The sequence below is a fragment of the Stegostoma tigrinum genome, chromosome 9 (assembly GCF_030684315.1).
Source record: "Stegostoma tigrinum isolate sSteTig4 chromosome 9, sSteTig4.hap1, whole genome shotgun sequence".
NCBI lineage: Eukaryota > Metazoa > Chordata > Chondrichthyes > Orectolobiformes > Stegostomatidae > Stegostoma > Stegostoma tigrinum.
The window spans coordinates 65,749,982-66,326,697 of NC_081362.1; the positions used below are offsets into that span (position 1 = coordinate 65,749,982).

A 576,716-nucleotide genomic window follows, 5' to 3' on the forward strand; every position below is an offset into this window, starting at 1 on the left:
TTGAATTGAATCCCACCACTGTACCCCCCACCCCACCACCACCACCACCTTTTATTACTTTGTTCAGCAGTTAAATGAGCTGACTCTTTCCTGTGAAGCTGGATGAACACAGCAGGCCAAGCAGCATCTCAGGAGCACAAAAGCTGACGTTTCGGGCCTAGACCCTTCATCAGAGAGGGGGATGGGGTGAGGGTTCTGGAATAAATAGGGAGAGAGTGGGAGGCAGACCAAAGATGGAGAGAAAAGAAGATAGGTGGAGAGGAGAGTATAGGTGGGGAGGTAGGGAGGGGATAGGTCAGTCCAGGGAAGATGGACAGGTCAAGGAGGTGGGATGAGGTTAGTAGGTAGGAAATGGAGGTGCGGCTTTGGGTGGGAGGAAGGGATGGGTGAGAGGAAGAACAGGTTAGGGAGGCAGAGACAGGCTGGGCTGGTTTTGGGATGTGGTGGGCGGAGGGGATGAGCTGGGCTGGTTGTGTGCTGCAGTGGGGGGAGGGGAAGAACTGGGCTGGTTTTGGGATGTGGTGGGGGAAGGGGAGATTTTGAAGCTGGTGAAGTCCACATTGATACCATTGGGCTGCAGGGTTCCCAAGCGGAATATGAGTTGCTGTTCCTGCAACCTTCGGGTGGCATCATTGTGGCACTGCAGGAGGCCTATGATGGACATGTCATCTAAAGAATGGGAGGGGGAGTTGAAATGGTTCGCGACTGGGACGTGCAGTAGTTTATTGCGAACCGTGCGGAGGTGTTCTGCAAAGCGGTCCCCAAGCCTCCGCTTGGTTTCCCCAATGTAGAGGAAGCCACACCGGGTATAATGGATACAGTATACCACATTGGCAGATGTGCAGCTGAACCTCTGCTTAATATAGAAAGTCATCTTGGGGCCTGGGATAGGGGTGAGGGAGGAGGTGTGGGGGCAAGTGTAGCACTTCCTGCGGTTGCAGGGGAAGGTGCCGGGTGTGGTGGGGTTGGAGGGCAGTGTGGAGCGAACAAGGGAGTCACGGAGAGAGTGGTCCCTCCGGAAAGCAGACAAGGGTGGGGACGGAAAAATGTCTTGGGTGGTGGGGTCGGACTGTAGTTGGCGGAAGTGTCAGAGGGTGATGCGTTGTATCCGGAGGTTGGTGGGGTGGTGTGTGAGAATGAGGGGGATCCTCTTTGGGTGGTTGTGGCGGGGGCGTGGTGTGAGGGATGTGTTGCGGGAAATGCGGGAGATGCGGTCAAGGGCGTTCTTGACCACTGTGGGGGGATGTTGCGGTCCTTGAAGAACATGGACATCTGGGATGTGCGGGAGTGGAATGCCTCATCCTGGGAGCAGTTGCCGCGGAGGCAGAGGAATTGGGAATAGGGGATGGTGCAGGAACAGCAACTCATATTCCGCTTGGGAACCCTACAGCCCAATGGTATCAATGTGGACTTCACCAGCTTCAAAATCTCCCCTTTCCCCACCGCATCCCAAAACCAGCCCAGTTCGTCACCTCCCCCCACTGTATCCCAAAACCAGACCAACCTGTCTCTGCCTCCCTAACCTGTTCTTCCTCTCACCCATCCCTTCCTCCCACCCCAAGCCGCACCTCCATCTCCTACCTACTAACCTCATCCCACCTCCTTGACCTGTCCGTCTTCCCTGGACTGACCTATCCCCTCCCTATCTCCCCAGCTATACTCTCCTCTCCACCTATCTTCTTTTCTCTCCATCTTCGGTCCGCCTCACCCTCTCTCCCTATTTATTCCAGAACCCTCATCCTATCCCCCTCTCTGATGAAGGGTCTAGGCCCGAAACGTCAGCTTTTGTGCTCCTGAGATGCTGCTTGTCCTGCTGTGTTCATCCAGCTTCACACTTTATTATCTTGGATTCTCCAGCATCTGCAGTTCCCATTATTCTGACTCTTTCCTGTGTTTTCTGTTAGATGTTACTCAAATTTAGGAACAAATTACTGCAGATGCTGGAATCTGTACCGAAAACAAAAAGTGCTGGAGATCACGCAGGTCAGGTAGCATCCATGGAGAGAAAGCAAGCTAATGTTTCAACTCCAGATGACTCTTCATGGGAGCTGACATGAAGTGTGGTGAGAGGAGCAATTATGCAGTAGTGGGCAGAGGCTGGATTGCTGGGGAGCAAGGATGTAATAGTTCAGATTAAGTGATCAGAATGTGAGAATTGCAGAACAATGGTGTGTCTACCTGCCAGACTGGAAAGAAGAGACAGTTATCCCTGGATTGAAGGGATATGATATATCATCATAGAATCCCTACAGTATGGAAACTGGCCCTTAGGCCCAACAATTCCACACTAACCCTCAGAGCATCCCACCCAGATCCATCCCTTATAATCCACCAAATCTATATATCCTTGAACACTACGGGCTATTTAGCATGGCCAATCCACCTAGCCTGCACATCTTTGGACTGGGAGGAAACTGGAGCACCCGAAGGAAACCCATGCAGACATGGGGAGAACGTGCACGTTCCACATAAACTGTCACCCAAGGTTGGAATCAAACCCAGGTTCCTGGCACTGTGAGGCAGCAGTGCTAATCACTGTGCCACCATGCTGCTGGTAGCTCAGTGGTTAGCACTGCTGCCTCACAGCACCATATAGGACATGGTGACAGAAAATGTAACAAGCAAAGCTAAAAGAAAGGGAAAAAATGGTGTTGAACTCAATATTGAGTCCAGAAGGTTGTAAAGTACCTAGTCTGAAGATGAGATGTTGCTCCTCCAGTTTTCCCTGTGATTCGGTGGAGCATTGCAGCATGCAGAGGACAGACAACTTGGCATGGGAGCAGGACATGGTGTTAAAATAAGCGGCTACAGGAACAGTGGTGTCATGCTTGTGCACAGACCGGAGGTGTTCTGCAATGTGGTCACCCAGTTTGCATTTTGTTTCTCCAAGGTAAAATAGACCACATTGGGTGCAGCGAGTACAATGCACAAGACTGGAGGAGGGAGAGGTGAAATGGCTTCACCCTTGGATGGTCAGCAGTGAGGAGGTGAAGGGTGCACCTTCAGCGGTTACATGGGAAGATGCAGTGGGAAGGGAGGGTGGTGTTAATAGTCATGTTTGCTTGCTTTACAAGTGATGTTGGGTCTATGTGAAAACCTATCAGTTCTGCCATTCTTGTTGTCACTGTTGCATATTCTATCACTTTACTATAGACGCTTTTTCTTCAGTATTTCATATCTTTTACGCTTTTGGGGACTTATTTTCTGAGCCTGATTGTTAATTAAATTGCTTTTGGGATAACAAGCAAAATATTTTTCAATATGTTGCTTTAGCTATAGGCTCAAAGAAATTTCATCCTTCTTTGTAAAACTGCAGGTCATTACAATATCATAATGTATCTTAGTTTCAATGAAGGATTTTAGTTAAACAATTGAACAACCCAATATGTTGCAGATATATATGTATGATACAGTTTGAACTACTTCACCTATCAAGGGGAAACAACAAGCAGTACTAGTTAGAAAAGGTACATGACAGATTCAAGACTAGGAATGGGAGAAACAACAACAAACAGCAGACAGATCAAATGGAGAGCCAGAATCTGCATGACCCTGTCAAAGGGTATAGTGTATCTAGTAAGTGAGGATGCAATTCATTCAGTTAATTGCAATGCATTGAATAGTTTTGTTAAATTAATTTGATCCGAGTTTTTAAGAAATCAATGAGATAGGTAAGAACTTCATCAAGGCTTTTGAATTATTAGCAATCCATCATAAATTGAATGAAAAGGCATAAATGAAATGGCTAAAACTTATAGTAAATTTGTTATATTTATTCTGATTAATCTGACAAAGAGTAAGCCGTTGAAAATTTAAAATGTGCAATTCTTAACACAAACAGGTAAACAAATTTTGAAAACTGTGTTCTGTTTCTTTAACAAAAGGGTTGATCTGTGCCATAAATATTTAAGATTTACAGTTAAAGGTGGCTGTACAGTATTGCCTACTCTAAATTGGATTTTCAAGACACTCTGTATTACATTAATTCTTTAAACAAGAAATTGGGCCTGTACTTGAACGTTGCCAAAACAAACTTGTATCAACCCAGACCTGGTCAGCTAAATATTCCACCTCCCATAGGTGTTGAAGGAAAGATTCTGGAATGTATGGAGCACTCCTATATATCAACAGCCTACTCTCTCAAAGGGTCATCATTGATGAGGGGAATCCAACACTAGATCAGCAACCCCTGCTCAGAAAAGTAGCGTTTAAAAATAAAGACTTGAGCAAATTGACAAAAATCGAGGATACAGAACAGTTATCTGCATCCCATTCTGGTATTGCAGTGAGTCTCGGACTGTGTACCAGCAACGTATAAGAGCATTGGAGAAATTCCAAAAGCAGTGCCTTGACTGCATCCTTCAAATTCAATAAAAGGACCATTCATCAAACATTAGTGTCTATCTCGAAGTCAACTCCACAAATATTCAAACAGAATGTCTGAACAATCAAATATCATTGGAGTGAGCACATTCTGGTTGGCTAGAAACTATCTTCCCTGTCAGGTCTTGTTTTGATAGCTCTCAATTAGCCAACGATGCAGTGGAGGACTGGATTCTCGATGGAGCAGGAACAACCTAAAAATAAAAAAAACGACAAATTCGATGATGAACATAACAGTCAAATGAATGATGCAGTGAGGCAGTATGGAGTTTAGATATGGAGTAATCAGCATCTGAAAAGTATTAAAAAACATTGGTTCCAGATTTCTGAGCAACAGAAGGACCGTGATTGCCTCCAGAATGAAACAAGATCTGATGAGATAAAAACCAATATATAAAAATAGATTTTTGTCCAGTATCATATGGAATTCATAGTGGTCCAAACCAATTTACCTATTGGGAAGATGGTTCAAGGACATTCTGAAGTTCTGTTAGAGGTGCAGCAATATTGATCTTAACAACTGTAGGGAGTTTACTACCAGTCATTCAGAATGATGGCAACTTATCCATCGAGCTGCATCACATTTTAAGTCCCAGTAGCTTAAATAATAAGGCAGAGAAGTGGCGGAGAAAGAAAGAAAAAAAAAAGCAAATCTTGCTTTCCAGATGCTACCACATCATGGAATAACCTGGGCCATGTGCCCAAAGATCTGAGAGCCAAGAATAAACCTGTTCAGTCAGACCTGCGGCAGAAAAAAATGCCCTGAGAGAACCATTCATTAGATACACATTTACAGTTTCAATATCAGTGACCTACCCCAGTGTATTATTCCACAAGGGGACCAAGGTGATTTGACTAACAAGTAGACACCTTGTTGAACCTGGAAATAGAGATAACATGCAGAAACATTCAATTCAAGGAACATGAAGATATTCCAATAGCTAGACTTAGAGACTGGCCAGTCCATTAAAATGGATCATGACACTGACCACGCATGAGTATTATTGTAAAACAACGACTATCTAGCAAATGGGTTGATCCATCTTCACAATCCAATCAGAGCAGTTTATGTACTGCTGGCTAAACTATGGTGAAACAGGGGTGAAGAAGTAGAGCTGATCACATGTTACTTTTAAGATTCCATTTGGGCAGGTGATGCAATATATAAACACAATCATTAAAAATGAGTTGACTTAATTCATTACGTCAGCCAGGCAAAGACTGTGAAGTAAAATTGGACCAAATTATCAGAGACAAAAGGATCACAGCTGGAAACTCAGTCAACTTCCTTGAGAACAAATAAACCTACTTAGACACCTAGACAACTGAAATATTCTCTGTGAAGTAGGCAACTCAGGTTTACCCTCGACAGTAGGCTAGAGTGCAATTGGAAAACAAAGCTAGACCAAAAAAGAAAAGAATTCAATTGTCAACCAGTATCTGCCAGGGATTATAGAAAGGATATTATTAAACCATAGAGGGTTCTGAAAAGATTTCCAGGATCTTCCTGGGAATGGAGGCTTTGAGTTATAAGGAGAGGCTGGATAGGCTGGGACCTTTTTCACTGGAGTGTAGGAGGTTGAACTGTGATGTTATAGAGGTATATAAAATCATGAGGGGTGATAGGTGTCTTTTTCCTAGGGTTGGGTGTGTCATTACTGGAGGCATATGTTTTAGGTGAGAGGGGAAAGATTTAAAAAAGACATGAGGGTTAACTTTTTTACATGGACAGTCATTCATACTGGAATGAACATCCAGAGGAAGTGGTGGATGTGGGTACAGTTAATTTAAAAGACATTTCAACAAATTCATGAATGAGAAATGTTTGGAGGAATATGGGCCGAGCATTGGTAGGTGGGCCTGGTTTAGTTTGAGATTATGGTCGACATAGACTGGTTGGACGAAAGGCCTTGTTTCCACGCTGTATGACTCTGTGACTCTATGATTCTGGAACAAAGCCGCAATGCAAGAATGGAAATTTTTTTAAAAAATCCATGTCAGATATCGTGCTGACAGATCCCATCCATGAAATACTTATGAATGTATTGAATTTGTAATTCCAACATATGTTTTTGAAAAGTGTGCTTCTATGGACCTTGGATAGAGTCACTGATCAGTAGAATCCTGTGGGGTTCCACAAAATGTCACAATCTACATAGTCAGGAAAATTTCAAACAGGATGACTAACAAGGAAGAGATGCTGACCACCCAGCCCCCTCACAGCAGGAAAACATCTCCTGCAGACATGACTTCCAGAGATATGCAAAAAATGAGGTTAACAAAACACCCTTGGTCACCCTGTTCTATGTATGATAGTAACCTAATGTATTGGCGTGAGGACTGGTAAGCTGTGAGTGTCACAATTTGAAAACATTGCACTGCAGTCAAACAAAGTCAAAAGCTGCTTTCTTGCTCTGAGTTCTCCCAGCAAGCCACCCCAAAAAGAAACCAGGACAACCCCACAAAGCCAAGAATCTCAAAATTGAACTTCCAGTGACCAATGTCAATGCTAACAGTACCATCCAAAATCTTGGCTACAACATTCTACTATTTACTCTGCATGAATGATTCAAAGACTGACATGTATAACTTTCTTTTTTTGGACTGACTTCTTATTCCTAATGTGTGATACATTATTATTTCTCATGTATATAATTAATAAACTCACTTGTTTGTTAACTCAAGAAAACTTGGTCAAATGCTTTGAATACATGAGATTAATTAGTCTGGAATAAAGGTCTCCACAAGGAACGAATCCTTTTCAAATTAACCTTGTAGCAGCTAATCAAGTTGGGGCCGAGGTGAATAAAGAAGGGAGTCAGTTCATTTCTCCTCACCTGGGAGCTTCGTGATTTGGAGTATTCTATTTGGAAACTTAATAAATTAGGGAACCTCATCCAGTGACTGGTGATAGCACAGGATATTTGCATTGTTATTAAAACAGCAATAATAATTTACATTAATGTTTAAATCAAAACATTCCAAGCTGCTTACAGAAACCTAATCGGTAAAACTAAACAGCATGTGAAGAAAAGAGGTGCAGCGAGGGATGATCAAAAGCTATTTCTTATGGAAGGCCTGAAGTGAAGATGAAGAGGCTGTGGTTGTGTGCTGTAAGGAAAGCAAGTCTGAGGTACTGGACCCAGATTAATGAAGCCACAGCCAACAATGCTGGGACAGAGGTATCCAAGAGTCACAAATCAGAGCAAAGAAAGATTTTGGGGTAGGTTAGAGGAGATTACAGACATAGAGAAATTGTTCACACACAGGATGAGCTTTTAAGTTGGAAATAGAAAGGGGAAGATAGTGATAATGGCTGAAATGGAGTTGGTACTCTAAGCTGCATACATTATGTCTACAACTTGACTTCATTCTACTACTAGGCTTCAGAATTTAACTTTGGATTATTTTATTGTTCTTAGAATTGTATTATTGTGGTCAGGCTTGGATCCCTTTAACAAGATCCCAGCCGTCCATTGTATCTCATTGAACATTCCATGACATCTCATCAAGGCATGATAAGGGTGCAAGATAAATTTCATAATCTTTAAGCTTCTACATTTCATAAAGGTTTTCACCAATATGTGTCCAAGAATAAGGTTTAGTATGCACATTGTTGCATTAGGTAAAACAGGATTTGCACAATATGAGCAAAACTGTAAATACATGCAAAACATATGTCTGAGGACAAGTTATGAAGGTATTACTGTGAAATGAATGTCATGTGATGCCAATACTAACATCTCAAAACATACTCCATGGGCAATGACCACACTTACCTTAAGGATACTGGCATCAGATATATGAGAGCCTCTTCGCACCATCATGGCAACACGGTGTCTCAGTGGTTAGCACTGCTGCCTCAGAGCACCAGGAACCTGGGTTCAGTTCCACCCTTGGTGACTGTCTCTGTGGAATTTGCACATTCTCTGTTTGGGTGTGCTCCAGTTTCCCCCCACAGTCCAAAAATATGCAGGCCAGGTGGATTGGCTGTGCTTTTCGTGTTCAGGGATGTGTTAATTACACGGATTATAGGGCAATGGGTCTGGCTGGGATGCTCTGAAGGTTGGTGTGGACTTGTTGGACTGAAGGGCCTGTTTCCACACTGTAGGGATTCTATGATTCTATCTTGGATCCACCAACTGTACACTTATGTGTTGCCATGCTCTATGTTGGGGTGCACTAGTACCTCTGGCTGCGAGGCTGCTGCAAGGACACAATGTGTACAAGGACAGGGTCTCAGTTCACAGATTGGACCCGGCTGCATCTCAGGGCTGCTCACTTACTGTCAACAAGCTCTCTCACTTATTGTTGACCTAGATGCTCACAGCATCCTTCTCTTTCCTTTTAGCAATTTGCCGCATCAAGTGCATTTTAAAGGTACTTCCGTCTTGCCTCAGAGATAATGGGAACTGCAGATGCTGGAGAGTCCAAGATAACAAAGTGTGGAGCTGGATGAACACAGCAGGCCAAGCAGCATCTCAGGAGCACAAAAGCTGACGTTTCGGGCCTAGACCCTTCATCAGAGAGGGGGATGGGGTGAGGGTTCTGGAATAAATAGGGAGAGAGGAGGAGGCGGACCGAAGATGGAGAGAAAAGAAGATAGGTAGAGAGGAGAGTATAGGTGGGGAGGTAGGGAGGGGATAGGTCAGTCCAGGGAAGACGGACAGGTCAAGGAGGCGGGATGAGGTTAGTAGTTAGGAATGGAGGTGCGGCCTGAGGTGGGAGGAGGGGATGGGTGAGAGGAAGAACAGGTTAGGAAAGCGGCGACAAGCTGGGGTGGCTTTGGGATGCCATGGGGGGAGGGGACGAGCTGGGCTGGTTTTGGGATGCAGTAGGGGAAGGGGAGATTTTGAAGCTGGTGAAGTCCACATTGATACCATTGGGCTGCAGGGTTCCCAAGCGGAATATGAGTTGCTGTTCCTGCAACCTTCGGGTGGTATCATTGTGGCACTGCAGGAGGCCCATGATGGACATGTTGTCTGAGGAGTGGGAGGGAGAGTTAAAATGGTTTGCGACTGGGAGATGCAGTTGTTTATTGCGAACCGAGCGGAGGTGTTCTGCAAAGTGGTCCCCCAAGCCTCCGCTTGGTTTCCCCAATGTAGAGGAAGGCACACTGGGTACAGTGGATACAGTATGCCACATTTGCAGATGTGCAGGTGAACCTCTGCTTAATATGGAAAGTCATCTTGGGGCTTGGGATGGGGGTGAGGGAGGAGGTGTGGGGGCAAGTATAGCACTTCCTGCGGTTGCAGGTGAAGGTGCTGGGTGTGGTGGGGTTGGAGGGGAGTGTGGAGCGGACAGGCGAGTCACAGACAGAGTGGTCTCTCCGGAAAGCAGACAAGGGTGGGGATGGAAAAATGCCTTGGGTGGTGGGGTCGGATTGTAGATAGTGGAAGTGTTGGAGGATGATGCGTTGTATCCGGAGGTTGGTGGGGTGGTATGTTAGAATGAGGGGGATCCTCTTAGGGCGGTTGTGGCGGGGGCGGGGTGTGAGGGATGTGTCGCGGGAAATGTGGGAGACGCGGTCAAGGGTGCCATTGACCATGAGGACACGGCCAGTGAACCCACCGATGACATCACATCCGCCACCGCTGGGCACACGACTTCCGGGACTGCGTACGCGACCGCTGCTGCAGTCACCGCCTCCCTTCCAGAACTAACACCAAACACATGATCCTCACCGCTGCTGCTGCCGTGCACCCTGCTCCTCCCACCACCAATGCAACTCCGCCCACTGCTGATGGAACCCCGCCCACCGCTGGTGCCGACGCAACTCCGCCCACCACCGATTGAACTCCGCCCACCGCCAAAGACAGCAGCACTCCGCCCAACACCCAAGACAGCGGCACTCCGCCTACCGCTGACGGAACCGCACCCACAGCCAACGGAACCCCGCCCACAGCCGACGCTGATGGAACCCCGCCCACAGCTGATGACCTCATTGCTCCGCCCACAACCTCCACAGCCAGCAACCCCAGAGAAGACAGCAACACTGAGCCCTGCCAAATCTTTACCATCCCCCCAGACCTCCCACTGACTGAGGACGAACTGTCAGTCCGAAGCAAGGGGCTCACCTTTCTCCCCCGACAACCACACATCAATGAATACCAGTCATGTTTGGACATCGAGCAGTTTTTCCGTCGCCTTCGCCTCCACACTTACTTCTTTAACCGGGAGCCTAACCCTCCCTCTACTGACCCCTTCATCCGCCTCCAACACAAGTCCTCCTCCTGGACACCACCCCCAGGTCTCCTACCCTCCCTCGACCTCTTCATCTTCAACTGCCGTCGAGACATCAACTGTCTCAACCTCTCCACCCCTCTCACCCACTCCAACCTCTCTCCCACAGAACGGGCAGCCCTCCACTCCCTCCGCTCCAACCCCAACCTCACCATCAAACCCGCTGACAAGGGAGGCACAGTGGTAGTATGGCGCACTGACCTCTACATCGCCGAGGCCAAATGCCAACTCTCCGACACCTCCTCCTACCGCCCCCTTGATCATGACCCCACCCCCAAGCACAAAACCATCAACTCCAATACCATTCATGACCTCATCACCTCAGGGGACCTCCCACCCACAGCCTCCAACCTTATTGATCCCCAACCCTGCACGGCTTGTTTCTATCTCCTTCCCAAAATCCACAAACCTGCCTGCCCTGGTTGACCCATGGTCTCAGCCTGTTCCTGCCCCAATGAACTCATCTCCACCTATCTGGACTCCATTTTCTCCCCTTCGGTCCAGGAACTCCCCACCTACGTCCGTGACACCACCCACGCCCTCCATCTCCTCCAGAACCTCCAATTCCCTGGCCCCCAATAGCTCATTTTCACCATGGATATCCAGTCCCGAAATACCTGTATTCCTCATGCAGATGCCCTCATGGCCCTCCGCTTCTTCCTGTCCCGCAGGCCTGACCAGTCACCCTCCACCAACACCCTCATCCGCCTAGCCGAACTCGTCCTCACCCTCAACAACTTCTCTTTCGCTTCCTCCCACTTCCTACAGACAAAGGGGATGGCCATGGGTACCCACATGGGCCCAAGCTATGCCTGCCTCTTTGTAGGTTCCGTGGGACAGTTCCTCTTCCGCACCTACACTGGCTCCAAACCCCACCTCTTCCTCCGTTACATTGATGACTGTCTCGGCGCCGCCTCTCGCTCCAAAGAGGAGCTCGAACAGTTCATCCACTTCACCAACACCTTCCACCCCAACCTCAAGTTCACCTGGGCCATCTCCAACACATCCCTCACCTTTCTGGACTTCTCAGTCTCCATCTCAGGTAACCAGCTAGAAACCGATGTCCATTTCAAGCCCACCGATTCCCACAGCTACCGAGAATACACCTCCTCCCACCCACCCTCCTGCAAAAATTCCATCCCCTATTCCCAATTCCTCCACCTGCGCCGCATCTGCTCCCAGGATGAGGCATTCCACTTCCGCACATCCCAGATGTCCACGTTCTTCAAGGACTGCAACTTTCCCCCCGCAGTGGTCGAGAACGCCCTTGACTGCGTCTCCCACATTTCCCGCAACAGATCCCCCACACCCCGCCCCCGAAACAACCGCCCAAAGAGGATCCCCCTTGTTCTCACATACCACCCCACCAACCTCCGGATACAACACATCATCCTCTGACACTTCCGCCATCTACAATCTGACCCCACCACCCAAGATATTTTTCCATCCCCACCCTTGTCTGCCTTCCGGAGAGACCACTCTCTCCGTGACTCCCTTGTCCGCTCCACACTCCCCTCCAACCCCACCACACCCGGCACCTTCCCCTGCAACCGCAGTAAGTGCTACACTTGCCCCCACACCTCCTTCCTCATCCCTATCCCAGGCCCCAAGATGACTTTCCATATTAAGCAGATGTTCACCTGCACATCCACTGTACCCGGTGTGGCTTCCTCTACACTGGGGAAACCGAGTGGAGGCTTGGGGACCGCTTTGCAGAACACATCCGCTCAGTTCGCAATAAACAACTGCACCTCCCAGTCACGAACCATTTTAACTCTCCCTCCCACTCCTCAGACAACATGTCCATCATGGGCCTCCTGCAGTGCCGCAATGATACCACCCGAAGGTTGCAGGAACAGCAACTCATATTCCGCTTGGGAACCCTGCAGCCCAATGGTATCAATGTGGACTTCACCAGCTTCAAAATCTCCACTTCCCCTACTGCATCCCAAAATCAGCCCAGCTCGTCCTCTCCCCCCATGGCATCCCAAAGCCAGCCCAGCTTGTCCCCGCCTTCCTAACCTGTTCTTCCTCTCACCCCTCCCTCCTCCCACCTCAGGCCGCACCTCCATTTCCTAACTACTAACCTCATCCCGCCTCCTTGACCTGTCCGTCCTCCTTGGACTGACCTATCCCCTTCCTACCTTCCCACCTATACTCTCCTCTCTACCTATCTTCTTTTCTCTCCATCTTCGGTCCACCTCCCCCTCTCTCCCTATTTATTTCAGAACCCTCTCCCCATCCCCCTCTCTGATGAAGGGTCTAGGCCCGAAACGTCAGCTTTTGTGCTCCTGAGATGTTGCTTGCCCTGCTCTCTTCATCCAGCTACACACTTTGTTATCTTCCGTCTTGCGTCACCATTTAGCGCAGACATAAACCCATGCAGTTTGTTACACTTGTCAGAAGTCTTTATCAGTAAAAGCTTTGGATATGTTGCTGCACTGCACTGTGCTATGTCAATCGCAGACCTACAATATGTGGCAACAGTCAACAAGACAAACTGCATGTCTATCAACTAAATGGCATGTCTCAAACTCAAAGGGGTCAAATGCTCAACCAAGAAACAAAGAACTGCTGTCATTCGGGGTCGGGGGTCCCAGTATCCCAGTGCAGTCGGTTAAAGCGAACACCTGTAATCAGTCCGGGGGCTTGGTAACAGTCAGGTATCCCCTTGAGGCAAGTCTGGGGTCAGGGGTCAGTCTCATTAGAGTCAAGGGAGTAGGCCACAGTCAGTCCTGCAGGTCAGGAGATTGGATGATTGCCCATTGGGGAGATGCACAGAGATTGACCAGGGGTCTGGTTAGTCATCATTTGGGCTGTCCATCCAAGTTGGTCAGTGGGGTGAAGCATCGTCAATCCTGTGGTTGACAGAATGAACATTGGGTAGATATCTAGGGACACTGTTAGGGTGGGAAGGTGGGAGGATTCAACACTGGGGACTGGAGGCAGCAATCTGGAAAGCAGAGAACATGGCCAGAGGAGGAAATTTGATAAATAAAGGTGGAGGGGTGGTGGTGATGAGCCAGTACTGGAGGTCATGGGTGATAGGCAGTGATCATCGCCCACAGCCTCAAAGGAGGGATTGTGCAGCATGACTGTGGGTATGACAGGGCTCCAGGGTAAAGATGAGAGTTTGTAGTTGGAAGTGGTAGGTGTGTACCTGATGACTAGCCTGAGCCTGGCACTCACAGTGTTGAGTGTGACCTGCATTCACCTTGAGTGCTAAATGTGAAGTATGAAAGGAAAGTGTCTTGAAAAACACATTGGGCTGAATCAGTGAATATTTGTTCTTGAAAGTGCAGGCTGCACTCCGAGTGATAAAAGGTCCTTCAAGAGACAATTGCATCAATCGTGCACTTATAGAGGGTAGTATAAAATCATTTGTAATCACATCATCATAAAATGCATGTCATGCACAAGTGTGTGGAGGCAAATGACGGTCACAAGCAATGCAGGTCATAGCATTGATTCTCACAAATTGCAGGTAGAGGCAGAAGTTACTAAAGGCGACCCTAAAAGAGGCACTTATGGATCAGAACACATGTAGTTAATGCAAAGGCCCTTGGGTGCATAGGTATAATTCCCTCTCCACTGAACTGTAAGTAAATTGCAATTTCCTCTAATAAGCATTAATACCTTCTGTGTGGAGGTTTCATTGCTCATGCAGCACTTGCAATCCCCTACCTTTTTCTCACATGACTGACGATGCAGTCATTGGAATTAGGTCCAATGTCAAAGTGCCAAGTCATTCATTCTATGGCCCTTTTATCTGAATGGCCCATGTCCCATCATATGGAGATGTGCGTAAAACCATCATTTGTATGTGATCCTCACATTAATAAAGATTTGTCCTGTTTCTTCTGTTTTCACACAGATTCATTCTGAATATGACTGATAGATCCAACCACTGTAGGGGTTATCATCGCTGTTGTTCTGATGGGCAAAGAACAGATGCTCCAGCAAGCTTAGAATCAGCAGCGATGTCCAGTGGATGCTAAAAGCCATCCACATGAAGATATCCCATCTGAAGGACCCTTCAGAATAAGCAAGATGCACAGGAGGGTCAGAGTCTTTCTCAAACCTGAGTCAAAGGAATTTATGCACTTGCTCCAAAGTTAAAGTAACAGTGAGTATAGTTTAAATTTTGTTTTAGGTGTTTCAGAGATAGATATTTTTCAGCTAAAAGACATAACTTCCAGTGTATGCACAGAAATTCACTGGAAGGAAACTGTGAGCAGCTGTGCCAGCCTGAGTAAGAAACCCTGGTGTGGAGATACTGGTGAATCTTCTCTGAAGTGTCAGTAAGGAAAAGGATGCAGCTACAATGAAAGGAATAATGTGAATTTGGACCTTTTTCTAAATACTGAAATTAAATCTTTCCAATCTGCTGGTCTGGTGAATATTGTTAGTGTTATTTCTCGTTTACAAAATATTTAATTACTTACATTAAAAGTGCACTGGCAAACTCTTCTGAATGTATTTAATAAACGACTTCCACATTTGAAGAAAAATCAAAGCAAGAGTCTACCAAGCCAGGTTTCGTGGTTGAGTATTTGAAATTAATACTCAACATCAGGTCAATATGTCAAGCGGTCTTATTTGCACCAGTGATCAGAAAACATACTATCATTTTCTCCAACATATTTTCTCCAACAATAGGGTTTCAAGCAATTTTATACACTCTTCTAATTGTGTTACAATCACAGTGAAATTTAAGACATCACCATAATGGAGGGTGAGAAATCCTGAAAATAAAACCTTGGAGTTGGTGGTGGCTTAAGCTTAGCAACTGATCATCATTTTAACTCCATAATTGCTGTATAGCTTGAAAACCACTTCAGTTTGATTCTGAAGTCTGACTTATTCAACATTAATGTCAGCTGTGATCCTACCAGCCAGAATCCTGTTACCTTTCTTTATGTGCAAGACGTTACGTTGGATGCCGAGGTTCAAGTGACCTCTGCAATTTTAGCAAAGATTCAGAAGTATCTCAAGCTTCTGGAATTTTCCTAATTAAGTGACGTTGGGTGGAAACCTTCCTGAATTCACATCGTATAAAGTTTGTGAATTTCACCAAAATTCAAAATCTATAAACCCCTGGAATCACTGTCTGAATTTAAAACCAAATAAAGACAAATCTTAAGTGAATGTGAATGGCTACAATCTCTCTTCCACTCTGTAGCAATAACTTAAGAAAAAAAGCACACAATTGTGCAAAGACAGTAGGAACTGCAGATGCTGGAATCAGGGATAACACAGTGTGGAGCTGGAGGAACACTGCAGGCTAGGCAGCATCAGAGGAGCAGGAAAGTTGATGCTTTGGGTTGGGATCTTTCTTTAGAAATGATTTCTGAAGAAGGGTCCCGACTCAAAACATCAAGTTTCCCGCTCTTCTGATGCTGCCTGGCCTGCTGTGTTCCTCCAGCTCCACAATGTGTTATCTCTTAATTGTGCAAAAATGCTTGGCAGATTAAATGGCTGGATACAATACAAAGAACAACAGAATATGGCTAAAAGATTAATCGGAGAATGAAGTTGAAGTACGAGAGGAAGATAGAAACCAGGGTATTTTAGGCCAGCTGGGTTGATGTCTGCCATGGGAAAAGTATCAGAATTGATCATTAAGAATGTTAGAGAAAGGTACTTTGAACGGCTCAAGATAATCCAGAACAGCCAGCATGGTTTTGCAAAAGAGAAATCATGTTTAACCAATTTATTAGTGTTTTTTAAATGAATAACAAGCACTGTAAATAAAAGGGTACCTCTAGACACATTGTACTTGGTTTTCCAGAAGGCATTTGTCAAATGCCACATAAACGTCATTTCACAGAATAAATAGGAGCTCTTGAAATAGAGAGTAATATACTAACTTGGTAGAAGTATAGTCAGCCGGCAAAAAAACAGACAGAATGCAGAAATTGTTCTTTTACTGAATGGATGTGATGAGTGGACTCCTGATTTATGCTGGGGGTCTCAGGTTTTTATAATTTATATTTATAACTTACATGAGGGAACTGAAGGCATGGTAGCCAAATTTGCAGATGACATAAAATAAGCAGCAATATATGTTGTGAAGAGGACCGAAGGAGAATGTAGATGAATTTAATTAGGTTAAACGAGTGAGCAAAAATCCAGCAGATGTTCACTTTGGCTGGATGATTCAACAATAAGTGTGTTACTTCAATGGAGAATGATTGCAGAATTCTGAGGTGCAGAGATATTTAGGTCTTCTGGTGCCTGATTCACAAAAAAATTATTCATCTTCAACAACTAACTAAGAAGTTTCATGGATTACTATCCTTTATCAAGACAGAAATTAAACATTAAAGTAAGAATGTTTTGATCAGTTGTATTGGATATTAATGCAACAACATCTCAACTACTGTCTGCATTTGTCGTCTCTTCGTTTAAGAAAGAATGTAAATGCTTTTGAGACAGTTCAGAAAATGCATATGAGATTAACCGTTGAAATGACTGGGTTGCCTTATAAAGGAATGTTGGATAGACTGAATTGGTTCACCCTGGAATTTTGAAGAGGAAAGGTGTAGTAATTAGAGTTAGGTTGACTATGAGGTTCTTGATTGGCGTTGTCATCCTGGGTCAATCATGAACCTCGAAATGAGGTCCACCTGCTCCCAATTACTGCAAAAGGATAACTCGATTGAAGTATATATGATCCTGAACAATCTTGATAAGATAGATGTGGAAATAATGCTTCCTCTCGTGTGTGAGTCCAGAATTAGAGCGTTGACGGTAGAGAAGAGGAGAAAGTTTTCTCTCAGAGTGCTGTTTGACTTCGGAAAACTTTGCTTCAGAAGGGTAGTGGGGATGAAGTCATAGATTCATAGAGTTATATAGCATGGAGAAAGACTCTTAGGTCCAACCATCCCGTGCTGACCTGATATCCTAAACTGATCTATTCCTATTCCACAGCATTTGGCCCCATATCCCTCTAAACCCTTCTTATTCATATACCCATCCAGATGCCATTAAATGCTGAAATTGTACCAGTTTCCACCACTTCTTCTTGCAGCTCGGTCCATACATGCACCAGCCTCTGCATTAAAAAGTTACCCCGCAGTTCCTTTTTTCAATCTTTCACATCTCACTTGAAATCTATGCCTTCTAGATTTGGACTCCCCCGCCTCGGGAAAAAACACCTTGGCTTTTCACTTTATCCACGGCCCTCATGATTTTATAAATCTTTATAAGATCACCTTTCAGCCTCTGAAGCTCCGGGGGAGAAGCCCCAGCCTATTCAACCTTTTCCTATAACTCAAACCTTCCAGTCCCAGCAACATGCCTGTAAATCTTTTCTCCACCCTCTCAAGTTTAACAACATCTTTCCCATTGGACAGCAACCAGAATTGTGCACAGTATTCCAAAGAGTGGCCTCACCAATGTCCTATACAGCTGCAACATGATGTCCCAGCTCTTAAAGTCAATGTTCTGTCCAATGAAGGCAAGCATGTCAAATTCCTTCTTCATCTCCCTGTCTACCTGTGACTCCCCTTTCAAGTAACTATGCATCTGCACCTCTAGGTCTCTTTCTTTGGCAACACTCCCTGGGTCTCCACTATTATGTGTATACGTCCTGCCCTGATTTCCCTGACCATCATGTCATGTTTATTTAAATTAAAATCCATCTGCCAGTCCTGGTCCATTGACCCGTCTGATCATGATCCCATCGTACTTTTAGATAATCTTCTTCACTGTCCACCATACTACCACTTTGATGTCATCTGCAAACTTATTAACCATGCCTCCTACAAGTCATTGAGTATTCTCAATGAAAGATAGATTCTTGTTAGGCAGAAGAATGAGAAGTTATTAGGTATATATAGGATGTGGAATTCAAAATAAAAACAGATCAGCCGTGACCTTATTGAATGGCACACCAGGTGCAAGGGACTGAGTAATAGGGTCCCTACATTGTGGGAGTGGGCCATTCAGCCCATCAAGTCCAGATGTCGGTCCAGGGAGGATGGACTAGTCAAGGAGGCGGGTGAGGCTAGTAGGCAGGAGATGGGAGTGGGGCTTGAGGTGGGAGGACTGGATAGGTGGGGGGACAGGTTAGAGAGGCGGGGATGAGCTGGGCTGGTTTGAGGATGCAGTAGGGGGAGGGGAGATTTTGAAGCTTGTGAAGTCCACATTGATACAATTGGGCTGCAGGGTTCCCAAGCAAAATATGAGATGCTATTCCTGCAACCTTCAGGTGGCATCGTTGTGGCACTGCCAGGGGCCTAGGATGGACCTGTCGTCCAATGAGTGGGAGGGGGAGTTGAAATGGTTCGCAACTGGGAGGTGCAGTTGTTTGGTGCAAACTGAGCGTAGGTGTTCCGCAAAGCAGTCCCCAAGCTTCCGCTTGGTTTCCCCGATGTAAAGGAGGCCACATCTGGAACACCTGCACCTACACCTCCCCCCTCACCCCCATCCCAGGCCTTCCAAATCAAACAGATGCACATCTGCTAATGTGGTGTACTGTATTCACTGTTACAGATAGAACTGTGGACTTTGGACTTTGGGAGGAAACCACCACACCAGGAGGAAACCCAAGCAGATACAGGGAGAATGTACAAACTCCACACAGACAGTCACCTCACCTAGCCTCATCCCACCTCCTTGACCTGTCCGTCCTCCCTGGACTGACCTATCCCCTCCCTAACTCCCCACCTACACACACCTTTACTGGCTCCACCCCCATCTCTTTGACCTGTCTGTCTCTTCTCCACCTATCTTCTCCTGTATCCATCTTCCATCCACCTCCCCCCTCTCCCTATTTATTTCAGAATCCCCTTCCCTTCCCCCATTTCTGAAGAAAGGTCTAGACCTAAAACGTCAGCTTTCCTGCTCCTCTGATGCTGCTTGACCTGCTGTGTTCAACCAGCTCTACACCATGTTATCTAACATGAAAATGCTACCTCCTTGTGGACCAATCCTCTACCCATGCTAATGTCCTCGCCCAACTCCATGAACTTTTGTTGTGCATTGCCTGTTTGTCTGGCACCATTTCAAATGCCCTTTTGGAAATCTCAGGAGATGGCAGCTTTCAGTTCCCCTTTATCTATTTCACTACTTACAGCATAAAAACCTTGAATAGATATTTAAACAGGATTCCCCGTTAGTAAGGTCATGCTGACTTGTTCTAAGCATACCATATTTTTCTAAGTACATCGTTAAGATTTCCTTAACAATATATTCTAACATTTTCCAGATGATTTTTGTTAAGCTACCCGAACTGTAGCTCCCTCTCTCTCTGTCCCTGCTTCCTCGGCATGGAGGAACATAAAGCAGAACGAAGCCATTCAGTCCATCAAACCTCCATCACCATTCAGTACAGTAATGGTTGATCACTTCAATGTCTTTTTCTGAGCTTCCACAGACCTTCAGGACGGAAAATTCTTAAGATTCACAAAATGAGGTGGCATGGTGGCTCAGTAGTTAACACTGCAGCCTCACTGCACTGGGGACCCAGGTTTGATTCCACCCTCAGGCGACTGTCTGTGTGGAGATTGTACACTCTCCGTGTCTGCGTGGGTTTCCTCCTGGTGCTCTGGTTTCCTCCCACAGTCCAAAGATGTGCAGGCTTGGTAGATTGGCCATGGTAAATTGCCCATAGTGCCCAGGAGTATAGAGGTTAGGTGGGTTCTAGGGGGATGGGATGGGTGGGATGCTCCAAGGATTGGTGTGGACTTGTTGGGCCAAAGGGCCTGTTTCCACACTGTAGGGATTCTCTTAAAATAAAAAGTTTCTCCTGCTTTTGGTCCTAAGTTGTTTTCCAATTATTTTGAAATTCTGTTCCCTGGTTCTAGGCTACCCAATCAGGGGAAAGATCCTATCTGCATCTACCCTGTCTATCCCTAGAAATATTTTGGAGGCTTCAATGAGGTCACCTCTCACTCTTCGAATCTTAGAGAGTACAAGCACAGTTTTCATTAATAGCCTTCATAGGACAGTCCCACCAGGAACAAGTCTATTGAACCACAGTTGTACTCCTTTTTTGATAATTATACCTTTCCTCAGGTAAGAGAACTAAAACTGCGCTGTAAAGTTCTATACAATTGAAGCAAAGCACCATTACGCCTGTACTCAAATCTTTTTGCAATAAATACTAACATATCATTGGCTTTCTTACTCTCTGCTCCATCTACTTTTTGGCCCTTTGTATTTCTATACTTTATAATCTCTTAACATTTAAGAAATACTCTGCATATCTATTCTTTATTTACTACCATAACTTTAACTTACTTATCCATTCAACCTTAGTCAGCTCTCCCCTTATATCTATGTAATGGCTTTGTTTAAGATTCTTGTTTATGACTGGAATATATAATTTTCAAACCTAATTACTTTATTATGTTATTATATTAACCTAATTATTATGTGTCAATTGTAGTGTGGTTATTAGGCTCTTTTACTATGATATTGCTAATTAACCTTGCATCATTGCACAAAGCATAGCCTAAAACAGCTTTGTCCTCAGCTGGTTTGGCAATGCATCACTCCAGGAACCTTGTCAAATTTAGTCAATGTGAAAATGCTTCCTGTCTGTAACCAATCCTCTATCCGTGCTAATGTATTACCTCCAATTTCATGAACTCTTGCCTTGTAATACTGTTCATCTTGCACCTTTTAAAATGCCTTTTGGGAAATTCAAGGACACTGCAGCTACTAGTTCCCCTTTACTTACCTGACTGGTTACAGACTAACAATCTGTGATACAATTTACCGAAAGGATTTCCTATTGGTAAAGTCATGTTAACTTGTTCAGAATAGTATTCTACAACTCAGTTTCCAGACCACATTTTCCAATTTGATTGATCTGTCTATGTGAAGCTTAAAGTCAATCTCAACCATTACATTGCCTTTGTTACAAGTTCAAAGAATTTCTTATTCAAAGTTCTATCTAATGATTAAATAGCTGTTAATATGCTCATAAACTAATCCTACCAGTGTTTTCTGATCATTGTTGTTCCTAACCTCCACCAATGCCATTTCTATTTCCTGATTTTCTGAGCAATTAGCCTTTCCAACTAATGTTCTTGTGTCATCCTTCACTGCCAGACCTACCTCTTCTCTTTTTTTTATTCTATATGACTTTTTCAGATGATGTGATCCCTGGAACATATATTTCTCAACCTCAGTCATCTTGAAGCTACGTCTCTGTAATAACAGAGGTAGTAGGAACTGCAGATGCTGAAGAATCCAAAATAACAATAACAATATTGTTATTGTTTGTAACAATAAAAACATCAGCTTTTCTGCTCCTAAGATGCTGCTTGGCCTGCTGTGTTCATCCAGCTCTGCACTTTGTTATCTCTGTAATAATAGTTCAATTTAAACCAGTTATCTCTGTTCATAGTTCATGCATCTACTGCCAATGTTCTGTCCATTGGGACAAAATAACATCAATTTTATTCTTTTCCTACATTTCCTTCCATGGACTTTCCTTTTAGATGACTATTATGATTAACTATTCTGTACCTTTTCATCCAATACAGCTTTTTACTTACACTGATATAGTTTTCTCTGCCACAACTTTATTTTTTGGATTTCCAAATTTCTCTTCGCCGGAAAATAAGTTCCTCTCTCTTCAGTTAAAGCCATTTATCATTACTATAATACCATGAGGTGTTGGAACAGAAATAGGCCATTCAACCCATTCAGTCTGTTCCACCATTCATTGAGATCATGGCTGATCTGATAATTCTCAACTCCACATGTTTTTTCCTGCCACATCCCTGCAACTATTAATTCCCTGACTGATTAAAAATCTGTCTGCTTTCACCTTGAATATACTCAATGATCCAGCTTTTACCGCTCCATGGTAAAGAATTCCACAGATTACTACTCTTTGAGAGAAGAAATTCTTCTGACCATTTTTGTTGGTATATTCATTTTTATAATGCTCTGCCTTTGTCTAATTACCATTACTCCTATCATTACCTTGAAATGTTGCTTTGTGCTTTCCCTTTAACTTTTTCAAAGCTCTCTTCACAACCTAGTTGTACAACTTGTCAGAATAATGGTCCTGGCTCAGCTCAATTAAAGACCATCCCAATGGTGTGGCTCATTCTTTCCCCAGTACTGGTGTCAGCGCCCAACAAAGACAGTTGTGAGCGCATGGAATAGTTTGCCAGTGGTAGTCGTGGAAGCGGACTCATTAGTGACATTTAAGCGACTGCTGGACATGCACATGGACAGCAGTGAATTGAGGGGAATGTAGGTTAGGTTATTTTATTTTTGGATTAGGATTATTCCACGGCACAACATCATGGGCTGAAGGGCCTGTACTGTGCTGTACTTTTCTACGTTCTATGTTCTAAATCAAATACATCTCTCCAACACCAACTTCAAGCCAGGTATTCATTAGATCATAAGATTCGTGATGTCATTTCATCTTTGCCAATTTACTTGTGGCTCTGGTAATTATTATTTCTTTGGCTCTGCTTTATAATTTCACCCACAGCTGCACATGTTCCCTCAGCAGAATCCCTTAGGCCTACATATGTCACTGGCACCCACATACAGCACAGCAATTGCATGCCTTCCCACCCCACTATAAATTCTTCTCCGTCCTAGAAAAGCATGCTGAAACATGGATTTAGCTTGGCAACACACTGTTTGGAATACATATCCTCAGCTGTTAAGAACAGTATCTATCCCCCTAATAATACTGTCTGCTAGTACAATTACATTCTTTCTTATTCCCCTCACTTGGATGACTCCCTGCAGTACAGTGTTGTAGTCAGTTTGACCATCTGCCCTGGAATTTCTGCTCTCACCCACACACAAGCTGCTACATCTTTAAACTCATGAACAATTTCAGTGTCTTCTCTTCCATTGCTATCCTATACCTCCTGATATCTAACTCACTTACCATTACACCATGCTCATGGATCAGGTCAGATGTACCTCAGCTTAGGGTTTGGTTGTCTCCTGGAACAAAGTGGTCAGATAATTTTTCTCCTCCCTGGTGCATCACAGTCTCCAAAGATTGGACACCAACTCATCAACTTCAAACCAATGTTCCTTGAGTATCAGGCAGTTACAAAAGATATGGTGGAGTGTATCACATTGATATTCATCCAAGACCCAAGACACAAGGGTACATCGGGGCCAACTAATCAGGGCCCACAGCTCTAAGGGAGCTGCTATGCTTGAATCAGGGGCCAGGGCCCAGTCTAGGACCAGGAGCTGCTCTGGATCCCATAATTTCTGTTCCTCCGCCTGTGTCCACCAGATTCCACATGCTACAGCCGCAACAACTCAGCTTCTTTGCCATCTTTACTATATTTATTTTTAAACTATAATAATAACAAGTGGCCAAGAGCATTTCTTCTGTTGGGATACAAATTTCTTTTTCAACGCTCATCCATGAGACAAACCTGGCACACCAGATTTCACAACAACCTGTTGGATCCATAATAGGAAAGAAATAAAAGCGTGATTACATAATTCAAAGTGACTAATGCAATACCAGAGTAAATAATGCATTGCTTACAGAGCTTTTGTGTGTGTTTTAATGTATGTGTGTTGATGTGTGGGCTTATCGGCGTATTAAAACAATATCCTCCCTATCGCTTCGCCACCATATTCCTATATATACCAAAATTCAAAACTAGTGCTCAGTCATTGTCATCTCCACTCTGTGTTCCCACCCTGTGCATTTACAAAACCTGTCTGCTTTTATCAAGGATTAGGGACTCACACTCAAGTTGCATCTGTTAAGTCAGTTTTCCTGCAATTGCAATTGACAACTATTCAGACAGTTAATTTCATTTGATTAACAAATAACTGCCACGACTAAGCAGCTTCTTTTAAACTAAGTTTTTTAATAGTTTACCGTTTAAAGTTCTATGTCAGAGTCTGTTAATCTAAATTGTATCTTGAGAAAACATTGGAAGGAACATACCGCCTACATAAAATTCCCAAGTTAGCACTCATTCCTCTTTCACAATCCTTGTTGTCTCTTTTTCTGAAAAAGGGTCCCGACCCGAAACTTTAGCTTTCCTGCTCCTCTGATGCTGCCAGGCCTGCCGTGTCGAACCAGCTCCACCCTGTGTTATCTCAGACTCCAGCATTGGCACTTCTTACTACCCCTTGTTATTCTCTACTCTGTGCTTCCACTTGGTTCTAGCTTCAGATGGATATTATGTTATTAGGAGCACAACATCTATCTAGTTGTAGAAACGAAAGTACTTAACTTTATACAGAAACTATTTTTAAAGTTAACTCATGGGATGTGGGCTTCGCTGGCTAGGCCAGATTTTACCGCCCGTCCCTAATTGCTCTTGAAGAGGTGGTCATAAGTTGCTTTCTTGAGCTGTTGCAGTCATTTACTGTAGGAACTGTGAATTACTGTCTAATCCCTGCTTTGTGCTAATAAGAATATTACAACAATCAATTGTTATCAAGTTTTAAATATTTGTTTCTGACAGCATCAACAACCATCCTCTTATTAGCAGTAATTCCAATTGGACCACACTCATGTTTCACCAATCTGCCCACTCAGCACCCCAACTGAGGGATAAGCCTCACCAATTTCCAAGTCATTGTATTGACCATTAATTTTAGTCTCCACTGGTGGATCAAGTATCTGCTCCTACATTACCATTTCATTACATTTCCTACAGTATAACAATAACATATTTCAAAAAATATTGCGTTGAGTATCAAATATTTTGTGAAATTGAGTGACTGTGTAAATTATTAAATAAAAGCAAATCTTTCCCTTTGATTTTCTTCACCACTATTCCCTCATTAATGCCTGTTCACTTGCAAAAAGTTATTTGCCACATGAACATATGAATTATGAATAGGAGGAGGGCATGTAGCTCCTCAAATCTGCTCTGTTTTTCTGATTATTCCAAATTCCTGCCCACCCCACCAGGTTGATTTGACATCACAAGCTTTTAGATCGTAGCCCCTTCTTCAGGTGAAGTCAGGGAGAAGCACATAAACACAGTTTATCGATAGAGGGATCAAAAGAACATACAAATGATGTGAGTGGAGTGACGAATAATAAGTCTTGGCGGGTGATCAGAAGTGTCAGATGGTGTGAGTAAAGTGTCAACAGCTGAATAAGAAGCGAAGAAATGACCTATGGTCCAATTAAATGAGGCAGAGAGATAATTACAAAAAAATTAAAAATAAGATGGTTCTGGAGACAAACCAAATGACTGGAAATAGTATGATAGGTATAAGAGTTACATGCCAAGAGTCTAACCAAAGTAATAATAATCCAAAACTTTACAAATTCATTAAGTAGAGAGATCATAACAATTTATCAGGGAGGGCGCTTACCAAAGATTGGAAGCTGAATGTCCTTGACTATGTGAAGTGTTCCAACTGGGAAGTAATATTCCAGTCTAGTGATTGTTGCTCAGTGACCATTCATCCATTGTCATAGCATCTGCATGGTCGTGCCAATATACTGTGCCTCGGGTAGCTTTGTCTGCAGCACATGAGTTAAACAACATTGGCTGAGTCACATGAGTTATCTGCCACATACATGGTTGGTTGTCAAAGATATTCAGCCTCCGATCTTCAGGTAAGCATGTTCCAGGGTAGCCTTTGAGATACACAACAATGCGGGATCATAGGCTGATTAGCCTAACATCTATTTTGGAAAAGTTCTGAAATCAATTATTAAAGAAGTAATAGCAGAATGTACAAAATATCATAATCTGATCAAGCAGAATCAGCATGGGTTCATGAAAGAGGAATCATGCCTGACTAATTTATCAGTGTTTTTCAGGGAAGTCTCAACCAGAGTGGATAGAAAGAAATTAGTAGGCGTGTTGTGTTTAGACGTCCAGAAGGCATTCAACAAGTTACTTTACAAAGGTAAGAGCTTATCAAGTTGGAGGTGGTATATTGGCAAGGATAGAGGATTGGTTCATGCGGAGGAAACAGTGAGTGCAAATAAGGGATAACATGGTGTACAGCTGGATGAACACAGCAGGCCAAGCAGCATCAGAGGAGCAGGAAAGCTGACATTTCGGGTCTAGACCCTTCTTCAGAAATGGGGGGTGGAGATTCTGAAATAAATGGGGGGGTGGAGGTGGATAGAAGATGGAAAGAGGAGTAGATAGGTGGAGAAGAGACAGACAGGTCAGAGCAGCAGGGATGGAGTCAGTAAAGGACAGTGTGGGTGGGGAGTTAGGGAGGAGATAGGTCAGTCCAAGAAGGACAGACAGGTCAAGGGGGCAGGATGAGGTTAGTAGGTCGGAGGTGGGGGTGAGGCTTGAGGTGGGAGGAGGTGATAGGTGAGAGGGAGGACAGGTTAGGGAGGCGGGGACAAGCTGGGCTGGTCTTGGGATGCAGTAGGGGGAGGGGAGATTTTGAAGCTTGTGAAGTCCACATTGATACCATTGAGTTGCAGAGTTCCCAAGCGGAATATGAGGTGCTGTTCCTGCAACTTTCAGGTGGCATTGTGGTAATGCAGGGGACCCAGGATGGATATGCCATCTGAGGAATGGGAGGGGAAGTTGAAATGGTTCGCGACTGGGAGGTGCAGCTGTTCATTATGAACCGAGCGTAGATGTTCTGTGAAGCAATACCCAAGCCTCTGCTTGGTTTCCCGAGTGTACAGGACGCCACAACAGGAACAGCGGATACAGTGTGCTACATTAGCAGATGTGCAGGTGAACATCTGCTTGATGTGGAAAGTCTTCTTCAGGCCTGGGAGGGTGGTAAGGGGTGGAGGTGTAGCACTTCCTGTAGTTGCAGGGAAAAGTGCCGGGTGTGGTGGGGCTGGAGGGGAGTGTGGAGCGGACAAAGAAGTCCCGGAGACAGTGGTCCTTCCGGAAAGCAGATAAGGGTGGGGAGGGAAAAATGTCTTTGGTGGTGGGGTCATATTGCACGTGGCGGAAGTGTCAGAGGATGATACGTTGGATCTGGAGGTTGGTGAGTTGGTATGTGAGGACAAGGGGGATTCTGTTTTGGTTATTGCGGGGAGCGGTTGTGAGGGATGAATTGCGGGAAATACGGGAGACATAGTCAAGGGCGTTCTTGACCACGGGGTGGACGGGGGTGGGGGGGCATGTTGCGGTCCTTGAAAAATGAGGACATCTGAGATGTACGGGAGTGGAATGCCTCATCCTGGGAGCAGATGAATTGGGAATTGGGGATGGCATTTTTGCAGGACAGTAGGTGGGAGGAGTGTATTCTATGTATATTCACCCACCTTCCTGCAAAATGGTATAAACGTGGACTCCACAAGCTTCAAAATCTCCCCTCCCCATACTGTATCCAAAAACCAGCCCAGCTTGTCCCCAGCTCCCTAACCTGTCCTTTCTCCCACCTATCCCCTCCTCCCACTTCAAGCCCCAATCCCACCCCTTTGACCTGTCCGTCCTCCCTGGACTGACCTATCTCCTCCCTAACTCACCACCTACACTCATCTTTACTGGCTCCATCCCCGCCTCTTTGACCTGTGTGTCTCCTCTTCCACCTATTTTCTCCTCTATCCAGCTTCCATCCACCTCCCCCTCTCTCCCTATTTATTTCAGAATCCCCTTCCCCTCCCCCATTTCTGAAGAAGGGTCTAGGCCTGAAACGTCAGCCTTCCTGCTCCTCTGATGCTGCTTGGCCTGCTGTGTTCATCCAGCTCTAAACCTTGTTATCTCAGATTCTCCAGCATCTGCAGTTCATACCATCAGTGCAAATAAGGGGTTTTGGCAACCAGTGAGGCTCCACAGGGGCCATGTTGGGCCAGCAACTGTTTAAAATATGTATGAAGGACTTGGAGGAAGAAAATAAATGTTCTACAGCCAAATCTGCAGACAACACAAAAATAGGTGGAAAGGCAGGTTGTGGGAGGGATACAAACTGTTTACAGAGAGATATTGATATGTGGGCAAAAGTTTGGCGAATGGGATATAACATGGGTAAATGTGAAGTGGTTCATTTTGGAAGGGAAATCAAAAATACAATATATTAAATGGAACAAAACTGTAGAAAGCTGCAACACGAAGAGCCTTAAGGGTATTTGTACATGAAACACAGAAAGCTAGCACACAGGTAGAGCCAATAATCAGGAAGGTTAATGGAATGTTATTTTTTTTCAAGGGGGTTGGATTATTAGAGCAGGGAAGTCTTTTGTTACTGTACAAGGTGTTGGTAAGACCACATCTGGAGCACTGTCAGCAGTTTTCCACTTATTTGAGAAAATATATCATTTCATTAAAAACAATTCAAAGAAAGTTCACTCGGCTGATTCGTGGTGTGAAGGCATTGTCTTATAAGCAAAGGCTGAACAGGTTAGGACTCTACTCAATGGAGTTTAGATGAATGAGAGGTGATCTCATTGAAACACATAGGGTTCTTAAAGGGCTTGAATAGATGCTGAGAAGATGCTTCCCCTCGTGGGAAAGAGAATAGAGCCTGAGGGCAGAGTCTCAGAATAAAGAATGCCAATTTAAGACTGAGATGAGCAGGATGTTTTTCTTTCAGAGGTTTGTGAGTATTTAGAACTCCTTACCACAGACAACTGTGGAGGCAGAGTCCTTGTGTATATTTACGGTTGAGATATATTGATTCACAATCAGCAGGGGAATCAGGGGCTACAGGGAAAGGTGAGGAAAGTGAACATGAGGAACGTTGGATCTGCCATGATCTAGCTGAATGGCAGAGCAGGCTGGAGGAGCTGATGGCCTACTCCTGTCCCTATTTCCTATGTTCTTATAAATGCCTACTTCTTGATTACCCTGTAAGAGTAAACATTCTTTCCACATCCACACTATAAAGATCCTTTAGAACCTTTTATGTTTCAAACAAGTCACTTCTTTCTCTTCTAAACTACAGCAGTGTCAGCCTAACCTGTCCACCTTTTCCTCATAAGATAACCTAACAATTTCAGGTAATAGCTAGCAAACCTTCTCTGATAATAAAATGTGAGGCTGGATGAACACAGCAGGCCAAGCAGCATCTCAGGAGCACAAAAGCTGACGTTTCGGGCCTAGACCCTTCATCAGAGAGGGGGATGGGGGGAGGGAACTGGAATAAATAGGGAGAGAGGGGGAGGCGGACCGAAGATGGAGAGTAAAGAAGATAGGTGGAGAGGGTGTAGGTGGGGAGGTAGGGAGGGGATAGGTCAGTCCAGGGAAGACGGACAGGTCAAGGAGGTGGGATGAGGTTAGTAGGTAGCTGGGGGTGCGGCTTGGGGTGGGAGGAAGGGATGGGTGAGAGGAAGAACCGGTTAGGGAGGCAGAGACAGGTTGGACTGGTTTTGGGATGCAGTGGGTGGGGGGGAAGAGCTGGGCTGGTTGTGTGGTGCAGTGGGGGGAGGGGATGAACTGGGCTGGTTGAGGGATGCAGTGGGGGAAGGGGAGATTTTGAAACTGGTGAAGTCCACATTGATACCATATGGCTGCAGGGTTCCCAGGCGGAATATGAGTTGCTGTTCCTGCAACCTTCGGGTGGCATCATTGTGGCAGTGCAGGAGGCCCATGATGGACATGTCATCAAGAGAATGGGAGGGGGAGTGGAAATGGTTTGCGACTGGGAGGTGCAGTTGTTTGTTGCGAACTGAGCGGAGGTGTTCTGCAAAGCGGTCCCCAAGCCTCCGCTTGGTTTCCCCAATGTAGAGAAAGCCGCACCGGGTACAGTGGATGCAGTATACCACATTGGCAGATGTGCAGGTGAACCTCTGCTTAATGTGGAATGTCATCTTGGGGCCTGGGATGGGGGTGAGGGAGGAGGTGTGGGGACAAGTGTAGCATTTCCTGCGGTTGCAGGGGAAGGTGCCGGGTGTGGTGGGGTTGGAGGGCAGTGTGGAGCGAACAAGGGAGTCACGGAGAGAGTGGTCTCTCCGGAAAGCAGACAGGGGTGGGGATGGAAAAATGTCTTGGGTGGTGGGGTCGGATTGTAAATGGCGGAAGTGTCGGAGGATAATGCGTTGTATCCGGAGGTTGGTAGGGTGGTGTGTGAGAACGAGGGGGATCCTCTTGGGGCGGTTGTGGCGGGGGCGGGGTGTGAGGGATGTGTCGCGGGAAATGCGGGAGACGCGGTCAAGGGCGTTCTCAATCACCGTGGGGGGGAAGTTGCGGTCCTTAAAGAACTTGGACATCTGGGATGTGCGGGAGTGGAATGTCTTATCGTGGGAGCAGATGCGGCGGAGGCGGAGGAATTGGGAATAGGGGATGGAATTTTTGCAGGAGGGTGGGTGGGAGGAGGTGTATTCTAGGTAGCTGTGGGAGTCGGTGGGCTTGTAATGGACATCAGTTACAAGCTGGTTGCCTGAGATGGAGACTGAGAGGTCCAGGAAGGTGAGGGATGTGCTGGAGATGGCCCAGGTGAACTGAAGGTTGGGGTGGAAGGTGTTGGTGAAGTGGATGAACTGTTCGAGCTCCTCTGGGGAGCAAGAGGCGGCGCCGATACAGTCATCAATGTACCGGAGGAAGAGGTGGGGTTTGGGGCCTGTGTAGGTGCGGAAGATGGACTGTTCCACGTAACCTACAAAGAGGCAGGCATAGCTGGGGCCCATGCGGGTGCCCATGCCTGTGTAGGTGCGGAAGATGGACTGTTCCACGTAACCTACAAAGAGGCAGGCATAGCTGGGGCCCATGTGAGCTGCTTCCTCTACAATTATATCCTTCCTTAAGTAAGGAGACCAATACTGTACACAGTGCATCAGATATGGTTTCTCCTATGCCCTATATAACTGAAGTAGACCCTTTTTATTCAGTTCCCTGCATGATAACTACATTAGCTTTCCTAAATACAGTACCTTCATTACAATGTTCCTGTAATTCTTGCACTAGGACACCCATAATCCTCTGCCTCTCAGAGATCTGCATTCTGTCAATATTTAGACTGTTTTTTAATCTTGCTTCCAGAGTGGACAATTTTACATGTTCCCACATTATAAACTATCATCCACTTACTTAATCTATTTATATCCCTTTGAACCTTCTTCTGTTCCCTCCACAGCTTAATTTCCTATCCATTTTTGTATCAACGGCATGTTTAGCAAGCATACATTTTCATACCCTTTCATCCTCGTCATTTGTATAAGTCATGAAATATTGAGGCCCCAGTATTGATCTCTATGGCACACGACTGATTGCATCTTGCCGACCAGAAAATGACCCATTTAAGCCTACTCTGTTTATGTTTGTCCGGCCATTTTCCATCCCTTAATTTTTATTTCTTGCAATGATCTTTGATGTGCTGCCTACTGTAACTCGAAGGACATTACAGTCACCATTGCCCCTTTATCCACAGCATGCTGCTCCTTCAAAGAGCTCCAGTAAATTAGTTGAGTATGATTTCTCTTCCACAAAACTTTGTTGACAGTCCCTGATTAGCCTGAATTTACCTGATTACTCAGTTATAACATCTTTAATAATGGCTTTTAGCATTTTCAAATGAGAGATTTTAAGCTAATTGGCCTGTGTCTTCCTGATTTCTATCTCCCTCCTTTTTGAATAAACGAGTTACATTTTCTATTGTACAATCCAATGCAACCATCCCAGAATCCAAGGAATTTGGGAAAATTAGAAGCAATGCATCAACTACCTGGCTAGCCACGTATATTAAGAGCTGAGCAGGAACTCCACCAGGACCCAATGACTTGACAGTCCTCTGTTTCAGCAATTTGCACAGGACTACTTCCCTGGTCGTTATAATGTTCTTGAAAATGTTGAGTTCCTAATTTAGCACTATTTCTCAGATGTTACTTACATCAAAGGATGTGCTAGCCTTGGAGGTGGTCCAAAGGAAGTTTAAAAGAATGATCCCAGAGATGAACGGCTTGTAACATTAAGAACAGTTGAGGACTCTGAGTTTGTACTTGATGGAGGTTAGAAGGTGAGGTGGGATCTGATTGAAACTGACAGAAAACTGAGAGGCCTGGATACAGCAGATGTGGAGAAGATGTTTCTATGAATAGGAGATACTAGGACCCATGGGAGCAGCCACAGAATAGAGGAATGACCCTTTAGAACTGAGCTGAGGAAGAGTTTCTTCAGCCAGGAGATAGTAAATCTGTGGGGCCCATTGGCACGGAAGGCTGTGGAAGCCAAGTCATTGAGTGTACTTAAGACAGAGATGGATAATTGTAAGAGGATCAAAGGAGAAATCAGGAGAATGGAGTTGAGAAACATAAGACCATAAGACATAGGAGTGGAAGTAAGGCCATTCAGCCCATCGAGTCCACTCCACCATTTAATCATGGCTGATGGGCATTTCAACTCCACTTCCCTGCACTCTCCCCGTAGCCCTTGACTCCTTGTGAGATCAAGAATTTATCGATCTCTGCCTCCCAGCCTCCACTGTGCTCCATTGCAATGAATTCCACAGGCCCACCACTCTCTGACTGAAGAAATTTCTCCTCATTTCCGTTTTAAATTTCCCCCTCTAATTTTAAGGCTGTGCCCACGGATCCTAGTCTCCTTGCCTAACGGAAACAACTTCCCAGCGTTCACCCCACGATCGAATAGTGAAGCAGACTTGATGGGCTGAATGGCCTAATTCCACTCCTATATCTTTTGGTCCTGTAGTCTTACAGCTGGTGAAAAACACTTATTTATTTAATCAATCATTTCCTTATTTTCCATTCTTAATTCCCAGGCTGAATTTCTGTAGGACCAATGCTCAATTTATTAAGACTTTCCTTTTTTAAAAAATATCTACAGAAACTCTGACTACTTTTTTTTACATTTCTAGTTAGCTTTTTCTTGTACTCTTTCTTCCTCCTTACTGATTTTTTAGTCATTCTTTGCGTTTTATTTAACTCCTCTTTCCAACCTTCTAACCATCCATGATCTTACAGTGAATGACTGCAATGAAACCTGGGCTTTGGCTGAAGATTGCTTCTTACTGAGTCCTCTGGCCTGGCTTATTTCACACTACTGACAATTTGGGCCAAAGTACATTGAGGACCTGTTACATTTTCAGATCCCCTGATCGCCTTAATTCGAATGCAAGTAGCTTCCTTTCATGGTTGGAAAATGCTTTTTTGTTGCAACTGGATTGAAGCTGTAGTGAGGAATGTCAAAATTCCACTGTATTTTCTGCAAAGTCTGTTTTGTACTTGTATTTACACACAGATAATTTATGAATAAAATATATTTTTGAAATTTAAAAAAACTGTCCGAAATTGCGTTTTAGTCACTCCGTCTCCTGCTTAAGCACTTATTCCTGCTCAAACATTTTACCGTTCCATACTTTAGCGCCTCCTTTACAATTCACGTTTCCTAGTCTCCTGTAAGGTTACATTCATTCCTAAAAGTTGTTGACGTTTAAGTCCAATTAATAAAGTTGGTCCGCTTTACACATTACCAGTTATTAAACCAGACAAAAGCACCTGAAATCATGGAAGTCACACTGTGCAATTTACCACCCCAGTACAGTACGAAGCCGTTTGCAACCAATTAAGTGTTTTGAAATGTAGTCAGTGTACGAATATTTTAACGTACACAATTACACACACGTAAGTACACTTTGAAATCTCTCTGATGAAGGGTCTAGACCCGAAATGCCAGCTTTCCTGCTCCTAAAATGCTGCTTGGCCTGCTGTGTTCCTCCAGCTCTACACCTTGTTATCTCGTTAAAATGAAATTCGCGGTCGAACATAGAATCCAGAATTTTCTTCAACTACAAAGCGTTTTGAAATAAGAAAATTACTTTGTGTTAAAGTCAGTATAATATTCAATTGCATTTTTCTTGCTGCGGAAAGGTATTGGCTAAAATCAAGCTGTCTGCATGACAGCGACGTGCTGAACAGATTGTGAGATTGCGAGGAGATGTTTCAGTCGTACAGTCATATGACATGGAAACAAACCCTTCGGTTCAAACCGTCCATGCCGAACATAATCCCAAACCTGAACTAGCCCATTTGCCTGCCCTTGTGTTTCAGCTATCTGGCTTCGTTCATTTAACGAAAGTATGAGATCATCTGGACATCACCTCGGATTATAGTCTCTAAATTGAGTTTGATTATACGGTCAGAGATAATGGGAACTGCAGACGCTGGAGAATCCAAGATAATAAAATGTGAGGCTGGATGAACACAGCAGGCCAAGCAGCATCTCAGGAGCACAAAAGCTGACGTTTCGGGCCTAGACCCTTCATCAGAGATTATACGGTGTTTGATTGTAGTTCCTGCACAGCAGAGGTCGGTGGTTTTCTGCTTGCTGCTTCCTTCAAACCAAGCGGATATGCTGATTCTTAAAAACTTTATGATCAAAACCGATACAGTACTTTGAAAACACAAATCTCAACGAAAAGACGTGTGAAGGAACCGGTTCACGTTCAATACAGCTAATATCACATTTTCAGTTGTGTCCTTGACTTACCGATAACAATTCATAAGGAAAATATGACGACTTTATGGAAGTGTAGCAAATAGATAGATCCAAACAGAACATTTCGTATGAAACTTCTATCTTGCCAAATAAAATCAAGAGATTAAGGGCTACAATTCCATTTTATCGGAAGGATCTCAAGTCATACTTTCGGGTGACCCAATAAGATTTCTAAATACTGACAAGTTGTAACTGTTTTGAATTGACTTACTGATTCATCCTGTACGTTCATTCCCAAAGAAGGAAAATCACACCAAAACAATCTTTGAAAAGAGGAACTGATAGCAGTCAAACACTTCTCGTGACAGTGAACTTCAGTGTATAACTTTAAAAAAAACTTTCTAAGTACAAATTAATTGACATGCAATGTAAATGTTCTGGTAGAAATGTATGCCCTCAGCGTTTCTCAAAAATCGAAAAGGCTGTGTTTTTTTACAAGTCAGAGGGTATCGTCAAAGCCTGGGTTTTTCTACATAGTACAACGAATATAGAACATATTAGTCACTCCCTCTATTAGCATAAGCGATTACAGCGGTATCTAACTGCCACTTCTGTTGTTAGATATTCAGTTAAGACCAACAGCTTGATCATAAAAGAAACAATTTTCTTACCATCTGTACACCACAACATTTCTCCCACACTCGGGACTTTCTCAAAGCTGTTCTTCTTTATTTCTTAAAATTGATTTGAGATAAAAATGAAATCAAAATGAAATTAAGATTTAAAGAAAGAACGGAAACCAGAGAGAAACATTTCTTTGCTTATTCCTTAATGCAAAAATAATATTCACAACACAAGATCCAGACTACTTGGTGGTTATAATTTCACAGAAACTTCAATTTTAAATGAGTCTACACAGGATGCAGTTGTGGTGCGATTAAAGACAGTGAAAATGTATGAATTGTATTTTAATGGGAGGAATGGACAAGATACAGCATCAAGAAGCCTTTCACATGTTAAAAATGCCATATTGTTGCTTCATGCTGTGAACATCAAAAATCCTATTCACCCTGTGGACAACGTTAAAGATGCAACACAGATATTCAATGTAAATACTTCGCCAGTGCTATTGTTTTATAGACAAAAACAGAAATTGCTGGAAAAACTCAGCAGGTCTGGCAGCATCTGTGGAGAGACATCAAAGTTAACGTTTCGGGTCGAGTTGACCCTTCTTCAGAACCCGTAAATATTGATTTATGTCTTTAGATAAAATAGTACATAAGCACAATCTGTCAATTGCTTACTAATTCACTGCCAATAGGATAGGGTTATATTAAACCACTCGTGCCTCAATGATAGTCATCATCTCTCAGTCCTCTAAAATGTGTGAACAAACACCAGGGTTATTTAAAATATTGGGGGATGGTTGAGCAGCAGGTGAACGGCTAGAAGCATTGTTTACTGCAACCACAAGCCAGGCTTCCACACACAGTCTTTCCCAGATTTGTTCAATTCGTAATTTTACAGTAATCCATCCTTTAGTCAAGTGTGGAAAGAAGTTTTCTTTTTCTAAAAATAAGATCGCAACTATCTCAAGATCGACCCTTTTATTTCGGTGATTGAATTGGTACATCAGGGAGTTGAATGATTACTTTTTTCCCTCTTTCATTGCCTACTATTTGATAAAATATGAGAGAATTCTCATTAAAACCTCGGTGTTGTGAAACATAGACCAGAAAGTAATCCCTGTTGAGACATCTGACGCGCGCCTCGGGTAAACATAAATAAGAGATGACTGCCCCTTTTTAATTCGAATTGAGAATGTTCATTAAAGTGCTGCATCATTAGTTAATAACCTGCTCAGGGGAACATCGCCGTTTCAGCGAATAGAGCCCGCCTTCTGAACACAGCGCTGCATCTCATGATTTCTGGGTCAAAGTTCGCCGATCCTTTGGGTATTTCCTGCCACATGCGACGTCAAATTAACCCTTCGACAATTTTTTGTTCTTCTGCCACATATATTTGTGCCCGTACAGCAACATCCTGTCTACAAGGAAGGGCTAATGCACTGTGAAATGAACCTGCTGCTCCAATTTGATCCTGCCAACATTTTTGTTTTGAAAGCGAAGAACGTGAAGCCAGAATTGTTAGGGTGTTTGGTTAAATCACACTGGAAATGTGTGAACATATGTCTGAGTAATTTTGTGTAAACTAAAATCTGCCTTTACAATGTGCACGTGTTACTTTTCAATTGTCTGTGGATATGCAGAACTTTTTGGAGTGGTATAATTCTCTTTAAATGGAACGCGGAAAATTTACAATATTGAAAGAAGTGACTCACAGGAAAGTCAGTAATAATGCTCATCAATAAGCACTTCAAAACTCCGGTTTGTCATTTTCTTTTTGAACGGACATTTATTCCAGCAAAGTTTCACATTATACTTCATAAGGAGCAGAACACGTTGATCAAGCCATCCCATCTCTTTGTGAGAAGACCCATAAGGTATAAAAATTAGAATGGGGCGAATTAGAATGTAACGACCGAAACCTGGTTAAGGTTCACTGACAGCACTGTTTGCAGTTCAGCATTACATTTTATAATACACGTGTCAAAGCCCGAGAAAATGCCAGAGCATATTCCAAGGCTGTAGGCAGAATTGAGATGCTGTCACTATCAGGAAAAGATTTGACTGGAAGTTGCTATTGAGGTAGTCCGGTGAAGGTTCACCAGATGATTCCCGGGTTGTAGGACTGACATTTGAGGAAAGAGTGGATCAACGGGGCTTGTACTCACTGGGATTTAGAAGAATGAAGGGGATCTCATAGAAACACATAAAATCCTGATGGGATTGGACAGGCTAGGTGCAGGAAGAATGTTCCCAATGTTGGGGAATTCCAGAACTAGGGGTCACTCAGAACTAGGGGTCACAGACTAAGAATAAGGGGTAAGTCATTTAGGACTAAGATGAGGAAGAATTTCTTCACTCAGAGAGTTGTGAACCTGTGGAATTCTCCCACAGAAAGCTGTTGGGGGCTTTATCTTAGCTTTTTCAAGAGGGAGCAGGATGTGTTCCTGGCAGCTGAAGGGATCAAGGGATATGGAGAGAAAGTGGGAATGGGGTACTGAAATTGCACTATCAGATGTGATCAAAATGAATCGTGGTGCAGGCTCAAAGGGCCGAATGGCCTACACCTGAATTTATTTTCCATGTTTCTATGTAAATCTGTTAGGCTTCTCTAAAAAAATGAGAGAGATGACAGGATAGATTTGGAGAAATATTTAGACCTATAGAACATGAACATGATAGCTTAAATATGAGCTAACTTCAAACCAATCAATTAAAGAATTTGAGGAGATTCTTAATATAGAGAAGGTTAAGACAGAACTACCTGCCACTTAGACGTTTCAATATTTAAAAACAAACCCGATGGATAAAGGAGGGAGGGGAAATTGAAGGATATGGCAGGATCGGAAAAGATTACAGGAACGAGCAAGGAGATGAATAGATTAAAAATAGTGACTCTGCTTTGTTGAACCAAGTAGCGTGTTCTTGTGCTATAGAATTTATGCTATTCTTTGCAGATCCATTTTTACAATCCATCATGAACACTGTGGCAACTAAGAGTGACGCATCCTTCACTGAAGTTTATTTTTCAATTGTGGAGCATGATATGACAAGATGTGACAGGATGTTTGACACCACATTTAGGTCAGTTGGCAATTTTCCAGTACACAAAGTCAAGACAAGTTTTGTGACTGGCACTAAATTCGGTCTTCAGAGTTGGAACAGTGCACAGACTGTACATAAATACTCCTAACATATTGTTCTCAGCATCACAATGAACCATTCTGTTTGGCAAAATGTTCTTGCTAACATCTACAATGCAGAGTAAATAACTACTACTCTAACAGAATAAATGTTGTGAATTTTGTCTAAGGTTACTGCCAAATTGTAGGTTTTCCTTTTAGGCTAGGCTAAGGTAAAGTAAAAAATATCATTCACAGTGTGAAAAATTGATTAGCAGACAGGAAACAAAGTGTAAGAATAAATGAAAATTAGTAGGAACTGCTAATGCTGGAATCTGGGATAACAAGGCGTAGAGCTGGATGAACACAGCAGGCCAGGCAGCATCAGAGGAGCAAGAAAGCTGATGTTTTGGGTCTGGACCCTAAATGAGTCAGGTTCTGAATGGGCAGTGGAATACTGCAGGGATCAGTGCTACGGCTCCAGCTTTTCACAATATATGTTAATAATTTTGATCAAGGAACTAAATGTGATATTTCAAAATTAGCAGGTAGCACATAGCTGCAAAGGGTGAGCTGTGAGGAGAATGCAGAGATGTTGCAGTGTGATTCAGATTGGCTGTGTTGATAAATGTATGGCAGATGCAGTAAAATGTGGATGAAAATGTAGTTATTCACTTCGGTAGTAAAAATAGGAAGGCAGTTTATTATTGGAATGGTTGTAAATTGAGGTTGTTCTCTAAAGCCTGTGTGTCCATGTGCACCAGTGTGCTGAACATAAGTGTGCAGGTGCCATAGGCAGTAAAGAAGGAAAACTGTATGCTGGTCTTCATAGCGAGGGGAGTAGGAATGTTTTTTTTGCAAAAGTACAGGGCAGTGGTGACGCCATACCTGGAGTATTGAGTGAATTTTTGCTCTTATTATCTGAGGAAGAATATTCTTGCTATGGAGAGAGTGCAACAAAGGTTTATCAAATTGATTCCTGAGATTGGGGTACTGACATATAAGGAGAAGTTTGACAAGGTCCAGCGTGGCAGTCTAGACATGAAGGTTAGGTCACATGGGATCAAAGAGAGCTAGCTGATTGGATTCAAAACTGGCTGGATGGTAGGAAGCAGAGGGTGATGGTTGCAGGATATTTCTCGGACTGGAGGCGTGTGACAAATGGTGTGCCACAGGGGCTGATGCTGGGGCCTTTGTTATTTGTTATTTACATAAATGACCTGGATGTGAATGTTCAAGGTGTGATTACTAAGTTTGCAGATGATACAAAATTAGGAGGTATCGTTGAAAGCAAGGAAAGTTATCAAAAATTACAGAGGGATCTTGATCAGATGGGGAAGTGAGCTGAGGATTGGCAAATTCAGTTCATTACAGGTAAGTGTGAGGTGTTGTGCTTTGGAAAGTCAAACCAAAGTAGGACTTGTAGAGTAAATGGTAAGGTCCTGAGGAGTAAACATTGTTTCAGAGATAGTAGGAACTGCAGATATTGGAGAATCTGAGATAACATGGTGTAGAGCTGGATGAACACAGCAGACCAAGGAGCAGGAATGCTGACATTTTGGGGCTAGACCATTCTTCTAGGCCCGAAATGTCAGCTTTCCTGCTCCTCTGATGCTGCTTGGCCTGCTGTGTTCATCCAGCTCTACACATTGTTACCTCAGGTCCTGAGGAGTGTTATGGAACAGAGGGAGCTAAGAGTACAAGTACACAGTTCATTGAAAGTGATGTCACAGGTAGGCAGGGTGGAGAAGAAGGCATTGGCATGCTGGCCTTCATCAGTCAAGGCACTGAGTGTAGGAGTTGGGACATTATGTCACAATTGTCTAAGTCATTGGTGAGGCGGCACTTGGAATATAGTGTACAGTTTTGGTCACCTTGTTATAGGAAAGACATAGTTAAACTGGAAAATGTGCAAAGAATATTTACGAGGATGTTGCCAGGACCAGTAAGCCTGAGCTATAGGGAGAGGTTGGCCAGGATAGGACTTTATTCCTTGGACCATAGGAGATTAAGGGGGTGATCTTATTGAGGTGTATAAAATCATGAGGGGCATGGATAGGGTGAATGCATATAGTCTTTTTTTCCAGGAATGGGGAAATGAAAACTAGAGAGCAGAGGTTAAAAGTGAGACGAGAAAGATTTAGGAGGGACCTGAGGAGTAACTTCTTCATGCAGAGAGTAGTGCGTATATGGAATGGGCTGCCAGAGAAAGTGGTTGAGCCAGGTACAAAGTAATATTTAAAAAACATTTGGATAGGTACATGGACGGGAAGGGTTGAAAGGGATATGGGCCAAATGCAGGCAGTTGAAACTAGCTGAGTGGGCACCATGGTAACATGGACCAGTTTGGGCTGAAGGGCCTGTTTCCATGCTGTATTACTCTATGACTCTAAATTGAGTCGGTTAGGATTGTTTTCACTGTAGTTTAGGAAAATGGCAGAAGTAGGAATCTCATAGAAACATATAAAATTGTAGCAGGACTAGATAGAATAGCTGCAGGAAGAACATTCCCGATGGTCCAGAACTAGGGATCATGTGTTAAGGTTAAGGGGTAAATCTTTTAGGACCAAAATGAGGAGAAATTTCTTCACACAAACAGGGGGAATCCAATGCAATTCACTACCACAGGAAGTGGTTGAGGCCAATACATTGTGTATTTTCAAGAAGGATGGAGATAAAGCTCTTGAGGTTAAAGGGATCAAAGGATATTGGGATGAGGATGTGGGGATAGGGGTGAGCACAATCAGGCTATTGAGCTGGATGCTCAGCAATGAATATATTGAATGGCAGAGAAGGTTCAAGGGGCCAAATGGCCCACTCCTGCCTCTATCTTCAATATTTTTTCTATGTGTGCATGTGCTAATTCAGCAGGTCCAGCAGCATATATGGAGAGATAAACAGGGCTAATGTTTTAAAACGAAGTATCACTTGACTTGTTAACTTTTTTTCTCTTCATGGATGCTGCCACACCTGTTGAGTTTCTCCAACAGTCTCTGTGTTGGTTTGTAACATTTTTGGTACATGATTTGAATCCCGCTGCAGCAGATGGTCAATGTGAACTCAGTAAATATCTGCAATGAAAAGGATAATGGCTCGTTGGCAATTATGGTGCCACTGTAATTGTTACAAAACTCATCCGGTTATAATGTCCTTTAGACAAGGAAATCTGCCACCCTTAGCTGGTCTAGGCTGCCTGTGATTCCAAATCCACAATGATGTGATTGAATTTTAACTATGGTCTGGGCAATAGGGATGTGCAATAAATTGTAGCTTAGCTGGTGAGGCCCATTTTCTCAATAATATGTTAATTTTTGTCTTCCTTTATAAAGCAATTCAATATATTTATCAGTCCTGGAACTGAAAGAAGTTACCTATTTAGCTAAATGGATATAGGTATATTGTATCTATATATGTATTCAACAATCCCTCTGAGACTCATAAACTTACACCTGTTGAAACTTCTAACAAAGCCTTACTCACTGCAAACAAGTAGCTTATAGAATAAGCGTTCTAGCTGAAAACTGCTTATTTGGAAATAATAATAAGTTTGACATTTTTAATACAGAGCGAGATTGTTGAAAATGTTCAGAAAGCTTACTGAAAATCGTGACCATAAAATCATCATTTCAAACCAGGAATTCAATACATTTGTGTATTGATATGAGACTGTGAATTCCTTCACCAAAAATCTAGTTCTGACATTACATTTTAATTGACTAAACACCATAGAAATATGTAAATCCCTACACTTCAATAGGTTGCACACAGTAGGAACTCAGTACTTCACACCCAATGTGCTTTAGAAGACAGAACAGTACTGCAAGAGCCACTGGTCCTTCGGCCTACCATCTCTGCGCTAGTAAGGAATAAACTGCCAAAAGAAATGTGCAGAGTCCTATCTTCATTTGCCTTTATTATTGCTGTAAAAATCAATTACAACCTTTGGAAGCGTCTTATTACATTTTGTTAAGTAATATTTAGCTAGGGTAATTTGTTGTTCTTCTCAAGATTTGCAAAATGATTTTAAGCCTCATGGCGTATGTGTTTGCGTTGCTGCCTGTTACAAAAAGACCATTTTGCCGTAAAACATTCCATTTGTTTTTGAAATAACACAGGAAACGACTACTGCAACTCTCCAAAATATCGCCCGGTGTGAAATCCAAGATATCTATTCCATATTTCAGATTTTTCGCCCTTCTGTACTAATACCTCACTACCATCACAACTGTACTGTTTAGAATTCTAGTGATAAAATGAGTAAGATTTTCGGGACTTTAATTGTATTTACTTTTCTGCATGCTGATTTACTGACCCAAATATAAATTCTCCAAGCTCTGTCCATAATTAATCTATTTCACTGCTGGTAGTCAAATCTCGCAAAAAGTCTGTTCAAATGCAATGTGCATTGACAAAGGCTAAAGAAAGGGCCAAAAAAATGATATATCTCACAGTCAATATTTTAATGGTGACATTTTCTATACGTCTTCAGTGGGTTGAGATCATAAATAAGACCTTTGTAAACTTAAAAACGCTCAGTTCAGTGAATGATGCAAAACTTTTTCACATGGTTCTTGTTAGTAAGGAAATCAAGGGTTATAGGGAAAGGGCAAGAAAGTGGGATGACTAATATTGAATCTGTCATGATCCCATTAAATGATGGAGCAGGCTGGAGGGGCCAAACAGCCTACGTCTGTTCCTATTTCTTCTGGCTTTACGTATATTAGATTCTATGCATAAAACCATTTTGTGCCAATGCAGCCATCAAGTGGGAAGCAAAGAAACTGCTTTCTATGGGATTATAATTTCTCAGAATATTCAGTGTAAAATATCTGGTTTGCATTTACAAGTGACAGATATTCCCACAAACAGTTGAGCTACTGGAATACTAAGTCATAGCAAAATGAATTTTGGTGTGGCGAGTTTCAGACTTCCCTCAGTCCCTGAGCCGGAAAACATGATCCTGTACTGCGCCTTCCTGGAGAAATTTAGTCACATGACATGTAATGCGAATGTAAAGCCTGGTATACACTGTAAGACAGGAAATGACCGCTGAAACTCCAAAAGGTTGCTCTGCTTTTAAGAAAACTAAGTTGGGGCAGTAGCATGCATGATCTTTTTGAATGGTGGAGCAGGTTGGAAGGGCTGAATGGCCTACTCCAGCTCTTAATTTGTATGTTGGTGTGTTTACTTTATCCCTCTGTTCAATCAACCTTCTACTAATTCAAAGAGATCACTACTCCGTCAACTTTTTTCATAAATACTGGGATCAGAATGTGGCAAATTAGAATGTTGCGCTCAGAACAAGTCCAGATTTCATATGCACAAAGCAGTCCTTGCTATCATTGCCAATGCAGATACAGTATAATCAATGTTGATCACCCTTCTTATTGTTTAAAGGTCTTATAGCTTGTTATTTTAGGCAGAATTAAACATTGGCTTCGATTTTATTGATAGTGTATAATGAATTTTAAGGCCTAACATTCACTTAAGGCAAACCTAAATTTCCACTAACTAAGGTCCAGTGTTGCAGGGGACGAACACACTCGCTAGAAGATACCGACCAGTTTACATTTAGTTAAATGTATTGTATTTAGGCACAGTTGTACAACACGATTAACTTGTTTGATCTTTGCAACTCCCTGTTGCTACATTTTTCTGCTCCATTCTGTTGTGACAGATTGTGAACATTCTAATAATGCGTAATGAACATTACACATTATATTACATACATATTTAATCTCCACGCTTTGTACATTCTGACTTTGAAACTTGAGAATAATATGAGTGTTACAGTAAGTGTCATTTTTCAGCTCCTTGTACTACTTGTCATTCAGAGGGTTTGAATTCACCTCATTCTAAATCAAAAATGAAAGAAGGAAATGCAAAACTTAACTATATATAGTTCCCTAAATACAAAGCTTTTACATTAGTGCTATCATTGACTGTGTTAGTTCTGTAAATAAACTAAGCATCAGTAAGCATGTCGAGTGCCAACGTGCACTTTCTCTAAGCAATGGTTTGCACATTGGGCAACACTGGACCTTCCACTCAGTCACTCAGATTTCTAAGAATTTCCAAAGAATCCTGTGATATCTAACCTGAGGATATCAGGCCTGGTCCAGTAGGACGGTGGGGAGGGGAGGAGAGTAAAGATGAATGGGAAGAAGGAGGAGGTGAGGGGGATGAAGAATAGGACGAGGAGAAGACACCATTGGATGTAGGTACAGAAGTAGGCCATTTGGCCCATGGAGTCAGCCATTTGATGAGGTAATGTCTGATCTGATTATCCTCAATTCCAATGTTCTTGCCTTATGCTCATTATCATTGATCCCTTTAGTAATTAGAAATATGTCTCTCACAGTCTTGAATAAGCTTAACAAACCAGTATCTACAGCACTCTTTGGTAAAGAATTCCACAGGTTCACTGTCTCTGAGAGAAATAATTTCTCCTCATCTTTATTTTAAACGGCCAATCTCTTACCCTGAGATTATGCCCTCTGGTCCTAAACTCTGCCACAGATGGAAACAAATCATCAGCATCTGTCCTGTGAAGCTCCCTAATAATCTTAAGTGTTTCAGTAAAGCCTCTCATCCTTTTAAACTCCAATGAATAAAAGTCCAATTTGCTCCTTAGATAATTCCCCAATACTCGTAACCAACCTAATGAACCTTATCTTGACTTCCTCCAGTGCCAGTTAACGTTTCCTAAGATAAGGAATAATATTCCTTAGCTTACCTGGACTTCCCACGTAGATGTGACAGTCAAGATGGTACAACAATGCCTCTTCTTCTTTGGCATGTCCATAAGTACCCTCACCAACATCTACGGATGCACCATAGAAAGCATACCATCTGGGTGCGTAATGGCCTGGTACGGCAACTGGTCTGCCTCGGACCATAAGAAACCATGGAAGGTGGTGTGCACAGCCCAGGCCATCATGGAAGCCAAGCTTCCATCCATGGACTCGATTTACACAGCTCGCTACTGCGAAAAGGCTGCCAACATCACCAAAGACCCATCGGACTCTGGTAACGATCTCCTACAACCTCTTCCATCAGGCCAAATTTACAGGAGACTGAACACACGCACAAGCAGCTTTTTCCCCGGCATTATTAGACGAATGAATGGACTCTCCAGCCTCAAATAACACTGATCTTGCTAGTGTTGATCTCGAATAGTGCATGCCCCATGCAATGTAACCTGAATGTCTCTGAGTCTTTTTAATCTGTACATCCTTTGCTGACGATTATCTTCCCGTACTGCTCGTAAAAAAAGCTTTTCACTGTATTTTGCTACGCGTGACAATAAATAAATCAATCAATCTATCCAAGCATGGTCAGATTAGAGTCTTGAATACTTTTGTATTCCATTCACTTTGAAATTTGAACTTTCCCTTTGCCTTCCCTATTACTTGCAAGACATACATGCTACAATTTTGTGATTCATGTATAAAGACCACCAAATCCCACAGACCTGCAGCTTTCAGCAATCTTTCCCATTCTTCAGACTGAGATGAGGCAAGTTTATTTACTCAAAAGGTTGTGAATCTATGGAGTTCTCTACCACAGATGACTGTGGAAGGCAAGATACTAAATATATTCAAGAAAGAGTAAGATGCCTTTGTTATTTTAAAGATATTTTAATGGGGTAAAAGTGGGAACATAGCTTCGAGAAAGAACATAAACTATATCATATTGAATGGCAGAACAGACTCAACAGGCCAAATAGCCTAATTCTGCTCCAAGTTTTAATTGAAATAATATTCAGTTCTTCTACTTTTTCTTCCAAAGTGCATAACTCCATATTTTCCTACATTATTTTCCATCTACCAAGTTTTTGCCAAGTATTTTAATCTGTCTACATTCCTCCGTACTGTCATTGTTGTCATCCTTACCTTTGGCTTCCTGCATATATTGTCACATACAAACATGGAGATAATACATTGTCTCCCGTCATTCAAGTCATTAATATATTTGTGGCCCCAGCACCAAACCCTGTGGCACTCCACAACTTACAGGTTGCCGTCCCAAAAATGCCCCCTTTAGCCCAACTGTATATTCTATTAGTTAGCCAACACTCTCACCATGCTAATACCCCTCCATACCTGATGGGTTCTTATTAAGTCGTTTTATGTGTGATACTTTAGAGGAAGGTGGAAGAGGAAGGGGAAGAGGGGAGAGGAGATGAGGGAAAGGAGGGAGGATGGATAGATGGATGGAGGGGAGGAGTAAGAAGGGGACCAGAGGAAATAGGGCCAGATGGGTGGAGGGAATGGTTGACAGGAGAAAAACGTGGCTGGGAAGATGAGGGATAAGGGGAGAACTGCAGGGTTAGAGAGAGGGAGGGGAAGAGGGAGAGGAATTGGAAAGACAGAGAGTGGGCAGGTGATACAAGGGTGAGAAAGAGTGGGTTGAAAGAAAATAAGGATGAGGGGGAAAGGGAGAGGTGCGGTATGAAGGGTTTAGGGATAGGCCATGGTGGAAGAAATGGAAGGGTGGGGAGGAGGAGTCAGGGTGGGATGGAGGGTAGGGAAGAAGAGGAAGAATAGGGATGGAGGGGAAGAGGGTTTGTAGTGGAAGGGGTTGAGGAGAGGAAGAAGAAAGTAGTGGGGAAGAGGGATAAAAGAAGTGCAGAAAGAGTAGCGTGAGGAGGAAGAAGGGAAAAAGGCAAAGGGAGAGGGTAGGCAAATGAATTTTTAAGTGAGGTAAAGAGAGAAGTGGGGAGGATGTAAGGAGAAGAAATTTGTAGAAAGAAGAATAAGTTAGAGGGAAAGGAAAGAACTGAGAATGAAGAAGGAAGCATGTGCTAGGTTCAAACAGGGTTGGGAGGAAATGGGGAGAAAAGTAGTGGGGTAGAGTGCAGTGGAGTGGGAAGAGGTAAGAGTAGAGTAGTTGTAATGGGGCAGAGGTGGCAGAATGGAGAGTTGGGTGGATGTGGGACTGTGAGGTGTGGCAATGCGGTAGGAATTAGGGAGAGAATGAGAGATGGGATATGGGACAATCGAACTGAAACGGGGCAGGAGTGGCAATGGCAGTGGATTGCAGAAGGTGGTGTTTGGGAAAGGGGCAGGTAGGTAAAAGGTGGCAGAGGGGTTGGAAATAGAATTGCTGAGAAGGGTGGGGGACAAGATGTGGGGAAGGAACAATGCTTGAGGGGATGATCTGGATGCTGCGCGTATATAGCATGGATTTGGGGGCAGTGGAAGGGGAGTCAGGATGGGGTTACAGTCGAAGTGGATCAATGGGGAGGGATAACGTGGGGACATGGCAGAGGTTGAGGATGGTATGGGACATTGGCAAATGAGTGGAAAGGTGAGGAGGGATGGGCATATGGGGAGGGGTGTGGGTCAGGATGGAGGGGCAACAACAAATTGCGATGGGGCAGTGCAGTGTCAATAGATTGTGAGGTGGGGCAGTGGGAAGTGAGGTCAGGACTGACAAATGGGCATGAGGTGATATTGGAGAGTTAGAATGGCATTGGAGAGTCTGGCTGGGATAGCAGGGCAGGTCTGAGGTTGGGGAAGGGGTAAGGAGGAGTGCAGGATGGAGTAGGAGTTATTGTGGGCATTGGGCAGTGGGGATGGGTTGAGATGGGAGGTCAATGCATTTGGAACAATGTAGTATAGGGAGGTGGGTATGGTATTTTGGGGATGATATGGAGTCAGGCTAAGTATGGGGCAGTGGAAAAATGGTGACGGAAAACTGGGACAATAACAAGGAGTCAATGGATAAGGGGTGAGGAAACAATGGGTGAAGGCTCGAGGCATCTGGATGGGGGTAAGGCAGTGGTGAGGTATTGTGGGTCAGTCAGGGCAGATGATTTGGAGAGAGGGTGAGTGGTGAAAGAGTGGTGAGTCAGTGGGTTTTGCTGGGAGGAGTGAGGTTCAGATTTTGGAAGAGGCAGTGGTAGGGTGTTAGATTGGTCTGGATCAGTGGTGTAGGGTGAAGTGGGTAAGGGACAGTGGGAAGTCAGCATGGGGCAGGGGTGTTATGTGGAAGGCGCCAACATCAATCTTAGGGTGAGGAGAGGCCAAACATTGAAAGAGAGAGGGTCATCAGGGTGAGACTGTGGGGGAAGGGCTGGGCAGAGGGGAAAGCTCAATTTAGGAGGGACTGGGCAGAGAGTAGGGTCAGTGGAGGTGCTGGGTAGAGGAAGAGGAGGAGTGGGAGAGGGGCAAGGTTAAGGGGAGTGGCAGTGGCAAAGGGCTAGACAAAAAGGTGGGACAAATGTGCATGGGTAGAGAGCAGGGGCAGCGGTGCAGGGAAAGAGTATTGGGGAGGTACAGGGCAAAGGCTGACAGTGGTGGAGGGGTATGGGCTTTAGGAGAGTGGAAGTGTGGGAGGGGCATTTAGGGAGGGTCACTAGAGATGGGGCATTAGGACTGGGGCTATGGAGTGGTGGGGGAGTGGCAGTGGAGGATGGTCAGTGGGGAGGTAGAGGGGCACCAGGGATAGGGCATGGGGGAGGGGCAGTAGTGGGTGAGTGGAGCATAACGGGTGATGCTGTGGCGGATGGTCAATATTGGAGGAGAGGGGCACCAGGTGCAGTGATGATGGGGCGTGGCAGTAGGGAAGGGGCAGAGGTGGTGGTTTGGGGTGGGCCATAAGAGACGGCGCTGTGGTGGAGGAGGGGCATTGGGGGAGAGGTTGTGAGGGGGTGGGGCCGGGAGGCTGCTTTGGCTTTGGCTTCGGCGCCGCCGCAACAGCAGGAGGCGACGGATGGAGCAGGGAGCTTCAGGGCGATAGCTCCCTCTCCGATACCCCCCATCCCCACCCCTCCCAGCAAAAGGCGGCGGCAGGCAGTGAGGTGGCAAAAAGTGACCGCCTCCTTTCCCCACCTCTCCAATCCCGGGTCTATCATCAGCTTCTCACCAACCGTGGGTAAAAAAAAACACAATAATAAGAGGGGGCGGAATGGCGGCAAATATGTACAGGGTCGGAGGTAGGTGCCTGCTGGTGTTTGTTTATTGATTCAATTCGGCGGCCGGGGGCGGGGATGATCAGTTCGTACATCGATCAGAGGATCGCCGGCTTTACTTATTAATTCCAGTTGCTCTGTAAATTGTAGATTTAAAGTAATCACACCTTTCCTTAGGGGGGGGGAAATATAACTGGGAAAGTTCATCCTCAGGACTCAGTTGGGTCGAAGATTTCTTCCTCCCTCCCGGAATAAAACCACTCTTTTAATATTTTTAAAAGTTGTTTGAAGTGGTTGTGTGACTTTTCATTCACACCAGCTTTGTCTAACGCGATGGGCAGAGAAAGTCAGTCACTCTGATCAAACACATTTCTTGTCAGAGGAAAATGGCGAAGTGACATTTACCCTCATTGCTAGGCCTGTACCTTATAAACCCGGGGTGCACGGCCACCGCTCTTCGTCTTTCCCTCTAGTGCGAGAACAAAAGCCCTTCCTTCCTAAATAATCAACCCCTTTACTCCAGAACTAGTGCGAATAAAGCTGTAAACCCAAAAGCGAAAACACGTTTAATTTAAGATGAAAAATGTCATCTTTTTGGATGTACAATTCTTTTCGCGTAAATAGCATGGCTGCAGCATCCCCGGGCAGATAATCTGCGTTAGCTGGCACCAGTTTCTGTTAACCTGAAAGATGCCGGCCTTCTTTCCCTCCTGGGGAGACTTTGAGGCACCGCTTTATTTAACAGCTCTTGTGATGAGAAGAATAATGTAACTTAGGAGAGAAACAACCGGTTCCCAAGCACATGGGGTGATGGCTAAAAAACAATTTCAGTGTAGCAAATGTTATTTTTATCAATGCTTTTGTTGCATTAATAGTGGTTGAATTTGCAAGATGGTGTTCAGTTTCAAGTAGAATGCTTATAAATGTTTTTGCCACTTTTATCTCCCATGAAGCCACTGATGTTGGGAGTGTGGTACCATCAGTGTGGTTTACATATTCTTAATCAACCTGTTCAGAGGTGTTATTACACACCTGGGGCATGTGTCATATTAGTACTGTTTACCTCACTCACGTTAATGCAGTTTCTATCTAAGTTTGATAGGATCATTTAAACAGCAGTAGGCCATTCATCCCCTCAAGCTTTTTTTTCCCATTTGGAATATGATTGTTCTGAACATCAAATCCATGAATCTGTCTTTTCCTTGTGTCCCGTAACTGAGAGCTCATTCTTGAAAATTTCATTGGACTGATTATCTCTGCCTTTTGGATTAGGGAGTCCCATATTTTTCATGCATTTGTTTTCAATCAAGCTCTCCTGAACAACCAAGCTTTTATTTTAAAGCTATTTCCACTACCAGAGTCAATTGTTTTTCTCTTCCTTTCACATTTTGAACATCCTGATCAAACTATAGCTCAATACACAATAGAATACAAGCCAATTTGTGATAACAAAGTGTGGAGCTGGATGAACACAGCAGGCCAGGCAGCATTTTAGGAGCACAAAAGCTGACATTTTGGGCCTAAACGTCAGCTTTTGTGCTCCTAAGATGCTGCTTGGCCTGCTGTGTTCATCCAGCTCTACACTTTGTTATCTTGGATTCTCCAGCCTCTGCAGTTCCGATTATCTCTGAAATAAGCCAATTTGTCCTCAGTTTTACACTTTGAATGCCAGCACCATTGCTGCTGATGCACAACCTTAAAATATGGCTCCTTGTATGAGTTATGGATTGTGATAAGTTAAAATATCACAATTGACTGATTTTATTAACATGCGCAATACTGAGGTGAGTTTGATTTAATGCGGAGGCTGTCAGAATCAAGTAGTTCCTCGGATGTATCTTTGTTTGAGGTCAATGGCTCAGGAAGAGGAACTCTGAGAATGGTAACTCTTCTTGGCTTGGCACTGCTGGGGCTATTTGTGGTGTGGGCTCTGACTAACAGAACTAAGATCAGAAAGTAGTCTTTAACTTTTGGGGAATTTAAAGGAAACACTGTTCTTTGGAATGCTGCTATAACTTTACTAGATTTTACTTTTTTTTGTTTCAGATTATGTTTACTTTGAAAACTCTTCCAGTAATCCTTACTTAATAAGAAGAATAGAAGAGCTCAATAAGGTATTTTAAATGCATGCGTAAGTTTTTTTTGAAGGTAATGCAATCTATATTTTCTCCTGTTTCATATTTTTCTAAATTCTGTTTATTTTTTGGGTCATAGGATACTAGTAACAGAAGATATGAGACCTGTTACTGAGTTTTTGCTTGTTGTGATAATTTCAGAGGTCACAGAATGTGTGAGAATGTTCTGGACATGATACTGTCTTTTTTGTTTTGTAACTTTCTTTCTGGAGTGGCTAGATGTCTATCATATAAGCTTTGGCTTAAGCACTCTTCCCTTTGTGGGATGTCATGAGCTCTGATGCCATTTCAGAAACATGAGGACATAATTAGAATGTAGTTTCCAGTGCAGTGAATACCGTCTTTCCCATGAAATGTCAAACTGAGGTCCTGTCTGTCCTCTCGGGTTAGAAGGAAAAGTGAGAAGTTCTCACTGATGTTTCTTTAAAAAAAATCCAATTGCTTTCTCTAATGTGAAAATTATTACAGACACCACTATGCATAGGAAGAGATTTGCCATGTTGTATGTTTTTACTTTTTTTTTCTTTCAATTTGTTATGACCCTTAACCTCCTTGGTTAATCATGGTTAGTTTATCACCTTTCCAGAGTCGTCCTTCCTCACTGCGATATGTTTTGCTGAGAGTCATGGATATTCTTCAATGTCTGTCATTATTCAGCAGCCATCTTTTCTGTTCAAAAAAAAAGTGTAGAGCTGGATGAATACAGCAGGCCAAGCAGCATCAGAGGAGCAGGAAGGCAGATGTTTTGAGTCTAGACGCTTCTTCAGAAATTCTGAAGAAGGGTCTAGGCCTGAAATGTCAGCCTTCCTGCTCCTCTGATGCTGCGCGGCCTGCTGTGTTCATCCACCTCTATACCTTGTTATCTCATATTCTCCAGCATCTGCTGTTGCTACTGTTTCTGAAACAATCTTTTCTGTTAAACTCCTTTCCTAGCCCAGTCCAGTCAAATTGGCCTTCACTGCAATATAATTCTTTTAAAGTTTAGAACAGTTATTTTTGACCCAAGTTTCTTACACTCAAACTTGTTGCAAAATTTTGCCATGTTATGATTGCTGTTGTCTAGGAGATCACTTTGAAATAATTTATTAAACCTGCCTCATTACTCTTATTGGACCCGAAATTCCTGGTTGTGGGCATAACACGTTGTTCTAGGAAAGTGTCTTGAAGGAGAAGAGAAGCCTGAGAAGAGAATTAATTGAGGTGTATAAAATGATGAGGAGACTGGATAATGGATAGGAAAAGCTTGTATTCTTTAGCAAACTGTCAATAACCGGGAAGCATATGGTTGAAAGTAACTGGTCAGAGGTTTAGAGAGGAGAAGAGGTGCAAATCTTTTCAGCTGCAGGGTGACTTGCTGCTTGAAAGGATAGTATTTGAAGAAGCCATCATCTCGTTTATAAAATGTTGGGATATGCATCTGTTTCAACCAGAAAGGTCTTTTTCAGTCAAAGCAAATGTGATGAACTAAATGACATCCCTTCAGTTCCATAAATGTTTGTTTCTTCCATGGTGATGCTCAATCCTGGCACTTCATCAACTTTTTTGACAGTATATTGCATCTGTTGTATCATTGCTCATCTCATGCCCAGTTATGGATGAGCCTCACTTTCCTACTGATAGTTGTTAGAAACACCAAAGTTCACTGCTTACGGATTTCATCCCAAGCTCCAGAACTTCACCACTGGCTCCTGTTACTGTCCTAGCCTGAACCAGATTTTTTACAATCTTTTTAAACAATGTGAGTTTCAATCTGGCCTTCTGCTGTATGAATTCTCCTTCAGCGAGAATACCCAGTCATTTCCTTTGACTTTCAACAGCAGTTCCATCATTGACTTCCCCACCATGAATGTTGATTACTGCCGACCATTAAACTTACTGAGACAGATTCACATATCACCTGACTGAATTTTGCAGCAGGAAGTTTGCTTTTTTTAGCTTCCTGGTGTCTGCCCACTTGCCTAGATGAGTGCGGGTTAAGTAACACTGAAATTGATTCTATACAGGACCAAACCTGCTTGATGGCACTCGCTCTGCTACTTTAAAGATTTACTTTCTTTTATCAGCAATGCACAATAGCAAATGTGTATATATATATGAGGAAACTGGATAATGGATAGGAAAAGCTTGTATTCTTTCGCAAACTGTCGATAACTGGGAAGCATATAGTTGAAAGTAACTGGTCAGAGGTTTAGAGAGGTGTAAATGTGTACAAATGCATTGCAGCAATTTAAGGTTCATTTATAGCACTTTCCAACCCTGCAACCTCAAACACCGCCTCTGCAAATTCTCTTTCAAGTCACATGCTATTCTATCTTTGAAAATATTTCCATTCTACGAAAAGTAAGAAGTCTTCTTTTTAAGAAAGGACATAATTGCATTAGAGACAATACAGGGAAGATTCACTGGACTTCCTAGAATGAGGAGGTTTACTGATGAGGAAAAATTGAATAGATTCTGTATGCTTTTGAGTTTAGAAGGATGTGAAGTGATTATATTGAGATGTATAAGATCCTGAGGGGACTTGACCGGGTGGATACTGGGAAGATTTTCCCTTTTTGTGCTGACTTGAATTAGGGGATAGAGTTTAAAAATAAGGAGTTTCTTATTTAAGGTAGAGATGAGTGTCACATGTCTGAAACTTTCATCCTCAGACATTCTCTATAGATCCCTTTGTGCATCACCATTCTTTTTCCCCACTTTTGAGGCAGCCATGTATGCTCAGTGTCCTGTCAATCTCTTCTTAAATTCCATTTTATTTTAGTACTGTATACTCCATACATAGCTCCTTAAGACATTTTTCTGTTAAAGATGCGGTGCAAGTACAAGCTAGATCAGGTTTTTAGTGGTGTGGGAATAAATGGCTCATAACTGTCTGTAGGACTTCTGACGGTACTGCAACCATGTTGTGCATTTCCTTGAAGAGCTTACTATCTACTTAATTTACCAACTAGCACAAACTATAAGATGGAATATAAAGGTTCGAATTGATCTTACGCTACTTGGCGAGTGAAAGTTGTGTTTGTAATGTGGAGGTTATGTAATTGGTGAACAGTTAGAAAGGATGGGCTAATCAGGAGCATCCTGAACGAATTTGTAAAAGATAATTTTAAACATGAAATAGGAGCTGAATGTCAAATTAGGAATAGGGGACAAGATAGAGGGGAACCAAGAGCTGAGATGGTCTCCAATTTCTGAAAAGGCATTCGTAAAGCTGTGCCTGCTCTTGAGCTTGGGTTTCAACTTTACTTTGCCTGCTCCCCTTATCCCCTCATTCTTTGGGACACAAATATCTGTCTTATCTCATCCTTTAATATTATTCCCAGAGAATAATCACATAAGACATCCACAACCCTCTGCTTCAGAATTCCAAAGATTCACAGTTCTTTGAATAAAGGAATTTCTCATCTCTGCCGCAAATTATCAGCCCCGTTATCCTAAATCTGACAGTCTTTGGAAACAATCTCAACATCTACTCTTTCAAGCACTTCCTAATCTTGAGTGTTTCAATTAATTCATCTCTTGTTCTTCCAAACACCAGAAAAGAGAAACCCAGTTTACTCAACCCCTCATCATAAGACAGCCATCTCAGACAACCATCTCAACTCAGAGACCAGTTCTAATGAACCTTCAATTTTATCAAAGGCAACACTGTGTTATATCCTTCCTTTAAATATGGTCCCCAAAATTGTGTATTATATTTCAGTTGTCGTCTCACCAAAATTGTTACAAATCTTAAGGCCTATATATTCATGTACTCCAGTCCCTTGTAATAAACACAGACTACTGCTTTTCTAATTGGTGTAATTACATGCCAACTTGTTTTCTTGTGCGAGTACATTTGAGCCTCTGTCAACATTTACAAATCTTGCCCTTTTTAAAAAGCATTTGGCTTTTCTTTCTTGAAGTGAGTTAGCGTCAATGTTCTATTCTATCTGCCATCTTATTGCCACTCGGTTAACTTGTCTGTATTTCTTTGTATCCTCTTTTTGTGTCTGCCTTACAGATTGTAATTCCACTTAACTTTGTATTGTTATCAAACTGAGAGACGGTGAAAAATGTGTCCTCGTCCAAGTCATGAATATAGTTCGTAAATAGCTCAGGATCCAGCAGTGACCCTTGTCACTATACTAGTCCAATTCTGGCAGTGTGGAAATACCCAATGTGTTTCAACTTTCTGTTTCCTTGCCATGAACTAATCTTCTATCCGTGCTAATGCGTCAAACCCCAACTCCGTGAGCCTTGAGAAGTCTGGGGAGACTTGAGCTGTTGGTTCCCCTTGCCTATTCCAATTTTGACAAACAACATGTCCCTTTTTATATAATACCATTCACTTGTTCTAATCATACTATTCTTTTTTAAAGTGCATTTTTAAGACCTTTTGTCAACAATAGATTTCAGCATTTTCTGGATGATTTGACATCAGGCCAAGTGGCCTCTATCTCCGTTTCTTTCTCTTGTTTCCTGAAAGGTAATGTTATATTTGCTTATTTCTAATTTGTTGGACTTCCAAAATCTTAAGAAATTTTGCAAAGTCATAACTATTGCACCCACTATTTCTGTCATTGTTTCTTTTAGAGCCCTAAAATGTAGGCCATAAGATCCTGGAGGTTTTTGTTTTAGTTTATTGATTTTTGACAATATCCTACGATATTGACTTAATTCCCATTCTCATATCGACCTCTATCTTGTCTTCTACTGTAAAGACATGAAACATTTGTTCAATGTCCCTTCCGATTCCTCATTCTCCATAATAATTTCGCCTGTCTCTGACAATAGAATTAAAGTTTACTTCACTGTTCTATTCCATTTTATATACTTATAAAACTATTTCTTTTGATTTTTTTTTATATTCTTGATTAGCTTACTTTGTTTTTTTTATCAATTCTTTGGTGGCCCTCTGCTGTTTTTAAATTTTTCAAATTTTAATATTTTCTCTGCAACGTAATAGCTTGTACTTTTAATCTAATATTTTCTTTATTCTTATTAGAAAACACAAATAGACTACTCCTTAAGAGTTAACAAAGTGGAGCTGAATGAATACAGCAGGCCAAGCAGCAGCTCAGGAGCACAAGAGCTGATGTTTTGGGCCTAGACCCTTCATCAGAGAGGGGGATGGGGAGAGGGAACTGGAATAAATAGGGCGAGAGGGGGAGGCGGACCGAAGATGGAGAGAAAACAAGATAGGTAGAGGGGACGGTATAGGTAGGGAGGGGATAGGTCAGTCCAGGGAAGATGGACAGGTCAAGGAGGCGGGATGAGATTAGTAGGTAGGAAATGGAGGTGCGGCTTGAGGTGGGAGGAAGGGATGTGTGACTCCTCTTAAGAGTTTTTGTCTTTCAATGCATTGTATTTTTGTTGAACACTTTCGATTGTTTCTTTAACCGCTTTCCACTTTGTTTGTTTACAGCCGCACCTTTTGGTCTGTTCAGTTTGCCCATATATCTTGGCCAGCTCTCCTGTCATACCTATATAATTAGCATTGTTTCATATTAGGATTTTTGTTTGTGATGGCAGATGACATTTTCAGATGTAATGTTGAATTCAGTTGTATTCCTCAGTGGATCATTTACTATGACATCACCAATTAACTCCTGGCACTTTACAAAGTATCAGAGTTTAATTAGCTTTATCCTCAGCTGGTTCCTTAAAGTAATGCTCCAGGAAACTCACTAAGACATTCTAAAAACTTCTCTTCTAGACCACCTTTTACAATTTGATGGTCCCAGTCTTTATGAACTTAAAGTTTGTCTACTACATTGTCTTTGCCTTTCTTATAGCTTTGAATTTTTTTAAAATGTTATATTGAACAGTATAATGACTAGTAATGGGCCTATAGACTGCCTACAGTTTTCTGACACTTCTGATCCCAATCTCTATCCATACTGATTCCACTTGTAAATTTTCTGAGCCAAGATCTTTTCTCAGTTGTGACCATGTGTCATTCTTTAATATCAGAGGTACACATCCGCCTTTTCCAATTTTTTTTGAGGAACTGAGTGAATAAGCTTTAAGCCAAAAGTGATGAACCTGATGTTGTATATACAGTCTTATATTGGTGATGTGTTGCCAAATTGCAAACCAGTGTTATTTAAATAGTTTTCCCCCTTTTGTGTATAGTTGGAGTGAAATTCCTGGTTTCTGACTTAATTTGAGGTAGATATTCATTAATCGTATGGTTATATATGATATCTGTATGATATTTATTAATATAATCTTACATGTAATATCTTGGGATATTTATTAATCTTATTCATTAATCAACAGATAGCTTAGCATGGCAACAAGTTGGGGTCTGCATGTGTGAGCAACCTCAGAATTAAGGGCTCAGAGAAACAGGGAAGAATGAACGTGACAATTGGTATTGAATTATCGGTGCGGTATCATTCAAAACCTGCAACTTTACCCTGACAACACAGCACACTCTTTGCTCCGGCCATGGCCCAAGACCCAACATGTAATTTTTAAGAAAGTTGGCTTTCTTAAGAAAAGGAAGGTTAATGAAGAAGGTTGGCTCAGGAAGGCTGAGCAATAATGAGCGGTATTACACACATATACACATTAAAAGCAGAATCGATCTGGAATACTGTGCGCAGTTCTGGTAACCTTATTTTAGGAAGGATGAAATGCATTGGCAACAGTTCAGAAAGGGTTAACCACACTAATACCCACAATAGAAGGCAACAGTGGGCTAGAAATGGCAGAACTTTATGCCTCTTGCATTTGGAGAGGGCAGGTGGGATGGTGAAGGGGGTGGTCTCCAGATATACTATTCCTTCTCAGGAGGTCTTGTGTTCCTTTTGGTGCCACAAGAAGAGTTTTAAAAAAGTTTAAGTTACTGAACCTCTAATTGCTGCTTCTTAGCTCAGCTAATAATAAAAATTGCAGTCTGAAACTTGTGCTGCAATGGGTACATGTCAGTGCCAAGCCTGCATTGGTCTCTTAATGTCCTGATAGCCTATTATTTAGAGCAGGGTAAATTTTGTCATTGATTTCTTGGTGACTTTGAGTGTGAACCTGGATCATTTTAATCGCCTGGCCACTCAAGTTCTGCTAGGCGAGTAGGGTTAAAACTATCTCTCAAAAATAATGAGAGAATGTTGTCTTACTGAGGGGGAAAATTGCAAAGCCTGTCGGTGCAAATATCGCTTGCACATTCTTAGCAAGTTGGCTTAACCGGCCTGTTTTGCTTCAGTGGTTTTAAAGATGGAATATAATTGAAATGGCAGCAAGAAGAGCAGTGAACCAGTTTTCTGCTTGGCAGAGAAGATTACATTCCAAGAGACATACTAATTAACATACTAAATGTGTACACGCCTAATTTTGGCTCTTTGCTTTGCACCCCAATTCCTTAATCCTTTGGGTTGTTTTAGTAAGTTAAAAGTACTAAATAAATGTGGAATGTTGTGTAACAAGCATGCTTACATGCACACTCTGTTGGAAATGTCACTTCCATTTTTCTTATTAAATATGATATAGAAGTCTGTGCCCTAAAAAGCATGATTCGATACTTTGACTTCTGTTTTTTCCAGACTCCAAGTGGCAATGTGGAAGCAAAGGTTGTCTGTTTTTACCGACGCAGGGACATTTCAAACAGCCTGGTAGTACTGGCTGACAAACATGCAAGTAAGTTTAATTTAAAATTTTCTAAGACTTTTAAATGCCAAGTTTGAAACTGTCAATTAAGTTTGTAGTTAATGGCCACAGATTTATTCCAGAATTTGATTATGTAATTTGAAAATGTCTTTATTATGTCAAGCAAATAGGTGTTTCTGTGCACCAATAAGATATTGCAGGACATTATATTGTACAATAGAATTTTGTCTGTATTAAAACTTTTTGTTTTTCAAGATTTCATTATAATGGAAGAAAGTTAAACATGTGTTTGAGTACATATGTGATATGAAAAGTACCTTCTGCGAAATAAAAGATATAGTGACTGTGAACAATTGCCCTACTACTCAGTATTACAGCACATTGCACCCTGCCATTGTATTCTTTGGAGCATTGTAGAAGAACTCCAGTACTCTAGAGCAACTGCATAAATATTATTTTGAAGCGATTGGCCTAACTTCTTGAAGTTGTTTTGATAAAAGTTTATTTGAACGCTTTTTCTTCATTTCACCAAACTCAAGTTTTGGGAGACGAATGATTGCACATCAACCTGATAATGTAAAGTTATTATAATAGTTCAGATGTTTTTGGACCTAACAAATAATTATCTTGTGGTTGGAACTTCACTACATGTCTTTAGAGAACAGCAAATTATTGATACAGTCGAAGAAGGATCCGAAACGTGAACTTTTCTTTCTCTCCATGAATGCTGGCAGACCTCCTGAGTTTTCCCAGCATTTTCTGTTTTTATTTCTAATTTCCAACGTCTGCAGTTCTTTTTCTTTTGGCTTAGCAAATTACTGATGCTCTATTTGGACACTTATTGGCACAAAGATCCCACTTTGGATTGCTTGTTTAGTATTAATATTAAATCTTAGTTTCCTCACTTTCCCTCTAGATTTTTCTTTTTTCCACCTGACTTATCAACAGTGTTCAATTAGATATGATGTAGCGAGATTAGAAGAAAAACTTAACTTGTACTTTTGAAATTGCACTGATAATTTTAACTGATCACAGTAATGTTGATCTTTGCCTTTGATTTTTTTTCTGCTTTGGATTATGAATGAGTCTGTATTAACATAAATCATTATGGTTTGCCAACTTGAGTGTTGGGTAGAACGTGATTTGTGGACTCTGGTTTTAAAGCATGAACTATTTGAATAGATCTCACCCTTTTTAAATTGGCGTAATTTTCTTATATTATCTCTCTCTGACTTCTATTGATCCTAAAACCTACACTTGCTGAATCTGTAGCATCAATAATTCTGAATCAGTTAGGGAAATAAATGTATGTTGCTTTTTGACCACATTTGACTTCGCTTGCGTGCACTTTAGTAGATACATTCATTTACAAAATGAATGTATGATTTAATTCCTACCTACCATTCCTGTGTTTGAACAAAGCCAATCTGTATAAAACAATGTGGTATGGAATATCAGAGATAATGGGAACTGCAGATGCTGGAGAATCCAGGATAACAAAGTGTGAAGCTGGATGAACACAGCAGGCCAAGCAGCATCTCAGGAGCATAAAAGCTGACCTTTTGGTCTCTGGTGAAGGGTGTAGAATATCATTTGATTTTTGTACCATGATACATATTATGCATAAAGTACAATAGTGTTTGTTAAATAAGGCTTTATGAGGACATAAAGAGCAACTGTATGAACTTTGTAGCAGCTTTCCAGTTTATTTTTAAACCAAAACTAGTTCATTTGCCATTTTATATCAGAGTTTAGATAGAACATAATCTTGAAACCCCTGAGTTGCCTTTATGTTGCTGCCTACATTGGCCCTGAACTTGAGAGACTAGCAACAAAATCATACATCTCCTACACTCGGTCTACTCCTTCAGCTTTTTCTGACGAAGTTACAGACAGTTAACTTCCTTTCCTATTCCACAAGAAATAAAGCAGACACATTGATAGCCATAGTGTTTATTACCAGGCAGAGCCTGGGAACTCTGTGGCTAATAACTCTCAGTACCTGACTCCCCAGAGCATTTCCACTGTTTACTAGGTACAGTGAAGACTGAAATGAAATACTGTTCACTTAAGGGAGTCAATGACCGAGTGGTTTTGTCTTTAGATTATGATTCCAGAGACCCAGATGATGTTCTGGGGACATTGGTTTGAATCTTGTGATGGCAGATGATGGAATTTGAATTTGGTTTAAAAAAATCTTGAATTAAGAGACTGTCAGACCATTTTCGTTTTTCAGGAAAAGCTCATCTGGTTCACTTTGCGGTCCTTTAGTGAAGGAAATTGCCATCCTTACCTGGGTTGACCTTCATGTAACTCCAGACCAACAACAGCAGCACTCTTCAAAATTAAATGGCCAATAAATAAATGCTCGCTTAGCCAGCAATGCTCACGTCCCTTGAATGAATGAAAAAAAAATGCTTTCTTGGATGTGAGTGCAGTTTCAACAATAGTCAAATCTTAGAACAATCCAGGAGAAGGCAGTTCACTGCCTCACCCACTACCGTAATCATTCATACCCACCACTACTGATACAGGGGTAACAGGGTATATCATTTGCAAAATGCACTGCAGCAATTTAACAGCATCTTACAGATGACTAATCTCGTCTAGAGGGCATGGGCAGTAGCTCCATGGGAACGCTGTTGCCTACAAGTACTCCTGCAAGCCCCTCACCATTCTGATTAAGCAATATAATTCTAATCTGGGATTTTGAATAGGTGACAGTGAAAATACTCCTGTCCTTATTGGAGTGTAGAATTATCTACATCGAGACTGTAACAGTTCAAGACGAAGCTCACCACTGTCATCTAGACGGCTACAGCAATGAGAAATACTGAACTTGTCAATGATGCTGACAAAATATCATTTAAACAATAAGTTACCTGAAATCGTTGACCATTCTTCATCTCCAGCTATGGTTTCTTTTTGCTTCAAGGTTGCTGTCATCAACCTCCTCCTCAAAAACAACTTTTGACCTTGTTTTGCTTGCGAACTATTGTTCAACTCCAGTGTCCTGTTTTTTTTCCAAATCTGAATGTGCTGTCATTACCCTAAATATCTTCCCACCTTTGCTGGAACTCCAATAAAAGCAAAATATTGTGGGTGCTAGAAAAACCTGCAGGTCTGACAGCATCTGTGCAACAAAAAACAAGAGTCAGTGTTTTTTGTTAATTTTGGGCAGTTTTGAATATGGGCCGTTGGACTCAAAAAATTAAGAGTCTGTTTGTCGACCCGTAACCCTCCTGCTTGATGGCCTACATTACCTTCCAAAATTCTGATCCCTCTTCCAAATTGCTGTATGGTCTCACCTCTTGTTATCTCTGTTGGCCCAGCTCCATTACAGTTCAAGATCTCTGCACTTCTTTAATTTTAGTCTCTTGAACATTTGCAACTTGGGTGGTAATGGAGGAGGAGTGAGTGTCTGACCAGCAGTTTGACTGTCGTTAAGTCTTCCAGGTCAGGTACAACCCGTTGGTAAGTTACATGTATGTCAGTTGGGGTGCTGTGGAGTTGTCAGTCCAGGGGATGGGCCAAATTTCCTTGTAATGAGACAAAACCAGGAATTGTGTATGATGGAAGTGAATGGAACTGGTGATGCATGAGCAGGAGAGGAGGTAAAGTGCTCCCAGTGAAAGTGGAGAGTCAGAAAGAGTGGATGAGAACCTTTTAGTGAACATGATTAAGGGTGTAATGATAGTTATAGTCCATGAACCTTAGTGAGATGTGTGTACAGTGGCAGAGTTAGACTGAGTGATGGCTGTGTGAGTGAGAGGTTCTAGAAGATGTAGCAGTTAACCTTGTGAATGCAGAAGATCAATAACTTTGTCTCTCTTGAGTTTCACTCAGGACACTACTAACTTGGGGTGCTGCCTCAGTCCAGGCTGGCTCAAGCCATGGATTGGTTCACAAGTCAGCAGGAGAAAGCATTGCCCTGCTTTCTACAATCATGTTACCCAATGTTTCTTGGTTCCTGTGAACAAACCAAAGTGGTAGCTTGTCATTCTGGGGCATTTCCTCTGGGATGACAGTCTGAAGTGCTGTGGAACTGGGTTTTAAATATTGCGTCAGCAGTGTAAACATTGTAAAGTCCTTGTTTTGGTGAGTGCGTCTACCACTCTTGCTGTAGGATTCCTATAGATGGATGCTGAAGAAGCAAATCGCATGATAAACAAAGTGTGGAAGACTGCTTGAGAAAAGTTAGCCTGGACCACGATAGACCTCCACCATGAGCATCGCTGAAAAACTCCATCCAAAAATTTAGAAAATGCACTCCTGTTGAAACTTGTAGAATTCTGAAGGGGACAGACACGGTAGACTGGAGAGTCTGTAACCACGGGCCACAATCTCAGAATAAAATGCAAAGTTCAATGGAGTGTGTAGGAGGGTATACCAGGAGCAGCACCAGGCATACTTAAAAATAAGCTGTCAGCCTGGTGAAGCTGCCAAGCAGGACTACATGCATGCCAAACAGCGTAAGTAGCAAGTGATAGAGCTAAGCAATCCTACAATTAACAGATCAGATCCAAACTCTGTAGTTTTGCCACATTCAGTTGTGAATGGTAGTGGACGGTTTAAAAACTCGGTGGAGGAGGAGGAGACTCCACAAATTTTCCAGCCTCAATGATGGAAAAGTCCAATACATCAGTGCAAAAGAGAAGGCTGAAGCATTTGCATCAACCTTCAATCAAAAGTGTTGAGTGGGTGATCCATCATGGCCTCTTCAGTGGTCTGCAGCACTACAAATACCAGTCTTCAGCCAATTTAATACACTCCCTGTGATGCCAGAAATTGGTGACATTGGATAAAGCAAAGGCTTTGGCATCTGACAACGTTCTGGCCATAGTTCTGATGACCTGTCCTCCAGAATTTGCTGCCGTCCAGCCAAGCTCTTTCAATATAGTTACAACACCATCATCTACCTGACAATGTGGAAAATTGCGCAGATAGGTCCTGTACTAGGACAGATTCAACCTAGCCAGTTACCACGTCCATTAGTCGATTCTTAATCATCAGGAAAGTGATGGAAGGTGTCATCAACAGTGCTATCAAACAGTGCCTGCTCGTCAATAACCATCAGTGATACCCAGCTTGTGTTCTGTCAACGATACTCAATACCTGACCTTATCACATCCTTGAGTCAAGTATGGACAAAAGAGCTGAATTTCAGAGGTGAGCTGAGAGTGACAGCCTATACTATCAAGGCTGCCTTTGACATAATGTGGCAGCAAGGAGCTCTAGCAAAACTGGAACCAATGGATATCAGACAAACAGTCCTCCAGTAGAAGTCATACCTGGCACATAGGAAGATGGTTGTGCTGTTAGAGATCAGTCATCTCAGCAGGAGGACATCTCTCAGGATAATATACTAGGCCTAATCATCTTCAGCTGCTCCATCAATAATCTTCCCTTCATCATAAGATCAGAAGCCGGGATGTTTGTTGATGATTCCATGATGTTCAGTACCATTTGTGAACTCCTCAGGTACTGAAACAAAAACAGAAATTTTTGGAAAAGCTCCAGAGGCCTCATAGCATCTGTAGAGAGAAATCAGAGTTAAAGTTACAATCACAAATTGAAACTAAAAATAATTTTGCTAGTCTAGAACATCAAAATTGTTTGTAAGTCTTTAACTATACTATGAATAAAATCAGTGAACATGAAAAACCAGAATCAAATCTGAAATCTGAAACGTCTTTTAGTGATTTCACAGAAGCTAATGTGAATGGAGAAATAATAACACTGGATTAGAGTCATACAGCATGGAAACAGAGCATTTGGTCTAACCAGCCCATGCCGACTGTAATCCCAAACTAAACTACTTGCTTGCACTTGGCCCATGTCCCTCCAGACGTTTGTTATTCATGTACTTATCCAAATGTAATTTAAACTATACCTGCATCTACGACTTCCTCTGGAAGTTCATTCCACATGTGACCCACTCTCTCTCTGTGTAAGAAAAAGTTGTCCCTCATGTCTTTTATTAAATCTTTCTCCTCTCACTTTAAAAATATGCCCCCCAATCTTGAAATCTCTCACCCACAGGAAATGCCACCTGCCAATCACTTTATTTGTACCCCTCATGATTTTCTAAAACCACGAAAAGGTCACCTCCTCAACTCCTATGCCCCAGTGGGGAAAAAAAAGTCCAAAAGTCCAGCCTCTTCTTTTAACTCAGATCCTCCATTCCCAGCTACATCTTGTCTGAACACTGTCCAGTTTAGTAATATCCTTCCTATAAGAGGGTGACCAGAATGGGGCACATTGTTCCAGAAGAGGCCTCATTGACATCCTAACTCCTATCCTCAGAGGTCTGAGCAACCTGCCTCTATGTGACTGAAACTTCAATGAATTAGGTACCTGAACCTGTAAGTCTCTGTTTGACGACACTACCCGCGGCTTTACTTTTAATTGTATAAGTCCTGCCCTTGTTGGTTTTACCAAAATGCAATACCTTGCATTTATCACAAACCCCCATCTGCCACTCCTCAGTCCATTGACTCAATTGATCAAAATCTTTTTGTAAATTAGAAAATAATTTTTCCTGTCCACTATACCACCGATTTTTAGTGTCATCCGCAACTATGCCTTCTACATTCTCGTCTAAATCATTTATATAAATGACAAAGAAAAGCAGACCCAGTACTAATCCCTGTGGAACACTGCTGGTCACAGCCTTACCATCCAAAAAACGAACCTCCTCCACCAGTCTGTCTCTTGCCAGTAAGCCAATTATGTATCCAGTTGTCAAGCTCACCCTGAATCCCATGTCATCTAGCTTTACTAACTTATCATACATGCAGAACCTTGTCAAACGCTTTACGAAAGTTGAAGTAAACAATGTCTCCTGCTCTGCCCTCATCAATCTTCTTGGTTACTTCCTCAAAAAGACTCAGTCAAGTTTGTGAGACATGATTTCCCTCACACACAATCGTGCTGACTGCCCCTAATAATTCCTTGCCTCTCCAACTGCCCATAAATCCTATCTTTCAGAATTACCTCCAACAACCTACTCACTACCGAAGTCAGACTCAGGTTTATAGTTCCCAGGCTTCTGCTTACATACCTTCTTAAACAAAGGCACAGCATTAGGCGCCCTCCAGTCATCCGCCTCACCTGTAGTTATTGTTGCTACAAATATTTCTGCAAGGGGCTCTGCAATTTCCACCTTAACTTCCCAGAACATCTTGGGATAGACTAGATCTATCCCTGAGATTTATTTACCTTTATATCTTCTAACACCTCCAGCACTTACTCTTCTGTAATGTGAACTGTTGTGAAAACATCAGTATTTATTTATCTGAATTCTTCAGCTCCATTTCTTTCTCCACTGTAAAATACGATGTGAACTATTTATTTAATATCTCTCCCATCTCCTGAGGTTCAACACAAAGATGACCTCTTTGATCTTTAAGGGTCCTTACTATCTCCCTCTTTGCTGTCTTGCACTTAATGTACTTGAATTTGGTTGAGTTATCCTTTAACCATTTTCTGCCACGGCTAACTCATGTCCCCCTTTTGCCTTCCTCGTCTCCCTTGGATGGCGTTAAAGCCAAAAACAAAGCATCTAAATTGGCCAGAAAAAGCAGTAAACCTAAGGACTGGGAGAAATTTAAAATTCGTTAGAGGAGGACAAAAGTTTTAATTTGGAGTGTGAAAATAGGATATGAAAGTAAGCTTGAAGAAAACATAAAAACTGACTGCAGAAGCTTTTATATATATGTAAAGAGAAGACTGATGAAGATAAGTGTAGGTCCCTTGCAGTTAGAATCAGGTGATTTCATAATGGACAACAAGAGGATGGGAGACTGGTTGGACAAGTACTTTGGATTTGCCTTCAAGTAGGAGGACACAAGTAATCTTCAAGAAATGCTAAGGGTCAAGCATGAAGGAGAAACTGAAGGAAGCCCTTATTAGGAAATGGTACTGGGGCAATTGATGGGATTAAAACCTGATTATCCCCCAGGCCTGTTGCTCGAATCCCAGAATACTTAAGAAAGTGAACCTAGAAATAGTGGATGCATTGATAATCATTTTTCAGCATTCTGCCAACTCTGGAAGAGGTCCAATGGACTTGAGAGTAGTTAAAGTGACCCCACGCTTTCTAAAAAGAGGAGGGAGAGAGAAAATGGAGAGTTTCAGGCCAGTTAGCCTGACATCTGTGATTGGGACAATGCTGGAGTCAATTATTAAGGATGTTATAGTTGAACTTTTGGAAAGTCATAACAGAATCAGTCCTAGTCACCGTGGATTCACTAAAGGGAAATTATGCTTGACATGTCTTCCGGAATTTTATGAGAATATGACCAATAGAGTGGACAAGGGTGAATCAGTAGTTGTTGTGTGTTTGAACTTTCAGAAAGTTTTGTCAAGGTTCCGCACATTAGTAAGGAAAGTTAAAGCTCATGGTATTGGAGGTAATGTATTGACATGGTTAGGAATTGGTTGGCAGACAGGTAGCAGAGAGTTGGAATAAATGGCTCATTTTCAGAGTGGCAGGCAGTGATGCATGGCGTGCCGCAGGGTTCAGTGCTGTGTCCCCAGCAGTTCACAATGTATGTTAATGATTTGGGCAAAGAAATGTGCAGATGACTCTGAGTTGGGTGGCAGTGTGTGCTGTGAGGAAGATACTAAGAGGCTGCAGGGTGATGTGGGATATACTGGCTGAGTGGGCAAACACTTGTCAGATGCAATATAACATGGATAAATGTGAGGTTGTCCACTTTGTTTGCAAAAACAGGAAGGCAGACTATTATCTGACTGGTGGCACTTTACAAAAAAGTGAGTTTCAACAGGATCTTGGTGTCATGGTGGAACAGTTGCTGAAGATTGGCACGCAGGAGCTGCAGACAGTGAGGGAAAACTAATGGCATGCTGGCCTTTATAGCAAGAGAACTTATGTATCAGAGTAAGTGTGTCTGCTGTAGTTATACAGGGGCTCAGTGAGGCCACACCTTGAGTATTTGTGTTCAGTTTTGGCCTCGTCTGAGAAAGGACATCCCTGTTATTGAGGAGTCTAGTGAAGGTTCACCAAATTGATTCTCAGTTTGACAGGACTGACGTAAGGAATGACTGGATTGACTGGGCTTGCACTCGCTGGAATTTAGAAGAACGAGGGCTGATCTCATAGATGCAGAATGAATGTTGGGAGGTCTGTAACGAGAGGTCACGGCCTGAGAATAAGGGGTAAGCCATTCAGGACTGAGATGAGGAAGAATTTCTTCACTTGGAGAGTTGTGAACTTTGGAATTCTCTCCTACAGGAAGCTGTTGGGACTTGTTCATTAGATATTTGAAAGAGGGAACTAGATATGGCTCTTGTGGCTAAAGGGGTTAAGGGGTATGGAATGAAAGCAGGAATGGGATACTGAAATTGTACGATCAGACTCAAAGGTCCGAATGGCCACCTCCTGCACCTGTTTTCTATGTTAAGAATGCCTTTGCATGCTTTATGCTGTTCAAGAGATTCATTTGAACTCAATTGTCTGTAGCTAATATTCTTTTTAATTCTTGGCTCGAACCTCAATATCTTTTAATTAATTCAATGGGTGATACTTCAAGAAAACTGGCTTTGCTTTCACAAACATAGAGTATGTTACGTTTTTTCTCATTTTTCATGGTTTATTGGTCACTAGATTATTCTGAAAGTGAGTGAGAACATCAAATATAATTTTAAGGAGAAATTGCATATCTACTAGTCTCCCACATTATCAGCAATTGGTATGGATGTCTTGTTTAGATGTTTCCTATTCCAGCTGTTTTCAATGTATTTTGCATAGTGGAAACTAAACTTCACTTCAAAGTTGGAATTATTAATAGCATTTTTTTGAAAGTAATTTGAATGGCAATTGTATTCCATTCCATATCTACAATAATTGTGTTTATAGAGTTGGACAGGTTTTTGAAGAAATCTTCATGCTGTTGATTCGTTTGTGTGTTTTGATCCAACAAACATCACGGGCTTGGCTGACTAAGTCGTATGTAGTCTTTTTCATGCTCCAGTATATTGAGCTTTCAATTAATTTTTAAAAACTGTACGTAAGCTATAAACGTAAAATGGCTGCTGCAAATCATGTGAGCTTTGACATTTGAGCAAGTCTCAGTGGAATACCTAATTAAATCTGGACATTCGCTGCAATCTGAGGAAGTCAGACATCCCCTGATTTTAAGGACAGCTTGACACAAAAGATCTATAGAATTCTAGCAGCCATCCTGTCCTCTGCTCCCCACTTTGTAACTGGATTTTCGATTTGCTGTCCAACAGACTGCAATGAGTAAGGACAGGAGACAACACCTCTTCTACAATAACCATTAACACTGGTGCCCTGCAAGGCATCATAGTCAGTCCCTAACTATGTTCCTTATATACACATGTAGCTGTGTGGCCAAATTCTGCACCAGCTCCATTTACATGTTTGCTGATGACACCACTGTTGTATTTTGAACAGTGATGAGACAATGTAGGAAAGAGATTGAGTGCTTAGTGGCATGGTGTAAAAACAACAATCTCTCCGTCAAAGTCAGTAAAACAAAGGAACTGGTCGTTGACTTTGGGAAGCGGAGTGGAGGGCATGCCCTGTCTGCAGAAATGGTGCTGAGGTAGAGATGGTAGAGTGTCAAGTTCCTGGGAGAGCAAAAAGTTGTCCTGGTCTACTCATGTTGACACTGTGGTCAAGAAAGTACACCTATGCCGCCTCTTCCTCAGGAGGCTAAGAAAATTCGGCCTGACGATAAAGACTTTTACCAATTTTTTATAGATGCGCCAGAGAGAGCATCTTATCTGGACGCGTCACAGCATGGCATGGCAATTGCTCTTCCCAAGACTGCAAGAAACGACAGAGTTGTGAACACAGCCCAGTCCATTATACAAACCAACCTCCTATCCATTGACTTCATCTATACTTACCACTGCATTGGGAAAACAATCAGCGTAATTAAAGACCCCTCCTACCCTGGTTATACTCTCTTCTATGCTGTTCAGTTGGCAAAAGATATAAAAATTTGAATACACAAATGGACAGATTCAAGAACAGCTTCTTCCCTGCTGTTATCAGACTTTTGAATGTACCTCCTAAATGTTAATTTTGATCCCTCTTTACACCTTGGCAACTGCAACACCACCCTGCACTCTGCTTTGTTACCCTGATGCACTCGTGTAGTACGATTGCCTGTAAAGTACATAAGACAATACTTTTCACTGTACCTTGGTACACGTGACAATAATAAATCATGTACCTGTTTCACTTTAGACAAAAAGAAAGATCCATGTGTTTAAGAGATAGTAAGACCTGCGGATGCTGGAGTCAGATAACACAGTGTGAAGCTGAAGGAACACAGCAGGCCAACAGCATCAGAGGAGCAGGAAGGTTAATGTTTCAGGTTGGGACCCTTCTTCAGAAATGTGGAGGGGTGAAGGGAGCTCAGAAATAAATAGAAGGAGGGATGGGGCTGGAGAACGTGGGTGGGATGGTGATAGGTGAGTGCAGGCTGGGAGTGGTGGGGATCAGTCTGTGAGGTGGGTGGAGCAGACCCAAAATGTTAACCTTCCTGTTCTTCTAAAGCTGCCTGGCCTGCTGTGTTCCTCCAGCTCCACACTGTTTTATACATGTGTGTAAGATCTGTGTGAATAGATGCCATCAATTTTCCATTATATTTTGATGGGTGTGCTAACCAAATTAGATGGAGTGGATGTTGAAGTTAAAAACATAAGATGTGGAATCCATCTACATATTATTGCTTTCTTTTGAAAAAGAACTTTGAACTTGTTCATTAGGAAATCATATTACTGACACACTGACTGCATTAAAATAAGAAGCCATTTGAAAAGTGTGTTCCACCAGCCAGCCATTGAACTAACTGCTGGTCATCCAAGCAGCCAAGACAATGACAGCACTGCTTTGAAAATGGGAAGTCCAACAGAGAAGGGCTTCCCAAACCTGTTTCAGCTTCAAGTCCACCTGAGGACGAAATTCCTAGAAATTTGACTGCGCGAAATTTGGCAATTCGCTCAGAATCCTTAAATTTACAAGTTCCTTATTTCAATCTTAAAACGTCAAAACCGTTTATAAAATTCTTTGTTATGAAAGAAAATGAAAAGTTCAAGCAGTCACAGTATATTACCTTCATCTGTACCTAATGTTTGCACGTTTGAGATGAATGAGTTATTTTGCAGTTCTTCTTGCAGTCTTTTGGGTTAAATATGTGAGAATAAATAACCATATCTTAAAATTCACACAAGCTTGTTGCAGGAATTATTTGAATTGGAGGCACAAGGAGGGTAAGAAAACTCACTTCTTTCCAAGGCATAATTGAGTGCAAGTATTAAAGGGAACACACACGCTGTCTGTGACATTGTACGTGGGCATTGGGTCAACTCCTTTTGAGCTTCGTACCATTGCAAAAGCAAAGATAGTCTAAGAGCAACTAATCTAATGGTATAATGTACTGCTTGAAGTCCATTGGCCAGCTTTGTAAAAATGCTCCAGGAAATTCCTTTCTTGTCCCTAGAGGAGATAAAGCATGGTGATCTGTGATACTTACCTCGCGCATACAACTCTTACACTGATTCGAGTTGTCCACTAGCCTTTTTTTTTGTGGATGCTTGCTAGTTCTAACATTCATCTGGCTTCTTTTTGAATGGTTGTGGGAGAACAAAAAAACCTGACTGCATGTGCTACCACTTTCTCCAAAATGATGGACTATGTATCATGAAACTCAGTTCTATTCTTTTTATTTTCTCTAATGGCTCTGGTCCTCCATGATGTATTTATCTGAAAAAGTATAGCCAAGTGGTTTGAGTCTGATTATTTCACTCTTAGAAGACTGTAACTCTTTGACAAACATCAGATCTCATGAAATTTAATAACCTTGGATCTCAAAGCTTGTTAGAATAAATAAAAAGTACAATCTAGAAATTGTCACCTGAATCTTTTCAAGGGCTGATGTTCTCTTTTGTGAAGACTATAATTGTATGTAGTCTTGGTCAGGCCAGGTCAAGAATGTAATTGCAAAAATAATTTTTTGTGGTCTGATTGTAGAGTGTTTATGCTGACACCTTATTAATTTACATAATAGTTGATCAACTTTGGTTATAAGCCTTAAAAGACATGTTGATACTCTAGTTGTTCCCATGCTCAAAAGCATTCAGCTCATCACCCTGCATTGTGTCAACATGCTTGAAGAAATCCCCTACTCAAGTTAATAAAGGTTTTAATTTATTAAAAAGCATCTTCCATCAATGAAACTCTGGCTTATTGAGTTTTAATTTGCCTGCACCTTCTTTTATGTTACAGTGTTTTTGTTTCAGTACGTAACTATTAGCCACAAATTTGCAAATCATTTCTGTACTCCCTCATCCCAATTGCTGATTAGTCCCTAAGGAATAATTGCCCTGATACTAATGTCTGTATAACTCCACTTGTGACTGATGCTATAGTAGACTGTTTTTCCACTTCCTTTTTGTGACGGTAAATGAAACTATTTCTAATCCAGTCCAGAATTTGGTCATTTGTTCCACACTAAATAAGGTTCAGCCTTATTTATTAGTATTTTGTGCAGCACTTAGAATTCCTGTGATAGCAGGAACTAGTAAAAGTACCAGACTTTCCAAAATGATCACATTGAAAAAAGGGGAGAGGGTGAAGTAGTGCTAATGTCACTGCAACAGTAATTTAGGATAGCAGGATAAGCTTGAATGGTTTCTGATAGGTCTCTGTGGCAGATAAAAGGTCTTGGGAGGCTGAGATGATTGTGGATGCTGGACACCAGCCAGTACGGATAGTAACATTCAAATGTAAAGTTTTTGGAAGGAAGTTCATCATTTATGGCACCCATAACAAGTATTATAAATGGCTTAGGATTTATAATATTCAGTGTTAAGGCTAGCACAGACCAGTCAAATTGATTGTAAAGTGGGATATTCTGAGAATAGCAATAAAAAAAGTAAGAGTTTGCTTTAGTTTGATTAGCACTACAGGACAACCAGGATAGTAGTACTGTGACCATTGTATCTCTTCTTATTCTGTGCTGATTTGTCCTGAATTACAAAAGAGTGCGCCTCAAATATCTGAATTTCTCCTGTCTGGTTTGGAGGCGGATGGACAAGTGTGGAAATCAGGCCGAGATTGGGAAATCCAGACTTTGATGTCAGTTGCCTGTTTGAAAAGTTGACTTCCATAACTGAGATATAACTACCCCTATGTGAGGCTGGGGTATTTATTGTTCAGCAGGGCTCAGTAGATGGTCAGGAACAGAGGAGCTGTAGGGTTTTGATACACAATTCTTTCAAGCTGGAAGGTTAAATTGTAAAATAAATCTATATTTTCAAACGACATGTGGAGCACAACTCCCTTACCAGACAGCAGTTCAAATATTGAATGTACAATAGGAGTGAATTCAAGGTCATTTGAAAGGTGCGGAGGAGTTTCAGTTTTCACAGCAGAATTGAAAGCAGAGACACTAGCTATCATGCTTATTGGAATGGAAATTGAGAGGAAAACTTATCACACTGTTCAAAACTGAATAGGTATTTTTGGAACAGGTAATAATAGCAATTTCTCATTACTGGTGAACATAGAAACAGGATAGGCAATTCAGCCCCAGAATACAAGACCAGTATATGAGGAGAAAGATGAAAACATGGCTGCATTACCACTTACCATTGAAAGGATTTGAACCCTGGTTCTAGAACAGGGCGGCATATAAGAGGTCCCAGAAGAGGACTTGTATCGTAAATGTTAAGGCCCTGAGGAGTGTTGTGGAACTGAGGGACCTAGGAGTACAAGTTCATAGTTCGTTGAAAGCGGTGTCATAGATGGACAGGGTGGTGAAGAACGCATTTAACATGCTGGTCTTCATTGGTCGAGGCACTGAGTATGGGAGTTGGGATGTTATGTTACAGTTGTATAAGTCATTGACAAGGCTGCAATTGACATATTTGGCACAGTTTTGGTCACCCTGTTATAGGAAAGACATAAACTGGAAATTGTGCAAAGAAGAATTAACTATCAGGATGTTGCCAGGACTAGTAGGCCTGAGTTATAGGGAGGGGTTGGCCAGGGTAGGACTTCATTCCTCAGAACATAGGAAAATGAAGGGTGACCTTATTGATGTATATAAAATCATGTAGGGTATGGATAGGTTGAATGCATGTAGTCTTTTTCCCCGATATGGGGAGTTGAAAATGAGAGGACATAGGTTTAAGGTGAGAGGTGATAGATTTAAGAAGAATTTGAGGGGCAACTTCTTCACTCTGATTGTGGTGTGTATATGGAATGGGCTGCCAGAAAAAGTGGTTGAGGCAGGTACAATTGCATCATTTTAAAAGTCATTTGGGTAGGAACATGGATGAGAACGGTTTAGAAGGATATGGACCAAATGCAGGCAATTGGAGCTAGCTGAGTGGGCACCATGGTGAGTATCCCATAACAAGGTGTAGAGCTGCATGAACATAGCAGGCCAAGCAGCATCTTAGGAGCAGGAAAGCTGGCGTTTCGAGTCTAGACCCTTTCGGCCCAAAACATCAGCTTTCCTACTTCTAAGATGTTGCTTAGCCTGCTGTGTTATCCCGGATTCTCCATCATCTGCAGTTCCTACTATCTCTAACCATGGTGAGTATGAACCAGTTTGGGCAGAAGGACCTGTTTCCATGCTGTATTATTCTATGACGCAGTGACATTGATCATTCTCCATTTGAATATATAGTATTAGTTTACCTTAATGCCAATTTATGTTGATGTACTGCAGATTTTTTGTTTAACAGGATCCAGATTAAGCCCATGCGGTGAACCTACTAGTGATCAACGAGGTGATTAATTAGACAGTACTGTATGAATTGTACATAGTAGCTTTGATTAACTGCAGTAGCAGTCAAGTTTAAAAACTGTCTTTTGAAATAACTACACAGAGACCTGTATCCTTTCGGCAAGTCACCCTTTAATTACGTGTGCATGGGCACTGAATAGCCAGCTCAAAGCCAGTCCCTAGACTGAGGAGACCTTCTGAATCTCTTGTTTATGTCTGTCAGCCAGGGTTCGCAGATTGGGGTTGTTAATCTGGGCCATTCAAGGCTCTCTTAGTCAGTGACCAGGGTTCCAAACAGTACACTTTCAGTAATTTTTAAAGCAAGCAGAATTTTTACCTGAGCTGAAAATTAAGCTAAATTGTGAGTTGAGTTTGAACATTTAATGCTCTTAAACCTTTTTGCTTTCAAATCTGGAAGTAATGGTATCGAGTAGCCTAGCAAATATCTGACCTTAACACGTCAGTAGTTGTTAGGTATCTTGTTGACGCGAATGTCTAATTAAATGAAATATTACCTCCTCTTATCGACAGATTGTTAAGAAAATGCTTTATATTTAATATTATTTGAAGGTCATAAATTCTTTTTCAACAGCCCTTTAAAAACTTGGCTTCACGTTTTTTTTGTACGTAATTGGTTTTGGTTATATAAAGGAGGGAATTGAAAATTCACTGGGCATTGGCTTTTTTCCTTAATCAGGTTTTCCCAGAAATGATGTGACTGGTGATCTGCTTCTGCTGTTTAGACCTGTGACTGACTTGGGAAGATTGCTAGGCCCGAAACATCAGCCTTCCTGCTCCTCTGATGCTGCTTGGCCTGCTGTGTTCATCCAGCTCCACACCTTGTTATCTTGGATTCTCCAGCATCTGCAGTTCCTACTATCTCTGAGACCATCTATGTCAGTTCAGACAGTAATGTATTTATTCTTTGATTGGAAGAACATCGCAAGATTGTATTTCCGAAGCAATTTTTGTTTGAAAGGCTTCAGAGATGACTGTGTGTGATTAGTGACCACATGAGCCAAACCATCAAACAACAAGACTTTGGAACATCCTACATTATATCCTTGTGCCTTCAAGTATAACCCCATGGTCAAGGTGTTTTTTTTTCTATTTATTTGTGAGATGTGGGCATCATTGGCTGGCCAGCATTTCTTGCCCATCCCTAGTTGCCCTTGAGAAGGTGGTGGTGAGCTGCCTTCTTGAACTGCTGCAGTCCTCCTGCTGTAGGTTGACCTGCAATGCTATTAGGGAGGGAATTCCAAGATTTTGATCTAGTGACAGCGAAGGAATGGTGATATATTTCCAAGTCAGGATGGTGAGTGTCTTGGAGGGGAACATGGAGGTAGTGGTGTTCCCATATATCTGCAGCCTTTGCCCTTCTAGATTGGAAGGAGCTGTCTGAGGATCTTTGGACAATTTCTGCAGTGCATCTTATAGATAGTACATACTACTGCTACTGAGTGTTGGTTGTGGGGGAGTGGAGGATTGTGGATGTCATGCCAGTCAGATGGGCTACTTTGCCCTGGATGGTGTCAAGCTCCTTGGGTGTTGTTGGGGCTGCACTCATCCAGGCAAGTGGGGAGTATTCCATCACACTCCTGACTTATGCCTTGTAGATGATGGGCAGACTTTGAGGAGTCAGGAGGTGAATTACTTGTTGCGGTATTCCTAGCTTTTGTTTAACTGTGTTTATGTGGTGAGTCCAGTTGCGTTTCTGGTCAATGAATAACCCCCCCAGGATATTGATGAGTGGGGGATTCAGTGATGGTAACACCATTGAATATCAAGGGACGGCGATTAGATTGTTTCTTATTGATGATGGTCATAGTCTGACATTCGTGTAGCACAAATGTCACTTGCCATTTGTCAGCCCAATCCTGGATATTGTCCAGATCTCGTTGCATTAAACATGGACTGCTTCAGTATCTGAGGAGTCACGAGTAGTGCTGAACATTGTGCAGTTATCGCGAACATCCCCACTTCTGACCTTTTGATGGAGGGAAGGCCATTGATGAAGCAGCTGAAGATGGCTGGGCCGAGGACACTTCCCTGTGAAACCCCTGTAGAGATGTTCTGGAGCTGAGATGATTGACCTCTGACAATTGCAACCACTTCCTGTGTGTCAGGTATGACTCCAATATCAGAGGGTTTTCCCCCAATACCCATTGATTCCAGTTTTGCTTGGGCTCCTTGATGCTTTACTCGGTTGAGCGCAACCTTGATATCAAGGGCTGTCGTTCTCGCCTCATCTCTAGACTTCAGCTCTTCTGTCCATATTTGAACCAAGGCTGTAATGAGGTCAAGCTGAGTGGTTCTGGCAAAACCCAAACTGGGTGTCGTTGAGCAGGTGCTGCTTGTTAGCGCTGTTGATAGCCTTCTGTCACTTTAAAGATACTTGAGAGTGGATTGATAGGGCGGTAATTGGATTTGTTGGATTTGCTCTGCTTGTTGTGTACAGGACATACTTGGGCAATTTTCCACATGGTCAGGTAGATACCACTGTTGTGGTTGTACTGGAAGACATTGGTGAGGGCAGCAGCAAATTCTGGAGCACAATACTATTGCCAGAATGTTATCAGAGCCGTAGGCTTTGCGGTATCCAGCGTCTCCAACTGTTTCTTGAGTGAATCGAATTGGCTGAACACTGTTACCTGTAATGTTGGGAACCACTGGAGGAAGCCGAGATGGATCATTCACTCGGCACTTCTGGCTGAAGGTGGCTGCGAAAGTTTCAGCCTTATCTTTTGCACTGATGTGCTGAGCTCTTCTGTCATTGAGGATGGGGATATTTGTGGAGCCACCCTCTCCCGTAAGTTGTTTAATTGTCCACCACCATTCACAGCTGGATGTGGCAGGACTGCAGAGCTTAGATCTGATCAGTTGGTTATGAGATCGTTTAACTCTGTCTATCACTTGCTGTTTTCCCTGTTTTGTGTGCAAGTGGTCCTGTTTGGTGGTTTCCCTAGGCTGATACCTCATCTTCAGGTATGCCTGGTGCTGCTCCTGGCATGCACTCCTGCACTGTTCATCAAACCAGGCTTGATAGTAATGGTAGGTGGGGATATGCTGGGCCACGAGGTTACAGATTTTGCTGGAGTACAATTCTTCTGCTGTTGATGACCCACAGCGCCTCAGTGATGCCTATTCTTGAGTTGTGTGAAGTCTGTCCCATTTAGCACAGTGATAGTGCCACTCAACACGATGGGAGTTATCCTTAATTTGAAGACGGGACTTTGTCTCCACAAGGACTGTGCGATGGTCACTCTTACCGATACTGTCACTGACAGATGCAATTGCAACTGGCAGATTAGTGGGGATGAAGACAAGGATGTTTTTCCCTCACCACTCACCGCAGACCCAGTATTGCAGCTGTGTCCTTTAGGAACCGACTAGTTTTAACAATAGTACTGCTGCCGAACCACACTTGGTGGTGGACGTTGAAATCCCCACCCAGAGTACATTTTGTGCCCTTGCCATCCTCAATGTTTCCACTAAGTGTTGTTCAACGTGAAGGAGTACTGATTCATCAGCTGAGGAAGGATGGTATTTGGTAATCAGCAGGTTTCCTTACCCATGTTTAACCTGAAGCCATGAGACTTCATGGAGTCTGGAGTCAATGTTGAGGATTTCCATAGCAACACCCTCCTAACTGTATACTGCTGTGCTGCCACCTCTGTTGCGTCTGTCCTGCTGATGGGACAGGACATATCTAGGGATGGTGATGGTGGTGTCTGGGACATAGTCATACTCACAGAATCATACCTGCAATTGCTTCACTAGTCTGTGAGACAGCTCTCCCAACTTTGGTACTAACCCCCACATGTTAGTGAGGAGGACTTTGCAGAGTTGACAGGGCTGTTTCAGTGTTTTCAGATGCCTAGGTTGATGCCAGGTAATCTGTCCAATTTCATTTCTTTGAGACTTTGTAGCAATGTGTACAACTGAGTGGCTTGGTTGGCCATTTCAGAGGGCAATTGAGAGTCAACCACAGTGCTGTGGGTGTGGAGTCACATGTAGGCCAGACCAGGTAAGGGTGGCAGGTTTCCGTCCCTGAAGGACATTAGTGAACCAAATGGGTTTTTCTGACCATCAGCAATGATTTCATGGTGATCAGTAGATTCATAATTCCTGACTTTTTAAAAAAAAATTATTGATTTCAAATTCCACTATTTACGTTTTTGCCAGGAATTCAATTTCTGCAGAAAAATCTGCATTTATTTCTTTATACCTGAAGCATGTCTGTCTGTGAGTTGGGACATTTTTACGGATAGGCACTGAAACTTCTGCATACCAGACTGCATCATTATTGAATAAGCTTTATTTTGATAAACTCGCAGTTCTTCAGAAATGTTCAAAAGTCTGGTCGCATCACACCATAAGGCGTAGAATCAGAAATAGCCATTTCAGCACATTGAGTCATCTGTGCTGATCCGACAATCATCAACTTTACTTTCCTGTCTCTTCCCCATGATTTGTGATTAAACGTCTGTCCATCTAAGCATTAACTATACTAATGATTCAGCCTGTACAATCCTCTACAATAAAGAATTCTAGAGTTTCACTACTTCAAAGAATAAATTTGCTTCTGACACCTCACTGCCTGAATGTTGAGTGGAAAATCAGGTCAGGTCATGAAGTAACTTAAGGATCTACTTCTTTGGAGTTATTTATGTAATGCTATAACTTCTGTTATTTCCTTCTTTGAACAAAAATAGCTTCAGATTTTAGAACTGTTTACTTTGGAACAAACCATGATTAGGAAGAAGGGAATATAATTTAGTGATGCTGTGTTCAATTTAAATTTGGTTGAGACAGAGAGAGCTTTGTGGGACATGATTAGATTGGAGACAGTGGTTAAAGCAAAATGCTCGTGTGTTTCCTAGAGTAGAGATAGAGCAAGAAGGTGGGAAGTTATTTAATTACAATGTTAGTATATTACATGATTTGAATTTCAGTTCTATTTTTCAACTTCACATCACACCTTTGGACCAGTGTGTTTCCTTGCTTTTTCTTTGCATTTGAAAGCTGTGAATAACTGAACAAGGGTAAACTATCATGTTTCTGTTTATCATTCTGTACCTTTTCTCGTCCCAGTGCTTTCATTAACATAGATAATAGGAGCAAGAGAAGGCCATTCGACCCTGAGTCTGCTCCACTATTCAATAAAATTGTGGTTTGTCATCCAGTTCAGACCTAGTTACCATTTTCTTCACATACCCATTACTTCTTCTAGCCTGAAGAACTGTATCTAACTCTGTCATGAAAATATTCAATGCTTTGGTCTCAACCACTTTCAGTGGCAGAGAATTCCACAGTCTTCTCTGTATCTGGATGAAGAAATTTCTCCTCTTGTCAGTTCTAAATGTCCTACTTCATTTCTTTAAACTGTGACCCCGGTTCTGGACTCTTTGGTCACCAGGACCATCCTGCATTTATCCTATCTAAATTTATCCTTTCTGAAGAGAAACTCCTTTGTAGACTTAACCACAAGAGCAAAGGAGCATAACATTTTAAAATTAAACTTGGGTCATTCCGAAGTGCAGTCAAAAGAAAAGTAAGACTTGAATTTATATAGTGCTCTTTATAGCAGTTGGACAAATCAAAAGTGCTGTACAAATAATGAAGTACATCTTTTTAAAGTACAGTAACTGGTGTAATGTAGACAAAATACCTTCATGCAGAAGATAGCAGAAATCTCCCTGAGAAACAGAGATGGGATTAATTGAAAATTCACAATTGAGACTGATGTATGTTGGTAGTGCTAGGGCATTTTATTTCCCAAAGAGAGGGAAGTAGATGGAGTTGAGATACTGATAAATAGGAAGTGGATAGGGGACCTTCAGACTTCCTCTGCCATTCAATAAAATGACTGATCTACTTCAAATCCATCTCCCTGCATTAGAACACAGGAATGCTGTACAGTATTATACTCTTAATTCCTGTAGTTCCTTAAAATTGCCTTGCCTCGAACAAACTTAATGAGTACATTGTAGCAGCCCCATGGGATAGTGAATTCCAAACCTGCTTCACCATTAAATAAATTTCTGTTAATTTCAATCCTAAGTGGCTAGCCCTTTACATTGAAACTTGACCTTGTGTTCTAGGTTCCTCAACCAGGAGAATCATTTTCTCATATCCTACCCTGTCCACCCTCTTAGTTTTATATGTTTCAATTCTTTCATTTCTCATTCTTCTAAACACTAGAGAGTATATTTCTGAAAGATAGCATACATTTGCATCACACATTCTATTACCACAAGGTATCCTAAAAAGCTCAATGCCATGTATGACGCATTTTCCTTTTCCCTACATGCCAGAGCAACAGGGTTCTCTGTACGTGTAAACCTAGAATCGCTACGGTATGGAAGGAGACTTCTTGGACCATCACCTTTGCACCAATCCTCAAGCATATTTACCATGGCTAATCCAGCTTGCCTGCACATTCCTGGGCATTATGGGGTAATTTAGTGTGGCCATTCTACTTAACCTGCACAACTTTGTACTGGATAGAAACCTCTGTGCAGACACAGTTACCGAAAGCTAACGACTGAACCAACATGAATCGAAGCATCATCTGCCACCTCTAGCAGGATGTCGCTACCAAACATATCTTTCCTCACTCCCATTTCCAGCATTCACTGCTCAGTGTGGACTCCTTTACTTTGGTGAAATTAAATGCAAAATGGGTCACTGCTTTGCATAAGAATGACTGCGAACTTTTAGTTGCCTTTTCAATAAAGTATTTGCTGTCACACCAATGTTTTAGTCGTAGGCCTGTTACAGAATTCCAGTGCAATTTAATGAAAGCTGAGGAACAGCACTACAGATGCTGCTAAATTGTTGTGTTTCTCCAGCATTTCATTTGTAAATCCAATGGAAGTACATTTTAAAGTATATTCGCTGTTGTCATTGCAGGAAACCAGGCAGACAATTTGCACTCTGCCAATTGTCCAACAACAATGTGGTAATGCTCAGTTTTTTTTTTCTAGTGTTGTTGATAAGCATTTGCCCTGATCTTCTCAAAACAGTACTGTGGACTTGTATATCTTTGAGTGGGCAGATGGAGTCTTGGTTTAGCATCTTAACTGAAAGATGGTACATTCAACAATGGTACATTGCATCTTACACTCGAGCACTGCAGTAGACCTTGAAACTGGCACCTTGTGTTTCAGAAATAAGTATGCTAGCAATTGAACAACTATTAATACTGACTTCTCTGCTTAATCTGGTCTTGAAAACAATACCCTGATCCCAGCAACTGAGGGTGCCAGAAGAAGCATGGGGCAAACTTCTTCACTCACATTGCATCCGTTTTTTTCACTATTTCTGTACCCTCACACCACATTTCAGCAGATTTGCTCACCTGCACCCTCATCTCCATTTTGATCTAGTGAAGTATATATGTAACCATTATTTTCTGTCACTCTGATTTGTTCCTCCTGTATGATATTCATTCTGTTCCTTAAGTCCAAGGGATGAAAACTTGAAAGGAAATTATGGGCGTCTGTTCCCTGAGGAGTAAACATTGACCTGTGGACTGTAGAATCCAGACGTTGCTTATCACTGGCTGGCTGTGTAAAATGACCCATATTGTCTTTATTGATGCCTCTGATAGGGTAAGACTCTAACCTTTGCTCCCCCGCTCAGCTGTTAATGAGTTGAGTGGTGGGTGAGTTATCTCGCTGTTGTGGATTAGGTATTAGTCAGTACCTAACATGACAACCACATTTAGGAACGAATCAGAAAATTGTGGCCTTTTATTTCCTCCTTTGAAATTCCACTATAGTTCAGTGCAAATATCAGATTATTTCATCTTCCAAATTGTGAAGTTATTATGAGAATTAAAATGTGATTTTTGAATTTCTGGACCCTGACCCAGTTTCCTGATTTCTATATCTTTAGTAAGTGTAGTAATTTTAGTGCAGAGATTTCTGTTTATTTCACATAGTCTCACGAAGCTTGCTTCAATCTGGTCAGATGGTCAGTGCATCCATATAAAATATTGGGTATAACAATCACATGTTGCAAGTTAAAATTGTAATTTTTACTATTATTGTAACATAATTCTCTGTCTTTGGATTCTGGAAAACATGGACACAAATTTGGGAAGTGCAAATTATTTTTCAAGAACTTTGTTCAAGAAAGATAGGTTGGAGATGTAATAGTTGTTTGTGAGGGCAGAGAGTCAAGATCTGTGCTGCTTGAAGGCGAGGGTAACAGTGGTGAAAGTGAGAGAGCCACAAGCAACAAAACCTAACACGGAAACCGGAAAGATAGGTTTATGAGAATGCATTCATGGGAGGGAGAAATCCGTCTTGTGTTATAAGATGACTTTGGAGAGAAATTGGAGAATGATGCAATTTCAGGTAGTGGAAGAATCTTAAAGCAAATTTGGACCAATGAAGCAGGGAAGGGGTAGTCTCTGTCTCAGTGATGGAGAAGTCTGTGAAGTCCTTCATTTTTATTTAGAGATCTGGATGAAGAGGTAGGGAAGAGGGGTTTAAGCAATACTGCAGTAGGCAAAAAAAACTGGGCTTATCTGTGCATTCCATGATGATTCTGCAATAGCAAACTATTTTGGTCAAGGAGAGCAGGATCTGGCCAGTACTTTGTATATTTTTGGTCCCCTGTGTACGTAAGCAATTGCATTGGAGGCAGTTCAGAGAAGGTTCACTGGATTAATTTCAGTAACAAAAGTCTTAGCTTAGGAGGAGGAATTGAGTGGTTTAGGCCTATTCTTGCCAGGGTTTAGAAGAATGAGAAGAGTTCTGATTGAGGTTGTATAAAGTGCTAGAGTCTTCCAAGTAGACGTAGAATGGATGTTTCCCCTTTTAGTGAGGCAACCTGGAATAAGAAGTCACAAGTTTTAGGCGAAGAGGTGGCAGATTTAAAATGGATAAGGAGGAATTATTTCTCTCAAATGGTTGTGTCCCTGTGGAAGTGCTTTGACAGTTAACAAATTTAAGGAGGAAATAGACAGGCTTTTAATTAGCAATTGATCATGTGGAACCGGCAGGAAACTAGAGTGAAGACCAAGATGAGCTCAGGCGTGGATTGCATTAAATGGCAGAGCAGACTCAAGGGTCTGAATTGCTTGTTCTGTCTCCTAGTTCTTACGTTCTGCCACATGTGGTCCAGTCAGATTTGATGATGAAAGACTACAATACTTTTCCTATAAGAGATAATGGGAACTGCAGATGCTGGAGAATTCCAAGATATGTGCTCCTGAGATGCTGCTTGGCCTGCTGTGTTCATCCAGCCTCACATTTTATTATCTTGGAATACTTTTCCTATATCTATTTCTTATATCTATTCAAGTCCCTACTCTTTGGATTCCAGGAAAAACTGATGAGAGATGTTCTGGCACCACACCCATTCTTAAAGAGAGTAGAAGTTTACATGAAGACTAGTATGTTAAAGATGGAAGTAAATGTTGAATAGATTTGTAGCTGCGGAAATGGTATGAAATGTAGAAACATAGAAAATAAGTGTAAGAATAGGTCATTCGGCCCTTTGAGCCTGTTTCACCATTCATTAAGATGATGACTGATCATCTAACTCAGGTTACAGAGATAGTAGGAACTGCTGATGCTGGAGAATCTGACATAACACGGTGTGGAGCTGGATGAACACAACAGGCCAAGCAGCATCAGAGGAGCAGGAAAGCTTGATGTTTCGGGTAGGGACCCTTCAGAAATTCTGAAGAAGAGTCCCGACCCAAAATGTCAGTTTTCCTGCTCCTCTGATGCTGCTTGGCTTGCTGTGTTCATCCAGCTCCACATCGTGTTATCTAACTCAGGTTTCTGCTTTCCCCCCCATACCTTTGATCCTCTTAGCCCCTAGTGCCAAATGCCTGAAATCATAAATGTTTTGGCCTTGACTGGTCTCTGTAGCAGAGAATTTCATAGCTCACCACTCTCTAGATGAAAATATTTCTCAGTCCTAATGGTTTACCACGTATCCTTAGATTGTGACTCCTGGTTAAGGACTCTCCTGCCATCGGGAACATTCTGCCTGCATCTGTCTTGGCTAGTCCTGTTTTATAGGTTGTACAGGCTTGTATGAGACAACGCCCCCCCCCCCCCGGAAAAAAAACAATCATCGTTCCTCTGAACTCTGGTGACTATACTTCTAGGTGACTCAGTCTGTCCTCCTACGTCAATCCCACCATCCTAGGAATCAGTCTGATAAATTTTTGCTGTACTCCTTTAGGAGACCAAAATCTCTCTCAAATTCCAGATGTGGTCTCACCAAGGCCCTATATAATTGCAGCAAGACATCCTTATTCCTGTACTCCAATCCTCTTACTGTGAAGACCAAAATATCATTTGCCTTCTTTACCGCCAGCTGTATCTGCATGTTTACCTGCAGCGACTGGTTTACAACGTCACAGAGGTCTCATTGCACATTCCATTCTCTCAATTTATAAACCTTCAGACAATAATCCGCCTTCCTGCTTTTACTGCCAAAGTGGATAACCTGACATTTTCGACGTTCTATGCATCTGCTCTATGTTTGCCTATTCACTAAGCTTGTCAAAGTCACACATAAGCATCTCTGTTCCCTCCTAATAGCTCACCCTCCCACCTAGCTTTGTGTCATCTGCATGTTTGGAGATATTGCATTTAATTCCCTCATCTAAATCATGAGTATATATTGTGAATTGCTGGGGTCCTGGCACTGATCCCTGTGGTAAATCAGTAGTCATTGCCTACCATTCAGAAAAAGATCAGTTTATTCCTACTTTGTTTCCTGTCTGCCACCCAGTTTTCTATCTATGTCAATACACTAACTATGATCTCATGTGCTTTAATTTTACATGCTGTGTAAACCACACCCACTGGCTTCACCTCATCAACCCAACCAGTTACATCCTCGAAGAACTGTAGTAAATTTGTCAAGCATGATTCACATTTCATATATCCATACGGATGCATTCTACATACAGCCCTACATTCTACATTGTTGGAGCTAATATCTTTCCTTGCTATTGAATTGATTTTGCTCTTTAATTAGCAGTGCAACTCCTGTCACTTTTTTTTTTCCTTTTTGTATGTCCTTCCTAAATACTAAACTTCCCTGGATGTTTAGCTCTCACTTCTGGTTGCCCTGCAGCCAAGACTCAGTAATGCTGACTACATCATACTTGTTTTCATTTTTGTAATTAATTCAAGCACTTTATTAGGAATGCTCAACACATTAAGGTGTAGAGCCTTAGGGCCTGACGTTTTAACATTGTTCCATTCCCATTATTTTTCACAGTGTCCCTCTTTGATCCTAGCCCTTGATTTCTCTGGCTCTCACTTTCTTTATTTACTTTTTTGTTCTCTGTGATACCTCTTTCTCTGACTCATTGTGTACATTCCCATCTCCCGCTATTAGTTTAACACCTTCACAGCAACTCTAGCAGATCCTCCCCATAGGACATCTTACCCAGGTGTAAGATGACAAAGTGTGGAGCTGGATGAACACAGCAGGCCAAGCAGCATCTCGGGAGCACAAAAGCTGACGTTTCGGACCTAGGCCCTCCTTCAGAGAGGGGGTTGAGGAGAGGGTTCTGAAATAAATAGGGAGAGGGGGGGAGGCGGACTGAAGATGGGTAGAGAAGATGGGTGGAGAGGAGAGTATAGGGTTAGGGTTAGGTGGGGAGGGGATAGGTCAGTCCGGGGAGGACAGACAGGTCAAGGAGGTGGGATGAGGTTAGTAGGTGGGAAATGGAGGTGCGGCTTTAGGGAGCAGGAGAGGATAGGTAAGAGGAAGAACAGGTTAGGGAAGCAGGAACGAGCTGGGCTGGTTTTAGGAAGCAGTCGGGGGAGGGGACGAGCTGGGCTGGTTTTGGTATGCAGTACGGGAAGGGGAGATTTTGAAGCTGGTGAAGTACACATTGATACCATTGGGCTGCAGGGTTCCCAAGCGGAATATGAGTTGCTGTTCCTGCAATCTTCGGGTGGCATCATTATGGCACTGCAGGAGGCCCATGATGGACGTGTCGTCTAAGGGATGGGAGGGGGAGTTAAAATGGTTGGCGACTGGGAGGTGCAGTTGTTTATTGCGAACCGAGTGGAGGTGTTCTGCAAAGCGGTCCCCAAACCTCCGCTTGGTTTCCCCAATATCGAGGAAGCCACAACGGGTACAGCGGATGCAGAATACCACATTGGCAGATGTGCAGGTGAACATCTGCTTGACATGGAAATCTTGGGGCCTGGGATGGGGTGAGAGAAGAGGTGGGGGGGGCAAGTGTAGCACTTCCTGCGGTTGCAGGGGAAGGTGCCGGGTGTGGTGGGGCTGGAGGGGAGTGTGGAGCGGACTAGGGAGTCCCAGAGAGAGTGGTCTGTCTGGAAGGCAGACAAGGGTGGGGATGGAAAATGTCTTTGGTGTTGGGGTCGGATTGTAGATGGTGGAAGTGTCGGAGGATGATACGTTGTATCCGGAAGTTGGTGGGGTGGTATGTGAGGATTATGGGGATTCTCTTAGGGCGGTTATTGCCGGGGTGGGGTGTGAGGGATGTGTTGCAGGAAATGCGGGAGACACGGTCGAGGGTGTTCTCTGCGGGGTGGCGGGGAGGTTGCGGTCCTTGAAGAACACGGACATCTGGGAACAGCAGGAGTGGCATGCCTCATCCTTGGAGCAGATGCGGCGGAGGCGAAAGAATTGGGAATAGGGGATGGAATTTTTGCAGGAGGGTGGGTGGGAGGAGGTGTATTCTAGGTAGCTGTGGGAGTCGGTGGGCTTGAAATGGACATCAGTTTCTAGCTGGTTGCCTGTGATGGAGACAGTGAGGTCCAGGAAGGTGAGGAATGTGTTGGAGATGGCCCAGGTGAACTTGAGGTTGGGGTGGAAGGTGTTGAAGTGGATGAACTGTTCGAGCAAGAGGCGGCGCCGATACAGTCATCAATGTAACGGAGGAAGAGGTGGGGTTTGGGGCCAGTGTAGGTGCAGATGAGGGACTGTTCCACGTAACCTACAAAGAGGCAGGCATAGCTTGGGCCCATGCGGGTACCCATGGCCACCCCCTTTTGTCTGTAGGAAGTGGAAGGAATCGAAAGAAAAGTTGGATGTGGACTTCACAAGCTTCAAAATCTGCCCTTCCCCCACTGCATCCCAAAACCAGCCCAGGTCCCCCCCTCCCTCCACTGCTTCCCAAAACCAGCCCAGCTCGTCCCCGCCTCCCTAACCTGTTCTTCCTCTCACCTATCCCCTCCTCCCACCTCAAGCTGCACCTCCGTTTCCTACCTACTAACCTCATCCCGCCTCCTTGAACTGTCCGTCCTCCCCAGACTGAAGTATCTCCTCCCCACCTCCCAACCTCTACTCTCCTCTCCACTTATCTTCTCCTCTACCCATCTTCGGTCCGCCCCCCCGTTTATTTCAGAACACTCTCCCCATCCCCCTCTCTGATGAAGGGTCTATGGCTGAAACGTCGGCTTTTGTGCTCCTGAGATGCTGCTTGGCCTGCTGTGTTCATCTAGCTCCACGCTTTGTTATGTTGGATTCTCCAGCACCTGCAGTTCCCATAATCTCTTACCCAGGTGTAAACTGTTCAGTTTGTACTTGTCCCACTTTCTCCAGAAATGATCCAATTTCCCAGAAATCTCAAACCATTCCCTTTCCACCGTCTTTTCAGCCAAGTATTCATCTGACATAACTTGCTGTTTATACTCTGACAAGCATGTGACACTGGTAGTATTCTTGAGTTCACTACCTTTTGAAGTCCTACTTTTCAATTTCCTAATTCCTTATATTCTATTTCTCGGACTTCATCCTTTTTTAAAACTATGTCATTTGTACCAATGTGTACCACTGCCACAGGCTGTTCACCTCCCCATCCAGTCTGCCTGGTAGCAGCTCTAAGATATCTTGACCCCTGGCTCTAGGAAGGTAACTTATCATCCTGAAGTCTCATTCTGAACACAAATGTTTGCCTATTTTCCCCTAAAATTGAATCACTGATAACTGTAGCATTTGTATACTTTTTAATCTTCCCCTGCGCAGGACCCCAATGGTGCAATGACTTTCGCTGTTGCTGCTTTCCCCTGAAAAACAATTCCACTCCATAGTATCCAAAATGGTATATCTGTTTTACTGGGGTATAGCCACAGGAAATTCCTTCACTTTCTGTCTAGTCCTCTTGGTCATCTGTTCCTTTCCTGCCTTTGGGGTCTTAGCCTACAGTGTGGACACCTCTCTACTTGTGCTATCCATGATACTCTCTGTCTCACGGGTCCTCCATAGTCATCCTGTCTACAGCTCCAGCTCCAAAACCTGGGCTTTCAGGAGCTGCAGCTGGAGACAATTCCTGCACATGTACTAACCCTAGACACTGGAAATATTCCTAATTTCCTACTTGGAGCAAGAAGGGAACTCTTTAAACCCTTTAAAATATACCTTTTGGAAGATGCTTAATATCTGAATTTCAGATACTGTAGGGCCCTTCTTTCCCAGTGACCCTTATAATGGAATGTAGGCCTTACAAACTCTGTAGCAAAAAGCACCTCTCCCCAAATTCTCACCAGGCACCAGATTTTCAGACCACCCACTCACTCTGGCTGTGCCTCACGCAAAATGCACTCTTTCCTGGTTGCTCATGCTTGGAGCTTACTAATATGATACCGATTTACTCATGGGAATTGAAGGATCTGAAGCTGAATCATTAAAGTTTTGGAAATGAAGTATTAAGTAAATGCAGAATGTTTTTCTGGAGGAGGTTGTAGAATAAAGTTGGGATAGTGGATGTTTGTGGAGAATGATGCAAGGAAGTGACTAGAGATGCTCTCGTCTGTGACTATCTTGGCGTAAGTACTGAGGCCACGTGAAATGGCAAGGTTGAGGGAGAACTTCTGTGGAGAAGTATTCAGGGATTTTTTTGTTTTGCAAGCCTGAAGCTGTATTCATTTAAAGTTTCAATCCCACAGGTGCTCTGTCACAAATTTTGATCCTCTCACTGGTCTAATGTTTAACATGTCTGCTTCTTATTCAGCCTGTGCTTTTGCCTTTGTGATTCCCACACCAAGCTGTTACAATGTTCCCCTGACTGGACCCAGGAATCTTCAATAACCACTTGTGCCACATCATTATTAAGTTTCATTTGGCTGTCATAGGCATTCTTTGCTTATAATTAGGCAGTTTTATATTTGTATGAAAGGTCATATAGGAGAAAAAATATAAAATCAATGACATGAAAGCAAACAAATCTTTCAATAATTTATTTCTGAAGACCCTACAGAGGATCTTGGCTTCTAATTTATGCCAGCTGTTGCCAGCTGGCTCCTCTGATAAAATGCAGAATCTGTTATTGATTCCTTAAGTTACTGTTGTTCAAAACTGGAGCTAATGATTATTTACTGATCACAGAATTGCTTTGTTGTACAATAGGTTCAGGCAAGCGTATTATAATTTTGCCACATTTCCCCAACCTCTCAAGTCTTTTCATGCCCCCAGTACTCTTAAGGATCAATTTCACAATCTATCTGTACGCATGATCATTGTCTATTGTGTTACATGCTGTACTGAATTTGCTTCAAAAGATTTCGGGTATATTTCGTCCCAGCTAGGATGAATACTGAAAGTAATTTGATGCCTTGCATTGTAAATTTGTGTGGTGTGATGTTTGAAGATATGACCTTCCCTGTGGGGGAAAAAAATTAACAGCTCAAAGCCTCCCCAAGAAAATGATTTTTTTAAGCTAATATATTTTGTATTTTATCCTGTGCAGAAGAAATGGAGGAAGAACTGGAAACCCCAAGCATTTTAGATTTGACAGAGAAACAAAGACATCAACTTAAACACCGAGAGATATTTTTATCTCGCCAGTATGAGTCCCTTCCGGCCACGCACATAAGGTATGAAATTGCATTTCAGTCGAAGAAATTAATTTGTACCAAATCCCATCTTGTGGATTTTGCATAGAGATGAACATCTTCAAGTTCAAAAGCCTAAGTCTACTGAGTACTTTGGTAAATCAGTCAGCTCCTTTTGATTTAGAAAAAAATTGTAGTTGAGTGTTCAACTATTTCATTTGTCCAGTTAAACTTGCCATTGGCAACTGACTATGTTACGTAACTGCTGATGCTTCTTGCCTTGACTGTCCTTCATGAGCACACAAGCACTTCTGATTTACATTTCAAAGGAGTTGCACTATCTTGTATTCAGTTGTGGCAGGAACAGTAATCCTAGGACTAGTTCTCCCAGAACTTGAAGTTACTATGAAAGCTCCTAAGTGATGAATTCAGGGTGCCTTTGTAGTTCTTCCTTTGACCCTTATGAGAGCACCCAGAACAAGATCTCAGTCGAAGGAATTCTTCAATAAAAGAATGTCAGGCGACTTGGCTATAGGACGGGCCCACCTTGATTTGTCACAATATAGTATAAATGCTTGGCAAGCCACCTTAAGTGACCACTTTCATGTCTGGTATTCTGTCCTGACATATAATCATCAGAAGCTTCTCAAGGCAGCTCTAGCAAAACTGGTTGAGCTTCTCGGTAAGATGCTGATACATAGTTCGTGTGTTTCATTCATAGATTAGTCTGGGTGGCACTTTGGCGTAAGGATTTTCAACATGACAAGTATATGTACTGTTCTTTTCCAGACTAATGTTTGAAATCTGGCCTAAATTTCTCTTGTTTTGATAAATTTTGCATATTTCTAGTTTTCAGTATTGACATTGTGAGAGAGTGTGCTGTTGAGATAAAAGAATTTATCCGATACTGACAGGATTTGATCATGGTTTAAAAACCTTGTGAGGTTACTGACTTGCTTGCTGAGCTGGCTTGATTTTGTTCAGATGTTTCATCACTATGCTAGGTAACATCACCAGTGAGGCCTCCGACAAAATGATGTTGTTCTGCTCGGCTTGGAATTTGTACTGTTTGGTCTGTTATGGTGAGTAGTTTCATTTCCGGTTTAGTTCCGTATGGGTTTGTATATGGGGTCCAATTCTATATACTTTTTGATTGCATCATGGGTTGAGAACTATGCCTGTGGCAATTCCTGTATGTGTCTGTGTTTGGCTTAAGCTACTATGGTTATATTGCCCCAGTTAAACTGATGGCCTTTGTTGCCCGAGTCCACTGGTATTAAGGAAAGTTCTTTGTATCGTTTTGTTGCTAGCTGATTTTTGTGTATTCTGTTGGCTAGTTTCCTTCCTGTCTGTCCGATATAATGGTTATGGTAGTCACTGCATGGTATTTTGTAAACTATGTAGTTCTGTGTTTCGTGGGAATGATGTCTTTCATAGATGTGAGTATTTGTTGTAGAGTGGCTCTGGGCTTGCATGCTACTATGATTCCTTGGGGGTCTCGTCAGTTCTAAAATGTTCTTGACGTAGGGCAGTGTGCCCAGTGTGTTAGGGCATACTGTGTCCTTTTGTTTACTTAGGCACCCACGGATGAAGTTTCAGGGATATCCGTTCATCGTGAAGATTTTGTATAGGTGCTGTTCCTGTTACCTGCGTAGAAAGAACTAACATCAGTTTAACTGGTACAATATAACTGTAGTAGCCCAAGCCAAACATAGGCACAGTTCTCAACCCATAATGCAATCAACAAGTATGAAGAGTTGGACCCATATACAAACCCATACAGAATAAAACCGGAACTGACACTACTCACCATAATGGACTGGACAGTATAAACCACAAGTGGAGTAGAATAACATCGCTTCATCAGAGGCTTCACTGATGATATTTCCTAGCATGGTGACAAAACGTTTGAACAAAAACAAGCCAGCTTGGTGAGCAAATCAACAACCTCACCCACAACCCGAGCTACAAATCATTGATAAAACTTTAAAATCTTGTGCTCTGGATTGGGCTTTCCTGGAGCAAGCTGGTGTGTTACTTCGCTTTTCTTTGATTGTGAGATTGAAATTGATGCATTTAATCGAGAATAAATCAATGCTTCATTGTGCATTCAGCTCTGAAACAGCACCGAGTACGGGCATTGGCAAACAGGTAATCACTATGCTTTCATTGAGTCATCACTGATGTCATTTGAATTCCTGAAGACAATTGATTTATTGAAATTGATAATTTTAAAGTTAAGGTGTTGTTTAATCTAGAGGCAGGGATGATTGAATGGAATTTGCTGGCAGTATGACAGAGGCTGCAGAGTTCTTTTTTGTGATCTTACATTTGCAGAGCTTTGAATATGTTTAAGCATTAGAATAATAAAGCCAGAGTTATTTGAGGGCTTTGATAACAGATGAACTGAGATTGGGCATGGTCAGGAAATCTTAGAGGCGTAGGTAAGCGGTCGTAATTACATGGCATGTATTTGGAAGCTCATCTCTGCATCAAATAAAGTTAACGTTGTGACCATATGGTTGAACCTTGGACATTCCCACAGAGACTGGCTAGAGTACAGTGTTTGTGGCAGGAAACAAAGGCATGGCTTCAGCCTCCCTAATATTTATTAGAATGCAAGTTCTGCTTATCCACAGCTAGGTGCCAGTTAAGTAATCCGACTTGGGGATGGTGGTGACATAGAACTGTGTGTTGTCAGCATGCGCTTGTCAGTTTGTGTTTTCATACTTTGTTGATATGAAACACTGTAAGCACTCATGTTTCCCATAGGAGACTTGTTTTGATAATGGGTATTCAGGCATTTGGCCTACATGATGCTCAGCTTAATTGTGATCAAGGAAGGACCCTTGTGAGATGCCAGAGATGATATGTAGTTGTGGAAGAGAAGTCTTCATTGATGATTCTGTGATTGGGACAGAATAGATAAAAATAAAACAAAACAGTGAAATCCAACTCAGCTGAGTGACATTTAACAAAGACTGGAAGAGAATAGTATTGTTAACTGCATCAAATGTTGCAAACAGGTCGAGAAGTAAAAGATATACAATTTATCTTTACTGTTGGATAAGAGCTTATTTATGACTTTGTCCAGGGCCTTGTTGGCACTGTGGCAGAAAAAATATTCTGACTCGGTGAAATTCAGGCATGAAGTTCTAGAAAAAATACAAGTGATTGGGAGTTGACAACATGTTCAAGGGCTTTGTAATGTAAAGAGATATTGGAAATGGCATTCCTTATTTGCAACTTGAGGGAGGGAATTAAGACCCTTTTCCCCCCCCCCCCCCAGCCTCAATAAAACGGTAATGACAGCAGCTTTCAAGGTGAGGAGGGCCATATCTGAGAAAACCATCAACAATGTCAGCAGAGAAACAAATCATTTGATCCATATTGGTATTTATGTTCTGCAATAACTGGCTTTAACTCTAATTTCCTCTTCCCTCCCTAATCCTTAATTTCATCTTTTCTTTTGTTCCTCATGTATACAGCAATCCTTCTATCTGATGCATCAATACGATCTTCTTCAATCACTCCTTGTGGCAGTGAATTCTATATTCATACTAATCTGCTTGAATCCCTCCAATTTGAATTCTACCCCTGCCGTTGTACCAAAATTACAGATGTCAGATTCACGCGTTGTGCAAGTGACAAAGGAAAACAATCCCTCCTTGACCCTTTCCCTCCCTTCTGTAGTCTTTGATGTTATTGACCATGCTGTTCCCTTCTGAACAAATTCTGTTCACTATTGCCCAGCTGGATGTAAATGCACTCATTTGGTTTCATTTTCATTAGCTAAAAGTACCCAGAGAATAATTTCCAAAGCTTCTGTTCCACCACTCCACCATTACCTTTCTCTTGTATTTGTTGCTTGTCAATCCATCATTCAAAAAGACAATGTAAGTTTCTCCCTATATTCGGATGACACCAACCTCCATCACACCACGACCTTGCTTGACTCCCCCAATGTCAGCCACCATTCAGTACTGTATGATCAGGAACTTACCCCAATTTGCTATTGAGAAGTGTGAAACTTTAGTCCTTTGATTGAAAAGAAATTCCTCCAAACTTCATTTGATCTATTAGTGGCTGTCATATTTCTATCTCCTTATTCTGGACACCACCTCAAATGGAAATTGTTTCTCAACATCCTAGCCATTTGATGCTGTTTACAATTTTGAAGTCCTTTACCATCTCTCCTCTTATTGTTGCTTTTCCTTGTACAAGTAGGTCAGTCTGATCAACATTGTCTGTTATTTGCAATATCTTAATTCTGGTAGCATTTTCCTAAACCTTTTTGCACTTCCTTCAGAGCTTCAAATTCTTTTTATATTGTGGAGGGTAGAACTGCATGTAGTAGTTCAAGTTTGATCCAACGAATGTTACATAAAAATGTTATATTGTTTCCTTGCATTATGCTTCTAGAAATGGGCACTTTGCCAGTAGTTTTATGACTGCAACAAACTGTATTGCTTGGGAGCAGTACATTTCTTTCTCCAAGACCACATTTAATTTCTTAGCTTCCAAGGATTGTGGCGTGGGTATTTTTCCTCAAGATTAGAACATTTCACTATCTTAAATTGTGTTTGCTATTTATTTGCTCATTTTGAAAACCAGTGCGTCTGCGTTTTACTTTGATCTAATCCGTGTCTGCTCATTATTAGCTACAACAATTATAGTCCTGTGGTTTTAAAATGAATGGTGCACGTGGTTAACAGCAATAGTTCCAGAACAATTCTTGCTAGCGTCACTTTCCATTTTCAGCCAGAATGAGTGAAGTCTCTTTATTTCTACTGCATTATCCATTTGCAACCATACTCATTCTCAAACTGGTTCCTGACTCTGCACTTAAATATCCCACCTTATTGAAGGCCTTCTAAAATGTGTTTGTGTGTTGGTTTGTATATAAACAAAAAAGAAGTGGGAGTAGGTGGAGGCTGTTCAGCCTTTTGAGTCTTCTCTGCCATTCATTGAAACCGTGGATAATCTACTTCAACCATTAATTTGCTGCACTGTCCCTGTGTCCATTGATGTTCTTAATATGCAAAATCTATTAATCTCAGTTTTCGAACATACTCAGCAACTGAGCCTCCTTGGCATTGCCCTTGCCTAATGTTTCTATTAGGTCTTTCGCTAATTCACTAAGATGGCAGTCTTTCTTTTCAAAATCTCTTGAACCTTTTGTGTTGCATGCTGCTTCTTTTGAATGCTTCTTTACTGCAGTAATTAGGTTAAGGTTTCTAGGGTTTCTTTACTTGTAAAGATTACACTTGTTGATATTGCCTCTGGTATCACATCTAGAATTTTTAAACTATCTCATGGCATAATCCATCAGAACCTGGTTGGGGCTTAACTGACCTCTCACCTTGCACTTTCAACTTAACTTTTTCACGTTGTTATCTCACTGCGTACCTCAACCCCATTTCTTACTGGAGATGTTCCTGTGGAGTGAAACTCCTTTTTGCAGAAGTAATTGGAAAAAGTTGCTGGGCAATTGCTATATTACACTAACACGCATCTTTGTTAATAATGTATATGAGAATTTCACTAGACGTTTTTTCTTGTCAATTTGTTGCTTGTTTCACTGCCCTTTCTTCAAATCAGTGTTGATTATCTCCTCTTAATGAATACTTTATCCATTGATTCTTTTAATTGAGAATTTTCAGTTTAATTAATATAATACCTAAGTGTCCACAGTGATGTGTCTTGATCTCTCTTGCGTAGTACATCATTGTTGACTCTGAATACTCAAATAATAGTTAGACCTTGCAAGGGTCAACCCTTATTGAAAATTTATTATATCACTAATGTTTGAGTTCTCTTGAAAGATCATCAGCCTGTGAACTAAACTCCTGTTTTTTTCTTCACATGTTGACAGGCCCGCTGAGTATTTTCAATATAGTCTTTTTTTTTATTAGTTGTCTTCCTCTTCTTGGTTTTTGACATTTGTCAGAACCGGTAATGCTTTGAATTATATCTGACATAGAACAAGTCCACACTGTTTTGGGTAATGCAGTTCTTCGTAATACGATTGTAAATATTGCCATATCCATTTAAATTGTTACAGATGTTGTAGCCAGTATTTCTAATGAGGCGTAATAAACTGTTGCTGAGTGTTTCTTCTGAACTTTCAGTCCAATTAAAGATGTGATATGGAAAACCTCTTCATTAAATCAGGTAGGATAAGAAGGTCAGATGAGAATTTAAGCAGTGGTAGTCTGTCATCAAAATGGCATGTCTGCATTCCATCCTTTTATTCTGCATACATCGTACATTTGACAACAGAAAAGTTCCGTATTCTGTTGCTTGCTCATAATTCGGTAGTCAGCCAGGTGGCAATATTGAGAACTTCCCCATCTAATTTGACCTGCTGTGTAAATTCCATTTTGTCTAAAAGTGGTAGATCAATAGGAGGTGGTTAAGTTGGAGATGATTGCTTGTACTTGCCTTTCATTTGTTTGAAATTTTTTGAAAAAAATTGTTATCTGTTTTTTAGGATGATGATTGGAGCTTTTTAATGAAAGCAGATATATTTTAAGCTTTGCTACTGTACTCAGCATTGTTATCAGTGCTGGAAATCTCTTTTTTTTTGCTTACTGTTCCTCCTACCTAGTTTGCAACACTGATTGTTATGTGAAGACACAAAATTAAACATTTATTGCAGAGGAATTACTAAGCCAGAGAAAACACAATGGTAAAGATTTGTTGTCTCCTTTGGCATGTCTGTGCATTTGCATTAATGAAGCACCAAGATCAGATTTATTCAGTCTTGTTGCTTTATGTTGTACCTTTTATTGTGAGTGAGTATATAAAACTTGCAACAGTTTTATTATTTTACACTCTTTCCCCTTCTGAAAGCTTTCCATTGAATTATTTTACAGTGTTTTGAGTGACAGAGCTCCTCAGCGTAGAGGCTGAACTACCTCCAGTTGTTGCTTCAAAAACTTTCCCACCATTATAAGGGCAGAAGTGGGTGTAAAGGTAAATTTGCCACAGTCAACTAGATCTTAGGGCTTCTTTCTCATTAGAGGGATGATTGGTGATTGCTCACTTGATTGGCAGCATATCCTGAACACTCGACTCCGTGCACCGTGGCAATAATGTGGACTATCTTCAAAGCGCACTGCAATAATTTATCAAAGCCTCCTTAGACAGCACCAGATGGGCAACAGATACGTGGGAACACCACCACCTCCACCTACAGATTCGTCTGCAAGCCAGTCACCATCTTCACTTGGAAATATATTGCCAGTGTTGCTGGGTCAAAATCCTGGAATTCCCTTCCTAATGGCATTGTGAGTCTATCTGTTGCTTGTGGACTGCAGTGGTTCAAGGCAGCAGCTTACCATCTTCACAAGAGTAAATAAAGGTGATGCCCACGTGTAATGAGTGAATAAAAAATGTCACTATGCATAGTTCACACGCGTCGGCTGAGTTTATCATCACGGAAGCTGTAGATTGCTATGTACAAGGTAAACTGGCGTATCAGGTTACTTTTTTTTAGGTACCAAAAGTCATGCTTTTGCACATTTGGAATATTGGAATTTCCTCCCTAAGGACATTGTGGATCAATCTATGGCATGTGGATTGCAGCAGTTCAAGAAGGCAGTTCACCACTGCTTTCTCAAGGGCAACTAGGGATGGACAAGAAATGCTGGCCAGCCAGCAAAGCACAAGTCCTGTGAGTGAATAAAAAAATACATTTGGTATATAAATTGACCCCTTTTTCAGCTACAAAATACTATTGTTTCATTTATAGCCTCTATTTATTTACCCCAGAACTGCATGTTTTACCCACTGTTATAAGGTATGTCAGTGAGTGAGGTCAAGCAAGTGATATCAACAGTGCTGTGAAGGCATGCAGAAGTTTCAGATACAGATTGTGATGAATGAAAATGAGTCCTCCAGCCAAACAAACGAAGCATTGAAATATGTTCTATGTAAAAAAAAACTATGACACCTGTTGACTCATCAAATAATCATGTTGCAGTGTAGGAATTTTCTGGGAGGATGAATTGATATCTGAATGGAAGAAGGAGAATCCATCCTGAAGAAGATGCCCAAGATCAAATACGCTGTGAGAACATGAGTCAGTCACTGGTCTGACGTTGAAAATTGTGTATTGGCATGAGTCCTTGAAAATTACTGGAATGTTTGCATCAGCAGCCATAGGGGAGATGATGGCATTGTGATATTGTCCATGGACTAGTAATCCAGGGATCTAGGTAATGGGTTTAAATCCCTCCATGACATGGTGGAAACTGAAATCAGTTTGTTAAAAAAACTGCAGTTAAAAAAGCCAAATGATGACTGAGAAATGATTATTATAAAAACTCATCTGCTTCACGTTTACACTTTAGGGGACGAGAACTGCTGTCCTTACTAAATCTTTGACTGGGTTTGAGGCAAATAATTAGGGAGCCAACAAGAAGTGAAACATACTTCCATCTCTTCCTCAGTATACCAGCTGCAGATGCACAACATGGGTGAGACTGACCACTGCATAGTCCTTGCAGAGACGAAGTCCTGTGTTTGCATTGAAAACACCCAACATCATGTTGTGTGTTATTATCACAATTCTCAAAGGGGTAGACCAAATAGATGTCGCAACTTGAGAGTGGGCATCTATGAGCCACTTTGGACATTTGAAGACCCCCGTCCCCACACACGCGCGCACACATGCACACACACGTACACGCGCACACACACTCTCTCTCACTCTCATACACACACGCGTGCACACACACACACAGACGCATGCGCGTGTGCACACACAGATACAATATGTTAGTGGTTTCTCTTGAACCATTAAGTAAAGCATAAAGTAGACAGAGGCAAAACTGGAAATGGGGAATACTTTGTTATGCATCCTGTCAGCCCCACAGTCAGTCTTGACTGCCTTCCATAGCTCCTGTGCCAGGTCACCTGCTCTGCTCTCTCAAAGTTGCTACACTACCCAGCATACATTTTGCATTGTTGTCACCCTCCGTGTTTCCACCAAGTGTTGTTCAACATGGAACCAAGGGAGAACGATGTATGGTAATCAAGAAGAGGTTTTCTTATGTTTAACCTGAGACCATGAGACATCGTTCAATCTGAAGTCAGTGCTGATTGAATACTCGCAGACTGACCCTTGACTGTATACCACAGTGCCATTACCTCTGCTAGGTCTCTGCTGCCAGTGCAACAGGATATATCCAGGGATGGTGATATTCGTGTCTGGAGGACATTATAAGTGTGGTTCCTTGAGTACAATGTATCAGACTGTTGCTTGATTAGTCTGAGTCAGCTCTCCCAATTTGGCATTAGCCCTAGATGTTAGAAACAAGGACTTTGCAGGGTTGGCAGATCTGTTTTTACCATTTTCACTTTCAGTGCCTATGCTAATGCCAGGTGTGTTGTTGAGTTTCATTTCTTTTTTTTTGAGACTTTTTGTAGCAATTGAGTGGCTTGCTAGGCCATTTCAGAGAGCAGCTGAGAGTCAACATTGGTTCTGGAGTCACGTTAGTGGAGTATGGCAGATGGGTTTTTCTAATAATGGACAATGGTTTCAAGGTCATCGCTACATTCATAATTTGGAGTATTTTTATTAAATTTAAATTCCTCCATCTGCTGTGGCAGGATTCAAACTCGTGCCCAGAACATTAGCTGAGTTTGTAGCTTAGAAGTGATAATACTGCTAAGCTGTCATCTCCCTCATTGTTCTCCATTTGGCTGGAAGCTCCTAAAAGAAACTTGATCTCACCACATCCACAACATTCACCCCCTCCACCACCTATAAGATGTTCTACAGAAATTCACCATGGCTCCTTAGTATCTTCCATACCCGTGACTACTGCCAACCAGAAAGACAAAGGCAGCTGCTGCAGAGGAGCCCGACCATATGCAAGTTCCCTTCTGTCTCACAACATTGTGATTTGGAAATATATCGCCATCCGTTCATTGTGTTGGGTTCAAATTGTAGAACTCTCCCTCTAATGGCATTGTGGTTACACTTGAAACAAATGGATTGCAGTGGTTTCGGAAGGCATCTCGCCACCACCTTCACAATGGAAGCTAGGATTGAGCTGTAAATTCTCCCACTGCCTGTGATGGCCAAATTGCACAAATGAAGAAATAAATGTGCAGTCTGTTTATATGCACTTAAGTGGGTCAAATAGATTTCAGACCTTTTTGTTTTTAATGTGCTCATGGCAAGTGAGCATTGCTGGCTGGCCAGCACTTACTGCCTGTCTGTTGCTGCTCTTGAGAAGGTGGTGGCGAGCTGCCTTCTTGAACTACTGTAATCCATGTACCGTAGGTTGACCCACAATTCTCTGAGAGAGAGAATGAGGATTTTGACTCTGTGACAAGGGAATAGCAGCGATATATTTCCAAGTCAGGATGAGCAATGTCTTGGAGGAGAACTTGGAGGTGGTGGTGTTCCCATGTATCTGCTGCCCTTGACCTTGTATGTGGAAGTGGTCATGAGTTTTGAAGGTACTGTCTCAGGATCTTTGGTGAATTTCTGCGGTGCATCTTGTGTACAGATAGTTTACAATACATGCCGCTGCTACTGAGCATTGGTGGTGGGTGATGTGGTATCAGTCAAGTGGTCAGCTATGTCATAGAGTCATATAGCACAGAAACAAACCCTTCGATCAAACTAGGCCATGTCAAATATAATCCCAAAGTAAACTAGCCCCATCTGCCTGCTGCTGGCCCATATCCTTCCAAACCTTTCCTATTCATGTACTTATCCAGATGTCTTTTAAACTTTGTAATTGAACTCACATCCATTACTTCCTCAGGAAGTTAATTCCATACGCGAGCCACCCTCTGTATAAAGAATTTGCCCCTCATGCCTTTTTAAAATTTTTCTCCTCTCACTTTAAAACTGTGCCCCCTAGTCTTGAAATCACACATCCTGGGGAAAAGACAACTATCATTAACTCTGTGAAGGAAAGTACAGAGTTAACATTTCGGGTCTGACTACCCTTCCTCAGAACTGTCACCAGACCCGAAATGTTAATTCTGTTTTTTAGTTCACAGATGCTGCCAAACTTGCTGGGCTTTTCCAGCAGCTTTGTTTTTAGTTCCTGATTTACAGCATCTGCAGTTCTTTCGGTTTTTTATTTACCATTAGTTCTTTCTATACACCTCATTATTTTATAAACTTCTATCAGGTTGCCTGTCAATATCCTATGCTCCAGTGAAAAACATTCCAGCCTGTTCAGACTTTCTTTGTAACTCAAACCTTCCATACCCGGCAGAGTTCTGGTAAATCTCTTCTGAACCCTGTCCAGCTTGATAATGTCCTCCCAATAACTGGGCCACTAAAACTGGATATAGTATTCGAGAAGAGGCCTCACCATGGCCTGTACAACCTCAACATTGTTTCCCAACTCCTATACTCAAAGGACTAAACAATGAAGACAAGAGTGCCAAACGCCTTTTTAACCACTCTTGTGTCTATATGTGACGCAAACTTCAAAGAATTATGTACCTGCACCCCTAGATCCCTCTTTTCTACAACACCACCCAAGACCCTACTGTTAATTGTATAAGCCCTACCCTTGTTTGCTGTACCAAAATGATCCAAAGATCCATTTGTCAAACGTTTGAAAATCTTCGCTGTCTGCTCTGCCATCAATTTTGGTGTCATCTGTAAACTAACTAACCATAACTCCTCTATTCTCATCCAAATCATTTATATTAATGACAAACAAAAGAGGACCTAGAACAGATCCCTGTGGAACACAGCAGGTGACAGGCCTCCAGGCCAAAATACAGTCCTCTACCACCACACTCTGTCTCTTGCCAATAAGCCAATTTTATATCCAATTGGCAAGCTGACCTTGAATCCCATGTGACTTAACTTTACTAATTAGTCTATCATGCAGAACCTTGTTGAAGGCTTCACTAAAGTGCAAGTAAACAATGTCTACTGCTCTGCCCTCATTAATCTTTTTGGTAACCTCCTGGATGAAATCCACTTGAAAGTTGTTGGATCTGCACCCATCTAGACAAGAGGGGTGGGTATTCTGTTAGAGGGAAGAGATGGCTTAATGGTATTATTGCTGGAGTGTTAACCTAAGAGAATCAGTTAATGTTCTGGGGACCCAGGCTCAAATCCTGCCACAGCACATGATGGAATTTTGAATTCAATAAATATCTGGAAGTAAACAGTCTAATGATGACCATTAATCCATTGTCGATTGTTGGGAAAAACCCATCTAGTTCACTAATTTCCTTTAGGGAGGGAAACTGCCGTCCTTACCTGGTTTGGCGTAGATGTAACTCCAGCCCCATAGCAATGTGATTGACTCTTAATTGCCCTCTGGGCAACAAAAGATGGGCAGTAAATGCTGCCTGGCCAGTGATACCCTCATCCTGTGAATGCATCAGGAATTGCACGGTTGACTTGTGCCTGATAGATGGTGGCAAGCTGTGGGGTGTCAGGAGGTGAGTTTTTTTTTGCCGCAGTATTCCTAATCTCTTACCTGCTATATTTATGTGGTGAGTCCAGTTGAGTTTCTCGTCAATGGTAACTCCCCGGATGTTGATAGTGGAGGATTCAGTGATGATAATACGAATGAATGTCAAGGAGAAATGCCTGGCATTTGTGTGGTGCGTATGTTGCTTGTCAGTTGTCAGCCCAAGCCTGGATATTGTCCAGATCTTGTGGCATTCGAACGTGGACTGCTTCAGTATCCTGAAGAGCTGTGAATGGTAGTGAACATTGTGTCATCATTTGGTGATCATGCCCACTTCTGAGCTTATGATGGAGGGAATGTCATTGATGAAGCATCTGAAGGTGGTGGGCCCAGTACATTACCCTGAGGAACTCCTGCAGAGATATCTTGGAGTTTAAATGATTGACCTCCAATGATACAGCCAGCTTCCTGTGTGCGAGATATGACTCCAACCAGTGGAGAGTTGGTCCGGAGACCCATTGATTCATGTTTTGCTAGGGCTCCTTAATGTCATCCTCAGTGGAATGTGATATTGATGTCAGTAGTTATGGTGCATAAAAATATTTTATGCAATTGCTGTAATGCAGTTGCTGCTGCATTCACATTAGTATACTGATTTTCTGGAGCAGTGACGTCTTTAAGTTTCAAATTATAACTCAGATAATGGATAACATAGCTCTGTGCTGTTTGTTAAATTAGATCTGGTAGCTACTTTTCAGTGAGGGCTTGTTAGCATGAAAAGATAACTTTAGAAACAAGAAAAGCTTGCTTGCTTTGTAAGTGTCTCTTTGTTTTTCTTTAAATACAGCTACGGTGCACTGAAGTATTAGTCATGTAAAACAGACAAATTTACAAAATTAGACAATTATGTTCTGACCTTTGAGGATAACTTAGTATATTTCAATCACTCATTTGCCCAGTCATGTTGAAGTTCTGTGACACATTTCTGTCCAAGTAAAAGTGAAAGCAATAATGGTTAGAGATATATTGCAGGCTTAAAAATGTCAACTTTTGGATTCATTTTAAGTTTCACTGTCATGGACGAAACTAAATCAGCCCCTGTGGATAACTTAATTTCCATTATGTAATAAATGATGTCTCCTGCACGACTTTTACACCGGTTTCCTACCTGGGCTGTGTTAGGATAAGTTTAGAACTGGGAAGGGAATAAGAAGCCTGAGATTAGGACTGATGTTTGGGATTACAGTAGTCAATCTGGTATTATTAGTAATTTTCAGTTGTCCTCAGGTTCAAGCCTCATTTACTTTTGAAGTTATAGTCTGGGTTTACCCCATCTATATATAGCCTCTCTGGCCCTACATCCAAATTAATTTATTCTGGAGCTGTAAAATTTAAGCTTCTCATCTTTCCTCATAGCAGTTGTGAAGAGGATAATCTGAGATTTCATCTAAATTAAAAAAATAGAGTTATCTGCTTGTAGCACAGCAACTGAAATTAAATTCTGAACTAAGTGTGGTTTGAAGAGGTTTTGTGAGGCCTTAGGTTTGTTTGCTGTAGAATTGTTTTCCGTTATGTTGGTTCATGTAAAATCTCGGCTCTACTTTGTAATACTTACTTTGTAATACTTCATAATACGCTACTTTGCGGCATGGTAGCATGGTGGTTAGCACTGCGGCCTCACAGCGCTAGGGACACGGGTTCGATTCCAGCCTTGGGTGACTGTCTGTGCAGAGTTTGCATGTTCTCCCCGTGTCTGCGTGTTTCGGTTTCCTCCCACAGTCCAAAGATGTGCAGGCTAGGTGGATCGGCCATGCTAAATTGCCCGTAGTGTTCAGGGGTGCGAGGGTTATAGGGGGATGGGTGTGGGTGGGATGCTGTAAGGGGCGGTGTGGACTTGTTGGGCCAAAGGGCCTGTTTTCACACTGTAAGGAATCTAATCTAATCTAGCCTTCCTGAAACCTCTTTCTTAGCCGTGCTTTAGATCACCTAACCTAATGCTTACCACAGCTTGATGTCAGATCATTTTATTTTCCTGGGAACGTTGGGATAGTTTTTTCCACTAATAATACAAGTGGTTATTGTACAACAATAAAACAGTTTTTATTTCTGTAGTGCCTGTAATATTGTCAAATGTTACCAGGTGGATCACATGTGCTTTAAGGGGTATCTTTAAAGGTTTAGGGAGAGAAAATAAATTGCAGACTTCATTAGTAAATGTGTAGAAGATTGCATGCCGAAGAAGTTAATCCACATGTTCCCCAGTGGGAAACCATAGATAAACAGGGAAATTCACTCCCTCAGTCTGGTCGTCAGTAGGTGTACCAATTGGGCAACGCTGATTTATACTGAAAATCCAGGTACGATCTTTATAAGGCCATCAGAGACGCCAAAAGGCAATACCGAACTAAGCTTGAGCCAGAGACCTAGACCCACCACGTGGACACACATCATTTGTGGTAAGACTTACATGATATAATGGGCTATAAAACGAGTTAACAGAATTGTGGACAACAGTATGTCCCTAACTGACAAGCTCAATGCATTTTATGCTTGCTTTGAACTGAAGGTCAGTGAAACAATGACACCTGTCCCAACATTTGCAGTTGCACCTGAACCCATAATCACTCCCACAGATATTAGATTGGTCTTCTTGAGAGTGAACCTATGGAAAGGAACTGGCTCAGTTGGAGTCCCCAGCCGTGCACTCAGATCCTGCGACGATCAGCTGGCGGGAGTATTCGCAGACATCTTTAGCATCTACTTATAATGATCTGAAGTCCATACCTGCTTCAAGAAGACCACCGTAATCCTGGTGCCAAAGAAAAACCATGCAGTGTGCTTGAATGACTGCGACCTAGTGGCTCTGCCGGCCATAATTATGAAGTCCTTCAAGAGGTTAGTCATGATTCACATCAACTCCAGCCTACCACATTGCCATAATCCATCACAACTTGTCTATTGATGCAACAGGTCCACCACAAATGTAATTTCTCCAGCTCAGTACTCATCCCTGGAACATCTGGATAACAAGGATACCTACACCAGGCTCCCACTTATTTACTACAGTTCCACTTTCAATACTGTAATACCGAACAAACTCAGTCTTAAACTCTGAGACCTAGGTCTCCGCTCCCCCTCTGTAACCGGATTGTCACCTCCCTGACCTGTAGACCGCTATCAGTAAGAATAGGTGTAAAAACCTCCACCATAACACTCAACACCAGTGTCCTGCAAGGCTGCATACTCAGCCCCCCACTGTATACCTGTACACTCACAACTGGGACCAAATTCCACTCCACTTCTGTGTTAAGTTTGCTAACAACACCACTGTTGTAGGTTGGAACTCAAACAATGAAGAGTCAGAATACAAGAAAGAGATTGAGAGTTTAGCATGTGTAAAGACAGCTATTTCTCTATGTCAGCAAAACGAAGGAGCTGTTCATTGACTTGAGGAAGCAAAGTGGAGGGCATACCCCTGTCTACATCATTGATGCTGAGGTGGAGATGGTTGAGACCGTCAGATTCCTGGGAGTGATGATCACTAACAGTCTGTCCTAGTCCACCCACATTGACATGGTAGTCAAGAAAGCACAACAACGTCTCTACTTTCTTAGGAGGCTAAGGATATTCGGCTTTTCCGCAGGGACTCATACCAATAATTTTAGGTGCACCACAGAAAACATCCTATTTGGATACATCACAGTGTGGTGTGGCAACTGCTGTTCCCAAGACCAAAAGAAATTGCAGAGAGTAGTGAACGCAGTCCAGTCCATCGTTAAAACGATCCTTCCATCCATTGACTCCATCTTACTTCCTGTTGTCCTGAGAAAGCAAGCAACATAATCAAAGTTCCCTACCATCCTGCTTATACTTTTTTCCGCCGTCTTCAAACAGGCAGAAGATATAAAAGTTTGAATGCATGTACAAACAGATTCAAGAACAGCTTCTTCCCCACTGATGTCAGACATTTCAATGGATCTCTTTAATGTTAACATTGATCTCTCTCTGCACCTACTCTGTGGCTGTAACACTATTCTGCACTCTGTTCTGTTACCCTGATGCATTTGTACTGGATGATCTGCCTGTTATTAATGGTCATCTTCCCTTAAATCCTGTCCTCCTTTCCCTTCAAGGCTGCTTTTATGACATTTCGTCGAATGGCATGTTTAGAGAACAGTAGAGAGTCCACTTGGCCCATTGAGTCTGCGCGAAAGCAATTTAGTTTCGCTCAGAGCTCCTTTTAAGTTGTGTGAATGTGCAGAAAAGATTGAAGGGCTGAGCATTGAAACAAATCAACTGAATCTTTGAAAACAAGATTAATGGTTTTGATGTTCCATCTTCAGAAATCATTGTATTTTTGTAGTAAGCAACTGTAGCATCATTTACACCAAGTTGAAGCTTGATGGGTTTCAGAGATGTGTTCAGAATTGTTCGGAATTCTTTTTGCTCCAAATTGTCAGGGTTAGACACGTTGTGTACAAATCCTTTGTGCTGAGCTGAATCTGGCTTGAATGCTTGTACAGTGCAAAGCAATGTCACATTCCAGAAGGTGACAATTTCCCAGTGGAAAGTTCAGTTTCCTAGGCAGCTGTTTTGGAATGTGCTATTTTGGGGATTCCACAAGGTAATCATGTGTAACTCCTATTTATTCTGAAATAACGACACTATGGTTAGTGCAAAGTCTGGACCTTTGTGCCATATGCTGCAGTTCACTTTAATCGTGTACTTGAAGATTCTACATCAAAAAATTCAATGAATATAAATATTTTATATACAAAACTCTACACATACACACATATCAAACATTCAGTTACTACAGGTTTTGTCTTCTTTACAGGAATTGATAAAGTGTACTTGTCCAAACGATAGCTCAGTGGTTAGCACGGCTGCCTCACTGAGCTAGAGATCTGGGTTTGATTTTAGTTTTGGGTGACACTTTCAAGTTTGCATGTTCTCTCTGGGTTCTGCATGGGTTTGCACTGGGTGCTCTGGTTTCCTCCCACAGCCCAAGGATGTGCAGTTTAGATGGATTGGCCATTCTAAATTGTCTTGTAGTCTCCAGAAATGTGCAGGCTAGTGTGGTAAATGCAGGGTTACATGATAGGGTGGGCGGTGCTGGTTTTGGGTGAGGTGATCTTTGGAGGGTTGGTTTAGATTTGATGGGCAGAATGGCCTCTTTTTGCACCATTGGGAATCTATGATTCTATAACATTATTTCTTAAGTGCACCCTAATGTGTTGAGCATAATGCAAGGTCCTGGTCAACCTTTTCAATTTTCTGATTGAATGAATGGTGTTAAATTAGCTGCCAAAAGAGAGTTTAATGGCAGCTATAAAATAGGAGACATAAAATAACTGTAGATGAAGGAGCCTGTAGATGCCTTCTGCATTACGATTAATATTAATTTTTAAACGGGAAGAAATTATTTGTTCAATGCATTGCAAGGACATGGCTATGCTTGCCTTCTGTTTGGCTTTGGTTCCCATGCTGAACTCTATGATAGCTGCATTGCAAGATTCAAATGGAACGTGGAGTTTGTGTCATCCATCTGCATAAGAGACAAATCCCTATTTTCACAATTAAATTGAATATGAGTAATTTACCTATAGCAGAATGGTTAATCCACTATTTGTCAAAAATTACTTTCTTCTTTTCTCGTGCTTCTAAATCTGCTTATTTGTTGGTTTTAGACCGCCTGTTTTTGTAAGGCTTTAGTTCAGACTTTGAATTGCTGAACACTCATGCAGGAGTAAAGCTGTTCAGTATTTAGTTTGTTTAGCCTCAGTATGTAGATCTAAAACAAACATCATTCTTCTTTTATCTTCCTAGGCTTTGTGTCGCTTACTGCTACAGTCATATTCTGAACACTATGACTGTCTTAGTCAAAACATTCAGTGATGCCATCTTCTGTGACTGGAACTGTGGCTGATCATTTCTAGACCTTAATGACAATCCATGACATTTGATGTTGGTGAAGTCAGAAGTCACATGACGACATCAGGTTATAGTCCAGCAGGTTTATTTGAAATCGCACAAGCCATCAGAGTGTTACCTCTTCGCTAGATGCAGTGACTCATCCATTTGGTTTGATCCAGAAGTTGCAAACCTCGATTCGTTGTTTGGACTTATACTGAGTTTTAAACCTCATTCTCTATTATTCATTAAACTTATCTTAGTATTTGTTCTATTTCCATTTGCAGTTCTGCAACATGACCCATTTCTGCCCTGTTTCATGCCCACCTTGTCTTTGTTATTTCAGTTCCAACCCCATTCCCTCATCCACTGTTGTCCTCCCTCGTTCCACTGTTGTCCTCCCTCATTCCACTCTATACAAACTTGACCTTGTTCAAAATCATGTCTATATTTAGCCCCACACAAGTTCTGTTCATTTGTCATGCAGGTGTCCTCAGTAACCTATATTGTGCCTGTGAACCTCAATGCAATGAATTTGAAGATCTTGTTTTTTTTTCCTCCCATTCTGTTATCTCTGCAACATTTTACTGTGCTTATGGTCCTCAGATCCAGCTTTTTTGTGGATCATCCTCATGCAACAATTCTTTAATATCTTTGTCCCACTACCTAGTTCTCACCCTAAACCTCTTCACTTGCTACTTTTTTCTCTGGCTTTGATATTTTCCTCACAACCTAACTTTTGGACTGTGTGCAATCATCTTTCCTATTTCCTGTGCATTTAATGTCTGAGGACATTTGTACTAAATTGAACTTACATGATAAATAAACACAAGATCCTTGGTGAGAATAGGAATTTCTGAGCTCACTGGTGCTGTAATGGGAACTCAGAAATGAAATAAAAATGCCTAATTAAGCCATTCCAAAATATTTAGTTGTTTATGATTTTTGTAGTGCAGTTTCTGTTATTTCTGATTAGAATGACATTGATTTGTTGCAGTTGGTCCTCTCTTCTGTGCTTATGAACAATACAGAGTTAGATGAGAAAGTAAGTGGTGAGAATGATGTAGAGATAAATAGTTTGAGTGAGTGACCCTACACATGACAAATGGAAAGTGAAGTGGTAAAGTGTGAAGTTAGCTACTTTGACAGGAAAATACTTGAGTGGTGAGATACTAGGAATTTTGTATATTGAGAAGGACTTGTGTATCCTTACGCATAAATGACGGAAAGTTAACATGCGGGTATTGCAAGGAGTCAAGAAGTTTAACGACTTTAAACTTTTTATTACAAACTAATTCAAGAAAAGTAATGATTTCTTACTGGAATTATAAAGGGCATTAGTGTGACCATGCCCAGAGTGGTGATGGCAATTTGTTTCCTTACCAAATGAAGGATGTGTGTGCTGTATAAGAGAGTGCAACAAAAGTTCAGGAGACAGTTTCCTGGGATAAAGGAGAGATTGAATAGACTATGTCTGTGTTTCCTGGAATTTAGAAGAATGAACAGCGATCTGCTTGAAGCATACAGAAGTCTAGCGGGCTTGACTCGGTAGGTACTGAAAAAATGCTTCTTGAGTTGCAGAATCTATACATGGGTTCACACTCTCTATTTGCCACCTTGGATTGAGACAAGAAGTTGGTTTGTTCACAAGACTGTGAGCCTGTAATATTCTCAACTGCAAAGAGCTCTGGGGTTTAGTTGTTGAACACATTTAAGATTGCAGTTGATGGACTTTTGTGTACAAATGGAATTAAGGGATATAAGGATAGTGCATGAATGTGGAGTTGGAATAAAAGTTCTGCCCTGATTTTATTGAAGGTACAGGCTTGACACAGCTCACTCTGTGTCTTATTGCTTAGGTTCAAATATAGTGAGCATCTTATACACAGGAAGCATGTACAACAACAAGTGATATGATTGAACAATTACATCTGATTTAGTGATAACAAAATGTAGAGATGGATGAACACAGCTGGCTAAGCAGCATCTTAGGAGCACAAAAGCTGACGTTTCATGCCTAGACCCTTCATTAGAAGAGTCTAGGCCCAAAATGTCAGCTTTTTTCCTCCTAAGATGCTGTTTCCCCTGCAGTGTTCATCCAGATCTACATTTTGTTATCGCGGATTCTGTAGCATCTGCAGTTCCCATTATCTCTGATACATCTGATTTAGTGTTGGTTGAAGGAAAAATGTTGTCCAGATCCCAGAGGGGCTTTTTTAATCAAAGAAAGACTCTATGGATTCATTTGTATTCACGAACAGGCGGACCAGATATTACTTGTCCATCTGATTTTTAAAATTAATTCATGGATATGAATGTTGCTGTCTAGGCCAGAATTTCTTGCCCATTCCTGATGGTCCTTGAAACAGTAGTGATGAACTGCCATCTCGAACTGCTACAATTCACGTGATATTGGTGCACCCACACTTATGAGGCGAACAGGATTTTGATTGGGTCATCCAAGTACAGCCAGTAGGTCACTATTGTGTCAGAGCTAGAGGGGATTGTGCAAATTTTTGTATTCTCATGCATGTGCTGTTTATATACGTCCAGTTGGTAGAGTCCATTGGTCTGGAAAGTGCTGTTGAGACATATTCATGAGTTGCTGCAGTGTATTTTATGGATGGTATTGGAAAAGAAGCATACTCCATTGCTGCCTTCAAATGTTAACCCAAATTGTGTTTTAGGTCTGTAGTGATGTAGTAACCTAATGGGATATTTGACTTTGGTGACTGTCAGTGACATAAGATGGTGCATTTATACCTGGTCCACATTAGCTAACCTAATCTGACATAATAATGAGGACTATGCAATTGGCATTAGTGTTTCTTCTCTCCAAAAGGAGAAAGAAATTAACACTGGTTCAGTACTCATCACTGAGGTAAACATCTCTTTGCAGAACTATGTGGGTGTGGGTGACTAGTGTTTTGTCATTTGAGACATGATTGTTAGTCAAGATACTAGAAGAATTCCCTTGCTTTTCTTCAAACAGTATTATCATTTATATTCACAACAGTTGATGATACTTAAGTTTAATATTTTGTTTTAAAGATTGTACTACACACACAACAGATGCATGTTAGTAATGCACTGAAATGTCCATCCAGGTTATATGCTTAAGTTGTGGACTGAGTTAATTTGGAACCTTCCGGTTTAGAGTAGTGGATGAGCTAAGGCTGATGGATCGTAGCTATCTAGTTTTGATCTTGGGTTGAGGTAGTTGATTCCAATCAGTGCATCAATGGCACACCAAGGTTGGGTTCAGCATTCGTAGGTTAGCGATGGAAAACTACTGGCAAAGTTCTAGCTCTGTTATCGAGTGACTATTTCTTGAACGTGTACATTTGTGCCTGAAAAGGATTTAGGCTCAATTGTCATGATGTCTGCCACATTAGTGGTAAAATATGTACTATAAATTTTCAAGTTGTATCAGCTGAGCTTTAATACCTAAGAATACCTAAAATGACAGTTGTGATCATCTAATTAAAGATTGAAGGAACTCTAGGAGACCATTTATTTGATTGACTTAGTAGTCTGGTTTCAGTGATTTTCAGTGTTAAGAATTTTGCAACTCCTGTTTTAATTTAGCTTGTTCTATATGTGTGCACTTATACATCAAGGTATGTGTGCAAGTATTCAGCTTGAAAAGAAAATGCAGCCAGACTTTCAAGTGTACACATGAATAGGTCTTAATGACAGCAGAGGAAAGAGAAAGAAAATGCATTAACAGCAAAGTCTGAAAGTTTCTATCTCCATGTTCATTCCCTTCTCAGTAGATGGTATGATGAAAAAGCAAATTGGGCAAGCAGCCATTCATTGACACTCAACGTTATCTGCAAACTTGCATCAGCGGAGGATGCAAGTCAGCAATTATACAACTAGTCTTGGGCTAAAAATCCAACATCTGCAGGATTCTGAAGATTTCAGGACTGCATAGCCTTTATTCTTTCTGTATATGCCAGACAACACTGTCTTTACAATTTATTATCTATGTTTGTTTGTGTGTATTCAAGAAAACATTGTGCTAGTCAAAAGTAAAGAATCAACTATAATGTTGTAATAGAAGTGTGATAGCTGCAAGCATAATAAAAATATTTGTTGTGACTGATAGAGGGGAACTTGACTCACCCCATCTCACATGGTTGTAACATTTCATAGCTGAATAAACTGTTCAGTTCCTTGATAATGCACAAAAAAGTAGTCAATGTATAGAGGACTACTGGAACCTATGAAAGTGCTCTGCCAGCAGATGAGATAAAAGAGAATATGAAAGGTTACTTAATAGTTTGAGGGGAAAATAAAGTCATTTCACAAAATAATGTGGAAGCTGGCAATCTGAAATTAAAACTTAAATGGGGCAGGCAATGGCCATGTGGTATTATCGCCGGACTATTAATCCAGAGACCCACATTATGTTCTGGTGCGCTCTGGCAGAAAATGGAATTTGAATTCAGTGAAATAGCGGGAATTAATAATCTAATGATGACCATGAGTCAATTGTTGATTGTTGGAAAAATCCACCTGGTGCCCTTTAGGGAGGGCAACAGCCATTCTTACCTGGTCTGGCCTATGTGTGAGTCCAGACCCACAGCAATGTGGTTGACTCTGAACTGCCCTCTGGGCAAATAGAGATGGACGATAAATGCTGCTAAGCCAGCGATGCCCTCATCCCAGTAATGAATAAAATAAAACTAACACTGCTCAACAGGCCATTTATTTGATTGAAAAACATTCATGGAGTAGCAACAGTTAATGATATGTATTAGTCATCTTTCATCAGAACAGCAGAAGTCCTATCTCATGAATGAGCGAAGAGAACGAATCAAAAAAAAGACTGATGAGATACAGTCCTTTTCTGCTGATACTTTATAGCCATCAAGAACTTAAATGGTAGGACTTTGGTAATGTAACAGCCCGTGTGAGAGATTACAAAGCTTCTGATTTCAAAACTTGGTATTTTGTTTGTAAGAATGATTTAATGTGTTTCTTGTCAGGTGTGAGACGAGGAAGGTGTTCATTTGCTCCCTTTCACTTTCCTTTTAGAAAGTATTTTAAATTGTAATTTTACATTTTAATTGTATTTTTAATTGTATAATTTAACTTAGGAGGAACATATAGGAAAGAGGCAGAGTCCTAATAAAGAATAAATTTTTTGTTTTAAAGCTGCTGATTAAAGGCAATGGACAAGCTAACAAGAATGTTTTTAAATATTTTCTACTTTAACAGAAACAGGTGGTGATTTTATTTGGAATTTTGCTGAACCAAATGTATTTTTTCCTTCAGAGGCAAATGTGGTGTTTCACTTTTGAATGAGACCGAGTCAGTAGCCTGCTATTTGGAAAAAGAGGTAAGGTGTTGACCATCATTTTTGATATTATGACATACTTATTCAAACATTTCTTCCATAGAGTTTTTTTGGTGGGTGCTAAAATTTGAATTCCCAGCAGCCATCTTTGCTGTATTTTCTGTGTAAAAGGCAATATTGCTTCATCTGAAATATTGAACCGTTCTAAGGTATTTGTAATTCGAATGTCGCACACACATTTGCTCATTTGTTTGCTTTGTTATAGTTAGTAATACAATGATTAGAGATTTTCAGATGTTTACAACTGGCATACTTAAGACAACATTGGGGCTTATCTATGAATACCTTATTGAAGGGATTGTTGATACAGAATAAAGAACAGCACAGCACAGGAAAGGGTCCTTCAGTCCATCAATACGTTCGACACATGATGCTTTTCTAATCTTAAAACCTTTTACCTCTATCCTATCCATATTTCTCCGTTCTCTGCTTGTCCATGTATCTGTCTAGATGCCTCTTGGATGTTGGTATTGTATCCGGCTTCTACCGCCTCCTCTGGCAGTTCATTCCAGACACTTACTATGTCCCCTAGTAGTCGACGTTTCTACCATGGGAAAAAGGCTCTGACTATCTGTTCTATCCATACCTTTCATAATTTTGTCAACTTCTGTCAGGTCACCCCTTAATCCTTTGATATTCAAGTGAAAAGCCAAGTCTGTCCAATATCTCCTATCTAACACCCTCCAAACTAGCCAACATCCTACTAAACAGTTACTGTACTCTCTCAAAGTCGCCACATCCTTCTGGTAGTATGGCGAACAGAACAGTACTCAGTATTCCAAATGTCGCATAACTAAAGGTCTATACAGCTGCAACATAACTTGCAAGTTTTTATACTCTCTGCCCTGACCAATGAAAGTAAGCATGCCAGAGATAATGGGAACTGCAGATGCTGGAGAATCTGAGATTACAGAGTGTGGAGCTGGATGAACACAGCTGGCGAAGCAACATCTTAGGAGTGCAAAAGCTGGCGTTTCGGGCCTAGACCCTTCTAGGTCCGAAACGTCAGTTTTTGTGCTCCTGAGATGCTGCTTGGCTTGCTGTGTTCATCCAGCTCCACACTTTGTTATCTCAAAGTAAGAATGCCATATGCCTTATGCAACCTTATCCATTTGTGTTTCCACTTTCAGAGGGAACTGTGGACTGGAGTGCCTAGATCCCTCTTTGTTAATGATTCTAAGGGTTCTGCCATTTACTGCAAACTACTTCTGCATTAGATCTCTCAAAATGCATCACATTGTATTTGTCTGGATTAAACTCCATGTGTGATTTCTCTGCCAAAATGTCTCGTCTATTTATATTCTGTATCCTTTGGCAATGCTCCTCACTATCTGCAGCTCTCTCAATCTTTTGTGTTGTCTGCAAACCTCCTAATCAGGCCACCTACATTTTACTCCAGATCATTTATGTATTTATTTTGTGAATAACAGAATTCCTAACACTGATCCCTGTGGAACACCAGTGGTCAGAGATTTCCAATCTGAAAAACACCCTTCCACTGCTACTCTCTATTTTCTAGAGATATGTATCCATTTTACTCCTCACCACAGATCCCATGTGATTTCATCTTTTGTATCAGCCACGAGGGACTTTGTCAAAAGCTTTGCTAAAGTCCATATAGACAACATCTTACCCATACAAAAGTACACTATCGCTAATAAGTCCATAAGTTTTCCAAATGTAAGTAAACCCTATCCCAAAGAATATTCTTCACTAATTTCCCTACTACAAACATGAGGCTTGCTGGCTTCTAATTTCCCAGATTATCCTTATTGCCCTTTTTAAACAAAGGAAAAATGTTGGTTATTGTCCAGTACTCTGGGACCTTTCCTGTGACCAAACAGGATACAAAGATGTTGTACACGCCCCAGCAATTCCTCTACCTGCCTCTTTCAGCATTCTGGAATAGGCCCTGTCACGTTCTAGGAACATGCTGGTCCTGAACTCTAAGCAACTGGCCTTTAAAATATTTTCACATGCCGGAAGTGGATTTACCCTTAAAGAGCTGCCCCCAATTTACATTTCTTCAGTACTTGCCTAATGTTGTGGTAGTTAGCCATCTCCCAGCTTAATACTTTCAACTGGGGCCTTCTCTTATCTTTATCCATAAATAACTCAAAAACAGAATTATGGTCACCGTGCCTGAAATACTACCCCACTGAAACTTTGATCACCTGGCCAGACTTATTCCCATTACCAGGTCTGGTATGGCTCCTTCCCGAGTTGGACAATTCCAATATTGTTTCAGATAAAACTATCCTGGACACACCCAACAAATGCTGCCTTTTCCAAGCCCCTGGCACAAAGTGACTCCCAGTCAATATAGGGGAAGTTCAAAATCATCCACCACCACAATTCTGTTGTTTTTTTACATTTTCCATAGTCTGTTGCCACACCCTGTTCCTCTATTTCCTGTAGCTGTTGGGAGGCCTGTAGTCCAACCCCATCAAAGTGATTGCACCCTCCCTATTCCTGAACTCTACCCATATGGCCTTGCTGGATGAGCCCTCCAAGATTTCCTCCCTCACTACAACTGTTACATTCTCCGTTATCAGTAATGCAACTCCCCCACCTCTCTTACATCCCTCTCTGTTCACCTGAAACATGTAAATCCTGGAATGTTAAGTCCTTTCCCTCCCCAACCAAATTTTACCTTGAATAATTGCTAAGATGTGAATTTTGAAGCCCACAGTTAAGCCCTGGTGTATTTCTTTTGAACAGAGACATTTACACTATAAAGTGGTCATTTGGTCCATTATGCTCACGCAGGCTCTTTGTTTGATCAATCCAGTGTAAATGCCACTGCCTTATGCTCTACCCATGTTCCATATTTTCTGTTGTTTCAAATATTTATGCTTATTTTTGCCTTAGCCAGTTCTGAACCCAAAGTATTCCATGCATTAACACATTCTGAGTAAATAAACTGTTCTTGATCCCTCTTCAGTGTTTGCTTTAGTCAAAAGTTTAAGTTGCTGATCAGTGACTACAAATTCTATATTTGGAAGAAATGGTCTTCCCCTGTTTGTCAATTAAAGACTTTAAAATGTTAAGAAATGTAAATTTAATCAATTTTTAAATCATGCCTGTTCAACAACAACAACAGTGTACATTGAAGGCCCTGTGTAAATATAAAGAAACACCTTGATACACTTCACAGCAGCATTAGAAAATCATGCTTGTAATACTGAGTCGTTTGAACCCATATTATGTTGGATGATGAAAAATTTGTCCATTGTTGTTGCTTTTGACGTATACCTTGAAGGATAAAAATGAGGCAGAAAGGGTTATTCAAAGTTTGCCAGGCAGCTACAAACATGTCCACCAATGGTGGACCAATCATCATTGATAATACACAAAAAGAGACAAGTGAAGTAGTGCAGATATTTTGGAGAGTTGTGGGGCTGATGGAAGTTATAGAGAAGTGGGTAGAGTTTGGTTGTGGAGGGATTTGAAAACTAAACATAAATTTAAAAATCCCGATATTGTAGCACCTGAAACAAGTACAATTCATTAAGCATTGAGGTGATGAGGGAATGGGACTTGCTGTGAATTAAGACACAGGCAGCAGAGTGTTTGATGACCTAAAGTTTACAAATGATGGAATATGGGTGACTAGATGGGTGTTTTAGAATAATTGAACAGAGGAAAGAAAGGCTTGAGTGAAGGTTTCAGCTGCAGATGAGCTGAGATGGGCGATTGGGTGATGTTGTGGACAAATAGGCAGTCTTATTAAAGCTCAAAGAGGAGATCTGATATTCATCTCTGAATCTAATGTGATAAATCTGGGTTAATCTCTAGTCTGTTGCTAGGGTCAAGGATGGAGTTTGAAGTTAAGGAACAGAGGAAAAGGAGCCATTGCAATTGATTCTTTGACCATTATTAGATAAATAAGAATGGAACTAAGTGAAAGAAGTCTCACTTAGCTGGGTGACTGTGTATGAGTGTTGAAGGATGACTGCATAAAGATAAAAAGAAATTTCACGTGTGCTGCAATCGTGTTGGATGTTACATGTGACCTTGATAAAATTTATCAGTACAGTGGCTGGGTCTGAAGCGTGTTGTCATGAGTGTTCTGTACCTTATCCTCTGTATCATGTTGGTGAATTTATGCTGCACACCCACTATAGTTTTAATGTGCTTGTCTATAATGGAATGTCCAAACTAAGACCAATATTCTTAATTGTAGCTAATATGTGTACAAATATACTTCTCTACATTTTTCGTATAACTTCATTCGTGATTGCCTCTTGTTAAAGTAACGCATTCACTTGACTTGTACTCTCATTTGTTGAGAAAATGTTGCATTCTAAACTGAAGGTATCTGTATATTCTTGATCAGTGGGGGAATGAAGTGTTATGGGGAAAGGGCAGGAAAGTAGATATAAACAATGGTTGGGCTAGTCATAACTATTGAATATAAGAGCTGGCTTGAGGGACCAAGTGCCATATTCCCCTATTTCTTGGGATCTTATGGTCTTGTAACCATTGATCCTTTGTTGCAATCTATGAATTGTTTCCCCATGCTGCATTAGCGCACACATCTCGCCATTAAATTTCATCTGCCACCCGTCTGTTCATTTCACTATGTTCTTCTGAAGTCTTTGTCTGCCATGTAGAGGGTTTCAAAAATTATGTTTGTGGAATCAAAATTCTGAGCTCATGCTTTGAATACCTGCAAAATAATCAAAATGTGCAGAGATTAAATTGAACCTGGCACGCTCCTACCACTTCCAGACTTTCAACATGTCTGGCATCATCTGTGGAGAAAAAGCAGAGTTAACATTTTGAGTCAGTGAACCCTTGTCAAAACTAGACTTGAAACAGTAACTCTGCTTTTTCTCCGCAAATGCTGCCAGACTTGTTCAGTTTCTCCAGAAAATTCTGTTTTTGTTTCACATTTCCAGCATCTGCAGTTCTTGTGTTTTATTTTACTTATTTTGTTTACTCTTTCAATATCCATTCATCACTGTTTAAAATAGCTTTCTGATATCTTTTCTTTCATGTTATTCTCATGTTTTGCCTATTCAATAAATAGATTAATTTAACTTCTATAGAAAATAAATTAGAAAGTTGTAGCTGTTCAGATACTTTCGTCTACATAGAAGCATAACTAATTAACCCTGCACTCTGCTACCCTGATGCGTTTCGTATGATATGATGTGCCTGTACAATTTTCACTGTATATCGATGTATGTGACAATAATAAGCCAAGTCAAGTCAAATCAAAATACTAAATGTGCAATTGTGAAATAATTTCAGTTTTAATGAGGTTCCAATTTTCCATTAAAAAATGAAGGACAAAATTACCATTTTCTGGGCCCATAAATATTCTAAGATGTAAATATGTGGATAGACTATATTAATGCACAGGAGGAATGGAAATTGGAATAAAGTTTGATGCAATTTATATTTTGCAATAAGAAGAGGTTGTAGCCCAGATATAATTAATGTGCTAGAAAAAGACGTGAAGGAGGCATCCTAAGTGGAATTGGAACATAACATTTTTTAAATGTGTCATGAAATGAAGGGCGTATGTGTTCCTAGAGTGATTCCTTTCCTTCAGAAGAAGGAGTAGCATCAAAGGAGTAGTTGTTGAGTCACCCTTTCAGATTATTATCTAGATTATTATAATTTGCTGCATAAACAAGATTATTTCCACTGTAACTACTGAATCTTTTGTCAACTGCCTTAAATCTGAATGAATGAATTAACTTTATTGTCACATGTACTCAAATGAGTACAGTGAAAAGTTTATACGTTGCCACTTAGAGTGCATCTTAAGTACGATAGTACCTAGGTACAGTTTCTTCAGTTACAAGATCTTAGAAAATAAAGAAAATGTCCACCATTGCAGAACTAAAAGTTCAGCACAATGGTCGTCCAACCCAGACCACGCTGACATGTAACCTTTAGTCTGTGCTGGACTTCACCTTGAGGATCATGAGGCTGAGAGATCGTTCTGGTATCACCTCAAGACTAGGAAACCATGCTGAGGCTATGTCAGGCCTAGAGACCACCAAACTTCTGGGAGCCCACCACACTGCAGTGCCAGGCTGGGTGATTGCTACGTCAACCTGGGACGCCGTTCTGCCAAGCTGGGAAGCAGTTGTGCCAGGTTGGGAGGGCCCTCGTCGTCTCTGCACTGAGGTCTGAAGTCGACTGTAGGCCGAGAGAGAAGAAGAATAAAAAAGAGGGGAGAAGTAAACTGAGAAGAACAGGCGGAGCGAATGTACTCCAGCTGAAGCTTCCTATTCTGACACCATTTTGGAAATCTCCGTCCTCTTCTACCACTGGAAACAATGTTTTCCATATTTCATGCAACATTTCACATATTTGAATGCTTCTATTATAATCATTCCTGGATTTATGGAGTGCATTCCCAGCTTCTCTAGTTTCCTTTCACAACTGAAATCATTAATCCTCAATACCATTTTTGTATATCTCTTGTGCATTCCTCTGGAAAGGCTTCTTAAATTGTGGTGGTTGTAATTGTTCAGTGTATTCAAGTATAAGCTGAATCAATGTTTTTGCAAAGGTTTAGCATAATCAGCTTCCTTTTGTACTCTTTGCTGCTTTATAAAACTAAAGATTGCATCTAATATCCCTTAGTGAAGAAACCTGCCGTGGTCTGGTCTGCATGTGACTTCAGTTTCACAGTAGAGTGGTTGTTTCTTAATACCCCTCTGGAATCACCAAACATGCCAGTTGGTTCAAGGATATTTGGGGATGGGCAACACTGTGTCTTAGTGGTGACACCTGTAATTCAAGAAACAATAGATTTAAAATAAAATGCTTGAGGCTTTTATGATGCAGTGATAGTGACCCAACTTCTGAACCAGGAGGCCTGGGTTGAGGTTACACCAGCTTCAGCGTGTGGAAAAATTTAGATATATCTAAACCTTTTAGCAGCCTTCTCAACTTACATTGGCACCTCCAAAAATGTGTGGAAGCCACTCATAGCTGTCTTAGTTTCCATACAGTCCTTAGAAACAGAGCAGCTGTGTTGCTGTCCAGTTGTTACAGAGACATTCTTGGATTGTTGTGACGATGGCCACTCTGCAGGCAGAACTTATCTTGATAATGTCGATACTTGTCTCTCATGAGCAAATGTTGAGCAATTTTACTTTGTAAATAAAGTAATAAGTGATACAGCAACACACTATTGCTCCTGTTAGGGTGAATGGTAAGACTAGTAAGAGTAGGGCACAATGGGTGAATAAAGATATTGAGGTTCTGGTCAAGGATAAGAAGGAGTCATATTGTAGGAATCGGCAGTTGGGATCAAGTGAATCCGTTAAAGAGTATAAAGGGTTTTGGGGTATTAAGAGGGCAATCAGGAGAGTCAAAAGGGGATATGAGGTAACCTTGGCAGTTATGCTTAAGGAGAATCCAAAGAGATCCTACAAGTATATTAAGAGCCTAAGACCATAGGAGTGGAAGTAAGGCCATTCGGCCCATCAAGTCCACTCCACCAAATAATCGTGGCTGATGGACATTTCAACTCCACTTACCCGCACTCTCCCTGTAGCCCTTAATTCCTTGCGAGATCAAGAATTTAGCAATCTCTGCATTGAAGACATTCAAGGTCCCGGCCTCCACTGCGCTCCGTGGCAATGAATTCCACAGGCCCACCACTCTCTGGCTGAAGAAATGTCTCCTCATTTCCGTTCTAAACTGACCCCCTCTAATTCTAAGGCTGTGCCCACGGGTCCTAGTCTCCCTGCCGAACAGAAACAACTTCCCAGCGTCCACCCTTTCTAAGCCATGAGCAACTAGGGAGAAAATCTGTCGCCAATGGTGAGTAAGTTGTTGAGGGATTTCTGAGATCCAGAATTTACATGCATTTGGAGAAGCAAGGACTGATAAGTTACAGTTGGCATGGCTTTGTGCATGGGAAATAGTGCCTTTCTAACTTGACTGAGTTTCTTGAGGATGTGACCAAAATAATAGGTGCTTTTGACAAGGCTAGGCATGGTAGATTAATTAGTGAAGTTGGATTACATGCGATTCATGGAGAGCTTGCCACCTGGATGCAAAACTGTCTTGATGGTGGCAGACAGGGGGGGGATGGCAATGGAAAGTTGTCGTTCAGACTAGAGGCCTGTGACCAGCGGTGTTCCACAGAGATCGGTGCTGGGTCCAATTTTGTTTGTCATTTATATAAACAACTTAGATGAGAATTTTGGAGGTGTGGTTAGTAAGTTTGTGGATGACACCAAAATTGGTGGTATTGTCGATAGTGAAGAAGTCTGTCTATAATTACAAGAGGATCTTGATCAATTGGGCCAATGGACTGAGGAATGGTAATTTGGATAAATGTGAGATGCTGCATTTTTTCTAAAACAAACAGTGGTAGAACTTGTACAGTTAATGGTAGGCCCCAAAGTAGTGTTGTTGAACCAAAAGACCTAGGGGTTCAGGCGTATAGTTCTTTGAAAGTTGTGTAACATTTAGACGTGGTGGTTAAGAAAGTGTTTAGTATGCTTGCCTTCATTGCTCAGACCTTTGAGCATTGGAGTTGGGACATCGTGTTGAGGTTGTACAGGACGTTGGTGCAGCCACTTTTGGAGTACTGTGTATAGTTCTGGTCATTGGTGGACAAGTTGTTGGATGGAATTCTGAGGGACAGGTTTTACATGCCTTTGAATATACAAGGATTGATTAGGGAGAGTCAGCACGGCTTTGTGCATGGGAAGTCATGTTTCACTAACTTGATTGAGTTTTTTGAAGCTATTGGTAAAGAAAATTGATGAAGGCAGAGTGGTAAATGTCCATATGGACTTCAGCAAAGCATTCAGCAAAATTCTGTATGATAGTCTGGTTAGTAAGGGTAGATCATGTGGGATCCGTGGGAGCTAGCCAATTGGATGCAAAATCACCGTGAAGGTAGAAGACAGAGGATGGTGGTAGAGGGTTGCTTTTGGGATTGGAAGCCTGTGACCAGTGGTGTGCAATAAGGATCACTGCATTTCATCATTCATGTAAATGATTTCGATGTGAATATAGGAGGCATGGTTAGTCAGTTTGGGCCATACAGAGTGTTGCTGAACAAGGAGCCCTGGAGTTGCTGGTGCATAGTTCCTTTGAAAGTTAATTCACAGGTAGACAGGGTGGTGAAGAAGGCATTTGGTACACTTGCCTTCATTGGTCAGTGCATTGAGTACAGGAGTTGGGATGTCATGCTGCAGCTGTACAGGACATTGGTGAAGCCACTTTTGGAATACTGTGTACAATTCTGGTTGCCATTCTGTGGGGGTCAACCTACCCTATCCCTAAATCCTGCATGCCCCATGGCTCGTCCACCTAACTGACACACACCTGGACACTATGCGCAATTTAGCATGGCCAATTCACCTAATCTGCCCATCTTTGGACTGAAAGAAAACCAGAGCACCCAGAAGAAACTCATACAGACTGGGGAGAATAGGCTGAATTCAAACCTTGGTCCCTGGTGCTGTGAGACAACAGTGCTAACCACTGAGGTACTGTGCCGCCTTGCTAATCTAATTTACCCTCTGCTATTTGCATGTGACTTTGGCAGTAATCCAAAGATTGTTACTTTTATAGTTCTGTTTTCTAATTTAGACCTGCGTTGCTAGTAACTCCTAAACAGACCTTTTTTTCCCTACTCCTACCTATGTCATTGGTATCTACGTGGACCACGGTAACAGGATCCTTCCCCTTGCCCTCCAAGTTCTTCTACAACCCAGCTGAGTGTCCTGAACCTAGTAGGCAACATTGTCTTCAGGACTGTCTTTGTTGCAGATAGCAATATCTACTCTGCTAATTAAACTACCTCTCTTTCTCTCAAATGGCTTTTTCTCCCATGCTGCTGTGTTCAACTTCGCATCCTCCATGTAGTCTGTGTCCCCATGTGTACCGGGAGCAAGAACCATGTACCTGTTGGATAAGAGCACTGGTTAAGGCTTCTCCAGAGCTAAATTCTGGATCCCCATACCTCCCTCACTTGCAGTTATGTCCTCCTGTCTCTGACCACAAACCGCATTTGATATAATTAGTTTAAGTGATGTGACTCCTTCCTAAAATAGTGTACCCTCCCTGATGTGTAATGGTATCCATCTCATCAACTTGGAGCTGAAGTTCATCAGGTAATCATCACTTGCTGGAGGTGTCATCATAATTAATTTTGATATTAAATATTTTCAAGGTATTTCTCCTAATTTAAACAAATTGGCTAACAAAAACCACAGAAGAAATACACGCTACTTACCTGCTTGTGTCCCTGTAATGTCACACTTCATCTCCTTTAGGAAAATGTAGGTCCAGTTCTGGGTGCCCTATTATAGGAAAGATGTGGATGCTTTGGAGAGGGTTCAGAGGAGGTTTACCAGGATGCTGCCTGGACTGGAGGGCTTATCTTATGAAGAGAGGTTGACTGAGCTCGGTCTCTTTTCATTGGAGAAAAGGAGGAGGAGAGGTGACCTAATTGAGGTATACAAGATAATGAGAGGCATGGATAGAGTTGATAGCCAGAGACTATTTCCCAGGGCAGAAATGGCTAGCACGAGGGGTCATAGTTTTAAGCTGGTTGGTGGAAAGTATAGAGGGGATGTCAGAGGCAGGTTCTTTACGCAGAGAGTTGTGAGAGCATGGAATGCGTTGCCAGCAGCAGTTGTGGAAGCAAGGTCATTGGGGTCATTTAAGAGACTGCTGGACATGCATATGGTCACAGAAATTTGAGGGTGCATACATGAGGATCAATGGTCGGCACAACATTGTGGGCTGAAGGGCCTGTTCTGTGCTGTACTGTTCTATGTTCTATGTTCTATGAAAGGGCTGCCAGCTGCTGGTTTTTATCTCCCACTTTCACTGCCGTTCTCGCTCTTCTATTCTCTTTTTATGACGTTTCAGATTTGCTGTCTCAGTGTTTGAGAAGCTGCTGACGCCACTTTTTAAATAAAAACCGAGTAAACTGCAGATGCTGTAAATCAGGGTCAAAAACAGAAGTTGCTGGAGAGGCTCAGCAGAATGACAGTATAAGTGAAGAAAAAGTCAGACTTAACACTTCAGCTCCGGTGTCCATTCTTCAGAATTGCTGTCAGCACCTTTTTTCTAGTGTAGTATAAATTCCAGTTTGGAGGAAGAGTCACCAGATCCGAAACATTTACTCTGACTTTTCCTTCATAGATGCTGCCAGACTTGCTGACTTCACTTTCTGTCCTATTCTTTACAAAACTGCTGTCCCTGCTTTCAGTCATTCTGTTTCAGAAGCACTGACTCCTCTTTCTTGCTAAATCTGCTTCATAGCAATGCTGACTCACTATACTCTGCTCCCAGTCTGTTTCACAGTGATGTTGATTGGTTGCACACTCCTCCCAGCCAGGTTCGACTTGTCAAGTAGTCACTTTTTCTAGTGTGGTATAAATTATCGTAGTTATTTGAAATTTAATGTTTTAACATTGTAATGGAGTATGGAGGACAAAAAATATGGGCAAGTTGACGCTCCTTTCATCGGTATCCATAGAATGTGTGCATTCCAAGGCTGAACGTGACGTTAGAATTTGGTTTCAGCTTTTCATTACTTATCTTAAATGCAGGTATTGTGAATGACTAAAATTAAGACAACAGTGCATCATTTTAAATTCTCTGGGAAGTGAAATATAATTTAATGGTGAAAATTTTGATTTGTTTTTTGCTGATGTTTTTATGTTTGGCAGTTGTCATATAGATATTTCAAATGCTTATTTTCTGTTATATAGGATGGATTTTTTTATTCTTTAGTCTACGATCCCTCACAGAAAACACTTCTGGCGGACAAAGGAGAAATACGGGTTGGCTCACGCTACCAAGCAGATATTTCAGACATGCTGAATGAAGGTAAGAATGTTATTTTGTTGAGGCACTTGAACTGATGCTTTCAAGAGGAAATGGCAGTGTATGTACACAACTTGCCTAATGATTATTGTAATTATATAATCAACTTAATTTTGAAAACAGTAGAACTATCTCAGTGCCTTAAAATATGATTTTTAAAAAAAAATTCACTCAAGGCATGGCTGGCTAGGCCAGCATTTATTGCCCTTCTCCAATTGTCACATATAGGCCAGACTGGGTAAGGATGGCAGTTTCCTTCCTTAAAGGGCATTAGTGAACTGGATGGGTTTTTCCAACAATCAACAATGGATTCATGGTCATCATTAATCTCTTAATTCCAGATTTTGATTGGATTCAAATGCCGCCATCTTTCATGGCAGGATTTAACATAGAACATAGAACAGTACAGCACAGAACAGGCCCTTCAGCCCACAATGTTGTGCCGACCATTGATCCTCATGTATGCACCCTCAAATTTCTGTGACCATATACATGTCCAGCAGTCTCTTAAATGGCCTCAATGACCTTGCTTCCACAACTGCTGCTGGCAACGCATTCCATGCTCTCACAACTCTCTGCGTAAAGAACCTGCCTCTGACATCCCCTCTATACTTTCCACCAACCAGCTTAAAACTATGACCCCTCGTGCTAGCCATTTCTGCCCTAGGTCTCCAGAATGTTACCTCAGTCTCAATTATAACAGTCCAGCAGTAATACCACTAGCCATTGTTTACTCTAGTGTTTCATATTTTAAAATAACACTTAGATGCTGATGTAATTCAATAGCTATAATCAATCTTGTCAATGCCAGAAGAACTGTTCTATGTTCTGTGTTCTATAAAGCAATTTGTAACACTGCTAAAACAATTTAAAGCACTGTATTGGTATGATGTGCCTTGTATCTGCACTTTTCCAACATATTAATTATTTAGCTCATAGAATGGCACTAAACAGATGACATTGCTCCATAGCAAGGAGAAAATGGAAAAATTCTAATTCATAACTTCAAGTTACAGTTCCACGCTTGTAACAAGAATGGAGCAAGTATGCTATCTTCTTACTTTCTTGACAGGGCAACTTGCATAAAGCAATGTATGTTCAGTTCGCCTTTCTAATCTGAAATTATGATGTAGCAATTTTAACATCTGTCTGTTGACCAATGTGTTAGTTTCCAGACAGCTAAATAGAAAAATAGTGGCCCTTTATTATGGGAATACAGATTTCTTATCACCTTAACTCACTTTGTGTTTACAGGAGCTCTCTGATAGAAAATGTAGTTTGGTTTTAAAGCTTTATAGTGGCTCAATATTTAAAACATCAACTGTGCAAAGATTTTGTCATGAAAACAACGTAAAATTCTATTGAATTTTCTGGAAATATCAAGAAAGAGAAGTTAGATAGTGTAGACTTCACATTTCTTGAATACCTGGAAAATTAAATAGAAAATTGTGTGGGAGTACCAAACTGAAGGAATGCTGAAAAAGGCCTATATTGTTGAAGTTTTCTCATTTTGCACTCATCAGGGCATTCACGAGGACCAATGTAAAGGGTTAACATTTGTTAATTTAAGTTGAAACAAACTTTAGCAGTTAACTGTCATTTGTCATCTGAGTGTTGCATTCTCCATCTCAATGCCTCGACTTGCCAGTCAATCAGCATATAGTTGTCATGCTACATGCAGTGGTGTTCCCCTGAACATTAGTGTTATTGCATGTGGCCAGATGAGTGCAAGACAAAAAGCTTTGACTAGATGTACTTTTTTTTCCCCCCAGCAATTATTAAGTTCAGCAGGCTGGCCTGTTGAGAATGAAAGCTTTGACAAACTTTTCATTTTTCATTTTTCAATTTTTACTCGATAAAGAAAGATTACCATGCCATAGTATAAATTTCATTTTAAAACTTGTGCAAAAGAATTTGACCTTGAAACAACTAGATATGCATTGGAGTTGATAAAATGGTTAATTTTTATGTAAAAAATTCTTCTGTTGGACGAAAGCATCGCTGACAAAGCTGGTATTTTATACCTATCCCCAATTGCGTGAGAATATAGCAATGAAGCAGCTTCTTGAACTGATGCCATCCCATCTAGTATAGGTGCAACTACAGTGCTACTACAAAGGAAGTTCCAGGCTATTGACCCAGCAGTATGAAGGGACTGCTAATGCAGCTCCAGGTCAGGATGGTTTGTGGCCTGGAGAGAAACTTGCAGGTGGTGACATTCCTGTGTGTCACTTTGTGATATTGCTAAAACAGAGAGAACCAGGAAGGTGAGCAATCTCTTAAAATTGTTTTATGCTGGTCCGGCAGTACCTTTGAGCACTTAATTGAATTTTTGATCACTGAGATATTCTTGCTTTAGAAGAACTACGGGCTCATTGCATGGTGTCAGATGACCATTTCTATTTTATCATGGCTCAAAGAAGAGGGGATTTCACAGAGTTATGCAAGATAGTAAAGTAATAGCAAAATAGCACAAGTTCAGTCAAATCTGGCGCATGTTGGGAAGATTATTACATGTGGAGTGATCATTAATTGTTTGGCATTCAAACTGAAGTAACAAAGAAAGAATTCTTTGAAACCATCCCTGATGATTTGGATGTTGTTTCTGGATGGATGAATGTAAATGGGCCAATTACCTCGCCTCCTGTTCCGTGACCTTCACGGTTTTGAAGAACATTATTTAAAAGCCTGACTTGCAGAATGATGAGACCTGATAGCAATTGTAGAAGGAATTGTCTGCTGCCACCAATCATATCGTGATAAATTATGACTGTGTGCACTCACCACCTATATTTTTTTCAAATGCACACATGCATGTGCAGTATAAAGCTGATCTTAATATTTTTTAAAATTTTACTTTATTTTTTCTGTTCACCTGTTTTTAATTTCTTCAATATTTGTAAGGATTTGTTAGGTCTTTATTGTTTTTTTTCTATTTCAGAGATTTTGCTGCCACTGTGCATGACTGTAGATATCAGCAATTGCAGATGTCAGTAGAATACAGGAAGAGAGCATTTTGCCCATTGCCAACGTCTTCAAAGAGAAAACTGTCCCACCTCCTGACTTTTTTCCTTGCATTACTGCAGTTATTTCTCCTTCAAGTATATATTAAATTTCATTTCTAAGGCTAATCTGCATCACTCCTATCAGGCTGTGAATACAAAACCCTAACCCTAACAATTAATGAATGAATAAGAGTTTTTCTTCATGTCACCTCTGTAGTTATTTTACTGATCAACTTAAACTTGTACTAACTGCAGTTTCAGTCATTAGAAACAGTTCCTTTTGTTTACTGTTTGAATTGTGATTTAACAAGATGTCTGAAATCTCTTAGTTCCTGCTCTAAGTAACTCCAATCTAACCACAATACTATAATGCCTCATCCTGGATCTATTTTATTAAATATTTTTATTCTGTCCAAAGTCTACACCACATTTGGAATTACTCCAACACATTTTTTTTTAATTTGCTGATCAAGGGCAGTTGAATAATAGAGGAAATGCACGTGCAAAATAGAATGATCTTGTTGGTTCCTTGTGAGGACTGAATTTAGCAGTGAAATGTCTGTAACCAGTCCAACCTGTCTCTGCCTCCCTAACCGGTTCTTCCTCTCACCCATCCCTTCCTCCCACCCCAAGCCGCACCCCCAGCTACCTACTAACCTCATCCCACCTCCTTGACCTGTCCGTCTTCCCTGGACTGACCTATCCCCTCCCTACCTCCCCACCTACACCCTCTCCACCTATCTTCTTTACTCTCCATCTTCGGTCCGCCTCCCCCTCTCTCCCTATTTATTCCAGTTCCCTCCCCCCATCCCCCTCTCTGATGAAGGGTCTAGGCCCGAAACGTCAGCTTTTGTGCTCCTGAGATGCTGCTTGGCCTGCTGTGTTCATCCAGCCTCACATTTTATTATCTTGGAATCTCCAGCATCTGCAGTTCCCATTATCTCAAATGTCTGTCACTAATGGATTAGTTTGTTTTTGTTTCTGTTGTAAGGAATAATTAGGAAATTCATTTAGTTTTTTTGATACAAGGCCTAGAGCAAAAGTGTTTCCTTTTTATCATTTGGTGAAATGCCTTGGGATGTTTCTTACTGACAGTAATGACAGTCTGTTGACATTTACAAGAAAATCCAATAGCCATCACATTATAATGCGGAAGAATATCCTACTGTGCTTCATAGAGATATTAAATAAAAGTAAATTTCAGCAGTTAGAACTTGATGTCATGTAATTAAACAAATGGATTTTGAAATGCAGGAATTGCGTTAAATCCATTTTGAAAGGGAATTGATGTATGTCAGTACGAGAGTTGCTCTGTATTTCATCCCCGAGCTTTCACCTCTAGAGTCTTGAGAGCTTGGTGCTGGAGGTCAAACTGCTCCACCTTTTAACAGCAGTAACTGCTGTATTTCAGAATTTAAATACCTAAGGGCACCTCAACAAGCAACAGAGAGGAGGTAAATATGCAAACTAAGTGCGTGAAGGGATACAGTAGCAGTGGGTGGATGAGGGGGTAAGGTGGCAAGTGCTGGCATGAGGGGATAGAATGGCACTGTTTTGGATGAGGGGTTAGGGTGTGTGTGGAGCTGGGAGAATCAGTTTTGTAGTTAGCTAGGAGTTACAGCAGGTTTTAATCCTTCTAACCTTTCCTAGCTAATTATCTGGGTAAGTAAGTCGGAGTCCTCAGAAATCCCTGACTCTAACTCATTTGAGGATTTTTTCCAGCGAGTTACAGTAATTGCCTGTTAGAAGTTTCAAATTACCATGCACGTATGTAGGCGGTGTGCCAGGACTTCCAAGAGTTCTTGTCCATCTGTCAATTCATCTAGTATCTGCAGACAGGAAGATCGGGGCCCATGTTTTGGATCCTGTCTTCTGAGCTGAAAAGGGCATTGGTTGGTGTGATTTTGGATCTGTCCATAAAACAATGTCAAAGTTTCTGAAGAAGGGTCTAGGCCTGAAACATCTGCCTTCCTGCTCCTCTGATGCTGCTTGCCCTGCTGTGTTCATCCAGCTCTACACCTTGGTATCTGTGAAAGAGTTAGCCTTTTTTGTTTCCAACACAAGTCATGAATGAGTCAAATTTTGGGCATAATTTTGTAATTTCATATGGACAATATCTTTTAATTTTCCTTTACCATTCATTTTTCTAGTATCTCATCATAAGATTCAATTTGATTCACTAAGCATCATCTCTCTCTTTTACAAGCTGTGATGACTATGGTCAATGAATTGAATCTGTTCAAGTGCCTGTCGATTTGTCTGCATTATTTTTGTGCCTAAAACCGTACCATCACTGATATTAAACTTATTGGCCTGTGGTTTAAACAAATGCCCTTGCAGCCTTTGTTATAAAGGGATATTCCATTTGCCCTCTAATATCATATCATGGCTACTCATGTCCAGGTAAAATTGGAAGATCATAGTCGATCCTTCTACCAGTTTCACTCCTAATCTGTTTAGCAATCTAGGATGCAGCCACTCAGAACCAATTTATGTGCTCTCTAAACATAATAAGCCTTTCCTACTCAGTCTGTGAAGTTTCATGCTATTTCCTACTAGCAATTCTGCTTCAGTTGATTGTCAGCATCCTCTTCTTTAGTATTTAGAAAGTACCTAATAAAAAGCTGGTTAACACCGTTGAAGCCTATGGAATAGTAAGGCAGGTGCCAATTTGGATTTTTAAATAAAAGCATGATGGTAATAATTGTGAATTATTATTTTTCATTTGAATGGAGGAGTTTCCCAATATCCACTGCTCAGGCCACTGTTTTCTTTTGTTGAATATAAATGACTTCGCATTCGAATTGAGTAAAATTTACAAATTTGCAGTGAGATCAAGCTTGGATGTGTGGCATATAATGAGGATGGCTAGCAGAATCAGCAGACAACTTACAAATGGAATTTAATACAGAGAACTGAGGTTGTACATTTTGGAAGTTAAGATAGGGAGAGGCAATATAGACTAAATGACGCTGTGGAAAAGCCGGGGATGTTTCCCTTGGAGCAGTGAAAATTGATAAATTTGATATAAATGTACAAGATTTTGGGGGACAAAAAAGCTTGCTGGTGGCATGAGGCTTGTGAACAAAAGTTTAGCATTTTGGGTGAGAGATGCAAGGAGGATGCCAGATGAAAGAAGAGCCAGACTTGTAATAAAATTTGTCAATGGGATGTACTCCGCCCTGGCTGGTCCAGCATTTATTGCCCATCTCTAGTTACCCTTGTGAGACTGTGGTAAGTGGCATCTAGGGATGGGCAATACAAGCAGTCCCTGATTTGAGTGTATGATATATGAACAAGGTCGCATACGGGCTGTGCTAGTATTAATTATAAAGCTCTGCCATGCAGACATTTCCTCATATTTATGAATGGCAATATTATATTGCCTTGTACTGTACTGTTTTGTTTACAAATTGGCTTGAGAACATACTCAGGAATAGAATGTGATCACAACCTGGAAATTGTCTGTAAGCGCTGGCCTAGCTACTGATAGCCCACATCACTTAGACAGCCTGATGTAACTCTTCTTTCTTCAAAGTATCAACTTTGTTCGTTTCTCCACAAATGCTGTCAGATCTGCTGGGATTCTCCAGCATTTTCCTTTTTTATTCCAGATTTCCTCCACCCACAGTGTTTCGCTTTCATATTGCAATGACCTGAAACTCGCTGCTCCTGAGATGTTGGACATGAAGACTATGAACAACCCCAAAAATAAATTGGATGAGAACTTGTAATGATGAGGAGTACATGCGGATTGCCACATGGAGTGCCACTGTAGGTTTGATAGGCCAAATAGTGGCCTCTGTTGCCCTAATGACACCATTATTATTCTATTCGTGATGGAATAAAAGCAAGCTGGATTTTGTTAAAAATGTATGTCCGAGAATATTTTAGGATATCCTTTAAATCATATTCTTGCTTGGAGTAGTAAAGAAGCTTTGAAAACCATTTGAAAGCAATCACAATGCAATATCTTAATTCCTCAGTGTTTTGACAGTGCTTGAACTATGAAAAGCATAGAGAAGTTTTTTAGGTCATCCAACTTGCGTTACGTAGTCAAGTACATTTTACTTTTTTCCATACAAAATAAAATTGTTCCATGAAAATGCAGCTACTGTTTGCTGTTTCTGGATTAGCTTTGGGTTTAGTTTGATTTGTTACCTAGTTTACCAATAGGACCTCAATAAACAATGAAGAGCAATTTCACGTACGTATTATCAAAAACGCTTAATTTAGAATATCTGGGATATGCAAAAAAAATTGAAAATACCACAATATAATGCCCTGTCATCTAATCCTGTGTTGCTTTAGATGTTGACAGCTGTAGTATTTGGTTATAATTATTATGTAAACATATAGTTTTTAAAAAAAGTTAATGGACCAAAATACACAGGTATTCACTCAAATTTGAAAATTTGCCTGTGCCTCTATGCTTCTTTTAATTGAATGATTCACTAAGTTTTAATAAATTCCAATAAATAATAGATAAACACTAGAACGTTGAAAAAAAAATTGTAGGGTAATTTACATTATTTTTATAGAAAGTTCAGTGCAGTGTTGTAACAGTATGTAAATAATGTGGCAGTGACCTACAATACTTCAGAAGTTGAAAGCAGTTTGTTTATTTTCATTACATTTTCATTATTGTGGGAATCGATCTTGATACAAGGTATTGTTTTTAAAGGAATCTTTTCATTGATTGAAGTAGAAAACATATGGTATTTGTCATATCAGTCATACAGCATAGAAGTGGACTTGATGGGCCGAAGGGCCTGTTTCCGCACTGTAGGGATTCTGAATCTAAATAGACCCTTTGGTCCAACTTGTCAGCAGTGACCAGATGCCCCATCCCTCTAAATCCTTGTTATTCACATACCCATCCAGATGCTTTTTAAATATTGTAATTGTACCCACCTCCTCCACTTCCTCTGGCCGCTTGTTCCATACACGCACCACCCTCTGTGCGAAAAGCTTTACCACTCGGGTCCTTTTTCTCTTTCTCCCCTCTTACCTTAAACCTCTGCCCTCTAAAGAACAAAAGAACAAAAAAATTTACAACACAGGAATAGGCCCTTCGGCCCTCGAAGCCTGCGCCGACCCAGATCCTCTAACTAAACCTCTCGCCTGTTTTCCAAGGATCTGTATCCCTCTGCTCCCTGCCCATTCATGTATCTGTCTAGGTACATTCTTAAATGACGCTATTGTGCCTGCCTTTACCACCTCCGCTGGCAACGCGTTCCAGGCACCCACCACCCTCTGTGTAAAGAACTTTTCACGCATATCTCCTTTAAACTTTTCCCCTATCACCTTGAAATTGTGACCTCCTAGTAATTGAGTCCCTCACTCTGGGGGGGAAAAGCTGCTTTGCTATCCACCCTGTCTATACCTCTCATGATTTTGTCAACCTCAGTCAGGTCCCTCCTCAGCCTCCGTCTTTCTAATGTAAATAATCCTAATCTACTCAACCTCTCTTCGTAGCTAACGCCCTGCATATCAGGCAACATCCTGGCGAACCTCCTCTGCACCCTCTCTAAAGCATCCACATGCTTTTGGTAATGTAGCGACCAGAATTGTACACCATATTCCAAATGTGGTTGAACCAAAGTCCTATACAACTGTAACATGACCTGCCAACCCTTGTACTCAGTACCCCATCCGATGAATGAAAGCATGCCATATGCATTCTAGACCACTCTATCGACCTGCGTTACCACCTTCAGGGTACAATGGACCTGAACACCCAAATCTCTCTGTGCGTGAATTTTCCCCAGGGCTTTTCCATTTACCTCTAGTTTTGGACTCACCCACCCTAGGAGAATGACCTTGGCTATGCACCCTATCCATACCCCTCATTATTTTTTAGACCGCTATAAGGTCACCTCTCCATTTTCAAAGCAGCTTTTCATTAGCTCATATGGGAGGTGACGGCGTAGTGGTATTATCATTGGATTTGAATCCTGCTATGGCAGATTTGATTTCAATTTTTTTAAAAAGGTCTGGAATTAGGAATCTAACGATGACTTTGTAAATTGTTGGAAAAACCATCTGGTTCACTAATGTCAGTGTCCTTTAGGGAAGGAAACTGCCATCCTCACCTGGTCTCACTCCAGGCCCACAGCAATGTGGTTCAATCTTAGCTATCATCTAGGCAATAAATGTCAGCCTAGCCATTGACGCCTTCATCCTGTGAATGAATAAAAGCAAGTTTCAAGATTGTAGTTAGATAACTAGATTATAGTTAGTTGATGGATTTGTCATGGTGTCATTTCTTCGATTGCCACTTCTCTGCTCTCAATCCAAGGTCTCAAAATACATTGAAAATGAATAAACATCTGCGAAATTGATTTACCTTATTTTTAATGGGCTCTTCAGTCACACTGTCTAGACATTTTCCAGCTCTCCTGTACTGCTATTTAATTGCCCAGGAATGCTACTGTAGTGCTTGTGCACCCTGGAGCTCTTTCCTTTCCTTCTATAATGCGCATTCTTAAACCAGATTTCAGTCAAAAACCTTTCAGACCCATGGGGAAGAGCTTATCTCTTCCTGCAACAACAGCTGTTTCCAAAAAAAGCAAACTACTTCAGATGCTGAAAACCTAAAGCAAAAGCAAAAAGAAAAAATGTTGGAGAAACTTAGCAGGTCTGGCAGCATCTGAGGAGAGAGAGAGAGAAATAAAGTTAATGTCTGATAAGATTGCTGTTCGTGACACATTCAATTTGTTGGATTATAGTCCTGGATGTATTCATTGGAAATGGATTCCTGTGTTTTGTTTAATGTCTGTCAAATTGTGCTAGTTCCTCATGGGGCAACTCTCGTTGGGAAGTGCTGGAGTAAACTTTGCATTTGAATAGAGGACTTATCTCTCTTCTTCAGATGCCTGCTTGGCAGTAATTCACAAGCTTTCATTGAGCATTGTCTGAATACCAACTCAGCAGCGCTTCACATCTGCTTGAAGATACATCTCTAAGAATCTCATAGCATTTCAAATGAGGACCAATATCCACCAAGTCATACTGTATGTCACCAACATGGTACAGTATGGGTTTTTGAAGCTATCTTTGAAATTGCAGGCGTGATACCTATTGCACCAGCAGCAAAGAGAAAAATAACTTCATATCTAGGAGACTTTAAATGAAAACTTTGCCTCTGTGGTAGCCTCTTATTTTTACATCAGAAGGGCTTTTTTGGCATTAGCTTGGCTCAAATTTCAATACAGAACTGAAGGACTGGTGCACAGTGGAAGGTGTCGTTTTTGGCTGAGACACTAAGTGAGGTTCTACCCTGGATGAAATCAAAAGATGCCATGGGACTACTTAAATAATCGTGGGGAGTTAGCCCAGCACCTTAGCTAACATTTAGCCCACAACACCACAAATTGTAGATTGTCAGATAATTTATATGTTGTTTGTTCGACGTTACATGTAAATTGACTCCTGAAATAAATATTATGCTTCATTTTAAGAACATGAGTGGGGCTTTATAAATGTAGTTATACCCAGTTTTCCCTCGAATGGGGCTAAACAGATGAAGAATTTTCTACGAACAGGTTTCTGCCCCTAACAGACTCTTTGGAGGTTGTACTTTTGCTTAATGATTTTTGTGTGCTACTATTACCACTTAATTTAATGTAACTTCACTAACGAAGAACTAGAAGTAATGAGGGGCTAAAATGAGAGTTCAAATTAAATCATAACTAGTCTATCAAATTTTGGAAGAATCAGAATTAACATGGTTGAAAAACAGTTGATGATAATGCAAATTTAATTTTTTCATATTCTTCCTCTTGTTGCTGGACAATTTTGCACTGCTATCATTATTCAATACCATGTGAAGTATATACCTTTTTGAATGAAGTAGACTCATTCTACCAGTGAACAGGACTGACATAACTTTAACCGATAATGTTTGGTGGCATTGTGATGATAGTATTACTTTAAGATGTGTATGTGTCCTGCATTTTGTATGAAGTGCACCTTTTTTCAAAAAAAGAAATGTCATTATTTCAACTGTTAACATTTCAAACAGACCCGATTGTTAAATCCAGCAAAGAATTTTAAATGGCTTAAATAAATAGCTGCTCTGATATATGTCTATAAACTCCATATAATTAATTTCAAGTCCAGGATTCTATTTACTTCTAGATTCTAGTTACTTTACAACTTCATAGATCCTCCTTTCGGAGATCAGTTAGCTCACTTGGCTGGTTTGTGATGCAGAGTGATTCCGACGGTATAAATTCAGTTCCCATGCTGGCTGAACTTACCATGAAGGCCTTAGTGTCCTTTACATCCTCTGTCCTTGCCTGAGGTGTGATGACCCTCAGGTTCGAGCAACACCACTTGCCTCTCAAATGAGAGAGCAGCCTTGTGATCCTCTGGGACTGTGGTGACATTGACCCTCGTCAACCTACTGCTCTATGAAAATTAAGATCCTACCAGAGTTGGTGAGTATCTATGACTTGGCTTGAAAACCAGTAGCAAAGCTTAAAATGGAAATGATTATGATATAAAGGCTACAATGATTTATTAAGTTCTAAAGACAAATTTAATTCAACTGGAAAGTGAATCAGTTTTCTACCTTGATTGGACAAAGTTTTGTTTACTTCTTCCACAAGAATTCTGCTTTAATACTTTGCCAACAAAATGTTCTTATTAATTTAAATACAAACTCTGCCATGTGTATCTGCTTCATTTCTCTGCCAAATATCCAACACCATATAACGTTAGATATGATAAATTTTTGGTAATTTGTAACTGTATCAGACTACACTTTATATATACCCATGTTTGTTTGTTTATTGTTTTATGAGCCAGTGGTGTAGGCAATAGATATTTAAAATGGTGGCTAATTTGCCAGTCACGCAGGATTCTTTTTGTTTTATATGGTGTAAGGTTTCTTGAGTTTTGTAGGAGTTACATTCGTCCAGGCAAATGGAAAATTATCCATCAAACTTCAAATTGGAACCTTTTGGATGGTGGACAGATTGACTGACTAAAATCTTGACTGAGCCAATAGCAGTGCCCAGGATATTGGTGCTGGATATTCAGTAATGGTGGGTAATGATGTTGAACGTCAAAGTGAGATGGTCAGATTCTCACTTGTGGGAGATTAGAATTGCCCATAAGCTGTAATTATCCTTGAAGCACATTACGTATCACTAGTCATTGTATGATGTCCCTACATAAAGTAGCATGCCTTGATTGTTTTTTTTATCCTTACTAGGTGAATCAGATGCTAGAGATCAATCAAAGATGGAGGTTAAGGTTTGGGATCCTGACAACCCTTTGAACGATCGACAGATAGATCAGTTCCTGGTAGTCGCACGGTGAGTTCAGGAATAAAGACAACATACATATGTTCTTAACTGCAATTACATAAAAAAAGTATTTGAGTAACATGACATATAAATGAAAAAAAAATGACAGATGGGTTTCAAAATAGATAAATTTAAGTGTGATGTATTAGAAGAAAGATTGTTGAATCTACTTGTGTGTTAGGGTCCTTCCAGAGACCAAGAACTTTTAGAAAAAAATGTGGACTTCCAACAAGTAGTTGTAAAGATCACATGGGAAGATTTTAAGTTTTTTAAAATTATTTTAGCATAACACACAAGCACAGGTCAATATTGATTCATGATATTTCAGTAGGCAACTTAAACAAAGATTCCCTGTTTACATTTGGCTCAACTTCTGTTGCTTCATTGATACTTTCCCTCCATTGTCAGGTCAGACGTGGGATGTTTGCTGGTCGTTGTGCAATGTTCAGCATCATTTGTAGCTCTTTAGATACTGAACCAGTCAATGTCCAAATGCAGTAAGACCTGGGCAGGGCCTGAAAAGTGGTAAATAATGTTTGCACCACACAATGTCAGGAAATTAGCATCCCCAACATGAGGTATTCTAACCATTGTCCCTTTGCATTCAGTGGCATTACCATCACTGAAACCCCCACTAACAACGTCTGGATGTTATCACTGATGAGAAACTGAACTGCCCTAGCCGTATAAATACGGTGCCTATAACAGCAGGTCAGAGCTTAGGAATTCTGCAACAAATGACTCTCCTAACTCATCAAAGACCGTCCACCATCTATCAGGTGCGATTCAGAAGTATGAAATACTCCCCACTTGGGTGGATTAGTGTAGCTTCAAAAACACTCGAGGCTTGACACTATTGGGGGTAAATCAGCCTCATTGATTGCCACCACATACACTTCTTTCAACATCTTTGCTCAATAGCATCACTGCGCACCTCACGAGGTGAACTTCAGAAATTCACCAAGGCTCTTTAGACAGTAACTTCCAAACCCATGAACACTTCCATCCGGAAGGACAAGACCAGCAGCAGAAAACACGACCATCTGTAAGTTCCTATACAAGCCATTCAGACTTAACAGTGTATTGAGTGAATAGACAAAAATTCTCCTTGTGTTGTATGTTTCTTGTCCTTTAAGGAGACATTCTGTTGTAATGAAACTGGCCTAAAGTGATCACCGAGCTGATTTTCAGTGTTGGCTACTCTGGAGATTTGTCTCTCTAGCCAAAGGCAAATCTTGGAGCTTCATTTAAAGCCTCAGTCTGGTTTCTTCAGTCTGTGCATGTCCTGTCATTTGAGAATGTGGGAATGAACTCAGTCCTTAGCATAAAGATGTTACGTAGAATTCAGAAGGGCATGGAGTGGAATAACAAGCCATTTGGTGCAGTCAGTCCATGTCAGAGTTGTGCTGCTGTTGACCCTCCTCTCATTCTCCTTTATCGAACTCTGGAATCTGATACTCTGGAATCATAGAATCCCTATAATGCAGAAGCAGGCCATTTGGCCCATCAAGCTCACAGTGACCCTCCAAAGAGCATCTGACTCAGACTGGGCCCGTAACCCTGAATTTCCCATGGCTAAAACATATCCTTGGACACTGTGGGCAATTTTGCATGGCCTGTCTATCTAACCTACATATCTTTGGACTGTGGGAGGAAGCTGGAGAACCCAGAGGAAACACATGCAGACATGGGGAGAATGTGCAAACTCTACACAGACAGTTGTCTGATGTATTTGTACTATTCATCTCAAACATTCCCTGAGGAAGGGAGTTTCAATTTCTCACTACTTCACCAGTCAGTACTTCTGGTTACCCTAATTTTGTGCTGACAATCTTTGACCGATTTTTAATCACTACCTATCCATTCTGCTGCTTGACCTCTGACTCTGAATGCTCCAACTTTATGTATTAGGTTCATCCAAGGACTATCTCATATGTGCCTCTTTCTGAATATCTTTCAAACAATTATTGTAGGCTGCCATTTTTACTTACAGTTAGAAATTTGTTTGGCAAGGTGTTTCGGGGATCATACGCATACCACAATCAAGATGCCTGAAGTCAGCCTGAAACTGGGTCTTTGTCGTCTTAAGTATTTTACGCATGGCCTGTTGTCGCCTGTAATACTTATTGGCAACTCCAGTATAACAAATGTCAAGTGTTAGCTGCTCTCCTTGTTAGTAGTGGCCCAAATGTAAGCCTTGGAAAGAGGTTTGAATCGTAAAAAGCTGAGATGTCAATCGTAAAATATCTGTGGTGAGGGCAACACAGGAAGTTGTTTTAATTTTTGGGAGAAATAATGTACTATACTTCATGCATGTTACTTGTAAGATCCAGAAGTGACATTGAGCTATTTGGTGTTAGGTATTTTGATTCTAGTTCTGTTGCAGTTTGTTTCCAATAAGTGTGTTTTCTTCCTAGGGTTTTTTTTCCTGATCTGATCCCTTCACAAAGGCTCCACAGTTTGACGTCTAACTTTTGTCCTAGCGTTTCTGTGACAGCAATAACTAGAGTACACAGCACGTATAAAAATAATCTCGTACATCATTTGCAGCAACAAGAAGAACACTTGGATACAAAAATGGTCATGTCACATATTTCCCTTGACAATACAGTTTGATTCTGTAATAACTTACGCACTTTCATCAGGTAGTATTGTCTTGATTACAGCGCTATTCAGGTGGATAATAATATTTTATATTTATATTCTGCACAGTTCTTGCCAACCTTTCTTATAAATTTCAATGGCCTCATTTATAGAAGAATCATGTGTAAATTATATATGTGAGTACATTGTTTTAATGGAGATCTAATAAAAACAGAATTAGAATGTAGAACTGTCAAATAGGAACTGAAATTATTTTTTTGATCCAATATTTTGGATTAGGCAAGTGCTTGCCTTTAAATTGTTAGAATGTGTTGTGGATTCAAAACTGAATACATGGTGTCTTAGTGGTTAGCACTGCAGCCTCACAGCAGAAAGGACCTGGGTTTGATTCCACCCTTGACTGTCTGTGTGGAATTTGCACATTCTCCATTTGCCTGCATGGATTTCCTCTGGGTGCTCCGGTTTTCTCCCACAGTCTAAAGATGAGCAGCTTAAGTTGATTGGCCATGCTAAATTGCCCGTAGTGTCCACGAATGTGCGGGCTAGGTAGATTAGCCATGGGATATGCAGGGTTACAGGGATAGGGTACAGGGAGTGGGTCTGGGTGGGAGGTTCAGTGTGGACTTGATGGACTGAACAGTCGTCTTCCACACTGTAGGGATTCTGTGATTCTAGTATTAACTGGAGTTGGACTTTTGGAAGAACACTTTTGCGACAGATGTCAGAAGCCTTAAGAAAAGAACTTCTAGAAAAACGTAATTTCCTGCAGCCATCCTGACATAAATGGGACAGCCAATGCCAGCACACAGAATAAAGGATTTAATGGTGGTAGGAGTATAAAACTGAGCAAATACAAGCCAAAGATTTTACAATGAAAAGAGAATCATAACATAAAGGTGTGGGAATAGTTATACTGCTGGCAGTTATAACAGTATACAGAGGTTGGGAAACTACATCAGGAGAATGAATCCCATGAATGGCCATGATCAACAGTGTTTCTGATGCGATTTGAAATCTGTTTGGCAATGAATTGCTGTAAATGAGAGAATAAGGTTTTCAAAATTACACATGGCCCAGAAGCCTCATAAGGAAAAGATAGCAATACTAATCAGTTTTGGGGGAATTATACTAAAAGAAGTTGCAATCCAGCAATGAATACTTTAGCTACACACATTCAGTTGCACTATGTTGAATATTGGATGCAAGTCTACAGTGTATGGAGTGGATTGGTGAAGAGGTTATCTAGATTCTAAATAATAAGGACCGACCTGCTTTGTGTTTTGGAATGACAACGTATTGAAATTATGAAAAACTGTGGTGATTAACATAACTAGAGAAACCACTTCATCACCATAGATTCAGTGTTAAATGAAATACCATTATTGTTGAGTGGTCCATCATTTCAAAGTTACTAAATAAAATCGGACATGGAAATGACAAGACAGGTTTTTTGGGAAACCAGTAGATTTACATTTTATACAATCTAGACATGATTATATTCCATTAACAAGACTTAACTTCTCTTATTAAAATATTAAAGAAGTGTTGCTCTTGACATTAGAGATGGGGGTTTAAAAGGAAGAAAGACAATATTCTTAAAACTACATTGGTAGTTTTCCCACCCATCCTGTCACAGGTTAAAGATCTACAAAGGGACGCAGGAGTAAGAGACAATGAATACACTCAGCTTATGAAGGAGGTCATCATCACTGTCCATTTTGGGTCTCCCATTGACAAGAGACTGCAGCAGACTTGGTGCAATGGATCTGGTGGGGTGGGAGGAAACTTTCATCTTGTACTTTGCAAATATGACTAATGAATTTAGTCAGCCTGTAGTAACACATAGTAAGAGAAAAGAGTAACAGTAAATAAGGTAATGGAGCAATGAATAGAGACCAGATTGGGAGCGCTTGTTAAATTTACGTCAGACAATGGGAGGGTTTTCCCAGTGTTAAATTTATGAAGATATGATGGGAAATAACACTAAATGTTGTCCATTTTCGTAGGATGTCAAGAAAATAAGGTGTAGTTAAAAATATCTTGGGTGCTGGTAGTCTGGCACTCGTGGGAGCAGCAAATATTGATGTTTAGCTGTCAGCCAATTTGAAGGAAACCTCATTCAAGAGCAATCAGAAATAAATTTGCCTATAAAATGTAAAGTGAATAATTGTGCATTTTCAGACAATTTTCATTTGATAAAGGGTGTCACAGATAAAAGATTGAGAATTAACCTTACTTGTATGAAAAAAAGGTTGGGGGGATAAAATCGAGTACATAATAGGTTGACACAAATGTTGGATTCTCTGACTGTTTCACAAAGGGAAGTATTTGTCCTAAAACTTAGTGGATGCCTTCAAACTGGGGGAGACCTGATTTAAGTGTACCATGATTGAGGAGTATGGACAGGGTAAGAAGCAATTGTTCCCCTTGGATGAATTGTCAATATTGAGGGGCCATTAATTTAAGGTAAAAGGCAGGAAGTTTAGAACGGATTTGAGGAGAATCTTTTTCATCCAGATGGTGGTGGGAATCTAGAATGTGCTGCCTGGGAGGGCAGGACAGTAGGAAAATCTCACAACCTTTAAAAGGAATGTGGATGAGCACTTGAAATGTCATAACGTTCAAATGCAGAAAGGCTATGGGCCCAGTGCTGGAACGTGGGATTAGAATAGATAGGTCAGCACAGTCTTATTAAAGGCCCTCTTCTATAGTGTTTTTCTCTGGGACATCTTGTATTAATTTGAGAGCGTGAAATATCTTTGTTAGCATTTAACAGAATAATTTGTTATCAGTTAAATGCCTAGGTTCAAGTCCTACCTACATCAGAGATGTACCATTATATGTTTGAGAATGTTGATTTTAAAAATATTTAAACAGGTGATGCCGACTAATTGTCTGAGCACATAGGGAGCAATAGGAGGTGGAAGGAGCTGGAAGAATTGAAAGTCAATTAACTGTATCCATAAAGAACAATGTCTTGGTTTTTCTTTTCATTGACTGTATTGGCTGTATATTGATAATTTTTACCTGTAGTTTTGATTTCAGCAGGAGAGCTTCTTTAAAAATTTTAAGCAGAGATGTGCAGGGATGATGGGATGTACATTGGGCTAGCTTTTTTGTGTGATGCGTTGCTTCCTCTTTTTCACTTCAGAGGAGCATGATATCTCATTTCAAAACAATTACTGTTGGGATTTTAGGTTACCCTGCATGCTCCTTTAATTAATTGTCATCTCACAGGATGCCAGTGTAGCCCTCTGGGAGAAAATTGTACAGAGTTAAGGGTTATCCATTTTGGTGTGAGGAAAAGAGGTGTAGAGTATTTCTTAAAAGTTGAGAGCTTGGAAAGTGTTGCTGTCAGAAGGGTCTCATTTGTCCTTGTTCATTATCACTGAAAGCTAGCTTGCTGATGCAACAAACAATTTGGAGGGTAAACGGTATGATAGAGGAGAGATTGAGGTAAATGAACCTGTAATCTCTGGTGTTTACAAGAATGACAGGCAACCTCATAGAAATCTGCACAATTCTTAGAGGTAGGCAGAGCAGCTGTAGAACGGATGTTTCCCTCAACTGAGGAGTCTAGAAGCAGGAAACAAAATATCAGAATAAAAGGCAAGCCATTTACAACTGAACAAAACAAAAACAGAATTTGCTGGAAATGTTTATTTCCATTCAGGACTGAGATGAAGACGAAATTCTTCACTTGGAGCGTGACAGATCTTTAAGATTGTCCACCCAGGAAGGCTCTGGAAATTCAATCAATATGTAAGTTCAATACAGAGGACAATTTCTAATCACTAATGACATCAAGTGATATAATGGTAGCATAAGACTGCAGTTTGAGGTAGATGATCAGCTATGAACTGGAATGGGAGAGTAGACTTGAGGAGCTGAATGACCGATTCCTCCTCTTATGTTGCTATGACTTGTGAAATCAATTTATCCTGAATAACGTAAGCAAATATACTAATGAAACAGTCAAAAGATCAAAAAAGTAATTGAATTATCTATTCTAGAATAAAAACAGAAAATATTACTAAAAAAAATGAGCAGCTAATGTAGAATCAGTGGAGAGAGAAATAATATTTCACATTAACTGAGAGAAATTTTAAGCACGTACATAGATGGGAACATGAGAGGAGTAGTGAAGAGAATGGAATGGAAGATACGATGTGGAAGGTAAGCATGATCAAATGACAAAAGGTATATTGGTACAATACCAAATGAGGCAAAGGCAGGGCTTGTATAGGAATAAAATATTGATCTGGAGAAGCTGTAAATTACAATGGCAAAACCATTATTTGCATATGAGAAGATATAAGCTTTGGTTATGATACAAACTAACTATTAAGTTTGGATGGCCGTAAAATACCTAATCAAAAGACAATCTGTACCTCTGAGTTCTCTTGAGCTCCAGTGGAGCTAAATAAGAGGCCAAAGTCAGAGTGGCAGCATGGAGAAGAATTAAAATGATTGTCAAGTAAGAGCACAGAATGACGTTTGTGGATCAGCAAAGTATCATAGAGTTTGCACTTAGTCTTTCTACCATAAATGAGGTGTGAATAGTGAATATAATATAATGTATTAAAATGAGTTTGAAGACAGCAGTTTCACCTGAAAAGCAAGTATGGGCCCTTTTATTGTCCTTTCCTGTTCACAGGATGTGGGCATTGCTTGCTAAGCCAACATTTATTGCATATCCCTCATTGCCAAGAAGGTATGTAAAGTCATCCACATTGCGGTGGGCCTGGAGCCACATATAGCCAGACCAGGTAAACATGGCAGCTTTCCTTCTTTAAAGAACACTAGTGAACTAGATGGCTGTTTCAGCAATTGGTAACGGCTATGTGATCATTTATATTTCTGTTTATATGTTATTGACTTAAAATTTCATCATCTGTCATGGCCCCTCGATCATTGACCTAGGGTTCTGGATTGTTTGTCGTCATATTTCCACTTTGCCACTGTCTCCCCGAAGATTATAAGAAGGAAGTATTGCAAAAGACAGGAATTATCTCCAGCATTTGCACAGGAAGGGAGTGTAGATGATGGAAGTGTGGAGCTGAATGTGCAGAGAGAGCTTTTGTGAGGGGAGTTAATTATGACATTGTTCTAGAAAGAAGTGGCAAATGTTTTATTGAATGTGGAGTTGCTGGGATGGGACGTGTGGATAATAGGCCCTGTATTATGTGTCTGGGAAAAAGAAGGTTAAGTGCAGGGGATTGAGGGCCCTGACAACCACGATTTAGTTTTCTTTTGTTACTTAACATTATTTTACTTTGTTGGGGAAAATTTAGATTTTTAGACTCTTGAGATAAACGTTCAAGATACTTTTACACCAGATGTAGAAGGCAGATTTCACCTTTGTATGCAGCTTCCTGTCATAGATTTATGTATGCAGAAGACACTTAATGAAAACATTCTAACAATGGCTTGGAAAGAAACTGTGAAGAACAAACACCAATACAGAAGAGATAACCAACCAATCTTGTCCTGAATGTGGCTACGTCCTTGCTTAGGAGACCTTAACACATTAACCATGAACTGAGGGACATCTGCTTTATTCGTAGTGTATGAAAAGAGATTCAAATGTGGATGAGTCAATGTTAATAATATGTAATATTCAATTTCTTTGGATGCTTTAGAGTTTTACTTTGAAGTGAATATCTACTTGTGTAACTCAGATAAAAAGATGATAAAATCCTATGCTCAGTCTCCAGTGGTTGATTGTTTAAAAAATCAAAACAACTTGATACCAAGCTGTTATTACAGTATTTATATAGATTATAGATTATTTGGCAGCCGTGGTCCCCACACCCCTTATATGCTTCGGAGACCCAGATAATCTACAATGAGGACAATAAAGCCCTGGAGCAGTGTGACCAGTAGTGTCTTTGCAAGATTCTCTAAATGCAGTGGCAGGAACTACAGGCCAATTACAGCACCTGTCCCAAGCCAGTATGTCCAATATCAAGGTGCTAACCACACAAAACCAGCTCTGCAGAGCAGGACATATTCATATGCCTAATACTGGATTACTGAAACAACCGCTATTCTTGAGACTCTGCTGTGTTTGATAACTCAGTGGAAATGAGTTTGGATTATCTTCAAAGCGTCCCTGAAAAAAATTACTATCTTAGCCAATTTATGGGAGTCCCTGGACTGTGACCAAAAATGGAGACAGTTCATTCAGAAGAGAACCAAACTCATTGAGCTGCTTCAACAGAAAAATGTGGAGATGAAATGTAAGTGGGTCTGAGGCGATTAATTGTTTATTGGAGAAGAAAGGTCAGATGGAGCATTAGCTCCCTACTTGCTGTCAGGTGATCTGTATTGGGAAATGTACGTGGTATTGATTTGTGTGAATGGATATATATATTTGTGTGTGAGTATTAATTGAAAACATAATTGTACTTTCCTCTGCTTTTCAGCGTTTTACTTCTGTTAATAACCAAAATAAATTTCTACTTGTCACTCAAATAAAACCATCATAAAAAAACTTTTTGTGTTTGAATAGTTGATGGAAGGGCTACTTGATGAATATACTTAGACTTACTTCAACAAGAGTTAGGGTCTAAAATTGGATAAGAAGGTGTGAAAAAGGAAATTGAATAAAGAAGTTTAAGATAAATATTTATTATGCTATTGGAAAGAACTGTAAACCACACGTAATGTGATAATTCTACCCAAGCGTCAGTACGGTTCATCCTACAATGGTGACAGGAGCAGTTCTTTAATGTATGCTGTGATAAGGGAGAATTTTAAACAAAAATTATGAAGCATTTTCATATAGCCCTTTTGCTTAAAAAAACACTGACTTGTTAGGGATTGTGTAAGGCACTAATGCTGAGAGACAAATTGTCAGTTTACATTGAAGCTTGGAATATAAACAAACCAATATTTTTATCTTTAAAGATGAGCACTTAAAGTATGTGACAATAAGATTGGCATTATGTATTTGGCAAATTTAGTTGTGGTAAATGTGTCTCATTTGCCATGGTTAACTTTTCCAACAGAGAGAAAAAAACAGACACTTAAAACAAACATGAATTAAAGCAACACAACTGCTACAAAAATGATTGTGGAGGAGTAGCTAACTGAAATTTTAAAAGGGAGGCTCTCACAAATGTTTATTTGATACTTGGACTACTGGCATAAAACACTATTTATTTTTCTTACTTTTACCAACTGGGATAGTAGACTGATGTAATTATGTGTTGCTGTATCTGTCAGTGCTATAACAAAAGCACACCCTACCCCATGCTTTTCAGAATAATTCTTGTATTTCTTTCAGATTGGTAGAATTTATCTTTGAATTCTCAGAGATTGATAAATTCTGATTCTGTTCCTATGCCAGTCATAAGTGGATGATACGTGTCAATCAAACACTTTTTAGTTTCACGTTTTTCTCACATTTCTTTGCAAACTGATAAGGTTGCCAATAATTTCTGGAAGTTGTTCTTTGAAAATCTAGTCTGCAGTGTAGGTACATCAAGTGCTCAAGGTGGCAAGAGCAATGTTAATGTCCACTTGTCTTGTACCAAATAATGTCTTCTCAAGTTGGTACCTGCATGTGACAGGGCAGTTGGTAATCAGAAGTCTTTGACTTTAGAGATTTGGCAAAAGATCCAGAGAGGAGATGATAGAATCCGTTATACACAGTGAGTTCTTTTGATCTGGAATGCGCTTTCTAAAAGACTAATGAAAAACATTTAGTCATAACTTTTGAAACAAAACTCTCTAAGATTTTGGGATGCCCTTTAATTGTAAGACCTGAGTGAATTAAATTATAGACTGAGGATGAGCAAGCCAATTTAAAGTTTAATGGTTCTGATTAGTATCAAAACCCATTCCAGATACAGACATATTTTCACATGTTTTAGAGAAACTTATTCCGACATCCTCTGGCCCAAGATGGCAGTGAAGCAGGGCTTCTGTGCTGGAGCTTGTCCACTCTGACTGTTTGTTTTTAATCTTGTCTTGAACTTGAATGGCATCAGCCTCATGGTAAGAGACCAGTGTGTGAACCTTGATTGGACCCAGAACAGTCTCAATCCAGCCTACCACGGACCTTGATTCAGACCCAGGACACACACTTTGGCAGCGTTTATGAGGACCTCGAGAGGGCCTGATGTAGAGGAGAGTGAGCCCCTACTTACTTTTCTGGAGCAAGCACAGGACCTAGAATTGGTGGCTGCTACGTAAACACAGGTGATAGCAAGGTAGACCAGCGGCAAAAGATGGCACCTGAGGATTGGCGAGTACATTGTTTGTTGGGTACAGTGCTGGTGGCAGAAAGGCAGCACAGCAACATCATTGAGATGGGCCTTGTAGCCAGAGATACAGCCTTTACATTGGTTGGTCCAGCACAGGCAGTGGCAGTGCGGTGATGAAGGCGTAGTAGCCTAGTGGCAAAGATGGTGCTTGAGGATCAGCGAGTTTGATGTTGGTTGGGTCCAGTGTGGATGGTGGAGGAGGGATGGCAGTGCATGTGTTGTTGATGGTGATGAGCTGGCTCCGGACTGACGGACTCTAGTCAAGCTATTAGCTTCCTGTTTATTCCTTATTCTTAAGCTATTTAAAATGGCGCTGTTTCGTGATGACAGATGAAATCTTTTCACTGTTTTGTATTCTTACAGTAAAATACACATGCCAATAAAGTTAAAAGAAAAGTACAAGAAACATTCAGCAAAAGTTCTGATTTACTTTAGAACACTGGTTCACTGGACAGATAATTCTTGTTGACTGATGTTCGACAAATTATTTCTTTAAAAGTAATGGTAATCTTAGTGACATCACTTCCTCTTATCTCCCGATTCATTCTTTGACATGCCAATCACATTGTAAGATCATCACTTTTGTAACAGCTGCCTCTGTTAATTTTCCAACTTCATAGATCTTCACCAAGATGAGGCAGCACCAATGAGGCCATAAGTGTGTCTGCGTAGAGTATGTTGTATCACCCACCTCTGATTAACTATCAACCCAGATGTCCCAACTGATGCATCTACAAATGTCAAAACAACTGCAAGACTACAGAACCTATGTACACACAAACACCCATAGGCCTGTTACACACTTTAAGTAGCAAAACTAAGTCCTGAGTGCTTAGGTGAGAAGTCTTACCTCAAAACATAGTCACGTGTTAGAGAAGTTTGCATAAGCCAGAGTCATAAAAACAACCTAAATCTTTAAAGCAATGAATGTCCTCATAACCTTGACCATGTGGCTTTCTTCCTGACAGAAATTGTTTTGCTGCTAATCCCAATTAAACAAAATATAATTTAGTTTGTCACCTTCATTAAATCAGAATTATTAATCATTTTAAAAAAACTCTGTTCTGCAATTGGATAATTATTTAAATAAAAGCGTCAGGTCTGTGATAAAGAAGAGGATGCAGAAGATTAATTGAATAGAGCTTTCAAAGAGCTGGAAGAGGGATGACAGTATAAATGGCTTCTCTCTGCTGTGCTATATTTTATATTGCCCAATCAGTTTTTGAAAGTTTATATTTCAGGTGTAATCATTTGACAGATTAAAGGTTTTCAATTTTAAAGATTATGTCCTATATTTACATTATTTCTAAAAATTGAGAATTTGCAGGAATTATGGAATTAATTTAGCCATTTGGAGGAGGATTATTGTAATTCTAAAAATGTTTAATAAGTAGTCTACTCTTTAACATTGAGAAGCAGAAAACATTCTGTTGTCTTGTGGTTATTTCATGACCATTTCAGGTCACACAGGAGTTTCATTAAAATCTCATGGGGCAATATAGGCAAACGTTTAAAATGTTCTGGTCAGTTAATGAAAGTGACCAATTCATCTGTACCCAAGAAAATGAAAGTTTGAGTTTTAGTTTATTAGAAACTCTTATGTATTATCTATTGCAAAACTTGTATTATTTTTTGAAACAAAGTTCAGCATTAATTCTTCATGCCACATAAAATTACCGCTTTTTAAATTTCTGACTGAGGGGTAGGTGAAACCAGAAAGACATTTTCCTAATTTCCGTTCCTCAGTTAATACAACAGTAGTATTTCTGAAACAAACTTGAAAATATACTTTTTAAACAAACCAATTAATTTTGTGAACAACAAATTTAAGAACTGTGCTTTGATTCTATATGTATCGTTTTATTCTGTTTGAAGTGATTTATAAAAGGTTTTGCAATTAACTTTGTGAATAAAAATATAATCTAATTGAAATATAAGTTATCTAAACGTCTTGCGTTATCATTTTTCTGCTGTATTTCTCCTTCCTGCAGATGATCTGTCTTTGGAATTTAATTCACAGGCACAAATAAACCTGTAGCATTTGTCCACATGACCATTTTGCATGTGTAATCTTTGGGAGAAAGGTCCTGAGTTTCTATGAAAGGTTAAGCTACGAGGGCCAACTAGCTTCACCCATTTGTGCTCAGATATTTGAAGGAGAGTTTGGAAAGATTTTTGACTGCGGAGAAAGAAGATTTCAGAGCTGACATAGATACTCATGTATAATTGCACAGATTTCAGGAAGGCACAATACCTTTAAGAGAGCTGGATGATATTAGAATATGTGGTGTTCTAGTATAAAGTCTCTAACTTACTCTCTGTGCAACTCTTCTCAGCTGTTTAGCAAACAGCCAGTATGCTATTCAGTCTGTTAATCACCTATCAACTATTTATGTTGTATAGCATCTAAGCATATAGCCCTGACTATGTGTATGCATGTGTGGTGGTATAAATCCGAGACGTCATATTAGTGTACATAGTTAATTGTTATTAAGTTTATAATTGAGTCAGTATGAGCACTCTGATACATGCCACATGTGCTAACATGTTAAAAATACGAGTACCTCAGATACTATTCTTATTATTACTGCACATACACATTCCAGCAGGCATCGTCTGGAGTAAGAATTTTAATTAAACCTGTAAGCATTGGCATTAATTGTAGTACTCCAAGTTTGAGTTCCAGTTAAACCCAATAGCTGTATTTAAGAACCAATGCTCTGAATTATTATATTATGCCAATTGATGTTTTAACATTTTAATAGTTTTGATCAACTCTTTTTAAATCAGCTAACAATTCTGGCCATTTCAAAATTTAGAAGTCATCAGAATTGTTGAAAATGCTACATTTTTAGGACTGTATAGTTTAAGAACCTCATATCTGTTGTGCATTAATGGACATAGGAAATGATTTTGTAGCATGGCAAAATTTTTGAACTGTTTGTACAGTGTACAATTTTTGGACTGGTTCAAATCACCTCGCCTCCCAATTAGCACTTCTCTCTAAAATTAATTGCACAGATATTAAAATATAGACAGTGGACAACCATCAATACCAAATAGTCTATTTGGTGACATTATTTTGTTCATTTCTTCACTGACTTTGTTTTGTTTGTTTGTTTGTTTTCAATGCAAAATAATAATCCTTAAAAACAAAGTTTTTAACAGCATAAAGACAACATGTCTTATCAATTGTGAGGAAGTATATCTCAAATCAGTGGCTTCACTGGTACATAAATATAGTCATTGACTCATGGGGTTGAATAGCTACTGTTGTATGTTCTTATAGTCAAATACCTATAAAGTGACACATTGTATCCTTAAGTAATATGAAAAAAATGCATTTATTTCACCTTTACGTTATTTTTTTAATAGAATACTCTTCAGTTGAACTTTGTTGTGAAGTTATCGAAGAACACAAAACAAAATGCTGTTATTCCATATTACAATAGTTTACAAACCCCAATTTAATGTATTTTTATTTTTCATATTCAACTTGAAATGCAAAGGTAACTAAACATATACTTTGGCTCCTGCAGAAACATTTTCTATCTGTCCCAACTCCAAACTAAATAACTAGGAACATGAGTGCTACCTAAGTGGCTTGGAAATTGTTTGGCATAAAATAAGTTGCCAATGCTTCTGCAGCACACCCATTCAAAAGCAAAGTAAAATCTTATTACAAAAAGCAAAATACTGTAGATGCTAGAAATCTAAAGGAAAAGCATATCCTGATTATCTACCAACAAGATTTGCATAAGCCCTCGAGGATAACGTACAAACAGAAAACTCTTTGAATCATTCCCTTGTCTCTTTTCTCTGTCAGTGCTGTGGGTACATTTGCTCGAGCTCTGGATTGTAGCAGTTCTGTCAGACAACCGAGTTTACACATGAGTGCTGCAGCTGCTTCAAGGGACATTACCCTGGTAAGTTCAATGCAGTTTTCCTAGACTCTGGCCAAGGATTTTCAGATAATTATATTAGAAAAATAGCAGTTCACAACAGTAATAATTCAATGAGTGGCAGCATCATCACTTCACGTTCCATGTATGTACACGTCCTTGACACACAGCACTGTGCATATCACTATGGCAAACAACTGGAATGCTTCAAATGCTGTAAACATTTCAAGTATTGAAATAATAAGATGAGTTCATAAATGTTTGCCTATGGCATATGTTCAAAAAAAAAGAAATCCAGAGCAGGGCTGTATAGTTTTATGTTCAGAATTGGGTTAATTGGAGTAAAATGGAGAAAGTTTTCACAAGAAGTGGAAATCCAAGACTGTCTTCCTCAATTTAATGTGAATGCTGGAACCGTTGAGATTTTCAAATTGGAACTAGATGAATTTTTGTCTTCGAAGTGTATCCAGAGATCTAGGGAAAGAATGGTAAATAGAATTGAGATACTACGTAACCGTAACTGGTTTTTGGCAGTGTGGGTGTTTGAGCAGCCTACTCTTGTTGTTAGGTTCAGTCAGTTATCATATTTCAATGGTGTTACTTAATACCTGCTGGTTGAGATTAGAGCAAATGTGCCTGCCAGAGTTGATGATTTATGGGTTCTCTGTAGTTTGCCACTGCTTTTAGATTTTTTTTACCCCTGATCTGTGTAAGCATTACTTAATTACTTGCATACTAATCAGTCATAAAGCATAGAACAATACAGCACAGGAACAGGCCCTTTGGTTCACCATGTCTGTACTGACCATGATGCTGTTCTAAATTAACCGTATTAACTTGCACATGGTGCGTATACCTCTCTTCTGTCATGGGAGGTTATTTTTTGCTGCTTTTCATGTATCCCTGTGGTGTAACTGTACTGGTTAGAGAGTTTGATGCTTATTTCGGCTAATATTTGAGGGAGGTATGGGTCATCTTTGCACTCAGTTGGGTTTGACAGACATCAATATTTCTTTCCTCAGCTGATATGTTACTTTTGTTACAAGAGGTACATTTGTTATTTCAGTAAGCCTTGTGATTATTTAAACCTCAGGAAGTGTTAAATCTGTAAAGGTTAAGAGGCACTATTTTGTGATACCGTCATCTCTTTGATTTACTTATTAAATGCCTAGGGTATTTAAACTTGTGGAAATAGCATGGAGAAAGAGGTAGCTAATTGTTGTGGTTCTTTGTTATTTCTGTGGACATATGGTCACATTCAGTTCATCCTTCTGTCTGGGGTAATGAAGCTTGCTGATTCTCCTAATGCAAGGACATTGCTCTGTTTTTTTTTGGCTTTTGGGAATGTCAACAATTAGACATTAAAATGGGATCTTCATTGCCCCGGTGCTGGATTTTTTTAAAAAAATGCTCAATACAGCTTAACTAGGTAGAAGATTTGGCTTAATATGCTATCCTGCTTGCAATCTGTGTTCAGCTGTTTTGATTATTTTCCTGGCAGTTCTCCGACTCCATACCCTTGAATCTAGATTTTTTTTTAAAAACTGGAAGTGCTTGTTTTTGTTTTGGGCCATTTTCCCGTGGCAGAGTCAGATTTTTCTCGACTATATGTATGTTATTATTTGTCACCAGTGAGAATGGTAGGGCCCAAATCTATAAAGGTAGTTGATAGTCACACAGTCAAGAACACTTACAATCTGGCTTGAAATTTGATGAGGCTGCCTGTGCCAATAAATGGCGTAGTTTTGGATAAAATGGGAGTGAACATTGGGTTGAGAAAGACCTTTACTATAGGTTTTTTGCCTTTTGGAGGAACCCCTTGCCTTTGGGAGCATGCTTCCTATTCTAACCTGTCTAGTCCTGTTAGAATTTTATAAGTTTCTGAGATTGTCCATTCTTCCAAACTCCCAATGAATATAATGTCATACAGCTTGAAATCAGATCCTTCGGTCCAACCAGTCCATGCCAAACATAGTCCCAAACTAAACTAGTCCACCTGCCTGCTCCTAGCCCATGTCCCTCCAAATCTTTCCTATACATGTACTTATATAAGTGTCTTTTAAAAGTTGTAACTGTGCCCACATCCACCACTTCCTCAGGAAGTTCATTCCACACATGAACCATCTTCTACATGAAAGGAATTTGTTTGGTAAACCTTTGCTACAGTTCATCTAAGCACAACATCCTTCGTCAGATAAAATGACCAAATTGCAAATAACATTCCATTTGTGATCTCACCAAGGCCTATAATTACAGTAAGGCATCCCTGTAGTTGTAGTTGAATCTTTCCATGATAAAGGCCAGCATACCAAAACCATTTCCCTATTAATACTGATTTCATAGAACATAGAACATAGAACAGTACAGCACAGAACAGGCCCTTCAGCCCACAATGTTGTGCCGACCATTGATCCTCATGTATGCACCCTCAAATTTCTGTGACCATATACATGTCCAGCAGTCTCTTAAATGACCCCAATGACCTTGCTTCCACAACTGCTGCTGGCAACGCATTCCATGCTCTCACAACTCTCTGCGTAAAGAACCTGCCTCTGACATCCCCTCTATACTTTCCACCAACCAGCTTAAAACTATGACCCCTCGTGCTAGCCATTTCTGCCCTGGGAAATAGTCTCTGGCTATCAACTCTATCTATGCCTCTCATTATCTTGTATACCTCAATTAGGTCCCCTCTCCTCCTCCTTTTCTCCAATGAAAAGAGACCGAGCTCAGTCAACCTCTCTTCATAAGATAAGCCCTCCAGTCCAGGCAGCATCCTGGTAAACCTCCTCTGAACCCTCTCCAAAGCATCCACATCTTTCCTATAATAGGGCGCCCAGAACTGGACGCAGTATTCCAAGTGCGGTCTAACCAAAGTTTTATAGAGCTGCAACAAGATCTACGACTCTTAAACTCAATCCCCCTGTTCCTTCAGTTCCACTGTCTCACTAAACCCTGTCTTTCCCAACCTTTCAGGAATGGTATTTGTGACCTCACTTAGGAACATAGAGCCAAAGTATGTATTCAGTTCGTTGGCCATTTCTTTGTTTCCACACCCACCCCCCCTTATAAGTTTGCCTGTTTCTGACTGTTAAGGGGCTTACATTTGTTTCCACCAATCATTTTCTCATCACATACCTATAGACATTTTTACAGTCAGTTTTTACATTCCCCATTAGCTTACTCTCATATGCTATTTTCCCTTTCTTAATCAATTCCTTTATCCTACTTTGCTGAATTCTAAACATCTCCTACTCCTCGGATTTGTTTTTTGTTCTAGCCAGTTGTAAGTCCCTTTCTTGAATCTGATGCTTTCTGTAATTTCTTTTGTAAGTTATGATTTGACAGCTTCTCCCATTTTACTTTTGTGCCAGACAGAATGAACAATTGTTGTGGCTCACCCATTTGCTCTCTGAATGACTGCCATTGCCTTTCCACACTCACCTCTTTAGGTAATATCCCTCAAACTGTCTTAGCAAAATTGTGCCTCATACTGTTATAGTTTCCTGTATTTAGATTCAATATCCTAACCTCTGAATCCACTACGTGACTGTCCATTTAGATGAGGAATTCTCTCATTTGAGGTTCTTGTGAAGAGTTGTAGCTTGGGTTGTGAGTGAGGTTGTTGGCTTGCTCGCTGAGCTTGCTGGTTATCATACAGACGTTTTGTCACTGTGCTAGTTGACATCATCAATGAGGCCTCTGATGAAGTGATGTTGTTCTACTCTGCTTGGCATTTATATGATTCAGTCTGTTAAGTTTGGTTTGTGTTATTTCCAGTTCTATTCTGCGTGAGTTTGTACATGGGTTCTAATTCCACATATTTGTTGATTGCATTATGGGTTGAAAACCATGCCTCTCAGAATTCGCGTGCACGTCTGTGGTTGGCTTGAGCTAAGATGGCCACGTTGTCCCAGTTAAATTGATGGCCTTCATTGTCCCAGTGCACTGAGATGAGGGAAAGTTTATCATGTTGTTTTGCTGCTAACTGGTGTTCATGTATTCTGATGCCTAGTTTCCTTCCAGCCTGACTGATGTAATGTTTATTGCAGTCAATGCAAGGTATTTTGTAAACTAGGATGATCCTGCATGTGTGAGTGATAATGGGAACTGCAGATGTCATGGGTATGGAATCTTTTGGTTCTTGTGAGTGTTTGTTGTAGTATGGCTCTGGGTTTGTGTGCTACCATGATTCCTAGTGGTTGCAAGAGTTTCATTGTCAGTTCTGATATGTTCTTGATATAGGGTAATGTGACCAGTGTATTGGGGTGTACCATGTCCTCTTGGCGTTGTCTATCCAGTAGGCACCTGCGGATGAATTTGTTGGGATATCAATTGTTGGCAAAGACCTTGTTGCGGTGCTGTCTCTCCTTCCTGCATGGTTCTGACATGTTGCAGTAAGTTGTGGCTTGTTTGAATAGTGTCCTAACACAGCTTTGTTCGTGGACCTTGGGGTGATTGCTTTGGAAATTGAGAATTTGGTCACTGTGGTTTCGAACGCCCCATTGGTCATTTGCTTTGCCCTGACATTCCGGATATGATGATATGAGAATATGAGAAATCATGCACAGTTCCAGTGTCCTGAGCCAGCAGCTATGCAGGAAATGTCTCCAGCTGCAGATCTTTGAAGCCTGGTTTTGGAGCTAGAGAGGAAGCTGGGGTCACTGTGGAGCGTCTGCGAGTCAGAGAGTATCACGGACAGCAAGTATAGGGAGTTGGTCACAATACAAGCTACGACTCCACAGACAGAACAGGAATTTCCTGTGGCTTTGAAAACAATTGAAAGGAAAGACCTGTCAACGGAAAACAGCAAGAACCAAATTCATTCTACCACAGAGATAGTCGGAACTGCAGATGCTGGAGACTCTGAAATAACAAGGTGTAGAGCTGGATGAACACAGCAGGCCAAACAAATCTGAAGAAGGGTCTAGACCCAAAACATCAGCCTTCTTGCTCCTCTGATGCTGCTTGGCCTGCTGAGTCCATCCAGCTCTATACCTTGTTATCAGTCCATTCTGCCACAGTTGGCTCTGCTGCATTAAGGAGTTAAAAACCATGAAAGAGTAATAATTATAGGAGACTCAATTGCAAGGATAATAGACAGGCAGTACCATGGTCACAAACAAGACTCCAGGATGCCTCTCTGGTCTTAAGATCAAGGACATGATAGTGGCTACCATGTATTCTGGACAGGGATGATGAACAGCTAGCAGCCATGATACATATTGGTTTAAACAAATAGGACCTCGCTCTTCTTTGTTTTAACATAAGACCATAAGACATAGGAGTGGAAGTAAGGCCATTCAGCCCATCGAGTCCACTCCGCCATTTAATTATGGCTGATGGGCACTTCAACTCCACTTCCCTGCACTTTTCCCATAGCGCTCGATTCCTTGTGAGATCAAGAATGTATCAATCTCTGCCTTGAAGACATTTAATGTCCCAGCCTACACTGCACTCCATGGAAATGAATTCCACAGGCCCACCACTCTCTGGCTGAAAAAATGCCCCCTCATTTCCGTTAAGCAGGATATAGGGAATTAAGAAATAAGTTGAAAAATAAGACCTCAAAGATGATGATCTCAGAATTATTACCAACATTATTTGCTGGTCAGTGTAGAAATTGTATGATATGTCAGATGAAAATGTGGATCAATGGATGGTGCAAGGGAGAGGGCTTCAGACTTCTGGAGCATTAGAACTGTTTTTGGGAAAGGTAGGATCAGTAAAACCGGATGTGTCTCCCCTGGGCAGCACAGAGACTAATGTCCAAGTTGAAGCAATTGCTAGAGCGATTGGAAGGCTTTAAACTAAAATAACAGGGGATTGCGACCAATGCAAGGAGTCAGAGGGAAAAGATCAAGGAAAAGAATAAAATGCCAGAATGGGGATTTTGTGGTTGTCAGAGAAATCAAGAACCAGAGCTCTGGTGAAGAGTCGTCTAGACTCGAAACCTTAGCCTGTCTTCTCTCCGTAGATGCTGCCTGATTCACTGTGACCTCTAGCAACTTTTATTTTCAGTTAACCAACTGTACGTTCCCTTAAACAGATGGTAGGAATGAGAAACAGAAAGCAAGGACCAAGAAAAAAGTATAAATTAGGGTGGATGCATTTAATGCCAAATAAAGTACAGAAAAGAAATAAGGAGACAGTGAAATTGCTTGTATTAAAGCAGAGAGACATAAAAGAAATGTGACAAAGTTTTGATGTAAAAAATATAAAATTTCTAATCTCCTAACAATACCTGAAAAAATGGAACTCCACTGTCGTACACATGATTTTCAATTTGAAAGTTATTCATGAATTATCTTGTGATTAAAAGGTTACTTATACTTGAAGTAATGACTCCATTTTCTGTACACGGTTTATATCCACCTGCAAATGTGGCAACAGCACAACATCGTGTTTGTCAGTGATGGGCAGACAGTAAATTCTGCAAAACTAGTCATAAAACATGCCTACTTGCACAGCTAGTTATCCATAGCTGGATATTTATGTTCAAACATGCATTAACACCATGCTTCATGCTATTGTATCAGTTACATGTGGCCACCTCACAATTTTAACTTGCAATAATCTCTATTACTTTCTCCTAATCAACTTCATTTTATGACTCCGCCGCTCAGTCTACCTTTGACTCCTGGCCTGTTGAATGCCTTCATTATTAAGTTATTATTGGTCTTTTTTCCTATTCACTGATGGGATGTGGATGTCACTGGCTGGACCATTATTGCTCATCCCTGGTTGCCCCTGACGAGGGGTGGGTGAGCTGCCTTCTTGAATCTCTGTGGTCCATGTGATGTAGAAAACCCCACAATGCCACTTAGGAAGGATTTCCAGAATTTTGACCCAGTGTTATTAAAGGGACAAATATATTTTGGAGTCAGGATGGTGTGTGGTTTGGAGTGGAACTGCAGGTAGTGATGATGTTCCCATGGATCTGTTGCTGTTGCCTCTCTTGATAGGAGTGGTCGTGGGTTTGGAAGATGCTGCTTAAGGATCTTTGGTGAAGATCTGTCGTGCGTCTTATAGATTGTACTTAAGTGCTGCTACCGAGCAATGTTTATGGATGTGGTGTCAATCAAGTGGGCTGCTTTGGCCTGGATGTTGTCAAGCTCTTCAGTGTTGTTAGTGCTGTGCTCATTCAGAGAACGTTTTCTGTGTGATGCAGTTGTTCATAATTAATTTTCTATTTTCCAGAGTATTTGGCATTTGGAAAACCTTGTTGAACCTTGGGAAAACAGCTCTAATTTGCTTTGTATGTGCATATGTGTATATAAGTAAAACATCAAGATGAGTGAGACTTGTGGCATCAAACTATGGAGTGAGCAGAAGAGATTGCTGTTTTTAGTAAACATAGATCAATATAAATATCCACAGCCAAACCTAAAATATACATATGATAAAAACTGACATTTTCTCCTAATAGGAGAAACATCATATCTGGGCAGAGAGAAGTGGCAATGTTTTAATTCAGTCCTTATCAAAAGCAATTATGTGTCTTATGTTTTCCAACTGTGCAAAAGAAAAAAATAATCCGAGTTATAAATTTTGCTTTTATGCTTGCCCCAGACCCCACGTTTTTCTATCTATTAAATTTATCGAAAGGAAGTTCACAATTGATGAACACAGTAGCAGAAATATCTACCTCTTCTGTTTTATAGAATGCCAGAGACTAGTTATTAAATTGTCACAGGAATTTTTTTTGTTGCACAGGAGTTTTGATAGCTGCTACGTCTTGCTATTGGGGGACATCAGTCAGGAAAATTGGTGAATTTGTCATTTTTTTTAATGCTTAACCATGCTGTGAAAGGATGCTGAGTTGTGATGCCCTGAGTCAGTTAGTATGAAATTCAGGCACACTGATGAAAATAAATAGCAAATAGAATTCCAAGAATAACAGTGCTGTACTTAACAGGGTCTATCAGCAGGGAGTGGTTTGGAAAAGTTACTTTGAACAAACATCTTGGTTGAGAAGATCTCATAGCGTTTACTTGGCAAGTGGGATGCATGCAAATCTTCTTGAAAAGAGGCATGCTTATCTTTCTGAAGTAATTTAGCAAGATGAGGATCAACAAAAGTTTGATGTCAATTGATGAATATTTTAAAAAGTTCTTTTATGTCCAGTACCTTCTGGAGAAACCAATCTGTCTACTTCAACCTGTCATTAACAGGGAACAATTTTATTTTATTTCCAAAGGTTGCTCTTGACATTTCCTTGGAGTCGTTCATTTTGAGGGGTTCTTTTTATTCTCATTAACTCAGTTTTTAGGCTATGCTGGCATATAGTAAGAATATTTTTTCTATATTTTGGAGTATTTGGGCTGTCACAGCAGAATTAGGATAATTAATTAATATCCTTGATAATCACACCTCTATTAAACCTAATGCCACATTGTACACGGGAAGCATTTATTTCTTGGAACATAGAACATTACAGCACAGGGACAGGCCCTTACGCCCACAATATCTGTGCTGACCATGATGTCATTGTAAACTAATCCCATCTGCATGCACATGGTCCCTACCCCTCAATTCCCTGCCTGTTCATTTGTCTCTAAGTACCTCTTGAACATTGCTGAGGTCTCTGCTTCTGTCACCTCCCCGGTCGTAAATATCAGGCACCTGAGTAAAATAAAACAAAAAGACTTTCTTCTCACATTCTTAAACTTGCCCACTCTTGCCTTAAATCTCTGCCCCCTTGTATTTGACATTTACACTGTGGGAAAGAGACTCCAAATATCCACCCTAGCCATGATTCTCATAGTTTTGTCTAGTTCTACCAGGTCACCTTCAGCCTACAATGCTCTAGTGAAAACAATCCAAATTTGTCCAATCTCCCCTCATTCAGTTCAATCCAGGCAACACTCTGGTAAGCTGCATTTGCACCTTCTCTGAAGCCTACACATCCATCCTTTAGTGTGTTGACCAGAATTGCAAACAATACTCAAAATGTGGCCAACTAAAGTTTTGTACAGATGCAACATGTCCCGCTAACTTTTATGCTCAGTGCTCTGATTGATGAAGGTGAGCATGCTTTCCTTCCCACCTTATCCACTTGTGTTGCCGCTTTTGGGAAGCTATGGACTTGAATCCAAGATTCTTCTATTTATCAATGCTCGTAAGTGACCTGCTATGTATTGTATACTTTCCTCTTGCATTTCACCTCCGACTTGTCTGCATTAAACTCCATCTGCCATTTCTCTGCCCACCTTTCCAGATGGTCTGTCTCAGAGTCAGATCTACAGCACAGAAAAAAGATATCTTTCTATATCCTTTGATAACCTTTGTCACAGTCCACAAGTGTACCAATTTCTGTGTCGTCTGCGAAGTTACTAATCAGACCACCTACATCTTCATCCAAATTATATATATTACAAATGACAGAGGTCCAAGCACTGATCCTTAAGGAACACCACTGGTCACATATCTTCGTAGAACAGTACAGCATAGTGCAGGCCCTTTGGCCCACGACGTTGTGCCGACCTAAGATCAAACTATCCTGCATACCCGACATTATACTATCATCCATGCGCCTATCCAAGAGTCACTTAAAAGTTTCTAAAGTATCTGACTCCACTACCACAACTGGTAGCACGTTCCACACCCCCACCTACCTCTGACATCTCCTCTGTACCTTTCTCCAATTACCTTAAAGTTATGCCCCCTCATAACAGTCATTTGTGCCATGGGAAAAAATCTCTGACTATCCACTCTATCAATGCCTCTCATCAACTTCAGTCAGAAAGTTGCCCACAACGATCCTCTAACCTTTATGACCAAGCCAATTTTGTATCCAACTTGCCAACTCATCATGGAGGCCATGTAACGTTACCTTTTGGAGCAGCCTACAATGAGGCACGTTGTCAAATACTTTAATAAGGTCCATTTAGTCAACATTCTTTGCCCTATACCCATCAATCATCCTTGTTGCTTACTCCAAAAAACTCAATAAGGTTTGTGAGATTAGACCTCCTGACATAAATCCACACTGACTATCCCTAATAAGTCTATTCTTCTCCAAACATGAGCAAATCCTATCTCTAAGAAACTTCCCTAAGAATTTCCGTACCACTTACATAAGACTCATTAGTCTATAATTTCCTGGATCATCCCTGTTAGCCTTAAACAACAGAACAACATTGGCTTTTCTCCAGTCTTCTGTGACCTTGCCTATGCCTACAGAGGTTACAAAGATCTCTGTCAAGGCACCAGCAATCTCCTTCTTTGCCTCTTTTAGTATCATACATTTAAAAACATCCCAGTGTCTTGATGATGTGACCGATTCCATCATTTGATTTTATTGGGGCTCTTGCTAGCAGGGAAAGGGGAGTTCTGAATCAGTAGTATGAGTCAAAATTATACAAGACACAAGCACGTTCTGCTTGTGATGAATGCAGTGGTAGCTCATCTCTGATCGCTTGCGTGACTTGAATCTGGTTGTGTGTAAAGAGGACTGGGTCTCTGTTTAGCATGGTTAGCACACTCATCCTGAGTCTAAAGGTTACGGGTTTAAGCCCCATTTCAGAAAATTGAATCTAAAATGCACGCTCCCACTTGAGTTCTATGCTGCAAGGGATGTCATTTTTGAGATAGATACCAAACCGCGACCTCATCTGCTCTTTCGGCTTTGAATATATCAGACGCCATTGGAGAGTGTTATTGTCCTAATGTTGCAGTGAACACATTTTAAAAATGTGATAACTATCTATAATGTTATCTATAAAATAATTCCTAAAGTTATTCACTTACTATCACATTGAACTAAGCTAAAAATGTTTATTTTTGTTCATTATAAATTCATTATTATTGAGGTGCTTTGAAAGGGTGCGACACCTACTTCTCATGACTTTTTATAATTGATTAGAAAGAAGGGAAAAGAGCAAATTGGTTTCTTCAAATAGAAACCAATTTCTGCTATCCATCGTATCTTTTGTCAGAGGACTGTTCTTTAAGGTATTGAGTGACTCTGTACAATTTAAGTAGCATAAAATTTATCTCATTCTTTTCAAAAAAAATTAACTTGGCTACGATACTGTTTGTATAATTTTCAAAGGTCAAGTTAATATGTACATTTTATTATAGAATTGACTTTTGCATGTACTTTCGAATTGCATTTTGTAATGAATTCACTTCTTTCACCTAACATTGAATTAAAATAGCTTGTGCAAAACTGTGATCTTAATATACATTATGTTCTTTTCACAAAAGCCAAATTTAGACAGATTTTATTTTGGTCACTGCTTTAATAACCAGTTAAGTTGTCAAAAAGCAAAAATAATTTTTTTTAAAACCTCTAAATACTCAAAAACGCATCTGTGGAAAAGCAGAAAGCCTTAGTTGATGTTTTGTAATCTGCAACACCTACCCTTCTCCAAGGGTAGCTGCTACAGATTAACAATCTTTTGGCAAAAAAACAGCAAAAGAAGGGAACAGAAACAAGAACATCCATAAGAACAGTAGCAGAGGAACCAGAGATGGTGAAATATTGTTAACTGGATCCTTTCAAGTGGACTAGGAATACAAATACAAGGTTTCTCTTTGGTGAAGAATTGATTGACTGAAAAGTATTCCTTCTCTCTTCCCAATCCTAGCTATTCTTCCATTATATCCTCAGATCATTCATTAATCGTTTAACAGCTATTATCTGTCTTTTAGCAGAAGACAAAAAGATATATGATGAGAGAAAGAAGCCTATCAAGTGCATGTATTTGACACTTGCAATGTACGGCAGGACTTCATAAAGTGAAATCACAATGTCAAGCGATGTCACGAGCTAAAATTTTGGGGTTGCATGCTCTGAGGCAGTAATAGCTGCTGTGAAGCTATGACTTCTGGTTATAACATACCTTGCTGAGAGGTCACACCAGTTTTTAAAATGGAGACACAGAGGGAAACATTTAGGAAACACTGGCATATGAGTAACTGGGGGACAGTAGATAGTAAAGGAAATGTGGATAAACTAGAAGATGGAGCACACTGCAGTGATCCAGCAGCCTGTTAGAATTCCTGAAGTAATGACACCATCGTGCAGATCAGTCTATCATTGGTATTCAACCTTGAGTTTCCACCTTGAACATCAAACAGTTTCATTAGCTCATCTCTGGAAACAACAACAATACCATCCATCTCACCTACTGCCTCAAAGAAGAAATAGAAACTAATTATTATTTGAAATTGATTCAGTCAAGGTACGATCACAGAGCTGCACAGTATTAAATAGAACAGTGAGGTTCTGTTTCTCAAATTTAGGTTAAAATTCACTAACAGTTTGAAAGGGCAATGACAGAGTGGAAAATTAAATATTCCATAAGTGTTGTAAATAAACTGGTCAACATTGTTATAAAACAAAGAACTGTGGATGCTGGAAACCTGAAACAAAACCAGAAATTGTTGGCGAAACTCACCAGGTTTAAAATTGATGAAAATTCATCTGTTCTGTTAAAGGGTCACTGGACTCAAAACATTAATTCTGCCTTCTCCCCACAGATGCTGCAAGGCCTGCTGAATTCTGCGAGTAATTTCTGTTTTTGTTTCTGGTCGACATTCTTGTCTTTCATGTATTTCAGATGTCTCTGTGAACTTCTGTTTTGAAAGTCTGCATCTGTCTCAAATGATTGAAACTTGTTGAATATTTTATTTGTTCTTGAATGTGTGTGTCTGACTTGAGCCTAAATTGTGCTAAACTCTTTGAGCACAGAGCACAGAGCCTTAACCACATATCAGACTTTTAATCAGCTATGCAGCATATAAACTTCACCTGTGATGATGCAAAAAGAAAGCCACTTTTAAGAAGTGGAAAGCACTAATCAGGTGTAGGATGGCATGGTGGCTCAGTGATTAGCAGTGCTGCCTCACGGCACCAGGGACCTAGGTTTGATTCCACCCTTGGGCGACTGTCTGTGTGGAGTTTGCGCATTCTTTCTGTGTCTGCGTGGGTTTCCTCTGGGTGCTCTGGTTTCCTCCCACAGTCCAAAAATGTGCAGGCTAGGTGGTCGTCTTGCTAAATTGCCCATAATGTTCAAGGATATATAGGATGTGGGTTATAGGGGATGGGATGCTCCAAGGGTCGGTGTGGACTGGTTGGGCCAAAGGGCGTGTTTCCACACTTTAGAGATTCTATGACTAGCTGTGCTGTAGCTGCAGGGCATCTCCCTGCCTTGATCCTGACCGGGCATCAGACTCCCTTGGGGGGCTGGATGGCCTCCACCTGTTCCTATTTCTAATAGTCTTATGATCTAATCTTAATCTTGACACAGTGAGCCTAATATGAATCGTGAACTTCCTTTTGCAGCAATTATAGTATGGACTTAAACATTTTGTTTACTTCCGTTAGTTCCATGCAATGGATACGTTGCACAAGCACAACTATGATTTGACAAATGCAATCAGCATCTTGGTACCTCAGGGTGGTCCTGTTCTCTGCAGAGATGAGATGGAAGAATGGTCAGCATCTGAAGCTAGCCTTTTTGAAGAGGCATTGGAAAAGTATGGCAAGGATTTTAATGACATACGACAAGACTTCGTAAGCACATCCGATATTTAATTATACAGATTGTCAATGTATTGAGAGAGTTTGGGCAGTACAGTAGAATTGAGATTCTTAAGTAAGTCAACTTTTCATTCAACTTGTTTTAATTATATAAAAGTTTCAACTCTGAGCTGCAAAAGTTCTTTAGATCAGCGTATGTCTGCTATTTAGAAATCTCCTCTTTACCCTGTATTTTTGAATAACTCAGGTACAAAAAATTGATTAACCTCAAATCTAAAATTCACAATTGAACAAGCATCAATTGTCATTTTTAGAAAAATTCTAAACTTCCACAATCTGTGTAGAACTGTTTGCTAATCTCGCTCCTGGAAAGTCTAATCCTAAATTTTTGATTATGCTATCCTAGTATCTGGCTCTCCAGCCTGTGTACATAGTCACAGTGGATAGAGAGAACTGTTTTCATTAATATCTTTGAGACTTACACTCATTTAACACTCAATTTTATAAAAGTTTGGGAACATACTTGTATTTTGTGTAGTCTCACCTTTTAATTCTGGTAAATGTTACACACCCTCCACGGTGAACCTATTCTTCCTAAAATGTTGCATTCAAGTATCAATCCCTTTTTTTTTAAACTGGTCATAAATTTCTGTTCCTGATTAGAATGCAGTATGACTTGTTCTTGGATACATGTTCGTGAAATATCAAGACTTCATCATTTTGATTCTTTTGATGAATTATGGTTTAACAATGAAATTTAGAATCCCTTTTATTTCATCTGTCACCATCTTCCGTTTCACAAACAGCTTTGCTGATCAGTCTATCATTTGTCTTTACCTTCTAAGGTTTTGTTCTCAAAATTTTGCGAAACAAAATTTACTTGTTTGTTTCCTGTATCTGTCTAACAGCAACTTTGTCTTTTGAAATGTGGCAAATTTCTACTGTGCATAGTTTCTAACCTCCTCTTGCTTGAATGTCAAGATTGAGGACCATTCTGTCTCAATGACAACATTTTGCCAACTATTGCAAAGTTACTGCAGAAGAATGGAAACATCCCGACGTTCCACAACCATTTTAAAATCTGCCTTTATGCCAATTTTTTTTTCCCTGCCTCCTTCCTTCATAGTCTATAGCAACCTATGGATTCCGTGCTGAACACAAAAGAAAAGCATGTGTGCTATCACTACCTATTCAATTCTGTTCCCATATCCCTTCTTTTGTTTCAAAGTTTCAGCCTATCTAATTTGGACTGTATTTTCTTAATCTTCTGGATTTATCAAATTCATCTTGCAGCCACTACCTGATCTTTTTGCTCAACTTTTCGTCCAATGTCGTTTCTTGCTGATATTACTCTTGTATCTATCCTGTGATTTTGCTTGCAGCTCTTGTGCAACATGGGTTATTGTCATCTTTCCCAAAATACCCATCGAAAATCCTTTCATCCTTTCCCATTACTGCTTTCTCCAGTATCTTCTATTACTCTGAAAAGTCCTCAAATACATTATTGTGCTTCACTGATGCACCTATCTCCCATGCCTGAGACCAAGCAATTCAGTTTAGCAAAGAGGCTACTTGTCACATCATGGCCAGCATCATTTGTTACGTTAACTTCTGTTTGCTTACCTTTTTCATCCTTGGCTATCCTAAGCTTTTCTATTTATAGATTCTTGCATGATCCTCATGCTGTTGTACTCCTCCTGTTCATTCGTTGTTGTCTTAATGACACCATTACATATTCCCTGACATTTTCTCCAAAGAAGGTCATGCACATTTATGATAAAATGTGAGGCTGGATGAACACAGCAGGCCAAGCAGCATCTCAGGAGCACAAAAGCTGATGTTTCGGGCCTAGACCCTTCATCAGAGAGGGGGATGGGGAGAGGGAACTGGAATAAATAGGGAGAGAGGGGGAGGTGGACCGAAGATGGAGAGAAAAGAAGATAGGTGGAGAGGAGAGTATAGGTGGGGAGGTAGGGAGGGGATAGGTCAGTCCAGGGAAGACGGACAGGTCAAGGAGGTGGGATGGGGTTGCGGCCTGGGGTGGGAGGAAGGGATGGGTGAGAGGAAGAACCGGTTAGGGAGGCAGAGACAGGTTGCACTGGTTTTGGGATGCAGTGGGTGGGGGGGAAGAGCTGGGCTGGTTGTGTGGTGCAGTGGGGGGAGGGGACGAACTGGGCTGGTTTAGGGATGCAGTTGGGGAAGGGGAGATTTTGAAACTGGTGAAGTCCACATTGATACCATTAGGCTGCAGGGTTCCCAGGCGGAATATGAGTTGCTGTTCCTGCAACCTTCGGGTGGCATCATTGTGGCACTGCAGGAGGCCCATGATGGACATGTCATCTAGAGAATGGGAGGGGGAGTGGAAATGGTTTGCGACTGGGAGGTGCAGTTGTTTGTTGCGAACTGAGCGGAGGTGTTCTGCAAAGCGGTCTCCAAGCCTCCGCTTGGTTTCCCCAATGTAGAGGAAGCCACACCGGGTACAGTGGATTCAGTATACCACATTGGCAGATGTGCAAGTGAACCTCTGCTTAATGTGGAATGTCATCTTGGGGCCTGGGATAGGGGTGAGGGAGGAGGTGATGGGGCAAGTGTAGCATTTCCTGCGGTTGCAGGGGAAGGTGCTGGGTGTGGTGGGGTTGGAGGGCAGTGTGGAGCGAACAAGGGAGTCACGGAGAGAGTGTTCTCTCCGGAAAGCAGACAGGGGTGGGGATGGAAAAATGTCTTGGGTGGTGGGGTCGGATTGTAAATGGCGGAAGTGTCGGAGGATGATGCGTTGTATCCGGAGGTTGGTAGGGTGGTGTGTGAGAACGAGGGGGATCCTCTTGGGGCGGTTGTGGCGGGGGCGGGGTGTGAGGGATGTGTTGCGGGAAATACGGGAGACGCGGTCAAGGGCGTTCTCGATCACTGTGGGGGGAAAGTTGCGGTCCTTGAAGAACTTGGACATCTGGGATATGCGGGAGTGGAATGTCTTATCGTGGGAGCAGATGCGGCGGAGGCGGAGGAATTGGGAATAGGGGATGGAATTTTTGCAGGAGGGTGGGTGGGAGGAGGTGCATTCTAGGTAGCTATGGGAGTCGGTGGGCTTGAAATGGACATCAGTTACAAGCTGGTTGCCTGAGATGGAGACTGAGGGGTCCAGGAAGGTGAGGGATGTGCTGGAGATGGCCCAGGTGAACTGAAGGTTGGGATGAAAGGTGTTGGTGCCATCCCCTATTCCCAATTCCTCCGCCGCATCTGCTCCCACGATAAAACATTCCACTCCCGCACATCCCAGATGTCCAAGTTCTTCAAGGACCGCAACATTCCCCCCACAGTGATCGAGAACGTCCTTGACCGCGTCTCCCGCATTTCCCGCAACACATCCCTCACACCCCGCCCCCGCCACAACCGCCCAAAGAGGATCCCCCTCGTTCTCACACACCACCCTACCAACATCCGGATACAACGCATCATCCTCCGACACTTCCGCCATTTACAATCCGACCCCACCACCCAAGACATTTTTCCATCCCCACCCCTGTCTGCTTTCCGGAGAGAACACTCTCTCCGTGACTCCCTTGTTCGCTCCACACTGCCCTCCAACCCCACCACACCCAGCACCTTCCCCTGCAACCGCAGGAAATGCTACACTTGCCCCATCACCTCCTCCCTCACCCCTATCCCAGGCCCCAAGATGACATTCCACATTAAGCAGAGGTTCACTTGCACATCTGCCAATGTGGTATACTGAATCCACTGTACCCGGTGTGGCTTCCTCTACATTGGGGAAACCAAGCGGAGGCTTGGAGACCGCTTTGCAGAACACCTCCGCTCAGTTCGCAACAAACAACTGCACCTCCCAGTCGCAAACCATTTCCACTCCCCCTCCCATTCTCTAGATGACATGTCCATCATGGGCCTCCTGCAGTGCCACAATGATGCCACCCGAAGGTTGCAGGAACAGCAACTCATATTCCGCCTGGGAACCCTGCAGCCTAATGGTATCAATGTGGACTTTACCAGTTTCAAAATCTCCCCTTCCCCAACTGCATCCCTAAACCAGCCCATTTTGTCCCTTCCCCCCACTGCACCACACAACCAGCCCAGCTCTTCCCCCCCCCCCCCCCCCCCCCCCCCCCCCACTGCATCCCAAAACCAGTCCAACCTGTCTCTGCCTCCCTAACCGGTTCTTCCTCTCACCCATCCCTTCCTCCCACCCCAAGCCGCACCCCCATCTACCTACTAACCTCATCCCACCTCCTTGACCTGTCCGTCTTCCCTGGACTGACCTATCCCCTCCCTACCTCCCCACCTATACTCTCCTCTCCACCTATCTTCTTTTCTCTCCATCTTCGGTCCACCTCCCCCTCTCTCCCTATTTATTCCAGTTCCCTCTCCCCATCCCCCTCTCTGATGAAGGGTCTAGGCCCGAAACATCAGCTTTTGTGCTCCTGAGATGCTGCTTGGCCTGCTGTGTTCATCCAGCCTCACATTTTATCATCTTGGAATTCTCCAGCATCTGCAGTTCCCATTATCTCTCATGCACATTTATCATGAATTTATGGATGCTGGTGTGCTATATGTTGTGTGCATTTTATTTTTTTTAAAATTCCTTGTGTGTCAAATTTTACTGTGTTTCATTTCTCACATTTGACGATGTGCATGTTTTGTTATTTAAATATGCAAAGAATGAAGCATGTATTGATCTTTAAAAGTTCTTTTTAAACTACAAAACAAATGTTTTAAAGATGTTTTGAAGCTATTTGACAATAATGAGTTTTACCTGGACTATCACTTAGTGTGTTTATCAATTTTTGATAGCTTCCGTGGAAATCACTCACTAGCATCATAGAGTACTATTACATGTGGAAAACTACAGATAGATATGTGCAACAGGTAAGAACTTTACATGGATTTGTGATTATTCTTAATTTGTTTGTACATTTCAAAATTGCTAATTTGTTGAAATAAGTGATAGTTTTTGTTACCAAACAACGGTGAGACTGTTATATCAAATGAAACTGGTGAATGCAAATTTAAAATGCCCAAGAGGAAATTGTACACTCTTTTTTAAAAAATCGCATAAAAAGTTTATGCCACTGTCAAGAAAAAGTTACGATTACAATTGTAACAATTTCATCCTTGCAAAATAATACATCTGTGATATCCGTATTTACGTATAGATTGTTGAGGAAAATAGTGGTTGTGATGTCGCTATTTTTTTCATTTTAAGGCAGCTCAAGTTCAAAAAGTCATTGCTTATTACTTCCAAATGAAATATTTCTAATTATTCTGACTCATGATGTTTAAGAGCTGTACACATCATGGAAAGATTTGCCTTGTTGATATGTGTGAGCTTTGGTGGTGCAGGTTTAGGACCCATATCATGCTCCGACTCATTATAATGAAGAGAATCCTTGGAAAAATCGACCTGTGATTTCATAATATGCACTTGGAGGAGGCATTCACATATTTGTGAAATCATTCTTTTATTGCCTGCAAAATTCCACGTTTGTGATGGTTGGAAAAGGCATAAACAAAGTGTAAACTGGTCATAGTCTATTATTTTGTACCTGAAATGTCCAAAACATTTTGTTTGGAGGACTGCATTGGAAATAGACAGATGATGCAGTTTGTCAGTATTCACTGAAATTGTTTTTCCTTTAAAATGTTTTGTGCAGTGAATCAGCACTATTGCAGCCTATCGTAACAAATAACCACGTTTTTGAAAAATAATTTGAGAGACATGGGCTTTTTTGACAGGCCTAACATATATATTGCCTGTTGACTAATCGTGACAAGGTGATGGTGAGCTGGCTTTTTTGATTCCGGCAGTCTCTGTGGTGTAGGTCCACCTTTAATTGTGGTAAGGTAGAGTGTTTCAGGATTTTGACTCAATGACAGGGAATGGTTAGCTAGATATTTCCAAATCAGGGTAAGATGTGACTTGTAGAGGAAACTTCAGGTGCTGGTGTTCCTACCCGCTGATGCACTTGTTTTTCTGAGTGGTATGAATTGCAGGTTTAGAGAGTGCTATTGAAACAGCCTTGGTGAGTTGGACCTATTACTTAGAAGGAGATAACTTTTAAATGAACTTTTGTTAATGTTTATGGGGTTCTATGGAAGTTAAGTCTGATTTTGTTGTTCAAACATGGAATAAAGTGCAAGCAGTGGTTAATTTCACTGTGATTCGAAATAAAGTTATACACTTTCATGTGGCCATGTGGTGAAAAATAAAGTAACAACAGAAAATTAGGTAGCACAAGAAATGCTGTTAGGATGATTTTGTCCTTCTCATTTTATTTTGTTTATTTTTAGAAACGTCTTAAGGCTGCTGAGGCAGAGAGCAAATTGAAACAGGTGTACATCCCAACATAGTAAGTGCTTGTAAACCACTTTTCAATTCTAACACTTAGAATTTCATAACAGAGAAATATTTTCTTGGTCCAAAGATTATAATATGGATCACAATATTTATGGAAAGCCAAAGTAGTCTGTCTCACTTATATATTTAAAGAGATTATTTTCACATGTTATAGCATGATATGGTCCTTGCCCAACTACCCCCACCCCCAAAAAAAATCTCAAAAATATGGAGTGAGCTCCTGCCATTAATAGACTGGAGATGGGTCTTTTGCTTCTCAGGAATGAGAAATTTCACCTGGAAAAGCTGCTGGCAGTGCTATCGGGAATAGCAACCAATTTCAGTTTTACACACAGCTTGAAAATGTGAGGCACACTGGATTGTGACTTTGTAAGCATTTAATGTATCCTGACAGAGGTTGGTGAGTGCTGGGTTTTGACAGACATGGGAAGAAAAGCTCTCACGCCTGTCAACAGCTATCACAGGCAAAACTGTGTGGTTGGATGGTAGACATAGGTCTCCCTAGCACCCATTAAATTCTGCCAGTGGTGGGACGAGGTAGTTAAGTAGGCATTATCTGACAGCCAAAAGGCCTCAATTTTCCCCTTGTGAACAAATTGCTCAATACCATTCCTGCTGCTGATAAAATTACAATGGGGCAGGCATGGATAGGTAAGTGACGCGTAAGTCACTTCCTGGATTTGATGTATCTTACCCCACTATCCCCCTCCCGCACTGTCAAAGCTGCTGGCAGGGGAATGCATTATCCGTCTGTTCGATAATCACACCTCTTCCGCCTTGCATGTTTATTTATACAAAGAACTGTGTAATGGGCTGTTCAGTTTCTGATCAACTGTTTGAGTATTGGTCAGTATAGTATATGTTTTTGTTAAGCATCTTAATTTTAGAACCTCCTCCTTCTTTACTCTCGAGTCATTCTGGGGCCTTTTCCATCCTGTCATGGTGACTAAGGATTCATGAATTATAAACCCCCATCTGGTTCATTAAAGCCTTTGAAGGAAGGGAAATTTGCCATTTGTATATGGTCTGGCGAGCACGTGACTGCAGACCCAGAGCAACATGGTTGACTCTTAAGTACCCCTTGAAGTATTTAATCAACTCAAGGGCAAACACTGATGGGCAATAAATGCTTGTCAGCAACAGTGTCATCCCAAGAAAAGCAAAAAGAAAGTCTCAGTATTCTTCTCCTATGTCACATCATCTGCGATATCTTCACTGCTCCAATTCTGTCCTGTTAAACATTCCTGAATTAAGTCTTTACACCACGAGTGGCTGTGCTATCAGCTGCAGAGGCTGTCAGCTCTGGAAATCTGCCCCTAAGCCTTTCTGCTCTTTAACTGTTCCTTCCTTTTAAGGTGTCCTTAAAGCATATCTCTTCATCTAAAGTCTATAGGTATGAGGGTTTTGGCCCAAAACATTGACTTTACTGCTCCTCTAATGCTGTTTGACCTGTGCTTTTCCTGTTTCACACCTGTAGGCTCAGGCTTCCAGCATTTGCAGTTCTTACTGCCTCCAGCTCTCTTCATCTAACCTTTTGGCTGTTCACTTCTGTGAAGTATCTGGCCACGTTTTACTGTGTTAGAAATGCTGTGTAAATATAAGTTATCATTGTAAACTAAGTATGTTATCAGTGGGAAAAATTTTAAAGTGCACCCCAAGTTTGATAACTTGTTGTTCAACTTTCAGTACTGTTATTACTGGAGCTAGAAGAACACTTCTGTTCTGTTAACAGAGTTCTCTGTTGGGCTAGTGTCAAGTGCTGGCTTTTCAATCAAGTTAAGGTTAAGCAGTAGGTCATGTCTAGAATTGGCCGCAGGAAGGGCAGACTTAAAAAGTCAACTCTCAGATCTGGAGGAAGGTGCTGGGTTTTTGAGAATTCTCCATCCAGTACCAAGTTTAATGAGTAGTAAGTAAGACTGTGTTCTAGGACTGACTTCAGCTTACTCTGATATCAAACATGTAACTAAAGCATACGTGCCTTTGATCGGCAGGATTTGGTAATGTGGCACTTAAGGCTAATCGCTTTAATAAAAATGTACCAACTCCCTGTGCAACAGGAGTGTCCCATCTCAGAGTTCTCCATCTCAGAATATCACCCCAAATCCATTGTTAGTCATCATTCCCCACCCCATCACCACCTTGTGATGAATCCCTGTTTTAGTTTGTAGTGCAATTATTGCCATAGGCAGCAATCTATGAAACGTCATAACATTTAACAGCAATTAAATTTTCTCTCTAGGACTGTTTTAAATGAGCAGCTTCTGATTTTCAAATAGTGAACCTTAGTTCTAGATTCTATTATAAATGGAAACATCCTCTTTACATCCACCCTGTCAAGACCCCTCAGGATTTTGTATGTTCCTTTTAAAATGCCTTTTACTTTTCAACTCCAGAAATACAAACCTAGCCTATCCGACAACCCTTCATAAGACAACCTGCCCCATTCTAGATATGAGTTTAGTAACCCTTCTCCAGGCTATTGGTAGATATTTTGAACAGCTGGGACACAGGTAGTGATCCTTACAGTACCCCACTGGTCACAGCCTGCCAAAGTGAAAATGATCCATTTATTCCTACTCTGTTTTCCTTCTGATAGACCAATCTTTAATCCATGCCATTATATTACCTCCTGTACCGTGTGCTTAAATTTTGTTAACCATCCTCCTGTGGGAGATCTTATTTAAAATCTTCTGAAAATCTTAACTATACAACATCAATAACTTGCTTTTATCAATTTTGTTAGTAACATCCTCAAAGTCCAAAAATTTCATCAAATATAACTTTCCATTTGTAAGTCTATGCTGTCAATGCCTGATCAGACTGTTTTTATCCAAGTATCCATTTGTCACTTCTTTTATGATTGATTCCTCCATTTTCCCCACTGTTGATGTAAAGAAGATGGGTCTGTAGATTTCTCTTTTACCCTTGTTCTTTTCTTAAATAGTAAGGTAATATTTGCAGGTTTCCAATCTACAGCAATCCTTCTATAATCTGGAATTTTGGAAGATGATCAGCAATGCATTGACTTTCTCCAAAGCCGCCACCACCTCTCTTGGAAGTTGACTATCAGGTCCCATGGTCCTATCAACTTTCAGCACCATTATTTTCTCCAGTGCACTAACACTTACTTCCTTCAAATCCTCATTACTATCTAATTACCCCTAGTCACTTGGATTTCTGATTTTGGGAGCTTTCTTGTAACTTCTGTAAAAAGAGGTGCAAAGCAGTCATTTAGCTTTGCTGCCATTTATCTATTCCCCATTATAAATTCTCCTGACTCTTATTTTAATGGACCAACATTCACCGTAGCCCAATCTTTCCTTTGTACATGTCGAAAACTTTTACAGTCAGTTTTTATTTTTTTTCCAAGTTTGCATTCTTTCTTTCATTATTGATACCTTGATTCTCCTTTTCAGTATTCTTAAAAACTCTTCAATACTCAGATTTATTAATATTTATGACCACTTTATAAAGCTTTTCTTTTTATTATCTGTAGTGCAAACTTCCTTTATTGGCCATGGCAGATTACCTTGTTTTCAATAATTGCATCTTGCAGCAATGTATAGTTGCTGTAAGCCATGTAATAGTTTTCTAAAGATTGTCCATATATGTATGGTCACGGTTTTTAGTGTATTTTATCAATCCAGCTCCATTCTCTGCAAACCTGGGACACGGATCTTCTGGCATTTTCTCGGCTTTAGAAAAGTACATGTTGGGGTCACTTTAGGCAAATACAAGAGAATACTGCAATCTAATAAAGTGTTGTGACAAGGGGACAGGTGGCCATGTCAATTTGCCACAGCAAATTCAAATTCATGTTTCGAACTTGATGGAATTTTTAACTGCAGGAATTCCAGTTTTGATTAATCGGAATAAATCAGCCCTATTGGTTTATTTTCTTAAGTGATAGTTACAAATAAGACTTGGATCACTGTAGTGTAGTTTTTATACCAGTTTGCTACAGTACTGTAATAGCAAGATGATTCACAAAGCCTTAAACAGACAACTATGGAAGGAAAAAGAGATTAGGAAGGATGAACCAGCTTGGCTAAAGAAGTATATTTCGAGGAAGGTCATGAAGGATGAAAGGTGGGTGGGGAGATTCAGGGAAGGACAACAAAATGTAGAACCTAAATGGCTGATCCTTGGAAAAAGACTCTCACTGTCCACCCTATCTAATCCTCTGATCATCTTGATGTCTCTATTAAATCCCCTCTTAGCCTCCTTCTCTCCAATGACAACAGACCCAAGTCCCTCAGCCTTTCTTCATAGGTCCTGCGCTCCAGACCAGGCAACATCCTGGTAAATATCCTCTGCACCTTGTCCAATGCTTGCACACCCTTCCTGTAATGGGGGCGACTAGAACTGCACGCAGTATTCCAAGTGAGGACGCACTTGCGTTTTCCATCAACAATACTTTTGCCAAACTGACTTGTCACTAAAATGCAAAAGCAAAATACTATGTGTGTTGGAGATCTGAAGTAAAAGCAGAAAATGTTGGCAGTAGTCAACCAATTGGGTAACATCTGTACAGAGACAGTTGACATTTAAGGTTCGTCACCCTGAAATATTAAATTTGTCTTTCTCACTGCCGATGCTGCCAGATCTGTTGAGTATTTCCAGCATTTTCTATTTACATTTCTGGACTTTTGCTTGGTAAAAAATGTGAAGACTTTTCCATAGCTTGCGCCACCCATTCGAAAATATCTTCTGATGCAGGATGAGTGCCAAGTCAGTGCAGAAGATGACACAAATTTGTTCTGTTTGTACCTATGAGAGGTTCATCTGAGAGTGAGGCTGAGCACATACCTAATGGTCACTCGAGCTAAATATGAGCCTCAGAACTGCAGAAGTAGTAAATACCTTGAAGTTTAATATTTACTGTTTTGATGTCTTGTAAAGATGTGACTTTAATGCTGCGCATATTTCAGATGGTTGTTGCATGCACCACCAAAAATGTATTTTATTTGCTATTTTTGTTCTTGTAATTTTTAAAGACTAATTTTTGTCATACTGTTTTCCTACAATAACTGAACATGTTTTTACTTTTGCTTCAATGTAGCAATAAACCTAATCCTAATCAGATATCAGATGTTAATGGTAAGCCTGCTGTGGTGAATGGTCCAGTTGGAGGAGTACTTTATCAAACCCAGAACTCAAGCACAGGCCGGCCCTGTGAGAGTTGTTACAGTGAGTACTATTAAAACTAAACTATTTTAAGTATAAGACAAGAAGGAACATGGTGCTACAACCAGAAGTAAACTTTCTAAATTTAAAATATATCTCACCGCCTGGAGATTAATTGAAATCATTAATTCAGATACTTAGTAAAATCCTGCCGTGTTTTCCCTCCAGCCATTTCTCTTATTCAGCTTTCACAATATAAGCAAAAATCACACTGTTATGATCCCCATGGGGGATCCATAAGTTAAATTTATCTTATTTACCAAATTATCCCACATAAAGAAATTAGCAACAAGATTTGTAATTTTTACTTGAATACAAATTTAACCCAAAGCTAACCAAACCTGAATCAAAACATCAGTGATGTCTTTTAACCAAAGTTTCAATTTTTAAGTAGTTGATATAACAAACACGTTACAAATTCACAAAAACTGTGATATTCCCTCTAGACATGTGGCATAATTTTTTCCAAAGTTGTCTTCTCCAGTAATTTGGATCTGTCTTTCCTACTCAATCTATTTGGCTGTCAAGCTGTAATTACTAACAACCACAGTCTATTTGAAGTTCCCAAATACTGTTGTCGCCTGAATGGCACACCCTTACAGAACTTTCCTGGTGTTTGACCACCTTGATGGCGCAGTTGCCTTAGAGACTGTAATCCCTTTAATAACTCCCTTTAAGCAGTTTAATCAGCTCTGACAAAACTGAAAGGTCACAGTAAAGTTAGCCAGCTCTCAATTTCTGTTGTAACACTTTGTCATGCTTTCTCTCCAATTTATCTGTATTAAACACAGCCCCTACCTTCAGTTCACCTGGGCCGTCTCCAGCACATCCCTCGCCTTCCTGGACCTCTCAGTCTCCATCTCAGGCAACCAGCTTGTAACTGATGTCCATTTCAAGCCCACCGACTTCCACAGCTACCTAGAATACACCACCTCCCACCCACCCTCCTGCAAAAATTCCATCCACTATTCCCAATTCCTCCGCCTCCGCCGCATCTGCTCCCACGATGAGGCATTCCACGCCCGCACATCCCAGATGTCCAAGTTCTTTAAGGACCGCAACTTTCCCCCCACGGTGTTCGAGAACGCCCTTGACCGCGTCTCCCGTATTTCCTGCAACACATCCCTCACACCCCGCCCCCGCCACAACCGCCCTAAGACGATCCCCCTCGTTCCTACACACCACCCCACCAACCTCCAGATACAACGCATCATCCTCTGACACTTCCGCCATTTACAATCCGACCCCACCACCCAAGACATTTTTCCATTCCCACCCCTGTCTGCTTTCCGGAGAGACCACTCTCTCCGCGACTCCCTTGTTCACTCCACACTGCCCTCCAACCCCGCCACACCCGGAACCTTCCCCTGCAACCGCAGGAAATGCTACACTTGCCCCCACACCTCCTCCCTCACCCCTATCCCAGGCCCCAAGATGACATTCCACATTAAGCAGAGGTTCACCTGCACATCTGCCAATGTGGTATACTGCATCCACTGTACCCTGTGCGGCTTCCTCTACATTGGGGAAACCAAGCGGAGGCTTGGGGACCGCTTTGCAGAACACCTCCGCTCAGTTCGCAACAAACAACTGCACCTCCCAGTCGCAAACCATTTCCATTCCCGCTCCCGTTCTCTAGATGACATGTCCATCATGGGCCTCCTGCAGTGCCACAATGATGCCACCTGAAGGTTGCAGGAACAGCAACTCATATTCCGCCTGGGAACCCTGCAGCCATATGGTATCAATGTGGACTTCACCAGTTTCAAAATCTCCACTTCCCCTACAGCATCCCTAAACCAGCCCAGTTCGTCCCCTCCCCCCACTGCACCACACAACCAGCCCAGCTCTTCCCCCCCCCACCCACTGCATCCCAAAACCAGTCCAACCTGTCTCTGCCTCCCTAACTGGTTCTTCCTCTCACCCATCCCTTCCTCCCACCCCAAGCCGCACCCCCATCTACCTACTAACCTCATCCCACCTCCTTGACCTGTCCGTCTTCCCTGGACTGACCTATCCCCTCCCTACCTCCCCACCTATACTCTCTCCACCTATCTTCTTTACTCTCCATCTTCGGTCCGCCTCCCCCTCTCTCCCTATTTATTCCAGTTCCCTCTCCCCATCCCCCTCTCTGATGAAGGGTCTAGGCCCGAAACGTCAGCTTTTGTGCTCCTGAGATGCTGCTTGGCCTGCTGTGTTCATCCAGCCTCACATTTTATTTTCTTGTAAATGTGCCTTCTTTGTTGTTCCCTGTTGCATCTCTCCTTAGTATTTGCCCACTGACTTCTGAATGTTAATTTCTTCCTTAGCATTCCTACTTCCAGGTCAAAGATCACCATTTTGAATATGCCGATTCGAATTGTTGTTCAAGAAAATATAATTGGCCCCTTTACAATTGATGCAAACAAGTCCTCTTCAAATATTCCTAAAACTACTTACAGGTTCCACAAATATTTTAATCAAGTTACATATTTTCCAAATGTTGTTGCTCTGGGTCAAAGGTTGTACAGTACTTTTAAAGTTTTGAGTGCAATCATAATGCAACCTTTTTCATAGCGTTGGGATTTGCAAAAATTCTACTCCTTTATGACATTCTCTGGAGAGATAACAACATTGGCATTGTGACACCAGTTATGGATGGTAGCAGTTTGGGGACTAAAGAACTGAATTGTGTGGAAATGCAAACATAGATTCACATGTTGGGTGATTATAAAATGAGGAAAAGGGCCATCTTCTGCATTGTATGGGAGATTTTGGAATCTCAAATTGAAACATTATTTTGGGCTAGTAGATATAACTTGGTTAGAATGAAAAAAACAGAAGGCATGGCTACTAAATTTACTGATGATACCAAGATAGATTGGAAAGCAAGTCATAACATGGACATAAAGAGGCTTAATGATAAGCAGAATGTGGTCTAGAAAGGAATAAAAGGTAAATGAAACCTTCATTCTGGATTCCACTCATTATGTCCTCATTCAAATTGGCTCAGCCAATTGGCAGAAGTCATTGGCAGAAACTCTGAAATATGGGTAAACATGATTGGATAAAGAGATAGCCGCCCCCATTGTTGATGCATACAAATTCAAATTGAGCTTCAGGTCATTATTGACCCCTTCAACACAGTTGAAGCCACAGTTCAGAAACTAAAACTTTCATTAAACACTCAGAAGACAAAGATCTTCTTCAACCAGGTCCCACAATAAAACATGCCAACCCTGAGTCCATCATTTAAGGTCAATGGTACATAGCCCTGGTTCCTCTTGAACTTTGATTATTGTGATATTTTGGTGCTAGATGAATGAACAATTTGATGATTTGACCAACAAACATGAGTCCCTAAATGGAATGAGTGCTGAACTCTACATTTAAATGTTTTGCTTGAACAATGACATATTCGGGAGATGCCAGTGCTTTGATCTCTAGTGATTTTGTATTTGTCCTTTTGAGAAAAGTTGGTGTTTGTTGTAATGAGTCCATGCTGTGCATACATATGACGACAGTTAGCATACTGATACTCTGACTGAAGTTGGAATTGATTTTGAATTGAACCCAGTGTAGGTTGAACGATTTGGTTCTGTAGGTTATCTTCACACCTGAGGATAATTTGCTGGGGGTGAGCTGAAGTATTGTAGCAAGGAAATGGAGAATAATGTTTAGCATAATGACATAGAGCTGCGTTCGATCTCACTTTTCACTGAGCTCAGGTGGTCGTGTTGGTGACGATAACAGCTTGAATGTCTTTGTGGAGGATGGTGACAAATATCTAAGGAAAGCCAAATTTGAAAAGCATTGTGATTAATTGTCATAAATTAAGATGATTAAGAACACACTGTATGTTTCCTGCCTTCACTGGATTTTGTTAACAAAAAGGAACTTTATAAGCTTAAAATATAGCTCTGATTTCAGTATTTTGGATGTTAGAGGAATGTATTATTTTGAAACCATATCAAGTTAAAAGTGACTATATCTTTTTAATGGTTTTAAGCTTCATGCAATTCGAAGGAAGTAGTTAAATAAATCGCATTAGAATGTAATAATGGAAAAATTAGAGAAATGTCAACGGATTTGAATTTTTTTGTTGAATGATATCAGTTATTGCATTTCTCATTTCACAGGTTTAATAGTTAATAGAGGCAAATAGTTGTCTAGTGTGAAGTATCTAAAGCTTCTCCTAATAGGAATCAGCAACTTTTGCTTTGTATTTTTCACTTCTTTCCAGCCACACAGTCCCAACAGTGGTATTCCTGGGGGCCTCCAAATATGCAGTGTAGACTTTGCGCTTCATGCTGGACATACTGGAAGAAGTACGGTGGTTTGAAGATGCCTACTCGAGCAGAGGCAGAAAAAATGTCACCCACAGATGATGTTTCGGTAACAAAAAGCAGAACATTTGAACTTGTTTAATTTGAACTTGTGTTTACTTGTGATTAGCTCCTAAGACTTCAGAGTTCAAATATGATTAATGGACCATCTTAGTTTGGTTTTCCTTGTACCAGAAGTAGTTCCTGTTGTTAAGTTCTGGCAGTGGAATTATTCATTTTTATGCAGTAAATTCCTTTCCTTACTGTCCTTTCTGATAATAGTGTGACCTGATTAAAATAAATAAGATTTCAAATTAACCTAATAGGCCTCTTCAACTTGGTTACCTAAACCCATTTTAACATTGTGATCTATTCATAATTTTTTTATTGTTCCCTTCTTAATTGTGAAAGTATATCTTTTATCACAGTCTTTTTATCAAGGCACATTTTATGTGACTTGTAAGATAGTACAAAAATCCATTATGGCGTAATCTTCTCAAGGTTTTATTAAAAGCACAGGAAACCAACTTCAAACAAAGTTAAAGTCAGACTGGGTGCCAACTCACATTGCTATAAACATTTCAGATGGATTGCTGATGTTGTAGATGCCACTGTGAAATTTTAGGCTTCCAGGAAATTGCTATTATCTGTAGTTTGAATATAGTTTTGTGTCAGGTTTGTCCCATGGTCCGTTGAAGTGTGCGCTAGCAACATTAATCAGGCTTAGATCTGGAATAAATTAAAGTAGAGCACTACAATATAAAGAGAGTTTTGACAGCAGGTTATTTTGCAAGGTAATATTACAGGTGTTCAGTGTCTGGTCCCTCCTAAATTTTATTTGTTTGGCGTGCACTTTATAATCTTATGTACATTTGAGGTTTGATTTAAGGATTCCAAGGATTTGACTTCATGAATTTTACTTACAAATGCAGCCCTACTGTTTCTGCAGAACTTATATTGCACTATGCAAAGCATTTAGTGACTAATTAGGTGTTCTTTTTCTCTATTTTATAAAGGACTCCCACATAAAAAGTGTCTTTCATCATGGTCAACCTGGGCATGGTGTATCAATGCACATCGATGGTCCAAAATCTACTTTGAAAACCCGTCAGTCTTTCTTCCTGCAGACAACTCGTCTTACAAAACTTGCCAGGCATGTCTGCAGAGATATTCTGCGGCTGAAACAGGCAGCAAGGAAGCCATTTGTTCCAATTAACTGTGCTGCCATTAAGGCAGAATGTAAGAACTTTTTAAATTCCTAGCTTTGAGTTTCATGCTTTCACCATTCCCTGACCTAATGTTTGCAATAAATGATACCTATGACTTACTACATTATTTATTTGTGTGTTTTTTTTATTTGTTCAAATGTTTTCTATATCTGTGTTATTCTCTGAACAACTTCAAGGAAGACTGTCTGCTTCAAAATTTAAGGAGAGGTAAAATCTCATAAAATTAGTTTTTGAATAATTGAAAGATAATGGAATTAATTAAGATTAAAAATACATTTATATAAACAATCTGTAACAGAAAAATGTTTTTTGTTTTAAAACATTGAAATGAAATAGGTTCCAAGTCCTTGAAATTAATTAATTCTGCAATACTTAGTTTAAAAACCATAATAAATTAACAAAATTTATCTAATATCTAACAATTGCAATTTTTGTTCCTTCCAGTAACCGTATGCCTACAAGAAAAAACATCAGTTATTGAACAATGTACAATATACTAATTCACAAAGACTCTGACTTCTGAAAACAGTGTAATATAGTCTTGCAGCATAATTTTAAATAAGAACAATTTTGATACAATGCAAACAACTTAAGAACAAATTGAATGGGCTGCAAAATTGATATTTTTTGCAGACCTTCTTTCTTTAGGTTGATTATATTGTGCTTCACGTCTGCTGCTTTAGCTGCAACCAAGCAATTCATTGAACTGCACAAAGCTAAGATAACTTGAAAACATAAGAAATTTTATTAAATAAAACTGGCAATTGTCTACTTGTAAGCAGAAAAAAATAAACATGACAATAATTGCCATTGCTTTTGTAATGATTTTTGCTTAAAAGTGATTTGAGGATTCTGAATATTGTGCAACTAATATTCAGTTTACCTTTCAATATGAAAATTCTAATGGAATCTTTAAGTACAAGAACTCACCATAACAGTTTTCTGGAATATGTTTCCAACATCGATCCTAAAAGGAATACCTCTCCCTTTAATGTTGCAAAGCAAGCACAGATGGTGTAAATGTATTGACTCCTTTTAGTAGAAAATGATTTGCACCTTTTGCAGCTATACTTTGTTTTATTTCTTTCCATTTGTGCATGTTGTAAATTATATAATTCCTTTCAAAATGCTACATGCAGCTTGTTTTTTTACATAATCACAAACCATCTTCATAAGTGTTCCATAATCTGTAAAAGCCTCTGATTGACAGCATACTGCTCTTGCAATGCAGAGATTGCTTGATTAGCAATTTATGAAATGTAGAAAGAACTGGAAGTGAGATTTGCAAGTAATTATTTTGAACAAGCTGACATTTTGTAATATCACAGCTGAATGCCAATTAATTCAGTAGTACATGGATGTTTGTAGGATGCTTTTCATATTGTGGGAAAGTTCGACATAAATTTCCTGAATTGGTTGAATTGTAGAAGAACTCATGAGCTTTACTGAAACTGTTGTGCAGATGTGTGAGAATGAATGGTTTAATTAGGCATTGAAAGTACAAAATGTCAGCAGTTTATTCAGTGTATTATTTCATTAAGGTAATAGTGGTGTGACTTATTGGAATGCTGCTTTTCCAATGTATTTAGGTGAGTAAAAGTGGCAGGCATTTAGAGAAGACATAATTAGAACTGCAGATGCTGGAGAATCCAAGATAACAAAGTGTGGAGCTGGATGAACACCAGGCCAAGCAGCATCTTAGGAGCACAAAAGTAGACGTTTCGGACCTAGACCCTTGGTGATGAAGGGCCTGTCCCGAACCGTCAGCTTTTGTGCTCCTAAGATGCTGCTTGGCCTGCTGTGTTCGTCCAGCTCCACACTTTGTTATCAGGCATTTAGAGAAATCTGCCATGATCAGATTTTTAAAAAAATCTGCTGTGTAGACTATATTTCAATATTCCAACAGCTGGGAGATGAGCAGAGAGAGTAAGTGCCACAGAGGCATTGTATTTCTCAATCTCTTCCTTCCAGTTCCGTACTTTAGTACAACTGTTTTTGGAGATGGATAAAGGTGAGTACCAATCTGCTCAAAATTTGCTGGTCTACCAGTGAAGATTTGTGAGTGGAATTGCTATCTGCTTTTGCCAGTTTCTGCTTAATAGTTATAAGTGCAATCAAAAGAAAATGCTAGAAAATTTTCACAGGCTTGTTATCATCTATGAAAGGAGAAATGGAGTGAACTTTTAAAAGGATGTAACCTTTCACCGGAATTGGAAAATATTAGAAATGCATGATATTTTAAGCAAAGTTTGGAAAGGGGTTGGGTGGGAGAAGAACAAAACAGATGGTCTGCGATAAAGTCGAGAACACAGGAAAGTAAATTATATAAGATTTTGCAGTAGAAAAGGGAGTGGGAATTGGTTGGGTGAAGAAAAAGTATGTGTTGAGGCTTGTGAATTATGGGAAAGCTAAAAGGAACCAAATGAGAAAAAAAGACAGAGAAAAGTAAACAAAATGGGGTTTGAGACCATGATTAAAATTGCTAATCTCAACATAGGGTTCAAAAAGTATTAGAGTGCCCAGTGGAAAGAGAAGGCACTGTTCCTTGACCTTAGTTTGCACTTCATTGGAACACTGCAGCAAACCAAGATTGTAGATTTGTGTGGGTGCAGCGTAGAGAATTAACATGGGAAGTGTGAATGGGATAAGTAAAGAAGAACATTATTTTTAGAGAATGTGTGAATGACAGAATACCTTAAGTAACTAAGAAACAAATGAGAAAAGAAAGTCATTTAAAAAGATGGAGACATAAGATGGCAGGAGAACTCATGCATCTAAAATTGTGAAACTTGTTGATGTTCGGGAGGTGGATATGCTAGAAGTTAAGAAGAACATGAGGATAGATAAATCCTCTGAGCCTGACGGGATATACCTAAGGTTACTACAGGAAGCAAGGGAAGAGTTTGCTGCGCTTTTCGCGATGATCTTTGTGTCCTCACTGTCCACTGGAGTAGTACCAGATGATTGGAGGGTGGCAAATGTTATTCCCTTGTTTAAGAAAGGGAATAGGGATAAACCTGGGAATTACAGACCAGTTTGTCTGTCGTCTTTGGTGGGCAAGTTTGTGGAGATGATTCTAAGAGATAATATTTATAAGTATTTGGAAAAGCATAGTTTGATTAGAGAAAGCATGGCTTTGTGTGGTGCAGGTCATGCCTCACAAGCCTTATTGAATTCTTTGAGGATGTGACAAAACACATTGAAAGTAGAGCAGTGGATGTGGTGTATATGGATTTTAGCAAGGCATTTGATTACATTCCCCATGGCAGGCTCATTCAGAAAGTAAGGACACATAGGATCCACAGAAATTTGGCTGTCTGGAAACAGAATTGGCTGTCCAATAGAAGAAAGAAGGTGATAGTAGATGCAAAGTATTCAGCTTGGAGCTCGGTGTCTGGTGGTATTCCACAGGGATCTGTTCTGGGACCTCTGCTCTTTGTGATCTTAATAAATGATTTGGATGAGGAAGTTGAAGGGTTAGTAAACTTTCCGATGACACGAAGGTCAGTGGAGTTGTGGCTGGTATGGAAGGTTGTTGTAGGTTGCAGTGGGACATTGGCAGGATGCAGAGCTGGGCGAAGAAATGGCAGATGGAATTTGGCCTGGAAAAGTGTGAAATGATTCATTGTAGAAGGTTGAATTTGAATGCAGAATACAGGGTTAATGGCAGGATTCTTGGCAGTGTGCAGGAATAGAGGGATCTTGGGGTCCATGTCCATTGATCCCTCAAAGTTGCCACTTAAGTTGATAGGGCTGTAAAGAAGGGGTATGTTGTGTTGGCTTTCATTGGCAGGGGAATTGAGTTTAAGAGCCACAAGGTTATGCTGCAGCTCTATAAAACCTTAGTTAGAACACACTTGGAATATTGTGTTCAATTCCGGTCACCTCATTATAAGGAAGGATGTGGAAGATTTAGAGTGGGTGCAGAGGACATTTTCCAGGATACTGCCTGGACTGGAGGGCAGGTCCTATGAGGAAAGATTTGAGGGAACTAGGGCTTTTCTCACTGGAGCAAGATGATGAGAGTCACAGATAGAGTGGATAGCCAGAGACTTTTTCCCAGGCGGGAAAGACTATTACGAGTAGGCATAATTTTAAAGTGATTAGAGGAAGGTATAGGGGAGATGTCAGAGGTAGGCTGTTTACAGAGTGGTGGGCGCATGGAATGCACTGCCACCGGTGGTAGTAGAGTCAGATACATTAGGGACATTTAAGCGACTCTTGGTTAGGCTCATGGGTGATAGTAAAATGAAGGGTATGCAGGTCAGTTTGATCTTGGAGTAGGATTATAGGTCGGCACAACGTCGTGGGCCGATAAGTCTGTACTATGCTGTACTAATCTATGTTCTGTGTAACTTGATGTCCAGACAAAAAGGCAGGAAGGTGCTTTGATCTCCCCAATTTAGAAGAAATCACGAAGTGAGCAGCGAATACAGAAAGTGAAAGAATACAAGAAGTTTTTGGGATTTTGAATGATGAGAAGTAGGGAATTAAAAGTGCAAATCTTGTGCTTCCTGCACTTGTGTGTAGAGGTGCCAGAGGAAGGGATGACTCGACAATTTAATTGGGGTGTTAACGATGTGGTTGCTTTGGACTGCCAAAGGGAAGTGAAAGATATATTTGGTGGTGACAGAAACGGCAGATGATTGATTTAATACAGAGGCTGGTAGGCTAAAGATGAGGACAAAGCGAACTTGCCATGGTCTAGAAGTGGTAAGACTGGAGTGCATAAAATAGCTATATTCAAAGGCCTTGTCATTCATGTTTTAGGGATGTCATCAGTTGAGGAAAAAGAAAGATGCAGCAGAAATGAAAAAATCTGGGACAATAGAATCGATCCCTTGAGGAAGCAAGGAGAGTAAGTGTAGTCAAAGGTACTTATGGCAGTTACTGGGTTTATAGTGAATGTTTGAAAGCCTATCTGATGAAATGGGACCTGGATAGCTTTGAGATAGAGCCTGAATAAAAACCGAAAGAACTGCAGATGCTTTAAATCAGGAACAGAAAGAAAGTTGCTGGAAAAGCTCAGCAGGTCTCTCAGCACCAGTGAAGAAAAGGTGTCAACGTTTTGGGTCCAGTGACCCTTTGAGTTCAGACCCGAAATGTTAACTTTAATTTTTTTTTCTTCACAGAAGCTGCCAGACCTGCTGAGCTTTTCCAGCAATTTTATTTGTGTTTGAGATAGAGCCAATGCTGATTTGCATTGGGAAGGCATCCTGCTATTCATACCTCTCCTGGATTTTTTTTCCCTCTGTTTCTTGTCCAAATACAATTTTGTTAGGTTTGTACTGGTAAACCTTAGTTAGTTAATTTCTCCTATCCTCTATCTGATTACAGAGTGTTTTTGTGTGTCCCCGCCCCCCCCCCTCCCCCCCCCCCCCAACACTCCTTTTCACTTGCACAAAAGATAAAATTTCCATCTTTTCTCAGTTCTGATGAAAGGTTATATACCTGGAAGACAAAAAAAACAAAGTTTCTGGAAAACCTCAGCAGGTCTGGCTGCATCTGTAAAGGAAAAAACAGAGTTAATGTTTCGGTTCCGGTGACGGTTCCTCAGATATACCTGGAAGGGTTGGCTCTGTCCAGGTGATGGCAAACCCAATTGTTACAATATTTTCTTGCTTTTTGTATTAAAATTAACTATATTCTGTAAGGAAGCACGTAAACCCCCAGAAGACTTGATAAATATTTTGTTACCGGATTATTATTTTGCAAGGCTGCTGTGAGTCTGTGCATATACTTCCGTTTTATGTGCTGATTCGCTATTTGTGGATCCACGTAGTTGAAGTCAGCACCAGACCATCGAAAATGAACACCTGGACCTTCATGGTCGATACAAGAGTTCCATAGGAATAGTATGCATGTTTTTTGTGTGTTAGCTGGGGGAATCTGTGCCCCCCACTATGTGAGTAATGAAGATGAGATGAATATTAAAATAATTTTTTATACCCCTTGGTATAAAAAAAGTACACTTGGTCTTAGAATGGAAAAGATGTCTTCTTATACTGTTGGGGCCACATTTTTGTCAGGATTCGGAAATAATCTTGGTATGTGATTGCACTTTTTTCTTGAGAGGAGATTTGATTTTACTCCAAATTCCTGACTTGCTGCCAATTTCCTTTGTCCTTTTTGGGGGGAGTGATCATGAATTCTTTGCATGCAGTGTGTACACCTACGCCATTTTCATCCAGCCATGCAGGGTTTTGGAAGTGCTTTATAAGTATATCAGGTCTGACCGTTCATGAAAGTAGAAAGCCTGTCAAGAAGTCTAGAACATCCGGAAAGCTAAGTGTAAAATATTTCCATGCCATTAAACATCATTAGGTGCTTTGCTATAATGCAAATGTATTTTCAACACAGTAATTCGTCCCAGCGATCTACCCGTTAAAGGTAGGTTGACCCATGACAACCAGGTTTCCTAAACTGAATTATTCCATTTGCTTGCATTTGGCACATATCCCTCTATACCATTCCTATTCACGTACCTGTCCAAATGTCTTTTAAACTTTGTAATTGTACCCACCTTTACCACTTGCTCTGGTAGAATGATAAAATGTTCAAATTGTCCTGTTAGCTTGTGCTGACATATGATTTAATTTTCTCTGGGTGATCTTTATCTAAAAACCTAGCTTTAATTTTGAAATAATCAGCTTTCCTCATTCTGGTTGATGAGCACTCTACTTTGAAATTGTAATTGTAGAAGCATACAGCACAAAAACAGACCCTTCAGTCCACTCATCCACGCCGACCAGATAGCCCAATCTAGCTAGTCCCATGTGCCAGCATTTGGTACATATCCCTCTAAACCCTTTCTGTTCATATACTCATCCAGGTGCCTGATCAGATGTTTTTTCCTTTGAAGAGAATGATCTACAGTTTTCACCGCTGTGGCTGTTGTCCGTGCTTCACTGAGTTTCACTGACCTTGTATAGGTTTTAGCACTTGTCCCGTTTAACTGAGTTGATGACAATTTCAGGAAGCTGTAATAACAGATTGGGTCTTTGGTGTGCTATTCTGGTTTGTTGACACAGGCGAACCGGATTGTAGCATTATTACAAGGATTTATTTTCAGGGGATGGGAACAAGATGGTAGCTCAAAACTAGGGCATGGTTGATCAAACTGGTTGGAAATGGGATTTGCAGATAGACAGGTGGCAGCTGTTGAAGTCGCTGTCTCTTCCTTCATCTCGCCACTTGTCTGTATGGCTACCCCAACTTTTTCATGGGGCAGGTCCCGCTCCATGGCTGGTTAAATATTAAGGAGTGAAGGGCAGGACTTTGCTCAAAGCATGTGACTCTTAAAGGCACAAGCCATCACAGAATGTCTTGAAAATAATGTGATAGAATAGGACATAACAAGGTGTAGAGCTGAATGAACACAGCAGGCCAAGCAGCATCAGAGGAGCAGAAAAGCTGATGTTTCGGGTCAGGACCATTCTTCAGAAATCTCTGGAGAAGGTTCTAGGCCCAAAATGTCAGCTTTCCTGCTCCTCTGATGCTGCTTGGCCTGTTGTGTTCATCCAGTTCTACACCTTGTTATCTCAGATTCTCCAGCATCTGCAGTTCCTATTATCTCTGCAAAGGGGACCCTGATTAAACTGTATAAAATTGCATGGGGTGTACATTAGAAAAAATGTTTCCCCTAATAGAGAGATCAGTGACCATGGTCATAGATTTTAGATAGAAGGCAGGAAGTTTAGAGGACATTTGAGGATTTTTTTTTGCCCAGAGATTGATAGGTATCTGGAACTCGCAGCCTAAAAGATTGATACTGTCTGCTGTGTTTAAGTTGTATTTTAGCAGATCACTCGAATCTCCAGATATACATGGCTGTGGGCCAAATACTGGAACATGGGACACGTGAAGATACATGCTTCATGACTGGCATGCACATGATGGACTGAAGGGCCTCTTTTTGTACTGCAAAACTTTGACTGAACATGGCAGAATGCATTTTTTTCTGCCTCAGTGTCAATGATAAGAAGGCTTTTATAAGATGGTCAGAGGATTGTCTTTAGCATTGCTTAGAGTCAGAATACTTAGGGCAGACTGGGTAAGTGGCTGTGGAGATGCATACAAAATCTTAAGGGAGATATGGACATTCTGAAATGAAGGTGAAGGAAATGATGACTACATTGTTAAGAATCAGACTTCTCTGTTGGAGAACCAAGGTGTGCTTTTTAATTGGTCTCCCTCCACAGCCCTCTACTCATGGTTTATGGTTCGTAAACTGCACTGTGAAGCCAATCCTGGTATGAAAGGATAAGAATTGCATGTGAAGTCATATGTGGGTCATGTGTATAGTTTGTGAGCTGTAAAGTTGAATAGATCGAATTCTTCTAAGCTCAGAGGAAGATTCAGCCCCTGGTTTTTGCAAAATAAAATGTTGAATTTATACATTGCCTCCAGGCTAAGTAAAAGTTCAAGAAATCAGTTTATGTTGAAGTAAACTTGATGGCAACATGGAAATTGGAAGTGACAAAACAGAAGCATGGTTTAGATAAGAAAAACTTTGTGTCTAGATGAACAAAGGAGGTACAGTTCTCACTGTCAAAGTCAGTGAACATTTGCTGCTTGCAAGAGTAAGATCTTTATATCTTGACCACTAATGTTATTTTCATATCTCATTTCGATGTAATCTAAGGCTGTTCTTAAAAGCAATGGTGACTTGTCTTCATGCTGTTCCTTCTTGTTTTCAAGTCAGGCATGGTTTTCTTCCTAGGCAAATGCGTAAACTACATCCATATGTTCTGATGGAGAATGATAACACTGAAAGTGAATGAAGTGATACTTTTATTTTGCTTGAGATGCAAGGAAGGAATTTGTAAGGACCTGATGACAGAAGATATATGTTCTGAACTGTATAATCTGAGGACTAATCTTAGTTAAGATTTCTTTTAAAAATGAAGGGCTGGTTAGGGTTGATTGAGTAGCTAATTCATCTTAAAGTATTTTATTTAATTAGAAGAAATACCTTATTTTCTGTTTTTTGTTTAGGAAGCTAGGTGCTTGCTCACTCTGAACCCACCTCAGTGTCAGCCCATGACCTCTAAGAATGCCCATGCTGTCCTTATACATATATCCTCCATAGTCCCTCACCCTGTGAGCACGATGCGTATTTTTGAGCATAATCTAATACGTTGTTAACCTGTTTTGCAGCATTGTGTTGGATTAACTTTTTGAACATTGTTATTGGCCTTCCACAAACCTGTATAACTACTGAGTCAATTTTAAGAAGCTTTTTAAAGGAAGAAAGAGAATTGTGATGTGAGTTGGTTTAGGAAGGAGATTTCAGAATTTCGGACTCAGAGTGCTGAAGTTACAGCCATCAACAGTAGAGTCATTTAAAGTTAAAAAATGCTCAAGACCCTAGCACAGTTATCTTGGCAGTTTATAACAGGAGAATACATACAAAGACATGATCATTGAGTAAGCATCAGTGAATGTCCCCATTTCTGACCTTATAGAGGGAAGGTCATTGATGATGCAACTGAAGAAGATTGGGCCGAGAACACCACCCTGGGGAACTCCTGCAGAGAGGTTCTGAAGCTGCAATGACTCAAACGCCAAAAACTACAACTGGGTCCACCATGTATAAAACACAACTCAAGTTGAGAGTGTAATCCAAGATGACAATGGCAAAATAGCAGCTTTTGGACTGCTTCATTCTTCCACCTATTTCTACTTTTTTATCTTCTCTTTCTACTTGTCTCTATGGTTCTCTTTTACCTATTACCCTTGGAGAGCTCAACTGTGGAAGAACTGGCGGCATCAGCGATGGCAGCAAGTGTGGGCCCCGTGGTGAAAGATGGTCCTGGAGTGTGCCAACTTTGGTGGTGGTAGCATCTGCATCGTTGGTGGCTCTGATGTCAGTTCAAAGGGTTATGTTCTTGCATTTGTTCAGCGTCTTGTACTTGAGTACATGTAACAATAAAATTTAGTCTAATCTTCTTTTGTGATAGGTATGACTTCAACCACAGAGTTCTGCCTGCTTCCCTTTGACTCAAGTTTTGCTTGTGACCTGTGATATCACTGAACCTGTGTAATCTTAATTTCAAGGGCAGTTATTCCCACCTCCTGAGTCAGGAAAACTTACGGAGGTGGAAATGAATGGCTTTAGTGATGACAAAATTAGGAATAATCTGGTTCAGCTTCAGACAGTTTCTCAGAAGGAAATAATGTTTTCGGGAACCAGCAGTGGGACATTTGGAAAGTCAAAATGCAATTAATTAGCGTCACCATGGTTTTATGAAGGGTAAATTATAGTTGACTAATTTGCCATAATTCTACAAAGATGTAACAAGCAATGTAGATAATGGGGGTCCTGTAGGTGTAGTATATCTGGACTTCCAGAAGGCATTTGATAAGGTACAGCACAAAGGGTTAATACGTAAACTAAATCACTCGGGACTGAGGTTAATTATTAACTCCTAGAAGATTGGATAACCAACAGGAAGCTGGGAGTCCGGACAAATGTATCTTTCTCTGGTTGGCAAGGTGTAACTAGTGGGGTGCCACTGGGCTCAATCCTCAGGCCCCAACTATTTACAATCTTCATTAATGACTTGGATGCAGAGGTAGAATGTACTATAGCCACCTTTGCAAATGATGCTAAAGTTGGTGGGATAGTAAGCTTCAATGATGAAATAAGAACTTCACAAATAGATATGGAAAGGTTAGGTGGATGGGCCAAAATTTGGCACATAAGAGTTTAACGTGGATTAATGTTAAAATATCCATTTTGGTCAGAAGAGTTTTTAAATAAAAAAACTTATTATCTAAGTGGAGAGAAACTTCAAATTGCTTCGGTGGAGAAGAATCATCTGAATTACAGAATGTTAGTATGTTGTACAACAGGTAAGGAGGGCAAACAGAATTTTGGCATTTACTGCTAAAAGAATGGGATATAAAAGTAGGGAAGTGTGGGCCAGTTGCCTGTGACATTGGTTTAGATCACATTTGGAGTATTACATACAGTTTGGTCCCCTGGAAGATGGATGTAGTTGCATTGGAGTCAATTCAGAGAAGGTTCAGTTGATTAATTGTCTGAAAGGCTTGTTTAGTGAGAGATTGAGCAGCTAATCCTATTCTTACTAGAGTTTAGAAAAAAATGAGAGAAGATCAGTTTGAGATATATAAGATGCTAAAGTGGATTGACAAATTAGAATGGTTGTTTCCTTTTGTGTGGCAAACTAGAACAAGTAGTCATTGTAGGCAAAGGAGGCAAAGAAGTGGCATATTTAAAACATGAGAAAGTACCACTTGCAAAGATTTATGGTTCTTTGGAATTTGTTATCCCAGAACGTGGTGAATGCTGGAGGCAGAAAAATTTTGAGGAGTTAGACAGAATTTTAATTAGTATTGTGTTAAAAGGCTTTGGAGATTTGGCAGGAAAGTGAATTTGGAGCCGAAGTAAGATCAGCCATGATTATATTTCATGTTGACGGAGGCTCAAGGGGCTGCATTGCCTCCTAGTGCTCCTAGTTTCTATGTTTTTATTAGGGAACAAAATTTTCCGGCAAGGCCAAAGTCATTAACTTCCATCACTCCAATATTTAATTGCTGGAATGTTCTACTCTTCTAATACTAGATGTTTTTGACAATTTAGAAATACTGGTGAGATTGAGCATGGTGCTAGGTTGGCATCTGCATACCAAAGGACATTTACGTGTTTATTTAGGATGTTACTGAGGTCTCTAAGGTTTTGGAGTAGATTTGTAGCTTGGGTTATGGGTGTTGAGGATGGTTGGCTTACTGAGCTGGTTTGTTGTTCCACCGAAGTTTCGTTACAATGCTGGGTAACATTCTCAGTGCAGCCTCTGGTGAAGCGTGAATGTGTTTTCCTGCCTAATTTTTAAACTCTGGAGTCTGTTGATTGCTTCACCTCCGGACTTTCTTCGTGGTGGAGTGTATATGGGGCTGCATTCTATGTGTTTATTAATGGCTTTCTTTGTGGAGTGCCAAGCTTCTAGGAATTCCTGTGCCTGTCTCTGCTTAGCTTGTTCCAGGATCTTGGTATTGCCCCAGTTGGATTGGTGGTTCTCTTTATCCATGTGGATTGGGATGAGTGAGTATTGGGCGTGTCTTTTTGTCCCCAGTTGGTGGTTGCCTCACTCATCTCATCTCAATCCACATGGATAAGGAAAGCCACTAATTTGACTGGCAATCGACAGACTCCAGAGTTCAAAAACCAGGCAGGAAAACACACCAACACTTCATCGGAGGCTGCACTGAGGGTGTTATCCAGCATAGTAACGAAATGTGTGCAGAACAACAAACTAGTTTGACAAGCTAACCAACATCAACATGTTACTGAGGTAATGAAATGTGAGGCTGGATGAACACAGCAGGCCCAGCAGCATCTCAGGAGCACAAAAGCTGACGTTTCGGGCCTAGACCCTTCATCAGAGAGGGCTCCTGAGATGCTGCTGGGCCTGCTGTGTTCATCCAGCCTCACATTTCATTATCTTGGATTCTCCAGCATCTGCAGTTCCCATTATCAATGTTACTGAGGTGCAGTGTGTGCATGAGAAATTGGCCAGATGAAAGGGTACATCCTGAGGAGACTTTAGAGTTTAGTGTTGACGTTTTGGCGATAGAGGCCTGGTTATGACTAGATAATGATAACTTGAACTAGGTGAGTGCAATCCTAGTTGGCCAGTGCTGGAGAGGCATTATTAGACACTGCAGTGACCAACTGTATCAAAGGTTGCAGGCAGGATGAGTAGCATTAGTTCATCTTGGCCACAGTGTGCAATTAGTGACTGTAATATATGCTATTTTAGTACAGTGGGAGGATTGGAAACGAAACTTAATTACAAATTGTTTCAAAGCTGCAATACAATATACCAATAGGAATGATAATGTGGTTTCTAGGTCAATTGTCATTAATACATACCAGCTTGTTAAAAAGGTTTTTAATGTTACAAATGTGTGGATTTAACTTTCTGTGATGAAACAAATTAATGCAATGTAGCGATTTCGAGAAATTTGTGAAACCTTAGACAGCACTAGCTCAGTGGTTAGCATTGCTGCCTCACAGCCGGGGTTCAGCGCTTCAGAGCCAAGGACCCGGGTTCAATTTCAGCCTTGGGCGAATGTCTATATGGAGTTTGTACATTTTTTGTATGCGTGGATTTCTTCACACAGTCCAAAGATGTCCGGGTTAGTTGGATTGGTCATCCTAAATTGCCTGTAGTGTCCAGAGATATGTAGGTTAGGTGGATTAGCCTTGGAAAAGACAGGGTTACAGGGATAGGTTTGTCAGGTGAGTCTGGGTGGGGTGCGTTTTGGAGAGTGAGTATGGATTTGATACTATTCCTGTGAAGTTAAAGACAGAGCAGTATTACTTGCACTTACATTCACCATTTGAGAGTTGTGTTTTCCACCATTTACTGGACTAGTTGCCTGTTGACTTTCTTTATCAACCAGTTATTTTATTATTATGTCTTCCTAGGTATTTGCTAAAGTAGATAAATTTGGCCATGACTTGGATTTGAATCTGGGCATGTTTTACTTTTGGGGAGAGATAGTAGGAACTGCCGATGATGGAGAATCTGAAATAACAAGGTGTAGAGCTGGATGAACACAGCAGGAAAGTTGACGTTTCGTGTCTACACCCTCTTTCAGAAATGGGGGCTTCTTACTTTTGGTTTCTTCCCCAAAGATTTTACTTGTTTATGCATTATTGGGATTTGATTCCATAGATAATAAATGTTCTCTGGTAAGCCAAATGATCAATGTTCATTAATATTGCTGGCTGATAGTAAACTAACTGAATTTAACCAGAGCAGAACCCATTCTTGCCATCACACAGATGCGATGGCAACCAAAACCATTGAATAACCCTTTCTGATGTAATTTCCTACTCAGGTGCTGAACTTTGCATACAAATGTTGAGGAAGTGAAAATGCTGGTATGAGAGTGTTTAATTAATTGACAAGCTTGACTTTATCCCACGCATTCACATACACTGCCTTTTCTTTCAGTGTATTTACCAATTCATGTTTTGATTGCTTTATTCAAAAAAAAGCAAATGGAAGCATTGAGACATTTAATTTATAATAAAACCTGGAAGAACTACAGATGCTATAAATCAGAAACAAAAACGGAAGTCGTTGAAAAAGCTCAGCAGGTCTGGCAGCATCTGTAGAGAAGAACAAAAGTCAACGTTTTGGGCCTACTCGCCCTTCCTCAGAACTCCAGTTAATGATAAGCACTCATATTTAATGCTTTTAATTTGGTAAAATATTTCCAAGGTTCTGCTTTGATGTATTACAATGCAACATTTATCTTATAAATATTAAGGAGATGATCAAAATCATGGTATGGAGTATATTGAAGGAGGCATAAAAGTTTAGTGGGAATCCTAAAGCTTATGTTCTTAGCAGCTAAAGTCACAGCTGCAATAAGGTGAGTGGTTAAATTTGGGATGCATAAGAGGTTAAAATTGAATGAGTGCGGATATCTTGTCACGTATTGAAATGATGTATATCCAGTTTGTGTGATGAAAGTGACATTAAGCTGAAAATTTCTCAAATAATACCACCATCATTTTTGTTAGTATTAATGTTGAGAATGCTTTCAGTGCTGCTTTAATTAATATTCTGGCAGTCTGAGATAAATTAATGGATTTGTCTGAAAGCAGTGCCCTACTGAGAACCTACTGTGAAATGAACAGAAATGATGAGATAACAAGGTGTCGTGCTGAATGAACACAGCAGGCCAAGCAGTGTCAGAGGAGCAGGAAAGCTGTCACTTCAGGTCTGGACCCGTCTTCCAAAATAGCCTTCCTGCTCCTCTGCTGCTTGGTCTGCTGTGTTCATTCAGCTCTACAGCTTGTTATCTCAGATTCTCCAGCATCGGCAGTTCCCACTATCTTAGAAATGTTGAGTATTGGTTTGGATCTTGCTTGCACTTTAATCATTGATGTAGAGCCCAGCAGAGAGAAGTGGTCCGCCGAAAGTATAAGCAGTTTTATTGGGTATTCATGATTTCTAATTATAGTCATTCTAAAATGAATAGAATTTGTGGAGAATTTTTGATTAGATAGTGCCTTAGAGTTAGGTTTTATATAAATTAGATAGATTAACATGAAACATGGAAAACGAAATTTTCTTGAGTACAAGAGCAATTTTGGGAATACATTTAAAATCTTCAGTAATGGAAAACATATATAAAGTATCAAATAACCTTGGAATAAGAGTTAATCAAGAATGTGAACAACCAAATGAGACGTCATTGGCATACAGTTTAAGACACTGCTGAATAGATAGGAAATTGACAGTGTATAGAAGCATTAGCACACACCCGAGCAGGCCAGTACTCCTATTTGCTACAGCCAGCATGGATATGACAAAATCTCACTTGCTAAACATCCTTGGCTTTTTTTTTAGGTAGAAATCAACATTCCTTATAATGTATTTTAAACTTTTTGAAAAGCTTTGTGAAGTTCTCTCTGATTTCTAAATGTAGGTCGGCACAACATCGTGGGCCGAAAGGTGTACTGTGCTGTACTAATCTATGTTCTATAAATTCCAAACTATAGGAATCAAACATGCATCGAATGGAAAGGAATTTTAGGTTTTTTTTAAAAATGAGAAAGTTTATGAAAGTATAATGTTTGAGCAGTTTCAAAGTAATTCTATGGAGGCTATTACCAGGGATCTCAATTTCCTAATAGTTTTAAATGACACCTTGGCTCATTGAAAGCACGCTTGACATTAGAAGATTGTGAGGTCAAACCCGAATGCAGAAGCACGTATTCTAGGCAGATACTTTAAGTTAATTTATACCAGTGATTTTGGCCAAGTGATGATGTTGGCTATTATGCACACACAAACCTCTGCTATTCTTGGAACAAGTCAAAGACTTTCTTATATTTTGAGCAAAATAAGATTTGGAGCATCTGTTGAAATGTGCAGTTTTTTTAAAAAAAGTATATCTTTTTAAATCATTCTCCTCAGTACTAAATAGTCGGTAATAACAAGCATGACTGTTAAGGTTAAATTTGAGAACTTTGTATACAGTATTGCTTTACTGTATGCGTGATTTGGAAAATTAAGCAGATGAATTTTTGGTGATAATATTGCCATTGTGATCTAAAAGATAAATTAACATGTCTTGACCATCATCCAAACATTTCAGAATTTTGCTGCTTTAATTCTGATAATATAGTTGAAGGTGAGTAAATTATAGTGATAGCAAGAGTTGTAACTTGGCATTTTAGTTTAAAGCTCAGTTGAATGGATAAGCAGTGGTAGAAAGACGAATAATGTGAACATATTAACCTGTTTATGGAATATGCTTCTCACAATTCATTATCATTCATAATCATTCTTAAATTGCCTTTAATTGTATTTAATGCAATATTTTGGATTGGAATTAACTATTTTGTGAATTTAAATATTGTATAAATTTCAGAAATGGACAGGAAGTTCTAGAGGTTTCCTTTGAAGGGTACTGTCTAAAATATCTAGGCTTCTTGTAGCCAATACGTGTACATTAGATGTCTCCCCTTTCATCTGCAGGTACAGTGAGATTTCCAGAGGCAGTGAAAAGACCACTGAATATAAAAGTTCCTTTGAGGAAGCCTCTAACAAGTATTATCAAATATCTTGGTGAGTGCAGAAGTTTTAGTGGTTCCTGCTTATTTTGATTTCTGATTTAGAAATTCAAACAGAAATATCGCCAAGTCTTATCTAATTCGAATGATAATGCAAATACTATTAAAGAAACTAAAGACTATTTAAATTAAAACCTGATGGATTGTTCTCAGGTATGTAATTATGAAAATAATTTAGCATGCAAGACCATTTTGGATTTTAGAAGATATTTTTCAAGCGTATTTTCATTTTCACAAGTTTTGGCATTCCACTGCTATGGATTGGGATAGTCTTGCACTTTTGTTGAAAGGCCATTAACTACTGCCCTCCCCTGAACCCCTTTCCCCACCAACAGGCAAAGCAACCATTTAGAACAACTTAATATATTGGTATAATTGATAAATTAGTGAAACAGTTATTACCACTCCATTAGTAGACAGGATATTTCTACAATCTATTGTAAATGAATGGATAAATAGACATGTTTAGATTAGATTAGATTCCCTACAGTGTAGAAACAGGCCTTTCGGCCCAACAAGTCCACACCACCCCTTGAAGCATCCCACCCAGAACCATCCCTCCTATAACCCACACACCCCTGAACACTATGGTCAATTTAGCATGGCCAATCCACCTAACCTGCACATCTTCGGACTATGGGAGGAAACCGGAGCACCCGGAGGAAGCCCACGCAGACACGGGGAGAATGTGCAAACTCCACACAGACAGTTGCCCGAGGCAGGAATTGAACCCAGGTCCCTGGCGCTGTGAGGCTGCGGTGCTATCCACGAGGCACCGTGCTGCCCCAATGTGTTTGATAATGCTTTGCATGGGCACATCAGCATGGATTTCTGAACAGGAAATAGTGTTTGATGAATGTGTTAGAATTTCTTGAAGATATTACCAATGAAATTGATAAAGGAGAGCCAATGGATATGGTATATTCAGATTTACAGACGGATTTTGATAAAGCCTTACACAGGAAGCTGGTTAGAAAATCCATTCGCTTGAACTGAAGACATAATGTACTGATATGGATGAATGATGGGTTAAAAGACAGAAAATTGTTTTATTTTCACATTGGCAGGCTGTGACTAGTAGGGTGCTGCAAGGATGAGAGCTTGAGCCCAGGCGTTCACTATCAATGAATTGGAGGTGTGAACCAAATGTAATTTTTCCAAAATTGCAGATGATATAAGTGGATGGGCTAGAGCATGTCAGATGGTGTGTAATGTGGAAAAAAATGTGAAGTCATCCTCTTTGGCAGGAGAAACAGTTACACAGAGTATTTCTTACTTGGCAAGAGGTGGAAAGTGCAGATTTACAAAGGGACCCAGATGCCCTTTTTCATAAGTCACTGAAGGCTGACATGCAGGTCCTGCAACCTATCAGGAAGGTGAACAAAACTTGGCCTTTAATGCAAGAGGACTTGAGTACAGGAATAGTGAAGTCTTGCTTCATTTGTATAACAGCTTGTTTAGATTGCATCTGGTGTACTGTGTCCAGTTTTGGTTTCCTTATTTAAGAAAATATTCACTAGACTGATCACTTGGTTGGGGAGACTACCCTACAAAAGTAAGCTTAGGCAAACTGAGTGTGTATTTCCAGAGTTTTGAAGAATAAGAGGTGATCTCACTGAAAACTACAAAATAACTTAAAGGGACAGACAGATTTGATGCAGGTTAATGTCTTATTCCTCGTTGGTGCATCTAATTCCGGGGAGCTTAATTTAGAAATTATTTTACTGGAAGTTTGTGAACCTTTGGCATTTTCTACCATAGAGGACTGTGGAGGCTCAGTCTTTGACATTAAATTAGAGATTGATAGGTGAATTGATAGACCCAGTATGTACAAAATTATGGGGATGGGTGAGAAAACCCATGATTGTATAGAGTGGTAGGGCAGGCTATATGGCCGACTCCTGTGATACAACATCATAATTTGCAGGAAATTGACCTCAGGATAAATTCTAATAAAACATGACAAGAACTCAAACAGTTAAAAATAACAGGACCAGCTATCCTGGATTATATTCTGGAATGTTATTGATATATTGATTATTGAAGTATTCTTTTTCAAATCAAGGCTACTTATGTATTATCTGATCTCCATTTGTCAGAGATTTCTTTAGGTACTGTAAGTAAGTTCAAAATGTATTCCCTTGAGAAGGTACAAAAACTTAAAATATGTTTTTAACCAACATACATTTGAGAGGCTGTGAAGAAAAGTATCTGTATTTCTTAGAATTAGAGATGACAAGTGGTTAAATTGAAGCTTTCAAGTTAAAGAAGAAATTCGGAGAGCAACCTAACTGCCAGCAGTGACCTTAAGTTTATGGAGACAGATTGAGAGGTGCTGGCCAGGAATGTGATGGAATTGGCCTATAGAGAAAACAATGGCATGGATCAAAGCTTTGGCAGCACATGAATTGAGACAGGGGCCAAAATAATGCTGTCTTTTTGGTTGCACAGATATGTATGTGCTTAGCAGTTTGCTGTGGGTGACATGCCACTAAGGTTGCAAACAATCTGATTCAGCCTCAGATGATTCCAAGGAGAGTGTTGATGTTGGTTGCTTAGGTTTGTAGTGGGGACTGAAAAGATGGTTCTGTTCTGAGCAGCATTTAACTGAATTCTGCTCAGCCAGTACTGGATGTAGTTCTGAGTCAATGGTGGAGTTGAGAGAGGCAGTAGTGAGGTAGACCTTTGTTTCAACATACCTGTGAAAACATACTGTGGTCCTGATTTGAGATAATGGGAACTGCAGATGCTGGAGAATCCGAGATAACAAAGTGTGGAGCTGGATGAACACAGCAGGCCAAGAAGCATCTTAGGAGCACAAAAGCTGATGTTTCGGGAAGGGCCTAGGCCTGAAATATCACCTTTGTGCTCCTAAGATGCTGCTTGGTCTGCTGTGTTCATCCAGCTCCACACTTTGTTATCTGTGGTCCAGATTTGTATGGCCTCCTGCTTTCATATTTGAGGGCTGGGGGAATAGGGTCCACAAAATAAAACAATGGTCTTTCCTTTGACTTCCCACTCTTGGGAATTATGGTAGTTGGTGATGGTGTCAGGCAGACTGCCCACTTTGAGGCCATTAATAACTATCTAAAGATCTTATTCTATCTCTGTCCTTCTGTGTGGTATGGAAAACTGAAGGCCAGACGGACAGCCTGGCAGTGTGCAGCTGGCAGTGGAGTTAACCCTTGCACCCCCTGCCTTGCAAAATTCTTGCCCACCCCTTCACCAACCAACAACCACAAATTCACTGGTATCTGCCAGTCAAGCCTGCTCAAAATCCTAGACATACTGTTAAATCTGGTCTTCATCAGTTTTCTTCTTTGTGTTTTCTTCTTTGCTCTATCCTGGCACTGTTAGGATTACAGGTTTGCTGGGTAAAACATTCCCCTCCCAGATGTGGCAGATATTTCATCATGAAACATTGAAGGCTGCTCTCTACGTTATATAGCTCATATAGCTGTGGAGAAACCCACAAACATTAGGTTGAGGGGTGGTGGGCAGTACAACACCTGTAATTCCAGCTGTAGGTTTTCACAGTATGTCACCAAAGTGCGGGGTATAGATAAGTGGTGGACGTGAGAACGGGATGGATTGATTATTTTTGGACACTGGTGTCAGTCGTGTGGCTGCAGGAAAGGCAACCATTGCAGATGATCTTTTAATGACTACCAGATAGATAAGAATATAACTAAATCAAATGTTGAGTAGTGAAAGTTGAGTATTCTAACTTGCACAGTAGTGCTACCAACTGAGCCAAGTTAATCCTTAAGTGGATGTTGGAACAAAAAAAGGAGTTTTGTTCCGTTAGCGAGATTGTAGAAAGGTTGTAGGTGTTAAGAGAAAGAATGAAATGATCATAAATTGCTTTGCCCTGTGTCAGTACTTTAGAATTGGAAAGGTTGTTGGTTGATCTGTGATGTGGCTGAGAGAGTTCATGTGAAAGCTGATATTAAGTAAGATTAGATTTACAAAAATATCAGTGGAATTGGGATATATACACCCCGTAACTCTTGATAGATGAGAGAACATGACCTAATACAACTTGCATGCTATTAATTTTTGATCCTTTTGTTTAAACATTGAAAATACTCTTGTTTAGTGATGACTGTTACAAAGAAGAGTTTACTCTGACCTAATGAGATATGAATTTAGATTAGATAAATTCTTCTAAATTTATGTCTTGAAGCATTGTGACTATAAAAAATAAATAAATGGATTTTTTTTCTGTGGACTACCGTGTAATAGAGAATAAGCCACATCACCTTAGAACGCAATGATATTATGTAATGAAAACCAATTTTGTTGTGAGCAATTTGTGCTGTAAGCCAGCATTGTGTGAAATTGTGATATCTAAAGTTTTGTTGCATTTGATTATCTAAAATATTAGTTACATTTGAGTTTGCCTAACAATAGGAATGGGACCAATACAAGGGTTTCAAAGGTAGACACATAGGAGGCTGGAATAACACAGCAAGCCAGGCAGCATCTGAAGGAAAGGAGGAGGCAGTGTTTTGGGTGTTATACTTCAGAACTAGTTGTGGTGGTAGGGGGAGCTGTAGATAAAGGAGTGGGGGACAAGCGGGGTAGTGGAATGGTGCTGATAGGTGGACATCAGTAGTAGGTAACACCTGGTAGGTTGATGGGAGGATGAATTCAGTTGGCAGCTGGAAGGGAGGGTTAGTAGGAAGAATGAAGGAGGGGGAAGCCGGGCTGGAGAGAGAGCGAGGGGATGGACGGGAAAGTTATTTGAAATGAGAGAACTCAATGTTGAATCCTCCAGGCTGTAGGGTACCCAGGCGGAAGATAAGGTATTGTTACTCAAGTTTGCGTTCAGATTGCGACACTGGAGGAGGCTGAGGATGGACGTGTCGGAAGGGGAGTTGGGGGGGTGGGGTGGGAGTGAGTTGAAATGGGAGGTTAGGCTGGCCATTACAAGCCAGGCGGAGATGCTTGGCCAAACAGTCATCTAGTCTACATTTGGTCTCACTGTAGGGAAGATCACATCAAGACCACTAGATGCAGTGGAACAGGTTGGAGGAGTTGCAGGTGAAGCACTGTCTCAACTGGAAGGACTGTTTAGGGCCCTGAATGGAGGTGAGTGAGGTGGTGTACAGGCAGGTGTTTCATCTTTTACGGTTGGGGGGAAGGTAACGTGGGGGTTGGAGTGGTTGGTGGGGAGTGTGGCACTAAGGGGTGGCAAAGGGAATGGTTCTTGCAGAAGACAGAGGAGTGGGGAGTGGAAGATGTTCTGGGTGGTGGGGTCTGTTTGGCGTTGGCACAAGTGTTTGAGGGTGAAATGTTGGATGCAGAGGCCAGTGGGGTGGAAAGTGAGGACAAGGGGGACCCTATCTTTAATAAAAGTTTGTCGGGGATGGTGCTGGGGTTTAGAGCTGTGGAGAGGGGTGTGGAGGGCTGTCTGGATGACAGAAGAGGTTGAAAAGAACATTGTTTGAAAAAGGAGGACATCTGAGATGCTTGGGAGTAGAATGTCTCCTTGTAAGAGCAGATGTGACTGAGATGGAGGAATTGGGAAAACGGGATAGAGTTTTTGCAGGATGCAAGGTGGGAGGAAGTGCAGTCTAGGTAGCTATGGGAGTCTGTGGATTTACAGTAAATGTCAGTCTGTAAACTGTCGCCAGAAATGGAAACAGAGAGGCCATAAAGAGGAATGAGGTGAATGAGATAGACCAAGTGAATTTGAGGACGGGGTGGAAGTTGTTGGCAAAGTCACTGAACTGCTCCTGTTCAGTCTGGGTGCAGGATGAGCACCAATGCAGTCACTGATGTAATGGTGGAATACTTGGAGAACAGTACTGGTGTACGTACTGAAGAGGAACTATTCAACATTACTGACAAAAAGACAGGCGTAGCTGGGGCCGATGTGAATGTGCTGGCAACTCCCTGGATTTGGAGATAGTGGGAAGAATTGAAGGAAAAGTTATCATGGGTGATGACTAGTTTGGCAAGGCAGAGGAGAGTATTGGTGGGGAGGTCGGGATGGAATGGAGAGGATAAAAGCTGAGGGCATATAGGCCATCCTTATGTGGTATGGATGTGTATAGGCATTGAACATCCATTGTAAAGATGAAGTGCCGGTGACCAGAGAATTGGAAGTTTCTGAAGAGATGGAGAACGTGGTTTGTGTCCCAGATGTAGGTGGGGAATGCCTGGACCAAGGGGAAGAGAATAGAGTTGAAAATTAGTTTAAGAGTCACTGAAAAGGAGTTCACAAAGGTGATAAGCATTGTAACTCAAAGATAGTATGTGAGAGAGCAGCGATTGTGTTGGGTAGGGCTGGTGTTAGCTGTGCTACGAAAGGCAAATGCACTGCATATGTTCTGTGCAGTTGAGGTTCATGGAAGTCATAGAGCAGTTGAATAGCTTTGCATAGTGGGGTGCTCAGCAAAGTCCGAGGGGCTGTGAGAGGCTTAGATAAAGCCAGTGCACATTAAGCAGTTCCGTGCAGCAGATTGTCTTGGATGAAAGCTGATGAACAGTATTTGCTTGGTATAACTGTGCCAGTTTAGAACTCGGATAACAAAACCCAGACTCTGTTGGCTTGATGAAGCTCACTATATGCACTGTGTACAGTTTTGAAGAATACAGGGAAGTATCATCCCAGGAATGGAGCTTGAAAGTTAGCAGTTATTGAGGCAGTCCATGATTGTGCATGATTTTTTATTTCTCGCGTTCTTATGGAAACCACGTAGGACACTTCTTTTGTAGCATTAAAACCTTGCAGCGGTAACCAAGTAACCAATTAATTAATGAATAACGTCAACATTTTTTCTTACTTGTCTGCTCTTTCTTCCACTTGTCTTGATTATCTAATTGCCTGTTAACCTTTTGTCAACATGCAGAAGTGCATCCTGCTGTAAAGCCAGAGGTATTCAGACGAGTGTCAAGCCTCACTTCAGGGAACTTCAATCAATCATCAAAGCGACTATTTGCAATTCAAAACCGTGGCTCTCCAACAATTCCAGGAAACCAAAGTTACAGCTTACACAACGGTGTGGATGGTTAGTTTAACAGTCAAGTTTAAGTGTGTAATAATTGCTAGTATTGTGTTCAGTGCCTTACTTATTTAATTTCTATAGAGCCCCATTGTCACAATTTTTGTGTTTTTTAGTTGGGAGGATGTGATGTTTTATGTTATGCAGTTTTACGTTGCATAGACCTGTGTCAGGAGTTGTAATAGGGTTAACTCAGAAGACTGGTAATTTGACTGTCAGTCAAACCTAAGGTTTGTACTTGCCATTGTGATTTCAGTGATTTATTTATTGTGCATCATTTTTTCTGTAGTTTAGAATAATCGAAAATATTTTCTTGCTATGGTTCAAGAGTTACATGTAATATTGCAATTATGGAAATTAGTCTGCTGGATTACTTTTAAGTCTCAGTCTTTAGCAAATAAATTCAGGTATTGGCCTTTTATATTATACTTTTCATGAAAATTTAATTGAGTATTGTGCTGAATAGTAGAAGATCTTCCCATTAAAGCATACAGAGTAATTTGAATGCTCTGAAAGTCACCTTGTACAAACTGGTTTTATACAAAAATTAAGGTTGACTGCTTTGATAAGTTAGATAATACAAATTGCTCATTTTTCAGGCACTTGGGGTAGATTGTATCAACCCAACAGCGAGACAGTTAACTTAAGCTTTCCTTGGAAGTCTACTCAGCTGCACACTTTACAAAATAAGGGCCTCACATTTAAGTGGAGATGTGGAGGAATTTCTTCTTTTAAACATCTTTGGAATCTTCCAAAGTGGAGACCAGATCATTGAATATATTCAAAGCCAAATTGGATTGATTTTATGAACTACAAAGGAGTTGAAGATTTTCCTTTGGAGGGGAGGTGGTAGGGTTCCAAGCAGGAAAGTGGAGTCGAGCTACAGTCGGCTGGAGCAGGCTCAATTGGCCAGTTGTCCTACTACTTGCTCCTATTTGTTATGATTTTATACAGACCAATGTGGAGTAACATTGCAATCCTTCAAACAAAGTGTATTGCAGTTAATAGAACCCATTAAAGGAAGCTGGCTGATTGGATGTAAAATAATAGGTCAGCTGAAAAATTAATGACAGAAGCAGATAGATTAGAAAAAGATGACTTGGTGACATCTGTATTGGTTAGGTGTAAATAGACGATAATGACAAGATTGACTGACAGTGCAGTAAAGGCCAGATATTAGCAAATTTAAGGGTACAAGCGTCTTTAAAAGATGCACTTCTAGACTTGTTAGAATCCCTACAGTGTGGAAATAGGCCCTTCAGCCCAACAAATCCACACCAACACTCAGCACATCCCACCCAGACCCATCCCCCTAATCTACACATCCCTGAACACTACGGGCAATTTAGCATGGCCAGTCCACCTAACCTGCACGTTTTTGGATTGTGGGAGGAAACCGGAGCCCCCGGAGGAAATACTCGCAAACACAGGAAGAATGTGCAAACTCCACACAGACAGTCACCTGAGGGTAGAATTGAATCCAGGTCCCTAGCGCTGTGAGGCAGCAGTGCTAACCACTGGGCCACAGTGCTACACCAAACTACTGTAATGCTGTTAAACTACTGTAGTTTACATGGGAAATGATGGGTATATCTGGCTAATTGGTTCTAACAGACTCCTAAGTATATTTGTTCAAGTCCATCCAAGGTTTCCATAAAGTATGTTCTGAAGTTGGAGAAAAGGATAGCATCAGATTTTTCATAAGTTCATACAGCACAGATGCAGGTCCATTGATCTACTCTGTATGCTAACCAACAAATACCAAACTATACTGTTCCCATTTACCTGCTCTGGGTCCATAGCCATCTATGCCCTGACATTTTAAGTATTTCTTAAATGTTGCAAGAAAACCTGCCTCCACCACCCTGTCAAACAGCAAGTTCCATACTTCTGCCACCCTCTGAGTGAAAATGTTTTTCTTCAGATCACCTCATGATCTACCTTTAATATGCCTTGTGTAATTTTGTATACCTCTATTTTAACCCTTCAGCTTGCTTCTGCTCCAGCATGTCCAGTCTGTCCCCATAACAAAACTTTCCATCCCTGGCAACATCCTGGTAAATCTGATATAACAAGGTGTAGAACTGGATGAACACAGCAGGCCAAGCGGCATCAGAGGAGCAGGAAAGCTGACGTTTCAGGTTTAGACTCTTCCAAATCTGAGGGCATTGGTTTAAAGTGAGAGGGGGGAGATTTAAAATGGATCTGAGGGGTAACCTTTTCACACAGAGGGTGGTGCATGTATGGAGTGAGCTGCCGGACAAAGTGGTGGAGGTGACTACAATTACAACATTGAAAAGGATCTGGATGGGTAGGTGAATAGGAAGGGTTTGAGGGATATGGGCCAAATACTGGCAAATGGGACTAGATCAGTTTAGGATATCTGATCGGCACGGGCATGTTGGACCGAAGGATTAATTTCAGTGCTGTATAACTCAATGACTCTATACTGTTAAAGTATATAACAAATAGCATTGATCCCTGTGGTACATCGCTTGTCATAGGCTTCCAATCACAGAAACAACCCTGCACCATCACCGTTTGCCTCCTGCTTGCAAACCAGTTTTGGATCCAGTTTGCCAACTTGCCTTGTATCCCACAGACTCTTATCTTCTGGACCATGTGGTATCTTGTCAAAGATGTGACTGAAATCCATATAAAGCACATCAGCTACACTACCCTCATCAGTATATTTAGTCACCTTGCCAAAACAAAACAATTAAATTAGTCAGACAGGATCTCCCTCCAATCAATCTATGCTGGCTATCCCTAAACAACCCCTGCCTTTCCAAGTGTTGATCATCTTGTCACTCAGAATTTTTTTCAATAATCTCCCTACCACTGGCATCAGGATAACTGGCTTGTGGTTATTTGGCCTATCCCTGCTGCCCTTCTTGAACAAAGGGACCACATTAGCAATCCTCCAGTCATCCAGCACTTTACCTGTGGCCAGCCAAATATGGAATGTTCTGTCAGGGCCCCAGAAATCTCCGCCCTTGCCTCCCATAGCAGTCTGAAATACATCTTATTAGGCCCTGGAGATTTATACAACTTTATGCCCATCAAAGCATCCAATACTTCTTCCTTATTAATCTTTAGCTGCTTTAGAACCTTGCCATCCCAACCAAAATCTCCAACTACATTTAATATGCTTCATTGCTTTTCTTTATCAATCTCTCAATATTCCTTGATATCCAAAGTTCCCTGAACTAGCTGGCATTCCCTTCACTCTTAGAGGAACATGCTGCCTGTGAACTCTCACTAAACTACTTATGCCAACTTTCTGAATGTAAACTTATCTGCAAGTAGCTGTTCTCTGTCTGTGCTTGCCAGATTCTGTCTAATGAGATTGAAGTTGGCCTTCCCCCAGTTTAGACACGTAACACCTGCACTATCCTTATCCCTTTGTATGATGACTTTGAAACTGTTCGAAACAACTGCGCCTGATGAAGGAGCAATGCTCCAAAAGTTTATGATTTCAAATAAACCTGTTGGACTGTAACCTGGTGCGATGTGACTCCTGAGCCTGTCCACCCCACTCAACACTGGCACCTCCAATCATGACTTTGAAACAGAGTTATTGTCACTACAGGTATTGCTGCGAGAACACTTGTTAATGCAAATTGGGTGTAACACGTTTGATGAATAGTGGATGCTGTTTGGATAATGTAAACTTTCTACTGTACAGGTATAGCAATTTTTCTATCGCAATTTCCCTATAAAACAATTTTCTATAGCATGAGGTCACACAAGAATGCAACTATCACGGTATTGGAGAAATACATCTTCCCCAAAATAATTGCCGACTGACACTTCAACCACTTGACTGGCTTCGTTCCACAGTGTTAGGTACTGGTACAAAAATCTTTCCTGGATGCACTTTAAAAATTCCACTCCATCTAAACTTTTCAAACTAAAGTGAGCCCTTAAGTTAACTTTACCAAAGTTGAAATCTCCAACTATAACCTGTTTCTCTCACGCCTTACTGTGATTTACCTACATATCTACCCCTCTATTTCTAACTGACTATTAGGAAGCCAGTAGTATAATTCCAGCAAAGTGATTGCCCCGTTATTTTTGTTTCTAAGCTCTACCCGGATGGCCTCATTTGAAATCCTTCTAATACATCCTCCCACGTTACTGCAGTGATTGTCTCCATTACCAATGATAAAATGTTCCCACCTCTCTCTCTTCTCTCCCCATCACGTCTGAAACCTCAATGTACTGGAATGTTGAGCTGCTAGTCGCACCCTTCATTCAGTCAGAGCTGTGATTGCATCAGTACCATCTTCCCATGTGCTGATCAGTGCACCAAGTTCATCTGCCTTACCATTCAAGCCCATTGCATTAAAGTAGATACATTTGAGCTTTCTGGACCTTCCACGTGCCCATGTCTTCTCTGCCTGCTGGACTTTCTTTGTATTCTATCTACATCTGACTGAACCTTGCCTCCAACATTTATTCCTTGGCCATCCCCTTGCCAAATTAGTTTAAAACCTCCCTAACAGCACATGTAATTACTTTTAAAAAGTTTGTTTGTAATTTCAAGGTCAGAGTATCGCATGCTGGGAAGTCCTGGTGAAGTGCCTAAGTGTACGTCACTTCCGTCATAGAATTGATCGCTATCTGTTTTCAGCAGATGTAGAAGCCTCTCTCCTCATACAAGGATCCCATAGTCCAACCCTTTTTTTTGTCAATGAGTGTGCTTAGGGTGGTTGGGGGCCCAATCCCCACCAAGACCTCTGGAAACTGGAGTGAGAGACTAGATCTTGGCTGAACTTACACAAGACTGGGCTGAGATTTGCAGCACCACTGTTTTATAAACTCTTTACTAGATCTGTGTTGTAGCTATGTTCTGCTGAAAACTGCAAAGTGCACACGTGGCTACAGATTGCTTGAAAAATATATGTAATCAGATAATTGATTTTATTCATAGTTTTTTCTAAGGTTGCAGGTTCAATTCTTGGCCTGTGCTAATCTAATCAACCTCAGCTAGAACATCAGGGGCCACTAGAATTTATTCTAGTTTGTGGCAAATCAAAATTGGGAACTTGATTAGAAGACTTTAGAGTAGCTGTGTATTGAAGCAAGTCCATGATTGCAAATTAATTTTATATATACATTACATAAGTGCAATGAGCAGCTTCTATTTTAGAAATAATCTTGCTGGGAGTAAAGACTTATGATTATTCGGAGTTTGAATTGTTATATAAAATGAGCAGCTTTGTGATGAAGTGTGTATGCTGCAACTAACACTAAAAACCTTCCATAACTTCATTTCCATTTAGGAAATATGAAGCAACGACGTTTGATGTCTTATAGGGGTAAGATGTAATAATATATACTTGAGGCCAGTGTTAATATTGTACAGATGCAAAATTGTTTTCAAAAGGGGAAAATGCCATTTTAGATACACTTAATTTGCCTTTTTAAGAAATGTTACCGTTTCACCTATTTAGTGTTGCATATCTCATTCTGTAGGTGGTACATGGGTCATTGATGAAGTGGCTTAGACTAGCCTCCTTTTATAACATGGATATTCTTAACATCCAGACCCTTTGCTATATTGTCTTTTCAAATTTAAAGCAGTATTCTTAAATGTGTTGCAAAGAGAGAATATTGAATGCAAAATAAAATACATAGATGTGAGAAATAGATTTTGTCTCAATTTCAAGCTTTAAACTTTGTAAAATTTGAGAATTGAAGGTGTAGCTATTCCTGTAACCTACTTAACATTTAGCCGTTTACTAACTATTGAGTTTGCATCCAACATTATGCAATTGTGCTTCATATTTAAAATTTCACCTTTTCAAGAGAAATTGGTTTTGGCATTGCAAAATGTTGCTCATATAACTAGTTGTATGACTAAGGTTATCAATGAATATAGTTCCAATAAATAAATTTTAAGGAATCATCTACAAAAATGTTAATCACAAACCTATACATCTCATAATAACAATTCTTCCCTGTTTTTGTGCTGAGTACCTCACGTAAATGTTGTGTCAGTTAAGTGTTGAGGATGAAGGATATCTTTATAATTCACTTCGTGCTATGTTGCTCATGAGTTGTGTTAGTCCTTTGGCATAAAGTAGAGCATAATCTATATCAGTATCATTACGTTGCCTGTAGGAAGAGCCCTTAATCAGTAGGGGAACCAAACTGGAATCAATACTTTGACCAAATTAAAGTTGGAAATGTAGGGCTACAGACAGGTAACTAAATTCCTGATCCAAAATTAATACCATCAAAACAAACCCCAAGACTTGCATTTCTGTATTGCATTATCATGATGTTTTATTTTAGAACTTGCTGTTGATGTGACACAATGCTAAACTGATCTCATTCAGTTTGGTGGAAATTAAAGTTAGCCTCTGTGTCTCTGATTTTAGAACAAAAACAGAACATGCTGTAAGCTCAGCAGGGCTGGCAGCACCTGTGAAGATAAAAAGATTAGAGTTAATATTTAGGGTCCAGTGACCCTTCCACAGAATGGTCGCTGATTTTGGGATAGGGAGAAATCACCAGGGCTTGTCATCTCTGACCTATCCTGATATTTTGTATTTGTTAAGTAAAGGCAGTATGTAGCTCTGCTCTGATACCCCAGTAGAGTCACAGAGGTATATAGCAAAGAAACGGACCCTTCAGCTCGACTCATCCATACCGACCAGGTTTCCCAAACCGAACTTGTCCCATTTGCCTCCATTTGAAGTTTCCTCTAAACATTCGAGGTTTGATAGTGGGCGCTGTGAAGGACTGGGCAGGGGAGAGGGGGGGGTTGCGATAACAGCCTTGGTGAGTTTTTTGCTAAAAGTGCTTGCAAAAGTGGTGGAGTTGCTATTAATTCAAATTAACCAAAATGCTTTGATTTTAGTAATAGCTGGCCCATTGTATCCCATTCATTTAATAAGCATTATGTCATCATTAGTACTTTAGTTGCAATCAAGCATTGATAATCTCCATTATACTTTGTGTTACAGTTCAGTATGGCAGTTACTGCTTTTTTTTAAAGAAATGATCAAACACTGAGCCAAAAATCCAACTGTTAGATGATAATATTAATTAGGAATAAATATGATGCACTGATTTTGAAGCTGTGTTCTTATTTCAATTCACTGGGAAGTTTATTAATCATTAAAGTTTCACCCATGTAGTCTCAGTTATCGTCAGAATTCCTTTGTGAAATCATTGCCGTCCATTCAGTTCAAACTTCTTCTATTTTGTATTCATCGGTAATTGGGTATTGCACTTTGGTTTGAAAATAGTGTTGATTAGGTTCTAAAATAATCTAAAATTAATCCCACTGCTTGGAATTAATCAACCTAAATGTAGATTCAGTCCAGCAGTTCAAGATTTATTTTGTTCGAATTTTGGTAACATTAGAATTAAGAGGATTTAAATCCTGTAGTTGGTACATACTTTAATTAATTACTTGTGCTCACAAATGGGTCTGGGCTTCATTTTGTTTTGTAGATAATGGTAGCGGTTCACGGTTGATCAAAAGAAAATGACTTATGTGTGTTTATTCCTATTTCTATCTTGTACATGTTTATGCAAAAAAATTAGAGGATGTTGATTTCTTTTAAAATTAAGTTGAAAGTAATACTTCAATATTTAATCATCTGTACCTTTTAAATCTGTTACTTTTCTTTGTGGTATACCAGAGTCAATCAGCATTTCACTTTTCATTTACTTTTGGTTTTACAGATTTGTAATTGTTTAATTAACCTTGAACAGATTTTTGCTTTAATTATAATATAGCCAATCTCATATGAATGACAGACTACAGAGTATTATCAAGTGATGTGACTAAAACTTCCTTTAACCTGCTAATCAAATTTTTCAGATGTTACAAGTCATGCAGAAGGAATGGTAAGTGAATTTTGTTGGATATTTATCACAAACTGTATAAGTCCCTGGTTATTCTGATTTATTTAATTTTGTTCAACACATTGAAAATGTTAAGTTTATACAATAAGCAACCAGGGCAGTTCTTGACCGACACCTTTAGCTGAGAAGCATCTGATGAATTGTGGGATAATCACCTTTCCAGTGGTATCCTACTATGTTTCTTTGATTTGGGGCACATATCAAATCCCAGTATTGCTTCTGGTGTTTGCCCAGTCATTAGTAGATTAAGTTTATCTAATTTTAAGCTGCATATCTAGCATGGCCATCTCATATTTTGAAAATGTTGAATGCCAAGATATTGGTTGAAAAGTTATCAGTTAAATATCTAATTAAGTAAATGAACAAATCAGAAACAATAAGATGCAGTGCATTAGTAACAACAGGAATGAACAAGTATCAGAAAGCTACCAAATCAGTAACTGCTGAGCTTGCCCGTGCTGCCCAAATCCAGATAACCAGGCAGGGAAGGTCAGGTGGAGCCTTGTATATAAAGACTTAGAAACATTTATTTGCAACGGCACACATCATAAATATCACCCCAAAACCCAACATCCATGGTTTCTGTCTGCTCTGATATGTAGAAGCACAAGTGAATCTCAAGTTATTACCCACAAACTGAATGTAATTAAATTGTCAATCAATATACGTTTAACATCTACAAGTATCTGTCAAGTCATTCAAATGTTATGCATTTGTTTGATGCATGATCCTGACAATTTCAGGTCTAAAAATAGCATTTCAAACATAGATGATTAAGAAAAACATTGAATAAAATTTATAGTTCTACAGTTACTGGTAAAATACTATAAATTCACTAAGTCCAAGTATGATGATCAGTTTCTGAATACCCCTGTGGCTCCTGTGTCCATCCCTCTTTGTCTCTTTGGATATTTTCTGATTTTTCAGTTGCTTTTGCTTTTCCTCCATGTCATCATTTTCAAGCTTGAATGGGAAGACCAGCAGTATGCCACATTTAAGAATTGTGATTAAGAACCCTTGGAGAACAGTTTTTGCCTCCCACAAAGTCTGTCTTCCAAATTACTTGTCAGCCAAACCACATCTAAAGTCTCCAAAGATATTGGCCAAACCACCCCACGTGGCCTAGTGGGACTGATGAAGATTTTACTTTATTTGCTTGAGAATTCCTTTGATATGGCCACTAAACACTCCTCCCACGTGTTTCTACTATGAACAAAAACAAAGTTGCTGGAAAAGCTCAGCAGGTCTGGCAGTATCTGTGAAGAAAAAGAGAGTTAACGTTTCGGGTCCGGTGATCCTTCCTCAGAACGGAAGGGTCACTGGACCCGAAACGTTATCTCTGTTTTTCCCTTTGCCGATGTTAGAAGACCTGCTGAGCTTTTCCAGCAACTTTGTTGCTCTCTGATGAAGGGTCTCGGCCTGAAACGTCAGCTTTTGTGCTCCTGAGATGCTGCTGGGCCTGCTGTGTTCATCCAGCCTCACATTTTATTATCTTGGATTCTCCAGCATCTGCAGTTCCCATTATCACTTTGTTTTTGGTCCTGATTTGCAGCATCTGCAGTTTTTTTTTTGTTTCTACTGTGATATGCTGGATGAAGACAGGAAGTTATGTTTGAGGCACATAAAGGGCTGTAGTTTGAGGAAGGGTCACTGATTCAGAAACAGGACTCTATTAATAAATAAGTGCAAAAGATGACCATTGAGCGAGCCTGACAAATGCATCAACCAATTTGACAGGGCTTACCGTCTGTTACATATCCAGCACATTACGTTGCGCTCATGATTTGGACTTCTTAGGTCCATTCTGGATCCCATAAATTTGGAAGATGTATCACCATTCCTATCATAAAATATTTTTAATGTAACTATGGAGTAATCTTAGATGGATGAAGTCCTTTCAAGCTCCACATTAATAGGCATGCAAAAGTAAATATATTAGAGCTTGCTTTGTTCTTTAAGTTTCAAAAGATATTAAAAGAAAATGTAAAACTTACATTTCTCCAATTGATTATCTCAAGAAAATGTGAACCACAGGATTTTTTTTCAACCTCCTTAGATTTTGTATCTCTTTTAACACACAGCTATATCTTATTCCAATTAAAATTTAGATAAACAGTCAACCAGAAGCAATAAGGAGCAATTTTATTACTTAAATCTTGAGGAAAATAACAAAGATGCAAGATCAAACACACAAGCATGGATACAAAGTTTAAGAACGCGTTGTGTCCAATACAAAAAAAAATATGATGTTTAAAGTCTTCACTGTGTTCTTGTATTTGATTTTAACTTGAGACCCAGGGTTGGTTCCTAGATGTGTGACCGTCTTGGGTATTGTAAATATCTTCTGAGTTCTCTATTTGAATTAAAGTGATTAATAAGGTGGTTAGTAAGGCAAATGGGATGCTCGCCTTTATTAGCTGAAGTATAGACTTTAAGTGCAGGGAGGATGTGCTGGAACTGTATTAAATGTTGGTTAGGCCACAGCTAGTGCATTGTGTGCAGTTCTGGAAACCACATTATAGGAGAAATGCAATTGCACAGGATAGGGTGCAGCGGAGGTTTACCAGGACGTTGCTTGGGCTGAATTGCTGTATTAAAAAGAGAGATTGGATAGAAAGCATCCTTGCAGCAGATGATTCTGAGTGGGGATTTAATTGAGAAATATAAAATTATGAGGGGCATAGAAATTATAGATAGGAAGGAACGTTTTTCCTTGGGGTAAATGAGGGATTAATGATTAGGGGGCATTGATTTAAGGTATGGGGCAGGAGGTTAGGAGAGTGTGTGAGGAATTTTTATTTTTGACCTAGAGTGTGTTGGAAATCTGGAACTTGTTACTTGCAGAAATCTTCACAACATTTTAAAAAGTAGGTAGATGTACACCTGTGTACCAAGGTGTTATGGACCAGAACTGCCCCCCTTGAAAATGGAATTAGAATAATTTTCTGAAGGGTCTCACCCAAAACGTCAGCTTCCTTGCTCCTCTGATGCTGCTTGGCCTGCTGTGTTCATCCAGCTCTATACCTTGTTATCTTAGAATAATTGGGCACCTTTTTTGACCAGCTCAGGTTTGCTGGCTGTTTTTCTGTGCTGTAGACTTCTAAGATAAATCAGTTTCCTGTTTTGCAAAACAATTCCTTGCAATCTCATGCATTCCTGTAGTCTATGTACTGGTTCATTGTCTCCAAAATTGGGTAATTGTAGGCATGTTTTCACTGATTTCCAAATTTTGATCTTTGCATAAAGATGGGTATTAAATGAGAATTACAGGTTTCTTCACATCTGCCTGATTTCAGTCTCATGTTAAAATAATGCTAATTTTAGTTCATACTGGTTCTGGTTTATCGGTGGTTTTATGAAGTTTGATTCAGCCTGTGGTCAGCTGATTACTATGACCATCTTTAAGCAAGTGTTTCTTTTCTATTCCTGATATGATTTCATTCCATGCAGTGTTAAGACATTCAAACCAGATGACGGAAGTTAAAGATTATCTTCTATGTTAATCAAAATTGAACAATAGCAAATTAAAAAATTTAATTTGGTTTATTCCTTGTGATTTGTTTAGAGCATTGATTATTTCTCATACCTGCCTAATGGAAAAGTAATGTCACCCGGAATCAAAGCTGTTCAGCCTGCACCCATTGCTGTAATCAAGAGACAACGGCCAAACTGGATTGATGCCCCTGTTGTTGGTTTTTTTGCAGTCACTGAGGAAGCAAGGTGGGATTTCTGATCAAGAAGTGGAACTTCAAATTTATAAAAATATAATTGCAAAATTCCTATGTCACATTTACTTGAAAATCAAAGAAATTTCACATGTTCTCCTGCTTAAGATATTTTTATAGAGCAAAAGATTTAATTATTATAATTTTGCTGTTTTGGAATGTACACTATGCTTTTATAGGTGCTTTGATTAAGGTGTCTAATGTACTAAAGAGTACAGATTAGATTAGAATAATGCAGGTATGCAGTTTTAATATATGCTGCCAGTTTATAATTGTTTACCTGTAACTGGAATCTGTTATTTGTAATAAATAGTAATCCTTCTTAAGTACTAAACCATGGTGCAGGCTTTCTGTCAACTTGGGTCTAAAAGACCAGTGATTTAGGAAATATTGAGTACTCTGATAAATTCTTTAACTTCTGTGATGACTTTAGGAGAAGCTGGGCTTGATTTCCAGCATTCTACTCAATTGCGGTTTAGCAGCAAACGTGTTTCCAGTGCATTGTGTTAGTGATTCTCTCAGAATGATGGTCGCAGCCTGCCAAATTCCTGCCTGGTTTCTGTCGGCACTCCGGAATATTGTCTGTTCTTAGAGCTTTATTATTCTTCGACTCTTATGCTGCTTAAAGAACTCAAATTAATAAGATTTCTATCTCCAGTGTGATCAGTCACTAATCTTGATTTTGATTGTCTCTGAGCAGTGTTTCCAATTAACTGACCACACTTTATGAAGAACCATTGTCACAGTTAGAAACTGCAGATTTTAAGTCTTGCAGCTTTCTACCTCTTTCAGCTTTGTACCTCTTTAGAGCTTGCATTGTGACTTGTAGCAAAAAGCTAATTTCTCCATTAAGTGTAGAAAATTTTGAAGTATGGTTTTGTAACAAGATACCATTAAAATGTAAGTTGAACCGACAGCTGATCAATTTTACCATTTAAATTTTTGTGCTTGAAAAGCTGATTTATGTGTCATTTGCATGCTTAATTGCTTCTGAATGATAGCTAAATAATGTTTTATTTTCCTTTTGAATAAGCATTGTGTTGCCTTTTGTTTAAAGTGTTCAAATAGGATAACTCTCACATGGGAAATTATGAATTGGTTTATAATCTTGATTATATGTGTAAATACATAGGATTAATTATTTTTTCTTGAGGCTGGTGAACATCAGTTAGATTATTGTAGGTATAGAAAATTCAATTTGATATAAAAAGACACAATTACCTTAAATGATGCAATTGCAATTAATCATCCTTAAACAATAGTAGAGTTTTTGTTGAATGCAATTTTACTGTTTAACCTTGCATTACTATTGTTTAATATGTTGCTGCATTTCTTCGTAGCATTTTTTAAAACAATAATTTCAAAACTGATTTAGAAAATAATATTCTTTGAGCTTAGACCCCCATATTGAAATCTTTGTCAGTTGACAATGAAGTCATCTCAATGTTGAGAAATATTTCCTTTACAGATAATAAATACAGTTTTTTTTAAGGTGCCTCAAAGATATATTAGTGCATAGAAATGCTGTGTTGTGGAATGAAGAATCTAGCCAAATCTGTACAGTTCTCATTTTTAGATTCAAGTAATTAAGTTGTTTCCAACATCCAACAATAAAATTGGCAACGAACCCCACAACACTGCAATATAAGCATGTGAAGAAGAATTTTCTTGGGCACCTCTCAACTAAATACCAGTGACTCAAATCAGTAAAACTGAGCTGAGTTTCCAAACAGTTTTTGACTAATTTCAGGTGAAAAATAGTGTACGAGGCAAAGGGCTCAGCAGAATAAGATAATGTATGGTTTAGAAGGGGTGGACACTAGGAAGTTGTTTCCGTTAGGCGGGGAGGCTAGGACCCGTGGGCACAGCCTTAAAATTAGAGGGGGTAAATTTAAAACTGAAATGAGACGACATTTCTTCAGCCAGAGAGTGGTGGGCTTGTGGAATTCATTGCCACGGAGTGCAGTGGAGGCCAGGACGTTGGATGCCTTCAAGGCAGAGATCAACAAATTCTTGATCTCAGAAGGAATCAAGCGGTACGGGGAGAGTGCAGGGAAAGTGGAGTTGAAATGCCCATCAGCCATGATTTAAATGGAGGAGTGGACTTGATGGGCCGAATGGCCTTACTTCCACTCCTATGTCTTATGGTCTTATAATGTCAAAATACTCTTAAAAGGCACATGTTTTTAATACTCAATGATGACTTCAAACCCTTTTATCCCTTTCCTGTGCTCATCAAATGTATAACCCACATTTTAGTGCAGTTGAATTGACAACCGAGACCTTTAAAAATGATGACCATGATACAAATGTAATCGGTGAGAATAGGCAACAACATCTCCTCCAGGATAATCCTCAGCACCAACACCCTGCAAGGCTGCATAGTCACACTATACTCGCTGTATAGTCATGACAGGATAGCCAACTTTCATCCAAACTCTATTTACAAGTTTGATAATTTGATGCCGCCATTGTAGGCTAGATCTCAAACAATGACAAGACAGGAAAGAGATAGAGTAAAGATAACAATCTCTCGCTCAACATCAGCAAAATGAAAGAGCTGATCATTGACTTCAGGAAGCCAGGTTGAGGGCATGTCCCTGTCTATGTCAGTGGTCCTGAGGTGGAGGTGATCAAGTGTGTCAAGTTCCTAGAATCATCATCTATCTGTCCTGTTCCGCAACATTGATGCACTGGTCAAGAAAGTGCAACATCACCTCTACTTCCTCAGAAGTTTAAGGAAATTCATCATGTTCGTAAAGATGCTTACCAATTTTTATAGGCGCACCATAGAAAGTGTTCTATCCAAGTACATTACAGCTTGGTAAGGCAACTGTCCCCCCAGGACTGTAAGAAACTACAGTGTGTGAATACAGCCCAGTCCATCACGCAATCCAACCTTCCATCCACTGACTCCATCTATACTTCTTGCTGCCTCAGAAAGGCAATCAGTATAATCAAAGACCCCTCCAACATCAATTATAATCTCTTCTAACCTCTTTCATCGGACAGAAAATATAAAAGCTGAAACATAAGTAACAACAGATTCAAGGGCAGCTTCTTTCCCACTGTTGTTGGACTTCTGAATGGACCTCTCAAATTTTAAATTCAGTGTTGACCTTGCTCTTTGTGCTCCTTCTCCGCAGCCGTAACATTGCATTCCTCTCTATTCTGTTACCCTATGAACTTTGTATGGTATGATCTGTTTGTACTGCACTCAAAGCAAAACTTTTCACTGTACCTTGGTACATGTGACAATAGTAAATCAAATCAAATCAAATCAGATATAGAGGTCCTACCCCATTTCTGAAAGATCAAATGTTTGGCACTTCAGGCCTAAAGGAGATTGCCTTTTGCAGAACAGACTCCAAGGAGCCAGAAAGCCCATTCCTGCTCCTAACGTTCATGATCGTATGTATGTTTCCAGCTGAGGGAAATGGGAGGAGTCTGAACTATGCAGTAAGAAGACCTGAGTTCATCACGGCAAGTTGAAATTTGTGCTGCATTTAAACAGGCCCCATTTTGGCCGTTCCAAGGGACTGAACTCTCAAATTTGTCGAGTAGACATAAATACTGTTGAGGGATTTCAATGTCCTAATTTTTTTTTAAATCCCTGGTCCTTTAAACATGAACAGATGAGGGTAAAGCTGTCAGTGTTAAAAGGAAAGCAACTCTGTCAGACTGATAGTTTACCTGATTATAGGCTAGGAAGAAACTATTACCATTTATTCTTACTTTTTTTTAAGAAATGTTCTTTATTGATTATTTCCAATTGCTAGTATTACAACTAGGGTAATTTTGAATGTTGGCTGAGATTATAAAACTGCAAGGGTGCTCATCAGTGCTGGCTTCGCTTCTTAATTGACAGTTTGAAAAGGTTTTAAATAACTCTCTGTCTTTGATGTGGTTACTTAATGGATTTTATTTTTGAAAAAATTCCATGAATGGGGGTGTTTGCAGTAGCATTAAGTGTTAGTAAGTAGAAACCCATTAGATTTTAGAAATCTTTCTCTATTTTTATCTATCTGATCCCTGAGATCTGTCCATTATGCATACTGCTGAGTGGCTATGAAGGTAGGAGGGTGTGTGGTATTGTACTGCATCGCCCTTGTGGGTGCATGCATTTGTGTGGGGCACAGGTTGGGATGATGAGGTCTTTGTAGTTATTAAGTAGTATTAGGTGTAGGTGGGGGGTGAGTTTTTATGTGTTAGTTATGGGCTAAGGAGCCTAAAAACTTCTAAAACAACTGGGATGAATTCGCGGGAACTGTACTTTTGAAGTTCCAAACCTCGGTCCATCCAGGGCAGCTTATGACATGTTTCTGAGAACCTGTGTACCTGGACTAAAAATTGAGGTTGTCAGGACCCTTCAAACCAAAATAGGTCTGTGCTGTGTCTTAATAAACACCAAAAGAAATGCAGATGCTATAAATCAGAAACAAAAACAGAAGTTGCTAGAAAAGCTCAGCAGACCTGGCAGCATTTGTGAAGAAAATATCAAAGTTAACGTTCTGAGGAAGGGCCACTGGACCCGAAATGTTAACTCTGACTTTTTATTCACAGATGCTGCCAGACCTGCTGAGCTTTTCCAGCAATTTCTGTTTTTGTTCCTATGCTGTGGCTTGCTTTGTTGCACTGTCCATGTTCCAAACATACAGCAGTAATCCGAAAAAATGTTGCTCTGAAACATTTTGTGATTTAATGTGGACATTTTCAGTGTGTGATAGATTCCACGCAGAATCTAGGTTTCATTTACCTTTTCCTTATAATTTTTGTTTTCTGTTGTTAAGTATTCCTTATTTATTTAGATGTTTTAGGCCAGAAACTTTAACACATAAATGTTTAAAATCTGAAGGCTGTATTTTCTCTGAGCAAAGACAAAAATCGCTTGACCGTTTGAGTTGTTTTTGTGAATTTTTGATAGTCTTATTTATGTAACAATAATACTGTGTATTTTCTAAATTAACAAATCTATGAAACAAAAGCTGTACATCGGTAAGCATAATTACAAAATCTACATTCCTCCAATTCTAAGCCTCTCACACAGTCCATATTTTAACTGCTGTTCCTTTGTCAACCATGTCTTCATCTACTTACACTCTGATCTCTGAAATTCCCTCTTTAGCCACCTCCTCCCTTAAAACATTATTTATAAATTATCTGAGAGATAGTGGGAACTGCAGATGCTGGAGAATCTGAGATAACAAAGTGTAGAACTGGATGAACACAGCAGGCCAAGCAGCATCAGAGGAGCAGGAAGGCTGACATTTCGGGCCTAGACCCTTCTTCAGAAAAAACCTTCTGGGAAAAAAAACCTTCTGAAGAAGGGTCTTGGCTAAAACATCAGCCTTCCTGCTCCTCCGATGCTGCTTGGCTTGCTGTGTTCATCCAGCTCTACACCTTGTTAACTTATAAATTTTTGGTCATGCCCTTGATACCTTCTGATGCAGCTTGGTGCTATTTTGTTTGACAATGTTCCTGTGAAGTGCTTTGGAATGTTTTCCAATGTGAATAATGCAACATAAATGCAAATCTTTGTTTTATGGTAATTACTGCAATTTTTTTTGATGCTGAACAAGACGAAGCTAGTCAGCCTCAGGGAAAGTAGGAGTGTTTTCCAGTTTCTGCTTTGTGAATAGCATTGCAGATATCTAGTTCAAGTAAAGGACAAACATGGTTAAGGAAAATCCCAAAGCCTTTTATTCATACATAAAGAGCAAGAGGGTAACTAGAGAAAGGATTGCTCCACTTAAGGACAAAGAAGGAAAGTTATGCACTGAGTCATCCTTCTATGCCCTTATCCAGGTCATTCATAAAAATGACAAACAGCAGTGGACCCAACACCGACCCTTGCGGTGCACCATTGTGACATTCTTAACGAGTATTTTGCATCGGTATTCACCAAGGAGAGGGACATGACAGATGTTGAGGTTAGGGATAGATGTTTGCTTACTCTAGGTCAAGTTGACATAAGGAAGGAGGAAGTATTGGGTATCCTAAAAGACATTAAGGTGGACAAGTCCCCAGGCCCAGATGGGATCTATCCCAGGTTTATGAGGGAAGCGAGAGCGGAAATAGCCGGGGCCTTAACAGATATCTTTGCAGTGTCCTTAGACACGGGTGAGGTCCTGGAGGACTGGAGACTTGCTAATGTTGTCCCCTTGTTTAAGAAGGGTAGCAAGAATAATCCAGGTAATTATCGACCGGTGAGCCTGACGTCAGTGGTAGGGAAGCTACTGGAGAAGATAGAACATAGAACATTACAGCACAGTACAGGCCCTTCGGCCCTCGATGTTGTGCCGACCTGTCATACCGATCTGAAGCCCATCTAACCTACACTATTCCATGTATGTCCATATGTTTATCTAATGAAACTTAAATGTACCTAAAGTTGGCGAATCTACTACCGTTGCAGGCAAAGCGTTCCATTCCCTTACTACTGTCTGAGTAAAGAAACTACCTCTGACATCTGTCCTATATCTTTCACCCCTCAATTTAAAGCTATGCCCCCTCGTGCTTGCCGGCACCATCCTAGGAAAAAGGCTCTCCCTATCCACCCTATCTAATCCTCTGATTATTTTATATGTTTCAATTAAGTCACCTCTCAACCTTCTTCTCTGTAATGCAAACAGCCTCAAGTCCCTCAGCCTTTCCTCGTAAGACCTTCCCTCCATATCAGGCAACATCCTAGTAAATCTCCTTTGCACCCTTTCCAAAGCTTCTACATCCTTCTTATAATGCGGTGACCAGAACTGTACGCAACACTCCAAGTGCGGCCGCACCAGAGTTTTGTACAGCTGCAGCCTAAGCTCTTGGTTCCGGAACTCGATCCCTCTACTAATAAAAGCTAAAACACTGTGTGCCTTCTTAACAGCCCTGGGTCAACCTGGGTGACACAGAGATCTCTCTGCTCATCTACACTACCAAGAATCTTACCATTAGCCCAGTACTTTGCCTTCCGGCTACTCCTACCAAAGTGCTTCACCTCACACTTGTCTGCATTAAACTCCATTTGCCACCTCTCAGCCCAGCTCTGCAGCTTATCTGTGTCTCTTTGCAACCTACAGCATCCTTCGTCACTATCCACAACTCCACCAACCTTAGTGTCGTCTGCAAATTTACTAACCCATCCTTCTATGCCCTCATCCAGGTCATTCATAAAAATGACAAACAGCAGTGGACCCAACACCGACCCTTGCGGTACACCACTAGTAACTGGTCTCCAGGATGAACATTTCCCATCAACTACCACCCTCTGTCTTCTTTCAGCAAGCCAATTTCCGATTCAAACTGCTATATCTCCCACAATTCCATTCCTCCGCATTTTGTACAATAGCCTACTGTGGGGAACCTTATCGAACGTCTTGCTGAAATCCATATACACCACATCAACCAGTTTACTCTCATCTACCTGTTTGGTCACCTTCTCAAAGAACTCAATAAGGTTTGTGAGGCACCACCTTACCTTCACAAAACAGTGCTGACTATTCCTAATCAATTTATTCTTTTCTAGATGATTATAAATCCTATCCCTTATAACCTTTTCCAACACTTTACCAACAACTGAGGTAAGGCTCACTGGTTTATAATATAGACTGAGGATACTGAGGGATAGGATCTATTCCCATTTGGAAGAAAATGGGATCATCAGTGATAGGCAACATGATTTTGTGCAGGGAAGGTCATGTCTTACCAACTTAATAGAATTCTTTGAGGACGTGACAAAGTTGATTGATGAGGGAAAGGCTGTAGATGTCATATACATGGACATCAGTAAGGCGTTTGATAAGATTCCCCATGGCAGGCTGATGGAGAAAGTGAAGTCACATAGGATCCAGGGTGTGCTAGCTAGATGGATAAAAAACTGGCTTGGCAACAGGAGACAGAGAGTAGTAGTAGAAGGAAGTTTCTCAAATTGGAGACCTGTGACCAGTGGTGTTCCACAGGGATCCGTGCTGGGACCACTGTTGTTTGTGATATATGTAAATGATTTGGAGGAAGGTGTAGGTGGTCTGATCAGCAAGTTTGCAGATGATACTGAGATTGGTGGAGTAGCAGATAGTGAAGGGGACTGTCAGAGATTACAGCAGAATATAGATAGACTGGAGAGCTGGGCAGATAAATGGCAGATGGAGTTCAATCCGGGCAAATGCAAGGTGATGCATTTTGGAAGATCAAATTCAAGGGTGAACTATACAGTAAATGGAAAAGTCCTAGGGAAAATTGATGAACAGAGAGATCTGGGTGTTCAGGTCCATTGTTCCCTGAAGGTGACAACGCAGATCAATAGTGTGGTCAAGAAGGCATATGACATGCTTTCTTTCATTGGACGGGGTACTGAGTACAAGAGTTGGCAGGTCATGTTGCAGTTGTATAGGACTTTGATTCAGCCACATTTGGAGTACTGTGTACAGTTCTGGTCGCCACGTTACCAAAAGCATGCGGATGCTTTGGAGAGGGTGCAGAGGAGGTTCACTAGGATGTTGCCTGGTATGGACGGTGCTAGCTATGAAGAGAGGTTGAGTAGATTAGGATTATTTTCATTAGAAAGATGGAGATTGAGGGGGGACCTGATTGAGGTCTACAAAATCATGAGGGGTGTAGACAGTGTGGATAGCAAAAAGCTTTTTCCCCAGAGTGGGGGACTCAATTACTAGGGGTCATGAGTTCAAAGTGAGAGGAGGAAAGTTTATGGGAGATATGCGTAGAAAGTTCTTTACACAGAGGGTGGTGGGTGCCTGGAACGCGTTGCCAGCGGAGGTGGTTGACGCAGACACGTTAGCGTCTTTTGAGATATATTTGGACAGGTACATGGATGGGCAGGGAGCAAATGGACACAGACCCTTAGAAAATAGATGACAGGTTCGACAGAGGATCTTGATCAGCGCAGGCTTGGAGGGCCGAAGGGCCTGTTCCTGTGCTGTAATTTTCTTTCTTCTTTGTTTGACACAGACTACAGCTCTCTCAAAACTACTCCAAACATTGAATTTTATTCTCACATTAGAAGATTGTATTGCAGTAATTGTTTGATTTCCCTCACCAGTTCTGTTCAGGCCTTTCTGATTTCACATGCCAGCTTTTAAAAACATTTCAAAAATGCAATGAAGCACTACTTGGAATAATAGGTATGATTTTCTGTTGGCAGTACATGCACCTGGTTTTGAATGGGACACTTGTAAACAATTAGCTGGCTGGAATTAAACCTAGCTCAAAAGTTGAAAGAATAGTTATATGTGCCAGTAACTTTTAAAATAAATTTAGCCAATGACTCATTGTGCAATGCTTGATGAAAATGTGCATTTTTTTTCTATTCATTTGTGGGGCATGCACTTAAGTAGCTGGCCAACAATTTTTGTCTGTCCTAAATACCTTATGAAGGTGGTGGTGATGAGCTGCCTTGCTTTGTAATCAGTGTTGTTTTTGTATTCATGTGGCTCATTTAATCAGATTATATTATGGTATCCAATTTCTAAGAAATTAAATATTTTTGCATGTTGTATAAACATATTTTCACATAATTGCAGTAGCATTTATGTAGCAACTAAGAATTTCATGCACTGCGTTGCAGAGTTCTGAACACCCATTATATTGTGCGTAACTTACGTGAATGTGTTTATTAATTTTCAGAGTTGAGTTAAATTTGTGAAGAAATCTAGAAATAAATGCTCCCAGTGCTTTAGTTTCATCATGTCATCAATCATTCACAATAATGGAAGCTACTGTTAGAGCAGAACAGATGCTTGTAGCCTTTGGAAAAGGCACTATAAGTTTGTCATTCTTATTAAGACACAATAGGTTGAATCTTTCGAGGAACAGAAATCACTGTTGGATTATCATTCCACTCCTTTTCATTTGCCCTACCTTTCATCTTGGGATTAGGAGTGTGGATGAGAGTGTCGGTGGCAGGTAAGGGTTGAGTCTGCTGTCTTGGGGGAAGACAGCTGGGTGGGGCAGTACTGTCAGCTGGTGGACTGGAGTAAATTTAGATGTCAGGATGGGGTCAGTGTGAATGAAAGGGGTAGGGGTTTGTCAGTATGAATGATTGGAAGGTCAGTAAAACAGCCAAATCTTCAAGCAGGTTTTAATCTTGCTGATATTTCCTGACTGACTGTTAGTTATGTTAGAGCCTTCTAAAGCATCTGACACAAATTCATGGTTACCTACTGTCAAAGGGTTCTTGATGCATGGTAAACATCATCAAAAGTTGAAACTCCCAGGCCAGTTACCACATAGTCAATGCATCAGGACATTTGAGTAAGTCCTTGGCACATCTGTCAGGGTATGTCTGTTCTCCTATTATCAGAACACTGTTAAAGCTGTGTCAACAAACACTTCATCTGTTTAGGAATGGAACTGCTTGCTGAACAAGTCTATTCACAAAAATGATGCATTTTTTGCAGCTCTATCAAGCATTCTGAAGCTGTTCTAAATACATTTCAATTCTTAATGAGAGCAGCACTTAAACAGTCCACTAACAGATGTTTGTGGTAAATGCATTTTCTGCTTTGACTTTTTAATACTTACTGTTGCTTTTGCATAGTTTTCTGTATGCTTGTGTTTTGTATGTTTTAAAAAAAAGTTCAAAAATATTACATCTCGGTTTTAGTACTTTCTCCCTCCTGATCAGTTTTCTTTGAAAGATCAAATTGTTCATTGTTCTACTCCTTAATACTTAAACATTGGTTGACTTTTAGTTTAAGGGACAGACTGAAAATCGGCAAGTAGATTAGACAAATAAATACGGGATACTAAATGAAAATTAAATCTTCACCTCAATGTCCGGCGAGTCAGACTAAATGCTTGAGATTATTGACTTGTAAGACCAGCTCCCTCTGCTGCTTAATTGGTGGTCACTACAGGCTTATTGAAATACATTGAGATGACAAAGTGTAGAACCGGATGAACACAGCAGGCCAAGCAGAAAAGCTGATGTTTCAGGCCTGGACCTTTCATCAGAAATGGGGGAGGGAGAGAGGGTTCTGAAATAAATAGGGAGAGAGGGGGAGGCAGATCAAAGATAGTTAGAGGAGAAGATAGGCGGAGAAGAGACAGACAAGTTAAAGAGGTGGGGATGGAGCCGGTAGAGGTGAGTATAGGTGGGGACGTAGGGAGGGGATAGGTCAGTCTGGGGAGGACGGACAGGTCAAGGGGGCAGGATGAGGTTAGTAGGAAAGAAATGGGGGTGTGTCTGGAGGTGGGAGGAGGGAATAGGTGAGAGGAAGAACAGGTTAGGGAGGCGGGGATGAGCTGGGCTGATTTTGGGATGCAGTAGGGGGAGGGGAGATTTTGAAGCTTGTGAAATCCACATAGATACCATTGGGCTGCAGAGTTCTCAAGAGGAATATGAGTTGCTGTTACAGCAAGCTTCGGGTGGCATCGTTGTGGCACTACAGGCGGCCCAGGATGGACATGTTGTCTAAGGAGTGGGAGGGGGAGTTGAAATGGTTCGCGACTGGGAGGTGCAGTTGTTTATTGCGGACTGAGCATAGGTGTTCTGCAAAGCGGTCCCCAAGCCTCCGCTCGGTTTCCTCAATGTAGAGGAAGCCACATCATGTACAACGGATGCAGTATACCACATTGGCAGATGTGCAGGTGAACATCTGCTTGATTTGGAAAGTCTTCTTGGGGCCTGGAATGGGGGTGAGGGAGGAGGTGTGGGGGCAGGTGTAGCACTTCCTACGATTGCAGGGGAAGGTGCCGGGTGTGGTGGGGTTGGAGGGGAGTGTGGAGCGGACAAGGGAGTCATGGAGAGAGTGGTCCCTCTGAAAGCAGACAAGCGTGGGGTGGGAAAAATGTCTTTGGTGGTGGGGTCAGATTGCAGATGGCGGAAGTGTTGGAGGACGATGTGTTGGATCCGGAGGTTGGTGGGGTGGTACGTTAGGACAATGGGCCTTCTCTTCTGGTGGCTATTGCGGGAACGGGGTGTGAGGGATGAGTTGTGGGAAATGCGGGAGACATGGTCGAGGGCGTTCTTCACCACTGCAGGAGGGGATGTTGTGGTCCTCGAAAAATGAGGACATCTGATATGTACGGGAGTGGAATGCCTCATCCTGGGAGCAGATGCCGCGGAGGCGAAGGAATTGGGAATAGGGGATGGCATTTTTGCAGGAAGGTGGGTGGGAGGAGGTGTATTCTAGGTAGCCATGGGAGTCGGTGGGCTTGAAATGGACATCGGTTTCAAGGTGTTTGCCTGAGATGGAGACAGAGAGGTTCAGGAAGGTAAGGGAGGTGTTTGAGATAGTCTAGGTGAACTTGAGGTATGAGTGGAAGGTGTTGGTGAGGTGGATGAACTGATCGAGCTCCTTGTGGGAGCACAAGGTGGTGCTGATACAGTCATCAATGTAACGGAGGAAGAGGTGGGGTTTAGGGCCAGTGTAGGTACGGACGAGTCACCTACAAAGAGACGCGCATAGCTTGGGCCCTCAAGGGTACCCATGGCAACCCCCTTTGTCTGTAGGAATTGGGAGGAATCAAAAGAGAAGTTGTTGAGGCTGAGAACGAGTTCGGCTAGGCAGATGAGGGTGTCATTGAGGTGGCTTTGTCTTTGTCAGTTGCTGAAATTTACGTACTCTTCATTCTTGGCTGGCCAACAAATTCTTTAGGGGGAAATCGATTTGTAAATTAATTTGAGGTCATTTCAGGATGGCTCTCTGGAAACTCTTGAGTGCTTAGAAAAGGAAAATGTAAGCAAAAAAATCTCTTGTATACCCTAAATTCTAAATGGGAAGGGTTAGTGGCAAGAAGGGCATTGTACAGTTCAACCACTGGCCAAATCCAAACAAAGATTATTTTTGATATGAGTTGCGATCAACCTGAATTCTGCTGATGAGTGATGTGGGATAGTTGGAACGGAAAAGAAAAGGTGTATGCCTAATTGAAACCCGAGCTTGAGATTGTGGTAGCTTGAAACATTACTCATTTGGCCTCGCTATGAGTTCATATTCTCTCTAAATCATTTCATTATTGCAAATGCTTCAATAAATTGCTCCACAGGATCATTTGCTTCTTTAAACTTGTATAGAAGGAGTTGTTTGCAAAGGATCGATTTCGTAAAATGTCCAAAACTTTACTGATATAGCTATTGAGCCATGTTCCCAGATATTGTTCTTTCTTGGATTAAAGTGAATTTAGAGTAATAGCTATTATTAAAAATAACCACACCTTATTTCAGGTCAGGTGTAGAATTTTATTATGGGCAGATGATATATGATATTTTTGTTTTACAGATGGATGCCCAGTTCCAGTTCCTCAGCAGTCAGGAAGTCAGTTGTGTGTGTGACAATGGCAGATAAGTTGTCTTTGTATTTGTATACAATGTGAACAGGCGATTGTAAGAAAGGAAGTAATAGCTTGCATTTGTATTACCTTTCACAACCTCAGAATGTCTGGAAGCACTTCTCAGCCAATTAAGTATGTTTTTGAAGTGTAGTCACTATTGTTATGGGCCAAATCAAACCCCATCAAAATATGTTAAGATAGTTATGACCCCAGCTTTTCTTATTTTTAAAGGCAAGCGTAAGGCATTGTGTTCCCAATGCAATTCAATTTGTCAAACTACCAGGCTTGAAAAAAAATACACTTTATTCTTACAGTCCAGTTGAAATACAGACATCAAGAATAAAAAACAGCTTAACGGCAACTATCAAAATGCCTATCAAGAATATATATAAACTAACTAGTTAGCTATTCCAAGGTAGTAACGTCCCATAAACACATCCTTAGCAAAGGCAAATTCAGGTAAATAGATTGTCTTGCATGCAATGTTTCTGTAGCCCAGGAGGAACAAACATCCCGAGAAAACTAAGAGAGGGAGACGTCAGATGTTTTGCTGCATCAGGGACAGATATATCACAGCTTCAAAATCCCAACCCCAAAGTTAAATTAAAATCCTGGTTCTATGAGCCCAATCATTCATACTTCTTCCATTGTTCCAACTTTAAAAAAGAACCCCAAGGCCTCACAAGCCGTTTACTTTATTGGTTTGGAACAGACTGCTCGTTATCTGTGTCTCAACCTTTCTTCATAAAATAGAAACAAAATACACCTCTTAAAGTGATAGTATCATCATGCAGTGGTAAAGCAAGGAAGTTTGCAAGTCGATTTGCACACAGGTATGTCCCAAAAACTTCACTACAATAAACGACCAGCAATTCCATTAACTTTTAGCAATCTATTGGTGACTGAAGTAACTCCACAGAGGGCAGTATCCTGTCATCAAGTCACCCTTTATTTGCCCGTGGACTGTCCTTGACTTTAGTATTGCCTCTTCATTGCCAGCTATCGGAGTGTCAGTGTCTGTGATGCTCCCCTTTTTATCTGTCAGCCAGAGCTCCCTGATTGTACCACATTAACAACCTCAATCAGAGAACTCATATTCTATGATGTCCAGCTGACTGACCTCGTTACAATCACTACTGTGACAATACGGACAAAATGATCCTACTCCCACCTATTCTTCCCGTTTCTTGCTTCACTGAAAAAGGAAGTGTTTAAATATTTTTAAGAGCAAAAGATGAAAGAAAAATCAGAGGAAGAGCAAGAGAGTGGTAACTATAATGCTGTGATTTTGGACTGTATCCATCTAGTTCTTAGTGAGTACTGATCCAAAGCTCATATGGGTCCTAAGTTGTAACTAAATTACTAGTTCACCAAAGAACATCAGTGTTACTGGTGTGGCAGCTGAAATTTGATGCCTTTGGGGCTAAGTAACGCATATGGAGGTGACTGAACTTGCATCTCTTACAGTTGGCCTTATGTTTGCTTATATCTTCGTTATTGGGACATTGACATTACTGGTAAGGTCAATATTTGTTTCCCACACCTAATTTTCCCTGAGAAAGTGAGATCATGGTGGAGAGTCACCTTCTTGAACCATTACAGTCCTTTTCTCATTCTCAGTGCTTTAGTTCCAAAATTTTGATCTATTGACATTGAAGGAGTGACGATATAGTTCCAGCTCAGCATGCTGTGGGAATTGGAAGGAATCTTACAGGTGGTGATGTTCCATATGTCTGCTGCCCTTGTCTTCCTGAATTGGAGAGGTTTTGTATCTGGAAGATACTGTTGGATGATGCTTAGTGAGATGTTGTAATGTTTGATGTTTATTGTATTCGCTGCTGCCGTGGTGTCACAGGTGAAGGGGCAAATGTTCAATGTTGCCTTCTTCCTATTGATTCATTCCCTTCACATCTGCAAACATGCCCAGCAACATTTAGTATTTTTATGTCCCTTTAATTGTGATACAATATTCCAGGGCACTTCATATTAGTGATCCTAATAGAAGAGATTTTAAATGGTGAGAGTTGAACTTTCCCAGCTGAGATCTGAAATTCTCAATCTAACATTTGAACTTAAATGCCTGTTTTGAGGAACTACAATTACAATTTTCCCGTTTCCTTAATGTTTTCATGTGGAATCTTACGGATTCCCAAGTTATTCCATGGATGTACTGTGAGTTGTCATAAGTAAGTCCAGTGCAATAAAAGTCTGTTTTAAAAAGTCTTGATTATTTTCTCAACTGCATTTAATGGAGTCAAAAATGGAAAGTTGTGAAAGACATTTGCAGGGATTGCAATGTTCCGCCCCCCCTTTGTTCATTGTAATGCAGGCATCGTACTAATTTTGTGCCACTTGCTGATTCAAAAGGTTTTAATACAGAGCAGGTTCCTGTGCAGGAAATAATTCTGATCTGGGAAATTGTAGAAAGGCCTAACTCAAAAGAGACAGCAAAGAACAAAGAAACCTACAGCACAGGAACAGGCCCTTCGGCCCTCCAAGCCTGTGCCGATCAAGATCCTCTGTCTAACCTGTCATCTATTTTTTAACGGTCTGTGTCCATTTGCTCCCTGCCCATCCATGTACCTGTCCACATATATCTTAAAAGACGCTAACGTGTTTGCGTCTACCACCTCCGCTGGCAACGCGTTCCAGGCACCCACCACCCTCTGTGTAAAGAACTTTCCATGCATATCTCCCTTAAACTTTCCTCCTCTCACTTTGAACTCATGACCCCTAGTAATTCAGTCCCCCACTCTGGGGGGAGAAAGCTTTTTGCTGTGCAGTCTGAGGTTTTCAGATGCTGTGCTGGAGGCCTTGATGTTTGAAGTAGAAAGCAATAAAAGTGTTTTGTCTTTGTAAGAAATTCTCAAGACTGATTAAAAAGGCAATGGAGACAGATAGTGATGAAGCTCAATGCCAGGTGTCAGGTCCCAAGGACCTACATTCATTCTGCAAGAAAGTCAATGTCCTTACATAAGTGATCAAAGCCAATGGATCTTTGATTGCTGAATCCTACCAGTCACTAGCTCAGTCAGTAGTGGGACTGCTTAGTGCTGCACCTTTCTGACAGTCAATTTCCAACATACTCCGTGAGGGCTCATTTATGGGCTTGACATTAGGTAGCCTTCAGAGCTTCCCATCAAGTTTACACACATTGCCAACTATTTAACTATGACCACCACATCACTTAATCACATTCTGTGAAACATTTCCCTGTCTCTTGCAGGACAAGGTATCACAAGGGAAGATGGTGATGTGATGGCTTTGCTACTGGATCCGTAATCCAGAGATCTGTGCTTATGCTCTGTCCACATGGGTTTGAGTCACACCATGGCAGATGGTGAGATTTGAATTTGGGTTAATAAGTCTAAGATAAATAACCTGCGTAACGGTCATCGTGAATTTTTGGCAATTGCTGGAAGAAAAGCCCACCAGGTAAACCAGTGTCCTTTTTGGAAAATTTTAAGAAAATATTACCTGGTCTAGCCTGTGTTTGACTCTTGACTAGGTGATTCTAAACTGCCCTGTGAAACGGTCTAACAGACCACTCAGTTGTACCTAATTGCCATGAAGTCTGTTAAAGGGAATGAAACCAGACAGACCATCCAGTGTCAACCTAGGCACCAGAAATGACAACAACACACGCAATTCTGGTGACCCTGCAACCTCCTCCTTATTAACACCCTGGCGGCTTGTCACAAAATTGGGAGAGTTGTCTTATTAGGCTAGTGAAGCAACAGTCTGAATTGTCAGATAATAAAATGTGAGGCTGGATGAACACAGCAGGCCAAGCAACATCTCAGGAGCACAAAAGCTGACGTTTCGGGCCTAGACCCTTCATCAGAGAGGCTCTCTGAATTGTCAAACTCCTGGAATCATACCCTATAGATCATGTCCTGGGCATCACTGTCACCAGCGCTGGGTATGTTTTGACTCATCGGCAGTGCATACCTAACGTAAGTGGCAGCATAATGTGTGTATAATTAGGAGGGAGTTGCCTTGGTTGTCCTCAACTTTGAATTCGATCTCTTGAACTCTCGTGTCAGGTTGAACGAGTGTGGAAACCTCCTGATTACCATCAACACTGAATCAGTTCTGCTCTATGTTGAACACCACTTGGCGGATACTCAGAGGCTGGCAACAGGATGTACCCTGGATGGAAGCTTCAACATCCATCAATAGCAGTTGCTTGATAGCCCTAATACTGACTGAGCTGGCTGAGTCCTCAAGGAAATAGCTGCTCGAGTCAGCAGTGGCAGGCAATGGGGGAATCATCATGAGGAAGAAACATATTTAACCTTGTCCTGACCAATCAACGTTGAGTACATAGATCTGCCCATATACAGTAGCGGTAGGAATGGTGACAGCACAGTTCTACTGGAGATGTCCCAGTTTCAAATTGAAGACAGCTTGCATTGTGTTGTGTGGCACTACCACCATACTGAATGAGGTATTAGTCAAACCGATCTAGCAACTGAAGACTGGTTATCCACAAGGCAGTGTGGGCCATCAGCAGGAGCAGAATTGTATTCAGCCACAATCGATAATGTCATGCCCCAGCATATCATCCACATAACCTAAAAAAGGTCAACCTCATGACACTACAACACATGACTTACTATATGCCAAGCAACATGTGATAAAGTGAAGAAGTCCCACAACCAGTGGAACAAATCTAAATTCTGCAATCTGGTCATGAATGGTAGTCATAAGTTAGGTGCTCAGTGAAGGAGGATCCACAGATATCATCATCATCAGTGATTAGGTAGACCAGCACCTTGGTGAGAAGGTGATGCTGAAGCAACTATAAGCATCTTCAACCTAAAGTGTGAAGTGGATGATCCATCTCTTCCTTCTTACGAGGTCCCCCGCATCACAGATGCCAGCCTTTAGTCAATTTCTTCATTCTGTGACATCAAGAAGTGGCTGGAGGTGCTGGATACTGCAATAGCTACGGGCCCTGACAACATCCTGACAATTGTACCAAAGATAATTGCTGCAAAGCTAGCTGTGCCCCTAGCCAAGATAATAAAATGTGAGGCTGGATGAACACAGCAGGCCAAGCAGCATCTCAGGAGCACAAAAACTGACGTTTCGGGCCTAGACCCTTCATCAGAGAGGGGGATGGGGAGAGGGAACTGGAATAAATAGGGAGAGAGGGGGAGGCGGACCGAAGATGGAGAGTAAAGAAGATAGGTGGAGAGAGTGTAGGTGGGGAGGTAGGGAGGGGATAGGTCAGTCCAGGGAAGACGGACAGATCAAGGAGGTGGGATGAGGTTAGTAGGTAGCTGGGGGTGCGGCTTGGGGTGGGAGGAAGGGATGGGTGAGAGGAAGAACCGATTAGGGAGGCAGAGACAGGTTGGACTGGTTTTGGGATGCAGTGGGTGGGGGGGAAGAGCTGGGCTGGTTGTGTGGTGCAGTGGGGGGAGGGGACGAAGTGGGCTGGTTTAGGGATGCAGTAGGGGAAGGGGAGATTTTGAAACTGGTGAAGTCCACATTGATACCATATGGCTGCAGGGTTCCCAGGCGGAATGTGAGTTGCTGTTCCTGCAACCTTCGGGTGGCATCATTGTGGCAGTGCAGGAGGCCCATGATGGACATGTCATCTAGAGAATGGGAGGGGGAGTGGAAATGGTTTGCGACTGGGAGGTGCAGTTGTTTGTTGCGAACTGAGCGGAGGTGTTCTGCAAAGCGGTCTCCAAGCCTCCGCTTGGTTTCCCCAATGTAGAGGAAGCCGCACCGGGTACAGTGGATGCAGTATACCACATTGGCAGATGTGCAGGTGAACCTCTGCTTAATGTGGAATGTCATCTTGGGGCCTGGGATGGGGGTGAGGGAGGAGGTGTGGGGACAAGTGTAGCATTTCCTGCGGTTGCAGGGGAAGGTTCCGGGTGTGGTGGGGTTGGAGGGCAGTGTGGAGCGAACAAGGGAGTCACGGAGAGAGTGGTCTCTCCGGAAAGCTGACAGGGGAGGGGATGGAAAAATGTCTTGGGTGGTGGGGTCGGATTGTAAATGGTGGAAGTGTCGGAGGATAATGCGTTGTATCCGGAGGTTGGTAGGGTGGTGTGTGAGAACGAGGGGGATCCTCTTGGGGCGGTTGTGGCGGGGGCGGGGTGTGAGGGATGTGTTGCGGGAAATACGGGAGACGCGGTCAAGGGCGTCCTCGATCACTGTGGGGGGAAAGTTGCGGTCCTTGAAGAACTTGGACATCTGGGATGTGCGGGAGTGGAATGTCTTATCGTGGGAGCAGATGCGGCGGAGGCGGAGGAATTGGGAATAGGGGATGGAATTTTGCAGGAGGGTGGGTGGGTGAAGGTGTATTCTAGGTAGCTGTGGGAGTCGGTAGGCTTGAAATGGACATCAGTTACAAGCTGGTTGCCTGTGATGGAGACTGAGAGGTCCAGGAAGGTGAGGGATGTGCTGGAGATGGCCCAGGTGAACTGAAGGTTGGGGTGGAAGGTGTTGGTGAAGTGGATGAACTGTTCGAGCTCCTCTGGGGAGCAAGAGGCGGCGCTGATACAGTCATCAATGTACCGGAGGAAGAGGTGGGGTTTGGGGCCTGTGTAGGTGCGGAAGAGGGACTGTTCCACGTAACCTACAAAGAGGCAGGCATAGCTGGGGCCCATGCGGGTGCCCATGGCCACCCCCTTAGTCTGTAGGAAGTGGGAGGAGTAAAAAGAGAAGTTGTTGAGTGTGAGGACGAGTTCAGCTAGGCGGATGAGAGTGTCGGTGGAGGGGGACTGGTCGGGCCTGCGGGACAGGAAGAAGCGGAGGGCCTTGAGGCCATCTCCATGCGGAATGCAGGTGTACAGGGACTGGACGTCCATGGTGAATATGAGGTGTTGGGGGCCAGGGAATTGGAAGTCCTGGAGGAGGTGGAGGGCGTGGGTGGTGTCACGGACGTAGGTGGGGAGTTCCTGGACCAAAGGGGAGAAAATGGAGCCCAGATAGGTGGAGATGAGTTCGGTGGGGCAGGAGCAGGCTGAGACGATGGGTCGACCAGGGCAGGCAGGTTTGTGGATTTTGGGAAGGAGATAGAAACGGGCTGTGCGGGGTTGGGGGAACAATGAGGTTGGAGGCTGTGGGTGGGATTGGTTACTCATTTCTCTTCTTGGTTACTCATTTCTCTAGCCAAGCTGGTTCTGTACAGTCATAACACTGGTATCTACTTGGCAATGTGGAACAGTGTTCACGTACGTCCTGGCCAGAAAATGTAGAGCAAATTTAGCCTGGTCAGTCTACTCTCAGTCAGAAGTAGAGTGATGGAATGTGCCATTAAAGTCATTGCTATGTTGCATAGTCTGACCAGCCTATAGGGCTCCCCTGTCATTAGGAAGCGACGACTGATGGTGATTTAACCTGAGAGCCACCATACCTCGGTATGTCCTTCATGGTATCCTTAGTCAGTGATGAGAATTGAACCCATGCTGTTGGCATGACACTGCTTCGCAAACTAACCATCCAACCAACTGATGCTAAATTGCATGTCAGGGGATGACAACAGCAGCAACAGGGCGCTGACATCATTGCTTGCGTAGTTGTAAAGCAGGGAGGGTCAAAGAACAGTTGAACAATAGCAGCATGGGAATATATCATCAGGGGCACAGATAGGCAATTTCTGTGGCCACAGAAGAGTCTCCAGAATGGTGCATTGCCTCCCAGGTTCCTGGGTCAAAGATGCCCCTGAACAGTTATGGGTCATTCTCAAAAGGGATGGCAAGCAGCCAGAGGCTGTGGTACATGGTGGTACTAACGACATAGGCAGTAAGAGTGACAAGATCCTGCAAACGGAGTTAGGTAGTAAGTTGAAAAGCAGGACTTGTAGGGTTGTATTCTAAGGTTACCCCCTGTGCTGGTGAGGCTAGGAATAGGAAGATAGTACAGTTAAATACATGGCTAAAGAGCTGATGTAGGAAGCAGGATTCAGATATGTGGATCATTGGGATGTCTGCCAGAGCGCTTCGAAAGCTGCAAGAAAGACAAGTTGTACCTAAAGTGGAGGGACACCAATATGTTGGCAGGGAGGCTTGCTAGTGTCGTTCAGGAGGGTTTAAACTAGTGTGGCAGGGGGATGGAACCAGTGCAGTAGGTTAGTGTTAGAGACTAGGGCCAGTGAGGCTAATGGGAAAGGTAGCCAGGGAGAGGTTACTGAACATGGAGGGACTGCTGGTCTGAAGTGTATTTGTTTTAACGCAAGGAGATGGACAGATAAAACAGATGAACTTAGAGCTTGGATTAGTAAACACAGCTATGATATTGTCGTTATTGCAGAGACTTTGTTGAGAGAGGGACAAGACGGGCAGCTGAATGTTCTGGGATTTAGACGTTTCAGATGAGACAGAGAGAGATGTAAAAGAGGTGGGGAATTAACTGATGGTTAAGAATAGTTCTCAGAAGAAAGTACTAAACTGAGGGAAGGCTAACTGTGACAATATTAAATAGGAACTGGGGAACATAAATTGGGGGTAGCTGTTTGAGGGTAAATCCCCATTTAGATTGGAGGCTGAAGGGTGACCTGATCAAGTTTACAAAATGACAAGAACACTACTGGAATTGATAGTCAAAGTCTTTTTTTTTCCCAGGACAGAAATGTCAGTTACAAGGGGAGATACCTTTAACCTAAAAGAGGCAAAGTTTAAAGGAGATGTGTGAGGCAAGTTTTTTTTTAAATTTAGAGCTGTTTAAGTGCCCGGAATGTGCTGCCAGATGAGGTGATGGAAGCAGCTTGACAGATATGTGAATAGGCAGGAAATAGAGAGATATGGACTGCCTTGAGGCCTTATGTGTCAGTTATAGGCTTGATGGGCTGAAGGGTCATTCCTTGTGTAGTACTGTTCTTGTTCTTTGTACTACCACTGTGCTACAAGAGCCCCCAGTTCCTCAGGGTACTGTGCCAGACCATCTTCACCTGCTTCAGCAACAACCTTCCCTCAACACAAGGTCAAAGTTGGAGGTGTCTGCTGCGGATTGTGCAGTGTTCAACATCAATCGCAACTCCTCAGATAGTAAAGCGATTCCTGTTTAAATTAAACAAAACCTGGACAACATTCTGGTTTGGGCTGATAAGGGCAAGTAACATTGGCGCCACGTTAACATCACTGATCTTGTCTAACAACCCCCTGGAGCTTACCGTCAACCAGAAACTGAACTGGCTCAACCATATTTAAAAACTGTGGTTACAAGAACAAATCAGAGGACGGGAATTCTGTGCTGCATAACTCACTGTCTGACCCCACAAGGCTTTGCTACCACCTACAACAAATCAGGATTGTAATGGAATATTCTCTATTTACCCCGGTGAGTGTAACCTCAACAATGTTCAAACTTGATACCATCTGGAACAAAGTAGCCCAGGTGATTGACACCTCATCTAACACCTTCAATATTCTGTACCCCATCACTGATACACAGTGGCAACTGTGTGTGCCATCTACAAAATGTACTGCCAACATCTCACCAAAGCTTTTTTAGACAGCACTTTCTACACCCACAACTTCTCCCACCTAGATAGACAAGACAGAAGATGCCATCCGCACGTTCCCATCCAAGCTGCATAAGGGCCTGATTTGGAACTATTTTGCTGTTCCGTTACAATTGCCAAGTCAAAATCTTGGAATTGCAGCCCTAACAACATTGTGGGTGTAGTTGCTCCCTGTGGACTGCAGCAGCTAAAGAATACACCATCTGATGGATGAAAAAATACACATCCCATGAATAAATAAAATGAATAAATAAAAAGCTTTAGGCATCAGGAGCTATTAGGAGAGTGAGAAGTGTACCTGCATACCCTACCCTTTATTGAGATGGTACTAATGATGCTGTGGCCAACGACAGAACTAAAGCTACTGAAGATATGGTAACCTCAGACTTAATCCTCTTGTTCACAACTCGCTTTCTCCTAATCCCACACACTTCTAATATACAAGCTGGCGCCCCTGTTTAGGCAGGGATTGCAGTTTTGCTTTCAGGTTTCCTTAATAGTGCATTGTAAGATTTTTTTAGTGTGCTTTTGTCTGTGGAATAACTTACCAGGTGATTTTGCTTTGTGTTGGCAGCTGTGTTCATGGCAGATATATTACAAATTACTTACAAAATGTGGATACAGTCGTTTCAGCTATAATGCATGTTCAGCAATGCGAATTGGCTATATTATGACTGACAAATAGGGGAATGCTATTTCTAAAACATGAACATGTGTTGGCTATAACATGATGCCATATGTGCGCAGAAGAGTGCATGTCAACAGCACATGATCGTTTTGCGGGCTTTGTCCTGAACATTCGCAGTGTTAATGCCAAAAGAGTCTCTGCACCAACATCACATGGATTTCAAGATTCTCCTCATCCTGGATAATGCACAAAGCTATCCTCCCACCATTGATGAGCTTTCTGAAAACCTCAAAGTGCTGTTTCTATCCCCAAAACCTTAGGTTGATTAACTTTAATCAGTTTCAATTGAAAGTTATTGATTTGAAGTCCTAAGTCAATTTCTCTCCCTATAGATACTACCTAATCTGTTGAGTGTTTTCAACGTTGTCACTTATTTCAGATTTCTGGTATCATCGCACAATCTTCTTCTTAAACTTTCATAGTTAACCATTCTACATGTTTGTGTAGTATGGACTGGTCTATTTCTGAAGGTGAATTCATTTTCCCGCTGAAAACTGAAGCCTGAAAACTAATGCTTGCTACAAATTGGGAATTCTCAGGAGTGTGGCACATTTTCCTAAGAGTCTATTCTGTATGAATACTAATCAATGTTCTATGCTATTGTAATACAGGGAGAGAAAACAAAGTAGTTTGGGGGGGCAGAAATTGATTGGCAGACAGACTGAATGGAACAGAAGTAGGTCACTTGATCCAATGTCATATAGTCTTAATATGTACGTAAACCATTGATAAATAACAATTTGGAAATCAGATAGTATATTTTTTTTTCTTTGTGGAGCTTCTAATCTCCCTTCATTAACTTCCATCTTTCTATCTTTTACGATAATCTTCAAAATCTCCTTTTTTAAACAAGCTTTTGGTCTTCTGTTCTGTTCTGTTCTACATGGTTTGGAGTCAAATTTTGTTGTTAACACTCTTTTGAAGTAAGATGCTGTATAAATACAAATTATTGTTTAATTCAAGTTCAGAGATTCAAAATTTGGAGTTATCCTGACACCCTGCCTGAATGGTGTAATTGTACTGTGATATGTTTATAGTATTAATGTGAACATAGAAATTTCTGATCCAAAAACATTAACAGGACATTGTTGCTGATGTTTCTTTTGGGCCTGAGATCATTTTGGATGCGACGTCTGTATCATATAACATTTAATCTGGACATGAATAGTATCTTAGATGGCTATCAATAATTTTAAGGGTACAGAGAGAATTCTCCAGATTTCTTTCCACATAGAAGTTGGTTTTTAATCCAATTTTGTCATTTCTAAGTAAATGCCAGGTTCCTAGAGAAGAAATGTATGTTACAAAGATATCACTGATACAATTACAACACTTTGAAGATACCACTTGGCTTGCTGTGTTCATCCAGCTTCACACTTTGTTATCTCGGATTCTCCAGCATTTGCAGTTCCCATTATCTCTGATACAACACTTTGATGTTGCTGGAAGAGAAGATGTGTTGCCAAAACATTTCATCTTGCACTTATCAGGACAAAAGCAAGAATATTCAAGTAGACACAGCAGTTTTTCCTATAGGAAGAGGGGAACTGATTGGTTAGCTGAGTCAATTTTGTTAACAATTCAACACCTTTCAATGCATAATGAGGCTAGGTTTAGAACCCACATTTCCGTGAAGGCTTGGCTTTTATTTTTTGATGTGTTTTGTCATTAGTTCAAAATTTATTTACACAAAATGAAGAAATGTCAAGTGCTTACAGTTTCTGTTATTGATATTTTAGATACCTGTATGATGGACACTTTTATAGGATTGTTACAGCAGCAGATTTAAAAATGTTCTGAATGCCTTTTTGCAGTGTTTTCATACATTTTATAGGATGGTGTCAGACACTGTTGAGGGTAGGTAGGAGCGTGGGATGACATAGAGATTGAGGGGCCAAAGGGGTGGGATGGGGCATTGGTTGCAGTGGAAAGTATAAGGTGCCAAAGAGGTCAGTGGGGGAGGGGAAGCAGATGTGGGGCATGGGTGAGGGCCTAATATTCAACAGCAGACCTCAGACCAAATGCATGGAAACCAAGCGGGTCTTTTAAACCACCTCGTCACTTGGCATCCCCTATGGTCATGCTGTGTCTGTGCCTGAGGCAGAAGCCCTGACTTCACTCAGCACCCCATTACACAGGAATGAAAATTGTCCCATTTCAGGTACTATTCTGTGAAACAGGTCTGTTGAATTTTCCAACTCGATTTACCTGCGTTGATAGTGAAAATTCCAGCACCTCCTTATCTGCTATTATATTTCAAACCACCTGCAAAGTTTGACTTTCCTATCCATAGGTGAATAAATTTTATTCTAATTAACATTGTCACATATCTGTCCTTTCTGAGTCTTTTGTGTATCTTTGATTTTAAACCAATTTTTCAACACTACTTATTCTAAAAGTATTCTTTAAGGTATGCTGTAGTTTTATGAAAACTTAATCATTAGTTTTATTTTGCTACATTTTTACAAATATGAGAAAAAGGAAAAAAAATTTGAAATATACATTTTGGTCACAATATGTGAATAAGAGAGTGTGAACTAGAAAAGATGAGGACCAAGTCATTTGAGGACCAAGTAGGCTGTGTAAGCGCAAGTTTACTGACAAAAGCTTTGCACCGATTTTTAAGTCACTTGACATAGTCATTTTATTTCAGATTTAATCATAAACCATGAATTCAATACGAACAGCAAAACCTTCAACCATATTTGTTATTCCAGTGAGTTATATCGTCATTGCTAATTTGCTGCTTGCCTTTTCTCCATTGTTGCCCTGAACTTAGCTAATGACTCCATTTTGGGATGGGGAGGAAAATGTAAAGCAGGCCTCTAGCTCCACTATTATTTATATATGGGCACAATGATAAGCAGTGGCTTACTAGGTAGTTGGAAGACTATGAGGACAGTAGAAGAATGAGAATGGAAGAGGAAACTTGTTGATTTTATCCTTTGCTCTGGACAAACTGAGGAAGCATAAAGCACCACAGTTGAAATTGCAGTCTGAGAAGCTTGGACATCATAGTGATGAGAGAATGCCACATTGAAGGAATTTCAAAAGACTATTGGATGAGCCATTGACAAATTGAGGCATAAATGTGTTGTAACTTTGCTACTGCAATCTAAAATTTATCTCATTGTCATAGCTTATTTCTGTCTTCTGGTTTCAAATGTTATTTTTTTTTGGGATGATGTGATGATCTCTGCTTTAGCTCCTCAGATTTGTTCTTTATATGTGAACAGGTGTCCCCTTAACTGTCTCATCACTTGTGACAAAAATTTAAATGAATGATTCCTCAATGTTGATTCCACTTTCTTATTTGAAAGTCTTTCCCATCAGCATTGATTAGATGTATCTGTACCTGTACTTTGGAGTTGTCAGATAGTTCCATTATGATGTATGCTTATATGTTCAATTGGTGTTTTATTTGGTGCTGGTTGTGTAGTAATTCTGTTGATAAATGCTTTGAGGACTTGTCAATATTGTTGACATTTTCATTCCTGAATATTTCAGTATAGTCATCAGCTTTCAGTGGTTTTGACAAAATTTCATTCTAGAAAAAAACGTTAAGGAAATGTTTATTTCTTGAATAAGTTTATTTAGGAACTATGGGAAAAATAACTTTTATATTGAAAAATAATGGATTTTGTTTCCCAGTCAAAAGGGAAGGAATGGCCATAACATCTGTAGTGACAGCAGCTCTAGCTTTAAGTTCCAGTAACTAGGCTCTATACAAAATCTATGTATTTTAAAAAATGCTTCATGAGTGGTGTGGATGTACAAACTGTCAAAAAAAGTGGAGATTTTGGGGTATCATTGAAAATATAGAAATAAGCAGTTTGCTTGAAAGTGTAGCAAATCATGTCGAAAGATCTAAACGTTCAAAATTTGTTGGTGCAGTGATAAGTGTGAATTCCAGTGGAATATGTGTTCAAATATTCAACAGGCAGTGACATGAATGTAAATCATTTTAGAATATAACACCTTGCCATCAAAGATAAAGAAATATATGAATCAAAAAGCATGAATTAAAATTTTGAATGCAAGTCACATCTTTAGTTATAATTGATTAGAGCTGTAAAGCCATTTAGTGGAGCTGAAAGCAATGGCAGGACCATTGATCATTTTCACTTAATTATATAGTAAAGAATGAGTTACTTTTGTTTCAGTAGCTCCCAATATGGCACTAATTTGAATCATTAAATATTTTGATAAAGCTAGCCTATGGATTTGTCAGTAAATGTCTGAATGATAACTTAGTTCCCTGCAGTGATGATTACTGTTTCCAAATAATTATTCTCGAGTTCAAATAAAAGCTATCAATGCACCATAAACATTGTCTAATTGATTAATGATACTTTAAAAGATGTAAACTATTACAATGGATATCTGAAACAATTATGTATGTACGTAAGCCGACATGTAACATTAAGCAAAGCATCATTAATAGAGTCCCTCAAGCATTATATGCAGTACAATTGTGTAGTGGTTTACTCCTTAGAGGTGACTGTACCCTTTCTATCTATAACGTCCTGCAACTTTATAGCCCGCTGAGACCTCGATGCACCTCTAATTCTGACGCCTTGCATCCCCTCCATTTCTTTTCTGCACCATACAGTAAGTTGTCTAAATGCTGGAAATCCTTCACTAAACCCTATTCCTGTTTTATATCATATCTTCAAATTTAAATTTTTGACCAAGCTTTTGATCATCTGTCCTAATATAATTGTACGTCACCTGATGTCAATTTTTTCAAATAATCCTTCTGTGAAACTATTCATTTCACAAAGCCATATAAATGCATGTATGGCCTGTGCGTATACTATATAAGAACTGCACCATGTTTAATTTTTGCAGTACCAGATACTCTGAACTAATGTTGTACTGGTCAGTGTTATGGACTATTGACCCCAATTTCAAAATTTTGCTTTTTATTGGTTAGGCAGCATTGACTGCTTTTTTTACTTAGTACCTGCAAAAGATGTATTTAAAACCATTAAAAAAACAATAAATTTGTTTACATTTACCTCTCCAGTGTGACTATTATTTTTACAGCCCTGGTTTAGCTCATATTTTACTGCATTACTGAACGCGTTGACTACAAGGCGTGTCTAAGATACTGAAGCCCTTCAACATTTTGCACATGTGGTCATTGTTTGGCCTTGACAGTATGCTCTGTGAACATTCAAAGCAAATTCAATCTTGTTCTCCGCTACAATCAACTGGTAACACAAGAATACTCAGGTAGAATAACTTCCGCCGACATCTAGCCTGCTCCCTCCTTAGCCCAAGAAGAGCACAGCAGATAGCAGAGATAGTAGGAACTGCAGATGCTGAAGAATCTGAGATAACAAGGTGTGGAGCTGGATGAACACAGCTGGGTAAGCAGCATCAGAGGAGCAAGAAAGCTGACGTTTTGGGCCTAGATTCTTCAGAAGATGGCTTTGCAGTGGGGTCAAAATTGTATCAGAGATAGTAGGAACTGCAGATGCTGGAGAATCTAGGGGGGTCCAGGCCCGAAACGTCAGCCTCTCTGCCCCTCTGATGCTGCTTGGCCTGCAGTGTTCATCCAGCTCCACACCTTGTTATCACAGCAAATAGCAGTGCCTGTTTAGATTTGACTTAAAATCCAGCAAAAGAAAACCTGGCTCCTACAGCTTAATGCATACCATGTGCTGGATTTTACCCAGGCTGTGGTGCTGGTTGATTATTACAGGCATTTGTATAAATTCTGTTAGAAGCAGAAGGATGTTGCAGTTAGTTTTAGTAAAACTTTAGGATTTGTACAAAATTTACAAAAGCTTAATATTAAGCCAGAGTCTCCCAAATCAATCCTGTCACAGAGTAGTTTGATGCAGTAGCTGTCATTAAAGTTGAGTATGGTCATGGAACATTCATGTAACCTATGTCACCAGATCCCTAAGGTGTGATTGAGGTTGGAAACATTTGTTTGTAGCACAAACCACATTATGTACTCTGTTTTGGGAGGAAAAAGTTGGAAGGCACTTTATTTGTAAAGCATTGTTTCCTTTCTTCTAGACTTTTCTTCCTTTTAAGCATTGCAGTATTTCATATGACTTCCTTTTAAATAACCTGGAGTTTGATTTTTGGACTGCGTGCTAAACAGGGTGTGAGATCTCAGTGCTGGATCATGAAACCATTCTCATTTCAAATGCCAAGTCTCCACATCGAGGTTAGGTTTTACACAGTCAGACACTAAATCTGCACGTACCCAACCGCATTTCTAGCCTCGGATGAGCACCCCTTGCTGTGGTAAAATTCAAATGTGTGCCTTCAAAATATTGGTCAGTGCTCTGTATTACAAGCCCAATGATATGCAAATATATGATAAGACCAGTGCAGCCAGTAATTGTGACTGGATATAACGCCAGACTCCTGAAGTGAAAGGTGCGTGTCGAACCTGACTTCCAATTGTTTCTGCATTTGAACTTCTGTAGTTCAGAGTTTCTTGCATTTATTGTCAAAAGACAAGACTAGATGAAGCGCTGCAGTATGATAGTAGGAGTTGATGTTTGAAGTGCTGCTCTTTAACCAACCAGGAGTCTTTTGTTCCTTCACATAGGAAGATTCGCAAACTTCTATTACCTTCTGAGATGAGGAGAGCTTCTAGGCGACCTTGGTGCCCAGTTGTTGTGCCACCTCTTCCTGACACTTATACTTCCTCTAGTCAGTGCAAGCACTCTGACACTGCAGAAGCCATTGTCGTTGCAGACTGAAAACATGAAATGAACAGATTGAGCCAAGCTTCTCAAGAAAAGAACGTTAATTGAAGTTGCAGATCACATGGATTTCTGCTCAGGCCTTCATAAAATAATTTTCAGTTGTTTGGTTCGCTCATGGACTTGACACTAATGTCGACATGTTTATAGCAAAATTATTTTGCTGCACTGTCAGTTGAAAAATGTACCAATTGTATTAAATATTATTTTCTAGTGCAATCAGAATGGTGATGAGAGCAAATATATTACAGTCTTGAATGTTTCGTTTGTACATTAGACAATTATACAATTGTATCAGAATATTTTCAAATCCTTGTTAATTTGCTATTTAGGTGTAATTGTCAGTGCATACTAAGATCAGGGATGCCCAGTCTGTGATCTGTGGTTCAGGATGATTGATGCCCAAACAACCCACTCCTGTTCATGCTCATACTTTTTGCTGGTTTAGCGTTTGTGAATTTTGTGGGCATCAAGCATTTAAAGGGCTTTTCTTTATATTAATCCTCCACTGGTGGAAAAATCTGTTAACCAAAACAACATAATGTCAGAACCTACAGGCTCGATACAAATAATGGGAGCACAGATTTAAACTTTAAATAATGACTGCAAAGTCCAATAGAAAAACCCATTCAGTGCACAAAGATTAAAAGCTTGAACATAGAAACAATTCATATCACGTTATTTGTTGAAAGTTATTAGGAAAAATGAATTAAATTTGGTAGTTGTGTGTGCAGGGGTACTTACAAAACGATTAGTATCAGGAAGGGAAAACCCCTATTTTCCAGGCTCAAGTTGGGAAAACAATACAGCAACCTTCCATAAATAAAATCGACTGGTTACAACTGTTTGGAAGACAGCAATATTATGCCAGTCTCCGAAATTATGAAAGGCAGGTTAACATGGAAATCAGAAGCTGCCCTGTCTTTTTGAAGTTGCTAATTAACAAACTAATTAACAACCATTTGCAAATTTTCATTGCCTGCTGCACTTGTTTGGCCATTGAACATGAAAATGCTTTGTAGTATTGACGGCAACAATGGCGAGACAGCTGAGGTGCAGAAGAACAGGCTTTTTTTAAATAAAAGAATCTGAAAACAAGGGGCCTTCTTTTGTTGTAATTGACTTCCCGCATATCCCTTCTGCCTCATGACATCCTGGCCTTGAGTTACAATTGGACACAGAGCCTCCATTTTGCACCTGTAACTGGATTAGCCGCCTTCCTAACAGACAGCTATAAATTATCCAAGCAACATTTGGTTGAACAAGTTGAGATAGTGATGGTATTGCATTCCATTTCCCACAACAGCCCAAGAAATATAAAATCCTGCCCATTATCACACTAGCAAGACTTTCAGTTGAGCTCAGCCTGCTGGGTATTTGGATGCTCAGTTCACAGAGGCAAGGAAGTGCACCAATTTGTGTTTCATGGCATAAGTGGCAATTCATCGAATTAGACAAAAAGTTGGAAAACTGACAGCTAATGTCTGGTACCTGGCTGATTCATAAACATGAGAGGCAACTGAACATACAGCTAAAACTGTAGTTGTGACAATGTGTATGTTAAAATGCCTATGTCAAAAATCAATAGGCAAAATTCACAAATGGTGAAATGCTTATCTGTAGCTGATTACAATAACGTAGTATTTATGGACACCAAAATCTGAAGCTGCAGAAGGAGCATCATTTTGTTTGGTGGAGAATGTTTTCACAGAATTTGATAATTTATTTTCAGGCTCTATTACATTGATTTTCCTTATTTGTAAAGTAATCCAGATTTTCCACTATTTTCTTTTATATATCCTGCATCAAACACAGTTTAGCAATGTGGCTGTAGTCATTAAGGCTGTCATTGGTTACCCACATTGTATGATGTTAAACCCATGCCTGTTGCATAGTTTATTCATTTGGTATGAGAAAGCTAAACCACCATTTTTATTTACAGCACAAATGAAATAAGATTTGAGAGTCATAGAGTCATACAGCATGGAAACAGACCCTTTGGCCCAACCAGTCCTTACTGACCATAATCCCAAACTAAATTAGTCCCACCTGCCTGATGTAAATCTTTTGGGTTTTGTTTTTGTACTTCCAATCTGAATCTAATGAGCTTGAGCAAAGACAGATAATGTCCTTCCATTGTCTCACCGATGCATCATTATAGTTCCTGCTCCCTTGTTCAATTACCTTATTTAGTTGATGCTTTTCAATTTTCAAAAATTCACTGCACAACCTCAACCAGCTGCAAAGAACCCTTTGTGGCTGTTAACATACTGAACAGGTTCACAAATAATCATCTGTGGGATCTCTTTATCCACTGCACCTCACCTCATTTAAATGAATGGAGTCTGACCAATTGAAACCTATAATGCTCTCTTTGAAATGGCCAGATTTCAGGAATTTTCATCATTTTGAGAACATAGAACATAGAACAGTACAGCACAGAACAGGCCCTTCAGCCCACAATGTTGTGCCAACCATTGATCCTCATGTATGCACCCTCAAATTTCTGTGACCATATGCATGTCCAGCAGTCTCTTAAATGACCCCAATGACCTTGCTTCCACAACTGCTGCTGGCAACGCATTCCATGCTCTCACAACTCTCTGCGTAAAGAACCTGCCTCTGACATCCCCTCTATACTTTCCACCAACCAGCTTAAAACTATGACCCCTCGTGCTAGCCATTTCTGCCCTGGGAAATAGTCTCTGGCTATCAACTCTATCTATGCCTCTCATTATCTTGTATACCTCAATTAGGTCCCCTCTCCTCCTCCTTTTCTCCAATGAAAAGAGACCGAGCTCAGTCAACCTCTCTTCATAAGATAAGCCCTCCAGTCCAGGCAGCATCCTGGTAAACCTCCTCTGAACCCTCTCCAAAGCATCCACATCTTTCCTATAATAGGGCGCCCAGAACTGGACGCAGTATTCCAAGTGCGGTCTAACCAAAGTTTTATAGAGCTGCAACAAGATCTCACGACTCTTAAACTCAATCCCCCTGTTAATGAAAGCCAAAACACCATATGCTTTCTTAACAACCCTGTCCACTTGGGTGGCCATTTTAAGGGATCTATGTATCTGCACACCAAGATCCCTCTGTTCCTCCATGCTGCCAAGAATCCTATCCTTAATCCTGTACTCAGCTTTCAAATTCGACCTTCCAAAATGCATCACCTCGCATTTATCCAGGTTGAACTCCATCTGTCACCTCTCAGCCCATCTCTGCATCCTGTCAATGTCCCGCTGCAGCCTACAACAGCCCTCTACACTGTCAACGACACCTCCGACCTTTGTGTCGTCTGCAAACTTGCTGACCCATCCTTCAATTCCCTCGTCCAAGTCATTAATAAAAATTACAAACACTAGAGGCCCAAGGACAGAGCCCTGTGGAACCCCACTCACCACTGACTTCCAGGCAGAATATTTTCCTTCTACTACCACTCGCTGTCTTCTGTTGGCCAGCCAATTCTGTATCCAAGCAGCTAAGTTCCCCTGTATCCCATTCCTCCTGACCTTCTGAATGAGCCTACCATGGGGAACCTTATCAAATGCCTTACTGAAGTCCACATACACCACATCCACAGCTCGACCCTCATCAACCTTTCTAGTCACATCCTCAAAAAACTCGATAAGGTTTGTAAGGCATGACCTACCCCTCACAAAGCCGTGTTGACTGTATTTGATCAAGCCATGCTCTTCCAGATGGTCATAAATCTTATCCCTCAGAATCCTTTCTAACACCTTGCAGACGACAGACGTGAGACTTACCGGTCTATAATTGCCGGGGATTTCCCTATTTCCTTTCTTGAAGAGAGGAATTACATTTGCCTCTCTCCAGTCCTCAGGTACGACTCCAGTGGAGAGCGAGGATGCAAAGATCTTCGCAAGTGGCGAAGCAATTGCATTTCTCGCTTCCCAAAGCAGCCGAGGACAAATCTGATCCGGGCCTGGCGACTTGTCAATCTTAATGTTTGACAAAATTTTCAGCACATCAGCTTCGTCTATCTCTATCCATTCCAGCATGCACACCTGCTCTTCAAAGGTTTCATTCACTACAAAGTTGGTTTCTTTCGTAAAGACAGAAGCAAAAAACTCATTTAGGGCTTCCCCTACCTCTTCAGGCTCCACACACAAGTTCCCTATGCTATCCCTGATCGGCCCTACTCTTTCTTTGACCATTCTCTTATTCCTCACGTAAGTGTAAAATGCCTTTGTGTTTTCCCGGATTCCTTCTGCCAAGCCTTTCTCGTGCCCCCTCCTGGCTCTCCTCAGACCATTTTTGAGCTCCTTCCTTGCCTGCATGTAATCCTCTCTAGCTGAACTTGACCCTAGCTTCCTCCACCTTATGTAAGCTACCTTCTTCCTTTTCACTAGAAGCTCCACCGCTCTCATCATCCAAGGTTCCTTAATCTTACCCCTTCTTGCCTGTCTCAGAGGGACATATTTACTCATCACTCCCAACAACTGTTCCTTAAACCATCTCCACATGTCTATAGTTCCCTTACCATGGAACAACTGCTCCCAGTCCATGCTTCCTAACTCATGTCTAATCGCATCATAGTTTCCTCTTCCCCAATTAAATATCCTCCCATTCTGCCTAATCCTCTCCTTCTCCATAGCTATGTAAAATGTGAGGCAGTTATGGTCACTATCACCAAAATGCTCTCCCACCACAAGATCTGATACCTGCCCCGGCTCGTTTCCGAGCACCAAGTCTAGAATGGCCTCTCCCCTCGTCGGCCTGTCAACATACTGCGTTAGGAAACCCTCCTGAACACACCTTACAAAAACAGCTCCATTCAAATCTTCTGCTCGAAGGAGGTTCCAATCAATATTAGGAAAGTTAAAGTCACCCATTACAACAACCCTACTGCGTCCACACTTTTCCAAAATCTGTCGACCTATGCTTTCTTCAATCTCCCTGCTGCTATTGGGGGGCCTGTAGTAAACCCCTAACGAGGTGACTACTCCCTTGCTGTTCCTAATTTCCACCCATACTGACTCAGTAGGCAGATCTTCCTCGACAATGGAAGCTTCTGTAGCTGTGATACCCTCTCTGATTAGTAGTGCTACACCCCCTCCTCTTTTTCCCCCCTCCCTATTCTTTTTAAATGTTCTAAACCCTGGAACATCCAGCAACCATTCCTGCCCATGAGAAACCCATGTCTCTGTTATGGCCACAACATCATAGCACCAGGTACTGATCCATGCTCTAAGTTCATCACTTTTTTTTTAAACACATGAACTATAACCATGCCACTCAGGTAATTTGATCTAACTTAGTTACATCCTAAAAAGCTTCCTTTAGGTTAAGAAAGCCATCTAAGTATCGTGCCTGTAAAAAGGAAACACAGTTTGGGAACAAATCACTGTGCCACATTTAGCCACCATCTCTCTACCTGCTCAGTGAATGTGACTTAGGGAAACAGTCCCTTTATTTTATGGGTTCCATTTACTTTGATGGTGATTGCATACTAGGCTGGCCCAGGATATGTAGCTTCTGGATTTGTAAATCAGTGCATTTTATTGGTAAAGCTGTCAAATCCCACTTGATCCTTCATTTCCACATTGGGCTTCCAGCACCGGTTTCTTGACGTTAGGGAAATTTGAGTGTGGGACAGGGTCAAGCCTGAGCAACACTTCATGGGGGCAGAGGGGGGGTGTGTTTAACAGTTTTTGACTACTTTTTTTCATTAGTTCACGGGTTGTGGGCATTGCTGGCTATGCCACCATTTATTGCTTATCCCTAATTGCTCTGGGAAAGGGTGTTCATGAGCTGCCTTCTTGTAGTCTGTGGTAGACAAGTATGTTTGCAGTGTTGAGGAGGGAGTTCATTTGACTTAGCCAGCAACAATGGAGGAATGGTGATAGATTTCCAGGTCAGTGTGTTATGTGGCTTGCAGGGAGTGATGTCCCCATAGTTACGCTGCTCTTCTCATTCTAGGTGGTGGAGGTCGCAAGCTTGAAAGGTGCTGCCTGAGGACCTCTGGTTAGTTGTTGCATTGCCTCTTATAGATTACATGAGTACTGCCACTGTATGTTGACAGTGGAGGGTGTAAATGTTACGTGAAGTCTTTATGTTTACAGTTAGCAAATTCCCAATGGGGATTGTTTTGCAGAGTGTTCTTGTGGTCATGGATATGTTTGTGAAGTGTGTGTTTTCCATTCGGACATCAGGTAGAGAGGGCTGACTTTTGGATGGCTTCAGATGGACAGGGAAGGCAAGCACATCCAACGAGGCATTCATGTTCCAGGATAGCATCAGTGGAAAACACAGCCGTGGAGGACAATAGAGAGAAGAACACATTTGAACACAAAGAAAGGAAAGTAATTAGTTGGAGAGAAATCGGTCAAGACACTTGAGCAGATCCACAGACGTAGATTTAGCTTCTTTGATCTAACTGAAGAATAGTGCTGGTTAGAAATTGTCAGTTACTATGAAAATTACACTGCCTTCAGTTCCTTTGTCTTTGGTTCATTACAGCTGCATATGGTTGAATACGGGTGGCAGTAGATGAGTTATTTGACAGGGTATTGACTAGCATCAATGTCCTCTGTGATACCAATAGCCAATATAAGCAGGCAGCCAGATTTGCATTTCTGACTGGTCTTTCATAGGCACAGGTTGCCAGCAATTAACTAAGTGCGTCAATCCAAGACCAATAAACCAACCCAACCACTTCCATTCTATTGATGACATGTGTTTGCACTTCCAGGCTTGTTCTGTGAGCAGTCCCACCAATGAAGCAGCTAAGTACTGCAATGAGAGATATTGAACAGGGGATAGAAACTAAAACTATGATGATGGACGATCCTCTGCCAATCCAGTTGCATACATTGGTCAATTATATATACTCCTATTGCACAGCCAGATCTTGTCATGTATCACCATTGATCATGAAACAACTGAAAGGACAGATTGGCACTAGGAATGCTCGCTGTGAAGATTATGCAAATCATTCAATTGTGTATGCTGTTATAAAAAAGTAAGCTTAACAATGTAATGTTTCAGCAAAAAAATCCATGTGTATACCTTTCAATAACCTATCAAAGCTTGCTGTTACACTTACTGTCACTTCAACTTGGTATCAACTTATGGCTTCTGCAGATATAGAGGCAGATTGCTCAGAATCCTGTCTGACATCTGAGATGCCTTTGGTTTATGCTGTGTGGTCTTGGAACTGTGACTGCACCACCAGTACCTGTGCTGGGATAGTTTGGCCCTTGAAAGACAGGATAGCATATCACCTACTGGCAGAATTGGGCACACCCGTGAGAAGTGGAAGAACATGGAATTGAGCTCCTACTTGCGTGTCTTTTATGCTGTCATCCCTCTCCTGCATTAGTGCTACATCACTCCTACTACTCAGTTGAAGGGTACTGTGTGAAGTTCTGTGCTGTACTACAAGACCAAGAATAAGATATTTATGAATGTTTTGAGAGTAGCACACATCTCTCATGGCCATTTTAGCATGTGTCTCTCATGGACATTTGAGAGTTGTATTTGATGCACCAGCAATGACCACTTAACAGACATTCTTACAATTACTCATGTTAGCAATGCACTTGTCTTCGCTGCCATTTATAGAATCTCAGATGTGTTGCAGAAGGAAGCCATTCAGCCCTTAGTTCTGCCCCACATCTTTGAGCCTTTTAACATGGTGACAACCTCTTGCATTTTGCTGTAACTGTGCACATGAATGGATGAATATTTAAATTTAAAAATGACCTCTTGAATGTCTCAATTGAATCTGCCTGCACCACAATTCTGTGACGTGCATTCCAGACTTTTTACTTGTTTGAAATGTATTTTCTCACCCTGCGTTTTCTTACAACTGTTTCCTGCTTCTCAATCTGTGAGAGTGGAGATCATTTTTCGCTTCCACTGACTAGGCCATTCATGATTTGAAAACATATCAAATTTCCTTTTAGCTTTCTCCTCTTAAGGGAGAACTCTCCCAACTTCTTCAATCTTTCCTCATTGCTGAAGCATTTCATCTCTGGATCCATTCTCATCAACTTCTTCTGCACTGTCTCCATTGTATTCATATCCTTCCTATGATATGGCACCCAGCACTTTAAACAGTATTCTAGCTGAGGTCTAGCTAGTACCTTTCGTAAGTTCATTATAACTTCCCTGCTGTTGTACCCTATGCCTCTATGTTTACTGCAAAATTACTATTACATTTTTGTCTCTTCTTCTAAGTAGTGGCCCCACAATTCAGTAATCTGTGGAGTGGGACTTAGAGAAAATTTTGTGCCCAGCCCCTTTTCCCCCAACAGCAAGGTACTCCAAATATGCCTGTTACCAGTATCTGCTCATGCTCACTTGTGAATTGAGAATCACCACTTGATGACCGATTGGAACAACAGCATTTATACAGTGATGGCGCAGCATTGGAAGAGATGAGGTTCCATGAAAAATTGTCATTGTGTATCTACGCACCCTTGTTATACTGCAAAAGCTTTGGTCAAGCACAGAGATTGATTTTGGGATTCTGGCAAATGTTTGGAAATCACTCAGACTTCTCATAATTTAGCCACATTTAGAGTAAAGTTACCATGATCGCCAAAGGTAATAGTTCCAGCATCTGCGACGCCCCTATCTTCATCTTTAATTGACAGGAACACTAAGGCGCTTCTGTGCTATATCAGTGAGCTGCACATCTGGCAAAATACCTCTAATCCTCTCCTTCCTGTTTTATACCCTCATCCTACAACTGATCAATGAATGAAGGTCACATATTAAAATAATGATTGCAATACAGAGCAGATCAGATTGGAGCAAGGTTGAGGTGAGTTGCAACACTAGATGGATAAATGGAAAGGTGAGGAGGAGCATACAAAGTGAATGATCAGTGATACATTGACGGATAATCTAAGAATATGCTGCCTTCGCAAGGCACACTCCAGTGATGGGGTATTGATGAGTTATAAGCCACAAGATACAGGTAATGCATAAATCTACTTTATCTGATTTGATTAGTTCAATAAACACTTCCTGTACTGCATCCATGGTTTGGACACAGTGCTTTCACTGTTCATCTGCTCAGACACCTCCAATTACTTCATCCTGATGAAAGCAGCCAATTGTTCTTCCTGTTCCTGGGGACAATTATCTTCTACTAGCTCCAACCAGCAGTAAGTCAGGAGAGGCATCATTAAATCTCGCTTCTGGTCATATTGATCTTTAGTCTTTGATAATTGTCTCTCACCACTTCTAAAACTTTGAATCTTTGAGATTTCGTCTTTACCTGATGTCACTTCATCTGATTGTGCATTAGATTTGTGCAGCTTGGAATTACAAAATCAGGAAGGGAAAGCTCAATTAGATAATTGGCAAAAAATTGAGATTCTACTCTGCTCATATTTCTTCCAAATTTCACATCAGCGATTCCCACTTTTAGATGATACCTATCTTTGCATTAATGTTGTGCCCTATGTGGTGAAATTTCACAGTAGTTTTGTATTTTAATCATTTCAAAATGCTATTTTAGTTAAATCATTAAACAACTGGGGTGCTTGGGGGCATGCCAGTGGGCTATATTTGTTTGTTCTGTAATTTCAAATGCACACAAAGACATTTTCAGTATATTTAATCTCTTAACTTTGTCTGGTGCTGGGCTGAAGAAGAATCAGTATTTGAAAATTATCTTCACATTCTTGCTTTACAGATTTGTAGCAAAACATTTAATTAAACATTGTGTATGCCTGCTGAATACAGGAGGTGTGTCAAGATGCAGTTAGGTACAGTGCTCAATAATTTGCGTTGGCCAAATGATACATGAATGTTGTTAAACAGGTATCTATCACATTTAGTGGAATGCTGACATGTTTCAGATATTCTGATTCACAACATTTTTCAGTGAATAATCAAAGTGGTTGGGATTTTTAAGTTGGTGGATGTCAGTTGTATGACAAGGTGAAAGAAGGTTGTGAGGATGAGTTTAATGAGTTTTGTAATTTTGAGTCAAACTATGCAGTAATATAATTTACTGGAGTGCTTTTTTAACAGAACATGTTGTTTTAACCTTGAAGTTATTACAAAACCCCATGCATTGCGATGTTAGCAATGGTTGTAAGTCAGTGTAAGAAACATAAGATCTGTCATACCTGTAAGTGCTGAGAAAAGGATGTATAATGTCATATAGAAAATGTACTTGGGGTAAAATAGTTGAGACACCCTGCATACCAGATAGCCAGTGCTTGAGAACAAGACTCCCATATTAAAATTTAAACAAGGTGCCTACTTTTTAGAGGTGAGTGCCCTTTATTCCAATATGTCCAGCCAGGAAAAATGTATGTTCAAAATAGATGCAGTTACAGCCATTGACAAGATGAATGATGTTGATGAAAATCTCAGATTCCAGTCACACCTTTGTAATTCTCTTCTCATCAAATTATAATGCCTTTTTGAAATGGATATAATGGAAAGGGCAATACATTTTCTAATTAATCAATCTTCTGATGCTAGGTTGCTTGCACAAATCGGAAATTTCTTTATTTTTCTGTTAAAGTTCTCTCTGTGTTGGGTAAGGTTGGTTACAAGATTTAAATACTGTGCTTTTTGATCATATTTGCTTACATATTAATTGTTTTCTCATTGTAGACAATATTTTATCTCCATTTGCATTACTTAAAGCAAAGCTTCTTATAAAATGATCATTATGATTTCTTTAAAATATTTGTATAAATGAAAGTAAATCATTCATGAAAGCCCAGGGACTTTATTTTTCCAGAGAAGGAACAATTCTTGAGACTTTTAAAATGGCAGATGGGACATAAAATGTCAAAGTCTGTTCTCCATTTCCATTTTTGCTAGAAAAGAGCGGGTCATGAATATCACTGGTGGAATTATCTGAAATTAATGTAAAACTCAAACAGATCCCATTTCCAGGGGATTTATCCAACATTGTGGGAGTGTCAAATTTGTGGAGTAGATGTAAATTTACTTGATTGCAGAGAAGGGTGTCATAACCTGAAGACTTTGTTCTTAAATCCCTATTAATTTAAGCACGAAGTAAAAGGCTGAAACAATCGGCTAGATACTCTGATTGATGGGCCATCTGGTGTGGATTAGAAAAAAACAACTCATCTGCTTCCACAGTTTCATTAAGACTGTTGACATGATCAAATGGGCCAATGGGCCAAGGAGTAGCAGGTAGAGTTTAATTTATGTACATTTGAGGTGCTGCATTTGGAAAGGCAAATCGAGGCAGGACTTGTAACAGCCTGGGGAGTGTTGGTGAATGAAGAGATATTGGAGTGCAGGTTCATATTTCTTTGAAAGTGGAGTCCCAGGTAGACACATTAGTGAAGAAGCTGTTCGGTATGCTTGCCTTTATTGGTCAGTGCACTGAACATAGGAGTTGGGAGGTCATGTTGCTGCTCGACAGGACATTGATGAGGCCACTTTTGGACTGCGAGCAATTCTGGTCCCCCTGCAATAGGAAGGATGTTGTGAAACTTGAAAGGGTTCAGAAAAGATTTACAAGCATGTTGCTAGGGTTGGAGGTTTGGAGGGTTTGAGCTACAGGGAGAGGCTGAATAGGCTGGGGCTATTTTCCCTGGAGCATTGGAGGCTGAGGGGTGACCTTATAGAGATTTGTAAAATCATGAAGGACATGGATATGGTGAATAGCAAAGGTCTTTCTCCTGGTGTAGGGGAGTCCAAAACTAAAGGGCTTAGGTTTAAGGTGACATGGGAAAGATTTAAAAGGGACCTAAAGAACAACTTATTTCACGCAGAAGGTGGTGTGTATACGGAAGGAGCTACCAGAGGATATTTTGGAGGCTGGTACAATTACAACATTTAAAAGACATCGGGACAAGTATATGAATAGGAAGGGTATAGAGAGATATGGGCCAAATTCTGGCAAATGGGACTAGATTAATTTTCGTTATCTGGTCAGCATGGACGGGTTGGACCAAAGGGTCTGTTTCAATGCTGTGTGGCTCTATAACTCTATTTCTTCACCACTGTTATTGCAGCTGAGGTTGGCATGAGTATCTGGCTGGACATTTACAAAAGCATTTATCTCTGCAGGAGGGAGACTGAGTTCACATTTCCATTGACAGTTTGTAGAGGCCACTAAAGGATGAGCTACTTTTCTGATTATTGAATAGATGTTGGTTTATTTTTATAACAACAATTTAGAGTATTTAATATTCTTGACTGAGGTTCATGAATGGAGCTTATTTTAGTCTCAAGTGTGTAAGGAGATAAATGCTAATGAAGAGTCATTGGACACAACGGGTTAACTTTTTCTCTGTCCACAGATGCTGTCAGACCTATTAAGTTTCTCCTGCACTTCCTCTTTTTCGTTTGGATCTTAACGTCCAAAGTATTTTGCTTTTAGGTTGGTACATGAGTGGAAAGCTCTATTAGATTGTTAGCAATTAGTTTTGCCATTTTCACATGGTTCTGGAGGTCTTCCCATAGTGGATACTACTAGGTGACTAGCTACAGAGGGAGTATGGAATGGATACATAAGATATTTTGTATGAAGTTATTAAGGACAGATTGGAGAATATGAGTTGACATTGAGGGGCAGCAAGAGCTAGAGGGTTATGAGAATCCAAAGCAACTGGGATTTTGAACTCATTTGTATACAATCTAGATTCCAGCATTGGTAGGCCCAACTCTATCTTCTTACAGTGAAGCTTGAATTTAACTGAGCTCTTTAAACTGAGGCCAGGCTGCTGTGTCAGGTAATTTCCTGACTTAAACTACTGTTTCAATAGTTCTAAGTAGTTCCACACTTTAGCTTTCAACTGCTGAAAATCAGAATCAAGAGTAGAACAAGCTGGAAGTGCTTATTATGTGAGGAGAAAACTGGTTAGTTAGAATATCGCTCAGAGATAATGGGAACCGCGGATGCTGGAGAATCCATAATGTGGAGCTGGATGAACACAGCAGGCCAAGCAGCATCTTAGGAGCACAAAAGTTGATGTTTCGGGCCTAGACACTTCATCAGAAAAGTTAGAATATCGCTATCAACTCTTAATCTGAATTGAGGTTTGTCCAAAAGTTGAGAGCAAAAAGCTGAATGTTGATGCAGTTGGTTGGAGTGTAGATAGATGCTGGTCTAATAAGCTAGTGCTTCATCAACTGATATAGCTATCTGCTCCTGGAACATGGATTCTGGTGCCTGCAACCCAGCATTGAAATCCTGTGCAGTTTCACACAGACTGCTGCACTTAGCAAATAGCATGCTTGCCACTGTTTACTCACTGTCTAGGGCAGTGCTGGCATGAGAGGTGGAAGCATTAGTCACCTAGACCCCACCATCTGACCCTTCAGTACAATGTTGGTCTGTGGCCACAAGTAACACCTAATGGGTTGGACAATGACATTTGTCTGATCCTGCAAAGGCCTCACAAAGATGCTAAAATTCATCCCACCCTCCAGTCTAACTCCCAAAGCTGGAAGTGCTGAACCTTGAGCCTTAAAAGTAATGAGAATTATGATCAAGTCCTGCTACAAACGAAGCTGTCGGGTGTTGGATGGCCGCTTGGAGTTGGAGCATTGCCTGTGCAGTCTTGTTGTGACTGGTCATGACACAAACATTGAGACCAAGCTGGCAAGGTTACCTTATTTCTCACTATGGAGTCCAGGCTTCTCCATTCCTTTTGATGCTCTATTAGCTGATTCATGCTAATTGTGTAGCCACTAATTCCCCAGATCCCCTGGCCTTTGTATGCCAGTGTCTGATGATCAGTGTTCGCATTCCTCACCCCCAAGTTTTACCCATCCCCATTACTGGAGACAGATGTCTGGAAACTAATCCATTGCTGAGTTACACTCTCAGTAGTTTGCACTGGTAACAGGTTAATAAAAGTTGGATGCTTGAGGGTTACATGAGTTTGAGGTGAGGCTGTGCTCACAGGAAGGAATTTTGATGTGGAACTCTAGATTTGTGACGGTCCTCAAATGCAAGCTTAACCTGCATAAATTGCCAGTTGAATAGAGGAATTTCTTCCCATCACTCATCTTTTTCTAAAGCTGCCCCACCTGACTTTCCCATACATCCATTCCCTCTGACAACTCTATTTGTTCTGAATTGTCCGACTTCAAGTCATTTAAGGTAATAATGTTTGGTCTTCTGACTATTGGAGGGAAAACCAGAAAGTTAGAATGATCTCCCTGAGGAAGTGTAAATTTCCACAATACTACCAGAACTGCAACATTAGTAAGCAGTCTTGACCTCAGTTAGGAGAGCACAACTGGAGGCCCTTGCACTGACACTGGTGTCCATACCATCATCTATAGGAAGAAAGGGTTAGAAACAATTCAAACACTAAATAGAAGTACTCTAAAGTAAAGGTTTGCAGGTAGAGGGGGAAGCGCTACTTACTTTGTAGTTTCCAGCTTCACTCTGATAGCAGTATTTGCCCTTATACTCCCATACCCAAGCATCGTGAGGCACCATTGGAATTTTTACAGTTACATTTCAATCATACTGTTGGATTCCGCTGATGTCATGAGTGATTTTATAAATGGCTTTACGATGCTTAGTTTGCACTGAAACTTTGAATGCAATTTCACCTTGGTCAAGTGGGTATACCATTGTGTACAATATCTCAGTTGTGCCTAAGGGAAACCCTACAGGATGGGCATTTTATGAAAGTGAATGTTTCTTTATCTCAGAAGCATTTGGAATAATGACACTGACATAACTGTAAGATTTAAGAAACTGTATGCTGAGGATTCTCAATAAGTACTGATTGCCAACGTAGTGGTACAGACATTGAAAGAGTCTAACCAAAGAAAGATAAACCATCACAATCATTGTCTTCTCTCATCTTCCCCTAGTTAAAGGCTCTATAACATACCTTAACACTGCAGGAGAATGTTATTCCATTTTTGTTTAACCTTATTTCAGATATCTTTGTTATTTATAATTATTTAATAATTTTGTAATACAGACCCACGTCCTACTTTGACAGTTGTTAAATGCTCACAATTTATGCCTTGGTGAATAATATTTTTAAAATTTTCAATTGCTCCATGTGAAATAGTATGATGTTTTGTACAAAAAAAAGATTTGCAGGTATATGTAACGTGTCAGGTTTCTGTTCAGCAGTCCATTTCTTTGAGTTAGAAGAAAAAAAAGTTGTGTTTGTCTGCAGACCTAGCTTTGGCAGTTGTGAAAAAGGACCTAATTTTTCTATGCTTAAAAAAAATGTTGCTTCTTCTGTAAGGAAGCAATTAATAAAGTACTCTGCTGTTATTGTTTTTATCAGTAAATCCTTTGTACAAGACTTCAAAAATAAAGTTGAACCCATTTTTGTACCTATGCCTTATTAAATTTTATTTCTTAATGACTCCATGTAAAATAAAATACCGTGATGCATAGCCTTCATTTCAAATATAGTTTATAACCTGGTAACATAAACACTGAGATGTTGATTTCTCTGAGGATCCACCAGTTCCACTGGCCCCTTTCTGTTGTTGTGCTTGCAGCAGTTCTGTTTATAATCCACTGGTAACTGACTTCCCAAATTTCATTAACTGAAAGAATCTTGGAGTCATACAGCATGGAAACAGATCCTTCAGCCCAACCAGCTCATGCTGATTATAATCTCAAACTAAATTAGCCCCACCTGCCAGCACTTGGCCCACATCCCTCCAAACATCTCTTATTTATGTACCTGTCAAAATGTCTTTTGAATATTGTAACTATATCCACATCCACCACTTCCTCTGGAAGTTCATTTCATGTGATTTATATTGTTCCATATTAAATACCACATGCCACTCCTCATTGTTTTCCCAATGTACCTATTCTCCATATTTTTGATGGTTTCTTCCCTATTCTTTGAACACCCATTCCAACTATGTGTCAGCTGCCAACTGTTCCTCCCAAGCTAGTAATTGCAGGATGTTCGTAAATGGATTTGAAGGTATATTTCTTATGGGGGTGCAGCAAGTTCTGGAACACATGTCTGTCAGTGTTATTGGCCAGAATGTTGTGAGGTTGTAAAGTTTGTGCAGTGCCTCCAGCCACTTCTTGATACCACATCGAGTGAATCAAAGTAACTGACGACTGACATCTGTGATGCAAGGATATCTGGAGGAGACTGAGATAGATCAGCCACTTGGCACTTCTGGCTGAAGATTATCCCAAATGCTTCAACCTTGTCTTTTGCACTGATGTGCTGGGTTCCCCCATTATTATGGGTGAAGATGTTTGTTGAGCATCTTTCTTCAGCGAATTGTTTAATTGTCCGCTGCCATTCACACAGCTGGGCAAGGCCGCAGAAATTAAGTCTGAAATGTTGGTTGTGGAAACATTTGCTGGAATTTGACCATCACTTGCAGCTTATCTAGTTTGACAAACAAGTGGACTATAGCATAGCTGCACCAGGTGGACGCCTCATTTTTAGGTATGTTGAGGGGCCCTCTAGGTATCCAGCAACGTTGATGTATTAAGTAAGCTACCATGAAGAATCTTTAGACGCAGCATAAGTAAAATGTATCAGAGATAATAGTGTCATGGAGAATGACCAGGAGACATAGAGAGTTCTTCAAGAAAGTAAACCTTTATTTGCAAACAAAGGCTGTGACAATCAGAAAGTGGTTTTCCGATTGCCCTGGATCCTCGGGGCTTGTTATCTTTTATACCTTTTCAGTTATCATGCTCTTTCTCAGGTTGCCAGCATAACCAATTGTGTTAATTAGCGTTATCTCTCCAAGCTATTCATCTGCTCAATCATCTCTGCTACAATTATTGCTCAACTTATTAGACTGTGATGATTTTCTGCCACAATGGTTTCCCACTCTGCACCTAATTAGTGTTATCATGGCCTTCAGTATTTGAGATTACATATCACATGATAGTACTATCCTAATCACACTCTGCTACCATTGTTCCCTTACCCCTAGCACCACCTAATTCATATGTACATGGCCTTCAATTTTGAGAAGATTTGTAGCTCAGGTTGAGGTTCTGGATGTGAGTTTGCTCGCTGAGCTGGAAGGTTAGTTTTCAGACGTTTTGTCACCATTCTAGGTAACATCAGTGAGCCTCCGATGAAGCGCTGGTGTTATGTCCCGCTTTCTATTTATCGGTTTAGGTTTCCTTGGGTTGTTGATGTCATTTCCTGCATTGGTGATGTCATTTCCTGTTCTTTTTCTCAGCAGGTGGTAGATTGGCTCTGAAAACTAATCAGATAAATAGAAAGCAGGACATAACACCAGCGCTTCGTCGGAGGCTCACTGATGATGTTACCTAGAATGGTGACGAAATGTCTGAAAACTAACCTTCCAGCTCAGTGAGCAAACTCACATCCATGGCCTTCAATATTTGATTACATATCACATAATGTTACTATCCTAATCACACTGTGCTCTCATTGTTCCAGTACACCTAGTACCACCTAATACCCCCTAATCTATTACATTATGTCATTATGGCCCTCAGCCTGTTTACCTTTATGTCACATGATTTGACTAATCTACTCTTACTGTCTTCCATTCATATATACTTAATTTGTTCTATGTAGTCCTATGTCAATTATCTTATTGCTTTGTATGTTTTATTTTATTTTCCATAGTAGGAACTGCAGATGCTGGAGAATCTGTGATAACAAGGTGTAGAGCTGGATGAACACAGCAGACCAAGCAGCATCACAGGAGCAGGAAGGCTGACTTTTCGGGCCTAGACCCTTCTTCAGAAATGGGGGAGGAGAAGGGGGCTCTGAAATAAATAGGGTGAGGGGGGAGGCAGATAGATGATGGATAGAGGAGAAGATAGGTGGAGAGGAGACAGACAAGTCAAAGAGGCGGGAATGGAGCCAGTAAAGATTAGTGTAGGTGGGGAGGTAGGGAGGAGATAGGTCAGTTCAGGGAGGATGGGCAGGTCAAGGGGGCGGGATGAGGATAGTAGGTAGGAAATGGGGGTGCGGCTTGAGGTGGGAGGAGGGGATGGGTGAGAGGGAGAACAGGTTAGGGAGATGGGGACAAGCTGGGCTGGTTTTGGGATGCGGTAGGTGGAGGAGGGATTTTGAAGCTTGTGAAATCCACATTGTCAATAGACAATAGGTGCTGGAGTAGGCCATTCGGCCCTTCGAGCCAGCACCACCATTCATTATGATCATGGCTGATCATCCACAATCAGTATCCTGTTCCTGCCTTATCCCCATAACCCTTGATTCCACTATCTTTAAGAGCTCTATCTATCTCTTTCTTGAAAGTATCCAGAGAGTTGGCCTCCACTGCCTTCTGGGGCAGAGCATTCTATATATCTACCACTCTCTGGGTGAAGAAGTTTTTCCTCAACTCTGTTCTAAATGGCCTGCCCCTTATTTTTTAAACTGTGTCCTCTGGTTCTGGACTCATCCATCAGCGGAAACACGCTTCCTGCCTCCAGAGTGTCCAATCCCTTAATAATCTTATATGCCTCAATCAGATCCCCTCTCATCCTTCTAAACTCAAGTGTATACAAGCCCAGTCACTCCAATCTTTCAACATATCATAGTCCCGCCATTCTGGAAATTGACCTCGTGAACCTATGCTGCACTCCCTCAATAGCAAGAATGTCCTTTCTCAAATTTGGAGACCAAAACTGCACACAATACTCCAGGTGCGGTCTCACCAGGGCCCTGTACAGCTGCAGAAGGACCTCTTTGCTCCTTTACTCAATTCCTCTTGTTATGAAGGCCAGTATGCTATTAGCTTTCTTCACTGCCTGCTGTACCTGCATGCTTGCTTTCATTGATTGATGTACAAGAACACCAGATCTCGTTGTGCTTCCCCTTTACCTAACTTGACTCCATTGAGATAGTAATCTGCCTTCCTGTTCTTGCCACCAAAGTGTATAACCGCACATTTATCCACATTAAACTGCATCTGCCATGCATCCGTCCACTCACCCAGCTTGGCCAAGTCACCCTGTATTCTCATAACATCCTCCTCACATTTCACACTGCCACCCAGCTTTGTGTCATCAGAAAATTTGCTAATATTACTTTTAATGCCTTCGTCTATATCATTAATATATATCGTAAACAGCTGCGGTCTCAGCACCGAACTTTGAGGTACCCCACTGATCACTGCCTGCCATTCCGAAAGGGACCAGTTTATCACTACTGTTTGCTTCCTGTCAGCCAGCCAATTTTCAATCCAACTCAGTATTTTGCCCCCAGTACCATGTGCCCTAATTTTGTTCACCAATCTCCTATGCAGGACTTTATCAAAGGCTTTCTGAAAGTCCAGGTACACTACATCCACTGGTTCTCCCTTATCCATCTTCAGAGATACATCCTCAAAAAATTCCAGAAGATTAGTCAAGCACGATTTCCTCTTCGTAAATCCATGCTGACTCTGACCTATTCTGTTACTGCTATCCAAATGAGTCGTAATTTCATCTTTTATAATTGACTCCAGCATCTTTCCCACTACTGACGTCAGGCTAACTGGTCTATAATTCCCTGTTTTCTCTCTCCCTCCTTCCTTGAAAAGTGGGACAACATTTGCCACTCTCCAATCCACAGGAACTGATCCTGAATCTATAGAACCTTGGAAAATAATTACCAACGCGTCCACGATTTCTAGAGCCACCTCCTTAAGTACCTTGGGATGTAGACCCTCAGGTCCCGGGGACTTATTGGCCTTCAGACCTAACAGTCTATCCAACACCATTTCCTGCCTAATATAAATTCCCTTCAGTTCGTCCAATACCCTAGGTACTTCAGCCACTATTACATCTGGGAGATTGCTTGTGTCTTCCCTAGTGAAGACAGATCCAAAGTACCTATTCAACTCTTCTGCCATTTCCTTGTTCCCCATAATAAATTCACCCATTTCTGACTTCAAGGTCTTAACCATTTTTTTTCTTTTCACATACCTAAAAAAGCTTTTACTATCCTCCTTTATATTTTTGGCCAGTTTTCCTTCATAGCTCATTTTTTCTCTGTGTATTGCCTTTTTAGTTATCCGCTGTTGCTCTTTAAAAGCTTCCCCGTCCTCTGGCTTCCCACTCATCTTTGCTATGTTATACTTCTTCGCTTTTATTTTTATACAGTCCTTAACTTCCCTCGTCAGCCACGGCTGCCCCCGTCTCCCCTCAGGATCTTTCTTCCTCTTTGGAATGAACTGATCCTGCACCTTCTGCATTATATCCAGAAATACCTGCCATTGTTGTTCCACTGACATCCCTGCTCGTGTATTGTACCACTGAACTTTGGTCAACTCCTCCCTCATAGCTCCATAGTTCCCTTTATTCAACTGCAATACTGACACTTCCGATTCTCCCTTCTCCCTCTCAAACTGCAGATTAAAGCTTATCATATTATGGTCACTACCTCCTAATGGCTCCTTTACTTTGAGGTCCCTGATCAACTCCGGTTCATTGCACAACACCAGATCCAGAATTGCCTCCTCCCTGGTAGGCTCCAGTACAAGCTGTTCTAAGAATCCATCTCAGAGGCACCCCACAAACTCCCTTTCTTGGGATCCAGTACCTTCCTGATTCTCCCAGTCTACCCACATGTTGAAATCTCCCATAACAACTGTAGTAATACCTTTGTGACAGGCCAATTTCAACTCCTGATTCAACTTGCATCCTACATCCTGAGTACTGTTTGGGGGCCTGGAGATAACTCCCATTAGGGTCTTTCTACCCTTAGAATTTCTCAGCTCTATCCATACTGACTCTACATCTCCTGACTCTATGTCCCCCCTCGCAAGGACTAAGTATCATTCCTCACCAACAGGGCCACCCCACCCCCTCTGCCCACCAGTCTGTCCTTTCGATAGCACGTACAGCCTTGAATATTCACTTCCCAGGCCCTGTCCACTTGAAGCCACGTCTCAGTTATCCCCACAACATCATACTTGCCAACTTCCAACTGAGCCTCAAGCTCATCCATCTTATTTCTCATGCTTTGTGCATTCATATATAATATTTTTAATTTGTTATTCCCCTCACCCTTCCTATCAATCCCTATTTCACTTAGTCATACTGTACGATCCCTTCTTGAGTTTCTGCTCCGTTGATTCTGTTGTCCTTCTTTAACCTCTCTTATTTTCACTTTCCCTTTAACTTCATTCGTAAATTTCCAGTGGAGGTGTTCTGCAAAGCGGTCCCCAAGCCTCCGCTTGGTTTCCCCAATGTAGAGGAAGCCACAGCTGGTACAGCGGATGCAGTATACCACATTGGCAGATGTGCAGGTGAACATCTGCTTGATGTGGAAAGTCTTCTTGGGGCCTGGGATGGGGGTGAGGGAGGAGGTGTGTGGGCAGGTGTAGCACTTCCTGCGGTTGCAGGGGAAGGTGCGAGTGTGGTGGGGCTGGAGGAGAGTGTGGAGCGGAAAAGGGAATCATGGAGAGAGTGGTCCCTCCGGAAAGCAGACAAGGGTAGGGAGGGAAAAATGTCTTTGGTGGGGGGTCCGGATTGCAGGGAAACCAAGCGGAGGCTTGGGGGCCGCTTTGCAGAACACCGACGCTCGGTTCGCAATAAACAACTGCACCTCCCAGTCACAAACCATTTCAACTCCCCCTCCCATTCCTCAGACGACATGTCCACCTTCGGCCTCCTGCAGTGCCACAACGATGCCACCCGAAGGTTGCAGGAACAGCAACTCATATTCCGCTGGGGAACCCTGCAGCCCAATGGTATCAATGTGGATTTCACAAGCTTCAAAATCTCTCCTCCCGCTACCGCATCTCAAAACCAAACTAGCTCGTCTCCATCCCACTAACTTGTTCTTCCTCTCACCTATCCCCTCCTCCCACCTCAAGTCGCACCCCCATTTCCTATCTACTAACCTCACCCTCCCAACCCCCCACATTGATCTGTCCATCCTCCCTGAACTGACCTATCTCCTCCCTACCTCCCCACCTACACTCATCTTTACTGGCTCCATCCCCGCCTCTTTGACTTGTCTGCATCTTCTCCACCTATCTTCTCCTCTATCCATCATCTATCCGCCTTCCCCTCTGTCCCTATTTATTTCAGAACCCCTTCTCCTCCCTCATTTCTGGAGAAGGGTCTTGGCCCGAAACGTCAGATTTCCTGCTCCTATGATGCTGCTTGGCCTGCTGTGTTCATCCAGCTCTACACCTTGTTATAAGTAAAACGTCCCTTCATCTTCCACAATTTCTAAATTTTACTGAGGAAATTAAAGACTGGCATAAAGATTGTAGCATGAGCCAATCAAAAGTATCATAAATTACAAATGCTTCCTACCACATTTAGGAAATTTTGATTTTTATCATAGTTGGACTATTTGATATTACACAGGTAGAAGAAAATGAATATTCTAGCGCCAGAGAGGTTATTTGAGGATAATTATGACTTAAAACCTCAGTTAGAAACCCAGTTATATCTCATTTGGAAGGCAAAAACATTTTCCAGTTGTTAGCAGTAATATTACAATGTTTTAGTGGAAATTCTGATTAGTGTATGGAGTTCTAAAAATCGCTATCTGACTTCAATGGTACTTCCTGCTGCTGAGCAGATAATCAGTGGCAAAAACATCTGGATTTTCTGATGAAGTCTAGGCCCAAAACGTCAGCTTTTGTGCTCCTAAGATGCTGCTTGGCCTGCTGTGTTCATCCAGCCCCACGCTTTGTTATCTTGGATTTCTAACTTAATCTGCGTACACGCAGGTCGAGAGGTTCCTGTCAATTTCACTGGAGGATGCTGACAGTTCTATCATCATGTCAACTGCAATCTTCGGACCAGCGTTTACAAATCAGATACTGTCGATATGCCTATAAAAGCTTTCAATATGAAAATGTGCAAAATCAATAACTTCAGCAAATGCTTGATTACACAGCACATATTTGAAAAGGCAAATAAAATTAGTGTTTTGGATATAAAGGCTTCATTGTGGTATTTTTCAGAGAAGTGGTAATTGTGGGAGACAGAATCGTGGGAGAACTCCAGCCTTTATTTCTCTATTTGCAGCAGATACCGCCACTGTTGCTCCATTCACATCAGTGAATAGTTTGTCAAACTGGAACGTTAAATCTGTGACTAACTCCCTCAGAGTAATTTTACAAAAAAAAACCCTCCATGCCAGTAAGGGACTTGAAATTGCAATAATTCTGTCTATTGAACTGTCAATTTCAACACAGAATGTGATTAGGTGTATTCTTCAAAAATAAAACAGTCTAATTTTGAATGAGTTCCGAAAAACTGTGAATAATTTCCAATACACTTGCCACATGCCTGCGTTCAAAGCCAAACAATATTTTAAGACTTTTTTTTCCAATGGCAGTGCATGTAAATCCAGGCTCGTGACAGCTGGTTACATTTGAGTTAGTTTCACCATCTATTTTGTGTGTGCATTTGATCAAGGCCAGCATTGTGTAGGCTGCCACCTCAGGCACTTTACTTGGGAAAATTATTAGCTTTCCAGCATGGACTGTTTGAAATTAAAGATGTTACTGATTTTAGTCAAGTACAATGTGTATGCATCAATCTTGTCACAGAATTGATACCTGCAGACAGATTCTACTAGCTCAGCATGTTTGTTATGTATCACTCGGTTTTCCACAATGCTGGCTTTTGGAATCGTGTATCAGAAATTCAGATTTGACCGTTTCACTGAAAGATTAGTAAATCATACAGAGCAAATGGAAAAGTTCTGATAATCCTTCCTAATGGAAGATGACCCATTCAATACTGTAAAGCCATTGATTATCTATTCTTACTCAGTATATTTCAATCCCTTGCAAACCTTTACTCTTTTTTAAAATGTTAACATTTGTAACAGTAATGATTCATGTCTAAAAGACAATAAGAACTTGTACTTTAACAGAGGTGGTTTCATAAATATTTCCATTGGTGTTGTTATACACTTCTAGAACTGATGGGACTTGAGTTCAAGCCTCCTGGCACCGTCGTGTCACAAGACTTCAGTGCTGGCCTCATTGACGTTTTCAAATCAATCTGTTTAGAGATGTTATTACACACCACTGGAACAGGTGCAACTTGAACCCTGGCCTTCTGGCTCGGAGGTAGATGCACAAGAAGATTCTTGCATCGCAAGAATCTCAAAGCTGGTCTCGTATTTCAGAACGGATGAGTGCGTTCATTTTACCTGCCTATGGAGGCAGATGTAATTTATTCAAATATTATGCTTTCAAAACAAAATATAGAGTTATGTTGGTCAACCATATCTAATATTTAACTCTTAACTAACACTGAAATCAGATTAATTGTTTTTTGTATGTTTGCTGTTTTTTGGCTCATGTTGTGTGTAAATTGGCTGCCACATATGCTAGTAAAAGGAATATATAGCAAAATAATTGAAGTATTTGGGGAAGTTCTAAGAATGTGAATGATGCTATATAAATGAAAATTGTTTGTTATTAACCTCAAGCTCTGTCTTCCTTTAACATTGCCAGGTATGCAGCAACATAACTGTTTGGTGAAATACAATTGTACCCTTGACTTGCCATCATCATGTGACCTCTGTCTCTGTTGTAAGTGCCTTTGTGTACAATCTTTGGGAGCCATTAAACAGACATCACCTGAAACACGGTGTCAGGCTGTTATTGTTGGAAATGTGCAGATTTCCAGGGCTATGAGAGAGGCAGCCACTGAAAGAGAGAGCAAATAAGGAATGGAGGGGGTGGGGGGGGGGTGTAGGTGGGGAAGCAGCCTGCAAATTTAAATTGTTGGGCGAGGCAAAATGACTGTGCATATTCCTTTTCCTGCTGCTGTGGAAATGAAAACAGACAATGAGAGAGAATTAGAATTCTTTTCCACACTGAGGGCCAAACAGAATTTTCCTTTTTAAAAGAAAACTAAGTATGTAAGAGTGGCAACTTTGCTATCAGTGCTGAGTAAAGTGAGCTCCAAGTTGTATGACAGTCTAGATCTCACTGAGGAGCAGAAAAGCCAGAGAGGAGAGAATTTGCAGAATCAAACACACCATTGGAACCCTATATTGATATTATCTGAAACAACGGTCTGAAAGAACTCTTCATCATTATTACATTCCAGACATTGTCATGAGCCACAAGTTGGAGGTGCTGGTATTGGACTGGGGTGGGCAAAGCCAGAAGTCACATGACACCAAGTTATAGTCCAACAGGTTTATTTGAAATCCTCAACTTTTAGAGAGCTGCTCCTTCGTCAGGTGAAGTGACGAAGGATCAGCTCTCTGAAAGCTTGTCATAAGCAACGATGGATCTCAATTCATAAATGAAGATTTCTGATACTTCATGAAGCATTAGGGATTTCAACCTCATACCGTGCCCAGGCAAATGAAAAGGCTAAAGCTGCAATGAAAATCACTAAAGGGTTAGTAAAAAGAATTCCTAGAACTCTCTTCCTGAAAAGCAGACATTAGCAGAATCTTAAATATTTTTAAGGCAGAGATAGATTGTTGTCAAGCAAGGGGAAGAAAAGTTGTCAGATTAGGTGGGAATGTGGATTTAAGGTAACAGTTAGATCTTAATAAATAGCACTTGGAGAGCGAATTAGTCTACTCCTGCTGCTTGTTTTTATGTAAATTGAGCAGAATCAGCACAGACGTATACAATGCAACCTTTGAGTGGGGAGTACATTTACTGAAGGCATGAAATATAATTTTGCTCAAAGCAAATATTACATGCACCGTAACTATGCTTCCAATTGCCAGCAGTAATCTGAAGCCAGAAGTAGTAACAGACATGAGTGACAATCAAAGTGCAATGACAGAAAGCCAAATTTCACTCTGTTAAAACTGTCAAAGCACTGTCAGACTTGAGTGCTGGATAAAGTCAGAGTGCAAACATTCAACACTCAATTGAGGTCAGGTGACGTGACAACTTAGGACCTGTGTATAGCAATTTAAACCTTGTTCGTGTGCTGTGAACATACACATGAAGAATTGTGAAACTACAGGCATCTACATACAATGAGGGTCTTCACTGCAAACAATGGATCAGGAAGACAATGATCTCACCACCTGCACAAAGTGCAGAATGACCACCAGTCCCAGGAGTCCATTGGTCCCCAGAACCAGAACTAAGTCCACTACCATGGCAACAGAACTCACCATTGGAATGAAACTCCTGAGAAGGAGCATTGAACTTGCAATAAGCAAGTACCTGAGGAATAACCAACAACAGTATTCATGAGCACATGATTTAAAAACAAAGTATATCATACATGTGTAGAGGACTGACAAAAGTGGAACTGGCCAGTGTGAAAATACCATTTTGTAATGAGTTATAATGTCCTTCATGATTTGGGATTTTGGGTAACTTCCACAACTTGACTTTTCTAAACTTGTTGTGGACTTTCAAATGAGTTTTGTCAGAGCTCAGCAGAAGTATATTCCAGTGATAAGGAAGAACTGTAGGAAAAGAGATATTCAGCCATGGATGTCTAAGGAAATAAAGGAAAGAATCAGATTGAAAAAAAAACACAAAAAAAGCAAAGATTAGTGGGGAAACTAGTATACTGGGAAATCTTTAAAGGCCAACAGAAAGCCACAAAAAAATTATAAAGAAAAGTAAGATAGATTATGTGAGTAAATTAGCTCAAAATATTAAAACAGGCAACAAAAATTTGTATAAATATGTAAATTGTAAAAGACTGGCAAAAGTAAACATTGGTCCTTTAGAGGATGAGAAGGCCAATTTAATAACTGGGAATGAGGGAATAGCAAAGACATTAAATAATTATTTTGTGTCGGTCTTCACGGTGGAAGACACAAATAACATGTTGAAAACTAATAGCACCTAATAACTATCATTATCGCTAAGGATGCAGTGCTAGGCAAGATAATAGGGCTAAAGATAGACAAGTCTGCTGGCCCTGATGAAATGCATCCCAAGGTACTAAAAGTGGTGGTGGCTGAAATAACAAATGCACTAGTAATTATTCACCAAAATTCACTGGACTCTGGGGTGGTTCCCACAGTTTGGAAAACAGCCAATGTGACGCCACTGTTTAAAAAAGGAAGTAGACTAAAAGCAGGTAACTATAGGCCAGAGATAATGGGAACTGCAGATGCTGGAGAATCCAAGATAACAAAGTGTGAAGCTGGATGAACACAGCAGGCCCAGCAGCATCTCAGGAGCACAAAAGCTGATGTTTCAGGCCTAGACCCTTCATCAGAGAGGGGGATGGGGAGAGGATTCTGGAATAAATAGGGAGAGAGGGGGAGGCGGACCGAAGATGGAGAGAAAAGAAGATAGGTAGAGAGGAGAGTATAGGTGGGGAGGTAGGGAGGGGATAGGTCAGTCCAGGGAAGATGGACAGGTCAAGGAGGCAGGATGAGGTTAGTAGGTAGGAAATGGAGGTGCGGCTTGGGGTGGGAGGAAGGGATTGCCCAACTTCAAAATCTCCCCTTCCCCCACCACATCCAAAAGCCAGCCCAATTCATCCCCTCCCCCCACTGCATCACACAACCAGCCCAGCTCTTCCCCTCCCCCCACCGCATCCCAAAACCAGCCCAGCCTGTCTCTGCCTCCCTAACCTGTTCTTCCTCTCACCCATCCCTTCCTCCCACCCCAAGCCGCACCTCCATTTCCTACCTACTAACCTCATCCCACCTCCTTGACCTGTCCGTCTTCCCTGGACTGACCTATCCCCTCCCTACCTCCCCACCTATACTCTCCTCTCCACCTATCTTCTTTTCTCTCCATCTTCGGTCCACCTCCCCCTCTCTCCCTATTTATTCCAGAACCCTCACCCCATCCCCCTCTCTGAGGAAGGGTCTAGGCCCGAAACGTCAGTTTTTGTGCTCCTGAGATGCTGCTTGGCCTGCTGTGTTCATCCAGCTTCACACTTTACTAACTAAAGGCCAGTTAGCTTAACTTCAGTACTGGGGAAAGTGCTTGAATCTATCATTAAGGAAGAAATAGCCAGATATCTGGATATAAATTCTTCCATTGGGAACACCCAGCATTGGTTCATGAAGGGTAGGTCATGTTTAACTAATTTTGTGGAATTCTTTGAGGACCTGACTTGCATGGTGGACAATGGGGAACCTGTGGATGCAGTGTATCTGGATTTCCAGAAGGCATTTGACAAGGTGCCACAACAAAGGCTGCTACATAAGCTAAAGTAGCATGGTATTACAGGTAATGTATTGATATAGATAGAGGATTGGTTGACTAGTAGAAAACAAAGAGTAGTGGTAAATGGGTGTTTGGTGGTCAGTGACTAGTGTTGTGCCTCAGGGATCAGTGTTGGGACCGCAACTGTTTACAGTTTACACAGATGATTTGGAGTTGGGGACGAAGTGTGGTATGTCAAAATTTGCAGATGACAATAAGATGAGTGGTATAGCAAAGTGTGCAGAAGACACTGAAAGTCTGCAGAGGGATACAGATAGTTGAAATGAGTGGGCAAAGGTCTAGCAGATCGAGTGTAATCTTGATAAATGTGAGGTCATCCATTTTGGTAGGAATAACAGCAAAATGGACTATGTTTTAAATGGTAAAAAAAATTGCAGCACACTGCTGTGCAGAGGCACTTGGGAGTCCTTGTGCATGAATCACTAAAAGTAGGATTGCAGGTGCAGCAGTTAATTAAAAAAGCAAATGGAATTTTGCCAGTCATTGCTAGAGGGATGGAGTTTAATAGCAGGGAGGCTATGCTGCAGCTGTATAGGGTCCTGGTGAGGCCACACCTGGAGAACTGTGTGCAGTTTTGGTCTCCTTACTTGAGAAGAGATATACTAGCACTGGAGGGGGTGCAGAGGAGATTCACTTGGTTGATTCCAGAGTTGAGAGGGTTGGATTTTGAGGAGAGACTGTGTAGGCTGAGATTATACTCATTGGAATTCAGAAGAATGAGGGGAGATCTTATAGAAACATATCAGATTATGAAGGGAATAGATAAGGTGGAGGCAGGGAAGTTGTTTCCGCTAGCAGGTGAAACTAGGACTAGGGGGCATAGCCTCAAAATAAAGGGAAGCAGATATAGGTCTGAGGTCAGGAGGAACTTCTTCACCCAAAGGGTTGTGAATCTGTGGAATTCCCTGCCCAGTGAAGTGGTTGAAGCTACCTCGCTGAATGTTTTTTAAGGTAAGGCTCAAAAAATTTTTGAACAGTAAAGGAATTAAGGGTTATGCTCAGTGGGAAGGTAAGTGGAGCTGAGTCTCAAAAAGATCAGCCATGATCTTATTAACTGGCGTGGTAGGCTCGAGGGGCCAGATGGCCTACTCCTGCTCCTGGTTCTTATGTTCTTATGTGTAACCAGACAAGTTAATAATGTGTAGGTATCATAGTTGGGCCTGATTTTGACATGATTTGCATTCACTTATGCCAGAAGTTCCTGAATTCCAAATGTCCAAAACCTTCAAAAACAAATTTAAACAGCAAAAGTTAGTTCGTCAGGTGATGTTAATGGTTCAGAGTCCTTAAGTCGCCATAATGAGACGATTCGCAAATTCCTCAACACCACACAATTTAAGACTTCTCATCTTGCACATGGCTTTCCATTGCTAGGTCATCAAAGTACATTCAAAATCTCTCAGCAGCTGGAGGAAGCTCCAAATATAGCCCCACCCCTGAGTGCTAGGAGAGCCCAGCACTTCAGTGGAAAAGACAAGGCTGAGGCACTTACAACCATTTTCTGCCAGAAGTGCTGAGTGAGTAGTCTGTGTTGGCTTTCTCTTGAGATCCTCCGCATCCCAGACACTGGTCTTCAACAAATTCAATTCACTCTACGTGATATCAGGAAGAAGCTTAAGGCATCAGATGCTACAAAGGCTTACAGCGCCTGACAACATTCCACAATACTACTGAAGATCTGTGCCTCAAAACCAGCTGCACTCATAGTCAAACTGTAGTATGGGTACAACTTTAGCATTTACCTGGTAATGTGGAAAATTGTCCAGGCATATTTTGTCCTCAAACAGCAAGAAAAATTTAACCCTCAATTACTGTCCTATCCATCTACTCTAAACCACCAGACAACTAATTGGAGAGGTCATTGACAGTGCTACCAAGAGGTACTTGTTCAACATTAACCACCTGACACGTGCTCATTTTGGGTTCCACTATAGGCTAAGGGTTTTAAAAGATTAATGTCTCAGAGTGTGAGTAATATCTCCCAATGTGATGGCTGACTCAGTGAAAATCAGCATGGCTTCAGCAGAGTTAGCCATACTTCTGAAGAACTGAATTGAGCTTTATGTTTAATAAACCAGTTACTAATTAAACCTATCAAAGTCTATTAATTTTTCCTAGCTAGACTAGCCAAGTGCATGGACTGCAGGAGTTCAAGAAGCCAGCTCACCACCACCTTCTCAAGGGCAACTAGGGACGGGCAATAAATCCTGACCCAGTCAGTCATGCCCACATCCCACAAGTAAATTAGAAGGAACACACCACACCACTAGAACCACTCAGCTCTTGACCTCATTATAGCCTTGGTTTAAACATGGGGAAAAGTACTGAACTCCAGACTGGAAGAATGTGTGTTTCCTCTTGATGTGAAATTCGTATTTCAACAAGTATAGTAGGCAAGGCCACCAGCAAAGCTGAAGTTAGCAGGAATCTCGGGTAAGCTCTCTACTATTTGGAGTCATCTCTACAGAACTTCTAGATGGTAATGTTCTCATTCTAACCTTCTGCAGCAGCTTCATCAGTGACCTGCTTCATACAAGGACAAGGATGGACCTAGTTCTAATCTGGGGGGAGGTCAATTTTAATAAGATCAGAGGGAGCTGTCAGGAGATACTTTTAGGTAAATCTGTGTCAGAGCAGTGGGACACATTCTAGAAGGAAATCGGGAAACTGTAAGACCAACATGTTCCAACAAAGACAAAGAAAAGGGACCAACAAATCCAGCAAATTTTGGATATTGAGGAATATACAGGATTGGATAAAGAGAAAAAGGGAGGTTAATGGCAGATTCCAGGGGTGCAAAATAGCAGAAGCCCTAGAGGAGTACAGAATGTGCAGAGATAAACTTCAAAAAAAAACTAGGAGACTAAGAAAGGAACTTGATCTGTTGAAAAAAAAAGAAAAATCCTATATTATTTTACAAGTACATTAGGATAAAAGGAAAATTAGGGGAACAGCAGGGCCCGTTAAGAATCACAATGGTTATTTGTGCTTAGAGCTAGAGGATGTAAATACTTGTGAAGATGTTCATGGTGAGAGGGACAATGTGGATATAAAAATCAGTGAGAATGCCTGTGATATACTTGAAGAAATTAGCATAGACACAGTGGAGGTTCATAATGGCCTTGCAGGCTTAAAAAACAGATAAACTTCCAGGGCCAGATGAAATGTATCCCAGGCCTTTGAGTGAGGTGAGGGAGGAAGTAACAGAGGTGCTGGCAATAATTTTCAATTCCTCACTGGCCACAGGAGGTAACTGGAGGATAACCAATGCAGTACCGTTATTCAAGGAGGAAGTAAGAGATAAATCAGGAAGCCACTGGCCAGTTAGTCTAACCTCAGTAGTGGGAAAACAATTCTGTGGGGAGAGAATTAATTTGCACTTGGAGACTCTGGAATTTATCAAGAACAGTCAGCCTGGTTTTGTTAATGAGAGGTCCTGTCTGACTAATTTGATTGATATTTCAAGGCAGTGACTGGGTGTATGGTTGAGAGCAATACATTATGTAATCTTCCTGAACTTCAGCAAGGATTTTGGTAAGGTCATGAATAGGAAATTGATAGCCAAGGTAAAAACACATGGGATCCAAGGAAATGTAGTTGATTGGATCCAGAATAGGCCATGTGGCAGAATGCAGAGGGTAATATTCGAGGGGTGCTTCTGTGACATGAGGAGTGCGTACAGTAGGGTTCTACAGGGATCTGTGCTTGACCCTTGTTGTTTGTGGCATATATAAATGATTTATTCATGAATGCAGGAGGGTTTCACAGATGTTTCAAAAGTTGGTGGGGTGGTAAATGGTGAGGAGAAAAGCCTTTGATTACAGGAGGATATAGACAGCTGGTCAGATGGGCTGATCAGTGGTAAATGGAAATCAATCTGGATAAGTGTGAGATGATGTACTTGGGCAGGACAAACAGACCAAGGGAATACATGACGATGGTAGGACTCTGTGAAGCACCAAGGATCAGACGGTCTTAGTGTGCATGTCCACTGGTTCCTTATGGTAGTGGCACAGGTGGGTAAAGTGATTAAGAAGGCATATGGAATATTTGCCTTTATTAGCCGAGTCATAGGGTTAAAGAGCAGGGAAGTTTTGCTCGAATTGTTTGAAAGGTTGTATATGCCACAGGAGAGATGTGGTTGTACTAGAGAGGGTCCAGAGAAGATTTATTAAAATGTAAGACCTGGGTTGGAGAGTTTTACTCATTAAGAGAAATTGGATGGAACGGGGTTGTTTTCCTCAGAGCATCGGAGGCTCTGGTGGACATGATTGAGATGTATAAAATTATGAGCGGTGGGATCAATGGCTGGGGGGCATAGATGTAAGGTAAGGGGCAGGAAGGTTAATGGGGATGTAAGGAAATATCTTTTCACCCAGAGGGTGTTGGAACTTTGGAACTCAATGCCTGTAACGGTTGTAGAGATGGACACTCATAATATTTACAAAGTATTTAGATGTGCACCTGCAAGGCTCTGGGCCGAGCGCTGGAAATAGGATTAGAACTGTTTGGTGCTTGTTTATGACTGGTGTAGACTTGATCGGCTGAAGGGCCTTTTTCAGTGCTGCAGGCCTCTAAGACTCCATGACCTTCCCTCCCTTTGTAACTTACTTCCTAACTCCCCAAAGCATAATCACCAACCACAAAGTGTAAGTCAGACGTGTAATGGAATAAGCTTCACTCATCTGGAATAAATGTAGCTCAAATAGCATTCAACAACTTCGCATCAACTCAGGATGAAGCAGCTGATTTGGTTTGCACCTAATCTACCAGCTGCAACATTCACTCCTTTCATCATCAATGAACTGTCGTGTTAATGCATACTATCTACAAGATGCACAGCAGCAATTCACCAAGTTTCCTTTGACAGCACCTTCCAAACTCATTATCTCTACACCCCAGAAAGTCAAAGTCAGCAGAAACATGGGACCAATACCGACGAGGGGAGAGGCCATTCTAGACTTGGTGCTCGGAAACGAGCCGGGGCAGGTATCAGATCTTGTGGTGGGAGAGCATTTTGGTGATAGTGACCATAACACTCTCTCATTCTACATAGCTATGGAGAAGGAGAGGATTAGGCAGAATGGGAGGATATTTAATTGGGGAAGAGGAAACTATGATGCGATTAGACACGAGTTAGGAAGCATGGACTGGGAGCAGTTGTTCCATGGTAAGGGAACTATAGACATGTGGAGATGGTTTAAGGAACAGTTGTTGGGAGTGATGAGTAAATATGTCCCTCTGAGACAGGCAAGAAGGGGTAAGATAAAGGAACCTTGGATGACGAGAGCGGTGGAGCTTCTAGTGAAAAGGAAGAAGGTAGCTTACATAAGGTGGAGGAAGCTAGGGTCAAGTTCAGCTAGAGAGGATTACATGCAGGCAAGGAAGGAGCTCAAAAATGGTCTGAGGAGAGCCAGGAGGGGGCACGAGAAAGGCTTGGCAGAAGGAATCCGGGAAAACACAAAGGCATTTTACACTTACGTGAGGAATAAGAGAATGGTCAAAGAAAGAGTAGGGCCGATCAGGGATAGCATAGGGAACTTGTGTGTGGAGCCTGAGGAGGTAGGGGAAGCCCTAAATGAGTTTTTTGCTTCTGTCTTTACGAAAGAATCGAACTGTGTAGTGAATGAAACCTTTGAAGAGCAGGTGTGCATGCTGGAATGGATAGAGATAGAGGAAGCTGATGTACTGAAAATTTTGTCAAACATTAAGATTGACAAGTCGCCAGGCCCGGATCAGATTTGTCCTCGGCTGCTTTGGGAAGCGAGAAATGCAATTGCTTCGCCACTTGCGAAGATCTTTGCATCCTCGCTCTCCACTGGAGTCGTACCTGAGGACTGGAGAGAGGCAAATGTAATTCCTCTCTTCAAGAAAGGAAATAGGGAAATCCCCGGCAATTATAGACCGGTAAGTCTCACGTCTGTCGTCTGCAAGGTGTTAGAAAGGATTCTGAGGGATAAGATTTATGACCATCTGGAAGAGCATGGCTTGATCAAATACAGTCAACACGGCTTTGTGAGGGGTAGGTCATGCCTTACAAACCTTATCGAGTTTTTTGAGGATGTGACTAGTAAGGTTGATGAGTGTCGAGCTGTGGATGTGGTGTATATGGACTTCAGTAAGGCATTTGATAAGGTTCCCCATGGAAGGCTCATTCAGAAGGTCAGGAGGAATGGGATACAGGGGAACTTAGCTGCTTGGATACAGAATTGGCTGGCCAACAGAAGACAGCGTGTGGTAGTAGAAGGAAAATATTCTGCCTGGAAGTCAGTGGTGAGTGGGGTTCCACAGGGCTCTGTCCTTGGGCCTCTACTGTTTGTAATTTTTATTAATGACTTGGACGAGGGAATTGAAGGATGGGTCAGCAAGTTTGCAGACGACACAAAGGTCGGAGGTGTCGTTGACAGTGTAGAGGGCTGTTGTAGGCTGCAGCGGGACATTGACAGGATGCAGAGATGGGCTGAGAGGTGGCAGATGGAGTTCAACCTGGATAAATGCGAGGTGATGCATTTTGGAAGGTCGAATTTGAAAGCTGAGTACAGGATTAAGGATAGGATTCTTGGCAGCGTGGAGGAACAGAGGGATCTTGGTGTGCAGATACATAGATCCCTTAAAATGGCCACCCAAGTGGACAGGGTTGTTAAGAAAGCATATGGTGTTTTGGCTTTCATTAACAGGGGGATTGAGTTTAAGAGTCGTGAGATCTTGTTGCAGCTCTATAAAACTTTGGTTAGACCGCACTTGGAATACTGCGTCCAGTTCTGGGCGCCCTATTATAGGAAAGATGTGGATGCTTTGGAGAGGGTTCAGAGGAGGTTTACCAGGATGCTGCCTGGACTGGAGGGCTTATCTTATGAAGAGAGGTTGACTGAGCTCGGTCTCTTTTCATTGGAGAAAAGGAGGAGGAGAGGGGACCTAATTGAGGTATACAAGATAATGAGAGGCATAGATAGAGTCGATAGCCAGAGACTATTTCCCAGGGCAGAAATGGCTAGCACGAGGGGTCATAGTTTTAAGCTGGTTGGTGGAAAGTATAGAGGGGATGTCAGAGGCAGGTTCTTTACGCAGAGAGTTGTGAGAGCATGGAATGCGTTGCCAGCAGCAGTTGTGGAAGCAAGGTCATTGGGGTCATTTAAGAGACTGCTGGACATGCATATGGTCACAGAAATTTGAGGGTGCATCCATGAGGATCAATGGTCGGCACAACATTGTGGGCTGAAGGGCCTGTTCTGTGCTGTACTGTTCTATGTTCTATGTTCTAATACCACCGGCAAGTTCCCTTCAAACCCACACACCACTCTGATTTGGAACCATAATGCCATTCGCTCCTACAGGTCAAAATCCTGGAACTCCCTCTGTAACAGCATTGTGGTGTACCTACCTTCAATTGTTGTGCAGTGGTTCAGAAAGATGACTTACCACCACCATTTCAAGGGCATTTAGAGACGGGGCAATAAACGCTGGCTTGGACAGTGAAGCCCACATCCCGTGAACAAATACAAAATGCAAAAATTCCAACTCTTTCCTTTCAAGACATTTATGATCATTTAATCCCTAGGGTAGTTCTTATACTTTGAAGCAGAAAATAAATATCAGTGAAAAGCTATGTAACAAATATGGATTGAATAATACTAACCCTTAATTATTCATTTAAAACAAACTTGTTACTTTGATACTGGCATTCCTTCACCATCATTCTACCTAATTTATTAATGTCTACAATGCACTCTGATGCAAATGACTTGCATTAACAAATAATTAATGCTAAGGAATTATTCATTTTAATTATTTCCACTCCATTTTATTGATCTCGCTCACTCTATTCTAACTTTGATACACGGTGATATTCAATTTGTCTCAGGATAATCCTTCTTAATAACTTCTTCATTTTTTTTTAAAGAAGGGAACTGAACTAAGAGGCACCCTGTTAATGAGAGAAGGCCCGATTTGGTTCAAGCATAATTTCCATGATCTCTGAGTGTACTTCCAGAGCCCATCTGTATACATAGACACCTGCGGTGAAACTAAGAGTGATTGTTAAATGACTATATTGTTAAATGTAATTAAAACTTGCAGACCAAACGGTTAAAGGCTTACTGAATTAGTTGACCTCAGTTGAGATGATACTATTACTTTCATTGTACCTGGATCAAGGAGTGTAGTAATTACACAGAGTTATTACTTCTAGGCAGCATCAGAGGAACAGGAAAGCTGATGTTTCGGGTCAGGACCCTTTTACAAAAATGGGGGAGGGGAAGGGGGGTCTGAAGTAAATAGAGAAGAGGGGCCCTTCCCCTCCCCCATTTCTCAAGAAGGGTCCCGACTCAAAACATCAGTTTTCCTGCTCCCCTGATGCTGCCTGCTCTGCTGTGTTCATGCAGCTCTACGCCTTGTTATCTCAGATTCCAGCATCAGAAGTTCTTGCTATCTCAGAGTTATTACTTCTGACTGTTTCCATGTATGATGAAAGTTGTGTAATGTATATATCAATAATCAGACATCAATGTTAGTTATTTTCATGAAAGGTTAAAAAGAAACATATGAGAGGGTAGGTAACTGCAAACACCTGGAGTGTTAATGGAAAATTAAACAATGGTGGTTTCAGGTAAGTAGAGTAAACATGGAAACATAATAGCCTGTTCTCAGTTCACAATAACCAAAGATTGATTTTATTTCAGGAAACCCAGAAATTAAGCATTCTTAGTGCAGAAAAAGAGGAGATCTGACTGTGGTTAAGTATAGTCTCTACTATAAAGGAGTCTGTCAAAGCAGTTCAAGGAATATGTGACCTCAGTTTCCAGACCAGAAGGGTTTTGGTTAGATATCTAGGTCATTAGAAAGATGTGCAGGTTAAGTGGTTTGGCCATGCTAAATGGCCCATAGTGTCCAGGGATATGCAGGCTAGATGGATTAGCCATGGAAAATGCAGGGGGGTTGGTGGTAAGTCTTGGTGGGATGCCCTTCGGTGGGTCAATGTGACTCAATGGGCCAAATGACCTGTTTCCACACTGTTGGGATTCTATGATTCTAAGTCACCCACCATCACCATCCCTAGATATGTCCTGTCCCACTGGCAGGACAGACCCAACAGAGGTGGTGGCACAGTGGTATACAGTCCGGAGTTTTGACTTCAGAGCCCTTACTATTGACTCCGGACCCCATGAAGCCTCATGGTTTCAGGTTGGACATGGGCAAGGAAACCCCCTGCTGATTGCCGCATACCATTTTCTCTCAGTTAATGAATCACTCCTCCCTGTTGAACAACCCTTGAGGAAGTGTGGAGGGTGGCAATGGCACAGAATATATTTCAACATCTGCCATGGAGTTCTCAGCAACAGCACAATTGGTTGAGCTGGTTGGGTCCTCAAGAATATAGCTGCCACACTGGATCTGCGGCAAGTGGTGAGGGACACAACAAGAGGGAAAAACATACTTGACCTCACCCTTACCAATCTGCCTGTTGCACATGTATGACAGTATCGGTAAGAGTGACCATCGCACAGTCCTTGTGGAGACAAAGTCCTGCCTTCACATTGAGAATAACTTCCATCGTGGTGTGGTGCATTATCACTGTGCTAAATGGGTCAGACTTCGCACAGATTTAGCAACTCAATATTGGGCATCCCTGAGGCGCTGTGGACCATCAACAAAAGCAGCATCATAATCCAGCACAATTTGCAACCTCAAGACCCAGCATATCCCCCACTCGACCATTACCATCAAAACAGGGGATGAATCCTAGGTGAATGGAGAGTAATGGAGTATGGAGAGAATGCCAAACAGGACCACTTGCATGCCAAACAGCATGAGCAGAAAGTGATGGACAAAGCTAAATGATCTCCCAACAATGGATCAGATCTAAGTTCTCCAGCCCTGCCATATCCAGTTCTGAATAGTCATGGAAATTAAACAACTCACTGGCTGGGGAGGTTGTTTAATGATGGAAGAGCCCAAAATATCAGTTCAGAAGACAAGGCTGAAGCATTCACAGCAGTCTTCAGCTAGAAGTGCCAAGTGGGTGATCCACCTTGGCCTCTTCCAGTGGTCCCCAGCAGGTACCAATCTTCAGTCAGTTCAGTCCACTCCACATGATATTAAGAAATGACTGGAGACACTGGATATTGCAAAGCCTGTGAGCCCTGACAACATTCCAGCAACAGCACTGAATACATGTGCTCCAGGACTTGCTGCTCCCACAACCAAGCTCTTCCAACACAGTTACAACACTGGCATCCACCCAATAATGTGGAAAACTTCCCAGCTATGTCTTGTATACAAAAGGTACAACAACTTCAACCCAGCCAATTACCGCCCCATCAATCTACTCCTGGCCATTAATAAAGTGATGCAAGGTGTTATTAACAGTGCTATCAAACAGCACCAGCTCAGCAATAACCTGCTCAGCGATGCCCAGTTTGGGTACCGCCAGGGCCACTCAGCTCCTCACCTATTACAGCATTGGTTCAAGCAAGCGACAAAAATGCTAAATTCCAGGGGCAAATTTGACAGAATGTGCCATCAAGAAGACCTAGGAATTGTCAAAACTGTAATCAATGGGTATCAGGGAGCAAAGACTCCATTGTTTGCTGTCACACTTGGCACACAGAAATTTAGTTGTAGTTGTTGGAAGTCAGTCATCTAAACTCCAAGACATCTCCTCAGGAATACCTCAGGGTAGTGTCCTAGGCTCAACTATCTTCAGCTGCTTCGCCAATGACCTTCCCTCCATCATAAGGTCAGAAGTGGGGATGTTTGCCGATGATTGCACAATGTTCAGCATCAAATGCAATTCCTCAGATACCGAAGCAGCCCATGTTCAAATGCAACAAGATGGGGACAATATCCAGGCTTGGGCTGGCAGATTGCAAGTAACAATTGCGCCAGACAAATACTTGGCAATGATAATCACCAATAAGAGACAATCTAACCATCATCACTTGACATTCAGTGCGTTCACCCCCGTTATCAACAGCCTGGAGATTACCATTGACTAGAAACTCAACTGGACTCACCACATGAACACAGTAGCTACAGGAGCAGGTCAGAAGCTAGGAGTACTGCAGTGAGTAACTCACGTCCTGATTCCTTAAAGCCTGTCCACCATCCACAAGGCACAAGTCAGGAGTGTGATGGAATATCCCCACTTGCTTGGATGGGTGCAACGTCAAAAACACTTAAGAAACTTGACCCCATTCAGAATAAAGCAGCCCGCTTGATTGACATTACATCTACAAACATCCACTGTCTCCACCACCAATGCTCAGGAGCAGCCGTGTGTACTACCTGCAAAAATTCATCAAAGGTCCTCAGGCAGCACCTTCCAAACCCATAACCACTTCCGAAAGTCCTGGAACTCCCTCCCTAATGGCATTATGGGTCAACCAACAGCAGGTGGACTGCATTGGTCCAAAGAAGACAGCTCACCGCCATCTCCAGTGAGGAATGGGAATTAAACACTTGCCAGCAAATAAGTAAAGCTACTGTCAAGTACTTTGAAGTGTGACATTAAGGTACTGGCATGGTCAAGTGCCAGGTGAATAGGGTGCCTCAGTGCTAGGTGGCAAGCATGCCTAATAGGTGATTCAGCATTGAGGACTGGGTGGGACAACTTGGGTCTGGCAGCAGATGGGGGAGAGTGAGCGCTGTGGGTGTTATGGGTGTCTAATCCAGGGAGGGAAGGTGGACGGAAGATCATTCAGTAGTATGATGCCCTGTCCAGTTTGTATAGGATGCATCTGCAGTCAAATGGCCACTTGAATTTCACTGTAATTGCAGAATGATAGCTTGAGTTGGGATGCTGAAGAGTGCAGAGATACATTTGGCATGTGTTCAATATCTAGTTTTTAAAGAGTTGAGAACCAAATGCTGAAAATGAACCTGCTCAGACTGTTGGTCATATCAAACCTTTGATCATACTTTTGTTGTTTTGGATAACAGCAGGAACTCAGAAGTAAAGTAGACCCAGCAAATAGATAATGACTGAAACAAGGATTTTCATTGTAGGAAGGATTAATCCTCATTGATTAGTTTAGCCAAAGACAAAAGCTTATAAAATCACTGGTTAGAAATAATGCTGAAATTTATGGAGATAAATACAGGTGAAGATAATGAATCTTGCTTTCATTAGTCAGACCATTGAGTTTAAGAGTTGGGACGCCATGTTGTGGCGAAATAGAACATTGGGTGAGGCCACTTTTGGAAATCTGCACACCCTTCAGAGGGTGCAGAAAGGATTTACAAAGGTAATGCTGGGCCTGGAGAGTTTGAGTATTAGGGAGAGGCTGGTGGGGTTTTGCCCTGGAATGTTGGAAGCTGAGGGGTGACTTTACAGAGTTTACAAAATGATGAGGGCATGGATAAGGTGAATAGCCAAGGTCTTTTTCCTAGAATGGGGGAATGGGGGACTTCAAAACTAGAGGGCAAAGGTTTAGGTTGAGAGAGAAAAGATTTTAGGAGGAAATAGGTTAATTTTTTAATGCAGAGAGTGGTGTGAGAATGGAATGAGCTGCCAGACAAGTGATAGAAGCAGGTACAATTACAACATTTAAAAGGCATCTGGATGGGTATGTGAATAGGTTTAAAGGGAAATGGGCCAAATGCTGACAAGTGGGCCCAGGTCAGATTGGAATGTCTGGTTGGTGCAGATGATTTGGACCATAGGGTCTGTTTCTACGCTGTATGACTCCAAGACTCTACACCATGGAATTTGATTCCTGGAGCAGTGGATATTTAATCTTGCTGTTTTTAAATAGTTTAAGTAGAAAGAGCAAGCGGTTAATTAACTGGGACTGCATCTGTATTTGAATGAATGAAAAGAAGAATGTTAGTGAATCCCATGATCTTTTCTTATTACAGAGGTAGCAGGAACTGCCGATGCTGGAGAATCTGAGGTAACACGGTGTGAAGCTGGATGAACACAGTGGGCCAAGCAGCATCAGAGGAGTAGGAAAGCTTGACATTTTGGGTCAGGACCCTTCTTCAGAAGAAGGGTCCTGACCTGAAATGTCAAGCTTTCCTGCTCCTCTGATGCTGCTTGGCCCGCTGTGTTCATCCAGCTCCACACCATGTTATCTTTTCTTATTACTTTGTTCAGTTTATACCACGTCATAAATTTTTGATAAATTATTCACTATAAAGGTTTGGAATTAAATGCAGACTTTTTTCTTTATCAGAAATTTATATGAACACAACATAATTTTACAATTTGTCCTTAGCATCTAACAATTACAGGCAAGGGAACATTTATTGTCACCATGAGATTTATGTCTCAGTGTCCCTAAGAATACCCTTTGATCAATGTAGTGTCTCATTAACTTAGAAAAAGGCTGTAAAAATACGACGAAGAGGAGTGAGATGTTCTCATTATAGCATGTAAAATAGGAATAGCCCCCATTTAGAATTACAGCCATAACTCCATGTAGAATACAACCATAAATAGTAAAGCGCTTGACACAAACAGATCTTTTTTTTGACTCTCAATAATTTTTCATTCTTTAAGGTTGAGTAGGTCATTGTTCATAAATGGAAAGGTCCTTATTATCCACTTTATTAGCCCCAGCTAGTGCCAAATCATTGCAGGTCAGTTAGAGCATGGCCTGATGCAAATCTTGTATTACTCCGCCTTGTGCCACAGCTGAACTCCAATAGAAGAAATTTACTCCATTGTGTGAATATTTACGTTTTTGGCTTATAGCCTCTTTTAATTGAGATATTTAATTCAATGGCAATGTATGCTAAATTGCGGGCGTTGATGTTGAGATTCTTGCCAATTAGGACTTATCCAAGCTCATCCCATATATGGTCCCTATAGAAATCAGAAAGGAAACACTCAAGCTGCCAGTCTGGACCAGATATAGATCCAGGTTCCAGAAGTGACAGGATAATGTGCTCAGGCACTGTACAAATTTATGCAATGTGGTACTTTGGGATCTGCCAAAAAACTATGGTCTTAATGATTACATATGTACACATCAAATGACTGACTAGAATTTTGAGTTTTGTCAGCAGTCTTTCTGTAAAAGTTAGAAAGGAGCCAATTTGTTTCTGGTTTTTCAGCAAAATGTGTGTTCATGTCTTATAGGAATCTGGCTCATCACTGCATTTTCCATTGACTTAATTCGATTGAAAGCCAGTCTAACATGATGCCATCCCTCTAAAAGTTTTATTAATTTTGTTGTTACTTACAATAAGATATGTTTCAACTGAAGATGGGAGCATCACATTGCTCTGTGCTGTTGCCAAAATCTTCAATTTGTACACAAAAAAAATTTTCAAAGAGTTAGACATACTTCCAGGGGTAAAAGTTGGAGACAAGAACATAACAAACTTTGGGTACATTGATAAACCAGTGATATTCGTAGAATCTGAAAAGCCCCTAAAAATTTTTTTCATTATTCATTCACAGAATGACAGCATCTCTGGCTAGGCCAGCATTTATTGCCCATTCCTAATTGCCCAGAGGGCATATAAAAATCAACCACATTGTTGTGAGCCTGGAGTCACTTGTGGGCCAGACCAGATAAAGCTGGTAGTTTCCTTCCCTAAAGTGAACTAGATTAATTTTTCCAACAATCAGTTTGTGGTCATCATCAAACTCTTCATTCCAGATTTTTAAAATCAAATTCAACCATCTGCTGTGGCAGGATTCAAACCCAGGTCCCCAGGATACTACCTAGGTCTCTGGCTTATCAGTCTTGTGATAATGCCACTATACCATCGCCTTCCCATCTTAGATCAGCAAAATCTAAAACTTTACTATGTGGGCTGAGTATTGTTACTACAATTTCAAAACTGTATTTTGAGGACTTAAGTTTTGAAACATTATGGAATTTTTTCAGTTCTGTGGATGCCTTAATTATTTTTGAAAAATGTCAGTCAAAGGTCCACATGGATGGTGTATCGTTTTTAAAACAAGGATTATCTTGGGAACCACATGATTTCAACTATTTGCTGGATGTGTTCATTGGAGATCATTTGCTTGTGTTAATGACTGTCAGTGTTTGTTTCTTCTTCAACAGTGTTTTGGAGGCAGTTGGAGTTGGTGTCCTTTCTGCTGACGTAAAGAATCATCTAACTCCGTTCTCCTGTTTCTGCCAGCAGTCTGGATGCGGGTCCTGATTGGTACCCAGAACACTGTGTGAGCTGCTGTCATGCAAAGACTTTGAGTTTGCCTCAACATTTCCTGAATGATTGTGTCTGCGAAGATCCTGTAGACAACTGTACGCGTTGAGTGACCTGTCTGCGTGTGCTGCTACATTAAACCGAGAGCCACCTGAATGTTCCACATCTTATTGTTTTTGCCGTCAATCACAAATAATTATTGGCCAAAAGAGTTTTTCTTCAAAGTGAATTTCTGCAGAGAAATCCATTTTCTCTTCCACTACCTGTTGTGGCATTTAAATTGGTAAACAAGGTATATCAAACTCTACACTCGTTATTTACATTTTTGTCAAATAAGTCTCAATTTCACAATAAATCAGCAACATTGTTGTTTATTAAAGAAACCTGATATAGAAGAAAATATATATCGGCCATATTGGTAACTTGTTATACGTTTAATCTTATGAGCTGACCAGTGCAGTAATGGGACTAGAGAAATGCAAAGCATACTTCCTGCCTTGGTCATAACAGTGTGAACACCAAAAAGGTAACAAAAGCAGTCATTAGAAGGAATTCATTAGAAAAAAAACTAGCGTGAAGGTTGAAGTGGACAGTGTCACATGGGAATGAGTAGATGTGTTTGTCTATTTAGAACAAATGATAATAGAATATAGCCAGAAGTAATTTTTTGAAGGTGAAGAATGTTTTAACAATGAGAAAACTCGAACTTGTAATAAATAAAAAAATTCATAAGATACCATATTCCAACCACTTTCTTGTGTGCTTCCAAAGCACTACATTTTAAATGATAATCCATCCAAAGATTTCTTGTGATAAAAGTTTGCAAATTTGTGCAAATGTGCTCTGAGTACAGAAGTTTCTTCTAATACTTATTGGATCTACTGCTGACAAGTCTATGTTTATGGCGCCTGGTTTTGATAGCACCACAATTAGGAACATCCTGAAGGGCTCGAGTGCCAATCTCAATTCTATCTTTATCATGTGCACAGTTACACCTGTAATTTACAGTGGGAGCAATTGAAAGTAGGTGAGTAAGCTCTGTTGGCAGATGTTCCCTGAATAAACGAATGAGTAATGACCTTTGTCCTGCAACGTTGATAGTTGGTCAAAAAGTTGGGTTTATCATAGCGGGGGAGAGACATCAATTGGGACTAACTGTTACATTGTTCCTTAAGAGGTATGAGTGACATCATTTTATTCATTGCGTTTTACACTATAATGTTCTGAATATTGTTTCTGATATCATTCCACCTTATATATATTTGAATAGAATTTATCGAAGTTGAGTAAAATGCAAGTTTTGACAGTATAGTCAGCAATGATTATTTTACTTGTATTATGGAGAAAATTTAGAAATACTGCAGAGTAAAAACAGAAGAGGGGCTGTTGCTAGTAATTCAGAAATGACACATTACCAACAGACTAAAGCATAGTATCAAGTTGAGGAGAGGAATCCTCCTGAGCTATCCCAGGATTGTAGCGTGTGAAGAAAGAACAGAAAGTGCACGTGCTGTGGAGGGGTCACTGGCCCCGAAATGTAAGCTCTGATTTTCTCTTCCACAGATGCTGCCAGACCTGCTGAGCTTTTGCACCAACTTCCGTTTTTGTTCCCGATTTACAGCATCCACAGCTCTTTCGGTTTTTATTCACATAAGCCTCTTTGTTCAGCATTCTGCCTCCGCTCACACACACCTTAGTGTTTGCAGTGGACTGGGTCTTCGTAAATTGCCTGTGATCCGATGGCTAATATTTTCGATGGCATCTTTGCATGTACAGCTAATACAGGATTTCGTTGGAATCTTTCAAACTTACTGTAAAATGTATTCAAACTTCAAATGGAAATGTCTTTTTATGTTATATACGTAATGATCACCTTGAGCTGTACTGAAAGTTAAAAGCTACAAGAATTCTCTGCATTTATTTATTCTGAGAGTTTTCCAAATTAATGCATTTTCAGTGAGGTGGTATTTCTTCTGTTCTTCACTTTATTCTTCCTAAACAATAGTTTTCTGAAATGATAAAAACACATTAGCACAGTTTTCACACCTTGTACTCTGAGGAATCAGTTGTGAATGGGTTAAAGAAATTCCCCTGGATTTCCTGGATACTGTTTTTTTATGAGCTCCTTTAATGATTATATTGCATTGTGCCAGGTACAGGGAAACCACTGCGATTGGTGACAGGTATCTTCAAGCAGATTGTGGCATCTTTAAATCAACCACCTAATTAAATATTAGCCTTTGCTGACTCAGATAGCAAGCGGACTCAGATCCTCAAAATGTGTCTTATTTTCTAAAAGATTAAGCGGCTGGAAGGCTGTATCATTTTATGATTCCACACAGTTTCAATTTTCTTATCATTACTTTAAATCTTGACTGCCTTCATCTAAAATGATTGCCTTTTTTGGGAAATAGTTTAAATCTTCATGTCTAAGTGCAACTTTAAACTTGCAAGATAAGAACGATTGTTGTGCATTGTATGGGAAGTTTCATTTTAGTGGAAGTCTTCAGACTGACAATGCCTCAAACTTCTCACTGGGAATAATAATAGTGCTCAATGTAATTGACTGCAATGGGGCAAGACCAGAGTTGGGCTAAATCAACTGGAGACAAAGGTTACTGGAAAAGACTGTAACTAAACATTGGGCTAGCTTCATATAAGAGATAGTTCAGTTACGGTCAATGTATATTCCCTCAACAGGGAAAGGGGTGGGGGGGGGGCGGTTGCAAATAAACCAAGAGATCCTTAAGGTAAAATTACGAGATAGAAATTAAAAATAATCAAGAAAAACTTCTTATGATAGGTGTCAGGGAGAAAATACAATCAAGAACCAAGCAGAATATAGACAACTCAGAAAGAAAGTGAAAAAAACAAGTGAGAGAAGCAAAGACCGGTATCTAACATAAAGGGTAAGTCCAAAGTCTACCATAGGTACATGGACTATAAAACTCTGGATAAAGGATGAGAAATGGTAATTAGAAACCTAAAAGGAGATTTACACAGTGAGGCAGGGGCAAGGCTGAGCTATTTAATTAACATTTTACACCTGCCTTGAACCAGGAAGCAAATGTTACTCAGGAATGGAGATAGGGGAGAAAGTTCAGTCACTGAAAGGATTCAAAATTGACAAGAATAGGGTATTGGATAAGCTGTTGGTTCTTACAGTTGACAGGAAAACCTGCCCAGATGTGTTTCATCCAAGGTTATTACAGAGAGTAAGAATGGTATGATCATTGAATTGGCCAATTGTTAATCTGGAAACTCTTGAGCAATTGGCCCAGAGGAACATTTGGCTTGGAGGGTCTATATTAGAAGCAGACTTCTTCCATTCTTTGTACTTTCTTCAGCAGATTCATGCCTGTGTGTTTCAGACTTATAGGTTGCTTTGTGGGTGTTGTGTACCATCTGCCTCTGTCTCTTATATCCATGTGTGTTGATCAGTGTCAGTCAGAGAGATCTGTCATTTGAGGTATTCGTGAAATGCCCTCAATAGGTCATATGATCTACCCCTGCTCCGGTCTCCCATGCTGTCATCTTCTTGCAGTCATCCTCCAACAGAAGGTCATGTTGAACTCTTCTGCAGTGTTAACGTGTGCTAGTAGTTGTCACAGGTTGAAAAGACTGCTGTGTGTTCAGAAATGGATGTAGCTGCCCTATGTCAAGTCAATCTTTGCCTCTTGAATCATGCTGTGGAAAAGAGAGAAAAGCGTTGGTACAAGAACACACCTTTGCTTAACACCAGTTCGCATTAGATGCTTTCAGGCTCCATTCTATGTGACTTGACCTTTGTGAAACTTGGAGGGCACTTGCTGTGTAAGGAGGTAGCATTTTAAGAGTCTATGTCATGTAGTTAGTTCTTACATTGTAAGAGTACAGGAAAGTGGTGGGCGTGGTTTGTTTTTCTGTATGCCAGAGGAGTGCAACCAGTAGAGTTACATTTGCAGTGAAGTTGCATGGCCACAGTGGGCCAAGTAATCTCCTTTTTAAATATTTTCTAATCAACCTGTTCAGAGATGTTATCACACACTTCAGGAACAATGATACTTGGGATGTTATCATGCATCTCTGGAACAAATGGGACTTAAACCTGGGCCTCTGGGTCCAGAGGTAGGGACACTGCCACTGCACCACTACAGCCTATGACCCCCTTCTACTCTATAGCCATTCCATGATCCATTGCCAACATAATTGGATTGATAGAATTGGGGCTGCTTTCCTAAAGTGTAAACCATACCACTCTGTATCACAAACTTCTTCACCTGTTCCACAGCACTTGAATAGCTCAGTTTTGAGAAGAGTTTCAGTTTTCCTCCTCTTGTTAACATGCGTATTAACATGTTTCACAAGCACCTGTCATCTTCTGGTGTCAATGTGCCGAAAAGATCACTAATGTTTTTTAACTGGAAAAGCCCCAGATGAAAGGCCCAGGGTCATAATAATCTGAATTGAAAATGAGCAACTGGGTTTCAAATGTAGGCTTTAAGAGCTGCAGGAAGTTGCAAGGATTAAAGGAGAATGGATGCGTTCAAGACTGTGTTGCGAGTCTTGACATCAACACCCAGAGGAGGTAGGACAGAGAGGACTATTTTGAATGATGTGGAACAGGAAATGCTGGATATCCTCCTAAGGTCAGGGAGTGTGGCTGGACACAGATGTATGTTTAATGGTTCAGTTGTTATTAAATGGCCACCCTACTGTTATATAGAGGATCGCAAGATAGACTTGGCTAGACCTTTTTCAGATATAGCAACAGCATTTGCATCTTCAAAAATCTTAAAATTTATTAAGAATTAGAAGGTTTGATAGAAAATAAATGGTTAGACTTCCCATTGGCATCTTCAAGAGTAGAAGGACTTTGATATTCCAAAAGTCGGGGAGGATGTGATCGTTAATAGATGGAGGATTCATTGTTATCAAGATAATAGGAAGCGGGAAGTGATACATCTGCACAGACAACTTACTACTGAGTCCCATCAAAATGCAAACAGAACCCAATGGGCAGTTCATCTGTGATATAATTCTAGGTTACAATATTAACCATCATTAATAGTCCAGAGAAAGGGTTATTACAAACATCAAGTGTTGAGAGACAAATTAAGTTGATCAAGAGGACCTTTATTAAGCTGGGTGCTCTTATTTTCACCATATTAATGAAACCACCACCAATTTACCTATGTTAGAACTTAACAATTAACAAGCATTGCCCGTCAGGGAGTGAGCATGGTCTTTTTTCTTTTTTCTGTTCAGACGTGTGATTACACACCTCTGGAAGTGGTTATTAATGACCGTAACAACAACCCATGTTACTAATTAAAAGAACAATTAACAAGTACTACCCATCAGGGAGTGAATATTGTCTTTAGTAATGAATTTTTCTGGAATTGTCTCCTTTCAAGCTGAGTCTCTCAATGATGCCCTGAGTATTCGCTGCCTGAAAGCAAACAAACTGAAAACCAAACGCAGGCAGATTATTCAAGTTATTGGACATTCCATGTAATTAATTGCTGCAGCTCCCCACCCTGTACAGTGTGTGTAGCTGCACCTCCCACTATTGAACTGAGTGACTGGGAAGGGTGGCCTTGGCTTTGAACCTGATTCTGCGCTGAGCCTGCTAATCTCACCTGAGGTAACAATGTGAGCATTTTGATTGAGTTAATCATCCCTGCACAAAAGAGCTAAACAAAATCTGTAAAAGAAGGGTCTAGACCCGAAACGTCAGCTTTTGTGCTCCTGAGATGCTGCTTGGCCTGCTGTGTTCATCCAGCTCCACACTTTGTTATCGTAAAAAGTGTCATTCCTGGTTACCACACATTTAGCTGTAGAGAGGGTGTCATCAGCTGTAAAATCAATTGGCGTAATAATATTTAGATGTAGGTGGGTAAGTGGAGTTAAGATAAAGCTCAGTTTTTGTCTAATTATTAGCTGAACTGTATAAGATCTGAACTAATTTTTGTCTTGCCCACTGTGGCTTCAGTTGGCTGGGCAGAGCTGAACAGAGAATAGTTCATTTCTGATCTGCACTAGGACATTGGATCTTTTTGCCCCCAACCCTCCTGCAATACTTTTCAAGTCCAACATCAGATTTGTTTCATTGGTGTGACTGCCTGCTTCTATCTCCACAATATTATTGCTCTTTTCCCAGCTCATCTGCTGCTGAACTCTTTGCTCACATCATTGTTACTTGACTATTCCAACACAGTTCTGACTGTTCTTCTGCTTTCTAGCTTCTGTAAATTTGAGCTTACACAAAGTCCTCCTGCCTGTTGCATAACCAGCTGCAAATCCCATTTCCTTCAGAGTAATGGAATGCAGACTCGCTGACATTGGCTCCCAGTTAAACAATGTCTTGATTTTATAATCCTGATCAATTCTAACCATGCTAGCACATGCTTCCTTTCCTTGTAAGATTCTCCAGCCCTGCAACCATTAGATATCTGCACTCTTCCACTTCTGACTTCTTGCACTTTCCCAATAATAATTGCTTCACCAATAAGGGGATAGCCATACCTTCAAATTTCTAGGTCCCAAACTCTGGAACCCTCCTCCTGCCATCTCTGTCTGCTCTCAACCTGCCTGAAGGCATGCCTAAAGACATCCACCTCTTTGACAAAGCCTTTGGTCATTTGAACTAATAATTTCTTATGTCCCTCAGTTGTCATACTTTGTTTAAAAATGCCCCTGTGAAGCACCTTGACATGTTTCACTATCTTAAAAGCACTACATAAGTATTTGTTGTTGTTGCTTGAAATGACAATTTCTCATACAGGCAGATGGCACAACTTTTGCAGGTGGATATATCTCATTATTTTTTGTCTGAGCTCATAAGAAAACAATTAATAAAACATGAGATCATTAAGCCTGTCCCTGAGCAAATGCAATGTATTGAACTGAAAGCTCTAACCTACCACTTTATTCGGATAAACATTCTTCAGATGTCCTCCTGGTCTCTCCAAGAGAAATCAAGTGTATCTCTTGTGGATGAATGACATTCTAACTCTTTATTAGTTGCCTTTCTTGCTGTGACATTTCCATGGTCCCAGCAATTGCACACTGTATGACATATCCCTGTCCTGTTCTTTATAAATCTCAATGCTATTGGATATTCACTAAATGCTTTTGTTCATAACATCAACTGACAGAGTGCATGTCTTTTCCACATATTCAGAACAATGCAAAAAAACTTATGATTTCAAAACTTGTACAAAGCTTATGGGCTAGAAATTAGTCTGCATTGTGTCTGTTTTCCAAGTGTATAATGGAAACACTGAATGGAGTTTTCTTTTCTTTTTAAGACTAAGTGTGAAGGCATCAGCAAGTCTGACTTCCTCACTCGGGCAGGCTTGGTGGCCTGGTCAGTTATCACCCTTCACACTATAAGCACTTAACAACATGCTAGACTGCATATGACTGAGATTTCTCATGAGCTGACCAACATTGAGAGGCTTCACACCTACAAAGGCTTAATTAACTCAATCTACATAGGATTCAAACTCCTAATCCCAGGAATCAGCTTTGACACACTCTCTCTAAGACTGATGTATCATTCCTTGGACGATAAACAGAAAAGGTTCACAGAAGTCTTGGTGAGTTCTCACCTAACCCTGAAACAATTGCAGTAAGACTTCCTTTCTCCTGTATTCTGTTCCCTTCATAATAAAGGGTAATGTGATATTTGCTTTCATAATTCCTTGCTGAAACTGTCAGTTAACTTTCTGTGATTCACGTACAGGGGTATTCAGGTTCCAGTATTCCAAGCTGGCTGCAAACTTAAGATAATAAAATGTGAGGCTGGATGAACACAGCAGGCCAAGCAGCATCTCAGGAGCACAAAAGCTGACGTTTCGGGCCTAGACCCTTCATCAGAGAGGGGGATGGGGGGAGGGAACTGGAATAAATAGGGAGAGAGGGGGAGGCGGACCGAAGATGGAGAGTAAAGAAGATAGGTGGAGAGGGTGTAGGTGGGGAGGTAGGGAGGGGATAGGTCAGTCCAGGGAAGACGGACAGGTCAAGGAGGTGGGATGAGGTTAGTAGGTAGCTGGGGGTGTGGCTTGGGGTGGGAGGAAGGGATGGGTGAGAGGAAGAACCGGTTAGGGAGGCAGAGACAGGTTGGACTGGTTTTGGGATGCAGTGGGTGGGGGGGAAGAGCTGGGCTGGTTGTGTGGTGCAGTGGGGGGAGGGGATGAACTGGGCTGGTTTAGGGATGCAGTGGGGGAAGGGGAGATTTTGAAACTGGTGAAGTCCACATTGATACCATATGGCTGCAGGGTTCCCAGGCGGAATATGAGTTGCTGTTCCTGCAACCTGCATCTGCTCCCACGATAAGACATTCCACTCCCGCACATCCCAGATGTCCAAGTTCTTTAAGGACCGCAACTTTCCCCCCACGGTGATTGAGAACGCCCTTGACCGCGTCTCCCGCATTTCCCGCGACACATCCCTCACACCCCGCCCACGCCACAACCGCCCCAAGAGGATCCCCCTCGTTCTCACACACCACCCTACCAACCTCCGGATACAACGCATTATCCTCCGACACTTCCGCCATTTACCATCCGACCCCACCACCCAAGACATTTTTCCATCCCCTCCCCTGTCTGCTTTCCGGAGAGACCACTCTCTCCGTGACTCCCTTGTTCGCTCCACACTGCCCTCCAACCCCACCACACCCGGCACCTTCCCCTGCAACCGCAGGAAATGCTACACTTGTCCCCACACCTCCTCCCTCACCCCCATCCCAGGCCCCAAGATGACATTCCACATTAAGCAGAGGTTCACCTGCACATCTGCCAATGTGGTATACTGCATCCACTGTACCCGGTGCGGCTTCCTCTACATTGGGGAAACCAAGCGGAGGCTTGGGGACCGCTTTGCAGAACACCTCCGCTCAGTTCGCAACAAACAACTGCACCTCCCAGTCGCAAACCATTTCCACTCCCCCTCCCATTCTCTTGATGACATGTCCATCATGGGCCTCCTGCACTGCCACAATGATGCCACCCGAAGGTTGCAGGAACAGCAACTCATATTCCGCCTGGGAACCCTGCAGCCATATGGTATCAATGTGGACATCACCAGTTTCAAAATCTCCCCTTCCCCCACTGCATCCCTAAACCAGCCCAGTTCATCCCCTCCCCCCACTGCACCACACAACCAGCCCAGCTCTTCCCCCCCACCCACTGCATCCCAAAACCAGTCCAACCTGTCTCTGCCTCCCTAACCGGTTCTTCCTCTCACCCATCCCTTCCTCCCACCCCAAGCCACACCCCCAGCTACCTACTAACCTCATCCCACCTCCTTGACCTGTCCGTCTTCCCTGGACTGACCTATCCCCTCCCTACCTCCCCACCTACACCCTCTCCACCTATCTTCTTTACTCTCCATCTTCGGTCCGCCTCCCCCTCTCTCCCTATTTATTCCAGTTCCCTCCCCCCATCCCCCTCTCTGATGAAGGGTCTAGGCCCGAAACGTCAGCTTTTGTGCTCCTGAGATGCTGCTTGGCCTGCTGTGTTCATCCAGCCTCACATTTTATTATCTTGGAATCTCTAGCATCTGCAGTTCCCATTATCTCTGGCTGCAAACTTAAAAAGTTCTTGTCAAACACAATTTCCCTTCACACATTGGAGCTGATTCTGCATGATTGCACTATGGTACGCTCGGTACTCTGTTATCATGTCCCTAATAATAAATTCAAAAATTTTCTCTATCACTGTTTTGAAACTAATGTTTTGCTGGTTTCCTGACCCTCCTTTTTTAAATAGCTGCTTTATGGTCACAGTCTTCCAATTCTCAAGGCTATTTTCAAATATAAGGAAGATCAAAAGCAATGCATCTACTAGCTCCAACCATGGACTTTGGGGAATTATAGATTTTAATTCCATGATTTTCTCCATGCTTTTTATTTTAAATAATGTTAATTTCCTTAGTGGGGACTGGTTAGCTTATGTGGCTGGAATGTGGTACTGAGTGATGCCAGCAACTGGATTCAATCTCCATACGCCCTGCTATAGACCATGAAGACCTATATCCTTATCAAGGGATATAGGAGGAGGGTGGGATTATGGTATTGAACTCAATGCTCAGCCGTTCTCAAATTGAATAGTGGACAGTCTGAGGGATCGAATGGCCTACTCCTGCTTTTATCTTCTATGTTTGGTCCTCAAGCTATATAACTAATTGTCTCTCTGTAATAAAGTGAGACAACTATGGCCCTGCATGGACCAATTGCTTCGTTCTCACTCGGTCCTGGGTTGCCCCACTTTTTCCAGTATTCTTTTGTGACTTCTATTAAAGGTGTATACAAAGTATCTATTCAATGTCTCTGCCATTTTCATTTCTTGCAATGATTGTTTCTCCTGCTGGGCCTTTTAGTAACCCACGTTTAGTTTCACTTATATGTTCCTATTCATATCTCTGTAGATGTTTCTACAATCTTTTTTAGTTTCCTGCTTGCTAACTCACATTCTACCTTTTGCTGAATTCAAAGGTCCTGTGAACCTTCAAACTCTAACAACATTTCAAGTGACCCCTTTAAGTTGAAATAAAAGCATAAAGTGGTGAAAAAACTTAGCAGGTCTGGTGCCTCCTGAGTTCTGAAGAAAAGTTATATTGGACTCGAAATGTTAACTCCGTTTCTCTCTCCATGGATACTGCTGAACCTGCTGAGTTTTTCTACCACATTCTGCTTTTCTCTTCAGATTTTCAGCATCTGTATTTTGTTTTTATTCCCTTTAATCTGATACCACCTTATTAATCTATTATAGAATCATAGAGACATACAGCATGGAAACAGGCCCTTCAGTCCAAACTGGTCCATGCTGACCATGGTGCCCACTCAGTTAGTTCCAACTGCTCACGTTTGGCCCATAACCCTCTAAACCCTTCCCATCCATGTACCTTTCCAAATGAGTTTTTTTAATGTTGCTATTGTATCTGCCTCAACCACTTTCTCTGGAAGCCTATTCCATATACACACCACTCTTTGCATGAATAAGTTGCCCCTCAGGGCCTTAAATCTTTTTCCTCTCACCATAAACATATGCACTCTGGTTTTCAATTCTCCATCCCTGGGAAAAAGACTATATGCATTCATCGAATCTATGCCCCTCATGATTTTATACACATCAAAGAGGTCACCCCTAATTCTCTTCCATTCTAAGGAATGAAGTCCTATCCTGGCCAACCTCTCTTTATAAATCTTCTTTACACACTTTCCAGTTTAATTATATCTTTCCTACAACAGGGTGACCAAAACTGTACACAATAGTCCAAGTGCAGCCTTACCAATGACTTATACAATTGTACCACAATGTCCCAACTCCTACACTCAATGTCTCAACCGAAGCCCAGTGTGCTAAATGCCTTCTCCACCACCCTGTCCACATGTGACACCGCTTTCAATGAAGTATGTTCTTGTACTCCTAGATCCCACTGCTCTGCAACACCTCTCAGGGCCTTACCACTTACAGTCAAAGTCCTACCTTGGTTTGACTTTCCAAAACACAACACCTCACACTTATCTGTATTGAATTGCAATTTGCAATCCTCAGCCCACTTCCCCTTCTGATCAAGATTCCACTGTAATTTTTGATAACCTTCGCCATCAGTGATACCTCCTAATTTTGTGTCATCTGCAAACCTACAAATCATGTCTTGTACATTCACACCCAGATCATTTATGTAAATGACAAATATACAAATATACATATAAACTATTATAATAGTCAAAATTGAACTGCTTTTCCATTGATCGTCTTATCCTATAGAGGAATTTTTTTTGTATATATAAATTGATTCTTTAATTGTTTGCCATTGTTCAACTACAGTAATATTTTTAATCTCATTTCCAAATTGGCATTATCAAACTCGCCCCTCACATCTGTTTCATTTGATTCATACAAATTTAAGACCCTAGTTCCACATTTAACTAAGTAATATTCAAATTTAGATTCAAAATCTTACATGTTATGCTTGCTCTTCCTAAAATGTTTCTTTATTATATAGTAATTAATTATCCCTTTTTAGCTGCACAATATTTAATATCCTGCTTCATAGTTGATTTAGAAAAGTTTTGAATGCATTCCATGACCTCAATCTTAAAATTTTGCTGTTTTTTAGTAGGTTTGTGGGATTTGGGTATTAATTGCCCTTGAGAAGATGGTGGAGATCTGCCTTCTTGAAAAGCTACAGTCTAGAGTGCTATTAAGAAAGAAGTTCCAGGATTGACCCAAAGATAGCGCGAAAAACAGTGGTGTAGTTCCCAGTCAGGATGGTATGTGGCTTGGAGGGGAATTTCAGGGTAATGGTGTTGACATAAATTTGCTGCCCTATCCTTTGAGGTGGTCAAAGGTTGGAAAGTTTGGTTAAGTATTCTTGGTGATCTGCTGCAGTGTTTCATGTAGATGCTACAAACTGTTACATATTCTATCACAATGTATTCCATCACAATCTTGAGCTGTGATTTGTAGACCAGCGCTTCCCAAACACTTGACCCCTGTGATCATATACGGTGAATTGAAAAATGTTGGAACCCCCCTGACAGAATTACAAGTAGAGAATTATGTTGGTTGGTTATGTGTGGGGGCACAGTGGCAGGCAGGGGGAGGGATGTTGTTGAGTAATTGGGGATTTGTTTGTAAGTACGTGTTGTTGTCTAACTTAGCCCAGTTGGTAAACTTCATTATTCACTATTGAAGTGAAACAATAAATAAAAAAACCCAATATGCAGTTTAGAAAGAGCTGACATTCTGAAACTGACAGCACTTTGATCATCCACTGGTAGACCCCTCTTGAAATGACAGCAGTTGCATTGGAGTCGTGAGCTGCAAATAATTATTACACTGCCATTTCTATTGCATTCTTGTCATGTTCATACTAATTGTGAGAAATTCAAATCTAACCCTATATCCAGGCAATATGGAACCGCATTCCTTGGATAAACTATCCTTTCATATTCGCTGAATCATATATAGGAGCTTCAGTGTGTCTTAAGTTATTTTCAAAGACAAAATTATTGGACAGGTTTAATCATTAAATAACATTTACAGAAGGAACAGCCTAAGTGATTTATTAAAATAATACAAACACAACAGTCAGGAAGTAGTCCAAAGAAGTTAAACAAGCTACTAAAATAAAATAATTTGAAAACTTCCTCATGGACTAGTCAGTAATAAAACAGATGGAAAGTACAGCTGAATTTGGGAGGGGGAGAACTACAACAAAATATAATGGCAAAGGAGAAGTAGGTTCATACTTAGGATAGTGGACAAGGAAACAGCTCCAAGCTGCTGCCAATATTCTGCCGTAACTGTCCATTAAGAGTTAGGTTATAATTGCTCATAATGTTCTCTCAACAAATACTCTCATGTTACTTACGATGAATGCCTCCCTTTGCTTGTTGCCTCTATCGTCTGGCCAATACCAGGAAGCATGGTCAATGTGCCTGTATCATAGCATCATGGCACACAACATATTGCTGCCCTGTCAACATTCTTACACCCTACCATTTTATTTGGCCTTCTTGAGGTACTATAAACCCTGAATTACTTTCATGTACCCTTAGTTTTGATGGAAAGAATAGATCTTTCTTGTTGCACCCAGAATAGAGTGTTAACAAAACTTAATAGCGCAGGATAGTAATGAATCATGCATTGCCTGTTAGTGTTTAGGAACATATTAGTTACATTATGGCCTAAGAATAGCTGTTTAGTCTTTATTTGTAATGAAATATGGAAGCAAAGCATTGATTTCTTCTGGTAATAATGGAAGTAGCTGATTTGATTAACAACCACTTCTATTGACTTAAAACATAGAATAGGATGAGAAACAATAAACATTGTGGATGTTACGTGTATTTCTGCTGTGGGCTGGAAGTATGTGTGTTGTTTTATTTAGAGAGAAATAATGGCCTGAAGTAAACTGCACTGATGAACTAACTACAAAGCAGAACTATGGTTAACAATGTCTCAATTTTTAATTCGTAAAGAAGTTGAAGCTTTGACCATATCAACATTGGTGTTTCTCAACGGTGTTTCTGGTTTCAGGAAAAAGAAGGGCCACTTGTTTGGGCTATTACTATTAAGCCAGTTAAGCTCATTTACACCTTTTCTTCCAGACACAAATTCTATTTCCTGAACACTGGTACCACCTCGCTCCCTGGTACTGATGTGAGGCTGAACCACATGGTATGTAAACCTGGTATAACCTCCAAGACAATGCTTCACATATTCATGTTATCACTAAAATTGTTGATTTGCACCTTCATAATGTCATCCAACACTGCATACGCTTCCTGTCAACCTCTAAACAGTTTCACCTCATTTGCTGAAATCCTCAACTGTTTCCATTGTAATCTGCAGGCTTTGGGAGGAATACAGAATGCATGCTCCATTTAACTCATAAAAACTGCCTTTCATAACTGGTCTCTCAATGTTTTGTTATTGTTCACCGCGAACAGCATGAGGGATACAGAATGACTGGACAAGCCAGCACATGAGAGGAACCAATTATAATGGGCCTTGTAAGTTGTTGTTGTAGAATAGTGCCATCAATTTAACAGATGCAGATTGTGCAGACCACCCAGTGCCCATTGAGGCAGCTACACTGGTCAACATCAGGAAACCTGGCCAGGGCAGGCATGAGCGGTTCAAGTCAAAAGGAGCTGAACAGAAACTCCCTAGAAAGGGGTGGGAAGGTATAGCAGAGAATTAAACTTAAAAAAACATGGTTGTCCAGGGTGCCAGACGGATTTCAGGAAATGGAGTTGGGCAACTGGGAGGTAAAGGGGAGAGTCACAGTCATAAGACTGGCAGCTGCATATTGACAGTGGGATCACAATGGGGGTCAGAAGGTGTGTTTGGGAGTGAAGAAGGCCAGGGGGTCACTTGAAAAAGGAATGATAGGCCAAGAATGATCATGGGGAGCTGATTGGCTGTGGTCTCGGGGAATGTTCAGAAAGGTCACAGGAAATTGGTGAAAGCGAACATTGTTACAGACCGAGTTGGAAGTATCACAGAGAAGATATCAGAGGAGAGGTGGAGACCCAGTGATGAATGGGCAAGTGTACGTTGAAGAGGGGAGGGGAGTCAGGGTGAAGGACTAGAAAGAAAAGTTTATGCACACCATTCTTCTCTTCATTTACACAACAACAAAAACAAAGTTGCTGGAGAAGTTCAGCAGGTCTGGCAGCATCTGTGATGGAAAAAACGGGTTAACATTTTGGGTCCAGTGACCCTTCACTCAATCAGGTCAGTATACTGAGGATGTGAGGTAGAAATGGAATGGGTCTGAGGTGTATATTTATTTGGTTCGTGCACAGATCAAACACCCCAGATGGGAGTGAAGCGGAACAGGAGCAAACAACCCAGTTCAGCAAGTAGCCAGTTAAGGACTGTACGTAGAAAAGAAACAGTTACTGCAGCATAACAATTAACAGACTCTACCCACTCAACATGCAGTCATAGAGTATGTTTAAAGTAGAGATTAACAGGTTTCTAAATTCCAGTGGGATAGTGTGGGCGAAAAGTGTTCAGTCAGTCATGCTCAATTGTGCTGAAAGGCCTCCTTCTTTTCCTATGTTCCTAAACTGGAAGAGATTTTACTCCTGTGATGTCCACCTTGTTAGTGGCTATTTCCAACTTTTCATGTCAGTGTGCACCTGTCACAGTCATATATTCTAACATCACACTAATGTTTGCTGCCATGCATGAGAGGGTATGTGGGTGACAAGTGGTATCCACATAAGTCCCAGTTAATGGCCCCAATGTGTAACCTCCCCCTGCTTTCTGGGCTGATGCTGAACAGAACTACAATGTTGCCTATGCATCTGTGAAGGACTATCATAGGACAGACCATTGGTCTACTGAAGATACTTTACCATTGCCTGAGCCACTCAGAAGGAAGGCTTCAGTTGTTACAGAAGAGTTTCTCAGGTTGGTGATTGTTTGCTGAGTCTGCACAAACTAGCTCGACACCACAGTGACAGCTTCACAGAGGAGGAATGGACCAGGCATATGTTTATTTGAAGAAGAAGGGGAGTCTGCCCCAAGGTGAAGAGGTAACTGCTGTGCAATTCAGGCTCTGTTCACCAGAATTTGATGCCAAGCCAATTCCAGATAGAATACTCACCAAAATGAATGTCTTTGCCCGGTGTAACGTAAGGAGAAACACTTTCATGTTATATCTTCTGAGGTTGCTGACTCCTCCATCTCAGAGATGTTGGTAGAGGCAGGAGATTCTTCTCTCCCACATTTGGATTGGGATCCAAAGGCTACACAATAAAATTTGTTAGTGTCACGATTTGCCAAGATATTTTTTCAGACATTGCTGCATCATGTGCAATTGGGGAGAGCAGCTTAGAGATTTTCCCACTAAGTGCATGTACATATTCAATCTCTCCTTCAGCATAGTGTCGTGGCCAGAGGAAATTCCAAAGGAAAGCACATTCTCTCCTGTAGTCTTGTGTTTGAATTCTGTTTTTTTTTAACATAGAGCCTAAAAATTCAGCCTACAATCAGGAGAAGAGGGAAGAAAAATGGTTTGGGGAGATTATTTACATTTCATTGCAAATCCTCCAGGTCTGCAGCAATTTGTTTCGAAGAAGTTTTTAAAAGCCTGTATTATCGATAAAACTTTTAAAAATGTTGGAGGTCTAATTGTCAGTCTTTTCTCCATCAAATGCTTGATATTCCTTCACTTTGCATTTGGTGTGATCTTGTGATGGGACCTGGTATTTACTGAAGAGAAGCTGTGCTAATAAACCGCATGTTAATGATTTACAGAGACACTGATCTTTTCCAAGGAAAAGGTTGTTGCATCACAGGTACAGTTTTGAATATGGTGCTATGAGAAGGACATGTACATGGTCGAGCTGGTGATTATAAATGGAAAGCAGAGTTAGAGGAGCTACATTAAAGAAAAGCGTCAAACCAAGTGGTCACTGGTTGAATTCTGAGAGCAGAGCTGCAAAGTGAAAGTGTGAAGGGTATGTCATAACAACATAGTCAATGGATTTGTCGGGCTTTGGATGGCAATCAGAGAGTCAAAGGCTGGTGGATGATGAATAGAATTGATACTGCAGCAGAGAAGCTGTCTGAGTGAATTTCTGTTGAACATATTAAAACACTGGACAGGAAAAGACCCAAGCCCTTTCAGACCATAGCATGAATAAAGGTGCGGGTGAAGAATGACTGCTGGCATAGCTGGAGATATCTACCGCCTGCTCACAGATATGACCTCTGATACAGCAGCATTGTTGCAAGAGTGAAAACAAAGGTAGCTGACTGCGATACATTCAGATGACGATTATGATCTTCTGTAGACTGGTTTTTGAATCAGAAATATCTTTTTTGAAGACAGTGTTAGTGAAAATGATGAATCTGAATGTTTATAGCAAAGATAGATGAGAATTATTATTAGATCATAAAACATGTGCTGCTTTGAGCTTTGGTCTTCGATACTAATGCCATTAAAGGTGTCCCTGACTTGGGATCATTTTTGAAAATGGCTATCCATATTCTATTTATGGAACATCTTGTGGAACTGGAACTTTTTAGAAGTTTAAAGCACAGAGTAAAACTGGAGCATTTTTTATTCAACGAAAGGTCAGATCTGAAAATTCTGAGAGTTTTGCTGAAGTCAGCCAGGAAAATATATTTCAATCGATGAGTGGCTCAGGATTGTTGGCATGCAAATTTAAAATCATTAAAACACCTCATTTTATCAAGTTGTTTGGAAGGACATGGAAAGTAGTAGCAGAAATCTTGCTGGCGATAGAATTTAAGAAATAAATTTAAAATACTGCGACTAACTAAAAAGCTGTCTCAGAGACCTAGCATCAATGCACAGGGCTAAATGGCCTTCTTTTTGCCATAAGATACAGTGAGTTGTGGTTTATATTCATAGGGTCCACTGCTACTCCCAAAAACACAGGAAATCGTTGAAATTGTCTCAAGTCTGTTGCAGTGATAACGATGTGACTGAGCAGGGCTAAATTGTTGAAAAACATCAGAGACTAAATGCTTGGGGATAATGAAATGAAATAATAAAACGTAGATATTACCAGGTGTAACTATAAATACAAGTGTGTGGATTATAAAGTATGTCGGAGATAGGAAGAACTGCAGATGCTGGAGTCAGACACAACACAGTGTGGAGCTGGAGGAATACAGCAGGCCAGGCAGCATCAGAGGCGCAGGAAAGTCAATGTTTTAGGGCAGGATCCTTCTTCAGAACTGGGGAGGGGGAAGGAAGCTAGGAAATAAATAGAGGGGGGAGGGTTGGGGCCAGGTGAAATTAGATGGGATGGTTATAGGTGGATGCAGGTAGGGGGTAGTGAGGATTGATTGATAGGAAGGATGGGGTGGATAGGTGAGTAAGAAGATGGACAGATTGTGTCAGATCAAGGAGGCGGGGATGAGAGGGACGTTTGGATGTGGGATAAGGCTGGGGGTGGGGAGTTTTAAACTCCCAATTCCTCTGCCTCTGCTGCATCTGCTCCCAAGATGGAGCATTCCACTCCCAGACATCCCAGATGCCCTCCTAATTCAAGGACTGCAACATACCCCCTCCAGTGATTAAAAATGTCCTCAACCATATCTCTTTCATTTCCTGCACTTCTGCCCTCAAACCCCCTCTTCTAATGAAAGTAAAGACAGAGAGCCCCTGATCCTCACAGACCACCCCACCCACCTCCCCATCCAGCACATCATCCTCCGCTATTTCCGCCACCTACAATCCGATCCCTCAACCAAAGACATATTTGCCTCCCCACCCCTATCTGCATTCTGGAGGGACCCCTCTCTCTGCGACTCCCTTGTCCGCTTCACACTTCCCATTAACCTCACCACACCCAGCACCTTTCCATGCAATCGCAGAAAGTGCTACAACTTCCCCTACACTTCCCCCCTCACCTCTATCTGATGGCGAAAGCAAACTTTCCATATCCAACCTGGGTTCACCTGGTCTACTGTATCTGTTGCTCCTGATGTGGCCTCCTCTTCATCAGTGAGACCAAAAACAGACTTGGGGATTGTTTCGTGGAGCATCTGCACTCTGTGCGTGACAATTGACAACACCTTCCAGTCACGAACAACTTTAATTTCCCCTCCCACTCCCTGGGTGACATGTCCATCCTGAGCCTCCTCCAGTGCCACAAAGACGTCACCCACAAACTGGAGGAGCAACACCTCATATTTCGCGTCAGGAGCCTAAAGTCCAATGGTCTAAACATAGCATTCATCAATTTTAAAATCTCCCCACCCGAGTCTCATCCCATGTCTAAACCTCCCTCTCATCCCTGCTTCCTTGATCTGACACAACCTGTCCACATTCTTAGCCACCTATCCGACCCACCCTTCCCTTTGATCAATCCCCACTACTCCCGACCACCTATTACCACCCCAAAAACCCACGGTCAAGGGATGCGCAGTGGTAGTATGGCACACTGACCTCTACATCGCTGAGGCCAGGCGCCAACTCTCTGGCACCTCCTCCTACCGCCCCCTTGATCATGACCCCACCCCCGACCACCAAACCATCATCTTCCAAACCATCCACAACCCTGTCACCTCAGGTGACCTCCCACCCACATCCGCCAACCTCATCGTTCCCCAACCCTGCACCGCCTGCTTCTATCTCCTTCCCAAATTCCACAAACCTGACTGCCCTGGTCGACCCATTGCCACCACCTGCTCCTGCCCCACTGAACTTATCTCCACCTATCGTGACTCTATTTTCTCCCGCTCGGTCCAGGAACTCCCTACCTACATCCGTGACACCATCCACATCCTCCACCTCCTCCAGAACTTTCAATTCCCTGGTCCCCAACACCTCATCTTTACCATGGACATCCAGCCCCTATACACCTGCATTCCCCATGCAGATGGACTAAAGGCCCTTCACTTCTTCCTGTCCCACAGGCCCAACCAGTCCCCCTCCACCGACACCCTCATCTGCCTAACCGAACTCGTCCTCACCCTCAACAACTTCTCTTTTGATTCCTCCCACTTCCTACAGGCAAAGGGGGTGGCCATGGGTACCCGCATGGGCCCAAGCTATGCCTGCTTCTTTGTAGGTTACGTGGAACAGTCCTTCTTCTGCACCTACACAGGCCCCAAACCCCACCTCTTCCTCCGTTACATTGATGACTGTACCGGTGCTGCCTTGTGCTCCCACGAGGAGCAGAAACAGTTCATCCACTTCACCAACACCTTCCACCCCAACCTTAAGTTCACCTGGGCCATCTCTGATACCGCTCTTTCCTTCCTGGACCTCTCCATCTCTAGCAACGACCTAGAACCCGTTATCCATTTCAAGCCCACTGACTCCCACAGCTACCTAGAATACACCTCCTCCCATCCACCTTGCTGCAAAAATGCCATCTCCTATTCCCAATTCTTTTGCCTCCACTGCATCTTCTCCCAGGATGAGGCATTCCACTCCCGTTCATCTCAGATGTCCTCGTTTTTCAAGGATGGCAACCTCCCCCCCGCAGTAGTCGAGAAAGCCCTCGACCATGTCTCCCGCATTTCCCGCAATTCATCCCTCACACCCCGTCCCTGCAATAACGGCCCAAAGAGAATCCCCCTTGTCCTCACATACCACCCCACCAACCTCCGGATGCAATGCATCATCCTACGACACTTCTGCCATCTACAATCCGACCCCACCACCAAAGACATTTTTCTATCCCCACCCTTATGTGCCTTCCGGAGGGACCACTCTCTCTGTGACTCCCTTGTCCACTCCACACCCCCCACCTACCCCACCACACCCGACACTTTGCCCTGCAACTGCAGGAAGTGCTACACCGACCCCAAACCTCCCCCCTCACCCCCATCCCAGGCCCCAAGAAGGCTTCCCACATCAAGCAGATGTTCACTTGCACATCTACTAATGTGGTATACTGTATCTGCTGTTCCTGTTGTGGCCTCCTGTACATCGGAGAAACCAAGCGGAGGTTTGGGGGCCGCTTTGCAGAACACCTACTCTCTGTTCGCAAAAAAACAACTGCACTTCCCAGTTGCAAACCATTTCAACTCCCCCTCCCATTCCTCAGACGACATGTCCATCCTGGGCCTCCTGCAGTACCATAACAATGCCATCTGAAAGTTGCAGGAACAGCAACTCATATTCCGCTTGGGAACCCTGCAGCCCAATGGTATCAATGTGGACTTCACAAGCTTCAAAATCTCCCCTTCCCCCACCACATCGCAAAACCTGCCCAGCTCATCTCTGCCTCTCTAGCCTGTCCTTCCTCCCACCTATCCCCTCCTTTCACCTCAAGCTGCACCCCCATTTCCTACCTACTAACCTCAACCTGCCCCATTGACCTGTCCGTCCTCCCTGGACTGACCTATTTCCTCCCTACCTCCCCACCTACTCTCACCTTTACTGACTCCATCCCCGCCTCTTTGACCTATCTGTGTCCTCTCCACCTATCTTCTCCTCTATTCATCTTCTATCCGCCTCCCCCTCTCTCCCTATTTATTTCAGAAACCTGTTCTCCTCTCCCATTTCTGAAGAAGGGTCTAAGCCCAAAACGCCAGTCTTCCTGCTCCTCTGATGCTGCTTGGCCTGCTGTGTTCATCCAGCCTCACACTTTGTTATCTTGGATTCTCCAGCATCTGCAGTTCCCATCATCTCTGATCACAATAAGAAATAATAATTTCTTTTATCAGGCTGTTGTTCCAACAAATTATTATTTCCAATACAATAACAATGAATACATTTCATAAATCATACCTTTAAATTGATCAAGAAACAATTAACCTAAGATATGGTTGTTAGACAAGTGAGGATCCTTAAGGTGATTGGTCAGTGAAGCCATCATTCCAAAATCTGAGGGATAAGGTTAATCAATATTTGTTTACATAAAATAAATGACATTACTTTCACAGATTACACCATCACAGTTATGAAACAGATATGGATGGAGAAAAACCATTTGAATCAGTTCATCTTTGCCGAGCACTCTAGTACATCTCTCTCTCTCTCCACAAAAATTGCACCAGGCAATGTTTCTAAACTCCTTCTGGCCTTTTCGCAGCTTCTATCGATCTATTCTGAAGTCTATTCCTTGAGCCGATTGTCATTTGTGCGACTGATAATGTCTGGAATTTAATGGGGAAAATTAAAATCCCTTTTAACTGTAGACTGATTGGTGCAGAACTTGTTAGGGTTTTGGCTGTGATGGTCCATTCAAGGCACCTTATGTTTTACTACAATGTCAGTTCTCAGCTTTTAACAGCTTCATTCGTTGTAACAGATTGGCCGTTCTCTGTCCCATGTGGTATTAACATTATTAATATTTCTTTGCCATTTGATAGATAAAAGATTGCCAGAAAAAGTGGAAGTTGCATACTGAGACTGCTGAGCATAATGACAGCCCTCACTACATTTTCCAGATGGTACCTGTATGCTATACATGGTTACTTCTGCGAGGTAATGTTTACAGCTGGATGGGAATTCATTGAGAGTGCGAACTGGAAATTTCTGGGAGTTACCAGCGTGTGGTCCCTCTTTATCTACGGCACTTCAATCCTAGTTGTGGAAAAAATGTATCTTCACCTTCGGACGAAGTGTAACATCCTAATAAGATGCTTAATCTATACAATCTGGACGTATGTCTGGGAGTTTGTGACTGGGTTTATTCTCCAACAGTTTAATGCCTGCCCGTGGGATTATTCCTCTTTCCGGGGGAACTTTATGGGCCTAATTACTCTCGAGTATTCAATGCTGTGGTTCCTTGCTTCAGTAGTTGCAGAGCAGATGGTGATCAAGAACACTTTGCGATTACGTTTTGATGGACAAGGAGAAGCAGATTCAACCGAAAAAGGTTGCAAAACATACACTACTCTCAAAAAACACTTGTGAATATGATAAGCTATTGCAACCTTGTTAAACTTTTCTGACTTAAAATCCATTAATTTTGCTTGTTTTGTGCTTTATCTCTTTATTTTAGTTTTAATATGAGCTTATTTACTCTGCATTCCCAAAAGTACTAATTCTTGTTACAGTTTGATTAAGCACAAGCAAAAGCCATATGGCAGTATGTTCACGCTAACATTCTTCTTCTAAGCTTTCTTATTAGGCTACTCTCTTAAGCATGACTGGTTTTAACTGCTGAGTGGCTGCATCTTCTGTTGCCAAGGCCCCAATTCCTTGAATTGCTTCGTTAAACCTCCGCCTGTCTCCACCTCACTTTCCCCTTTTAAGACACACCAAAATCTACTGCTTTGATCAAGCCATCTGCCTCCCCCCTCACAAATCTTATAAGTTTTACTGTCATGTTTTCTATTATAATGCTCTGTGAAGTGCCTTGGAATTATTATTAGGTTAAATTTTATCGTATGAATATAAGTTATTGTTTTTCCACCAATCATGGATTGATCTGATGCTTTGTTCATCCAAGAGCAAATACTTGCTTTCTGAACACATCAATACGTAGCAAACAGTTGGGGAAATGTTGTTGGGTGGTCTTTTCGCTTTCTAGTTCCTAGGCATGGAGGCTCATTGGAAAAATTCCAAATTCTGATCTGATTGGCATATCTTCATGTTGAGCCTGTATTGAGTTCAAATATAATCGGTATGGTTTAGGACTGCACAACATGGACCCAAAATATCCACATTCTCCATTTTATACTGTCTATGCATTTTTTCCTCTTTCAAGTTTGACTGTTTCTGCTCGGTTCCAGAGTTGAAAGTAATCTCAAATAGTTTATTAGTGCTCAAACAGTTTTTGGGTTAAGAATCCTAAATATGTCCTTCCCTCGCAGAAATCCTGTTAATCTATATCTACAGATATCACTAGGGATCAAGTGGAACCTTGATTTGCCTTGTTTTCTACTCTTGGAAGTGACCTTCCTCTATGAACCTTGTCCCTTTGCTTGGGTTTCCCAATTTGCAAAGGCTCTTATGAAATTTCAACTTATTCACTGATTAGTCTGGCCCAAGTGGGACTGATTGCCAGGGATTGGGATGAAGTGTCAGTGGAGGTGTATTTGAGGGACAGAGCTCAGTGGTGAATTGAGCGTTCAGTTTAACATCTAACAATTGGAATATACAAACCAATAATTCAGGACAAATTAAAAGTCACGTGGGCAAATGCATATTAGCTAAACAAAGCCAGAATGGACTTATTAAGGAACAATCATATTTAACTAACTTGTTGGTCTTTTCTGGGAAGAGAACAGAAGGTTGATGAGGGGAATGCAGTCGATGTTTTGTACATAGAGTCATACAGCACAGAAATATACACTTTGGTCCATCTAGTCTATGTCAACCATAATCCCAAACTGAACTAGTCCCACCTGGGCTGGCCCATATCTCTCCAAGCCTATTCATATACTTATCCAAATGTCTTTTAAATATTATAATTATATCCACACCCACCACTTCCTTCGGAAGTTCATTTCTCACACAAACCACCCTCTACATAAATAAATTGCCCGCATTTCTTTTTTAACCTTCTCTCCTCTCACCTTAAAAATGTGTCCCCATGTCTTGAAATCCCCCATCCTAGGGAAAAGATAACTGCCATTAACTCAATTTATACCCATAATTATTTCATAAATTTCTGTAAGTACATTGACAACCGCAAGGCATTTTATACAGATTTGTGAGTAGGAGATCATGGAACAAAAAGGATAGCACTTTGAGGCAAACTTGGCTGAGTGATAGGAAACAGATATTAGTGCTAATTAATGTTCTCTGGGCTGGAAAAAGATTTGTAATTAAATTCCCCAGAAGTTGGTGTTGGATCTCTTTCTATCCCCGATGTAGATTAACAACCTATTGATCCTGCTTAACAGGCCACAATTTCAGTTTGCAGATAGGAGACTTGGGTGCATGGTAAACTGTGAGGAGAATAGTGTGGAATTTCAAAACGACATGGAAAGCTTAGTGAAATGGATAGACAGGTGTCAGATAAGTTCAATATGGAGAAATACGGCATGATTCATTTTGACGACATGAAGAGACAAACTAAGACAGAGGGTAAAACTCTAAAGGGAGTGAAGAAGATGAGGAGCCTGTCAATATATGTGCATCAGTCATTAATGGAGGCTCGATAGGTTGAGAGAGTGTTTAATAAAGTGTACAAAAGCCTTGGCATTGGCGCATTGAGTAGATAAGTGAAGAGGTTCTGTTGTACTCGTGAAAAGCACTAGTTAAGCCTCATCTAGAATATTGAATCTATTTTTAAGCACTGAACTTCAGGAAGGATGTGAAAGTGTTGGAGACTGTACACAGAAGATTCATGAAAATGGGTCCAGGATTGATGATAAGAGACTGGGTGAATTAAGGTTGATTTGCGTGGAGAAGGGAAGGTTGAGAAGAGACCTGATAGAGGAATTCAAAATCATAACAGATCTGGATACCAGACAGGTAAGAAACTGTTCCCACTTATGGAAGAATTGAGAATGAGAGAACACAGATTTAAAGTAATGGGCAAAGAAACAAAAAGAGAGAATAAATTCTTTTCACACAGTTTGTGCTTATGGCTAGGAAATTGCTGCCTGTGAGTGTGATAGAGGCAGGTCCAATTGCAGCATTCAGAGAGGAATTAGACTGTTACTCAGGAAGGAACAATATGCAGGCAATATGGGTGCAAGGTGGAAGAATAACTCTAATTCCGTTAAACACTTGAAAAACCAATGCACTCTTAATGGGCTAAATAGCGTCTTGCTGTGCTGTGATTCTGTGATATTTAAACCTGCGAGGCTCAGATTTTTGTGTGGACTCATGTTACATGACGTGTGCACTATTTCACCTTTCAGAAGGCGCACTGGCTCATGTTACTTTGCTCAGAATGTTTGCTTTTCTCATACAGGATGGAGCTTGTGATGCATTTGCGAGCATGAAGATGGCAGATATGGTAGCAGCCTGGTTAGAAGGCTCACCTTTGACTTTCCAACACTGCAGTCCAACTCCTACGGGTCCATAAAATTCAATCCTCATCCACACTTTGCCACCACATGCCATTCAAATCCCATGCTACTCTGTACCCATTCAAATACCCATGTCAAGCCATGCCCCCTTGAAACAACTAATTCATCTCATGGCCACCTTGAACATGAATTGCACCCCATAACCCATTAGAGCACCAAGCCATACATGCCAACTATGCCAACGCAGATCACCATGATCCGCTATGCCAACTAAGAATGTCAATACCACCTCCTTGTTCCCTATATATTTTCCATACCCACTCAACTACTGTCCACTGTGTGCAGTCCTCATAAGCCATGCAACAGACATATGGAAGTTAATGGGCTGATTGTAGCATCATTTGTTCTATGGAAACTAATTAGATGCAATTCTCACTGTATACATTGATACTTGTTAATTGCAGTTATATTGTTGACTGAATAGAACAATTTCAATTCTATAAAACTGTTAATTACAGCAAGTTTGTGGAATTTAACAAGACGATTGAAACTAAAAATGTAATCACAGAGAGGCACAGAAAAATAGTTATATTGCTAATCCAATAGACGACAATTTGAGAATATGCTAACCAACCAATAAATGATCATGCACACAACAACCAATCCACATCCAGAGACATTTGAATGAGCTTTTTTACATAGTGCTTTCTGTATATAAATCCTAAGAAGAAGCCCACAGGGAAGCTCGAGAAAGAAAACAGAAGACATGTATAGATGACAAGAGACCTGGTGAACCAAGAAAGAAGATCTTAGCCAAGGATCACTCACAAGTGACCTACATCATATCAGATCATCCACCTGAGGAAAAACTGTACAATTTAACTTAAACTTTTGAATGAGTACTCAAACTGGTAGATTTAGTGTGAGATTTTGACAATCATAATTCTTGGTTTCCAAATCACCTACAAGCAATGCAAATTCATTTGAAATTATTGGGACAAAAAACCTATAAAATAAAACCTAAAATTCAAACCTATCATTGATGCTGCAAAGGAAAGAAAATCTATTCAGGGAGGTGATGGCCTAGTGGTGTTATCACTGGACTGTTAATCCAGAGACCCAGGTAATGTTCTGAGGACCAATCGCACCACGGCAGATGGTGGAATTTGAATTCCATAATTATTTGGCATTAAGGGTCTAACAATGACCATGAATCCATTGTCAATTGTCAATTGTGGGAAAAACCCAACAGGTTCACTAATGCCCTTAAGGGAAGGAAACTGCTGTTCTTACCTGGTCTGGCCTACATGTGACTCCAGACCCACAGCAATGTAGTTGACTCTTAACTGCCCTCTGGGCAATTAGGGATGGGCAATAAATGCTGCCTAGCCAGCCATGCCCTCATTCTGTTAATGAATAGAGAGTGAAGAATAATTGTAATCCTTTAAGCCGCCTAACAAGTTTGTAAATCAATAAGAAACGCATCAACTTGCCTCATTAGATGACTTGTTGAGCTGAAGCCATTTACACTTTTGAAACCTATTCAAGCATTCATAATAGTTACAGATGTCCCAATATTGTTTGAAACTGATAAAACAAGAATGTTGTCCCTTTTCCATTTCAAAGCAGTGTGCCAGAACAGAAGCAAAGACTTTTTTTTTCAACTTTCAATAGGAGAGTTTTGTTTTAACAGAGATAGCTATCAGTTGGTTTGAATTACAGGGCAAACCATGACCTTGGAGGCTGACAGGACTTCGTTTATATTTTTAATGCTTTACAGCACTTTTGGCAATTAGAAAACTACTGTAATGCACGTCAACAAAGCACAATGCTGGTTATAATAAGAGTTAATTTACATGACAGATCCTTTTGATGAATGCTTGTGTTAAAATACCAATCCATATTACAGCAACAATCATTATGGTTGAAGCTGTCAAAATACTTTGCAATTACCTGTTGGAATATTTCAACTGCTCATCAAGTATCATCCAGCAGTCAGGACCTTTCCAAGGATACATTGTTCTTTATTTCCAAAACCTCACAATATCATGAAAAATTGGCATGCTTCGGGAAATACCATGGTCCTGTGCTCCTTACAATGTAGATACAAAGTTTGGTTTAGGTGCATGTCTGTTTGCACACCGAGCCTGCCCAACCTGCAAAAAAACCTACATGAAAATGGCATGGGACAATGAAACAGAGAGAGTTTCCTTTCTTAACAAGAAACAAATTTGGTATCCCATGTCCTGCCTCCATTTGCAGACAAAAGTTTAATTTCTGTTGTCTAAAGTTTTAAGTTAAATTGACTTTTAATTTGTGAAAATTGTTGTGAACCGATTTTGGAACAAATTCTTTTGTAAGTATTTGTTCATGTAATTGTCCTCTTGAAACCTTGGGCCAAAATTTTAACTTGGAGCCAGAAAGCTTGTCTCAAAATCTCCAAGTCTGCAATCACTCCTGCATGGAAACAAACTCACATGCACAGTTTTCACTTTAAATGGCAGCAGGGAGGTTGGAATGGAATGATGATTTTGGGCCTGTTGCCTCTGGCAGAACTGCAAAGGCAATCATGGAGATTGGCAAGTGTTGAAGTAGCACATTTAAGCAGCCTCGTTCACCTCAGTTCTCTGAGATGCTAAACTTTTTTTATATAACGGACCAATATCCCTTAAGCCCAACCCATACCATGACCGCCATACCTCATGATTTCGCTATCATTGCCATGTCCATGCCACTTTGTAACCCACCTTAAGGCCCCTCATACACTCAAGCTACCTCATATCTTCACAGTCACTCAGCTAGAATATACCATAAGCCAGTTTCAGGAGTCATGCGGATGGAAATATAAGCTTCTAACAACCCAGCTTAACTCTTGCACATTGATACTTGACACAGATAAAAGAAAAACCTGTCACTCATGATACTTATCAAAGATTTTAAATTCTATTAAGTGCTCAATCTTTTATGGAAGTAAACATACTTCCCTTTGTAGCCTCACAAATGGTAGTTAACCCAGTAATAGCTTCTCAACACTGTCAATAAAAATGTAAATTTAGTCTTCCTGTTGAGATATGTGAATTTGGAACTTTTAAAACTAGCCAAACATTTATACCAGCCAAACATGTAAATGTTTATTACAGTGGTAATAGAAGTTATTGGGATATGTCAACGTTGAACGCCATTGGAATAGATGGTGGTTCATGTCACACCAAATGGTTTGTCAATCAAAGCAGTCCAGCAGAGTGTGTTCCATTTTCATTCTGAGAGATGAAGCTTGTTTCTTTTCTCATGCTTAAAGGATTGGGGATCTAAATAACTTCTGAGCGCGATACTTACAAACCTTATTCACCCTTCAAGAGTCTTTATGTCTCGTCCATGTGTTATTGATTTCCTCACTCCAGGCTAGGGTCCTTGGAACAGTAAGAATTGGATTTGTTTGAACTCGGAGCTATTAAATGGCTCTGTTGAGCTTGTGTTTCCCATCCATGAGATTCATGCCCTGCCCTTTCCACTGCTGGCAAAAGGCTATCCAGCAGAATTGGGAGTATGAGTTTGGCAACAGAGCCTTCCTCCATTTTTGAAGGCCTACTGAGTTGACTAGCTCCCCAGATATCTGGCCTTATGTTTTAGTTTATGACGTTGATGCACTGGATATATTGCCCAGAAGCTGAAATGACAATAGTTTCTGACAGGAATAGTAAGCTTGATTTGCTATGCCTGATGGTCCTTTCCTTGGTGCATCTGGACAATACCATAGCCTTAAGCAGGAAGCCTAATGTGAGTGTTCTGGTTCACCGGAATCAGGTGCACCATTTTGAAGAAACCCGAGCAATTTTAACGAATGATAACATTTCATTTTCTACACCAGCATGTTATTAATAATTTAGAGAAGCCAATATCAATGTACTTTCAGTAACAGGATGATTACACAAGACCCATTCTGAACGATTGATATTGCACAGCCCTCAGGGCCTGAGCATGTTGTATGTTCCACAAGATGTTACATTTCGTAATTGCCAGTCAATAATAAATATTATGTCTATTTATGTAGGAACATGATCTGTAGAACATTTTCATTCATTAAGCCTTTATTGTGTCAGCTCATTTAGCTAACAAAAAAAATTTCGCATGAGTCTCATTGAACGGATGTCAAACAAAGTTCCAGAGTATCGAACTAATTTTCTCTTCTTCATTATTCACCAGTAAGATTTGTTGGGATTATCAATTTAGAACAGAAGTGTAGTGACCTGGGTTAGGGCTGCTTGAATTTTTAATATTTTACAATATTATTCAAGTCAGCTGACAGAGATTCTCTGAGCTGAATTCAAGGGCAGGTCTAGAGTTAGATGGGCACTGATCTAACTTGGAAACCCCTTAGCAAATTTTAATGTAGAATTTATTAACATTATGTATGCAGAAAATGTGGTTATTTTTCTATAGCTTCTTCAGAGCATGAATATTTATATAATATTTAATATATTTGAACAAATTCAAATATTTTATGATTGGACATTATTTTCAAATTATGCAGTAAAACACTTGTAGAGATTAATAAAGCATTTTGAAAAGGAAACAGCATAACTTTTGCATCAAAATGTATTTGAAGATGTAATGGTGTTATTAAAATATAAAGAGAGTGGTAAACTTTTCCAACCATGAAGTTTATGGCAGTTAATAGAGGGATATTTATCAAAGTGTACATAGCTGAGAGTACTTCACTACACCAAATATGAGTTAATATTAGTTCAAAATGTTAAAACAGACACGCACTATATATATTCAACTTGCGACAAGTTCAGGAAAACATGTGACGCCAAAGTATTGGAAATCTGGAAGAAAAACAGAAAACAAAAGCAGAAACACATACAGGATCAGTGGAAACAATAAACAATACTGATGAGGATAATTTTAACTAAAGAAATGTGTAGAATGGGTCAGGTCTTTTTTTTAAAAACCACAAAAATTGATCGAGCCCACCCATATCTGGTTGAATATGGGGTTAGGGGTGATGGGCAACCAAATTGCTCCCAGAAGATGGATGTCCCATTTAAATAATTTAATGTGACTGTTTGGTGTTGACCTATCTTACAGTTTTAACACTGGCTGGTAAAGTTCTTTTTGTTCCTTCGATGTTTTAATACATGCTTCTCTTAACTAAATCTCCTTTGGCTTAACTATAGGAAGACATACAATGCAGAAGAAGGTCATCTCACCCATTATGACTAAGCCAGATATTTAAAAGAGCTAACAGTGAGTCCAAAACCCCTGCTCCTTTTCCCACAGCCCCTACTAAACTTTTCCATTTAAATTCACCACTACCTTCTCAAAGGCAATTAGAGTTGGGCAATAATTACTGGCCTGGATAGTGACATAGACTTGCACGGCTGAGTAAGATTTAAAAGGAGAAAGTTTATTTATTTAAAAAGAGAAAAATGTTGAAAAGACATGAAGGGCATTTTTTTTTTTTTTTACACAGAGAGTGGATCATGTGTGGAATGAATTTCCAGAGGAATTTGGAAATGCAGGTACAGTTACAACATTTAAAAGGACACTTAAATAAGTACATGAATACACAATGTATTGGCCAAGCGCAGGCAGGTGGGACTAATTTAGTTTGCGATTACGGTCAGCATAAATTAGTTGGGCTGAATGGCATGTTTCCATGCTGTATGTCTCTATAAAGAAAATCCTGTTCTATTAATGAATATTAATACTAAAGCCCCACCGAAATAAATGCAATTTCTCCACCGACATGGGGTAATGGCTTGCCCTAGAATGCACAACTGAAGAAGAAGCATCTGTGAAGATGCCAACCACTTTGAGCATCACTGAGTGGCGAACTTGGAGGGCAAGTGAAAGCAATAAAAAGAGCACCCGGAATCCTAGGAGTCCCACCTACCTTCCCACTTCAAACACCACCTGCCCCTTCTGTAGCAGAGTTTGCAACACCAAAATTGGATTGCTCAGCTAATGCAGAACCCACACCCACCTGGAGTGGAAGCAAATCATCTCTGTTCATGAGGAACTTTGCCAAAGAAGAAGCCAGTGACATCCACCTTGCATGAATGAACAAAGTAAACCCAGTTTTATTAATGAATATTAATATTACTCTAATCTGAGTGGTTTGAAGAGCTCTGGATGAATCTTCCACTGACTTGTCATTGATCTCACGGCAATGTGTTTGACCTCAATGAAACCAAGACTGAAATTGCTGCGTTATCAATTCATTATTTGTAAAGTTCAAAAGGTCACAGCATAATCAATTACACAACAAATGTTTAAGATGGAAGTCAGAGCTGCTTTCTGTTTAAATCCATTCATCCACTAGAACGCTACAATACAGTAAAGGATCTGTGCAAAGTCTTATTGACTCTGGGGATGCTCTTCAGCCTAAAACATAATATATTTAGGGAGTGTATGATCAGAAAGAGATTAGACACAACATGGCAAGTTTTTAAGCCATTTTTTAACAAATAAATGTTTTTAAAGGACAGAGAGCTTGGGGGTAGCATTTTGTGTCTACACTATTCTTCAATCTGTGCACTCAATATTCTATAAATTGTAGATATTTATATCAGTAAAAGAAAACCTGCTACTTGGTTTCCCTTTAGGATGCTTTCATCTTCCTTTAATAAATACAAAACAATAGCTTTTTTAGGTTTATTGCAAGGCTTTATCTTTCCATAAACCTTTTTAGATGATTTTTTCCCTCTAAACTCACTTTCTACAACAACAACTTGTATTTAGATGTCAACTTTAACATAACAAAACTGCCTCAAAATCTGACAATGAGTCACAGTGGTTGCTTAAGAAATAGCAACCAAAATATTCATCAAAGAAGCAGGTATTAAGAAGCATCTTAAAGGAAGTAATGAGGCAAAGAGATTTCGGGAGGAAATTCCAGAGTTTAGAATTGTGGCTGTTATGGGCGTGGTGTTCAATGGTAGAACAATAATAAGGGAAGGGAACCTGGACGTATGTGGCAATGGAAAACATTACAGAAATAGAGAAGGGTGAGGCCAGATCAGCAACAGAGGGTGATCGGACAAATGTACTTGGTGTGGGTGGGATGCAGGAAGCATAGTTTTGGGTGAACTCGTTTGTGGAGGAATTGTAATAGTCAAGCCATAGCAAAGATGATATGATTTCAGCAGCAAATGAGGGCAGGGAAAGACGATATCACGAAGAGAGAAAGCAGCTGCCTTGATGATAGAGCAGATATGGGGTTGGATGTTTATCTTAGAATAATATGGCACACCAAGGTTGCAAAGAACCTGCCTCAGTATCAGTTTGAAACATATGCTGCAGAGCTGAGTTCTGTACTTGTTGCTGTGAACCACATCCAGAATAGAATCTTTTCTCCTTTCTACCTTGAGCTTATTTTGGTTCTCATCCTTTAAATCACCCGCAGGCACAAAGTTGCAACTCCTCAAATCTCCCAGATTTTCCTTCCTAGCCTTGGTATCCAGGAAAGGTAACACTCCTGGATTCACTAAACACAAAACCCAGTCTGTTCATTACATCAATTTCTGGACTTCATGTGTGTGTCACAGCATCTCTCTTACTTTCAATTTGTGTTTAGAATATCACAACTGAAAATCTGGTTAAAATGGAAATCCATTCAGCAAAAAAAATACTGACTGCAACCTGATCAGACCCTTTTCAATTGCCAATTTGCTCCTGGGCTGTTCTTTGTTTTACCTGAAATTGAATATGTCTGGAGATTTTGTCCCAATGGAACTTCACTGTTCTGAAATATAGGTGTATATTAATGAGTCCCATATTATATGTCTAGAGGCATAGAAATGCCATAGGGAATAGTAAGGATATTATCCACAACTGGTGTCAAGCCTTGGTTAGACCACACTTAGAGTACCCTATACAGTTCTGGCAATCATGCTACTAAAAAAGGTTATCAAGGGAACTTGAGAGGTTGCAGCAAACATTAATAATGATGATACTTGATATTTATGGGTTTACAGATCAGGAAAGGATTGACAACATGGGTTTATATTCTCCCGTCAGAAAAGAAAGCCTATTAAAGGTCTTTAAAATGACAAAAGGTTTTAACAGAGAGGGTATAGGCAATGTTTCATTTTTGGGGGAGCAGCGTAACTAGAGACCATCAGTCCAAGATATTGACCAAGAGGTCCATATGGAATTGTAATGAATCTTCCTTATTTGGAGAATGTGGAGCTCTCCATCACAGGGTGTAGTTAAAGGGAATAATACTGAAACATTTAGTGGGGGAAGCTTAACAGAGAGAGGAGGGAAGAGGGAGAAGACAAGAGAACATTACAGTGGTAGATTAGGTAAGGAATGATGAGAGCACAATCAAGTGCAGCATGCATGTTTCCACTAGTAAGACAGACTAGGACCTAGGGGCACAGCCTCAGGGCGAAGGGACAACTATTTAGAATTGAGATTATGAGGAATTTGTTCAGCTAAAGGGCTTTTAATCTGTGGAAGTCATTGAGAGTATTTAAGACAGAGATAGATGGGTTTTTGATTACTAAGGAGATCAAGGATTATGGGGAGGATGCAGGAAAATGGAGTTGAGAAACATATCAGCTGTGATCAAATGGTGAAGCAGACTTAATGGGCTGAACGGCCTAAGTCTGCTCTTTATAACCTGTGCCTCCACTGATAAAAGTAAGTGTCTTGTATGCCTTAACTCCGCCTTCAGGAATCTGTGGACAAATAACCCAAGATCCTTCTGTTCCTCTGAGATTCCTGGTTTCCTGCCATTCATTGAGTACTCCCTTGACCTGTTATGTCTTCCAAAATCCATCAGCTCACACTTATCAGGATTAAATTCAATCTGTCATTGATCAGCACACCTGACCAATCTGTTCATATCCTCCTGGAAGTTAAGATCTTCTTCTGCCCAAGCAATCTGCATGTTATTCACAAACTTGCCACTCTCACCCCACGTTTTCAGCTACATTATTTCTCTATCACAAACAATAAGGGACCCACTGCCAATGCCTGTGGTGGGCTACTGGACATAAGCCTCCAGTCACACAAACAGCCTTGGATCACTATCCTCTGTCTCTTGTCATTAATGTTCAGCGTTATGGGGTTAAGGCAGGAGATCATCATGAATCCAAAATGTAGATATTATTATTTGATAGCTTCCTTTTGCAACGTACCAGTTCAGTTGCTGGGGAAATGGCATCTATTCAATTGTTAAGCAGAGATTGTAGGTGCTTCCAAAAATATTGGCTTCAGGCTTCCCAATGTCACATATGGCCAAGTGAATTGAATATTGTCTTCGAATAAATATTGGGAATTGCCACACAATTTCCTACTGTTTCCAAAATTCCATTATACTTTGCTACTTAAATATTAATAAAACAGACATTTATTTTTATATCTGCTAAAGTGGGGTTAAGGTTCTGATCTTTGTTTTTAAAACATAAATCAGACAGGGAATGCAAAATCAAGAACAGCAAAGCAACTGATGACAGAAAGAGGAAGGGTGCGAGTGATGGGGAACTAGAAGAACTGTGCCATCACTTGGGTAAAGGGAGTATTCTACATACCAAATTCTGAATTCAGACAATTGACAATTCTTCAGAAATGTTTGCTGTAGAGTTCATTTGATACTGAATTTTGGGATAATGTTTCTCACTGTAAACCACCATAAAAATCACAGAATGGAGCAGTTTGTTTATTCAGCAGAAGCGAATGTATTATTTCTTTCTCAAAGCAATTATAAATTTGTATTAATTCTGGTCTGGACAATGCACTTTTAAATAGAAAGCCTGAGTGAAATTGTAAGACAAATTAGTTAATATCTGTGAACTTGCATTTGCTGTGTGAGAGAGAGAGAGAGAGAGAGAGAGAGAGAGAGAGAGAGAGAGAGAGAGAATGAATATTTATGAAAAACATTGAGCAAGCTGACTGTCAATGGGCTGACTCAATGAAATCATTTTGGTGGCAAATAAAAGTTGTGTTTAAGTTTGTTTAGCTGACTCCCTTAACCAAGGTCAGAAAGAAATACAACATTGAATAGCTATTAAAATAAAGTAAAGAATCAAAAGGACTAAAAGTCAATAGATTATTTTAAGGGAAAGGAGCAGTTAATTGGAAAAATGTATCATATGATACCAAAAAGATAAAATTGATTAGTTGTTATTGCAATGCTGTTTTGGGACATTGTTGTGCACAAATTGGCTACCACATTTGCTTACCTATCAGCAGTGACTATAATTCAAATAACTGAAGTACTTTGGGGCAGTCTACAGGTATGAAAGCTGCTAAGTATTTTCTTTCCATACTAGAAAGCATACATCTGTGACCATTATATATAGAACATTATTGCCATTATGTTTGGTATTGCATTTCCATGAAAACCTTGGTGCATTCTAAATTCTTATGCCCACATTTAAAATGGAAATTGTCTCTTTAAACAGCATACTGTAATTATAGTTTCCCAGTAGCAGTGATACTGAACTGCCTCAGCTTTGTGCCACCTAATTTCTTACTGTTTCCCAAATTCCATTATGCTTTACTACTTAAATATTAATACAATAGAAATAAATGCATTGTAAAAACTAATATAAAAATTATAGGTATGTGTACTTTATATCTCCTCTGCATTCCAAACTTGCTTCAGGTCAATCCTACACTTGGGTTTGAATTACTGCTTGCAAGGAGGATCAGGCATTGTACAAATAATATTTTTATTGAAGTTATGCTCCACAATCTGTTGAATTTCCTTGCATTGTTGATACATAATGCAAACCACACTGATTAATTACTAACTATTGCATTATTACATTAAAAAAACAATAATTGCCAGACTTTGTTGATCAAGTTCAGATCAGTTTCCAGTGCAAATCAAATGTCTCAGAGATACAGCAGCTCATTCTTCAGATTCAACTCATATAATGACCAATGGAAGGCCTTTTTTTAAAAAAAACAAAACCCTCTCCTATGTGCCTGTATTTAGAACATCTGAAGATTTTCATCCTTTTAACCTACGATTCACTCCTTTCCCAAAATTTAAAAAAATGCAATCACAATAAATGAGAGGATTCACTTAAAATTATTCCAATGATTACATGTGCAATGAAATGAAACAGGTAAAGAAAATGTTGTGCCTGCAGAACTGTTATTTAACATAGGATTTCTTCCGTGCCTGGTCCTGTATGACACAAAGTGCCACAGTTTCTTCAGCTCTTTTCCATATATACCTTGTACAAAAAAAAATAGAAAGGTTGGATGAAATCAACATGCATTCTTTACTTCAGTGCTGATAATATAGCTGGCTGCTTTTTATTTCTGGGACATGGAAAGCAGGAATTTGCAGGAGTTGAATGATCTCAAAGAACAACGAGCATAGCAACAGGTCCTTTGGCCCACCAAACCTGCAACAACACAAGATGACTCTCTAGACTAAAAAGATTTGGCTTCTACACAGTCTGTATCCCTCTATTCTCTGCCTATTCATGTGTCTGTCAAAATGCCTCACAAACTTTGCCATTGTATCTGTTTCTATCATCTCCTCTGGCAGTGCATTCCAGGCACTTAACACCCTCTCTGCATTGGGGGAAAAAGACTCCAACTATTCATTCTATCCATGCCTCTCAATTTTGGAAACCTCTATCAGGTTACCCCTCAGCTTTAGGGGCTCAAGCTACTACCCTCCAAACCACGCAACACCCTGGTAAACCATTTCTGTACTCTCTTCAAAGCCTCCACATCCTTCTGGTAATGTAGCAACTAGAACTGTATGCAATATTCCAAATGTGGCTTACTTAAAGTTTTATACAGCTATCGCAGTCAAAATGCATTCTTGTCATGACTAAAATAGAATCTTGGGCGAGATAGTGGGTGAGAAAAATAACTGGGCAGGGTTTTCACTTCTGATCATTATTCACTGACCCAGCAGCAAAGTGGGATATTTAGACAAGAATAGAATTGGCTCCAGCAGGCCCCAACTACTTACTCATATTCAGTGTCCCATGGGAAAGATAATAAGAGAGGGACTGATGACTGCAGGCTCATGTGGAAAGGAGGGGAAGAAAAAACTGAGGTGGTGGTGGTTATGGAAATGGTTTGATTGGGATCCATATAAACGCGGAGTAAGAGGAGCTGGTGTTTGGTAGTAATGTCACTGGACTCATTGTCCCGATCTCCAGAATAATGATTAGGGTACATAGCTCCTATGACAGATAGAGGAAATCTGTATTTGATGAAATGCTGGAATACAGATCTAGATCTTGGTGTAAGAATGTACATTGCTCATCAACACCTCTTAGGGAAGGAGAAATTTGCCATCCCAACCAGGTCAGTCTTACAATATGAATCCAGATCCATAGTGAATGTCAATAAATATTTGCCTAGCTAGAGATACCCACATCCTAATGAATAAGTAAAACAGATAGCTTAAATGTTAAAAAAAAAGGGTTCTTCTGAGGTCTCTCATATCTGTCTTAACTTTCAGTTAAAAGCCAGAAAATTCTCATTTCTGTCTGTGGGAGCACTGATTGGAATCTTCCTATATTCTGAACTAAGTTCGAAATCAGGAGAGTTTGGACAAGAAAAAGCTAAGGCCTTTCAAGATGGGGGAGCCTGTCAGATCTTGTCACAATCAGGCAGCTGATTGGTTGTGTGGGCTTGAGGAATCGGGACCCGGAACATGCAGATTTTGGTTGCCAAGAGCTGCTTGCCAATTTGTGGCCAGCAGCTCCATGTTTCCCAAATCACACTCGCAGAATGGAGGATAACCCACAGGAAAAGTAACTTGTTTTTGACAGGGATGGAGAGTGATTCCGGGGTTTGGGGTCAAGAAAAGAAGGGGATGAGGGTTTTAGAAAATTAGGACACATCTGACCGAGTATCACTAAACATGCCCTTTCCAAAGTTCTGTCCCTCCATTGTGTGAGCATATTGAAGAACACCCTCACCAGCTCTTCACATAGATTTAGCTTAGCTGATGGGTGAACCAATCTCATCCACCTGGAGCTGAAATAATTGCAGCACAGGCAGATGAGGCCCCTCAAATGGTTAATAACTGGCTCCTTAAGAGTTTCAACTGATTATAGGTGAGCTTGTGTCTTAATATCCAGAATGTAATTTCATAAGGTGCCACCACCACCACCACTATAAACGCCTCATTAATTTCACTTTCTGCTTCCATGATCGATTGTTTTTGTAGCAGGAGGTGCAGGAATAAAGGAACCAATAGCATGGTTAAACTGAGGGGTCTGTTACCTCCAGTATGTGGTACTGTGAATCTAATAATGTTAGAGTCTCAATGTCTTCACATAAATACTTACTCCGTCTTTAATGGGATGAGCAGGCTATCTCCAGCAGTCAGGTTCGTAGTTTGACCATCAATCACCACCACAGATTTACCCTCCTGAAAAAGGGAATACATGGAAAAGCCGTCTTTACATAGAAATCATGATTATGTTTGGTTGTGATCTGCCTTATATACCTTCAAAATACCGAGATGGCATATACTGTCAAGGCCTATGAGCAGTTGTGAACGTGACAGATTCTGGTCTCTGAATTCAGTCTCCATTGAAACAAAATAAGTCAACTGTGTACAAAATATGTTCCAGCGTTCGGGAAAGACATGGAAACATTCCATCTCAGTCAAGTAGAGGAGTTGCTTAAAACACAAGCTACTTGAAAGTTCATGTGACTGCAAAATAGCAAGAGTGCCCTCAGGTGGTCAAATTGAGACTTACAGTCCATGGTAATCATATTTTAGCGAATGTTGCAGTATGCCAGCAGGATTCAAAGGCACATACCGTGGCTCAAGTAAATATATCCTAATATCACAATTTTTTTTTCCCATTTATTTACATTCCCTAGCACCATGAATTGGCAAAGTGACAACTATCGCCATGTCACTTTTTTTTTGTCCCGACTTGGTTGCATCTTCACCTCCTTCAAGCTCTCATTGTTTCACCTACACTTCTTTAAAATCTTTATTGTTCACTACTCACAAACCTCAGACCCTTTCACCTCTGCATTGAATGAGTCTTCAAGAATCTCAGTCTCCATCTCATCCCAACTTTCCTAACACAACCAGCCCAGCTCGTCCCCTTCCCCCACTGCATCCCAAAACCAGCCCAACCTGTCTCTGCCTCCCTAACCTGTTCTTCCTCTCACCCATCCCTTCCTCCCACCCCAAGCCGCACCCCCATCTACCTACTAACCTCATCCCACCTCCTTGACCTGTCCGTCTTCCCTGGACTGACCTATCCCCTCCCCACCTATACTGTCCTCTCCATCTATCTTCTTTTCTCTCCATCTTCGGTCCGCCTCCCCCTCTCTCCCTATTTATTCCAGTTCCCTCTCCCCATCCCCTCCTCCGAAGAAGGGTCTAGGCCCGAAACGTCAGCTTTTGTGCTCCTGAGATGCTGCTTGGCCTGCTGTGTTCATCCAGCTTCACACTTTGTTATCTCGGATTCTCCAGCATCTGCAGTTCCCATTATCTCTTTCCTACTGTCCTCCTGTGTTCCTTTAAACATGAACTCCAAATAAATTCCCCTTCCTAACATCATAGCTACACCCTCAATCACAACATTTGTCTTAGCCTCTCTTGTCCATGCATTTTGTTCAGTGATAGGGATACCTTTACTGACTTCTTTGCATTCCTCACCACCCACAACGTGAACACAGTAGTTAATTAAAATCTCCATCCCTACTGTTGCTACAGAACAAATGGTGTGATATGCATTGGATCAGATTTAGACTATTTGGGTGTGACTTAATATTCTAAAGTCACAAACTTAACATGAAGTAAATGTAGTTAAACACACCACAGAATATAACAGTGAATATGGTGAACAGATTTCATGGATTTCTTAGCAATTCAACTACTCCCACCCCTACACCTTCTGAGATAAACAACACTGTGGGTTGGCGAGAGATACTAAGAACTGCAGATGCTGGAGTCAGAGATAATCGTGTGGAGCTCATGAAAAAGAGCAGGCCAGGCAGCATCAGAGGAGCAGGAAAGTTGATGTTTCGGGTCAGGATCCTTCTTCAGAAATGTGGCAGCAGTGGGGAGGGAAGGGAGCTCAGAAATAAATGGCGGAGGGGTGGGGATTGGTCAGTGGGATGGGTTGGGCAGATAGGTAGGAAAGAAGATAGGCAGGTTGTGCAATTGTCATCAAAACTTCACAAGAGACTGAGATGCTCCACTATCAATGACCTGGCCTTGATATTCCTTCAATAGCCATTATATCCATGGACTATCTGATTGGCTGTTTATGTTCTGGTGTTCCATCTTTCTTTCATGGGATTATATGCCCCTGGACAATTGGAAACTGCACTCCAACATTTCCTCGCAGCACAACTCCAGTTTTTCATAAGCAGTGAGCTCCACTAGGCTGGTACGATCTCTGGATTTTCTTGACCTCTAGTTTTGCTCAGTTGCACAAAACAAATACTACTTGTGAGATTTCAACTCCCGCTTTCTGCTGTACTGAACTAATTATGGATTGGTTTCTTTTCAGCACTTCAAAGCTCATAGAACTTCTCTGGGCCCTCACTACAGAGGTTTCAACTGCTTTATAACTTCTATGAACACAATTACACTGAGCCCATGAAGTTCAGTTGACTAAATATTGAGTGCAGGCTAGCGTTTCAGAGCTTCTGGGACTCCCCTAAAGGTCTCGCAACACATGTACTGAATTCCTTTAGGTCTTCCTGACTCAGCATTTCACAGAGCCATTGTAGTTCAACTGCTTTAGCAGTCTTGCCTAAAATGGATATAGCCAAAGTACTATGGATGCTGGAAATTTGAAATAAAACCAGAAACAAATGGAGAAACTCATCTGCAGAGAGAGAGAAACAGAGGTAATGTTTCAAGCCTGATAATGACATCTAACACGGAATCTTCTTTTCCATCACCCACCACACCATCTTTTTGTCTCACTGCCTGTCAACTTTGAACTCTTCTTCAGTGAGTCACAAACTGTCCTGAGTCACCTACGGAAAGCCATACAATAGATCCTGGCACTGTTGCTGGGCAGAACTGAAATGTAACTAATACTTTGGAAGTCAAATGTAGCATTTTTTAAAAAAGGTGTGTATCGCTGAAGGTACAATGTTCACTGAATGCTGGCTCCTGCAGCATAAATCAATACAGCAGAATAAAATGAATTCATCACAACACTGAGCCACATATTGTAGATCGTTAGTGTAAAGTCCAGTGAGAGGCAAAACAGAAGGAGAGCATCTCTATTCAATTTGCTGGCTTGCCTGGCTAAGGACGCTCCAGACATTAACAACTGATCACAAGATCTAATTGCCTTTCAGATGACTTTGTAGAAAAAACTGGATTAGTTTATTTGGGATGTTTTAAATTAGACATGTGCAATGAGTAATTTAAGAAAAAACTGCTCTCAAAATAATGAATGAACAATTCAGAATGATTGAAAAATTAATAATGTGGTGTGAAAAATTGACTGGAAGTGTGGAAGGAAAAAAACCATGCCAAAGTGCCTGGGATTTCTTTTTTGCCTTGAGGACTTTTTGAATAAAAGCCCCAGGGAAGAAACTTGGCAGGTTGCGCCAGGTATTCATGTAAACATCTAAAGCTCCTACTGAAGATTTGACACGAAATGTGCAACGTAGTACACAAAACACTACCAGATGAAAATTGCGTTCAAAGTATTGGGCAGAAACACACCGGAGGCTGGCATATCTCATTTCCCATTCTTCCGTAAGTAAACATGCAGGAAAATGGTATGTTAGCTTTCATGGCGAGAGCGTGTGTGAATGGAAGCAGCAATTGAACAGGACATTGGTGAGACCAAACCTGAGTGTTGTGTGCAGCTTTGGTTTGCTTCTCAGAGGAAGGATTTTTTGGCTCTGAAGGGTGCGCAATGAAGGTTACAGGGTTGATTGCTGCTGGGGCAGGACTGATGTATGAAGAGAGGTTGGATTGGATAGGGCTATATTTACTGGAGTTTAGAATAATTGAGGGCGGGGTGATTTTCATAGAATCCTATATTGTCCTGACAGGACAATTGCAGGAATGATGTTCCCGATAACTGCAGGGTCTAGAACGAAGGGTCACAGTCTAAGGTTACAGGTTGGCCATTTAGGACATAGATGAGAACATATTTGCTCAGAGAGTGGTGACTTTTGGAATTCTGCAAGAGGTGGCTTAGTGGTTAGCATGCTGCCTCACAGCTGCTGGGATAGGAGTTTGATTCCAGCCTCAGGTGGCTGTCAGTGGCATTTGTGGATTCTCCCAATGTTTGTGTAGGTTTTCTCCCACAGTCCAAAGATATGCAGGTTAATTGGATTGGCCATGATAAGTTGCCCACAGTATCCAGGGATGTGTAGACTTGGTGGATTAGCCAGGAGAAATGCAGCGATAAGGTGGGGGGAGGTGGGGCTGGGTGGTCTGCACTTTGGAGGGTTGGTGTAGATTCAATGGGCCAAATGGCCTGCTTCCACTCTGCAGGGATTCTATGATTTGAGGCAGAAATATTTAATATTTTCAAGAAGGAGATACATATAGCTCTCTGGGCTAAAGGGATCGTAGGGTATGGAGTGAAAGTAAGAACAGGGTACTGAACAAGATGATGATCCAAATATTGAATGGCAGTCTCAAAAAGGCTGAATGACCTATTGCTGTTCCTATTTTCCATGTTTTTGTGCTTTTTGATATGTTTTTTCTCTATGCTTGTGTTCTGCCTGTACAGCTGACGAACACCTTAGCTGTAGCTTTAGAAAGTCATGGCCTTATGTGACAGTGATTTCCCTCAGTGTGGACTATATGATGCCAGCCATTTGCAAACTGTTTACACCATTGGCACCTAGACAAAGATACATCTTTAGGCTGCAGTAGCTCTGCCTGTGAACTATGAGGCAAAACTGAACTTCACTTTGAAAGCATATGGAAGAACTGAAAGCTAGATTTGATTCATGCTTAATAATGTCAGCAAGATATTATGGGATGAATATTAAAGCTTCTCACCAGCTGCCATATCCAAGTGTCTGCACTCTGCTTTTCCTCACTCTCTCCAGTTCCATAAACCACCGTCTGTCAGAACCACACAAACAGACACTTCATAATTAAGAGGCACGTGATGAAAATGTGAATTATTACAACCAAGCTCAATAAACGTTTTAACGGAATTAGAGTCTTTCTTTCACCTTGGTCTCAAATTGATCACCAAACATATCAACAACTCGGTTTTCTTTAATATCCTTACTGTGCTGACAGAGCCAATCTTGAAGTGAAAATGGCTTCATAACTGTGCTAATCGTATTTAGACAAAGTGGAATTTCTTTCTGTAATTTGTCTGTGAATAAAGCACAATACAAAAATCACAGTTAATATTGATCATCTTTGTCAGCCAAGCAACAGTTAAATATCGCTTAACTATAACATTGTAACAGAGGTTTATTCCAAATCTTGACACACAAGCACTCTAGTGATGCTGTTATGTGCAAAGCCTAGGGAGTCTGTTGTGTTCTCCAAGCACAAATCTTATGCTAGCTGTTAACTTGCATGAAAAAGAGTTCAGATAAAAACCACACTTATTAAAGTCAAATGTTATCAATAGCACAGACTTCAATTATTCTGTACCTGGATTTGGTTTCCCAGTTCTATATTCTTCAGAGTTGAAAAATCTGTAAGATAAAGGAAATAATTCAACTGATTTCAGCAGTACATACTCTGTTTGATGAAAAGTGGCCAGAAACATTCAACATTATTCTACTAAATGAAAAAAGATGAGGGCAAAGGAGGACCATGTGGTACACTAACACTGACAAAACTACTGTTGCACCAGATGGGCTTTCCCCAGTGAAAACTGTTCTTCAACATTATTTAAAATTCTAAAGGTAAAGAAGCAACTCCACATGGAGCTATCTTAACAATTGCAGTGGAGATAAAACTTAAATAGAGGCTATTATTGGAAAAAGGAAAAGAGAGGCAACACTGAACACAGGTTCCTCAGAGAGCAAAGCTGGGCAAATAATAAGGAGCAGCCAGGAAAAGGTAGAGGGTTTGCACAAATATTTTGCATCAGTCTTCACTGAAAAGGATGTTAATATCATTACTAAAAAAAACCAAGAAATTAAGAGGCTAAAGAGAGTAGGAAAGAAATAAAGTAACTATCGCTAAAGAAAAATTAAAGAGAAACTAAAAGGTTGATAATTTCCCTGGATTTGTTGAGTTGCATCTTAGGATTTTAAAGGAACTAGCTAAAGAGATAATGGATGCACTGGTAGTAATTTTCCAAGAATCCTTAGATTCCTGAAAAGAATAAAAAAAGATTGAAAAACTGCGAATATAGCAAAAAGGTAACTACAGGCCAATTAGTTTAACATGTCATTGGGAAATGGAACAGTCTATCGTAAAGAATGTAATAGCAAAGCATTTAGAAACACATAATATAATCATGCAGAGTTAATATGAAAAAGAAATTATGCTGGGCAAATTTTATGGTTTTTTGAGTTGGTAACAAGCAGGGCAGATGAAGGATACCATGAGATGTAATTTATTTGGATTTCAAAAAAACATTTGGTAAAGTACCAAAGGTTACTGAAGGTTAGGTAATAAAGGTAAAAGCCTATGCTGCAGGGGTTAAAATAAAGCTATGTCTCTGTTATGGATTAGGCCAAACCCCTTCAAAGTATTCAAAAGATAGTCTATACCCTAACATTTTCTTAGTTTAAAGGTAAATGTAAAGTGTTGTGTTCCAGATGCAATTTGATTGGTCAAACAATTGGATTAAATGCAAAACATACTTTTTTCATCCACTGTATTTAAATTCTAAGAAATGAAAGAAGGAATTGGAATAACTCAACACTACTGGAAAACTTTACAGAATAATAGATGAAGTATTACTAACTAACTGTTCCAACATAGTAACAGGCCATAAGCATACCCTGGGCAAAAGGCAAATTCAGGAAGCAGATAGTCTCACATGCAACTCCTGTAACAGGCAGCAAACCCCATGCTTATGGCTATAACTGTGAAAGAGAAAAGAAATAGCTTTCACTTCTTCAAGATACCAGCAACAACTGCTGAAAGCTAAACTAAAAACCCTGGTTTTGTGGGTGGGAGCTTGACGACACCCTGCTTCTCTTGTTCCAACTTTTTAAAAACAATTTAAGTGTTCAGAGGTTGTCTATCTTCACATAGATTGCTCGGTACCTCTGCTTTAGAACTTCTCTTGAAAAGAAACAGGACAAAATAGCCTCTTAAATCCATGGCATTGTCACTTCCCAGAGGACCGTATAGCTGCTCTCTCAATAAACTAACTACCAAACGTCTCTGTCTAATCAGAGGGTTATCACACCTCAGGTTGATAAGGTTGTATACTAACATGGCTTGAGAATTGGCAAACTAATAGGAGATAATGATTTGGGATAACAGAAGCATTTCCAGGATGGCAACCTGTAAATAGTGAAGTGCTACAGGGATCATTGCTGGGGCCACAAATGTTTACAATATATGTTAATGATTAGGATGATGGAAATGAATGTACTTTTGCATAATAATGTATTATTATACAAAAATAGATGAGTAAGCGACAGAATGAGCTGGTTCGGTCTAAAGAAATGATGGTGTTTCAACAGATATCTGCCTAGTAGTGAACCATTCCAAGAATGGCATGTGGTAAATGGAGCAGAAATCAGTGAGTGATGCCATAGGAGTGTGTTAAGTAACTAATGAGGTGACTTTGGTAAAATAGGGCAAGAGAACTCACTGGACCCCAAAATGAAACCCCAGCCCCCACTAAAATCGTAGCCAAAGAAACACAAGAATTAACCCAATACAAGAGTTTCACCCTGAAGCACAAAGCTATTTAAAAAGGACGTTGTGTATTTATTTTGCTGTTAATGGTACACTTCAGCACCATCTAACTTGCAAATTGAAAGACATCCTTATTTTTGAAAGGTTTTTATTAACTAGAATTGCATTTTTGATTACCGGAAAACAGTTACACAACTGTTCTGCAATTGATTTGAACTTGCGGTTCAGATGTAGTCACAGGACCAAATTTAAGCAAATTATATTATGGATGTATGATCTTATCAATTCCCCAGTATTTGACAGAAACAAAAAAATTGTGAAAGCATTTCTCATGAGTCAGAATTATTACAACAGCTATTGGGATAGTGAAATCCTGCTTGAGAAACATTACTCTGAACTCCCAGGCTGTTATGTGATATTTGTGCATTTTGGGTGTGTTAATGCTATAGCTGTAGTGTCAGTGTGAAGCTGTTGTCCTTCACACTGACAGTCCCAGTAGACTGTAACTGCAACCCAAATCCAGTGTTACTACAAAACTCAACAAGAGAACAAAGTAGCCATTTTCTACATATATGAAATCTAACACTCTGCTCTGGAGTGGGTTTGGGCCAGAACACATGATTTAGTCTCCTTCGTACTGGTGCCAATCTAAAATAGCCTTGCACTAATGCTAAAATTATTGTACAAGTGTAAGAGTTTTGTGGCTTGCTAAAAAGATTTCTGCAAGTTGATTCATAGATTTTGTATGATGCCAAAAAGGTCCGAATTCATTGCCCATTCCTATTTTCCCTTTGAACGTGGGCTTGAGTCACCTTTTTGAAACATTGATGATGCCTGTGTCGAACAAGTGGGTAGGCAATTTCAGGGTATAAATTCAGTGATGCCCAGGGAACAGTGATATTTTCCAAATTTTAGGATGATGTGCCACTTTGTGCTTCCATTCACCACTATCTGCTCTTGCCTTTCTAGATGATAGAGATTGACAGTTTGTAAGGTGCTCTCAATAATTCCTTGGTAGATTTCTGCATTGGATCTTATGTTGATGGTGAAAGAATGAATGAAGAAAGTGGCAGATATAGTGTTGACCAAGCAGGAATCTTTGCTGTGTGCACGTTGAACTTGGAGTTTTTCAGCACAGAAACAGACCCCTTGGACCAACTCATTGGCACTCACCAAATATCCTAATCTGACCCAGTCCCATTTGCCAGCATTGGCCTATTGCCTTCTGAACCCTTCCTATTCATATACCCATCTGGATGCCTTTCAAATATTGTAATTGTACCAGCCTCCACCACGTCCTCTGGCAGCTCATTCCATACATGCACTGCCCTCTGTGTGATAAAATTACTCTCAGATTCTTTTTAAATCTTTCCCCTCACCTTAAACTTAAGCCTTCAAGTTTTGGACTCACCACCCGAGGAAAAAGACCTTAGTTATTTACCCGACCCATACCCCTCAATTTTATAAACCTCTACACAGTCACCCATCGGCATCAGATGCTCCAGGGGAAAAAAAATCCCCAGCCTATTTAGCCTCCCCATGTAACTGAAACATTCTAGTCCCAGCTACATCCTTGTAAATCTTTTCTGTACCCTCTCAAGTTGTAACAACATCCTTCCTATTGAAGGGAGATCAGAATTTTACATGGTATTCTAAAAGTGGCCTCACCTCACCAATGTCCTGCACAGCCACACCATGATGTCCCAGCTCCTATACTCAATGTTCTGACCAATGAAGGCAAGGGTGCCAAACACCTTCTCCAACACCCTGACTACCTACAACTCCATTTTCAAGGAACTATGCACCTGCACCCAGAGGTCTCTTTGTTTGGCAACACCTCCTAGGACCCTACAACTAATTGTACAAGTCCTGCTCTGTTTTGCCTTACTAAAATGCAACACCTCACGTTTATCTAAATTAAACCTCATCTGCCACACCTCAGCCCTTGACCTTTTTGCTCAAGGTCCCATGTACTCTGAGATAATCTTCGTTACTGTCCACTACACCACCTGTTTTGGAGTCTTCAGCAAATTTACTAACCATTCCTCCTATATTCACATCCAAATCATTTATATAAATGACAAAAATCAGTAGACTGAGCACCAACCCTGGTACAACGCTGGTCACAGGTCTCCAGTCAGAAAAACAACACTCTACCACCACCCACTGTCTCCTACCTTTAAGCCAATTCTGTATCCAAACTGGCTATCTCCCCCAGTCGACCATGGGAAATCTTGTCAAACGCTTTGAAGTCCACATAGACAACATCTGCCACTCTGCCTTCATCAATATTCTTGGTCACCTCTTCAAAAAAAAAACACTCAATCAAGTTAGTGAGATGCGATTACCCATGAACATAGCAGGTTGACTGTCCTTAAGCAGTCCTTTGCCTTGCTGTTCCATTCAGAAGCAAGAGCAGCTCTCAAAGCCACGATCCTCTCCTGTTCACCACTGTCTTTTCTTGAGTGTTACTGAGCAGGACCCCTTCAAACATGCCGAGATTATTCTATATCACACCTTGCAGATTTTGGACAGACCATGTGACAGGAGAGGAGTGACTTGCTGCAGAATTCCCAACAACTCCATTCAGAAGCAGAACCTTATGATATTTGCCCTCAATGTCTAAGCTGATAAACTGTATGAAGCACTAGATAGCACATAGAATCTCTACGAAGTGCAAACAGGCCATTTAGCCCATCAGAGAAAACCTATGCAGACACAGGGAGAATGTACAACTCCACACAGACAGCCTCCTGAAGCAAGGCTGGAATCAAGCCCCCAGTCTCTGGCACTGTGAGGCAGCAGTGCTAGCCACTGAGCCACCACACCGCCATCTAAATTTACCTTGTTCTGGAAACTTTAATCACCTCATCCCTCCCCCTCTCTCCATCTTAAATTATTTTAAAGTCCTTGTGGCTACCTTATGTGGTTTTCCTATTTGTGTTAGTGGAAATGCACTCCACTGAGAAGTCAATGCCGTCAGAAAGGGGGTGAGTGAATAAAGTTACATGTGAAGTGTCCTACAGAAGAAGGGGGGGCGGGGGCAAGAAAACATTTGTTATTGTGTTCATGTTCTTGTGCACATTCAGCATTATGATACCTGAACTTTGGTTCACAAAACGCACAACAAAAATCATGCTGTAAATGACAACTGAATGCTCTTCAAACTGTTGCAAAATTATCAAAGAATACATACTCCTTTATGATGGGAGCAAGCTGGGTGCCCAGGTCCTCACAGTAGAACCATCTTTCAAACAGCACATCAGTGGAATTGTCAACATAGTATCTGTCAAAAGAAATCTAAGCATTAATCTCAGCATTGCATCTTTTAGTGAAATATCATAGCCATTCAGACAAGATTGGGTTTTTATTTTGCATTTCTGAGAGGAACAATCTTAAAAGTATACTGCCAACTTCAGTAGAATATATAGTTATGCTCAAGTTTCCAGATAAACCTGCTTTGAAATTTTAGGAACACAATTGAGCCAGCAAACCCGAGACATGAGGAGTAAATCATTTCTGCTGCAGTATGAATTATTGAAACATTTTCTTCTACAATAAATAGAACAAATTATTTCATTACCAAACACCAATAAACGAAGGTTTCCTCAATGTACTGGATATTGTGAAACTATAAACTTATTTATAAGGAGTGATTTATGATTTCAGCAATGACATCATGATTATTGTTCCAAGGATATTATTTTGTGAATGTATATTCCTAATCTACATTAGTTAGATTTCACAAAGAAAAATCGTACAGACCAGATTTCCTCCTTAGCAAAATGCTGGATTAGACACTCTCACTAACCCTATTATAATGTAGTTTTCTAATTAGCCATTTGAAGGTCTGCCAATTGCACTCAGATTTTCTATTGAGTTTTGGCAGCATTCTTGGTCTCCCTGGATAACTTCTGCTCTGTAAAAAAACAAAAGAAATGCAGATGCTGTAAATCAGAAATAAAAACAACAGTTGCTGGAAAAGCTCAGCAGGTCTGACAGCATCTGTGAAGAGAAATCAGAGATAATGTTTCAGCTCTGGTGACCCTCACTGGACCCAAACCATTAACTCTGATTTCTTTTCACAGATGCTGCCAGGCCTGCTGAGCCTTCTCAGCAACTTCTTTTTTGACTTTGACTCCGTGTGTTCTTTCCCCTTAGGGGGACAACCCCTTTCCTGATTTCTTCAGCTTCCAGCTTTCTTTAGTCTATCTTTCCAATCTTTAATCTCTTTGATCTTTTTACCAAGACCTTCTGCAATGGTTTGCTTGGTATCCTCAGTTCTTATACTATGAAGGACTGTAATGTATTACTTTTAACATTATTTTTCTACTAAATACAAAGAAAGACAGAAATGGTTAACTTTTAACTTTGTTTCTTTATTTTTCTATTTTGTACCTAAGATTTTGTCCACGAGTACCTTTGTACCTAAAATGGCGCCGGGAATGGTGACATTGTACAGTTTTCACCACAATCCTGTGCTTCAGTACATAGGATAATAAAATGTATTTTTAATTCTAATTATTTCCTTATCAATGCTAATCTATCTCCTGTGAACCACTACACTACTTATTCAACTACATCCCATCTCAACTGTGCCACTGTAGCTATTGACAGTGGGTGGAACTGAGGTTCTGCAGTACAAGGGGTTTTATAAGCCAGAGGTGTAACAGTATAGCTTATAGTAATACATCGGTTATACTACTGAATTTCTAATTCAAGTTAGCTGCTGTGAGAATACACAAAACATCAGTTCCAACCCCGTACAGCAAATGAGAAATTGAAATTAGTTTTAAAAATTGGCAATTAATGGGTTGCCAGTAAAAGCATTCATAATCTGGCTGGACTTCATAGTGGTTCACTCTTTAATAATATTCCATTAGTTTTTCTTCAACTAGAGGATCCATGAATTTTGAATCTTACTTTACCTGAGTCCATCTAACTCTGTCTTCAGCCTTGTCCTTTCAAAGACCAGCCCCATCGTGTTTGCCTGTCGCTGAGGGGAATGAGGTATTCGAGCTGGTAGCAAAAACATCTGGGGTTGGGGTGGGAAAGGAAAATAATGATTGTCTCAGTTGGCTGGTTTGCAATGCAGAGTGATGCCAACAGTGTTGGTTCAATTCCTACACTGGCTGAGGTTTCCATCAAAGACTCTCCTTCTCCATCTTTGCCTTCAGCTGTGGTGACAGTCAGATTAAATTCTTTCCTGACTGATGAGTCAGCAGCCTTATGGTCTGGTAAGACTATGACAATTTTACCTTTAGTTCTCAGTTGCATCCTTCTGTTTCCATTTCTAAACGTACTTTCAATGATGTTCGTTCTCATCACCAGAATTAAAACATTACTAGTGGCAGAGGAGAGACCACCTCTTCGATACTTTCAGCCTGTCTATCAGTGCTTCAGTAATTGCCATTCCTTAAATATTCATCATTTCAACTGAGAAATGTTATTTCATCTACAGGACTTCAATCTGAGCTTTCATTCACAGGTACAAAGAATTCTCCATTCCATCAGAGATAATGGGAACTGCAGATGCTGGAGGATCCGAGATAACAAAGTGTGGAGCTGCATGAACACAGCAGGCCAAGCAGCATCCGAGGAGCACAAAAGCTGAATTTTCTGATGAAGGGTCCGGGCCCGAAATGTCAGCTTTTGTGCTCCTAAGATGCTGTTTGGCCTGGCTCCTAAGATGCTGTTTGGCCTGCTGTGTTCATCCAGCTCCACACTTTGTTATCTCCATTCCATCACTTCTCCTGGAAGGACCCCCTAAAAAAGCCACCTCTTTGACAAAGCTTTACTTTCTCCCCCTCCCCCCCCACCAATGCTTCAAGCTTTTCTCATCATGTAGATTATTTCTTTATTATTTGATAAGGCCACTCAGGAATTGTTCAAGTATTGGAAAGTAGATTGCAATTCTTTCTGTTTTTATTGGAAAGTAGAGGTTGTTTGTTAGGACTGTCCTTTTGCAGGGTAGTGGAAGGAGTGCATGTTTCCTCAGGAACTGTTTTACTTCCCAAATAGTACTAACACTGAATATTTTCCCGATCTATCTTAACTCAGATTCATCCCATTGGATTGGACAATAATTATTGGACTTCTCTAACAAATGTAAAAAGGAATGTTTTAAAACAGAAAAATTCAAAAGAAACTCCACTTACCTCTCCTTCTCGAATGTGCACATCTTTATGTTTTCCTTTCTCTATGATCTTCAGGCACATGTCACCCTGGCACTGGTAAAACAACTAAAGAAAAAGTAATTGAAACACATACCTGATCAGTACAACAAATATCTATTTTGCTTCACAAAAGGCTATGGTAAAACAAGATTATATTGAGTAAGAAAGTGGACCAAGAATAGAAAACAGGAGGAGAACGTTCCCATGGTTTCTTTGAGTGTCAAGGAGAGCACATTGGATGGCATTCAAGATGTCACTCCCAGCACCAAGAAAATGTAGTGCCAACTGCCGACAGATCAGCTCTTTATGAGTTGACAGGTCAGCATGGGCTGCAAGCATCTGAATCCCCAAGTTTACTCTGCTGGCCTTCTAGCAGCAAGAAATTAAATACCTTTTATAACATTTTTGTAGAGTGGGGTAATGGGGAGAGGAAGTTCAAAGGCAAAGGCAGGGGTGTGAATATCATTCAGGAAACTAACCACTTTGTTTACCCACTGGGGAAGCTGATGATTTGGGAGATGGCAAGTTGAAGCTCTCACATAGCCATTAATGGGACCACTGAAGAATAATCATTAGTGAGAGGTCAAGATGTTTGTCCAAGGACATGCTCACCTAGAACTTAGTGAGGTGTTGAGAAGAGTGCAAGTTTCTCTCCAGGGCCAACTGGCTCAACTATTTCCCTTTCTCGTCACCTCCAAAAAAAGGAAAGTTGCACCCTAGGTGTTTCTAAGATAAAATATGTTGGTTGGGTGAAATGTATTGGGTTGGTTACGTTAGGAATCAGTGATGTGACAATTACTTCATCTAAGTTAACCCACTGATCATTCTGAAGCCGAACCCAAATGAGCCAAATTTGCAGATTACACCAAATAAGTATCAGGGGAAGCTCAGAAATAATAGAATGAGTCATTCAAAGCATTTAAATGGAACGGACAATGACAACTGCTGACACTTAAAGCTCAATGTAAAGTATATGACATAGGAAGGAAATATAGGTTTTTCAAAATGTACTCAATGTTAAAATGACTCAAAGAGCTCAATAAGCTCCTCAGTCAGACCAACAAGTGAAAAAGAACCAAAACAATGCATCCCAAGACAGAGAGCTGATCACCAAGCTGCATAATGTTCTGTTTGAGATATACCTTCAGTCCTGTATACAGGTCATTAAGCTGCATGAGAAATAGTCAAACATTGGAAACAGTGTGGAAAAGTATTGTGAAATTATGCTAGAGGAACTGGTTATGAAGAAAAATGACAGAAATGTACGTGTCATTGCCTGAACAGGTATCTGTATTGTGCTGTTGTAGACATTTACAAGTTAGTGAACGGAATGTAAATGTTACATCCGGAATAACACTTTAAAATTAAACTGCAATAGATGTTTAAGGCAGCAAAGTTTGAACTGGCAAAGAGATAAAATTAACACTAACAGCAAGAAAAACTTCTTCACACAAACAGAATTTATACTGGAATGGATTCCCAGACATATTTGCAGAGGTAAAAATTCTGGGATCGTTTTAGAAAAATTTGTTTCGATTTGTAGGGACCTCTTGAGTTGGAATAACATGCATTATCAACAATTCCTTATCCACAAGTAGCATGTGATAGTATTTGGGCTTCATAATTTGTCATTGATCAGAATTAGTATTACACACAACTCTGGCTGCATAAATTCATCAGTATATCACACTATCTACTAAAAAAAGGGAGGTCTCAGTTTTGATCTTCGCTCTGTACTGAATTTGTTGACCTAAGCTGTAAGGTGAGACAAAAATTCCCAGCAGTTTATGGATATAGAGACAGTAGGAACTGCAGATGCTGGAGAATCTGCGATAACAAGGTGTAGAGCTGGATGAACAGAGCAAGCTAAGCAGCATCTGAGGAGCAGGAAGGCTGACGCTTCAGGCCTAGAAGGGTCTAAGCCTGAAACGTCAGCCTTCCTGCTCCTCTGATGCTGCTTGGCCTGCTGTGTTCATCCAGCTCTACACCTTGTTATCTCAGTTGATAGTATCAGAGATAATGGGAACTGCAGATGCTGGAGAATTCCAAGATAACAACATCATCTGATGAAGGGTCTAGGCCCGAAACGTCAGCTTTTGTGCTCCCGAGATGCTGCTCGGCCTGCTGTGTTCATCCAGCCTCACATTTTGTTATCTTGTTATCTCAGTTTATGGATATACCCTGGACTAAAACTCTCTGAAGATGCAAGATTGTGGAAGTTACATAGGACCAAAATTCACTGAACCATTGGACTCAAAAAAACCATGGGCCTCAAGTGAGCCAGGAAAAGGCTGGGTGGGATGGATTGGTTAATATGCAAATCCAGGGACAGATGTCTGGAACAGAGATTAGCTCATAAAACTAAAGAAAGACACCCATTCATGCCTCAGTTTAAAACAACAGAAGCCAGACTGCAGGAAACTAACAACTTCAGACCTTCTGGAGCCTACAGAGGTACAAAGGCATTCAATTTCCGACCAGCGCTCAGACACAGAAATACCGAACATTCCACACTATTGTACTACGTGTAAACCCGTTTCACCTTTGGATGCAAAAACATTACAATACAATGCAAAGCTTACCCACCCAAGGGAAATACTGGGCATTCCAAATGATCAAAACTATTTACCTTAATTGAAAAACCATTCACACCTCCTCCAGTATTTTAGGAGCACAAAAACTGATGTTTCGGGTCTAGACCCTTCATCAGAGAGAGGGGGATGGGGAGAGGGTTCTGAAATAAATAGGGAGAGAGGGGGAGGCGGACCGAAGATGGATAAAGGAGAAGATAGGTGGACAGGAGAGTATAGGTGGGGAGGTAGGGAGGGGATAGGTCAGTCCGGGGAGGACGGACAGGTCAAGGAGGTGGGATGAGGTTAGTAGGTGGGAAGTGGAGGTGCGGCTTGAGGTGGGAGGAGGGGATAGGTGAGAGGAAGAACAGGTTAGGGAGGCGGGGATGAGCTGGGCTGGTTTTGGGATGCAGTGGGGGGACGGGAGATTTTGAAGCTTGTGAAGTCCACATTGATCCCTTTGGGCTGCAGGGTTCCCAAGCAGAATACGAGTTGCTGTTCCTGCAACCTTCGGGTGGCGTCATTATGGCACTGCAGGAGGCCCAGGATGGACATGTCGTCCAAGGAACGGGAGGGGGGGTTAAAATGGTTCACGACTGGGAGGTGCAGTTGTTTATTGCAAACCGAGCGGAGGTGTTCTGCAAAGCGGTCCCCAAGCCTCCGCTTGGTTTCCCCAATGTAGAGGTAGCCACAACAGGTACAGTGGATTCAGTACACCACATTGGCAGATGTGCAGGTGAACATCTGCTTGATATGGAAAGTCATCTTGGGGCCTGGGATGGGGGTGATGGAGGAGGTGTGGGGGCAAGTGTAGCACTTGGTGCGGTTGCAGGGGAAAGTGCCGGGTGTGGTGGGGTTGGAGGGGAGTATGGAACAGACAAGGGAGTCCCGGAGAGTGGTCTCTCCGGAAGGCAGACAAGGGTGGGGATGGAAAAATGTCTTGGGTGGTGGGGTCAGATTGTAGATGGCGGAAGTGTCAGAGGATGATGCATTGTATCCGGATGTTTGTGGGATGGTACATGAGGACTAGGGGGATTCTTGTTATCTCAGATTTTCCAGCATCTGCAGTTTCCATTATCTCTGATCACACCTCTTCCAATGATCAGGAAGTTCATTCAACCCCGAGAGAAGGAACAATATCTCGGCAGCCAAAAACAGATTTGGCTGGAGATAAGGGAGCCTGCAACTGGACATAACTGGGGGCCCCAATCCAGTGCACTACAATACCAGCAATGAGCCCTGATTCAAACTAGGTCTGCAGTGAGATCTGCGTGTGCCTGGTGTGAATGGTTTACGAGACGAGCTTCAGGGTCCCAACAAGGAGCAGGCCTCACATGCAAAGGAGTCCTTGAGCCAAAACCGCAAGGAAGGGAAAGGTGGTCAGTCAGACTTACTGATAGAGAGAAAAGTTCACGCAGATGTCTCAGAGTCAAGGACCCCGCAAACCCTCCACACCAAGAGCAACCCTCACAACCACCGAACACCATCAACCAACCACAAACGTCCACTCAATGTCTCGAGGTGACAGAAAGTATCTGGAACCATAAGACATCAATCGGGGCAACACCAGTAACACCCACCACCATCCAAGACAAAACCTGCTTGCAAGGACCACCAAAAAAGAGAAAGGTACTCACCATTAGGTCCAACGTGCCTAACCACATCAGCAAATATCACAAGACTGACTGTTAGCAGCACTCGTGGTCCTTCACAGAGCCCCAGCTGCGGCAAGAACCAGTCGAAATCGCATTTTTACTCAGAAGTGAGCCTCAGGTCATCGAGACCCTCTAACCCAGCTTGGTTAGTCTCAGATAAGGGAAGGAGGGGTTTGGGGCAAACAGTGTAAGGCATCCCTAAGGAAGGGAAGAGGGGTAGGACTTTGGGTTAACAAATAATTTCTCTCTCTCCCTCTCTCTATAAACCATTAGGTAGCAAGCATTCACAGCAACTATTAAACCCACTGTGTCAAGTCCTGGCTGCGAGGCTTAAGTGGGGGCCAGGTTAACTGTGAGAAAGGTCTCAGTCAGTAATAGTCAGGTTTGATATTCACTTCCCCATTTTCCTGTAAATATATTTAATTTGCTTGTTTTTTCAATAAAATCAGAGTTTTCTTTGCCTCTGATGCATCTGCCTCCTGTGTTTTCGACCACCACCTTCCACTAAGCCCAGTGTCAGAACCAGGTGAACAATAATTTTCTAAAGAAGGGTCTAGGCCTGAAATGTCAGTCTTCCTGCTCCTCTGATGGTGCTTGGCCTGCTCCACACCTTGTTATCTCTGAACAATAAACAAAGCAGCACTCCCTACAAAGCCCAATTGAATCCATTAGAAAACTGAGTGCGATAGGAAAACCAATTAAGGATTCCCAATTTGTGCCCATATCTAATGACATTTCATAAGAAATGTATATGTTAGGACCTTGCATAACAATACGATTATGCTTGTCTATGATGCCCTCCACATTTAAAACAAAGTGCCACAGGTTTTCACATGAAGAACAGTCATACTGGTGGAAATAGCCGAGGGCAAACAAATCTGTAGAACTGAATTGCTGACAATGTGTCAGGTAAGAAATTATGGACCAATGAGCTCGTGCAAGTTGTTTGATGACAGAGACCTCGAGTCCAAAACTTCCAAGCAAAGGTCATGAAAGCTTCATTTGAAATTAACTCACTGAACTAAAAAGTGGATGAGGGATCACAGTTTTACAATGCGAAGCTGTAGTGTTGTGTAACCTTGTCCCAATCACACTTTTGGATTGCAGTATTCTCATAAAGAAGCATTGCTTCATGTTGACAGCTGGTTACAGCGATTGTAGAACAAATGCTGGCTTGGACTTTGCTTTCGGTGGTGAACAGCAACATTAGCCATTCGCTACGCTAGTAATTATCTATGAACTTCCTATGGTATTTTGCTTGTTGACTGACCGTGATTAGAAAATCATTTACTGTGCTACCCTAAAAGTCACCTTAGACCTGTATGAATGTGGCCAGAAACGACACTTTTCAACCATATCAATTGTAATTAATGAGCCACACAGTCTCATTATTTCCAGCCTCTTATTTCCAGAAGGCCTTTGACAAGGTATTGGATAGAAGGCTGCTAAATAAGAGCTCATTGTGTTAGGGGCAAGGTACTGACATGGATAGAGAATTAGCTGACTGGCAGAAGGCAGAAAGTGAGGACAAAGGGATTTTATTCAGGACAGCAGCCAGTGATGATTGGAGATTTTTTTTTTTAAGATTAGGTTCCCTACAGTGTGGAATGCAGGGACTCCATAGGGGTACAACTATGATGTTAGATATTAATGATCTGGACAAAAAGATCTGAGGGCATTGGTGCTAAGTTTGCAGATGACGCAAAGTTATATGGAAGGACAGATAATGTAGAGGAGGTGGGGAGGCTAGAAGGATTTGGACAGGCTAGAACAGTCGGCAAAGAAGTGATTATGGACGATGCACTTTTGGAGAAAGAACAGAAGCATAGGCTATTTTTTCAATGAAGAAAAATCTTCATAAATCTGAAGCTTAAAAGGGACTTGAGGTAGTAGGAACTGCAGATGCTGGGGAATCTGAGATAACAAAGTGTAGAGCTGGATGAACACAGCAGGCTAAGCAGCATCATAGGGGCAGGAGAGCTGATGTTTCGGACCTAGACCCTAGGGTTTAGGCCGGAAACGTTAGCTTTCCTGCTCCTATGGTGCTGCTTGGCCTGCTGTGTTCATCCAGCTCTACACCTTCTTACCTCAGGGACTTATGATTCCTAGTTCAGGATTGTCTAATGTCAACATGTAGGTTTAGTTGGCAGTTAGGAACACAAATACAATGTTAGCATTCATTTTCAGAGGTGCTCGAATACAAAAGCAGGGATGCACTGCTGAGGCTGCACAAGAATGAGGTCAGACCACATTTGGTCACGATGACGACACTGGTGGCAGAAAGTGGACCCAGCACTAACTTGTGCTAGCCCAGCGCCGACTAGAATGGGGTCAGCGCTGACTTGAAGAGGTGGTGTCAGAGGAAGTTTAAGCTCCTGGTGGATTCTGCTAAGTTTGCGGTACCCAGCAGCATTTGCGGCGTTTGCATTGGTGAGATCCAGCAAGGACTCATAGGGGTGAGGGCATCAGTGGAGGCTACATGGCACAGAAGAGTGGCAACTTTCATTCCAGCAGTGGCACAGCAAAGGGAACTTCTGCCTGACTACCAGACCCATGTCCCATTGCGGAGCAATTAACAACAAGGGCTGTAATTGAACACTTTTTCTTTACTTTTTATTTTTCTGCCTTTATATTTTGTGTTTTGGTTTAGTTTTCTGTGTTTTAAGAGGCCACCAGAGAATGGTGACACCATAGAACACTTTTCACTGTATTTAGTAACAAAATGCATGTGATAATAAATCAAATCCAATTTGGAACAGTGTGTGCAGTTTTGTGCCTCTTATCTAGGGACGGATGTGTTGTCATTAGAGGGGTCCAGAGGAGGTTTACAAGAAATATCCTGCTTTTCATTAAGCGGTTCAGGTCTCTGAATCTATACTCAATAGATTTTAGAAGGATGAGGACGAAATCTCATCAAAACCTTGATAGATTAGTCATGGAGGAGATGTTTCCATCAGTAGGAGAGATTAGGACCCAAGGGCACAGCCTCAGAATGAAGGGACAACCCTTTAGAATTGAGATGAGGAGGAGTTTAGAATATTTAAGTCAAAATCAATTCAGCTTAAAAAAAACAAAAATTAAAGACTGAAGGCATCAGACCCATAATTATTAAAGTTAATTTTCACTGGAGACTGGTTGTTTGAGAAACATTAAGATTCTCCATGGTGTCACAAGGGTATTGTAGACAAGCCATAACTTTTACTGATATAAAAACTGAGTGTTAGAGAAACTCAGCAGGTCTAGTGTCATCTGTAGACAGAGAAATGGAGTTAATGGCTTGAGTCGAATTTGACTCTTGCTTGAAACTCAACTCATGAGATGAAATCCTATCTCTGAATACTAGGTACAGGGATTGTACATTATTCAATACTTTTAAGTAGTGAACCAGGTACATGACACTGCTGTTAGAGGAGCAAGCAATTTCTAGCAATGTTCATCTTTTCACATTCATTTGTTGGCAGTTGCTGACCAATTTGCATGTAAATGACAGTGAGCACTGTTCTTCTAAATAACAACAACTCCAGGAAGCTATAGATCCGTGAGTCTCACACACCGGCGGTAGGGAAGCTATTGGAGAGAATTCTGAGGAATAATATTTATGCACATTTGGAAAATCATGGCCTAATTAGGGACAGTTAGCATAGCTTTGTGCAGGCTGGTCATATCTTACTCACTTGATTGAATTTTTCAAGGAGGTAACAAAGATAATTGACGAGGCTAGAGCAGTGGATGTTGTTTACATGGATCTTAGTAAAGCTTTCAACAAGGTCCCTCATGGTAGACTCACCCAGAAGATTAAGACGCATTGGATCCATGTGACTTGGCTGCATGGAATCAGAACTGGCTTGTCCGTAGAAGGCAGTGGTGGAAGGATGTTTTTCTGGTGGGAGGTCCGTGACTCGTGGTGTTCTGCAGGGATCTATAATGGGACCTCTGTTGTTTGTAAATATATATATATAAATTTCTTGGATGAGAATGTACATTGGTGGATTAGTAAGTTTGCAGACAATACAAAGATCAGTGAGGTCATGGATAGTATAGAAAGTTGTCAAAGGATACAGCGGGATATAGATCAGTTGCAGATATGGGCAGAGAAATGGTAGTTGGCATTTAATCCGTGTAAGTGTAGGGTGCTGACCTTTCGGAGATTAAACGTTAAGGACGTGTACAGTTAATGGTAGGACCCTGAACGGCATTGATATAGGGAACGATCTTGGGGTTCACATCCAGAAGTGGTCATGCAAGTAGATAGGATGCTAAAGGCAGTGTATGGCATACTTGCCTTTATTAGTCGGGGAATTGAGTACTAGAGTCAGGTTGCAGCTTTATAAAATTTTAGTTAGGCCAAATTTAAGAGTATTGCATTCAGTTCTGCTCACCGTATTGCAGGAAGGATGTGGAGGCTCTAGACAGGGTGCAGAAGAGGTTTACCAGATGCTGCCAGGTACAAGGGTACAAAGTATAAGGAGAGGGTAGAAAAACATGGGTTGTTTTCTCTGGAGTGGCAGTGGCTGAGGGGAGACTTGATAGAAATCTATAAAATTATGAGATGCATAGATAAAATTAATGTTCAGAATCTTTATTTCCCAGAGTTGAAATGTCTAAAAAAAGGGGGTAGGCATTTAAGGGGAGAGGGGCAAAGTTCAAAGGAGATGTGAGGGGAAAGTTGTTGATGTGGTTTTGTTTTTTTTAAAACCCGAGAATCGTGGGAGTCTGGAACACATTGCCGGGGTGGTGCTGAGGCAGATATGATGGGAGCGTTTAAGATACTATTAAATAAGCATGTAAATATGCAAGGAATGGAGGGATATGAGCGAAGGGCAGGCAGGAGGGATTAGTTTAATTTGGTATCATTTTCAGCACAACATCGTAGGCTGAAGGACCTGTTCCTGTGTGTTGTGCTATTCCATGTTCCATATCTTTCATGTAATGAAATGCCCCAAGGAGCTTCAATGGATTATCTATTTTAAAACCAAGTGGGACAGTAAGTCACATATGGAGTAATTAGGTCAGGCAACCAAATGTTTGGTTAAAGAGGTTCATTTAAAGGAGTGTATTACAGAAGAAAAATAATGTGGACCACATCAGTTTAGAGGGAATTCAGGCACTTGGGGTTAATGCAACTAAAGGAATGGCCATGAATAGAGAGGCAATTAAAACTGGGATGCACGAGAAGCTAGGATTAGAAAAGCACAGATACATGAGATCTGTGGAGCTGTAGGAGATCACAGAGATAGAGAAGAACAGTACCACAGAGGGCTCAAGAGCAAGGGTGAAAATTTTAAAGTCACAATGTTGCTGGATTAGAACTCAATGTGAATCAATGAGCACAGGAGAAAAAAGGATCAGGTCTTGCTCTAAGTTAAGAAAAGAACAGCAGAGCTTTGGATGACTTCAAGTTTTTGGAGAGTAAAATGTGGGAGACCAACCAGCAATCTGTTGGAAAAATGCTGTGAGGGGCAATACTGTGGAATGACGAATGACGTTAGGTCATTTAGCGATTTAAATGTGAAACCAAGTTTGAAAGCAGACTGTTTTATCTCAACCAGAAACATGAAATGGAGTTTGGACCAGCGAATGAAAACAGTGGCTTCAGTCTTCCAATATTTAACTGGAAAACTGGAGCGGCACGGTGGTTCCGTGGTTAGCACTGCTGCCTCACAGCGCCAGAGACCCAGGCCTGCGTGGGATTCTGAGGATCAGCGTGGGCTTGTTGGACTGAAGGGCCTGTTTCCACAGTGTAGGGATTCTATGAAAAATTCCTGCCTGAACATAGCACAATACAGGCCCTACAGCCCATGATGTTGTGCTGACCTATTATCCTACTAAGATCAAACTACCCTACATTATGCCATCATCCATGTGCCTATCCAAGAGTCACTTAAAAGTCTCTAAAGTATCTGACTCCACTACCTGTCTGTAGCATGTTCCACATGCCCACCACTTTCTCTGTAAAAACATACCTCTTACATCTCCCCTATACCTTCCTCCAATCACCTTAAAAACTTATGCCCTCGTAATAGTCATTTTCAGCCTGGGAAAAAGTCTCAGGCTATCCACTATCTGTGACTCTCATCATCTCGTACACCTCTATCAAGTACCGCTCATCCTTCTTTGCTCCAGTGAGAAAAGCCCTATCTCCCTCAACCTTTCCTCATTAGACCTGCCCTCCAGTCCAGGCAGCATCCTGGTAAATCTCCTCTCCAAAGCTTGCACAGCCTTCCTATAATGAGGTGACTGGAACTTAACACAATATTCCAAGTGTGGTCTAACCAGGGTTTTATAGAACTGCAGCATAAGCTCATGGCTCAAACTCAATTCCCCTGCTAACGAAAGCCTTATTTACAACCCTATCAACTTGGGTAGGAACTTTGAGGGACTTATGGCTGCGAACCCCAAGATCACTCTTTTTTGCCACACTGCCAAGAATCCTACCAGTTTGATAATTTAACAGCAGTGAACAGTGTATGGAGAATGCACCAGTTAGATGATACCTAACATTTAGCATTGGCAAAATAGATCTTTTATCAGTAATTCTTAAAACTTATTTTATTTACCAGCATTATAGTTTCAAGTATCAACAAACACAACAATACATGGCAATTACAACATTTTCATTAAAAAATCCAGAAAAAATGTTAATTTTCATGCCATCCAGTTTTAAAGTGATTACTGTATTTGCTGCAGAGGATATATTGTATTTTACCCATCCAATTTCTATTGGTTTGTTTCCAGATAGTTTAAGTTAATGTCTGTGTGAGCAGTGTATTGCAATATTCATCTCTGAGCAGTAAATGTATGACAGTCCAAAGAGATGGTGCAATACAAGGGGCAAAAGGCTCAATTCTGAGCAGAAAATAGCTTACAAAAAAGTGAATTAAAAAAATTTACAGGTTAACCTGTAATGGTGGAGTGAAATTATTTAATCATTTACTAGCTGTTAACCCATTTTGCTGATTGTGTTGATGTTGAAATCTTGTTGGTCAATATTTTCTTAAACATTTAGCAAATATTCTGATCTGATGTATTTGTGTATGTCAAAACAGTTGTTTCAAACTGCTTAATATTAGGCAAGCAACCTAAAATTTTGGGTTAATATATAATATCTGTAAATATCCACATCACAACTTGCAGTGAGTGCACAGAAAAGGTGAAAACAAAAGTAGCACAAATGCCTGAGGTTTAGTATTTGCCTGTGCCCAACTCAACTGATATCATGCCATTCCTCCATCATCAGCTGAGCAAGGAGTTTGAGTGTTGCAAATAGTCTCAGCAAACCTAATTTAGAGGGTGATTAAAAACAGTTTAAAATGCCTGTTTCCATTCAGTGTTCTGGGAAGTACTCATGTGGATAAGTACTCAATAGCAAAATCACAGGCAAAATGAATGATGGGTGCGAGCAATCAGAAAAATATCAAGAAGGCGGCAAGTGACTGGAAAGGTGGTGACTGGGGGTGGGGCAGGTTGGTGGTGGTTGCCAAGGGAAACCTGGCAAGAAGAGACTGCTTAGATGATGGTTCTTGTGGTAGACTGATAGTGTCCCTTCCTCTAGACCAGCAAGTCTGGGTTCAAGACCCACCTGCTCACAAAGTCGCACTACAACTTGTCTGACCAGTGTGACTTTAAAAAGAAAAGTAAATACCTAGCTAACTGATAAGCAGGTAAATTTGACATGTCATCAAATATGACTCCTGAACCAGGGCTCATTCGTTCTGACTACTTTTCTTCTCTTTTCCTTTATTTACCTCTTGTCCCGGCATCAGCTCCAGTGTTCCTGCAAACTACGGGTGGCATCATTATGGCACTGCAGGAGGCCCAGGATGGACATGTCATCTAAGGAATGGGAAGGGGAGTGACGACAATTCCATCCTGGGCCTCCTGCAGTGACATAATGATGCCACCTGTAGGTTGCAGGAACAGTAACTCATATTCTGCTTGGGAACCCTGCAGCCTAATGGTATCAATGTGGATTTCACCAGCTTCAAAATCTCCCCTACCCCAAGTGCATCCCAAAACCAGCCCAGCTCATCCCCAGCACCCTAACCTGTTCTTGCTCTCGCCTACCCCCTCCTCCCACCTCAAGCCGCACCTCCATCTCCTGCCTACTAGCCTCATCCCGCCCCCTTGACTTGTCCGTCCTCCGCTGGAGTGACCTATCCTCTCCCTAACTATACTCTCCTCTCCACCTATCTTCTCCTCTATCCATCTTTGGTCCACCTCCCCCTCTCTCCCTATTTCAGAATCCTCTCCCCATCCCCCTTTTCTGATGAAGGGTCGAGGCCCAAAACGTCAGCTTTTGTGCTCCTGAGATGTTGCTTGGCCTGCTGTGTTCATCCAGCTCCACACTTTGTTATCTTGGATTCTCCAGCATCTGCAGTTCCCATTATCTCAGATATGGAGGAATTATTTCACTCAAAGGGTGTTAATCTGGGAAATTCACCATCTCAGAGTACAAAGGATGTCGAGACATGAATAAATTTAAGGAGCAGATAGACAGATTTTTAGTTAGTAATTGTCTAAGGGTTAAGGGGAGCAGACAGGAATATGGAGTTAAGGCCAAGATAAGATCAACCATAATTATATTAAATGGTTGAGCAGGCTCAAGAGACTGAATTGCCTACTCCCGCTGCTATGTCCTGTTGAATGCTTCTGATTCTGCCCTGCAAGTCCAAATGGCCCACAGAGCAGCATAAATACAGAAGATATCATCACTAAATGACAGATCAGCCAAAGGAAGAGTTAGAGAGAATAAACAGAAAGTTTCTGAAAATCAAAATGTAGCCCTCAAGAAGATCGCAAAAACCCTCAGGAGTACAAAAGCCATTTTGACCCCTGGTGAGAGTGTTGGGTGAATACAGGAGTGGGATAGGTTCACACTTAAATTCCACTTCAAATAAAGTGGAACGAGAAGGAAATTGAATACTTTCTGATCTCTTATATTCCTGTATGTACAGTGAACACTGAATAATTATGCTTTACCTCTTCTCCCTCTTCTATGTGGTAATCTTTCCTTTCATTAGGTCCTCCAACAAACATAACTTTTAACTGGCCACTGTGCCTGAAAAACATTATTATAAGAATAGTATTAGCCAAAAGAATTCAGATTTGAAAAAGTAATTCAGAAGTAACATGTTAAAATATGCATCACGATAATGATGTTGTTTTAGTGAGCATTGATTTACATGATCAATTTAATGCACTAATAAATAATGTTATGACAATGTATCCTTTCCGTCATTGTATCAGCTCTTTCAAGTAATCTTCAATGATCATTTGACCCAGTTGTTTCTGAATCTATCTACTTGGTAAAGGAGCTTGCACCTGTATTTTACTAGATAAAAGTTTACTTTTCATCTTCACTACTTCAATGTTCCTCCCAATTCTTGTGAAATGCAACTTAGATGGATGATATCAAAATAACTTGTTAATTTCTAATTAAAGAAAATAACTCATCCTTCACAATCTCAGATGTTCCAAACTTAATGTGTAGTTAGTATTACGCCAAGGGGAAGCATAGTAGCCCTCAAGAATTGCAAAGATAACTGCCCTTGCCTTCTTTAAATTGTGCTAAGATTCTGTTATTCTGCCTGCAAAGACAAATGGGCTTTAACTTAATGTCTTATCCAAAAACTACCTTCACTAAGGATGCAGCACTCTTACAAGTACACCTGTGCTTCACTTAAGTGCCACACTATATTCTTTAGAGGGAGCAGCAGGATTGGAATTGATATGTTGCTAACTCAGCAGTGAACATGCTGTCACTGAGCAAAGAGATAACAAGGTGTAGAGCTGGATGAACACAGCAGGCCAAGCAGCATCAGAGGAGCACAAAAGCTGATTTTTCAGGCCGAGACCCTTCATCAGAAATGGAAGAGGGGGAAGGGGGTTTTGAAATAAATAGGGAAAGAGGGGGAGGTGGATCGAAGATAGAGGAGAAGATAGGTGGAGAGGAGACAGACAAGTTAAAGAGGCGGGGATGGAGCCAGTAAAGGTGAGTGTAGGTGGGGAGAGGATAGGTCAGTAAATTGGGGATGATCGGTTCCATAGGCAGGTACTAAAAGGTGGTGTGGCTGTAGTACCTGGTTTGCTTCAGGACGTGGTCGAGCAGTTTCAAGGCCGAAGAGATTACAAGAGAGCTGCAGTGGAAGAGAGCTCCCCTCAGGTTTTTCCGGAGGGAGGAGGGTAACTTCTTCAGGTTAGGCATCCCTAGAAGAGGCTTCCCAGTGATATTGAATGTGGCACAGTTTGCAACATCCCATTATTTAGTGTGTTACAATTTTCTGTGACATTCTTCACGCTCTATGATAAGACTTAAATATTCAGGCTGTAGGTACCGAGTTACGAACTGAGTTCAGAATTAAGGAATATTATGAGGGCAAATGCTTTTGTAACCAATGCGTGCCTGAAAAACGGTAGCAAAACTAAGACTTAGAGGAAATCCAAGCTTTTTCCAGTCTTTACTGTCAAAATCATTCCATAACTACACGCCTAGCGTCTTTTATAAACCAACATCGAAGGTTTAATGTCAAGGCCTGTCTTTCAAAGGGGCCGAAAACTGCTAACGATTATTGGAGAATCCCTGCTAAATGCAAAGGAGCGGTCAAGTGGGACCGGCGGCAGGCAAAATAGGATCGCACTGGGCACTTGCTTCAAATATTCAACTTCCACTCACTCACTGCTTTCCCCATCCTGGAAAAGGTCAGAAGTCACACGACAGCAGGTTAAAACCCAACAGGTTTATTTGGGAACACAAGCTTTCGGAGCCTCAGTCCTTCTTCAGGTGAGACAGGCAGTATCAGAGACAGAATTTACGAATAAAAGATCAAAGATTCTCCATTAATGAAAACTTTGTGTTGGGCTATAACCTGGTGTCGTGTGATTTCTGACCTTGTCCATCCCAGGCCAAGGCCGGCACCTCCACATCGTGCCCCTTCAGGAAAGGCACGCCCGGGAAAGTGACTTACATGAGCTTATTGCAGACCGGGGGGTTGAAATACTTCTTGTTTTCTTCGATCCATTTGTTAACGTTGTAAAACAGCCCCATCGTTTGGATATCGTGAGTTTAGTGATGTTAGCACCTGAGAAATATTAAATAACATGCAAGTCTTGATATCATCTTACCCAATGCATCGTAATAACTCCCTGCCTATTTTCCTAAGCAGCCTGTTGTGAGATATTATTACATACCTTTGGCGCAGCAAGTCCTGGTGGTGATCTTTGAAATTCACACAGAAGCAGGGGCAAGTGATTTCAGACTCGCTTTATTGACCACGACGAGGGGTGGGCCCTGGTAAACGCTTTTGATTGGAAATTTATAAGCTGGGGAGAAGGCTGGCCTTTTAGAAGAACCTGGAATAAATTTCAACAAGGTGCCCGTGTTCGAGACATAAACTTCCAGCAGTCGCCACCTTACCAAATAGTCCCACAATTAGGAGTACGCTGCTGCATGTGGAATAGTTAAGGGCTACGTATTTTATAGAAAGCTACAGCACACGGGTCACATGATTATCGCAAGTCCTAAGTATGCATTGTCCTTACAAACCTGAGAAAAACCATGTATTTCTTCAAACGTGGCCTGGGGCCCTGTGAATTCTGCCTCGAGGAAATCGGGTACAGAAAGATGAGGGTAAAGATGGAAATGAGAAGCATTAAAGAAAAACAGAGACCCTTCTGAAGAAGGGTACCGACCCCAAACGTCAACGTTCTCCTACTCTGATGCTGCCTGGCCTGCTGTGCTCCTCCAGCTCCATACTGTGTTACCTCTGACTTCAGCATCGACAGTTCCTACTATCAGTTTTTTTTTAAAAAAAGTTGCCATCACTCAAAATGAACAAGTCTCTCAGACCAGAAAGGATACTCTCAGCCGTGAGACAACAGATGTTCTGACCACAATCTTTCAGTTCTCTATGGTTCCGTGTGTGATGTCAGCGAGAGGACTGGACAGTGATAAATTTTACAGTCCTGTTCCGAAATGTATGCATACAACTACAGACCAGATATCAATGGTTGGAAAGTCTCCTTGACAACATTGGCCAGATCCAAATTAAAAATGACATCCAGCAGAGATTTACTGAAGTAGTGCCTGACAAACCAGACTGAATTATTTGATGAAACAGTGGAGAAGGTTAATGAAGGTAATGCAGTAGTTGTGTGTATCTGGACATACAACAAAACACATTTGATACAAGTTCTACATAACAGACTTAATCAAAAAAAGTAAATGACAATAAAGGGATGGTATGTAATTAGCCAAGGTATAGCCATTAGAGATTAATAGTGAATGGATTTATTTTAATATTAGAGGCAAGTATTTGTGGATGTTCTGGGGTTTAGTAATTGCTTTCTTGTTTGGTAAAATTATCTAGATTTGGGTATCAGGAGAACAATTTCAAACTTTGTGATTTGATACAAAACATAGCAACATTAGTAAATAGTCATCAGGATAATAACGAAGTTCAGGAGAACGTAGACTGATGAAATGGACAGACGCTAGCAAATAAAACTTAATGTGGTAATTGTGAAGGGATTTACTTTGGGAGAAACTACATCAACAAGTAACATTACACGAATGACATCGTTCTAAAAAGACAAGATGTGTAAGAGATGAGAAGAGAGAGTTTAGGTTTATTCCTATGATGGGGGAAAGGTATGGTATATGAATGTAATTCTCTCTGTGTCACAGAAGTAGAAGGTAAGAGATGTAGTAGATATGTGTCTATGACAGATGTCAAGTAGACAATACAATTGATAATCAGACATGATATAGGAATTTCAGACGGAAATCAAAAAGAAAATATGCGAAGCAAAGAAATAGTATGAGAAGATACCAACAGTGAACATAAATCGTTGAATGTTTATGCCCAGTTTTCTTAAGTAAATCCCTTCACAATTACTTTAAGTTTAAAGAGTGTTTTTTCTGCTGTGTTGCCAACACATTTAAGTGATTATAATGATGCTTAATTCCTAAATATAGCAACTTGAGTCTTTTAGCTTCTCAGGCTAGATATTTTGTTAATTTGAGAACTTTCACCTTTCATCAAAGGAAGTAACTTCAGGTGTTAGCTATCAATTGCACTAAATATTCAGCTTTATGATTTTTAGCTGTGATGAGACTTTTGTGGTCTTTAGTTTTTTTCAGTATTTTCCACCATTATGAAGTTTCCAACTTCTACGCACAGGCTTAGTACTGTTAATGCTTCAGCAGCCTTTTTAAATTATCAGTTTGCTGCCTTCACAGAAGCTTACCGGCTCTGCGTACTTTTAAGTTGCCAAATTTTTCTTATTTCATTTGATTTTCTTACTGGAATGATTTTGTTCTTTTTCGTCCTTGGATGTCAGTGGCTTTCGTAGGGCTGAAAGTTTCTTCAGAAGACCGCCATTGTTAGCATTTTATATATGAGAATGGTGCCCACGTGTTGCTGCCATAGTATGTTGTGCTAATTTCCACCAGTATCAGCTGATATGTTGTAGTTAGATTCACTGCACCAATCCTTCTAAATGATATTAGTCTAAATTGCTGATATCAAAGGAGAAGAATGCCCACAAAGTTTTTGGACACAAGAGAGACTCAGTCTTGATAACCTGAATAGCTGTATTACAAATTGCATCTGAGTTACATGTTAGCCCTTTGTGAGACCTCAGGGAAGACTTAAGAGTACACATGGAGGTTTACTGAACTCACACCTTAGAAAACTGAAACACATTGGTTAGCTTCTTCCAAGTAAAGTCCTTTTATCTTAATGGACAGAACTTCTCTCTCAATGTTAGTTAGACTGTTAAGGTGTGAATTGGCTTACACAATGCACTCTGGAAATGGCCTCCTGTATTGAAAAGCATTTATCTTTCACCGGTGGGTGATACAGATTTAGAACTCTGCTTAAAAGGTTCACAAGAGGCAAAAACCCTCACCACATCTACAATTCATATACCACAGGGTTACAGACCAAAACTTGGGATTGGATGAGATTGAATGGCTCTATTACAATCAAATGGGTTGAATGGCCTACTTTTGATGTTATAAATCTGTTACACAAAACAAACCTTCTTTGGTTTCTCTTGGAATGCCACATCCTACTGTCAACAGGCTTGGCAGTATTACAGAGATAACAAAGTGTGGAGCTGGATGAACACAGCAGGCCAAGCAGCATCTTAGAAACACAAAAGCTGACATTTCGGGCCTAGGTCAAGGGCCAAACCGTCAGCTTTTGTGCTCCTAAGATGTTGCTTGGCCTGCTGTGTTCATCCAGCTCCACACTTTGTTATCTCGGATTCTCCAGCATTGGCAGTTCCCATTATCTCTTGGCAGTATTATATGTCATGTATCATCTCATAGCCAAAAACTCAGACACGAAACAGGAGGAGAGAGTGAAGTAGCCTCCACATTATAGACATTGCAACCCTCTTACTCCCCTTCTCCATTGTATGCATTGCTGCCCCCCCCCCCCCCCCCCGTCGTCGTCACAGCAATCCCCTCCCCTGTCACTGTAACACCCTTCCTCATTGTGGAGCCCTTCTCCCCACTTGTAGATGTTGTAGACCACCTTACTGCATCCATTGTCGACAAGCCAGACCGCCCTCACCCACATTGTAGACAACCCAGCCCCCCCCCCCACTCATTGCAGGCACATTCTCCCCTCCAATGTAGACATTCCAGACCACTCCTCTGAACTGCTGAACCCTCATACCTACATTTTCAACAATGCACACTGCTTCTCCCCAATTTTGACACTGTTACCAGCTGCTCGCTCACTTTGTAGGCATTGTGTAGCGCTCCTCCCTCTCACTGGACACATTGCAGCCACTTCTCCCCCCCCCCCCCCCCCCGATAGTAGACATTGCAGCCTCCTCTTCCCCCCACTGGAAACGCTGCAGCCCCCTCCTCATTCCCCCTCCCCCCCCGCACTGGAAACGCTGCAACCCCCTCCCTCACCCCTATTGGAAACACTGCAATCTCCTCCATTTGCCCGATGCAAACTCTATTTTCCTCACACTGTCCCCGTGTGCTCACTTCTCTCGATTACAGACTACCGTGTGTCGCACCCTCTTGTAATGGGGCGAGAGTTACGGCTTCCCGCTCCGACCCCTTTTCCTTTTATTTTTCGGGGTGCGGCCGGAAATGAAAGTCAACTGAGAATCCGGTACATTTTACATTTCCAGAATCAGCACCACAAATTCGCTGTTACGGTATTAACGTTTGTTATTTTTCCTCTCCGTCTGTCCACCTTCTGCATTCGCAGAGGCCTGAAGCCTGGGAGACGAGAGAGACTGACTCTCCCCACTACAGGCCGAACGCGGTACGGTGAAGCCTGGCCTGCAGCTGGGCAGATAACCGCCGCTCAGCAGCGGCTCGTGAAAGCCGCTCGTGACTGTTGGTGGGGGGAATGATTGGGAAAGGAAACGGAACGAAAAGCGAACTGTCTCCACCCTTCCCCTCTCCCCCCGGGCCGAGGGTAGATGGGACATTTCTCGGACGTTGATGTCAGAGCTCCAGTGGCGCAATCGGTTAGCGCGCGGTACTTATATGACAGTACAGAGTGAGCCATGCCGAGGTTGTGAGTTCGAGCCTCACCTGGAGCACATGTTTTATAGGCAACCAGAAAGAGAAATAAAAACACCTCTCCCTCCACTTACACCATACCAACCTCGCTCCAAAAATTAATTACTGACTCTAACGAAAACTCACTGTTTTTGCGTGAAGAATCATTTTGAAAGTGATACATAAATCAATCAGCGACTAAAGAATAAGATCAATTTTTTTCTCCCGAAATTACAATATTATCGTCGTAATATTAAACGTATTAATAAACATGTTATTCGTTCATAGTTTTAGTTTTTAGCACTTAAATTGTAAGGTCTTTTCTGAGGGGGGGGGGGAAGCACAAAAAAAATCCCTGTTCAAAAAGATGAGTTAATAAAACAAAAAGTAGTATCCGAAATGTGCTCTGAGCGCTTTGCAATACGGAACGCATTTAAACCATCCCTTCATCCGTGGGAAAGCTTGAATATCCCAGCTTGTGTTCCTGTCCTCTGCATTTTTAAAACTGTAATGACTTTAGGAAGGTATGCCTCATTGCAAATCTGAAGGTTTTGCTCAATAATGCAAACAGTATTTTGGATTTGTTTTATATTACTGTAATTAACTGTAAGTCATGTAATTTTTTTCCCTTATATTTTCCTTTATTTCTCTATTTTGTATCCAAAAACTGTGCCTAGGTACTTCGTACCTACGATGGCACAACGTGGGACTACCTTGCAAACTTTTCATTGTGCTCCTGTACTTAGGTACTTGAGTACATGTTGACAATAAGGGATATTCTATTCTACTCTCTAATGCTGAATTGTTAATTAGATTTTGTGAAACATTTGCTGACTGGATTCAGAATTGTTTAGCGTATTTACAGCAAGTAGGCTGTGAGAAAACAGTGAAAAATCATGAAATGGGTGGAATTATTGGCCTACTCTCATTTGACTCGAAGGCTGGAAGCTTCGAAGCCTTGTTCACTATTTAAGTTAATTTGGATTGCTTCACCCAGTTGGCAGCATGAATGTGTCAACATTACATCTAACATGAAACTGGCAGTCTTAGTTGGTGTTTGGTTATTGTTGGGCTAGAGAATAGTGCAGCAGAATAAAAACGGGTGCAACTGTGAAATAGGTTGAATCATACTTGAATCAAAGAAAGGCAGACAAACTGTAATAGAACAGAGTGGATTTGAGTATAGTTGAGGTACATAAAAAAAGTGAGAAAGATTGGGCAAAACTAACTGACATAAAGAAAAGGCTGGAATTCTGCAGCCTATCCTCTCCCTCAGGGTCATATGCAGGGCCCATTGAATTGTCCATTATCATGACCGCACCATGCCTGATTCTTATCTGCTTATAGAGTCATAGAACCGTAGAGGGAAACAGCAAGGAAAGAGACCCTTCAGTCCAACATGTCCACGCTGACCAGATATCCTATATTAATCTAGTCCCATTTGCCAGTATTTCGCCTGTATCCCTCTAAACCCTTCCTATTCATATACCCATCCAGATGCCTTTTAAATGTTGTAATTGTACCAGCCTCCACCACTTCCCCTGGCAGCTCATTCCATACACGCACCACCCTCTGTGTGAAAAAGTTGCTGCTTAGGTCCCTTTTAAATCTTTCCCCTCTCACTTTAAATCTATGCCCTCTAGTTTTGGACTGCCCCATTCTGGGGAAAAGACCTTCCTTATTTACCCTATCCAACCCCCCATGATTTTATAAATCTCTATAAGGTCACCCCTCAGCCTCTGACATTCCAGGGAAAATAGTCCAGGCCTATTTGGCTCAAACCCTCCAACTCTGGCAACATCCTCGTAAATCTTTTCTGAACCCTTCTTAGTTTCACAACATCCTTCCTGTAGCATGGAGACCAGAATTGAACACAGTTTTCCAAAGTCGCCTGATGGATGTCCCATACAACTGCAACATGATCTCCCAACTCCTATACTCAATGCACTGTTATGACCACTTCTATTGTGATTGTATCAATTAATGATCCCCTAAGAGTCTATTCTTGCCACTGCTGGGATTTTACCATTGGCTAGGTAGGCCAAGTGTCCAAACTGCTGACTCATGACCAATTGGGGAATGAGTTGCCTCCTTTAAGGGCACAATTTGCATATCAGAGGCCTCCTAAAAAACTTCCTCCCCAGATTTTCCCCAACCCCCATTCCACCCCACAATGAGATTCCCCTCAGTCAGAATTGCCCCCAATTTTGTCCTAAGTAGACTTACATTTTTGTTGGGGCTCCATTGGCCTCTTCCCTTGGAATTATAGAACATAGAACAGTACAGCACAGAACAGGCCCTTCAGCCCACAATGTTGTGCCGACATTATGTGATGTTCCAGCAGTGGCTGCTGATGCTGATTGGGAGAGAGCTTCAGTCCTCAGATGGATTGGAGGTGGGCTTGATATTAGGACCACAACTTATCTTGATCCATAATAATGAACTAGGCTTGGGTGTGTAGGACACAAATTGAAAATTTACTCTTGACACCAAACTTGAAAATACTGTGAACTGTGGGGACAATAATTACGGAGTTCAACACCAAGCATGGGATGAAAGCATGGAAGGACTGAGGTTAGAGTCAACTTAATACAGGAAAGTATGAAAAGATACATATATTGGTAGGGAGGCTAATGAGATACAGTAAGAAATAAATGATTCATTTTTAAAAGGAAGCAGGAATAGAGGAATCTTAAGGAAAATGTGCAGAAATTATTGAAGATGGCAGAACAGGTTGAAAAAATAGTTAACATGACAGATAGGATTTAGGATAATAAAATGTGAGGCTGGATGAACACAGCAGGCCAAGCAGCATCTCAGGAGCACAAAAGCTGACGTTTCGGGCCTAGGCCCGAAACATCAGCTTTTGTGCTCCTGAGATGCTGCTTGGCCTGCTGTGTTCATCCAGCCTCACATTTTATTATCTTGGATTCTCCAGCATCTGCAGTTCCCATTATCTCAGATAGGATTTAGATTTTGTAAGTAGTGGGTATGAAGTCCGAAATAACTCTGAAGCCATGGTGAATTTAAATAAAAGCATTACTGGTTTGGCGCAAATGAAATACTGTGTCCAATTCTGGACATTGCTCATTCAGAAGTATGTAAGTTATTGTAACAGGTGCAAACAGATTCATGAGAATTATTCCAGAGGTGAGGGACTTCAGTTAACTTGATGGATTGCAGAAAATGGGACTGCTGTCCTTCAAAGTACTGAGATGAGATTTCAATGTCATGAGGAGTTTGGGCAGAGTACCTGAAGTGAAACTTCCCATTGGCAGACGGATCATTCAGTAGATGGTTTCAAATTAAGGTGACTGATTTAAGAGCAAGAAGCAACACAAGGATATTTGTTCAGGCAGCTGGAGGTGCAGGTTTGGAATTTATTTATGAATCAGCAACAGAATTTGGCCATTTGGCCTGACAATCTTGTTCTGCCATTTAATATGAACATGACTGATCTGTTAATGTTTCAAATTCCATACTCCCAATAACCTTTGATTCCTTGCCTAATTAGAATCTATCGACCTTAGTCTTAAAACTATTCAACCATCTTGCCTTCTGACTCAGAGAATTCTAAAGCTGCATAATCCTTTAACAGAAAAATACTTGCCTCACCTCAATCTTAAAACAGCAATTCTTAATTTTTAAACAGCATCCCCAGTTCTGGCCTCACCTGAAATTGCCTGAGACTGTGGTGGAGTGTGTTCTGGTTTGGGCTTTCAAAAGAGAATTGGATTAATATTTGAACAAAAATTGCAGGCTGTTCAGAAAGGACAGGAAAGTGGGACTAGCTGCGTTCTTTCAAAGAGCCGGCACAGGCATGAAAGGCTGAATGGTTTTCTTCTTGATGAAACTATTCAACATTTCCAAGATTCTATGCCTTTAAGTTGTTTGAGCAGATTCGTTAACTTACATGTCTCTGGGAGGTGACATTTTTCAGCCTTTTTCTCACCCTTTACTCTACAATATTAAAATTTTCTCAGAGTAATATCTTAGGCGCAACCATATTGAGCTGTTCTATCGATGACTTTGCCTCATGTCCGAACTGGCCGTATGCCCATATCCTTAGATTAGAACTGGGAATATTTGCTAGTTCTTGCTCATTTGCCTCTTCTCAGATAATTGAGGTGTCTGAGCCCATATGACGCAAAACCTGGATAATATTAAGGTTTGGTATGTGACAAGTCACATTCATACCATACAAGTGCTAAGCAATAGCTATTTCCAACAATAAGAATCTAACCGTTTCCCTTAACATTCAGTGGTATTACTATCATTGAAGTCCCCTTCAATCAACACCTTGAAAGTTGCTATTGACCAGAAATATAACTGGACCAACAAAACTAATCGCATGGCTGCAAGAGCTGACCAGAGACTGGATGTTCTGCAATGAGTGACACACCTTCTGACTTGTCATAATCTTTTCACCGTCTACAAGGCACAAATCAGGCTTGTAATAAGCTACTCCCCACTTGTCTGGAGAAGCAGCATTCAAGAAGATTAAAAATATCCAAGAAGTGCAACACTGTCTCATACAAATTAGCCCATTTAATTGAAACCATTTTAAACGTGCACTACCTCTCCAACTCAGTGCACTTTTGCTGAGGTGTGTCCCATCTACAAACTGTATTGCATCAAAGTGTGTTGCAACTTCTTTGACAGCACCAACTAATCCTGTAGCTTCTACAACCTGGAAGAAAAAGGACGCACAAATGTGCTAATGAAAGGTCCCTTCCAATCATACATCATTCTGACGTGATTATGTAATGCCATTCCTTCACCGCCACTGGGTCAAAACCCTTCCTAACACCACTGTGGGTTTATCCGCATTGCAAGGACTGCAACAGTTTAAGAAGGCAGCTCAGCTCTACTTTCTCAAAGGGTAGGCAATAAATGGTGGTCTTACCAATGATGCACAGATCCCACAAATTAATAAAATAAATGGAAGGATTTTCATGATAAAAAGTAGCTCATTATAGAGAATGATGTGATTGAGTCAAACTGAAAATAATTTAGAAATATCACATTGTGCCTAAAGGGCTTTTTTTAATTAACCATGATTAAATGGTGAATCACGTAAGCAGGATGTTGCTAATTCATTAGGAAGATCCTGGTCAGTTCCTGTTCCAGAATAAGTTGTTCTGAAGTATCTTTCCATCATGTTGCACTCTGCACAGAGATTTCATTCATCTGTTTGGAACTGGAAGTTCTGCTCTTTCTGTGGATATGTGGAAATTTCTAATCAGGACAGCAAATGTATGCTGATTTTGTTTATTAAAAAAAAGGGACCTCAGGAGCGGGTAGGGGGAAAGGAATCAACCAGGCTTCCTGCTTATTCCCACTAGCCCCTGTCTGAAAAATGTACACGGCACACCACACTGTTTCTCTTTAGGGAAGCTGACACAGAGCTGTTTGCAATGATAGAGAATGAATTCCACACCCTGACAAATGTGTATACTGAATGCTAGTCATGGCGAAGGTCAGAGTGATACTGAATGTTTGCATGTCACCGTAAGTTGTGGGATCCCTGAAAAATATATAAGTGACTTGCCCAGGCTGTGAAGCTTATTCTTGTATCAGGATAGCTACTAATGCCATGTTCTGGAGGTCCAGCCAGTACATGGGCTCTCACACCAGCCTAAAAACTCAGGAGGAGGAGACTATTAGATTCAGGCCTATTGCAGGAACTCCCCTGGGTGTAAGATGGCAAATACATTCTTCTGATCAACAAGGCTTTCACTGAGCAATTGGCAGATGTCATCTACAGGAAGGATTCTACTCAGTCCAAGTACAACTAATGTGCAACCACCATAGCACTGCCTCTCATTGTGCACACAGCTTCTGGGAAGCAGTTACAATGACTACACACTAAGCCTATGCCAGGCAGCAGAGCTCTGTGCATTTTCTAAGATGGATATTGGGGTGACAAGGGCTACTCATTGAAGGGGTAGCATGGTGGCTCAGTGGTTAGCACTGCAGTCTCACAACGCCAGGGACCCAGGTTTGATTCCAGCCTTGGGTGACTGTCTACGTGAAGTTTGTACATTCTCCCCATGTCTGTGTGGGTTTCCTCCGGGTGCTCTGGTTTCCTCCCACAGACCAAAGATGTGAAGGTTAGGTGGATCGGCCATGATAAATTGCCCGTAGTGTTCAGGGGTGTGTGAGTTGTAGGGGGATGGGTCTGGGTGGGATGCTGCAAGGGACGGTGTGGACTTGTTGGGCCAAAGGGCCTGTTTCCACATTGTAGGGAATCTAATCTAATTAAGACCTGCCTACACTCATTTAACTACTACCGGCTACTAATGTATTTGAGGAAGTTGCGCACTGATGTAGAAGAGAGATACAAAACCCATCATGGTGTAACTTGAACAAGACATAGTGCTTCTGAAGACATGGTTTAGAGGCCTTGAGAGATCTGATGGAATCTTAGAGTCTTCACAAGCCAATGCTTCTGCACAAATGGAGTGTGCTGTGCCCTAAACAACTCGATGCTACAGAGGCAGAGTAATTAAACACTGAAGATATTGTTCAGCATGGTACCTCCTCCATTAATGAGGAATTCAAGCATAATGATGATGGTGACAGGCATGGTTCTGAGAGGAATTACAGGGATTTTGGGTAAAGCACCAAGAGATGATAACAAGAGGTTCACATGACCCTTACTAACAGATCTGTGCAATCCAATACAGTTTTAGAACACTGTGGGTTTGCTGCTGTCTCCATCATTAACCTTAGCACAAACTAATCTGAGTTACAGTGGATGCAATAGAAATTGCCTCAACCTCATGATGTGTTCCCACCCATCAAACACTTTGATGGAGCCAGCGTGCTCCCAAACTCCAAACAGTTCCCCAAAAAACATGAAAAGGATTCCAGTTTTGCCACATCAGAAATCTGATGGTTCTACAAGGATTTTCAAGCCTTCATGAATCTAAAACTTACAGTCTGTGTGGTCTGTGAATCCTGTATACAATCAGGTGTTCTTCTTTGGTTTCTGATGTGTGGTCTTATGTGGTGCTTACCCCATCGATCACAAATTTGGCTGAATTTGAGTCCAACTGGAGACGTTGCTGCCCCATGGCCTTTGTTAAACTTGGTCGTTGGTCTTTGGCTGTCTGAGGCCCGGAGGGTCCTTCCATGTTCAGGGCTGGTTGCAGTAGTGACAGCAATGGCCACTGCTGAGGCAGACACAAATCATGGTTCCTGGAGCAAGTAGGTTAACACAAAATATCACCGGGCTAAAGGGAACTCCTCTAGAAAAGTCATTGAGGCACTAGGACTGCTTTATTGTTGATTTCCTCCTCTTTATCTTATAAAACCTTCCCTTTTGCAATGCCACTGGGAGGCCATCCATATTTACTTTGGCCTATTTCTATGGAAATGCCCATCTCCTTGGCATGGGCAGCCAGTCCACTTCTATCAGCAAAATTTATAAAGTAGAGTCTAAAAGTATGCAGCGGACAGGGCACTCTTGCTATTTCCTAATGCTGAATTTTACTTCTTGTAGTGTTTATCCTACACAACCATTTTATAAGGGGCACATCCTGAACACTTACCATTCAATCTGGCTTCACTCTCAATCTCTCTGTAAAACTTTGTTCTATTTTTCTATCTCTGCCAATGTAACTGCATGGTGCACCTCCATCTAATTACATTTGGTATTCTTTGCACAAAATGCCACACTTAGGCCTGAGTTTTTTTGGCAACAAGAGAATATCAGACTTTTCCAGGATAACGCCAGAGCCTCAATTCAGAACACTTTGCTCCAAACCTGGCACTCAGCAAATTCATTGATAAGGGTCGAATGGGTCAGATAGTAATTTGTACATCTATAGTTATTGTGACCAACTGCACATGTATAAGGAACACTTTCCCTGGGTTTTCCAGTGGCATGCCTTATTTGGGAGTGACAATTCAGGCATTAGCTCTCCATGTTTCAGCACAATATGTGTACCTTCCCTCTATTTCTCCCCTGCATGTAACCTCTATTTACAACCAGATAAAGAAATATCGTGACTCCTCTCTTTGATAACACCTTTAGGTCAATTGCAACAAATTTTGTGTTTTTTTTGCACACAGCTTCTCTTAAAGTTACTACAAAGAAATTATGCAGAAAGTGAGGGAAGATTTATCTGGCACAGACAGGAAGCAAAGGCATTTTCAGTTTACAGTATTTTTCTAGGAACTTTTGAGCTCGGAAAATGAAAATGTCTGAGTGCCATAACTTAGGTCCTATTTTTAGAGAGAGAGAGGGAGAGAGAGAGGGAGAGAGACAGAGACTGTGTCTTCCAGTTCTTGATCACAAATTCATTTCCCTTGTCTATCCTCTGTCCTCATTTTGGTGGTGAAAAGGCAGTTGGAGATTATAGAAATAGTGCTGGTTGTGGTCAGAGAGAAATTTAAAGATAAGGAGCAAGATACAAGATTTAATGCATTGTTTAGTGAATTGTCTATGCATTTGAGAAAAATAAGGGTGATAGGGAGCTGGCCCTTTGTGCAGAATGGGAAATAGATAGTAGGAGTTTTGGATGTGTTGGAGTTGATGATCAATAGAAAATGGGAGGTTAACTGGAAGGTCTTCAGTGTAGTAGAATGTGTGCAAAGGTTTGTGCCTCGAGCAGCAGAATGGAGGTGAAGTAACAGTAGAGGGTGTGAGGCTGTTGAAGTGTTTTGGTTTGGTGTTTTGGTCTTGTGGAAGGTAGTTGCACCATTGGAAAGTTTTGGATCGAGGGACGGGACCACTTTTGATTAGGCTGAAGGGCTAGTTTAACAGAGTTTCTTTAAAAAGATGGAAAGTATGCTGATGCAGACACGGGGAGGTGTCTAGGCTATTATCTTGCTGGCAGCTGTACGACTTGTGGCACTGTGCGCAGTTCTGCGACTCAGTCAATGCCAGTACCGCCTTCAGCCAGGTCACATGACTGATAACACTAGGTGATGCATTGGCACCTATCCCAGTGGCCGTTCTGTGTTCATACTGACCACACGGACGTTTCCTACAGATTGCTGCATGTTGTTTCCCTGTTTAAGCTGACCCTCCCAGTGGAAAACTGACTCAAACAGACTGAACCGAATTTCATTTAAAACTGGGTGTCACGTCAGCCTGACTGACAAGTTAGCTTCAAATGACTCTCCTACATTTCACTGAGAAATGTTGAAGCATCTCCCCCTAGAGGCTAGTAATGGAATAAGCAGAAGTTGTTTTTTGCAACTGTAACAAGTAAGCTAGTTGTTAGCAGAGTTTTCACATCTCCTCATCCTTGTACTTTGTGCGTCTCCCTCATTTGGGGACATCTGACAGCAGGCACACCTCATACTGCCATTCAGTTTTCCTTTGTTTGGCATTTTCTCTTTCTTATAATGTATGTTCCGTTGCTCCCCTTCTGCTTTAATGTTTAGCAATTTAATGGCTCCCTTTTGATTTTACTTCTGCCTGCACCCTTATTTTTAGCTTTGCATCGCAGTTTTCCCTTCGCTCAAATATTGCTTACTTTGGATGATTCCCTTTGCCATTACATTGAATTTCCCTGTTAGTTTCATTCCTCTTTGCTTCAACCTTAAACTCTTTAGGTCTTCTCATTTTTAATCTACATCTGCCCGTACTATTTTAAAGAAATAAGTGAGAGTTACGGATATCTCTATCTTGTATTGTTCATTCCTAATTATTCTAAAGGCAGTTTTAGATTTCATTGGGCTTGGATGTGCATCAAATGATTTGGGGTACTTTTGATTTTGCTGAGAATATAAAATAGATAGAGGGGGGAGAAGTGGGGCTGGGGAAAGGTAGGTGGTGTAGGTGATAGTGATAATGGGAACTGCAGATGCTGGAGAATCTAAGATAATAAAGTGTGGAGCTGGATGAACACAGCAGACCCAGCAGCATCTCAGGAGCACAAAAGCTGACATTTCGGGCCTAAACCCTTCATCAGAGAGGGGGATGAGGAGAGGGTTCTGGAATAAACAGGGAGAGAGGGGGAGGCGGACCAAAGATGGAGAGAAAACAAGATAGGTGGAGAGGAGAGTATAGGTGGGGAGGTAGGGAGGGGATAGGTCAGTCCAGGGAAGATGGACAGGTCAAGGAGGTGGGATGAGGTTAGTAGGTAGGAAATGGAGGTGTGGCTTGGGGTGGGAGGAAGGGATGGGTGAGAGGAAGAACAGGTTTGGGAGGCAGAGTCAGGCTGGGCTGGTTTTGGGATGCAGTGGGGGGAGGGGACGAACTGGGCTGGTTTTGGGATGCGGTGGGGGAAGGGGAGATTTTAAAGCTTGTGAAGTCCACATTGATACCATTGGGCTGCAGGGTTCCCAAGCGGAATATGAGTTGCTGTTCCTGCAACCTTCGGGTGGCATCATTGTAGCACTGCAGGAGGCCCATGATGGACATGTCGTCTAAAGAATGGGAGGGGGAGTTGAAATGGTTCGCGACTGGGAGGTGCAGTTGTTTATTGCGAACCGAGCGGAGGTGTTCTGCAAATCGGTCCCCAAGCCTCCGCTTGGTTTCCCCAATGTAGAGGAAGCCACACCAGGTACACTGGATACAGTATACCACATTGGCAGATGAGCAGGTGAACCTCTGCTTAATATGGAAAGTCATCTTGGGGCCTGGGATAGGGGTGAGGGAGGAGGTGTGGGGGCAAGTGTAGCATTTCCTGCGGTTGCAGGGGAAGGTGCCGGGTGTGGTGGGGTTGGAGGGCAGTGTGGAGCAAACAAGGGAGTCACGGAGAGAGTGGCCTCTCTGGAAAGCAGATGAGGGTGGGGATGGAAAAATGTCTTGGGTGGTGGGGTCGGATTGTAGATGGCGGAAGTGTCGGAGGATGATGCGTTGTATCCGGAGGTTGGTAGGGTGGTGTGTGAGAATGAGGGGGATCCTCTTTGGGCGGTCGTGGCGGGGGCGGGGTGTGAGGGATGTGTAGCGGGAAATGCGGGAGATGCGGTCAAGGGCGTTCTCGACCACTGTGGGGGGACATTTGTGGTCCTTGAAGAACTTGGACATCTGGGATGTGTGGGAGTGGAATGCCTCATCGTGGGAGCAGATGCGGCGGAGGCGGAGGAATTGCTGGATACAGGTAGGAGGCAGTGGGGATTGGGTCAGTGGGAAGGATAGGCACATAGGTGGATAGAGAAGATGACAGGTTGTGTCAGGTCAAGGAGTTGGGGATGAGAGGGAGGTTTGGACATGGGATGAGGCACTGCCACAATGAAGCTACATGTAAACTGGAGGAGCAACACCTCATATTTTGCCTCGGGAACTTACAACCTGATGGCCTGAACATAGAATTCACCCATGTCCAACCCTCCCTCTCATTCTCGCCTCCTTAATCTGACACAACCTCTCCATCTTTTTCCCTACCTATCCGCCCACCCTTTCCACTGACCAATCCCATTCACTCCCTACCTGCACTCACCGATCATCATCCCACTAACATTCCCCAACCCCGCCCCTCCTCCCTCTATTTATTTCCCAGCTCCCTTCCTCTCCGCTGTTCCGATGAAAGTTCCCAACCCAAAACGTCAACTTTCCTGCTCTTCTGATCTGCTGTGTTCCTCCAGCTCCACACTGTGTTGACTCTGACTCTAACATCTGCAGTTCTTGCTAACTCTGAATATAAAGTAGGTGATCTTTGATAAATTACCTATGGTGTATATCTCCTGATTTCCACCAGGAATTTAATACAGCTGTTGTTTAAAAAGCTGCGACTTATGGAGCTCTCTATTTCATTTAATAATAGAAAATGGGTCTGATGCATATACATTTCCAATTGTATTTCCACTGAAGATAATGAAATAAAAATCAGGAGTGCTATTTAAGGGACAGCTGATCCCAAACTCCTTGCATTATATGATTAGACAATGTTAAAATTACCTAAGTTCTGAAGAAGCGTCCCCATAATGAAAACATCAACTCTGCTTTCATAGAACAATACAGTGCAGAACAGGCCCTTTGCCCCTCGATGTTGCATTTAAGCCCATCCTCCTACACAAATGGTGCCACATCTGCTGAGTTTCTCCAGCAATTTCTGTTTCTGTTTTAGAATTCAGAATTCTTAGTTTTATTAGAACTACCTGCATCGCGTTTAGACACTTTCTGCTCTTGTGTAAATGGTTGATGTGGTAAAGAATTACTTCTTTGGATGGAATTCAATGTTGGCAACTTGGATCTCACTGACTGGCTTTGAGAGCTCTGCATCACCTCCACTTGGGCTAAGTCTGCTGTAAGTATATGCCCATAAGCCACATAATTGGGCAGTGATGTACCATCCCCAGGTTTGGAAATATATCGTTGTTCCCTATCACTGAGTCAAAATCCTTGAACTCTAATCCTAATAACACTGTGGGTGTACACAGCTTCCATGGACTACAGAGCTTCAAGAAGGATGCTCATCACTAACTGCTGATGGGTAATAAGGAATGGACAATAAGTGATGGCCTTGACAGTGACGCCCACATTCTGTGAAAGAACAATAAAAAAAAGAATAACTTTAGGACATTAATTCCCCTTAGAGGGGTTCAATTAGTGGCCAGATGGAAAGCCATTCCACAAACCCTCCCACATCGGACTTAATCAGGTGAAAATGGTAAGGTAGCAGGATTCCTAGGTGACATCTTTCTGTTCAATTAAATACGAACATATCTGTACGTGAACATACGAAACAGGGGCAGAAGTAGGCCATTGGCCACTTGAGCTTGCTCTGCCACTTAGTAAGGTCATTGCTGATCTTTCTGTGTTTCAAATTCCACATTTTCATCTAACCCTGATCACCTTTAATTCCCTTGCCTTACAAGAATCTGTGTACCTTTATCTTTAAAACATTGAATGACCCTACACCACCGTCATCTGAAACAGAAAATATCAAAACCAACTAGAGAAAATAATTCTCCTCATCTCTAGTCTAAGAGGGCCACTCCTAATTTTAAAAAAGTGCCTCCTATTTCTGGGCTTTTAGAAATGAAGGGTGCAAAATATGGCTTGTTTGCCCTTGAATGCCACATTCTTGGAGAATCCTGATCATCTCTGAATGGCCAGAACAAATACAAGCACAGGGAGACAGCAAGAACTGCAGATGTGTGGAGCCAGAGTTAACACAGTGTGGAGCTGGAGGAACTTAGTAGGCCAGGCAGCATCAGAGGAGCAGGAAAGTTGACATTTCAGGCTGGGATCCTTCTTCAGAAATTTTCAGAATTTCAGAAACATGTATTCCTCCAGCTTCATACCATGTAATGTCTACAGGCGTTCAGGCCACCCATCAATGATGATCTTTCATTGACTCCCCACAGTGTGGAAACAGGTCCTTTGGGCCAACAAGTCCACACCGACCTTCAGAGCATCCCACCTAGACCCGTCCCCCTAGAACTGAACTAATCTACACATCCCTGTGCACTACGGGCAATTTAGTATGACCAATCTATCCAGCCTGCACATCTTTGGACTGTGGGAGGGAACCAGAGCACCCGGAGGAAACTCGCACAGACACAGGGAGAATGTGCAAACTCCACACAGACAGTCGCCCGAGGGTGGAATTGAACCTGGGTCCCAGGTGCTGTGAGGCTGCAGTGCTAACCACTGAGCCACCATTTCCACCCATCTTCCTGAGCTGGCACAGCCGGTCATTGTCTGACAGGGTTGACTGAAACTGCTCTGCTCCTCTTTAACTGAAATGTGTCAAATCAATATCATAACCTGGAATCTCAGGTATAGAAACTGATGGATTTGTGAATCATATTAATTTACAGATGTGGGCATGCCAGTGGATTGGTGATAGAGGGTCCATGTATTGTATTCATGTGAAAGATTTCAGGTGTCTGTCCTGAGAGATTTGTGTTGGCATTTAAGATGGATAATGTCATGGGACGTCAGATCCATCATAGTAAGTGAGGAGATTAAACTGTGCTGTGCCAGTTTCCTGAGTACAACTCTTAAAGAATTTGCACTTGAGCTAGTGTAAATCTTGGCATTTAGTGTATGCTTTCCATTTCTTTTGGGATATCTCACTTGAATGGAGGTAACGGCATTCCCATTTCTGACACCATCAGTGTAGTATGTCAGCTTTACCACACGTACTGTCTGACTGTGTCTGCAAATCACAGCATTGCAGTTAACTCTATTGACGTGATTGCATGGAGAGTGGAACCTGGAAGGTTTCTTTGGCATAGTTCCTTGGTTGGCCTTTCTTCACCTGCTGCTGTGGAACACTGTGTTATGCTTTGGAATTCTTGAGGCGATTGAGACTACTTAGACATTTTTGCCCAATATCCTCTTGTAGACATTAACTTGCATATGCCGTGAAATGGTGGCTATTGTTTTTTGAGTCAAGCCACATCCCTTACAAGATTAGGACGTGCCACTCTGCTTGTTGATGGTTGCACTAGTTGTTTCAGAGTCAAACATATGTAGGTGCTGCTGGCCTATAATTGCTTCAAACATCTGTCCTTCTTCTAGCAGTTGTGATAGGACCTGTGGGAATTGCATGTTTATTTTTAATGTTAGTTGCTTGAAACTTTGATTTCTGCAATTAAGTTAGAAATTGGTGGTGTTTTCCCTGTCTGAAATTATTGATGAACTTGTAAATATTTCTGTAACCATGGTGATTTCGTTTACAACAGATTTGGAAGCCTGGACCTACAGTGAATGAGGGTTTGTGCATTAATGGATTTTTGTTTATTTTAGATTATTTGCCACCCAGTAAGATGCACAATGTGGCCTCAAGGATTTATTGGAGAGTTTTGGGATTTTTTTTAGGCTGACAGGAGGCATCCTTGGCTCAGTTAGAAAATGTTAAGTTTCCCTTGTTTTTGGGCCTGGAAAGACCATGGCTGTATACAGCAATGATCCTGAGTAGAGAAGGTTAAAGTGAGTTAGGTCATTGGAGCGAAGACCAAATAAAACCCAGAGATGGTTATTTAATGTATTATGCTCCAGGAAGAAGCTATTGCAGTTCTAGTTTAAAAAGGTGTTTCCTAAATTCTTAAACTTACTGGTGTAACATGCAGGGACAATGATTTGAGTATTAATATGAAAGCTGCATTTGCTGACATTGGCACATGTGCACAACCTGACACTTTAAATCACATAAGCACATATTTTTAGATGATATAGCAAGTGGTCAGGCTGCACTGAGAGATTGGGACCAGTGGAGGGGATGATTGGAATGGGGTTAGGGGAGATTAGGATTGGGGATGGGGGAAATTACAACCAGAGGATGTTGTAAGGATGGAGAGAGAAATTATAATTGTAAGGAAAGGTCTGGAGATTGGGATCCAGGAGAAGGCCAGTGCCTGGGGAAGCATGGTCGGGAGACAGTGGAGAGAGATTATATTTGTCATACACCCCCAGCTTCTGGGCCTTCTTCATCCCCGACTCCAAGGGATTCCTCCCATTTCACATACCCTCTTCCTACCACTGAAGCCCTGTGCAAAATTGTACACACTTCCCTGCACATGTGCAGTAATACATTTGTGCATGACACTTTAAGGCTACATTTTGATTCAGTGTTTCCCTGCCAGTGAGCAGACATGTTAAGTTGTCCACAGTTGTCGGTGTCAGCAAACACCGTCTAATGTGAATAGTGTTTTGAGCATTGTTTCAAGGTATTTGGGGGACTATGCAAAAGCTGATTCATTTCTCTTCAATTTAAAAAGGACTGCTTTGGAATTAATGGCATTATTTTTTACTGTGAGTTTAAAACTTTTCAATATATAAGTAGATAGTTTGGATTGGTTTGTTTTATTGACAATCCTTTGTGATAAACGTTTGCTTTATTTTTAAAGCAAAATCCACAGCATTGCATGCTTACGGTTCAGTAAGAGGTCAGTTTGTTAAAATAAAAACAAAATAAAATATGATCCATCAAGCCAATTTCCTGACTGGGATAAGACTTGCCCAATAATAACATCTGTTGAGATCATTATGTATTAACAATATATTCTTTCTGTTTGCTCAGAAGTAATTTTAGGAAAGATTTGATGGTTTTAGAAACAAGGACCAGTTCCATGTCTTTGTGTCAACATTTGCTTATAAACTGGTCAATTGTTTTATCTGAATGTTAGCAGCATGACCCGAACACTAGCCTGTCTATTCTGAAATTCACTCAAGTGTTCTATCTTCTAGATTTGAAAATAATCGTCAGGTTCTTTGTGGTCATTGTTAGAATTATTGCAATGATTTCATGCTTCTTAACCTTTCAGTGCCCGAGTAAGTCGAAGTTGGTCTGCCTGCTGTCCTTTTTCAGTTATCTGCTGATCCAGGAACTAATGATTGATTATTCTTTTTGTCATTAATGGGAGTTCTGACAGAATATGAAGTGTCTCAATCCATAGCTAGATGATTGCAATCCATCTTCGTCTTGTAACTTAAATGTTTTTATAAATTGTTGTTGCTCTCCATTTAAGAATTATAGAGTTGTAATTACAGCTTTTTACCCATATATGGTAGTCACATCAAATATAGAGTAATTGGATATTTTTATTTGTGCAGTGACTTTGGAAAATGTAAGTGTCAAAATCAATCATCTATGGACCCAAGTATGTAGAAATCCACTGTCCTTTTGTGTTTTTTAAAAAATTTCTCCAGTTGGATTTTGGAGCAATGTTCTTTCAATGGCACTTAAATGTGCCTTTTTAAAATTGGTTCAGGAGCAGCCTCTCATTTTTTTTTACAAAGATAAGGAGAGAGGTAGGGTGCTCACAGCGCTTCAATACAGGTTGTAGTCTTTTGATTTTGTTGTAATTATTCAGTTTTGGTTGTAGTTGTAACTTCAGCCCTGATCTTGGACAGATCAAAGGTCAACTGTTAGAAAAAAATGACTTTCCATAACTGCTACCTTTTCAGCCTAACTGCCACTGATTAACATTTAGCATCTATTCACTACCATTTTGTGGTTCTATATGTTAGCCCACATAATATATTACAGGTAGTTGAGTTCTTTGTGATTTAACCTGAAGTTTATTTCCAGCACTAATTATCCACAAGGTTATGACATCACAGATTTACAGACAGAGTCTGGGTCCTGTACCTTACACGTACACAGTGATAATTGATTACACTGACTCCATTATGTAGGGAGTGTAACTGTCGGAAAGGTATTGTACCTAGGCACTGAAATGTCATGTTGTAGAGTCATGTAACTGTCTGAAAGGCACAGGCTGGCCTAATCTAGAATTGGTGCTGCAATATAACTGGAAAAGATCTTTGAGTACTGAGAATAAATTAGGATGTCGAGTAGAACTGGAGTCTCCAGATTAGTCCTGTCAGATGTGACAATACCAGCGACTGTGAGAAGTACAGTCAAACTAGCATTCGTATCAAGTGCTGCTAAAAGCATTTCTTACAGGGAAATTTAAACTGCAATTACTACTTACATACATGGGATTCAAAACATTCTAGGAAGTGGGATTATCTTACAATCTAGGTGTTTGACTCACTCTGCACAAAGGTTCCTTACACATGAGGTGACTGCAAACAGCCAGTACAGCGCTGCTGACTTAGTTTCATTGCTGTCCATCGTGTCTTGCATCCAAAGTTGCCATTGCTATGAAAATAAGCTGTCAACACCTTACACCATCACAGTGTGGTACAAAGACAGTATTGTGGGATATTTTACAATGAATGTAAATTGTTGTGACGTAAACTTTGGGGAATGGGAGGCAACTGTAGTATGCACATGAATTATAAATTCCACACGCACTTCTTTCTCCCTTTTCTGTGGCTGATTTTGTTTTGACAATAGTTTTAAATGGGCAACATGGATCAGCTGATTGGAATACACCTTTCTTGATCTTCATTTGTTTTGATATGTTTGGATTCAGTTCAGTGGATTAGTGCTTGCAGCAAGTAGCAGCTTTAGGTTCTGAGTCCAGGCAATGAGTATCCCAAACTACACTGCCTGTCTCCCTCCATTAGCTCCTCCTGCCCAATGTCTCAGAGCCCTGTCCTTTTAGCATCTTGAGTTCAATCTTTTTTCAACCTAACACCCCATTTATATTGTCAGCCACCAGAGTCTGACACTCTGACACCATTCCACTGACAGGGCCTGACTCAATTGTAGCTTCTCTCTCCCTAAAACCTGGCATTCAGGACAAGTGTTGGAAATGGAATAAGAACTAGTGACCAGACAAAAAGCAGCAACAGAACCTTACGTTTGTGTGATATCTGAGACCATACATATTAATTGGTGGAGGTCCTGTGGAATTAGGTAATTTCTGAAATGTTGTCCAGGAAATACTAATTTATCAAAACTGCTTTAAAATCCCAGAGCTCATCTTTTTCTTTATTCATTCAGGGGATGTGGCAATCACCGGAGACACCGGTACTTATTACTCATCACTAAATGCTCTTGAGAAGGCAGTGTTGAGCTGCAGCTTTGAATCACTGCAATTTTGTTTGGCCGAGGTACACTCACAATGCCATTAACGCATGAATACTGGGACTTCCATCGAAAGGCACCAACATCACTGTGGTAAGTGACTAGGATGGCAAATTGCAACCTGTATTGTTCCCATGTATCTGCTGCCCTCCTGCTTTGGGAGGATAGTGGTTGTGTTTTCTCTAAGGTGTTTTCTAAGAAGCCTTGGTGAATTTCTGGACCATATGTTCTCGATAGTACACACTGTTGCTACTGGTCGTGATAAGAATGAATGTTTGTGGATGTAATGCCAATCAAGTTTACTGCTTTGTCCTGGATAGTGTCTTGAGTGTTGTTGGAGCTGCACCATTGAGGCAAGTGGGGAATATGCCTTCACACTCCTGGCTTGTCGATGATGGACTTGCTCTTGTAGCTATATTATTTTTAAGGATTGTTCAGTTCAGTTTCTTGTCAATAGTGTTGACAGGGAGATTCAGTGATGGTGAAACCATTGAATATCTCTCTTCTTAGAGATGCTCATTGCCTGGCACTTGTATGGCACGATTGTCACTTGTCAGCCCAATCCTGGATATTGCCCTGATTTTGCTGTAATTGGACATTCACTATTTCATTATCTCAGGAGTAATGAATGTGCTAAACTTGGTGTAATCATTAGCAAACATACCCATTATAATGGTGACTAGGTCATTGATGAAGCAGCAGAAGATGGTCGGGCCTAGGACACTACACTGAGGAACATCTGTCGAGAAGTCATGGAGCTGGGGTGACTGGACTACAACTGCCACAGTCAACTTCCTACGTGCCAGGTATGACTACATTCCATGGACAGCTTTCGTCTTGATTTCTGTTGGCTCCAGTTTTTCTCGGGCTCCTTGAAGCCCAGTTTGCTCAATGTGATATTGATGTCATCTCAGCTCTGGAAATCAGCCGTTTGGTCCGTTTTGGAACCCAAGGCAGTGATGAGCTTAGGAGTGGAACACAAACTGTGTCTCAGTAAGCAGGTTTAAGCTAAGCTGGTGGTACTTTAAACTACTGTCATTTTACATGTAATCAAAAGTAGACAAAGTGCCTGTAATTGGTTGGGTTGGATTTATCCTTTTTGTGAATAAGACATACCTGGGCAACTTTCCATGTTGTGCGTTCAGTGCTAGCATTATAGCTGTATAGGAACAACTTGTTAAGGGACATAGCACGTTTTGAAACACAAATCTTCAGTGCTACTGCTGCAATGTTGTCAGGGCCCATAGTGTCCAGTGCCATCAGTGTTTTCTTAACATCATGTGGAGTGACTTAAAATGGCTATAGACTGGACTCTGTGATTCTGGGGACTTCTGGAGGAGATGGCATGAATCATTCACCTGGCATTTCTGGCCAAATATTGTTACAAATGCTTCAGCTTTATCTTTTGTATTGATCTTCTGTGCTTCTCCATCATTGGCAATTGGGATATTTGTTGTGTGTCTTCCTTCAGCGAGTTGATGAATTGCCCATTGCTGTTCACCACGCACGTGGCTGGACCACAGAGCCTACATCTGATCGGTTGGCTGTAGATTCCCTCATCATTTGCTGCTTATACTGTTTGGCACACAAGTAGTCCCGTGTCGTAGCTTCGACACCTCATTCTTAAATATGCCTGAAGCTGCTCCTGAAATGTCCTCGTGAACGCTTCATTGAATCAGGGCTGATTCCCTGGCTTGATTGTAATGGTAGAGTGGGGTATGTGACAGGTTACAGATTGTGCTGGAGTACAATTCTGCTGTTTGCTGATGGGACACAGTGCTTCGCGGATGCCCAGTACTGAGTTGCTTTACTTCAATGCTTCCTCCAAATAATGCTCTCAAATGCAGTGGAGGAAGGGGTCACTGCGCAGCAGTTAGGGTAGAAACACGGGGACACCTTTCCCCATCAACGGTCATCCCTGACACCATTCCAAACTCAGGCATTTTAAGACTAACTGATGAAGGGTCTAGGCCTGAAACGTCAGCTTTTGTGCTCCTGAGATGCTGCTTGGCCTGCTGTGTTCATCCAGCTCCACACTTTGTTATCTTAAGACCAACTGTAGCTCCTACGTTCTATCCTGGCTTCCTCATCCAGCATAGGCCAACTATATTTTGAGAAAAGATAGTTAGAACAATAACTTTTTGTTTATATGTTTTTATTACTTTGAAAAGGTTTGAATTTTTTTCCCCGTGGCATGGGTATTCATTGAGAAAGTACTGCTACAATTTTAATTGGAAATTCAGGTATCCAGCAGCAGAGGGCGCTGAAAGACAAGACTATGCACTGACTGTCCTGGAAGTATGCAAATATACAATTCAGCCCAAGTGACTTGTTCATGTGCAAGCTAGGAAGAAGCTGTTCTTTTAGTTATTTTAATCATAGCATTTTGCAAAGATTGAAATTTAGCATTTAGGTAAAGTACAAGACAGTTCAATTTCTTTCAACACAGTGTATGCAGCACTCTAAGAGCCCTTTTTATACCATATGATCTCAATGTCCATTTACATTTCACGCTAGACATTCACTGGTGTGAGCAAGCCGAAGGCTCTTTAATGCCTTGGTGAACTCTGGCAGGAAGGCCTTGGTCAGTCGCCTATCTCCATTGACCTTTAGTGGTAGCTGCTCCGGGAAGAGAAAACCAAGAAAACTTGTGAATGACACACAAACTGGTTCGACTCGTTTTACGTGAAATCTCAAAATGGAGCTCCAGTACAATCAGTATGTCAAGATAACAGGAACTGCAGATGCTGGAGAATCTGAGATAACCAGACGTGGAGCTGGATGAACACAGCAGGCCAAGCAGCATCCGAGGAGCAGGAAAGCTGACCTTTGGGTCTGGACCCTTTCTCAGGAGGGTCCTTTTTTTGAAGAAAGTTGCAGACCCAAAACATTAGCTTTCCTGCTCCTCTGATGCTGCCTAGCCTGCTGTGTTCGTCCAGCTCCACACCTATTATTACAATCAGTACATTCATCGCTAAGGATGATTGTTTTTACTGATTTCTCTCTTGGGTTGGGGGTGTAGGTAGAATAGCACATACTGATACTTGATGTTTATACTCAGCTTGGAGTAGCCACACACAATGGCGGCCATCAGGGTGAGGGTAGAGTTCAATGTATTTCCCCTTCTTATCGAGAAATTGGCCAACTATGGCCCTGCCTCCTATCTCCAGGTGACTTAAAAGATTCTTGGGTGCCAGCATTGGTGCAGAAATGGGGCACCATACCTGTGCCCTCAAGTCCCCCCCATTCAGTTAGGAAGTATCTGTTGTCATTAGTTGAAATGTCAATAACTAAGGCATGATTTTAAAGTGAAAGGGTTAGCGGGAATTTGAGCAATATTTTTCACCCAGTGGGTGTTGGGAATGTGGAATGCGCTGCCTGGGAGGGAGTAAAGCGGAAAACCTCACAACCTTTAAAAAGTATGGGCATGAGCACTTGAAATATTATAACATTGAAGGCTAAGGGTCAAGTGCTGGAAATTGGGATTAGTGTGGTTAGGCTGGCTGAAGGGCCTGTTCTGTGTTGTGTGACTCTATGATTCTATGACAAATATCCACAATCACGAGAGTCCACCCTTTCTTTGACCTTGGCTATCTGCTACTTCTAGTTTTTCGGAGTCTGCCCCAATGTCTCTGAACAATATCCCCAGCACCATCAACAACTCGATGTGATAGTGAAGGCGATAAAGGACCAATTTTCCCAGGTTCATGAGAACACGGTCCCACCCTCCTTTTATGAAGGATTAAGTAGTTATGGGCCTTGTAGAGCCAAAGGCAGTCCCAACGTAAACATGTCAAATATGCCAGGGCCAACATTGAGGAAGATCTCTTACTTTTCACAGGGATTTTGGTGGGCAGCTTTAGCTAATGTACCAACATTCCTTTGGGATCACTGTGGAATGTTGATGACCCAAGTATTGTAGGAGAGTGGCGGTGGAAGAAAATATTCTCTATACTGAAGCTTAATGAAAGCTGTACAGAACATCTGGAAGTCTCCCAAAATTGACTCTTGTAAAACATGGTAATAAAGTGTGAAGCTAGATGAACACAGCAGGCCAGCAGCATCTCAGGAGCACAAAAGCTGACGTTTCGGGCCTAGACCCTTCATCAGAGAGGTGGCTGTAGGCCCGAAATGCCAGCTTTTGTGCTCCTGAGATGCTGCTTGGCCTGCTGTGTTCATCCAGCTTCACACTTTATTATTTTGGATTCTCCAGCATCTGCAGTTCCCATTATCACTCTTGTAAAACATGCTTTGTTATGTTTATCCATTTACTCCAATGTCTTTTGACATATTTTCCACTTGTGTGAATGGATGTTATCTTGCATGGATAGGCTCCAAGGTGACTATTTGTGTCACAACACTTTGGTGTTGTGTGAAGCAAAAAGCCTCATCCTCATCTTGACTGCTTCTCCTGTCCAGTGTGTTTCAGTGGCTCAGAAAATGAACACCTGATCCATTATCATAGCATAATATGCAGATAGCTTTCATCAACCTACTTAGATATGTCATGTCACTCCTCTGGAGTAGGTGAGACTTGAACCTAAGTCTTCTGGCCCCGAGGAAGGGGCATAACTACTGTATCACAAGATCCTCAATGGCATAGCATGCAATCTCCTGGAAAACATTGGCAGTATTGAGCTGGCCACTCATGGAAGCATCCATGGAAAGGAGCAGAGCCAATATTTGGCTCAATGGTTGATAACCCTTCAAAATGAAGACCACTTCATTTTGAAACATCAAGCCCTCAGATAGCTAATATAAATGGACATGGTTCACAATACACAGTAAGAACTGCAGAGGGAGCTCTTACCTTACATAAGCAGCTTATTTCTTTCTCTCAGACTGATTATGGAGGCTGATTGAAGCATTCAAAATGGAATTTGATAATGGCCTGAGAGGGAAGAATGTACAGGGCTCCGTGAGCTTGTAACGAGTGGCACTGGGTAAATTGCTTCAATGCCATTCTATGAATCTGTGATTAGCATTTTTTTTTGCTGAACCATTTCCGGGTGATTTATTTCTCCCTTGGGGAACCTCCATGCTCAGGCCCTGTTTAAGGCACGTCTGTCCTCTATGTTTGCTCATAGTTGGTGAACGATGAATGCCACTCATTGATCCGACTCTGTAAGCTGTGCTTTTCCATGTCCAGCCCAATTCAGCCAGGTTTTGCTGTCTCTGAGAATAATTCAGTAGTAATTGTCAAAATCCTTCGCCCAGAAGTCAGAGGCTTGCTGTGTGTAGATATATATAAATCAGTGCATGTGGGTTCAAATTAAAACATGTTATGTCTACCTTTAACTCTTATTAGTTCACTGTCCTTTAATTAGAATACTTGGGAAGCATGGAAGCACATTTTGAAACTGGGGCTTTTCTTCAGTAAGTGATTGACAATAACTCTACAGCATGTAAGAAGCTGTTTTTTTAAAAATTCCAGAATTTTCATAGAATCATAAAATCCCCAGGGAGAGGCTGCGTGGTCTATTAAATCTACACGAATCCTCTGAAGAGCATCTCACCCAGACCCAGCCTTCTAATCTATCCCTGTAACCTTGCATTTCCCACGGCTAATTCACCTCGCCTGCACAACCCTGGACTCTACAGGCAACTTAGCACGGCCAATCCGACTACCTCGCACACCTTTGGACTGTGGGAGGAAACCAGAGCCCCTGGAGGAAACCCACACAGATATGGAGAGAGTGTGCAAACTAAACGTAGGCAGGCACCCAAGGTTGGGTCTCTGGAGCTGTGAAGCAGCAGTGCTAACTGCTGAACCACTGTGCCGCCCCCTCCTCTTTTTCCTCCTCTTTTCTCAAAGGCTTGGGCTGAGGCCCAGTTAGTGTGTGTTGCCAGCAGCCTTCTGAAATCTTGGCGAGAAGCCCATTCTTCATGTACTGATTGCAGCTGAAGTTGGAGCCTGCAGGAAGCACTGCTCAGGAAAACAAGTCTTTTTCTGCTTGTTAGCTTAAATGAACAGAAAATCAGATGCTTCAGGCTTACAATTTCCAGATCAATTCCCTCTGAGAGTGACAATTGCGAATGACAACATTGGTTCTCCCTTAAGCCCAGACAGTGAAGAGTGTATAGGTTAGGGTAAAGCTGCTGCAGTCCCAGAGGGCTGCTCTGTCAACTGATGGTGGCTTAATCTGAACTGTATCACACCTCAGGTGAGGGGAGAGGTTGAGAAGGAGAATGCTTTGTGGTAACTTCAGCCAGTGGGGGATTTGAGCCCACACCAACAGCCTCACACTGCATTCATAAACCAGCTTTTCAGCCAACTGAGGCTAATCAACCCTTGCTAAAGGTATATTGAAAGTCTGATTCATTTCTTACTGGCAGCTACATGCATGCACTTTCCAGTACTGAATTGTCACTGTAAGCAGGAAACCTGCTCAATTTCCATGCCTCCTCGCGCGCTATGTACCACTGAGGGCCGTTAGTAACTTTCTGTCAAAATTGTTGGAGTCAGCGCAGACCAGGGATTAAACCTGGGCAGAGTCTTTACTCACTTGCTTCAGAGGAGCATAAAACTGTGTCTTTTGTTGTATACTAGATTTGTCTTTTTGTTTGGTATAATTGACTGTATCAGGACATTGTAGGGTATTAAATAGGTTCCGATTAGCAGTTTAAGCATCTAGCTTTGATTAAAAAAAAACTGGAAGTACTCAGCATGTTGAGAAGCATTTATAAAGAGGCTCCTAATTTGTATTTCATGCTTTTGACAGAGCCATGCCCACTGGGAGATTCGGTTGTGTCATGTGTGTGATTATCTGACAACTTAAGTGAATGCTCAGAAAATCAAAACACAAAGGGGTGCATATCAAGAAAATTACTTTTGCTGGATAATTTCAGCTTTACCTATTTATAGGTTTCCAACCTTCGCAGTTTTTTTCTCTTCATAAACATTTCACTGAGCTACTGGAAAAGCCAACCATCATTCGGAAAATAAATATGTTCCAGCAGCATAAATTATAACGTTCAGGGTAATTCGTTCCCTTAATGTTTTGTTTGCTGCTTTTCTTTTTTATTGAACACCTTCAAACCTTCCCATGTCTTGCACCAGACCACAGACAAAGAAACGTGGAGGTGGCTCCCTGCCAGTCTGCTGCCAGTGCTGTCTTCTATCTGGTGCCAGGAGGTGTGGGAAATATTGCCTGGAGTGGCTCTCCCTCTGATTTCCTCCCTATACTTTAGGAGGAGTGCAAGCCTGTACTTGGCACCTTCTCCTGGCAATGAGCCCGAGGCTGGAACGTCGACTTATGAGTAATTACATGTCTGAGCCCATATCCTACCCCTCCTTGAGGCACCATATTGGAGATTGAATATACTATGATTCCCTGCCACAAGGTCAGAGCTTTGGAAACAGTGAGGTTTTGTTTTCTTTAAAGGGAAATAGAACCGCAGTTTGCAACTCAGTGAAGAATTAGCGCAGAGGTTTTTGTTTTGTTTTTCAGTTATGCAATAACTTCTTAATCAAACAAGGTTTGAATGGTAAACAAAACAGAGGCTGATGGGAAAACTCAGCAGGACTGGCAGCATCTGTGGAGAGAAATCAGAGTTCATGTTTCGGGTCCGGTGATGGTAGCTAGCAAAAAGTTGTTTTTTATGCTGAAGATAGGGTGGGGAAAGGGAGTAAGGGGTAAAAGATAGATTAGATTCCCTACAGTGTGGAAACAGGCCCTTCGGCCCAACAAGTCCACACCACCCCTTGAAGCGTCCCACCCAGACCCATCCCCCTTTAACCCACACACCCCTGAACACTACGGGCAATTTAGCATGGCCAATGCACCTAGCCTGCACATCTTTCGACTGTGGGAGGAAACTGGAGCACCCAGAGGAAACCCACGCAGACACGGGGAGAATGTGCAAACTCCACACAGACAGTTGCCCGAGGCTGGAATCGAACCCGGGTCCCTGGCGCTGTGAGGCTGCAGTGCTAACCACTGAGCTACCGTGAAGCCACATAGATGGAGATAGAGCCTAAAGAGAGAAAAAAAACAATTAGACAGACAAAGGAGTGAATAATGATCAGCCTAGGAGAATGAATAGCTGTGAATGGGGACTGTTAGTGGCTAATAATTAGTCATGTGTAAAAGCAGACCATGTGATAACAAGTGTGTGGGGATTGGGGTAGGGACATGGGAGAAGGTGCTCAAGTCTTGAAATTATTGAACTCAATATTGAGTCCTTAAGGCTATAGAGTTCTCATGCAGAAAATGAGATACTGCTATTCTGGTTAACACAGAACTTCACTGGAGCACTGCAGCAAGCCAGACACAGAGATGTGGGACAGGGAACAGGGTGGTACGTTAAAGTGGCAGGCAATCGGAAGTTCAGGGTCTTTTTTTGAGAGCAGAATGTAGATGTTCTGCGAACCGTTCACACCGTCTACGCTTCGTTTCCCCAACATAGAGGAGACTACATTGTGAGCGGCAAATGCAGTAGGACTAGGTTCTGGGAAGAGCAGCTGAAGTGTTGCTTCACCTGGAAGCTATGTTTGGGCCCTTGGATAGTGGGAAGGGAGGAGGTAAATGGGCAGGTGTTACACATTTGCCAGTTGCAGGGGAAGGTGCTGTGGGGCTGTGGGGTGTTTTGGGGATAAAGGAACAGTAGACCAGGATGTCCCGGCGGTAACAGCCCCTGTGGAAGGCGGACAAGGGAGGGGAGGGGAATAGGCGTCTGGTGGTGGCATCTCACTGGAGGTGGAAGAAATGGCAGCTGATGATCTTCTGGATGTGAATGCTGGTGGGATGGTAGATAATGAAAAAGTGTCCCAATCGCTGCTGTGGCAGATGGGTTGGACCTGGCTGAGGGCCCTGTCAATTATGATGCTGGGGAATCCTCTGTTGAGGACAAATGTGGACATTTTGGAGGCTTCCTTGTTGAAATTGGCCTCATACGAACAAAGGCAGCAGAGATGGAGGAACTGGGCGAATGCAATAGAGTCTTCACAGGACATACGGAGTGAGAATGTATAATCAAGGTAACTGTGAGAGTCAGTGGGTTTGTAATGGATATTAGTGGCCAGTCTATCCCCAGAAATGGAAACAGCAATGTTGAGGAAGGGAAGGGAGCAGTCAGAGATAGAACAGGTGAAAGTGAGGGCAGGGTGGAAATTGGAAGCGAAGCTGATGAAGTTTTCCAGTTCTGGACGAGAGATGGAAGCAGCACTAATGATATCATCAAAGTATGGAAGAAAGAGTTGTGTGTGGGGGCCAGAATAGAACTGGAACAAGGAACGTTCCGCATAGCCCATGAAGAGACAGGTATAACTTGGGCCCGTGTGGGTACCCGTGGCCACCCTGCTGACCTGAAGAAAGTGAGAGGAGTTAAAAGAGAGATTGTTCAAATTGAAGATGAACTTGGCCAGGCAGAGGAGGATGGTGGTGGATGGGATGGGTCAGACCATTTTTCTAAGAAGAAGCAGAGAGCTCTGAGACTATCCTGGTTGGGCGGATGGATGTGTAAAGAGATTGCATGTCCATGGTAAAGAGGAAGCGGCTGCAGGCTGCAAATTGGAAATTGTGAAACTGACGTAAAGATTAGATTAGATTCCCTACAGTGTGGAAACAGGCCCTTCGGCCCAACAAGTCCACACCGCCCTTTGGACCATCCCACCCAGACCCATCCCCCTATAACCCACACACCCCTGAACACTACAGGCAATTTAGCATGGCCGATCCAACTAGCCTGCACATCTTTAGACTGTGGGAGGAAACTGGAGCATCCAGAGGAAACCCACGCGTAAAGCGTCAGAAGCATCACAGATATGAGTGGGAAGGGACTGGACCAGGGCAGAGATGACTGAGTCAGGGTAGGAAGAGATGAGTTCTGTGGGGCAAGAGCAAGCAGAAACAATGGGTCTGCCTGGACAGTCCTGTTTGTGGAGTTTGGGAAGGAGGTAGAAGCGAATTATGTGGAGTTGTGAGACCATGAGCTTGGAGAAAGTGAGGGGGAGATCATCAGATGAAGAAGGTTAGCGACCGTTGTGGACACAATAGTTTGGTTGTCCATTTTGTGACCATGGGCCAGGGGAAGATACCTGAGAGCTGGCACTCAGCCTGACAACAACAGCGCCACCCTTGGTTGTAGGCATAATTACAAAGTTAGGGTTGGATCTGAGAACGCAGGTTGCCGTCAGTTCCCAGGAGGATAGTTGGAGTGGGTAAGGTGGGGGCGGCGGGGGGGTGGGGGGGGGGGGTGGTGGTGGCAGAGAAATTGACGTGACCAATGTCATGTTGATAGTTCTCATTGAATAGGTCAAGTGCAGGTAATAGCCCAGAGGGAGGGCTCCAGGTAACAGGAGAGTGTTGGAAGTGGGTAAAGAGGTCTGTGGGACAGGGAGAGGACTCTTGTCCAAAGAAGTAGACATGGAGATGAAGGCGACAGAAGTAGAGTTCAACACTGTGTCATGCCCGAAATTCATTGAGGTGGGGCCACAGAGGGATAAAACTATTGGTTCCAGTGGAAATGTGAGGTCCAGGGGAATTGCACATGTTTGCTAAGGAGTGTAATTTGCAAGACATTGGAAATGAAATGAATGAGATTGTTCTCTTCTTTGGATATGACATACTAGGTAGAGCCCTTATCTCTGAACCAAACCTATGCATTCAAGTCTCACAGTAGGGCTTGATGTTGTGTCCATAATGCGATAAAACATAGAGTCATAAAGATGTACAGCATGGAAACAGACCCTTCAGTCCAACTCGACCATGCTAACCAGCTGTCCTAAATAAGTCAAGTCCCATTTGTCAGCATTTGGCCCACATCGCTCTAAACCCTTCCTATTCATATACCCATCCAGATGCCATTTAAATGTTGTAATTGTACCAGCCTCCACCACTTCCTCTGGTAAATCATTTCATACACTTTGTATGAAAAAACTGCCCCTTAGGTCCCTTTTAATTGTTTTCTCTCTCACCCCAAACCGATACCCTCCAGTTTGGACTCCCCCACCCCAGGGTAAAGACCTTGTCTATCTACCCTATCCATGCCCGTCATGATTTTATAAACCTCTATAAGGTGACCCTCAGTCTCTGAAGCTCAAGGGAATATAGCCTCACTCCAGGAGACAGTAAGGACTGCAGATGCTGGAAGCCAGAGTTAGTAAATATGGAGCTGGAAAGGTACAGCAGGTCAGAAATCATCCGAGGAGCAGGGAAGTCAACGTTTCAAGCCAAAACCTGATGAAAGGTTTTGGCCCAAAACATCAATTTCCCCGCTGCTTGGCTGCTGTCTGACCTGCTGTGCTTTTCCAGCTCCACATTTATTGACTATAGCCCCAGTCTATTCAGCCTCTCCTTGTAACTCAAACCCTCCAACTCTGGAAACATACTTGTAAATTTTTTCTGAACCCTTTCAAGTTTCACACATCCTTCCAACAGCAGGGAGACCAGAATTGCATGCAGTAATCTAATAGTGGCCAAACGAATGTCCAAACATGTTGACCTTCGACTTATAAAGCCTTACAATTTACACCAATAGCAGGAGGTAAGAATAGGAAAGATTCCTTGTCAGCCATGCTGGAAAGAAATAAGAGCCTGTACGTATTCAAAAGGAGGATTGCCCATGATAAAGTATTGCTCTTATGTCCAGGAAGCTGCAGGTTAGGTGGGTTAGTCATGGTTAAAAACCCCATTGGGGTTACGGGGTTGGGGTGGAGGGTTGGATCAGATTGGCATGCTCTTTGGAGGGTCAGTGCAAACTCGATGAGTTGAATGGTCTCTTTCTACACTGTAGAGATTCTATGATTCTATCTGCAGCGCCAGGCAAGGATTTACATGCCTGTATGTTGCTATGGCAAATTGGACTCTTTGGTGGAGGAAGTTGTGCTGTGGTTGGTTCCATTGGCTGGACAGATTTTTAAAAAAAAATATTTATGAGATGATGACATTGTGGCTAGGCAGCATTTATTGCCCATTCCAGAGGGCAGTTAAGAATCAACCACATCTGCTGTGAGTCTGGAGTCACATGTAAGCCAGACCAGGTAAGGATGGCAGTTCCCTTCCCTAAAGGATATTAGTGAACCAGACTGATGTCAATGGCAGGGTTTTCAGTCTCTATTCCAGCATTGAAATTTTTACTTGTCCATAGGATATGGCATTGTTGGTTGAACCAGCATTTATTGCCCATTTTCTAATTGTTCCCTGGTCTAAGTAGCTCATTCAGGCCACTTCAGAGAACAATTAAGAGTCAACCACATCTGCTGTGGTCGAAAAAGCATTAGCCTGGGCTTCTGGATTACTAATCCAGTAACATGACCATTCTGCCACAGCCTTTTCAAAATTCTACATTCGCTTGGCTGGGCTGAGCAAAGAGCGCAGCACGGATCCTAATGATGAAATTTCTGCTCTGCTTCAAATAGTGCCGTGAGATCTTTCACATCAGTCGGGGGCCTCATTTTATTCGAAGGATAGCACATCTGGCACGGTGACATGTTTGGGTTCTGTAGTCAGTCTTAAGACTACAATCTTCCAACTTGTATGAGAATGTTGCAAATAGAACCAAAACTGATGGTGAAGGTGACAAGCGATAAGTAGAATAACCAGCCAAATTGTTACATGTGCAATCTTTCATCTCAGCCATATATTACTCTTATCTCAATCACTGATGATAAATCTGTTCCTTTCATCTTATATTATACTCGTACTGTATTAACAGACTTAGTTTTAATTTTACAATCAATAATCCTGGAATGAAAGGAGACACTGTAGTTCTCCAGTTTATCATGTGTTCTGGGGGAAAGAAATCCTGGATTTATCTGATCTCAGGGTAGTTACATGGTAACAGAGATATTCATTGTTTATCTTGGTTTGGTTTTAATATCCTTTGTGTTGTAGTAAATAATCAACTGACCCATTTAAACCAGATGAAACCATTTTGTTCTGTTTATTTGAACTTTCAGGATTCAGTGTGACACATGAGATGTATTAATAGCCATATGGATGTGCTTAATGATTGCTGACATTAGCAAAGTTAATGAACATGAGCTCTAATGGTTATGCAGGGTTAATACTTAAGCCACAGAGGATCAAGAGTGCCTGGTTTGGTCCCTAGTCAGTGCTGAGGTAGCTGTTCTCAACTAGGGCATTGATATAAGTGCTATCATTGAACCCTGTGTATTTGGATGCAGGGAGTGGGAAGTTGACCAATGTTTTAACCCCAGTGATTCTATCATGAAAATTTCAAAACTATCAACCTTCTTTACGAAAGAAATCAAATTAAATGGAGGAGGGGTTGTGTTTGTGGAGAATTAGAGATCAAAATGGTTACCTCAGGCTTCAATTTGTACAGACACTGTGGAATCAGCACAATTTGTTTTGGTCTGTCAAATCAGAATTATACATCAAAAACATTTGCTGAAAATAGCCATCAGATAAAATGTTTGGGGATTTGTTGACAATATTGCTACACACGAAGGCCAGATGAGGTTGTCCCCACACATTATGTAATTATTAATTTGTCTGCACAACCCTGAACTTAGCTTTGGCAAATAGAAATTGATTTTCCTGCTGTGCTGCTCAAATCTTTACCCTGTTTTGGCACAGGTATACATGCCACAAGTATTTTGAGTTGTTCGGAGCACTTATCAATGTATTCTGATCATGAGAATCATGAGAACTGCCTGTGAGACTGCATTTGGCACAATGGCCCTTCCATGGAGCTTCATGTCCAAAAGCTCTCAGATGGGTCCATTGCCAATCCCATCATCAAGCTGAAGGCTGAGCAGTAAGCAGGTGCACTCCAATCCTTCCCACTTGCAGCTACCCTATTCACCAATGAGAGGAGGAACAGTTCCAGTGGTCAACACACAGTGACAATGTTAGTGCCTTTGGAGCAAATCTTAACCTGGAAATGGTGTGCAACCCTAGAGGACTGTAAGGAAGAGGCACATAGCTAAGAACAAGCTATCCTAATATCTTAGTGTGGTGGATATTGGGTGGGATATTATTAAATCACGCATAACCAAAAGTCTTATATTCAATGCTTGGTTTGTTCTGAGTGATGAGGTGGGGTGATAGGATCTCTATTGATTCAGTGCATTTTGGTCAGGAAGAGGAAAATTGGGCAACGATTCTGCTCCAGATAGCAGCCTAATGACCCTTATGCATATATTAACATTGAGTGAGAGCAGCGTAGGAGCTTGATGCCTTCCATGGTTGAATACCCTCTAACTAGCCCTAGGTGGGTGCTACTTTGAATGAGCTATGGAAAAGAACCTTCCATTGGTGGAATTCAGTGTGAATTTTGAGATGAGCGAAAGAAAGTTTCAGCTTAAAAATGATCGGAAGCTTTAAGAAAATGTTATACTTAATATATTCTGTAAGAAAAACTTCAAGGTTTTTAGTAACAGTGCAAACTGTTAGAATAGTAATATAAACTGTACTTGGAAAATAACCATGACCATTATTGACTCACTTAAGTTTTCGAAAATAAATTTTGTTTGCAAGGTAAACATTGTTGGATGTAATAATGCAGTTATGCAGATTGATAGTCACATTATTTTAAATAAACATTGGGTGATATGTCCACTTTGCAAAGGGATGTACCCTAGTGTCTAACATGCAAATACGACAGAAATATAAGTCTGTTGCAAAATAATTCAGTGAAGAAAATATACAGATCAGCATATTTTTCGGTTCGTCTCCTGCAATGCATTGTTTACAATCTCGATTTTCAACAATCCCCACCCCAATTTCAAAGCGCTCTCAGGTTTTTTTCGGGCCAGGAGGATCACAATGAGGTTTTCTGCATGACTGGCAAATGAATCAACCAGGTGAGACAACGGCCTATTGTGGTACAATCTGGCAGCAGTTCAAAGCATGTCATAGTTATTACACCCATGTTGTAAATCTGATAGTACTGTCTGACTCTGTTAGCTTGTTACGCAAGATCTTAACAGAGTGCAAACAATTCAAACCTTTCCACTTCATTTGCTTTTGCTTTTCCCAGGGGAGACTTCAAACTAAAATCTCATTTATGTTAACCAGTATTATTTGTTTCTGGTGAATGTGCTGGGACCACAGTCCTGGAGTGATAGCTGCACTTTATATCTTTCGTGAAGTGACCAGGCTGAAACACCATTTTGTTTTTTGCTTGAAGACACTTGGCGCAGATTGGGGGAAAAAAAACTGATGCATTCAACACTGTAATGGGGAATGATACATGGTAACAGAGTGGGATTTTTGAATTCCCTAGAATAAAAAGCTGGTCTAATGGTGACCAGTAACCACTGTTGGCTGTCATAAAAATGCATCTGGCAGTTCCAGCATCTGCAGTCCCTACTATCCCTAAAGGGATTTTTGAATGTCATTTTGTGAAGGGCTAAATCCACAAGAGTTCAGTCAAAATTTTTTTGAGAAAGAGCTCAGCAAAGTCTGTGCTCTGCGATTATGCCAGGTTGCAAGTCTCAATTATGATGAACGCAGAACAATTAAATCCATTGTTAAAATATTATTTGTTGAGCAAGAGTGGTTTAATAGGTTGATATACTCCAGGTGCCTGAGTTTAAATCGAGCCTGGGTTAAGGGAAATAAAGTTTCCCTGATCATCTGGTTGGTCCTACCACAAAATGAGTCTGAGTAGCTTTGAGCCACTATGTTTCCAACACAAAGTGACCTAAAATAACACTAAATTAAGATAACAAGATGATGAACAACAATTTTTTTTAACCTAAGTGTGATTTCCATGGCATTTTTAGAATGTGGACAGCACTCGTTAGGCCAGCATTTATTGCATATCCCTAATTGTCTAAGGACTGTTAAAAATCAATTACATTAATGTGGGTGTGGAGTCACATGTAGGCCAAACCACACAAGAGTCGTAGATTTCCTTCCCTAAAGGACATGAGTGAGCCAGATGCATTTTTATGACGGCCAACAGTGGTTACTGGTCACCATTTGACCAGCTTTTTATTCTACTGAATTCAAATTTCACCATCTGCCATGGTGGGATTCGAATCCAGTTCTCCAGAATATTAGCCTGGGTTTCTGGATGACTCGTCCAGTGATATTATCATTACGCCACTGCCTCCCTATTTAGTGGGTGGAAAGGAGGAAAAAAATTACATATAGAATTACCAATCTTCAGTATGGCAATAGACCATTTAACCCAACCAATCTGCTCTGTATTCCAGTTTTCAGAAGTTATATAATCACACTGACCTAAAATGAAGCTTCATTGAATGCATTTCTTACAACTCTCCATGTGCTGGTTAATTGATGTATTACTACTTAGTACCTGACAATGTGGCATCTTGGATGGACATTAGCATAAGTTAGTTCCAAGACTTTTATAATAATGCAGCTATATACTGTAGCTCATGCTAGAAACTTTGCTGCACTTGAGCCTCTCACATTTTCCTCTTCAAATTTTACCACCATAGCCCTGAATTCCTAATTGTAATGGGTATGGATAATGCCACATTCATTGGGTGCCATGTATTATTCTGGAACTATAGCATGATGACTAAACCTAATTAATAAATCTGCTAGAGCCAAGCTGTTTGCTGGTGGCTGCAGGGAAGACAAATCATTTAATCAGATCTCAGGAGCACAAAAGCACAGATGCTGTTTGTCCTGCTGTGTTCATCCAGCTTCACATTTTATTATCTTGGAATCACCAGCATCTGCAGTTCCCATTATCTCGGATTTAATCAGATCTGACTGGTACTCAACCTTCCCAAGTCTAGAAAGTTTCTCTTTCAGTTGTACGAAGCTCATGCACCAGGAGCAAGTCTCACAATAGATTAGAGTATCCCTTTGTATTTACACTGCAATGAAACATGCTTTTTTTTGTCATTCACTTGTCAATTTTCTCTTTGTTTGGGCCAGGCCAAAACAACGTGGAAACCTGCATTTTGGCACTTAACACTTTTCAGTTGATCTGAACATTGGCTTCCTTACCCTGTGATGTCTTACAAGCCCCAGAGATGATAGGGTGCCAGTGTGTGCAAGCATTAATTGTGGAAAGATGTCTGGCCCAGCATTAAGGGGTTGTCTGCAGTGGGCCATTGATCCTGAGGTCAGATACTTGTCAGTTCAGAGCAATCATGTACATCAGATTGTGCTTTGCATGTGCAGTTATTCATGCACCTGTTTAACTGACACAGCCACAAAATCAGATATTGACTGTTTATTTCTATGCCCCTTGAACTCATGAATTGAATTTCCAACACTGCCTTATCCACGTGCTGTAATCTATGACTGAGCTTATTAGAACAATTGAAAGCCAATTGTGAGTGAAGATTATTTAACTTTATTCTTTAAAGCCTTTAGCCTCTTTTTTGGTTGTTGGCTCTTGATCTGTGTTCCTAATTGCCATTGGATTGCACTCTATTGTGATAATGACAGCACTTTTACAGATTGTTGGTTATTGACTCCTTTTGATTCTTTCCTTCTCTCTTTTGGCAGGGCTGCAGATTTGTGGATACAATACTAGCCCCTGGCTAAGTTACTCAACTTAAATGTGGACTGTGACAGTAAATATTAGCAAGCTGCTCCTGCCCCAGAAGGTATCACAATCTCGTCTATACTGACAACCATGCACAACCTCCGTCCAGTTGGCGCCAATGGATGTTGATCAGCAATGGGAATACTGGCAGATTCCTGGTCCTCAGCACAGCAGCAGCAATTTGCAGATAATAGGTGCTTTTATTGTGGTGAGTATCTCAAAGCACAGCACAACACAGACACTGAGCAACAATGGCATTTGCCACTCTTCCAGATCACCCTGGAATGACTAGGAATTAATCTCCTAGCTCCAAAACCCTGCTGTAAGCAAACTATTTAAATGAATTGAGACTTCATCTGCCAATGCAAAGAAAAACCATTAGGTATAGAAAAAGTTATTGAAAATGGGAGATGAAAAAAGTTGTGATCAGAGATAATGGGAACTGCAGATGCTGGAGAATCCGAGATAACAAAGTGTGGAGCTGGATGAACACAGCAGGCCAAGCAGCATCTTAGGAGCACAAAAGCTGACGTTTCGGGCCCAGACCCTTCAGATGAAGGGTCTGGGCCCGAAACGTCAGCTTTTGTGCTCCTAAGATGCTGCTTGGCCTGCGATGAAAAAGGCTGTTTGACTGGCAGTCAGGAATTTGCTGCATGGATATTTTACTTCTACTTATAGAGTCATACAGTCATACAGTATGGAAACAGACCCTTTGGTCCAACTCGTACAAGCCAACTTTAGACTGCAGTAGTCCCATTTGCCTGTGTTTGACGCATATCCCTCTGAGGCTTTCCTATCCATGTACCTGTCCGAATTTCTTTTAAATGTTGTAATTGTACCAGCCTCTACAGCTCCCTCTGGCAGCTTATTCCATATGCGCTGCACCCTGTATGTGAAAAAGGTTCCCCTCTCACCTTAAGCCAATGCCCTCTAGTTTTGGACTCTCCTACTCTTGGTAAAAGACCTTGGCTATTCACCTTATCTGTGCCCCTCATGATATTATAAATCTATATAAGGTCAGTTGATTGGTTTGGGAAGGAGTTGTACTGAACAGATGGCACTGTCAGCTATCAGTGGTGGGAGTATAGGTATGTGAAGAGTGGAGGAAGAAGGCACTGATTTGACAGACTGAAAGGTTAAGAAAGTGATTGAAAGAGCTGGTCATAAACAGTTCAGAGGAGCCCCTAAGAAGAATGAATTGAGAACAGAAGATCCAGAAAGCAGGGTCGCAGGGATGGATGCTCATAAGACTAGAGTATGTGGAGAACACGCCAAAGATTGAAGTTGAAAGAACGAAGATATATAAATCGAACATAAGGCAGGAGGTTGGGAAAATGCAATCACAAAGTGTAGTGTACGCAAATGAAGAAAGAGATATTTAGAGGGATTGGAGCAGATGTGGAGAAGGTTAATAACCTCAGGAAATTTTACCACATCAGCACAGCCAGTGATAATGACCAGTAAATACGGTAGCGTAATCACATGAAATGGTATTTTTGATTTCAATATTCCGACCAAGTGTGGTCAAAACTCCAACTGTTCAAATTATTTTGTGAATATTCGGTGACATTAAGTCCACTGGCCTTATTGGCAAGAACTTCTGGCTTGCAACAACTATTGACCAGTATTGTTCCACATCTTTAAATTATCTAATTATGTAACTATAATGATGATAAAAATCTGCAACATAATGAAGTAATTTCCATTTTGACCAACAGTTACCCATTAAACACTTCTCCTAATTTCCATAAGAACAGTAGAAATAAGAGCAGTATCAGGCCATTTTTGTCCTTTGAGCCTGTTTGTTACTCAACAAGACCATAGCCAATATTCTACTTGAACTCCAACTTTCCTGGTAACCCCTATCTCTTTTTGTTGAAGTTAGGAGTGTTGGCTGATAATGACCAAACTGATTTTTACTGAGAGTTTTACATTGTTGTTGGTAAATGATCCCGTTTGTGCTACTCGTGGCCCTATTAACTTTTACTCAGTTGCACTGTAGGGGGCAGTATTGATCTCTTAAAATGTCCTGAGCACCTTGGCTGAACGTTCCAGTGAGTTGTCTTTTTTAAACTAGGTCAATCTGTTGACTTTTTTTAAAGAGCTGAGTTGAGTCCAAGGCTGCTGCACTTGGCTAGGTATATTTTTCCAGTCCTTGATTAGACTTTCAGATGGAAGACACCACATCAATAAACATGGCTGGAAAGGAAGGGAAGTTTGGTAAAACGCACACGATGGCCTTATTGCAAAAGGGAAATGTAGAAATGTCCCCATTTGAAGGTTTCATGTGTCTCTCTGTAACCTCTACAGTAAAGTGAGTCACATGAGAGTGAATAACCTCAGTCAGCCGGACAATGGGTGGGAGTCAGTGACTTCAGGATTTGGAAGAAGAGTGTGGAAATCTCTGTTTGTGACAAAATAAAACAGGACGTATCTTTTATTTGCACGAGTGATGGTTAAAAGTAATGGCAAATGCAAATCTGACCAAGCTCTGGTACAAGTTGGCCGTCTCTGAGGAAGGGAAGATGAATTGCTGTTTTTATTCCTGACTTTGATTGCAATGTGAATAATGCTACAAAGTGCACAGTAATGAATAATGCTTATGTATACTTGAATATCCAAAACACATCAGCCCTGACAAGTTAGTTGGTCCAATAATATCGGATGCAATGTATGAGCCAATAAAAGGTCAGGAGTGTGTGAATGGAAGTAGTCTGGTGCTGGTGGGAGGGTATGTATCCCTCTAAGGCTGTCTTTTCACATTGGGCATGTCCTTCTGACATCTGCCCTCTATGAGTTCCACCTCCTCCTTTGGTCTCTCTATCAAGACTCGAAACCCCTTCACCTATATACTCAGGTCTCCCTTCCCCACATTGAGACGCCCCATGTTTACCTGGTTCTTGATTCTTGGCCTTAGAACCTGGGGATTGCTTCTAGTCCCAGTCCTGGCCGCTACTGCCACTGGCACTGGGGGACCTATAGAGCTAACAGTCAAACTGTTTGGCTGGCAGCTGTCATCGAGCGGGATAAAATCCTGCTCCTCAATCAAACCCAATTCAAGTGGATGCTTCAAGGGAACACTGAAAACAAAAATCTTGCCTTTAATTATCGGTTGTGTCATTAGCTTGTTGTACAGGGACTAATCATTCATTTCATCAGCTGGTTCAATACCTGGGACTTGTGTTTGAAAGAAAACAGCTTTAAATGAGGCAGAACGCTGTGGTTTAAAATGACTGCAAAACCCTTTGCCCCTAAAAGCTGGTCAAGCTTACAGGAAGTTACAAAATAAATGTCCCAGTAACATTGCTAAGGAGAACATTCACATGATGACGGTTGAAATTAGCAATAAGCTACAGACATCTCCTCTGCAGGACTGGCCAGAGATAGAAAGGAACTGACCGAATTCCAGTGTGCAAAAAAGATACTGAGGTCCAGCCCCCAGCTGTTTGAATGATAGCCTGATAACTCTTACAATGGGAGATCAAAACTCATTCTTTTTTATACATTGCCTCTATTTTGTGCCAGTAGCTAGCTTTAACATGATCAACACCACAGCTGGGAAGAATTAACATTATAATCTTACAGACATTAACCTTTTTCCAGTTTGTCCTCCCAACAATCCTGCAACTTTTCTGTTTGCTTACATGCTAGTTACATGGATGCTGTCAGATTTGGGAGGGTTTTAGCTTTTAAAAATGTTTGTACTTTTAACTACATAAGTCTCTTTTTTTAAAAGAAGCAAACTCTGCAAGTCTGAAGAACGGTCTAGGCCCGAAACTTCAGCCTTCCTGCTCCTCTGATGCTGATGGCCTGCTGTGTTCATCCAGCTCCACACCTTATCTCAAACTCTGTAATATCTAGTTGGCTTGATTCTTCATCATGTTGTACATGGCCAAGTACATTTTAAATAGAAAAGTGTACTGATTTCACCCTGAGCTTGGTATAATGAAGTTGAATTATTCTTTAAAGAAAGGAATTCATTCATCACTGCAAACTTGGTTGGAACAGAGGTCCTTGTCTTCAATTAAGACCAACTTTTGCTTCTATTTTTGGCCTCTGCAGGACAATCTGAAAAATAAATCGTTATGTGCCAAACTTATTTTCTTTTTCAAAGGTCATTTTGTAGCTGCTTTGTGTTCCAGTATCTGACCTTGGTTGCCCCTGTCCTCACAGAAGCCAGTACATACACCTATGTGAAGGACAGGCACATAATTCATATGGGTATAGCTATGCCAGGGGAAAATTGCCAGTCCCACTGTTATTCAGTTGAATGGAATGATTTATTATCACTTGCAATTTACAGTGAATAATACAATAAAACACAGTGAAAAGCTTCAACTGTCACCGCAATTCGGCACCATTTTGAATAGTTTTAGAATTAAAAAAGAGATATAACTGAAAGAATAAGAATTAGAATTAAATTTATTGTTACATTTACTCAAGTACAGGGATATATAAGTACAGTGAAAAGACTACAAAGTCATCATATCCGGTGCCATTTTAGGTACAAAGTCTGAGGCATAAATTAGAACACTAAATAAATAAAGGCAGAAATTCAGTATTACAGACTTTCTAAAGCACAGAGTACATGCTGGATTCACCTCTCATCTGGCAGTCCGCACTGGGCTTCCGCAAGGCCAGGAGCCCACACTGGGCTTCCTCAAGGCCAGGAGCCAACACTGGGCTTCCTCAAGGCCAGGAGTCCGCACTGGGGTTCCTCAATGTCAGGAGCTTGCATTGGGGTTCCTCAATGTCAGGGCCTCGCACTGGGGTTCCTCAATGTCAGGGGCTTGCATTGGGGTTCCTCAAGGCCAGGAACCTGCACTGGACTTCCTCAAGGTTGGGAATCCCTCAGGTCCACGCTGGCCCAACTCTCCATCACTAATGCCATACGAGGGATGGAGGTAAGTAGAGAGAACTGAAGAAGAAAAAGAATAAAAAACAAAAAGAAGAAAAATAAGAAAAGAAACCGACGAAGTGGATGAGTTTTGGTTTAGTAGCCTAGTCCATCACCGCCTTGTCAAGAGAGTCTATTTTCTACACCCCCCTCCCCCACCTCCACCATGAGTCCTGAGTTCACATTTGAACAGTGATCATGTAACTTCGGGTGAAGACATCATTTATTTTCCTCTCATTCATTCATGAGATGTGGGTCTCCCTGGCCAGGCCAGTATTTACTGGCCAGCACTGATTATCCTTGTACCAAGCAGCTTGCTTGCATTTCAGATTCAATCACATCATCATGAATTTGGAGTCACGTGTAGACTTCCACTTGAAAGGAATTTCATTATGCGTGAACTAGCTTTACTTTTCAATGACGATTGATGGCAGTTTCATGGCTACAGTTGGAGCTTGATTTACATCCCAGGTTTATTTATTGAATTTAAATTCCACCGACTACCATGCTGGGATTTCAACCCATGACTCCAATGCAGTAAACCCCTCTATTACTAGTCCAGTGACATTACTGCTAAACCACCATCTTCCCATGATCTATTGTTCCATCTCTTTCTCTGTTTCTCAAAAGGGTGCAATACTATCTAAATTATTGTATATTTCAGAGATTATAAATCAAATTTATCTTACTCAGGAATGAAAGATTATTAGGCTATGTAGATTATTTAGGAATGTAGAGTTGAGGTTATAATCAGATCAGGTGTGATGTTGTTGAATGGTGGAACAGGGTCAACTGACCAAATGGCCTACTTTTGTTTCTCGTTCATATGCTTGTATGTTAAAATGTTTGAAATAGGAAGTGTGGAACTAAATGATATACATGGCTAATGATATAAAAAATGAAATGTAAATCAACAGTGCTGGAAATACTTATCAAGTCAGGCAGCATCTGTGGATAAAGAAATCAGCATTAATGCTTCAGGCTGAGACACCTATAGTCAAAGTACCTTCTGACTTGCTGGGTATTTCTAGCATTTTTGGTTTTTATTTCAGATTTTCAGCATCTGTAGTATTTTGCTCCTTATTAGTTCCCCCTTTTAAAATCTCTCTTCTTATGGGCCTGCTTTCTCTTTGCTAGGTTGCAGACCTTTGGGTATTGACAATCTATTCCCACCTTACCTTGTGTATGAGTTGAAATGGTGAACTCTGCATGTTTATCTGAGGGACACGTACATCCAGTTACATTCTGAAGAAGGGTCTGAGCCTGAAATGCAGCCTTCCTGCTCCTCTGATGCTGCTTGGCCTGCTGTGTTCATCCAGCTCTACACCTTGTTATCTCTATATTCAGTGTACATGCCCCAGCACAGCCCAGGGAGTGGGCAGCTGGCAGTACTATAGAGTCCACAAACAGTCAGCAGAACTGTGTATCATTTGTCTGGGGAAACATAGAAAATAGGAGTATAAGAAGATAAGAAATAGGAGCAGAAGTAGGGCATCTGGCCCCTCGAGCCTGCTCCACCATTCAACAAAATCATGCTGCTGTTTTCTTGGACTCAGCTCCACTCTCTACCCGCGCTCTCACCATAACCCTTAGTCCCTTTACTGTTCAAAATCTATCTTTACCTCAAAAAACATCCAATAAAGTAGCCTCAGCTGCTTCACTGGCCAGGGAATTCCACAGATTCACAACCCTTTGGGAGAGGAAGTTCCTCCTCAACTCAGTTCTAACCTGCTCCCCCTTATTTTGAAGCTAAACCCCTTTGTTCTAATTTCACCTGCAAATGGAAACAGCTCCCTGCTTCTAAATGTTCCCTTCATAATTTTATGTGTTTCTTTAAGAACCCCCTCATTCTTCTAAATTCCAAAGGATATATTCCTGGTCTACTCAGCCTGTCCTCATAAACCAACCCATTAAGCAGGAGTAGGCCAGCCAACCTCTCAAGCCTGTTGTGCCATTCAATGTGATCATGGCTGATCGTCGAGTTCTATACGCTAATCTCACACTCCCCTGGATTCCTTGATTCTCTTAGCCACAACAGCTATATCTACATCCTTCTTGAAAACACATATGGCCTATCACTTTCTGTTTGTAGTGACCCTACACAACTGACAGGTGCCCATTCCTAGAAGGCATACTTTGGCATATTCCCTGAACATGAGTGTCCCAAACAGACAGCTGCCAGCGTTGAAGGCCCTAAACTGTATGTGACTATGCCCATGACTAATAGTACTGCAATGCCCTGATCTATGTTGGCACTCTCCTTGACTGAACTGACGACCACACTCTCTGAAATGGCCATTTCCTTGATTGAATATGTAGTGTTTTGCTGTGCAGGCAGCTGGCACATGCATTAAGTGTCAGATTGACATCTCAGTGTGCCATTCACCAGGACGTACACTACCCACTCCCTCACTCCGATCAGATCCCCACTGACAAGCAGGACGTGCAGCCTGCCTATGCATCGGTGCCAAAGAGCACCTTAAAATAGCAACAATAAATGCCTTTGGTTCTGGCTGAATCACCAGTATGCCAACACTGATAGGAGGAGCGGAGGCTGTGGCAATTCGCAAACTGTCCAAGCACTAAGAGAGCAACCTAGAGTAACTCTTAAGCTGGGTACCTCTCCTTCAAGACCAGTACCCCTGCTGCAGCCTTTCCTTGTGAATTGCTGCTGTTCCATGCGGTGCCTCCTGACCATTCTGTGAGTGTATTCACAAAGGTGCCATGATGCTTCTAACGTGTTGGCAGATGCTAGATGCCAATGTCCATCAATGAAAGGAGTGTACAACTGGTGCCCATGCATAATGCCCTGAGATATTGCTACCCAGGGTCCAACACAGAAGTCGGTGAGAGCAAGAGGTGCACTGATTTCGTCAGGTACCTGCTTTGGTTTCCTTGTTAGATTTTGCCAACATCAAGCTTGTTGGTGAGTTTGATAAGAGAGGTTAAATACGAGTGAGTTGGTCCACTAACATGGTATTTAACAAGCAATAATCACTGCCAATTAGCATCATGCCACTACCTAGCTAGGTTTTCTAAATTCAGCTTGTGAAAAGCCTAAAAGAAGATGCAATTTACTCTTGATGTCAAGCTTGGCCTTGTTGGATCTATCACCTGATTCTGTCTCAAATATCACCACAGCCCATGTCACGCAGACCCCTGTAAGATACCTCTCCTGTGGTGTGCTGAGTTTTACTCCAATTATGTCGTATACAACTGCAGGAGATGCACTTTCTTCTATCCTCATTCATTAAGTCTCTCCACTTAGCTTGACATTTTTAAAAAGACTCTTGCCCTATTTATGTTTTGAATTATATACCTTTGACCTGATGCTTTCCTTGGGGTCAAGTTATGGTGGAAGATCATAGGGCAATATTTTCTGTGTTGCTCTCTCACTTTGTTGAATTAAATAAACTCAGCAGAAGTTTTTTGCAGCTTTTGGAAAGGTGCTGACTTTATTTCCTGAAACTAAGTCGTTGAGTTGAGTTTCCAAACTGTGACGTAGGGCTTTAGCGAAACTTTCTGAATGACTGGAGAACAGCAGGCCATCAAAGGATGACTACAGGTACATTATGCTCCAGTAGTACCACAGCATCCCAACTCTGGCTATTTCCAAGGGCCTTGTTCAGGAATGAGAGATACAACTTCCACAGAACTGGGAACACTATTTAGAGATCTTATATGGACAAGCAGAGAACGGCAGTAGTATGAACATGTGCTTCATAAGGGAGATCTCATCGGGTTGAATCAAATGTTTGGCTGCAGTTCAAGAGGTGTTGCTCCTATTGTTCTTGGCAAGAAGTGCAAAATGCAGTGTTTCAAGAGTCTGAAAAACAAACACTTATCCACCTTCTGCTTCTACATTTTGGCCAGTTGCAGAGTTTCATTGGAGCCAACTCAGAGCTGAAGTTAAGGAACATACCGTTTGGCTAAAGCAAAATATTGTTCGATGTCCAATTTTGGGGCGAGCATTTGGAGTTTTAAACAGGTTATTTCTCAAAGGCAGAAACATTGAAAATAGGAGCAGGGGTAGGCCATTCGGCCCTTTGGGCCTACTCCGCCATTCATTATGATCATGGCTGATCATCCAACTCAGTACCTGTTCCTGCTTTCTCCCCATATATGTTGATCCTTTTAGCCTTAACCATATCTAACTTCTTCTAAAAACATTCAGTGTTTTGGTCTCAAACACTTTCTGTGGCAGAGAATTCCGCACGCTCGCCACTCTCCCCTTATCTCAGTTTTACACCGTATCCTTAAACTGTGGCCCCTGGTTCTGTACTCCTTAGTCTTTGGGAATGTACTTCTTGCATTTACCTGGTCTAGTCCTGTTAGGATCTGATAGGTTTGTGTGACAACCCTCCACATTCTTCTGACTTCCAGTGAAATAGTTCTAACCAAGCTAGTCCCTCTCCATATGTCAATACTATCATCCCAGCAATCGGACTCGCAAACCTTTGTTGCATTCCAACCATAGCCAGAACATCCTTTCTCAGGTAAGGAGACTAAAGCTGCAAACAATACTCCAGATATGTTCTCACCAAAGTCCTGTACAATTGCAGCGAGACATCGCGCTTCCTGTACTCAAATGCTTTCAGCATGAAAGCCAACAGACCACTTGCTTTCTTCACTGCCTGCTGAACCTACATGCTTACTTTCAGTGAGTTGTGTGCAACGATACCCAAGGTCTTGTTGCACTTTCCCCTTTCCCAATCTATTGCCGTTCAGATAATAACTTGCCTTCCTGTTATCACTTCCAAAGTGGATAACCTCACATTTACCTATATCTGGCATATATTTGCCTACTCCCTTAATTTGTCAAAATCACACTGAATCAGCTCTAAATCCTCCTGACAACTCACCCTCCTGCCCAGCTTTGTGTCATCTGCAAACTTGAAGGTATTACATTTAGTTCTCTCACCTAAATCTTTAGTGTATTTTGAATAGCTGGGGCCCAAGCACTGATCCCTGTATTACCTACTAGTCACTGGCTGTCATGTGCAAAATGACCTCATTTATCCCTATTCTTTGTTTCCTGTCTGCCAACCAGTTCTGTATCCATGTCAGCACACTACCGCTAAACCAATGCAGCTAACTTTAGATACTAATATCTTATGTGGGACCTTACCGAAAGGCTTCTTAAAGTCCAACTACATCAATTCACTAGCTCCTCCTTATCAAGTCAACTAGTTACATCCTCAAAAAATTTCAGTAGATATATCAAGCGTAATTTCCCTTTCAAAAATCTGTGCTGACTCTATCTGATCCTGTCACTGTTTTCCAAGTGCTATTAAATTGGGACTCTCCATTTTGACTACTACAGACATCTATTATTCCCTGTTTTCTTTCTACCTCCTTTTTTAAATAGTGTGATTACATTAGCCACCCTGCAATCAATCGGCATTATTTCAGAGTCGATAAAATCTTGGAAGATGATAATCAATACTTCCACTATTTCTAGGACAATTCCCTCAATTACACTGGAATGTAGATTATCAGGCCCTGGTGACTTATCAACCTGCAATCCTATCAATTACCTCAACACCATTTCCCTACTGAGACCCTGTGTTCCCCAACATTTTCAAGATCTTGTTTGTGTTCTCCTTTGTGCAAACAGAATCAAATTATATATTTCATTGGTCAGGCATCTTTTTGTTTTGTGTTGTAACTTCCTCTGATTCTGTAGAAGGATAAGACGGTATAATTTAGAAAAATGTCGTTCAAAATATTTCAAAGACATTGATGAACTTTCTAGTCCAGTTCCCTTTGCTTTATCTGTTTACTCTGTACATATGGGTAAAATCACATTCCCGCATTGACAAGTGTGTCTGTAACAAATCTGAGTTACAAGCAATTATGAAGCCAGAAATGTTCATTTTTGGAATATCTTTTCCAAACATGTGCACGAAATCTTTGTCTGTAACTTTATATTGACAAGTTCTGAAAGGAGAGCATTTGTCATTTGGACCATCACAGAATAAATTAGGACTACCAGAAGCAAGCAACCTGCTGGAAGCAGTACTTCAAATTATGAGATCTGCGCTTATACTATTGTAACAAATAGTCCAGATTCCCTTCCTTTACATGCTTAGACCTCCTGCAAACATGCAAGGAGTATAGAAAGACTTTCTGGATGGTGCTACAATGCATTGGTGAGTTAGTGGATCTTCCATTGTCCAGTCTACATAAAACAGAGGAAGAATTTTCCATTTCCACAAGTAAGGAAGTGGGTGACTCCTGGGGTGACTGCCACCTAGTACCAGCGTGAAGAAAGCTCAATGGATCAAACATCAATTTGGTAGTTAAGTGCTGTCTAGTAAGCCTTGCTATGCTTGGCAAAATCATTTTCTAGCCGAGTTTGCAAGATTGGCATCGTGGGAAAAAGAGGGTCAGGGAAGTTGGAGGAAAGGGAATGGCGATCACTTTCAGGGGCCCTCTCCTGCATCTCTTCTCTGCCCTGAACTGACCCCAAATTGGGGCAAATGGTGCCCCCATAACTTCCAGCTGGCTGGCCATCTTGTTTCTTTGTCAGGAGTCAAGCCACTTTTCTTGTCGACTGCGAAGGGAGGTAACTGCCGAGTGGTGGGTCATGGCTCTTAAGTAGCCATTACTTGACCACCTAAGGGTCTTAATTGTTGGTGGATTGAGAAGATAACCTTCCTGCTGAACTTAATTGCTGAAGAGACAAGAGAGGGCCGAGCTTTTCTTCCAGCCTACCCAACCCAATTATTTGCCTTTCCTGCCTCTTTCCTCAACACGCTCAGGGAGGGAATTGTGTCCAGTCACTTTAAAGCCACTTTAGGATAAATAATCATGTAGTTCCAATTTAACAGTGATAAAGATCTAGCTGAAAACATTCATTTAAGTATTGTCCTTTTGAATTCCAAACTGCTAACTAAAGACTCGCCTGTTTCGTTGCCATGACTCAAAACATCTACTTGCTGTATCAAATTGATCAATACAGGAAATAATATCCTTATCTACAGAAACCTTAATGTGTTTCGCGAGATCATCTCCAAAGGAAGATGTTTACGAATCCCTGGCATTTTTGATTTCCTTTATACTGTAAGTAAATGAATTGAGATGTGAATCTTGTCAAGGTCATGTGAACAGTGAATGCTGCCATTGCGTTAATCTGTTTTTGTCATATCAGAGTCAAAATTGCAGATATGTTATGCTGGAGACTGATAGGATTGAAATCTCCAGCCTACTGTCTTGAAAAGATTCTATGATTCCAAGTCCAGCTTCAAGCGTATTCCTGAGTCCAATCACTCTGTCATGTAGTTCTATGGCAATGCCAATGTTTGTTGCTCTTTCCATGAAAATGGCTTGTCAGGTCATTGCGGAGGACGACAGATAAGAATCAGGTCTGGAATCACTTGCAACTCAAAATGGAGTGAAATGCAGTTGCTGAGATGTTGAATGATTTCAAAGTGAATTGTCCTCAGTAGTGAACTTGGGTTCGACATTTCAGTACGCAATTCATCTGCATAAGTACTGCACCAAATATTTTCCAGCAGAGCTTCCCCACTGCAATGAAATGTGGAAGTGTTCCTCTTGGCTGGCATGGCTGCCATGCTTTTCACAGTACAATAGTCAGCTAAGGCTCACTATCTAGTCTTGAAAAAAGATTGACTCTTGAAGGAAACGTTTGAAAGGTATCAGTACCTCATAATTGACCCCAGAAGGAAACATCACCTGCAGCACTGGTTGAGGCAGTCCCCATCTAATGAGGAGGTAATGGCCTTGTGGTATTATTGCTATACTATTAATCCAGAAATCCTAGTAAAGTCCTGGGACTGGGGTTCAAATCCTCCATGGCAGTTAGTGGAATTTGAATTTAATAAAGATCTGGAATTAAGACCCTAATTATGACTATGAAACCATTGTTGATTGTCAAGGAAAGACCTATCTGGTTTACGAAGGTCCATCAGGGAAGGAAACTACTGTTCTTACCTGGTTTGGCCTACATGTGACCCCATACCCTACAGAAATGTGGTTGACATTGAACTACCCTCTGGCCAATTAGGGATGGGCAATAAATGCAGGCCTGGCCAATAATACCCATATCCCATGAAATTTTTTTAAAAATCAGAGAAGAGGAAAAGAAATTGATAATGTTACAAACATTGATATTCTAAAACAATTGAAATGTGTTCATCATTATGAACAATGATTCAACCTTGTGGGATGGGTAAATCTATATTTGAAAAATTGATGCATTCTCTAATCCACAGGGTTAATTTATTAGAAAAATGCAACATGCTGAGACAATCTGTTTGTGGTTTTGATATATTATATCTTAAAACTTCATGGGACAGTCATTGGACCCTTAAATGCTTGATGTTATCTTGGCCACTAAGGTGGGTGCAGCTCTTTGTAGGAAGAAGGAACACTTTAGCTCTTAAGACAGCTCTTAACTGCTTAATTGGTATCTTCTCCATGACAACACTTTTACCAATCAGAGTCCACTTTCTAACCAATCAGCACTTACTTTGCATACAGTATAAGTCTTGTTTTCCCTTTGCATCATTATTTCTTGTGAATTGTCCTGATGGCAAAAAATTTTAACAAACTGTGCCTTTTTTCAGCAATACACGGTTTTAAAAATCATTCACAGATTGTGCATTCTTCATTATTTTGAATAATTGGCAGTGGACTTTTGTCTGAAACTGTTTCACCATCTACACATGTCGAGACAGCCTCTTGAATATTTCCAGCATTTTCTGTTTCTGTTTCTGAAAAACACTTCCAACTGTATTTCAATTTATGTTGGCAAAATCAAGAACAGAAGGAGAGAATTCTGAAGGAAATCTTTGGTAGGTATCCCCAGTAGAATTCTTTCATACCTTGTTACAAACTTGGTGTCATCTCCTTCAACTAGAAAATGTCTAATGCAACTCTATTGGTTTAAATTATGGTAGTCATCAGATTTCAAGGCATACCATCTTATAGGACAGATCTGCTGAAGGACAAATCAACAGCAAAAATAAAGAGAAATTATCTGTTAATTTCTTTAGTAGTCAGTCTCTGTTTTTATAGAAACCTCACATGGACATTGCATATTTGCTTTGTGCAATACGTACCGTAGTATAACAAAATATTCTTCAGGATATTGCAATGTGCCCTCCATAGAATGTACAATGCAAATGGGTCATTTTATGGTCTCTGGAGTTGGCTATCTCTAGAACTGCAATTGGGCAAGAAGAACTGAGAAGTCATGTGGTGAAAAGAACCAGTCACAGTTTATTTCCTAAATTGGTTGACAGCAGCGATAACCTTTTGCAGTGTAACAACATAGCAATCATACAGATGGTCAATTTCATTTCAGAAAATCATCTCTTGTATTAGCACAGTCAGATAACATTATGTTTTATTTAAAAGTTTCACAGCAAGTAAGGTTTACATAACAGATCTGCTTGAAATATGCAGTCGAACTTACAGTAGTGGATAAATGAATGTTCAAAGTCCATAATGAAATGTTTACAGCTTTTTATAAGACCTGCTAAAAGCACAATATTGTCAAAACGAATTAGACAATTCTCTTGTTTCCTGAAGAAGGTCTATGTTGCCTCGTAGGTAGAAGCAAGATCAAGCCATAATGGAAAATAAGCAGGATATAACTGACAAAATTCATGTGCAATTTAACATTCATATCTCTGAGCTTCTTCCAGAATTTTCAGCCATTTATCTTGCCATTGCATCTGCTGAATATTTCCTTCATCCAGTGTTGGAGAACGTACAGCAGATCAAAACTGGAAGTTAAAAAGCTACTGATTTTCTTGACAAAAATAAGTATTGGATCTTTCATATTATTTAGACGATCTGTTCTCTACTGTATTGCAGGCCGTGTTTCTTGTGATTCACATAATTTGTACTTTCACTGACAAAATACAGCTGTCAGTGTGCTCAGATATTACTTATAATTTATTGGTAGCAATAATGACATGCATTTATGTTGATGCAGTTTTGTTTCCATGATAGTAATCTCAGAACCTTTAAAATGTCTGCTCACAGCACATGACAATGATTTACAGACTGCAACATGCTGTTTTTAATAAGATGTGACATTCACAATTTGAATTTCCACAACTAAATGCCAAGTACTGACTGAAAAAAACATTGGTTAGAGTAAGCCAAAGAATAATCTGTTTGAATTTAATCATCTGGTCATAAATTCAAAATAAGCAAAATACGCATTTATAATACTTAATTCTATAAAGCTATTATTATTGAGTTTATTGGAAGATATTTAGTTGATTTCTTTACCATTTCATTCATTTGGTGCTCAGACTTAACGCAGGATGACAACGATTAAATAAAAATATTAAAAGGTTTTAGGAGGTGAATGAATTCAATAATGTTTTGCCACGTAGCTGCTTTAGGATTTTCTATTGCATTTTCACTTGGTGGGATTGCACCAAGGCTGCAGTTGTCTTTAGTTGGCAACCGTTTGTTGTGAGACTAAAGGCTGGACTTTAGCCGTTAAGGCAGAGATGAAAAGTTGGGAAATTTCCAGACTCAGCTGCGTTGTTTCCCCCCGGCCCTGTATGTAGTTTTTTTTACCCCCAGGAAAGTAGAAGCAGGATTGAGCCAGGCCTGTTGAGTAATGAAGCAGTGCAGGTGTAATTCCTGAGGCAGACAAGTTCGCAGGTCTCCCTCAATTCTCTGGGATTTCATTCCAGTTATATTCAAAACTGTTAGGACCTCTAACATTTAATCATGAAAACTCATCACATGCCACCCATTCTCCAAGCTGCCTCTGTACCTCCTGCCCCACTGCTTCATCTGCGCAAAAAGGAATCAATAAGCCGTATAAGTTCAACAGCAATTCTTGAAATGCATTAAAAAATAATACCAATTCAAAAATCTGTTGAGAGAAGACTACTGCTTTCTAAAATGTTTCAATCAAACAACTATTATAATATTATAATGAATGATTCCTATGTTTTGGTACTCCATCTTTAAAATTAGGTAAAATAAAAGGCTGATGTCAGGTGACCTATTCTGTTGTCTAAGAGTAACTGGAAATCTTACATTGTTTCACTGGGAAGAAGATGCAATGTACTTAGACAAGGAATCAATGGCAGAAATGTGTATGCTAACAGTGTCTTATATATTCATTGAGTGTTTGTTTGAGGAACAACAAACCAGTTCGGCAAGCCAACCAACCTCAACATATTCCCTGAGTCATAGGGACTCTGGCTTATCCAAAATGGCACTTGGCAACCTCATGGCTAATTCTAGTTCACATCCGAGGATCTGATTTCAGCATACACCCACTCACCCAGAACAAAGATCCTGCCATTTGGTATACTTTTTTCCCAAGGCAGATGTAGCAAGCTGGAAAATTTCCTGAGAGATAGCAGGAACTGCCAATGCTGGAGAATCTGAGATAACAAGGTGTGGAGCTGGATGAACACAGTAGGGCAGGCAGTATCAGAGGAGCAAGAAAGCTGATGTTTTGGGTCTGGACCCTTCTTCAGAAATAGAAGCAGGATTGAGTCAGACCTGTTGAGTCATGAAGCAATGCATTTGTGGTTCGTGAAGCAAACTTCCTGATCTGTGCATCTGCATGTGCCATTTTTCATTCCTAAGCCTATACATCCCCAGAGTTCCAAAGCATTGAGATTGTTGGGTTGTAGACATTTATTCCATAAACCATCCATTTTGTTCCAAGATGAAAGAGATTAAAGCTCTCAAGAATAGCTGAAAGCACTTTTACTGAGATATTAGGCCTGTGTGATTCACATTACTATAGGAAAGGATGCAGAAGTTATTGCAAAGGACAGATTTCAAGATTTTATGGAATATCACTGAATTTCATAGACATTGTCTTTCAGTCTACCTGAATCAATAAGAAACAGTAAAAGAATTTCTATGCCTTTCCACACAGGGATTCAGGTAGAAGTTCATGTTCAGATTGGGAAAAAAAACACTTTAGTAGGGACTTGCCGAGCTCGAGCTAGAGGCAGAATTTCTGGAAAAAGAAAACACACTTGTGACAGCCAGTTCTAAACTTGCAAGTATACCAGCCTGAAAATAAAAAGAAGAAGCACAATTACATCTATGAAAGTTAAGAATCACCTGATTGCGAGTAAATTGATTTTCTGTTTATAAGATATTGTAATGTATTTGAAGTAATTGTGAAGTAAATTGTGAAATGTCTCTTTTAGTTGGGCTAAGAAAGAAAAGGAAGTATTCATTTTTGTGGTTTGAATTTTATGTTGACTGCATAGATTGTTTTGTTAAGTTGTTTTCAGTCATTTGGTGCCGTAAACATCTTAAAAAAGTGAAATCTTGATGTGTCACGCTTTTAGCTATTAACTGAAGGCTTGGATATCCTTTTAAGTGTTAACAGTTGCCCTGAGGACCATAAGAATGGTGTGCATAACCTAAGCTTTACTTCACTCCTCTGTTAATCTGGGAAATAACCAAAACAAAGGAAGAGTAACTTTCTGTAACTTCATAAATATTTCAATAACCCCATTCAGTCTGCAAAATGAAGCCAATTCTGAACTAATTTTTCACTGAATCTTGGAGCTGAACCAGACATTCAGAATCAGGCCATCTGGAGAAACGGAGTTCTGGCCATCTGTTTCTATTTATCTAGTTTGCAGATTGCCTGATAATGAATGGTTGGCTGAGATTCAAGCATCTCTAATGGATTGGTTTGGGAGAAATCTATTTTCACAGATGAAAGTAGAGTGGTTGCTTTGATTAACTGTTTTATGGGGGTATAGTAAGTTATTTTTCTCTTTAATCTTTTTATTTCATTAGCTGTATGTTTTCTTGGACAAGATTAATGGCATGAAGTAAGGTAATGTTTCTATTATTGACATATATACTCTGTGATTGACATTTATATAAGGTAGTAAGAATAGCAGTTTTATATTCAAATGAGGTTTCTGATTTTGTTTTTCTTAAGTGCATTACAATACTTACCAATGTAGTTAAATGGCTCAATGTTTAGTTCTTTAGGGCATAGTAGGTTTGGAGGATACAGGGAACTATGAAAGGAAATGGAGAAATTCTGGGTCATGAAGAGCCTGGAAGATGTAAAGGATCAAATAGGAGGCGATGGGGAGAATGGAGGAGCTTGAGGCCACAGACACCATAGTGGCTATATGAAGTGCGTGGAAGGGTCATGGATAAGATTTAGACTATCATTCATGACCTCTCTGAGGAACATAGAAAACATGAGCCCTTGAAAAGCTGGTTGCTTTTCACAAAAGTTGTAGGGGAGCATGTGATCCTCATCTTTGCAATGGAATCAATAAGCTCACTACCTGCACCCTTATGCTGCACCAGAGAAAAGTGCCAGAGCTGGGAATGGAGCAGGAATATTGGAATTGGGTCATCCTGGAAATTTTTAAAGGCCTGTGGTGTTGGGCTGGTTCTGCAAACATCTGGCACTAGGTCTGGTAAGTATTTAAGATTGTGGAAACAAGAACAATAATGAGAACTGATAAAAACTAAAGCTGATAGGAAGTTATAAAGAAAAATAACTACCTTTCTTCTGAAACATAAAAGCTTTGATAAAATACCTTGTGATATTTTGCTTTGTACTCCTTCTACCAGCCTTGTTTTTGGTAAATATTTGATTCACAAACTGACCTATTTTCACTGTTGGGCTTCTCTGTTGTGATTAGATAACAAGAGAGATCTAGCTTTTTATTCCAGTATGATGCATGTTAACAAGCCTACATAATAAAACAACTTAAAGGTTTCTCCCAATAATAGCTTGGTTGCCATGAAGACAATTCCATTCCATCCAATCCAATACTTGATGAAAACAAATGGAGCAAGTGGCTCAAAAAATACAATTTATTAGAATGGGTTTTAAATTTTTCACCATAGACCAATCTCGGGCTGTCAATTCTGATTCATTTGTAATGGAGCAGACAGATAATAGTGTAAAAATGATAATCAGATATCTCAGATCAATGTTCTACCTGAAGCCGGCATCACTAGAAATAGATGGCTATTCTAGTTGCCTTGTTGCTTTCTATGGATTCTTGGTACTTACGGATGCTCTGAATGCTTGGTGCTACAGGATTCAAACATTGCTAAAAGTCATCTAGAAGTTGAAACTTTTTGCCTTGCACTCATCAGAATGAGGGTGCAAACAACACACATGAGAAAAGAGACGTGTAATAAACTGCACAAGAAGAGAGAGCTGAATGGTTGCAACAATACTGTCATTGAGATGCAGCAAGCACAGTTCCTGGCAATCTTAATCAAGATCAGATATGGAGATTCTGAATAGTCTGGCTGTTGCTATGGGGATGCAGCGAAGTTTGGCTGTTTCTGTTACTTTTTTTAAAATGGTATAACGTGCAAACTCCCTTTGCTTCCCTAAACAGGGTCCTGAGTATTTATGTATGTAGCTCCCAGTGTGTAAAATGCCTTACACTGCCAGCCTAGTTGATGATCTGACGTAAGTCTTTCCACAGATCGGGTTATTTAACAAACAATTTCCAATAGTAGAATCACATCTAAAGATGCTTATACTTTTCTGAGGCCTGCAAGCAAGGGCAGGTTGAACAGAATGACACGCTGCCCACTGTGATTGGTTAGCAGGATGGGTTATTTGGTGCTGTTTACCATTTGTTGAGATGCATGGCCCACCCACCTGACATCACACTGGCACTGAAACTCATATATCACTGACCCAGATGTGCAGTAGGTGAATCATCTTTTTGGCTTGATGGCAACATGCTGTTAAGTGGGAAAAAAACACTCGTGGACTTACAGTGTAGTAGCAGTGTGAGACAGCTAGCTCCACCTCTTGTTCAAATTTTTGAGACGTCTTCCCCTTCTGGGGTAATCTAAGGTGATTGGACCATACTCAGAGCTGACAGTGATGGGCATCGGTCTTTTCATGAGTTTTTATAAGGTACCTGCTCAGCTCAGGGCAGAGGTTGATCCCAAGTTCTTGGCTGTTAATGCTTTGCAAAATATGTTGGCAAGTACTAGAACATCAGGCAGGTTTGTCAGCGGCAATCGATAGGCTGGATCAAAAGACGGACGAGTCCACTCACAATATTAGTACCGTGCCAGCCTCCATGGCCATGGATACTCGGGTCCAGCAGATACAGAATGTGCCAAATGTCCGCACAGCCCTGCCCTTATTGCTCCAGCTGTGGGTGTTCGGCATCACCAGTAAGGTGAGGAGGGCTGAGGGACCTCACCCTCTGTCCAAGTGCCCACTCCTGTCAGGGAGGCAGTGTAATGCCGGCAGGCAGTCTGTAAGACTAAGAGCCATACGCAGAGCTGTCAGAAACCTTTTCACAGAGGTGCCAGCCTCCTCCACCTCCTTTAGGCTGCGATGTAGAAGTCTGCAGAAACCCAAACCAAGTAGATTGAGCCTTTACATGGTCTCTCTATGCCGAAAACCCTGCTGGGTATGACCAGCTAGGTCTTCCAAGCCAACAGGATGAATCATAAAGCATCTTGTCTCCACCCACTGCACGACATTCCTGTCTCCCCGTTCAGGGGCAGAGTAAAATTCTTTGTATTTGAGGCCCTGCTGTGGGCAGTTGCATTAATTTTGCATCCAGTACTTCAGTGATGTTATCTATTTGGCATCAAATTGTGGATCTTTTCTCTACAAGAAAGGACTTTAAAAATTATGGCATCAAGAAATCGTGACCATTACATAGTTTACATTAATTGCCTTCTGATCATGACAGATAAGAAAATACAATCAGATGCTTATTTAAAAATCTCACCTGGATTATCATTTCTAATCAATTTTCATACCTCGTATTGGAAGACAACACTTCAGACCTGCCACATTCACACAAAGAACTGCAAGTACAGCAAGGACTTGTGATGTTTGTTGATGGCTTTTCTTCGAAGGGGATGATGTATATGATGATGGATTCATGTCAGAATTTCACTCTTCAATGTGTAGCATTAGCAGTTTGACTGACATACATCTGGGTAAGTTCACATACCTCAAAGTTCACCATCAAGGCTTGACAGTGGGCATTGTACAAGCCTTGTCAGGACAGCATTATTGATCACTTCACCTGCGCTATCAGCACCCTTTCTTCCTCAGCACTCCACCCCCAAACTAATGTATAAATGCTGCCCCCAGTACATATCAAATCAGCTCTGATGAAGAGTCATCTACATTCAAAATGCTCTCTCTCCAAGGAAGCTGCCTGACCTTCTGTGGTTTCCAGCACTTTTTCTTTTCAGTACAGATTCCAATATTTCTGATATTCCTCACTGATTATCATCTCACTCATTTGCTATGGACAACACAGTGTTGGTTTCCTTGTGGTCTTGCTGTATAGGTGGAGACAGCACTGAAGGAGAGAACATTTACATTGTCATCAGCAAGGCCCAGCAAGAAGAGAAACCTTCATCAGCTGCTACATAGTCTCCAGAGAAGCAGAAGGTAAAGATCCACCAATGAAGCGCAGGAGAATAACCAGACCTCGCATACACTGACTTCACCTTCATTTTCTACAGCTCCTAGAAACACAATGCAGGCATAGACTAAGGATGTCCCGAGTCATCACCACTGAACCGCATTATTTGCTGGAGCAGCATGTGTACTTAGAATAAATGGGTGATTGTCACGGTTACAGTTCCATTGAATATTTATGCCTGTGGCTCATTTCAAGAAGCAACTGTGCGACATCTGTACAAAACAGTGACCTCGTCTGCCCTGTCTCCACATGGTGGCAGCCATTTTGTCTCATTGCACAGTTGACTTTGAATCAAAGGTTTCAATTTGTGTCCATTCATGTGACTTGCATGTTCTGCTATAAAATGCAGGATGATCTCCCCAGTATTGTATATTCTGTTTTATGATACTGTCCATTTCCACTATAACCGCAATATCCCTGATTTATTCTGGCCCATGGCTTTGTGAATCACCATGCCCTTGTTGACCTTATACTGACCTTATTTTGAGGCTAGAATGATAGTGATCTGTGCAAACACCTCCTTCCATGCTCCTCTTCCATCCAGTGCTCCATGAATCCCACCTTTCTACCCTGAATTGCCCAGTTTCACTGTAATCATTCCCTCATTGACCAAGTGCAATAAAACACAATCTCAGACTTGAGTTTCCTACTTACCTCAAGACTCTATGGACTGCCACTGGTTAGCACCCTGGCCATCAGTGGCTAAATCCCCAGGATATGTGTGAACCACCCTTTGGGCTGTTTGGGTAGACATGTACTGGTCCGGTCCCTGGGCTGTTGTGTTCACAGAACCCAACTGACCTACCCATAATCCCCGGACTGGGCAGGACCATGGCTGAAACCACAGACTGCAAGTACGTGGATTTCCAGACTTTGGTAGGACAATGTGGCTGATTGATTGTGGCCTAATCCATAGACTGGAATCAGATAAGACTCTTGATAGTATTTGGTGGCAGTCATGGACTGACTATAGTCTGCTTCACTGTGTTAAGGGCTCAGACATAGCCATTTGGCTGAAGCGCATGCTGTGTATTTGCTATGTAAGTTGCTGGCATGTGCTGCAGCTGTGACATTAACAAATCATGGTCCCACACGTCACTGTTCTTTGCTCTGAATTGTGACAAACATGCCTGTTTCTTGCTCTATGCTGAAACCCAATATAAGACACAGAGATTGACAGCTTGTATGTTAGAATTGAAGAGCCTGTTCACAAAGAAATAATGCAAGGCACAGAGATTGGTAGCCTTGGATTAGGCATAAAGTAAGTGAGCATTAATAAAGTAAGCTAAGCAGTAATAAGATGCATCTGTGCAGATGTACGACATGTGTAAATGAACTTGAAGGGAAAACGATCTGGCAGCAGCATGTAAGTCAGAAATGTCCCTGAGCTCCATTGTGAATGCCTGAAAAGCTAAAGTGATGTCTGAGTTGGTCCCAAAACAGCCTTATTGACATAGTGAAGCTGGTGTTTTGGGGATGCTGACTTGCGGGGAAGAGGACAGGTTCTATGGAGTATGCAGGAATGTTGTGGTGAAAACTGTGTTGTATGACAGCCTGGACAAAAATAAAGAGATGATTTCTACAGACAGGCGACCACTCTGATTTTCATGTCGAGAATTGATGGTGTCTACTTTCTCCAGGAATTTAGAGCTGCTTAGAAATGAGGTGATAGCTTATAACGAGATGTAACTGCATGAATGTAAAATTAGTCACCTTTCATTGGTGAGATTCAAAACTCACAGTTTAAGCCTTAAGAGGAAAATCAGAATTTTTTTCTCCAATTTGAGAATTTATCTTTTTCCATTTTCACCATATTATCCCAACTTCCTCACCAATGATTGAAAGAATCAGAAAATTCCACCCACAGCTCCTGAATCCAAGGGCGGTTAACAAGAGTCAGCCACATATTTCTGAGATTGACTTCTGCTGTAAAACTTTTACGATCTCCATTATGGTTTGAATTAGTGCATTAGATTTTACCGTGCTTTATTACCAAGGTAGAGGGCATGACCATGCCTGAAGGAGATTGCACAAATAGAAATAAGGCAAGTCCCTAGTGGGAGGCCAAGAGGTTGAATCAACCCAGACTTTTTAAAAGTTGTCAATTGGCCAGTGAGCATCTCACATAGCCTATTGACTAATTTAATGGTATTTAGCACTGGGACTTTGAAAGAGGTTCAACAACTGTTAAATGTTCCAGTGTTTACACATTTCTAAGACAAAGCAAGATAAATTCTGAGCTTTGGTAACGTGGTTGTCAGTTTGTCTAAGAGGCTAGCATTCTGATATCTGCCACAAAGAGCTTTGTTATTTAATTGCTTGCCTATCATTAAAGATATGCAACAGGATATTTCTCAAGGCTCCTGGTATTCAGCCAGCAGTAGCTTGATGAAAGCATGGGTTTAATACACATAAACAGGGCATTGACAGTGGAGGAGGAAAAAGTTCCAGGTAACAGTTTAAGTTGACAACTGTGCTGCAATGCTAAGGGAAAGCTGCCCCATCAGAAGTGCCATCCTTTGGGTAATACATTGAAATGAGTCTCCAATTTCTTCTTGAGTTTGTTATTAAAGATGCTGTTGTATTGTATCTCACAGATGGAGAGATGCTCATGATATCATCACTGCATGAAAGCTTGTGGTCTGAGATCATAAAGATTTCAGATTTGATCTTAAATTAGGCTGCTAGAAGCATGTTGCTGTTTGTAAATCGATATCTTACATGTGCGTGTGAGTGTAGTATTTGTATGTATTAATGAGCAATAATAACTGTCTGTTGGATGTTTCAATTTGTGCTCCTAAGATGTTGCTTGGCCTGCTGTGTTCATCCAGCTCCACACTTTGTTATCTCAGATTCTCCAGCGTCTGCAGTTCCCATTATCTCTGATACAATTTTAACCATGTTCCCCCTATCCTAGTCTCTTATACAAGGGATAATATAAGAATTGCACCAACAAGTAAAGATACTCTGCTGGAGACAAAACACGCGTTAGATGCTATCACACCATTGTGATAGCACCTTGTAACCACAGGAAGCTCCCACCCCTTGCTGCTCTGGTCAAAATTTCTTATTCAGACATTAACAAAAAAATAGAATAACTGCTTGTTCTTCATGAACAAAAACAAAGTTGCTGGAAAAGCTCAGCAGGTCTGGCAGCATCTGTGAAGAAAAAGGCAAAGTTAACGTTTTGGGTCTGGTGACCCTGCCTCATTTCTGATTTACAGCATCTGCAGTTCTTTCGGTTTTTGATTGTTTGTCATATTGCTTTTTTCAAGATGTTCAGGCATGAAGAATGTCTGCAGCCTTCATCTGTATGGGGGTTTCTACAATTCATATTAGTGAACATAAAATAATCAGAAACAATGAAACTCTAAATAAATGTGTTTCTTTTATTGTTTGTAGAAGGCCCATTCAATTCTCTTACATTAACAACACCTATTAAGTGAACTAATACCTGAACATATAGTTACTACATGCTTCTAGTACTTTGGAACAAGAATTTTGTAAACAGGAAATGGTCCAACATGTTCATTGCTTTTTTCTAAAATTACAACATCTGCCTTCTTTCTAAATCACTTGAACCCTTCTCTTGCAAAATTGCAACTAATTATCTCCTGAATAGCCATCAATGATAACTTATTGTGCAAATTAATTCCTGTATGGTGCGCATAACTGACTTCATCCTGCTGCTTTCCAATGTTTCATCAGTTCTCCAGTATTTGAGCTCCTTACCTGTTAAACCGTTTGTCTGGAACAACTTCATCTTTATAACCTTGAAAAACCAGTTCGATCACCAGCAGGAGATTGTTAAAAACAGGAAGCTTTATTGCAATAAGTTCTGCCAATTTGCTCTGTATTCTGAGAAATACAGAAATATACTTTTCTAGTACTCTCATAAAAGTCTACCTAAGGTAAGGGATGATGAGATAACTGGGGAGAAATTTATTTGCATCCACTGATTTTTATATAATATCCTAGGAAATAGCAAAGTTGCAGCTTTGCTTGCACATATGCTTGTGACTATTTTGCATTGTTTGATTCAGACATTTTATAAAAATGCTGCGAAACAATGCTCTGAGTTTCTCACTGACTCTTTGGTTCATGGTTATAGGCTGTTCCTGTCACTCGTTTAGGTCTGTTTCCTTCTTCTCTTATTTTGTGATAATGCACATTTTCAGGATAAAGTTACATGAAGCACCCGGGGCTGCAGTAAACTTGGATACTTTGCTGGGGCTGTCCTGTTAAACCCCCAATCAGTCAGTGCTTTGTTTACCATCTTCTTGGTCTGATTTATGGAAACCCAAATATCCTCTGTGTTCATGGCCATGTTTCTCCTGCAGGTATTCTCTCTGCAAGTCATAAGTGAGTAATGAGGCAAAGTTCCAGTGAATAGGCTTCCACCCAATTTTCTCATCACATGAAATACCGAGTCATTATAAAAGAAAAAGTTCTACTACCTTTAAAAATAATACAGAATACACTACTCTGCCTGATTGTGACAGAACAGTTACGTATTAATGAGGGACAGTCCTTGCCCTGAAGAAAATTACATATTAGTTTCACTGTGGCCATCAGTAGGTTAATGTTATGTTTATGAGCATTCAGATGAATTATAATCTTCACATTCGTTAAACAAAGTGTGTAGTGTATCCTTGGAATGTGGATGGCACTTGCTCATGGAGAGAGCGTACATATTTGTGATTGGGGGAGCAGTTGCTCTGGTTCTAGCTAATCAGTAAACTCTCCCATTCACACTGGCCATTAGGATTTTTGTAGATTGATAATCATTTGGTAGGTTGATAATCTATTTAGCCAAATTAGGACGTACCGTCTGTGGCTATCAAGTTGAGGCTTGGGATATGAAACTACAGCTTCTGGCTCAGCAGAAAGGCAAATCCCATAATGTCACAAGACCTCCTACAGGAATTTATGAACATGTTGCAGATAAGCTGTTCATTAAAGAGCTCAAATAATAGGAACAAAAGTTAAACATTTGGAAGAGCAAGAGTTATACCAAGTAGAAATGAATTTGCGCCCAATAGCATACACATCACTATCACTAAAGCTTTGGAAATTGATATGCCTGAGCCATTTCTTTTCTCAAAAGAAAAAATGGGGTGCGGTTTAAAGTTGTGTTTGACATAACTAAAGTAAGAAAAGCAGTGTTTGTGATGCATATCTCTGAAATACTCTTAAGTAACTTGCTGCGACAACAACCAAGTAAAATAAACCTTGAAGAAAGATGGTTTATCACAGATCATGCTAACACCTTGTGTCCATTTATGATGGGGCTCAGTGACAATGAGACCTGATGCATTGCCTGCACTAGATACTCAGCAGGTCTTAAAGCTTTTACATCTGATAATGCATATTGACCACATAAGGTGCATCTTCACTAGTGGAATTGACTATTATATGTGATACAATGTCTTAACTTCATAAAATCTTCAGCAAGAACACAAACTAGGAAATGTTTGTGTGTGCGTTTCTGCATCAAGTATGATTCCAGTGGTTTACATGTAAGTACAGCATCTGGAACAAATGATTTGAACTGTAATTCCACTATTCTTCATTTTTAGTGATTTTGGTGAAGCATCAAGGTGTATTATGTGTCATAGAATGCAGTAAGCAAAAATATTCTCATTTGGCGACCTCCCAGCTTACTAAATGCCCCTCTTGCCACCTAGCTTTATCATGGAGGAGGGAATCAGATTCTGTCTACTGTGTACAAATCTACCTGTCAAACAATTATTCAAATAAAAAATAAATCTGCGCAAACATAAGAACTTTAGTGTAGTTTAAGTAAGTTTATGATCAAATTCTTCTCAAAAAAGGCAAGCTGTCCGATATTATTCATTCACAAACATTTCAGCTGTGAAAAATTTTGGTTACATGCTTTGAAAAATTCTGTGTTGCCGGAATATACTTGCAAATTTGGGAATTCAATTGATGAAGGTGAGATGCTGAGTCAATTCCAATTTTATGTCGTTTTCTTTTGTACAGTCTCAAAGGCGTAATCTTCATGGAGCAATGATTATGAATTATCGGAAAAGGAACTGCAGCACAAAGGGATATTTTCTTTCCACAGCGAATAATAGATTGAACCCAAATGATGCTAACACATAAATTCAACATGTATGCATTGGCCTAATAGCTCTTGTGTGTTGTAATGAACATCTTTGTCAGATTACAGCAGGTGGTTAGTCAATCTGAGACTGAATTGGCCTTTGTTTGCTTCCAAACCTATGCAGCAGCCAAAAAGAAACCAGACAGAGATTTCAGCGACTGTGATGGGAATAAGACAAGGGTTTTGTTAGTTTTTCTCTTGCCAACTCGTGTATCTACAAAAAAAGGGGACGGTCAACCTATCACTCAGTGATTGTTCTAGTTTATAATGACACTGAGGAGCCCTGCGGCAATAACACATTCTTAATGAGCAGTAACACAATACAAAACATTAATTCATTATTTTTCAATTCCAGTATGTACACATGATACTGTCATTGTATAACAATTCAAACCTCTGATCCCTTACTGGCATTCATACTCAGTCAGCAACACCCTCAAGGTCTTGTAGTTGGAAGAATCTAAAGCATCACTGTTCCACCAATGTAATTTTAAAAGAAAGAATAAATTCTAAGTATTTCTTATCTTCTGCACTTTTCAGTAGGAGATGAAAGCAATCATATTGTCAAACCTGCCATCTCTGACATGCTTGTTCAGGTGGACTTAGTAACACCCTTAACACTTATTTGATGAAGAACAACTGTAAGCTTTCTGAGCAAACATTCTTTGCTCAAGTAACATCACTGAAAACAGTAGCTGAAATTTCCCAATCCAGGATTGGAAGCTGGGAAAATGGCAGGGAGACAGAAGGGAGTAGCTACATCTGGATGTGTTTCTGGAGAGCTTTTCCAGGGGTCTGGGTGGGAAGTGGTTTTTCTGCCTGCACCTATTAGGAATGACCACGGCCTGTCAGCCATTTGGCTAATGGCAGTGTGGCTCCCTCCACCAATCACAGACACCGACATTTCAAAGGAGGAGGTCTCCCTGCAGAAGGCCCAGGATCTGGGAGTAGGGACCTTCATACCAGAAAGGTGGATTTGTAATTAATGAAGGATCACAGCCATGGAGGCATATATGAAGAGGAGGGGTTTCCCTCCCATTGCTGATTCACCTATCGATTCAGATGCCACACATTTGACCATGACCATGCAGGCCTGTGAAGGAGCATCCTTGTTGTAGTGATGTCACATTCCACAATCTGCCACAGCACCTCTGACTTAAAGTTTCCAGAACATGTGATAGGTCAGAGAGGATGGAAAGGAACAGGAATCTAACTTCAGGCATATCAGATAAGGGGGTAACAATGAGAAGGGGAGCTGTCAATGGACTGAGTGTATTATGCTTAAATGCATACAAGACAAGGTCAATGAGCTTTTGGTGCAGACTGACATTGGCAGGTATGATATTGTGGGCATCACAAATTCATGGCTGCAAGGGCTGGGAACTAAATATCCAAGGATACATGTCCTATCAAAAAGACAGGTAGATGGGCAGAGGGAACAATGTTGCCTTGTTAGTGAGAAATGAATTTAAATCGATGGCAAGAATTGATACAGAGCCAGAAAGCATAGGATATGTCTGGGGAGAAAAGACCCTGAAGGGAGTTATGGACAGGCCTCCCAGCAGTAGTCAAGATGTGGGGAAGAAAATAAATCAGGAGACAGAAAAGGCTTATAAGAAAGGTACTATTACAATGATCATGGGGGCTTCAATATGCAGGTGGACTGGAAAAATCAAATTGGCAGTGGATCTCAAGGAAAACGATTCATGGAATGTCTACAAGATGATTTATTAGAGCAGCTTGAGGTACAGCCCTCTAGGGAACAAGCAATTCTGGATTGGTAATGGGTAATGAGGCAGACTTGATTAAGGAGCTTAAGGTGAAGGAACCCCAAGGGTGCAGTGACCTTAATATGATAGAATTCACCCTGCGCATTGAGAGGGAGAAGCTGGAATCAGATGTAATGGTATTAGAATTGAGTAAAGGGAACTGCAAAGGTATGAGGGAAGAGTTGGCCAGAACTGAGTGGAAGGGGACCGTAGCAGGAAAGCTGGTGGAATGACAATGGCAGGATTTTCTCAGGTACTTCAGGAGGCACAGCAGAAATTCATTTCATGGAAGGAGAAACAGTAATTGGAGGGTGAGGCAACCATGGCTGACAAGGGAAGTCGGGGACAGCATAAAAGCAAAAAAATAGACAACGTTGTGAAGATTAGCAGAAAGCCAGTGGTTTGGGAAGTCTTTAAAAAAGCAGTAGAGGATATGTAAAAAAACTTTGGCGGTGGGGGTAATGGTATATAAGGTTAAGCCAGTTAGTAAAAAGAAAGAAGATTGTACGGATTTTTTTACATATATAAAAAGTAAGAGAGAGCCAAGTGTGGACATTGGGCCATTGGAAAATGAGGCTGGAGAAATAGTAGCAGAGAACAAAAAAATGTGGTGGAACTGAATAGGTGCTTCGTATCAGTTTTCAAGGTGAAAGAGCATAACAGAAATTCAAGAGAGTCAGGGGGCAGAAGTGAGTGTAGTGGCCATCCCTAAGGAGAAAGTGCTGGGGAAGCTGAAAGGTGAGAGCTGGATAAATCACCTAGACAGGAAGAACTGCACCCTAGAGTTCTGAAGGACATAGATGGAGAGATAGTGGGGGTGTTAGTGGTGATCTTTCAGGAATCTCTGGAGTCAGGGAGGATGCCAGAAGACTGAAAAATGGTAAATATAACATCTCTGTTTAAGAAGGGCCCGAGGTAAAAGACAGGGATTGATAGGCTGTTGAACCTGATTCGGTTGTTGGTGAGATTTTAGAGTCCATTATTATGGATGAGATTGTGTAGTAGTTGGAAGTGCTAGGTAAAATAGGCTGAGTCAGCACTGCATCTTCAGGGGGAGGGCATGCCTGACAAATCTGTTAGAATTCTTTGGTGTGGATTTCTTGAAGGCCTTTGACAAGGGGAGGCTGCTATGAGAAAATGAGAGCCCACAGTTTCAGGGGTAAGGTAGAGGATTGGCTGACTGGCAAAAAGTAGAGAATTGGGATAAAGGTATCTTTTTCAGAAAGGTAGCCAGTGACTAGTGAAGTTCTGCAGGGGTCAGTGTTGTGACCACATCTATTTACGTTATACATTAATGATCTAGACAAAGGATCTGAGGGCATTGTGCAGATGACACAAAGATAGGTGAGGGGACAGATGTTGTTGAGGAAGCGGACAGGCTGCAGAAGGAGATAACACGGTGTGAGGCTGGATGAACACAGCAGGCCAAGCAGCATCAGAGGAGCAGGAAAGCTTGACGTTTCAGGTCGGGACCCTTTTTCAGACAGTGTTATCTCAGATTCTCCAGCATCAGCAGTTCCTACTATCTTTATAGGCTGCAGAAGGACTTGGACAGGTTGGGAGAGTGGACAAAGAAATGGTGGATTGAATACAATGTGGGAAAGAATGAGGTTATGTATTGTGACTGGAGGCAGAGAAAATTTTTTAAATGAGGAAAGTCTTCAGAAATCTGAAGCACAAGGGGACTTGTGACTTGGGAGGACCAGTTCAGGATCTCTTAAGGTTAATATGAAGGTTTAGTTGGCAGTTCGGAAAGTAAATGCAATGTTAGCATTTATTTCAAGAGAGCTAGAATACAAGACCAGAGATGTACTGCTGAAATTGTATAAGGCTGTGGTCAGATCACATTTGGAATATTGGGAGCCAGTTTGAACTCTGTATCTAAGGGAGGATGTATTGGTGTTGGAGGGACGTTTACTAGAGGAGGCCAAAGGTGGTTTACAAGAATAGTATCCGGGATGAAGGGCTTGACACGTGATGAATGGTTGAGAACTCTTGGTCTGTACTCAATGGACTGTAGGACGGTGTCGGGAAACCTCAATGAAACTCACAGAAGACTGAGAGGCCTGATAGAGTAAGCATGGAGAAGATGTTTCCACTTAGTAGGAGAGATAGGGCCTGAGGGCACAGCCTCCAGAATAAAAGGAAAATCCATTAGAACTGAGATGAGGAGAAATTTCTTCAGCCAGAGTCTGGTGAATCTGTGGAACTCATTGCCGCAGAAGACTGTGGAGGCCAAGTGAATGAGAGTATTTAAGACAGAGATAGATAAATTCTCGATTAGTAAGGGAGGCAAGAGTTGTGGGAAGAAGGCAGAAGAATATGGTTGAGAATCAAGAGCCATGGTCAAATGGCGGAGCAGACTTGATGGGCTGAATGGCCTAATTCTGCTCCTAAAAAGTTATCTCTTTCTTCCATCCATTTCTGTTTACATTTTCTCTCCACTTCAGAAAAAAGGTTTTGGCTCCTAGCATCATATCCAGCAAATAATTCCACAAGCCTGAGTAGTTCTCCAGTACTTTCTCAAATCTGCTGTTCCCAAGCACAACAGTGGACACTATCAACTGCTGTCTGTCTATGACGGAAATTGGACCAGATTCTGACCCTGTTCGCATTTGCGTTTGCCAGGTAAACTCAGAATTGCTGCCTGTGTTCGGTCATTAAGCGCATACAGGGGTTCAATTCTGGAATGGTACGTAAGGCTTTGCAACAGATTGAAAAGCACAAATTGTGATGCAGTATTACTGTAGTGAAGGCTCACTAGAATCAGGCATGGAGCACAGAATCAAGGTTACAACCTTGTAGCAGTGTCTCCAGCCTAAATTACGTCTAATGAGCCTCTGTCTGCGTCTCAACCTTTGCCATGATAAATAAGCCACGCTACGGAAATAATTTTTCATGTTAATCATATTTTCATGTAAAGATTGAAGGGCAGCAGTTTGAAATAGAGAGTATGTAAGAGTTTGTTTCTGATATCAGTATAAAGAATTGGTTCCTATCTTATCATATTTGTCTAAACACATACCTAGCATTTGATTTGTGAGAATAAGATTTTATATTGCCATACCCCAACAATTTTGGCAGCAGCAAATCTTTAAAAGTAGTCTCTGCCAATGTAGTCTGATTACAAAAATGTTCTAACTTCTGTTTTACATGGTCTGGGGTGGTCTGTGTTTTTAGCTTGATTTTGTATCTGTTGTCTTTTTCTGATAATTCCGAGCCAATACTTTGAACTCAGCAAGATAAATAAATCATAGCAATGTGGCATCTTAGCATAAAAGAAATGGAGTCAACTGGCTAGTTTTTGAATTAAATAGATTTCAATGAAGAAGACATGAGTAGGAGAGCAGATTGTATAATCAGAATTCTACCTATGTTACCAACTGAGGGGTGTCACTCATGTGAAGTGAAGACTATCATTGTTTAGTAGACTGAAGGATCCATAATTAACATCTTCCTCGACAAAAATAAGGTTATTGAAAGAAATCACATCTACTGGTGTAGAAATGACTCTAGGCTTGTTGTCAGGCTAAAGCTCAATGTTGCAGAAGCACAATGCTCAACACAAGTGGCCCACAATCAATAGCTCCTTGGATGTAATCTAAAGAATATGGGTAAGCTACCGTGCTGGTATCAACACCACAGGCTACACATCCAATAGGGTCACCACTCTCAGGCCTTAGTGCCACTAACCCTCAGTTAGGGAGGCTTTGAGGACACTAGAGAGCTGATGTGATTCCTGTACAGTCAAGCATGGAACCCTAAGCTAGGCTGTCATCAGGTCTCATTGTATTTGGACCTGAAAGTGAGCCCAAATTAATTGCTATCCTCAGGGGACATGAAGATCAACGTGTTTTTTTCAATTGTTTAACTAAATGGTGGGCCATCAGCAAAATGGCAGGAGATACAGGAACAGGGTATTAACTGAACTGTATATATGTAAGTCTGTAAGCAGTTAAGTTTCATCACCCCGAAGCCAATATACTTTGATTGACAAAGGAAAACAATGCCCCCCATTATACTTATTGGTATCACCTTAAAAGCATTGATTCTTAAAAAGATGAATGAAATGTGGCAATTGAGTGAAACCTGTTCAAAACCAAACGTTTTAAGCCCTCCACCCAGTACCACAGTGACTCACATTTCAGATCACTTTTTAAAGTTTGTTTTACCTAACCCTGCAACATGCCTATTTGTAGTGCAGATCCGTCCAATTAAGCAGCTTAATATATTTGCTGCATTAAAACTGCATTGTAAAGTTGATTAACACCAATATGTTACTCACAGCTGAGTATAATGGAACCAACAGAAGCAGATCTAGCCTCTTTTATTTTGTTTCTTGAATTTATTACTTGTCTCTCTCAAAGTAGAGTTTTCCGAACTATACACAATTCTTTACAATATTGACAATGTTTCCCTTTCGCGAATATTTTGGAGATTTAGCAGAGTGTTTGGATGAGGAAAGGTAAATTATGTCTTCCTTTACATGGCTTTTAATTAAGTCCCTCCCCGATTTATTCCAAAGGGCACAATGAGGACTATTAAATCTGTCATGCCCCTTATTACGTCTCTCTCTCTTTGATTATGCTCTATCCTTTAACTTTACAACTGACCTCAGGGTTTTCTATTATTTTGACTTTGACCTGTAATGTACCTCTTCCTCCCTTTGCTGAACACTGGAGGTCATACCCCCAGCTGGCTAGGCCACACACACAGCAGAATTGCTGCTTTCCTGAGAGCTGCTAGCCAACCCAAATCAGTAGCTGGGTATATTATTTGGCAGCAGCAGTGCAAGTGATAGCCATAGATGGCAATGCTCCTGGGGAAGGATTTAGGTGAGTGAAAATAGGATGGGGCCATTGGGGATGTGCTGCAACAGAGTGGACAAAGGCTGTGGGTGACAAGGGTAAGAGAATGGGTGCCTCCTAATTCTCAACTTCAGACCCCTTGATCAGATACTGAGTGCTTTTGAAATATTGTCTTCCACCCGTAACCCTCGTTGGATGGCTGCAAACAATCCTGACATAGTTTGCTTTTCAAGATTCCTGCTGATGAGTCTCTGGGCTACTTTTGGTTAAATACAGTTGTGTGGAATGAATCCCTTAGTTGTGCATTAATTGTCCACATAAGGACTTCAATTGGCTTTGAGATATGAAAATTAATGTGGCATTTCCCCCAGTAGGATAATTTACCGAATGTTCCTCCTGTAATGTAACACTGGAGGTTGGATATCACGGCATGGGGAAATCCAACAAATGTTTACTACAGCTAATTGTTGTGTTCAAGTTTTCTCAGACAAGGTTACAGCAGGGGTACATGTTTTCAATCAGGCTTTAAGCTTTTAGTGATCTCGGATTAAGATGGAGAATGAGATCTTTAAATCCTCAGGAAACATGCTATGGTACAATGATGATATCATCAGCTCATCTCATAACAGTATACTGATGTGCTGACCATGAAACAAAACATACTTCTCTGTTTCCCAAAGATAAAAACTTAATGCAAACAGCTATAAATAGTTTTACATGGGCATATGTTGACCATTCGATAGTTGTGCAAAGAAATGAAAGACATGGCAAGACAAACATTTCTGTCATAATGATGGAGAAATTCCACAGTATTTAAGGAGATATAGAACTTTTATTTCCATCATTCTCAAAAAACTGAAAGATGATTGCAGATGTTAATTCAGAGGCTGTCTAGAGAGACACAACTTGGAACATCACATCTGATGAGGTATCAAGGGAGTTTCAAAGAGATGGATGTAAAAGGGAGAATGCAAACTGTAATCTCTTGGGAGTTGCCTCAAAATAAGACCATAAGACATAGGAGTGGAAGTAAGGCCATTCAGCCCATCAAGTCCACTCTGCCATTTAATCATGGCTGATGGGCATTTCAACTCCACTTCCCTGCACTCTCCCCGTAGCCCTTAATTCCTTGTGAGATCAAGAATTTATCAATCTCCGCCTTGAAGACATTTAACATCCCAGCCTCCACTGCACTCTGTGGCATTGAATTCCACAGGCCCACCACTCTCTGGCTGAAGAAATGTTTCCTCATTTCCGTTTTAAGTTTACACCCTCTAATTTTAAGGTTGTGCCCACAGGCCCTAGTCTCCCTGTCTAACGGAAACAACTTCCCAGCGTCCACCCTTTCTAAGCCATACATTATCTTGTAAGTTTCTAGTAGATGTCCCCTCAACCTTCTAAACTCTAATGAATACAATCCTAGCGTCCTTAGCTATTCATCGTACGTTAAGCCTAGCATTCCAGGGATCATCCGTGTGAATCCCTGCTGTACACGCTCCAGCGCCAGTATGTCCTTCCTGAGGTGTGGGGCCCAAAATCGGATGCAGTATTCTAAGTGGGGCCTAAGTAGAGCTTTATAAAGTCTCAGAAGCACATCACTGCATTTATATTCCCACCCTCTTGAGATAAACGACAACGTTACATTCGCCTTCTTAATCACAGACTCTACCTGCAAGTTAACCTTTAGAGAATCCTGGACCAACACTCCCAGATCCCTTTGTACTTTGGCTTTATGAATTTTCTCACCATTTAGAAAATAGTCCATGCCTGTTTTCTTTTTTCCAAAGTGTAAAACCTCGCATTTGCTCATGTTGAATTTCATCAGCCATTTCCTGGACCACTCTCCTAATCTGTCTAAATCTTTCTGCAGTCTCCCTACCTCCACAGTACTACCTGCCTGTCCATCTATCTTTGTATCATCAGCAAACTTCGCCAGAATGCCCCCAGTCCCTTCATTCAGATCATTAATATATAATGTGAACGGCTGCAGCCCCAACACTGAACCCTGCGGGACACCGCTTGTCACTGGTTGCCATTCCAAAAAAGAGCCTTTTATCCTAACTCTCTGCCTTCTGCCAGACAGCCAATCCTCAATCCATGCCAGTAGCTCACCTTACTCAGCAGGCTCCCATGAGGCACCTTATCAAAGGCCTTTTGGAAGTCCAGATAATTAACATCTACTGGGTTTCCTTGGACTAACCTACTTGTTACCTCTTCAAAGAATTCTAACAGGTTTGTCAGGCATGACCTCCCTTTACTAAATCTATGCTGAAAAATATGAACATAATGGGAAATAAGACTGCATTCTGGATGAGAGACATGTTTTGTGTCTTCTTTATAAAATCAGGGTTTAAAGGTAAGTTCAATTCTGACCTGTGTGTGCTAGAGGAAGAAGGTGTGCCAGAGAACTGAAATATTTGAATGTGCCAGTGGGCTGAGATAGATATGTATACTAGTCTGGGATCATGTGCTAGTGGGCTGTGAAAGTCACAGTTAAAGAATCACCTACTAGTCACCTTTGCTTTGCAGGTAATTGACTGTCTGTCACTCTGAGTAGTAGAGCTACAGCTGTCTTGCTCTGAGTGCTGTCAGCCAGTTGCCATCAAAAAGAATCAGGACAAAAAGAATTTCAACTTATCTGCCAATCTAAACATACCAAAACTGACTCTTCATACATTAATATTCCACTAGGTTCCCATCGCAAATGATTCATGGAGACTTGTATATATGTCTTTTAACTTGCATCAATTTATGGACTCCTTTCTTATTTCTAAACTGTGTCTGTGTATATTGCATTGTTATATTTTCTTGTGTTTAGTAACTATTAAACTTATTCTTACTAATTCAAGAAAGCCTGATTAAATTGATTCCTTGTATAATATTAAGTTATTTGAGTCTGGTAGAAAGCTATCCATGCCTGAGGGAATCCTGTGCAAAGTAGTCTTGTTGTGCCCAACCAAGTGGGCAAGTAAATAAAGATGGCGAGGCGGTTCACCTTTCCTCACTCAGTGACTATTACAATTTGGCATGGTTGTATAAGTAGCGGGCTTGTCTGCAACTTGAACCCATCGGTACCACAAAAGAATTTAGACTGGGCAAGTTGTCACTTTGAAACCAATTTTTAAAAAAAATCTATAAAAGGGTTTCTTTGGTTCACATAGCCACAGTGTAGAGATGTCAATATTCCATGTCAGCACATTCTGAGCAGAATTAGGAGAAGTTACTTTTTAGGATTCAAAAGTTCTGTCCCTTTGAACAGTTTAAAGATTTTGTAAAGCACTTGGGATTAAAATGTCACCAGAAAGATAGGAAAACCCAAATCTTAAAAGTAACTAACGGATGACAGGTGGAGGATGATGAAATGGATGGAGTTGCGGTCAACAGGTTCAAAGTGGAGCAGTGGAAATTAGAAATTCGAGATAAGGCAAAGGCGAGGCAAAAAGAGTGAGAAACTGAAGAAAGGGAGGCAGACAGAAGAAGGAGGGAGGGAAAGAAGAAAGGGAGAAAGATAGGGAGGGTGACGAAAGAGAACAAGAGAAATGGGAATGAGAGGGAACAGCCAGGAGCGAAGGAACAGAATTTCAGGAAAAACAACAGAAAAAGGTGTTTGAACTAAGACAGTTGAAATAAAGAGCAGAATCCAGCTGTGCCTGTGAAGATGCAACTGGATCAGACTTAAGGATGGAGGTAAGTCAGTTTGCTCATATGCTGCACTGCTGGTAATACTTTGCACACAATCTCTTCCAATCCCTTCTCACCACCAGCATCTATTCAAGATGTTCCATGGATTGTTCCATCCAGTGTCTTGACTTCCATACTTTACTTCCAGTAACATACATCAGATTTCCACTGGAGTTATAATATTCCCATCTTACCTCCACACCCTGTCTACATCTTCCTCTGCTCCCTGTTCGTTCCATTCTAGCTGCAACGTGTAAATTGGGCTGTTCACTTTGCTGAGTCCCCCTTGCACCTTTATCACTCCTTCTTTTAATTCTCATTCACTCTCCTCAGTGCTTTTGTTTATTACTCAATTGTTCTGGAGAATTCTGATGCCCGTCTATTTTTATGACCACTACTATTACTAATTCTTGTAAGGTCTTTATTAACTCACTACTAACTCCTCATTTGGATTGCTTTAGTTGACAGTGAAGAAGGTTACCTAAGACTACAAAGGGACCTTGATCAATTGGGCCAATGGGTTGAAGAATGGCAGATGACATTTAATTTGGATAAACGTGAGTTTGTGAATTTTGGTAGAACAATGAAGGGCAGGGCTTATATAGTTAAAGGTAGACCCTGGGTAACGATGTCGAACAGAGAGACCTAAGGATTCAGGTATATAGTTCTTTGAAAGTTGCACCATAATAAACAGGGTGGTTAAGGAGATGTTTAGCATGCTTACCTTCATTGCTCAGACCATTGAGGAGAGGAGTTGGGATGTCAAGTTGAGGTTGTACAAGATGCTGTTGAGGTTACCTTTAGAATACTGTGTGGTTCTGGTCACTCTGCTGTAGGAAGGGTATTATTAAATTAGAGAGGATTCAGAAAAGATTTACCAGGATGTTGCTAGGCCTGGAAGGTTTGGGTTATAGGGAAAGGCTGGATGTGGTAAGACTTTTTTCACTGCAGCACAGGAGGTTGAGGGGTGACCTTATAGAGTTTTATAAAATCATGAGGGGCATAGATGAGGTAAATAGCAAAAGTCTTTTCTCTGGGATGGGGGAAGCTCAAGACTAGGGGGCATATGTATATTATTGAATCAAATCATTACATGTTCACATCTGCTGGCTCTAAGTGGGCACTTTGTGATCATCAAAGCTCTTTACAATCCTTTTGCCACTTTCAAGGATGCACATTTCCCTGGTGTGTAAAATTGGAATGATGTTTTGAAGCAATGCAAGATATTAGGATTTACTTACTCTTGGAAATGACTTTTTGTGATATACCAAGTTTGTCCTTGGTTGGCCAAAATGAGCGAATTTCCTCAGATAATTCTCTAAATTTGACAGGCTATTCTCGGATAATGATCCTTCACAGCATTTGTAATTGCTGTTCTTTGGCAGTTGCCAATGGCAGCTGTTCATGCTGGCCATAACCAAAACATAACAGATCTACCTTGAGGATGCTTCCAACTTCATGATCTACATGTTGCCGCTGTGGCCTAGGAGGAATATAGTGGTCTTTGTATGGGTTATGTAATCTCTTCAGCGTAATCATCCCGGTATCATTTTGAAAGAATTACTTTGGAAATTATTGATTGATTTCTTGGTGTGACTTGTGATCTGTTCCATCACAGTGCAAGCAGTTTGAATCTTACAAATTATGACTACTTTGAAATCCATGAGCACTGGTAATCTTGCCACTACTGAAGCATTAGTATCTGCCAGGTAGATGATTTCAGGAATCTGAGATAACCTTTTGTATTGGCACTGCAGCGTGATTATGTCAATACATGGATTGATGGTTAGTTAGATGCTATGAGGCGGCATCATGGAGCATCACTTATTGAAGTACATGTCTTTCAGGATGCATAGCGTTAGTAAGTTGGCACTGACTTCCTGGTTGATTTTAGCTTTTAACGTGTGTTGTCCTGCCTTCTTAGGACATATGACAAAATCTTCTGTTGTTGTAAAATCGGCTGTAAAATCTTCTGATCATCTTATACCATTAAAATGGAACAATTAATCATTTTCTGAAATTTCGTCTTTCATTTAGTTGACTTTGAGCTTTATGTGTTTGTATTTGTGTGCCTTCTCAACCCTTTCCTTTTGCCAATGTTGTGGAGTTGTTGGTCATGTATGATTTGTTTTATGGTCCAACGTGGTTTTGGGACTAGGTTTCCTGCACATACATTCTCAGTGCCCCCTTGTGCCACATGTTTTGCAGTTATCAAGAAAAACTGGACAGCCTGTCGTCAGTGTAACAAACTGTAAACAAATGTAGACAGAGGATCTTGATCAGCACAGACGTGGAGGGCCAAAGGGCCTGTTCCTGTGCTGTAATTTTCTTTGTTCTTTGTATCCATTATAGACTTTATTGATTTTGTGTATTTCACTGGCTATAGACAATAGTGTTCACTGCATTGAAAATAGGCTGGCAGAGCTTTTAGTGGTTTTTGTGTCAAATAAGAATGATATACTTGGCTCTTTATCAATTTCAAGCCAACTTGGACAAATGAAATGAGGGAACGATTGATGCCTGGACACAGGAAAGCCTTTTTAATTTAGAAAACTTTTTTTGCATCTTTGAGATGTATGTTTTTCTAAGAATGCTTTGGAGCTTTACTTTTAGGATTGTTTAACTGCTGTGTCTTTTTAAAAATCAGTTCAACAGCCTATTGTGTGTGTGTTTTTAAACAAGGAGAGGCAGACTACTGTGCTTCAGTATCAAACTATAGCCTTTTCTTTTGCTTGTAAGTATAACTTAAACTATTTTATTTCAATGTAAGACATTTTTAGTAATTCTTTGTATCGTGAAAGAGCTTAATATTCCAATCAAAAAGAAATTAGCTCTGGCTTGCTATTAATCAGTTCTCTATCTTTATCTATACAAAACCTATACTCGCAGAAACTCATATTGCTGAAGGGTGAGAAATTTTCCCTTTGTTTCAATTTTCTGCTGTCCAGTCGCTCTTCAATCTGTTTTCTGAATATCTACCACCAAACTCTTGGAAGTATCCATAGGGGACCACTGCTACTAACCATAATGTGATTCTTGCTTCCAACAAGATATTTTACCTGATATGACAGTACTTTGTTGTCTCCCATAATAAGAAACTTTGTGTAGTGATCATGATACTGAAGAATTAGGCACATATTTATTGCATTTAGCTATTATATTTAAATATTCTCAAACATCTAAAGTGCTTGGATCATAAATTATTGTCATAGATTATAACAGAGAAATGCCACACTTCCAGAGTTCCTAGGATTAGATGCATAATGAAATATTTAATCCCTTAGTTTACATGTTATTATGCAGCGACGATATCAATGACATGTCTCTGAAATGTATGCTGACATACTCACCGCAAGACGTAACATAAGAGGGCACCACAAGTCTCTGAGCCCCATATAGAGATAGCAGGCAACAGAGGTTCTAATGAGTGACTCACCCCCACCAACAAACACATCTCAAGGAGTGTATTCAATTTCAGTTTAAGATTCTACATTTATGGCACAATAGTTGTATAATTTCTTGCTCAAATGAAAGTTGTGAACTTTCTACGTTGTGTAGATGACATTCAACGTCAGTTTTAAAGCTGGATTATGTATTGAAAATCTACCCACTAATGTTGGAACAAACATCACTTACCAAGACATTTTTTGCCCTAGTGAAGCATGACAGATAAAGGCTCTGACAGAAGTTGGCCTTTGATCATTTAAGACCAGAGACCTATTTCTTTGTGATGCACCAACAGGATTAAACAAAGAAATATATTAGTTTAAGTTGTGCACCTTTTGAAAAGCTACCATTGCAGCTTTCAGTTTTGATTGCCAGGCACATTTCAATGAATGGCCTGTGACCAGAAATTGTACCACTGGTTTGCAGAGGAAGATTCAGCCAAATATAATAACATGAGGTGTTTGAAGTGTTGCTAATATTACTGTTATGATGGCACCAGTCTGAAACCACTTAATAAAGTCACATCTTGATGTACATCTGCATCCTTCTTGAGACCATCACATTTTCCACTTTATAAGGCAACTGCAGAGGTCAGGACTGTTAACTGAACCGATGCCACAATGTGATGTGTTATATATCTTTTAAATTACTCATGTACCTGCTTTAATCACAACTCCAAAATTGCATATGATGAGATCCAAATTAAATATCTCTGCTCAAACAGCTTGGCAGCACATCATAAAATTTATTTCCACACAAAGTAGTGCAGGGAGCTTTAGGCAACTGCCAACGTCTGTTTTTCACTTGCAGATTCAACAGAAATGTTTCGGGATTTTATTTTCATGTGGAAAGTTTGGTATAGTAAGTGTGAATGGGTGACTCTGTCCATGTTATTTTCTCAGAACTGACAATAATGGTCAATGAAGTCTGATGTGAGATATACTATTCATTCTGTGGATATGTCACGAACTAAGCATTGAAGATGTTATGACATGAATTTGGTAATAATAATACCTACTTCAGATCATTAATGTGAGAATTAACTTTTTTTTAAAAATTCACTTTTGATAATTTAATATTCTTCTCATTTCTGTCTTTTCCTGTGTTTGTTGACAACATGTCACACTGAATTTAAGGCCCCTTTCATCCTGAATGCTAAAGCTATTCGTTCAGATGTCTGTTTCTAAAAGTTCTGTGTTGCAGAATGAAAACATACTTGATGATACAGAAACCACAGAACCTTTTGAAGTAAACCATACATTTGAATTGGTCCTGTCTGACATATAGCTCTTAGTTAGATTCACAGTCCATGCATCGTATTTTGTGTATGCAGTGGGTTTCCTTGCTGAGTTTCTGTACCACACTAATTTTACCAATGTTTTTAATCTGCTTCACATAACAGGAACTTTCAAAATACCGTTCAGTCAGATAAAGTAAAGAAAGTGTCTGCTTCGTCAGCCCATTTACCTAATGTTGTCTGGTTTCAGAATTAAGTGGAGCTAAGACATGCTAAAAGAAGCAATTCTTCTTGACAGGATATTTGAGCTTTGTATAAACATATCATTGCACAGAACTAGGATTTGTTCACAGTGGGTCAAATTAGGGTGGTGGCTGGGAGGGTGCATGTTGGGGAGGAAAGAAGCTTTGATCTATTCTATTGACCTGCAATGATGTCCGGAAACTGCTGCGTTGTGTTGTTTCATTCATGGAATACTGTGTGTGTGTGTGTGTGTGTGTGTGTGTGTGTGTGTGTGTGTGTGTGTGTGTGTGTGTGTGTGTGTGTGTGTTCTGGAGCAAAATTGATGCAGATCTTACAGCACAATTTTTTTTTGTTTTTCCCTTTGTGCTTTCTTTTCTGCTTCCTCTGTTCTGTGGACCATGTCTGCCAACTAGACCGGCTCCAAGACCACTGCTAAAGCTTCCCTTTAAGTGGCTATTGTGAAGAATACAATTTCAACAACTTCAGCTCCCCAGCCCTCTTTTGGCAGGTTGAGGATTGATTACTCACAATCTCAACTACCTCTCTACTATGCTAATTTCATCAGAAGCGGTCTTCAAAACTTAAGCATGTACTAAAATGTCACTGTATCCATAGAATTGTTTCTTGCTAAGCATGCGTGAACTTAGTAGTCATTCAGTTAGCAATGCCTTAAAGATGAAAAGATTTGATTGAAGCTATGTGGTTTGATGCCCAGTACTAGTGCATAAGTAACTACCACATAAATCTGGACAATGATTTAATTCAAGCTGGGTTGATCTGCATTTTGGAGATCATTGATTAGTTAAAGGTATTCATTAATGATTAATTACTATACTATTCTATATATATGGTTTTGCAATTTAATCATTTTACTTCTTTGGCACCAAGTGGAGGCTGGGAGGTAGTAACACACAGGATTTAGACAGTGTGTAGTTGAACATAATAAAATGTGAGGCTGGATGAACACAGCAGGCCAAGCAGCATCTCAGGAGCACAAAAGCTGACATTTCGGGCCCAGACCCTTTATCAGAGAGGGGGATGGGGTGAGGGTTCTGGAATAAATAGGGAGAGAGGGGGAGGTGGACCGAAGATGGAGAGAAAAGAAGATAGGTGGAGAGGAGAGTATAGGTGGGGATGTAGGGAGGGGATAGGTCAGTCCAGGGAAGATGGACAGGTCAAGGAGGTGGGATGAGGTTAGTAGGTAGGAGATGGGGGTGCGGCTTGGGGTGGGAGGAAGGGATGGGTAAGAGGAAGAACAGGTTAGGAGGGCAGAGACAGGTTGCACTGGTTTTGGGTTGCAGTGGGCGGAGGGGAAGAGCTGGGCTGGTTGTGTGGTGCAGTGGGGGGAGGGGACGAACTGGACTGGTTTTGGGATGCGGTGGTGGAAGGGGAGATTTTGAAGCTGATGAAGTCCACATTGATACCATTGGGCTGCAGGGTTCCCAAGCGGAATATGAGTTGCTGTTCCTGCAACCTTCGGGTGGCATCATTGTGGCACTGCAGGAGGCCCATGATGGACATGTCATCTAAAGAGTGGGAGGGGGAGTGGAAATGTCTAAAGAGTGGGAGGGGGAGTGGAAGTTCCCTAACCTGTTCTTCCTCTCACCCATCCCTTCCTCCCACCCCAAGCCGCACCTCCATCTCCTACCTACTAACCTCATCCTACGTCCTTGACCTGTCCGTCTTCCCTGGACTGACCTATCCCCTCCCTACCTCCCCACCTATACTCTCCTCTCCACCTATCTTCTTTTCTTTCCATCTTCGGTCCGCCTCCCCCTCTCTCCCTATTTATTCCAGAACCCTCACCCCATCCCCCTCTCTGATGAAGGGTCTAGGCCCAAAACGTCAGCTTTTGTGATCTTGAGATGCTGCTGGGCCTGCTGTGTTCATCCAGCCTCACATTTTATTATCTTGGATTGTCCAGCATCTGCAGTTCCCATTATCACTGTAGTTGAACATTCTCTCTTTGTTGTTTGTGGAGATATTGACCTATTTAAGATGAGGGCCATGAGTGGCTGGTTCTTTACTGTTATTTGGAAGGAAATGGTTAACAATGATCCCCAAAGGAGAGATGTTTTCAAGTGTTAGATTGGTCCTGGCCTATACTCCAAGCAACATGAATTCATCTGATGTAGCTTTACAAAATAGCAGTGAAACTCACCTTAATTGCAGTGCAGCATTCAGTGTGGGCTTGAAACCACATTGACAGACTAAAGAAATGAAAATCTTCAGTGCTATGATGTGCTTTCAAGTTCACAATTTTGAAAGTTTTTTTTTGCCAGTGTTTAGTCCACTGTGTGCTAAGGATGTTACTTTAGGACAATTAACTTCTGGTCCTCACCAGCGAGAGAGCTGACTGGACCGAGCTCTGATTTGGTACTGAAGTGGTACCCAACAGTCTTCCCATTCACTCAAGTCACTGTTGTCCTGCACTCTCTGAAGCTGCCTGCCCAGCAAAAGCTGGTAGCCTCGGGAAGGTGAAGAGCTTCAAGAAGGCTCAGGTTGTGCAGCTGTGAGGAGCTGTACTGGTGAGTGTTTTTTTAATGGGGGAACCTGCAGGATGAGGGACCTTGGGAGAGACAAGTCATGAAGTTCAGTTCAGAGACAAGGGCAGAGAATTGGTTAAGGAAAACTACCCCTCTCCATGCCCCAATTATTTTAAGACTGGGGCAAATGGAGACACCCTCACCCTGGCAGCTATGTCACCCTGGTCTTTCTGCCAGGAAAAGCAGTCACTTTCTCATCTACCAAGAAAGCAGAAGATCAGGCCACAGGAAGCTTAAGCACTTAAATGACCATTAATTGACCACTTAGGGGCCTTTATTTTTCGTGAGTTGGGAAGGCTGATCAAGGAGCTTCTCACCTAGATCTTTATTCCTGAGGTGGCAGGAAGGAGGTGGGTATCTCTCTGGGGTCAAGCCACCCAATTATTTGCCCTTTCTGACCAGGGAGGGGACTATTGTCCCCTCTTGAGTTGAGTATTGAATGTATTAATTTGACAAAAAAACTTGTTTCTCTACCTTTAATGACATATAACTTTGAAAGAATGGTTTGTTTGAGCAGAAAAAAGAATTGATTTTCAATACCATTAATTAGTCAATGGAACATGGGCATGGACTAGGAGCAAAGCTCTGAATCTGAATATTTCAACCAGGAAATTTAGTTATACAGTGAATTCATGAAAACTATAGCTCTACAAGAAGGAAATAGCAATCTGGCAATTTAGCTTCGAATCTAGTGAGGCTCACATTTTGGACTATAAATTCTCTTGAGCATATTGTAAGCAGGACATCTGATCCAGAAGATTGATGCCTCTTGGGCCTCATTAACATGATTTTGGTAAGTTTCTGGGGACTGATGGAGCACTCCTGCTCTGCTTAATTCCTCAAACTATTATTTGAAAGGAAACAATGTTTTCAATGGTCATCAAATCCCAAGACATGGATGTGGTCTGTGATTTAGGTCATATGGAAGTGGCCTATTGCCTATTTTAGGTGACTGTCAGGGATTGAGTCTCATTCAGTCCATTTGTAAAATATGCATACAAGATCCAATTCCTACTACTTCACATCCAACAAAGCTGTAATGGAAGTGCAGCCGCTATTGCTATATTGACAAATAGAGGTGACAATGTACACATAGCTGGTTCCCATGAAGATCAAATAGAGAGAAGGTTGTCTAACTAAACATTTCCTTTTGGTGCTGATATAGAAATATTGACCAGAATACCAGAGTAAACCTGTACTCTTCCTCAAATAAAAAGCCAAAGGGAGTTTTAGCTTCAGAGGTAATGTGAACTGCAGATGCTGGAGAATCCAAGATAATAAAGTGTGGAGCTGGATGAACACAGCAGGCCAAGCAGCATCTCAGGAGCAAAAAAGCTGACGTTTCGGGCCTAGACCCTTCATCAGACTAACAACTTCAGGCAGTGCCTTGCACAATATTAATTGCCAGCCTGAAGCAACAGCTTAGACATGGGTTCAGTATTTGGAGTAGGACTTCAGCTGAGAACTGTTTGACTCAGAATGGAGGACACTAATGCCAATATTTAACAGCATTGATAGATGGCCTAATGTTAGAACTCCATTGTTGGGATGACACAGAATTCTACCTCCGTCATGTCTTCAATTCCTCGCATCAACCAAAGTAAAAATGAAAAATGACTTAAACAACTATATGATGCTTTGTGACATCCTGAAATAAAAATACTATATAAAGGAAAATTCTGGAACCTCCACTGGCAGGCAACAATGGTGATAGTGGACACTGAGCAGAATAGCTGGAGCAGTCAAGAGGACCTGAGTTAACAAAATGGGGGAAGAAGGATTAGACAGACCAGGTATATACCACAGACTTAATTCCATATAATTACTGTGCCTTCCATGTTTAAATCTAATTTCCCTTCATGTTTGTGGTGCTGGTGGAATAAAGAATTCCTGTTGTATAATTTTTGGGACATTTTGTGTTTAAATTTCATGTTACGGTTCAATGTAACAGACAAAGTAAAAGGCAGAGATCAGGAACAAGGAGAGATGGTAAGTTAGGGGAAGAGAACTGTTGGATACTGTTGTAAATTTTGTAATGGTAATGGAATGGCATCAACATTGAGGTCTAGAAGCAGGTTATTTTCTTGGCGAAGATTTTGCGTGGGAGACCTCAGAGGGGAAGTGAAGGAATTAATAAAAATATTTCTTGATAGTGAGCATTTTCAGCCCACATTTTTCAGTAATCCTTCACAACCTAAAAATATTGTTGAAAAGGATCAAATTTTGTATGTTTTAATTCCAATTTAGTTTCAACATATGTGATTTAGTGGGCTGAGTACACATATTACAAATTGGTCTTTCTATAATAAGCAAGTTACAGAACTTCTGGTCCAATCATAACATTTCTTGGCAAACGATCTGGGTTTAACTGTAGTAAGCTCTGAATGGAAGATTGGAAAACAGGAAACAGGAAAAAGAATGAGCCATTCAGCCCCTTATGCTTGCTCCACCATTCATCTAGATCAAGGCTGATTTTCTGCTCAACAACATTTTTCTGCACTATCCCCATATCCCTTGATTTCTTCAATCTTTCAATATCTGTCTTGAATATATTCAGTAACTGAATCCAAGGATATTGTGTAACTTGAAACAGTTCAGAAAAGATTTACCGGGATGTTGCCTGGGTTGGAGGGTTTGAGCTATAGGGAGAGGGTGAATAGACTGGGGCTCTTTTCCCTGTGGTGCCAGAGGCTGAGGGGTGACCTTATAGAGGTTTATAAAATCGTGAGGGGCATGGATAGGGAAAATAGACAAGGTCTTTTCTTTGGGATGGGCGAGTCCAAAACTAGAGGGTATAGGCTTAAAAGCATTTAAAAGCATCTAGCTGGGAATATGAATAGGAAGGGTTCAGAGAGATATGAGCAAAATGCTGGCAAATGGGACGAGATTTATTTGAGATATCTGGTCGGCATGAATGAGTTGGACCGAAGGGTCTGTTTCAGTACTGTACAACTCTATGATTCTATGACTGCAAAACTGTCTGGAGTAGCGAATCCCAAGCGATTACCAATTCTCTGAGCAGTTCCTCCTCATTTCAGTCATAAATAACTTGCCTCTTATTGTGAGACTGCATTCTCCAGTGCCGGGCCACACCAGCCTGAGAAACATCCATCCTGCATCTGCTATATCAAGCCCTCTCAGAATTTTGAATGCTGTTTGGCATGACTTACTAGGAAAGCCAGAGGAAAGGAGCCAGCAGTAAACTTTATTTTCTAATTTAAAGTGTCATTGTTTTTTTATACACACCTTACTGAGAAATGCCAATTCTGGAAAATATAGACAAGTTTGCAAATCTAAAATCCTGGCTGGAAGCTTTGCTTGTTGAGAGTGTAAATTGAAGGTTTGAACACAGGGTCCAAAGATTTTCTATCTAATGCAGTTAATAGGGCAAAAAAAAAGTGGGAAGTTCATGCCTGAATTACCAATATACTCCATCAGTCGATAAAATTTCTTATCGGGGTGTGTAAATTTATAACATAGTCGCTTAATTCTCAATGTTTTTCGATTAGTGTGGGTAAGTTTCACTGCGTATGATATTGTTAAACTTATTTTACATGTCTTTTGATTTTAATCTCCATTACAGACAGGTTCTCCAGCATAATGTGTCCTTCTGAAATCTATTTGGACTTCTATTTGTTTTTATCTAGATATTTACTCATTTCATCTTCAATTGAACTATTTCAAAAAATCCCTACCACAGATGTTACACTTGAGAAAGGAACGGCAAAAAGGAGAGAAGTAAGGAGAGAAAAGATCTTTTATCCCATGAGATAACAAGGTGTGGAGCTGGATGAACACAGAAGGCCAAGCAGCATCAGAGGAGCAGGAAGGCTGACGCTGTCTCTGAAACAATTTTATCCCGTGAGCCTGGGTTGGATTCAAAGTAAAGTCCTGAAGAAGAATGAACAGAGAGTGAATTCAGTGCACAATCAAGACCTCTAGCTTAATTTCAAATGTTTTTTATCGAATGAAATAAGAGAAAGAGATAGCTGGTTTCGAAACTATTTGACCTGTTTATCAAATGTGAAGCTCAGAAACACACATCAAAACAGTTTCAGGATCACATTATACTGTGCGCTCTACTAACTGATCTCAGCCAGGGCACGGAAACAATTAGCATCTAGTGCCTCAATGAGGGCCTTATCAGCTTGGTTTTCTGTTCCACATTGGTCTGCAAAAGCCCCTGATGTGAGTCTGAGTTCATTGACCCTGTGTTAACGGGATAAAGCTCAATGTACATTGTGAGCAGCTGAATAGTATGTTTATATGTTGGGGAATATTTTCTATGGTGCCTTCAAAGTCAAATTTCACGAGATGTGCTGCATCAGCTGGGGGAGCTCTGTTGCTCATTTCTCCAACACAGGCTTCATGTTGTTCATGCTCCACATTGACAACCAATCCTTATAAAAAGATACTGTACAGTCAAGCCTTAATCATTTATTATGACACAACAGGCTAACTGCCTCTGAATCTGTCCCACAACAAATACTCGGAGAAGAGGCGAGTAAAATTGGCAAACTAAGAAAGAGAAGTGAGAGTATGACTGGACATGGGTTCCTTAGTACAGAATGTCCTTCAGTATGCATGAAAACTATATTTACACAAAGTGATGAAGCAGACAGCAAGAGGGGGCACAGCTGTGGTTTATGCATGTGTTACAATCTCAAAGTGATTAACCCATCTGTGCATGAACAATCAGAGACAGAATTATTGCTGTACAGACTTTGGAAGCAACTATCCAACAAAATTTAGATGTGCCACTATTACGTTAGCAACTTGTAATAAAACAAAACACTTCTTACTTTATTCTGGCATCTCTGCAATTTTGAGTACAGTGTTACTGAGCTGACTGCTGTCCATTCTGTGCTTCCCTGTATTACCACTCCATGTTTGTCAATATTATAAATCATATCTGTTTTGCCAATATGACCTCAAAAGTTTAAATCCATTTAGGAATATGCATGTTATACAACAATCAGTTAACTATGGCCTTTGGCATTGTTAGTACCATGTTTAGACAGTGCAGAGTTTAGGTTTTCTTGAGTTTTTTTGATTAGTAGCTGATTGAAGATTTCTGCTGCCAGGCACTGCACAGCAACTTTTGCATGAAGTAAACAGAGACACCAAGTGAGGACATGATCACACCCAGCTATGGCAGCCTCCACAGACCTACACACCACTGGAATGTGCAGCAGTGGCTCAACATCAAAACACCATTGTGTACCTGAGGACGAGTACACCTGTGGGTCTTATAACTCCAAGAGGGAGTCAGTGTGGTCAAGAGAGGAGGAGTGAAATTTGGATAAATCTGAGACATATAAACTCCTGAGGTTCTTCCCTTCTAAAGTTATTCACATATTTTGAGATAATCTGCTCAGTTTAAGCTCAACACTAGAACAAATTGTGCTGTGTATAAGCAGTGCAACAGTGGACTGAGAAATTTTTTGTGAAGGTAAAACCAATTATATATTCAATTGTGTTTAAAAATGCAACATATATTGAAAAGCCAAGTATCCTTTTTCTGGATATTATTTTTAGAATGTTTAATTCATGGGTGCATTCAGAAGAAAACATGCAATTAGGATGTAGAGCTGCCTTGGTGTGTTTGACACAGTCTCTCATCCAACATCTTCCTTCATTCTTGTTAAGGAAGGCAAACACGAAAAGGTGAGCAAAAAACAATTTAATATAACCTCCAATCTGAAGGTTGGCAAGAGCAATAACTCAGCCTAATGTGCGCACTGGTCAATATGCACAAAATCCAATGATCTAGAAATTGAAGTGTACCACAGAACAGCTCTTATACTGCACCTGTATAGTGAGGCAAAAGATGCACCTGAAATTGATGTTAAGAAAGGGACGTGCAATCAGATTGAGAAGTAGTTGTTCTGGTGAAACTGGGGGAAGGAGTAATTGCCGAGAGAGGTGTATGCCCTTTTATTATGCTGTCCTGACTTTTCTTCCATGTTAATTGTGTCATTAAGCCTTTGGAACACATCCAAACCCTCAAAACTAAGCCAAATGAGCTTTCTCAATACTTCCCACATTATACTCACAACTGTGCCAGGAAACCCAATGTACCAATATATTTTCCCACAAGGGTTTTGAGATCCAAATACACAATAACTCCACAAATTATGTATGTCAAATCATGAACAGCAGAATTAATGAAATAAAGAAATTCAAACAAAAAATGCAATTTCCTGTTACTATTTTCATTTTTTTTTGTTCAATTAATGGAGCAAAAATCAGACGATTCCAAAAAACTGTAAGAGGGTTTGGAACACACAAGTGTGCATGACCAATTGACTGTTTGTTTGGATTCTTAACTTCTTAAAAAAAAATTTGGCAACATTGTCAAATGAAATCATCTGGCTACATAGAGTAGAATTCTAGAGCCTGCTGAACCAGGGTTAATAGCTCAGAATGCTTCCATTAGCAAAGATGTAGCAGAGACGCCTCTAGAATTTGAAGAAACAGCACTGCACAGCTGCTGAAAAACAAGTATATTTACTGCTTCAGGCAATGTGCAACACATCATGTGGTCAGATTTGGTATCCAATTCTGGCAGCACTCCCCTTGTACAATTTTACAATTTTTTGCAAAAACACGCATTGCAAATAAACAACACTTATGTGCACGTTTGAAAGAAAATTATTTTTTAACCACTTAAAACCACTTCTGAATTTCCATGCCCGTAATTTCTAAATGTGGATGAAAATGCACCATAACCCCTGGCTATTTTTCTTCCTTGCTGCCTTCTCAGTCTTCTAAAACATTTAACTGTAGTTAAGGTTGATTAATTATAATACATATTGCACCCAAAAGGCTTTATGTATATAAAGAGTAAGGTGTGTCGAGCGTAAACAAATTTATTTCCAGGCTTGTCTGTGATCTGTATCAAATACGAACCACTTGCCTGAGAATCTTAATGGTAAAAGTGGCTATAAAAATACAGGTGGACCGAATAAACATTTTATTTGCAGTGACCATCCTTACTTTTGCTTTCACCTTTCCTGCTTTATCAATGAATGGGAGAGGTTTGTGTCCACTGCCTACATTTTTAGATAAACAGTTGTGACTGTGCCCTGAAAACGTTGGAAGCAGCTTACTTTAAGTCTTGTCTGGTGAAATAATAAATGCCTCTTTGAAAATTCACGGGAAGCTTCCCATAGCTTTTTATTTTACATATTTATTCAGAAGTTTTTCTGAGCATTGCAGACTATCTGAGATGAATGTAGAAACTGTGATGGAGGGATCCAAATTTGAATCTCTGACCAGTAATGTTGAGGTAGAGACCTAGGGTAGTGCACTGCCCAAAATGAGAAACTAGCAATCCAGAACCCCATGCCTATATCCTGAGGATATGCATTCAAATCCCACCAAGGCAGGTGGTGAAATTTGAATTCAATCAAATCTACAATGAAGAGTTGATCTAATGGCATTTGTATGACCACTATCATAAAAACCCATCTTGTTCACACAAGCTCCTTTGGGAAGAAATCTACCAACCTTTCCTGTTTTGGCCTACGTGTGACTCTAGGCCCACAGCAAGAGAGTTGACTCTTAACTGCTGTCTGGGAAATTAGGGATAGACAATAAATGCTTGCCCCAGTGACAACCATATCCCATGAACAAATAAAAGAAATGGATCTTCAGTACAACCAACATGTTTATTTTCAAGTATGGTCTAATTTTATTGGCTTTTCTCCCTGGGTGTACATTGACACGTTCTGTTTGCAAAACAAAAACATGTTGCATTTTAAGGTTTGCATTCCATTTTCTCAAATTTTCTCTCCTTTCCCTGAAGACATTGACTGTTGGATACAGTTACATTGACACTAGCTGTCCTCCAAATATTATCTGAGTAGACCAACTTACTACTAATACTAGCCCAGGTGAGATTTGGTGTGCTTTTCATCCAAGGGTCAAAACAGTGAAACTCCCATCTTTTACTCTTTCCATATCGATGCATTTGCATTCCCAGCCTGTACCAATGGATAGGAGCAGCAGCTAGGATTCTGACTGATTTGGTTTTTCCCTTGTAGTTTCACAGCATTAATGCCCTAGTTTCAATCACCTCCTTCTCCATTGATAACTTCAGACTTAATTATTCACAGGATACCCAAAAGTTATTTAAAACAGGTGTGATCTCATTAAACCCCTGTAAAATTGCAGCAATATATCCCTGTTCCTGTAAGTGAGTGCTCTCACTACGAAAGCTAACATTTGCCACCTTTACTGCCTGCTGCACCTGCATGCTTACTCTCATTGACTGGTTTACAAGGACACCCAGATCTCATTGCATATTCACCCCTCTCAATTTATAACAATTCCAATAAAAATTTGCCTTTCTCTTTTTGCTCCCAAAGAGAATAGCCTCACATTTGCCCAGATTACGCTGTATCTGCCACTCATTCACTCAGTCTGTCCAAATTACACAGCAACATCTCTGCATTCCCTTCACGCTCACTTGCTGACCCAGCTTTGTGTCATCTGCAGATTTGGAGATATTACCTTTAGTTCCCTCATCTAAATCATTAGTATGTGTTGCGAATAAATGGGGTTCTCATACTGATCCTTGTGATACTCCACTAGTCACTGCCTGCCATTTGGAAAAAGACCATTTGTTCCTACTGTAGCATCCATTGTTTCTAGGACACTTCCTTACGTACTCTGGGATGTAAATTATCAAGCCCTGGGGACTTATTGGCATTCAATCACATCAATTTCTCCCAAACTATTTCTCTGCTAACACTGACTTCCTTCAGTTCCTCCATCTCACGAATGCTATGTTCCCCAACATGTTTAGGATATTATTTGTGCCCTTCTTTGTAAACACAGAATCAAATTATGTACTTGGTTAGTCAGCCATTTCTTCATTCCGCATTATAAATTTCCCTGTTTCCGACTGTAAGGCACCAACACTTGTCTTCACTGATCTCTTTTCTTTGCATACCTACGGAAACATTAACAGTCGGTCTTTATGTTCCCCATAAGCTAACTCTTGTACTCTATTTTCTCTCTATCAATCAAACACTATGTCCTATTTTGCTGAATTCTTACTGCCCAGGTCTGTTGTTGTTTTTTTCTGGCCAATTTGCACACCTCTTCCATGGATCTAAAATTCCTTCCAAATTTCCTTGTAAGCCATGATTTGGTCAGCTTTTCCTTTTTACTTTTGCACCAGATGGGAATGAAAAATTGTTGCAGCTCACCTATGCACTCTTTGAATGTCTGCCTTTGCCTTCCCACTATTGTTCCTTTAAGTAATGTTCCACAATCCATCTTAATTAACTTATGCCTCATGCCAATGTAATTTCTGCTATTTAGAGTCAGGATCTAGTCTTAGAATCAGCTACATTCCTCTCCATCATGACAAAGAATTCTGTCATATTATGGTCACTCTTCCCTAAAGGGCCTCACACAGCTAGTTCGTTAATTATTCCCTTCTCATTACACAATGCCCAATCTGGAATGACCCGTTCTCTCATTGGTTGCGCAACATATTTGTCCAGAAAACAATCTGTAAACAAATCCAGGAATTCCTCCTCTGCGATATTGTTACCGATTTAATTTACCCAATCGATATGCAGATTCAAGTCATTCACATTAACAAATGTTCCATTGCTGTATTTACCTCTAATTTCTAATTTGCAGGTGAAGTGCTTTTTTCTTTTTACTTATGTTTTGGCAAAATTAATACTTGCATAAATATGGCCATTGCTTCTTTATCACTGAGTTAGTATTCTGAAATTTATCATATAGCTCTTTTGCATCATACTATAATGGCTGTGGTAGTTCAAGGAAAAGAAATCTATTGCCTTATTAGGATAGTAAGGAGTGGCACTAATTGCAGTTGTTAAGTGTTGCCCACATCCTAAAAATAATCCCACTATTGTCCTGGCCACATTCCCGCATTTATTTTCTTTGGAATAGACCTAACAAGTTTGTAATCAAACATGTCTCAACTCTTCTCTGTTACTTGATATTATTTCCACATCAACAGCAGTCACTGTATTTTCACGTGTGTATATGTATATATATAAATTAAGGAAATCTACAGTGAGATGAAAACGAATGTTTGAATGAATGTTTATACATACCCACTAATACATTCCATTTTAAAGTTGGGATCTTACAAGTTACGTGTTCATGTAACTTGTAGATTATGTACAAATGCTCTATTTGTATCAGCAAGCATTTCAAAATCCAAAGGGCAGCATGGTGGTTCATTGGTTAGCACTGCTACCTCACAGTGCTAAGGTTTCCACTCTCGGGCGCCTGTCTGTGCAGAGTTTGTACATTCTCCCCATGTCGACATGGGTTTCCTCCAGCTGCTCTTGCTTCCTGCCTTGGTCCAAAATTGGGCAGGTTAGGTAGATTAGACATGCTAAATTTCTCATAGTGTCCAGTGATTAGGAGGCTAGGTGGATGAGCCACAGGTAATTAGCCAGAGGGGTTACAGGGATAAGGTGGATCTTGGTGGGATGCTGTTCAGGAAGTTGGTGTGGACTCGATGGGCTGAACGGCCTGCTTCCACACTGTAGGGATTCTATAAAAGTGGCAGTCTTCTCTTTCATGTGCAAGGTAAGCTGGCCCTACTTGGGATACAAACAGGAGTTCCTTCCGTTCTGAGAAAATAATTGGCCCAGAAGAAAATGTCAGGTGATATTTCTCACCCATCAGCACTCATAAATGTGTCAATTAGTAGCGATCTGCCTTCAAGTTTGACAATCATATTTATTATGACCTGGGGTAAACCAATAACGAAGATAGATGAGGCTGGGAGTTCAATGGAAATAAAAATGGGAGCTTTGGTCTCCATGCTTTCATGAATAAGATTGGTCTGGATTGGTCCCCAGGAAACCTTTAGCAATGTTTCTCAAGTTTGTCAACAAGTTTCAATTCTGAAGTTAGGACTCAATTAAATCCAACATAATAGCAAACTTTACTACTGATGAAAATTATAGTGGGGCAGTGATTAGCACTGCTGCTTCACAGCACCAGGGACTTGGGTTCAATTCCAGTCTTGGGTCCTGTCTGTGCGGAGTTTGCATGTCCTTTCTGTGACTGCATGGGTTTCTTCCTGCTGTCCAATGATGTGCAGGTTAGGTGGGTCGACCATGGGAAATGTGGCGTCCCAGCATGGGGTTGGTCTAGATGGGATGCTTTTTGGAGGGTCAGTGTGACTTAATGGGCTGGATGGCTTCTTTCGGCACAGTAGGGTTTCTATCTCCAACTTTCACAATAGGAGCTGATGTGCAAGGCTGTTAGTTTATGAAGAGAGACAATAGGAACTGCAGATGCTGGAGAATCTGGGATATTTTTTCTGATGAAGGGTCTAGGCCCGAAATGTCAGCTTTTGTGCTCCTAAGATGCTGCTTGGCCTGCTGTGCTCATCCAGCTCCACACTTTGTTATCTCGTTTGTTCATGAAAGTGTTTTGGCCGGGGCAAAGCATTTCCGGTGCCAGAAGGTTCAGTAATCAGAAGATTTAAGATGATAGGTCAGGAGTAATTTTTATGCAGTAAGTTGTTTTGATCTGGAATGTACTGTCTTAAAGGGTTAGAAGCAAATTCAGTAATAAGATAAACACTTGAAGGGACAATAAATACAAGACTATAGGGACAGAGCTGGAGAGTGGGACTAGCTAGGAAAACTCTGTCAAAGAGCTGACACAGGTAGGTTGGGCCACATGGCCTCCATCAATGTTGTATTGTCTTATAGTTCTGTCATGAGAGCTTTTGTTGGCTAAGTCATGAGTTATGTAGTTTAGTTCCAGAAGTACTGGAAGAGGAAAAGGCCATTCAGCTCCTCAAGCAGAATGTGCCATTCAATTGGATCAGTTTCAAGTTGGGTAGGAATGCTTCTTTAGGATCACATGTCCCCAGAATTTACAGAGAAGCAGGAATTGAATAGAGTGAGCAGTTGTGGATCGGGAGCATGCGATCCTGGAAATGCTTTATGGAATATCTAGTGAATTTAGTGGCAAAACTTTGTGATCGTCTTTTAGTCCTTGTACCAAATGACAGGTTTACAGGAGAAGCCAATTAGAGAAGACCGCAGCTGGGGATGGTCGCCAGTTATTCGAAGAATTGGAGTTTATAGTGCAGGTGAGGATTCATCATTAATAAGCAGGACAGAGGGAAAGATCAGAGGTTGGGAGTTTAGGCAATTGCAGCAGGGAGAGGAGGCTTGGACTGGTGGAAGATTTGGACGCCAAACATGATCAAAACGGGTTATCCAGTGACCATCACTTTGCTGTTTGCAGGACCTTGCCATGAAAAGTTTGCCTGCTGTGATCATCCCTACCTGACAACAATGATTGTACATTAAAAGTAGCTCATTGACTGGGCAGTGCTTTCGTCCGGTAGTGAAAGGTATTACAAAAATGACAGTCTTACTTTTCATTTTGGACTAATACTGCTGAGAACACTACTCCTTGCATTGGTGCAGGTGTTTTAAAGTAAGATAACGAAAATACACATTACATTATGGAAAATTTATGGTTTGCTTGATGAATACCCTCAGCACAATGTACCATTCCTGTGTTTCCAAGTCCTGGGACGTCTGTTCATGTTATTGGCTAGGTCCTGATATTATGCCACTTCCTGAACAAAACTGGATCAAGAGAAGAGGACAATTGGAGATGCAATCTTTTTGGATTAATGAAGAAGAAGACTCTCAAGCAACTCAAATTATAGTACAGAATATTTACAACCAGCTCATTCATTCCATACTTTCCAAAGGATTTTTTGACCTTATGAGGACAGGCAGGAATGCATCAAGTAAACGCAAAGGGGAAATCTTGTTCTCCAGTAGAGTGATTAATTGTTGTCTGGGATTATTACTAAAGTGAGTTTGTCATATCAGTTCGTACATCAACAGGTCCCAAAAGATGTGGAGTTATGACTTATCATGTAAATTAATTAAAATCTGTAGAAGATGGAAGTTATATTTGGCCATGACACATTATTAGTCAAATGCTTAAATTCTCATGCTAATTTTGTTGACTGATAAAGTAGAGATAATGTGGAGTAATTTTGTTGTTCATTGAGCACATCTGTCAATAACATCAGTCAAAGAATAAAACAAAGCAAGAAACATTACAAATTATTTTCGACGTATATTGAACTGATTTCTCTGATCCTGCGGCTTGATAGATGTCAAGTTGTTGGAACCAATGAGGTTTGAACTCAGGCCTGTGTGTGGTGCTAGAGGATTTCAGAGTTACTCTTGAAAGTCAGGAAGAAGATGGTAGAGTTGCTTAAGAAAGGAGGTGGAGTCACTGACACTCCTAACTTATTTAATGTCACCCACTATCCCCTCCACTGGGAAGGTGCCCAGCGGGCAGCAGTTAGAAGGTTCTAGCGTCAACAGCTGTATTGCAGCACTGGTGTGTTTCTGCACCTGTTGCCATGTGTAAGACCCTATTAAGAGCTACGCAGAGTGAAATCTCAGCAAAAGATCACGAGTACATTGTAATGAATGAACTGGCCACCCTGGAGCTGTATTTTGAAGTACACAAGAACAAGACAAGGTGGGCCTGTACATGTCATTTGCCAGTTTTATTGCTTTTCCTTCGATTATAGAACATAGAACATAGATCATAGAACATTACAGCACAGTACAGGCCCTTCGGCCCTCGATGTTGTGCCGACCTGTCATACCAATCTGAAGCCCATCTAACCTACACTATTCCATGTACATCCATATGCTTGTCCAATGATGACTTAAATGTACTTAAAGTTGGCGAATCTACTACTGTTGCAGCAAAGCGTTCCATTCCCTTACTACTTTCTGAGTAAAGAAACTACCTCTGACACCTGTCCTATATCTTTCACCCCTCAATTTATAGCTATGCCCCCTCATGCTCGCCGTCACCATCTGAGGAAAAAGGCTCTCCCTACCCATCCTATCTAACCCTCTGATTATTTTACATGTCTCAATTAAGTCACCTCTCAACCTTCTTCTCTCCAACGAAAACAGCCTCAAGTCCCTATACTCAAGGTTAAAAACTTTCAGAGAGGAGAGGAATAGGATCCTTGGTAACTCAGTCATAGGATTATCAACTTGCATCGGAATGAGATAATGGACCTAATTTTTAATACCAAGGTGGAGAGCTTCAGTCGAAAAATTTCCTGATAGAACAGACTCACCTTAGGTTAAGTCCAATTTTCTACCTGTTTGGGTGTGATACAGTTGGGTCTGCCAACCCTGAGAGTAGATTCCATGGGGCACGGAGATGAGGGGATGGTGAGATAGGCTGGTTTAGAAGGCATGCCTTGGTTCTCTGGGACTTCATCTCAGTAGTTTCCAGTCTGCACTCCTCACACTCTGGCAACTCTGTGCCTCCAACCCCAATGCCAATTTTTGTAACCAGTCATCCAGTATCCGCCATGTGCAGACTGTGGGAACCAATTGAAGATGAAAACATAAATTTCTCACATTCCAATCCAGCTCTCACTCATACACACTGAACATTTTAAAAAAACTCCCATTCATGAAAGCCATGCAAAGCTTTTAAATCTCTTCAAGTGATGAATTTATTATAAAAACAAGCAGACTTCTGTTTGGAATCCATTTCAAAGATGGTTAATCCTTTAAACTGTTAAGCACACAATAAACTCAGAACTCTGCTGAAATCATTGAAGCTTTTGAAACTCAGCTAAGCATTTATAATGAATTAATGACAGCCCGTGACAAAACAGACATGTGTTTTCTCTTAACACTATATCAGAGGCCTGTCATTGAGAATAGTTCGGCAGACAATTTGCTGAGAGCTTCAACCTATAATATTTTTCAACGGTTTTCAAGGAACAACAGAATTTCTGAAAAAAAATTCAAACAGACCCTGTCTATCCTTCAAGAGTGTTTATGGTTATTCCTTCAATTTGTGACTCCAGCACTGTGGGTTAAGGCTCTTTGAATAATCAATATGTGGCTTGCTTGAACTCAGCACTAATGGCCTGGTTGTGTTTGGACTCCCTACCCTTTGAACGAAGCCCCACCTCCTCCTTCCTGCTGGAAAAAAATGAATATATTGTAAATTAGGTTGGATTACCATTTTTGGATTGTGCCTACCATTTTTAAACCTTTAGGGAGTTACTCATATTCTATGAAAAACCACCCCAAAATGTGTGCAAGTGGGAAATTTATATAAGGGAACGTTCACATGTGCTAGCCAGCTTAAAAATATTGGAAGTGAATAAACTAGAACGGACATACCTGTGTCCACATTTTTCTTATATACAGCATGCATTGTGTGTTTAATGTGGAGAAAAACACAACTAAATGCAAGGAGAAATGAATAATGAAGCAATGGGTGTGTGTGTATATATATATATATATATATATATTATATATGGAGAGAGAGAGAGAGAGAGAGATGAAAACAAAGTTCTGTGAATGCTGGAGATCCGAAATACAGACAGAAGATATTGAAGAAACTCAACAAGCCTGACAGCATCTTTGGAGGGAGAAAGAGAGTTAACATTCTAAATTCAATATGACTCTTCTTTGGAAGGGAAACAATTGGAATAGCGATGGATTTTGCATTGAAAGGAAAAGGGCAAAGAACAAGTAGTAAAGGTGCTAAAGGTACCCACCGCAAAAGGCAAAGTGTGTGCTAATGATAGTAGAAGAGACATAAAGATGTACAATGAGTGTTAATGACAGCTGTTAATAGGAGAAAATAGGTTAACATTGCTAAGAGCAATATCATACAAGCAAGTCATGGGGGAGGTGGGGATTGTGTTCAAAACAGAGGGCAAAGCTCATGGTCTGATGTTGTTGAACTCAGTGTTGACTTCTGAAGACTAAAGTGCCTGAACAGAAAATGGGGTGCTGTTTCCTCAGTTTTGGACTTCACTGGAACAATGCTGCAGGCCTTGGATAGATTTGTTCACACAAGAGCAAGGTGGTGTATTGAAATAGTAAGTGATTGGAAGAATGAGGTCATTTTTGAGAAATGAATGGATGTGGCTCACAAAACAATCATCCACTCAGCCTGAGGTGCCGACCCGAAACATCAACATTCCTGCTCCTCTGATGCGGCCTGGCCTGCTGTGTTTCTCCAGTTCCACGCTGCGTTACATCATCCATTCAGTCAGCTCTGGGTATTCTTAACATTTGTTCCACCTTCCCACTCCTTCTGCAGCATAAAACCCCTCAGTTTCCAGACTCCTTCTCTTCTAGACTGGATTCATCATAGAATCCCTACAGGGTGGAAACAGGCTATTCGGCCCAACAATGTAAATAGGGAAGGCTTGGAGTGATATGAGATAGGAGCAGCCAGGTGGGACTAGTTTAGTTTAGGAATATATTCTGCACGAACTGGTTGGACCCAAGGGTTTGTTACTGTGCTGCATGACTGTGTAAGTCCACATCGACCCTCTGAAGGGCATATCACCCAGACCCTATCCCAGTAACCCCACATTTACCATGGCTAATCCACTTAGCCTGCACACCATGTGCAACCTTAGCACAGCCAATCCACCTAACTTGTACATCTTTGGAGGAAACTCATGCAGACATGGAGAGAATGTGCAAACTCCACAAATACAGTTGCCCGAGGCTGGAATCAAACCCAGATCCCTGACACTGTGAGGCAATAGTGCTAACCACTGAGCCCGTGCCACCCCAGATTCGCAGCTGACTCATTTTGAGCCTTGAGTAAAAGTTGCTCGAAGAGTCTGACTCAGGAATGGAATGACACAGTAGAATGAAATTTCTATCTTTGTAAGTGGTTATGATTTGAACAATTGCTCAACACTTCATTTGTAGTGGTTTTACAAATCCTTCAATTAAATGTCTTTATCTCCTTGATGCAGAATTGAGCTAAAGCAGGTTGCATTTGCAGAGTTACCTTAATTGACTGAGACTCAATTAGCTTTATATGTTGCAGTTTTAACAGTGTACCTTTTGATGTGTTATTTTTAAAGATATTAATTTTGACTTCTTCCTCTCTGGTTTCCTTACATCATAGGCAATCCCCAGCTGACAGAGGTGCAATGACCTTCATGACTTTGCCAATGTTGGTTTTAACTGGACAGTACATGTTGTACTATGTAGCGGCTTGCTTTTCTCCCAAGAGACCTATCCCCTTCCCCGTGTAGAATGCTTGGCCTTTTCCTCCCTAGGAAAGCACAGTGAGATCAGGAATTATGCAGGGAATTACTGGAATGAACCACTTCCTACTACTGTTTAACACAACATATTGGAATCACTCTAACAGTGAGTCTTAAAGCATTCCGGCCAAAATGCCAGAAATGCACCAAGAATGAATGAAATTCTTTGTGATATTCCATATGTTAAGCCTTATGTTTAATGCACTCTTGAAAATTGACTAATTGGGATAAATGTTTTGGTGGAGTCTGAAATGGCATTTTGCCACTGGTGCCGAGAGCGGCTGCCCAAGATTTGCTTCTAAAAGCAGCTGGTTCAATCAGACCCCTGGCTGTTCAATAGTCTCTGCACCACCACCACTTTTACAGGCAGCCATTGCTGCAGCTTCAGGACATTGAAGTGCCCTAGAAGCAATGGGGAGGCTAGATAGACAGACTCCAGCACTTGGGAAGTACGTGAGTTGATGGTGCTTATGATGGTGGTGCATCGTGCATTGAGTTAGTGCAGGCGTCATACCCTTTCGCACCATGGAATTCCATCAAAGAGGTCCTGCACTCCCACCCCATAGATCTGCTAAGAAGTGGCCATGGTAGGGTCAAACCACTGGAGGACATGCAGCATCTCTGAACTGAGCCATCAATTGGCTCAATGGGCACAGATAGAAAATCATTTCTATTAAGGTTCCTGCCATTGAAGTTGCCTACAATTTAACACCATTAAATCAAAGGATATTTTATTTCAAGTTATGCTATTAACTATGTTGCCATTGAGATTCAAAATTCAGAGCCAGGACTGTTTTTAAAAGTGATATTTGAGGTTCATAATTTACAGATACTTTTAAACTCCTTGTTCAGAATAATTTACAAGATTATAATTGGCCTCCACACCATGGGGAAAAATTAAATTGACAGACCTCATGTTACTTATGTTTCGAAGTACTTACAGCATGAGGTGGGTGTCAAGGCAAGTGCTGTTTGCGGTAGTCGGAGGTGACCAAAGTGATAGATGCCAGCTTTAACTTGTCAATAGCATTGTCACCTCTAAATGTGGTGTGTTCCAACTCCATCCAGAGAAATGAGCACAGAATCTAAGTAGCTTTGAGAATTTGAGAGATGCCTTAAAATTGATGTTCTTTCGCTAAAGAGCAGATCATTAGAAACTTCAAATGTTGCTATTTGGCGAGTATTTTCCTATGCCGTGCAACATATGAATTTATCCCACAACTTGCACATCAGTGTGGTAATTCATGTATGATAATAGTGACATTTTTAAAATGAGAGCAATGCAGACAAAGGAGAACGTTGATATAGCGAGTGAGTTGAAATAAACAAAATGGGAGGAGTTTCATGCAGAATGGAAATGCTGTTTGGGCCGAATGGGGTCCTTTTGGGTCATTCTGTATAAGTGACTGAGTCTATGCTGTTGAACTTATTACATTTAAACTCTGGTTTGTGCTGAATTAAGTGATCTCAACTGAGATGGCAGAAGAAGCATTGGGATAGACCTTAGTTATCCTGAGTTAGTGTTAGTGATCACATTCCAACAACATTTGCTACACATGAATAAATTGACTGAGATGTCACACCCCTAAACTTGAAGGGTGTAAATGCTCAATGTATTAACTTGAAATTGAGAATGTCCATTTGTCTCTGTGTCTGGACAGGTGACTCTAAGGAGTAATGGTTCTTTGCTGGTAATGAGAAATGGGCTTGTGACTGATTGGCAACCTATTTGAACTTGTTTGACAGGGAAAAATATCCACTGTCTGTTTTGCACCATTAGCACAGAACAATTCCATCTCCTTGTCTGTTTAAAAACAAGCTTATGCATCCCATGATTTATTCATTTTGAACAATGTGCTTTAAAGGCAGTAGACAGGAATTTTACCATTGGCTTCTGGACCCTGTCATTAGGTCTAAGTGAGCCCCCTTGGGTCGATAGGGGGATTAGGTCAGTATGTTTAACAGAGGTAGCCTCCCAATCAGTGGTTCCACCAAGAGGAATGGGTATCGCTATGATAGCTTGGGCATCAGGAAGCTCTTTTGTTTGGAGGCATCCTCAGGGAGGCACGTTAAAATATTTACATTCAGTGGGACCAAGCAGGCAGGGTGTTCTGGCTTGCCTGTGGGGTTTGGGGACCTTGGTCTTCCCTGCTCAGGGTCCTCTCCATGGGGCATGGAGACTCCAGCTCCAATCATCCCACACCCCAGAGTGGTCACCTCTCTGAAACTAGTGAACTCCCCACACAGGGAGAAGGCCTCAGGACCTCCAAGCTGGGAAAATCACCTTAACAGGCTCTTTACTTCTTCCTATCAGTATCTGGTCCCTCTTCTAAAATGTCTCCAGCGGTGGAACTGTATCAGGAAGCCCTCCTAACATGGCTCCCTACATTCTCATGCACCCACAACCCACACTTTGTGAAATTCTGAGCAGGTGAAGGCCTTCTGGAAATGAAAACTGGATTTTAAGTCCAGGAAAAGAATGTCCAGTTAACACTAGTGTCATTGTGGGCCGAATGAGGAAATGATGGAGGTCTTGCCTTCTGCCTGGAACTAAATCCAACAAGAGACTCCTGATGCCTCTTCTGAATGAGGCCAACCAATCAGGCATCAGTGATCACCAAGCGACCTAGAGCAAGAGCAGAGGCAAGTAGCAGCGGGAGAGGATTAGCTTGGGTGGGGGTAAGATGAAGGAGAAGTTGCAGGGATTTGGCAAGGGTAGGAGTGGACCAACTACCCCATTCCTAATGTCAGGTCCATCGATCGGACATTGTGTCTTGGGAATGAGTGACTCTCTATCCCTCTGCCTGGGAGACCATAAGCTGCTACTCAGGTTTACTCATGCTTCTGTCATTTGTGACAGAGCCTGCTGCTGCTCGTCTAATACTAGCTCCAGCAGGCTAAGACTCAGGATGTGGCAAGATGGGAAGGTTGTCAATAGGTTAATTCAGGTGGAAGTCAGAAGGTGGTGGGGTGCCGCTAACCTTCTATCTGATTAAATGCCCACCCACCCTGTCCAAAAATGCCAGGACAGAGAGTAAAATGTTCTGTGTTTCCATTACCAAGCCTAATTGACCTAATTTTGATGAAGACAGAATGTATTATTAATGGGTTAGTTAGCATATTGCACATTCAAAATGCTATTAACAGCCTGTAGTGTAGCAAGATTGCATGATTAAGTGAATCCCCTCCTACATATGGAGCATGGATATGTAGCCTCTCTCCAGCATGATGATGTTGCTATACGGTGAGTTAAGATCGTTCCATCCTGCAATGGGAGAACCAACATGCTGCAGAATTTGTTTATGTTTTCTATATCAGTTACACGTCTTGAACTGGCAGGAATATTTTCGAATTGCGTAACTGAGCAATCGTTTTCTCACCAAAAGTACCCAAAGCAGGCTTGAGAATTGCACAGCTTTTGTTTTGCTAATGAAATGCTTGTTTACTCCTCCCGAGAGGGAGAGAATTATGGTAAAAGCAAGAAGCATAATTACGACTTGAACACTGTATGCCAGCAGCTGGGCGTGTCGAGGTTATAGAAGTTTACAATAACAGGAAACAAGAACCTGAATAAAGGACACCATGTTATAGAGAACAGGCTGTGATACAATCCGCAGCACATACAACATTGCAGAGTGCAGGAAGTTACAGCTGCTAGCAACAGCATTTTCAAAACCCAATTCACTTGGTACCAGGTGGTTCATTTACTTGACTTTCTCTCCCGTATCCCCACCCCCAGTTCCTTCTTTGAAATCTATATTCTTTTAGTACACTTATTGTGAAAAAAATTGTGACATCCATCAATTTCTTTCAGGAGTGGTTTTCCTCAAGAAGTGAAATTTAATAGGCGAAAAATTGTTTGACACATTTCAAACCTCAAACATGGTTTTATAATGATTTATATTTATTGAGATACCCAAGGCTAAAGCTGCTAAGGCACTCTTAACTTCGAAATGTGCAGAAGACTGAGATAAATTAGCAAGTATTGGTTGGGTGGTGCCAATGTTGGATTTTTGGTTTGGATTTAATGGAGGCAACCGAAGGTCTTAGCTTTTAGGCCGGAGAGTTGGTGGGAACTTTGGGTCCTCTTTTTTAGAGTGGTCATGCAGCATTAAGTGCCTCATTAATCAGCCGTAGCTCTTCCCCAGGGATTATAGATTCCAGGGTTGGGAAGGCCTCCTGCTGAGAACTGTGGGCTAATCAAAGTCTGAAGGCTCTTCTGTACTCAGCAGCACCACTGGACAGCCGGTGGCTGCTGCCAGTACTACAAGCATCTGAAGCCTCAGATTGAGGAAGGACGCACAAACGGGTGAGTGATGTTGAGAGTGAACGGCTGAGATCACGGCCACAAAGGGAGGAGTGGCTTTCAGCAGGCCCGATTTTCCCACTATCAAGCCCCTAAATGTCTTTGAATGAAAGACTTTCCTTTTCATATACTGGGATAGTAGGAGCTGCCGATGTTTCGGAGCGGGATCCATCTTCAGAAGAAGGGTCCAGACCTGAAATGTTAGCTTTCCTGCTTCTCTGATGCTGCCTGGCCTGCTGTGTTCATCCAGCTCCACACCTTGTTATCCTTGTCAGATCCTGTTGCTAGCTTCAAGGCACTTTGTGGATAAGATATTCAAAAATACCAGTATTAGTCCGCATGGTAAATGTGTTGTGCATTATTGTATAACTTTCCTTGTTTTTGCATGGGATCATGGGTAATTGCTTGTAGTATTGACTATTTCAATAAAATTGTACAAAATTTTTTTTATCTGTTCCAATATGATAGGTGATATACATCTAACTTAAAACGAAGGCAACTGGCTGGAAGAGTCGCAACGTTGTACACAAACTGCACACAGAGTCCTTAAAGATGAACTGTTTTAAAGACAAGATACACAGACAACGCCAATCATTGCCAACAAGTGATAGGGAGGCAAGCTACCACCATTCGCTTTTCTGACTGCATCTACATGGCCTACTTGGCCTGGACTGGTGAAAGAAACTGCAACATAATCTAACTAAAGGAGGCTGTTACCTTAAACGATAAATAATTTATTGGATGATAGTAATCAGGTAAATGCTGTATTAGTAAGATAGACAATAACAATTAAGAGACCTAGATGAAAGGTGTGGAGCTGGATGAACATATATGCCAAGCAGCATCTAAGGAGCAGGAAAGCTGACTTTTGGGCCTAGACTCTGACCTAGGTGATAGACCGTCCACTACATTGATGGCTTGAGCACTTGAAAGACAAGGAAGGCAGGCCTAAACTTTTAGGCAAAGGCATCTCAGTGATTTTTCACTGATGTAGGGATGATTAAAACATTTACAATGAGGAAGTTCAAATCATGAAAGTATACAATGCATGTGGGGCACTAAATTACAGAATGCCCATTGAGCAGATCCCAAAATCCCAAAGTAAACCACTGAGAATGTATTCTTGCTAATAAGGTTTTTGTAACTACACAAGTTGTATTTGAGGACTGGAAGGTACCTCAAGTAGCTATAGTGTTCAAAATGGTATGTGATTGCAATCAGAGAATACAATCATCTAAGGAATACAAGTACCTAATGACAGCTATCAGAATGGGTTTAGTAAAAATGATTCATGCCTCATGAATCTTTTCAGATGATGATGAAATTAACAGATGAAGGTTATCTGCTTGATGCTATTCACTTGATTCCTGAAGGCATTTGATAAGGTTCTACATGTCGCAGGTTTTCAGAGAACTCAAAGACAAATAGAGTTATACTAATTGAAATTTGTCTTGACAAGGAGCATCAAAAAGTTTCTGGATTGTAAAATCCAGTATTTAAAAAGGATCAAAATGACAATTGAAAGCTGTGTGGCACACTGTGTTTCCATTTGTATTGATACATCATCTAAGAATGCATGCTTGTCAGCTAGGTTTGAATAACATAGATCCTCTACTTAGAATGATATTCCAGAAATCCAGCGTTACTCTTTTGTGGGTTTCAGGAAAATGTCCCATTTGTGTCGTTTTAGACTTAAACCTGAACAAAGTATACTCAATGCATTAGGGACGGCACAACTGAGCAAATCATGTGTTACATATGGACAGAATTGGCTTAACCCCAACTCCTCAATTGGTAAAGGTACTCTGCAAACGAACCATGAAGATCACAAAGTTCAGACTTCAGTCTCAGTCTGTGCTGATGTAATTAAGTTTAACTGTGTAGCAATAGGATCGTGATGGTTAGTATTGTGAGTGTGCCTTGCATCGAAGAGAGTTTGCTTTTCATGACCCTATGTGATGTATGTATACAGTATTGCTATTCTTCTGGACAGACAGCCTACTTCAGAGTTACACACGAACATCAGTAGTTTGCTTCAAAACTTATAATGTGTTTTACTATTTTAAATAAACTAACCTAAACTAATAAAAACCGAAAGAACTGTGGATGCTGTAAATCAGGAACAAAAACACAAGTTGCTGGAAATGCTCAGCAACCTAAACTAGTGATCCCCGATGAGCAATTAGTGATTAGGCCATAAGCATTAACATTACACGATGAACAGTGGTGGAAAGCATGGTGCTGATAAGGTCTATCTTGCTTGAACAGACAGCAATGAGTTAATCTACCCGTAGGATATGTGTTTCACAGTCCGACATCATCTTCTGGCACATCAAACAGTCCTCAGTTCCTTTGTCACAGCACGGAGAGAGTTGAAAATGCAACTGGCTGGTAAGCAGACAAATCCCTATTTGGAGGCCTGTTTAACTAATTTGAGAAATGCAAGAGATCTGAGTATGATAGCAAGCAGAGAGAGATCAAATCTGTATTGTCAAAATGTTCACAAAATTCCTCTGTTTGAAATTTAAAATGTGTCAGCAGCATTCAGAACTGCGGTTTCTACATTTGGGTGTGTCCAGTGCAGTAAAAACAAGCCATGAAGGTTTGTTTAGGAGTTGGGGTGAAGGTCTAAAAAGATGTAATAAATCAGCGTGAACAGCCGAAGGGATAAATGATCTCTAGAGGATATAGACCACAAATAGAAGATCAGCTCAGAGTCAGATTAAACTTCCCTATTCATTGACTAAAGTTCATGTGATTTGGACACTGGTCTACAGACTCCATTGACAAATTCGTGAACAGACGCAGAGAAAAGGACTCATTGTCTCTGACTTTTCAGTTGGAGAGCTAGCAAACAGAATTGCTGCATTGGTGTTTGCGTCCAGCCCCACGGAAACTATTCAGAATGATTTGTTGGACAAACCAGGGCCTTATAGTGTTGTTCAGTGACAGATGGATCCTTGCTGGCCTGCAAAGTGTACATATCCTAAATACAAACTTGATAGTTGAAACAATCATTACAACACCCAAATGTAGCAAATTAAGTGCAAGGTGTGGCCTGCTGCATGAACCAAGGAAATGCCCAGATTACAATCCATTTTGCAAGTCATGTGGCAGAAAAGGCCAATGGTAGAGGCAGTTCACTTTCCAGCAAAGGCTGAAGTATCCACATAGAGCCATACATGAACCCAAACAGATCATACACATACAGTATCTGCAAGTTACAGGAACAACCATCAATACCCCACCAGAGGCATGTACATGAAGTGATCAACAAGCCAGAACTGAAGATGCACGTAGTCGGACAAGAGTGGCAAATACATATTTCATACTGTCTCTCTCAAAGAAAACATTAGTGTCATCACCATCTGAAATTTGCAAAAATTCAAATGATCTCTCCTCAGAAAAATGCTGTCTGTCGGCTAAGTTTGATACTGCAACAAGTGTCAGTATATGTCCATGTAAATTCTAAGACACATGAACATATAGGCATGGGAAACCATCAAACAAACCAATAAATATAAAATTATAGTATTCAACTGTTCACCAATTCCAAGTAGAGAATCTGAAATGCTCAGTGCAAGTACAATCAATCTGTCTGGACGTTGTAGATGTTCTACTTCGTAGACAATGCTGAACTTGCAATTTCATTTCTATCATGATCTCACACTCGCCATAAAATTTGGAATCAGCTAAAAAAATAGACATTGTAGAAACTATTAGCAGACTCATGAAGAAATACTTGCAGAACTGAATAAGAGAAAAGAAGGGAATACCACCTTCTTCCAAACTGGTGGAGCTAAAATCTCAGCTGCCTTCTGTGGGGAGAAAAGGAAAGTTAAAGGAGAAAAGCCTGAACCATTAGATCAGAAAGAAATCCAAACTTTGGAATGTTATCTCTCAAATGATGAACTCTGCTTAGCTCACAAAGATGAATGAAGAGCTGAAAACAAAAGAAAGGAAGCAGAGGGAACTATAAGCTCTGTATTCTCAATCCAATGAGAAGATTGCCAATTTAGGGGAAGATTTGGAAAAAATAACATTGAAGACAGATCAGACTCTGCAGGAGCAATTACAGAAACTTTGACTTGTGGTTCAAAACAATGATACAGAAAATGAGAGACCTGCAAAAACAGTTTGCAATGGTAAGCATGTAAACAAGAATTTGTAAATCACTAGTAAGGGAGTTCTTTCAGAAATAAATGCCAGCAATGACATCCTTTGGAATAAATCGCGTGGCAGAGTAAAACAAACAACCACTGATGAAGAAATTTAGAAACCAGGCTGCAAACAAAACAAAAAGATGAACAGTTGGAGTGCCTGGGCAGTTGTTATGACAGCCTTTTGTAGGAGAAAAACATACTGTATCAACAGGCATGTAAAGTGCTTCTAAAATTAGCAGAATCCAGGGTGTAAAACCAAAAGCTACAAAATGAGCTGGAAGCTCTTGAGGAACAAAGCTTGGCTGAATTTATCAGGAGAAGTAAATTCTGGAATAGCAACTTGTGAAAAAAGAATTTGACAGCAGTTCCAGACTGATACATGCAGATTTGATGATGGTGAATCAGCAAATTACCTCTGTGTCATATAAATCTAACTTGTTAGCACAGAAGTTATATTTTCTTCCAAAAGGGAGTGGAATATTGTCAGTGTACCTTTCCATCAAAAGATTTTGTCTAAACTTCTCAATGTGCTGTCTGTATGCAATGTTTTGACTTCTGGGCGCTAGGTCTACTTTGGGTTTGCAAACCGCACACACGAACACCAGGTGTTTGCTGCAATGTCTGCTTCAGTGCTTGTGATGTGTTTTACTGCTTTAAAATAAACAATCAACAGATTTAGTCACTGCCTGAGGAGTGATTTTACATTCGGCCGATATATTTCACTTGACAGTTGGGATACAAGCTTATATGGCCTGGTAAGAAGCTGTGTAGATTGGATACAACGCATCATCCTCCAACACTTCCGCCATCTACAATCCGACCCCACCACCACATTTTTCCATCCCCAACCTTGTCTGCTTTCTGGAGAGACCACTCTCTCCGTGACTCCCTTGTTCGCTCCACACTGCCCTCCAACCCCACCACACCCGGCACCTTCCCCTGCAACCGCAGGAAATGCTACAATTGTCCCCACACCTCCTCCCTCACCCCTATCCCAGGCCCCAAGATGACTTTCCATATTAAGCAGAGGTTCACCTGCACATCTGCCAATGTGGTATACTGTATCCATTGTACCCGGCGTGGCTTCCTCTACATCGGGGAAACCAAGTGGAGGCTTGGGGACCGCTTTGCAGAACACCTCCGCTCAGTTCGCTATAAACAACTGCACCTCCCAGTCGCAAACCATTTCAACTCCCCCTCCCATTCTTTAGATGACATGTCCATCATGGGCCTCCTGCAGTGCCACAATGATGCCACCCGAAGGTTGCAGGAACAGCAACTCATATTCTGTTTGGGAACCCTGCAGCCCAATGGTATCAATGTGGACTTCACCAGCTTCAAAATCTCCCCTTCCCCCACCGCATCCCAAAACCAGCCCAGTTCGTCCCCTCCCCCCACTGCACCACACAACCAGCCCAGCTCTTCCCCTCCACCCACTGCATCCCAAAACCAGTCCAACCTGTCTCTGCTTCCCTAACCGGTTCTTCCTCTCACCCATCCCTTCCTCCCACCCCAAGCCGCACCTCCATCTCCTACCTACTAACCTCATCCCACCTCCTTGACTTGTCCGTCTTCCCTGGACTGACCTATCCCCTCCCTACCTCCCCACCCATACTCTCCTCTCCACCTATCTTCTTTTCTCTCCATCTTTGGCCCGCCTCCCCCTCTCTCCCTATTTATTCCAGAACCCTCACCCCATCTTCCTCTCTGATGAAGGGTCTAGGCCTGAAACGTCAGCTTTTGTGCTCCTGAGATGCTGCTTGGCCTGCTGTGTTCATCCAGCTTCACATTTTATTAGATTGGAATTCTGTTTATTTGTGCTGAATGATTTCCAGCAACCCAGAAGAAATTTCCAGTTACAGCAACAAGGAAGACAGACTGCAACAGATAAATATGTATTAAGATTCTACAAGGTAGAGTCTATAGTCAAGAGAAAAGTCATTTCCAACCTGCTTAGGGAAGTGCAGGAGCAAGTATGAGTTAGAAGCTACATGAAACTGGCAGGGTAATCGTCTGGTAGTTTCACTTCATTGGGCCCTGATTAAGTATAGGAATAGTGTAAATTAGTAGATCAGCTTTGGCCATCTGTGGCTGCATGAATACAGATAAAACCCTTGGTGCTCAGAGGGGAATCGTGACAAAAATGAATGGTGCAGTTGTGGGGTGTAAAAACTAAAATGTATCGATAGCCTGAAGTGTACATTGCTGCCATAGTGGACAGATACAATGAGACAAGGCTATATTAAGGGAATCCAAAGGCCGTAGTGGTAAGTTAAACGAAAGTAACAGTACCGGGAATGTTATGAAGTCAGAATTAAAGCAATAAAAGTAATTTAGAAGTCTAAGCAGATAGAGTCTAATAAAAGAACAAAGAGAAGAAATAATTAAGGTCACAATAAGATCAACAGATCCATAATTGAAACCATGGTTAAGGTGAGAAGAATTTACTAAAGCTGCAGGAACTAAGACTTGTTCAGAGAAGCCATTTTAAAGCAAATGGGATTTTAAAAATTAAAATTATAAAGCAAAGGGCATTTTTAGAATTGCTGCAGACAGTTCAAATTATCTCAGAAAGCTGTTAAGCTCAGAGATTTGTCTTTAAGGTTCATAACATCAGTCTTACTTGGTAAAGTCAGAGAAAAAGATGGGAATATTTTTCGACTGTGAAAGGTGGGAGAAGTTTGCTTGTGAGAGAGCAGGTAGCTTCCATTTTGCTGCAGAAGGTGAGAAATTCAATTTTATTTGAACAAATCTGGGAAAACCCTCCTGTAAGTTGTGTAGGCAATGAGCTTTGATATAATACAAGATTAAAAGTCTTTAAAGCAATGAAAACAATACAATATTGAGATAATGTGGAATTGAAAAGCTTTAAAGTACGAAGAATAAACAATCACACATGAAGGAAATAGCAGTAGAAATAATATTGCAGGATGATTTTTTTCAGAAATTCATACTTCAGAATCCACTTGGGACAATAACTGATGATGTTATCACTTTTCAAGGCATAAATTAAGGTATAGACACATGTGATGAAGTTTTTGACAATTACTTTAAGAGCAAATAAAATTCTTGGAAGAACAAAATTTTATTAAAGTGTTCAGCATCTGGATAATCCGTACACAATTCCCATTTTTCTGCTCCAGATCATTGGAAAATTTGACTGTGAAGCTTCAAAGTCAGAACATGCAAAAGACAGAATTACTGTTGGAATTACTGATGAGTCTCTTTCAGATTTCTTACAGCCCTAAGAAGATTTGACTTTGTAAAAGAAAACATTCGGCTGGTGTTGGAAACAGAAAGCAGAAATAAACACAGAGGATAAAATTACCATTATCACAGGACAGGAACAGAATTTGTTCAATTTATAAAACACTAAAGGCGCATGCTTTGACTTGTCTGTGCTGTAGAATGTCTCACAGGCGCAAGTACTAAAAAGGATGAGATAATAAGGTATAGAGCTGGATGAACACAGCAGGCCAAACAGCATCAGGGAAGCAGGAAGGCTGAGGTTTTGGGCCTAGGCCCTTCCTACTATCTATTAAAAAGGGTGATTTTTTAATGTGACACAACAGGTTAAGCACAGAAGAAGTGCAAAAGTAGGATACAGTTATAGAGAAGCAGAAAGTCAAATTGTTAATCATGCGAACATGGTAATGAGATATAACAACTTGCAATAAAACAGCCTTCCAACCTGAAGATTTGTGAACCAACCATTCAGCCTGAGAAGAAACAGTTTATATCAAAGGGTATCTCATTCATATTAAACTTAAAACAAAGGCAAGTGTCACTATATTGTCAACATGGGAGAAGAAACAGAGGTTATACCTGATGTGGCTAAATCTACATGGTCCAGGAGGTCTAGATGTCAAAATTTGAATAAATGCCAGAAACCACTCTGCAATGGAAAGGGTGTCAGGGAAAATTTACATCTACTTCACAGTTGAGAATTCTTACTTTTGAGCATTAATGCAAGTTTGATGTCAACTTTATTTAAATAAGGGAAGGTGTTCAACTAGTTATAGTGAACAGGTCAAATGACAGCCAATTATACTGAGCCTGCTCAAAGCATTGCCAGTCAGGCAAAAACAGGCTTACAGAGCACCCTGATATAAAACATCAGGCGGGCAAAATATATGTTATTGAACAAACAGTTGTTAACCATCTGGTCCAGGGACAACCTGTAGATTTATTTTTCTTTTCATTCATTCATCAAGGGATTCACTGTTTGGCCAATATTAATTGCCCATACATCATTGATGTTGGTAAGGTGCTGATGAACTAACTTCTTGAACCAATCCAGGCAATGTGCTGTAGGTAAAACCATAATGCTGTCAGGGAGAGAGTTCTAGGATTTTTGCCCAGTGACAATGAAGGAATGGTTATGTAGTTCCAAGTCAGGATGACCGTGTAGTTTTGAGGGTAGCTTGCCAATGGTGGTGGTAGTTGTGCCATGTATCTTGTCTTTCTTGGTGGTAGAAGTCATGGGTTTGGAAGGTGGTGTTTATGGAGCCTTGATGAGTTCTTGCAGTGCATTTGTAGATTGTAGACACTGCTTTCATTCTGGTGGAATCCAAAGGAAATACAGAATCCACTCAGATAACCGTTGTTGGCATCAGAGCATTGTTTTATGTGGTCAACAAGATGGAAATCTGCAAATTTAATAGGCTGGCAGAAATGTTGTCCACACCAATCAACACAAAAGGAAGTCTAGATGACACATGTCACCAAAGTTTTTGATAATTTTACAAATTATGAGAAAGATATTGAGCAATATGGACCATGTGAATTCATTGATAGATCTTGATCAGAGGTTGTCCAGATAGCAATGCAGCCTGGTCAGCAAATTATTATGGTAGATTCCAAGTTGATGTCAGAAGATGAGACAACCTAAGTCCAAGTGGAACATTTCAAGTCTTTGTTTTCCAAAGAAGTATTAGCTGTACCAGTGACAGAGATTATGCCAGGTAAGCAACAAACCTCAAGTAACAACCTAAGGAAATGATCATGATGGGCTCACCAGTAAAGCAACCATTCAGGTTGACTGTAAGAATCCAACATAATCAATAAGTTGAATCATGGAGTCTACATATTTTAGCACTGATTGGCTGGTGTTTGGAAATAAAGGTTTGCTGAGACAGATTGAAGGTGAGCTGCTCAAAACTCCATGGAAGTCACCACTGAGGGAGATGACCAATACCCACAGATTCAGGACATGCTCAGGAAGAAACTATCCTTGCACAAAGATCCACAAATTGCCTGAGTCAGAAATCCACAATATTGTAGAAAAAAAAAAATCAGGGCAGCTGTGATCAAGAAAATTCATGGGATTAATGATGCCACTGGATGATGATATGAGGCAATTACCCTCTTCAACAGGAATGAGTTCCTCCTGTGAAGGAATTTCAGGAGTATACAGGCCCTCTAGATGAGGTAATGATCAAATTGACAGGTCAAGCCGGAATGACACCTTCCACAAAGAACATCCGGGGATCCAAAACAGAATCAAGGTCTACAATCTAAAGACTTATCATACCTCCAAGACTGATGAGAATGCATTCTGGAATACTGTGGTAACGGTTGAAATCAAATGTGAGGGTGGGGAGATGGTGTAGTGTTAAATACAATTATAGTATATACAGTACATGAATATACATATATATTTATATATGTTAATTATGGAAAATATAGCACATGGGCTGCTGCAGTTCAAGAAGGCAGCTCGCTACCAAGGGCAACAATAAATGCTGGCCATGCAAGGATGTTTAAACCAATGAGTGCATGAAAGGAAAATAAAAGATTAGCGTGGGGGAGGTGTTTTACAATGTTAATAACAAAAGGTCAACACTGAAGCCTATAGAAGATTAAGTTCCAATCAATCTAATGATGCCATTGGGAGGGGAAAGGTGGACAGTTCAAGATCTTAAGGAAGACAGACTCAACATTATGCCTCCTCATAATCTTTAAAATTTATGTATAATCACTGCTGTGCAAAAAAGTGGTTTCAATCTACCACTTTTGACCAAATAGGATCCAGTGAGAAAAGGAGGTGGTGATAGCTATCAACACAACTACATGTTTGCAGTGGTGGGTACCACATGCTCATTGAACTGTAATCAGTGGCATGAATACTAGTGCCAGAAAGTGTACATGTAGATGCCCACACGAATAGCAGTGTTTTACTGTGGTCCTCATAAAGTTGGTTAAACTGTCAGAACTCTCATGATTCTGGCCATTTGTGCTAGGCATGAGTAGATGAGCTGTCATTCATAGGACTCTCTGACAGCAACAGTCAATCCCTTTGAGGGGAAGACGCAGAGAAATTTGCAAAACCAAGTTCTGTGTTTTCAGTTCTACACAAGACATCTCTGAGCTCTCAATTTCTGATAAGTATCTTTGTTCAAATTATTTTGGATCAGAATTTTAAAACTGACAGTGTGTATGATGATCAGATATACATAGCTGGCCTGCAACAAGTTTCTCATGTTTTTATATTCAAAATTAATTACTTTGTAAAAGTATGTCTTTACTTTGTGAAATTTTCCATGCAATTTAAACGTTCGTTCAGAAATATAATCCATGCAAAGCTAGTAAAGACAAAAGTACTGCAAGGACTGATTATTTGATTTCTAATACATGATGTGTTATTATAAAACAAAGACATACATCTATGTAGCACTTTTCATGCCCTCGAGATGCCTCAAAGTACTTCACAGCCAATTAAATACTTTTAAATAATATGATGTAGGAAGCACACAATTTGAACACAGCTTGGTCCCATTGACAGTAAACAAGTAAATGGACAGATCATTTGTTATAGATAAAAGTAGAATACTGCAGATGCTGGAAATCTGAAATCAAACCAGAAATTGCTCCAGAAGCTCATCAGGTATGGCAGCACCTGAGGAGAAAAGCAGAGTTAACATTTCAAGTCTAGTGATTCTTTGCTGGAACAAATCTCAACAAGAATCATTGGACTTAATATCAACTCTGTTTCTCTCTCCACAAATGCTGCTGTTAAAATGTACTTATTTAGATTGTTTGTATTTCACATGTTTTAGGTTTTTGATTCAGGTGTAAATGTCAGCCGAGATATGAAGAGTTTTCCACATTGCTCCTTTCCCTTCCTATGTTAGATTTTGCTGACCATAGCTGTTGAACAGAGTCAGAATCCTATATCTGTTTTGCTCTGCTCATGTTTGCACTTCTGTCTCTAAAAGATGATACAACACCCAATACTAATTGTGTTAACACAACGGATCCTAAAGAAGTAACAGGGACTGTCGTATGTTAAATTGCTTTTAGCCCTAAAAGGCTTAAAGATGCATGGAACATACGGCTGCCAAATATCAATACTAAAATATGTTTATATTTCTTATTAAACTGTGTATAATTTAATATGTGTAAGATTTTAGAGCTTACATTGGTTTCAGTTAAAATTTTCATATTTTGTTTTAGAAACTTAGAATAAGTTCTATTTCTTTTTCAACTGACAATCGATTTTCTGGCTTTCCAATCTGTGATTGCTTGTATTAGTAAATATATGTTTTCACTTATGTTTCTCCTCAAGTTAAAAAGAAATCAACAGAGTATTAAGAGATTTAAAGGAAATCCTGGTTGATCAAAAGATAAATGAAAAATGTTTAAGTTTTAGAGGTAGGCAGCTTAAAATCTAATACTTGCACTCAAGTTTCACAAAGTGAACTAGTGTGAGTTTCTTCTGAAATCTCTTTGGAAGTTTGAAAGTCTCTAGCCAAAAAGTAGCGAAACATTTCAAACTGCATAAACATTCATTTCAAACAAGCTATCGCTGCTGCATATGTACATAATGATTCATTTTGTTAATTTAGCCAAATTGGCAAAGATTAATTGCACTGTGCTTTGTTAGCTAGATTGGGAAAAAAGCCAAAGGGCATGATGGCTGATAGCCAGAACAAATGTAAAATTTATTGCTTTCAAGATAAAACATAAAACCACATGGATTAAAAGATGACAAACACACCTAATTGGATTTCACAATAAATTCAAATAGCCTTTATTGAGAAATATACAATCCCCAGCACAGACAACTTTGAGCCTGAAATAACATTACTTAAGAGCAAAGAGTAACATTTTAATGAATTCCATAGAAAATCCTTCTTCTCTTCAGCCTGATTGTATTTTCATTATGTGTTCCTGAAATGGTTGAGAACATTAAAGATGGCAAGATTAAGCCGCACATAAACTGGAACAGGAATGGAATTTTCCATTGCTACGAGCCCAGACACTTACAAAAAAAAACCCCTCACTAATTAAGGCTAAACTGTAGTTCAGCTGTTTACTCTTAAAATGTATTTTTACAGTTGTTTGTAATTTACTGATTAAGCTGTCCTTGTTGCTTTAAAATTTGACTTTGTAGAGTCCAATCTGATTTCTGTTGTAACTGTTTACAATACAGGTCAAAGTTCTTTTGATCTATTGACTTCCAGCTCAGGAGGAGTGGCATCGGTTGTATTGTTTGTTTTGCTTGTTTTACAGGATGATTGGAATGGTATGATTATTAGTTTCTTGCACTGTGATTAAAATGTGCTTTATTTTCTGTTGCTGTTAGCAAAGCACTTCATTTCTCTTCCCGTCCTTGAACGGTTGTGAACCCATCTCCTGACATGGAGGGCAGCACAGATATAAGGATCTCAATGGACCAAATACTTCAGTTTGGTAGATCATTCACTCAGTTCTGTGGCTGCTATGTTATTTCCTCACTTTTGTTCACATTTATTCCCAATGTACATTCCATTTCTTCACTGTGTGATCTCTTCTTATGATGCACGCTGGGTAGCTGAAGATTATCTGCCTTTGAATTTTCCCCCTTCTTCTTCCCCTATGGAGAATTGTAATTCCTTCTTCCTCACCTCTTTAAAATATAATATATTACTTAGCGTGTGCTGTATCAAAATGATGAATCTCAGAAGGTTAATGTTTCTTAACATTATAATTAAAAGTGGATTGATGGTTGTGTTATGTCCAATGGCTTAAAAATCATTTTTGTCGTTAATGGACTGTTTCACTATGAAGTTGCATCAATAAAAACTGGATAATTCCAAATGTTAAAAGAAAGTGCTGGAGAAACTCAGCAGGTCTATGATGAAGAAACAGAGTTGTATTTCAAGTCCAATATGATTCTTTACTTTGGTATTCAACTTGAAGCATTGGGCAGAACCCTGTTTTTTGAGACTAATTGTGAAGGCAGGCCTGAAGAGTGGGAGGGTTAATAGGGTTTTCTTATGTGATTCAGCAATGGCATGTGCTAATATAGGTAAAACACCAAATGCTATGGGCAGGGGGACATAAACATTGTCTTGGCTCCAACATCCAGGTGCATATTTTAAAATATTCAATCAGCACTTCACTCTCTGCAACACAGGAGCATCACTTACCCTCTGATCGTCACCTCCTGTCCATCCCTGGAGAGATCAGAGACCAGGAAAAGAGCTCTTCTGAAGGATGTCAAGGAGAAAAGGGAAGCCTTTTCTTTAAGGATGGCAACAAGAAGCCATCCTAAGTGGCAAATGCAGCCTGGACAGAAGGGATTGGGGAGGTCAGTTCTATGGGTGGCTCAGGAGAACCTGGCTCCTATGCTGCAAGAAGATGAATGACCTGCTGGACTGTACCACTGTATATTCAATGCTTCATGTTCAAGAGTGTGAGTTAGAATTGTAAAGATGCCACTGCACAGGATTGGCATGTAAGAAGTTGGCTACCAGGCATTTTCAGCTAGACGAAAGGAAGCTGAGGAGCCTTGACCAACCTCACCCCTCCTCATCTCCCTCTCCCACTGTGGCTGGCTTCCACCTCCAGTTTACTCCAGGGGAGGGTGAAGTGTCTTGTACACTGACAAGGAGGGGGAGAAAAAGACAGATACCCAGAGATTGTTACCTTAGGAAAATTTCAGATGTGTCCTGCCTCACTATGCCCCCCTCTACCAGGAATCAAGCACCTCCGTCAGCCCATTGAGTCCACTCCACCATTCAATATGATTATGGCTCATTCTCTATCTTAATACCAAACCCCCATTCTCTCCAAAAACCCTTTGACATCTTTGATCTCTAGAAATTAACTATTTCCTTCTTAAATCCTTCTTAAATTGTGGTAAAGAATTTCATAGGTCATCACCCATTGAGTGGAGAAATGCTTCCTCGTCTCAGTCTGAAATGTCTTATCCAGTATCCTGAGACTGTGACCCTTTGATTTGGAATTCTCAGGCAGGGGAAACATCATGTCTGTATCCAGACCGTCCAGGCCTGTCAGTATTTTATATGTTTAAATGAGATTCCCTCTTATTCTTTTAAACTCCAGTGAAAACAGGCCCAGTGAAGCTAATCTCTACTCATATAACATATCTACTATCCCAGAAATAGGTCTGGTGAATTTTCTCTGCACTCCTGCGCAGTGTGATAAAGGTAATCTGCTGCCACTGTGATGTGATACCTGGGATTTGTTCCTTCATAAATGGCCATAAATGCTGTTAACCCATATTTGTTCTGCCCTCACAACCTGCCATAGACGCAGTGATGGGCTTTTATCTTCAGAAGAATATTCATGCCTGATGATGTGTTACTTTCGTTAGCCCCTATGGCAGAAGAATGAGATGTGGGTAATGTAATACTGAAGGGTTCAATTGACATTTTTTGCAGATACTGGTATCGACTTATGTTACAATCACAGACACTTGCATGTCTAAGTTCAAGATAAACATTTCGGATGTAAACTGTAGTATGTTTCTCTCTCCTTGTAATGCTTCGAGAGGGCTCAGTAGGACAGAGTCTGAGACTTTTATACAATCAGAATGTGGGTGAGATCTCACACTGGGATAGATTTTAAAAAAGAAGTGAAGATGATAGGAACACAACAGGTCAGGCAGTATTTCAAGGAAAAGATACAGTCAACATTTAAGATTGATACCCTTTTATTCAAAGTGGGAAAAGTAAAACATTTTTTACAACCAGACCCTAGGTAAGACTCCTCAAGTTATTCTGCTTACAGATAGATACCTCAAATCTTTCAGCTCCTGGCTGAGGAGGCATGCGCTGCCTCTTCTGCTTTATTCACACACCCTTCTTTGGTTGGGTCACAACATAGTTCGTTCAAAAATGAGTACTTTTTTGGGATACCTTTCTCCCTGACCACATGAATTTATGTTTTGAAACGAGACAACTCAATCACGCTATTTTCAGTGAACAACAGTGGGTTTCTTAGCAACTAACTATGAAAATGAATGATCGTACAACACACATAAATACAGATTAGAGATAATAAATGAATCCAAAAAAAACGATGAAGAGATATACGGTTGGGTTTTCTGGGTCATTCATGAAAAGTAGATAGTGGAATGTTAATAACTGAATGGTATATGGGAATTGCCTAGCCAGACTATTTCTAAACATTCCATCGTTTTAAAATCTAATTTTAAACCTTGGCTTACCCTTTACAGCTCCAGTAGGAAGAGTCCCAATATCTCATGACACTCTTCTTAACTTTACTTTCCCATCTCCACACCTTCCTAGTAGAGCTACACTGTTACTCTATGGTTTTAAACACTTTTCTATGATGGGAAAGTCCACCTCTCCTGGCCCTTCATATCTTCCATGCTGATCTATGCCCCTCTACCACCCCACCAGTGGCTCCTAATACCCTCCATGCCAGTTTAGTGGCTTCTCAATGAAACTTATTGGTCCACATTTATCCCTTATTTCCCTCATGTGTCCACCAATGCTAAACCATGATAACTCACATCCACCATCAGAACATACATGACGACTCACCCTTGCACCAAAAATGAGCAGAGCTCAGAAGCCACACGGCACACAGTACTTCAACTGCGAGCTGGCCATCGCTTGTACAAATTTATTATTATTTCGTTGCCCTATTTCTAAGATCCTAACAGCATTTGTGCTGTTCTAATTAATATATTTGCCCCATTTCATACTTGCCAACATTGGAAAGCCTGCGGAACTCCACTGAAGCATGACAAAAACTTCACCAATCATTCTGCTGACCCACAGCTTATTCCTGCCAAGCAGATTCCTGGAAATAATTGACTCATAGAAAACTTATGTCCAACTATTCAAATTGTGATTACGGTCATTGTAACTCAATATAATACAATCTGTGTTTGCATATTGGAATAATACTCCCTATTTGAAATAATTTCAGGTATTCTGTATATGGGTCTCTGGATTATATGATGAAGCCTTCTATCTATTTCCTCACTGATTGCCTCGAGGAGTTTAGTTGCAACACATCTGGTTGAATTTCTTCATGACACAAGCTCCTCTGACCTCGAGATATGTTATAAGTTTCTAAGCCAGTTTGACAAGATCTGGAATTTGTCCACAATCTTTGTTCATTCAAGCTGACGTGAAGCATTAATTTGGTGCAGCTGCAATTTCAATCAAACACACATCCGCAAAACGAGTCCTCAATGATTTTCTGAAGGGATAAATTACTTTCTTCCATCTTCCCACCCACATTTAAGGGTAAACAATGCCAACAGGAGAGCAGTGTTAAATATGGCAATTAGGCAAACTTTTCATCCCTAGGATCTACACCACAAAACACTCTCTAGTAAGTGACGGGGTAAGTTAGACCTCATCAGTAGCACATAATGGAGATTTGTGAACCCGCTGCATTCTTTTTCAACATTGCAGTTGATAAAATAAAGCTGAGTATGGTGTAAAATGGATTTCAGATACATTAGCATTCATTTTGCTTTGCTCTTGCTTAGAGAGATGCTAATGAAGACCCTTGTTCTTGTGTGTAGGGTATTGATAACCACCCAAATGCAGCAACATATGGTGAAGAGAACTGTTGGGAGATGCCACCAAGTCCATTCTGGAAGCATCCTGAAGCATGGAAATTGAGGATCACAGTGATCAGGCATTGGCAGTGTCATCCTTGTCCTATTCTGTGGCTACAAGTCTGTTTCAAAAATGTGATATAGAATCACAGAATTGTTTATGTGCAGAAGGAGGTCACTTCGCCCACTACACACTGGCTCTCCAATTGTACATTACAACTATGACATGCTCTGGCTGTTTTCTTGTAACGCTGCACACTGTTTTGAGTCAGACAATCATTGAGCCTTCCTCCATTGCACCGTCCAACCTGACAACTATTACAAGTAGACTTTGTTTTCTTTCTCTTGATTTCCATCTCTTTTGTCATCCAGAGAGCTCTGGGTTTCTTTGTCCAACATTTTCTCCTTTGAGGGAATATTCCTTGACTGTGACTAAACCATCTCTTCTTTGAAAGAAGCCCATTGCTCAGCTCTTCTTAGGCACTACCTTGGAATCTAGGGTGACTTCCTTCCACGCTGGTGTTGTGGTTCCTGTGGTGACTAAATAGTCCAATGCTGGATCCATGCACACTTTCACAGAAAGGGCAGGATGTGTTTGATAAAGTAGGATGGTGGGATGCTCTGGTTTATTTGAATTATTTTTGTGGTTGTCCTTGGTCTCCATTTGATCCTGTTGAAGATACTTGAAATGGATAGCTCCTTCATGGATGCTTCTTCTTAAAATTGGGTAGTCTTCACCAAGAGATTGCCATGAGCCAGTGGGGATATCACATAATTTCAGAGAAGATTTGAGCACATCCTTGCAGCCTTCCCTCTGCCCTCCTGGTAACTGTTTGTTATGATGAAGCCTGGAATAGTGGGTTTGAGTTGGAAGACTTCTGACAAGCAGGTGAATGTTGTGTCCTGCTCAGCATAGCTAATAATTAGAACCAGACCCTTGACACTGGGATATTGGTCTGAGAGAATACATTGATATTGAAGTGCCTATTCTGCCAATAGATTTGCAGGAATTTGCAGAGGTATTGCTGATGATCTTTCTCAACAGATTTGAGGTGTTGGCTGTACATTGCCTATTCTCCAACACATACAGAAGGCCAGGTAACACTGCCATCCTGTAGTCTACGAGCTTGGTGTCTAGTCTAAGGTAAATGTCATCAAACACTCTATTCTACAGGCTGCTAAAGTCTGCACTGGCACATTGGAGGTGATATTGTATTTCATCGTTCTGATGTCTATGTCCTCTGTAAGAAGGCTCACGCAGTATGGGAATTTGTGCACGTTGTCCAATGGCTCACTTGATGGTCAATGGGCAGTAATGCACAGTGGGAGCAGAATGGAAGAGAACCTCTATCTCTGGATGTTTAAGACCCATTCTCCTTCACACATCCATGAGTGCACAATGATGGTTTGGAGCTTGACCTCTGATTGCGCACGCATGCAAGCCTCATCTTCATATTCTCTGCCAACACTTGGCTCCAATCTATCTGGGCCAGCTTGAGTCTTGCTGTGTTGAAGTCAGATCTTGCCCAGTTACTTATTCTTGCTCTGGATTGGTCAATGTTCTTTTCCACAGGCTACGTTTTATGGTACAATGATGACAGTCTACCAAACGCTCACCCATTAATATTTAATTTACTTTGAGTACCTCATTTCCAAGAAAGAAGTCTAGCTGTGCCTCCTTTGTGTTGGATTGAACACATACTGCTTTAGAAAATTCTCTTGCACAAAATCTACAAATAAGTATCCTTCTCTGCCCTTGACAGTACCACAGTGCCACTCTACTTTCAGATAAAATGCTCCAATATAATTGCTTTTTAATGTTTGCACCACTTGCCCTGCAGATTTGTTTCTGTGCTTCCATATTTTTTTCCTATTCTAGTGCTAATCTTGTTTCCCTTTTCTGTGCATCCCAACATTTCACTCTGATCTTCTCTCTCAGTTCCCACACCCCTGCTGGCTTAGTTTAAATCCTCCCCCACAGTATGGGCAAAACACTCCACAAGGATCTCAGTGTCGGCCCAGTTCAAATGCAACCTGTCCATGCATGACCCCACTTGTACATATGCCACCTCCCCAGAGTGAATAGTGGTGTCCCAGAAGTCTATATCCCTCCCCTCCTGCACTGCCTGGCCTGTCTTCTGCACATTCAACTTTCTTATCCTCCTATTTCTGTCATCTTGTTCATAGTGCAGGCATAATCCAGTGAATACTACTTTAAAGACCCCGTTTGCTAATTTTATATCTTCCTCCTTAAAGTCTGACTGTAGTGCCACATCTCCCTTCCTCTCTATGTCATTGTATCACCACGGACCATGATATCTGGTTAGCCATCGTCCTAGAATCTCCTGTAGCTGCCACAGAGTCTTAGAGTCATACTGCATGAAAACAGACCCTTTGAGCCAATCATAATCCCAAACTAAATGAGTCCCACCTGCCTGACCTTGGTCCATATCCCTCCAAACATTTCTTATTCAGGTACCTGTCTAAATGTCTTTTCAATATTGTAACCGTACCTGCATCCATCACTTCCTCTGGAAGTTCATTCCACACACACTGTCTGGATATAATAAGAATTACACTTCGTGTCTTTCTCTTCTCTGCTCAAAAATATGCTCCTTAGCCTTGAAGTCTGCTACCCTAGGGAAAGACACCTGCTCCATACCTTATCTGTACCCAACATGATTTTAAAAGCCTCTATAAGGTCACCCATCAAACTCCTACACTCTGGTGAAGTATCTCCTTATTTCTCAAACCTTCCATTCCTGGCAGCAGAGATAATGGGAACTGCAGATGCTGGAGAATTCCAAGATAATAAAATGTGAGGCTGGATGAACACAGCAGGCCAAGCAGCAACTCAGGAGCACAAAAGCTGACGTTTCGGGCCTAGACCCTTCATCAGAGAGGGGGATGGGGAGAGGGAACTGGAATAAATAGGGAGAGAGGGGGAGGTGGACCGAAGATGGAGAGTAAAGAAGATAGGTGGAGAGAGTATAGGTGGGGAGGTAGGGAGGGGATAGGTCAGTCCAGGGAAGACGGACAGGTCAAGGAGGTGGGATGAGGTTAGTAGGTAGATGGGGGTGCGGCTTGGGGTGGGAGGAAGGGATGGGTGAGAGGAAGAACCGGTTAGGGAGGCAGAGACAGGTTGGACTGGTTTTGGGATGCAGTGGGTGGGGGGGAAGAGCTGGGCTGGTTGTGTGGTGCAGTGGGGGGAGGGGACGAACTGGGCTGGTTTAGGGATGCAGTTGGGGAAGGGGAGATTTTGAAACTGGTGAAGTCCACATTGATACCATTAGGCTGCAGTGTTCCCAGGTGGAATATGAGTTGCTGTTCCTGCAACCTTCGGGTGGCATCATTGTGGCACTGCAGGAGGCCCATGATGGACATGGCATCTAAAGAATGGGAGGGGGAGTGGAAATGGTTTGCGACTGGGAGGTGCAGCAACTCATATTCCGCCTGGGAACCCTGCAGCCTAATGGTATCAATGTGGACTTCACCAGTTTCAAAATCTCCCCTTCCCCAACTGCATCCCTAAACCAGCCCAGTTCGTCCCCTCCCCCCACTGCACCACACAACCAGCCCAGCTCTTCCCCCCCACCCACTGCATCCCAAAACCAGTCCAACCTGTCTCTGCCTCCCTAACCGGTTCTTCCTCTCACCCATCCCTTCCTCCCACCCCAAGCCGCACCCCCATCTACCTACAAACCTCATCCCACCTCCTTGACCTGTCCGTCTTCCCTGGACTGACCTATCCCCTCCCTACCTCCCCACCTATACTCTCTCCACCTATCTTCTTTACTCTCCATCTTCGGTCCACCTCTCCCTCTCTCCCTATTTATTCCAGTTCCCTCTCCCCATCCCCCTCTCTGATGAAGGGTCTAGGCCCGAAACGTCAGCTTTTGTGCTCCTGAGATGCTGCTTGGCCTGCTGTGTTCATCCAGCCTCACATTTTATTATCTTGACATTCCTGGCAACATCCTGGTAAATCTTTTCCGAACCCTCTGCAGCTTAATAACATCCTTCCTGTGACAGGCTGACCAGAACTGGAGACAGTACCACAGAAGAGGCATCACCAACATTCTGACCAACATCAACATGGCATCCCAACTTCTGTACAAGTGAGCAAAATCATTATAGTGACTACTGCACTATCTGCCAGGTGCTCTTGGTCTGCCTAGAGAGCACACAGTTTTCTATCTGTTGGCATGTACCTATCCTGTGATGTGATCACTTACTGAAACATGTTATCCATACAGTTATCTGCCTCATTGATGCATCACAATGATTCTAGATATTTCCTGAGCTTCGAAACCTGGGGCAAATATTTCTCCAGCACTTCATGCATACGTTCTTACAAAGTTTACACAAAGAACCCACAGCTTCCTGTATGGGCATTCTGCATGACTAAGCTGCCCTGCCATACCATAAGGTAATGCTTGGGCTACCTTCTATAAACTGGAGAATTATAGACAGGAGAATTACTCACAGTTGGAGCCAGTCCCCGGGTAAAGTTCGTCAATTTGCCCTGGTTTCAGATGGGATACCTTAAGCCATTAAGTTCTGGCTGAGGAGGGCTGAACTGGTTAACCACCCAACCCTTTGGTTGGTCACACCAAGGTTATTTTTAAAAGGATTCTTTCCCTTTCGAATACCTACTCTCAGATGTAAATTAACTCATGTTTTCAATGGAGTTGGTAGTTGAAAAGTCAATTTTGAGACTCTTTGAGATGCCGGGTGGGCATGGTCTTTTGTTAACACCCGTCTGTTAAACTAACCAGTTGGAGAAGGAGGAGACCCGAAATTGACTTTTACGGCTTTTGATTTATTCACAAAGTGGAACATTAAAAATGTATAACTCTTAACTCAACAAATCCCACTCCCAGTAGCGAGACTCTTTATGTATGTTATGCTCACCAGTCATCAACTATTCAGGTCCTCTATCTGTAGACACATAAGCCTAAGCCATATAAATAACATCTGCCTCCTTCCCTCCCTCTGTGACCAATTTCTCCCTCTGCTGCATTTACTCCATTCATCCTGTTGTGGTGTGGACCAACTACAAATGCATTATAGCCACCTTGACTTGGAAAACCTTTCGATTACAAATTTGTCTCCTCTGAGTGAAAGAACTTCTGTAACTTTTCCATCTGCACTTCACAATACTTCTAAACTCTGAAAAGACAAAGGAAAAATCAAAGCACCTCAACTGAGAATTGAACAGTGATCATTTTAAATGGCATGTGGAGAAGTGCCTCTTGTCATTGAATATGTGTGTGTGTGTGTGTGTGTGTGTGTGTGTGTGTGTGTGTGTTTACAATAGGCTGTTAACGGGACCCATACTTTTCAAAATGGCAGGTTGGTTGCATTTGCACCATGGGATGGTTGGATACCAGTGTGAAAATTTACATTTTAAAGGGGTCTGAAATTCATCTGAAAGTGACTGATTCTATGTTAAGCTCCATGGAAGTTGTCATATTTTAAAAATTCCTGCCCACATTTCAATTCCCTTGGAAGTGATTGCCTTATTTTTGCCAGTACCTGTTATACCACAGGCCTTCTCTTTCCTCCTCTGCTTAGGTCACTCAAAGTACAAGTAGGAACTTCACTGGAGGCTGATCATTATTATTTGAATTAGCCTGGCTGTGATAAACCTTCCAGAACCAGGGCTGCAGGCACAGTCTACAGTTCTGCTGTGTTGTGTTTGACCCTGGAGGAAAACCGCCTCTGCGAATTCTAATTATTTTGTTAGCATCGGGTAGTAGATAACATCTCATGAATAAGTCAAGAATTAATTTATTCGTGCCTGGGGCCTTCATGAATTTCAAAATCTCTTTTATTCTGTTGTTGAGGTTTTCAGATTAAAATGATTGTCACAATAATACATAAGGGAATTTAAACAAATGTGTTAGTGGGTCACGATGCAAACAAAGTACAAAATAGTTTTGAAGCATCTGAATGTTTCAAGTTTTTTGTCCCTTAGTGCCTTATGATGATGACGCAGTGTGGAACTGGATGAACACAGCAGGCCAGGCAGCATCAGAGGAGCAGGAAAGCTGATGTTTCAGGTCGGGACCCTTCTTCAGAAAAATCTTCTTTCTGAAGAAGAGTCCTGACCTGAAACGTCAGCTTTCCTGCTCCTCTGATGCTGCCTGGCCTGCTGTGTTCATCCAGCTCCGCCCTGCGTTATCTCAGACTCCAGCATCGGCAGTTCTTACTATTTCCGTTTTAGGATGATGTTTGAATAGTTCATGACTAATCACAATTCCACAGTCGTAAGAGACACAAAGATTAAAAATGTACAAAGAATACTCAGTTCCTAGTAATCATTGGATGAGTGCAGATCTCATGATGAATTAAATATGATATCTTTGAGGTTCCTCTGAATTGCCACAAGTTTTGATGCAGATTAAAGAAAGTAATTGGAGTGAAATGTGCTCTTAAAATTGCTGCCTTCAATCTGCCACAAAATAATTGCGCCTGCAATTTTATCACTAAAGTAAAACCTGTTCCCTTTAATGCTTGTCAGGATCCAATGAGCTACGTCTAAATAGTCAAAGAGGTGTATTGTAATATTCCGTTAGATTTGCTCCTCAAATAATTACTGCACTAATTGGTGGCAGCCAAGCTCTTGCAAGGCATTACTAAGATGAAAATGTTTGCTGAGCGACAAAGAGTATGTTAAGAAGATGAGTAAAGCTGTATAAGCAGTGCAGGATGCTGTGGTGTCACTAGGCTTTTAACTTACCTTTGCCATCATCTGAGATCATTGAGCATCTCTCTATATTGCAGTGCATGTTGCACTGATAGACTCTATTACTCCTTCCAGGCAACGTGTGCACATTGTTAAGGGTCCTTTTGCCCTCATCTCACTAAGCAACACTTCCATGTTGAATACAAAGGCCCTTTCAGAAGTTGTCACTCCAAAATTTTGCAACTATTTGCCTCAAAATGATGTTGACCTCATTTGACTGCAGCCTTTTAAATCCTATGCCAGAATTTGTTATTTGTCCTTTGGTGTTACAGTGATACAATGGCCTTCAACCACTCTGCATGGTTAATAAAAAAGTAAGAAATTCCAGAGTCTGATGAGATTTTAGATTGGTGAGTATTAGGGTTACCAGCTGCCGACCAATCAAAAAAAGAAAGGTCTAGGCCCAAAAAGTCAGCGTTTCGGCTCCTCTGATGCTCCTTAGCCTGCTGTGTTCATCTGGCTCTTCACCTTGTTAACTTAGCCGTGGAGATGCACAGCATGGAAACAGACTCTTCATTCCAACTCGTCCAGTCTAAGCGGAATCATAAATAAACCTAGTCCTATTTGCCAGCATTTGGCCCCTTTAAGCCCTTCTTATTCATATGCCCATCCAGATGCCTTTTAAATGTTGTAAATGTGCCAGCCTCTACCACCTCCTCTGGCAGCTCATTCTACACACGCACTACCCTCTGTGTGAAAACATTGCCCCTCAAGTCCCTTTTACATTGTTCCCCTCTCACCTTAAACCTATGCCCCCTGAGTTTTAGACTCCCCCACTCCAGGGAACAGACCTTGTTTATTTACCCCATACGTGCCCAACATGATTTTATAAACCGATGGTCACATAGGGGAAAATAACTCCAGCCTATTCAGGCTCTCCCTGTAGCTCAAACCCCCAACCCTGGCAACACCCTCTCAAATCTTTTATGAACCCTTTCAAGTTTCACAACATCCTTCCTATAGCAGGGAGGGAGATCAGAATTTTACACAGTATTCCAACAGTGGTGTATCCAATGTCCTGTACAGCCACAACATAACTGCCATACTCAATACCACTAACTAAGGGCAAGTGTGCCAAACACCTCCTTCGCTATCTTATCTACCTGCGATTACACTTTTGAGGGACTATGAACCTGCACTCCAAGCTCTCTTTGTTCAATGACACTCCCCAGGACCTCACCGTTAAGTATATAAGTCCTGCCCTAATTTGCCTTTCTAAAAAGTAGCTCTATCGTTTACAGAAAGTAAACTCCATCTGCCATTCCTCAGGCAATTGGCCCATCTGATCAAGGTCCCATTGTACTCTAAGGTAGCCTTCTTGACTCTAATTTTGGTGCCATCTGCAAACTTACTAACTATACCTCCTAGGTTCTCATCCAAATCATTTGTATAAAATGACAAGAATCAGTAGAGTCAGCACTGATCCTTGTGGCACAGCGCTGATCACAGGCCTCCAGTCTGAAAAGCAATCCTCCACCACCCTTTGCCTTCTACTTTCGACCCAGTTCTATATCCAAATGGCTAGTACTCCCTCAATTAGTTTGATGTAACATTGCAAACCAGTCTACCATGAGGAACCTTGTCGAACGCCTTATTGAAGTCCATATAGATGTGTCCACTGCTCTGCCCTTATCAATCCTCTTTGTTAATTCTTCAAAAACACAATCAAGTTTTTGAGACTTGATTTCCCACACAAAACCATGTTGATTATCTCAAATGAGCACTTGCCTTTCCAAATACATGTAAATCTTGTCCCTCAGGATCCCCTCCAACAACTTGCCTATCACTGATGTCAGGCTCACTGGTCTTTAGTTCCCTGGCTTTTCCTTACCACTGTTCTTAAATACAAATATCTCTCCCAAAGCATGATAGTTGCATTCTTGTGTGACGTCACCCTATAGAAAATCGCTTTATAGAGAAATCACTACAGAAGATTGTTATATTTGTACAGCAGAAAGTTTGCATTATCCAAACAGTGTCCACTATTCATCAATCACATTAAAGCAAATTTGCACCAATGAAACAGATGTTATAGCAGAAATACCTGTAGTGGCACCACGTTAGACAGCAGCCAGTCTTCCAGGGCCTCGCCTGTGTCTATCGATGAAACAAATATCTCAGCAAGAGGCCCAACACTCGCTTCCTTAGCTTCCCACAAATTTCTAGGGTACACCTGATCAGACCCCAGGGATTTATCCACTTTTGTGATTTTAAGACGTCCAGTATCTCCTATTCTGTAATATGGACATTTTTCAAGAGGTCACAATCTCTTTTCCCACGTTCCCTATCTTCCATGTCCATTGCCCACTGTAAACACTGATGCTAAGTACTCATTTAGTATCTCCCTTGTCTCCTACAATTTTACACGTAGGTGGCTTGGCTGATCTTTAAGGGGTCCTATTCACCCCTAGTTACCCTTTTGTCCTTAAGCTATTTGTAAAATCCCTTTGGATATTCCTTAGCCCTATCTGCCAAAGCTATCTCATGTCCCCTCTCTTCCCTCCTGATTTCCCTCTTAAGTATATTCCTACTGCCTTTATACTGTGCTAGGAAATCACTTGATCCAGCTGACTATACCTGACATATGCTTCCTTCTTATTCTTGACCAAAATCTCAATTTCTCAAGTCATCTAGCATTCTGTACACTTATCAGCTTTGCCCTTCCCCCTAGAAATAACATACTGATACTGGACTCTTGTTATCTCATTTTTGAAGGCTTCCCATTTTACAGCTGTCCGTTTACCTGTGAACATCTGACTCTTATCGACTTTTGAAGGTTCTTGCTGTGGTAATTTCGCTCACTGAGCTGGTTCGTTAGTTCACAGACGTTTCATTACCCTGCTGGGTATCATCATCAGTGCAGCCTCCAACAAAGTGTCTTTGTGTTTGCCCACCTGGTCTTTAAACTGTGGGGTCTGTTGGAATTGGTTATCTCATTTCTGGTTTTTCTTTGCAGTGGTGTCTATGTTGGGTCTAATTTTATGTGTTTATTGATGGCCTTCTTGGTGGAGAACCAAGCCTCTAGAAATTCCTGTACTTGTCTCTGTTTGGCCTGTCATAGGATCCTGGTGTTGTCCCAATCGAACTGGTGGTTCTCCTTACCCATGTGAATGGAGACGAGTGTTGGAAGCTGGTACAATTTCAGTTGGATGGGTTTCTGAATAGGAAGGGCATGAAGGGCTAGGGGCCAAATGCTGGCAAATGGGACTAGATTTATTTATGATATCTGGTTGGCATGGACCAGTTGGGCTGAAGGGCTTGATTCTGTGCTGTATATCTCTAATTGCTTTTTGTTTCTGTCATAGGATGATCGCCTTTGCAAATGGCCCCACACCAAATCTGCACCTTTAATATTGGAACAAGAAAGGATTGGTTGTATAACAGGATGCTTTGTTTGTGGAAACAAAAGTTTGTACTTTATGGTGCTGAGTGCTGCTAACCAGAGCTTTGATTTGATTTCTGAAGAAGGGTCGAGACCCAAAACGTCAGCCTTCCTGCTCCTCTGATGCTGCTTGGCCTGCTGTGTTCATCCAGCTCTACACCTTGTTATTTCAGATTCTCCAGCATCTGCAGTTCCTACTATCTTTGATTATCACATGTATTTTGTGACAAAATAGAGTGAAAATTGTTGGGCAGTATAGTGTCGCCATTTTAAAATGCAGAAAAATAACAAAAGCATAGAATATAAAGGCAGAAAAATTAAGAAATAAAGGAAAATTGTTCAATTTCATGGTCCTTCTTGTTAAGTGCTCCACCATGGGTGGCCAGGCATGAGACCCCTTCACCATGCTGCCACTACTGGAAAGAAAGTTGCCACTCTTCAGCACCATCTTGCCTCCACTGGTGCCCTTACCACTATGTGTCCTAGTTGGGCCTCGCCAATACAGATACCTGCCTTGGAGTACCGCACCAGCCCAAACTCGACTCTGCTGCTGCCATGGGTCCACTTCAGCTCCACCTCACCAACGTAGCCACTGCTGATGATGCAGCCTGGTCTTGTAACAGGCTTAAACCCTCCTCTGCCTCAGCCTTCATGAAACTGCACTGGACGCTGTCAGGAACCCAAAAGTTGTCTCTGATGCTGCCGCCACGAGCCTGTGCTGCTGGACCTACACGCCATCACTGATATTAATGTGCAATCAATCTCTTCAGCAAGCAGTGAGTAAAGTAAAAATGAAAAAAAGCAAGAAAAGAAGAAATGAGAAAAGTGGAAAAAAAGAAAGGAAACAGAGTGTAAAGTGGACAAGCCCCAGGCACGGAAGCGCTAATCCACTGCCATCTTACGAAGAGGATGGAGCTCCGTGGCCAGATAGGGAGGCTTTATAAAGATGCTGAGAACAATTTAAAGCCCAAATAAAAAATTACTGCTGTGGCACTTGAACCAGCAACAGCTTCTCCCCCTTTCTTGTTAGTGAGGCCCAGGTAAGCGGTTGCCATGTTTACAGGAGGTCATTGGGAACAGTACTTTGTTTCTGGAGCCTCTGGACATGTGTCACTGCCAACTGCCAACAGCATTTGATATCTAAACTGGGCCTGCATGTTTCTATAGGCAGCATTATTATATGAACGTTGTACCCGATAATCTTCCAATTCTGAGGAACTGCAACACCATCAGGTCATCACCACATTGCTGCGTCTAGGAACTTATTGAGTGCAAACCTTTTTTTTTTGATTAGCTGGAAAATAAAATTTTAGATGATGTATTTGAAGTTTTGTAATGTTATACGATTTATGTACAGAATGGTGTGGCCGATGGAGTTTAATCTAGATAAATGTGAGGTGCTACATTTTGGAAAGACAAATCGGAGCAGGACTAATACACTTAATGGTAAGGTCCTGGGGAGTGTTGCTGAAGAAAGGGATCTTGGAGTGCAGGTTTATAGTTCCTTGAAAGTGGAGTCGTGGGTGAACAGGATAGTGAAGAAGGCGTTTGATATGCTTGCCTTTTATTGGCCAGTGCATTCAGTACAGGAGTTGGGAGGTCATGTTGCAGCTGTATAGGACATTGGTTAGACCACATAGAGTCATAGAGATGTACACACAGAAACAGACCATTCGGTCCAACTCATTCATGCCGACCAGATATCCTAAATTTATCCAGTCCCATTTGACAGCATTTGACCAGGTCCCTCTAAACCCTGCCTATTTATATACCCATCCAGATGCCTTTCAAACGTTGTAATTGTACCTGCCTCCACTAATTCCTCTGGCAGGTCATTTCATGCACGCACCACACTCTGCATGAAAAAAATGCCACTTAGTTCCCTTTTAAATTTTTCTCATGTCACCTGAGACCTATACCCTCTGGTTGTGAACTCCAAAACTCCCTATACTTTTCTATGACATTGTGACCGTATTTATGAGCATGTATAATCCTATTGGTCCTACTCATTCTTGCTGACCAGATATTCTGAATTAAACTAAGCGCATTTGACAACATTTGGCCCAGATCCATCTGATTGTGCCTTAACTGCACTGTGTCTGTGTCATTTCAAGCCTTCTCACTCAAAATCCTCTGCTTGCAGTTGTCTTACTGCCTGTGACTCTGTGACTGTTAGCCACTTCTTCCTCCCTAATGTTACTGCCACCATGATAAAGTTTATCAAGGCACATGGACCTGTATTACTTATTATCCAAGAAAATGAGCCCGTTTGAAATTGATGGAAACACTTTGAAGAGTCTTTCAGAGATTACAAAAAAAAATTAAAGATTAGATAAACCTTTAAAAATAATTATAAATTTCCCTTATTGTGCTGCTCAGGGTCAAAGGTCATCACAATACTTAAAATATTTCATTGCTGGATCACTGTGAAACCAGTTTGAGCCATAAACTGCAGCTTACAGGAAGAGATTGAAAGTTATAGAGGTGACAACAGTTTTAAGTATTACATAAAACACCATTCTGCAGTACAGCTAAATGAGAACATCTTGTCATGATGGATGTTTTGGGAAGACAGATGAAACATGACAGGGCTCAGTGGTTTACTGAAAAATAAACCAAATAGTGGCATTAGGGGCTTCATAATTCACAATGACAAAAGGGAAGTAAGTGAAGTGGGTCTGACTCTCTTGCTGTTTATTTTTTCTGTAAATCTGAATCCTGTAATGTATCTTGTTTATATTTCATGCTGGTCGATTTTACGAGTTCATTTGAGTAACTTTTTCAAGAGTCCGATGGCATTGTGGCTTTATTCTGTCCAGATTTATCATCTCTGAAGACTGATGCATGTTGTATGAGAGGCCAAATCCTGGAATTCCCTCCTGTAGGGCATTGTGGGTCACCCTACAGACTGTGTACTGCAATGGTTCAAGAAGGCAGCTCACCATCGCCTTCATAAGGACATTTATTGATGGGTAATAAATGCTGGCCAGCCAGCCAGCCAAGCTTATTTCCCACAAATGAATAAACATAAAGACAGTTGTGCAGTGGATTAGTGTAATCACGTACCCACTCCTGAATTCAATGTAGAAACAGTCTGCCTACTATAAATACCAAAGAGGCTAAGAAATTGAATAAAAATAACATGGTATTACTGTATTTTAAGCGACAAATGCTACAATTAAGAAGTTAAACATTTACAATGGAGACAAATTGTTGTCTTCAAACATTTGGACTCGATAGAATTTAACTGACTAATTGCTTTCACTGATAATGGGAACTGCAGATGCTGGAGAATTCCAAGATAATAAAATGTGAGGCTGGATGAACACAGCAGGCCAAGCAGCATCTCAGGAGCACAAAAGCTGACGTTTCGGGCCTAGACCCTTCATCAGAGAGGGGGATGGGGAGAGGGAACTGGAATAAATAGGGAGAGAGGGGGAGGCGGACCGAAGATGGAGAGTAAAGAAGATAGGTGGAGAGAGTATAGGTGGGGAGGTAGGGAGGGGATAGGTCAGTCCAGGGAAGACGGACAGGTCAAGGAGGTGGGATGAGGTTAGTAGGTAGATGGGGGTGCGGCTTGGGGTGGGAGGAAGGGATGGGTGAGAGGAAGAACCGGTTAGGGAGGCAGAGACAGGTTGGACTGGTTTTGGGATGCAGTGGGTGGGGGGGAAGAGCTGGGCTGGTTGTGTGGTGCAGTGGGGGGAGGGGACGAACTGGGCTGGTTTAGGGATGCAGTTGGGGAAGGGGAGATTTTGAAACTGGTGAAGTCCACATTGATACCATTAGGCTGCAGGGTTCCCAGGCGGAATATGAGTTGCTGTTCCTGCAACCTTCGGGTGGCATCATTGTGGCACTGCAGGAGGCCCATGATGGACATGGCATCTAAAGAATGGGAGGGGGAGTGGAAATGGTTTGCGTCTGGGAGGTGCAGCAACTCATATTCCGCCTGGGAACCCTGCAGCCTAATGGTATCAATGTGGACTTCACCAGTTTCAAAACCTCCCCTTCCCCAACTGCATCCCTAAACCAGCCCAGTTCGTCCCCTCCCCCCACTGCACCACACAACCAGCCCAGCTCTTCCCCCCAACCCACTGCATCCCAAAACCAGTCCAACCTGTCTCTGCCTCCCTAACCGGTTCTTCCTCTCACCCATCCCTTCCTCCCACCCCAAGCCGCACCCCCATCTACCTACTAACCTCATCCCACCTCCTTGACCTGTCCGTTTTCCCTGGACTGACCTATCCCCTCCCTACCTCCCCACCTATACTCTCTCCACCTATCTTCTTTTCTCTCCATCTTCGGTCCGCCTCCCTCTCTCCCTATTTATTCCAGTTCTCTCTCCCCATCCCCCTCTCTGATGAAGGGTCTAGGCCCGAAACGTCAGCTTTTGTGCTCCTGAGATGCTGCTTGGCCTGCTGTGTTCATCCAGCCTCACATTTTATTAATTGTTTTCACTACTGTTCTGACTCTAATTGTCAAAAGGAATTAAGACATTTTCCTTGATGTTTAACATCTTGTTGGCTAACTTTTGATATAAAGGACTGGATTTTCACTCCAAGGGTGGTAAACAGCGGTTGGGATTGTTTCTGAATTCTGAGCCTGACCATGGAGGTGAGACAGGGCAGCCAGCTAATGGCCAGAGGGTAAACCTACTGTCCTATTAAGGAGACAGTTGGACTCTTGAAGTTAAGGGGCAGATCAGTTCTCTTCCAACTTGAGGAACAGCTGTCAACGAATGAAGGTAAGTCATAAAGAAGGCACTTCATTGTAGAGGTGCTGTCTCCTCAATTTTTAAAACTTATTTTATGGGAATGTAGATTCAGCAGCTGATTCACCACTGGAGGCGAAGGCCCTCAACAGGAAAGTCTGTGCCTGCTTCTGCACTCAGGCTGGCAGGGAGGCCCTCTCGGGCTGTCTGGACCACTGGTTTTTGTTCCATCAGTAAGAAGCTGCTTTGCATTTCTGAATCCAAAAAAAAGGCCAAGAATCAAAAAAGTGAGAGATTGCAGAGCTCTGAAATGCAGAAGGATGTGACTCTTTAACTACATGAATTGCAAAAGGTTAATATGCAGGCGACAGCATATAATGAGGAAAGTGAATAGAATGTTATAATTCGATGCAAGGGGATTGCAAACAAAAGTGGGGAGATTATGCTCCTGTTAAACAGGACATATTTGAGACCGCACCTGGAGAAATTGCACACTAACGGTCTCTTTGTTAAGGAACAATATCAGTGAATTAGAAGCAGTTCAGAGAAGGTTTCCTATATTGATACTTGGAATAAGTAATTTGTCTTATAAGGAAAAGATGGACAGGCTAGGCATGTATCTACTAGAGTTTACAGAAGTAAGAGGTGATTTGATTGAAACATTTAAGTTTGGGCAGGGATGGAAAGTGATCGACAGGGTGGATATGCAAGGGATGTTTCCTTTTCTTGGAGAATCTACAGCTGGGCATGACTATTTACAAATATAGGGTTTTCCTTTAAGACCGAGATGAGAAGAAATGTTTTCTCACAGACAGTCGTGAGTCTTTGACACATTTGATGCAAAGGCAGTGGGACTAAAGTCAATCTTGATGAGCAAGGGAGTGAAATGTTCTCAGGTTCAACAGGGATGTGGGGTAGTCAGATCACATATGATCTTACTGAATTGCAGAGCAGAGACTGAATGGCCTACTCCTGTGGCTAACATGTATGTTAGTGTATGTAAGCTGGTCCCTGTCCTCCATGGGAACATAAGTCAATTGCAAAATGAGCCATTACAATGGGACAGTTTACTGTCCCTGATCCTACTTTCTCGATAATGCCTTAGAGATGGGATGCAGCCAGGGAAATATTATTTTGGCTGGAGGGACTAATTTTAGTTCTTGACTGCTGCTGATCCTGACCCTGGTAAGGACTGAAAATCTAGTGCCAGGTATTTTATCAACATATCTGGATTTATAGTGGGTTCTGAGCACGCCCAGTATTTGAAAGATTATTTTCTAACAATACTGATAGTGTCTGTCAGAAATGCAAGAAGCAGCTGAGCCAAATTTTCTAACCATTTGAATTTCCAACCATTTCCAAAGTTATCCCTCCACATTTGCAGAAAATCAGAAAGTTAATCCCCACCACAAATAAAATCTGACTAGCATCTTAGGATAACAAGGTATAGAGCTGGATGAACACAGCAGGCCAAGCAGCATCAGAGGAGCAGGAAGGCTGATGCTTTGGGCCTCGACCCTTCTTCAGAAATTGGGGGGGGGGGGGGTGAAGGGGGATTCTTAAATAAATAGGGAGAGAGGGGGAGGTGGATAGAAGATGGATAGAGGAGAAGATAGGTAGAGAGGAGACAGACCGGTCGAAGAGGTGGGAATGGAGCCAGTAAAGGTGAGTGTAGGTGGGGAGGTAGGGAGGAGATAGATCAGTCCAGGGAGGATGGACAGGCCAAGGGGGCGGGATGAGGTTAGTAGGTAGGAGATGGGCGTGGGGCTTGAGGTGGGAGGAGGGGGTAGGTGGGAGGAAGGACAGGTTAGGGAGGCGGGGACGAGCTGGGCTGGTTTTGGGATACGGTAGCAGGAGGGGAGATTTTGAAGCTTGTGAAGTCCACATTGATACCATTGGGCATCTTAGGAGTTGGTTTTTCATAAAAAAGCACGATAATAGTTTAAACTGACAAGGTAGAGTATTATTAGCATTTGCTGTTAAATTCCGAAACCTTGATGATTAAACTGTGAGTCAACCCTCTGATGCCCTGTTGCATTATTCAGTGTACCGGTTGCTAGGCTGTCTAAAATGGGACTTAACTGATCTTTAATTGGGTTTAACTGTTGAATGCTGTCAGGAAGGAGCCAGGATGATCAGTTAACTGTTTTACATGAGTTGACCTGAGCTGAACAAGAGGTGAAGGCATTGCTGCGTCAGGAGACGGAATTTCAGTACATTCATTCAGACGCTCGATGGGAAGGAGATTCTTTGGAACAAGGATCTTGTAGTAATTGTACCATTGCACAGACCAAGGACTTATCCTGTCAATTCGTAATCCATGTTTATGAAGACAAATGTGAGAATCAGTTTTCGGAGTCCTCTGCTGGAAGTATTTGTGTTTGGATGTGGATTAAGGACTGGATAATGTTTGCCTATGAAGCTACCCACAGTTGAAATACTTGCCTATATTGATACCATTGGGCTGCAGGGTTCCCAAGCGGATTATGAGTTGCTTTTCCTGCAACCTTCGGGTGGCATCATTATGGCACTGCAGGAAGCCCAGGATGGACATGTCGTCTAAGGAATGGGAGGCGGAGTTGAAATGGTTCGCAACTGGAAGGAACAGCAACTCATATTCCACTTTGGAACCCTGCAGCCCAATGGTGTCAATGTGGATTTCACAAACTTCAAAATCTCCCCTCCCCCACTGCATCCCAAAACCAGCCCAGTTCATCCCCGCCTCCCTAACCTGTTCATCCTCTCACCTATCCCCTTCTCCCACCTCAAGCCGCACCCCCATTTCCATCCTACTAACCTCATCCCGCCTCCTTGACCTGTCCGTCCTCTCTGGACTGACCTATCCCCTTCCTACCTCCCCACCTACATTCACCTTTACTGGCTCCATCCCTGCCTCTTTAATTTGTCTGCCTCCTCTCCACCTATCTTCTCCTCTATCCATCTTTGATCCGCCTCCCCCTCTCTCCCTATTTATTTCAGAACCCTCTCCCCATCCCCCACTACCGATGAAGGGTCTAGGCCCGAAACATCAGCTTTTATGCTCCTCAGATGCTGCTTGGCCTGCTGTGTTCATCCAGCTCCAGACTTTGTTATCTCGGATTCTCCAGCATCTGCAGTTCCCATTATCTTGCTTACTAACGTAGACAGTATCTTGGGCTTTGTGAATAGGTGCACAGAATACATGAGCAAAGGAGATTATGCTGAATTTATAGCAGACATTTGTTAGATCTCAGCTGGAGTGTTCTGTGCATTCTGGTTACATTGCTGAAGCCAGGTAGAATTTTAATGGGCTTCTCCACCTTTCTGTCAAGCTTTTGCATAGCCTCAGGGATATCTGCCGGAGGATTTCCTGCCTGAGTCTGCATTTGTTTGTTGTGGCCAATTTCAGATGCGTGTCTGAAATATGGGACTCTGCAGGGTCTGGTCTCCAAAATTATTTCGATTATTTTGGAGGTCATTGCTTAAATCTGCTATCAGCTGCTGTGTTATTTTAGTGGATTGTGACCGCGAGCCTAATCTTGAACATATAGTCACTGAGGTGGCTGTCTCTGCACTGGTAGGGCTTCAGGGGAGTGACACAATGGTCCACCCACTGAGTGGCGGGTCTCTTCATCTTTAGAGCAGAGGCAGTGTCACAGATAGAAGTGGCTGAAAGCTGCATCTCTCTCTTTGTCATGTTGCAAAGACACGTCGTGGGCAACTTAAAGATTTAGTTCACAGCTATACACATCATCAGTGCTTCAAGCACTACACTTACATGACCAGTTGTCTCCAGACTGGAGACTTTCTCATTCGCAAGTCTTGAAATTCCAGCCTCTCCATCTGCATGCAATCATTCCCGATTCTACCTAATTAGCCCCAAAACTTCTTTTCATCAGGTCAATATTCTGATGATTGCAAACTTCGATCCATCTTAAAGCACTCCCTGTGGTTATGAGCTCTTCTCTCATGCAGGCAAACAGAAGAATTGAGTGTCATCTGATCAAGTGCATATTCACGTTATGTGCACAGATATCATGGCAGTTCCTAAGTCCTCCCTAGTAACATTTTCACACACATAAAGCTCTTCACAACTATCACAGCATGAATTGGCTCCTGCAAATTTAGCCCCCATGTTTCATCCATTGTTAAAGCCTACAAACTCAAACCCCTGTATAGCAATCCTCTCCATTTGCACATCTACACTGCTTGAAACTCATGAATATCACTTTTCACTGACTACATGATACCATTTGCCATTGAGGAATGCAGGGGATCATTCATCGTTTTTGTGCACTGGACCCAGGTTTTGTTCTGAACCCATGGCTGTTAACCTCTGCTGTGACCTCTGTCCAAACCACCTCATTAGCCTGCCAGCCCTAGGAAAGAGAACCTCCCACAGTGCATGCACAACCTTGAGGAGATCCCGCAGGGAGACATTGATCGAACCATTGGGGCCACTTGTTGTCTGGTCAGAGACATGATTGATGATGGTAGCAGCTGTAGGTTTTCCATGAGGTTGAAAAACTGTCAAAAGTCTCCAGGATAACAATGAGACTGATATCCTTGACTCACAGGAAATGAGTAAATCTTCTTTAAATATACCACCTAGACCTTCACCAAGTGAGGTAGTGGTAGCATTGACTTTCTGCCATCCTAATGCTGGTTTTGCTTCAAAAAATTAGCTTTTATTGATGCCTATAGATGCAAAATGGCAGTTGCTTTGTGACATTTTTCCTAAATTAACTTCAAAACACAACTTTGAACATGATGGAAGAGCCTGTTTCCATTAATTTTGTACCATTGTTGGCATATGTCTATATTTTTGCAAAAATTGGCACATGAAAAGATGTGACTAATAATGCCTCAATGTCAGCGCAAATTCCTTCATTTTGCAAAGGAAAACATATTCAGATAAAGCAAGTCAGTTATCAACAGTAAAATGAAAGAGACACCAGAAGTGTAATACCAACAGGAAATCTTGATCACAATGTAGAAAGACTGACATGATTAAACCTAATCTTAAATCAATTTATTTTGCACTAAGATCAGTAACAACAAAGCAGTGTGGGTCTTTCTGCATGTTTTATTCAGCCTATATTCTCCAGTTTACAAAGAGAACAAAACAGCAAAAAAAGTATCATACAGAGGAAGTAAACCTATCTTTGATCAGTACCTCTCTTTGTGGCTCAGTGTCACACTTTTATTTTAAAGTGTTTCAATGAAATACTTTATGTTTTCTTATAGAGTCACCCATGCCAAACAGTTTCCCAAACTAAACTAGTTCCACCGACATACGATAGGCCCATATCCCTCTAAACCTTTCGTATTCATATACCTATCCAAACATCTTTTTAATATTGTAACTGTGTCAAACAAAAATCAGAACGTACAATCAGGATCAGGGGTAGGCTATTCAGTGCCTTGAGCCTGTCATTCAAAAAGATCTGATTACTCCACATTCCCAACTAACCTATATATCCATTCATCCCCTTGCTTATCAACAATCTATCGCTGCCTCAAAAATATTCACAGAGACTGCTTTCAACCCCTTTTGAGGAAGAACGTTCCAAAGACACATCATCCTCTGTGAGAAAACAAACTCTTTATCTCTTTCTTAAATAGACGACAACTCATTTTTAAACAGTGACCCCTTGTCCTAGACTCTTCCAGATCCTCTCCCCATCCGGTCTTTTGTGGTCAAGCGACCACAGGCCCAAAATTGGACATTCTAAATTGATCCACAGATGGAGAAATCAGGCCTGACAGAAAATTGGCCAAACTAAATTAAACAACAGCTGGCAGCTATCGGCTGCAGAAATCAGTAGAAACCAAGGTTGAAAAGGTTACAAAGGTTCAAGGGGAACCAGTTTCAACCAGCCCAAGCATTGTGTATTGGAGAAATGCTACAGACGTTCTAGTACCTTAACTGACTGACATTGCGCACTTTACACCTCCCTGCATGGCGACAGCGAGGAGTGTTGGCACGACACCATTAGATGATTTGAGCCCATCACATGACCATATTGGCCAAAGGCCACAGAACATGCTAGAAGGTTTCAGTGTGAGGGTGGATGAGAACATACCTGGACACCTGCTCCCTCGGTGGAGACTCTGTGAAGACTCTGCAAAGATATGACCTTGCTCAGCAGTGAAACTCCGACCACCTGAAGAAAGAGAGAGACAGAGAGGGTGAGAGAGCTAGAGAGAGAGAAAGGAGAGAAGATCTGCCCTGACCTGCAAGACTTAGCTTCGTGGAAGAGAGCCAGCCCTATATCAGAGACAAAGAAGATTGCAATGACCGTGTTCAAACATATGGATCATAGCAGGTAACATCCTTTCTTAGATGGATAGAGTTCAACAGAAAGTAAATATTGAAGAAATTTGGGAAATACTAACATTGTGTTTTTAACGAGGAATATTTTGTTAATAAAATCAAGATGAACCGCAAACTGAATTCTGTGTACCTTTGTCTGGTTCACCATCAAGAGCACTTGGATAAAGAGGTTTTAATATGTGGACTGAGCATCTAAAGCATGGATAACACTTTCAAAACCTCTCAGGATCTTATATCTTCCAATCCAGCTCTCACTTTTCTAAGCTCCAGTAGATACATGCCTATCTCATCCATCCTTTCTTCAAATGCAACACACCCATTCTAACTATTAGTTTAGTAAACCTTCTTTGAATTTCTCCCAATTTATTTACATCATTTCTTAAGTAAGGGGACCAAAACTGTGCAGGTACAAAGATTTAATCTGACCAATGCCCTGTATAAAATGAAGCAAAACCTTCATATTTCAGTATTCATTTCTCCTTGTAATAAACAATAATATTGTCAGTTTTCTTAATGATTTGCTTTACCTACAAACTGTCTGCTTCATGATTCAAACATACACAAATCTTTTTATATCTCAAAGCTCTACAATCTCTCACTATTTTGATAATCTGTTTTTTTTATTCTTTCTGCAAAATTGATGATGTCAAATTTTTCCACATTTTACCCATTTCACAGAACTTTACCCACTCATTCAACCTATCACATTGTATTGTCCCTATATCCTCTACACAACTTATTTTAACATCAGAAAATTTAACAATTATAACAATTATACTTTTAATTTACTAGCAATTTAACAATTATACTTTTGGCCCTTTCATCCAAGTCACTTATATAAGTTGTAAAAACTTGAGGCTCCATCACAGATCCCCATGGAACACCACTTGCTACATATTGTCAACTTGAAAACGATCCTTTTTATGCCTATTCTGTTTTCTGTTAGCCAGCCAATCTTCTATGATAATATGTTACTCCATGCACTATAAGCTTTTTATTTTCCAAAATACCCTTTAGTGTGGCATCTTAACAAATGCCTTCCGGAAATCGAAGTACAATATATCTACCAGTTTTCCTCAATCAGAAGGAAAATTAATAAGTTAATAAATGAGACATGATTATCCAAGTTGTCTCCTATGCTTCAAGATGGAGGCCCAGTACAATCAATATGTTTATTTCCAAGCATTACTGGTTTTTCTTACTGTTTTTGTTTCCTCTGTGAAAGAATACCAATAAGTTGTTTAAAAATGTTTTCCCGTTCACAAGACTACGTTAACTTTACCTGATTACCTTGAATGTTTCTATGTGCCCTGCTAAATTATCTTTACTAGTAGCTTTTAACTTCCTCCCCAAACTAGCTCGTCTATTGCTTCCTGCTTTATGTCTTCCTCCCAAATATATGCTTAGAAATATATTAATACACCATGTTATTACATTATGTGAACTGCATAAATAAAATTTCTTGTTGAAGTTGTTTTCTGATGACAGCAGAAAAGCTTAGATTCCTATGAACCAACTATTCTCACTTGGCTTCATTTCAGCAGGATAAAATCACCAGTCCTGACCTTACAGGAAAGAAGGCAGACACATGGGAGTATATGGCTCAGATAATCAGGGCCATTCCTTCTTTACTGCATGGGTCCTTACCCGCAAAGTGAGATTTATAATATCCAGTTATATTTTCAAAGGAAGATACAATGAGTTAGTAAATTACATTAACTTTTGTGATAGGTTCTTGGAAATGGTTATCCTTCCTCTCAGATGCAGATAGTTATAGAGCACCTTAATTAGTCATTATATTTCAGCAGGATAAACCCAGGCCACTTCATATGACATTATGCGCAGACAATAATGAGAAGACAAAGAATGAATGGGTTTTGTTGTCACATTTATTTTACAATAAATAACCAAAGAAAAGCTTCCACTGTCATCATAATCCAGCACCATTTTGAATAGTTTAAGAATAATAAACTAAAATAAAGATATAGCTTAAAGAGAGTCTATAAACTCACTGCCAATGCTTCGCCACCACCAAAGCCAGACCCAACCAACATCAAAGTTGCCGTTCTTCAGGTGCCATCTTTCACTGCTGGACCTACCACGCTGATGTCACCTCTGACAAACTAGCTAACGCTTGGTCCCATGCTTGCACCTCCGCCAGCCACTTTCCCTCCACCATCTACCAAAGGCCTACTCCAGGCTCATAAGGCACCTTGCCACTGTCAGCCACAATCGCACTCTGGGCTCACAGGTTGGCACCACACTCTGGACCCTGACAAAGCCACCATCCTCATGCCTTCCTCGTCAAAGCTATCACTGCTGAGGCTTGCGCAGTTGTGCTCTCCCCAGAAGGTAAGTAGAAGCAAAAACTAAATAGAAAAGATGAGCAGATGGAGTAGGTGAGCCCTGAGTTTAGGAGCCTGAATGCTGCCTGTTGGTGCCGAGTTAACAACTGAATAAATTCAACCAAATGCTCCAAATTGAACCAAGACAGAAATTCCTGCAAAACCTCAATAGATTTGACAAGATCTGTGGAAAGAAAGTGGAGTTAACATTTCAGGTCCAGTGACCCTTCTTCAGAACTGATGATAGCTCAGAGAAGGATGGTTTTTCAATGGAAAATAGGGTTGGGGGAGGGGGAAAGAGTAAATGATAGATGAACATAGACCCCCAAAGAGAGAGAAAAGCATTTGGACAGACAAAGGAATGGATGAGTGTCAGCCTTGGAGAATGAATAGATGGGTCAGCCTAGGAAAATGAGTGGATGCTAATAGGGACTGTTAGTGACTGACAATGGGTAGTGTGTGGTAGCACCCCTTGTGATGACAACGTCTGGTTTGCAGGATTGTGGAAAAACATGGAGAAAGGTATTCAAGCCCTAAAACTGGTGAACCTGATATTGAGTCCAGAAGGCTGTAGAGCTCCCAAGCAGAAAATGGGATGCTGTTTTTCCAGCTTCCAGTTGCCTGCCATTTCAACGTACCACGATGTTCCCTGGCAGCATCTCTGTCTCAGGCTTGCTGCAGTGCTCCAGTGAAGTTCAGCACAAGCTGGAAGAACAACACCTCATTTTCCATTTGGGAGTTCTACAGTCTTCTGGACTCAATATCAAATTCAACAATTTTAGGGCTTGAGGCACCTTCTCCCATGTCCTTACCTTAATCTCCATAGGCCAGGCCTTGCCATGATCTGGGTTGTCACCACACACTACCAATTGTCAGCTGCTGACAGTGCCCTTTAGCAGCGATTCATTTGCTCTTATCTGCTGTTCTGTCTGTACAACTCTTCTCTCTCTCTTTGGGCTCTATCTCCACCTATCATTTACTTTCTTCCCCTCCCCCCACCCTATCTTTTGTTTTAATATCCACCTTTTCTTAGCTACCATCAGTTCTGAAGAAGGGTCACTGGACCTGAAATGTTAATTCTGATTTCTCTCCACAGATTCTGCCAAACTTTCTGAGATTTTCCAGCAATTTTTGTTTTTGTTCCAGATTCCGAGCATCTACAGTTCTTTTGGCTTTTGCTCCAAATTGAGCTTTCGGCCCACGACTTGGAAGCTGGTTGCTTCATGAAGGGAGGTTATGAGAATTTATACTTCTGCATGCCAACTCTATGAGAGGTAGCTTTTTATCACTCTCGCCCGAATTATTTGATTGACATTTCTGAATAAGTGTCACCCTTGCCAACACTTACAACTGACGTTCAAATACGAACACTGGTCACAAGATTAGGGCCAGGTGTACACTGTCATCTGTGGAAATATTTCCCAGTTTAAGGAGAGACATTTCCAACAGTAATGCTATGTTAACAGATTGCTTTATCAGATTAGCTTTTATTGTCCCATCTACCCAAGTATGAGAGTACAGTGAGAAGTGTACAGAGTCACCACTCTCAGGCGCAGTTTTAGAATACAATGGTGAGAATGAAAAATAAGAACTGTAATTAAAGAAACACAAACAAAGGGAAAAGAACATGTCCAGATCACCCTTGGGACTGCCACCGTTGGTCTTGAACCAGGCTCACCAACTCTGCCTGCGCTGAGCCCATCAAAGCCACAGTGTCACCGCCAAAGCCACCTTCGCTTAGCCACTCTCGATGCCACCACTTCAAGTCCTGCGCCTCACTGTCGCCTGCACCGGACACACCAAAAGTGAAGTTGCCACCCCCCAGCACCATCACTCACCAGTGGGCCCACCTCGTCCATGCCGACACCATTTAGGAGCCATTTAAGTTATCACACCCTACAGCCTTCCTGAACAAATGCAAGACTGTAAGCCTTTGAAATGGCACTGACATCAGAGCTGCTGTCGATGCCACCGCCTTGAGTCCTGCACTGAGCCCGCCAGCATTGAAGTTGCCAAGCTCCAGTGCCATGGGCAATATGGTGGATCAGTGGTTAGCACTGCTGCCTCACAGCAACAGGGACCCGGGTTCGATTCCACCCTCAGGCGACTGTTTGCGTGGAGTTTGCACATTCTCCCAAGTCGGCGTGGGTTTCCTCTGGATGCTCCAGTTTCCTCCTACAGTCGAAAGATATGCGGGCTGGGTGGATTGGCCATGCTAAATTGCCCGTAGTGTTCAGGGATGCCTAGATTAGGTGGGTTATAGGGGGATAGGTCTGGTTGGGAAGCTCTGAGGGTCAGTGTGGTCTTGTTGGGCCGAAGGGCTGTTCCACACTGTAGGGATTCTATTCTATGATCTATGATCTCTCACTGCAAAGCCCACACTTGTTGCTGTTGCCAATGCTGCCAGCTCCACCTCAGCTGAGCTCTCCAAGGGCAAACATTTAGACAAGAGAAGAAAGAGAAAGAGAAATGGATGGAAGAAATCAATGGACAAGCAAGAGCCTGAACGCTACTACTCCACTGCCCTCATCTTGAATCTTGGATGTAATGCCATATAAATATCCATTCCGCTGTCTTCCAAATGTGATGGTCTCACCCACCTGCCCCGTTTTCTCCTCATTACTTCAGCCAAGTTATTCCTATACAATATTTAACTCGTAGAGAAGATCTCCAAAACAGACCATCTAAAGCATTATGGCATTTCTGTTTCTGGGAGTTAGGGGTGGACATATTGGCAGTCATGTTCCCTGAATTATGGCATGTCAAAAGTGTTTCATTGGTGCAAGACATCCAGTGGTCTTGAAATGTATTATATAATTCTTCATTGTCACCATGTTATAAAAAAAATTCAAAAGATGTAAGCATCCCCTGGCTAGCATTTAACTTCCTTTCCCTCTTTGCCCTGGAGAAAACTACATTCTTTGCAACTGTTCTTTTCTACTTGTTAGGGAAAACCAGGCTCCTGATCAGGATTGTATATTTTATTTCCTGGGTTATGTAGATGACACAATACCCTATGTATATAACAGGAATTTATTCACAGTGCTTTGAGTCATCCACAGTCTGATGTTCCCAGCAGCTAATTCCAACAATTTCTACAGTTTGTTTATTCTTCTCAGAGTCCACCCCCAGGGTTAACTAATCAAAAGCAGTGTCATCAATCATAACCAGACTTCATAATCTCACGCCAAATTAGCATTTTCATCTGCTATGTTGCTCATCCAGGAAAACCATCATTGTTAAACTCAAGAGGCAACTGCATGACTCACTAAGCTGTGGTTTCTTGCGGCACCAAATTTCCCAACATGTTACTACAATGAATGTTGTCAATGTATTCACTCCATGACTGGGCCTATTACTTCAGCTTATCTCCATGGACACCATCGCTGCTGCTCCAGGTTCGTATGATTTTAGGCTAATCAGATTCTCTTGGGCATAGTCCTTCCTTTCCCACAATGCAACATTCTCACTGAAGGCCCTCCAAGGCAGCTGAAAGACTTTCTGCAAGCAAGAGGAGTGAAAAGTCCTCTTTCAGGGGCTCCGTTGGATGCATCCCCTTTCCTCCCGACTGAGATACCACCCTGTAACTTATTTGAGCCTTCTGTTGTGCCAGCCACCAGCTTCAGTTTTCCTGAACTACTTCTGTCAGCTGTTTGCTGTGCAACTACCTCTTTCAGTTCTGGATATGTTGCTGACTGGCTTCATACAGACTGACCCCTGGGAGTTTGGATAATCTGGGATTCAAATCCTCACCTTGGAGAGCACTTTGTGCTCCCACTGGCCGGAGTGACCCCTCCCCCCAACTCCACAAATTTCTGCTGAATGACTCAGCAAATTTCCCAAGGTCACCTCAACCAAACAATAGAAAACAGATTCATCCTTCTTTATAAACTATCAGCTTGTCAACTCAATAGTTTTGTATAGAGCATAATTTCGAAAGACCTTAATGCGATTCTGTTGTCAAATATTTGAAGTTGTCAACTGCTGACACTGGGTAAAGGTTATTGAGAAATGATTCCTGTATCAAAACACTGGTTTGTTTGAGAACATGATCAGTTTTTAAAATAAGGTTAAATGTCCTTTCTGTTCTCTCACAACTTCACCTGACCATTCTCTCTCCTTTCGCTTCTTGAATGTCAGTGGTTTGGATCATAAAGTCAAAATTTGATGGAAAAGTTTGAATGAATTTATACAAAAAATGTAAGTGTAAAATGGTTATTTACATATTCACACAGGCATTCCGTTTCACTGGTCAGCATATTGCAGCGACTCATCCCCAGAGGAGCAGGAGATGTTACAGGTGTATTGAAAACGCTCGTTATATTTAAATCAGGGACTTACTTTGTGATAACTATCTGCCTTCAGGTCAACCTCATCATGTGATAAACTAGAATACCCCCAGACTAACAGACTGCAAGGACCTAACCAGACCAACTCTGATTAAAAGGGTTCATGCAGTCTATACAGTTTTGTCCTGCTTTGAGGCTATGATTAACATCTGTGCATTTTATTCACTAATTTCCTGCATTTCGAAACAAGCATGTGCCATCTCCTGAAAAATTTTTGTTGATGTTGGATTGACTTTGTCTGCTTCCTTTTATTCTGCTGGGGCTGGTGGATTAAGGGGAGAACTAGAGAAGCTGGTTTGAATATCTCAGGATGTCATGCTCACAGAGGGTCTTCAAGGACCATTTCCAGAGCCTCATGGAGCAGCTATATGTGAGATACCTTTCACTGATGCATTTGCTATGAAGTTATGTCACCAGCTGCAGCTGATAGAATGAAAGCAGACAGGGTGGATAGAGGCCTCAGAAGGGCATCCCATCTGGGCCCAGTCCCCTACCTGATCCTTGTAATCCGATATTAACTGTGGCTAACTCACCTAGCCTGCATGTCCCTGGACACCATGGGTAATTTAGCATGGCCAATCCACCTAACCTACACATCTTCGGACTGTGGAGCACCGGACGGAAATGCACACAGACACAAGGAGAATGTGCAAAGTCTATGCAGTCACCCAAGGCTGGAATCGACCCTGTGAGGCAGCGGTGTTAACCACCGAGGCACTATGTGACCTTTATTAAAAGCTACATTATTGGCTGTGGCCCTGAACCTTTCCTTAATGGGTTCTATCCAGACTGGAGGCAGTGGCATTAGTGACATCTCGCACTTTGCAATGTTGTACTTGTATGTACGTCACTTTGGTTCTTTACCTCTGGAACGACACCTAATGTACGAGTCCTACTGTGTGAGCTCATTTGCCTTGATTCATGTTCTTATAAAATGTATCCATCTTCCTCCAGCCTAGGAGGGGGAAAGCCACTGAATGTCCACTTGAACCTGCCAGATGACACAGTGGGCAGCCTCAAGCAGCTGTCAGCCCTGAGGGTCCAGCTGTAGATTGCAGTGTCTTAGTATAACCCAGAGACACTCTGGCTTTGTGGCATTCACAAGGGGACTGGCAGAGTGGGTAGGAGAGGAGTGGAACACATCAGCATGCTGAGAGAATATGGCAAGTGCCAGTCCTTGGGAGTTCAGACCTCCCTTCTGTGATTGCGCCTCAGCAAATGTACATGCGATCAGCGTGCCTGGAGCTTTGGGAGGGTCTGCTGACAATGCCTCCAAGAATCAGGTTGACAGCTATCTGATCTTCCAGTGCCAGCAGTGGGAGCTGCCAGCAGAGGAATATCATTGCAGACACCACTGTTATGTTCAGGGAGCTGATCACTCCATCCATGACAAAACTGTCTTCAAGTTCTGCAAGTCAAATTTCTTGATGCCCTTGCAACAGCTGCTCCACTATTGACACTCGCTGTAAACATGACTCTGCTTCATGTTATAATGGCCCATCCCAGAGGGCAAAGTCTGTGTGAAACTGGGCTCAGCCTCCTCCAGTTATCTCTTTGTCCTGTCAGCTTCTCCTTCATGAAGAAAAGGGCGTGCAAGGTCTTGAGAAAATGTGCCTGCCATAGACAGAAGGTTCGTCCATACCAAGGGTAAAGTGATGTTTACAAGAGAGAGTAAGAGATGTAGAGTTTCTCAGCAGAACATGTGTGATAAACTAATTGAGGGAAGGAGGAGGCAGAGGAGGAGAAGGTGGTTCCATTGGGAAGACAGAGTAATTGGCACAGATTCTTAAGGCACAATTCTTATGTTCACAGCTGTGGTGAGTAATGAACCGTGTTTTTTTTTCCATATTGCAGCCATATCTTGGAAGCTAAGCCCTGGACATTGACCTTCTGAGCAACATTTTCCACTCGTGGTTGAGATGTTGCCTGGCAAGGACAGGATTGTACTCAGCCTTTACACAGTCATTTAAGGGCCTACAATAACAAATCAAAGAATCTGAGTGCTCTTCTTGTATTTCTTCCAGCCATTTTAGATCTTCCACAACAGTACAGACAGTGTCAGTGAGTCTTAAGAGAGTCTGAGAGACTAGCAGCGCCATTGACAATAGGACCTATGAGTAAAGACTGTTAACAAGAGTGGAAAGTTGATGAGAATGCACTGCATAAGACAGAGTGGACCGTATCAATGGGAGCAGAGAGCAAGAGTCAGTGAAAATGAAACGTGTCAGTGAGAGCAGAGAGAATCAGTGAAAAGCATACAATCAGTGAGAATGGAAAGAGAGAGTCTAAGGAGAAGCAATGAAATTAGTCAAAAGATTGAATTGGGAGAAGTGGTGGGTCAGTGAGATATCAGAGAGTCAGCAAAAGGGCTCATCTCAGTAATACAAAGTGAAAGCTGAACGAGGAGCATTGGGAAAGCAATTCAAAAGTGGTGTCACGGCATAGGGGATGGATTGGTACATTACAGGTAAGTGGTCATTTGTTAGAATGCTTCATTGAATTGTTATTTTTAGCAGTTATTGGCAATTCACTTATGCTAATTTCCCATTCTGTTCTAGATTGACAGATAGAATTCCACTGATTCCAGATAACACCACTATTGTTTCTTTAAAATTATTTTAAAGGCATTGGTCAGCTCAGTTGGCTGGATGCCTGGTTTGCAATGCAGACCAATGCCATCAGTATAGGCTGAATTTCCACACCAACTGAAGTTCCCACAAAGGACTCTCCTTCTCAACCATGCACATCGCCTGAGGTGTGGAGACAACCATAGTCATCTCTGTCTAATGGGAAAGTGGGACCTGTGGTGACTTAGCCTTTTTTTTATTATCTTAATATTTCAAATGTTTAGACAGATGTTACTTAGAGATCAGTCACTCACATTTTATAGGTCATTCTCTTAGAAGTCAGTATTTTGTCAGTATTTGAAGATTTAGAGACCAGCACATCACTGGACCAGTGTAGTCCTGTTCTAGTTGGGAACTCCTAGACACTTTGTGCATCATAGATAACCATGTGTGCAGGAAACGCTCCCAGTTACTCACACAGAAACCCCACGAATATAGAGTACTAGAATGAGCATGATTCAGGATGATGTAAATGAACAGTGAGACTTGGTTACCTGTGTGCACAAATCCTTAACATTGGCAGAGAAAGTTCAAAAGGTGGTCAGCAGAAAATTGGTTACTTGGATTCACGAATAAAGCCATAGAATGTAAAAGCAAAATAATCATTCTAGAACATTATCACCTAACCGGTTAGCTGGAGCGTGGTCGACAAATTTCCACACTACACTTCAGACAAAACGTAGAACTTTTGAGAAGTACTCTCACATTATCTGGGATGAACAATTACAATGACTAGAAAAGATTAGAAACTGATGGTGCTGTTGTCCTTGTGGCTGAGCAGGTTAAGAGGTGACTGAATCAAAACTTTCAAAATGATTAGCTCTTTTTTACCAGAATATTGAAAATAAAACTACTTTCTCTGGTTAGTGAGTCAATTATCAGAGACCATGAATTTAAAATGATAGGCAGAAAGTGGAGTGGAGAACTGTTTTCACTCAGGGAATTGCTGAGATCTCACATTATTTATCTGTAAAGTGGTTGATTCAATAAAAAGGAGGTTGAGAGAAGTCTTATTGTAAGGAACTTGTGAAATTATGGACAAAAGGTGAGTGAATGGGAGTAAGCATGACTTCCCCTTCTAAGGTCCAACCACAGTCCACCAAATAATTTTCACCTATGTTACAGTTAATACTATTTCGAGACAGTATAGTTGTACAAAGTTATCTTAAGGCTTAGTTCTCAACGTAACATGTGTAGAATTGATCTGAATTAAATAAAATCCGCTCGCTTTTTATCTTCCCTAAGTAAGTTGCTGCACTGATGTTGCCTCCTTCATCAGAAAAGCTCGAAGGTATTCATCTCAGCCTGTTTAGACCAGCTTGATAAGAATCTCTAGTTTCATAGTTCAGATCTGACTGAGGTCAGGAGGTGGGAGTTTTTATTCCAGTGTGTAATCAGGGATCAGCGGACAGTGGAAGGGAACTCAGTTAATATCAGTAAATATACTTATTAACTTGGGCGGTTCAGCAACCTTGTCATTGTAATTAAGTGCATGTTGATTCAGATACCCTGTACTCTGCGACACAGGAAATTCCCCAAGCAAACCCTCCAGTGGTCATTAGCATTTATTGTTCAAATAAACCTGCTTTGTAAAAAGCACAACTAGGCATAAATGAAACAAAGACATTTGCACAAGTTGATTATTGCAATAGTTTAAATCGACTACATCACATAGATGTAGCCAAAAGAATCACTGGAATTCTCATCTTTGCTACTTTGAAAAATTAGCAAGATTTTTAGAACAATTTTGTAACTCATTATTTGTTATGATGCCTGCTATTGCTAAATGGCTGGAGGAAGTATGACTGTGCGTTTTAGAATCCCACCTATTTCTGCTTTTAGATGTTTGCTTAAAAGAAAAGCACTGAAAGGGTCATTCTGCAATTAGTCCCCCAAAATTTCCCTGGGAACAAGTTCCCCAGAATTTTGTAGAGGTAAATTTATCACAAAATATCCCAAGGGAACATTTTAGCTGTGTTAAATAAATCCTCCTTAAACATTTATGCTGCGTAATAAGCAGTTCATTGAGTGAAAAAGTCAGTGTGTTGATGGAAACTGGATTTTTGACCAACTGAATAGCATTTTTTAAGAACAAGACTGAATAATTTTATTAAAAATTAGCCTACCTCAGCATTGAATATACTTAACGTCCCCGCCTCAACAACCCACAATAGTAAAGAATTCCACAGATTCACAGAGAAAAAAAATCATTAAATGGTTTTAAATGTGATTATGCCCCCCTTGCTCGTAGATTCTCCTACAAGGGCAAGCAACTTCTCTGCATCTGCTCTACAAGAACCTTTTTTGTTTTAATAAGATTGCTTCTCATTCTTCTACATTCCAAGGTGTACTCAGCCTCTTCTTATAAGACAGACCTTACTTACCTGGTATCAACCTTGTGAACCTTTTCTGGTCTATCTCTAATGCCAGTATATCTTTCCTTAGATAAGGTGCCTATAACTGCTTTCTGTATTCCAGTTGTGGCCAGGTAGTGCCTTGTATAGCTTGAGCAAAACTTTCTATTTTTAAAAGACCTTAAGATAATAAGAAATAGGAATAGATGCAGGTTGTTCAGCCTTTCAAACCTGATCTCCCATTCAACAGGATCATGACTGATCCAACACTTTCCTGCCCTTTTCCCATAACTCACCCGGGTGGCATGGTGGCTCAGTGGTTAGCACTGCAGCCTCACAGCACCAGGGACCCACGTTCGATTCCAGCCTCAGGTAATTGTCTGTGTGGAGTTTGCACATTCTCCCCGTGTGTGCATGGGTTTCCTCCCACAGTCCAAAGATGTTCAGGCTAGGTGGATCAGCCATGCTAAATTTAAGCGACTGCTGGACATGCACAATTTAAGCAACTGCCGGACATGCACATGGACAGCAGTGAATTGAAGGGAATGTAGGTTAGGTCATTTTATTTTTGATTAGGATTATTCCACGGCACAACATCGTGGGCCGAAGGGCCTGTACTGTGCTGTACTTTTCTATGTTCTATGTTCTATAAATTGCCCATAGTGTTCAGGGGTGTGTGGGTTATAGGGGGATAGGTCTGGGCGGGATGCTCCAAGGGGCAGTGTGGACTTGTTGGGCCGAAGGGCCTGTTTTCACACTTAGGGCATCTAATCTAAATATAAACAAACACTGTCTCCTCACAGGTCTCTGTAACAAGGAGGTCCAAAGGCTCACAACCCTCTGAGAGAAGGAATTCCTTTTCATCTCAGTCTTAAATAGACTTCCCATTATTCTAAGACTATGCACTCTGGTCCTTGTGTCTCCCGTGAGGGGACACATGCCCTCAGCATTTACCCTGTGAAGCTGCTTAAGAATCCCATATGTTTCAATAGGATCACCTCTCATTCTTCTTAACTCCATTGAGTAGTCCTAACCTGTTTAGCCTTTGCTGATAAGACAATCCCTCTTTACCAGGGATCATCCTAGTTAATCTTCTCTCAGTTACCTCTAATGAACTAATAGCTTTCCTTAAACAAGAGAACTTAATCTGCTCACAGTACACCAAATGTGGTCTTTCCAGCACCTTGTGTTGTTCGAGTAAGACTTTCCTACTGTTACATTCCAACCCCCTTAAAATAAGGGTCGACATTCCATTTGCATTCCTGATTACCTGGTGTATCTGTGCTGGCTTTCTGTGTTTTGTGTACAAATAGCTTTCAAGTCCCTTTGTGTTGCAACTTTCTGCAGATTATTTTCCATATAAATAATATTCTGGTCTTTGGTTCTCCCTTGCAAAATAAACTTCATATTTTCTACATCATACTGCATTTGTTAACTTTTTACCCACTTACTTAAACTGTCAATATCTCTTTGTAAACTGCTTGTATCTATCTCACAGCCTGCTTTTCCATTTACTTTAGTGTTGTCTGTAAATTTGACTACAGTACATTCACTGCCCTCGTCCAAGTCATTTGTATATGTTGTGGATAGTTGCGGTCCCAGCACTGATCCCTGTGGAACCCTATAGTTCACAAATCATCAGTCTGAAAAAGAACTCCATCATAGTCCATTCTATTTAGAATAAAGGTCAACATTCCATTTGCGTTCCCTATTACCTACTGGATTTGAATGCTACTTATTCTGGTCCATTGGTGAGAACACCCAAATCCCTTTGTGGAGCTGAAGGAACACAACAGGCCAGGCGGCATCAGAGGAGCAGGAAAGTTGACGTTTCGGGTCTAAAGATGGGTCCCGACCCGAAACATCAACTTTCCTTCTCCTCTGATGCTGCCTGGTGTGCTATGCTCCTCCAGCTCGTCTCTGTGTTATTTCTGACTCCAACATTCCAGTTCTTACTATCTTTGACCCAAATCCCTCTGTTCTGTAGCTTTCTGTAATCTTTTTCCATTTAAATAATATTCAGCTCCTCTTCTTCATACCAAGGTGCATAAACTCACATTTTCTTACATTATATTCCATCTGTTAAGTTTTTGCCCACTTTAAGCTGCCTAGATTCAGCTGCAGACCCTTTGTGTCATTGTCATCACTTGCCTTCTGGCCTAGAAGAAGGTCATTCAGTTTGTTGTACCTATGTCAGCATTTTGAAAGGCTACTCACTTAGTCCTATTTATCCCCTGTTCCAGATTCTTTCTCATAACCTATAAGATTCTGCCCCTCTTATTCAGAATTTAGCACAATTTCCCAAGTCAAGTCTAAGCATGAAGATTTGGTCTGATTATGACGTTCCATCCAATTATTAGACAGATTTATGTTAATCTTTATGCATTAAGAATATGAAAATAGATACTTCAAATATAAAAGCAGAAAACTTTGTTATTTGTTGAGAAGTGTAAGTAATCAACAGATACAAAAATTTTGACAAAAGTAGGCTGCAACTGAGTAATTGCAGGGCAAGGAGCAAGATATACATGCACATGAACAAGCCTTTAGTATGTCCTTCATCAAAATGTTTGAATGGGTACACTGATGAGATGAATTACATTTAGATTTTGGTCAAGAGTTTAAGGAGAGCCTGTTCCATTAAATTTGAAAACCAAAAATTTTTACCTTACAGCTGGGTAAACACGGCAGGGATGTTGACATTTTCCGTATAATCTTTAAATTGCAATGTTCATTCAAAGGACTAAGCTCCATCTTTTTTTATTTTTGATGGCATCATTGCAGATAGTACTTTTGCGTGCATGAGGGCTGGAATGTCTACAGCTATCGCTTTGGGCACTGTGAACAAAATAAAGGTAAGAGTATCTGATAAAACATTTGCTCAGTCACTGATTGTAATATGGCATTAACTGGTGACATCATCTTGCCTTTCATCTCCATCTGTGGAGGATGTTGTGTAAAGGCTTTAGGAACTGGATTAACTTTACAATGATGTCACAGAGCTGCTTTCCACAGGTTATAAATGGCAGAGGTAGTCACGTGAATTGAAGATTGTCAATAGAAATTAGGTAACAGTCTCTTCACAATGTCAATGAGAGTCTTCGTGCCAGATGTAAAGATGGCAAAAGTCCTGTGTTGTCATGTTTTGGGAAAGTCTGCCACAACACATGCCAATAAATGTCCTGACAGGCCAGCAGTGGACATCCCCCTGGAATCAGAGAGTCCTGGGAAAAAGCGAACTCTGCTCAGAACTGCCAGTCAACAGAGGCTAACTGCTCTATTGAATGGCATCATCATTGGTGCAGCAGTGGGTGCTGCTGATAAAACACATACCTGAACCTCAGACCATTGCTGAATCCTTGGCCAGAGGCAAGAGATGGTAGGAGGGACATCTGGGGTAAATGTCTGAGGAGAGGGCTGGGTAGGCAGTTAGCTGTCAGTGCAGGATTCTCAGGGGGTTACTCTTATGATGCCAGTTCCTTTGACAAGATACAGAGTGCCGTTGAGCTTAGGATCCAGATCTGCCCCAGATGTCTGCATAACCCCACACAGGTTTACTTGTTGTGTTCCCTCCTTGACAAGTTCCCTCCTCATTGCAGGGTTAATGCAATTGCTGTGGATCAGGCCCTTCAATAGGTCTTGATGGCACAAGTAAGGGTGCCAATAAGCAATAGGGTGAGAAAATCATCCCAAGATTTACTACCACAGCCTTAACTGAAGTGGTGCCCACCTGCCAACCTCCCCACCACAAAACCTGTCACAGGGAAGGGCACAGGATTCTGCCACTGATGTTTGCCAAGGGAATTTCTTTTCCATAATTAAAGATAAATATTTAAAAAAATGTAAGAATGAAATCATTTCCTTCCTGGAAAAATGCCTGGGAGTATTTAAGTCCAATGTAAATGTTGGTATACTAGACTGAAATTTATTCTGTGCCATATAAATCATATGAATCCTTGCTGCATTGTAAGTAGTTTCTCTGTCCACCATTAAATCACATCAAAATATTATCCATTCATATAAATAACTAGCACTTACATGATACAGAAAAAAAGTGAACTTGCACTTAAACAGCAATATTTGCTGTTGCTAGACATTGCCAAGTACCTTGGTTTCTTATTGAACTATAGTTATAGTAATTGTAGCAGCTACAGACACTGGTATTACAAAGAGCAGTAAGATGTCTTTCTTTAATCAGAGGTGGGGATTGGAAAGGTGGAACTATCCTGCCTGCATCCCCAGCCTGTCAAGGGCTAGGGGGTATTTTACAGGGTTTGGAGTCTTAGTGATCCTATAGATGGATCTGCAGCACAACTGGTAGCAGGGAGGTGGGGGCGGGGGGGTGGTGGTGGAGATGGGAATAGAGACTGGACGCAAGAGAAGTAAGCCTTTTTCTGGCCTGAATCAGCATGCACTGCAGAGGCTGTTGTTTGCATGTGATTTTAACGGCAGAGGCAGATTTTCATCTTCAAAGTGGTAAAGACCAATGAAGAGCTGGGACCCAAGGTTAGGTAAGAAAAGATTGTTTTTAAAATGTCATTGTTACACTGTAGAGTAAATTTATACTTTATTATGCACCAGGTTGCAGCATATCAGCTTCAGAGAGCTCTTGATGTCTCCCTGTGCCCATTAAATTCTTGGGAAGTCAGGAGGAGAGCTCTGAACAAGCCTGATATCAGGCCATGTCTAATTAGTGAGGCTGGTAACTTCATTTTTCAACCCTCAATGCCTTCAGTCTCTCTCCACTTGAGGGAGAATTCAGGCACAGGTTGGAGACGGAGGTGGTGGATGGGCATACAGGCTGCTGGCATACTTACTGTCCTGTTCCATTGGTACAGGAAGACCCTGTGACAATAATTGCTATGGTCAACACAAGTTGAACATTAGGGGTGCGTGTGCAGGCTCAGTGGTAATGTTCCTTCCTCTAAGCAAAGAGACCAAGCTTCAGGCCCCACCTGTTCCAAAGCTGTGTACGAACATCTTTGAAGAGGTTGATGAGAAAATATCTACAAGCAGAAAATTAGTGTTTGTGGATTGACTGCTCGTTATACAACTCATCTGATTTTCCAATTTTGCTGCTTCCAAGATTTTGTTCTGGCAGTGAAAGATTGGAAAAGGACCAAACATCTGTGGAAAATGCAGTCATTGTGTACTCAGTCAGGCAGGATCTTCAGTACTCATCAGTTTGCTAATTAATGGGATTAGGAGAGGCAATGGGTTTGGAATTCATCCTACTTGACTTCAGATTCATTTAAGCGAATCTAGATAAAGAGACAAGTGAGTAGTGAATATGAGTTATCCAGATGGGGTTTGACACAGTGACAGCTGGTACAAGATTCACTTGCAAGGCAAACATCAGAATAAATCATTTGGTCCAAATCGTATATATCTGCACTTCTATATGTAGATCCATGCTGATAGTGCTGAAAAAGAATGCCCGAACAAGCTAGATGCTCCTGGCTGGAAAGGCAGTAGAAGATTCGTCAGCACTTCTGTTTTAATTGTTAATTTTAGCAGATGGGACCTTGTGCTCTGTCTCCTTCCAACAGTGCGTGAGTTCATTAGATATAGATTGAGTGAGCTTTTCTCAGGAACATGCTCTGTAGATCTCGGACATCTGAAATAATACAAAAGGCTAAAATTACTCAGCAGGTCAGACAGTATTTGTACAGAGCAAGATAGGTAACATTTCAGCTGCATTAGCCTGAGTTAAAATCCTACTGAAATGATATTCCAATGACTCTAGATAATGAGTCACTAATGCAACAGTGTCAAGATTTGTCAAATTGATATTTCAATCCAGTTACATTATCTGATGTCACATGATTATCAACAAATCAAGAGTAATGACTAGTTCCAGAATTTGGTATGTGGAGATAAATAACAGGCTGAGTCATTGACATTATGGGAGGAGCAACCATTTTCTGTTGACAATTCTGAATGCTAAGCATATGCAAACATTAGCCAGATTATGTCCCATATTTTCAATAATGCTACTTCCTCAGTAGAAAGATTTAAATGTAGACAATGGGGTATAACAGCCTGTAGTATTGCTTCCGACATTGGCACAGTCAGTTTATACTTGCTGCCTAGTGTCACACATTGTCACTTTAGGCAACTGTAGAAAGGCAGCTGGCATTTATGAATTGTTATTAAGCCCCTTCATTGGAGAACAGGAAAGATAATAAGTATTAAAATATTTGTGAAGCTCAACAATTTTTTAAATAATAATTTTCATCCATATAATTCCAGTGACTTTGGGCTGGATTTTATGTTAAAAGTACTATAGGTGTGTGTAGAAGTGGACTAATCTACTATTCCTGCTCAAACCACGTAGTGATTTAATGTCTGTAATAACCTTGAAACTAAAGTTCCATTCCTGTCTAGGAACACAGACCTACCTCCAAGAGCAGTCAGTCAATTAGATGGCCAAAAGCTCCCTTGTAACACAGCACGACAGAGAACAATGCCATCACTGCACAATATTTGTTGCTGAAGCTGGGTGCAAGTTCATTGGGATAAGGTCATCATTGAGGTCTGCCTATCTGGTCCCAGAGAAATCGGCACAAAGGGGATTGGCTGCCATGGTGACCAGGGCAAGGGGTACAGGAAACTGAGGGTGTCTGAACTTGAGGGAACATTCAATCATTATTGGGGGCCCATAAAAGTGGCACTTCGATCCCATGCCACCCAATTGCTCTCCGGCTGAAAGCTTGAGCAGTGTTAGCTGCTGAGCTTCTGACCTACCACTGGATTCAACCTGCCTTCTATGAGATAGTAGTGGAAGACAGAAGTTTTCCTTAAGTGACCATTAATTGATCGGTAAACATCGTGAAGGACTCTCCTTCCCAATGTCTTCCCTCACCTGAGATATGGTGACTGTCAGGTTAAATCACCATCTCTAATGAGATGTCACTAATGAGAAAGCAACCCTATGGCCTGGTAGGCAGATAGTAACTTTTTAACTGGCCTTTCTAGTTGCTCATATGATTGTGCTGAGTTGAGGTGCATGTTTTTTGGTGTTTGGTCAATGGGAAAGATACCTATTGTATTTTATCTGGCCCCTATCACCTGCAAATGAAGCCGCATAACAATGGGAAACATAACATTTTTAAAATTCTTCCCAATATAAATCATCCCAATGCCCCTTCACAGGAAGATTGTCAGACAAAATTTGACAGTAGTCCACTCAAGACTTCAGATATATATGCATGTGCATTAAATCAATTCTCTACATTCTGTTATAATGTTATACACACTAACCATCTTATTCCACGTATTCAAAGTATGGTGTTGTCAAATCCCAGGAATTATGACCTTGAAGGCATTGGAAAATAATATAACAATAGCTTTAGATGCTGTATAAAGCCGCTATTGTGAATGACATATGATGGACAATAGATAAATTTAGCACAGCACCGATTGCCATAAAACAGGATGTGTTGCTACGTCAAAGACAACACTGTGCCTTCCACAAAATACTGATGGTTGCCTATAAAATGTTTAATCCTACCTCATAACTTTGGCATGTATAGGAAACACAAGTCATATATGGCAAGGAAACAAGGTTCTAATTACAATTTACAGAAGGTTGTTTGCTCCAAATTTGCTGTGCAGTTGCTATGGGATTGATTTTGGTTTTTTAACTGTTTGATTTTCTGGTTTCATCACAAATTGTATAGACATTCTCACTGCCATCTGTGTCCAGTAATTAGAACATTGTTCCATCATTCACTCATAAGATAATATAGTGTGGAGACGGAGGAACACAGCAGGCCAAGCAGCACTAGAGGAGCAGGAAAGCTGGCGTTTCGGGTCGGAACCCTTCTTCAAACCATCATTCACCCGTCAGCTTGTGTTTTTCAATATATGATAATTGATTATTCATTTTGTGGACTTTTCCCAAATACAATAAGCGAGTGAGTAGAAAAAGTAAATTGCTCATAAGGACTTTAGTAAAACCTTTGATAAGGTTCCACATGGTAGACTAATTAATAAAGTTAATTACACTTGATTCAGGGTGAGCTTACCAGTTGGATACAAATTTGCCTTGACAGTAGGGGACAGAGGGTGGAGTTGCAGGGCTGTTTTTCGGACTGGAGGCCTGTGACCGATGGTATCCCATAAGGATCGGTTTTAGGTCCTCTTTTGTTTGTCATTTATATAAATGATTCGGATGAGAATATAGGAGGCATCTTTAATAATTTTGCAAATGACACCAAAATTGGTGATATTATAGTTAGTGAAGAAGGGTTTCTTTTAAAAAATGGCAGCACGGTGGCTCAGTGGTTAGCACTGCTACCTCACAGCACCAGGGACTCAGGTTTGATTCCAGCCTCGAGCAACTGGCTGTGTGGAGTTTGCACATTCTCCTCGTGCCTCTGTGGGTTTCTTCCGGGTGCTCCGATTTCCTTCCACAATTCAAAATGTGCAAGTTAGGTAGATTGGCCATGCTAAATTCCCTGTGGTGTCCAGGGGTGTGTAAATTAGGTGTGTTAGCCATGGGAAATGCAGTTACAAGGAAAGGGTGGGGTGTTGGGTCTGGGTGGGATGCTCTTCAGAATGCTCTTCAGAAGGGCGATGTAGACTTATTGGGCTGATTGGCCTGTTTCCACACTGTTGGGATTGTATGATAACAAGGAGATCTTGATCAATTTCATGCTGTATGATTCTATATGAGGATGGGGAAGATGCATGTCTTAAAGGAGAAGAGGGAGCTAAAGAAGAAACAAAGTTTAGAAGTGTAAGTCTTAGGATCTAATGAAAGCTAATGGTGGATCAAATTGTGGGATATACAAGAATCTAGAATTGAAGAAGTGCAGATATTGTGGCCTGTTGGTTGGAAGGTTTACAGAGAAAGAGAGAGAAGAGATCATGGAAGAAATCAAAAACAATTTAGACTAAAGAAGGACAAATATATCTGTTTTCAAGCAATCTGGGTGCAGTGCCATTCTTTTCATTTTTCTTTCACAAACTAAGAGGAAATCAAGTTTCAGTTTTCATCTTGCTTCTGATTACATGCAATGACATGGAATGTACAGCACAACATTGTCGTTTGTTATTGTTTAAGCTTGTGCAGAGGAAGTGGCTATTTTGAGAAAAGCTTATTCATTTGTGAAAGTGTTGTGTTGTTGGAGTACTCATGCATGCTACGAAAACATCAGAGCAAACATTAAGTAGCCAGATGTAAGGAGAGTAATAAAGAATGTCACTTAACCTTAGCGAGCAGGAAATGGCTCATGTAGGGAGGATGGGTGTTAAGTCTCAAGGAAACAGGCCAGGCACTGTGTCATTGTTGATTAATGGAGCTATTGTTATAGACAGATTCTTCAGGTCAAAGGGTGATCAAGCTTTCTGCTAAAAGAAGTTATCTTTGTAGTGGTGCATCCTTGAAGTAAAACACAGCCAGTCGATAATAGAAACAAAGTGACATGGGTGTATCATTGCTAAATTCGAATGACATGCTTTGTTAACACTGCACCTGGTCACATTACATTGCTATTCTTTTACATTTTATAAAACGCTTTACAAAATTCTAGCCTTGTTGTACATTAAACGTTTCCTCAGAGTGAGTACCTCTGAGCGAGCATGTCTGGAAAGAAAGATCATGAAAGAAAGCGAATCTTTCAGTTTTATCATGGCACCAATGTTAATTTTAAATGTCTAGCAAATATTTTATCAGCCACAAGAAAAAAAAATCAACAGAATCTTCTGGGTACATCTGGAGCATTAGAAAGATGGGTGGGAGAATTTAATTGGGAGGGATGTCAAACTTCAGATAGCTGATGTTGCGCTAATGTTTTAGTTTGAAGGTCTGCAAACCTTTCAGGTGGGTCAGCCTTCTGGCCAGGAATGTGAGGAACTTTGTTAGCATTCACGAGCATGCCATGAATATTCATTATCACTATAACCTCCTAGAATTACATTCACGGGTACAATCTTGAGAAAAAATGTTAATTGCTCAAGCAAGACTATATATGAGGCCTAAAGAGTGTGACTTCTTCCTCAAAGCTCTAGTGACTATATTTGTATTTCTTCTGCAGCATGGGTCCTTCATAATCAAGAAGAATCCCTACATTGTGGAAAGAGGCCATCCAGCTCATTGAGTGTGCACTGATCCGCTGAACAGTCTGCCACCCTATATTTTACCACAGCCAACCCACCTAGCCTACACATTCGTGGGCTCTAAGGACAATTTCCAGTGGCAAATCCACCTAACCTGTGCGGGCTGGGCTTTGGGAGGAAACTGGAGCATGCAGAGGAAACCCACACAAACACTGAGAGAATGTGCAAATTCCACGTAGATAGTTGCCCAAGGCTGGAATCGACCCCTGGTCCCTGGCATTGTCAGGCAACAGTGTTAACCACTGGGGCACCGTGCCACCCTTAATTACTGGCTCTGGCCCTGAACCTTTCTTTAATGAGTTCTTTCCAGACTGGAGCCAGTGGTGTCAGTGGCATCCCCCACTTTGCTGATATTACTGTATCAGGGAGGTGGCCATAGTTCTTGTGCAAACTGCTGCAGTATCAAGAGTGCAGACTGCCCAGTCCATTCAACTCTGAAGAACTGTCATTCGTAATGGGCCTTGTAAGTTGTTGTTGTAGAATAGTGCCATCAATCTAACAGATGCAGATTGTGTGGACCACCCTGCGCCCATTGAGGCAGCTACACTGGTCAACATCAGGAAACCTGACTGGGGCAGGCATGAGGGGCTCAAACCAAATAGATTTGAACAGAAACACTCTAGAAAAAGACGGGAAAGTGCAACAGAGAGTTAAAATTAAAAGATATAGTTGTCTGGGGGGGGGCCAGAGGGATTTGAGGGAATGGAGGTAGGCAACTGCGAGTACAGGCAACAGTCACAGTGGTAAAAACAAGGGTCACAAGCAAGGGTAGCCTCTGAGTAACCTACTTCCAAACTCCCCAAAGCCTGTCAACTACCTACAAGGCACAGGAGTGTGCTGGGGTATTCCCCTCTTGCCTGGATAGGACCAGCTCCAATAAGTCTCAAAAAGCTTGACACCATCCAGGCCAAAGCAGCCCACTTGATTGGTACCACATCCACCAACACCCATTCCCTCCACTACCAATGCCCAGTAGCAGCAGTGTGTACCATCTACACACAGCACTGCAGAAATTCACCAAAGATCTTTAAACAGCACCTTCCAACTGCATGACTGATCCATCTAAAAGGACAAGGGCAGCAGATATTTGGGAACAACATCACCTACCATTTCTCTTCCAAGCCACTCGCCATTGTAAATTGAAATATGTCACCATTTCCTCAGTGTCATTGGGTCAAAATCTTCAAATTCCCTTCGTCGAAGCTTTGTGAGTCTACCTATAATATATGGCCTGCAGCAGCTCAAAAAAGCAGCTTACCACCATCATCTCGAGGGTAACTCGAGATGGCAATAAATATTGGCCCAGGTAGTGACACGCACATCTCACAAGTGAATAAAAAAAATGAAACATTCAGTGCAGCATAAAGATTAACAGCTTCCAGCCACTGACATTCCAACTAGGTTCCATAATGCAATGACTTCTGAGCTGAAAGACATCACTCATTGAAAGGCATAACTGATGATAGGGGGTGGTTGGTCAGTCGGAAGCTTTGCAGGAAATTTCACTGTGCCATGCATTTGGAACTTATGGGCATGGTGACAAAGGTGTTATACATGCTCTTGAGTCTACCATTTCAGGGCTATATACCTGTATATAATCAAGGCCACCAAGATTAAGAATGAATTGCATCTTTCATGCACAGAATACACTATAATGCTGAAGACGGTAAAATCATTACACATAACAGAAGGTGGGTATTACAAGGCAGGTATCATAATATTGAGGTCTAGGGCTGAATTTTGCTTACGATGGGAGCAGCCCAAAGGTTAGGTTGACAATGGAAAGTTCTCAGAAGGAAATCTAATGTGTCTTTCTTGCTATTTATTCACAGATCATTACTCCAATGCAGAACATTTGGCCAGCTACACCCAGCAGATGGACTGACATTGCTGTGCCTAATGAGAAGAAGGGACAGAAGGTAAAGGAATGCCCACTCCAACAGCAGAGACTATGGTCAGTGGGGTCCATCTGTGCAGTGCCTAAAGAGAGGAACCAGTGTTTTCAGTGATAATGGGAACTGTAGATGCTGGAGAATCCAAGATAATGAAGTGTGGAGCTGGATGAACACAGCAGGCCAAGCAGCATCTCAGGAGGACAAAAGCTGATGTTTCGGGCCTAGACCCTTCATCAGACTCTGACGTCATCAAGGACTGACGTCCTTGATGACCTCACTCCAGACTGCCTTTGTCAGTCCAAGTGGCCTCGTATTGCCAACCCAAGGAAACAGTAAATCTCTCCATGAGATCTCCAATCTCTTGCAAGGGATTGATTAGAAATACCTTTCTGAATCATGGAACCACTTTCCAACTGGTGTCAGACATCTCTAGGGGTGACTGACCTGAGAATAGCTGATGCTCCAGGTTTGCACAGATTGTCTTTTAAGTAAGGTGCCCGGAAGTTGGTACCCAGGAATATTGGTGGCAACCATCAGAAGTTACTGACTGTAAGATTCAGCATTCACCTCAGAGGTATATGTGCAAAGAGCAAAGGACATAAACATGTGAGACAACTGATCCACAGCCCCCACCCTGGCTGCCGTACCACCTGCTGTGGCCCAATGCTACACTTAGTCTCAAATGCCTCCCATTGTAAAGCATTTTTCTAAAAAGTGGTCTTTAATTTTAGAATCCCTACACTGTGGAAATAGGCCCTTTGGCCCAACAAGTCCACACCAAACCTCAGAGCATCCCACCTAGACTCATCCCCCTATACCCCACCTAATCTACACATCCCTGTGGGCAATTTAGCATGGCCAATGCACCTAGCCTGCATATCTTTGGACTGTGGGAGGAAACCGGAGCACCTGGAGGAAACCCACACAGACACAGGGAGAATGTGCAAACTCCACACAGGCAGGTGCCTGAGGCTAGAATCAAACCCAGGTCCCTAGCACTATGAGGCAGCAGTGCTAACCACTGAGGCACCCCTAAATGTACAAACTCCACACAGACAGTGTTCTGAGGTTGGAAGTGAACCCAGATCCCTAGCACTGTGAGGTAGCACTGCTAACCACTGGGCCACAGTGCTGACCCATAAATTCTGATTCCCTGACCAGGGATTAAACCTGGGCTGCAGCAGTGACAGTGCTGAATCCTAACCACTGGACCACCGGGGATAGCAAATTTTGATCTTGTAGAGTACATAGCATAAAGTTGAAGAGTCGTATATCTGCTTTACCTGTTCGTGAGGGAAGCTCATGGAATAAACTGAATTATTCCATTCTAGCTCACCAACTCCCCATGAAACATAATGCTAAATCTTGTCGGACTGGGAAGAAATGCCGCACCAAATGAACATTACAACAGACATCTCATCAAATGTTATCCATTGTAGATCTAAGCCGCATTCTTTGGTGCTGTTGTTTTTCTATGTCAGCCTACTTTGCTGATGGTCAGCCTGAGTCCTGGATTCTACCTGCATGTCTTGGAATAACATTGTCTCATGATCTTGGATCCATCTACATGCACAAGCGTCTTGTATGACTGACAGTCTGTCTCTCTTGTATTCTCTTTGCCGAGCTTTGTTGTTCTTCATGATGTTATCAGGACAATTGTGGCCATATTGCTTGAATGCTACACTCCTTTTCTTTCAAAACTGCTTCCAAGTCTTTTTCCAAAGGGAATGTCTCCATAGCAGAGTGATGCTTCATTTTGTTCTAATATGTATTAGAGATAAATAGCAAATTTGCTGAAGTTAGCCAGCTCACCTCTATTGTCAGACTGATTTTGTGTATTGGTGGATGAACATTGCTAATCATTCTGGATATTTGCTGCATGTTCTCACCTTTGCCATAATGCCAACCTAGTTACAGTGCTAACTCTCTTGTCTCTGAATCAAGTGGCAAGTTGCAAATTCAGATCCCACTCAGAGGCTTATGTACAAAATCCATTCTGATATTTGAATGCAGTGTTAAAGCCATTGCTGTATTATAATGACTCTTTGTTTTTTGGATTACATCTTAATGGAGGTTCTCCCTGCAAGGATGGATTGTTACAAAACATCCCATGGAATTATGTAAAGTAAGATAACCAGGTTCTCCCACGTTGCCTTTACAATGCTTACCTCTCAAGTTAATTGTTTTGCGATACCTTGAGAATGCAAATACTGTTGTGTATGTAAGTTCTTTTCCTTTTGAATGACATAAAATTTGGAAACATGGAAGAGCTATGGAGTTTGTACTGGAAGTAGTTTGCATGGAATGCAATTGGCTTCAAAATTCTGCACAACACGATGGTCTGTATAAGGAAGCATCACCATGGATAATTGTTGATGAGGTTGTGTGTACTTCTGAAATTGTAGGGATAATTCAAAATCATAATGTTCCTGAAAAAAGTCAAAGTGCCTTTGTCAGATCATAAATCATCGATACATTTTTGAGTAAATGGTGATTAAACATGAAACTTCTCCTTTGAGTAATATTTGAGCAGCAAATAATGTTAGGTACCAGCTCAGACAAATAGAAAGGACAGGGAAAGTTATTTTTTTCATGTTTCAGGTCAATGTCAATCAATAATTAGTCGGAAGCTCTGAATGTAATATGGCCAATTCCAGTTACAAGTAGAGAATTGCTTATGTCAATAAATATTACATCCAGCCCTCAGGAAATACATTTTAATTTAAAATGTAGTTGTAAATGAAGTGTCCTCAGAGTAAGTTTTTCACAGGCCTTTACCATTTGGTTAGGGCTCATGCCACATTAAAGTGTTACAATTTAAGATCCTGAGCAAATGATGACTAGAATTAAGTCATCATTTTTGAGGGGACTCTCCCCACAGCTCTCTAAATAACTGTACCATCCAGTGAAGTACTAAGTCATAATGATCTAGAATCTTCAGGTTTTAATCTTTTGTTTAAACTAAGTTGCTAATCTTAGCTGTAGAGCCACTCTGAATGGATTCACACTGAGCTAAAGACCAACAAAAATTTCCATTCCTTTTGTCGAATGAGACCCATGAGAAAGTCTATTTGTATGATCATTGCAGCCTCTGTGTGCACTATTCATGCCAACCTATGCCACTGCAATTGCTGACATGAGTCCTCATATTCCCTATGTCACCCTATGCCCATCTATCCAACCATCCCTTGACATCCCATACCGCTTGTGTTACACAATATCTATCTCCCATGTTCCTTTATAGTCCTGCTGCCAAAACAGTGCCAACTCAATCTCCCTTTATCCTCCATTCTACATTTCACCCCCCCTTCCGTGGGCGGGGTGCGGCGTTCCAAGCCCGTGCAGCGTGCGTGCGTGCCCGCTTCACCCGGCCGGTCCTGTGTCTCGGCACCGCGTGTTTCACACCATTGGCATTAATAAGGAATCATGATGTCAGAAAATCAAGTTTCTGGTCAATTGGTTATGTTACTACTGAAAAAAGCATACCCTTGCTGATTCAAAACAAACATTCAATACAGGGAAAACAAAATATGCTGAGATCACAGCAGGTCAGGCACCAGGCATGGAGTGAAAGCAAGCTATTGTTTTGAGTCTAAACGACTCTTCATCAGAGCTAAAGTGAGGATGGGGCAGCATTTATGAATAGTTGATCAGGGGTTAGTTGGAGCACTGGGGGAGAAAGGGCATTACAAGTTCAGGTTAGGATTCAGATCACTCACAACAATGTGATAGGGCCACCTTGTTCTCATTTTTCATCCCACCTGCATCCGCATTCAAAGGATCATTCTCTGCCCTTTCAGACAACTCCAGCTCATCACTTAATTTGAATTCTCACCATTCTTTCTCCCCTAGCACTACAACCTTCACTCCCCAATGAATAAATTTTGCCCCTCCACACTTCATTTCAGCTCTGATAAAGAGTCATCTCGACTCAAAACGTTAGCTTGCCTTCTCTCCATGGATGCTGCCTGACTCGTTGTGAATGACAGCATTTTCTTTTCATCTCAGATTCCAGCAGCTGCACTAGTTGCTTCTACATTCAAAACAGTGAAATTGCTTCAACAAATCTCTTCACTTTAGTGATTAATATTTTATACCAACAAACATTTCACTCAAGCATTTAATTCCTTATATCAATAACTTTTTCCACCATGAAGCAGGTAGGACTGTGCATCAAAAGGCACTCTGTTGTGAAATGATAGTTTGGGGTATCAGTTTTTCAGCACAAACCCTATAATGGTTTCATATTACCGGACACTTTTATATACCTAACATTATTTCTTTTTTATCTTCACATTTTCTTTTGGACAGTTGCTTGATAACTTTGCAAGTTCCAAAGAGTTAATGCACAAAAGTGATGTTTGTTTTCAATCCCAAAGGGTGCATTACCCCCACCAAACATATCCCGTGCGCAGACCCAAAGGGTACATTATTCCTGCAAAAGCAGAGAAATGTAAGACATTCTTCCAGCACTCGTGATCACAACTCCTTAACCCATATGATCCATATGCTCCATCCATTCCCATCCACGTAACTTAATGTCCTCTGCCCATCTTCCATAGCCTCTCATACTCCTATGCTGACCGGTGACCTGTTTCCATCCACTAACCTTTGCCCATTCTCCTAGCATGCCAATTCATTGAGTATCCTGGATACGTACAGCTCCTACAACACTGAAGAAACACAATAATATCCAGGACAAAGCAGTCCATTTGATTGGCACCACATCCATAAACATTCACCCCCTTCCACACCCATTCTCCATAGCAGCAGTGTATACTATCTACAAGATGCATTGTACAAATTCACCAAGACTCCTTAGACAGCAACTTCCAAGTCTACAGCCTTTACCACGAAGAATGCAATAGCAGCCAATTCTTGGGAGTGCCAGCATTCATAAGTTCTCCACAAGCCACTCACCGTCCTGATTTGGAATTACATCATCATTCCTTCACTGTCGCAGATTCAAAGTCCTGGGACTCCCTCCTAGCAATACAGTAACTGTGGATGTTCCAGTACCCCAAGGAATGCAATGGTTCATGAAGTTAGCTCGCCATCGCCCTCTCAACCACAATTTGAGATTTGCAACAAATTTTCACTTTGCCAGTGATGTTCATCTCCTATTAATTAATTTTAAAATCCAGAAGTATCCATGCACAGAGGAGAAAGGTTCTTATGATAGCTTCAAAAACAGAAATTCATGGAAAAGCTCAGCAGGTCTGGCACCATCTGTGGAGAGAAATCAGAGTTAACATTTCAGGTCCAGTAACCTTTGTCAGAAGCCTGCTCTGGCATTCAATATGATCTTGGCTGATTATCTAACTCAATACCCTGTTCCTGTTTTCTGCCCTTTGGTCCCTTTAGCCCGAAGAACTATTCCTAACTCCTTCTTGAAAACATTCAATGTTTTGGCCTCAACCACTTACTGTGGCAGAGAATTCCACAGGTTCATCTGTCTCTGGGTGAAGAAATGCCACCTTAGCTTAGACCTAAATGTCCTACTCTGTATCCTTAGACCGTGACCCCTGGTTTTGAATTCCTCAGTCACTGGAAACATCCTTCCTGTATTTACCCTGTCTGTTCCTGTTTGAACAGTATATATTTCTACAAGATCCTCCCCTCAACCTTCTAAAACTCCAGTGAATATAGTCCTAAACAAACTAGTCTCTCTTCATATATCAGCATCCACAGTTCTTTTGGTTTTTATTACTGATGTTGGGCTAATTGGTCTACAATTTCTTGTTTTCTAACTACCTCCTTTTTGAAATAGTGGAGTTACATTAGCTACCTGGTAATACACAGGATCTGTTTCAGAGTGTGTGGAATCTTGAAAGAAAGATGCTACCAATGCATCCATTATTTCGAGGGCCACCCTTTAAGTAATCTAGGATGTAGATTATTGGGCTTTGAGGATTTATCTGTCTTTGATCCCATCAATTTCCCCAAAACAATTTCCCTACTAACATTGATTTCCTATAATTCCTCCCTCTCATTCCATCCTGTGTTTCCCAATATTTTTATTTTGTAATTTGTGCCATTCTTTGTGAAGACAAAATGAAAGTATTTCTTTAATTGGTCCACCCTCTCTTTAGTCTCCTGATAAGCAGCCATACTTCTGATTGTAATATGATTGTCTTCACCAATCTGCTTTTCTTCATATACCTGGTATCGGATACCATACCTCTTACCTGGTCTAATCTCCACACTCAAGATTCCACACACCAGGGATCCCAAAATCCCATTTTACTGGAGGCTGTTGGTCATTAAAATTTCTAGCTGCCTTCGAAAACTGTACATGCATGAAACATTGCCTGCCCCAAACCCAGCCCCTGTAATAATGAGAGATGCCAGGTCAGGAGCACGACGTATAATTCCTGATGTCTTCTGCTTTTGTGATATGGCGAGAACATCTATGAACTGTTGAGGGTTATGGCCTGCGTGAGGGTATAAACAGATTTGGTTATCATGTTGATGCCATCCCCCCCAGCTGTCAAAGCATTAGCCAACTTTCTAGGTTTACATCTAAAGACTGAACATTTATTCGTATGAGGTCTGTACCTGGCCAGTTCAGCATATTATTCAAGCAGTGGAGGCAATGGCCTAGTGGGATTATCACTCGACTGTTAATCCAGAGACCCAGATAACATTCTGGGGACCCAGATTTGAATCCCGCCATGGCAGATGGTGGCATTTGAATTCAATAAATATGAAATTAAGAACCTAATGATGACCATGCATCCATTGTCGATTGTCAAGAAAAACCTATCTGGCTCATTAATGCCCTTTAGGGAAGGAAACTGCCATCCTTACTTGGTCTGGCCTACATGTGACTCCAGGCCCACAGTAATGTGGTTGACTCTTAAATGCCATCTCGGCAATTGGGGATGGGCAATAAATGCTGCCTTGCCAGCAACACCCTCATTTCATGAGTGAATAAAGAAGAAAAAAGAAACAGAAAATTTATGTTGGGTTGGGTAAAACCACCAAAAGCATTGAATAATAATGTTGCAAACTTCAAGATGTGAAGTTACTGCACAGCATGCAATTCTCCTAGACCTGAAGGTACACTAGGCTTAAAAGTATCTTGGTGATTAATGTTTTCATAGAACTTTAAATATATTTTGTTATTAATTTTCTCTCAAACACTTAGACCTTGATAAGGCTTTGAAATCAAGGCTGGTTTTTAACGATATATACTCCTTAGTTTTATTTGTAGTATTGCAGCTTTGCCATTTTGGATTCATAAGAACGGTGAAATGGATATACACAAAAGAGATTCCATTCACTTGTTGTGTGATGCTTTTGATAAGCAAAAAATAACTAAGAATGAAATAAGAGAAAGCATAGACCATTTCCTCAAACCCCTTGAGCCTGTTCCTCCATTCAGTAAGATCATGGCTGATCTTATTTTGGCCTTAACTTCACTATCCCACCAGGTCCTATAATCCTTTGCTTTGTCACCAATTAAAAATCTAATTCAGCCTTTAATATATCAAATGATCTAACAGCGACGACTGTTCACGGTGGAATTCTAATGGTGTGGGAGAAGGAATTCCTCCTCATTTTGGTGTTTGATGGGACAGCCCTTATTTTTGAAGCTGTGGGAATAGTGCCTCAATCTATTTTGATGCTATGCCAGGATAGTTTTAAGGTTTCCTCTCAGCCTAACAGGAGTTACAGTGCTAATGAGTGTACTCCTGAAGGCAATTTACCAGAGCAGTACAGTAGATAAGCACTGAGGAAAACCTGAAGTACTATTATTACTGTAACTCTTAGGTTGTTTAATGTTCATTCCGCAACGTATACAAGTAGGATTGTTACAAAAACCACAAAAACCTCTTCTCCTCTCCCTATCACCACAGCTTTAGATATTATGTATATTGGTGTGACAAGCAAATTTAGCCTGACACAAAACTGACAGAACAATGTGACTAATCACTGTTCTCGTCACTATTTTTACATGGAAGAGGAACGCTCTGGCTGCAGATTGAAAGCAGAAAGGATCAATGAGTCCTTCATGGGAGCTTAATTTCATCGTAACCTGATGAACTGTTTCCATGACACTTCAGAAAAGGAGCAGAATATTTCCATTTATTTTCCTATTCTGACTTATTAGCTTAATTTTATTTTAGTCACTGTGTAAACAATCTGCTGCTGAAGGACAAGAGTTCAGTCACTGCCACTGCCCTAATTGCATGTGGAAGAGTTTTAGAAAAACAAAGTTTTGGATTAAAAATGGCTTTAAATGTCATAACTAAATGAAAGCGAATAAAAACAGAAGAAGCATAAAGTTTGTTTCAAAATACCGATACCAACAAAACGAACCTCACAATTAGAGATACTTGCACTATTCCTGTTCCGCCCCTTTGTTATTTTTGGCTTGAAAAAAATGTGGCTTTTCTTTTGACGTGGGCGGTCAATGTTTGGCATCAGTAGGACATTTATCAATGTCAACTGTTGATCAAAGGCTCCGTACTCAGGTTTCAGCTACTTACAATCTATACAAATGACCCGGGTGAGGGAATTGAGCAAGGTACATACAGGTTTGCTCACAGTGTGAAGTGCCAATTAAGTAATCAGTGGAGAGGACACAACGAGGTTGCAGAAAGATATAGATCGATAGGATGAATGTGTAAGTATATGACAGAAGGAATATAATATGGTGAAGTATGAAAACATCCAGTTTGGTAGGAAATGTGAAAAAGAAGCAGCATTTCTTATTCAAATGGAGAGAGGCTGGGGAATGTGTGCATTCAGAGAGACCTAGGTGCCCTTGTACATAAATCATGCATATATCCCCTGTAATTGGGAAGGTAAATAGTATTGCTACCCTTTGTTACAAAGGGATTTGAGCATTACAACCAAGAAGCCTGCTACAATTGCACAGGGCATTTGAGATGGTGAAAGATGGTGAGTGCTGTGTGTTGTTTTCATCCTCCTAAGGAAGAATAAACTTTCCCTCAAGGAAATGTAACAAAAATCACTGGACTAGTCTCTGGACTAGTCTATCATCTCATGAGGTGAGATTGAGCTGACTAGGCCAGTGATCTCTAAACTGATGCAGTTTAGAAGAATTTGAGTGAACCTAATTTGGACTTGACAGAGTAGATGCTGTGAAAATATTTCTCTGAGTTGGAGAATTGAGATCACGGGCTCGCAATTTCAGAATAAGTGATAGCTATTTCAGACAACAGCAGAAATGGAGATTTATATACACCACTTTGAGATCATGAAATGTCAAAGAACCACAGGAAGGTTATAAATAATATGTCACACTGAGTGACATGAGAAGAAATTAGGTTGATTGTCAAAATCTTGTGCAAAGAAAGATGTTTTAAGGGATATCTTAAAAGAGGAACTTGAAACAAGAAGATTTGGAGAAGGTATTCCAGAGAAGAGGACCTAGTCAACTGAAAGCATAGCCATTAATGGTGGAACAATTACAAGATGCCAAACTACATGAGTGCAGATACCTTGGAAGGTTGTGGGACATGGAGGTGATTACAGAGACATGGAGGAGTGAAGCCACGGAAGACTTTAAAGCATTTTTGAACCGATCGGGCCATTAACTGGCTATTTCTGGGTCTAGCCTGGGATAAAAGTGGGCGAGGTCTTGCTTGCAGATAGCTGCTGGCTAACCAGAGACCAACAGTTCTTTTGCTCAGCAGCGCTGCCAGGTATGCAGTGGCTGCTGAGGGAATTACACCTACCTGAGACCTGGGGCAGCGCAAGCCCAACGTCAAGTGATGGTAGGATGGATTTCCTGGGGTGGGGATTTCTTGAGGAAGAGGTGTGATGGCAATGTGGCAAGGTTAGGGGGTTCATTCTCATTAGGTCCCCTCTTCATGACAGCACTGAGCGGCTGTGACTGAGGACCCTGTCCTACAGGGGCCCACAAAAAATCATTACCTGGGCAAGTGACTGTGTTTCCTGCTTGGCACAAGCCTGGCTGTCATTGTTTAACACCAGTGGCAGAGGAGGATTCATGTCCGTATGTGGCCACTGAGTAGTAGAGTTTCAGTTGGAAACAGAGAGGGAAGGCAGTTTATGGGCTTGCTTGCCATGTATTTAATCAGAGGTCGGCATGGTTTCCACTTGCAAGTCTATCTCCCCCCAACTCCCCCTTCCTGATTAAATGCCCTCCCCTTCTCTGAACCCATCATGGGGGAAGGGCTTTCTATATCAACCCCAACTCAGTCACTGTGACATGGTCTCAGGATGTCTGAGCAAACTCCAAGACCTACATTTCTAAAGTCTCTGTGTGGTGTCACAGAGTCATCGTGTCATAATTTACCTGATTGCTCAAAAAAATGTGTGACGCTTCTTGCAAGTTACTGTGTATTTTGTGAAGGTGATGCCTGGTGAGTTTTGATCTTCCATTTTGGCCAAAGTGAAAAATTGAGACAGGTATTCTGGAAATTGCCCGGCTTTTAGATGATGGATCGTCTTTAAACAGTGTGATGTGTGAACTCCATAGATTTTGGCTGTGAGCTACACTTATTAATGTCCATATTTCATTAGCTATTCGCTGGAGACATGATAGTGTCTGTAATCCAAACTCCAAAAGTCACATGATTTGCAGCAGCCATTTTAGCTGCTTATTTCTGTCCTTTTTTTAAGGCAGATGTCACATGACATCAGGTTATAGTCTAACAGGTTTATTTGAAATCACAAGCTTATGGAGCACAACATGTGAGATTTCATCAGGTGAAATTATTGACTGAAAATTCATAATATGACACGCATGTGCTGGACATGATAGATTACTGAATAAATTGTCCCACCCTGTAATTTGCGTGTCTGTGTGTATCTGAGTATGTATGCATATTCATGTTGGAATGCTTTTTTTTTAATAGTATGCTAACTTCAATACACCATAACTTCTTTTCTAAAACTTATTGTAACCTTATTGTCACAGAGAGAAATAAGTAAAACTCTCTGAATTGACAAGAACATCCTGGAGATAGATCTGCTGTGGTCAAACACAAGGAGTGGGGGCAAAAGACAGAAAGGCTATCTCCTCCCCACCTGCCCCATTGTTACAACATCAACAACTGAAATGGTGGGAATGGAATTTGTTTCAGCAATATCTAAAGGTTTGCTGTGTATGGGGAGGCGATGGCCTACTAGTATTATCACTAGATCTATCGATCTAGAGACGCAGGCCATGTCCTGGGGACCTGGGTTAAAAGAATATATTGATGACTGTGAAACCATTGGTGATTGTTGGGTGCCAGTGGTAGCCCTACCAAGATGAATTCTGGCAGCTTGGTTGAGATGTGGAGTGGGTGCCCTGCCTGGCTGAATGGTGATCCTACAACCATTACTGAGTGTTGTTAAAATCCCAGGGAAGGAAACCTGCCGACCTTACCCAGTCCGGCTCATAAGTGAACCCAGACTCACATCTATGTGGTTGATTCTCAACTGCCCTCTGGGCATTTCAGGATAGCCTGGCCAGCAACATTGATGTCCTGTGAATGAAAATAAATAAAAAGATCATAAGCAACAAACAAAAAACCTCGTTTGCATTTCTCCAAAAGTATCAGCTTAGAGTTCTTGTTGATGTCAGTTGAGAAGCCTAATGTGGCTAGGCATCTAGTCAGTATTGAGGGTGAACCTTTTGCTGAAGAGGTATATGTGTGAATGATCACAAGCATAGATACAGGCTGGTGCTTCCACACTCCAGCAAAATATTTATGTTCAGTTTCCAACAATAGCTGTGACATACACACAATTCATCATTTGCTTCCTTTTTTTAAGATTCCCTACAGTGTGGATACATGCCCTTCAGCGCAACAAGTCCACACTGCCCCTTGGACATCCCACCCAGACCCATCCCCCTATAACCCACACACCCCTGAACACTACAGGCAATTTAGCATGGCCAATCCACCTAGCCTGCGCATCTTTGGTCTGTGGGAGGAAACCCACGCAGAAACGGGGAGAATGTGCAAACTCCGCACAGACAGTTGCCCGAGGCTGGAATTGAACCTGGGTCCCTGGCGCTGTGAGGCTGCAGTGCCAACCACTGAGCCACCATCCTTCAAAGTATTATGAGTGTAAATCAATTTCCTGAGGCACAGATTGGAATAGATATTTCCATGTGATTCAAAAAATGCAGGGACTGGCAGAGGTGCTGTCTTCAATTTTAACATGATTCACAGTATGATTGTTTGTTCACATTGCACACCTTTCTACAATAGCTTTTGAAGAGGCCCTGCGATCTCTGTGTACTTAGGGGTGAATCTGTGATAAAATCAGGTATTAGTGAAGAACAATAATAACTTCATTCTGTATCCCAGCAAATCAATTGTGGATTCCACAAAAGTGCAATTGTCTTTTTTTGAGCAGGTTATTGTGTGAATTGAGTGAGCATTATGGATTTACAGCAGAGCAACTCATTACTATAGTTGTCCAACCTTGTCATTGCATGACGCAAAAATAATGAACTTAGACTATGTTTCTCCCTTTGGCTACAAATTTGTCTAGTTTGACTTATATCCATCCATGACAGTAATGGTAAGAATGGCTTTGAGGATAGTCTTTGTGGGTGTGAAATACCACCTTCACATTGATGATACCCTCCACTGTGTTGTTTGGATAATTGGGACAGATTTTGGGACATGCTGATTGAAATTGCTGGGACTATTTTCCCTGGAACATCAGGGGCTGAGGGGTGACCTTATAGAGGCTTTATAAAATCATGAGGGGTCTGGATAGGGTAAATATACAGGCCTTTTCCCAAGGATAAAAGAGTCGAAAACTAGAGGGCATAGGTTTACAGTGAGAGGTGAAAGATTTAAAAGGGACCAGAGGGGCAACGTTTTCACTCAGAGGGTTGCGTGTGTATGGAATGAACTGCCAGGGGAAGTGGTGGAGGCTGGTATAATTACCACATTTAAAAGGTATCTGGATGGGTATATGATGGTGGCGCCATCTACCACATTGTTGTTTATGCTGCTGGGAATGCAAGTGGTCCTGTCTTACAGCATCACTGGGTTAACACTTCAGTTGTAGGTACACCTGCAGATCCTAAATGCTGTTGTGCATTCTTCATTGAAGCAGTGTTGATCCCATGGTTTGATGGTAATGGTCCGAATGTGAGGTTATGGTTTGTGTTGATGGTAATGGTAGATTGGGAGATATGCCCAATCGTGAGGTTACAAATTGTGGTTGAATACGATTCTGCTACTAACACAAAGTTTGGATTCTGCTTGGCCCATTCAGTTTCTAACTTCTTTACAGACTTGGTCCAAACATAGGTAGAAGATCTTAACTTGACAGGTGACTGCCCTTGATATCAAGTTAGCATTGCACAAGTGTAGCATCACAGACGCCTAGCAAAACCTACTTAGTTGGATTGAGGGAAAGCTCCAAACTGTTAGTCAAACTATGACAAAGGAAGATAATTGTAGTTATTGGAGGTTAACTATCTCAGCCAGAGGACATAATTACAGGAGGTCTTCAAGATAGTGTCCTATGTCCAAGCATCTTCAGCTGCTTTAATGATGACCTTTCATCCGTCAGAAGATCAGGTGGAGATGTTCACTTACGATTGCACAACATGCAGCACCATTTGTGATTCCTCAGAAACTGAAGCAGTCGATGTCTAAATGTAGGAAGTCCTGGACAATATTCAGGTTTGGGCTGGTATTGATAATTAACATTCATGCCACATAACTACCAGGCAATGACCATCTCCAAAAATTTTCCCTTGACATTCAATGACCACCATTGAAACACTCACTTTTGAGATCCTTTGACTTACCGCTGGCCAGAAACTGAACTGGAGAAGCCAAATCAATAGTGTGGCTATAAAGCTAGTCAAAGGCTGGAATTCTGCAGTGTATAACTCACATCCTGGCTCCTCAAAGCCTCTCCACCATCAACAAGGCTTAAGTCAGGAGCATGATGAATGCTCTCCACTTGCCTGAATGAGTGTAGTTTAAACAACAATCAGGAAGCTTGATACAATCCAGGCAAACGTGCGTCAATTTTTTTGGCATCCAATTCACTACCTTCAACTTTCAGAGCCTCTAGCACAGATGCACAGAAGCAGCAGTGTACCCTCCACAAGTTACAGTATAAGACTTCACCAACATGCCTCAGATAGTACCTTCCAAATCCACAACTTCAACCACCTGGAAGAACCAGGGTAGCAATACATGGGAACACCACCACTTGCAAGTTGCAAGTACCTGTCCAAGCCATTCACTGGCCTGACTTGGAAATACATTGTCTCTTTTTCACTGTTGCTGGGCCAGAATTCAGGAACTACTTTCGTAACAACATTGCTGGTACACTTACACTGGAAGGACTGCAGTAGTTCAAGAAGGAAGCTGACCATTGCTTTTTAATTGCAATTTAGAATGGGCAATGTCTGACCTGGTCTGCAATGCCCACATCTTGTAGATAAATAGTACAAAATTTCTGTTGTGCAATATTTAAGATGACCTGATATTTTGCCATCTATTTTGAAATACTCATGATGTATTTGGCATCAGAATTGTCTCCTTTATGTGTTGAGGTGATGAAGTCTTTTTCGTTTCCTTCCTGCATCTTGATTCATTTTGGAGCTTGAGCTCCAATTCTTCTCCTTGAGCTGGACATGGGGCTGTGAATTTATGGACACTTCCACAAAGGGGCACATTCCTGAGGGTAGCTGACCTCAATGAGAGATGGAACTGCTGAGGTATGTTTGTCTCTAACCCTAAGACTTGAGCATTGAGACTATGGCTCTCCATCAGAGGGTGTATTTCTGTGGGACCTCTTCAAACCATGCATGGTGGATTCCATTTACACAGTTAAAATTATGGCTTTGTCCAAAATAAAACCATCAATCTCCATGTGAAGATATTCCCCAATTTGTCAAAGTGAAGTATTGAAAGTAGTGAAAATAAATTACTCAGGAATTAGTCCTTTAATTGGTTTGCATCATTTACTACCACAACACTGCCACATACTGTTCAATAGACTTGCCATTTCCCAGGCTTCTCCAGCAGAATGTGTATTTTTCAAACATCACATTTTTCTTCAGCTTACAAGAGCTTTTACTTTCATATCAAATGTGGGCATACTCCTGTGAGCTGCTCAAATCCTCACTGGCATAAAACTCTGAAGCTGTCGATAAGTATCATCGCTTTGTAGGTTAATGTTCCTTGCAGACCATCCATATCCAATGTAACCAAGGAGATTTTGAGCTCTGAAAGTCAGCATCCCAAGGCACATGTAGATCTCCTGATGGAAAAGGGAAAACGTGTTGGCACGGTAAGTTTAAAATATTCTCAACCTCCATTGCCAGATATTGTGTTTTGTTCTTCAGAAATATGCAGCGATGACTCTCACCAGGTTCTGCAGGAGTTTTATGAAAAAACTTTTAAAATATCTACAGTTTCATGTTGATGTGTATATTCAGTTTCTCTGTAACCATGCCCACAGACTTGAACTAACTTCACACCGCAGTGAGCACAACTTTACCCTCAGCAAGCTCCCTACTGGAGTGGAGTGAATGTACAGAACAAATGGGAACATTGTAAAGCATCCACTGCTTGCAGAACAGATCCAATGTTGTCTCAGCTCCTTTCATTGAACGACAGTTTGGAGATGCTTGCTTCAGTGTACACTTCAAGACCAGCTCCAAGCTATCATCGATACCTTCACTGAGGTGTATATAAGCTTGGGCCTTACATTAAATGTTTGTCAATTAAAGGTTCACTACAAAACTGCTCCTGCAACACCACGCTGCCTCCCCTTACCTCCAAACGCAGTTATCAAAATTCATAGCTAAGCTTTGGTCAAGATGGGCCACTTTTCATACCTTGGGAAGCTCCCAGTAGGGAGCTTGCTGAGGGTAAAATTGTGCTCACTGCGGTGTGAAGTTAGTTCAAGTCTGTGGGCATGGTTACAGAGAAACTGAATATATACATCAACATGAAGCTGTGGATATTTTAAAAGTTTTGTCATAAAACTCCTGCAGAACCTGGTGAGAGTCATCGCTGCATATTTCTGAAGAACAAAACACAATGTCTGGCAATGGAGGTTGAGAATATTTTAAACTTACCGTGCCAACACGTTTTCCGTTCTCCATCAAGGGCAGGCATTGCTGACCGAGATTCAACACCACTTTCAGTGTGGCATTTGGTTTGTGCTTTTGGATGCCTTGGGGCAAGAGAATTTGAAGACCAGAATCTCAAAATCAGCTCATGGTGTACAGAGCAGGAGTGATATCAGACCTCCTAGGACTCAGAAAATCATAGAATCTCTGCAGTGTGTAAGCAGGCCATTTGGCTCATCAAAACCACATTGATCCTCAAAAAGGCATCCCAACCAGACCCTCACCATTCTTGTAACCCTGCATTTCCCATGGCTAACCCACCTAGCCTGCATATTCCTGGACACTATCAGTAGACTAGCGTAGCTATTTCTGCCTAACCTGCATGTCTTTGGGCTGGGGGAGGAAATCAGAGCACCTGGAGGAAACCCACACGGACATAGGGAGAATGTGCAAATCTCACATAGACAGTTGCCTGAGGGTGGAATTGAACCTAGCTCTCTTATGCTGTGAGGTAGCAGTGCTTACCACTGAGCCACTGTGCCGCCCTCACAATCCTGGAGAAACACCACCAGTTGCCTCCAAAAGACCCTGTAAGTCCATTGGCAAGATTGCCACAGCAATATTGGTGTTCTCACTCAGAAATCAGGCATTGATCACTCTCAATCAACTCTTCTGAGTGGGCAGCATTGTCCACACGACATGAGATTCCTGAAAGACGGGTCCACCTGGAGCTGTAACACATCAAGCAGGGCTGAAGAAATCCTTCAAGGACACCATGAAAACCTCCATGAAAATGTGAGGAACCCCTGGGACACTGTATCCAGGACTCACCTGAAGTGTAGGAGAAGTCTCTGGGTAGGGCCTGTACGCTACATGCCTGATTAGCAAGGGCCAACCAAAGCCAAGTGCCAAAAGAGAAAGGAGTGAATGGCAACTCTGGCTAACAATGCATTCCCGCTGCCATTCCCCCAACCACTGTCTGCCCCATGCCTGACAGAATCTGCTGATCATGCACCAAACTCTCTAGTTACCTGAGAACTCATTGTTAGTGTGACGCTAGTCATTCTCAACCATGACGGGCTGTCTAAGACTAAATTACCAAGTTCTGAATTTGAAAATTTGAACATAACAGAGCCTCTTCTGCCTTTCCTTGCCATGAAAAACCATCCATACATCAACCACACATGGGATTGCTCTGTGTCAAAGTTGAAGGAAATCAGTTAGACCCAATCCAGGGTGTGTCACTAGGCCAGCCCCTGTTGTCTGCAGTTCACTGCTTCCACTCAAGCAGGGCCCAGCTCTTAAACCACTCAGTCAAATCTGTGAACCAATCACTTTGCAAACTTAACACCTGATTTAGGTGCAAGTTGAATTTCTCCTCCATTGGCTTTACTCAGCTTGATGGAAACACCTTGCATGAACGTAATGCAGCTTTAAAAATCAGACCTAATGACTGTGATTTACTTGTTTGTTTCAGTTAACTTTCTGCATGTGGTAAAGGGGAAATATCAGCAAACCCCTGGGAGAGATTTAACTTTCGGCATGAGGAAAACTTTCACAGTGTCACAACGTGTATCAGTGTGTGTGCTATCTCAGTTAATCTGCGACTTGGAATGTTCTGATGAAATTTTGCTTTCTGTTTATTTATAACATGGTTCTAAAGCAACTTTGTTGCTATGCTGAGGATATCAAGTACACATGGCATCAGTCAGGTTTACCCTGCTCTGAAAACACAGCTTAATCTTCGACCTGCTCATTGATAGCCTCAACTTGCATGTTGACAGGCAGAAGTCATCTGCTGCAGTGTGGTATTTTTAGTCTCATTCTTCCTGACTCCCCCACCCCCACTTGTGTGGATTTATAGATGTCACCAATTGCTCTGTAGATCATCAGAGAAGCCATTTTTTATACAGAGTGTGTGTTCTCAATGCACAAGATGGCGCACTGCCATTTACAATGATGATTGCGATCCATCTGTGTAGTCGTACCCATGATGTCACGAAACAAAGAGAAAGAATTCCTTTCTAGCGAAGTTCTGAGCAGGGCTCTTAACTGAAACTGAAACCATTCAGGTCTCTATCTATTATTTTGGCCACCCACATACCAGATCATAATTTAACAGAGAGTCATTCAGAACCGATGCAGACCCTTCTGTCCAACTCGCCCACGCTGACCAGATATCTTAAACTGATCCACTCCCAGCATTTGGCCCATATCTCTCTTAACCTTTCCAGTTCATACACCCATCCAAATTTCTGATCAGCTTTGTAATGTTCTGAGACTGATTGCCTCAACTGGCCTACACCTAACACTAGCTCCCTCTGAAGGTATCATTGAAGGCTGGGTTAGTGATGGACAACATGGCTGCTGGGTTTAAAAATCCCATCCTTAGGGCAGTTTAAAATCCAGCCCAATTACTGGTGTTAGACTATTGCAAGCCAAGACTGGTAAAGTGAAACCTGTCCCTTCATTTCTAAAACAAAGTTTTCTAATCATCCTGAGTATTATTATTTACTTCTGGAGTAGGTGGAATGTGAACTTGAGTCTAACTCACTCACAGGTAGTGACAGTACCACTGGACTGCAAGAACACCTACCAGTCTACAACCCATTGAACACCATTCCCACCACCAAACAACCGTGACTTTCTTTTTAACAACTACTACTCACCACTGTCTCTGCTTTTAACTTTATGTGACAATACAAAGCAGGAGATATTGCATCATCAACCTATTTTTTTGATCTCCCTTGATTTTTATTTCCGTTGACCTCAGATATTGATCTGCCTGTATGGTGTTTGATAGTAAAGGAGCATACATGATTCAGTCATCCTTTATAATTTAAAAGTTTAATTTTAAACCTGTTTATGAAGCTTTTGGCTAACATCCTGAACTTAGCAATTTTACTGTCCAATCTGTACCTATATAAAGAGACTTAAAGCTAAACGGTAGAAGTCAAATATTTAAAAGGTTAATTCTACTTTTATATCAGTGTCCCTTTTAAACATAAACAGAGAATTGTTTAGCTTCAGGAAATGTCGACAATTATTTAAACTATAAATGTTAAGACTGGATAGAGCAGTAGATTAGTAAACTATCCTTTCATCTCAAAGATTTGAATTTGAACCTAATGCAGGCCCAGACTCATAATACTTAAACAACAGTTATGTTGTGCTAGTCCTATATAGGCATAAGGTCAAAGCGGCTTGTTGCTATAACAAGATTAGATTGCCGCATTCACCAGTAAGACTCTTTGAGAATGTCTGACAATTCTGCAGAGTAGACAGGAAAGTATTGGGCTTAACTGGCTGTTAAATACCCTACTTAATCTATCCAATTAGTCCCACTAACTGACTCTTTCCTCGTAGCTCTGTAACTTTTAAGTTCTCAATTATAAAATTCCCTTTTCAAAGTCTCTATTGAATTTGCTTCAGGCCTTGAATTCTGGATCATAACAATTTGTGCATGTTTTGTTTCCACATCTCACCCCTGGTTTCTTTACGAGTTAGTTCAAATCTGTGCTCTTTACTTACACAGGTATATCCACAAATGGAAAAAGTTACGTCTTGGTTTTTTCAGTCAAAACGCTTCATAACTTTAAATTCTACTGAATCATTTTTGAACAAAAGCTGATCCAATGAAAGTAATCCCAGCTTTTTTATATTAAAATAACTTGTGCAATTTATCCATTTTGCCTTTTGAGTAAATCTTATTCTTCTAAAAATGTCGCACCCCAAATTAGTTCCAGTGTGGCTGACGTTGATATGAGGGCTGTATTTTGACTTTAAATTTAAAGGGTGAAGATCATGGAGAGATCTGTATCACAATCAATGCTGCAGTAATTGTACATGATGAGAATGCTGCTCAGAGAGTCACAATTAATGTTCAGGCCTAAATGTTGCCAATACCCTGATTTTGGGTATCTCTAGGACATTTCATCCCATGCTTTATTTGAAAGAAAGTGTTAGTTACACAAAGCTCACAGTAACAGCAAGACTCAAATCATCTTATTCTGTTCTTATTTATCTTCTCAGACTAAAATATCTGAGACAGGAAATCACACCTCATGATGCACATTCAACTTTGTGCACAGTCAAAATTGAGGATTCCTGGAGTAATGCTCTCCCGGCTATATACCTCTGTGGCTCCCCCACTGCTGGGTTTGTCCTGTCAGTGGACAGCACATGCTCAGAGATGCAGTAGGTATTGACTGGGGCATAATCTGGAAGGTATGATTCTGTGAGTATGCCTACATCAGATCATTGCTTGACTAGTCTATGAGACAGTTCTCTCAATTTTGGCACAAGCCCCTACATATTAGTGAGGAGATCTCTGCAGGTTTGACAGGGTCGAGTTTGGTATGCCTGAGTCAATGCCAGATTGTGCATTTGGTTTCATACTTTTGTTGGGACTGAAGTTATGTCAGTGTTCAGCCTATCATGTGCCTTACAGATCCCAAATGTTGCCAAGTTGCAAGTCATTTCTCAAGGTCCTGATGCTTCAGCCTGCCAATCGAAGAGTTGGCATCTTTTGGCTTATGCTGCTTGTTTGCTTGGTGTGATGGAATCTATTCACCTATTAGCAGAGATTAAACTTCTCATTGTAGCTGAGGGACAGTGGTGGGTCAGCATTTTGCTAGTTGTGGACTGCCTAACTTGAGCTGGGTATAGACTGACCAGTGGGACATCATGGTCCCTCCTACTGTCAGAGACAGCCCACAGCAAGCATTCTTCATGTCAGTCAAGTTGGGCACAGAGCTGTTATTTTTCCCTGTTGCCTTTACACACTGCATTGAAACCTGGAATGTCCTCACCAGAGATCAATTTAAGGAGGCTTTGGCCTGCCCAAGTATCAGGGTCCTCCTTTCAACCCTCCACTTTGAGCCCCAAAAATGTAAAGCACTATGCTTGACATTAGCTTGGTTACAGAAGTAGTTTAGTCGGCCTTTGGCCTTCAGTTTCATCTTCTACTTTTGCGTGATGCACAAGGCAGTGGAAATATTTTCCCATAATGGGGAGCTTGAATAGGGTGTGTCCACATACTATTGGCCAATATAGTAAATGCCTGGGTGCAGCAAAACCTCCTTTGAGTTCCTCTGAAGCTTTAGCCTGGGCCTAGTTTCTGTATTTTGCAATGGGTGCACTGCGGAGGACAGGCCAATGGAGAGGCTGTTGACTGTCAGGAAGAGATTTACACATGTGGTCCTGTTTTTACTTTGCTGCTCACCAGCAACTTGGGCTGAAAATAGGATGCAAACTTGTATTCTGGAACAATCAGACTAGAAACTAGTAACCTAGTAGTCCAGACTATAGTTAGGAGTAAGGGTTAAAATCCAGGTACAACAACAAGTCGAATTTAAAGTTAATCAGTGTAGCTGGAATCGAAAGCTAATGTTACTATGTAAGCTGATGGTGCTACTGGAAACATCAGATCTCAGAAAAATATCTGGCTTGATAGACATTTTTATATAACAAGGCAGTCAGTTACTGAAACATCGGCACACAAGGTTGCAGATTTCCTTTAACAATAAAACAGAAGTTGATTACATAAAAGAGAAGCAGCAAAATAAAACACACAAAGCTATCTGAAATACAAGTTAGTTTGAAAGATCTGAAAACACACTGTGAAGCAAAATCTCACGTATTCCCCAACACTATCACTCTGGAGCAATCAAATTAAAGAGAGATTATCGTTCTCTATCAAACATTTAAATTTGATCAGTTGCTCGTTCCCGGCTCTCTCTTGTGAAGAGCAAAGTTTTCTTTCACTCTCAAAACCGAGACCTTAGACTCCCTCGTTTTCAATAAACTACAAATTTGTATTCAAACATTCCTAATCCAGAAGCTGCACAAACTAAATTTCTGCTAAGTAACATATTCTCTGAACTGTTCTATTTTACGATAGAAACAATTTTTTTTAACCCTAGTAAGGTGTTTTTTTCCCCAAATTGCTCAAAATGTTCAATCTTTTGGTTTTTCCTAAGCTAAAATCCATCCTTGATTATCCTAAACCAAAACCATCTAATCACCCTCAATGTTTACACACCAAGTTGCAAACCCAGCATGGTACTAGTAATCATCCATTAGCACTCTAGGGGTCTCTGCTATCTGACATACACTGAATTAGATCAATATTCTGGAAGGACTGACTGACTTTGTTACTTTTTAAAACTCTTCATTAAGGTAAACAACACCCAAGCGCTACTATTTTGAAATATATGTTTAATTTATATTCCAGGCATCTTTCCTCATGCTAGACATAGCAATGATGATCCTGAAAGTGTAATCAGTTGCCATAAAGACTCATCTGGTCCAAGATGATGGCAGAGTAGCAGCATAGCATGCAGGGTCATCAGGCCAGGAGGCTGAGATTGTCTACGCTTTCCGCTTTACTTCTTTCATCTTTCTATGTTTTCTTTTAAAGATTCTATTTATTATGATGCTTTACCTTCTTTTAACAACTTTGGTGGGAGGCGCCTCCTTCCGGCCCAGGCCCACTGAGGAGGTGGCTTCCAACAGCCCAGAATAGCAGTATAGGCCTGGCAGTCTCCCAGTGGGGCAGTCTTGCTTAGGAGAGGCAATCACAACCTGGAGCGGTGTTCTTGTCCTAGCTTGGAGTTCTCATCCCAGCATAGAGGTCTTCTTTGGTGGCTCCGGGTATTCCAGCAGCCTGATTTAAAGGTCTAGACCCAGCATGGAGGTCTCATCATGGTGTAGAGGTTTCACCCTTGCTTAGGAGGGGACATCCAGGTCTTCCAATGGCTAAGTGTGGAGGTACTGTCTTGATGTGACAGCATAGAGGGGTTTTTGGTACTGGTTTCAGCCCAATTTTCTAGCATACCCCAAACCCAGGAGTTGTTAACTGAGCTCTGCTGTTGGACAGGCAGGAAGGAAACTAGCCATCAGAATACACGAATATCAGCTGGCAGCAAAGTGACAAAGCGAACTTTCCTTAACATCAATATTCTCGGACAATGAAGGTGATCAGTTTAACTGGGACGACATAACTATAGCAGCCCAAGCCAAACATAGACATGGATGGGAATTCCTAGAGGCATGAATCTCAATCCATAATGCAATCAATAAACATATAGAATTGGATTCTATATAAAAAAAATACAGAACAAAACTGGGAATGGCAGTACTCACCATAACAGATCAGACATCATAAATTCCAAGCGAAGTAGAACAACATCGCTTCTTCGGAGGCCTGAACAAAAACAAGCCAGCTCAGTTACCTACAACACGAGCTACAAATCTTTGTGAAAACTTTACTTTTTTTTCTTATTTATGATGGCTGTCATTAGTTTAGATGTCACGGTGTGGTGACTTTTAAAACTTTGGACAGTTTTTTTTGTCAAAATGCACGGATATTAAATTGCTACTCAATTCTATTCTATTCTATTCACTAATGTTCTCTTGGAAAGAAATCTGCCATCCTTATCCAATATAGCTACTGTGTGCCTCGAGACCCACAAGCAATCTTTAGGCCTCTAAACTGCTCTCTGAAATGGCCTAGCAATCTGTTCAGTTCAAGGGCAGTTAGGGATGGGCAACAAATGCTGTTGTTGCAGTTATATCCGCATCTCATTAAAATGAACAAAGAAACCACATTGAACTTTTGGACATACACATTACTTTAGTTGCAAACTTGCAAGAATTCAGCATAACACTCTTGTTATTAGACTCTATGGCTCTATTTATAAAACAGATATTCTATTCATTTTATTGCAAACTTTTCATCTGATCCTTTCTTCTCAAAGATTGATGTATGTAAATCCTCGAGTTTATAAATTTCTGTACCCTTTATTAATTTGTGCCATTTATCAATAGTAATTAGTATACCAGTTCCATTAGAGCAAAACAACAAACATTAAACAAGTGTGCAAAATATTGCAAGAGTGAAAAAGAAAGCAATGATATTTTCCCAGAATTTTGTAATTGCTACCTCCTTTCAGTCTCGCCCACACTGCCACCATGACCACTCTCCCACCCGTTGACTCCCTGCCCCCACCACCATAACTGTCATCTACATCAGTCACTGAAATCCATTATGAAAGGCCAGTAATGACCAAATGTTAAAGAAATGCTACACACCCTGACCTGGCCACATAATTTAAACATATCCTGAGGATTTGCATTCTTTCTTGTTAAAACAGCTTAGGCGATGAAGTTGACCTAATATGGAAAGAACTTCAGTCGTCTGCTGGCAAAATCTGCTGGTGCTGAACCATGCTCATATGTTCCCATTGTGGTGATAAATGACATAATCAAAAGCTTTATTATATCAATGCACAATAGTTGGCTAAAATTAACACAGCCCTGAAACATTAAATGCTTCAACTTTACGGACATTACTTTGTTTCAAAGCCTTGCTGTGAAATATTGGATTTTCCTGAGTTGCAACAAACAGGAACAACAATCCAATAAAAAAAAGTGTGTAAAATGGATTTATGCCCCTTTAAACTCCAAAGAGTTCAGCTTTATAAATATTTGCAACAAAGGCAAATGTACTGACACACAGATTTAAGGGCTGCTTGTATTGATTTTGGTTTTAACTTCCATGGTTTACTTTTCCCAAGGATAGTTTTGGTCAGACGGGTTTACCTAAATGATCCCTTGTACAGAATTACATCCAGATTGTTTGGAAGGCTTGTGGGTTTGTGCTGCTCATACAATCTTAACCTCATGTGTATTCTTTCAGTCATTGGGTATTCGTGGATTTCTCGAACATTGCTCGGTATTCACACTAGGCTCAATGTGGTCTCCTTAACTTGATTTAAATGATGCATACCCTCCATGGCCTAATTACAACTCACTGATGAGAATATATGAAAGCGTATGGCAAATTGCTTTTTTCCTGACTTTCTTTTTTGTGGCTAAGCATAAAATGAACATATCAGTTTTGTTAGAATTAACGGCCAGGCGATTGACAAATCAAACCACCAAATTGGACCATGTCATGCTATGAACGGATGATATAAATTTGTTTTGACTACATTTGATGCTTGAGTCAGAAAGTCTACTGCATGTTGTATTACTACCAGCAACAGGCAGATGTTTTAAAGATGTGCTAATTTGCAGTGGTTCAATCAGACCTCAGTACATTCTTCATAGTAATAAGTTTTAACTGAAAGAATATAAGGCTAAATGCTATGACCATGATTTTGCACATGCTGTGGTATGGTGACTGTCAGTTTTTTTTGAGAATTTTTAATCATCACGCGGGAAGATTTCCTGTGGTCTCAATGTGTGTAACAAAATTGTGAGCTTCTTCTTCATGAACCAGTTTTGAACTCTATTCCACGGAAATGACAGGAAGTAAGTATTCACCCCTTTCTGGCATTAATGGAATCATCAAGGTTTGCCATTGGAGAAGTGTTAATGAATTCACTGCAGTGCAACGGATGACCTGTTCTGGATCTTTAATTTGTTGCAAAGCCCCTGAAAATAGATTGTGACTCCCCAGCACTGAACGCATATTCTGTTAGCTGTTTGATACAACACAATGACTTGCTACACTATTTCAGAGGGCAGTTATGAGTTAATCACATTGCTGCAGTTTTGGAATCACACGTAGGTGCCAGATAGGTTTATATAACAATACGTTCAGGAATTTTTTGAATTCAAATTCAACCATCGGCTAAGGTGAAATTTTAACCCAGGGTATTACCTATGTCTCCAAAATTATTAACGCGTTGACAATACCACAACATGACCATCTCCCCATCTATTCAATTACCAGTTTATATTGTATCCTTTGATAGGTCAACTTCTTGGCAGCCCCATCTCCAACAAAGTCAGTAATATAGCGTATTGTGCACGATCTGCAGAGAGAATAGGCTCAACGAGCCAAAATTATTCTTGCCTTTTAGTATTAGCATTTCTTGTTTTGACAGATATCCACATTCAGAAAAAAATACTTGAAATGCCTAAACCTTGGAAGACATGTAACTATTCTTGACACAAATGTGTGCAAAAACAAGTAATGATGGAAAAATGGTAGAAATATTTGAATAGTTACTTTGCCTGTCAGGGTGACTAAAATGGTAGACATGGCATTGGAAGAAATTATGTAAAGGCATTAAAGATAGCAAGTCAGGAGATAATTGATGAATCTGTATAGAAGGAAAACAAAACATTTGTCCAGAGAGATTTCATCGCATGAAAAGAAGTGAGGATTGAGGCAGCAAACGCACTTTGGATAATTCATATAACTTTTAGAATTATAGAATCACTACAGTGGGGAAGAAGGCCATTCAGTCTATTTGTGTATGCTGACCCATCAAACAGCATCCTGGCCAGACCCACCCAAACACTGTAACCCTACATTTCCCAAGGCCAATCCACCTAACCCACACAGCCTTGACAGCCTATGGGAAATTTAGCATGGCCAATCCACTTAACCTGCATATCTTTTGACTGTGGGAGGAAACCAGAACATCTCGACAAACCACATAGGCATAGGGGAAATGTGCAAAGTCCATACAGACTGTCGCCTGAAGGTGGAATTGAACCCATGTCCCTGGTGCTGTGAGGCAGCAGTGCTAACCACTGAGCCACCGTGGTGCCTCTATACATTTAAAATAGAGAGATAGTACAAGTTAAGGGAGCTACAGTTCAGTTAATTTAGCACTGGTTCTAGGACAGGAATATAATCTTTAATCAAAGATATAATGAATAGTTGAATGTAATGGAATATCCCTTCTTCAAAATTTGCAGCACTTACAACTTTTCTGATTATCGTGGAGGTGGGTACTTCAAAGCCTCCACACATTTAATTGAACTGATCTGGTCTTTGCAGGACACATCCTACATGGTCCCTGACAGAGGTTATGAATGAAGGGTTAAGTATGGAGTCAGGAATCTTTTGACAGAGAGATTCAAAAGTCGTTGAAATGTTTTATGAAATAAATAGATGTAACTCACAATGAGGTCATCTGGCAACTATATCAACAGAAGCGGGCCGAACAAATAGCCTGACATCTTTTTGCTAGATACGCTCACTACAAATGCCTTGCTGAGCTTTCAAAATGATTAATGGACCTAGTAGGGTAGGAAGTTCTTTATATATGTAACGGGGATGGCTAGTTTAGTTCTATTGACAGTTGGTGAGATTGTAACAATGCAATCTTTCTTTGAGGTGGTTTTTCAATATCTGCTGATATAGCCATGATTAAGAGGTGTGAAGTATCAAACCTTTCTTCAACGTGATTTTCCCTGGTTGTTTGATTGACTCTTTATAAGATTGTTAGAAGAGAAAGTTATTTTCTAAGAGAAGATATTGAATGTACGTTTTTCTTTTTAACAGAGCACATCTAAACATTCTGCTTGTGATACCCTCATGTATCAGAATTCACATTTGACACTGATGTCAGGGTCCTGATCCAGAAAAAGTCATTCTGCCCCATGGATTCTCAGTGAAATCCTAAATAACAATGAATGCTGTAAACTAACATCAGGACAGTGAATTGGATTGTGGCACAGGGCCATGCATTTTGAGGGTAGCCAGCATCCACATAGAGTCATAGTCATACAGCATGGAAACTCACCGTCTGGTTCAACCAGTCATGCTGAACATAATCCCAAATTAAACTAGTCCCACCTGTCTACTTCTGGCCCATATCCCTCCAACCTTTCCTATTCATATATCCAATCAAATGTCTTTTAAATGTTGTAATTGTATCTGCATCCACCACTTCATCAGGAATTTCATTCCACATACAAACCATCTTCTACGTAAACAATTTGCCTCATGTCTTTTTAAAATCTCTCTCCTCAAGAACGTGTTCTCTATCTTGGGGAAAAGACGACTACTATCAACACCCTTCATTATTTTATCATTGAATCAGAGATCATAGAATCCCTACAGTGTGGAAACAGGCCCTTTGGCCCAAACAGTCCACACTGACCATCAAAGCATCCCCCCCTAGACCCATCCCCCTAATATATATACCCCTGAACACTGTGGGCAATTTAGCATGGCCAATCCACCTAGCCTGCACATCTTTGGACTGCGGGAGGAAACTAGAGCACCCAGTGGAAACCCACACAGACACAGGGAGAATATACAAACTTCACACAGACAGTTGCCCAAAGGTGGGACTGAAGCTAGGTCCCTGGCACTGTGAGGCAGCAATGCTAACCACCGAGCCACCAGGCCACCTCATGTTTTATAAACTTCTTTCAGCTCACGTCTCAACTTCCTATGCTCCAGTGAAAAAAGTCCCGGCCTATCCAGCCTTTCCTTATAACTCCAAAAGTTCCGTACCCAGCGACATCTTGGTAAATCTCTTCTGAATGTTCTCCATCTTGATAATATCCTTCCTATAACTGAGCAACTAGAACTGGACACTATATTCCAGAAGAGGCCTCACTAATGTCCTGTACAACCTCAAAATAACATTCCAATTCACATAGTCAAAAGACTGAGTGATGAAGGCAAGTGTGCCAAATGCCTTTTTAACCACACTATCTACATGTGAAGCAAGCTTTAAAGAATTATGTACCTATAGCCCTCGGTGTCTCTGTCCTACAACACTACCTAGGGCCTGAACATTAATTGTGTAAGCTCTATCCTTGTTTGTTGCGATATCTCGCATATATCCAGATTGAACTCCATTTTTCAGATCATTGGCCCATTTGACTGAGATCCCTCTGTAATCTTAGAAAACCTTCTTCACTATTATGCCATCAATTTTGATGTCATCTGCAAACTTACTAACCATGCCTTCTATATTCTCATTCAAATCATTTACATAAATGACAACAAAAGAGGACCCAGAACTGATCCATGTGGAACACCACTGGTCACAGGCCTCCAGTTCAAAAAGCAACCCTCTATCATTACTGATATCAGAGATAATGGGAACTGCAGATGCTGGAGAATACCAAGATAATAAAATGTGAGGCTGGATGAACACAGCAGGCCAAGCAGCATCTCAGGAGCACAAAAGCTGACGTTTCGGGCCTAGACCCTTCATCAGAGAGGGGGATGGGGAGAGGGAACTGGAATAAATAAGGAGAGAGGGGGAGGCGGACCGAAGATGGAGAGTAATCTTCGGTCCGCCTCCCCCTCTCTCCCTATTTATTCCAGTTCCCTCTCCCCATCCCCCTCTCTGATGAAGGGTCTAGGCCCGAAACGTCAGCTTTTGTGCCCCTGAGATGCTGCTTGGCCTGCTGTGTTCATCCAGCCTCTATCATTACTGTCTTGCTTTTGCCATTAAGCCAATTATGTATCCAACTGGTAAGCTCACCCTGAATCCCATGTGATCTAACTTTGCTAATTAGATAACAATGCGGAAACTTGTCAAAGGCTTTACCAAATCCAAATAAACAAACGCCAACTGCTCTGCCATCATCAACCATTTTGGTAACTTCCTCAAAAAACTGAAGCAAGTTTGTGAGACACAATCTTCCTCGCACAAAACCATGCTGACAATTCCGAATCAAGTTTTGCCTCTCTAAATGTCCATAAATCCTACCTTTCATAATCACCTCAAACAATTTACCCACAGCCAAAGTCAGACCCACAGCCCTATAGTTCCCTGGTTTCTCCTTACACCTTTCTTAAACAACATGCAACATTGGCCACCCTCCAGTCATCAGGCACCTCACCTGTGGTTAAAGATTATGCAAGTATTTCTGCAAGGGCTCTTGTAAATTCCTCCCTTATTTACCACAACATTTTGGGATACATTATGCTCTTTAATTGGTATGAGGTAGGTCTTCCATCCATTTACAGGGAGTCAGCAGCTCTACATTGAACCAGGAGTGGTGGCTGTTGCTGGTATTACAGGAGATGTGGGAATGAAAGGAATCATGGATTCCCCTCAATCCTGGAAAGTCCAAGATCTCATTGGGTTGTTTAGGTAGGTCCTGGCAAGATGGTTTGGGAGACCATGCTGGAGAGGGCAACGTGGATGCGGAGATGCAGAATTGTGGGTCTGGGAGTCCTTGATTGGGCACAAGGGAAACCTCCTTTCACTGACCAGCAGCCCGTAGGTTATATGTGCCAGGCTATATGTTGGGTACAGAACACTTCCCACTAGCTGCTAAATCCGGGTGGTGGCAGGATGTAGCCCTAATTTGGGTATTAATTGCTCAGTGATATTTCTCTCACAGAATCTTGATGAGGTGTGGCTAGTAGATGGTCTGCGGATGGCATGGCACGCTAATTTACGCAGAACTCATCCCTCTTTCAGAAATGCAACAGATGTTGAAGAAACTAGATAAACAAAGTCAAACATTGCTACAAGACCCTGGGCATGGTTCTGCAATTCATTCTAGTTCCAGGCGGGAATACTCCAAACTACTCAACTCCCAGGTGAGGGGAGATGAAATGGCTCCCCTTCTTTATTCAGCTATCCCCTCAGCAAGTTGCAACAAGGCTAATTTAAAAAGAATCTCTTCTCTTGTGGACACCTTTGTGCCACTAATTAGTTTTATTTCGAAAGGAACCAGGTTGTCCACACTTTGTTAAATAACAAAAGAGGCGAGTTTATTAATTATTAAATGTGAGAAGAACTAATAATTCAATGCACATATAATGAAAGGTGAGACCAAAATGATAACAATTTTAAGAAACAGTTCCAGACATCAGTCTCTAAATTATTCATGATCGGCATATAGTGGAATGTTGCAATGTAAGTGGCCAGTAGAGTTGAGAATGGAAGTAAACAGATGATTTTTGAGATTTTTGGTTTTGTACGCTGATTGAAATTCATTTGTCTTGCTTTTTTTACAGCTGGTTTGCAGCATTTGGAGTGAGAGAGAATATCTTTGCCTGCAGCACAGGAGTACTAAGGGGACACTCCTTTCACTGTGACCTTCACAGACATTAATGCTTGAATCCAGTCAGGTACACTCAAGAGCATTCAGTATCACTCGTCTACATCAGTACAGTTGATAAATGCTTTGTAATCTCTTTTTTTGTACGCTCCTGGCAGTGCAAGAGGTGGCTTTCTGCTGAGAGAGGAAACATAATTAAGACCTTCAATTTCTCTTCTTATTACATTTCTCCCTGTTTGAAGTTAATTTACATGCCTAACATTTCATGGGCTTCAGAAAATCACTGATTTCAAATCTGTAGGCTCCTGTAGCAGTCCTCTTAAAAACAACAATTTTGGAAATAAATATTAAAGAAAAGACAAATGCTTTGGGTTCCGATCCATTGTCACTATAATATTTTATATAATAGCAATTACTCTTGTTAGCCTTTAGTTGGATAATTAGGCTAGTGAAAAATGAAATATTGTTATCTATTTAAGATTAAATTTAATTAACATTTCAATTTTGAGGCATGTATTGCAAGATTGAAATGAGATTAATATATTAACTCAAGATGTTCCCTGTTCTAGCCAACTCCCACATTAAATGCAATTATGTAAAAATATATTAGTACCACAAAGAAGTCATTTTTGTTGAGTTTGGAATTCTGGCAAAAGTATCACACATGTTGCTCATAACCTATTCACTCAGCGATTATAAAAATATTTTCGAGTTGAGACTTCTACTGTAACTGGGAATGGGTGCAGTTTGCCAACTATGTGGCCTGCCGAAAGCACAGTTGTGTATGCTCAAATTCTTAAAAATAAGTGATGAATGTGTATATTTGATGGCAGCTAGGCAAGTAGAGAAGGCATTGGGAATACTTAGTTTTGTAAATAGGAAGAAACATTGAAATGAAAAACAAGGAAATTGTGGTCAATCTTTTCAAATTACAAGGCCTCAACTGGATTATTCTGTGCAATTCTGGACTCTCCACTTCAGAACGGGTGTTAATTACCTTGGCAAAAATACAGAAGTAGTGTACGTTTCAGTCAGGATAAGGGACTTTAGTAGGGCTGGGTAAAATTGGCTTATTCTCCCTTGAAGGACTAATTAAAGTGAAAACTAATAAAGTTAATCAGAAGTTTGAGGGGCTTTGATAGGACAAGTGAGAAAAAGATGTTGCCTTTAGGAAATGGGTTGGGAACAAAAAGTTAGAGATTTTAAATCATTGGTCCAAGAACTAAATAAATTAGAAGATTATTTTCTCATGGAGAATTGTTTGTTATCAACGTATGGAATGAACTCTCTGAAAAAGTGGCAAAAACAGAGCTTTCAAAAGGCCGTTGAACATGTACTCTGAAGATAGGAATGGATCATATTCATGTATTCATCATTGTGAATTATTTCAGATCTAAATGGACCATGGTTATATTTTTAAGTATCCACTCACCTTCGTGGAGAAATCTATGATTCAGGTTTAAAAATTGTCTTGGTAAACAACATTATCTAGGCCACGAAATGAGGTCAGCCAATGGGTGAAGGGCAAAAATCTCAAGGCCAATCACATGGATATGAACTTCATCCAAAGTGAGAGGCATGGCAGCAGTTACACAACTTTGAAAAAAAATTAGAAAAGAAAGCTAAAGAAGTAATGCGAGTTAAGTGATGTTTTTGAATTTTATGTTTAATTTTCATGAGAATGGCAAAGTTTGTGCCGAATCTGCTTCTGTATCTATCAATTAATGAAACTTGATTTGCACGAGAGAAGTGATTTGGCTTCAAAGTGAACTGATTTGTTATGTGCCTGGGTTGGTGCCAGAAATAGCCCGTTGAAATAAGGGCTACTGTTCCAAAACCTTTCAAATGCAAAGTAAGTGTATGGTTGTTGGCATTGCTCCATAGCTCATCGAATTTCAGTTTCTGTTGAACACTGAGACAGTTCATACCTCAGGTTCTTTGAGATTAGTTTTTAATTATACTGCTATGCACAGGTCATACAGGGGTAAGAATGTACCAAGCTCAGAAAGAATAGTTGCTTCTAGATTATTCACTGCACACTGTCTTCCAGCCAGCCCTTTCTCTTCTTCAAAACATTTGGTTCAAGACTAATCTGAATAACCCTCAATTCCAGGCTCCAGCCCTCCCACCTTCTTTGATGGACCTGTTCCACCTAAGATCAACAATTCATTTTAAAAACATCAAAGAATTAGCTAATAATACATGGCCCATATACATCAAACTATTCACATTGCTGTGTGTACTTGCATTAATGCCACTGATATTTTAGTTTCCCTGCATTATAAATATGTTCACTGGTAAAGGTCACTATCCTTACCATTGAGCCATATAGCACTGAGTCTGATACAGATGCCACATCAAGGCTCTGGATGGCTTCCACCAAAGACAACTGAGGCCTATCATGCGAGTATGATGGCAGGACAAAATCACAATGAGGTCCTGCAGTGCGCTGTGCTCAATAGCACAGGCAAGATCTTAGGCACAGACCTTATGTGGTGAACTACCTCAAAGAAACAACAAGGTACTCAATACACAGGATGCAGCTACACCCAAAAAACCCTTTGCATTGCAGGCACAGATCCTGGGAAAGCATTGTGTCTCACTACTTCACATGGAATGCGGAAATTTTGTTCATAATGTTTCAAAGCCAACGTCTGGCAAATCTCAACATCTTATGCACCCAGAGGAAAACTACAAATGGCATGGTTGCTGAAGGCCACCCTTAGCACCAACTACAAGAAAATGGCTGCCTGTTTTGTGAAGATCTGTGCCAATTCACCATCGGATTCTTCAATTGTGCAAAGACCCACATAAGACAATGGTATCACTTATAATTAAATAATTTATCAGAACATAAAGATTCTACCATGATATGCATTTAAAACCAAAATATACGACCATGGAAATCAATATTTTCCTTTTTCATAATGCACTTATTATTCCTCCCAATTATCTTTACTTCTGTCCTGAAGTTGATGAGTTTGCTGGGTTATGGTTGCCCAGATACATCTTGGTCAAGTAACCATATGATTTTTAAATTCATTCAGGGATGAGGGCATCACTGCCTAGGCAGCATTTATTGCCCATCCGTAATTGCCCAGAGGGCAGTTAAGAGTCAACCACATTGCTGTGGGTCTGGAGTCACATGTAGGCCAGACCAGGCAAGGATGGCAGTTTCCTTCCCCAAAGGGCATTAGTGAGCCAGATGGGTTTATCTGACAATTGACAATGGATTCTTGGTCATCATTAGGTTCTTAATTCCAGATATTTTATTGAATTCAAATTCCACCAACTGCCATAGTAGGATTCAAACCCAGGTCCCCAGAACATTAGAGGTAACAAAGTGTGTAGCTGGATGAACACAGCAGGCCAAGCAGCATCTCAGGAGCGCAAAAGCTGGGATGCTGCTTGGCCTGCTGTGCTCATCCAGCTACACACTTTGTTATCTTGGATTCTCCAGCATCTGCAGTTCCCATTATCTCCTCTCTCCCCAGAACATTATCGGGGCCTCTAGATTAACAAGTCCAGCAATAATACCGCTAGGCCATCTCCTTCCCTCTAACCTATGAACCTATTCTGTTAACCCATTCAATCAGTATTAGTGACAAATCTCTAAGACCTGACAGATTCCACCTCTGGCCATTAAAAGATGCAGGTAAAGAAATTAAAGGTGTATTAATTGCTCTCTAGACTCAGAAATTGTTCAATTTAATTGGAAAATTGCAAATGGCACTCCTCAGGAACTTCTTGAATTTGCAAGCAAAAGTCCCTCTGCTTTAGGGTTGAGGGTTTGGTGTTGCCAATGGCCAGCATTTACTACCAATCTCTAATTGCTCAGTAGGTAGTAAAGAGTCAACCTCTTTGCATGTTGGTCTGAGGTCGCTGGTAAGGACAGCAGATCTGCTCCCCTAAAGTGAACTAGATAGGTTTTCACAACAAACATGTCCCGGTCATCCAAAAACTTTCTATTTCAGATTTTCATTAAATTTTAACTCTACAATCTGCTGTGGTGAGACTGAAACCGAGGCTCCTAGAATATTACCTGGGTCCTGTGATTGCTACTCCAGTGATTCTACCACCAGGCCATCCCCATCCCCATTTTCCAGCTAAGTGTTGAAAGGTGACATACGATCCTCACTAGTCAGTGGTGAGAGATCTATGTCCATGTAATAACAACCTCATTATAATTTCTTTGTGTTTCATTGATATACAATTCCTTGTTCTCCTACCTGCTGCATGGAAATTGGATGGTGTCAATTCCCAACATGGAAGTCACAGCAGCGACCTGGCAGCTGCAGCTAATCACTTACCTTCATTAGAAACCAACATCTCAGGGCATGCTCCATCAGCAATTGTTGTACATACACCCACATTTACCATGATCTCTAGGCCCTCATTGGCAAAGTGGGTGCCAATTTGCCTCCGTCCAACATGCCTGGGTCAATTGACAGGAGCTGTACAGGGCAGCTGCTGACTGCCATTACTTGACCAAGGTTCATGTATGGGCTTTAAAGATAGTGTGACACCAAGAATCCCAGAACGCAATTTCTAATTTGCCTAGCTCTAATTTAAGATTATGTCCTAGATAAGGCATGAGACAATATGTAAAGAGCATACGAAATGTGTAAAGTGCTCAACATTATGCATGACTATTGAACACGGTAATGAGTTGGATCTTTCATTTTGACGAATTGCATAGCCAAGCAAATGTCCTGATTGCCTCTGTGCAGTTCTGTAGCAATCAATGTTGTGATTAATGTGGAAGTGAACATCCGAGATCAACAATAATAGCAACCAGAATTTCAGAATTTCAGTGGCAATATACCTTGGTGGTACTGTTGTCTGGAGTTAGGGAATCAGATTCCAGTTCAGACTCTTGGCTCAGTGCAGTCCACCCGGTTCTGACATTTTTTTGTTTCAGTGCAAATTTGAGTGGGTGAATGAATAAGGAACTAATTCAAGGGAAATAAGAAATCAAAGTATTTGAGAGTTTCATTGCACTGCATTGACCTAACACACAAAGTGATAGATGAAATTGCAGTGTATGTTTCCATGTTGTTACGAATGTGCTACATGCCCAACAGATTTATTTATGCATTTTATCCTCTTCAATGTATCATTTGAGGGTTTTCTTCGAACGTTTCAAATATTCAGAGTTAAACCCATTGAAATTCTTTTTATTTGTCCTTGGCTCATGAAGTTCTAGGTATTATAAATTTATTCACTGAGAAATAGTTGTTTTTCATAAAAATCTGTTACCATGTACATTCAGGAACTTAAGGGAAATTTTCCAATAAAAGCAAGTTTGAAGCTGGGAATCCATAAATCCATAAATCCATAAATATGCCAATATGTTCCCTCGCCTTCTGCTTTTCCAGAAGGTGGTTCATTTGCACAGCAGTGGAGGTAAGCCAGTTGAATTAGTTAATGATTCAGTTATCTTACCAGGACCATGGAATCTTCCCAACATTGCACAGGAACCAAATAGTGTCTGTAACTAATCAACTCACAGGATCCAAGAGCACAGCGGAAATTGGAATGGCTACATAGACGCTGAAAAGTTTGAATCTTCTGGAAGCTTAAGATTTTGCAGGTCCCAGCTAATATATATATTTCTGAATGTGTTCCAGGATACCCGGCCACACCCACCAGAGGCAATTGGGTCAATGGTACAAGGAATGGGCAGAGGATGCTTACCTTGGGCACTAGCCTCTGGGCAGTTAGCGTTCGCATCTCTTCCATCTAGGTACATAATCATGCCTCCATATCTCCCTGAGGAGAAGGGACACATTGTGAGAGTTTCATGTTCCTCATCTCCAACTTGCCTAGCCACTGCTGTATGCAAACAATATCGAGAGCATCAGACTGCAGGTTGGAGCACATATTGGTTGATTGTGCAACTACTTTCTCACTGGTAGTCTCTAATCTCTCTACGGGGCAGGTCAGAAGCTCATATTCAGAGTCAAGATGCAACTCTTGGTGAACGTAGACTCCCCTGTTGTATACATAAACACCCATCCCTTGGCATCCCTGACACATTATTCCCCTAAAGTTTGTTGCATCTCTAGCTGATGTTACATGCTGAAACCTTAGGCTCATTATCCATGTGCTTCTTCTCCAGAAATTTTCTGCATGTCCACAAACTTGGCTTTCACAGCCTCTCTGAGCTGCTGTGAAGCCTCTGAGTTATCCTTGCAGGAAAATGGAGCCTATTCCAAATGTTTGATCCAGATGGATTTACCTGCGTTTGTGAAGGGTGGGGGATAAGTGGATGACAGTACAGCTTCTAGGTCACTGGTGCAAATGTCACCAAGGGTGGCATTTTCACTCCAATGCCATAGCTAAGGCCAGCAGCCTGGATTGCAAATACCTACAGAGGAGAACAAAAGGAAGTATATTAAACTTCCATGGAGGCTAAGTGGGAAGAAGGTCTAGGCCTGAAACGTCAGCTTTTGTGCTCCTGAGATGCTGCTTGGCCTGCTGTGTTCATCCAGCCTCACATTTTGTAGGCATGAGATAATGTGGGTTTTAAAATCTTTATTTGAAGCTGCTTTGGTGTATTTTCCACATGGAGAATCACATCAAGAGTCAATAAGACAATGAATGTTTGTGTTTTGCTATTGGTTTCATATGCTTTCCTTGGTTTCATTAAAATTGAGCAACAGATGTTATGCCATAAAGTGCAAGATTTTTGCATTGCAAACACTCCCTGTGCTTGGAATGGGTAGCTGATGGTGCAGGTTTCAGAAGAGACTAACTCTGGGTGTTTCAAGAACCGAAACAGGAACAAAAAACAGCATAAAAAAAATAAAGACATCAAATGGCATTCTTTACAGAGAAACATAGTTAACACTTCGAGCCAATGACATTTTATCAGAACTGAAGAGAAATTGTCTTAAAAATTCTTTAATTTTTGTGAAAGGGTTGCAGGCATGAAGAACAAAGGAGAAGGTCTGTGCTAGAGTGGAGACCAGGGTAGACAAATCACAGAGGATTTCAAAAAGCAATGGCTAAATAGACTGCTAATGGCTATAGTGAAGAAACAAAGAATTGCTAGACAAAGCCATCTGAATACAACAAAAACGGTGTAAAGAAAGAAACAGGATGACAATTAACGAAGCAAGATAAGAGTGAAGAAAAATGCGAACAAATGAAGCCTGAGGCAAAATACAACCTTGGGATGTTGCTTGTAGATTTAATGGAGGTGCTTTGTAATGTGATCACCCGATCTGTGTTTAGTCTCCCCAGAGTCCAAGAGACAACATCATGAGCAGTGAATTACAAAACTAAACTGAAGGGTCTAGGCCTGAAACAGCCTTGCTGCTCCTCTGATGCTGCTTGGTCTGCTGTGTTCATCCAGCTCTACACCTTGTCCTGAGAATTGACCAGCTCCTGCCCATGCCATTCTTTAAGCTGAAGTTGGTAAATCAGGCTGCATTTGAACTAAGCTCACCCATACCAGGATCTCAAATCCACACTGGCGTATTTTCCAGTGGACCATCATACCTTACTGTCGTTATGACCAGTAAAGACATATGATGTTTATAATTTTGAAGCTGGTTTGTATTTAATATAGAGTTTCCTAGAACTGTCTTTGCTTTTAGAAATGGATCTATAAATGCAAAGATGCCTGTTATGTGTCAAGTGATTTCTGCAATTTCTGCACGGACTCCAAGGTTTCTCAAGTCTTCCTAAGTGCCCATGCGTGGAGTGATTCCCTTGAATGGACATGCCAAAACAAAAGAAGTGTTAACAGAAGTTTTAAGGTGAGGAATCAGGGGTTTAGAACAGATCTGAGAAAAAAAATACGTGAGGGTGGTCGAAATATGGAATACACTGCTGGAGAGGGTGGTGGAGGCAGTTTCTCTCACAACATTTAAAATGCATTTGGATGAACACTTAAAATGCAAGAGCATAGTGGGCTATAGATCAAGGGCTGGTAAATGGGATCGGTGTAGTTTGGTGTTTGTTAGTGGGCAATAGGCATGGTGGGCCGAAGAGTGTGTTTCTTTGTTGTTTGTATGTAAACCATTTCTAAAATCTATACCTCCTATGGGCTTATCCTGTGAACTTTATCCGAAGTTTAATATCTTTGGTCTCCAACACTGATTCTGCTTGAAAACAGCAATGGCTTTGAATTTCAAATCATTCTAGGTAGACAACAAAAGCATTGATTAGATAGCCACCTAACCAAAACTGTCTACAAATAATGCAACTTATTGCCCCAAGAATCAGGGAGAAACCGTTACTCTGCAAACTGCACTGCAAGAAACAACAGCATTAACAAAGTCAGCAGTGTCTATGCGTTAGAGCTGGAGAGTGCACCTTTCTAAGGTTTCCAGCTCTGCTTCTTATCAAGTTTGTCAGTATAAAAACATGACCCCCTAGTAATAACACTGGAAACCAATAGCTTTATTCCAGGCTGAAATTTAAGGAATCCTGCAATGAATTTGATCTGGAAAGTTAGTTATTGAATTTGCCTACCTACACTTCATGAGTGGAAAAGAATAATTGCTTTCTTAGACTGCATTGAAATTAGCCAATCATGTAGCTTAATTATCCCTGTTCATTTCTTGTAAAAGTGCACTATTCTTTTTAACTGAATTTTTCTCAAGTGTGTGTGAATGATGACTGAGTGATGTGGTGTTAGATTTAGGGTCTGAATGCATAAATAAAGAATCCTTTTCATTTAAACCCACAAATGCTTGCTGCTGGAAAACAAACTAACCGCACACCCAAGGGTTAAGTAACATACACCTCTCTCTCTTTTAAATAAAACACTGAATACAGACATTAAGGGAAGGGAACATTTTCAGTTCTTTCTCATTCTCGTCCATAGCACTAGTCAGGAATAAAAGTATGGTCAGGTAATTAGCACACTGCATTGATTGAATCATGGCTCTTCTTGATTTGTGCTTCAGTGTTGATTTTAAATTGGTTCCCTGTGCTCGTACTGCAACTTCTGTTGGTTCATATTTTTAGACCTGTTCATTTTTGAATTCTACAAGTATAAATGTGTCAGGTTACTTTGACTTTGATTTAATTGAGAATTTTATGTTTAGCTGGTTGATTTGAGAGAAACAAAATTATCTGCAATACACTGTAAGGCTATATGCTGTCTGAGTCATTTTTCTCAGTCTGAGTATTACTCCTTACCCAGTGCAACCTTCTAATTACCAATTTAGATTTGCTTGGTGCCAAGAATCAAGACAGTAAACAGGAAGTTAAGCAATGGGGCTGCAATCCGTTGTGGGCAAAGCAATTAAGTCAAACAAGTTTGTAGGAAGAGTTCCAACAAATTAATAGGATATTTAGCCAAAACTAAATAAGCAAATAAACCAATCAAGGATTTGCACTCTCATGTATGCTGTCTTATTTTGTTTTGGCTTTCTTCTGTCATGTCTCTTTTTTTCTGATTTGCTTTTTTCATTTTCTTTCCTGAAAGCAAAACTTCAAAAAGTGTAACCTGTTGGCCCTCTTCTGATGCCGAATACTTTTCCCAACACTTTGGCCTGGTAGGGAGCCCAGCAATGATCCTCAACTCAGCTCATGCACGAATATGCCAGTCAGGCCCTCAGCATGTCACTGGAGTATAATTAACTGAGGATCCCTCTAATTTGGAGTACTATCTTTGCAATTTGCAATTTAAGATTTCAATCAGCCAGGTCAAGAGGGGAGATTTTCCTTCACCACCTGATTAAAATTTCCATCCAAGATTCTATAATGTTATATTGACAATCAAGTGATTTGCAATATCTTGAAGTCATGGAAGGTGCCCTATGAAAGAAAATTATTTCATCTTTTCTATTTGTAGGCAGGAATTGTCAATAGCAATGGAGGCCACAGGAATCTGGGCAGTAATCTGGTTTTATGAATTATCCTCCTGATGTACCCGTTGAAATTTATAATGGGCGACGGATTGCTCACTCTGCCAGGCTTTTGCCTTCTGTTTCTTTTCATTATTTTGTTGTGCATTGGAATAAACTGCCTGTGGTGTATATGAGATCTGATGGTATCCATCTATCTGCTTTGTTTGTTTGTCCTTCTAACTCCAAGGGCATGAAAATCCATGGGCCAAGTGCCAGATGCAGCCATTGGTGACATCTGTCCCTGCCAGACTCTGCAGTAAGACCCATACCTCGATAAACACATACAATAACATGAACCTAAAACTTTTGGTGCTTGTGTCCCTTACCATACTCAGTCCTGAGTGAGAGAAAGAGAAAATGACATAAAGTAGCATAGGCCATGGGCTGTGTGTTGGGTTTTCCATTCTGTCCTTACACCACCTGTTTTGGCCATGAATAATGGATACATCAGGACAGGCACATGTCTGCAGTGGATGTGAGGTCTCTAATCCTTAAAGGCTCATTACCTTGAAAGTGTAAAACACTCCATAATTAACACTAGTGAAGCCAGCCTGACTTCAGTCTAATGAAGCTGAAGATCATCCGCTGTTTCTAATCCCCCTGTGTTCCCTGAAGATTATGTTTTTGAAGGACAATAGGAAGATCTTACGAAGAAAGTGGTGACACCAGCTGAATGTTAATCACTCCCCATCCACCAAATTAGCAATAGCAATGTTACTGCTAATGCATTTAAGTAGTTCCTGAAGTGGTCCTGAAATACAATGTATTCACTAATGTAAATGTTCTTTTTGAGCTTTATTGATGGGCATGTTACACTTTGTATTTCTGGCTTACATGACTCACTTTGTGACTTTGTGAAGAGCTTTATTCTATGACTGCTGTATTGTACTAACAGTAAATGGCACCGTTTCATGTGACCATATTCCTTGTTTGATGGCAGGTCGTTCAGATCGCTTACACAACATCAACGCAGATCTGAAGCCCCGGCTTGTGTACACCACTGCAAGAAAAATAGTATCGCCAAAACATGCTCTGGTAATGTTTGATGTCATGAACCGTGCAGCCAGTCTGAACTTCAAAAGTTTTACTTTGCAATAATTCCAGAAGAAATGAATAGTAGATTTGAGCCCATCATTTTAGCTGACACCACAGTTTGGGGTAGAGACAGTTTTATACTGCTGAAAAGGTATCATTCTGATAAAGCACTAAACTAAGGCTTGGCCTATCTGTTCAGATAGATATAACATAACATAAGATGCCATGACTATTTGAAAAGGAGAAGATATTTCTCCCTAGATCCCAGTAAACATTCCTCTCACCAATAACAGTTAAAAGAAAATAGCCAGTTATTCACCTCATTTTCTAATTGTGAATCTTCATGTGAACAATTGGCTGTCACATTTGCCCTCAGAGAGAAAAAAATCACCATTTCTATTTGTATTAGAGATAGTAGGAACTGCAGAAGCTGGAGAATCTGACTTATCAAGGTGTAGAGCTGGTTGAACACAGCAGGCCAAGCAGCGTTAGAGGAGCAAGAAGGCTGATGTTTCAGGCCTAGGCTCTTCTTCAGAAACGGGGGAGGGGAAGGGGATTCTGAAATAAATAGGGAGTCAGGGGCAGGCGGATAGAAGATGGATAGAGGAGAAGATAGGTGGAGAGAAGACAGACACGTCAAAGAGGTGGGGATGGAGCCAGTAAAGGTGAGTGTAAGTTGGGGGGGGTGTAGGGAGGAGATAGGTCAGTCCAGAGAGGACGGACAGGTCAAGGGGGTGGGATGAGGTTAGTAGGTAGGAGATGGGGTGGAGCTTGAGGTGGGAGGAAGGGATAGGTGGGAGGAACGACAGGTTAGGGAGGCAGGGATGAGCTGGGCTGGTTTTGGGATTCAATAGAGGGAGGGGAGATTTTGAAACTTGTGAAGTCCACATTGATACCATTGGGCTGCAGGGCTCACATTGATACCATTGGGCTGCAGGGTCCCTCCCTAACCTGTCCCTCCTCTCAACTATCCCCTCCTCCCACTCCAAGCCCCACCTCCATCTCCTACCTACTAACCTCATCCCGCCCCCTTGACCTTTCCATCCTCCTTGGACTGGCCTATCCTCCCTACCTCCCCACCTACACTCACCTCTACTGGCTCCATCCCCACCTCTTTGACCTGTCTGTCTCCTCTCCACCTATATTCTTCTCTACCCATCTTCTATCCACCTCCCCCCTCACCTTATTTATTTCAGAGCCCCCTTCCCCTCCCCCATTTCTGAAAAAGGGCCGAGGCCTGGAATGTCAGCCTTCCTGCTCCTCTGATGCCGCTTGGCCTGCTGTGTTCATCCAGCTCTATGCCTTGTTATTTCTATTTGCAGTTAGCTTTCAATTCAAATTGTAGTGCAAAAGTTGCTAAAGACTAGATCATGTGAATTCCACTTTCTGGGTCTTATTAAGAAATGGTTGAAATTACAACACATTGGACCACATTGCCAAAAGAAAATGATAAATGATTTCACATGGAAAACTATTTTGGAGTAGCATGACTGTTCTTAAATATGCAAATATAGCATCTCGACTCTGCCAACAAGATTGGACAAACAACAATGAGTTGAATGACTAGCTAATGTGTTTCTTTACTGGTATTTCTTTGAGGAAACATTGTTGGCACTCTAGCAGGAAAATGATCTCTTCTTTACTGCCACACTGAACCATGATATTCAATTAAGTCCCTTGTGCATCTGACATTTCGCACAAAATATGAGATCTGCAACAATGGTGTGACTTTTCGGTAATATATTCAGGCAAACAGTTTCAAGATGCTGTAGGTACAGCCTGAAATTATTATTTGTGTTTTCAAACAATTTTATTAGCAGAACCCGATATAGCTATGACTTGCCTCATCATAGAAGTATGTTATTGTGGGGCATGGTTGTTTGACTTGAAATTTCTAATGATTCAAAGCTGATGAGGTAAAGACTTTGAAGTTTGCTGCAAATCCTAACTTCAGGTAACTGCTAATCCACTGAAATTATCGACATTGACTGATACAGTAATTTGAAAACTCCTGTCCTTGATTTCAGTCATTCCATTTGTTATGGTTATGACACTTGTTATCATAGAATCCCTACAGTGTGGAAGCAGGCCATTTGACCCATTGCATCCACACCAGTCCACACAGACCACACCCCTTCTACCCTCTCCCTGTAACCCTGCATTTCCCATGGTTAATCCATTTAGCCTGCACATCTGTGGATGCCATGAACAATTTACCACAGTCAAGCCACCTGTCCAGCACATCTTTTCAACTGAGAGGAAACTCGCATAGACACAGGGAGAATGTCCACACTGCTACTGATACTTCACAGGGTTCCGGATGATTGACACTTACATTTGTAGCAAAACTGCTTTGTGGAACATAGTGAAGAATAATGAACGAATGTGATTTTTTAAAAAAATCTTGACTTTACTCATTGTATTGCTGCAATAGGGTTCATTGATTTCGTATGATGTATAGTGGGTCAATGGGCATGAAGTTACATAGTTTTGCATAGGGTCATGGGTGGCTATGGCGGCGTTTATTGTGTGTAATAGGGACTGAAAGGAGTGGGTGCACTTGCATAACCTGGCACTGGGGGCATATATTGGCTTGGGTGGGGCAAGGAGAATGTGTGCTATAAGGGGGTGTGAATGGTGATGGCTAGGGAGCCTTTTTGTTTATTATAACTGGGATGAATTTCACCGAGTTGAGCTGAAGTTTTGAAAAGCCTTTCTCAGCGCCTGACAATAAATTTGGTTGCTTTTTTTGTGGTTTAACTGAGATGTTGCAGACAAAGGTGATATTTAACTAATAGAGTTTTTAGTAATTTGTTACAGCAACAGACTCAAAATGCAAAATCTGTTGTGTCATCCTTTCAGCTATTAACTGGAAGTTCAAATTTGTTTTTAAATGTTATTGGTCTCCATGGAAATTGTAGCACATCATGCTGTCTCTATCTCTATTACTCCTTCAAACACTCTGCGATCTCAATGCTCCAAATATTCTCTTGCACATTCATGATTTTTTTTAAACTCTGTCATGGGTTGTGAATGTCATTGGCTAGGTGGACACTTATTGCCAAACTTCAATAGCTACTACATTTCAAAATGGTTAACTAATCACTTGGTTGTGCATCAGGGGGCACAAGCAGACCAGATGGCAAGGATGGCAACTTCCTTTCCTAAAGGATATTGGTGACCAAATTGTTCTTTCTTACAGTTATGACCGTTTTACATTGTTGAAACCAGCTTTCCATTCCATTTTTTAAAAGCAATGTAAATGCATTAATGAATTGAAAATACACAAGTTGCCATGGTGGGATTTGATCTCATGTACCCAAAGCAGTAATTAGGTTACTAGACCAATGAATGCTGTACTGCTACCATCCCTCCATTGGTGATTCTGCTTTCATCTACCACGAACCATTCTTTTCAAACTCATATTCCAAACCTCTCCGCATCCACATCCTCCTATAAAAATGCTCCTGAATACCTATTTCCTTTCTCAAGCGTATGGTCACCACTTCTAATATCGCCTCACATGACATGGTATCAAATTTTGTTCCAAAGAATTCTTTTACAGTACCTTTGGACATTTTGCAAAGTTAAATTCATTATATGGAGTCAGAGAGATCTACAGCATGGAAACAGGCCCTTTTGCCCAACCTGTACATGCTGCCTAGTTTTCGCAATTAAACTAGTCCCATTTGCCTGCATTTGGTCCACTTCCCTCTGTACCTATCCTATCCATGTACTTGTCAAAGTGTTTCTTAAATGACAAAACTGTAAGCACTTTCATCACTACCTCTGGCAGTCTGTTCCAGACACTCACCACCCTCTTTGTGAACAAAAATGGCACTTCTGGACCCTTCTGCATCTCTTCCCTCTCACTTTAAGCCAATGCTGTCTAGTTTTAGACTCCCCTACCATGGGAAAAAGCTGTCGGCTATCGACCTTTTCTATGCTGGCCATAATTTTGCAAATCTCCATAAGGTCATCCTTCAGTCTCCTAAGCCCCAGGGTAAAAAAGACCCAGCCTATCCAACCTCTCCTTATAACTCAAAACTTCCAGTCCAGGTAGCATGTCAGTAAATCTTTTCTGCACTCTTTCTAGTTTAGTAATATCCTTATATGTACAAGTTCCAGCCATTGTTTTTTAGGATCGTTCAGTTTGGGGTGAATTAATCCAGTTTTATAAAAAGGACATCATGCAACCTCCTCTGATGAAAAGGGTCTAGGCCCGAAACGTCAGCTTTTGTGCTCCTGAGATGCTGCTTGGCCTGCTGTGTTCATCCAGCCTCACATTTTATTATCTTGGATTCTCCAGCATCTGCAGTTCCCATTATCTCTCATGCAACCTTGGTTCATTGATACCTAATTTTGATCATAATCATGATGACCTTGTGACTTCTTCTCAAAATTGAACAGCAATAGATTATAATTCCATGCACAGTGTGCCCCAAAGGGCTCAGACATCATCAACTATATGAATCAAACTTTCTACACAATGCAGAATCATTTTCAATTAACCAGTCTTTTATAACTCTTAACATGTCTTTCAAGACATGACCATGTTTATACATAGTGTAGGGAGGCATAATAACATCAGTAATGGAATGATCTGATAAGAAAACTCTGTAGCTCAGCTTTCAAGATGTGTTTGAAAACTCCCAAAGTCACTGACATGACCCTATTAAAATGATACATTAACTACACCACAAATCTCATTTAATAACTGACTGCATAATAGCTCCTCTAATGGCTCTGTTAACGAGTGTGGAAATGAACCAAGTATGTGTTGAGACATGTAATCTCTTTCAAGAATAGTATTTGGGTGTGTTATAATTGACCTGAGAGTTCCTGAAGAAGATATGGGAGAAAAATGCTTGGATTACTCCTGGTCACTGTGAAAAACTGAAATGTGTTCACGTACAAATATAACGTGATAAAATGTTATTGAGAACTCCCTTACAATAATTTTGGTGGGAAATTGATGGACCTCCACAGGCATGGGAGAACCAAGTTCTATCACCAAGTGGTGATTGGCAGATTGTTCTGGGTGAGAATGGGAGCCTGTGAAATGATACTGGAACCAGCCAGATTTGATCCCAGTCTTCATCCACCTTCCCAGTTTGGTGGTAGTAGGAACTGCAGATGCTGGAGAATCCGAGATAACAAGGAGAAGAAGGGTCTAGGCTGAAAACATCAGCTTTCCAGCTCCTCTGATGCTGCTTAGCCTGCTGTGTTCATCCAGCTCTACACCTTGTTATCTCTTTGCCCAGTTTGGTGTTGCCTGGTCCAGATGAAGAGCTTTTGGTACCGGCATCTCTGCCACTGCAGTCTGCAAGGTGGGCCCATTATAAGTTGCTGTGCTGGGAGACAGCAGTATTATGTGAGTGATTCTTTTCATGGGCTCAAGTTCTCTATGGCCACTGATTGATAAGAAGCCAAACCATAAATCAGTTAGATTGGCAAGGACC

The 576,716-nt window shown here is 41.2% G+C and overlaps 2 protein-coding genes, 2 long non-coding RNA genes and 2 other non-coding genes across 14 annotated transcripts; 3 read left to right on the top strand and 3 right to left on the bottom strand.

Moving 5' to 3' along the window:
* Nucleotides 1-1,801: 1,801 nt before the first annotated feature.
* On the bottom strand, nt 1,802-36,878 carry LOC132210013 (uncharacterized). Its single transcript, XR_009446164.1, has 3 exons — nt 36,737-36,878; nt 35,552-35,614; nt 1,802-4,577 (listed from the first exon to the last, which is right to left on the bottom strand). It is a non-coding gene; the product is annotated as an uncharacterized LOC132210013 (long non-coding RNA).
* Nucleotides 14,707-250,857, top strand: mta3 (metastasis associated 1 family, member 3). Of its 7 annotated transcripts, XM_048535933.2 has the most exons (23): nt 49,324-49,570; nt 51,593-51,660; nt 59,211-59,304; nt 90,784-90,910; nt 114,478-114,541; nt 126,280-126,397; nt 138,623-138,725; nt 153,420-153,519; nt 166,832-167,020; nt 171,788-171,862; nt 173,285-173,343; nt 178,414-178,541; nt 182,761-182,912; nt 183,859-184,081; nt 200,601-200,690; nt 205,688-205,789; nt 207,556-207,714; nt 212,997-213,032; nt 215,552-215,577; nt 219,161-219,315; nt 232,547-232,582; nt 235,825-235,938; nt 249,345-249,457. In XM_048535933.2, exons 1-22 carry the CDS (start codon nt 49,543-49,545, stop codon nt 235,850-235,852), a joined length of 2,160 nt encoding a protein of 719 aa, XP_048391890.1. In that variant the 5' UTR covers nt 49,324-49,542; the 3' UTR covers nt 235,853-235,938; nt 249,345-249,457. The 7 variants fall into 7 exon arrangements, with proteins under 7 accessions (XP_048391891.1, XP_048391890.1, XP_048391887.1 ...); XM_048535934.2 differs by lacking the exons at nt 49,324-49,570; nt 235,825-235,938 and adding an exon at nt 14,707-14,752 and having other exon boundaries at nt 232,547-232,612; nt 249,345-250,857; XM_048535930.2 differs by lacking the exon at nt 235,825-235,938 and having other exon boundaries at nt 232,547-232,612; nt 249,345-250,844.
* A 78,345-nt stretch (nt 250,858-329,202) lies between these two features.
* Nucleotides 329,203-361,048, bottom strand: haao (3-hydroxyanthranilate 3,4-dioxygenase). 2 transcript variants are annotated; one of them, XM_048535962.2, is made up of 12 exons: nt 360,877-361,048; nt 360,654-360,767; nt 358,669-358,747; nt 353,477-353,608; nt 345,447-345,530; nt 344,217-344,323; nt 342,485-342,574; nt 337,111-337,154; nt 336,675-336,823; nt 336,496-336,561; nt 331,823-331,905; nt 329,203-329,734 (listed from the first exon to the last, which is right to left on the bottom strand). In XM_048535962.2, the coding sequence occupies exons 2-12, from the start codon at nt 360,731-360,733 to the stop codon at nt 329,653-329,655; spliced, it is 996 nt and encodes a 331-aa protein (XP_048391919.1). In that variant the 5' UTR covers nt 360,734-360,767; nt 360,877-361,048; the 3' UTR covers nt 329,203-329,652. The 2 variants fall into 2 exon arrangements, with proteins under 2 accessions (XP_048391919.1, XP_048391920.1); XM_048535963.2 differs by lacking the exon at nt 353,477-353,608 and having other exon boundaries at nt 360,877-361,037.
* On the top strand, nt 360,846-472,452 carry LOC125454771 (uncharacterized). 2 transcript variants are annotated; one of them, XR_007248090.2, is made up of 4 exons: nt 360,846-361,823; nt 383,497-383,673; nt 400,989-401,236; nt 468,134-472,452. It is a non-coding gene; the product is annotated as an uncharacterized LOC125454771 (long non-coding RNA). The 2 variants fall into 2 exon arrangements; XR_007248091.2 differs by lacking the exon at nt 360,846-361,823 and adding an exon at nt 380,749-380,891.
* On the top strand, nt 365,173-365,265 carry trnai-uau (transfer RNA isoleucine (anticodon UAU)). The gene is given in 2 exon segments: nt 365,173-365,210; nt 365,230-365,265. It is a non-coding gene; the product is annotated as a tRNA-Ile (tRNA).
* A 58,206-nt stretch (nt 472,453-530,658) lies between the features above and the next one.
* On the bottom strand, nt 530,659-530,730 carry trnad-guc (transfer RNA aspartic acid (anticodon GUC)). The gene has a single exon. It is a non-coding gene; the product is annotated as a tRNA-Asp (tRNA).
* Between the last annotated feature and the right edge of the window lie 45,986 nt (nt 530,731-576,716).

Excerpts from the sequence above, each read along its gene's own strand:
- mta3 (XM_048535930.2), top strand. The coding sequence starts at position 49,543 with ATGGCGGCAAATATGTACAGGGTCGGAG. Across the intron at positions 49,571-51,592 it reads AAATATGTACAGGGTCGGAG|ATTATGTTTACTTTGAAAAC; the intron begins GTAGGTGCCTGC and ends TTTTTGTTTCAG. Across the intron at positions 59,305-90,783 it reads ACTGGCTGACAAACATGCAA|AAGAAATGGAGGAAGAACTG; the intron begins GTAAGTTTAATT and ends TATCCTGTGCAG.
- haao (XM_048535962.2), bottom strand. The coding sequence starts at position 360,733 with ATGGGGCTGTTTTACAACGTTAACAAATGGATCGAAGAAAACAAGAAG. Across the intron at positions 344,324-345,446 it reads TGCACATTCGAGAAGGAGAG|ATGTTTTTGCTACCAGCTCG; the intron begins GTAAGTGGAGTT and ends CCCCAACCCCAG. Across the intron at positions 336,824-337,110 it reads AACTGGGAAACCAAATCCAG|ACAAATTACAGAAAGAAATT; the intron begins GTACAGAATAAT and ends CTTTATTCACAG.